Raw genomic sequence first — 576,716 nt, forward strand, 5'->3', positions numbered from 1 at the left:
CCTTTGTCCTCATCCTTCTCCCTCCCCCTGTAGGAGTCCCCAGTGCTTATTGTTCCATCTTTATGTCCATGTGTTCCCAATGTTTAACTCCCACTTATAAGTGAGCACATGTGGCATTTGGTTTTCTGTTCCTGTGTTAATTACCTTAGGATCATGGCCTCCAGCTGTATCCATGTTGCTGCAAAGGACATGATTTCGTTCTTTTTTTTTTTTTTTGAGAGATGGAGTCTCACTCGTCGCCCAGGCAGTGGCTCAATCTTGGCTCACTGCAGCCTCCACCTCCTGGATTCATGCGATTATCCTGCCTCAGCTTCCCAAGTGGCTAGGACTACAGGCGTGCGCCACTACACCCAGCTAATTTTTTGTATGTTTTTGGTAGAGACGGGGTTTCACTCTATGTTGGCCAGGCTGGTCTCGAACTCCTGACCTCAGGTGATCCGCCTGCCTCAGCCAAAGTAGCTGGGATTACAGGTGTGAGCCACCACACCCAACCAATTTCATTATTTTTTGTGGCTGTATAGTATTCCATGGTAAACACAGTAATTTTTAAAAGGCTCAGCTTGGATTAAAATTACACACATATACCAAAGTTCAGCTATATGCTGTTTATAAAAGGCACATGTAAAACAACATAGAAAACCTAAATATTAAGAAATGAAAAATAATAATATCAGACAAATAGTAACCAAAAGACATTGGGAGTAGCAACTGAATACCAGGCAAAATAGGATGTGAAAAAAAAAATTAAAGGAGCATTTTATTTTAGTAAAAGGAAGAATCTACCTAAAATAAATTAGCAATCATAGAAATAGTCTCACACTATTAGTATTAAGGAAACATAGCAAGATACTATTGCACTTTTTGTTTTTTTGGCTACTTTGTTAACTGAAACTATTGCATTTTAGATTGCCCAAAATGTCAAGTATGGGCAAAGATGTGGAGAAAATGATATGCTTTCACAACACTTGAGATAGGGATAGGGTATATTGATATAGAGTCATTTGGAAGAGCAATTTGGCAGTATCTAATAAAATGAAAACGAATGCCTGGGTGCAGTGGCTCACACTTGTAATCCTAGCACTTTGGGAGGCCAAGTCAGGCAGATCACTTGAGGTCAGGAGTTCGAAACCAGCATGGCCAACATGGTGAAATATCGTCTCTACTAAAAGCACAAAAATTAGCCGGTTGTGGTGGCATGTGCCTGAAATCCCAGCTGCTCAGGAGGCTGAGGCAGGAGAATCGCTTGAACCCGGCAGGCAGAGGTTGCAGTGAGCCGGGCACTCTGCCTGGGCACAGTGCCATTGCACTCCAGCCTGGGCGACAGAGCAAGACTCTGTCTCAAAAAAAAAAAAAAAAAGACATTTATAATTATTAATTCTGAAAGATGGGAATGTATTTTATATATATTTTATATATATAATATATATAATATATTGTATAGTATTCCATGGTAAACACAGTAATTTTTAAAAGGCTCAACTTGGATTAAAATTACACACGTATACCAAAGTTCAGCTATATGATGTTTATAAAAGACACATGTAAAACAACATAGAAAACCTAAATATTAAGAAATGAAAAATGATAATATCAGACAAATAGTAACAGATAATATCAGACAAATATATATATATATATATATATACTTATTTTATAATTCCTACTGCTTTTTTTTTTTTTTTGAGACAGAGTCTTGCTCTGTTGCCAAGGCTAGACTGCAGTGGCGCAATCATAATTCATTGCAGCCTTAAACTCCTGGGCTCAAGTGATCTTCCCACCTTGACCTCTCAAGTAGTTGGGACTACAGGCATAGTCACCATGCCTGGCTAATTTTTTTTTTAAATTTTCCTTTTTGTTTTTTTTTTTAATTATTTTTAAAATTATTTTTATTTTTTGTAGAAATGGAATCTTGCTATGTTGCTCCGGTTGGTCTTGAACTCTTGGCCTCCCAAAATGCTGGGATTACAGGTGAGAGCCACTTTGCCCCACCTAATTCCAACTACTTCTCTCCTCTTAATGTTTTTTCTTGGAAGTTGACAACTAAAAAAAAAAGAAAGAAATTAAAGTAAATGGAAGAAATGGTTAAACATTAGTAAATATTTTTTATCTAAGAGCTATTATTTCTCAGTCTGTGTCTTCAAAGTTAAGAAAAAGGATATGAAAAACACTAAGTGGTAGAATCATTATATGTTTTAGCTACATGTTTTATTATTGGACAGTTTTGCTTAACATCTTATTATGGAAAGATGAAGAAAATGAAGTTAACACTCAGCTTCCTATCTTCTCTCCTCATCCCATTGTTTTTGGTAGTTGTACTATCTGCTGAGGTTTACAGCATTTACATTAGGTCCTGTGTAGTCTTAGTTCTATATTCGGGTGAAATCACTGCTCACCACCAGAAGTACTTTCCCATTATTGATTATTTGTATTGATTAATTATTAAATTAGATTTTATTGGTTTTTTGTTTGTTTTTTTAGAAAAGCTCTTTGTCTTAAATTCCTTGGATTTTTTCATGTTGAGACTATCTCTTTTTCTTTTTCTTTTTTTTTTTTTTGAGACGGAGTCTCGCTCTGTGGCCCAGGCTGGAGTGCAGTGGCCGGATCTCAGCTCACTGCAAGCTCCGCCTCCCGGGTTTACGCCATTCTCCTGCCTCAGCCTCCGGAGTAGCTGGGACTACAGGCGCCCGCCACCTCGCCCGGCTAGTTTTTTGTATTTTTTAGTAGAGATGGGGTTTCACCGTGTTAGCCAGGATGGTCTCGATCTCCTGACCTCGTGATCTGCCCGTCTCGGCCTCCCAAAGTGCTAGGATTACAGGCTTGAGCCACCGCGCCCGGCCCTATCTCTTTTTCTTATATTTGAACATCTTGACTGGGTATCATTTTCTTGGGCCACATTTTCTTTGTCTCTGAAATTTGTGGCATGTTTCATGTTTTTCTGGCATTGAACTTTGCCTCTGAGAGGTCTGAGACAAGTCCAGTTCCCAACTCTGCTTCACCCCTTTTAGGCAACTTGCTTTATTGTCTGGTTGGTTGTGTTCAAGAAATTCTTTAACTTTAATGTTTAGTGACTTAACTGGGATAGAGACACCGTGTCCAGTCTATCACCTTTTTTACTTCTTTTTCTTTCTTTTTTTTCTTTTTTAGATGAGGATCTCACTGTGTTGCCCAGGCTAGTCTCAAACTCCTAGCATCAAGTGATTCTCCTGCCTCAACCTCCCAAAGTGCTGGATTACAGGCATGAGCCACTGCGTCCAGCTACTTTTCCCACTTCTTGACTAAATTTTGGTAATACACACCTTCCTAAAATATTTATTTCATTATGAGTTTCAGAATTATTAGCACAAGATTCTCTTGAGGCCAGGTATGGTGGCTTACACCTGTAATCCCAGCACTTTAGGAGGCCTAAGTGGGAGCATCTCATTGAGCCCAGGAGTTCAAGATCAGCCTGGGCAACATAGAAAAACCCATATCTTGTTTTATTTTATTATTTTTATTTTTTTTTGAGACAGTCTCACTCGTCACCCAGGCTGTAGTGCAGTGGTGTGATCTTGGCTCACTGCAACCCCCACCTCCCAAGCTCAAGTGATTCTCCTGCCTCATCCTCCTGAGTAGCTGGGACTACAGGCATGTGCCATCATACCCAGCTAATTTTGTATTTTTAGTAGAGACAAGGTTTTACCACGTTGGCCAGGCTGGTCTCAAACTCCCAACCTTGGGTGAGCCACTCGCCTCGGCCTCCCAAAGTTCTGGGATTGCAGGCGTGAGTATCTCTCTGTTGCCCAGGCTGGAGTGCAGTGGCGTGATCTCGACTCACTGCAACCTCTGCCTCCCGGGTTCAAGCGATTCTCCTGCCTCAGCCTCCCGAGTAGCTGGGATTACAGGTGCCTGAGTGGTGGCTGTTTTAAAGGAATTGGTTTCCCAAGTTTTTACAATTGTGAACTCCATCAATGAAAACGGGGGGGTATATATCTCCCATTATATGCATATCTGTTTATTCATAAATAACATTAATGTATCATATTTAATTCATATAAATTAAATTATAAGTAATATTCCATATGTTAAATTAATTATATATTATATCATAAAATATGGATAAAATAAAACATTTTAAAGTTCAAGTTGAAAAATAACATTTAAAAATCAAATTTTTTCTTTATTTTAGAGATGAGTTCTCACAATGTTGGCTAGATTTGTCTTGAACTGCTGGCCTCAAGCAATCCTCCTGCCTCGGCCTCCCAAAGTGCTAGGATTACAGGCACTAGCCACCATGCCCGACTAATTTTGGTATTTTTAGTAGAGACAAGGTTTTGTCCTGTTGGCCAGACAGGTCTTGAACTCCTGATCTCAGGTCTCTGCCCTCCCTCAGCCTCCCAAAGTACTGGGATTACAAGCGTGAGCCACCACACCTGGCCCATAATTGTCTTTCTAATTGAGTAGAATATAGGGGCCAAGGACTTCACATTGTTTCTGTATTCCCAGTACCTAGATTAGTACCTGGAAAATAGTAGGGGTTCAATAAATGTCTGATAAATGAATGAATATTAAGAATGATAGGCTGGGCATGGTGGCTCATGCCTGTAATTCCAGCACTTTGGGAGGATGAGGTGGGTGGATCACTCTCAGGAGTTCAAGACCAGCCTGGCCAACATGGTGAAACCCCATCTCTACTAAAAATACTAAAATTAGCCGGGTGTGGTGGCCTGTGTCTGTACTCTCAGATACTTGGGAGGCTGAGGCGGGAGAATCGCTTGAACTTGGGAGGTAGAGGTTGGAGTGAGCCGAGATCATGCGACTGTACTGCAGCCTAGGTGACAAAGTGAGACCTTGTCTCAAAAAAAAAAAAAGAACGAGAAGGAGAGAGAGAGAGAAAGAAAGAAAAGAAAGAGAGAAAGAAAATAAAGGGAAAGAAGAAAGAAGGAAGGAAGAAAGAAGAAAGAAAGAGGAAAGAAGGAAGAGAGGGAAGGAAAAGAAAAGAAAAAAGAAAAGAGAAGAGAAGAAAAGAAAAGAAAAAATAAAAGAGAAAGGAAAAGAAGGAAAGATTGGCTGATCCCAGGCAGGAGGATCTCTGAAGCCCAGGAGCTCAAGACCAGCCTGGGCAACATAGTGAGACTTTAAAAACAAAAGAATGATAGGTTGGACATGGTGGTTCACACCTGTAATCCCAGAGCTTTGAGAGGCTAAGCTGGAAGGATCAGTTGAGGCCAGGAGTAGTTCAAGACCAGCCTGGGCAACACATAGTGAGTCCCTGTCTTTAAAAAAAAAAAAAAAAAAAGCCTGGGCACGGTGGCTCATGCCTGTAATCCCAGCACTTTGGGAGGCCGAGGCAGGTGGATCATGGGGTCAAGAGTTTGAGATCAGCCTGGCCAACATGGTGAAACCCCGTCTCTACAAAGAATACAAAAATTAGCCGGGGGTAGTGGCATGTGCCTGTAATCCCAGCTACTCGGGAGGCTGAGGCAGGAGAGTCGCTTGAACCTGGGAGGCACAGGTTGCAGTGAGCCGAGATTGTGCCACTGCACTCCAGCCTGGGTGACAGAGCAAGACTCTGTCTCAAAAAAAAAAAAAAAAAAAAAAAAAGAAGAAGGAAAAAGGAGCATAGTTAAAAAACAAAGAAAAAATAGTGTAAGATCAGAGTAGTAAGCATGAGTGTATATTTCAGCAGCCCTGGTTGGAGGAGGGATGGTGATATGGTTTGCTTTGTGTCCCTGTCCAAATCTCAGGTCTAATTGTAATCCCCAGTGTTGGAGGAGGGGCTTGATGGGAGGTCATTGGATCAGAGGGCAGCTTCTAATGGTTTAGCACCATCCCTCTAGGGCTGCTTGTTTAAATGCGTGTAGCACCTCTCCCACTCACCTTTCTGCTGCTGGTCATGTGAAGATGTGCTTGCCTGCCCTTTGCTTTCTGCTATGATTGCAAGTTTCCTGAGGCCTCCCTAGAAGCAAAAGTTTGTACAGCCCACAGAACCAGGAACCGATTAAATCTCTTTTCTTTATGAATTACCCCATCTCAGGTAGTTCTTTATAGCAGTGTGAGAATGGACTAATACAGAAAATTGGTACCAGAGAAGTGGGACATTGCTATAAACATACCTGAAAATGTGGAAGTGACTTTGGGACTGGGTAATGGGCAGAGGTTGGAACAGTTTGTAGAGCTCAGAGGAAGACAGGAAGATGAGGGGAAGTTTGAAACTTCCTAGAGACTTATTGAATAGTTGTGACCAAAATGCTGATAGTGATATGGAAAATGAAGTCCAGCCAAGGTGATTTCAGATGGAGATGAGGAATTTACTGGGAACTGGAGTGAAGGTCACTCTTGCTATGCTTTAGCAAAGAGACTGGTGGCATTTTGTCCCTCCTCTAGGGATCTGTTGAACTTTGAACTTGAGAGAGATGATTTAGGGTATCTGGTGGAAGAAATTTCTAAGTAGTAAAGCGTTTAACAGTGGGCTGCTTCTAATAGTGTATGCTTATATGCATGTGCAAAGAGATTATCTGAAACTGGAACTTATATTTAAAAGAGAAGTAGAGAGGCCGGGCGCGGTGGCTCAAGCCTGTAATCTCAGCACTTTGAGAGGCCGAGACGGGCGGATCACGAGGTCAGGAGATCGAGACCATCCTGGCTAACACGGTGAAACCCCGTCTCTACTAAAAATACAAAAAACTAGCCGGGCGAGGTGGCGGGTGCCTGTAGTCCCAGCTACTCCGGAGGCTGAGGCAGGAGAATGGCGTAAACCCGGGAGGCGGAGCTTGCAGTGAACTGAGATCCGGCCACTGCACTCCAGCCCAGGCAACAGAGCGAGACTCCATATCAAAAAAAAAAAAAAAAGTAGAGAATAAAAGTTTGGAAAATTTGTAGCCCAGCTATGTGGTAGAAAAGAAAACCCCATTTTCTGGGGAAGAATTCAAGCAGGTTGCAGAAATTTGAACAAGGAAAGAGGAGCCAAATTTTTTTTTTTTTTTTTTAGGCAGAGTCTTGCTCTGCCGCCCAGGCTGGAGTGCAGTGGCCGGATCTCAGCTCATGGCAAGCTCCACCTCCCAGGTTTACGCCATTCTCCTGCCTCAGCCTCCCGAGTAGCTGGGACTACAGGCGCCCGCCACCTCGCCCGGCTAGTTTTTTGTATTTTTTTTAGTAGAGACGAGGTTTCACCGTGTTAGCCAGGATGGTCTCGATCTCCTGACCTCGTGATCCACCCGTCTCGGCCTCCCAAAGTGCTGGGATTACAGGCTTGAGCCACCGCGCCGGCCGGAGCCAAATGTTAATAGCCAAGACAATGGGGAAAATGCCTGCAAGGCACTTCAGAGACCTTCGTGGCAGCCCCTCCCATCACAGGCCTGGAGGCCTGGGGTGTAGGGGTGGTTCTGTGGGACAGGCCCAGGGCCCTGCTGCTGTGTGAAGCCTTGAAACATGGCACCCTGCATTGTGACCACTCAGCTCCAGCCATGGCTGAAAGGGGCCGAGGTACAGCTCAGGCCATTGTTTCAGAGGATGCAAGCTAAAAGCCTTAGCAGCTTCCATGTGATATTAAGCCTGCATGTGTGCAGAGGGCAAGAGTTGAGGCTTGGGCGCTTCCACCTAGATTTCAGATGATGTATGGAAACACCTGGATGTCCAGGCAGAAGTCTGCTGCAGGGGTGGAGCTCTCATGGAGAACCTCTACTAGGGCAATGCAGAGGGGAAATATGGGGTTGGAGTCCCCCTACAAGAGTCCCCACTGGGGCACTGCCTAGTGGAGCTGTGAGAAGAGGGCCACCATCCTCCAGACCCCAGAGTGGTAGATCCATGAATGGCTTGCACTGTGCACTTGGAAAAGCCACAGGCACTCAACAACAGCCCATGAAAGCAGCTGCAGGGGCTGTACCCTGCACAGTTATAGAGATACAACTGTCTAAGGCCTTGGGAGCCCATTCCTTGCATCAGTGTGGATTGGATGTGACACATGGAGTTAAAGGAGATTATTTTGGAGCTTTAAGGTTTAATGACTGCCCTGCTGGGTTTTGGACTTGCATGGGGCATGTAGCCCCTTTGTTTTGGCTGAATTATTTCTCTTAGAATGGGTATATTTACCCAAGGCCTATACCCCCATTGTATCTTGAAAGCAACTAACTTGATTACTTGTTTTTGATTTTACAGGCTCATAGGTGGAAGGAAAGTCTTGCCTTGTCTCAGATGAGACTTTGGACTTGGACTTTTGAGTTAATGCTAGAATGAGTTAAGACTTTGAGGGACTGTTAGGAAGGCATGATTGTGTTTTGAAATGTGAGAAGGACATGAGCTTTGTGAGGGGCCAGGGGCAGAATGATATGATGTGACTCTGTGTCCTTGCCCTAATCTCATGTCTAATTGTAATCCTCAGTGTTGGAGGAGGGGCCTGGTGGGAGGTGATTGGATCATGGGGGCAGTTTCTTATGGTTTAGCACCATCCCCCTAGTGCTGCTTGTTTAAAAGTGTGTAGCACTTCCCCTTCCCCATCTCTTCTGCCAGCCATGTGAAGATGTGCTTGCTTCCCCTTTGCCTTCCACCATGATTGTAAGTTTTCTGAGCCCTCTCCAGAAGCAGAAGCTTATACAGCCCACAGAACCATGAGCCAATTAAACCTCTTTTCTTTTCTTTCTTCCCCCTGCCGTCCCCCGCGAGAGGAGTCTCACTCTGTCACCCAGGCTGGAGTTCAGTGGTGCGATCTCGACTTACTGCAGCCTCTGCCTCCCAGGTTCAAGTCATTCTCATGCCTCAGCCTCCTGAGTAGCTGGGATTACAGGCACCCACTACCATGCCTGGCTAATTTTTGTATTTTTAGTAGAGATGGGGTTTTGCCATGTTGGCCAGGCTGGTCTCAAACACCTGACCTCAGGTGATCCACCCACCTTGGCCTCCCAAAGTGCTGGGATTACAGGCATGAGCTACTGCACCTGGCCTAAACCTCTTTTCCTTATAAATTACCCAGTCTTAGGTAGTTCTTTATAGCAGTGTGATAACAGACTAATATAGATGCAATTTATCTTCTGATAATCTTGGGGCTTGGATTTTAAACCACACACAGGGAAAGAGACAAGGGCTTTAGCTTGGTCAACATGGAAATTGAAACTAAGATATCTAAAGCCAGGATGCTCAAAGGGCTGTCCCTTCAATGAAAGAGGTAGCCAGGAAAAAAAAAAAAAAAGGCTATCCCCTGACACAGGCAGCCAACAAGGAAACACATTTGTTTCAGTCTGGGTAGAAAAATAAATAAAAATCTCCTCTGGTAAATTGTAACTTTATGAATTTCTCATTTGGGAATTGTATTAGGCTGTTTTTGTGTTGCTACAAGGAAATACCGGAGGCCAGGTGCAGTGGCTCACACCTATAATCCCAGTACTTTGGAAGACTGAGGTGGGTGAATCACTTGAGGTTGGGAGTTTGAGACCAGGCTGGCCAAAATGGCAAAACCCCAGCTCTACTAAAAATACAAAAAAATTAGCCGGGTATGGTGGCTTATGCCTGTAATCCCAGCTACTTGGGAGGCTGAGAGACAAGAATCGTTTGAGTCCAGGAGGCAGAGGTTGCAGTGAGCCGAGATTGCACTGCTGCACTCCAGCATGGGCAACAGAGTGAGACTCTGTCTCAAAAAAGTAAAAGAAAAAGAAATATCCGAGACTGAGTAATTTATCAGAAATGAGGTTTAATTGGCTCATGGTTCTGCAGCTGCACAGGAAGTCATGTGGCATCTGCTTTTGGGGAAGATTCAGGAAGCTTCTAATCATGGCAGAAGGCAAAGAGGGAGCAGGCACATCACATGGTGAAAGCAGAAGCAAGAGAGAGCAAGGTGCCACACTTTTATTTTTATTATAATTTTTTTTTTTTGAGACAGAGTCTTGCTCTGTCGCCATACTGGAGTGCAGTGGTGCAATCTCGGCTCACTGCAACGTCTGTCTCCTGGATTCAAGCGATTCTCCTGCCTCAGCCTCCTGTGGTGTGCCACCACACCCAGCTAATTTTTGTATTTTTAGTAGAGATGGGGTTTCACCATGTTGGCCAGGATGGTCTCAACCTCTTGACCTCGTGATCCGCCCACCCTGGCCTCCCAAAGTGCTGGGATTACAGGTGTAAGCCACTGCACCCAGCCTATTATTTTTATATATTTTTTATTTTATATTTTTTCAGACTGCTCAGCCTCTTGAGTAGCTGGGATTACAGGCGCCCACCACCATGCCTGGCCAATTTTTGTATTTTTACTAGAGATGGGGTTTCACCATGTTGGCCAGGCTGATCTCGAACTCTTGGCCTCAACTGATTCGCCCACCTTGGCCTCCCAAAGTGCTGTGATTACAGGTGTGAGCCACCATGCCCAGCCATGGTGCCACACTTTTAAACAGCCAGGTCTTGTGAGAAGTCACTTGCTATCATGAGGACAGCACCAAGGGATGGTACTAAACCATAAGAAATCAACCCCCATGATCCAATCACCCCCCTCCAGGTGCCACTTCCAATACTGGGAATTACAATTCAACATGAGATTTGGGCAGAGACACATATTCAAACTATTATCAGGAATTAAATCATATTATCTTTGTAGTGGAGAAATTCCCCAAAGTCTGTAAGCTAACATAAATGTAGTCATGAACACATAATATTGAGATGTGTTTGCAGAAGCAAACTGAACCCAGATCTCCTAGGAATGACAAAGATAAAACCCTGTTGAAGATAAGCTCGTAATCCATAATTACAAACACAGGAGAAAACAATCCTGCAGGAGGGAGAATCAGCAGACACAACAAACTGCAGGATCAGGTTTCCACAAACAGTGATAATGATCAGATACAGATTAGAGACTTTGTTTTTAAGAATAAAAAACACAAAAGAAGGAACCCAAAGCATAAGAAAATAATATGATACTTTGAAAAAAGTCAGCTTTAGAGAAGGACCAAACCAATCTTGTAGAAATAAAAAAACAGGTTTTATTTATTTTCTTCTTAAGATTTTCATTATTTTCGCCAGGCGCGGTGGCTCCCAGCACCATGGGAGGCCAAGGCGGGCAGATCACCTGAGGTTGGGAATTTGAGACCAGCCTACCAACATGGAGAAACCCCGTCTCTACTAAAAATACAAAAGTAGCCAGGCATGGTGGCTCATTCCTGTAATCCCAGCTACTCGGGAGGTTGAGGCAGGAGAATCGCTTGAACCTGGGAGGCAGAGGTTGCAGTGAGCGAAGATCGCGCCATTGCACTCCAGCCTGGGCAACGAGAGCAAAACTCTGTCTCAAAAAATATATATATATATAAATTATTTACGAGTAACAAAAGCCCAATATGTGTTAACATACATTTTTTTTGAAAAATAGCTATTTTTTTTCACAAATTAAGACTCAAAAAATAACTTTTTCTAAACAACAATAAAAATTCGTTAGTGAGAAGAGTCACACTGCTTTACATTTTTGCAGGTCTCTTTAATGTCTGATGGTAGATGAAAGCTAGATTCTCATGTCTGCTTCTTCATTCAGCCTGTTATAATATCACACCAGATAGCTTCTCAAAAATTCCTCTGGACACTCATGAAAAAATGAGAGTGGAAAAGATAAATTACGTCTTAGTATTATAAAAATAGCTTTGACCTAGAATACTCGTGAAAGGCTCTTGAGGACCCCCAGACCATACTTTGAGAACCACTGCTCTAGATGAATGTCCTCATTTTACAAAAAAGGACCTGGACCTCAGAGAGAGTAAGTGAGAAATCCAACGTCACACAGCCTGTTAATAGTGGGATACAGACATTAGATGGTTTGTCTCACTTCTCTGGGTTTAGGTTCTCAATTGGAAACCTGGGAAACACACCCTAATGACCTGTCCTATTCCCTGTAAGTTGCAAAGACTGTCACAATGTATTACCCCCAACCCACTTTTAAAAAATAAATTAATAATTTAAAAGATAATTTAAATCAATAAATCAACAAACTTGGTAAATTTTGCAATGGGCATACTGTTTTTGAATCTAAACTACAGTATTTGAATTCAGATTTCTATTTGAACAGAACACTTAGGCACATTCGACCGCATCCTATTCCATGCAAGCTAGTAATGACAAACTGCATAGTAAATATCATAGATAAATATGGAAAGTAGATTACCCATAATACCAGTATTTATCATACATCCTGTGTCTGAAATACAATTCAATTATACATATTTCAGAAAAATTTTATCAAGTACTAGCTGAAAGGGTGGTGGGTACATTAAGAGACTACAAATAAACTGGTGATCACAAGAACTTTTTTAGATAAAATGGAGTTGCACCGAAATGTAGATATTTTCATTCCCTAACCCGACCTTATTTTTGTCTTTTAAAGAAAATCAAGAAATCTTGGCCACCTAGAGATGATTTCCTTTGTATCCTACCAGATGGTTCAGATCTTTAAATGGAACATAGTCTTGTTCTTTTAAAGAACACAGGGCCCAGAAGGAGGAAATTGTTCCCAGGGAACCCACTCCCAACTTTCATTTTTTTCAGGCTCTACATTCTTTGGTTCTGAATCATGAGTCACGTCCACTTCTCCTTTCACTAATATAGTAACATAATGGTAATTCTCCTTCTCAATGAAAGAATTAACAACTGAGGCAAAGCGAACATTTTTCAGGTGAAGAGCTTCTTCCCAGGTTTCCCTTTGAGCACATTCTTCCCAGCTCTCACCGAACTCCTAGTGACCTCCAGAGAGCTGGAAACTGCTGGCTCCAAACGACCCTTTCCTCTTCCCCAGGAGGACGCAACGCAGATGCTTGCAGCTGGTCACCACGACTCAGACTCTGACTCTGGGCGGCCACTCCTGCGGCTCTGTGCTGGCTGTCATAGCGCAAGCGGGAGGACCAAAAAATGTGTTTTAAGTTGATGAACACTAAAGTCGAGTGAATGGGCTGGGCGCGATGGCTCACGCCTGTAATCCCAGTACTTTGGGAGGCCAAGGCGGGCGGATCACTTGAGGTTAGGAGTTTGAGACCAGCCTGGCCAACATGGTGAAAACCCGTTTCTACTAAAAATAAAATAAAATAAAAACCTCAACAACAGCAATAACAAGAACAACAACAACAACAAAATAGGCATGGTGGCGTGCGCCTGTAGTACCAGCTGCTCAGGAGACTGAGGCCAGAGAATTGCTTGAAGCCGGGAGGCAGAGGTTACAGTGAGCCAAGATTGCGCCACTGCACTCCAGCCTGGGCAACAGAGCGAGACTCTGTCTGGAAAACAAAACAAGTTTAGCGGATGGATTAAGTAGCAGATTAGAACGAGTTGATGATATAATCTAGTAAACTATCAAATGAAATTAAGAAAATTCCTTGTAGTATGGAGAGACAAGGAGAGAGAAAACATAAAACATATGGAAAAGAGATGCAGATAGTCTTACACAGTCCAATAGAAATATAATATGCGATACATACATACATAATTTAAAATTTTCTAGTACCAACCTAACAAAGTAAAAAAGAAACATATTAATCCAAAATATTTTTTCATCATGTAATATAAAATCATGAAGAAATATTTTATATTCTTTTTTCCTACTGTCTTTGAAACCCAGTGTGTATTTTGCACTTACACCACACGCAGCTCAGTTTGAACTAACTAGTGCTCAACAGTCATATGCGGCTAGTGACTATTGTACTGGACAATGCAGATCTAACTTACATGTAATAAGATTTCCAAGAGAAAAGGGAGACAGAGAAGGCAATATTTGAAGAGATAATGACTTATAATTTTCCGGATTACTGGCAGGCAGGAATCCTGAGATTCAGGAAAGCTGGTGCGTCCTGATCAGGATGTAAATATTTTGTAGTGAAGCTGATAAAAGCTGAAAACAAAAAATTTGTTAAAATTAACTAAGGGGAAAAGATAGATTACCTACAAAGGAACTTCAATTAGACTGAAGACAGTTTCCTTTAAAATGTTGACTGAAAAGTGACAACGTAGGAATTTTATACCCACTTGAACTATCAATAAAGGGTGAGAGTAAAATAAAGTCAAAGACGAGGTCATCACTAACAGACTTTCACTAAGAGAGAACTGTAATACAACTCAAATACAATAAGGTGTCTGGAGGTCTAGTGAGATGTGGCAGTGTGTGAGAGAAGGGTTCCCCAAAAGAGATCAAAATATAATGTATATTTTCCTTGTTTTTTACTATTTTTCCCGCTCTCCAGAGCTCGAATAGCAATGAATGTGTAGTTATCGAGTCAGCACTAGTGTAGAACTGCAAGCCTTAACTCCTTGTCACAGTGTTAGGGAAGCAGAAGCCTAGGAGAGCCAGAATAAGGCCATTTTAAAATCAACTCCATCTTTTTTTTTTTTTTGAGATGGAATTTCCCTCTTGTTACCCAGGCTGTAGTGCAGTGGCACAATCTCAGCTCACTGCAACCTCCACCTCCCGGGTTCAAGCGATTCTTCTGCCTCAGCCTCCTGGGTAGCTGGGATTACAGGCCCCTGCCACCACACCCACACTACTTTTAGTAGAGATGGGGTTTCGCCATGTTGGCTAGGTTGGTCTCGAACTGCTGACCTCAGGTGATCCGCCTGCCTCGGCCTCCCAAAGTGCTGGGATTACAGGTGTGAGCCACCTTGCCTGGCCAATCAATTCCATCTTAAAACTAGCAAGATACACCAGGCGTGGTGGCTCACGCCTGTAATCCCAGCATGTTGGGAGGCTGAGCTGGGCAGATCACCCGAGGTCAGGACTTCGAGACCAGCCTAGTCAACATGGCAAAACCCTGTCTTTACTAAAAATACAAAAATTAGGCTGGGTGTAGTGGCACGCACCTTTAATCCCAGCTATTTGGGAGGCTGAGGCAGGAGAATCACTTGAACCTTGGAGGCGGAGGTTGCAGTGAGCCAAGATTGCACCACTGCACTCCAGCCTGGGTGACAGGAGTGAAACTCCATTTCAAAAAAAAAAATAAATAAATTAGGTGTGGTGGCACATGCCTGTAATCCCAGCTACTTGGGAGACTGAGGCAGGAGAATTGCTTGAATCCAGAAGGCGGAGGTTGCAGTGAGCCGAGATCACGCCATTGCACTCCAGCCTGGGCAACAAGAGTGAGACTCTGGAAAAAAAAACAAAAAACAAAAAAAACAACTAGCAAGACACAGTCCTTGCTGGTCACAACCCACGGTCATAAGATGTTTATAGTTAAGGAAACAACCTAAAGATTACCTGCAAGGACAGGCTTCTACAAAAACAGAAAAGCCCAGATGTCCCAATACCCATCACAAGATTTGCTTTCAAGAGGTGGCGGGCGCCTGTAGTCCCAGCTACTCCGGAGGCTGAGGCAGGAGAATGGCGTAAACCCGGGAGGCGGAGCTTGCAGTGAGCTGAGATCCGGCCACTGCACTCCAGCCTGGGCGACAGAGCCAGACTCCGTCTCAAAAAAAAAAAAAAAAAAAAAAAAAAAAAAAAAAAAAAAAAGAAAATTGTGCTTTTTTTCAAGATAGTTATGCTTTGATGTACTCACACCGTAGAATGTCAAGGATAGGTTTCTTTAAATCAATACCATAATAAATTTGGTCATCTGTCTGCCCATCCGCATATAGCACAGCTTAGTTTAGTCTTTGTATACACAAGATCCCTATAGAAGAAAAACTTAAAGACTGTGCGTTCCTCCACTTGCCTTCTGAGGACACTCTATTCTATAATGAAGTAGCTTTCAATAAACTATCTCTTCTCACTGCACTCTGATTCTCCTTGAATTCTTCCCGGTGGGAGAGCCAAGAACCTTCTCTTGGGTCTGGACCAAGACTCCTTTTTCCAGTAACAATAGGGTAGGAGAGAGAGGAGAAGGAGGAGCATACATGCTTGTATTGGCAGGATAGTACATCATAGTATTCCTGTATTTGCTCAACTTTGGGATACAAAATGTTTAGAAAGACCAGTGAACAATTAGGAGCTACATAGAAAAAGCAAATTGTTGTGGAATATACAGTAGCATAGGGAAGATTAGGGCTGTGTAGTGTGTTTGGGGGTGGCATGAGGACAGAAAGAAGCATGACAGGGAGGGGAGGGAGACAAGACTGAGGGTGAGGAAGCTTAAGATGGGAACTAGAACTGACAATTGATCACCACTCTATTACTATGAAAATTACCTATTAAAGATTCATTTAGCCCTCCAACTGGGCTCCCTGAGGAAGGGGAGCAGTAGGTGCTAATCCCAGCTAATTTAATCAGCAACTTAATTGCAATTTTAATGACTGCCACTGATTGAATACTTATATATGTGTCAGTCATAGCATTGAAGTGTTCTAGTATCTTTAAAAATGTAAACTTCAAAGCTGGGCTGGGCACAGTGGTGTGTACCTGTAGTTCCAGCTAGTTGGGAGACTAAGGCAGGAGGATGGCTTGAATCCAGGAGTTTGAATCTTGCCTTGGCAACATAGCAAGACCCTGTCTCTTAAAAAAAATAAATTTCAACAAATCTGTGAAGTAAAATTTTAAAATTGTGGTGGAATATGAATAACATCAAATTTATCATTTTAACCATTTAAAATTATACAGTTCTGGTCTGGTGCAGTGGCTCACTCATATAATCCCAGCACTTTGGGAGGCCAAGGCAGGCAGATCACTTGAGGTCAGAAGTTCATGACCAGCCTGGCCAACTTGGTGAAACCCTCTCTCTACTAAAAATACAAAAATTAGCAGATTGTGGTGGCGGGCGCCTGTAGTCCCAGCTGCTCAGGAGGCTGAGGCACGAGAATTGCTCGAACCCAGGAGGCAGAGGTTACATTGAGCCGAGATCACACCACTGCACTCCAGCCCAGGTGACAATGTCAGACTTCATCTCAAAAAAAAAAAAAAAAAAAAAAAAAAAAAAAAAGTTCTGTGGCATTAAATACAGTCAAATTATTGTACAACTATTAAGTGAAATTGATTTTAAAAATAGTTTTACTGATGATCAAACTTTGTATCAGATAGTTTAAGTAATTTGACTGTTAGTTGGTAGCAGAGTGAAGATTGAGCTCCATGTTTGTCTGACTTCAAATTCTGTGCTCATTTTCTATAGCATGTAGTCCTGCAATCTTTTGAAGGGAGATGAGATTCAAACAAGTGAAACAGGCTGGGCGTAGTGGCTCATGTCTGTTATCCCAGCAGTTTGGGAGGTCAAGGTGGGGGGAATCCCTTGAGGCCGGGAGTTTGAGACCAGCCTGGGCAACATAGCAAGACCTTGTCTCTTAAAAAAAAAAATCAGCTGGGCCAGGCGCAGTGGCTCAAGCCTGTAATCCCAGCACTTTGGGAGGCCGAGACGGGCGGATCACGAGGTCAGGAGATCGAGACCATCCTGGCAAACAAGGTGAAACCTCATCTCTACTAAAAATACAAAAAATGAGCTGGGCGTGGTGGCGGGCGCCTGTAGTCCCAGCTACTCAGGAGGCTGAGGCAGGAGAATGGCATGAAGCCGGGAGGCAGAGCTTGCAGTGAGCCAAGATCACGCCACTGCACTCTGAATAGGTTCCTTTAAGAAGGTCCTGGATGGTCTACCTTTTCAGCATCCTCTTGGCTCATAAGAACCTTACCATGTCAAACACAGGAGTGGAAGCTACCCTATTGTTGTCTTTTCTCCTGGTCCTATTGTAGAGTGTGCCAGCCAGCTTCCCTAATTCATAATTCTGCAGGCTAGAAGTGGGTGACCATCTTCATGAATGTGCACACATGCCAAATTCCTCAAGAGACATGTCTAGTTCATCTCAAAACTTTCACCATGATGATCATACAGGGATGGGCTCATAATTTTCCACTGTCAGCAAGACTCACTAGCTTGGGAGAAAGATCTGGCAGACACTCCTAGTCTTTTACAGTGGGGGTTCCCAACCCTGGGCCAAGGACCACTACTGGTCAGTGGCATGTTAGGAACAGGCTGCCCAGCAAGAGGTGAGTGGCTGGGGAGCCAGCATTACACCTGAGCTTCGCCCCCTGTCAGATCAGCTGCAACATTAGATTCTCATAGGAGGCAAACCCTATTGTGAACTGAGCATACCAGGGATTTAGGTTGCCTGCTTCTTATGAGAATCTAATGCCTGATGATCTGAGGTGGACCAGTTTCATCCCGAAACCATCCCCCCTCCTCACATCTGTGGAAAAACTGTCTTCCACCAAACTGGTCCCTGGTGCCAGAAATGTTGGGGTTTGCTGTTTTATGGTTCCCCCTCTTTGTAGTGAGGCCAGCAATCTATCCTCTCCTACGATTTCTTCTAAAGCCTCCCACCTCAGCCTCCCAAGTAGCTGAGACTACAGGCGTGCACCACCATGCCTGGCTAATTTTTGTATTTTTAGTAGAGGTGGGGGATTTCTCTATGTTGCCCAGGCTGGTCTTGAACTCCTGGGCTCAAGCGATCTGCCCACCTTGCCCTCCCAAAGTGCTGGGATTACAGGCGTGAGCCACCGCATCCTGCTAGAAGCCACTTAATCCAACTCTCCATCACAGTCATGAATACTGTTTACAACAACCTGATGAGATGTCATCTACTTTTCACGTGAACACACCCAGGAATTAGGAAGGCATTCCTTAACCGGCAGCTCTCAGCTCTCCCAATCAGGATTTGAGCTTCACCAAATAACTCAAACCCCCTGTTTCCTCACATACTAAAGGGGAGTAAATATCTTCTTTACAGAACATCGTTGGGAGACTAAAAGGAGATAGAGGAATATAAATGGCCTAATCCACTTACAGAAAAGCGTGTGCAATGTTAGTCCCCTTTATGCGTTCTTTTATGGGACAGCACATTCCATTTTTGGGTCGTCATCACCTAGAGAAAGGTCTTCCTTATACCGAATTGTCTTTGTACCCTTTTAGCACCTTTCTTAAGTTTAACCCTAAGTGGTCTCATAGAATGTCATTTTTCCGTCCACACGACGTCTTCACTGATATCTGTGACTTTAGTTGAAGGGACTGAAGATATTGGGAAGAATAATTCAATTTCTCTTTTTCTTTCTTCCTTTTTTTTTTTTTTTTTTTTTTTTTTTTTTTTTTTTTGAGCTGGGGAGCTGGGTGAGGCTTCTGTGGATTCCCAAGAGGTGTTTGTGGCGTGAATGGAGCAAAGGTGATGTTTCATTTCATCACGTCCAGCACTGTCCCAAGGTTAAGTGGGCGCGTGAGAAGGACAGTTTTCTCCGGTTCTGGCGGGTTTGCCCTCCTGCCGGCTAGCGTTCTGCGGGAGTCAAGCCTGGAAAGCGTGTGTGCGGCGTACAGGCGTCAGACACTGGAACGCATTCGAATGGTGCTATTCTTTGTCTGCCACATAGCGAGCACTTTATAAGGTCACTTATAGTCCTGAATGAATGGTTAAATCGTGGAAGCCGCAAAGAAAGCCACACAGCTTTGACTGAAGACCTAACCCGGTACTCAAGAATCCCTCTCAGGGGTGCGCGAGCGGGGCCGGAATCAAGAAGCCTCTTTTGGGGTGGGCGGGGACCGATCTTGAGCTCCCGCTGCGAGGCACCGCCTCTTTTCCTCGCCGGCCGCCCGCTAGGCGGCGCTGGAGAGCTTGCAGCCCACGGGCGAGGCGCTCCGAGAGACTACAACTCCCGGAGTGCTCTGGGAACGGAGCCGCGGGAGCTACAGGCGGAGGGACGCGAGGGCGGGCTTTCCGGGTGTGTGTTTCCGGCGTCGGCGGCCGTGGCCGGGGACGGTGTGAGAGCGGTAAGATGGCGGCGGCGGCAGTGGTGGAGTTCCAGAGAGCCCAGTCTCTGCTCAGCACCGACCGGGAGGCCTCCATCGACATCCTCCACTCCATCGGTAAAGGTCGCCGCGCCGTCTCCCCGGCCCCGCCGGCCCAGCTCGGCTTATGTCGGTCGGCGGCAGCGGAGAGGGGCCGGGCTAGCCGGCTCTGGTGCTGCTGACTCACTGTGTGTGTGAGGGGGGCCGGGCCGGGGGCGCAGGCCGCTCGGAGCTCCCCAGAGCCCCCCGGGTCTCACTCTTGTGGGAGGGCTTGAGGCAATCCCCAGGTTCCCTCGCCGGCTGCTGACTCACGGGGGGCTCAGCGTAGGGTGGGAGAGTGGGCCGAGCCGGGCCCCCACCCCTCCCTAGCTGTGTCCCCGGCTCTGGCCCGCACGAGCTGGTCTGGGACCCGGAGTAGTGCCGGCCGGCGTGCTTGTCACGGACTGGTCCTAGAGTCTCTAGTTGAAAGGCCTTGGCGAAACCAGCTCAGGACAGGCATTTCCCGCCGTTGTAATCAGCACAGTCTGCTCCGGGTGGGAGCGCGAGCGCTTGCTTTTCTCTGGGAGTTTCCTTCCACGGGACGCTGGGAGCTGCTACTCCCCAGCCCCACGGCGGAAAGCTCCACTAAGAGGAGGGTCTCTTTCAGAATGTGGGAAATTCAGGGGTGACACACACCTCAGGTTGGCATTTGGTTTGTGGAGGTGGCCGAGACGCTCATCTGCCCTGTGTAGGGTGTAAGAGTGAGGTGTTGGAGCGGGACCGCCGGGCTAGAGGAGGTGACTAATCTTTCCAGACTCCCTGTAGGGATTGGAAGTGAGTTAAGGGAGTTAGTTGTCAGCCGCAGAGTTCAGGGAATTCTTTGGAACGGGTCGGCTCTATGTTGCCGGAAAAATTAAAATTTTCTTAGCATTGTAATATGATGGTCTTACACCTGCACACAACAGGAAAACTGAAATGACGACCCCAGCCAGTCGCTTCCTGCAGCTTTCTGTTGGGATTCAAGTGTGAACAGAAATTTATGACAGGAAGACTTAAATGTTCACTCATAAAGGATTCAATTAGGGCTTGGACCAGCTCTTCACTGTACATGTAATGGGATCTTTTTAGTATAGCTTGGGAAGATTTGAATTAGCGCAACAAGTAGTATGAGAATGCACCTGTATGTGGGACTTGCAAGATGTTGGCATTTGACATAGTGTGTTGAATTTTGGTATTCCAGACCTGCACGGAGAAAGGACAATGACAAGATCTTGATACTTTATCATTGGGGATACTAGAGAAGGAGAGGAGGTGGGCGTCAAGATGTATCTTTGAACGGTATTGGTAAAAGGTGTTTCATTTGAAAAGTTCTGATCTTGACTTAGGTCAGTTGCTTCTACGGCACCAGAGTCATCTCATTCACCGTTACATGGGTATTTTATTCTGAGTACACATTATTATTTAGAACTAATGTGAGGAGCATGAATTTTAATTGTGTGTGCCTAGTGCCTAATATTTTGTCTTTCATAAAGTAGAAATTATGTTAAACATTACAATTAGAGTATTTCCTGTTGGCCCACTATTCTAGGGGAGAGTTCCCTGAAAGCTTCACTGTTAGAGCAAGCTTGAGTCATCATGGTTGACGGCCTTACTTTTTCTGGACTCCATCATGGAGTATCAAAATCTTGGTTTTTGTCAAGTCATGATGCTTTCTTTGTAAGAGTAGTGGTAACCAGTGATGATCACTACAAACTTGGAGAGGCTATTCCATGCTTGCATGTTAAAATAGTTATTAGCTGTTGAAAATAGGACAGATAGCACAAAGTTATTTTAACAGACCTCAATGCATTAAAAAGCAGCAGTCTCTCCTAAGTGTAGCTGTGCAGGATCACACTGGGGCTTTGATAGGGTTGTTTTTCTTGAATGGCTTTATAGACCTGCTTATCCCTAACACACCCATTAGCTGAGGCTTTGCACAGACATAAAGTTTATTGAAAGGCTTTTGACTTACAGGCATCAATAACTTGGTCAATTGATTTTGGTTTGTGGCATAAATGCACAGGCATGTTTAATATCTTCACATAACATAGTGACTGGCATAGATCTTGGCACCATAAGTATGAATGATTTGTTTTGTTTTAATTTTGCTTTAACCAAGTGACCACAACGGAAACTTAGTGTATGTAGGTAAGCAAAAATCTGGTGGGTAAAATGAAAAGGCACATTTAAAATCAAAGAGAAGAATCCTGTTTTTTATGATTTACATGGAGCATATTCTATGTATATATTATCTTTTTTTTTTTTCCTGACTTAGAGTTTTTTAACTCTAGAATTTGTCTTTTGGTAAATATGTTTGAGTTTGTAATGGATCTTTTGAGGGTGAAATTTCCCTCAGTCTTCATTTTTTGGTAAGAATTTTAAGAGGGTTTGCATTTTCCTCTCCTAGTGAAGCGTGACATTCAGGAAAACGATGAGGAGGCAGTGCAAGTCAAGGAGCAGAGCATCCTGGAACTGGGATCTCTCCTGGCAAAGACTGGACAAGCTGCAGGTAAGTGCTACACATGGATTGTACCTGAAATGCTGAGTGAAATTCCCATCTTTTGTTGGAGTGAAGAATCATGGGACTGATCCACAAACTGAATTCAACTTTATTTTCTTGGCAACTTGTTGAGTTTCAGTTTTTTACCAGGCAATTAAGTGGCCTTTAAACTCAGTTCTTTCATGGTAGTTTAGTTTTGCAAATGAGAGACAATCTTATTTTTGTTGGGATATAGTGATTTCTGATTTGTTTCTGGTTTTTGAATTCTCACTGTATTCCCTCACATAGAGGCAGCAACAGTCTTCAATAATTTCACTGAGCAACTCTGATGTATTTAAGATAGCTAACAACTTTAAGCGCCAGATTCAAAAATGACAAAGGATTTTGTTTTTTTTTTTTTGTTTTTTTTTGTTTTTTTGTTTTTTTTTGAGACGGAGTCTCGCTGTGTCGCCCAGGCTGGAGTGCAATGGTGCGATCTCGGCTCACTGCAAGCTCCGCCTCCCGGGTTCACGCCATTCTCCTGCCTCAGCCTCCCTAGAAGCTGGGACCACAGGCGCCGCCACCTCGCCCGGCTAGTTTTTTGTATTTTTCAGTAGAGACGGGGTTTCACCGTGTTAGCCAGGATGGTCTCGATCTCCTGACCTCATGATCCGCCCGTCTCGGCCTCCCAAAGTGCTGGGATTACAGGCGTGAGCCACCGCGCCCGGCAACAAAGGATTTTGTATCCAAGTGACTCACTGTCGTTTTTTTCTGATTGATTAAGAATGAGAATAAGACATTAAATGGAGTCTTCCCAAGACTTCTCCATTTGTACCTAGGACTTTGTGCATATCATTGCTCAGACATTCTAGTTGTAATTAAACCATTGACTGATTAGATTTGACATAATATTCTGATGATGGGTGTGTCCTTGGAATGAGAAGGGAGTCCTTTTGATCAGGAAGGACCTTTTACCAGTAAAGTAGTAATAGTATTTAAAGAGAAGTCTGTTTAACTTCAAATGGGTGGTTTTTGTTAAGTTTAAAGTGAATTTAGAGCTCATTTGATTAAATTGGATTAAGATCTGTTAAGTGACCTCATGAGTTATTTCCCCTAAAATTATGTTGTTCAAGAGAATAATGGGGGTTAGTTGGCACAACTTTTTGAACTTGAGAGCTAAAGATGTTTTTCTTTTTTCGAAACGGGGTCTCGCTGTGTCACCCAGGCTGGAGTGCAGTGGCGCGATCTGGGCTCACTGCAACCTCTGCCCCTTGGGTTCAAGCGATTCTCCTGCCTCAGCCTCTGGAATAGCTGGAATTACAGGCGCGCGCTACCACGCCTGGCTAATTTTTGTATTTTTAATAGAGATGGGGTTTCACCGTGTTCATCAGGCTGGTCTCGAACTCCTGACCTCATGATCCACCCACCTTGGCCTCCCAAAGTGCTGGGATTCCAGGCATGAGCCATTGTGCCCAGCCAGTGATTTTTTTCAATTAAAGATCACTAACTTATTAATTATTAGGCGCAGTCTATAGAGCTGAATAAAGATGTATGAAATTGTGAGGATGTGTTTACATGGGCCTTATATCTTACTTAAAACATCGTTAAGTAGCTATAAGAAGAACCATACGTAATGGTTTTTGATTGCTATGAACTCTTTTTTTTTTAATTATTATTTTTTTTGAGACGGAGTTTTGCTCTTGTTGCCCAGGCTGGAGTGCAAATGGTGCGATCTCGGCTCACTGCAACCTCCGCCTCCCAGGCTCAAGTGATTCTCCTACCTCAGCCTCCCGAGTAGCTGGGATTGCCAGCATGCGCCACTATGCCTGGCTAATTTTGTATTTTTTTTTAGTAGAGGTGAGGTTTCACCATGTTGGTCATGCTGGTCTCGAACTCCTAACCTCAGGTGATCTCCCTGCCTCAGCCTCCCAAAATGATGGGATTACAGGTGTAAGCCACGGTGCCTGGCCAACTGGTTACTCTTTTAAACACATACATGGTTTAAGTTAATTGAATCCTTGAAACAACTTGAAGTAGATACTGTTACCCATTTTACACATGGAGGATACTGAGCACAGAAAAGTTAAATAACTTACCAAAGCTCATTCAACTAATAACTGGTAGACCTAGGATTTGAACTCATGTAGTCTTACTTCAGAGCCCATATAGCCACATGACATCATGGTTATTATTGCTTTCCTGTAACTGTCTACTTCCTAATTATCATTGGTGGGTAGTGTCTTTTCATCTTAGACTGACTTCCCTCCTATTTAACATACATATGGATTCCAGTTTTCTGTCAGTTAATTTGAGCTTGATAATCAAATTATCAAGAACAGTTCTGATAATCACTCCATGCAAAATATAATAAGGTAATTTTTCTGAATTATAAAGCCAACAGAAGTGATGTGAAAATTTTTTTTGTTGTTAGCCAGGCGTGGTGGCTCATATCTGTAATCCCAGCACTTTGGCAGGCTGAGGCAGGAGGATCCCTTGAGTCCAGGAATTTGAGACCAGCTCTGGCAACATAGTGAGACCCCGTCTGTACAAAAAATAGAAAAATTACTGGGTGTGGTATTATGTGGCTGTAGTACCAGCTACTCTGGAGGCTGAGGTGGGAGGATTGCTTGAGCCGAGGAGGTTGAGGCTGTAGTGAGCTGTCGTCACACTGCTATGCTTCAGCCTGGGTGACAGAGCAAGACCTTGCCTCAAAAAAAGATTTTGTTGTTGTTGAGATATCCAAATTTCTACTTTCCTCCAGTGGCATGAATTAAGAACAGTGTGTGATATATAGTCAACACTTCAGTAATTTTCGTCCAAAAATATTACTGTTTTGCTTGAAATTCCTATTTTATATGTATTCTCCCCTTGTTTCTTGCCGTGCCTTGTGACTTGAGAAGTTTAGAAGTGTACTGCTAAACCTGTTGGAATTTAATAGATGAATTATAAGAACTTTCGAAAACATTTCCATGTTACTTACTGTTTTCTAAGAAAGTTTGATGAGTATAGGTATACACAATGGGAACTCTAAGGAAGTGTTAAGGCCTACATATATTTAGCTGTCTTTGCTATTATTGATGGATAGGTTTGTGTTGTTTGCTCCCTGAGAATAGAAAGTATGTCTGTTCCATTAATGTGCAGTTTTGTTTTTTATGCATTTAATAAATGCATAGCATTGTGCTAAGTATTCTACTCAAAAATTTAAGATAGGATCCCTGGCCAACAACAATCACTTGGGGATTACCGAAAAAAACAATGTCTGATGTGTAATTGTGATTGTAAGTAGTGTTAATAGTGTTGAGCATCATCAGACATGATGCCTAGGCTCAGGATTTCATAGCCTAAAACTTTTCAAAGGAATCTGTTGAGTTCTGTGAGGGTTTTTTTTTTGAGACAGAGTCTTGCTTTGTTGCCCAGGCTGGTGTGGAGTGCAGTGGCGCGATCTCGGCTCAACCTCCTGGGTTCAAGTGATTCTCCTGCCTCAGCCTCCCAAGTAGCTGGAACTACAGGCGCCCACCACCACACCCAGTTAATTTTTGTATTTTTAGTAGAGGTGGGGTTTTATCATGTTGGCCAGGCTGGTCTCGGGCTCCTGACCTCAAGTGATCCACCCACCTTGGTCTTCCAAAGTGTTGTGATTATAGGCATGAGCCACCATGCCCGGCCTTTTTTTTTTTTTTTTTTTTTTTTTGAGACCGAGTCTCACTCTGTTGTCCAGACTGGAGTGCAGTGATGTGATCTCAGCTCACTGCAACTTCTGCCTCCTGGGTTCAAGCGATTCTTATGCCTCAGCTTCCCCAAGTAGCTGGGACTAGAGGCGTGAGCCACCACGCTTGGCTAATTTTTTTCTTTTTCCTTTTAGTAGAGAAGAAGTTTCACCATGTTGGCCAGGTTGGTCTTGAACTGCTGACCTCAATTGATCCACCCACCTCGGCCTCCCAAAGTGCTGGGATTCCAGGTGTGAGCCACTGACAAGGAAATTCTGGTCACATAATTACAAATAATCCCAGTAAGAATAGGAGGAAGTCAGTATGATTTTATGGGACTTAAAAAAAAATTATCTCAGTATGTATGAAAATGGAAAGAAACAGGAAATACAAACAAGAATGAATATAAAACAGTAGTAGACTAAAACAGATGATGAACTAAGTCTGAAAAATGGCAGCTGGGCATAGTAGCTCACACCTGTAATCCCAGGACTTTGGGAAGCTGAGGTGGGAGGATTGCTTGAGGCCAGGAGTTAGAGGCCAGTTTGAACCGCATAGTGAAGATGCTATCTCTGTTAATTTTTTTTTTTTTTTAAAAAGCAGCATGGATAACATAAGGAGACCCCATATCTACAAAAAAATTAAAAAGTTGACTGGGTGTGGTAGTGCATTCCTGTGTCCCAGGTACTTGGGAAACAGAGGCAGGAGGATCACTAGAGCCTGGGAAGTCAAGGCTGCAGTGAGCCACAATTGTGCCATTGTACTACAGCCTGGATGACTGAGTGAGACTCTTTCTCAAAAAGAAAAAAAAAAAAAAAGAAAAATGCAAGAGGACAACTAAGAGATCATTCGCTTCTCTCTTGGGGTAAGAAGAATAACACTCAGTGCTTAGAGAAAATATTGTAATGCTAGCAGGTGTTAGAAAGGCAGACTGCTTAGCTCATGTTTCGCTTCTGCCTTTTCTAGGAAGGAAAATGATTTTCAAACTGAAAGATAGAAATAGGTGAGAGAAGACAGAGCAGATAGTCTCTGTAAATAAGTTCAGGTCTCTAGGCTCTAACAGTTTCTTTTATTATCAAAAAAATAGTTCTAGCAGATGTAACTATAGAGCCATTTATTATTCTGAGAAAAATCATGGAGAGTTATAAGGAAACTGAGGCAAATATTATCCTGCCTTTCAAGAGGGTAATGCAAAGAATAGATGTATTCACTGTGTGCTGCACATTGAAATAAATTAAAAATAAAGAATAGACACTATACATGGTCATTAGTGGTAGAGTTCTGGGACAGATTATTTGATAAGGAGATAGTAATCTCTTAAAAACAGTGGATTTGTTGTGAACAGATTATTCCAAATTCACCTTAGTTCTATTTGTTTTGTTTTTTTTTTTTTTTTTGAGACAGAGTCTCACTTTGTCACCCAAGCTGGAGTGCAGTGGCACAATCTTGGCTCACTGCAGCCTCGACCTGGGCTCAAGCAATGCTCTTGCCTCAGTCCCCCAAGTAACTGGGACTATAGACCCACACCACCATGCCTGGCTAATTTTTTGTAGAGTGGGGGTTTCGCGATGTTGCCCAGGCTGGTCTTGAACTCCTGAGCTCAAGCAGTCTGCCCGCCTTGGCCTTCTAAAGTGCTAGGATTATAGGTGTGAGCCACCGCACCCAGCCTAGTTCTCTTTTTGGTTAGCTTTATCAGACCCATAGATTTTCAGGGGTCTGTGTGCCACCTGTTTTTGTAAATAAAGTTTTATTGGAACAAAGTCGTGCGCATTTGTTTCCCCATTGTGTGTGACTGAGTGAGTTCAGGACCTGCTACTAAGACCATATAACCTGAAAAGCCAAAAAAATTTACTGTCTGGTCCTTCACAGAAAAAGTTTGCCAGCCTCTGGATTAGAGGAATGATATAGACTACATATCTGATGTAAGCAGGATAGTTGAACATTTGCCATAATATTAATATCAAAGGTACAGGTTATGAATTTACAATGGACTGAGTAACTGTATCCAAAACATGTTAATAAATGGATCATTTGTCAACCTGAAGGGAAGTCTTCAGGCATTGTGTCATGAAGATCTGTCCTTGTTTTTCTGGTCAGCATCTGGAATCATGGTCAAAGCCATTTCAGAAGGCATGCTTATTTTTGTAGATGACTCAGTACAGTTAGAAGACAGAATTAAAATTCACAGTTATTGCCAAAGCCGGGAAGATTAAATTCAGTTGTGATAAGGATTAAGTTATATACTTAAAGTATTTTTCAAAACATAGGAAGTTGGGGGAATTACCTGTTTTGACAATAGTCTATTAAAAAGGACTTTAATGGACTCAGTCTGAACAAAGAGAGGTGTTAGAAAAAGCAAAACATGCTCTCTTATGTTACATATCATGGCCTCCTGGTCTACTGTCAGACCCTACCTGGAGCAATTGTTTTCATTTCTGGGTACCACAAAATACCACAGGTAGTACCTTTAGAAAGTAGAGTTTGTTCAGAGGAGAGCAACTAAGTTATCTAGAAACAAGGACTTTGGAGGAACAGTTGAAATAGCCAAAGATGTTAAACTTGGATAAAGGGAAAATTAGGGAAATGTAAATGATAATTACCTTTAAGTATTTAAAGCCATGTGAAAGAAGGTATAGATTTCTGTTTTGTGTTTCAAAAAGGAATAATTTGTTTTGTTCAACATTAGAATAGGCTGCTTTGTGAACATTTCTGTGACTAGAAATCATTCAGAATTGTTCAGGCACAGGAGGAAATTCTGTGGGAGAAGGGACATTGCTCCGGACTACTTTAAAAAAGCTATCATTACATAATATAATTGAAATAAATGCAAAAGGAATTTGAGGGGGAGAATCACTGTAGACTGGAGTTACATGGAAAACTCAATAGGACTTCAGATGGACCTAAAAGGATATATAAGATTTATATAGGCTGAGAAGATGGCAAGACATTTCAGATGGGATTATGGCATTAGTGCCTCTTGAAAGCAGGAGTATATGCTGTAGTCTTGTGCAGAGGCGAATGAGGTGGCAGAATGACAAAAAGTTTTAAACATTGGGAATCAAAGGTCATTACTGGGGAGTGAAGGGAAAAGATGAACTTTTCTACTCTATATCAAGTTCTTAAGTGCCTGACACAGTCCCATGCATTCTCTGACTATTCAGGCAGATGAGGATTTCAGGGCCTTGAATTAGCATTCTCTGGAGGGTGAGGTTTGCTTGCCCTGAATTAGAGTTCTCAGGAGGGTGAGTCTGCAATTGGAGAATATTAAAGAGGCAGTGGCACTAAAATAATTTTAACCTACATTCCAAAAATACCTCATTAGCTGTTTAGTTGAAACATTCTCTAATTTTTACTATTTAACAAGCATATCTCTAGTTTATTGTTTCGAAAGATGTTTCTTTAGAGTTTGTATACTGCCCTCTTCTATAAAGTGGGGGAAAAGCTCTATGATGGATCCCTTTTTTGGTCATAGTTTAAGACTTAGGTTATGAAGATTAATGAGGAATTTAAAAGAGATATAGTAGCACTTTAAGGGCAAAACACTCTTCTATGTGAAAAGTTTATTCAGAAGAGTGCCAGGGAAGTGATATTGCAGAAAGGCTAAACTGGGGAGCACTGCAGAAAGACATGAAAAAGGAATCTGGAGTGGAAAATCTCTTGTCTGTTTAAGGGGAACAGCTGAAGCAGACTTGGAAATTAGAAAAAAATTACTTGTATAACCTGATTATATTTGTTGGTTGTGAGGAAGTAATTTTGTGAAGGTGGCAGGGACACAGCATATTTCATGTTCTAGAAAACTGCTTTTTGAGATTATGAATACTTGGCTGTTTATCTTTCATTAAGATGGATAAATGAAGCAGAGACATGAGCTTTTCTTGGAACTTCATAGTAATCCAGTGGCTAAGTAGGTAACAGAATGCAAATTTGGTATATGATGTTAATGTATTTTTGCTACTCTGCTATTTACTAGGAATGCTTTAAACTCCTAGTAAGTTTCATTTAGACTGATTCCAGTGATGTAAGTACCGATTTTTATGACATTTGGTCAATTTCTTAAGTGGGTATTTTGTCTCAAATGTTGATGTTTACTTCTCTTTTTGAATTGCCTTTCATACAGAGCTTGGGGGACTCCTGAAGTATGTACGACCCTTCTTGAATTCCATCAGCAAGGCTAAAGCAGCTCGCCTGGTCCGATCTCTTCTTGATCTGTTTCTTGATATGGAAGCAGCTACAGGGCAGGAGGTAAGTGATGTTAATGACAGAAAGTAGACAATATGGAGAAAAGTTTGTTTCCATGAAAGAAATGCCTGCCTGCACTTTAGTACTAATGTGGAAGGGAAAGCTGGGAGGACAGCGCAGGACTTATCATGTCAGTTTCTCTTTGTTACAGGGCATTTGATACTTTGGGTCTGTTCCATGCTTTGCTTTGTAAGTGGAGATTGTCAGTGGTCCCTGGAATCCTCATTACATCAGGGTCACAAACTGATTCTTGTCTTTGAGGTATTGTATTGCCACACCTTTGTAATGTTTTCTGTGTCTGTGGTACCTTTCATCTCGTGTCACAAAGCTCCTTCTGAGCACTAATTAAGTCTTGTGGTATTCCTTCTTAGCATGTTTTGTACTGCGTATATACCTTTATTGAGGGGTGAGCATCCATCCGTTTGTGTCTCATTGTGCAGAAGTGACTCTGGTGTTCCTGTGCGTGTCCCACAAGTTCAGACTAGACCCTGAGCTGTATTAAAGAGTGCCTCTCTGTAATCACTGAATCTTTTCCAACCTTCTCAAAGATAACTGTATTTTCTGCAATTCAGGAAGAGACACATACCAAAATTAAACATCATTCTGTAAAAAGTGGCAGATTCAAGCAGGGTATATTGTCATTGCTTGAATCTGTTTGTAGGAAGAATATAGTTGTTGTTTTTCTTATGGATATATTGATCAGTACTCACTGAGTGCCTGCTACGTGTTAGGCAGTGTTTTAGGTATTGGGGATACAGTTGTAAAAACACAGTCACTGTTGTCATGAGGATTATTTTTTAATGGGGAAGGCAGGCAATGAACAAATATAAAATGTCAGATAATGTAAGGGCAGAATTGCTAGTTGGTTATATGTCTGATTGTTTGCTATGGCCTCTGTGGGCATGAAAGGTATGAAAGGCCATAGTAGCGTGTTGAATAAATGAGAATTTCAGAAACCTGGGACACATGGATCCCACTTTGGAATCATACCTTTTGTAAAATATGGCTTTAATGATTCTTTGAATGCTGATTTAAACACTATATACTAACTTTATTTGTAGAAAATTCGTTTGTAGAGCAGTCTTCAAATTTATGTCTCTGACAAAACTGTTTAATGATAGTATATACAAAATAGATGGCTATTTTGAATTAAAGTGTCAGTTATTTTAAGGAATATATTAAAAGTTATTTGGGGTATTAGTCTTAACTAACTTTTAAAAAAAATTATACCTTAAAAACTCATGAAAGTGGTACCATCCTTTGTTTGAAATAGAGTACCTTAAAATAGATTGATCAGTAAATGTTAATTTGAAACTGACTGATAAATGTTGCTTGGAAGGTTTTGGGCAGAAAAGTTAATTATGGAAGCTGCTCCTTTTTGCACACTGAAGTTTCTGAAATTATCCCTCCCCATAACCACCTAGAGCTCAGTGGGTAGAACAGCATTTTTTTTTTTTTTTTTTTTTTTGGGCGATGGAGTTTCACTCTTATTACCCAGGCTGGAGTGCAGTGGCACGATCTTGGCTCACCACGACCTCCGCCTCCCGGGTTCAAGGGATTCTTCTGCCTCAGCCTCCTGAGTAGCCGGGACTACAAGCATGCATCACCGTGCCTGGCTAATTTTGTATATTTAGTAGAGACGGGGTTTCACCATGTTGGTCAGGCTGGTCTTGAACTCCTGACCTCAGGTGATCTACCCGCCTTGGCCTCCCAAATTGCTGGGATTACAGGCGTGAGCCACCGCACCTGACCTGCATTTGTTTAATGATCATTTCTCCTATTCCTTTGTGGAAATCCATTCAAGTCATATTTTAGTGCTCTGCTATAGTTCACTAGTAGGATTTCCTGGACTTTGTCATGTGGCTCCCTGACTGGTTAGGCTGTCTCTTAACTGTGGTTGTATGTTGTCATTGTTCATTGCACATTACATTTATATACATTAAAGACCTTTCTTCCTTTCCTTAGGGTGAAAGGAAACACTTTTAGGCATTGTATCATTTTATTATCAGTGTCATTTTAGTTTTTAGTAAAGGCTGTTTTTGTTTTCATTTTTTGAGACAGCCTTGCTCTGTTGCCCAGGCTGAAGTGCAGTGGCACAGTCTTGGCTCACTGCAGCCTCAACCTTCTGGAGTCAAGTGATCCTCTTGCCTCTGTCTCCTGAGTAGCTGGAACTACAGGCATGCACCACCATGCTCGACTAATTTTTGTATTTTTATGGGATGGTGGGGTTTGCCATGTTGCCCAGGCTGGTCTTGAACTCCTAGGCTCAAATGATCTGCCTGCCTTGCCCTCCCAAGTCCTGGGATTACAGGCGTGCAGCACTATGCCCGGCTAAAGCTGATATTTTTGATGGTTAGCAGCTTTGCTTTTATCAAGAACCAGAGTCTTATTCCACCAAGCAGGACTTCTTTTGGTAATTTTTGTGGATTATGGGTTATTTGCTTGTTTTGGAGCAAATTGTGGATCATCCAGATTGTCTCACCTGCACCTCAGACTCAATTTGGGCAACCTCAACATCCAGCCATTTGTTTAATTTTGTCAATTCAGCTTTCTTCAGTTTCTCCACCTCTTTCGTATGTATTTGTTCTCTTTTTTTTTTTTTCAAGATAGAGTCTTGCTCTGTCACCCAGGCTGGAGTGCAGTGTTGCGATCTCGGCTCACTGCAGCCTCTGCTTCCTGGGTTTAAGCAATTCTCCTGCCTCAGCCTCCCAAATAGCTGGGATTACAGGCGCCCACCACCACACCCGCCTAATTTTTGTATTTTTAGTAGAGATGGAGTTTCACCATGTTGGCCAGGCTGGTCTCGAACTCCTGACCTTGTGATCTGCTGGCCTTGGCCTCCCAAAGTACTGGGATTATAGGTGTGAGCCACTGTGCCCAGCCGTGTTCTCTCTTTACAACTACCATCTAGTTTGGTTCTTAATTATTTTTTATTTGGACTACTGCAAAAACCTCATTCAGTCATTGTCAGAGATACCTTACCAAATAGCCCTCTGATAATTTTATTCCTCTCCCTCTTCTCCCACAACTCAAACCTTCAGTGGCTTTCCATTGCCTGCAGTATTAGATAATTAATGGTTTTCTATAATACAACCTACTGCAGTAGTCTAATCTCCCAGGACTCTACTAAGCATATCAAACATGTCAGCCATGTTGGATGCCTGGTTGTTTGCTGAACAAGCCTGTATGACCCTCATGCTGTACTTTTCTCTTCCATAGCCTTATCTCAAGTTCCACCTCCTCTCAACTCTTTCCTTCCTGAGTTTGATGTGGTTTTAACTCTTTCAGTGACTCACATTATATTTTGTACATGCTCTATTTCTGATTATTCTGCCTTGTATGACAATTGCTTTACACTTGCCTTATCTCCTTTACTGTAATATAATCTCACTCAGGTGAAGCACTATATGCCTTGCTGTAGCACAGAGCCTTCCTCATTCCCAGTACAGTTCAAATTCCTTAACCATGGCTACCTCTGACCACATCCACTATACTAGTCTCCTTTTACTTTCTTTACAGCTGTAATTACTGGCCTTATTGCCTTATGCTTCAAACTGTCTGGGGTTGGGACATTTATATACATATGGATTGCTGTCAGCTTGATCTTAACAGGGTTTTTTTCTTTACATTGTTTCAAGTCTTTGCTTACATCTTACATCTTACTTCCTCAGAGACTTTCCTTGATCAGCCTATCTTTTTTTCCTTTTAAAAAATATTTATTTTTTACAAAAATTAGCCAGGTGTGGTGGTGCATGCCTGTAATCCCTGCTACTCAGGTGGGTGAGGCACAAGAGTCGCTTGAACCCGGGAGGTAGAGGTTCCAGTGAGCCGAGATGGTGCCACTGCACTCCAGCCTGGGCAAGAGTGAGAAGAGTGAGACTCTGTGTTAGAGTATACTTATATACTCTAAGTGTTGTATTCCTGGCATTTAGAGTACTTTGGCTTGAAGAAGCTGCATAGCTTTTTGTTGAAGGAATGTATGGACTGTGCCTGTGCCTTCCCTATGGTAGATGTGCAGTGGTGTGCTCACAGCTCACTGCAGTTTCAACTTCCTGGGCTCAGGTGATTCTGCCACCTTAGCCTCCCAAATAGCTGGGACTACAGGTACACACCACGACGTCTGGCTAATTTTTTTTTTTTGTATTTTTAGCAGAGATGGGATTTTGCTATGATGCTTAGGCTGGTCTCAAACTCCTGGGCTCAAGTGATCCTCTGGACTCGGCTTCCCAAAGTGCTGGGATTACAGATGTGAGACACCATGCCCAGCCAGGAAATACTTTGTTGAGTTAAGGTCTGAGTTTATTGAATTGAGATGTAAGCATTGGGTGTTGTTATTACATTCGTTTAGGTAACTCAAGGTCTCTGACTTGGGGAAATAGGATATAATTTTTATTCTTAGTTCTTTTTTCTTTTTGAGATAAAGTCTCTCTCTGTGTCCCAGGCTGGAGTGCAGTGGTGTGATCTTGGCTCACTACAACTTCTGCCTCCCTGGTTCAAGTGATTCTCCTGCCTTAGCCTCCTGAGTAGCTGGGATTACAGGTGCACGTCACCATACCCAGCTAATTTTTATATTTTTAGTAGAGATGGGCTTTTGCCATGTTGGCCAGAGTGATCTTGAACTCCTGACCTCAGATGATTTGCCTGTCTTGGCCTCCCAAAGTGCTGGGATTACAGGTGTGAGCCACCACACCTGGCTTTATTCTTAGTTCTTTTTTAAAATTTTTTGATTGGGTGTTGGGAAAGAATAGACAAGCAAGTCATAGGCGGATGGCTATCATGGTAGTATTGAGGCCTGAGGCAAAATGGGAAGTTTTATTTATTTTATTTATTTGAAATGGGGGTCTTGGTCTGTGGCCCATGTTGGGGTGCAGGGGTGCGACCGTAGTTCACTGTAACCTTGAACACCTGGGCTCAAAGAATCCTCCTGCCTCAGCCTCCCAAGTTGCTGAGACTACAGATGTGCACCACTACACCTGGCTAATTAAAACAATTTTTTGTAGAGATAGGGTCTTGCTGTGTTGCCTAGGCTGGTTTCAAACTTCTGGTCTTAAGCGATCTGCTTGCCTCAGCCTCCCAAAGTGCCTGGATTATAGATGTTCCCAAAGTGCCTGGATTATAGATGTGAGTCACCGTGCCTGGTAAAAGAAGACATTTTAGAAAACTGTTAAGACAGCTAGAGTTTTGTGTTAAGGAGTTTGGTACTGAGAGTATGAGGGAGGGGATTTCCCTTGCTTTTTTCTATTTGAGGACTAACAGTAAGACAGATGTATCTGGCCGGGCGCGGTGGCTCACGCCTGTGGTCCCAGCACTTTGGGAGGCTGAGGTGGGCCGATTGCGAGGTCAGGAGATCGAGACCATCCTGGCTAACCCGGTGAAACCTCGTCTGTACTAAAAATACAAAAAATTAGCTGGGCATGGTGTTGGGTGCCTATAGTCCCAGCTACTCAGGAGGCCAAGGTGGGAGAATGGCGTGAACCTGGGAGGTGGAGCTTGCAGTGAGCTGAGATTGTGCCACTGCGCTCCAGCTTGGGCGACATAGCGAGACACTGTCTCAAACAAAAAAAAAAAAAAAAAAAGACAGATATGACAGGGCATGGTGGCTCACGCCTGTAATCCCAGCACTTTGGGAGGCCGAGGCGGGCTGATTGCGAGGTCAGGAGATCGAGACCATCCTGGCTAACACGGTGAAACGTCATCTCTACTAAAAATACAAAAAATTAGCTGGGCATGGTGGCAGCGCCTGTAGTCCCAGCTACTGGGGAGGCTGAGGCAGAAGAATGGTGTGAACCCGGGAGGCAGAACTTACAGTGAGCCGAGATTGTGCCACTGCACTCCAGCCTGGGCAGCAAAGCAAGACTGTCTCAAAACAAAACAAAAGACAGATACATCTATAGAACCATCTTCAGCTTGCTATTCCCAAAGTTGTTATGATTCAGGTTATGATCTGTTCATTTAAATGCAAGGTTTGGAGCCTAGAAAGTGAGGGCATGTGAGTCAGGGAGTGAGTGAGGATGGGTTGGTGGGCAAGGGCTGGGGAGTGGAAAAGGAAGGTGAAGAGGAGGGAAGGAAGACCGAACCATACTCTTGCCAAATAGTGAACTCAACTTGCAGAATTAACCTTACCTTCCAGGGATCTATAGGGAGTAGCCTATGGGCAACTTTTCTGGTGTAGTCTACCCAACTGAAACACAATAGTACTTTTTTTTTTTTTTTTTTTTTTTTGAGACTGAGTCTCACACTGTCGCCCGGGCTGGAGTGCAATGGCATGATCTCGGCTCACTACAACTTCTGCCTCTCAGGTTCATGTGATTCTCCTGCCTCAGCCTCCCAAGTAGCTGGGAGGTGCACACCACCACACCCAGCTAATTTTTTGTATTGGGGGTTTCACTATGTTGGCCAGACTGGTCACGAACTCCTGACCTCATGATCTGCCCGCCTCGGCCTCCCAAAGTGCTGGGATTACAGGCATGAGCCACCGCACTCGGCCCACAATAGCACGTTTTAAGAAACCTCTCTACTAAAAATACAAAAGTTAGCTGAGCATGGTGGCAGGCACCTGCAGCCCCAGCTACTCAGGAGTCTGAGGCAGCAGAAGTGCCTGAACCCGGGAGGCGGAGGTTGCAGTGACCCGAGATCACACCGTTGCAGTCCAACCTGGGCATCAAGAGCGAGACTCCATCTCAAAAAAAAAAAAAAAAAAAAAGATATCCAGTTCGTGTAAAAAAAAAAAAATCTTTGCTGTAGGAGAAACACCTGTGATGATCTCAACTTAAGGCTAGGTTAAGATAGAGTGCTGCAGTTAGGCACAAGTTCTGGTGCCAGCAGCAGATATATGTGATAGTCCAGATATTAACTGATTAGTAGTCCTTAGGTAAATTCATCTTATACAATTGTGATACAGCTTGCTTTTATTTTAGTTTTTGGTTCTGTCTTATTTTTAGAGAATTTTTATGAGCTCAGTTGAGTTTAGAGTTGGAGATTAGGTAGCCACCAGGGGGCTCCAGTGAGGAGTTACAAAGATTTTGTTGGTTCTCTTACTGGCAAATCTTATGTTGTTACCCGTCAGTTCACCTTAGGTGAATCACTTAATATCTGGACTATCAGGGAAATGGAGGCAGGTTAATTGCAGGAGTATAATTCATTGTTTCTTAATTAGCGATATACTTTAAGTGACCAAGCTCTCTTCTAGACTAATGAATCAGTAGCCCAGGCATTCTTTTTTTTGGTAGGTGGGTGTGGTAAATGATTTATTGAAATGTAACTTAGAGAGGAATATTTCTAAGTCCCAGGTATTCATTTTTGTGTCCTTTGAAAAATCTCGCTGGGTAAAACTTGCGGCGGGTGGGGGGAGCATTTCTTACCCTTCCAAGTCATGTAGAACTAAACACTTAATATTTCGTTTTGCTAAGACTATTCAGAGAAATATTTTCAGTTCCATTTATATTAAAAATCTTACTTGGAATTTAGCTTTTCAGAATATAACTCAAAACTCTGCAATTGTGATATAGCTTGCTTTTATTTTAGTTTTTGGTTTTGTCTTAGTTTTAGAGAATTTTTGTGAGTTCAGTTGAGTTTAGAGTTGGAGATTAGGTAGCCACCAGGGGGCTCCAGTGAGGAGTTGTAAAGGTTTTGTTGGTTCTCTTCCTAGTGCATCCTCTGAGTACCGTGTAATGTTACCTGTTAATTTATTTACAGAGCTAGAATTTAGGATGTAAAAGTAGAAGATCCTGTCAATTTGGATTATGTCCCTGTAGTTTTTCCTTCTTACAGCATCTCTTTTCTTTTCTTTTTTTTTTTTTTTTTGAGACGGAGTTTCACTTTTGTTGCCCAGGCTGGAGTGCAGTGGTGCGATTTTGGCTCACCGCACCTTCCACCTCCCAGGTTCAATGGATTCTCCTACCTTAGCCTCCCAAGTAGCTGGGATTACAAGCATGCACCACCATGCCTGGCTAATTTTTTCTATTTTTGGTAGAGACAGGGTTTCTTCATTTTGGTCAGACTGGTCTCGAACTCCCGACCTCAGGTGATCCACCTGCCTTGGCCTCCCAAATTGCTGGGATTACAGGCATGAGCCACCGCGCCTGGCCAGCATTTCTTAAGAGAACTTTGGATTTATATAAAAACCTGTTGTATCAGCAGTTCTCTGGAGAGCTCAGTTTCTCATTTCATTTCTTTTGGTTTTATGCTCTAATTAGCAACCTTAATATAAAACTTGCAGTAACCAAAGTGATAGAAGATCTGCAGTACTTAATATTTACTCTGTCAAAGCTAGCATGTCAGGGATACATGATGGCGTGCTAGACTGTCTAGCATTGAGTGCTGCTTTAAGTCAGTTACTTTGCACCTTACCTCACTACTTAGGTGGCAGATAGGAGTCGGGGTTCAGAGTGCCTTTAAAGCTTAAAAGCGCTTTTACGTGTTAGGCTAATTCTAATTTATTTTATTTTTTTTTATTAAAATATTTTTTTTAAGACTAGTCAAAGTGCAGTAGTGAGAAGCAGGGAAAGAGTAGATCAGGAGCTCAATCTGTAACTGACTGTGAACAATCAAGAACTAACTGCTAATACAACAGGTTTTTATATAAATCCAAAGTTCTCTTAAGAAATGCTGGCCAGGTGCAGTGGCTCATGCCTATAATCCCAGCAATTTGGGAGGCCAAGACAGGTGAATCACCTGAGGTCGGGAGTTCGAGACCAACCTGACTAAAATGAAGAAACCCCAACTCTACTAAAAATAGAAAAAATTAGCCAGGCATGGTGGTGCATGCCTGTAATCGTCACTATCTTTGGACCAGCTTTTATTCCCTTTAATACAAGCTAAGTTACTGTACCTGTTTGCTTTAAGAGTGATGATGAATTGATTAGTTGCATTGCTTAGAATCTGAAAGGGAAAAAGCCAGCTGGACCTTTCGAGTCTTAAAAGCAACTGCTAGGAATGAGGCATTAGTGCTTAGGATGAGAATTTCTCCCCTTTATTACCTGTGTATTATACATTACCATTACTATTTCTAGCCAGTGAGAAATCTGTGCTTTAAAAATTCCTAATCTGTCATAGAAATCTACATTCCAGAGCTATACATGTTGTTTGGAAGTTCTTGGTCTCTCCTGGGTAGGTAGAAGAGGAGTCTTGAAGATAGAGCTCTTTTCCTAAAAAACATAATCTAAACACAAAGATATTTTATGTGTAAAAAGCCAAGTTGATGCTCCATTATGATATAACTATTATACATTGAGATACTGTGGGTCAGACACTAAATAGAGCAATATGGATAATATGTAAGGAGGGAATTTAAGCTGTTCTCCAAAGCATGGTTTGTGGGAAGAATTTGAGGACATAATGTTGCATGTACTGTCTCTTCTTATTGCAGGTTGAGCTGTGTTTAGAGTGCATTGAATGGGCCAAATCAGAGAAAAGAACTTTCTTACGCCAAGCTTTGGAGGTAGGTTTTACATTGGTACTGATTTCAGGTCTCTAAGCATGAGACAGATGGTGAATGTAAGCAATACCATCCTTATCAAAAGTATCTTCAGCAACTTCGTAATTACCTAAATACCGAAAGATTATTGATGGTAGCCCCATTCATGAGAATTGCCCTAATTGAAGTTTTGAGACAGATTTGCTACTTGGCTCGGAGTAATAAGCAACAACATGGTAAAGTTAACAGTCATTTGCTGGCTATAATAGGGACAATACGTTGGCTAGATCATCTCTTATGCTGAATTTGATGCTATTATCAGAAATTGCGTATTTAACAGTAACAGTTCTGTGATGTCAATCTTTGATTTCTTTCTGTGGCTTTTTTTTCCCCCCTTCAATCAATGCCTTTTCTCTTTCCTAGGCAAGACTGGTGTCTTTGTACTTTGATACCAAGAGGTACCAGGAAGCATTGCATTTGGGTAAGTAAGCTGGTAATAAGTCATCTCAGCTAGCTAAATGAGTGTATTCTAAACCACCTGGCTACTCTTATTAATTACCTGTTAATAATTTATATTCTACCCACTTGTAAGAAGGATTTAAGGTAGCTTACAATGCTGCATTTGTCATGGGAAAATGTCATTTGAAAGTTTAAAAAACTGGCTAGAGTTAATCTGTCAGATTTAGAGGACAAATGGGTAGTTTTAAGTTTACTTGAATTTAGAGCAGTAAAATCAATTCCATTTTAATAACTAAAATTTAAAAAAAGTATGTCTATATTTTGCATATAGTACTTGTTAAATTTCAGATTTAGGTTTTTAAATTGGAAATGTTTGGCTTGCTGTCCTGTTTACTGTATCTGCTTATATTCTTAAAATCTGTTTTAAAAATCAAGAAGTTAATTGGGTATAAATATATTTGGAAGCTGGAGTGGCCAACTGAAGCCTTTCTCCTGTGTGGCCTTTAAGCACCTTGAAATCTTCCCTGCTTTTTTTAAATTTTGTTTTTATTTATCTATCTATTTATCTATTTATTTATTTATTTATTCTTTTTTGAGACAGAGTCTCACTCTGTTGCCTAGGCTGGAGTGTAGCAGCGCGATCTCAGCTCGCTGCAACTCCTACCTCTCAGGTTCAAGCGATTCTCCTGCCTTAACCTCCTGAGTAGCTGGGACTACAGGCATGTGCCACCGTGTCTGGCTAGTTTTTGTATTTTTAGTAGAGATGGGGTTTTGCTATGTTGGCCATGCTGGTCTCAAACTCCTGATCTCAAGTGATCTGCCCACCTTGGCCTCCCAAAGTGCTAGGATTACAGGCATGAGCCCCCGTGTCTGGCCACTGCTTGCTTTTTATGAGTGGGTAGATCTGGACTATTTTTTCCGAACAAAAGAACATGGCTCTTATGATCTATTAGGTTGAAGAGTTTCCAACATTCAATTTTTGGACTGCAAAAGTGGCAATTTCATATGGTTCAAATAGTAGCATTTAAAAAATAACTTTAATAAGATATGGTTCACTTACTATAAAATTCACTTTTAAAGTGTGTAATTCAGTGGTTTTTAGTATATTCACTAAGTTGTACAACCATCACCACTACTGAATTTCAGAATGTTTTCCACTGGGCATGGTGACTCATGCCTGTAATCCCAGCACTTTGGGAGGTCAAGACAGGCAGATTGCCTGAGCTCAGGAGTTTGAGACCGGCCTGGGCAACAGGGTGAAACCCCATCTCTACTAAAAATACAAAAAATTAGCAGGACGTGGTGGTACACACCTGTAATCCCAGCTACTTGTGAGCTGAGGCAGAAGAATCGTTTCAACCTGGGAGGCGGAGGTTGCAGTGAGCCAAGATTATGCCACTGCACTCCAGCCTGGGCAACAGAGCGAGACTCTGTCTCCAAAGAAAGAAAAAAATTTCAGAACTTTTTTTTTTTCTTTGAGAGGGAGTCTCGCTCTGTCGTCCAGGCTGGAGTGCAGTGGTGCGATGTTGGCTCACTGCAACCTCTGCCTCCTGTGTTCAAGCGATTCTTCTGCCTCAGCCTCCCAAGTAGCTGAGATTACAGGCACCTGCCACCATGCCTGGCTAATTTTTGTATTTTTTAGTAGAGATGGGGTTTCACCATGTTGGTCAGGCTGATCTCGAACTCCTGACTTCAAATGATCTGCCTGCCTTGGCCTCCCAAAGTGCTGAGATTACAGGTGTGAGCCACTGTGCATGGCCTCAGAACATTTTTATCACCCTAGAAAGAAACTTACTATCCATTAGCAGCCCTGGGCAATGACTAAGCTATTGGTATATTTGTAGATTTGTGTGTTCTGGGTATTTCTTATAAATGAAATGATACAATATTTGTTTCTCTGTGATTGGCTTCTTTCACACAGCATTATGTTTTCAGGGTTTATGTTGTAGCATGTGTCAGTACTTCATTCCTTTTTTTTTTTTCTTTTTTTTTTTTTTTTTGAGACGGAGTCTCGCTCTGTCGCCCAGGCTGGAGTGCAGTGGCCGGATCTCAGCTCACTGCAAGCTCCGCCTCCCAGGTTCACGCCGTTCTCCTGCCTCAGCCTCCCAAGTAGCTGGGACTACAGGCGCCCGCCACCTTGCCCGGCTAGTTTTTTGTATTTTTTAGTAGAGACGGGGTTTCACCGTGTTAGCCAGGATGGTCTCGATCTCCTGACCTCGTGATCCACCCGTCTCGGCCTCCCAAAGTGCTGGGATTACAGGCTTGAGCCACCGCACCCGGCTCATTCCTTTTTATTGCTGAATAATAGTCCATTGTAAGGATATATCACATGTGTTTATCCATTCATCAGTTGATGGACATTTGTGTTGTTTCCACATTTTAGCTCTTAAGAATACTGCTATGAACAGGTTTTATGTGGACATGTTCTTCTTCTGGGTATATACCTAGAAGTGGAATTACTGTGTCATATGGTAACTGATGAGCTGTTTAAGGAGCTGCTAAGCTGTTTTCCAAAGTGGCTGCACCATTTTATATTCTCTTTAACATTGTATAAGGGTTCCAGTTTTCCATATCCTCCCCAACACTTTTTTTTTTTGATACAGAGTCTCACTCTGTCGCCCAGGCTGGAGTGCAGTGGCCAGATCTCAGCTCACTGCAAGCTCCGCCTCCCGGGTTTATGCCATTCTCCTGCCTCAGCCTCCCAAGTAGCCGGGACTACAGGTGCCTGCCACCTCGCTTGGCTAGGTTTTTTTTGGTAAATTTTTAGTAGAGACGGGGTTTCACCGTGTTAGCCAGGATGGTCTCGATCTCCTGACCTCATGATCTGGCCGTCTCGGCCTCCCAAAGTGCTGGGATTACAGGCTTGAGCCACCGCGCCTGGCCCTAACACTTGTTATTTTTTAATTTTAGCCATCCTAAATAGTATTTCATTATGTTTTTGTTGTGCATTTCCCTAATGACTGATGATACTGAGCATATTTTCATGTGCTTATTGCTCCTTTATATGTCTTGTTTTTGTTTTTGTTTTTGTTTTTGTTTTTTTTTTGAGACGGAGTCTTGCTCTGTCGCCCGGGCTGGAGTGCAGTGGCCGGATCTCAGCTCACTGCAAGCTCCGCCTCCCGGGTTTACGCCATTCTCCTGCCTCAGCCTCCCGAGTAGCCGGGACTACAGGCGCCCGCCACCTCGCCCGGCTAGTTTTTTGTGTTTTTAGTAGAGACGGGGTTTCACCGTGTTAGCCAGGATGGTCTCGATCTCCTGACCTCGTGATCCGCCCGTCTCGGCCTCCCAAAGTGCTAGGATTACAGGCTTGAGCCACCGCGCCCGGCCTGTTTTTTTTTTTCTTTTTCAAGACAGTCTTTATCTGTCACCCAGGCTGGAGTGCAGTGGCGTGATCTTGGCTCACTGCAACCTCCACCTCCCGGGTACAAGCGATTCTCCTGCCTCAGCCTCCCAAGTAGCTGGGATTATGGGCACATACCACCATGCCCAGCTAATTTTTGTATTCTTAGTAGAAATGGGTTTTCACCATGTTTGCCAGCCTGGTCTTGAACTCTTGACCTTGTGATCTGCCCGCCTTGGCCTTCCAAAGTGCTAGGATTACAGGCGTGAGCCACCATGCCCGGCCTTTTTTTCTTCTTTTCTTGAGACAATCTTGCTCTGTCTCCCAGGCTGGAGTACGGTGTCATGATCTTGCCTCACTGCATCCTCCACTTCCTGGGTTCAAGCGATTCTCCTGCCTCAGTCTCCCAAGTAGCTGAGATTATAGGCGTGCAACACCATGTCCAGCTAATTTTTGTATTTTTAGTAGAGATGGGGGTTTCATCATGTTAGCCAGGCTGGTGTCGAACTCCCAACCTCAGGTGATGCGCCCGCCTTGGCCTCACAAAGTGCTGGGATTACAGGCTTGAGCCACTGCGCCTGGCCTCCTGTATATGTATGTCTTTGGATAAATATTCAGATCCTTTGCTTATTTTTTAATTGGGTTATTTGTGTTTTTATTTTTTAGAAACAGGGTCTCACTCTGTTACCCAGCCTGGATGGAGTACAGTGGTGCAGTCATAGCTCACTGCAGCCTGGAAATCCTGGGCTCCAACAATCCTCCTGCCTCAGTCTCCTGAGTAGCTAGGACTATAGGCGTGTGCCACCACACCCAGCTCCTGTTTTTATTTTTTATTCTGAAGTTTTTTTTTTTTTAAGTTTATTTTAATGTCGGGGGTACATGCGCAAGTTTGTTACATAGGTAAACTCATGTCATGCAATTTGTTGTTCAGATTATTTTGTCACCCAGGTGTTAAGCCTAGTACCCATTCGTTATTTTTCTTGATCCTCTCCCTCCTCCCACCCTATGATAGGCCATAGTGTGTGGTGTTCCCCTCTGTGTGTTCATGTATTCTCATCATTTAGCTCCCACTTATGAGAACATGTAGTATTTGGTTTTCTCTTCCTGCTTTAGTTTGCTAAGGATAATAGCCTCCAGCTCCATTCATGTTCCTGCAGAGGACATGATCTCGTTCTTTTTTATGACTGCATAGTATTCTGTGGTATATATGTACTGCATTTTCTTTATTCAGTCTGCCGTTGATGGGCATTTAGGTTTATTTTTTATTCTGTATACAAGTCCCTTACTAGATACATGATTTGCAATTTTTTTTTCCTTTGTTCTGTGGGTTGTTTTTTTCCTTTGATGGTGTCCCTTTAAGTACATTTTAATTTTGATGAAGTTATGTTACCTGTTTTTTGTTTTTGTTGCTTATGCTTTGGTGTTATATCTAAGAAACCATTGCCAAATCCAAAGCCACAGGAATTTATTTCTGTTTTCTTCTAGAAGTTTTATAGGTTTCACTCTTAAATTTAGGTCTTTGATCCATTTTGAGTCAATTTATGTATATGGTGTAAGTCTGTTTGAATTTGATATTCTAGTTTGAGATGGGGGAGTCAGGGAAGAAGGTGTATTTGGAGAACATTGGTATATCCAGAACTCTTTACTTCCTTCATCAACCCTGGTGCTCAGTGTTTCTTTTCTTTTCTTTTTTTTTTTGAGACGGAGTCTCGCTCTGTCGCCCAGGCTGGAGTGCAGTGGCCGGATCTCAGCTCACTGCAAGCTCCGCCTCCCGGGCTTACGCCATTCTCCTGCCTCAGCCTCCCGAGTAGCTGGGACTGCAGGTGCCCGCCACCTTGCCTGGCTAGTTTTTTTTGTAATTTTTAGTAGAGACGGGGTTTCACCGTGCTAGCCAGGATGGTCTTGATCTCCTGACCTCGTGATCTGGCCGTCTCAGCCTCCCAAAGTGCTGGGATTACAGGCTTGAGCCACCGCGCCCGGCCTCAGTGTTTCTTATAGCCTTGTGATTGCTGGACAAGAAGTGAGCAAGATTGTGTCTTTCTGAACTGGATAACTAGATTTAGGATTTTATAGGTAGAGATTCCCACTGTATTTAAATCTTAGGAGTAAGCTCATAGGACTCTTGGCTCTAATATTGTCCTCAGGAAGCAGAAAACTTCAAAGAGTTGTGTTTTTCTCTTGGAAGATAGCACATTAGTGGAAAATTTAATTATTGCATGGGGTCTAGAGGTAACCTTTTTTGAGTTTAGGCATTTTTTTTTTTTTTTTAAATCCTGAGTGTTATGAGGGTGGGAGAGTGGGCTGTTACAGTATTTAGCTATTAAGCTGATGGCTAATAGAGGAGAATGTATCTTTTCTTTTTTCAGGTTCTCAGCTGCTGCGGGAGTTGAAAAAGATGGACGACAAAGCTCTTTTGGTGGAAGTACAACTTTTAGAAAGCAAAACATACCATGCCCTGAGCAACCTGCCGAAAGCCCGAGCTGCCTTAACCTCTGCTCGAACCACAGCAAATGCCATCTACTGCCCACCTAAATTGCAGGCCACCTTGGACATGCAGTCGGGTAACAGACGTAGCTATTCCTGGGATGTGTTTTCTTAAAGCTCATCTTATTTTGGCCGGGTGTGGTGGCTCACGCCTGTAATCCTAGCGCTTTGGGAGGCTGAGGTGGGTGGATCACGAGGTCAGGAGATCGAGACCATCCTGGCTGACACGGTGAAACCCTGTCTCTACTAAAAATACAAAAAATTAGCAGGGCGTGGTGGCAGGTGTCTGTAGTCCCAGCTACTTGGGAGGCTGAGGCAGGAGAATGGTGTGAACCCGGGAGGCGCAGCTTGCAGTGAGCCGAGATCATGCCACTGCACTCCAGCCTGGGCGACAGAGCGAGACTCCGTCTCAAAAAAAAAAAAAGCTCATCTTATTTATAGGTGGAAGGAATCGGGGGTTGGGGCTGGAGAATAAAATTGGCTGATTTGGCTCTAGCTTCTTCAAAGCACCAATTTGAAAGCTACCTTTCTAACTGGCAGCTCCCCTCCTGTTAACTGCCTAAAATGTATTAAGAACATACCTATCTGTACTAGACCAGGCAATCTGACTATTAGAACCAAACTTAGAGAGGTCGCACTTAGAAGACTCCCTTAACTTTCCTCTTAGCCACTTACTCAGAATAGTAGCATTTTCCTTTGGGATTGGCCTACCCCAAGTCTGTTGACTCTTGGAGATCTTTGTAAAGTTGGTTGACTTTTCTAAAGGGCTTCAAATCAGGGCTGAAGAATGATAACCCGATTTCAGCTGAGTGTGGTATGTGGTTTTCCGATAGAGTGTGTGAATGTGGGGCTAGGAAGCCATGGATTGGCAGGTGGAATACTTTCTTTTGTATTCAGCAGTTTTGTTTTTTTTTTTTTTTTTTACTGGAGGCATCATTATTGAAGGAATGTTGAAATTGGAGGCAGAAGACTAGTTTAATTAAGTGCTTGTGTTACCTCTCATCTGTAAAAGATAATGCCTACTTGCCTCATCTGTCAGGGATGTAGTGATCCAGGATCAGGCTTTCTTAGGTTAACATTTTGTTCTGCTGCTTTCTTTTTTTTTTTTTTTTTTTTTTTTTTGAGACGGAGTCTCGCTCTGTCGCCCAGGCTGGAGTACAGTGGCGCGATCTCAGCTCACTGCAAGCTCTGCCTCCTGGGTTCGTGCCATTCTCCTGCCTCAGCCTCCCAAGTAGCTGGGACTATAGGCGCCCGCCACCTCGCCTGGCTAGTTTTTTGTATTTTTTAGTAGAGACGGGGTTTCACCATGTTAGCCAGGATGGTCTCGATCTCCTGACCTCGTGATCCGCCCGTCTCGGCCTCCCAAAGTGCTGGGATTACAGGATTGAGCCACCGCGCCCGGCCTGCTGCTTTCTAGTATGTGACTTTGGGCAAGTTACTTAATTTATGTTTAGCTCATCTGTAAAATGGTAATAATTGGCTCATGATAGACCCTCATTAATGTTTGTGTTGAATGAGTGACAGTCTAGTTTTTTATTTTGTTTTTACCTTTTTTTTTTTTTTGGAGACAGGGTCTCACTCTGTTGCCCAGGTTGGAGCACAGTGGTGCAATCACAGCTCACCACAGCCTCAACTTCCCAGGCTCAAGTGATCCTCCCACCTCAGTCTCCTGAGTAGCTGGGACTACAGGAGCGTGACACCATGCCAAGATAACTTTTTGTAGAGATGGGGTTTTGCCATGTTGCCCAAACTGATCTTGAACTCCTGGGCTCAAGCAATTTTTCCACCTTGGCCTCTCAAAGTGCTGGGATTATAGGCATGAGCCACCATGCCTGGCCTTTGTTTCTGTTTTTTTTTTGTTGTTGTTTTTTTGAGATGGGGTCTTGTTTTGTTCAGCTGCCCAGGCTGGAGTGCAGTGGCGCAGTCTCGGCTCACTGCAACCACTGTCTCCTGGGTTCAAGCAATTCTCCTGTCTCAGCCTCCCGAGTAGCTGGGATTACAGGCACCTGCCATCATGCCCAGCTAATTTTTGTATTTTAGTAGAGATGGGGTTTCACCACGTTGGCCAGGCCACCCACCCGCCTCTGCCTCCCAAATTGCTAGGATTATAGGCGTGAGCCACTGTGCCTGGCCTGTTTCTGTTTTTAACAATAAACTTCATGTGCCATTCATGGCACTCAGAGTGCTGATACGGCCCCTATTAACTAATGTGTTTAGCAAAGCAGTATACTGGTTCTTGGGGCTTATTTTATTTATTTGTTTTTTAATCATACATATTTTTGTGTCTGGCCTGTTCTCCCTCTATACTGGGAGATGTGGAGAAATGGAGATGTGTCTCATTTAATTTAGCAGTATTAATAGTTTGTTGGGTTGTTGAAGGGACTTCCCTTGGCTACAGAGAAGAACAGATATTCCTTGAGGCCTCTATACTTAACAGTAGTAGAAAAAGGATCTGATTCCCAGAAACCCAAAGTGGGAGGTTTTTTGGATAGGCCGAAAGGACGCATCACTCAATAAATGGTGAAGTCAGAAGGCTCCTGCTGGTATTGAGTTCTTGGGATCATGTGTCAGCAGCGTCGTCCTTTGACTCTAGTGTGCCAAATACTTTTTACATGTATCTTGATGTGAAAGATGTTGGGAAGCAGTTGTGGTAAACAAATGGATGGGGCTCAGTTCTGTAACTTCTTAAAGGGCTAGGGCAGAGTTAGAGCTAATATACACAAATAGAGAATTTTAGGGTTTAGATGCCACCCAAGCTTGGAAAGAACTAATTTTTATGTTATCCCAAGTGATAGCATAGGTTGGCAGTAGTAGCAGGTTCAATCAAAGTTAAGCTCATTGGGAGCAACTCAACTTCTTCAGCAGTGGAGGATTGGTTAGGTCAGCTATGGTATATCAGTCATATATATGGTATATGGTATATCAGTCTGAAATACTGCTTAGCCATGTATAATTGAGTTCATGGATTTGGCATTAATGTGAGAGCTGTACAGAGTGCATTTAGGCAAAAGCACATCCATAAATGATAAATATTTGAAATGAAAATATAAGACGTTGGATTCCGTCTTCCCCGCCCCATGACAGTTGCATAAATATAAAACTATCAGGCTTAGAAAAGCTATCTTAAAGTAGTTAATATTATTAAAACAGGTCATTCAGGCAGTCTAGAGATGTTTAGGTCAACTCCCTGACATGTGCATGTGATGTCATGGAGGGTAAACATGGCCTTTTCCTGTAGCTCCAAAAGATAGCAGGACTGGAATGGTGGTGGTGGTGAGAAGCATGGAAGAAAGATGTGTTTTTCAGGTCCCTTTTAAGTTGGGTCTCTAACTCCTTTGGGAACTTATATTGGCAATATGACATTGAGCTGGGAGGTCAGAGACCTGGATTCTCATCTAATCTCAGCTCTCACATTGCTAACTATGGGGACTTTGGGCAGGTTTTTTTTGAGATGGTCTCACTTTCTCACGCATGCTGCAGTGCATTTTCGCTGTCACAGCTCACTGTAGCCTCGGCCTCCCAGGCTCAGGTGATCCTCCTACCTCGGCCTCTCGAGTAAGCAGCTGGGGCTACAGGCATGTGCCACCAGGCCTGGCTAATTTTTTGTAGAGATGGGGTTTCACCATGTTGTCCCGGCTGGTCTTGAGCTCCTCGGTTCAGGTGATCTACCCGCCTTGGCCTCCCAAAGTGTTGAGATTACAGACGTGAGCCACTGTGCCTGGCAGAGCAGGTTCTTTATCCTTTCCTGACCTCATCAGTAAGTTGATGGAATTGATGTAGGGTTTTTTTTCTTTTTTCTTTGAGACGGTGTCTTGCTTTGTTGCCTAGGCTAGAGTGCAGTGACGTGATCTCGGCTCACTGCAACTTCTACCTCCCGAATTCAAGTGATTCTCCTGCCTCAGCCACCTGAGTAGCTGGGATTACAGGTGTGCACCACGAAGCCTGGCTAATTTTTGTATTTTTAGTAGAGATGGGGTTTTGCCTTGTTGACTAAGCTGATCTTGAACTCCTGACCCTCAAGTGATCTGGCTGCCTTGGCCTCCCAAAGTGCTGGGATTAATAGACGTGAGGGATTACAGATGTGAGCCACTGTGCCTGGCCGGTTTTTTTTTTTTTTTAAAGACAGAGTCTTACTCTGTCGCCCAGGTTGGAGTGCTATGGCATGATCTCGGCTCACTGCAACCTCTGCTTCCTGGGTTCAAGAGATCTTCCTGCCTCAGCCTCCCGAGTAGATGGGATTATAGGCACCCACCACCATGCCTGGCTGGTGGTGTATTTTTAGTAGAGACAGGTTTTTACCATGTTGGCCAGGCTGGTCTCGAAATCCTGACCTCAGATGATCCTCCTGCTTCTGCCTCCCAAAGTGCTGGGATTACAGGCATGAGCCACCACGCCCGGCCTTTTTTTTTTTTTTTCTTTCTTAAAGAGACAAGGTTTGCTGAGTGTGGTGGCTTACACCTGTAATCCCAGCACTTTGGGAGGCCAAGGCAGGTAGATCACTTGAGGTCAGGAGCTCAAGACTAGCTTGGCAAACATATGGTGAAACCTGTCTGTACTAAAAATACAAAAAATTAGCTGGGTGTGGTGGCAGGTGCCTGTAATCCCAGCTACTTGGAAGACTGAGGCAGGAGAATTGCTTGAACCCAGGAGGCGGAGGTTACAGTGAGCCAAGATTGCGTGACTGCACTCCAGCCTCAGTGACAGAGCGAGACTCTGTGCAAAAAAAAAAAAAAAAAAAAAAAAAGACAAGGTCTAACTCTGTTACTTAGGCTCAAACTCCTGGGCTCAAGCTATCCTCCTGCCTTAGCCCCTCAAAAGTGCTGAGATTACAGGAGTGAACTCCCGCACCTGGCTTTTTTTTTTTTTTTTTTTTTTTTTTGAGACGGAATTTCACTCTTGCTGCCCAGGCTGGAGTGCAGTGGCGCAATCTTGGCTCACCACAGCCTCTGCCTCCTGGGTTCAAGTGATTCTCCTTCCTCAGCCTCCCGAGTAGCTGGGATTACAGGCACGCGCTACCACACCCGGCTAATTTGTTTTGTATTTTTTTTTTTCATTACAAGAATCATCTGCTTATTTATTTTACAGAGTAATGATTTGAATTGAGTACATTTGGGCACAGTAGATATTTGACACGAAAAGTAGTTGTATCAGAATGAGCATCAGAAGAATAGCAACTCATCTTACACATAACTAGAAAATATTATTCTGTCTGATCATTTAAGTGTTACAAATCCTGAGAATGTTATACATTGAACAAATTAGGTACTACCTTATAATTAAATCTTGCTTGGAAAGAATCTTTTAAAAAAATGCTCTGAGGTACAAATCACCTATGTATTAAACATGAGTCTTTGACATTATACAAAGAGTTTAAACAAATATATCAAACAATTATAGGCCATTGGCTCTTAAAACAGCTATCAGTCAGGTTCAAGGACACACTGTTCCACAATTTCCTGTAAGTTGGGGTTTTCCATTGCAGCTGCCACTCGCTGTTTGTCATTTATCTGCTTATTGATGTCTTCTGTTGAGTGGGTTCCTTCAGAAATGTAGATTGCCAACTTATGTTTAAATGGTAAACATCGCTGAAGTTTTACTCTTAAGCACAGCCCAATAAGAGTCGCCAAAGAGCAATGAGGTACTGTTGGCGTGAACCTGATAATAACCAGATATTCTTCATTTATCTCCTGAACTTCCACACAACTTTCTGAGACCACTTCCAGTTCTTCTAAAGTACTGGGCTTTTCTGGGTCCCGGATAGTTCTAATCAAATCATAAACCTCTAGCGCTTTCTCTTCCATGATCCGTGGCTGCCGGGCAGCTCCTGGCTCAGAGAGGCCCGAGAGCCACAGGACTCTGCTCAGCGTCCAGGAGAGCAGCCTGGACGCTGGCTGCATCCTCACGCTCAGCCATCCCTGGCGACTGTCCCACTTGCGCCACTGTCTCTCAGCAGCCTCGGGATTGATCAACTTCCTGGTCTTCTGTTTTGTATTTTTAGTAGAGATGGGATTTCTCCACGTTGGTCAGTCTGGTCTTGAACTCCTGACCTCAGGTGATCTGCCCATCTCAGCCTCCCAAAGTGCTGGGATTATAGGCGTGAGCTGAAACTACACCCGGCCCTTTTTTTTTTTTTTAAGAGATGGGGTCTTACTGTGTTACTCAGGCTCGTCTCGAACTCCTGGGCTCACGTGATCCTCCTGTCTCAGCCTCCCAGAGTGTGGGATTTCAGGTGTGAGCCACCGTGCCCGGTTAGGTAGATTTCTAAGTGCCTCCCAGCTCTGATCTTTTATGGCTCTGTTATTTTATATGTTCTTATTCCTTTCTTTTCAATGCCCAGGTATTATCCATGCAGCAGAAGAGAAGGACTGGAAAACTGCGTACTCATACTTCTATGAGGCATTTGAGGGTTATGACTCCATCGACAGCCCCAAGGCCATCACATCTCTGAAGTACATGTTGCTGTGCAAAATCATGCTCAACACGTAGGTGCACCTTAACTCGGGACTACAAGAACTCAGATCCTTCAGCAAGTCTGTTTGCCATGGCAGAGATGGCCTGAGCAGGGAGTTTGGCCAGTTACAGAAACAGCAGTAGCTGCAGCCTCTAGGACTGGCTGAGGTAGAGCAGGAGGATCAAAGGTGGTCCAGAAAACTTTGGCTTGCTAGTCTTTCAGAATCAGGGAGACATTTTAGAAATCCCCTTCCCAGCTCCTCTTGGAGAATTCTCCTCATCCTTTAAATACTCTGTCCTCATAGGTGCAGAGCACAGGACAGAGGGTCAGGAAATAGCTTACAGATCAGCCAGTACCAGCCAGCTGAGCCACCCAGAATGAGGAAGGAAGGGTTAAGGAGAGGTTTGGAAAAGTGAACAACAAAAATATGACAGACCTACTTACAAAGAAGTCTGCAGAATTATTCAATTCTTTTGGGAATAAATGAAGTATTGACTAAGAACTCTCTTTGGATCTTTGGATTACATAAGGGCTATGTTTTAATAAAACCTGTTACACTGGGATTTGACTTAAACTTACAGTTCTGCTTGTTGGGTCTATTGCTTTTGGTAGGTTCAGTTCAGCTTTCTAATATTGGAGTTTTTCTACTCTTCAGGCTGAACTGTGGCCCAGAGTGGAGAAAACCTAGCTTTTGCAATGTGATGGGCATATGGGTTTAGGGGTTGGGCTGATTATCTGTGCGGGCAGAGTCTTCAGTGGAATTCGGTTAAAAAGAAATTTGCCCAAACCTACCTTTAGAAGCATAACATCTGTAGCAATTGACCAAGTATGTCTTTTTTTCTAGCCCAGAAGATGTCCAGGCTTTGGTGAGCGGGAAGCTTGCACTTCGGTATGCAGGGAGGCAGGTAGGGACTCCCTTGACTGCAGTTCTGCTCACTCTGAGGCCAGCATGTTTTCAGAGTCACGATGTTTGATGAGACCAGCACTCTTCAGGTCTTCATACTACTCTCTTCCTTCTCCCCCACTCACTTCTTTCCCTTAAGCCCATTCAATGTGTTTCCTAGACTGTTAAATTCTTGGCCTGGAAAGTCTGCGTTTGGAGCTCTTATGGACATCAGGTGGTTTGAGGGACTTAGGGAACTGAACTGTAGCATTTGCATTGACTTAGTTTGCATTTGGCTTTGACCAGATTTATCTACCATGAGTCTGACTTGTAATTTAACATACGCAGAGTATGAAATCTTTGATTCTCCATGTCAGGAGCCTGCTAACATCTGGTGCATATGTGCTTTAGAGAGGTCTGATTGCTTGGTGCAGAAACTACGTTTTGAGATTTACTTTTGTGCTTCTCAGATCAGTACCTTTCTACTCATGCTTTGAATTTTGGGTGTGGTGTAAAAAGAGGCCCCTTTTTTGTGTTACGTTAATGCCCAAGTAGGTATGAGTGTGACTTCTGAGAGCAGACAGTTAGGACCTATGCAAAGATGATGTTTAGACTGTCTCCTCTTTGTATTTTGCTTGATTATCACTAGTAAAGTAAAAGTAATCTTTCTGGATTTCAACTGCAGTTGTCTCTAAACACAGACTGATTGGCTGTCTGTATAATCTCACTATGTCACTGGAGGAGTGGCCACATAGATGGTTTCTTCCCTCTCTACAAGTGGCCCTAATTGGCTTTTTTTTTTTTTTGAGTTGGAGTCTCATTCTTTCATCCAGGCTGGAGTGCAGTGGCATATCTCAGCTCACTGCAACCTCCTCCTCCCAGTTTGAAGTGATTCTCCTGCCTCAGCCTCCCGAGTAGCTGGGATTACAGGCATCTGCCACTATGCCCAGCTAACTTTTTGTAGTAGAGATGGAGTTTTGCCATCTTGGTCAGGCTGTCCCAAACTCTTGACCTCAAGTGATCCGCCCACCTCAACCTCCAAAAGTGCTGGGATTGTAGGCGTGAGCCACTGCATCCAGCCATGCATCTTACAATATAGTAATAACCAGTACTCTTGAGGTCAAAACCAGGAGCTGACCTGAAACTTTTGCTGATAAAAAGCCAATTAGGGGCTGGATGTGGTGGCTCATGCCTGTAATCCCAGCCCTTTGGGAGGCAGAAGCAGGAGGATCATCTGAGGTCAGAATTTCAAGACCAGCCTGGCCAACATGGTAAAAACCTGTCTCTACTAAAAATAAAAAATTAGCCGGGCGTGGTAGTGGGCGACTGTAATCACAGCTACTCGGGAGGCTGAGGCAGGAGAATCACTTCAAACTGGGAGGTGGAGGTTGCAGTGAGCCAAAATAGCACCACTGTACTCTAACCTGGGCGACTCTGTCTTAAAATAATAATAAGAAGAAAGATGCATGACTCTCACTATAACTAGAGTTGAGGAGACAGGCTCAGGGACATCAGGTGTTCAGGACATGGTCAGATAGCTAATCAGTGGTGGAGCTAGACTTTGAACTAGGGTCATTGGCTCTAAGTTCCAGGCTTTTCTCATTTTGACACTTTTTTCTGTCTGTAGGACAAATGCTGGAGACAAACACACTAATGATTAGCCTTGTACCATTTAGTCTACTGTATAAGACACACTGTTCTTATTTAAGTATGTAGGCTGATAAAAGAGCAACTTCTCTTAGTCTTTTGTACCTTGATGTTAGCTTTTAAGCAGAAGATAGGCTGATCTCCCAGAAAGATGAGTGTTGTAGATTTTTTGCTGAGGGGAGACTTGATAGCTTGGTCAAGTGCCTTTTTTAACGAGGTTAGAAGTTGTTCTCAACTATTGATTATACCTTCATCACTCTGTGGGGTCTTCACATTTGGTGTAATATGTTAATACCTCAACTTTGATGCCGCAACCTTTTTTTTTTTTAGACGGATTCTTGTTCTATCACCCAGCTGCAGTGCAGTGGCGTGATCTTGGCTTACTGCAACCTCTGCCTCCTGGGTTCTAGCAATTCTCCTGCCTCAGCCTCCCAAGTAGCTGGGATTACAGGCGCCCACCACTACGCCCGGCTAAGTAGAGAGGGGGGTTTCACCACGTTGGCCAGGCTGGTCTCGAACTTCTGACCTCAAGTGATCCACCCACCTCGGCCTCCCAAACTGGTGGGATTATAGGCGTGAGCCACCATGCCCAGCCTTGATGCCTCAGCCTTAATGAGGTAGACCTTGTTCAGTGCCTTGTTTCAAATGTAGCAGAATGAATCTTGATAAAACACAGATATAATAGGGTTTAAGGGCAGGAAGGAGTTTTGGTGGGTGTGGCAATAACAAGCCTTGGAGGAAGGGGGAGGAAATCACAGTTCTCTTGTCATTTTTCCTTTTAGCTTGTCATCTCTAGAGAATGCTGTATTAGGGTCGGTCTGTTTGGAAAATTTCTGTTTCCTAGTATTCTTAAGTCATTTCCGGTTTCAAAGGGAAACAGGTTGGCATATAGTGGTATTTAGTACTTGGAGCTCTTCTTTCCAGGCATCTGAAGAAGAATGATGGTGGGGCGGGTTCTTCCTTAGAGCAGAAGTTGTGTGGACACAGCATACTGCTTATGAGACTTGGGTAAATGTTAGTGTGCAGAATAGATCACTTTCATGATTTGTCTCTTTATTCTCAGACAGAAGCATTAAAATGCGTGGCTCAGGCTAGCAAGAACAGATCACTGGCAGATTTTGAAAAGGTGAGCATGACATTGGGTTGGTATGGAATGTGGGTGGAAGAGAGGGACGTTTAAGTACTTCAAAACACACTTTTAAAAATAATTATAGTTTCACAAGAAGTTGCAGATGATTCCATGTATCCTTCACCTAGGACAGTGTTAAAACCAGGAAATAGTTAAGCACTTTCGTACAGTGAAACTTACTGAGTTGATATAAAATATATATTATTTATACATAATAACTTTCTATTTCAAAAGTTCTATCCTTTCTTCACTTTGATTTTTCACAACACACCTATCTATTATCTGTGTTTTATGGTTAAGGGAACTGGGATTCAGGAGGACACTCAAAGTCACACAGCATAGTGTCAGAGTTTGACTCTAGGCCTGGTGCTTGTTCCACATGACACAGTTGTAGGCATTCCTTCAGCTCCGGAAATGCCAGGTCTGCTTCTCCTCTGTGGACAGAAGGGAAGTCTTGATGTGCGTACTTGGACCCAAAGAAACATTCTCAGGATGATGTTCCAGGCTTTCTTTAACTCCGGTGCCTTTTGCTTATTGTTTGCGAGTTTTGAAAAGGGAAAAAAGCCTGTCTGGGCATTAGGGTGAGAATTGTATATTCTTTTCTGAACTTTTCTCCTCTTAGTCTGAGTATAATGACTAGCTTAATAAAAACAAAACCTAGATCCAGAAAGAAAAACAGTGTGCATGGAGACTAGACCATGTGGCTTTGACTGTCCCTAAGATTCACCATCTTCCTGGAGGGCTCTTGCCAATTCCTGTTGCCTCTTACTTGGCATGATTTGCCTGCTTCCCTTAACACCTTGTAGCACAGCTGACATGAGGCTGGGATGTTGAGACCATTATTGATGGTCAGTAAATCACACAAATACACGGTCCAGATCATTTTATTCCAATGTCTGGGATATTTGATGGGACATTTTTATTCCAAATAGTTCCTTGGAAGAAGGATTCTGTGATTAGATATTTGGGAAATACTAGGGCTAAACAAAATACTAGGGCCAATAATAATTAAAACACCTGATTTTGCTTAATAATTGCAGAGCCATATTATGCTGATGGCCCTCATAAAAATCCCAAGAGCTAGTTGTGGAATTCAGCATTTCTTATTCTTTAACCTCAATATTCTTTTTTTCCCCCCATGGAGACCCTATTTATTCTTTTTTTTTTTTTTGGAGACGGAGTCTCGCTCTGTCGCCCAGGCTGGAGTGCAGTGGCCAGATCTCAGCTCACTGCAAGCTCCGCCTCCCAAGTTCACACCATTCTCCTGCCTCAGCCTCCCAAGTAGCTGGGACTACAGACGCCCACCACCTCGCCCGGCTAGTTTTTTGTATTTTTAGTAGAGACGGGGTTTCACCGTGTTAGCCAGGATGGTCTCGATCTCCTGACCTCGTGATCTGCCCATCTCGGCCTCCCAAAGTGCTGGGATTACAGGCTTGAGCCACCGTGCCCGGCCCTATTTATTCTTTAGAATACATGCTGAGAAATGCTGGTGTAGCTAATTTGGTTCACGAGCCAAGTTGCTCTTGGGGCTTCCATGGATTGAGCTGTTGACCTGAAGCCTGCAGACAGAAAGATGGTCCCTAGGGTGATTCCATCTTTTTGTTCTATTTTATAATTTTTTTTCTCTTAAAGACTATCATAAAATAGCATTCTTTTTGTCTTTTTTTTGAGACGGAGTCTTGCTGTGTCGCCCAGGCTGGAGTGCAGTGGCACCATCTTGGCTCACTGCAAGCTCCGCCTCCCGGGTTCACGCCATTCTCCTGCCTCAGCCTCCTGAGTAGCTGGGAATACAGGTGCCCACCACCACGCCCGGCTAATTTTTTGTATATTTAGTAGAGATAGGGTTTCACTGTGTTAGCCAGGATGGTCTCGATCTCCTGACCTTGTGATCCACCCGCCTTGGCCTCCCAAAGTGCTGGGATTGCAGGCGTGAGCCACCGCGCCTGGCCAGAATAGCAGTTTTAAAAATTTATTTTTAAGAGATGAAGGCTCTTTGTGTTGCCCAGGCTGGACTTGAACTCTTGGGCTCCAGCAGTCCTCCCACATCAGTCTCCTGAGTAACTGTGACTTCAGGCGCATATGCCACCAAGCCAAACTTCCCTTTTAGTTCTTGACATTCCTTTTCTGCTTTGTATCATGCATCTGCCCAAATCTCCCCTAACTTCATTCAACCATGTAGTTTTATAAGGGCCAGCAAACTACCTAGGAAGCAGGAGTAGCATGACTTTCAAGTGATTCTCTGTGCCAATCTCTGCGACTGGTTCTTTTGGCAGGCTCTGACAGATTACCGGGCAGAGCTCCGGGATGACCCAATCATCAGCACACACTTGGCCAAGTTGTATGATAACTTACTGGAGCAGAATCTGATCCGAGTCATTGAGCCTTTTTCCAGAGTACAGGTGAGAACCCTCTGGGGACTCCATTTCTGACCGGGCATTCTCACCGTAGCCACCTCCCTTCCACACCTGTCCAGAATGGGAACTCACTTGTAGGGGTGTGCCTGGTGGGCAAGAGGCCACCAAGAGCTTGGGCCTCTGTTGATAAAATGAACAAAAATCGAGGAGGAGATGCTGTGGGTAGAGGCATGTGGGTTGCCCCTGCATGTGTTCCGAGCACATTCCTCCTCGCTTTGAGTCACTGCATGTGTTGTACCTGTTTTCTGTATTGGGTGTGTGGGACAAGAGTCTGTTTATTGTGTGTAGCAATGAAGGGTGGGCAGATGGGAAGAACACAAGAGATTTAAGCCCGGCCAAGGAGGGTCTTGTCTTGTATAGAGACATACATTAGAATTTTGAGAAATACAGCAGTTCCCCCTGTTCCCTCCCTTCTCTTATTGGAGGCAAAAGTAAAACTTTCAGTGTTGGTGTCTCTCTGCCTTTCCTTTTAGATTGAACACATATCTAGTCTCATCAAACTCTCCAAGGTAAGGAGTCTTAAGGCCATCTGCAGGGAGGAATGGGAACGGGTGGTGAGGAGGGATGGCACATGCACCTGATTGGCCTCATTGGAAAGCTCCTCAGCTTCTCAGTGGGGAATGGGCAGTGTGGGCTAGAGTAGGAGTTGCATTGTTGCTATTTTGTTTTCAGTCCATTTGGTGTAAGACCCCTCCAACAAAGCTTTTGTGTCAGGGTGATCTCTGACTAGTGGATACGGGTCCCTTTAATCATGTGCTTTGATTTTAGGCCGACGTGGAAAGGAAATTATCACAGATGATTCTTGACAAGAAATTTCATGGTGAGTAGCAGTCACACAGGCAAGGGGGCTGGTGGTGGTGATGAGATGGTTGAAGAAGTTTATTTTCAAAGAAGATGTTCTATTTGTTTTCCCCTGATGGTTTACCCTGGGGTCCTGGCCCCTCTTCCCCTGTGGTGAGAATGTGTAATAAGCATGTGTACGTGGAATAGGGAGATGAATTCTATTTCCCTTCTTTTCTGGAGACAGTGAGTCAACTAGGGAGTGGGCTGCTTCACAAACGCTTTGTGTCTAATGTCACTTTTTACCTGGGTTGCCCTTGTGTTTCTTGCAGGGATTTTGGACCAGGGGGAGGGTGTCCTGATTATTTTTGATGAACCCCCAGTAGATAAAACTTATGAAGCTGCTCTGGAAACAATTCAGAACATGAGTAAAGTAGTGGATTCCCTCTACAACAAAGCCAAGAAACTGACATAGGTGAGTGCTGGCTTCAGGACCCCAGGGCTGGGCAGCTCTGTCTTCTGCGTATCGAGACTGAAAACCTCCTCCTGGTGTCCTCATGGCTTCCTGATTGACACTGCTCTGTCTTCTCTTGCAGAGTTGGATCTGTAGCGGTCCTTTGGAGAGTGTGTGTGGCGGGAGAGTGAAACCTTGGGGGAAAATGCTAGGAGATTCTTTTTTCTTTTTGTTCTACTTTTCGCTCGGAAAGTTTTTAAATCTTCATTTGGTGCATCTGTATTCCAGCCAATAGGTGTGCCAGTTTTCATGTAATCTTTACTGGCCCAACTTGGGAGTGGGGAAATTGCTTAAAAAAAAAAGAAAAAGAAAAAAAAAAAAGATTATTCCAAATAAAAGGAAAAAGGCTTACACTACCTAAAGCTGTCCTCTCTGCCTCCTGGGAGAGGGCCGCAAAGCCAGGCACCCCGCCAACCACGGGGGGTCCTAATCCACCTGCTGGGCATCACCTCTCCTCCTCCTCAGAATTGGGTGTTTGCTGACCATCAAAAGCAACGACTTTTTATTCTGTTTGTACTGAACCAAAACAAACAACTGTGTATAGACTGCTGTTTTCTTTTTTATTTGAAATGAGGCATTTTGGTGTTCTTTCCCCTGCCATACGGCCTGTCCGCCCTTCTCTCCCCACATTGGCTCCAGCAGAGTAGCCGAAGGTCCTGCCGCCGCCGCCACCACCACCACCACCACTGCAGCAACAACAGCAGCAGCGCCTGCACAGCTCCGCTCTGACCTGTGAAGGAATGGGGATGAGGCCAGGAGCTAGTGTCTACCATGGCCACACGGGGAGTAGTGTGGGCCCTTAGCCCCCAAGGGGCCTGCTGTGCATGTGGCTTTTTTTTTTTTTTTTAACACAGTAAACTAGATTAGTTGTCAGTGTTTTAATTGCCCCTCTTCTCCTCTCCTCTGCGTTCCTCTCCTCTCTTCTTTCCTCTCTCTCCCTTCTCTTTCCCCTCTCAACCAGAAGACCGTCATGTCTCTCTGCCTTCCTCCTCTTCCCTCCAGGGGAGTCAGGCTGTCTTTGAAATCCATGAGCTTCTCTCCCTCTCCCACTCCTCCTCTCCTGCTTTCAGATGGATTTATTCCTTTTTTTAAACAATGAACATCGGAATGACACTATGGGGTGTGTTTTTCTCTCTCTCTCTCTTTTTTTTTTTAATTTTCTTTGTTGGATTTTTGAGCAACCTCATGTCCCCTTCCCAGGGAGCTTCTTAATTTACCTCTTAGAACTTGAGTGGATGGGAAGTAGAGCACTGTGTGTCAGCATGCTTTGTTTTCTGACACGATTACACAGCGAGGCTTTAATGCCATTTGGGTAGGTGAGCTTCTGCACCTTTGTTGTGCTGAACTGTATTTTCTTCTCTCATCTCTTCTTTGTCTTTTTCTTTTCCTCTCCTCCCTGCCTTCTTCCTGCTGGCCTCCTTTTCTCCTCTTTACCTTCCTTGGATTAATCCTTCCAGGTTTTCATAATACATTTATATTTTGTAAAAGGATTTTGTTGTACCAGGTTTTGCATCCTCACTGAATCTGACTGGCTTTTATTTTCCTCTCCAAAATCAGGTTTTTGTTCTCAACATTTCTCCCCATCATGTCCAGTCATTGTTTTGGTTTTGGCACCATCAGTATCAAATGTACAAACGGTTCTTGCTAACCAACACCAGGTATATCTGATGTTCAGATGAGTTCCAATAAAAATAATTTTTTTTTTCAAAAGGTGTCTTTTCTTGAGTGCTGGAGGGCTTCCAAGCAAGCCCAGACAGCTCTGTGTAGCCCCACACTAGTCTAGCTCTCATCTGGCCAAAGCTGTTATCTCATTTGTGTAATGGGAGTCCTTAAGCTAAATTTGGGGTCCAAATTTGAAGGGCTTTGGGGGCAAGAAAGTTGGTGTGTGAGTTCTGAAGTTGGAAATGAATTCAGGTGTCTTTTTCCAGGGCAGCATGGTCCAGTGAGCACGTGTAGGTTTGGGCGGTAGATCCTCTGAGCCTACTTCCTCTTCTACTCAGTGAGGATGCTGCTTCCTTGGCAGGTGATTGTGATGTGAAGCTTAGTCATAGACGTGCAGGTGTCTGGAGAGTCCTGACCTTCAGTTGTGGTTTCGTTTCCTTTTGGAATCTTCAAAGGCAGCGATTTTCATATTGCCTCACACCCTGGGGGGGCTCTGGGACCACCGGGGGACCTGCTAAATCCTCTTCAGTCTGAGCAGTTCAGCCATTGTCAGTTTTAGTATCGTCTCTGTATTTCACTTGCAGAAAGAGTTTTGCTTCTATAAAGGACTTTAAAAAGTACTCCAAAGAGATCTAGTTTTGCAGCAGAGGGGAGACGGTTTCTCAAACTTAGGGCAGTCCTGAGGAGCTCAGGCAGCGGCCCTTTTCTCGGTTCCCTTTGCGGGTCTTGGTCAGATGATGCCCTCTAGACCCGTGCTGTCCAATATATAGCCGCTAGCCACGTGCAGCTGTGAGGCCCTTGCAATGTGGCTGGTTCGAGCTGTGATACACTGCAAGTGTAAACACCAACCAGACTTCGAAGGCTTAGTATGATAAGAAAAGGAGTGTAAAATATGTCAATAACTTTTTTATATATGTGTTGAAATATTTTGGGTATTGGGTTAAATAAAATATATTATTAAAATTCACCTGTTTCCCTTTTACTTGTGTAATCTGGCTGCTAAAAAATATAAAGTTACCTATGTGGCTTCTTCTATCTGTGGCTCACATTATTCTTTTCTTGGACAGCGCAGCTCTAGACCTCCAGGACCAGCAGTTGTGCCACTGCCTCCTCTCCCAGGCCTCTCATGACCTGAGTCCAGGCACAGCTGGGAAGGTCAGCTGGCTAGTGGGTTGGCCTGGGCCCGGTTCCCTCACCTCCCTTCTAGGCTCCAGCCTTCATGGTGCCAGGACTTTGTGTGTTAATAAGGCTCTACTGGAGTTGGGAGCAGAGGCTCTGGTCCCCTGCTGTGTGCTAGTTATGTAATCTGTGCTGCCCAGAAGGGCCACTAGATGCTGCTCTGTGATCCCTGAAAGAACAAAGCTGACTTCCTCAGGAGTAAGGGCTCAGGCCTGCTCTATTTGGAACCCTTCCTGCAAGCTGTAGCTGGCCCCCGCCTTGGCCTCCCTTCCTCAGGATGCTATGGGAAGTGGGGCATGCAGGAAAAGTGGACTCTCCAGCAGTGCATGGGCAGCCCAGCCCAGCAGGGAAGCTAACAAGCAGGCTGGCCCTTCAGGCAGCTAGAGATAGGCTATAGGCTAAGTAGGCTGATTGATGGGGGTGGGATTTGGAAATCTTCCCTGCAGTTCTATGATGAAGGCAGCTAGGAAGAAAACAGCCCTGCCTCATTCAACTGGGTTTGCCTTCTGGGTCCTTGATTCTGCCGTTTCTGGCAGCTGACTGCCCTTTCTTCCTTGCTTCCAGTTGGAGCAGTGATAGGAATTGGGGGTGGGGAGGTGGTGGTGGGTTGAGTGAAAAGAGGAGCTGTGTGGTGTCTGAAAACGAGCATAACAGGCATGGCCTAGGTAGGTAGGAGCTCCTGGAGACCCCTTCCCTCAGTCGCAGCAGTAAGTGGGCTGTCAGTGCCATTCCATTCCTGCTGTGCTGCAACTGTGACTTTGCTTGGACAAGTGTGAGGAGGCTGGTGTTCTGCCGAGAGCTCTCTTTGAAGGTGCTAGGGAAAGGCTGGCTGGACAAGGGTGAGAGGACACAGGGTGTGGCCTGGCTTGAAAAGGGCCATGCAGAGGCATGCCGCTCTGGTGTGGGAAGCAGGGTAGTGGGGTGAGCTTGGTCTGCTTCCCTGTGAATTAATTGGAATAGCTAGCATTGAGAGTTAAAGGTAACAGCAGAGTGGGCCCAGGTTTTTCTAGGGGGTGGATTTTTCTTTTTTTTTAGGTGAAGCCTCACTCTGTCACCCAGGCTGGAAGGTAGTGGCGTGATACCGGCTCACTGCAACCACAGCCTCCCAGGTTCAAGCGATTCTCCTGCCTCAGCCTCCTGAGTAGCTGGGACCACAGGTGCCTGCCACCACGGCCAGCTAATTTTTTTTTTTAGTAGAGACGGGTTGTTCACCATGTTGGCCAGGCTGGTCTCAAACTCCTGACCTCAGGTGATCCGCCTGCCTTGGCCTCCGAAACTGCTGGACACGGTGTGGCACCACGCCCCGCCAGGGTGGATTATAGGCTTCAAAATTTGGACATGTTTTGGGAAGTGGAAAACATTTAACCTTGGCTCAACACTAGAATCTGAAGGGGGGCACAGAGCCAACTCAGAAGCTAGAGGCTCCAAGTAGGGGCTGAGGAAAAGAGGCTGAGTTTCGGCTTTCCTTTGAGAAGGAAGAGGGACACTTGGTCAGGGTCTCGAGGGAGATTGTTTCTTCTGGCTCCTTTTTTTTTTTTTTTTTGAGATTTGCTCTTGTTGCCCAGGCTGGAGTGCAATGGTGCGATCTCGGCTCACTGCAACCTCTGTCTCCCAGGTTCAAGCGATTCTCCTGCCTCAGCCTCCTGAGTAGCTGGGATTACCAGCATGTGTCACCACGCCCGGCTAATTTTTTTTTGTATTTTTAGTACAGATAGGGTTTCACCATGTTGGCCAGGCTGGTCTTGAACTCTTGACCTCAGGTGATCCGCCCACCTCGGCCTCCCAAAGTGCTGGGAATGACAGGCATGAGCCACCATGTCCGGCCTCTTCTGGCTTCTTACTGTTAGATGCAGGAGGGTTGAGGACAGCTCCATTTGAAGAGCAGGTAGGCAGGGAGGGGCACACTGAGCTGGGAGCCTGCCTTCCTCTTCTGAGTTCCCATAACAGCTGCTGTGGATGTTCTGAAGGGCTGTGGACAAAGTTGTCCTCTGGGTACAGAGCAATGGACTTTCCACTGTATGCCTGCCCCCTAAGGTTCCTAAAGCCTGGAATTCCCATTGACAGAAATTTCTGAGTGGCACATAAACAAAATCCAGCACTTTCTGCCGTGATTGCAGCATTTTGAATGATGTCAGATTCCCATTCTGTTCCCCCTAGGGCAGTTGACAGGGCTGGCGCAGGGTGAAAGCCTAGTGGGCCAGAGTGGTCAGGTAATTGGGTGTCATCCTCTCCTCTGGAGTGCCACTACGTCATCTCTAGGTCCAGAGATGATCTGGATTAAGACAGGGCTTAAGTCTCCTGTTTTCCAGGTTTGTGGTCAGTTTTGACTCAATCTCCAGAAACAAGGTAAAATAGTAAATGAACAACGGCCTTTGTGAAGGATCTGGATTCACATCTGACAGGAACAGCTCTTTGAGAACCAGAATTTTACTCAATTTCGTTAGCATCAAGTTCTTAAATTATACATACTTAGAACTGAAAACGTTTAAGAGGGTCAGAAAGCTGGCCAAAGGGGCAGTTGCTTCAGCTTTAATACAACAAAGAGGGCGAGTGGGAACTTCGAGGTCATATTTGTGACGGGCTCAGGCTTGGCTCTTGGTGGCCCGGAACTGCTACGGGCCACGCTTCTCTGGCTTGGATTTCTGAGGCCCACTCGGGCCACGGGCATCTACCCGGGATGACGGAACGGAGGCCCCAAAAGGGTGGCCAGAAACGATGGGACTGTCCACTCGAGGTGCGCCTGGCACTTGGGAGGTCTCAGTAAAGGCGTCGCCTCTCCCCGCCCAGGGCCTTCTTTCCCGCGCTCCCTGGCTGCTTTCCACAGGGACAGGGATGTCAGGTGAAAGTAGGGAGCTCCCGGCCCTGGCCTCGGCGGAGGGCTCCTCACCAGGGCCCGGGCGGCAGCCTCCGAGAGGGCGGGCCGTGCGCTGCCAGGGCAGGACTCGGCCGAGAGCGCCCCCGCGGCCGGCAGCTGCGGGCGCCGCGGCGGGAACAAAGACAGCACGTGTCTGGGCGGGGCGCGGGCGGGGTCGGCCCTCAGCCCCGCCCTGCTCCGCGCCCGCCCAGCGTCAGCAGAGTTGGGCTGCGCGGGCTCCCGGGACTCAGGCGGCCGGGCTGCTGTTGGGCGGCGGCGCGGAGCCGGCGGCGAGCTGTGCGGGAGGGGCGGTCCCGAGGGGCGGGGCGGGCCGGCGCCGCGTGTCCCGCCGCCGCCGCCGCCGAGTCCGGCTCCTAGATGGGGCCCGGTGCGTAGAGGTGCCTCCCGCTCGTCGCCGCGTCCTACCTGCACCGTGCGCGGCTCGAGCTGAGGACATCAACGGCCGCAACTCCCGGGCGAGACCAGGCCGGCGCGTGGACGGCGCGCGCGCCCCGCGAGGGAGGGCGCTGAGGCGCGCGCCGGGAGCGGGAGCGGGAGCGCGGCGGCGGCCGCGGCGGCGAAGGTGCGGGCGGCCGAGCCGGGGGGCGGGGCCGCGGCGCCTGCAGAACCTTGGACAGAAGCTGCCGAGCCGCAGCCGCCGCCGCCGCCGCCGCCGTCGCCGCCGCCGAGCGCGGGCACAGCCGATCCCCGCCGAGCGCTCCCGAGCGCCGGGACCGCGGCGGCAGAGCCGCGGCGCGCATTGCGGAGGGCGCGGAGCGCAGGAGCTGTCGCCTGCCGGGTAAGCTTGCGCTGGGCGGCCGTCCTTGGCCCAGAGGAGCCGGGCCCGGGTCGCGCCCGTGCGGGGTGTCCAGGCGGGGGTCCTCGTCCGCCTCCGTCGACGCCCGGGCCCCTCCCAGCTGCGCTTGGGGACCGCAGCGGTGGCGGCGGGCGGGGGTGCTGCAGTGGAGGCGGCGAGGCTGCGGCGCGGGGGCGCGGGGCCGCGGGTAGGGCCCGGGACTGGGGCCGCGGGGTCAGCCGAGGCGCGGGGCGGAGGGGCGCGGCGCGGAGCCCAGCTTGGCGCTAAGAACCATCTTGTTTTCCAGGCAGATCCAAGGGGGCAGCACGCTTCCCGGGAGCGCCCCCGCCTCCTCCCCGGGGCCGCCGCAGGCTCCGTGAGTGGTTTTATCCCTCCGGCCGGCAGGCTGGGCGCGCAGGGGCGCGAGCCCCCGCCCGGCGCGCAGCGGCACCATGGGCACGGTGCTGTCCCTGTCCCCCAGCTACCGGAAGGCCACGCTGTTTGAGGATGGCGCGGCCACCGTGGGCCACTATACGGCCGTACAGAACAGCAAGAACGCCAAGGACAAGAACCTGAAGCGCCACTCCATCATCTCCGTGCTGCCTTGGAAGAGAATCGTGGCCGTGTCGGCCAAGAAGAAGAACTCCAAGAAGGTGCAGCCCAACAGCAGCTACCAGAACAACATCACGCACCTCAACAATGAGAACCTGAAGAAGTCGCTGTCGTGCGCCAACCTGTCCACATTCGCCCAGCCCCCACCGGCCCAGCCGCCCGCACCCCCGGCCAGCCAGCTCTCGGGCTCCCAGACCGGGGGCTCCTCCTCGGTCAAGAAAGCCCCTCACCCTGCCGTCACCTCCGCAGGGACGCCCAAACGGGTCATCGTCCAGGCGTCCACCAGCGAGCTGCTGCGCTGCCTGGGTGAGTTTCTCTGCCGCCGGTGCTACCGCCTGAAGCACCTGTCCCCCACGGACCCCGTGCTCTGGCTACGCAGCGTGGACCGCTCGCTGCTTCTGCAGGGCTGGCAGGACCAGGGCTTCATCACGCCGGCCAACGTGGTCTTCCTCTACATGCTCTGCAGGGATGTTATCTCCTCCGAGGTGGGCTCGGATCACGAGCTCCAGGCCGTCCTGCTGACGTGCCTGTACCTCTCCTACTCCTACATGGGCAACGAGATCTCCTACCCGCTCAAGCCCTTCCTGGTGGAGAGCTGCAAGGAGGCCTTTTGGGACCGTTGCCTCTCTGTCATCAACCTCATGAGCTCAAAGATGCTGCAGATAAATGCCGACCCACACTACTTCACACAGGTCTTCTCCGACCTGAAGAACGAGAGCGGCCAGGAGGACAAGAAGCGGCTCCTCCTAGGCCTGGATCGGTGAGCACGGTGGCCTGCGTCATGGCTCAAGGATTCAATGCATTTTTAAAAATTTATTATTAAATCAGTTTTGTGTACAGTATGTGTCTAGCAAAGCCACCAAGGGCCTCACCTTTCCCACAGTGTCTCCCTGGGGTTTTTTCAGCCCTGCCAAGAACTCTGGGCACTTTTGAACTCACGAGCCTTGCGCAAAACCCAGAAGATGTATTCAGAGTCACCCAGGCCACTGACCTCCCACTTTGGGGAACTCAAAAAACTGACCTGCCCCTGCCGCCTGTGCCCTTGCTGGGTCCAGGGTAGGCGAGGCTGCCGGCTGCACCCTGTATGGCGCTAGAGAGGGGACTCTGGCTGCCTGGCCCAGGGAGGAATTGGGGTGTCTGGTTGGAGGCCCTTTTCTGGCTCCTGTGTGGAGTTATTCACTCTCCCAGAGGCTCCTGGAGCCATCCACCCTAACTGAGCTGCCAGTGGGGTCATGAGGCAAGATCCCCGCTGCCCTGGGACATCTTCAATCTAGGCAAGGCGAAGCTGAGCAGGTCTAGTGGAAAGACTGTGTCTGGTCGTTTGACCACACACCGCCCTGATTGGCTGTTTTCTTTTTTAGGGAGAAGGGCTTTCCTTTAGTGGAGAAATGGAACTCGCCCCTTGCCCCCTTGTCTGCTGCTCCCAGCCGCGTTGCTGGTATTGGCCGATGAGCTGCTTTGACTCATTACTTTTTCTCATTTTGGGTCCCAGCTAAAGAGGTGGGGTGAAGCTGGAGATGACTTTCCTGGGTGAATTTTTCTTTTGAATAATGCAGTGCAGTTGCCCTGTGGCAAATGCCAGGACAGCTGCAGGTGCCCATTAGCAACGCCTGCCTTCTGGGCAAGGTGAGGGATGCCATACCTTGAGACCAAGCTGGTGCCCACCTAAGGGCTAAGGCCTCTTGCTGGTGCACATGACATTTGTCCTGCAGAGCTGGGGGGAAGGCGATGTGGTGGCCCCACCCCACCCCTGTTAATTTAAAGCTGTTTCCAAACAGTTGAGTTTCTTCTAAAGAGGAAGACTTGCCCGACAGGGACCAGTGAGACAGCCGGATCTTGGAGACAATTACAAGACGGGAGTGAGACAAGACTCCTGATTGCTCTGGAAGCCTGCTGATTTCTACAACTGATCATTTGCCGCTGCTGGTTTTGGTTTCCACCTTACCCTACTGGCTGTAAAAACACAAATGTGTACTTTATTGATTTTCTTTCTCATTCTCCCGTATTGGTGGCTTGGGACTTGGGAGAGGGAGCAAGCCTTCCTCCATGGCCCGTCACTCTGCTGTGGAGAACAAAGACCAATGTGAAGACGCTACAGAGGATTCTGTCTTCCAGGCCCAGTCCCCCCAGGAGTGCTGGAATGGGGACCTGGGGTGGGGAGGCAGAGGGTCACTTTACATAGGATTAGGTTCAAGGTGGTTACCAATTTCAGCACAAGCACTACTGAAATTTACACAAAAAGAAAGCTGTGAAATTGAAGTCCCAGTGTTAAGAGTCCTGAAGCAGAACCTGGTGGCCGGAGGCATTCCCAGAGGTGGGGAAGAGAGCCTGCCCTGCCGGAGAGCATCTGCCTGGCTGCACCTGAGGCCCAGCGAAGCTGTTCCTAGGACTGTCGGATAATCGGTGCAGCATTGGAAGGAGCCTGCAGCTGCTGGCACAGACTTCACACAGCACCTCCTCTCTGCTGGGTTTCCACACAGCCTGTCTTCAGATCCTGCTGCCGCGTGCGACCAGAGGTGGGATGCCCCTGGTGGCATGGAAGAGGGAGGGTCAGTGCCAAGTCTCAGGAGGAGGGCGCATGTGTGTATCACCTTCAGCTGGTGGAGCCTGGCCTGGAATTGTGCGGTTACATTGCATCCACAGGATTCCAGTTGCGTGTCTGTTTCCTTCTCTTTCTCCGTATTTATTTTTTTATTCTTTGGAAGAGGTGGACATTTTGGAAGTGGTGGGGACTAAGGGAAGAACTCTGTAGTTCCCTCAGTGTGAAGCCTGTCGTGTTCTCTCTCTCCCCTTGCACTGGTCATCAGTATTGTGTAAAGGAACAACTGATATACTTGAGTGTGCAAGCAAAGAACCCATTTGCCATGCTGCTATGAAGACTACTTTTAGAACAACAATAAAAAAAAACCTACAAAAAAACCTTTATTCTTTAATTGTTGCTTTTACAGTGATATTGTGCATGCAAACCAGGAGCATTTTGTGTCTTAAGAAAAATAATCTTAGAACAGATGGCTGTGAAAATTACACCCATGCACAGAACAAGCCACAGGAATAATAGTTCAGGATTTGGTTTTTCTCTTTTTCTTGTAAACCTGGAGGGTTGATATATTCTTTCCATGCAGTTATTAGAACTTAGTTTTGTTCCAACAGTTAAACTTGCAATGAAAAGAAAATGTGCCATTTTTTTTTCACTTGGAATTATTCATAGCTGTATATTTGAAACTGCTAATTACACACGTGTGATGTATGTTGGTTTTTTAGTGCAATTTCTTCTGTAGCTATTCTTTGACCAAACTGTGGGTATTGTTAATATTAATTTATATTTGTCTCATTTTGTATGTATGTGTAGTGTGTTTGTGAGTATGTGTGGTTTATAATCTGACAAAGTCATGAAGCTCAGTTTGGCTGTAATTTAATTCCCCTTCCCTTATTTTTATTTATTTTTGTACTGTGCTGATTCAATAAAATGCACTGACCATCCATTACAGAGACCTCTTTTTGTGGGCAGGCTGGGGCCCCCTTTAATAAATGATTCATGCACTCAGAACGTAATTGGATTTGTGTTATGGGGGAGGGGAGGACAGAGTTGGGGGCGAGGGCTTAACACACTAAGGTGATTAAGAAGGAAGCACAGGTTAAGTCAGCTTTGGTTTAGCGTCGGCCGAGGCGGGGGCAGCTGTTTCCCAAAGGCTCCCGTGGCAGAGCTGGGTGACTGGAACCTCCAGCCAAGGAGGGTCAGGCCCAAGCATGGCCTGGTGAGGTCTGGCCAGGTGGGTTCTGCAGAGGCTCTGGGTCCTAGATTCCGTGTGTCGAGGTGTGGCTCTGAAGCTGCTGTTCCCACTTATCCTTGGGCTTGGCTCTGCTCTGAGCTCCCTTCCCCCGGGGTCTCCCAGGCTAGCAGGGGTGGGCTGGCGTCCACGTGGGCCAACCCTGCGGGTTTAGCTCCATGCGGGTTTCCAGTAGGGAGAAATCCAGTCCTGTGGCTCCCAGGGAAGCAGCCACTCCAGCCCATAATTGCGGCATGGGTGGGGTTCCCACCAGCTCTATCTGTGCCTGCCCTGACTGCCAGCCTGAGGCCTGCACGTGCCACTGGTGTCAGCCTCAGGAAGAGGGTAATGGGGACGCTGGACGTGGCTCTCCCCAGGCCCTGCACCCTGTGGTCTGAAGCTGCCCCTGAGTACTAGGAAAGTCTTTCTTGTCCTCAAGTTGTAGCCTGGGAGCTGTCAGCCTTGTGATCAAGGCCACTTGCTTTCCGCAAAGCAACTCCCTTCGTCTGAGTTACAGAAGCCACCGCTGCGTGTTCTTTTCTGCCAATGACCAGTGACCGGTAGCACCCTGGCTGCAGGACCCTCGGGTGCTGGTCATGCCCTGTTGCTCCTTCAGGGCCTTGCCCCCTTCCCCAGGAGGAGGTGCTGCTTCCTCTCACTCTCCCAGCCGCCCCCGCACTTCCTCCCAGCCCTTTCACTGGGCTAGCCTGGCCTGTCCCCAGTCTGCTACTGTAAGTCTCTGAGCCTTTCCTTTCTACATACGTGCTTCTGTTGCAGTAAACATGTTCCCTGGCACCAAGCAGTGTGCTTCCAGCTGCCAGCGCACAGGCCTCAAGATGGCAGGAGAAAGTGCTGGGACTCAACCCCATGGCCTCCTTCCCTCCTCTCACCTCCTGTCCACAGCTTACTTCTTGCTCCCTTTTTGTTCCAAAGCTTCAGGCAAATCATTCTCCATTTTACATTATTTGTGCTTAACTCTCCCTTCTATCCTCTCAGATGATGGTTGACTTTATATAAGCAAAAATTTCACAAAGTTTTCAGTGACAGATAAGCAAAACACCTTTAAAAATAAGATTTAATGCTTTATTGCTCTTGATGGTAAATCAAAATATGCTTTAGAAATAAAGTTAATTTACTGGAAAATAGGAGTTTTTGCACCAAACCATAAAATTGCATTTCATTACATCAAGAGAAACCCCCTCATTGTCTACAATCACTGTGCCCGCTTCCTTTCCCCTCAGCACCCAGGACACGTGTCTGAGATCACACCCTAAATTCCTGATCCTTTTGCAGTTGCCACATACTGTGGCTTCTTTTAGTACATCATAAAAAAGTGCTTGTCCTGTGGCCTCAGCTGCGAGGCCCTGGCGCTGGGGCTCAGGGGCCCAAGGCACCGTACAAAGGCCTGGAGGAAGGAACCCAAACCCAGGCCCTCCTCCTGCCCTCCAGCCTTTGACAGGCAACTCATTTGGCATAGTCTGTTTTGGTGTGTTTAAAACATACATTTGCATGTGTCTAGTGTAAAGCAACAAGTTTGGGGAAATAAGTGGAAGGAGAGAGGAAGTTCCAGTTAGATGGTTCCACTAGTGTCTACTGGTAATTGGCAGAACGATGAGCGTTGCTAACCTGGGCTGGGGGCGCCTCTGCCTCTGCAGGCAGCGGACCAGGCTTGGGGAATGAGAAAGGGTTCCCAAGGACAGGATGCCAGCAGGATTCTTTGTTGCCAACTGCACACAGTGCAATGTTTGGGAAGCAGGGATGGGGAGCGGGCATGAGACCAGGTGGTGGGACCACTCGGGCCAGGTCCTGGGTGAGGCACAGGAGGCTGCCCACAGGCACTTGGTGGGCTCTGCTGGGTGAGGGTGGGAGGACGGGAGCATGGTGGGGCAGCATCTGTGGCATGATGGGAAGAAGCTTCAGTACCTCCCTCTCTTGCACCCCTGTCCACTCCACCTGAGGCACGGGCTCCCCCTCATCCTCTCACCACCTGCCTGAGGCGCGGGCTCCCCTCATCCTCTCACCACCTGCCTGAGGCGCAGGCTCCCCTCACTTTCTCACCACATGAGGCATTTGCTCTGAGCCTCTACTTCCCTCAAGGCCTCCTCAGCAGCTGGGGCTCAGCGGGGAGGGTTGTCTTAGAAGGCCCCTGAGGCATACATGCTTTTGCTGGGCAGAAACCGGCTAGCTGGCAGTTCTCCCTGGCACCAGGTTCACGGGCACAGGTCCCAAGGGGCCGTGCAGGGTGTGGGGTGGGTGTCCTGGCCTGGCCTGCAGTGCCAGGACCCCACGCTGTGCTGCTGCCCTGCTTCCCGTCATCCTGTGCCTTGACCCCGCCCTTGCTGTTTCACTGAGTAGGAAACGTAGTGGGAGGTGGTCCAGAGGGGAAGCGGCCAACCCTGAGGGCTGCCCTCATCCCGGCAGCTCCCGTTCTCATTAGGATTCCTGACCCAAGTGTGGCGACAGCAGGTATCTGATTAGCAACCCCGCACACGGTGAAAGTATCTATAAGAGGGCCACGGTCACAGGCTGCGAGTGAAGTAAGATGATCCTTGTTCGGAGCGTGCCACGCTGTCCTCTCCAGAGTGGTGGTCAGAGGCCCTGACAGGGACCTTGGTGGCAAAGGGAGTCTCCCGGGGGAGAACCTGGGAAGGATGGAGTCACTCTGCTGGACGGGCTGTTCTGCTTCTGCCACTGGCTCCTGGCTGAGGGGCTGGCTGAGGTGTCTCTGCTCACCCAGTGGCTTTGGCTGGTGGCTGGGAGTTGGGTGGGGGAGGTGGTCCGCTGAACTCTGAGCAGAGCCTCCCTGAGCTGGGTCCCCAGGGCTGGCTCACCTTGGGCAAGAGAGGTGGCTGTGGGGCTCCCAGAGAGCGGGGTACCTGCATCCCAACCCCTTCCCTTTACCAGGTCAGCAGCAGGGCACCCGCCTAGGTGCTCCGACTTGACCTGGCCAAGGGGCACCCGCACCAACTAAAGGCACCATCCAGTTGCCTCTGGGTGAGACTGGTCTGGACGTCAGCCCAGGGGTCTGGGCGGGGCACCAGGGTCTTTGGTTTATGGAGCAGGGACCGTGGACAGTCAGAACAGAGGAAGATGATACCAAAGGCAGAAAGCCAGGAAGGAAACCTCACAGGGACGGGGCTCCTCCGGGAGGGGCCCTCACAGCAGGTTTCTAGCGGGCATGGGCTGGGAGGCAGCAGCTGGACTGGGACCCAGAACTCGGAGCGTGGCCAGGCTCCGGGCCAGGCCTCTGCGGGGTGTCAGTTCCCGGGCACGCTGAGGATGAAGCCCGAGCGGTTCTTGGTGAAGTCGGGCTGGGGCTGGTTGAGCCGCGTCTCCACGGAGACGGTGCACTTCTTCCCGTGCAGGCTACACTGTACTGGGTTGGTGACGTTCACTTGAAGGTGGCGCTTCTCACTGCAAGAACCAAAAACACCAGACGGGCAGTGAGCAGGCGGCATGAGAACAGGGCACCTCCCCGGCAGCTCCCAGCCACCACTGGCTCCGGCTCGGCCTGCTTCCTCCACAAGCGTTCAGAGGATGCCTGAAGGGCCCCAGAGAGGCCGAGGAATGCGAGCGTGGCACTGGCTGGGCCTCCAACCACAGCCTGGGCACCGTGGCAGGGCCCTTGGCTCCCACGCCAGCGCATGGGACTGGACAGTGGAGGGCCATGTGGTTGAACAGATGCCACCAGGCCTCTGGCTGGGGCTGAGGACCAAGCCCTCGGGGCCTTCAGTGTACGAGGGCTGGGGTTCTGGCTCTGACACTAATCCATCCTGCGGGAGACCCGTGCCACACACCCCGGTGAGAGAGAGATTTCTCCCGCTCCTGGCTGGTCCCTTCCTGTCACAGCCCGGCTGTGGAAGTGGGCCTGAGCCGGCTGCTCTCATCTGGAGCTGGGCCGCTTGGCTTGGTGGCCGCAGAACAGTGCAGCCGGCACCCCACCATGGGCTGCAGGGAGCCCTGTGCGGCAGGAGCCCCGCTGGCCTGGGAGCACATGAAGGTGGCCTCAGCCGGGTGTCTGGGCTCCAGGTCGGGTGCAGAGGCGGAAGCTGTGCTCTTCCTGCTGGGCAGAGCCAGAGCCCTTCCTCTAGCTCCTCACACGGCGCTGAACATGCTAAGAAACTGCTGCTGGTTTTAAAAGCAGAGGCACTTGTCGCAATAGGCTGGCCCCCTAAGATTTGCTCACACGGGCAGCACAATCCCATGCTGTACCTCAGCTTGTGCCGTGTCAGCGCTGAGCTGGGAGGGAGAGGAGGAAGGAGGAAGGCCTCCTGGCCTCCGAGCCTCCAGTCAGGACTGGCTGGCTCTGTTCCCTATGCCAAAAGCCCTGGGAATTTCACTGCTCTCGGGATGGTGTCTGGGGCGTGGGTAGGTTCGTCCCGCTTTGAACGCCCTGCTGGACTTAGGGAGCTGCTCTTAGTGCTGGGCAGTGAATGCCGAGCTGTCGTGTCCACACGGCCAGGGGAAGGCCAGGGCCAAGGCCAGCACGCGCTGAACTTCTGCCAAGCCTGGAGGCGCCTTCACCAGGCCGTGAGCACGTGAGGCACTTTCTAAGCACTGGCTGCCCGGGAGGCGCAACTGCTCAGAGGCCGAGGCAGCTCAAAGGGCCCCGATGTGCAGTGGCTCCACGGGGTCAGCGTGGCCCCGTGGAGTAATGGGTGTCACTAGAGCACCTGGCCCAGCACACGCTTTCTGAGGACACCTTGTGGGCACACTCCACAGCAGGCCCCACAAGTTTCAGAGGTACGTGTGGGATGCTCAGGGGCTGTCCTCATGGCTGTCTCCTCCTTGCTTTCTCACGGACATAGGAAGAGACCCCGGTTGTCACTTGTGGGCATTAGGTATCTAATACTTAATGTCTTGTCAGCTGCCGCTAAAACCTTGGCTTAGACAGCTATTTTTAAGCAGAGTTGGACATAAAAATAGCAGAGCCCAGCAGAGGCAGTGACTCAGGCCCTCTTCCACTCTTGTGGGCACCAGGGCTGCTCTGCAGGGCTCACGTGTGGCCCTTGGCAGTGGGCTCCAGGTGGGGTCCCTGCGGCCCTCGTGCTGGACCAGATGCCTTCAGGACCAGGCTGGTCCCTGAGCTGGGGTGGCCTCCCTACCTCCCCTCTGTCAACCTGGTGTGGTGTTGGGTTCCTCTCACTGGACTCTTGTCCTCTGGGAGCCTCCCTCCTGACCCTGGCAGCGGCCTCCCCGCTGCCCGCCCTCCTGGAGGGCCTGTGCCCTTCCCTGTGCTGGGAGTCCAGGCTCTGCCCTCGCCCTTCCCTGAGGAACTGCATGTACACAGTGGGTTCCAGAATCACCTGGTGACTCAGTCTGAGGGAACGGGCTCTAAACAGGCCACACTCCATGTCAGCTCAAAAACACTAAGACAGAAAACGGGAACCATTAGTTCGCCCTCACCCTCTCGCGTTCAGACAATCGGGACGTGCTCCTCTGTGCAGGGCTCTCCTGACTCCCGCCCAGCAGGGGGGCCCCTGCCTCCACCCTCCCTGCTTCCTCTGGGCTTCGTGTATCTCCAGGATGCAGGGTTCGGGCTGGTGGGCAAATGGGGAGAAGCAAATAACTGCCATAAAATGGCACAGGTGTGGTGGCTCACACTTGTAATCCCAACACTCTGGGAGGCAGAGGAGGGAGGATCGATTGAGGCCAGGAGTTCAAGACCAGCCTAGGCAACATAGCCTATAGCCCGGGAGCCCATAGCTCCTCTCTACAAAAAATAAAAAACAAACTAATCAGCCAGGTATGGTGGCCTGTGCTTGTAATCCTAGTTCCCTGGGAGGCTGAGGCAGGAGGATCGCCCAAGCCCGGAATTCAAGGCTGGGGTGAGCTATGATGGTGCCACTGCACACCAGCCTGGGCAACAGAGTGAGATCTTGTCTCTAAATAAATAAATAAATTGGCACCCAGGATATTGTCCTCAGGGAGTTGTAGGATAAAAAATGCAGCAGAGAGGCCGGGCGCGGTGGCTCAAACCTGTAATCCCTGCATTTTGGGAGGCCGAGGTGGGCGGATCACGAGGTCAGGAGATCGAGACCATCCTGGCTAACACGGTGAAACCCCGTCTCTACTAAAAAATACAAAAACTAGCTGGACGAGGTGGCGGGCGCCTGTAGTCCCAGCTACTCGGGAGGCTGAGGCAGGAGAATGGCGTAAACCCGGGAGGCGGAGCTTGCAGTGAGCTGAGATCCGGCCACTGCACTCCAGCCTGGGTGACAGAGTGAGACTCTGTCTCAAAAAAAAAAAAAAAGAGAAAAATGCAGCAGAGAACCCCTGCTCCAGATTGCTGCTTCTCACACGGGTTGGGCTGAAACCTTTTCCTCCTGCCCTCTGGTGTCCCTGTCGGTGGGTCCTGTGGAGTACTTGCTGCCTGGGGGAGGCCCTTCCTCAGGGAGTGTCCAGCAGAGGGAAAAGCAGACCACGCTCTGGAAAGTCCAAGCCAATCACACACAAGTCAACAGCGCTCCCACTGTCGGGCCAGCTCCTCTCCCCTACCCAAGGCCACCACTCCGCTGAAATGAAGGTTCTCGAATAGCAAGAAGGAAGGCAGAAGTTGGACACTGGATCCTTCTGGGCTGTGGATGTGGATGAGCTGTGGGCCCCTTTCCCTCTCCCTGTCCTACTTCTGCTGTGCCAGCCCCACAGCTGCTCAGTCTCCTCCCTGGTGGTGGGTACTGCCCCAGGACAGCCAGTTGGTCCTCTCCTTCCCATTGGCAATTCTGGCTCTCCGGCATTCCACACCACGGGCCCAGCCCATGGGGCTTGGTGGAGGAAGTGTTCCTGCCAGCTCTTCTCTTTGGGTGGAGAAGCCCCAGCGCTGCAGGAGACAGGGAGGCAGTGCAGAGACTCGCCCGAGTGCTGAGGCTGGCGGGACCTGTCCCTCTCCTGGACCACGGATAATGATCTGAGGCGAACATCCAATTCCCACTTCCCCAGAACATCCCCCAACTGAACAAAAATCAGTAACACTTTAGGAAAGAAAAGGTGGTATTTAGTGGCGGTCCCCACACTGCCCCTCCCAGGACTTTGTTTTCTAAGCCCCCCTGAGCTCCCTCCTGATCCCTCTGAGCAGGGCCTAAGGGTGGGAGAGTCTGGATTCTGTCCTGGTCTTGCCAAGCTTCCTGGCTTCACGACCTTGTTCAAGTCACTTAAACCTCTGTCTGGTTTTTACAACCACCAAACCATCTACCCTCCAGGCGCTCCACAAGGACTGACTCCACGGCAGGCACCGGTCGGCACTGGAAACATGGAACCCAAGCTGGGAGCCAGACAGGGGTCTTCCTGAGAGCCTGGGAAGCTGCCTGCCCTCGTGGAATTTACAGTCTGAGGAGGGCTGCACATGAGACGCTCTGGAAGATGTGAAGCAGTGTGTGTGAAACGCGCGCCAATTCCTTGCTTCACAGAAGGAATTTTCACTGCTTTCTCAGTTAAGTGTCAAGAACCTCCAAAAGAGATGGTTCAAGAGAGCTATTATTATTGAATCAGATTATGTTCTTCACATTTTAGCATAGCTCACAAAACCATATGAATGTTTCTGTTCTGAATATTCTCTTCCTAAATATTTTACATCTTGTGGGGAGGGGTTTGGATTCTGATTCTGTGTTTAAATCCTACAAGTAGGCCGGGCACGGTGGCTCACGCCTATAATCCCAGCACTTTGGGAGGCTGAGGCGGGGAGATCACGAGGTCAGGAGTTTGAGACCAGTCTGACCAATATAGTGAAACTCCTATATTGAACCAATATAGTGAAACCCCTATAGTGAAACCCCTATATTTTAATTTTTAAATATAAAAATTAGCCGGGTGAGGTGGCGTGTGCCTGTAGTTCCAGCTACTCGGGAGGCTGAGGCAGGAGAATCGCTTGAACCTGGGAGGCAGAGGTTGCAGTGAGCCGAGATCATACCACTACACTCCAGCCTGGGCAACAGAGCAAGACTCCCTCTCAAACAAAACAAAACAAAACAAACAACAACAACAAAAAACATCCTACAAGTGTCAAGCATGGTGGTGCACACCTGTAGTCCCAGCTACTCTGGAGGCTGAGGTAGGAGGATCACTTGAGCCCATTTCAAGACCAGCCTGGGCAACATATTGAGACCCTGTCTCTAACAATAAAATTAAAAAGGCGGCCGGGCGCAGTGGCTCACGCCTGTAATCCCAGCACTTTGGGAGGCAGAGGCAGGTGGATCATGAGGTCAGTAGATCCAGACCATCCTGGCCAACATGGTGAAACCCCGTCTCTACTAAAAATACAAAAATTAGCCGGGTGTGGTGGTATGCGCCTGTAATCTCAGCTACTCCGGAGGCTGAGGCAGAAGAATCGCTTGAAACTGAGAGGCTGAGGTTGCAGTGAGCCAAGATCACGCCACTTTACTCCAGCCTGGGTGACAGAGCAAGACTCCATCTCGAAAAATAAAAAAAATAAAAATAAAAAGCCAAGTATGGTGGCTCACACCTGTAATCCCAGCACTTCGGGAGGCAGAAGCTGGCAGATTGCTTGAGCTTAGAGGTTCGAGACCAGCCTGGGCAACGTGGCGAAATACTGTCTCTACAAAAAAAAATTTAAAAATTAGCTGGGTGTGGTGGCGTGGGCCTGTAGTCTCAGCTACTTGGGAGACTGAGGTGGGAGAATCGCTTGACCCTGGGAGGCGGAGGTTGTGGTGAGCCGAGACTGTGCCACCGCACTCCAGCCTGAGTGACAGAGCAAGACCCCATCTTTGAAAAATAAAAAATAAAATAATAAAAAAAATAACCCTACAAGTTTAATGGAGCATTCACATCATATGTACTGGTCTCCACGTTCAGAACGCAAGGTCCTGGCGGGGAGGGGAGGGTCTTACAGAGCTGCATACGTGGTGCTGCCCTGCACACAGGGGATGCTCCCAGGTGCTGATGGGCAACACTGGTCAGGCCGCAGGTTCTGGGCGTGCTGGGGCTGCGTGAGGCTGCTGGCCTCAGTCCATCTGCTGTGTAAATGGCTCTCTCCCAGTAACACAACTTCATCTGCTCACTCCGTCAGCTTCGCACACTCACTGCAGCCTCATGAATGAGGAAGACAATGGCACAACTGGTCAAGATCCTCCTGGGATGGAGACTCACCCAGTCCATGAAGTTAGTTCCTTCTAAAGGGAAAGTGGCCAGATACCTGTGAACCAGGAGGGTCCTGGGAAGGAGGTCTGCTCCTTAGCAGAGAGATACTCTGTTTTGCCACTGTAAGTGACAGAATATGCCTGGGTTACTACTTTTTTCCTTGGCACAGCCCTGGGCAGCCCTGGCCTGCCTGACTCCCAGCCTGTTTGCGTGGTGCTGCTGTGAGGTTTGGGCAGAAGAGGGGGTTGAGTGACTACGTGTGTTGAGTTCACCACCGAACGAGGGCAAGAAGAACCAGCCTCCTGCTCTGGAGTTTGGCTGAGCACTGCCCAGCTGACGCCATCTACATGATGCCATCAGCAGATAACAGTCAGAAAATGTGGATTGAGGGGCCGGGCACGGTGGCTCATGCCTGTAATCCCAGCACTTTGGGAGGCCAAGGAGGGCGGATCATGAGGTCAGGAGATCGAGACCATCCCGGCTAACATGGTGAAACCCCATCTCTACTAAAAATACAAAAAAAAAATTAGCCGGGCGTGGTGGTGGGCGCCTGTAGTCCCAGCTACTCAGGAGGCTGAGGCAGGAGAATGGCGTGAACCAGGGAGGCGGAGCTTGCAGGGAGCCGAGATTGCACCACTGCACTCCAGCCTGGGTGACAGAGCTAGACTCCATTTCAAAAAAAAAAAGAAGAAAGAAAATGTAGATTGAGGTTGGCAGCTTCTCAGAAAGTTAAACATAGAACTGCCATATCACCCAGTGATTCCACTCCTGGGTATATACCCAAAAGAACTGAGAACAGACAAAAGCTTATACATGAATGTTCACAGCAGCACTGTTTACAAAAGGTAGCAACAGCCCTGTGATGCGATGATGATGATGATGAGGTGTCATCCACAGTTCCTAGCTTGTAACTCCCATAACCACTGTTAGTCTTTTGTTATAACGTTGAGGTGCTTTAGGCCTCAGAACCAGGTCTCAGGAAACAAAATCTCTCTCGCTGACCTTCTCCTGCCCAAGTCAGTTCTCTAATCTGATTGTGAGTCCTAACACCCTCATTCCCGAGGGGGTCCTGCCCCACACCTTGGAGGAAGGAATGCTGCACAGAGAGGCCAGGAAGGATCTGAATGGACAGGCCTTGGTGGGTTTAGATCAGTCCCCTTTTGGCCAATCTCATTTCGGCACAGTTGTCTAGGCTTCAATCATGCACAGCCAATGAAATCTCCATAAAAAACTCAAGAAGGATGGGTTTGGAGCTTCTGGAGAGCTGGACACATGGAGGCTGATGGGAAGGGGAAGAAGAACCCATCCATGTACTGGGAGGCATCCCAGTCCGTGGGGACAGATGAGCCTCTGCTTCTTAGGACCCTTCCACATCTTGCCCTGTCTATCTCTTTATCTGCTGTTTATCTGTATCCTTTAGAATACCCTTCTTAATAAATTGGTAAATGTAAGGAAGTGTTTCCCTGAGTTCTGTGAGCAAATTAATTGAACCCAAAGAGGGGGTCCTAGGAACTCCAACTGGAAGCTGGTTGGTCAGAAGTTCCAGAGACCCTGACTTGCAACTGGTGTCTGGGGGTGGTGTGGGGGCCGTGAGCCCTCCACCTGTGGGATCTGACACCGTCTCCAGGTAGATGGCATCATAATGGAATTGGAGGACACTCAGCTGGTGATCACTGGTTGGTGTGTGGTGAAAACCTCCACACCTTTGGTCACAGAAGTCGTCTTCTGTGTTGATGACTGTGGTGGTGGTGGTGTGAGAGCAGAGGAAACACAGTTGGAGAGAGATTTTCCCTACATAAACCCAAACGTGCACCAGTGGATGAACAAATAAACAAAATGTGGTACATCCATTCAATGAAATATTACTCAGCAATGAAAAGGAATAGAGTATTAGCACATGTTACAACAAGATGAACTTTGAACCTTGAAACATGATGCTAAGTGAAAGGTGGCAGACAATAGGCATCATATTATATAACTACATTTATATGAAACAGCCAGAAGAGGCAAAGCTAAGGAGACAGAAACCAGTTAGTGGTTGCCAAGGGCTATAGGGAGTGGGGGCGTGGAGGGACTGCTTAGAGGGCACGGGGCCTCCTTTTGGGGTGATAAAAATATTCTGGAACTAGGTAGAGGTGATGGTTGTACAACATTGTGAATGTACTAAATGTGACTAATGATACATTTTATGTTATGTGTATTTTACCACAATAATTTTTTTTTTTTTAAATGTGGATTGACCTAAATGAAAAATTAGAAGTTGCCTTCAAACATGTTTTCTCTCCTCATCTCAAGTTTAGCCAAAGTAATTTTAAGACCAATAAGAAATTTCTTGTGCTGATCCTGGAGACAGAGCGGAGCAGGTCCTGGGCAGGAGACGGAGTAGACGCTTGGGGTCAGTGACTTCTTTCTTGTTTGAACTTCGCCACACTCTGGAAATCCATCGAGAGCCAGAATTCTTTCCTTATTTTTTAAAGAAAAGGAAACATCATACAGATGGAGGCAGGGTGTCTCCCTCCGAGGGTGCACCAAGTCAAAGGACAGCTGCCGAGGGAGGCTGGCTGCATCGGGGAGGGATATTTTTTTCCCTCCCCATCTTCTGTTACAGGATTTAATGGCTCAGCAAACTGTGGAATTCGGGGACTTTCATCTCGTTTCATCTGTTCCAAGCCATCATTGCAGGCAAATGGCCTTTATCAAATTACTTTCCTTCATTTTTCATTTAGACTCCTGTCTTCTGCTCGTAGAGAAACCCGTGAGTAAATGCAAGACTTGATCAATGTAATGAACAAACATGTTCCCTGGGCTACCTGTGCCTTCACAGGCCCTGCTCAACGTGGGACAGGCCACTCCTGTCCAGAAGGTGAATCAGCCCAGAAAACATCCCCTCCCATCCAGGCCCCTGGTCAGCTGGGCAGTGCAGGGTTTTAGGTCAAAGCCAACCAGGAAGGCAGGTCCTGGGAGGTTGCAGGCAGCCCTGGCTCAGCTGGGATTAGGAGACTCTCATCCGCTGGCCTGCCCTGCCCCTACAGAAGCCCGGCAGGACTTGAGGAAATCAGTGAGTCACTTTTCTTCTTGATGGCATTCTCTATGAGAGTGGGGGTGATCCAAGTTCTAACAAATGCACTTCAAGGGAAAATGCAGTGGAAGTGGGGTGCAGTGCAGTAACTTGGTGAGAACATTTTTCTGGGTGCAGTAAGGAGTGCCTGAGAAGATTGTGAGGCTAATGCAATGTTCTCTCGTGTTTGGTAACAGGATGTGGTAGGAGGAACACTGCCTTGCACCAAGCACAGACAGGTGCTTTTCAAAGTGATAGTAAATGCATTAAGTGCTTCAGGAGAAACTCTAGAGTCACAGAGATAGGCCATCCTCCATCTGGATGTCACTAGGACATAAATGCATGCTCTCTGGCTCCCACTGAGGACAACAGCTACTGACTGGGGCATTAGCAGCTCATGTCTGCAGCTGTTCACTCTACGTTTCAGTTCCTTCAAGAAGTAAATCCCCTGCTGATGTCAAACCACACAGGCAGCTCTTTCAAAACCTTGCTTTAGGAAACGCTACTTCTGTTTTTGTCAGGGTCGAACGGACACTTTTACCACAGTCACCTAGAAGGTGAGGCTATGATTTCAGTAATCAGGCAAGTCCAGGAGTGGTGGCGTTGTGCTTCCTGGCATACTGAGTCCTCTCTGGGTCTGCAGCTGGTGAGGAATGGGGCAACACCATTTGTATTTGGAAAATAAAACCTTTCTCTTGTCATGAACCAACTGGGTCACATCTGGGTGTTGTCGGCAGCCAGCATGCCCTGAGACCTCACCCAAGCCTGCTGTCTGCCTCTCCACAGCACTGAACTGACCTGGCTCCCAGGCCCGGGGGCACAATCCATACTCACCCTGCTTGTGTCCCCAACAGGACTGCCACCACCCTCCCAGCCTGGGCTGCCCCTCCCCCATGGTACTCTCCTCATGCTGCCAACACCCATTCCTCCCTTCCCTGCCCATGTTCTGTTTGCAGTGACTCACGGACTGCCCAGGGTGGAAGGGGCATTGTCGAGAAGAAATGCGGCGAGCACGACCCGGGCCCAAGCTCGTGGATGCTGGTGCTCTGTAGGAAGCACCTGCTGCATGAAGGAGGGTCATTGACCCTGGGTGGCTGGGGTGGGCTTCCCAGAGGAGGTGACACACAGACTGATACCGCAAGAATAAGTGGGACTCCTGCAGGAGCTGTTTTGGCTTTGCTTTCTCACTGCTTCTTAAATACTGCTTTATCTTCAGCCCCTTTCGTTTTACACATTATTTCACAGTGGCATCACTCACGTCTGTGGTTTCAATGACAACGACCCAGTCAGTGTCCCCTCTCTTAGCGTGAGGTCCATGCATGTCTTTTCAGCCACTTCCTAGACAAATCCCTGGAATGCTCTGCAGACAGTTGAGTCTTCACACGGCCAACGCTGAACTCATCCTCTTGGCCCCCTCCCTCAAAGTGCTTCCCTCCTCCCATCAAGCCTGTGCGGCGAGGTGCCGTCTTCTCAGTCGTTGAGGCCAGAGAGCTGGCAGGCAGCTGCACTCCCGCCCCTTCCCCACGGCCGACAGTCTCTGAGTTCTACCGATTGCACTTTTTGTGTGTCCTCTGCCGAGGCCTCAGCCCAGACCCTTTTCCTTTCTTCCTGGTTACTGCCATAGCCCTGACTGGCTTCTCTGCCTTTGGTCTGCCCCAGCCCTGTGTGGAAACACGTCCTCCACAGTCATCAAAGAGATCTTTTACGGGCTCAAAAAGACCCTGCGGTTCCCCTGCCAATATTTCTGCCATCGTCCCCAGCGCTTTCGAGGACCCTCCACCACCGGGGCCAACCCCAGCTGAGCTGGGTGCTCGCCTGCAGGCCTCTGCTCCATCTCAGCCCGAGCATGAGGCTCTGCTGTGCTGCTTCCAGCAGCAGGGACGGGGCTGATGAACCTGGCCCTTGCAAGCATCTTCCTGTGCTGAATACAATTCAGCAGACAGAAGATTTAAAATCCAAGTGGAGGCGACAGGAAAGAAAGGAAAACCTCTAGGTATCAGAAGAAAGGAGGGGGTGTGAAGCCAGTACGGGAGGAAGGTCAGGCTGGGGCTCAGCTCTGGGAAGTGCCAGCCTGAACAGGAGTCAAGCCCGGGACCACATGCAAGGGAACGAGGACCCAGGCCCTGCATGTGGCGGGGCCTTCTGCAGGCTGCCCTGTCTGTGAACAGGACACCAGAAGTCTGCCTTCCAGCCTGGCAAAGTGGCAAGGAACCCCTGGGTAGGAAAACAAATCAGCAAACAAATTTTCAGTAAAAAACAGAAACCTCACACTTTCCTCTCTCTTGACCTCTTGAAAAGCAAATCCACTGCAGCTCACCAAAGGCAAAGAGAAAACCTTAAGAATACCCAGAGAAAAAAGGCACGTTACTTGCAAAAGAACATCTAATGCAGGGACATAAGGAAAATACAGACTCTTCAAAGGGCTGAAGGAAAAAAACCGTACACCTAGAATTCTATCCCCAAACCATCATCTGAGAAAGGGGCAAACAAAGGCTTTCTCAGGCAGGCTAGCTGAGGTGGCTCATGCCTGTAATCCTAGCACTTTGGGAGGCCAAGGTGGGAGGACCGCTTTAAGCCAGAAGTTTGAGACCAGTCTGGGTAACATAGTGAGACCCCACCTCTAAGGAAAAAACAATTAAATAAAAAAAGACTTTTTCAGACAAGTGCTCTGAGAGTTGGCCTATCTTGGCTGTCTTGTAAAGAATTGCTGCGGGACACCTCATTAGGAAAGAGACTGAGTCCAGAAGGAAAGAGCAGAGCATGAGGCACAATGAGGAGCAAATAAACAGGTCACCATATAAGCAAACCCAAATACACATTCACTATAAGAAACATTAAAAATGACTCGTGGGGGGATTAAAACACTGTTGAACTAAAATCATGGAGAACAGCAACATGAAAGGTGGGGTGGTGGTCCCAGGAAAGCATTCAAAGGCCCATGTCTCATTTTGGAGGAGGGTAGGGAGACTGATGAACTTGAGGCTCCCTTCAGGCACGCACAGATGCAAAAAGTAATAATAATGGGAAACAGTTACAGTAGACTGTGATGTACAACTCTCAGAGCAGTAGAAGGGAGGGCGTAAAACAAATCTGATCTATCACACAGAAGGCAGGAAAGGGGAACAAAAGTAGCAAAGAAGAAACATGGGAACAAGAAGGCACAAACTAATAATGGAATAAATACATTTAAATATGTAAATGAGCACAATAAACCTAGATGTGCAAACCTCTGGTTAAAAGGGATTTCTCAGATTTAATTTAAAAATGCAGTTATATGCTACTTGTAACAGACACCATTTAAATCATGATGACAGTTTTAAAAAGGTAGGGAATATGATATAGAAATCAAATACTAATCAAAAGAAAGCTGGCAAAAAGCATTGCTGGAGAAAAAGCTCATTAGAGACCAGGTTCAGTGACTCATGTCTGTAATCCCTGCACTTTGGGAGGCTGAGGTGGGAGGATCACTTGAGCCCAAGGGTTTGAGGCTGTAGTGAGCTATGACTGTGCCACTGCACTCCAGGCCAAGCAACAGAGTGAGACCCTGTCTCAGGAAAATTTTAAAAAAGCTCATTAGATAATTGTTTTGTTTATTTATTAAGGAACAGTTTACCAAGAAGATGCTCTCATATATATGATTTACAAAGATAAAATAACAAGTCCAGAATCATAGTAAAAGTAAAAATAGGCTGGGTGTGGTAGCTCATTCCTATAATCCCAGCAATTTGGGAGGCTGAGATAGATATAGATTGCTTGAGCCCACAAGTTCAAGACCCACTTGGGTAACAGAGTGAGACCCTGCCTCTACAAAAAATAAAAAAGAAACTACCCAGGCGTGGTGGCAGAAGCCTATAGTCCCAGCTAGTTGGGAGGCTGAGGTGGGAGGGCTGCTTGAGCCTGGGAGGTTGAGGCTGCAGTGAGCTGTGATTGTGCTACTGCACTCCAATCTGGGTGACAGAGCGAGACCCTATCTCAAAAAACTCCCCCCAAAACAAAAAACTTGGGTGTATGTGTGTGTATTCACTACATTCAACAATTAGAGAACACACATTCTTCTAAAGTACACACAGAACACATACTAGACCATAGAAGAAAGTTCAATAACAGCCTATGAATTAGCATCATATAGAAACCATCTTGTGTGTCTACAGTGAAATAAAATTAGAAATCAAATAAAAGGAGAATAAAATAATAATATAACAATAGTACTATGGACTGAATTGTGTCCCCTCCAATTCCTTATATGGAAGCCCTAGCCTCCGACACGACAGTATTGTGAGATCTGGGCTTTACAGAGGTCATTAAGGTTAAATGAGGTCATAGGAGCAGGGCCTTGATCTGACAGAAAGTAGAGAAACCAGGGTGCTTGCTTTCTCTCTTCCCACCATGTGAGAACTCAGAAAGAAGGTAGCAGTCTGCAACCCTTGAAGGGAGCCCTCACCAGAACCCAACTATGCTGGCCTTTTCTTTTCTTTTTTTTTTTTTTTTTTTTTTGAGATGGAGTCTCACTCTGTCGCCCAGGCTGGAGTGCAATGGTGCGAACTCGGCTCACTGCATCCTCCGCCTCCCAGGTTCAAGCAATTCTCCTGCCTCAGCCTCCTGAGTAGCTGGGATTACAGGTATGTGCCACCACACCCAGGCAATTTTTGTATTTTTAGTAGAGACGGGGTGTCACCATGTTGGCCAGGCTGGTCTCGAACTCCTGACCTCATAATCTGCCCATCTTGGCCTCCCAAAGTGCTGGGATTCCAGGCGTGAGCCACTGCACCCAGCTCCATGCTGTACTTTTATTTGGGACTTCTAGTCTCCAGAACTGTGAGAAAATACATTTCTGTTGTTCAAGCCACCCAGTCTATGGTATCTTTTTTTTTTTTTTGAGACAGAGTTTCTCTCTTCTTGCTCAGGCTGGAGTACAGTGGCATGATCTTGGCTCACTACAAGTGCCGTCTCCCCGGTTCAAGCAATTCTCCTGCCTCAGCCTCCCGAGTAGCTGGAATTAACAGGCGCCCACCACCCCACCCGGCTAATTTTTGCATTTTTAGTAGAGACGGGATTTTGGTATGTTGGCTAGGCTGTTCTTGAACCCCTGACTTCCAGTGGTCCACCTGCCTTGGCCTCCAAAGTGCCAGGATTACAGGCATGAGCCACCTCCCCCGGCCAGTCTATGGTATCTTGTTATGGCAGCCTGAGCAGACTAAGACAAATAGTCAAACAGTATACAGTGCTTAAGTGCCTTACAGATATCAATTCATGGACTTACTACAGCACAAGGTGAATTTCCCTTTCAGAAGAGGAAATGAGAAGGCCCAAATTGCCTAAGGACCTGTCTGCCCAAAGTGCTAGAGGCAGGATTTGAACCCAGACAGTCCAGGCCACAGCTGGAGTCTTAACCTACATGCAACCTGCCCCTAAAACAGCACATCACTAGTTGTGGTCCCCGTTTGCTGTGTGCTTCTGAGCACAGCGACGAGCTGAGCACTTTCATGTCCCTATCAACAGCTCCTCGTGCAGTGTCTGATACAAAATAGACATGTATGTCTATTTTATAGTCCATTATATATATATAGTCCACAAATGTCTATGGAAAGAATGAATTTTTACAAAATGACATGGTTAAAAAAGCAGCTGGGGCTAATGTCAACACAAGACATGTCTTCAACTGGGAGACAAGAGGCTGGCCTCACGCATCTTCACAGCAGGGCTGCTGAGAAGTGAGGCGAGTGAGGCGGAGCCATCGGTGGGGTGGGGTTGAACACAAAGGGTCAGGTGGGGTACATGTCCCGGCCAGGTATTCTGCTCTGTGTAAGGGGCTGTTTATGTGTCAAGTGTGGTGAAAACATATGAAGAGGCACTAGGGACACTCGTTGTTCAAGGGGTGCCTTTTGGGAACTGAAGAATCCTCTTGCAAAGTGAGTGGTTACCTTGCTTTGTAAACCCAAACATGCTGTATTAGGTGCCGCCTCCCCACTGCTAATGAAGTTCTCAGTGAAATAAAAACATTTGGTAGGATGGAAAACATTTGGACTGATGGGCTTTGGAAGCACATATGCAAGGTTAGAGAAGCTCCGGGAATTGTATCAATGAACATGTTGTCATTTTTATGTCCTGAGGTTTAACGGAGATGAGCAGACACAGACACTGGCTCCATGCAGATTTCTCAGCAACAGCTTCAGAAATATGGGCAGATATTTCTTTTTTTTCTTTTTCTTTTTTTTTTTTTGAGACAGAGTCTTGCTCTCGTTGCCCAGGCTGGAGTGCAGTGGCACGGTCTCGGCTCACTGCAACCTCTGCCTCCCGGGTTCAAGCAATTCTCCTGCCTCAGCCTCCTGAGTAGCTGGGACTACAGGTGTGCACCACCACACCCAGCTAATTTTTGTATTTTTGGTAGAGATGGGGTTTCACCATGTTGGCCAGGATGGTCTCGATCTCCTGACTTCGTGATCTGCCCGCCTTGGCCTCCCAAAGTATGTGGGCAGATATTTCTAGTGAAATATTTGGGCCCGGAGCTCCTCAGCATCATGCCTGCGGAGTTGTAAAGGGGTCCTGGATTTGGGGGAGAAGGTTGAAAATCACTGTCATCCGTTTATTTATTAGGAATGTACTAGGCACTGTATTAAACATTTTACATACGTAATTTCATTTAAAGCTTACTGAAGCTGTCATTATGGGGCACTGTCATTCTGCTCACTTTATAGATGAGGGAGCAGAACCATAGAAAGGTCAAGTAACTTCTTGCAGCTGGAAAGTGGTGAGGCTAGGACCCGGCCCAGGGCAGCTGGCTCCTGAACAGCATTTGCACCTCCATTCCATTTAGTTTCCACACTAAAATGCTGTTCTGGCTCTCGTGTGGAGCACAGCCCCTGCAGCATGGAATTCTTTAATACCAGGTGCTTCTGAGTCAGAGGACAAGGCACTTGAACCTGCTGTAACGATGCTGAGGTTTGGACCTTCTGACCCACACCCTGACCCCCTGCACAGGCACTTTCACCACTTGTATGTTTTTCTTGCTGGGCACAGCGCCTTTCACTGCTCGGCCTTCGTCTGGCCAGAAGACACTGATGTTTCCAGACATAGATGATTCCAGGCTGCTAAAGAAAGAGGCATTCTCCTGGTGCTTGGAGAATTTGTATGCTTTTTTTTACTATTCTCCAGCGCACATCTTTGTCTTGACGTTCCAGCTGTAGTCCCTGGGGAGTACCCCATGGAGACTCCTGGTTTCTGTTTTGTTAACCAAAAGGTTCCTATGCTTTGTGCCTCGGCAGGCTTCCCCTGGCAAGGTGGGCCAGGCAGGGCCTCCGTGCACTGGAGGTGGCCTGGTGGAGCTCCCGGGAGAGGCCTGGCAACCCCTGCATCAGTTCTGTTTTGCTTCGCCTCCACCAACGTCACACTCGGAGTTGTTGAGGAAGCTCCATTTTGCTTTGTCTATTTGGAATCTGTACTTTTTAAAGGCTGCATTCCTCTGACCCTGCCAAAATGCCCAAATTAATACTTTATGCCAGGCATAATGAAACCTTTCAAAACCAGAGCTAAAGAACAAAACTATACCCACAGCTCCCTCAAATATGAGGAAGAATAAAAAAAAAAAAGATACAGAACACCACCAAACCAAACCAAAGCCCCATCACAAAACAAATGAGACCGCAGTTGTGAGCAGAGGGCTGGGGCCACCTCGGTGGGACGCCTGCGCCAGCATCTGACCCTCAAGAGGGCAGTGGGCTCTGGAGCCTCGAGACCCTGGAGACCCTCGCACATCAATCAGAGGACATCTGTCCTTTCCTCCCCTGCCTCTTCACATCTCTTCCTTCTTCTACCTCCCCTGCTCTCCTCAAACTTCTCTCGTTCACTCTTTTTTTTGGAAATACGGTCTTGCTGCTCTGTTGCTCAGGCTGGAGTGCAGTGGTGTGATCATAGTTCACTGCAGCCTCAAATGCCTGAGCTCAAGCAATCCTTCCACTTCAGCCACCTGAGATGCCGGGACTACAGGTGTGTGCTACCAGGCCTGGCTAATTTTTAAAATTTCCTGTAGAGATGGGGTCTCGCTAGGTTGCCCAGGTGGTCTTGCCCAGGCTGGTTTGGCCTCCCAAAGTGCTGAGATTATAGGCCAGCGCAACCACGTCCAGGTACCCCGCTAACGTCTCATCTCTTGATGCTCTTGCTCTAATGTCTGTAGGGCTTTATTTTACATGTTTGAAAGAGGTTTTCGCCTTTGCTGTATTGAGTTTTTTTTTTTTTTTTGACATCTTTGCTATTTCCTGCTTATATTTCTATTCTCCTCTCTTGACACTTCTGTTAACAGCATTTCCAAAGTTAGCACCATCTGTGAACACCAATGTTTATTTTCTATTCACATCATTAATGAAGGCGCTAAGTAAGACTGGACGGAACATGCACCAGCACCCACACCTTCCTCTGAACAGACGAGTTTTAGTGGTTTGTCAGGAATGCCATCATATATTTGCTTATTCAGCTCACCATTATCAAGAAGCATTTAAATTTATATTTGTGTGTAGCTGTGGGTCACTGGATAGAGGAGTTAACAGGATCCCAGTCCCTGCCACCTGAGAATTGAACATTGAAAGCAGTTAGCACCTGCACACAAACACATTGGGGACATATGTATTAAAAAGAGAGCTGGCCAGGTGCGGCGGCTCATGCCTGTAATCCCAGCAATTTGGGAGGCCAAGGCGGGCAGATCACCTGAGGTCAGGTGTTCAAGACCAGCCTGATCAACATGGTGAAACCCCATCTTTACTAAAAATACAAAATTAGCCAGGGGTGGTAGTGCACGCCTGTAATCCTAGCTACTTGGGAGGCTGAGGCAGGAGAATCGCTTGAACCCAGGAGGTGGAGGTTGCAGTGAGCCGAGATTGCACCACTGCACTCTAGCCTGGGTGACAAGAGTGAAACTCTACCTCAAAAAAAAAAAATAAATAAAAAAAAATAAAAATAAAAAATAAGCCGGGCGCCGTGGCTCAAGCCTGTAATCCCAGCACTTTGGGAGGCCGAGACGGGTGGATCACGAGGTCAGGAGATCGAGACCATCCTGGCTAACACAGTGAAACCCCGTCTCTACTAAAAAATACGAAAAGCTAGCCAGGCAAGGTGGCGGGCGCCTGTAGTCCCAGCTACTCCGGAGGCTGAGGCAGGAGAATGGCGTAAACCCGGGAGGCGGAGCTTGCAGTGAGCCTAGATCGCGCCACTGCACTCCAGCCTGGGCGACAGAGCAAGACTCCGTCTCAAAAAATAAAAATAAATAAATAAATAAATAAATAAATAAATAAAAAATAAAAAGAGCCATCATGAAACATCTGCATCTTCTGGGATGCAAGATAAATAATAAAAAGGCCTCAGTTCTCAGAAAGCTCAGAGCCTGGGGAGGGAGGCTTCCTGAGCTACTGTGTCAGGTGCAATAGAGTCAGCATCACAGAAGGTCTAGAGTACGCTAAGCAGGCCCAGGGTGGAGGGAGGTGTCCAGGACTTCCACCTGCTCCCTGCAAGGGTGTGGCCTCTTAGGCTGTGTCCTGGCTTTGCATGGCTTTGCTATGCAGATGCATCATTGGAATAAACTAGGCTCTCAGCACTGGGTCCAGAGGTCCATGTCAGGATTTCTCATTCTCGTGCTACTCCCCACAGATAGGGATGAAGACAGAGCCACTAAACAGAGTGCTGAGGGAGAGATCCTGGTGTACCAGGGTTGAAGGTGACTCACCTGCTCAGCCAGTGTCTCGCCTTCCTTTAATAGTGTCCCTCAAGCTCTACCCATCCTTTCTCCCTGAAGCCTAACTGGGTTTCTCCAGCCACAGTGGTCTCCAAGACCCCACAGACAAGAAGGCGATGAGCTGCCCTTTGGAGGATGAGGAGGACTTGATAGGGAGTTCAAGATGAGTGGGGGCTACGTTTCAGGCACCTTGAAGCCTGACCACACCCAGCCAAGGATTCTTGAGGAGAGAAAATAGATAATACTTTGTTTTCTTCAGTGTGCTTACCACTAACTGAAATGGACTTGTTTGATACTTAGCTGGTTAATTGTCTGTCTCCTATGGTTTCCATCCCCTGCCCAAAGGTAAGCTCCATGGGAGGGGGGACCTTGTCTATATCCCCTGTACCTAAAAGAGGGCGTGGCATACAGTAGGTGCTTAATAAAGAGCCAATACATGAAACTGATAAACTAGGAAGTATGGTAGATGGACTGTTGACTGATGGGGGCATTTTGAGGCAGGAAGACCAATTGGGAAACCGTAAGTCAAGACAGAAAGAGCTGTGATCATGAGAGGGCAAGATTGGGGTCCCGCTGGAGAGATGCTTAGGAGTGAGAACGTGGTGACTGGCTGAATGTGGGTGATAAGAGGGAGACTCTACCATGTCTCCAGGTTTTGAGCTCATGTGATGGAGAAGGAGGTGGAAAGAGAGAATGAATTTGGTTTTGGACAGTGTTGAGTTTGACTTCCTCTGGAAAAGGATGCACTTCCTCTGGAAAAGGATGCAAAGGGTTTCACTACACACCACGTAGACCCAGAAGTAAACAGGGCTCAGTGCTCTCTCTCCCTTAAAGGAATAGATGTGATCCAGCAAGGTAGATCATGTGTCAAAACAGTTTATCATATATCAAAATTGTTTCACAAAACCTATTTTTGTAAGAAAATTCTATTATAAAATCAGCACTTACAATATTACAGTAATGCTGTGCTATATTAAGTGACAGCAAATAAAGTCTGGAATTTGAAAATTTAGCATTAAAATGGTAAGCCTGCCTGCACAGCTGTGCCTCAGCAACCTGGCTATCATTCTCACCCAACCCAAACTCCGTAAGATTTCTTTCTTTTTTTTTTTTTAATAGACAGGGTCTTGCTCTGTTGCCCAGACTGGAGTATAGGGTGTGATCATGGCTCACTGCAGCCTTCTGGGACTACAGGCATATGACACCATGCAAATTTAAAAAGATTTTTTGGCCGGGTGTGGTGGTTCAGGTCTGTAATCCCAGCACTTTGGGAGGTTGAGGCGGGTAGATCACGAGGTCAGGAGTTCAAGACCAGCCTGGCCAAGATGGTGAAACCCCGTTTCTACTAAAAATACAAAAATTAGCCGGTCGTAGTGGCACATACCTGTAATACTAGCTACTCGGGAGGCTGAGGCAGAGAATGCTTAAACCCGGGAGGTGGAGGTTGCAGTGAGCTGAGATTGCGCCACTGCACTCCAGCCTGGGCAACAGAGCGAGACTCTGTCTCAAAAAAAAAATTTTTTTTCTTTGTAGAGACAGGGTTTTCCTATGTTTCCCTAACTGGTCTTGAACTCCTGGGCTCAAGCCATCCTTCCACACTGGCTTTCCAAAGCGCTGGGATTACAGGTGTGAGCCACCGCAGATGCCCAAGATTTCTTTTTATTCGATGTTATTCTTTTATTTAAAAAAATACTTTTAACACTATTATTTCCAGCAATCTTTATCTGAAAATGTCCAAACTTTAAAAAACAGTATTCTTAGAAGCAATAGTGCAAATTATAAAGGGGAAAAGAGGGAAGGTCTAATCCTTGCTTTGTAAATAGCAAGTCACACTCTCCAAAATCGTGGTGACCTATAAAAATTTGGAAACTAGTCAATGTCCAACAACAATCGGTAAATTATAGTTAGTGTGAGTCACGACGTAGGGGCTGTTAGCACATCACATTGCTTGCTGGGCTTGAATAAAGGGATTTTTCTCAGATACTAACCGGTCTTTAAGAAGTTTAGTTATAACACATCCGGGAGTCAGACATTCCAGCTGGCAGCAGCAGCAGGAGAGAGATGGGGACAGGGGCCTTCTAGGTTCCCTGTATTTCTAGGAATGTTGCTTAATCAAAAGAGGAGACAATGGAGGCAGAGTGGGAAGAATACAAGGTTTGGAATCAATAGTTTAGGGTTCAAATCCAGCTGTATGGCCTGGCTCTGGGCAATTACTTAATCCTTTTAAACTCAGTTTCCTTAACCGGGATAATGAACAGTGATAATGTTCTTTTTTCTAAAGGGTTTTGGAGAGAGTTAAAGGAGAAAATATATGCACAGTGGCTAGTGCAGTGCCTGGCATTGAATAAGTGCCCCATTAACGTTTGTTAATGGAGTAAGCGCTTGAATGGGGGAGGCTGTTGGTGCGGAATGCTGGTTAGACGAATGATACCAGGACTGAAAGGACCTTTGCCCACCCTCTCAAGGCCTCTGCCCCTGACCATGGATATTCCCTTAAGAAGCAACTATGCCATCTTCTAGGGCAAAAAGACTTGTCAATTCCAGAAGGACTCTTTATCACGTTATTCGGTATTTTTAAATCCCCTCCTCCTGCCTTTTGTTTTTGAGATAAAAAGAGTCTCGCCCAGTCTCCCAGCCATGGCTTACTGCAGTCTTCACCTCCTGGTGAAGTCATCTTCCTGCCTTAGCCTCCTATATAACTGGGACCACAAGTATACGCGCCCATGCCCAGCTAATTTTTTGATTTTTTGTAGCGACAGGGTCTCGCTTTGTCACCCAGGCTTGTCTTAGATGTGAAACTCCTTAGAGCCTTAGAAACTCTTAGGCTCAAGTAATCCTCTCGCCTCAGCCTACCAAAGTGTTGGTATTACAGGTGTGAGCCACTGTGCCCGGCCTTAAATCCCTTTTTTTTTTTTTTTTTTTTGAGACAGAGTCTCACTGTATCGCCCAGGCTGGAGTGCAGTGGCCGGATCTCAGCTCACTGCAAGCTCCGCCTCCCGGGTTTTTACGCCATTCTCCTGCCTCAGCCTCCCGAGTAGCTGGGACTACAGGCGCCCGCCACCTCGCCCGGCTAGTTTTTTGTATTTTTTAGTAGAGACGGGGTTTCACCGTGTTAGCCAGGATGGTCTCGAACTCCTGACCTCGTGATCCGCCCGTCTCGGCCTCCCAAAGTGCTGGGATTACAGGCTTGAGCCACCGCGCCTGGCTAAATCCCATTTTTAAGGACAAAGGATAATGCTTCCTTCTTGGGGATGACGACATAGTTCTTTTTGTATATTTTCCGTCACATTGTCACTGAACCTTGCTCCCATCCAGGCAACTATAATCCACAGTGAAGAATATTTGATTAAGTAGCAGGTGGTGGGGGATTTTTGTTCTGAGGGGAATTCAAAAAACTTAAAACAGAGGCAGCTATCTCATAAACCAAGCCCAGAACACCGAGATGAAAAGAAACAAATTGCCCACTTTCTACCACCTGTTTGAGAACAGAAAGATTTACACTCACTTATGTCAGCTAAAAAAATGTACCCTTGCCTCCTTGCGGTAAAAGAGCCTCCACTGCTCAATTGCTTCTGATGGAAAGTCTACCCCCTGCTCTGATACACACTTTCATGCTGGTAATAACAGAGGCAAAGCAGGTCTTTCTATCAATATGTTCCGCACACTTCCTAGCAGCTCTGCTTTTTCTATTCTGCATTTGCTATTTTAAGCAAGTACATAATGCATCAATTTTCAGACTCTTACTCAATGCCATTGCTACAGAACTGAGAACTCAGTAATCTTGTCAGGCAGAGCAGAACAATATTCCAACAGATGAAACATTCCATGCAGCCTTATTTCCCTTTTCCTGGGATGGGGCATCTATTTCTGGCCCTATAATGAGAGATGAACCAGTGGCCATGGTCCAGTGCCTCTTGCTCTGGAATCCCACATCACAGAAACCACTCACCATGCTGCTGCTGGTAGACACATCAAAGGCCCTGTGGGGGTCTCAAGTCCATTTGACTGCTCTCTTATTTTTTATTTTAAGTTCCAGAAATGCGTTGTTTAGATCCAGGCTGGAGCTTGCTGGCTGGGAACCAGAGTGTGGGTTCTCTCAGGCCACATCTGCCCTTTTCCTGCCTGCCATGAACAGTCCCCATTTTCTCTGGAATCACCAACTGGATTTGAGAGCCCCAGAGCAAACTTGGTTTCCCTGCCCCCAGTCTCCTAGGAGATTTAAATGTGAAGTGTCTCCATATGGCTTCTTGCCAAATTTGGCTTGACCTTGAGTGCAGACACACTTCTAGTAGAAGGCCAATTGCATCTGATACCACAGCAGGCAGTTTAGGCAGATTTCCCTGCTGTGTGTGTTTACAGCTTTAGTGGCTTCTAATACAGGCCTTATTTACTGCCTGCAGGCTTACCTGGGAGAGAGAGAGAGCAGAACGATCTGCTGCTACTTGCTACACCCTTTGGCTTGTAAGTGGATGAAATGGACACATTTTCCCAAGATTTACTCCATATACCTGGCTGGTGTAAATGGGCTGCGCCACTTCCACCATCCTCTCCAGTTCCTGCTCTTTATCTTATATCCATTAACAATGGCACAACAAATTAGCATGGGTGCATAGTGATTCCAGTGGAAGGCGAATAATTCAATAAAAACTCTACACCACTGCTTTCTGTCTAAAGAACTAATGCATAGCATCGAAGGGTCCAGCTATCCCAATGGGGACCTTGAACTACTGGCCCAACTTTATTAGCAAGAAAACAATCAAACCAAATACATTCTTCCTCTGGAGCTGGAAGTCAGACTCCCTGAGTAATATTTAGGTCACTGCTGCCCAGGCAAGTCTGAAAAAATGGTTTGTGCCCTGATTAGGCAGTTACACATTTGTTTTAAATGACTGTCATAGGAGGGGATCCAGAGGCATTTTAAGGCAAAGAGAAGTTCTATGAGCAGTACTGAAACAATCTGAAGTGGGCTGAAGCAAACAGCCTCTTTGTCTAGCCTCAAGTCTATCAGCTCAGCTTTACAGCTGAAATGGAATCTTTGGGTTTGGTGAGTGCCTGTCGCCACTTCCTCTTGTCTGTCTCTGGGTGCCCCTAGAGCAAAGATTCTCAACCTTCATTGCACGTTAAGCCTATGAAAAATACTGGCCCTAGTAGTGGTCAGGCTCCAACCCCAGAGATTCTGCTTCAATTGGTCTGCCTGTGGGCCCCTGAATGTCGCATTGCTAAAGCTCCCTGGGTGATTTTCCTGTGCACCACTGCTATAAACCGTCCAAGCATCACCCTCCCTGGGAATGACCGGAAGAAGAGCTGGCCCCGCTTTGCTTCACATAAATGCTCCAATTAGCTGCCTGGGAACTGGCCTAGCACATGGTAGGATTCCCCTTATATACAATTTAATTGATTAATTGCGCTTTTTATTATGACAGTTCTTAAACAGATACTAGAAAGAAGAGTTACAAGAATGATTTGGAACATTCTAGAAGTGCCTGTGAAGGAGGGGCTGAGCCCCCGAGGGTCACAGAGCTCAGAGGAGGATGTGGAGATGGGCACCCGTCCTGTCACCCCAGCTCACCCTCTGGACAGCACCTGGCCTGCCACTCTGCGATCACTCTCTGGACAATACCTGGCCCACCACTGCACCATCACCCTCTTTCTTGTCCCCTTCTCATTTCTCTCTTCAACATTGACTAAAGCCTGTGTGTCAGCCCTTGTGGAACGGTGGTGCATAAGACAGGTCTTGCTCCTGCCCTCATGGAGCTCAGAGCCTGGTGTGGAAGACTCTTGTAAACATGAATTACACACTCATTACTGTTTATTCATAATTCTGCGAAGAGCTCTCACGGTGAAAGTACAGACTGCAATGGAATCGTGACGAGAAACCTAATCTATCTTATTTACTCTCGGGGGAGTCAGGGAACACTTTCTTGAAGAAGTGATATTAAAACATCTCATTTTAAAGAGTGAATTAGAAATGCACATGGTATGACATTCACAGGTCCCAAAGCATTTAGAGGGAAAGCCTGTTTCCTTCCACCCCTGTCGCCTGGCCTCCGTTTCCCTCCTCATGAGCAACCACAGTCCCACTTAGGGTGTATCAGTCAACACTAAGACTGGCACACACGAAGAGGTATCGGCTAGAATATGAGCCAATCTGATGTCTGACGCCAGTGCCACTAGAGCTGCTATGCTGCTCCAGGACCAAGAGGGTTCTGGGTTAGGGCCATTACTGTGGCCAAATCCCCAGCACTCTTCATCACTAGGTGACCATGAACGCTAACAGCAGCACATTCTGCTCACAGAACCCCCTCCCCCCAGATCACGACTTCAACTCTCAAAGGCCCTGGAAATTCTGCTTTGGGCCTCGCAATGCCATCGAGCCGCAGAACTCGGCAGCTGACAGGTTCTGAGGCCCGGGTAGGGGATGTGCGCCCCACCTCGCTGCAGGGAAGGCCAAGCAAGCCAACCCAAGAGGGCACTGGACGCCGTCTCACCTTCTTTTCCTCCCTCTCACCAAGTGACACCGCTCCCTCTCAAACAGAAGGAAGGGGAATAGATCCGTGGGGAATCTCTTGGGTCCTTAAAAGGGGCTGTCACGTCTCCTAGCTCTGCTTTGCGCGGTACACGCCGGCTGAAGGCCAGCGAGGCCGCCAAGGTGAGGAAAGCAAGTTCCTGTGCGGCGCTTCAGCCCGGCACCGCTTTTTGAAACACTGGTTTCATGCCAGGCACTGGGCGGGCCGGGTGGGGGTGGCGGCGAGGCCGTGTCCTCACGGGCCCGGGCACCTGCAGCGGGAGCCGAGCACAGGAAGGGCGGCTGCCGGGGAATCCGGGGCGACAAAGGAAAGGCGGGAGGGGGAGGACGCAGGGAAGCAAGGAGGAGGGGAGGCGGAGGAGACAAAGGGAATCTGCACCAGCCGGGTGGGCTGCGGCAGCGGGGGCGGAGGCTGCGGCTCGGAGCGCGACGCGGTCGCCAAGGCAACGCTGGCCCCAGCGCCCGCGGCTGAAGCGAAGCCGCCGCCCGAGCCCTAGCGCCAGCGCGCACGCCCCCCTTGCAGCCCCCCGCAGCCCCAGCAGGCCGTGCTTCTCCGCCTAGCCGACAGCCCCTCCCAGCCCGCCCACCCTCCTTCCGGCTGTTTTTGTTTGTCTGTCTTTCCCGAGAAGGTGATGATTTGGGGCTTAGATCATCTGCTGGCATATTGATGAGCTCACTGGGTTGCTGAAAGGGAACTGAAAGGGAAGGGGATAGGGACTTGGGTCGGCTAAGAGTACAAGATCAATATAAGATAAAATATTAAGAAATGGAGATGTGGGTAAACAGCAAGCTTTTTCTTTTTTCTTTTTTTCTAAACCAGGGCGATGTCTTAGCCAGAAATAGTTAAAAAGGGAGGAGAAAGGGCTACCCCCGCAGCCATGTGAAATAGGATTAGTGGAAACCCTGAAGACTCAGGCCCACAGGAGCCATACTGCAGCAGTTTGTTTCACGTGACACTTTTCCTGCTCAGATTCCTGCTCCAGAAAAAGAAAATCAATCTGTGCACCTTTTTTTTTCTTTTTTGTATTCAAAGCCCAAACTCATGGTATCATCTCTCAAACTGTATTTCAGCGCGAATAGGAAAAGGCTCATGAGACTGTACTCTGTGAGGGTGGAAACCGGTCTGAACCATCCCTGTAATTGCTGAGCCCAGTATGGGACCTGCCGCACACTAGCTGAGGGTGATGGACCCTACCGCTGTGCACAAAGTTCACAGAGAGGACTTCCCGAGGTCAGTCTCCGGAATGCAATAGCGACGGGGCCCAGAAACATCCTGTTAGCACGAATGCCTTGCTATGAAGTCACACAAAGAGCCAAGGGGTGTGGTTGGGGAGGTTTTGAAAACTCAGCGAATAGCAGAACGGGGGCAGGAACATATGTCTTTTTATCCATCAGGCAAAAGTCTCCCTTTTATGACACATCTCTCCGGGGTCTGGAGCACCATGCTTTGTGAAATAATAGAGAGGCATGTCGATGAATAATAGGCGTGTGACAGGTTGGTGTGGGCTGGCAGGGAGCTGCCTTCCGACTGCTCTGCTCGCGCTGCTGTGGGGCTCCCAGGATACAGGGCATGGGTCTGACTGGAGTGCCATTTCCTAACCACTCTTCTGTTTATCTAGACAGATGCTACGTCCATCCTAAGAGTCATATGTGTTCTTTGGTTATCCTAGAAGCCACTGTGGTATCTTAAGACTTTGCCACAGCCACTGACAGAAAAATGAAGAATAAAAATAATACGTGTGAACTGCTGTTATTCCTGCATTCCAGAATTCAAACTGCACCATATTCAAAGGTGACTGACAAAGTTCATCTTCCTTGCAGGTGGTATTTGTAATGGCAGGGGGTGGAAATCAGGGAATGATAGGACTGAGCTGCTGAGAACATGGGGCGGGGAATCGGGCCACTTTGTTCAGCAAAACCTGGAGACAACACACAATCTTTCCATGGGCTTACCCAAAAGATCAGACCTCAGTTTGGAAGGTTAGAAGTCTAGAACTGGGCCTTGAGAAAAGATCTGACCTTGAGTTCAGCTTTAAGCAAGAACACATCTAAAACCTTCTGGCCAGCAGGCTGTCTACTGATTTCCTGAAGACCCCTCCCTCAGGGCCAGATGGCCTGCCTCCCTCCGCTGCCTACTCCAGTATTCTTCCATCCTGAACCATGACAACCAACCTACTCCTTAGAAACACACTGAAAATAGGGAAAAGAAGGCTCAAGAAATGCATATTGTCTCTGTCATCCAAAATGAGTGCTATGATAGTGAAGAGTAAAGCAGTGTTCCTGTAGAGGTCGACTTCATGTGATGAAGGCCTGTAAATTCCCACATAATCAGGAACAAACTGAAAAGAACTGTGAGGAGGTTAAGGAGGAATTTTCATTTCCTCATATAAGTTGCTCCTATGTTTAGTAGCCATAGCGTCAAGGAATATTTAAATATAGATACCAGTGAAATTTATGATCAATAATTTAAAATGTTTTGGGAAAACATTCATTTGCTGAGATACGGGTAGTGAGTACTTCTTGGTCCATAGAACCCTAGCCAGCCAACCTAGATTAAATAAATAAATCTTAGGGCCGGGTGCGGTGGCTCATGCCCATAATCTCAACACTTTAGAGGCCGGGTGGGCAGATCACGAAGTCAGGAGTTCAAGACCAGCCTGACTAACATGGTGAAACCCTGTCTCTACTAAAAATAAAAAAAATTAAGCCAGGTGCAGTGGCTCATGCCTGTGATCCCTGCACTTTGGGAGGCCGAGGTGGGGGATCACGAAGTCAGGAGTTCAAGACCAGCCTGGCCAAGATGGTGAAACACTGCCTCTACTAAAAATACAAAAATTAGCCAAGTGTGGTGACGGGCGTCTGTAATACCAGCCACTCAGGAGGCTGAGGCAGGAGAATTGCTTGAACCCGGCGGGCAGAAGTTGCAGTAGGTTGAGATCATGCCACTGCACTCCAGCCTAGGCGACAGAGTGAAACTCTGTCTAAAAAAAACAAAAACGAACTCAGTTTCTCTGAAATATTCCAAATATTCAGGTCAATAAAATTTACATATCCTCTAGGAGCAAATAATTAAAATTAATTAAGCAAAACATTAACTAAAAATGACAGAGGTATGAAATAAATTCTCTTCATGGATTATGACATCATTTGCTATCCCTGCTTCCATCTCACCACTAAAGGCCTGACACTGTGGCCTAATGTGGAGTTGAAACCACAGAGTTCAGGGTTATAATGAAAGCCTTTTCACCAAAAATGGGTCCCCCATAGGTGGTTAGAATGAAAAAATCTTGTCCCAAACTACTCTAGTTTCTTGAAGGCCTTAAGTTTTAGCTGTTGACTTACAATGAGTTAAAGCATTATACTGGCTGGAAGGGATGCGTGGTGAACATATTAGGAAGACATGATGCACTGCTTCCTGAATAGACAGCAGAGTTCCCAGGGGATGGGGCGCAGAGCACTGAGAGGTGATGCTAAGGTGGGGAGGGACTGGTGGAGGCTGGGATGGCCTGGCACAAAGCAGGAGGGTGAGCTAAGGGGCAGTATGAGGATCCTAATGATGGGGAGAACACAGAAAAATGAGTGGGGTAGAGGAGCCGCACAGCCAGCTTTTGCTCATTACCCACTGAGGAGGGCCAGTGCTGCCTGTGGGCTCCACCAGGAGCATCATGTGGCTGTCAGGCTCCTCAGTCTGAGTGTCCCCCATGCCTCTTTTTTGTGAAATGGAGTCTCACTCTGTCACCCAGGCTAGAGTGCAGTGGCGCCATCTCGGGTCACTGCAAGCTCCGCTTCCCGAGTTCACGCCATTCTCCTGCCTCAGCCTCCCGAGTAGCTGGGACTACAGGTGCCTGCCACCACACCCAGCTAATTTTTTGTATTTTTAGTAGAGATGGGGTTTCACCATGTTAGCCAGGATGGTCTTGATCTCCTGACCTTGTGATCCACCTGCCTCGGCCTTCCAAAGTGCTGGGATTACAGGCGTGAGCCACTGAGCCTGGCCCCCCCATGCCTCTTAGACAGCAGTGCTTATGCCACTGCCTTCGCCTGCCTACCACATGGGAGGAAAGAGGATCAGGTGGGACCCAGGCCTTGCCAGTGGACCGGAAGAGAAAGAAGGGAAAAGAGATGGAAAGGCAGGTTGGGGAGGGGAAAGAGAAGAAAGGTATTTAGCACAGGGGTGGGCTTTGGCTCTCACCCAACAACTTCCTTTTACAGACAAGAGACCAGGCCCAAAGAGGTTATGAATTGTCAAGATCACTTAGGGGTGGAAGTGAAACTCTCACCTTGGGCTTCACATTTCCGATTCAGTGTTCATTCATCGAGTCCATGAGAGAAAAGGAAAGGGCAGAAGTGCGAAATGTCACCAATAGTGAAAGAGCATGATGCAAATGAGAAACAGAAAAGCTCTCCACAGGAGACTTAGAAGACTACAAAAATCATTCCATTCAGTCTCATGACAAAACAGTGCCCGAGGAGCTTTACAATGGAGTGCCAGTCCTAGCCTGGGCAACATGGAGAAACCCTATCTCTACAAAAAATTACCCAGGCATGGTGGTGTGCACCTATAGTCCCAGCTACTTAGGAGGCTGAGTCCCTGAGCCTGGGAAGTCGAGGCTGCAGTGAATGGCGATTGTACCACTGCACTCCGGCCTGGGCAGCAGAACAAGACCTTGTCTCAAAAAAAAAAAGAGGGCCAGCCCTGGAGTGAGAGTGGTCGGGGCAAATCCCATCTTCTCCCAACAGCCAGTAAGCCTCGGGGCAAACTTCTTAACCTCTCCAGGCCTCAGTTTCCTCAACCATGAAATGGGGATGACAGTAATATTATTTTCATACAGACTTTGTGAAGATCAAAAGATAATGATCCATGGCAAAGAGTTCTCTCAGCACAGTGCCTGGAGCACAGTGCAGTGCGTAATCAGCATGTGCTGCTGCTCTTATTATGATTGCCACAGAGCTACTACAACCAGGGGAAACTAGTTTTTCTTACAAGAAAAATGGAATAAAAAAGTTGTTGGTCCTTTTCTATGTTTGGGAAAGTGCATCTGTTTTCTCTGGGGCTGAATGAGTATATGCATCGTTTTGAATTTCCCACAATAAAAAAAGCATCATTTTGCTTTTGTCTTTGGTGGAGCATGCTTCCTGCTGATGTCAACTCACTCTTCCCTCTATTGGTGAGAAAGTCCCAGTCTTAGTTTCACAACCAAAAAACTCTCTGTGCTAACAGGCTTGGGCGTAGGATGGAAAAAATGAAGAAGTTATTTACTTCTACATTTCATTACTTTTTTTTTTTTCCTTTGGACAGGGTCACGCTCTGTCGCCCAGGCTGGAGTACAGTGGCACCATCATAGCTCACTGCAGCCTCGAACTTCTGGGCTCAAGCAATCCTCCTGTGTCGGCCTCCAGAGTAATTGGGACCACACAGGTGGGTGCCATCATGCCTGTTTTTTTGTTTGTTTTTTTTTTTTTTTTTGAGACAGAGTCTCGCTCTGTCGCTCAGGCTGGAGTGCAGTGGCACGATCTCAGCTCACTGCAACCTCTGCTTCCCGGGTTCAAGCTATTCTCCTGCCTAAGCCTCCTGAGTAGCTGGGATTACACGTGTGTGCCACCACACCTGGCTGATTTTTGTATTTTTAGAAGAGATGGGGTTTCACCACGTTGGTCAGGCTGGTCTCAAACTCTTGACCTCGTGATCTGCCCACCTCGGCCTCCCAAAGTGCTGGGATTACAGGCATGAGCCACCGTGCCCGGCCTTGACTAATTATTTTAATTTTTAGTAGAGATAAGGTCTTGCTATGTTGCCCAGGCTAGTCTCAAACTCTTGGGCTCAAGCAGTACTCCTTCACTGGCCTCTCAAAGTGCTAGGATTACAGGCATGAGCCATCACACTTGGCCTACATCTCGTTACTTTTGTTTTCTTTAGAAAGTTAACTGTATTTGGATTATAGCTGATTAGGAATTCTCAATCTGCAAGCATTCAGGGGCCAACATGCTTTTTTCACCATCTGTCAAATGGGCACCATTAGCTTCAATCATTCATAGGAGTGGGGAACTGCAGGCTTCTGGTATGATTTATTTAGCTGTCAGTTGATAGTCCTCTGACCACTGGTCCAACGGTTTCAAGACAAACCTCCCCTCTCTCCTTCCCCACGTGGATTTCTGTGGCTATCTCACTGAGAGACCTGATCATGAAGAGTTTTACATTCCTGGCTATTTTAAGCCTCACTAACCGTTCAAACGAGGTCGCCAAATGGCATGCAGCTGTGGGAAGCAGCTGCTGTGGTTTGATTTCTAGTCAGTATGTCTTGACATTTCTTGTCAAGTGATTTCTAAAATTCCTTGGCTTTTTTTTCTTTCTTTTTTTTTTTCAGGTAACCAAGAACATTTTTTTTCTTGAGGAATAAGGTATGACATCAGAGCTGTGCATCTGATAACCTGCTCCACACTGGAAACAGTTCCAGAACGCTGCTATACTTGATCTTAGCCAAATGGCCGAGAAGCGATCAGAACCTGCTAGAAAGGAACATTTATTTCACCTTTCAGGACCCAACTCTCTCTGCCCCAGAAATATCAGTTCTGGGGCCGAGAGACACTGCAGCAGCCCTCCCTGCAGTTTCTAATTGGAGCCCATCCTGGAGTCTCAGATGCCACAGAAGAAAGTAGAGAGAACTGGGCAGCATGCTGGGCTCCCTGGAGCTACCTTCAGTGACAGTGACAACAGCTAACACGAGGACAGGCAGGGTCATTCAGCCCGAGGAGAAACCGGACCAGAGAGCATGCTTGCTCCTGCTCTCTTGCCTACCTCCTCCCAAAACTCCCCACCTACTTGTCCTTCTCTCTAGGTCATTCAGCTATTTGTCTCCTAGTTCACCCTCATACACCTGTTTGCCACGATGGTTTTGCCTTTAGGCTTTTGCACATGCTATTCCCTGCCTGGAAGACCCTTGGTCTCTTTTCCAGATCAACTTCTATTTATTATTTTTTCCTCAGTATTGGCATCACTTTTAGGAGCCTTTCCTGATCTTCCAAGAAAGGGTTAACTGCCCCTTTGACGTATATCCCCTATTAATGTACTTAACACATTGCATTGTAATCTCCTGTCTACTCATCTGATTTCCCCCCCCAGATTGTAAACCTGGGCAGGGTCTGGGTTTTGTTCACTGTTTTCTGGCTCAGCACATAATAGCTCCTCTGTAAATATCAGCTCTATGTTGTTCCGAACTCAACAAGAACTCCCTCTCTTCTTTTCCCTCCAATATATTTCTTAGATTACATCAAATTATTTGCCCTTCAAATAGCCTCTAAGTCTTCTATTTTAAGGTAGCACATATCTATTCAAATAAAGTCCTTTGTCAGTTATGAGTTTGAAAACATCTTCAAGTGTGCATTTATGTATGAAAATGTGGCACTACAGACTCCTAGATGGTGTCTGTGCCTAAGATTAATACCTAAATACAAAGTGAGCATCTTAGCTGGATAACTGAAAGGAGCTAGAGACTCTTTGTCTAGATCTTGGTACTTCCTCTTCATAAAGCCTTCTGTTTTTTGTGGGCTGGTAAGTATGGACCCCTATTTTCAAGGTATAGTTATTATTTTTTGAGACAGAATCTTGCTGTGTTGCACAGGCTGGGGTGCAGGTGCACAATCGTGGCTCACTGCAGCCTCGACCTCCTGAGCTCCAGCAATTCTCCCACTTCAGCTTCCCAAAATGCTGGGACTACAGGCGTGAGCTACCGTGTCCAGCCAAGGCATAGCTACTCTTGACAAGGAGGTAGAATAGGTTTCCAACCATGAAACATCTTCCATGGACCATCTGGAACTTTTTCATTTTCTTTCAAGAGAATCCTTCTTACAGTAGAGAGGAAGTTTATAGTTACATAGAATCTCCACTAACATTCCTCCTCCCCAGCCCCAACCCTCTGCCTAAGCAGATAGGAACTAACACCAACAGCAGCAATTACCAGCCATTCCATACAGTGCTGCTTGGTTTCTCTACAACCACTTTTCATAAGACCACAGTGGGGTCTTCCTCCAGCCCACCATCACCAGCACACACCAAGTGTGAAGGGGGACAGCACATGCCTCTTGGAACTGCAAGGCAGGATTTGACCTGGGATTCAACTTTCTGCTTTAAAAATGGCCACATGAACAAGGTCACCATCCAGAGAGGGGACTTCAGAAGAACACTGACAACATGTGAATCTGTGCCTGGTGCTGCCAAACCCACCCTGTATGCTGGCGAGAGGACTGGTTGACAGCAACTAACCACAGTAAGGAGGAGTCCACGTGGCAGTCCAAGGAGTGTCCAGCCTGTTGAGGCACTGCCAGGCCCTGTGGACTGTAAGCCAAGGATGTGCTTTCTGTCCTCACTAACTTTAAATTCTAGAGATATTCTGACAGAGGGGCAGAGGCAAGACATTTCCTGCACTTGTCAAAGCTACATAAAAGTAGCCAGGTTGGCCGGGCGCGGTGGCTCAAGCCTGTAATCCCAGCACTTTGGGAGGCCGAGACGGGCGGATCACGAGGTCAGGAGATCGAGACCATCCTGGCTAACACAGTGAAACCCCGTCTCTACTAAAAATACAAGAAAATTAGCCGGGCGTGGTGGCAGGCGCCTGTGGTCCCAGCTACTCGGGAGGCTGAGGCAGGAGAATGGCGTGAACCCGGGAGGCGGAGCTTGCAGTGAGCCGAGATCGCGCCACTGCACTCCAGCCTGGGGCACAGAGCAAGACTCCGTCTCAAAAAAAAAAAAAAAAAAAAAAAAAAAGTAGCCAGGTTTGGTGACTCACACCTATAATCCTAGCACTTTGGAAGGCTGAGATGGGAGGATCGCTTGAGCCCAGCAGTTTGAGACCAGCCTGGGCAACACAGTGAGACTCCATCTATACTTTAAAAAAAAAAAAAAAAAAAAAAGCTGGGCATGGTGGTATGTGCCTGTAGTCCCAGCTACTCAGGAGGCTGAGGTGGGAGGATTGCTTAAGCCCAGGAGATCAAGTCTGTAGTGAGCTGTTACTGTGCTACTGCATTCTGGCCAGGGCAAAAGAGAGAGATTCTATCAAAACAAAACAAAACAACAAAAGCTACACAAAAGCAAAACAACTTTTTTTTTTTTTTTTTTTTTTTTGAGACAGAGTCTTGCTCTGTCTCCCACCTAGAGTGCAGTGGCGCGACCTTGGCTCACTGCATTCTCTGCCTATTGGGTTCAAGCAATTCTCCTGCCTCAGCCTCCTGAGTAGCTGGGATTATAGGCGCCTGCCACCAGGCCTGGCTAATTTTTGTATTTTTCTTAGAGACAGGGTTTCATCATGTTGGCCAGGCTGGTCTCGAACTCCCGACCTTGTGATCCACTCACCTCAGCCTCCCAAAGTGCTGGGATTACAGGCATGAGCCACGGCGCCTGGCTGACTTGATTCTTATGGTAGTAAAATTGGCCCATTTGGGTTCTACCCCACTTAAGGCTTGCCCTCTCCTGCCCTACTGGGCCAGTGGTTTTGGGGAAGAAGGTATCCAGTATCCTGATCAGAGGTGATGTCTAACCTCCTCTGCCCTTTGGAGAGCTGGTAGCAAGGCACTGAGGAATTACTGCATTCGTGTGGGAGAGGGTGAGATGGGTAGGAAGTGCATGGCAGAACTGGGAAGCTGGTTCCTCAGAACTGGGAAGTTGAGAGAAGCAGAGCCAGCCCTTGAGTAGAACTTAGGGGTGTGTATGTGTCTGTGTGTGTGTGTGTGTGTGTGTGTGTGTCGGGGGAATTACTGGGAAGGGTAGTATGTGATGCTGAATATGCCCTCCCACCCCCAAATATCCACATCCTAATCCCTGGAACCTGTGAATGTTACCTTACATGGCAAAAAGGTCTGCAGATGGGATTATGTAAGGCTGCTGAGATGGGGAGAGTATCCTGGATTATCCAGGTGGACCCTAGACGCAATCACAAGAGAGGCAGAGGGAGATTTGACACAGGCAGGAGGAGGAGGAGGCAGTGTGACCCCGGAGGCACAGATCAGGGTGAAGCAGTCACAAACCAAGAGTGCCGGCAGCTCCCAGAGGCTGGAGGGGCCGAGGAGTGGATTCTCCCTGAGAACCTCCAGAGGGAACAGGCCCCGCCCGACACCCTTGTTCTGGCCCAGTGAAATGAATGTGGACTGCTGGCCTTAATAACTGTGAGAAAAAAAACATGTCTGTGGTTTAAAGCCACCAAATCTGTGGTAATTTGCTGCAGCAGCAATAGGAAACTGACATAGATCGGTAGATGGTGTCCTCGGATGAGACTTCTGATTTACTTCCCGTAGTCATTAGATAGTGGGACTCCTTAAGTGAGAAGAACAAGTGTTGCACGTCATTACGTGCAATGTGCAGGAGCAGCATCAAAATTCTGCACGTACACACACACACACACACCCCAACCCACCCCTCACTTGGATCTGAATCTGTGTCTGTTTTTAACTAGCTTGTACTGGAATAGGGAGCTGTGAATTGAGCAGGAGAATCATGAGACAAGCTGCCCCAGGTAGTCTGGCAGGGTCTCAGAAGGCATCACAGAACATAGCAGAGGCTATAGCAGGAAGCAGGTGAGGTGTCCCTCCAGAGACGTGAGCTGCCTGGACACAGAGGAGGTAAGAAACCCACCAGAAAAGGGGCGGGTGGGGAGGGCAGGACCTGTTTTGCAGTTGTAAGTTGCTCTCTTAAGAAGAATACAGAGTAAGGGATGCTAGACCCTTTTCTGTTCCATCTGAAAACACTTTCCACGGGGGTAAACTCTATAATTGTGTGTGTGTGTGTGTGTGTGTGTTGTGTGTGTGTGTATGTAATGTAGGGGCAATGAACTGCTGGGTGTGCTTTGTGGATGTGGCCAGGACGGGCTCCGGGGGTGCTGCTTTCAGGTGGGTGAGACTCACATGGACATATGCAGGTGGGCAGGTCCCTTTTGCTTAAGGAATGGCATCAGACCCAGGATGCTAATGTGTTTCTATGGGCTGTCTGAGAGAAGACAGGGAAGGGGCACAGGTGGTGAGAGATTTCCCGGATGAGACATGGACACTCCTCTCCACAATCATGGCTGCTTTCCAACAGGCTCTCCAGGGACAGCGCTCCTCACTGTGGGGGAGGCCCCGTGCTGACTCCCAAAGCGTAAGCAAACACGGGGAGCCAGGCAGTCTTCCCACTGTGCATGGGCTCCACAACCTCAAAGGCTCCCAGCTGTATCTCCACTTCAACAATAGTGTTTTAAACTCCTTGGTTCATTACCAGTCTGCATCACTTATTCAGCATTCACAAGGTATACAGCACTAGAGGAGGTTTCGTGGAGCTCTGTGGTAAAAGTAGACGGCAGAGTCTTAGTTCTCCAGGGACAATGAGACAAATATAAATTTAAAAACATAGGTGACAGTTATCTAAGGCATGTGACACCAAGAACAGGCAAGGGAGCCAGATCTGTGTTCATCACGCCGCTCCATTACACTCTATCAGTGGTCTTGGGAAAATCACAGAACCTCTCTAAGCCTTTTTGTCCATCTATAAAATAGGATTAATACATTTAAAAATGGCTTAGAAGATTGTGAGAATTAAATGAGATAATGTATGTGAAAGCCCCTTTAAAACTATAATAATTGCATCTCAACAAATGCTGTAATGTACAACATAAGGAAATTTTAAAAAATTACATGATGAGAAAAAAATACAGACTAAGTGCTAGTCTAATTCCAAGAATGTAATAATTTCATTGTGATGCATCAGGACACTCTGGGACAAGAATGAAAGAGATCACTCAAGACAAAAGAAAGGCTGAGCACAGTAGCTCACGCCTGTAATCCCTGCACTTTGGGAGGCCGAGGTGGGAGGATCACTTGAGTCCAGGAGTTTGAGATTAGCCTGGGCTACATGGTGAAATCCCATCACTATATGAAATGCGAAAATCAGCCAGAGGTGGTGGTGCATGCCTGCAGTCCCAGCTACTCAGGAGGCTGAGGTGGGAGGATCTTTTGAGTCTAGGAGTTTGAGGTTGCAGTGAGCTATGATCATGCGACTGCACCCCAGCCCAGGCAACAGAGTGAGACCCTGTTGCTAAAAATAATTTTTTTTTTTTTTTTTTTAAATAAAAGAGCATCTCACCATTGAGTATAATTAACATTGGTTTTTGTCTGCTCCCTTCTTTTAGTTCTCTGTCCTCGCTCCCTTTGTAGAACTGGTCCTCCCTCACTGCAACCCTGAGTGGTGCTGCCCATCATAGGCCGACACTCCCCAGCCGTGAGGACGGGCGTGTGATCTACCAATCCCAGGACCCTGCTCCCTCGCCTCCATGCCTTGGCCTGGGTACAGGGCATGAGAACCAAATTGGGCCAATCAGAGACTTTTGTTGGGATTCATATATTTTGAAGTCAGAAAGGCTTTCTCTTTCAGGATGCTAAGCTGATAAAATGGAAGTCTGGAGCTGCCTGTGGCCAAGATTTCCCCTGTGTAGAAGTCTACAGTCGGACTAAATGAGGCCAGCACACAGAGACTGAGGAGAGTGGAGAAAGAGAGCTGGGTTGGGAGAAGAAAAGGGGATCTTGATGGTGATCACGTCCTTGGTTCTAGTGCTTAAAGTCCCTAGGGTCCTGCAACTCTCTGAGTTCCTTCTAGGACATTCAATTTTGGGTTTAAATTGGTCACTTCATCAGAAAGAGTTCTGATTTATATAGTAAGCTTACTCTGCAATACCAAATAAAACTTGATGGAAGGCAAATAAGAATGTTGTTGGAAAAAGATTCTATAAAGGTCATTGCTTTTCCTGAAAAAATGGCATCAGCTCTGCATTTAGAGACATGAATCCCCAATTTTCTAAACCTGGCTCAAGGCATTAACCTTCTGTGTGCATCAAACAAAAATGGCCATGTGCATGCATAACGATGGATAGTGGAGAAGCATTCAGTGAAGGTTTGGCTAGATTATTCTAACACCTGAAAGCATGATGAGCATTCAAAATATATATAGGCAATCATGCTGAAATGTAGAGAAAAGCGATTGGGACAACATTTAAGCTTCTAGAGTATTATGAGTTACTTTTTATGTTCAATATTGTTTGCTTACAGAGCTGGAAAATTTCATGTCTCAACACTAATATCAGGAATCATACAATGGCACTCACTCTTAATGGCTACGTCATCATCTGGCTGCAAACCACCATGACCAAGTAGCCAGTCTGTTGGGAAGTGGCAGCTAATCCATTGTGCTACAGGATGAGGACATTCTCAAGGTCCTGCACTGTGCCATCCCTGCCTCCAATGTGGCTGCTGAGAATTCAACTGACAATTTCCAATTTAAGTGGTGAGAAGGCAGCTCTTTAAAACAAGTATCAGACCAAGGAAGGATAAAAACAGTCCCCTCTGTGATTGTTTTCTGATTTGCACCTTTCTTTTACCTTTCAACAAGAAATGATCTGCTTTCTTTTGAACTTCTACACAAGTTTATATCTGCCGCCTCAAGTAGGCTTACTCAATGACACCAATTCAGAAATTAAAATATTCCTTGTAGCAGAATAAACAGTGTAGTGCCAATGTCTCATGGTGATCCATGGCATTAAAACAGGTGCCCTTAGTGGGGTATCTGTATTAATCTAAGAAGCAAAAATGAGAGAATATTAAAAGTAGAAGAAGGGGCTGGGCACGGTGGCTCACGCCTGTAATCCCAGCACTTTGGGGGTCTGAGGTGGGTGGATCACGAGGTCAGGAGATTGAGACCATCCTGGCTAACACAGTGAAACCCTGTCTCTCTTAAAAATACAAAAAAAACGGCCGGGTGCGGTGGCGGGCGCCTGTAGTCCCAGCTACACGGGAGGCTGAGGCAGGAGAATGGCGTGAACCCGGGAGGTGGAGCTTGCAGTGAGTGGAGATCGCGCCACTGCACTCCAGCCTGGGCGACAGAGCGAGACACCGTCTCAAAACAAAAACAAAAACAAAACAAAAAAATTAGCCGGGCGTGGTGGCTGGCGCCTGTAATCCCAGCTACTCGGGAGGCTGAGGCAGGAGAATGGCGTGAACCCGGGAGGCGGAGCTTGCAGTGAGCAGAGATTGCGCCACTGCACTCCAGCCTGGGCGAGAGAGTGAAACTTCTTCTCAAAAAAAAAAAAAAAAAAAAAAAAAAAAAAAGAAGGCGGCGGCCAGTATTGGGCAGATAGTCTCACTAAAAATTCTATGTAGGTCTTAAGAGTGCACGAGGCTGATATGCCCATTTTACCACAGCAGGGCTGAGTCCCTCCACTCCCATTGTTTGGTGCAAAAACAACTCTATTTGGCTTTATCTACACTAAGGTTATTTTGTTTGGTGGTTACAAAATGAATAACAGCAGGTCCTCTTCAAGAAGCCAGACTTGATCATCCCATCGTGCTTCCCTGGGTTTTCCAAATCACTGAATTGTGTCAATAGTTGGTTTTCTGCCAACTATTGAATAAGATCATGATGGCTTTCAAGGCACAGCGTGTTCTGATCTTCCTACTCTTTTACCATTCCTTTTGTCTCCTCTACCCTCTTCTTCCATTCGCAGGACTTCAGGTAATTCTCTATATATTTTTTAGATCTATGGCAAAATGAAACTTTATTTTGTAAATTGATAGGTAATGCCATATGCTGATAACTCCCAAATCTATACCTCTAGCCCATTTTAACTCCAAACCTTATATTCAGCTGCCTCTTAGATATTTGCACTTTGATAAGAGACAGCTGGGTTCACTGGCCACCCATCACCCAAGCCAGAAGTCTGAGGACCCTCCATGATGTCACCTCCCTCCCACTCCACAGCGATCCATCACCACATCCTAAAGATTTTACCTCCTAAACCTGTTCCAAACCCACTTCTCTTCTTTCCTCCCTTACTACCACTTCACTACTCAGACTCATCAGATCTCACCTGAAGCATTTTAACAGCTGCTGCCTGCCATCCACTCTTCAAGCTGCAACTAGAATGATCTTACTAAAGCACATGTCTCTAAGCCACAAGTCTGATTTCGTGCTCGAAACTCTCTATTAGCTCCTCAATTCTCTCAGGAAAAAGACCAAGCTCCTCTGGGTGTCTTTGTGATCCACTGACCTCTCGAGCTCCCAGGCCTCCTGCTCCTTCCCAGCTCTCTAGGCTCCAGCCCTACTCAACCGTTTTCAGTTCCACCATGTGCTGGGCTCTCTGCTCCCTCCTGGCTTTCATACTTGCTCTTCCATTGGATAACACACACTTTCTTCTTTGCCCATACCCTATTTGAAGTTATCCTAAAAAAATCTGAAGTGTTACAAATATTTATTATAAGGATACTCATCATAGCATAAATTACAGTTAAAAATGGGAAATTATCAAAATGCCCAATAAACAAAAATGTTTACATGACTGCATAAAGTTTTCTGTTAACAGGAAATTACTTGTAGTATATTAAATGAGAAAATCAACCTGCTTTCTATCATAACTTCATAGCTACTTAAATAGGATAGTAATAGTAATTTCTGCATGGCAAAATTATAGGTGACTTAAATTTTTTCTTTATAATTTTGTTTAAGTTTTCCAATATTTCCCCATCCATATGCAATAATTACTTTTATTACTTTTTAAAAAATTAATTAATCAATTTAGAGATGGGGTCTCTCCCTGTTACCTAGGCTGGAGTGCAGCGGTGTGATCATAGCTCACTGCAGCATTGAATTCCTGGGCTCAAGCGATTCTCCTGCCTGCCTCATTCTCCTGAGTATCTGCAACTACAGGCATGTGCCACCATGCCCACCTAATTTTTTAATTTCTTATTTTCACAGAGATAAGGTCTTGCTATGTTGCCCAGGCTGGTCTTGAAGTCCTGGCCTCAGCGATTCTCCCATCTGAGCTTCATAAAGTGTTGGGTTTACAGGTATAAGCGCTGCACCCAGCTGGAAAAATATATTTTAAAAGAAGAACATCCCTAAGCAAGGTAATGAAGGCATATATAGACACACAGCAAAGATTCTGTTTCTCAAGGAGGAATGTTTTATTTGGAAAGTTTAAATCCTTAATGGGGATGAGATCTAGAGGCTTATCAGTGAGTCCTATAATAGTCTGTTGCAAAGGGTGAAGTACAAAAAACAGCTGAAGAGGGTGGTGGAAGCTTCTGCTGATGCTTCTCTGACAAATGCTGGGGCTAATATTAATTCCTTGCTTTTGGGACGTGTGCTTCCATTACTGAAGAAATTCCCCCCCTTTTTTTCTTTACACCCTGTAGATACGAGACCAGCTGGAGGGCCACAAGAAGGAATGGAATTGAGTGAGCAAAGTACGGTTAAATAAATCTTAAAAACCCCCAGCTGCTGTGCTTCAGTCAACAGGGAACAAGAGGTGCCATTTTAGTTAATCTGTGTGCCCAACTACGTATAGAGAACGGAAAGTTAACACACAAATGTTTTGTTATTTAGAAAAATGAAAATCATTCAGCTAAGTCCATACAGATGTATCTAGTGGCCAGTTGTGAGAAGTCAGTCTTTGCAAAGTAACACAAGACATTTGGTGTGGGCCTGAGAATATTAAATTTAAGGACAGTTTCCCACCAAATCAAGCATGTATGCTATTTCCATTAGAGGTTCTTTTTCAGTCTTAATTAAATTAGAGTTTAATCTGTAAACTGTTAGAAGTGAATGGCATACTTTGGGAAAATGAGGCCATACTTTTAGCTTATGCAAAAATATTTTAAAGCATAAAACTGAAAATGCAGCATCTTTTGCTCACTTAAGTATAATTACAGATTAAATTTTCACTTTATGACCTAGTACGTAGCACTTGCAAAGTAAACCATGTAATAATATTTAAAAACACTCTTTGAAACGTAGGTTTCAATCTCTTTGAAGAGAGATTCAATACATTTGAAGAGAGAAACAATATATTGTACTTATATAATACTTATACAAAACTCAATAGCATTTAGATAATATCTTTGAGGATCTCAGGGTGTTTTCCCTGCAGAAATAAGACTGTAGTAACTTGAGGGAGAAGGGCAAATTTCTTTCTTAAGCTTAACTCTATTCCTGCAGAGAGTGTTTGTACTCAAAGCCATGAGAGGCAGAGCATAGTTGCAGACTGGGAGAGTGCAGACAGAGAAGAGTTATGGGTCTCCCAGGATACAGATTCTTTTTTTGTTTTTGTTTTTTTTTTTTGAGATGAAGTCTCGCTCTGTTGCCCAGGCTGGAGTGCAGTAGTATGATCTTGGCTCACTGCAGCCTCTGCCTCCTGGGTTCAAGCAATTCTCTTGTCTCAGCCTCCCAGAGTAGCTGGGATTACAGGTGCACGCCACCATATCTGGCTAATCTTTGTATTTTTAGTAGAGACAGGGTTTCACCATGTTGGCCAGGCTGGTCTCGAACTCCTGACCTCAAGTGATCCACCTGCCTCGGCCTCCCAAAGTGCTGGGATTGCAGGCATGAGCCACTGTGCCTGGCCCCAGGATACAGACTCTAACTTCTGTTATTTTCCAGGTCTAAAAAAGGAAACCTATATTAAATCACAAGTCATACCTTGAAGAGGGAAAACAAAAAGAAGATTCTATTATATCAGGTCATTTTAAACTCAAAACACAACTTTTATTATCATGGCCGAATGAGTGGGTTCTTACTGGTTTAGATATTAAAATGAATCATAAATATGGCTGTTTGGCTTATATGAGTGATAGATCTTATGTGCTGGCTTAAATTCCTAAATTTTCAAGAGGATAAATCTAAAGACAACGCCAACTGATTAATTTCCCAGAATTAGATTTGAGCTGGGAAATTAGTGATGGTATGAATAAAGAAATATTATTATGCATTATATTTTTCATTTTAAAGTTTGAAATTATTTCTTAGAATCTGATCTGGGTCACATGTGTAGAATTTTCCATCTGATACCCTTAAACCCTGGCAACATTCCAACAATTGTTACTGATTCCTTGTAAGCTTTATCACCCAGGATTTCATTTTGGTGGTTAGGAAAAAAAGTTCCATGAATCGCATCCTTTCACAGTTAGAAATCCAAGGGTTCACACTTCTTGTCAGCAGGAAGTGGAGGTTGCGAAGAGTTCTATTTTTGGAGTTGAAAGGCCACCTTTGACCCAGAAATTGTGTGGTTGGATGAAAGACATTTCTCTGTTCTGTCTTACTTGATTTGCCCAAGGAATGGAGAAACGTACGAGTGCAACTTCAGCAGACTTGCTTCCTCCTAGGGCCAGAAGATGACCCATATTCATGACATCTAAAGAATTTTATATTTTCAAGTGTGTTTTTCAGTCCTGTGTGGCCCATGTTACAGTCATTTCAATTTAGAGTATTTCAAACCTTCCAAATTGAAATATTCATAGTGTCCCAAGATATGAGGGCCAGGATTTATTCTTCTAGATCAGGGGTTGGCGAACTAAGACCCAGGGCCGAATCTGGTTGTCTGTTTTTGTAAATAAAATTTTACTGGAACACAGTCATGTCCATTCATTTCCATATTGTCCATGGCTGCTTTTGTGACACAATGGAAGAGCTGAATACTTGTAACAGGGACCATACGGTCTGCAAAGCCTAAGATATTTATTATCTGGCTCTTTACAGAAAAAAGTTTGCTGACTCCGGGTTTAGATGATAAGGAATTAAAGAGAAGGTCTACAGATAGAGTGATGTCAAAGAGCAGGGGCTACACATGCCAGTATCACAAATGTTTAGTTTTTAGGGTCTAATTGCTTTTTATAATTAGCCTGAGACTTGACAAACAACATTTAAAGACTCCAATTATGAAATGACCAGTTTGAACTGAAGGTTGGCCATTAGCATAGCGGTCCATAGAGAGAGAAATGAATCCATAAGAAGGAAATGTAAACCTAGTATACTACCTGGCTCTGAAGGAAACAATGCTTGTAAAATCATAGTAATATAAATGTCAGCTATTGGGGTTTTGGCTTTAGAATCAATCACCAAAGTGGAAAACAATATAAATATTAATATTAACAATGTAAAAGTAAAGCTATAGTTGTCAAAAGTTCAGAGAGAGACAGAGAACAGTAAGGAGAAAATCTGGGCCACTTATATGGTGAGTCAAGGGGGTCTGAAGTTGATGGAGCATGAAAAAAAATTCTTGTATATTTTTGTATTTCACTGTTTCCAAGGCCCCATTTTTTTCAACCCGTAATGTCTTTGAACTGGGAAGCTCCTTACTCTTCATGATACCGTGGAAGTATAATTGGCAGTCCTGTTTTTCCTTAGTGGAATAGAAAATAATGGTGCATCTTATAGTAGATGGTTTCTTAGATTTGATGATTACAGTATTTTGAGTTGCAATAGTAACTGACAGTAACCTAAAGACAATGGAAAAACTAGTAAAAATTGGGAGGGAGTAGCCAAAGGCATCTAAGTAAAATAAATCTTTTTTTTTTTTTTTTTTTTTAGAGAGCATCTAGCTCTGTTGCTCAGGCTGGAGTACAGTGGCATGATCATAGCTCACTGTAACCTTGAGCTCCTGGGCTCAAGTGATCCTCCTGCCTTAGATTCCTGAGTAGCTGGGACTACAGGTATGCAACACTGCACCTGGATAATTATTATTATTATTTTTCATAGAGATGGGGTCTTGCTGTGTTGTCCAGGCTGGTCTTGAACTCCTGGACTCAAGAGATCCTTGAGGCTTGGTCTCCAAAAGCATTGGGATTATAGGCATGAGCCACCATGCCTGCCCTAAACTACCATCTTTTATAGTCAAAGGTCAATAGATGATGTCCACATGTATGTTCATTGCAGCACTATTCACAATAGCAAAGACATGGAATCAACCCAAATGATCATCAATGATAGGCCGGATAAAGAAAATGTGATACATATACACCATGGAATACTATGCAGCCATAAAAACAAATGAGATCATGTCCTTTGCAGGAACAAGGATGGAACTGGAACCCATAATCCTCAGCAAACTAACACAGGAACAGAAAACCAAGCACCACACGTTCTCACTCATAAATGAGAGCTGAACAATGAGAACACATGGACACGGGGGGGGGGGGGAACATCACACACAAGAGGCCAGTTGTGGGTGGGGGTTGGGGGAGAGAGAGAGAGTCAGGATAAATAGCTAATGCATCCTGGGCTTAATACTTAGGTGATAGGTTGATAGGTGCAGCAAACTACCATGGCACATGTTTACCTATGTAACAAACCTGCACATCCTGCACATGTATCCCAGAACGTAAAATAAATAAATAAATAAAATAGATGATGTTCAAATATGATTTTTTTTAAAGGCCTGGCCCTGTGGCTCATGCCTGTAATCCCAGCACTTTGGGAGGCCAAGGCAGGAGGATCGTTTGAGCCCAGGTGTTCAAGACCAGACTAGGTGACGTAGGAAGACCCTGTCTCTACACACACACACACACACACACACACACACACACACAGCAGCAGCAGCATGTTGTTTATCTTTTCATTTAAAACCCTTTCACTTTGATTTTTTAAAAGACCATATTGTATTAGTTTCTTATGGCTGCTGTAAAAAATTACCATAAACTTAGTGGCTTAAAACAACATGAAATTACTTTTTCACAGTTCTGGAGGCCAGAAGTCTGAAATCGAAGTGCGAGCAGGGCCATGTTTTCTCCAGAGCCTCTAGGGTTCTGTCTTTTCCAGCTTCGGGTGGCTGCCAGCACTCCTTGACTTGTGGCTTCATCATTGTAGTCTCTGCCTCTGTCTTCCCACTGCCTTCTCTGTGAGTATCAAATGTCCCTCTACCTTTCTTTTATAAGGATTTATTAGTGCCACGTAGGGCCCACCTGAATAATCCAGGATAATCTAATTTCGAGATTCTTATTAAATCTGCAAAGAGCCTTTTTCCAAATAAGATGATAATATTCACAGGTTCTAGGGATTAGAACACGAACATCTCTTTGGGAATCATCATTAGCCTGCCACACATGTGTAAGCATTAGTTTGATTTTTAAAAATTAAAAGTTTTAGGTCATTCTACAACTTTAAGTCCTTCAGTCGCTTTCCATAACTCACAGAATCAAGTTCAAATAATGTTATTGGTTAAAAATATGGTCTCTAAACCAAAAGCACAAGCAACAAAAGAAAAAATAGATGAACTGAATTTTGTCAAAATAAAAAACATTTGTGCTTCAAAGGATACCATCAAGAAAAAGAAAAGAGGCTGGGCGCAGTGGCTCATGCCTGTAATCCCAGCACTTTGGGAGGCTGAGGCAGGCAGATCATCTGAGGTCAGTAGTTCAAAACCAATCTGCCAACATGATGAAACCCTGTCTCTACTAAAAGTACAAAAATTAACCAGGTGTAGTAATCCCAACTGCTCGGGAGGAGACTGAGGCAGGAGAATTGCTTGAACCCGGGGGGCAGAGGTTGCGGTGAGTCGAGATCATGGCACTGTACTCCAGCCTAGGTGACAGAGAGAGACTCTGTCTCAAAAAAAAAAAAAAAAAAAAAAAAAAGGAAAGTGAAAAAACCCACAGAATAGAAAAAAACTTTGCAAATCATGTATCTGATAAATAACTTGTATCTAGACTACATAACAAACTCTTAGAACTCAATAATAAAAAGACAGCCCAACTGAAAAGCAGACAAAGGATCTAAACAGATATTTTTAAAAGAAGATATACAAATAGCCAATAAGAACATGAAAATGTGCTCTACACCATTAGTCATCAGGGAAATGTAAATAAAAACTACACTGAGATACCTTTTCCTATCAATTAGGATGACTATAATCAAAAAGACAGATAATGGCCATGCATGGTGGCTCACGCCTATAATCCCAGCACTTTGGGAGGCTGAGGTGGGTGGATCACTTGCGGTCAGGAGTTCGAGACCAGCCTGGCCAACATGGTGAAACCCCGTCTCTACTAAAAACACAAAAATTAACTGGGCGTGGTGGTATGGGCCTGTAATCCCAGCTACTCGGGAGGCTGAGGCAGGAGAATTGCTTGAACCTGTAAGGCAGAGGTTGCAGTGAGCCAAGATTGTGCCACTACATTCCAGCCTAGGTGACAGAGTGACTCTATCTCAAAAAAAAAAAAAAAAAAGACAGTAAGTACTGGCAAGGAATGGAGAAAGGAGAAGCTTCATACGCTGCTGGTAGAAATATAAAGTGGTCACCTGCTTTGGAAAATGGTTTGGGAGTCTCTCAAAAAGTTAAAGATGCAGTTTACTATATGATTCAAAAATTTAACTCAAGAAAAATGAAATCATGTCCATACAAAAACTTATATCCACAAGTTCAAAGCAGCATTATTCATAATAGCCAAAAAGTGGAGACAACTGAAATGTTTACCCACTGACAGGTGAATATAATGTGCTCTATCGATATGGTGGAATATTATTTGGCAATAAAAGAGAATGGAAGTCCTGATTCATGCTACAACATAGCTGAACCTTGCAAATGTTATGCCAAGTGGAAGAAGCTGGTCACAAAGGACCACGTATTATATAATCCTGTTGACATGAAATGTCCAGTGTAGGCAAAGCTACAGGGGCAAAAAGTAGATTAGCGATTGCCTAGAGTTGGGTGGGAACTTTCAGAGAATGGGGGTGACTGCCAAATGGTTTCCATTTATGATAATTATTTCTAAATTGATTATGGTGATAGTTGCACAACTCTGAATATACTAGAAACCTTTGAATTGCATACTTTAAGTGAGTGAATTGTATGGTATGTGAATTTATATCATAATAAAGCTCTTTAGATAGTTAGCTAGAAAGTATCTAGAATCGGAGAGTGGTCCAGTCCCAGCTCCAAGAGAATGTGCAGGTGGATGAAAGCAAAAATCCATGTAAAACTTTTGCACAGGACCTGGCACGCAGTAGGTACTCGATGTGTGCACTCTTATTATTCACCTGGCATTTGAAGCTTCCTAGGACTAGGCCCCTGCCTCTCTCTGCCCCCTTTCCATCACTGTAACTCTCCTCCAGGGTGCTTCCCCGCCTCACCCGCTTAGGCAGGTAGACTTAACTCTTCACCTTCTCTGAAACAGCTTCAGCACATCCAGATTTTACTGTAATACTCTCTCTTTTCCTCCCCTAACTTCACCCGGCTAATTCCTCTCTTCCTCCTCCTCTGCGTTTCCTCAGCTGTAGCCCTTTCCACGAAGCTCCCCCGAGGGCTCTGAGACTGTCCTTCCCTCTTCACCAGGTTTGCAGCTCCTTCTAGGAACCCCCGGTTCCCAGAACACACATCTATGACAGCACTTACCCTTCTCAGCGGCATTTGTCTGTGTGCCTCAAGTCTTATCCACCTTTTACATTCAGTGACTTGCACAGTGAAAAAGAGAAAGAAATGGAAGTGCCAAATAACCACCAGGCCGAAAGAGGATGATCATGGCACCAGCAGTTATAACAAAGAAAGAAAAGAAAGCATTTTCCACTTCACTATCCAGACTGAAGAACCTCTCTGTTCTCTGGAGCTGAGGAGCCTGGCACATTGCTATTGTGCCGTATCTTAAATGCATATGTGTGCAGGCCTGCCCCGCTTTTGCCTCCACAGTGTGACAGGAAGGGGAGGCCCACTGGCTGTCTCGTGACACTGGTGAAGTCCTATTTCAGCTGTGGCTTGGCCAGTTTATTAACACTTCATTGATCCTCACGTCCAAACATGTGTATTAATGAGAAGGATGTCCAAAGAGCAAAAGCAGTGTGCTGTTCACACCTAGTAGCATGTAAAAACTACATTTGCAAACCCTGTAGGAGGTAACGCTAAAAAAAAAAAAAAAAAAGCCAACAGTTAGGGGACAAGAAGGAATGACTAGTTTCTAAATATTTCCTGTATCAATGATATTTCAGGAATATCTAAATATTTCCTGATCAATGTATGAATGACTAGTTTCTAAATATTTCCTGTATAAGTGCAGTCCAGTGAGAAGTCCAGTGAGGCCTGTGGGAATCTGCCCTCCAACCCTTAGAAGTAGTGAGTTTCCTAACCCCAGAGGTATCCAAGCAAGGGCGGCACACTTTGGGGAGCACTGCCTACAGAGGAAGCTGGATTTCATGATCATTAGCTCCACTCTGACCCTGGGATTCGATGATTATATATTACGTATCTGATTATCTGGTGAGTCATTTAAAATGTGGGGGTCAGTTGGGTGCAGTGGCTCACGCTTGTAATCCCAGCACTTTGGGAGGCCTAGGCAGGCGGACCACGAGGTCAGGAGATTGAGACAATCCTGGCTAACATGGTGAAATCCCATCTCTACTAAAAATACAAAAAATTAGCCGGGTGTGGTGGCGGGTGTCTGTAGTCCCAGCTACTTGGGAGGCTGAGGCAGGAGAATGGTGTGAACCTGGGAGGCGGAGCTTGCAGTGAGCGGAGCTTGCACCACTCCACTCCAGCCTGGGCGACAGCGAGACTCTGTATCAAAAATAAATAAATAAATAAATAAATAAATAAATAAATAAATAAATAAAATGTGAGGGCTGCCATGCTGTACTACTCCAGGATGCCCTTCGTGTCACAGTCTAGGTGAGTGGCACCTGTGGAGTGTGCACAGTACAGATCTCACAGCCCTAAGAGGTGGCATGCTAAATCTTGACTAGATAATCCCATGCATATTAAAGCAATAATTAAATCTTGCTTTTTTTGAGATAGAGTCTCACTCTGTCGCCCAGGCTGGAGTGCAATGGTGTGGTCTCTGCTCACTGCAACCTCTGCCTCCCAGGCTCAAACAATTCTCCTGCCTCAGCCAACCTAGTAGCTGGGACTACAGGCGTGTCCCACCACACCTGGCTAATTTTTGTATTTTTAGTAGAGACAGGGTTTCACTGTGTTGGCCAGGCTGGTCTTGACCTCCTGACATCAAGTGATCCACCTGCCTTGGCCTCTCAAAGTGCTGGGACTACAGGTGTAAGCCACCGCGCCTGGCCAAATCTTGCTCTTTTCTTTTTGAGACAGGGTCTCACTCTGTTGCCCATGCTGGAGTGCAGTGGCATGACCACTGCTCACTGCAGCCTTGACCTCCCTCTGGTGCTCAGGTGATCCTCCTGCCTCAGCCTCCCAAGTACCTGGAACCACAGGTGTGCACTACCATATCCAGCTAATTAAAAAGAAAAAAAAAATTTGTAGAGACACTGTCTCACTATGTTGCCCAGGCTGGTCTTGAACTCCTAGGTTCAAGTGATCTTCCTGCCTTGGCCTTCCAAAGTGCTGGTATTACAAGCATGAGCCACTGTACCCAGCTTAAAGCTTGCAAGTATCCAGGTGATTTTTTTTTTTTTTTTTTTGAGATGGAGTCTCGCTGTGTCGCCCAAGCTAGAGTGCAGTGGCGCAATCTCGGCTCATTGCAAGCTCCACCTCCCAGGTTCATGCCATTCTCTCGCCTCAGCCTCCTGAGCAGCTGGGACTACAAGCGCCCGCCACCACACCTGGCTAATTTTTTTTTTTTTTTTTTGTATTTTTGATAAGAGACGGGGTTTCACTGCGCTAGCCAGGACTGTCTCGATCTCCTGACCTCATGATCCGCCCACCTCAGCCTCCCAAAGTGCTGGGATTACAGGCGTGAGTCACCATGCCTGGCCTCGATGTTTTTTTTTTTTTTTTTTTTGGTTCCACATAAGTGTCAATCTCTAAAATACTGAAGAATAGAAAGTAGGATGAAATGCTTTCTCCCTTTCCCTTTCCTCTATACACAATAAGAATTTAAGGTCTTTTTTTTTCTCGGTGTCTTTTCTAAAGGACTGGGGTACGCATTTGAAGCCCTTAGCTAAATTCCTGTGATATGGATTTCACTGGGTTTGAACCAGGGAAAGCTTCTAGTGGAGACTCACACAATTCTTTCACACTCCTGGAATAACAGCCACCGAGGCCTTCCCAGACCACGTGGCTGCAGATTCACAGTCTGGGTCGCTTTCCCTTCACACACCTGCCCTGGAGCACCCAGGCGCCTTTGTAATAGCCCTGAGCTGTTAATGATTCTGATGCTGCGCCTGGTAGAAATGGCTCCCTCACTATGGATTCAGTCACTTTGAGGGCTGAACAGTAGCTCATCCACTCTCTGGTTTTCCTTTGGAATTCAGTAATGAACTCATTAAATCACCAACTTGTTGTGACAGGAAGTCATTCAGATGCTGATGCTATTGCCATGGAAACCATCCCTTCTGCGAGGAGCTCTGTCTGTCTTTGCCGAGGAGCACTCCAGCTCCATAATTACTGTCACCCCCAAATAACACAGAGCCATCACGACTGTGCGCAAGTCCAGAAGCAGGGGCACACAGAAAACCAATTTTGCTTTCAGATGATGAATCCTTGTTGGTTTTAGTATTTTTAGCACCCATTTCTCTTCTATGCTGGTTGTCTTTTTAATTCCTATGTGCTGGCTCCTTTCCAGCACCTTCCTAGAGAAGCAGACAAAGGATTTTTGGGGGGACGGCTGCCAGGAATATTCATTTAAAAAGAACCTACTGTTTCCCCAAATCCCGGTGCTCCCAAATATGAAAACATGAGTTCTCCTGCCTTTTAGTTGATACCCCAAGAAAGGAATTCCAAATTCAATGAGTTTACAGCCTATAAAATGCAAAGGTAGTATTGTAAATCAGTAATGCCCAAATGCAAGTTCAGAGGTGCAACTCAAAGTGATGTTTGCTTTATTTTGTTTGGGTTATCTAGGCTATCACTGAGCTCTATTATTGAAGGCTGGCCAAGTCACAAAAATAAGGATTTTTTTTTTTTTTTAGAGACAGGGTCTTGCTTTGTCACCAGGCTGGAGTGTACAGTGGCACAATCACAGCTCACTACAGCCTCAAACTCCTGAGCTCAACTGATCCTCCTGCATCAGCCTCCTGAGTGGCTGGAACTACATCACTGTGCCCAGCTAATTAAAAAAAAAAAATTTTTTTTTTTTGTAAAGACAGCGTCTTACTATGTTTCCCAGGCTAGTCTCAAATTCCTGGCTTCAAGCAATCCTCCTGCCTCTACCTCCCAAAGTGTTGGGATTACAGGTGTGAGCATTGTGCCGGCCCAAGAACTCATCTAACTCAAAGCAGCATTCAAGTCTTTTTCATATATGTTATAGCACATGGTATATTGTGAATATTCAAAGATAACCAGCACTTAATGAGCACCCGACAGATACGGTGGCAGGCAATTTACATTATGTTTCATGACTTAAATTAATCTGCATAAAAACCCCATGGGACAGGTATTTTTATCCCAATTTTACAGCTAAGGAATGTGAGGCTCTAAGTTAGGTAAATTAAATAAATGCCATGCTTTTCCATATTCATAGTTATTAACATGTCACACTTCATGTGTCCATAGGCATAAAGGTGACTTCTGCTGTCGCAGAATCACAGAAGCTCAGATTAGGAAAGGTCGTTCATAATTATTTTGTCCAATCAACCAACCGCTTCTGCAGCATCCCAAGTGATTGTCTGATCTCAGCCTGAGTATTTCCAGTGATAGAGAATTCACTACAGTGGCTGGGTGCAGTGGGTCACTCCTATAATCCTAGCACTTTGGGAGGCCAAGGCAGGTGGCACTTGAGGCCAGGAGTTCGAGACCAGCCTGGCCAACATGGCGAAACCCTGAATCTACTTAAAAAAAAAAAAAAACTACAAAAATTAGCCAGACATGGTGGTGCACGCCTGTAGTCTCAGCTACTTGGGAGGCTGAGGTGGGAGAATCGCTTGAACCTGGGAGGCAGAGGGTGCAGTGAGCTGAGATCATGGCACTGCACTCCAGCCTGGGTGACAGAGCAAGACCCTGTCTTTAAAAAAAAAAAAAATTAACTACAGAGAGTGGTCCATTTTGGACAGCCCAGTTCTTAATTTCCTTAGTTTGTTCTTAACACGAAGAGAGGGCACTCATCATTGCAGCCACTATAGAACCCGAAGCCTCTTCTTTCTGGTCTGTCACCTGCTGAAGAATGGCTCTGGCCAAAAGTTCGTTCTCTAGGCAGGGCACGGTGGCTCATGCCTGCAATTCCAGCATTTTGGGTGGCTGAGGTGGGCAGATTGCTTGAGCCCAGGAGTTCGAGACCAGACTGGGCAACATGGCTGGTCTTTTATATTTTTTGTCTCTACTAAAAATACAAAAAATTAGCTGGGCATGGTGGTGCATGTATATAGTCCCAGCTACTTGGGAGGCTAAGGTGGGAGAATGGCTTGATCCTAGGAGAAGGAGGTTGCAATGAGCCAAGATGGCGCCACTGCACTCCAGTCTGGGTGACAGAGTGAGACCTGTCTCAAAAAAAAAAAAAAAAAATTTGTCCTCTAGAATTATCTAGGTATGGAAGGCAGAGGAGGGAAAATGAGAAGGGGCCTAATAAGAACGAGTTAGAGCTAGGTTAAGATCTGTCTGAGCTCCTCAAAAAGACCTCAGCAGGTCACTGGCTCTATGAGCATTTGGCAAGGTGGGGAAAAATCCTGTTTCCCAGTGCCAGTGGGAAGCCATTGTGTTGCATGGGACATCAATGAGGCAATTTCTGACTTCTTATTCAGTACCACTTTTAATTCTTTTTTAGGTTTTTTTTTTTTTTTTTTTTTTTTTGAGACAAAGTCTCACTGTGTTGCCCAGACTGGAGTGCAGTGGCATGATCTTGGCTCACTGCAACCTCTACCTCCCAGGTTCAAGCAATTCTCCTGCCTCAGCCTCCCAAGTAGCTGGGATTACAGGTGCGCCCCACCACACCCAGCTCATTTTTGTATTTTTAGTAGACATGGGGTCTCACCATGTTAGCCAAGCTGGTCTTGAATTCCCGACCTCGAATGATCTACCCGCCTCAGCCTCCCAAAGTGTTGGGATTACAGGCGTGAGCTACTGCACCTGGCCAACTTTTAATTATTTATATATATCTATATACACAAACATTTACACTGAGAAAATATATATTACACAAAATGCATAATCTTTTTTTTTTTTTTTGAGACAGGGTCTTGTTCTATTGTCCAGGCTGGAGTGCAGTGGCGCCATCTCAGCCCACTGCAATCTCTGTCTCTTGGGCTCAAGCAAGCCTCCCACCTCAGTCTCCAGAGCAGCTAGACTACTGGCACACACCACCACACCCAGCTACTTTTGTTCATTATTTTTGTAGAGACAAGGTCTCACTATGTTGCCCAGACTGGTCTTAAACTCCTGGGCTCAAGTGATCCACCCAGCTCCACCTCCCAAAGTGCTAGAGATTATAGGCGTGAGCCACTGCACCCCACCTCATAATCTTTTGTTAACAAATATAAACATTAAAGATAAGCAGTGAGCAGGAATCCCTGGGCTACCTTCTGAAAATGTCAGCGAGGTCATAGGAGGGGCATAGCACTGACTTTCTAATTTATGAAACTGTTTTCCATAGTGTTAATGTCACTTCTGTTTGTGGGAATTATAATTTAAATGCACATAGCTAATGTTTGGAGAGGGTCTGCCATGAGTTGGATGCTGTGCTAGGAGGGTTACACTCACAAATGGCCATTTTCCTCTGCTTTGGTGTAGGAACTCCTTGGTGGCAAGGTGTGTGTTCTATGCAGATACCAATGACTTGAATGACTTTTGTCAAGTCTCTTCAATCCCAGAGCCTCATTTTCCTCATCTGTCACATAAAGGACAAGTTAATTGCATTAACTGTCTTACAGAAGTATTGTGAAATAGGAGTAAAATGCAGTGTGGAAGCCTTTTGTATCCTCACAGACACACCCAGGATCAATACTTTGCATCTTTCAATCCAATCAAGTTGACAGTATTAACAATCACAAAAAGTATGAAACGATAAAGTTCTATGGAATGTGCTTAATTTAGTGTTCTATGATAGTGAATACTTAATGTAATGAAAAGATCAATATTAGTAATAGGTTAGGTCAAATCTCCTTTACAATGAATCCCATGAAAACAAAATGATTTTCAAACTTTGAGCTATAATTTTTTTTTTTTGAGATGGAGTCTCACTTTGTTACCCAGGTTGGAGTGCAGTGGTATAATCTCGGCTCACTGCAACCTCTGCTTCGCTGGTTCAAGTGATTCTCGTGCCTCAGCCTTCCAAGTAGCTGGGATTACAGGCGTGCACCACCATGCCTGGCTAATTTTTGTGTTTTTAGTAGAGATGGGGTTTCACTGTGTTGGCCAAGCTGGTCTCGAACTCCTGATCTTAGGTGATCTGCCTGCCTTGGCCTCCCAAAGTGCTGGGATTACTGCTCCCAGCCTAAGCTATGATTTGTTACAAGAAATATGCCATGTAAATTTTTTTCAAAACTATAGAGCTGCAATTTTTTTTTTTTTTTTTTTTTTTTGTGTTCACTGTCTCATGATCTAACCTGTTGCAAAGATTAAAGCAAAATTTTCCACAGTTAATCACAGAGCATTAGTAAGGCCACTATAATAACACACATTAAAAATCAGGAAATCACAAACTGAGTCCAATGTCTTCATTCTTTGTAGATTTGTTTTCTAGGTAATTAAAAAGGTACTTGTGAATATACTCTGCCTACTTCTAAAAAGTATTTGGGGCTAGCCTATAATAATAGAAACAGGAGTAATAAAAGTGGGCCAGGCACTGTGGTTCACGCCTGAAATTCCAGCACTTTGGGAGGCTGAGAGAGAGGACTGCTTGAGCCCAGGAGTTGGAGACCAGCTTGGGCAATGTAGTGAGACCCTGGTCTTCACAAATATTTAAAAATTAGCTAGGTTCCAGCTACTCGGGTGGCTGAGGTGGGAAGATCACTTAAGCCTGGAAGGTCGAGGTCACAGGGAGCTATGACTGCACCACTGCCTTCCAGCCCTAGGCAACAGAGTGTCAAAAAAAAAAAAAAAAAAAAAAAGAAAGAAAAATGATAAAAGTGAGATAATTTAAGAATATTTTCATCTAATTTATAGCCATTTCTTAATATTATCAGTGAAACAGAATTAATCTCGAGTTAGAAATGAGATCTATAGTTTCTGACACTGAAAGTATTTTATTCACTATAACTAAACATTGAGTGGCTGGTAGCTGATAATAAATGACTTCTAGGGGTGGGGAGCCTATAGCATTGTCCCAAACTATAGGACTCAAAGAGAATGAACATAAATGTAATTAAGAAGTGGATTAGATCAAGAGGCAGTTCATGCTCAGATCACATATTTTGTTTGTTTGGATGTAACAGCCAGCCTTATGCAGAATATATTAAGAAAACCACACAAAAGGGAAATGAGTCACTTACAAAAGACCAGAAAAGCTTAGGCTAACTGGCTAGACAAGACTTGGCCATGTCTTTTTCTGCCTTGGTTTCACTTGTATATCCTGAAAGCACCACCTTGTCTGAATCACAGGAGAGAAAAATGTTTTTGCCAAATATACATTGGACATGTCCAGCTTTACTTTTGCTCTTTCTCTATGCCCCCCACCGTGCCCCACCTCCGCCCCCACCCCACGCATCCAGGTGGCTTTGGAATGTATGTGGCTTTTCCCTTTGGCAGTCTCACCTTCATAATTATGTTTGACCTGGACTAACATTAAAACATTTTGCTCTTCCCGAGAACACACCAATCAGCACGAGGTTCCATCTTCTCGTGGATGATGACCCATTATCCTTTTTATTTTCTGCTGGAATGAAAGCGCCATGGCACAGGAACGCTGTCTATATCTTGCTCACTCCCTGTACAAAGCCTGGCCCATTGTTGGTACTCAGTAAATATTTCTTGATTGAATAAATATTTTCAGTCTCTCCTCCAGTGGCTATCTGCTTTGTCCTTAGCCTAGAAGTATGTTCAAATCTCCTACATTAAACAAAAGACCAAAAAGTCCACCTGTCCTTCCCTATCCCTCCACTGCTACCAAATGCCTTGAAATTAAAATAAACTATCCATAGCTAATGTCTTCTCTCATCATACTTTGCAGTCAAGCTTTACTTATGCACTGTTTTTTGTTTTGCTTTGTTTTGTTTTGTTTTGTTTGGACAGGGTCTTGCTTTGTTGCCTAGGCTGAGGTGCAGTAGCATAATCACAGCTCACTGCAGCCTCAGCCTCCTGGGCTCCAGCAATCCTCCCACCTCAGTCCCCTGAGTAGCTGGGACTAGAGGCATGCACCACCACATCTGGCTAATTTCTGTATTTTTGGTAGAGATTGGCGTGTTACTATATTGCCCAGACTGGTCTTGAACTCCTGGGCTCAAATGATTGGCCCACCTGGGCCTCCCACAGTGCTGGTATTACAGGCATGAGCCAAAGCCTGGCTTGCACTGCTCACTCTTTAACCTCTGTCATCCATCCATCCATCCATCCATCCATCCATCCATCCATCCATCCATCCCTTCCTCCCTCCCCTCCTTGTCTCCCTCTCATCCATCTGTTCATCTATTCACCTTCCCTTTTTTGCCCTCCTTTCCTTTTATCCATCCATCCACTCTTTCAACTCCTACCTTCCTCCTTCTGTCCTTTGCTTCTGTAAATGTATATATCAATGTTTACTATGTCCTAGGTACTGTGCTGGGTACTAGACATAGGATGTTTAAGAATAGTCACTGCAGTGAAAATGCTCTTGATCCAGTGAAAGATACAGATGTGGAAACTGAAGCTTCTTAAACCAGGACACGATTTCCCTTGGATGTGCATTACAGTGCTATAGTAAGCGAAACCACGGAACAAAGATGGAGAAACATGCTGGAGAATAAGTTTTACTCCATGTAACTGGAAACACCTGACGCCCAAGTAAATTAAAACCAACATTTAGAATGACAGCATGAAAAACAGCATCGACCATTACAAAAACACAGGCCTTTAAAGAAGCATGCCAGGCTGGGCGCAGTGACTCACGCCTGTAATCCCAGCACTCTGGGAGGCTGAGTGGGAGGACTGCTTGAGTCCAGGAGTTCGGGGCCAGTATGGGCAATACAGTGAGACCCCATTCTCTAAGGAAAAAAAAAAAAAAAAAAAAAGAAAAGCAGCAGCATATCATAGGCTGTGTTGTGATATGTCCCTAGTGAATGTTGAGTTAACTCTTCTCTGTTGCTGGGGGAACTCCTTAGAGGAGCCTGAAAAGCACTGAGTAGATAACTACCACACAAGGTGGCATGCTAGCTAGAGAGATGAACTATAGTGCCAAGGGAGATCTGAGAAATTCACAACAGTGCTGAGTGAATTTTGGAGAAGGCTGAATAGGACTGCCTTTACAGAGGAGGTGATATTTGAGGTGGTTCCTGAAAGAGGAGTGGCTCACCAGGAGGAGCAGGGGAGAGTGCTGTGGGTGGAGGAAGCAGTGTGTGCAATTACCAGGGCTGCGAATGGACCTGACATAGAATAGGAAAGAGTCTAGCAGAAGGAGTCAGCTCCTTTTCTAGCAGCTGAAAAAGGACGTGGGTTTTGATGGCACAATGAAGGGCCTAGATGTCTTGCTAGAAAGTTCCAAAGCTGAAGATCATTCCCTCTCCTTCAAACTCTTTTTCTCTCGGCATTGCTGTCATTCTGGTTCTCCTACTTCTTCGACATGTTCTTCTTAGTCCTTTTTGCTTATTTATCCTCCTCAATGCCCCTTTCCCACCTTTGGAATTTTATGTTCCTGAGAGTTCCTTCTCGGCCATGTTTTTCTTCTTCTTCTCCACACATGGCTTGTTTCATTCACTTCCACCACTTCAACTTCCTTTAAGCTGGCTTCCCAATCCACACTCCCCAGTACAGACTCCTGGGCTCCAGGCTCCCAGTTCTCACTGCTTAGCTATTTCCACCTGAACTGAACTATATCCTTTAAAAATGAGTAAGTCCTAACATGTCTATGTCATCTTCCATGCTGTTCCCCTCTTTTCTAGGGCTCTGCCTCCCATAGTTGTTATGGTCTAGGCTAATGGAACCACGATCTACTCACTCACCTAAATAAAATACCTGAGTCACCAGTTACTCTGCTCATCACCTACAGCCATTCAGTTGTCTGCCCTCCTGAGCTTCTGTTCAATATGTTCTTTCCCTTAAAACTCCACTGGGATTCTCAGCTGAGCTGAGTCCCTGCCCCTACCCCTACCCCTGCTCCTGCCCCTGCCCCTACCTGAGGTTGAGAATCACCGCACATAGTGAGAGCTACTGCTGTGGGTGTACTCTGTACAATTAGACTGTGTGGGGACAGGAAAGGGTTGGAATCACTGCCATGGCCAGATCCCTCTTGGGCAACTGCAACATCTAGCTAATTGGTCTCCCTGATACCAGTTCCTTCCCCTCTAGAACCTTCTCCACATTTCTTCAGGTATCTTTTAAATACAGAAATCTGATTAAAGATGACAAATTATCGAAATTTATAACATAAAAATTATAAAATTTGCAAAAGTACTGAAGAATGGGAAGGATATGTAAGTGAATATTTACCTGATCTTTCAGTGGGGAAAAGCATTCATGTAAAGGCTAAAGGAAAAGACAGAATTGACCACATAAAAATGCAAAACTTTTGTTGAAAAAAAAGACAGACTGAGAAAGTATCTGCAAGTAGGGTTAATGGTCTTAATAAATAAAAAGCTCTTAAAAATTAGTAACCAAATAATGAACACACCAAAAGAAAAAAATCAACAAAGGATGTGAATAATCCATGAAACACGTACAAATCACAGGTAGACCCATGGCAGAAAATGTTCAATTTCATTTAAGAAATGCAGACTGAAACAATGGATATACAAAGTTTTCTTCTTTTTCGAACAGGCATATTAAATCTAGTGCAAAGTGAGTAGCTTGGTAAGTGAAGTATGCTCATACTTGGCTGGTAGGAGCATAATAACATGGTATAAAAAACTTTAGCTAATCTAGAAAAATGTATGAAAAGCCTTAAAAAATATACACTTTTTGATCCCGCAACTCTCTCTAGGAATTCCTAAGGAAACAATTACGGATATGAATACATACACCCTTTTAAGGATAATTATCACAGCACTGTTTATAAGGCTGAAAATCAGAAACGTTCTAGGTGCTCAATCGCAGGGCTTGGTTAAATAAATGTAGGAATTTAGCACAAATTCCTGTGTCGCTGTTCTTTTCCAGCACAGTTTTAATACCTGTGTGGTTAGCATGAAATACCACACAGGTATTAAAAGCTGCGCTGGAAAAGAACAGCGACACAGGAAAACATTTTCAGAATGTTTGCTGTGCACTGTTAAGTGAAACAGCAATTATAAAATAGAACGTAAGAAAAATCTCGTACTTGGAAAACTATACACAGATCTATAGGCAAAGAAGATATAAAAATGTGAACAATGGTTTGAATGTGTGCTTCCAGTTTTCTTTTTTTTTTTTTTTTTTTTTTTTTGAGACGGAGTCTTGCTCTGTAGCCTGGGCTGGACTGCAGTGGCCGGATCTCAGCTCACTGCAAGCTCCGCCTCCCGGGTTTATGCCATTCTCCTGCCTCAGCCTCCGGAGTAGCTGGGACTACAGGCGCCCGCCACCTCGCCCGGCTAGTTTTTTGTATTTTTAGTAGAGACGGGGTTTCACCGTGTTAGCCAGGATGGTCTCGATCTCCTGACCTCGTGATCCGCCCGTCTCGGCCTCCCAAAGTGCTGGGATTACAGGCTTGAGCCACTGCGCCCGGCCGCTTCCAGTTTTCTTTAATGTACTTGTGTACATTTTCCAAAATTTCTACAAATAGAGTTACTTTTGTTGTCAGAAAAAATATTTTTAAGTGGAAACACAAGATCCTCCTCTGTTTTGGCTGCCTGTTGCTTGTTGCATAAAACCAAAATCTTTTGGCCTAGTATCCTAGGCCTATCACAATCTGCCTCCTCCTTGGCTTTCCAGCCTGCTTTTCCTGCTCATCCCAGCTGGAATCCTGTATCCGTGGCACATCCACCAACACCCATGCCCTTCCAGACCCTTGCCCACAATGGCCACACTCCTCCTCACACCACACGCAAAGCTGTGGCTAATGGTCTGTTCCTCCAACTCCTATCCAGCTTTCAATTCCTCAAGCACACGAAGTTATTTTCTGCCTCAGGGCCTTTGCACCAAACATTCTTCCTTACTGGGTTGGTCTTCACAGTTCCTGTTCATCTTCCCAGCCTGAGCTGAAGTGTCACCTCTTCATTTGGTCTTCTCTCACCACTCTATCAAAAGAGAGCACCTCATTTTCTGCCTCAGAACCCTGCTTATTCCTCCTTAGCACTTATTACCATATCAAATTATTTTTACTCATTTGTTTACTTGGGTTTTGTGTGTTTGCCCCACTGGAATGTAAGGTTGAGAACGGGGGCTGTGATGTGTTGAACCCAGGGCCTTGCACATGGTAGGTGCACGTATTTATGGAATGGATGAACAACGGGAAGACCAACTGCTCTGTAAAGCCTTTCTATGTGCTCCCATGGGACTCCCAGCACTCATCTCTACCAAGCTTCTCTACCTGTATTTTTTTAACTGAATGCAGTTGTTTCTTTACAGCTGTTACGTGCCATGGGCTGTGGGTGCTCTGACACAGACTGGGTAGAGCAGCCAAGGCCTGGCCCATTGCAGGTGCTCAACAAGTGGGTGCTCTGAGCAAATGGGTGAGTGGGGCTCCTGAGGGCTCGAAGTGGGTGGAGGAAGCCATTCTAGAATTGAGCAGTTGCTACAGGTCACACAGATGATGAAACACTGCCTATAGGCCAGCTTCAGCTCACACAGGCCCACTATAAACTGTGCAGACACAGGGTTTGTGGCCACGAAAAGTTTTTTTTTTTTTTTAGATGGGATCTTGTTATTTGGCTCAGGCTGGTCTTGAACTCCTGGGCTCAAGAGATCCTTCCACCTCTACCTCCCAAAATGCTGGGATTACAGGCATGAGCCACTGCACTTGACCAAAATGTTTTAACTACATTTAAAACTAGATTTCAGCAAAGAGTTAGTTAGCAACTTATTCTTGAGCTTCACATTAAAAAAATGAACATCACATTTAACATTAAGATCATGGGAATTAAATGTAGGGAAAATAGGAATACTATAGTGTTTTGGGAATTAAATGAAGGGAAAATAGGAATACTATAGTGTTTTTGGGAATTAAATGAAGGGAAAACGGGAATACTATAGTGTTTTGGGAATTAAATGAAGGGAAAATGGGAATACTATAGTGTTTTGGGAATTAAATGAAGGGAAAATGGGAATACTGTAGTGTTTTGGGAATTAAATGAAGGGAAAATGGGAATACTGTAGTGTTTTGGGAATAAATGAAGGGAAAACAGGAATACCATAGTGTTTCGGGAATTAAATGAAGGGAAAATAGGAATACCATAGTGTTTTGGGAATAAATGAAGGGAAAATAGGAATACCATAGTGTTTTGGGAATAAATGAAGGGAAAATAGGAATACCATAGTGTTTCGGGAATTAAATGAAGGGAAAATAGGAATACTACAGTGTTTCGGGAATTAAATGAAGGGAAAATAGGAATACTGTAGTGTTTCGGGTCTGTCAGAAAATGATCTATGCTAAATTCCCTAACCTAAGGAATTTACAGGCTCTTTGTGGAACTTGTAACTTGATGATGTTTGTCTCCTTTACAATATGGCTTGGTGAGACCTCAGGAAGAGATCTCACATATTTCACAGACAAATAATGCAGGGAAATCACCCCAATTAAGGCAGTTTGAACCATGATGAATGTAGAGAATGGCGAGCAGCTTGTGGGACACCCTGCAGTTATCATTCGGTGAAATGATGTGCACCTTTCACTTGGCAGGCTTAGTTTATCTTTTTTTTTTTTTTTTGAGATAGAGCTTCACTCTTGTTGCCCAGGCTAAAGTGCAGTGGCGTGATCTCAGCTCACTGCAACCTCCGCCTTTCCGTTTCAAGCTGCTTTCCTGTCTAAGCCTCTCCAGTAGCTGGGATTACAGGTGCCTGCTACCATGCCCGGCTGATTTTTTTATTTTTAGTAGAGATGGGGTTTCACCATGTTGGTCTCAAACTCCTGACCTTGTGATCTGCCCACCTTGGCCTCCCAAAGTGCTGGGATTACAGGTGTGAGCCACCGCGCCTGGCCTAGTTCATCTTTAGTAAAGCCAGCCAAACTGGGTGGGGCTTGAGATGCTCTGGTGCTCAGTTGAGGAGTCAGCAAACTTTGTTTTTTCCCATTTTCTTCTTTTTTTGAGACAAGATCTTGGTCTGTCACTCAGGCCAGAGTGCAGTGGCAGGATCTTGGGTCACTTCAGTCTCGACCTCCCGGGTTCAAGCGATCCTCCCGTTACCCACCCTCACCCCCATCCAGTAGCTGGGACTACAGGTGCATACCACCATGACTGATTTTTGTATTTTTTGCAGAGATGGGGTTTTGCTCAGCAAAGTCTTTCTATAAGAGCACAGATGGTAAATATTTCAGCTTTGCAGGTCATACAGTCTGTGCTGTAACTATGTAATTTGGACATAATTACAAAATGTTTTGTGATACCTGAAAATTATATAAAATTCAAATTGTGTCTATAAATAACATTTTATGGGAACACAGCCATGCTCATTCGTTTATGTCCACACTTCACAGCCATGTCCACATTCATTGAAACTGTGGACGTAAATGAATGGGCATGGCTGTGTTCCCATAAAATGTTATTTATAGACACAATATGAATTTTGCATAATTTTGAGGTGTTGCAAAATATTAAACCTCTCTTGAGTTTTTTGCCCCTTAAACATGTAAAAATGCAAAGTCATCTTGGTGGTGGGCCAGATTCTATTGTGGATCAAAGTTTGTCAACCTCAGGTCTAGTTTAAAACAGTTTGTCTGTGTGGGAAGCCATGGGATGATAAAAAGAAACACTCTGACAGGCAGGGCCCTCCTTGATCTCAAGAGTAAGTTCCAACCCTTCAGTGCCTAGGCCCAATGGAAACAATTTATTTCTGAGCACTGCCAGGCTGGAGATGGGCAGCAGACAGTTAATGCTGAACAGAAGACGGAGCAGCAAGGAAACAAGGCTTTGCTCTCGGAAGTGAAGAGTGTTCTTTGAAGTTTGATTAAAAGTGTTTTACTTCACACCTTATGGAAGCACATTAGATCATGCTTTTCCACTGCAGGATAAACAGAAAATCAGTAACACATGGCTATCATCACATGCTCACACCTGTGGTTTGAAAACAGCCAACAAACCGCTCTCCATGCAAGGGCGCATTGTCAGATAACACAACTGCTGACAATAAGAGCCCAGAAACGTTCTTTCTTTTGAAGAGAACCAGGCTTCCTCCACAGTTGTCCCTGGTTTTGCTACAGAATGAATTCCCAGGGAGATGAGAGGAAATAGAGGTCATTAACAAGGCCTGTCTCTTCTGCCCCTCTCATTTTCTATTTTAAAATGTGCTTCCGTTCTAAATATTTTACTCCTTCTGCTTTGAATAATACCAGTACCTTACATCTGACAGGCAGTATAGTCTTAGGACAAGACACTGAGCAGGGGCGGGTACAGATGTTGGAGCCAGACTGCCTGAGCTCTGGTCCATTACTATAATAATTAGCTGTGGTCCTCGGCAAGCTACTGAACCCTTCCATGCCTCGGTTTCTCTAGCTATAAATGGCGGTAATAATAGGTCCCACCTTCTAGAGTTATTGTGAGGCTTATATGAGCTAAGATATGCATGGTGCTTTCAATATAGCCTAGCTCAGACTAAGGACTAGACAAATGTTAACTATTTTTATTATTATCTGCATGTGTTTACCAAGTACCTCGGAATGTGTGCTTGTGTGTGTGCAATATGAACCAAATTGTCTTTCAAGGGCTTCTAAATTACTGAATGAGATCTTGAATTTCTGAACTTCGCTTGTTGCGGCATGTTCTTTAAAGAAAAACTTCTATAAAAAAGTGTTTATAATCCATATACAATAGGGATCTTAATTGTTTTCTGAAATGCAATTTATTTTTCTCTCATACTTTTCTTAAATTAAGTTCAGCATTATGTTGCCTCCTTACATATTTTAAGTTTGTACTAAAGGTTTCTCCACACATAATGACCTTAACCTAACTGGATGTGTCAGCAGACTATAATCTACTCTTGAAACTCGGAGCTGAGTCTCACTCAATTGCTTGAGTTTCAGCCAATCACAGGTGTTCAGCTGTTCAAGCCAAGTTCCAACAAGGCACATGCTCAGCTGTAACCAATCCAGCTGCTTCTGTAGGTTACTTCTGTTTTCTATACACACTTTCTTTTTCTGTTCATAAACGTTATCTGACCATGTGGCAGCCCCAGAGTTGTTCTCAATCTATTCTAGTTCCGGAGGCTGCCTGATCTGTGAATCATTCTTTGCTCAGTTAAACTCTGTTAAATTTAATTTGCCTAAATTGAACACTTTTAGCACTTTGTTACCATTATCGTTTTATCACATTTCATAATTTCTTTTTTTAATTTTTTTATTTTTTTTTATTTTATTTTTTTTGAGACGGAGTCTTGCTCTGTCGCCCAGGCTGGAGTGCAGTGGCCGGATCTCAGCTCACTGCAAGCTCCGCCTCCCGGGTTCACGCCATTCTCCTGCCTCAGCCTCCGGAGTAGCTGGGACTACAGGCGCCCACCACGGCACCCGGCTAATTTTTTTTTTTGTATTTTTTAGTAGAGACGGGGTTTCACCGTGTTAGCCAGGATGGTCTCGATCTCCTGACCTCATAATCCGCCCGTCTCGGCCTCCCAAAGTGCTGGGATTACAGGCTTGAGCCACCGCGCCCGGCCTTCATAATTTCCATCCTAATATGTTTTACTATCTTTAACTTCTCTTTTTATTGATATCTATCATTAATTTTTTGTAATTTAAATCAATTATATCCATTCCCAGCCACAGACCTTAAAATGAAGTATTTTTTGACTCTTCAGTGTCACTGTCTATATTTGTCAATGCTATGGTATTGTAATGCAGTGACAGAGTAGTTATCCTATAGAAACTCTCATCCAACTACATACAAAGTGTGCCAGGCGCGGTGGCTCACGCCTGTAATCCCAGCACTTTGGGAGGCCGAGGCAGGTGGATCATGAGGTCAGGAGTTGGAGACCATCCTGGCTAACCCGGTGAAACCCCGTCTCTACTAAAAAAATACAAAAGCTAGCCGGGCGAGGTGGCGGGCGCCTGTAGTCCCAGCTACTCGGGAGGCTGAGGCAGGAGAATGGCCTAAACCCGGGAGGCGGAGCTTGCAGTGAGCAGAGATCTGGCCACTGCACTCCAGCCTGGGCGACAGAGCGAGACTCCGTCTCAAAAAAAAAAAAAAAAAAAAAAAAACAAAAAAATTAGCTGGGCGTGGTGGTGCACTCCCGTAGTCCTAGCTACTTGGGAGGCTGAGGCAGGAGAATCGCTTGAACCCAGGAGGAGGAGGTTGCAGTAAGCCGAGATCGTGTCACTGCACTCCAGCCTGGAGACAGAGTGAGACTCTGCCTCAAAAAAAAAAAAAGAAAATTTGGAAAGTGACAAAAAGCTATAAAGAAATCAAGTTTTATCCATAATACCATCTCATCATCTAAAGAGAGAACCACTATTAGTATTTTGACATATTAACATAGAAACATTATATTTTACATATCCTTTTAGTAATTAACTTTTTGCTATAAAGAGTTAAAAATTTTCCGTGATTATCAAGCAATATGTCCTCATTGAAGTAAAGCTGGAAAACACAGAAAAGTTCAAAGCAGTAAAAACAAAAGCACTCAGCATAAACCATTTTGGCATATTTTCTTCTTCTTCTTTTTTTTTTTTTTTTTGAGACAGGGGTCTTGCTGTGTTGCCCAAGCTGGAGTACAGTGGCACAATCACAGCTCACTGCAGCCTTGCCCTCCTGGGTTTAAGCCATCCTCCCACCTCAGCCTCCCGAGAAGCTGGAACTACAGGTGCATGCCACCACGCTGGGCTAAGTAAGTTTTTGTATTTTTTGTAGAAACGGGTATTGCCATGTTGCCCAGGCTGGTACACTCTTTCTTTCAATGAACATTTTTTTTGAAATTGCAACCACAATTGGAATATAATATTACACACATAAAAAAACTTATTTTATCATAAGCACTTTCCTTTGATATCAAAAAGTTTGTAAAGGTAAGCTGCAAAAAATTTCATCATTTCATAATTTCATATCATTATTTAGATATTCTTTAATCATTTAGATCATTTCCAGTTTTTCACTACTTATAAATAACTTCTCTATGGATCTTTACATATAAAATTACACCCATATTTCTGATTATTTTCTTAAGATATTTCTTTCCTTTTAAATTTTTAAAATTTTTAATTTTTTTAGAGATAGGGTCTCGCTCTGTTGCCCAGGCTGGAATGCAATGGTGTGATCATGGCTCACTGAACTGGGCTTAAGTGATTCTTCCACATCAGCCTCATCAGTAGCTAGGACTACAGGTGCATGACACCAGGCCCAGCTAATTTTGAAATTTTTTGTAGAGATGACATTCTGCTACGTTGCTTAGGCTGGCCTCAAGTGATCCTCCTGCCTCGCCTCCCAAAGTGCTGAGATTACAGGTGTGAGCCACCACACCTGGACAGGATATTTCTTAAAAGGAGATTGTTAGGGCAGACGATTTGAGCATTAAAATATTAGTAATGTTATTTTTTCCCTTTAACTCTAAATGTACAACATAATCCTAGATATAGTTATGATTAACATTTTATGGTATTTCCTTTGTCTTTTTAAAGGGAGGGGCATTTGAAAGACTCTAGTTTATACTTTCAAATGGTTTTCTAGATTTATATCAATTACCTCTCAGCAGCAATATATCAATGCAGAATCTTACTGCATTCTCATGAATGTAGACTATTATCAAAATAAACTATACTGACTTGAGGGAAAAATAGTATCTCATTGTTTTGTTAAGATACCTTTGATTATTAATGAAGTTGAGCTTCTGTTTTTCCAAATGTTTGTTAACTATTTGTATATGTTGTTATTGTCCGTTTTCTTTGCAATTACAGCTCTTTTTTTCTTTTCTTTTTTTTTGAGACAGAGTCTTGCTCTGTTGCCCAGGCTGGAGTGCAGTGGTACAATCTTGGCTCACGGCAACCTTTGCCTCCTGGGTTCCAGCTATTCTCTTGCCTCAGCCTCCTGAGTAGCTGGGATTACAGACACACACCACTGTGCCCAGCTAACGCTTTTTAGTATTTTTAGTAGAGATGGGGTTTCACCATGTTGGCCAGGCTGGTCTCGAACTCCTGACCTCAAGTGATTCACCTGCCTCAGCCTCCCAAAGTGCTGGGATTACAGACGTGAGCCACCGCACCCAGCCTGCAATTACGGTGATTTCTAAATATATAAATGCATTGGTGGAGGATGAGATTGATCTGTGTGTGCCTCAGCACGTCAGTGGGAGAACTGTAATTGCAATGAAAATGGCCAATAAAAAGACATAAAAATAGTTAACAAATATTTGGAAAAATAGAAGGTCAACTTCATTTCAAATGGAGCCATCAACAAACAGTACACTGAGTTCCACTTCATGAGAAGGAGCTGGACAGTCACATGGCTACCTCATTCCTCACCCTGTCCCTTCACTGCACATGTGGCATTCAATCACACCTCAAACTGCCACATACTGGGTTAAGATAAGCTACTAAACATTTCACTTAGTGTATTTAGTTTCTTAAACCCTCTTTTGATTCAGTATGATGCCGATCTTGGTTTACTACAATTCTTGCTGGGCTAAAGGCTGCATGGGAATACGCAAGCAGCAGGAGACAGTGAGATCCATCAACAATTGATGAAAATCTCTTTGCTGAAATTTATCTGCAGGGGTCCAGAAGCCAGTTTGCTGCCTCCAACCTGCCCATTGACAATTGGCAGATAATGTACAGAAGTATTTCTGCTTTGCAATAGTGGCTTCCAAAGACCCCGTGGAGTCCCTGGCCTGCAGGTGCTGAAGCCCTGCCTGGGGGCAGTAAGCAGAACCCAGGCTAACCTAGGAATGGATCCTCATGCCCTCTGCTTCCTCCCCTTCAGGAGTTGGTTCATAGGGGCTGAGAAGGGGACTGTCAACTAGCAGGCAGATTTTCTTTATCCTCCCTCTGAAATTTCTAATGACACAAGTCTGGATGTGAAGCTGACATCAGCTTCCTTCACAGCGTCACCTGGGAAAATCTTGGTCAACATGTGGCCCCTTTCCTTTCTAAGCCGACACCCTCTACTTAGCAATTATGAAGTGGCTTTACAGTCAGTGCTGGAGCATAGTGTACAGCCCAAGGTGAATCCCACACCCTCCCTTCCCTCAACCAGAGCCTACTGACCTACCTGCTTTCCTTCCTTCCCTCTTTCGGTATTTATTTAGTGTTTCCTGTGCTAGGTGCCAGGGATGAGTCAAGTATATTTATGACATGGTCCCTGTTCTCAGTGAACTTGTAGTTTAATGGGGGAGATGGACTAAGGATACAGACAACTACGAAGGAAGTGGGAAAGCAGCAGCGAGCACAAGACATAACAAAGAGCCAGAAGCCCTTCCACACAGCTGCACCTTTAACCCTGACTCGAAGGCGCCAACTGAGGCTCCAAGCCATGTGGTGTTTACAGGGGAGAGTATAGGAACAAATCCCCATCAGGCCTGTCTGCATTTTGAGGTCACTGTTACAAAGGTCAATCTATGTTTATTCTAGAAACAGCATACCCCCCATCTCACAATTATGTAAAACAGTCAATCACCCTTGATAACTCTTCCTGCTTCATAATGCATACAACTAGACATAATGTCATTATAAAAAACTATTTTTTTTTTTTTTTTTTTGGAGATGGAGTCTTGCTCTGTCACCCAGGCTGGAGTGTAGTGGCACAATCTCAGCTTACTGCAACCTCCGCCTCCTAGATTCAAGCAATTCTCTTGCCTCAGCGTCTGGAGTGGCTGAGACTACAGGTGTTCACTACACCTGGCTAATTTTTGTAGTTTTAGTACAGATGGGGTTTCATCATGTTGGCCAGACTGGTCTCAAACTTCCGACCTCAGGTGATCTGCCCGCCTCGGCCTCCCAAAGTGCTGGGATTATAGGCCCGAGCCACCACACCAAGCCTGAAGAAAATACTTTCATGTGTGAAACCTGCTCCTTAAAGACAGGGTTCTTCCTTGTAGCAACGAAAGGCACCCTGGCACCACTCACTTATATGATGCAGCTCCCACCACCATCCCGCTAAAACCTCACCTCTGGACCCTGGAGATATGACCTGGTGAGAGCGGCTGCTCAGATTCTGGAATCTATTCGGCCCTTAGCCCCTGATCATCTGCTTTGTCACCTCTGCTCTCAAGAATGGCCAGTCTTCATATGGCCGGTGACAGTGTGGCTGCTGTGAATGCCCATCTACTCAGGACTGAACTGAGCTAGGTCGTGGCCATCAGTAAACATTATCAAGTAATGACTTTGTTACCACTGGCATCTGAACAGGAAGTCCAGATCTAAAGGTCAGTTTCACGCACCTGTTTCAGAGTGTGTTTTGTTTTTTTTTGAGACAGAGTCTCCCTCTGTGGCTCAGGCTGGAGTGCAGCGGCGAGATCTCGCCTCACTGCACCCCCTCCCAGGTTCAAGCGATTCTTCTGCCTCAGCCTCTCAAGTAGGTGGGATTACAGGTGCCTGCCACCAGGCGTGACTAATTTTTTTTTTTTTTTTTTGTATTTTTCGTAGAAACAGGGTTTCGCCATGTTGGCCAGGCTGGTCTTGAACTCCTGACCTCAGGTGATCCACCCTCCTCGACCTCCCAAAGTGCTGGGATTACAGATGTGAGCCACTGTGCCCGCCTTCAGAGTGTGTTTCTATCTAAGACTGAATACATGCAGTGATAAGAAATCCATCTACAGCTTCCTATATATTAATTCAACACACAGTTCCTGAGCTTCTACACTGGTAGACATATATAAGGGGTACTCCTTATAACCCCCTGAAAGTGACAGATGTTAAACCAAAAAAATTATACAAAAGCTAATTACAACTGTGGTGTTATGAAGGAGAAAACCAGTGTGCTATTAGATGACACTAACATGAGGACTTAGACGTGTTTGAGGAGAGGGTCAGGAAAAGGCTGCTTTGGGGAAGAGGCTAGGAACAGCATTCCTGGCAGAGGGCATGCACCGGAGCCGGAGCCGTCTCTGAGGTAGGCAGTGAGGGGCTAGCTGGTGTGGCCTGCAGGGAGCCTGCAGTAAGTGCAGGAAAATGCAGAGTGAGGAGGTGGGGCCACACCGTGTAGGCGGTGGGAATGACCTCAGACCTGATCTTGAGAAGCCACTGAAGGAGGGGAGTGATATGATTTGAAAGTCAACTGAGTCCAACCACAGTTGGGAAAATATTTTTTTGACCCATGTAATTGGAACCAAATAGAATCAATTAATAGTAGCAACAAGACAGTAGTTACGGTTGTTGTCCTAATCACAGGGAGTACTTCTAATAACTTAATTAGTTATCTGTTTGAAACCTCAAACACAAACTTCCAAAGCTTTAAAAAGCAACTTGTAAAAGCTTCCCTCTTTGGTCTTTCTCTTTTTAAGCTTCTTTTTAACCAAATCAGGCAGGCAGTGTACCAAGCCTCTGAGACACATCTGTGTGATCTTCCCAACAGTTCAGAAGAGGAATGGGAGCCTCTGCATCCGAGGTGGGGAGAGGCAGAGCTGGGACTCAGGGCAGGGCGGGTCATTCCAAAGCCCATGCTCCATCCATGTTCACAGAATGGAGGAAATCAAAAAGGAGCAGATGATGCAGCTGCCGGCCTCTGGGATATTAACAGGACAAAGCTACTGAGAAAACAGGGTTTCTGGCTGAGGGTAGAGGATGCTAGGAAGGGGCAACAAACGAGCGGGTGGCAGAAGTCAATAAATTGAGCAGAAAATGAAAAAATAAGAGCTGAATTAGAGCTTTTGTCTAAGCATCCTGAGGACAGGAACCTTGTGTATCCTGTTCATGGCTATATCCCTAGGGCAGAGAACACTGCTCAGCAAGTGACACAAGCTCAAAAAACAGATGTTGACTCAGCGAATGAATGTATTTAAACAGAACCTATTCTGTAATAATCACAATGACAATAGTAATAAAATTAGCCACCGTCAACTAAGCACCTACGTGTGCCACACCTGTGCGGGGGGTGTGGCTAGGTTAACCCAAACCCCACCACCAGGTACAGCAGGCGCTGTCGCCACATTCCTGGGAAGGAAACAAGGTACACAAAGGTTAAGTAACATCTGACGTCTCTTGTCTAGTAAGTAGCAGGGATGGACTTAAACACAGACCAATCTCACTCCAAACCTTGTACTCTCTCTGCCCTGTGCTGTGTTGCTTCTCAAGCATGAACATGCTGAGAACTTGGGCTCCAGCCACGGCCAGCCCCTTCAGATGACTTGACCACTCTGGGGTCTCATTCATTCTTTCGTCATTCTTAGTCATCAAGTCCAAGTAGCCCTGGAAGAAGGGAGCATATGTGCACAAGACACCTGCAGGAAGCATCTTACCAAAAGTGCCTTGCGTCATTGAGGCTGTGTCTGGGTAGTTCAGTGGTGCTAATGAGGCCACTGTTACAGGTTCAGTCTCCACGTCCAATTAATTCAGCTTTGTGCCTTGGAGACTACACCCCAATCCATCTCAGAGGTGCATTCAGTAGTTTCAGAAAAGATGGCTGGGAAGTGTGGGTGGCTTGGTGAAACCTGTTTGCAACACTAGCAAAACAATGCAAAAGGTATGCTGCAATAATGGCGAGCAGCAGCTTCCTAGAAAAAGGTCACGGAAACTTCTGCACCAAACCTGGGTGATCAGAGCCCCTCTGCAATATTAAGTCCCTTTTCCCAAAAGAGTCTTGAGATTTTTTTCCCCCAAGTATTTATCAGAATCCTCTTTACATTTCTGTGATATTGCAAAAACAAAAAAAAAACCAAAAAAAAAAGGCTGGTGTCAGGCAACTAGCATTATTTCTGAAAATTACTGAGAACTTAAAAGACATTCAGAACATCTATGCAACTTGTCTGACACAGTTCAAAAAATTGTCATTGGAAACAGAGACAATCTTATAACCAACATTTAGGCAAGTGTGTGTTTAGAATATGGTTAGTTTTCAAGGCAAGTATGTCTCATTCTACTTCTCTCTGTATGGAGAGATTCCGTCTCCAGTCTCATCCCTTTGCAAACTATTTTTCTTATGGCTGCTGGAGTTATCTTTCCAGGACACATATCTGATTCATTCATTTGATTTCTATAGCCTATCAACCCCCTTTGCAGAGCTGTATTAGTCCGGTGTTAATGGGACTTATCATCTACCTGGGACACTCTTGAGAGTTAAAGGATGTAGCTCTATTGATGATTATGTTGGAGCAATAGGCATAAACCTAGGCAAACTGGGATCTGTGGGGATCTGTGGTCACCTCACATGGAATAGAAGGTCCTTGGTAATCTGAACTGAACCCACATTTTCTGACTCTTCCTCACCCAGATCAGTCTCTGAGAGGGACCTGCCCTTCCCGTGCTTTCTCTCCCAGACCTCAGCCCTTCCGGCTTCTCTTCTGGAAGAGTGAGTACACATACCTCCAGAGCAGTTGTACCTACTCTCTGGAATTACAGGTCCAGGCTCTATGCTCCTACACACCTTGACTGGACACAGTCATTATTTGTTTTTATGTATATTGCCCTCTCTAGACTGGGAAATCCTTGAGGCTGGGGGGTTTAAGTCATCCTTGTGGCTACCCCCAATGTGTAGAGGAGTGTTTTGTACATCCTCAGTGTTCAGAAACTGTCAGTTGATAATAAATAAATTCCACAACTAGATAATCTGGTGCCTTTTAAATAAATACATTGAGGTCTGTGTTATAAATAAATGTTTATGACTAAAATGTTTTATGGCAGAGCTGCTGACTGTCCTGGTATCATAGAAACTTCAGCTGATTTCCATGTGAGCGAGTGTATGGAAGAAGTAATATTATATGAGCAATCTGTTTTCTCTGGGTGAAGACCGAAACGGGCATATTTCCCTTCCATTGTTCATTGGGGATAGTATTGCTCTAGGCCAAGACGCTGAGACTGCTAAGCGCTGACTAATCGAGGAAGTGTTTGCAGGTACACTAGGCCCAAGGGTGCACAGACTTCTTGCACTTTAACTTGCATGTGGTGCTCTCAGACCTGCATGGCCAACTCTGTAATAGTATCCGCCACAGAAAAGACACTGTGTGAAATTCTTGTGCAGCTCTTCCCCATCTAACCTGTTCCTCAATGGTGAACACCCAGGGGAAGTGAAAGGAAGCACCCCAGACTGAGAACTGGGAACCGTCACCTCCCACTGGATGAGCAATGAGGCACGCCCAGGAGTGTGGATTCCCTGCCTCTGTAATGCCTTTTCTCTCCCAAAGCATTAGTCTTGGAGAGATGAGCAATGATTGGTAACTCTCCTCTCTAGTTAAATCTGAATTTCCAGTTGCTTTACAGAGTGAGAAAGTAAACACAGCACAGTAGTCATCCTACTCTGAGAGCTTTTGAACTGTTGCTGATCTTTAGCACGTATAACTTGAATATATTAAGGAGCCAGAAAACAAGATCCGGGAATAAAGGGGAGATAAAAAGTCAGAGGATGAGTGTGTGAAGGTATCACAGGGCGGGTCACTAGTTGGGGACAGCTGCTTCCCACAGTCTCTGAGAACTAGAAGAAATCACAGCAGACGCAGTTTTGGTTAGAAATAGGACCAAGTTTCTGAGCAGGATGTTTAAGATCATTAAATAAATCACCAAGGGAACTGTGGAATATATTCCTCTGCTGGTCTTTAAAAACAGAGCAGTAACTGAGCAATTAGGGATGAGTTCTGTTTAAGTCTGACCACTGTGCTGAATTGGCTAGAATCTCTCAAGTTCCTCCCAGCCCCAGAGTCTCACGATGCCTCATCCTCACCAACTGCCCGTGAGAGACGGTGGAACCCAGAACCAGAGGGCCCTCAAGGAGTTATCATGTAATCAGTCTCTGACAGTCAAAAATTTGTCCTTACATTTAATCAAACTTCCTTGGTGTAGAATGGGTACAGGATAGTTTCCTCTTATCAACCCTCATGTATGGTAAGCCAAGGTTATCACATTTCAAAAAAAATTTATTTTTATTTTTATTTTTTTGAGACAGTCTTGCTCTGTTGCCCAGGCTGGAGTGCAGTGGCCCGATCTCGGCTCAATGCAGGCTCCGCCTCCCGGGTTCACACCATTCTCCTACCTCAGCCTCCCAAGTAGTTGGGACTACAGGTGCCCGCCACCACACCCGGCTAATTTTTTTGTATTTTTAGTAGAGACGGGGTTTCACTGTGTTAGTCAGGATGATCTCGATCTCCTGACCTCGTGATCCGCCTGCCTGGGCCTCCCAAAGTGCTGGGATTACAGGTGTGAGCCACTGCACCCAGTCAGTTATCACACTTTTTAAGGCTCTTCTAACAAACACTTTTCATGCTTTCAAAGCTCCTTTCAAAGCGACTCTTGTAAAGTTCACGAACCTCTAAAAACTCAGTGACATCCCAGTTTGATACGATTAATCTGCACAGATGGATTCTACAATGCCAAGTTCTGGGTTCTGAGACAGGAAACTTGGATGGATTTTTAACACAACATTCCTGTTTCTAACACGCATATCCTAAAGGTGTCTATTAATGCTGTAGATATGAATCTAAGTCACCAAGCACACATGTCTGTTGTTGGGAATAGAAGGTAAGAGAAAGAAGTGACAGATTAGTTCCACCTGAGGCTATGGAAAGGGCTGGCTCCAGTGAGGAAAGGGTGCTGGAGGGAGTGTGCTGGGCAAAAGGGGACTCAGAAGTCACAGGATGGGCGGGTGGAGGGAAAAGTAAATACAAATGCACAGAAGGGCCCTTGGAAGAGAGACCTTAAAGGGTGTTTCTATCACAGGTGCTAGAGTAGGTGAATCAGTGGGAAGTATGTGTAGGGCTTGCTGGGCTGAGAGGATGCAGGGTAGCCAGGAGGGAAGAGGTGTGGGGGAGTGGGGCGTGGAAGCAGGCGAACGAACGGGTAAAGAAAACCTCATTGGTTGGTAAACCACACTCTTCTGATTTTTAACCCTGGCAACCCCGGCTCTGGCCCTCCCTCCACTGGAAGTTTCCAAGCATCTGTTTCTGCTGCTGACTTTGCTCTGCTCCCCTGGGCTGTTCCCTGTATCAAGCCTTTCCTCCTTTCCTGGAACTTGCAAGTCCACTAAATTTGTCTTATGGCCTAGAAAAACTGTAAATTCTGGTGGGGTCGGGTTGATAATTCCTTGTTCTCCAGAACGTACCCTTTTGAATTAAAAGGGTAGAAACTTCTGTAAGTCAAGAAAGGAAGTAGCCATTTCTTTTGACACTTGGTAGCATACCCACTGCCACTTTCTAGCATATTTTAAAATGAAAACTTCTTGGTGGTATATTGAAGAAATAAGACTTTGAAACGCTCTCTCCCCTGTTCAATTAATTTTGGGAAATCAAAAAGCACTTCCATTCCACATCCAGAAAATCTGATTTTGTCGAGGCAATTAAGAATATTACCCTTTTACTCTAGCAAAGTAACCCACGCAGAGGACTGAAAAAAATGAAAAGCAACAGTCCCTTAACCCACTGCTGGTTCTTTCATGCTTGCTTTAAATTGCTTCTACTTTTAGCTCTTTTTATGGTGAACTCCAAACACTAAATAACAGGCTTATATTGCCTTTCTGAATTTATCAACTTCAATTTATCTGAAATTATCAACTTGATACATATCCACTGGCTTCCCTTTACAACAGATCTAGGTTCATATCACAAATAACCCCTGCTCTCCTCCTCACCTGTAATTTCATCAATAGTTGTATTACTTCTTGACCACATTAAATAATATATGTATCCTTTATTTTTGTTCCATCAACAAGAAACTCTCTCTGTATTCCCCATTTTCTAAGGTGTGGATGCCAGTATCTCCACCTTCCTTCCAGCACTTCTACTCCCCCTCGCCCACCTCCCGCCAGCTATACTTCTACACCAGAGGCTGAGGCAGCTTCCTTTGTGACATCTCCAACACTGATCTCTGGATTTTACCTCCCAAAGATGCTCCTTTCCCAGGTACCCCACTCTCAGCCACTGCTACTCCATCTACCCAGATGCTTCAGCCACAAACAAATCCTCTCTTTCCCTTTCGCCCACAAAGTCCTGTCATTTCTACCTCCACATGTATTTCACCATCTCCATGCCTAAAATGTTAGTACAAGCCACTGTCTTCTAATTTTAGGAACAGCCACCCTCGTCTTGCTATAATCCACCCTCCACAAAATGGCCAGAGTGATTTTTCAGAAATATAAGTCAGATCATGTCACTCCCTTTGCTAAAAAATCTCTTACTCAAATCCCCTTATCATTATCCACGAGGTCTTCAATGATCTGGCCTGGGCGAGATCTCTCACTTCCATCTCCTATACTCTTCCCCTCATTCACTCTGCTAGAGCAACACAGGCCCTTATCGTTCTACTGTCACAAACTCATTTCCACTTTAGGGCCTTTACTTTTCTGCTTGGCAACATCTCAGATCTCCTTCTTCTCGTCATTCAAATCCTAACTGAAGGGTCACTCTCTGACAGGCTTTCCATGTTAGCAAAAGCAACCTTTTCTCCCTAGCTATGCTCTTTCGTGTTATCCAATTTCAGTGTCTTCACAGCACTCCAGACATTACCTTATTTGCACTTGCTTGGCGTTCATACCCCTTTCTAGAATATAAGCCCTTTAAGAAATGTTTCGTTCACTGCCTGTAGATTCCCAACCACCTTCTATGTGTGGCACATACAAGGCACTGAAAAAATATTGAAAATTATCAACTCGGTGTTCTGTAGCCTTAATTAAGGCTTCTATACTTTGGTTAAGATTAATTCTAAAAGTTGGAAATCAAAGAATGTTTTATTCCTGCAAACATATAATTATTATTCACTATTTAAGTAATGTCCCCAAGTATGTTCTATTTTCTTTCTTGGAACTTACAATTGCTTTTTCTCTTCCATGGTGTAGAATTGAATAAAATCCCTTGAATCCCTGCATTTCATAGGTACCAATCATCAGAGCCCTGGGTCTTCTTGCTCTGTCAGTCGGTACCACAGCTGCCACTCAGGGACTTTATTTCTCTCTTGATTTGGATCTGCTACCTTTGGCTTTCATGTCTTCTTTCCTATTTTATTACTTTACTTTGCTGGCATATATCCTCAGGAAACTTCATAGGAAAGGGTGTGTGTGAAAGGCTCTGACTGTGTTGTTGGTTTTTTTTTTTTTTTGAGGGAAGGTTTTGATCTGTTACCCAGGCTGGAGTGCAGTGGTGTGATCACTGCACACTGCAGCCTTGAACTCCTGGGTTCAAGCAATCCTTCCACCTCAGCCTCCTGAGTAGATGGAATGACAGGCATGTGCCATCACTTTTGGCTAATTTATTTTTTATTTTGTAGAGATAGGGCCTCCTTATATTCCCCAGGCTGGTCTTGAACTCCTGGCCTCAAACGATCCTTCCACCTCAGTCTCCTAAAGTGCTGGGATCACAAGTGTGAGCCACTGCGCCCAGTCTCTGACCAAATTTTATCCCTTGTTTTTTTTTTTTTGTTTTTTTTTTTAACTTTGTATCTGACTGATACTTTGGCTGGGAATAGAATTATAGGTGGACAATACTTATCTTTCCGTACTTTACAAAAGCTTCTCTTTTAGCATCTAGTATAAGTGAAGAAAGTTCACATACATGCACACAGTTGTATCATTACTGGCAAAGACTATCCAGATTGACGCACCCAAGATGAAATTTTGTAAAGCTAGCTAATTTAAATTAAGTGAGTTAGTTTGAATTATAGTATGTTGAGTAAAGAAATTCAGGTTTCTTTCTTTCAAATATAAATAGCGTCTCCACAAATTCTTCTCCAAATCAGGCTAATTGTCTTTCTGCAAGTCTTCTTTTCTTAATCATTTTCTTAGTAAACTTCTTATTCACAGCAGAGTTCTCCTTCATGCTGCCCATCACCATTGTACTTGCTTTTCATTATTCTTTGAAAATTCAGTGTGGTAAGAAAAAGTATCTTGCTTATTGCTCTATCTCTGGTACCTAACTTATCTTGAAAGAGAGCCTGGCACTTCTGAGTGTGGGCTCACTATACAGATTGAGAAAATAAAAGTAAAGGCCCACAGAGGTGAGGTGTAGCTGAAGCCCTCTCAAAGTCAAGAAGCACATCCCTGGCGAGCTGTTTAGGCTCCCTAGTCCTAACATCAAAACAGTGGTTTGCAGGGATCATGAGCTTTGAAGTCAGAAAAACTGGGTTTGAATCTGTCTGTGCTCGCCACTTGCTAGCTGTATGACCCTGGACAAATCATTTATAGGCTCTGAACTCCAGGTTCTTCATTTGTAAAATGAGGATAAATATGTCTATCTTGTAAGACAGTGACTTTGAAGGTTAAATAAGATAGTTTAGGTAAAGTTATTGACATAATTGTGGGAGCCGGCAGAAAGTATCGGAAGTATTATTGTTATTAATAAAAGGAATGACATGTTGATATACAGAAATCAAACCTAAAGCACTAATTTTGATGAAAGAATCCCAAATTTATGTACTATTTCACATAATACTAAGTATGATAAAAACATTCTACAGTAAAACTCAAATAATTAGCAGGTATTTAAATAAGGGTCCTTTTGGCCCAGCCAAACGTTCTTCGTACTTTCCATAGTTCCAATCTGAGGACCTTTGATTTACCTTGTCTGTATATAGCTCAATCCATTAAAAAATCATTAGGCAGCAGCCTCAGGCTACAAAGTCTTACATTTGATTTCTTTTGTATCCTTTAATTTACTGATGAAAATTTTGAAAGCGTAAAACTGAAATTAGTGAGGCTTTATTGAAAGTTCATTACATCCACAATAAATTTTGCTTGGTTAAATAAAATTTTCCGTGTGGTGTGATTACATAGTACAAGGAAAGAGATTTTCTGGGGTGACTTATGGATACCCATCTTATTATCTCAGTCCTATCAGATGCATAGTGAGTTCTCTATCTGCTCCGGTTTCCATCTTATGCAGGGAATCCCATGGACTTCACCCCCCATTCCCTCTGGGGTGTGTTGCTCCTAACTTTGTTTTCACTTCATTATCTTTTAATGGCTCCTGTTTCTTCTCTTTGGAGTTTGCCTGGATCCTGCCCGTCAGAGAGATGACTGCTAGATTGATGGGTCAGAAATACATTCACCATACGGACTCCAGAATCACCAAGATTTTTCTGTGCTCAACTACTTGTAGTGGCAATCAACCTGCAGAGGCTAGCATTCCATGGCCACAGAAAAGGAAACACTGGCTTTTAAAAGGTAGCTTCCTAGTATGCCTTGTTGTCGAGGGAGCATCTTTTTGTTTTGGTGTGTTTCAATCAATGCCCTCATCTAAGAGATGTGACAACAGTCAAGGTGCAAAACCACAGGAACCTCAAAACCACTAAAAACTGTATATTTGACTCCTTTTACCTATAAAAGGGAATCCATTAGTAGACTTCAAGAACAAAATCAGAGTAAAATTAGTTCACTCTTAGGTAGATCAGGGGTGAGTCAGGAGAATAAAGAGGAAGCATGTCAAAATATCTATTATCCCAAAGAACTTTGGAGAACTTGCAAGCTTGCTACTCTGCCCCACTTGCTATTTAGGTTCCAAGCACTATGACTGATGGCAAGTTTGTAAACTACAAGGTTTTATATTCAAAGGAACCTGGGTCTCCTGACCTTATTTCTCTATCTAAGATAGAAGCAACAAAAGACAGCATATTTAGGAATCTGCATTAGAGTCAACTACCAAGGCTTTCTGAGGACAATTGTGACTATCTAACTGTAATCTGTTATAAAAGGACGGTGAAAAGGTTTTTAAAGCAGTACAAAACTCTAAAGAGAATTCTGTAATACATATCCATAATGTATCACACACTATTCAGGATATCAAAATAACCTTAATTTTACTAAATGATATGATGGTAGTCCATGTGCCTAAGAAATGTATTTCTGTGGTAACATTCATATTTTGTTAATCTAATATCAGCTTTGATTTACTATTGCCTCTTTTTAAAAAGGGTCATTTATGAATGAATGAATGAATGAGACAAGGTCTCGCTCTGTCACCCAGGCTGAAGTGCAGTGGCATGATCATGGCTCATGGCAGCCTTGACCTTCCCAGGTTTAAGCGATCCTCTCACATCAGGCTGTCAAGTAGATAGGACTACAGGCACATACCACCATGCCCAGCTAATTTTTTACTTTTAAATTTTTATTTATCTTTTTTTTCAAACAGAGATGGGATCTTGCTTTGTTGCCCAGGCTGCTCTTGAACTCCTGGGCTCAAACGATCTTCCTGCTTTGGCCTCCCAAAGTGCTAGGATTAAAAGAGTGAGGTAGGCCGGGGACGGTGGCTCACGCCTGTAATCCTAGCACTTTGGGAGGCTGAGGCGGGTACATTGCCTGAGATCAGGAGTTTGAGACCAGACTGGGCAACAGGATGAAACCCCGTCTTTACTACAATACAAAAAAATTAGCTGGGCGTGGCGGTGGGCGCCTGTAATGCCAGCTACTCAGGAGGGTGAGATAGGAGAATCACTTGAACCCAGGAGGCAGAGGTTGTAGTGAGCTGAGATCGCGCCATTGCACTCTAGCCTGGGCGACGGAGACTCAGTCTCAGAAAAAAAAAAAAAAAAAAAAAAAAAAAAAAGCGTGAGGTACCATGCCTGGCCTAATTTTTTATTTTGTATTTTTTGTAGAGACTGGGTCTTGCCAGGGCTGGGCATGAACTCCTGGGCTCAAGTGATCCTCCTACCTCAGCCTCCCAAAGTGCTGGAACTATAGGTGTGAGCCACTACACCCTGCCAGGATAAGTGATTTAGAACAGAGATAATATATAGTGTCTAATGATTAATCAACATTTGTCAGGTGCTGAGATTTTATTTTTATACCTTTCCTTTTGCTGAAAGGTTTGAGTTATGCTCTTCTGAACAGATGGCTATCATTTAACTAACAGCAATGCTGAGTTTATTTACTAAAGACTCATAGTCTAGTCACAAAAAAATGAATGCGATTTAGCTTTCACTAGTAAGAGCTGAAAATAGAGCCTAAGTAAGAATCCAAAAGACAGAACTTTCAAGATTCAGAAACATATATATATATATTTTTTCTCTTGAGACAGAGTCTCGCTCTGTCACCCAGGCTGGAGTGCAGTGGCACAATCTTGGCTCACTGCAAGCTCTGCCTCCCGGGTTCATGCCATTCTCCTGCCTCAGTCTCTCAAGTAGCTGGGACTACAGGTGCCTGCCACCATGCCTGGCTAATTTTTTCTATTTTTAGTAGAGACAGGGTTTCACCGTGTTAGCCAGGATAGTCTTGATCTCCTGACATCATGATCCGCCCATCTCGGCCTCCCAAAGGGCTGGGATTACAGGCGTGAGCCACCGCGCCCGGGCCTCAGAAACATTTCAAAGAGACCTTAGCGGTAGCTATTAGAATGCCCAGGTTTATAAAACATAAGAGATGGCTGGCACAAACTGTATATAAGAGGGTAGCAGAATACAGCTTTGAAACCTCATATACATAAATTATGTGGTAAAAATATTTCCCTTTGTTAATGGTCCTAAGTGCTTTTATTCAACCCATATGAGAGGTCCAATAACTTGCCATCAAATCATAGAGGGTCACGTAGGCAGTGGCCCCGAGGGGCATGGCATATCAGATTTCCTATGTGTATAAGGTTAGGAAACTATACCCTGTCTTCTCAGGATCATACACCCACATTTATAAGGTTACTACTTTCACCTGATAGCAGAATAATAACTTCAGAACCCTGCTCATCTGGGAATCAGCATTAGCTGGCCGAGTTTAGGACATACCTACAATTAGATTTTCAGGTTCTCACCTACAGAACAGATCCTCGGAACTGGGTTTCTTGAACTTGTACAGTATGAAAAATTAAGCTTTTGAGTTTGAAATGACAGAATTTGTAATAGAAAGAGATAATATTCTAAAGATCAGATAATACTTCCATTTAATCTTTTTATTAATTTTAGCATGCAATTTGGCTTTTACCCTCAATGCTTTTACCAAAGGTGCTTTCAAAGGTCACCAAATTAAATGGACTGCTCTAGGGGTAGGCCTCCTTTAATGCGGAGGCATCTGACCTTGCTGTCTTCTTTCTGGGAGAGCACTTCCCCTAAGTCTCCTCCTACCATTTGGCCTCCCATTTATTACATGTAGGAGTTGCCTAGGGGTCCATCCTGGCCCCTCTTTTCACTCTACATGTTTCCTTGGTGACTTCCTCCTGCTTTGGCATAACTTCAGACTCATTTACATTCCCTTCAAGTTCCTTGACAATCTGGTCACATCTACATACCTTCCTGGTAGTTCCTGCCACTCCCCTCAACACAATCTCTGATCTTGCCACATGGGACTACTCACTGTTTTCACAACAGTGGCAATGTTTTTTATTTTTCCTTTTCTTTTCCCTTTTTCTTTCTTTGAGTTAGGGTCTTGCTCTGTCACCCAGGCTAGAGTGCAGTGGCATGATCACATCTCACTACAGCCTCAGCCTCCTGGGCAATCCTTCCCTGCCTCAGCCTCCCGAGTAGCTGGGACTACAGGTATGTGTCACTATATCCAGGTAATTTTTAAATTTTTTTTTGCAGAGACAGGGTCTCACCATGTTGCTCAGGCTGATCTCAAACTGCTAGGCTCAAGTGATCCTCCTGCCTTGGTCTCCCAAAGTGCTGGGACTACAGGCATGAGCAACCATGTCCAGCCCAATGTATTTTCAAATAGTTCCTTTATGTATTTGTTTGTGCTGTTTTCCTCTACACAAAATTCATGGCCAAGTCTCACCTGAACATCCATCCCTATACTCCAGATTCTAGTCACTTTTATTAAGGCACACTTTATTAAGGCATCACTGACATGCAATAAAGTCCACATAATTAAGGTATAAAATTGGACATGTTTTGAGATATATATTATACCTGTGAAACCATCATTGCACTCATACTGTCCATTACTCCCCAAAGGTTTCTTGTGCTGCTTTGTAATTCCTACTTCCTGCCCTTCCCTATCCACTCTCCAACCCCTGACAAGGACTGAACTGCTTCCTGCTCCTATAGTTTGTATTTTCCAGAGTTGTATATAAATGGATACACTTTTCAGGTTGGCTTCTTTCACCAAGCAAAATTATTTTGAAATTCATCCATGTTGTAGTGTGTATCAATAGCTCATTGTTTTTAATACCGAGTAGTAGTTCACAGTATGGATATAATACAGTTTGTTTATCCATCTTCCAATGCTAATGGACATTTGGGTTATTCCCAGTTTTTGGCTATAACAAATAATTTGATATTAACATTTGTGTATGTCTTTATATGGATAAATATGTTCATTTCTCCTAGATAAATAGGATTGGAGTGGCTGGAATATGTGGTAGGGATATGGTTAGCTTAAAACACTGTCAAACTGTTCCCACCATGATAATATAAAATGGCAATACAAATTATTCAATTAATACAATTATCCAAAATGGACAAACCAGTTATCCTATGCAATAGAGTTAAATCCTATCCTAAGGGGAAAGCATTCAGTCTTCCACCATTAAATATGATATTTGCTTTAGATTTCTTCATAGATGTCCTTTTTTTTTTTTTTTTTTTTTTAACCAGAAATGGGTGTTGGATTTTAAATGCTTTTTCTACAACCACTGAGATGATTTTTTTTTTCAGTTTGTTTATTTGGTGAATTTCATATATTGATTATTGGATGTGAAACCAACCTTGCATGCCTGGGATAAATTCCACTTGGTCACAATGTATTATCCTTTTTATATACCGTTGGATTAGTTATTTTATAAAATGCTGAATTGGATGCACTAAATTTTGCTTATAATTCTTACATCTATGCTCCTAATGGACATTGGTCTGTAGTTTTCTTTTCTTGTATTATCTTCGTTTGGTTTGGTATCAGGGGAAGACTGGCCTCAGAATGAGCTGGAAAGCATTATCTCCTTTTCAATTTTCTGGAAGAGTTTGTGTAGAACTGGTGTTATTTCTTAAATCTACAGTAGAACTCCCCAGTAAAGGCATCTGGATCTGGAGTTTCCCTTGTGGAAAGGTTTTAACTATGAATTAAATTTATTTACTATACATAGAGCTATTCAGATTATCTATTTTTTCTTGTGTGAGTTTTGGTAGTTTGTGTCTTTGAAGGAGTCTATTTAATCTAAGCTGTCAAATTTACTGGCATAAAGTTGTATAACATTCTTTTGTTTCTCAGTTAATATCAATAGAATTTGTATTGATGTCACATTTTTCACGTTGATATTGGGAATTTGTGTCTTCTGCTTTTCCTCATCAGTCCTACTAGATGTGTATCAATTTTATTTTGGTACTATTGATGTTTGCTATTGTTCTTCTGATTTTCATTTCATTGGTTTCTGTTCTGACCTTTATTCTGCATTCTTTGGTTTAATTTGCTTTTATTTTCCTAGTCCCTCCCTCCCTCCCTCCCTTTTCCTTTTCTCTCTCTCTTCCTTCCTTCCTCTCTCTCTCTCCCCCCCCTCCCCCTCATTCCCCTCTTTTTTTTTTTTTCCTGACAGGGCCTCACTCTGGCTGCCCTGGCTAGAGTGCAGTGGCTCGATCCTGGCTCACTGTAGCCTCAACCTCCTGGGCTCAGGTGTTTTTCCCACCTCAGACTCCCAACTAGCTGGGAATACAGGTGCATGCCACCATACCTGGCTAACGTGTGTGTGTGTGTGTGTGTGTGTGTGTATGTTTTGAGATGGAATCTTGCTCTGTCACCCAAGCTGGAGTGTAGTGGAGCGATCTCGGCTCACTGCAACCTCTGCTCCCAGTTTCAAGTGATTCTCCTGCCTCAGCCTCTGAGTAGTTGGGACTATAGGTATGCACCACCACACCTGGCTAATTTTTGTATTTTTAGTAGAGATGGGGTTTCACCATGTTGGCCAGGCTGGTCTTGAACTCCTGACCTGTCTTGGACAGGTGATCCGCCTGCCTCAGCCTCCTCCCAAAGTGCTGAGATACAGACATGAGGCACCATGGCTGACAGATTTTTTTGTAATTTTTTACTAGAGATGGGGTTTCACCATGTTGGCCAGGCTGGTCTTGAACTCCTGACCTGTCTTGGACAGTTGATCTGCTGCCTCAGCCTCCTCCCAAAGTGCCAAGATTATAGGCGTGAGGCACCACGGCTGGCTGATTTTTTTGTAATTTTTTAGTAGAGATGGGGTTTCACCACGTTGCCCAGGCTGGTCTCGAACTCCTGGACTCAAGCAATCCACCTGCCTTGGCCTCCCAAAGTGCTGGGATACAGGCATGAGCCACCATGCCTGGCTTTTTCTAGTTTCTTGATATAAAAGCTGAGGGCACTGATATGAGACTTTTCTTTCAAAATCTATGCATTTTAGAAGAAAAGCATTTTATTGTCCTATATCTTTCTATAAAAAGTATTGCTTCAGCAGCATTACATTAATTTTGAAATGTTTTTCAAATTCATGAAGTTGCTTTCATATTCATGAAGTTCAAAATACTAATGTCTCTTAATTTCCCCTTTGACCTATAAGTTACTTTAGAGCGTGTTATTTGGCTCCCAATTATTTAGAAATTTTTCCAGGGATCTTTTCGCTATTGATTTCTAATTTTGTTTCATTATGACAGAGATTTTGAATGCTTTTATATAATATTTACTGTAACTGTGACATGACCCAGAATATGGTCTATTCTGGCAAATATGCACTTGAAAAGAATGTGTGTTCTGATGCTGTTAGGCAGAATGTTTTATAAATGGTAACTAGTTCAACTCAGTTCAACTCAGTTGATAGGGTTCACATTTTCTATATGCTTACTGATTTTCTATTGACTTGTTCTATCAATTATGGAGACATTTGTCCATTTTTCCTTGTTGTTTGTTTTTGCTTTATATATTTTCAAATTTGTTTAGGGCCATATATATTTAGGTTTGCTATGTTCTCTTCATGAATTGATCCACGTTACTTTTACTATTATTTTTAAAACAGATAATTGTTTTTTAAAAAGATTTAAACAACAAGGAAAAAATCTTACAAATTTGCTTGTGTAGCTATTATTTCTAGTGCTCTTCTGTCACTTTTGGAGATCTATATTTCCATGTGGTATATTTTTATTTCCATGTGGTATATTTTTATTCTTTCTGAAGGACTTTAACATCTCTTCTACTGTGAGTCTTCTGGGAATAAATTGTTTTATCTTTCTTGTGTCTGAAAAGTCTTTTAATTCACCTTTGTTTTGGAAAGCTATTTTTGCTTGGTATGAAATTGTAGGTAGAGGGGGTTTTCCTTCAGTACTTTAAAGATGTTTCTCTACTGCTCTCTTGCTTGCATTGTTTCCAACGAGAAATCTGCTGTCATCTTACCTTTATTCCTCCGCATATAATGTGTCTTTTTCCTCTGGCAATGTTTATCACCGACTTGGAGCAATTTGATTGCGATATGCCTTAGTATAGTTTTCGTCATGATTTTTTTTTTTCTTTTTTTTGTGCCTAGGGTTCATTGACTGTTTTTTTTTTTCAGACAAAGTCTTGCTCTGTTACCCAGGCTGGAGTGCAGTGGTGTGATCTCGGCTCACTGAAAGCTCTGCCTCCTGGGTTCATGCCGTTCTCCTGCCTCAGCCTCCCGAGTAGCTGGGACTACAGGCGCCCACCACCATGCCCAGCTAATTTTTTTTTTGATTTTTAGTAGAGACGGGGTTTCACGATGTTAGCCAGGATGGTCTCGATCTCTTGACCTTGTGATCCACTTGCCTCAGCCTCCCAAAGTGCTGGGATTACAGGCATGAGCCACCATGCCCGGCCTCATTGACTTCTTGGATCTGAGGATTTATACAGTTTTCATCAAATTTGGAAAAATTTCAGCCATTATTTCTTCAAGTATTTTTTCTGTCCTCCTCCTTCCTTCGGGTACTTCGCTTACTACTCCTTTATATATTAGGTCACTTGAAGTTATCCCACAGTTCCCTGATGATTTATTCATTTTTTGAAATTTTACCTTTTTTGTGTGCTTCATTTTGGATAGTTTCTATTGCTATGTTTTTAAATTCACCAATTTTTACTTCTGTAATATCTAATGTGCTGTTACTCCCAGCCACTGTAGTTTAATATCAGACATCATAGTTTTCATTTCTAGAAGTTTGATTTGAGTCTTTTTCATCGTTTGTTCTTTCTTTTTTTTGAGGCAAGGTCTTGATCTGTCACCCAGGCTGGAGTACAGTGGCACAATCATGGCTCACTGCATCCTCAGCCTCCTGGGCTCAAGTGATCTGCCCGCCCCACCCTCCCAAAGTGTTTGGATTACAGGCATGTGCCACGTGCCCTGCTGATTTGGGCATTTTTTGATATCTTGCACACCTTTAATTTTTGTTAAAACACAGTTATAATAATTATTTTAATGTCGTTATTGGTGATTTCTAACATCTGCGGCAGTTCTGGGCTGGCCTTGAACTCCTGGGCTCAAGTGATCCTCCAGCCTTAGCCTCCCAAAGTGCTGGGATTACAGGCGTGAGCCACCATGTCCAGCTGTGTCCTACTTTTTAGGGACTGTCTTTGTTCTAGTATCCAGAACAAATACTATCTATTTTTTTTATGACATTTTCCCCAAATCTCACTTCTGTCTAAAGATGTACTTTTTCCTCTGTGCTTTAAACCACTTTCTCTATACTTCTACAAACTTATTATACATTATACATTTGTTTCCCTTGATAAGACAATAACCTATGGCAGGAGGTTGGTCTTTGCATCCTTGTGCCTAAAATGTCTGATATGTGACTGAGCCTCAAGAAATAGATTTTCCTGGTTTTTATGATGCTGGCCAACCAACACTGACTTTTATGTTATTCTTTTACCATCTTAACTATTTTCAAGTATACAGTTCAGTAGTAATAAGCATATTTCCACTGCCACTGTTGTCAAATAGATCTTCAGAACTTTTTTTTTTTTTTTTTTTTTGAGCCAGGGTCTCACACTGTCATCCAGGCTGGAATAGCTCACTGCAGCCTTGACCTCCTGGCCTCAAGTGATCCTCCTGCCTGCCTCAGCCTTTGCAGTTGGAGTAGTGGTACTACAGGTGCATGCCCCCACGACCTGCTAATTTTTAAATTTTTTTGAAGAGACAGAGTCTTGCCATGTTGCTCAACCCGGTCTCAAACTCCTGATCCTCCTGCCTCAGCCTACCAAAGTGCTGGAATTACAGGTATGAGCCACAGTAGCACCTGGCCCAGAACTTCTTCATCTGGTAAAAAGACATATATATTTTAAAGGAATGAACAAATTTGGAGCTGCCTTTTGATAAACTATGGGACAAAAAAATGTTGATCTGCTCAAAGGCCTATAGCTAGCTGGAGGCAGAGTTAAGACTAGAAGCCACATTGTCTGTTTCCTGTCAAATACTCATTCCTAATAGGTCTGTTAATTCAAAGCATATGCCAAGCAGAGAAGGCCAAGAACTTTCATGCATCAAAGCCTCAGATGTGGAAAGTTACTAATTCTGATGGCATAATTTAGCTACGCTGGGCTTGGGTTGTTTTCATTTGTCTTGGTTAGTAAGAAATAGAATATTCTTTAACAAATTGTTCTCTCATTTTTTTTCCTTTTTTCTGACAAGTTCTCTCAATCATTCTGTAAGGCTGCTTTCCTTTCCATTTTATATCTAAATTTCGTTTCTTCTTATACCCTCAGATTCTTTTCATTTTGTAAACGATATTCTAGGCCTGGTATCTTTCTTCCTAAGACCAGATATAACTCTTTGCTTCATTTAGTAAGGATTCTGTCTTGCCAGCGATGGTTGCATGGATTGAGCTGATTTTATCCATTATGAAAATGTTATGTGAATTTACTGGCTACTAGTTGCTTTGTTTCTGTAAGAAAGGGCAGTCTGGCCAGGCGCGGTAGCTCACGCCTGTAATCCCAGCACTTTGAGAGGCTGAGGTGGGAGGATCACCTGAGGTCAGGAGTTCGAGACCAGTCTGGCCTACATGGTGAAACCTTTTAAATACTAAAAATACAAAAATTAGCCAGGTGTGGTAGCAGGCGCCTGTAATCCCAGCTACTCAGGAGGCTGAGGCAAGGGAATCTTTTGAATGTGGGAGGCGGAGGTTGCAGTGGGTGAGATCACGCCATTGCACTCCAGTCTGGGCAACAGAGCAAGAATCTGTCTCAAAAAAAAAGGAAGGGTAGTCTAAAATAGTCTCATATTAATGTTTAAATAATTTTTTCTAGTTATATAATTAATACATAACAATTATAGGAAATTCAATATTCCATATTTTTTTTTTGACACAGCTAAAGACCAAAAATAAAAAACATTAAGTGCAAAAAACACTTTTTTTTTTTTTTTTTTTTTACCTTAAATATCATTTCGGCTACTTCTTTCAATTTCAAATATTGAAGAAAAGGAGGCTTGGAATAATTTCTCTACGTGTGAAAGAGAAGTTAAAGGAAGCAATTGCTCTTACCTTTTTAAGAAAGGTTAGAGGATGGTCTTTGAATTCAATCGAACAAACCTTTCCTCATTAAATACAGAAGTCTGGGATTTGCAGAGGATCTGGTAAGGAATGCATGCCATGGGGAAACACCTGAGCAAACCATAGGAATTCGTTTGCTGGCCTTTGTCCGTGTTCTAAGCTCCAGAAAATACTATGTTCCTTACCCTCTGAAAATACAGGGGGGCTGGGCGCGGTGGTGCACGCCTGTAATCCCAGCACTTTGGGAGGCCGAGACGGGCGGATCACGAGGTCAGGAGATTGAGACCATCCTGGCTAACACCGTGAAACCGCGTCTCCACTAAAAATACAAAAATTATCCGGGCGCGGTGGCAGGCGCCTGTAGTCCCAGCTACATGGGAGGCTGAGGCAGGAGAATGGCGTGAACCCGGGAGGCGGAGCTTGCAGTGAGCCGAAATCGCACCACTGCATTCCAGCCTGGAGGACAGAGCGAGACTTCGTCTCAATTAAAAAAAAAAAAAAAAAAAGAAAAAAAAAAAAAAGAAAATTCAGGGGGAAAAATTAATCTGAAAGAATGATCTCTTCCTCTCTTCTCTGGTGGTTTCTTATCTCCACTCTAGTGTCGCCTATGACTGAAAGAATCACAAATTTTAGCATCTTGGGGACCGAATGGGCCCAGAGGCTTTCCTACTCCCTATGTGTGCTAATGACATTCTGAACCCAAAGGCAGAATTTTACATTTATATAGTTGTGTGGTTTCTTCTCATTATTCTAGTCTGTCAACAGACTTCGAATCCTAACCTGTCATCAAAATACAAGTTAACCTTCCTGGGTTTTTCTGTTTTTTTGAGACGAGTCTCGCTCTGTCACCCAGGCTGGAGTGCAGTGGCGCAATCTCTGTTCACTGCAAGCTCTACCCCCAGGTTTCAGGCCATTCTCCTGCCTCAGCCTCTTGAGTAGCTGGGACTATAGGCGTCCGCCACCACGCCTGGCTAATTTTTTTGTATTTTCAGTAGAGATGGGGTTTCAGTGTTCGCCAGGATGGTCTCCATCTCCTGATCTCGTGATCTGCCTGCCTTGGGCTCCCAAAGTGCTGGGATTACAGGCATGAGCCACCACGCCTGGCCCCTTCCTGGGTTTTTCTTATTTGCAAATTTGTAAGTATGTCTTCATTCAAGTCATTGTTTAAGAAAAATTGTTAGTTTTACCCAATTTCTTCTCACTGAACTTATGCTTTCTTTTGTTGCTTTTTTTCTTTAAGTATGTATAAACTATGATAATTTTAGAATTTTGCTGAAAATTTGTGTCAGGTTCAACAATAATTATAATTTTTGCATCTGTGTTCACGTTTGCACAACAAGGAAAACCTTTGCCTGCCTTCAGTCTCTTGGCCTTTTTCCACTCTCCATGACTGCTCAAAGATTTCTGAGAGTGAATGGGGGTTCATATCAAAATGCTTTCCAGTGTCTCAGGATGTGAGTCATCTGGCCTGGAGGTGTGAATTAATAAAGCATCCAGCAGTCCTCTTTTCCTAGTTGGGCTTTAAATTCCCTCTTGATGCTTGTTCTTAGTTTCAAAAACTTATTTCTTGATGGGTATGATGAAAACAAGTTTCTCTAACATGATACCATTTTCTCTAAACAGTGATGTTTGTCGTGCCCTTGTAACAACAAGCAGTGCTCCTCTCTCATTTTTGTTACTAGTTTTTCCAAGACTCATTAGGTTAGGACTCTGTTGGATGCAAGTGATAGAAACTCAATTCATAATGACTTAAGCAAAAAGGAGAAGTTGTTATGAACTAGGGCAATTCATTGATTAAAAAGTAACTTGCCAGGCCAGGGGTGGCAGCTTGCACCTGTAATCCCAGCACTTTGGGAACCTGAGGTGAGCAGAACACTTGAGGTCAGGGGTTTGAGACCAGGCTGGCCAACATGGTGAAATCCCGTCTCTACTAAAAATACAAAAATTAGCCAGGTGTGGTGGTGGGCACCTGTAATTCCAGCTACTTGGGAGGTAGAGGCAGAAGAATTGCTTGAACCCGGGAGGTGGAGGTTGCAGTGAGCCAAGATCGCACCACTGCACTCCAGCCTGGGTGACAAGAGTGAAACTCCGTTTCCAAAAAAAAAGTCACTTGCCAAATGGTGAATTCACTAAAGGTCATCTGCTGAATGACTAGTTTGCCAAACTTACCACATTTGCATATTTAACAAGGCTGACTTTTGTTTACCCAATTTTTGTTGGACGAATTAGCAGGGTCAATGGGGGCTGTGAATACCTGGGGTTCTTGGGTCTTCAGCCTCTCTCTCACCCTTCAGCCTACCCCTTCTTGGCCCCCTAGTCTTCCCCTCCCTCTGCTCTTCAGCCTCCCTTCCCTGTGGGATTGGCGGCCCAGATGCACTGGGCACAGACTCTCCTTTCTTCCCTTCTCTCCTGTTCCAGCTACTTCCAGCTGCAGCAGCAGGGCCAGAAACAAATGGACCATTCCTTAAACTGTTGTTATGAAAACAAAATGAAAAGCAATCAATTAGAACTTTGTAGAAATCCTCAAAAACTATTAATTGCCAACTCACCTAGCTGAATTGTATACTTTATAAAAAGTCAAAAGAAACACATTTTTGGTAAATCTATAAATTTGGTAAATTAGATGAATTAGTCATCTGGCAAATTTGATAGAAGAAAGCTAAATATCAAATGGAAAATAACAAAGAGGATTTCAAAATTTAGGATAAGCTAAAGTCCCCATAGGAAATGCTAAAATCTGTGGATTTTGATAGCTGCTGGTTGGAAAGTGTGTAGAGCTACCTTTCAGGAAAAATGTGGATCTGCATGACCTGAAATGTAGGTTGCTTGTTTCTGATAGTCAAACCCTAGTATCTGGCACTGCTATCTGGGAGGAGTCCCTTTAAGAGCACGACACCTGATAAAAGACACAGGTGCTTGCTAGTTGTTTGGAAGCATCTGACAGAGGGATGTCCTTCCCTGATCGTTCAAAATAAACTCCAAACAGCATACCTGTACATTTGAGTGAAGTCCATTTTTTTCTGCTCCACTTAAAAAGACTAAACCAACCCAAGAGCCTTAGTATTATTTTCACCCTGAACATGTATTAAAAAGCTGTTAGAAGGGACATATTCAAGGATTTTTTTCAAGACTAGTTTTTGGTAACTTCACAAATTTTTAAAAGTTCCATGAATTGGTATTGGGCAAACCGACTTCTGGTGAACTAATTTTTAAAATCCATTTAAAAAACTGTGGCAAAGGCTGGGCATGGTGGCTCAGCCTGTAATCCCAGCACTTTGGGAAGCTGAGGCAGGTGGATCTCTTGAGGCCAGGAGTTTAAGACCAGCCTGGCCAATGTGGTGAAACCCCATCTCTACTAAAAAATTAGCTGGGCATGGTGGCACACGCCTGTAGTCCCAGCTACTTCGGAGGCTGAGGCAGAAGAATCGCTTGAACTCAGGAGGTGGAGGTTGCAGTGAGCCGAGATTGCACCACTGCACTCCAGTCTGGGTGACAGAGCAAAACTTTGTCTCAAAAAAACAAAAACAGAAAACAAACAAAAAAACCCAAAACCTGTGGCACCCCACTTCCTCACCAAGAGAATAAAATTCATCCTCCCAACAATTTCCAAGTGTATAGTAAAACAGTGTCAACCATGTGCACATTTGTGAACTGGATTTTGACAAATTGGCCTGCTTCAGGTCACACAAAATCAACAAAGGGCATATAGTCTGATGGCTACAAGGTGGCTGGCCTCCTGCGGAGGCAGACCTGGGGCTTGGATGTTTCAGGTCCTGCTTCACTTCCAGTCCTGCTGCTCCCCGTGGGTTCGCTATGCTCTATGCTGTTCTCTCTTACTGAACCCAACTTCTCACCTTTGGAAACATGGTGAGCCACAGCTCCCAAGCGTTTTGCCTCCATGCATAGGAGAGTCAATGAGTTATAAGTCTTCTCTGATCCAAAGCCCAAAAATCTTGAGGGAAAGGGAAAGCGGTCCAGGTTGGGTCAGATACTACCTGTGCCCTATAGTCAGCTCTTGCCAGGGAGTAGGGTGATGTAAGGATGTGGTGCTTCTCGTTGGACCATACAGAAGTGTGACAGGGGAGAGGAAGGTCCCAGAAGAAGGGGTTACTGGACAGACCAAACAATAAATGCCCCCACACCCAAGCTCCGCCTCCTCCCCAATTTAACATTTCCATCATTCATACTGTCCCTTGAGAATCTTCTCCCCCTATGAATGGCTGTAGAACAGGAGGAAGCTTCTTTAACTTCTTGCTTCCTTGCTGTCCCTGAAGGCAAAAATCTAGGTCCTTCTCATTCTAGGGATTTTTATTGCTAATTACTATAGGGGTGGCAAAATAACAAATTTCAGGGGAGCTACAAAAGCTAAAGAATTTTGTTATAGTTTTTACTCCATGACGATTTTTGATTCCTGGTTTTATTACTGAGGTTTCTCACATCTGCCTTTGTAACGTCTCTCTTGCTAGCTCTTTCTCTGTTCAATTAACTTTTTTGGCATGTGGGGCCCACAGATGTATTACATATCAACTAGTGTTCCTCAAGTTCCCACTTCCCTTAAGTGAACAATTATTTTGCATTCTTGAGCATGTCCGGGCTAGGTGATAGCTGTGTCATCAGGCTTTGTCTTGTTGGGCAGTTTTATATTTTTATATTTATTTCTCCCCATTACTTATATGTTAAAGTTCAAATAAGGGAGGAGACCACCCCTCATATTGTCTTATGCCTAATTTCTGCCTCCAAAGAAAGAAGTAAAAACTAAAAGGCAGAAATGTAATCCACAGGCAGATGGCCCAGCACTGTACCCTGGGCCTGGTAGTTAAAGATCAGCCCCTGACCTGACTGCTTGTGTTATCTATGGATTCCAGACATTGCATGGAAAAGCATCGTGAACATCCCTGTCCTGTTCCATTCTAATTACCGGTGCATGCAGCCCCCAGTCACGTACCCCATGCTTGCTCAATCGATCATGACCCTCTCACGTGGACCCCCTTAGAGTTGTGAGCCCTTAAAAGGGACAGGAATTGCTCACTCGGGAAGCTTGGTTTTTGGAGACGTGAGTCTGCCGATGCTGTCAGCTGAATAAAGCCCTTTCCTTCTACAACGCGGTGTCTGAGGGGTTCTTGTCTGTGGCTCATCCTGCTACACAAATTCATTGGAATGGGCTTTTATAAGTTTCTACTTATTTTTCCAGTCTCATTTCTTGCTACAGCCCCTTTGGTCCCCTGCAATCATCCAATTCTCCCAATGTACCAGCTCCACCAAGTTTCTGCATATTCTGCTCCCTTCTCTGGGGAAAATCTCACCTCATCCCCAAGCTGATAACCTCCAACTAGACTTGAAGACCCAACTGGGTGATCATTTGCTCTGCCAGGGGTCTCCTGACTCTGGCAGGCAAAGGGGGCTGGTTTATCCCCTGTGTTTCCATGGCCTTTGTCCATGGTTTTATTACAGTACATACTGGGCAGTATAATGTACATGCTGTCTTTTCATGGGATTAAGAGTTGTTTGAACGGAAAGGACTGCAGGGTTCTTCTTAGTATCCCTCCTACCACCCGCAGCCTGACCTGTGATGGGTGCTTAGTGAATGCATGCTGAATGATGGTATAAAAACAGAACAGTGTTTGTCGCAGATAAAACACTTCACTGACTATATTATGCTTATATAAACTCCTGATTCCAGTATAGCTGCTAAGACCTGAAATAAACACATTAAGAGAGCTTTTTAAAAATCGCATTAAGTTGAAGAGTTATATCTGACATTCAATTTAGAAAAAAATTCCAACAGACAGCACGAACCAGGGTATTTTTCACTAATCATTTGGTGAATTCATGAATACCTCACAGGAAGATCTCTGTTTTAACATATATTGTGAAGTTTAGAGCTATGGCCTTTAAAAAGTAATATGATTACTCTACAGGTACAATAGCTAGCCGTGGAAATGCTGAAAAGATCAGTTTTCCAGTATTTTTGGATTCAATCTTTCAGCATAAAAGGCAATGATGAACACGTCACAAAGCAAATAAGAATCTTTGATCTGCACAAAAATCCCCAGAAAATCTCCTGTCATCAAAGCAGGTAAAGCTGAGGATGACTGTGCCCCTGCACATCCTCTTGGTGAGCTTTGCCCAAGGGCAGCTGCTTCTCAGTGCAGATGGGCACAGTGCACAGGGAGAGATGGAAAGTCAGTAGACTGCTCACAGTACACAACAGCTGTTACATTTTAACACTGTTTGATTTTTGTCCCAGCTTAGTCACACTGAAAACCTTTTAAGATTTCTCTCTGCACTCTTTTGTGTATAGCAGGTGGGCTGAGTGTATATAAATAGGTTAAGTTCATTATGTGGAAGCCTGCTCTTCGCAGGTGGGGTTTCCTAGCTGGAAGTGGGCAGGTGGGCCCTCACTGTGAACTTCTTAGGGTAATTAAAAACCATTGCTTGGAATGACAGGCGGCTCTGCCTAGGACAACTGGATGTGGTAAACAGGATCCTGGTTCTGTGTGATTTCTCTGTAATCCTCCACTCATTTCTACTCTCCATTCCTTCTTTACCCCTTTTCTCTGAGCCTCAGCCCTCTTTCCACCCCACCTCTATTCACTGGGGCAGTAGGGAATGTTTCTTTTGCACTTGTCAGCAATTTCAAAAACATGAATCTTTGGTGATTTCATTTAAAAAAAAAAACCCACTTTCATCACAATGGCATCAGCAAATTGGCCATGCCAAAACATGATGTGCTCCTTCTGGTCATTTTCTATGTCAGTTCATGAAACCAGTGGCTGTCAAGCTTCAGCATAGAGATCACCTGGGTAGCTTACGAGGAATGTAGGTTCCTGGAGAGTCTGATTTAGAGGGCCTGGGATGGGCCCGGGGAGCTGCCGTTTGAAAAAAACAACTTCAGGTGATTCTAATGCAGATGGAGCCCACACTTTAAGGAGCCCTGATAAAGAAAGACTGTCATTGTCTTTTTCATGGCTGCATGCTTCTTAATTTATGGAAATACCATGACGTATTTAACCATGTTTGTTTTGATGAACTTTTATATGGTTTGTTATGTTTTTGCAAGGATTAAGAAAATGTGGCACATATACACCATGGAATACTATGCAGCCATAAAAAAGGATGAGTTTGTGTCCTTTGTAGGGACATGGATGCAGCTGGAAACCATCATTCTTAGCAAACTATCACAAGAACAGAAAACCAAACACCGCATGTTCTCACTCATAGGTGGGAAATGAACAATGAGATCACTTGGACTCGGGAAGGGGAACATCACACACTGGGGTCTATCATGGGGAGGGGGGAGGGGGAGGGATTGCACTGGGAGTTATACCTGATGTAAATGACGAGTTGAAGGGTGCTGACGAGTTGATGGGTGCAGCACACCAACATGGCACAAGTATACATATGTAACAAATCTGCACGTTATGCACATGTACCCTAGAACTTAAAGTATAATAATAATAATAAATAAATAAATAAATAAACAAACAAAAAAAACCAATGTGATACCATTTGTTTTTCTTGCCCAAGACCGTGTATCACTTCCGCTCCTTTCGGGAAATGCTGGCCCCGTACACTTTGTCCCCAGTCACTACCACCCCACTCTGCCTCGCTCTCTTCCAAAACACGCTCTTCCTCAGGTTTTACTGGAGACTTCCATGTTCTTGGAAGACACCACTTCTTTGGCCAAAGTGACTGTCACTGGGGTAGGCGTCTTACCTATGCCATGACAATCATTATTCTGGCCACAGTTATTGAGTCAGTGGGAACAGTGGGTTTTAGGACAATAGCCCAGGGAACTTTCTTTTAATTTCCCACTGGTGGCAAAGCTGGAAAAGGAGATACAGAGTTTCCAGCCATGCGGAAGCCACCATTACAGGAGAGTGAAGCTGGTAAGACAAGAGATGTGAAGATGAGAGATGGAGACTGTGACAGCATTTGACTCCTGGATCATAGCTGTTTCTCTTCCAAAGAGCCCCAGTAGCAGGCTTTCTGAGGCTCGTTTGCCTGATAAACACAAATGACAACTTGGTTGGGCATATAATTTTTGCTCTCTAACCTTTTTTCCTTAGAAGACTAAAGATGTTGCTCCACAGGATTCTAGCATTTACTGCTGCAGTACAGAAGATGGAGGGAATCCTAATTTTTGTTCCTTTGTAAGAGAATCTCATTCTACTCCCAGGTCTGTGTCTTTAATACATACTTCGTGATTTCAAGGATTAACTATATACATAATTATATATAAAAGGAGAGTTATATATATTAAGAGTTATATATATTGGCTGGGCACGGCGGCTCATGCCTGTAATCTCAGCACTTTGGGAGGTTGAGGTGGGCGGATCATGAGGTCAGGAGTTCGAGACCAGTCTGGCCAACATAGTGAAACCCCGTCTGTACTAAAAATACAAAAAACTAGCCGGGCGCGGTGGCGCATGCCTGTAATCCCAGCTACCTGGGAGGCGGAGGCAGGAGAATTGCGTGAACTTGGCAGGCACAGGTTGCAGTGAGCCGAGATCGTGCCACTGCACTCCAGCCCGGGCAACAGTGTGAGACTCCGTCTCAAAAAAAAAAAAACAAAAAAAAACGTTATATATATTAAAAGGACACCAGTCTTGGTGTTCTTATGTAAAGGGGCATATGGACTCTTCGGGGCTCCTTCTTGTAGCCCACTTGTTTGTAGCCAAAATCATTTCTCAGCTTTTAAGCTGGAAAATTACACACATATATATATAGTTAACCCTTGAAATTAAAAAAGGTCATCATGATAACAAAGTAGGTTCTCTGGAGCTTCAGAAAAGGTGCATTCAGTGCAGACATATTTTCTTTTTGTATGTTTTAAATTACCATACTTTATTGAATATAAGATGCTGTCTCTGTAAGATGTACCCTTATTTTGTGTATTGCTAAGAAAGATAACATGCTGCCCATTATAACAGTAAATTCTGCACACTGAGAGACTTCAAACTTTCCTTTCACATCAATTCTATTTTCTTCAATATCAACTGTGCCACTTTCAGATTGTAATGTTGATTTACATTTTAAAATATCTTTCCTTACTTCATTCAAATAATTGAATACTTTTGTTTGTTTCTCAGCCAGCACACTCTTCATCTCAGTCTGCCATGTAATCTTGGGCCTGTTTATGTAGAATCTATGCTTTCTTGAATTTTAAGCAGAGTATAAGCAGATGGTTTCTGTAATATAAATTTTATGTTATTGGCCTTTTCAGAAATAGGCTTTTCAAGTCTTATAATATATATATCTCTCTTACTGTTAATATCTTCCTTTATAGGCCTCCCAACTAAGGAGACATCTATGTAGTTTTGGTGTTCTTACATAAAGGGGCATATGGGTTTTTCAGGGCTCCTTCTTACAGCCCACCTGTTTGTAGCCAAAATCATTTATCAGTTTTTAAGCTGGAGAGCTGGCTGGTGTGCAGACTCTAGTTGTGGTTTCAAAGCCTTCTACTTATTATGAAACTGCTGATCTGAGCAGGAATTCCTACATCCTGCTTCCTTGTCAGCTCACTGACAAGGAGAGTCTGAAATTATTTCTAATTCTGTAGTTGTTAAAGAAAAGTGAATGGAAAGCTGCAGCCCGCAGCATTCAGCATACTCATGGCTCTTCCAGCCCACAGCCCTTTTAGTTGCTGATTTAATATCTTGAAATACCTCCTCCCTTCTGTCCCACATGTATTACATTGCTTAGAGCTGTAATCCTGGAATCAGTCAAGAAAAGAGATATTCATATGGTGGTATGAGGGCTGGCAAGTGGCAGGGATAGCCAGAGGTTGGTTAACAGATATAAAATTACAGCCAGATAGAAGGAATGAGTTCTAGTGTTCTCTAACACTGCAGGCTGAATATAGAACCCTGTATCTGTAATCCTATCTATAATCGGTCACAATTAACAATTTATTGTATATTTTCAAATAGCTAGAAGAGAGGATTTTCAATGTTCCTAATGAAATGATAAATGTCTGAGGTGACAGATATGCTAATTACTTTGATTTGATCATCACACCTTGTATACAGGTATCAAAATATCACTGTATCCCATAAATATGTATAATCATTGTATCAGTTAGAAAAATAAAAAAAGGAAAAGAGGTATTCATAAAGGGAAGGAAACTATTAGAAGAATTTTTCCTTTCTTTCACACAGGAGAAGGATTGAGTTACCATCTTCTGGTGGGCAAGGTGCATCTATCAGTAGGAAGGGCTAGAAGCATCCCACCATGAGTGGGGCCTATCAGTAAGCAATTCTGTTTAACAATGCATATTCAACAGTTATTTACAGGGAACCTTCTGTGTGCCAGGCACTGTTTTGGGCACTAGGGAAACTGCAGGGAACAATATAAATAAAGTCTCTGCTTACATAAAGCTTGTATTCCAGTTGGAATATATACAACACACAAGTAAAGATACAGCATGTCAGGTGGAGATGACACCCATGGGGAAAGATTAGGGGGATTTGGGGACAGGGAGTGGTGGGACAGGGCGAATTGCTATCCTCCATAGGACAGTCAGGGAAGACCTGGTGAGGCGATACATGAGCAGGGGTGAAGGACACACCTCTCGGTAGGTCCAGGATTGAGTCATATTTTCTAGTTTCCAGCACTATAGAAAGCTGGCTTTGCTTCCTGTGTTTTCACGTGTATCTCTACTGGAAGGCAGAAGAGAGTGAACTGTGGCCACTCACTTTTCTGTCTCCCATAAATCAGGTGCCTTCAATAATTATTTTAAATAGCTCGAATACCCTAAATTTGATGGACCAAACTTTAATCAACCATAGCTGGCAATTGACATGGCATACCTTTATTTTGCTTATGGAATATAAACTATATTTATAGTGGCCAGACATTCAAAGAGAGCAGTCTGGGAACACAGATCAAGGGCCATGGAAATGGGTATTCGGGGTCGGGGCAGAGAAGCCTCACTGCAGGAGCAGCAGAAGGCGTGAGCGGCAGCCGTGCTGGACGGGGAGTGCCAGGTGCTGAGACCTTTGGGAGGTGGCCCCATCCTCTGCTTCCTTCACCTCTTGTCCTGAGGCCTCACCTCCCCGGCTCCTCACCTGTACTGCGTCGGCAGTGACAGCAATGTGCAGCCACCAACTGCTGGCCTGCTTATCAGTGTGGGTCTCCCCACGGCTCTAAGTGTGAGTTAAAAAGAACATACACAAACTACAACTGAGTAGCCGGTTGAATGTTCAGTTAAATCCAGTAACAGTGCTCCTTTAATTAAGCAGATATTAAAGAAAAACAAGAAGCAGATGGCATTGATTTCTGGCTTTCATCCACAGAAAGAGAACAGGAAAAATAAGAAATTTTAATGCCTGCAATTGGAGTTATACTGAGGTTTCCAGCATCCAGACAGGCAAATGCCTGGACAGCTGCTTAGGGCAGATGGGTCCTTTGACAGCTTAATACTGCAGAGTTTCTGGTGATTTCATAGTTAGGGCAGCCAACATGAGACCATCTGTTTAGTAGTGGGCAGAAAAGCTCAGTACCAGCAGGTAGCTGCTGCTGAGAATGAAACGCAAACCAAAAGTCAGTCACACTCAAAACCTCTGTAAACCCCTGGCACTACAACCACAGAAAAAGAAACCTCACCTTAGGCTCATGTGATATATACAACAAGACCATACAGAAAGATAATATTCCAAGAGGATATATTTGGGACTGTTTCAAGATATTGAAATGCTATGAGAGATTGTTCACTTGGACAGTTCTTCTGTTCTTTTCTACTTTTCTAAGCAGGAAAGGCAAATAAAAATGAATTCAGAGCCACCTATGATATGCTTAAAAACTAGCTGCCACTAATTATTAAAATGAAAAAAGTTTAGATCAGTAACACATATATTGGTCGCAGAAGGTTTACCATGAACAACAAATAAATCTCCCTCCTACCTCTTTCTCCCTGTACTGAGGTATCTCAGTTCCCTCTCTAGAGACAAGCACTGTTATCCATTTCCTGAATATCTTCCCAGATATAGTCTGTATTATACATAATCACGTGTGTATACATATCTATCTGTACCTATATCTATACATTGTTTAGTAGGAGAAAAAGGCAAGGTACAGATGGTATGTGTAGCATATCACCATTTTTGTAAGAAAAACTCGGAGATAACTATATGTCTATCTATCTATATAAATATATATCTACCTATAATATAGTTATCCAGTGACGGATATGGATATTTTTTGGTTCAACTTCTTGCCGGGCGCCTGTAATCCCAGTACTTTGGGAGGCCGAGGTGGGTGGATCACCTGAGGTCAGGAGTTCAAGACCAGCTTAGCCAAAATGGTGAAACCCCATCTCTAATAAAACTACAAAAATTAGCCAGGCGTGGTGGCGGGTGCCTGTAATCCCAGCTACTCAGGAGGCTGAGGCAGGAGAACTGCTTGAACCTGGGAAGGCGGAGGTTGCAGTGAGCCGAGATCGTGCCACTATCTAGTCTCGCTTTGTTGCCCGTGCCACTACAGCCTGGGCAACAGAGCGAGACTCTGTCTCAAAAAAAAAAAAAAAGGAGGCAGTTCCAAGATGGCTGAATAGGAACAGCTCCAGTCTACAGCTCCCAGCATGAGTGACACAGAAGACGGGTGATTTCTGCATTTCCAACTGTGGTACCAGGTTCATCTCACTGGGGCTTGTTGGACAGTGGGTACAGGACAGTGGGTGCAGCCCACCGAGTGTGAGCTGAAGCAGGGCGAGGCATCGCCTCACCCGGGAAGCACAAGGGGTCAGGGAATTCCCTTTCCTAGCCAAGGGAAGCTGTGACAGACAGCACCTGGAAAATCGGGTCACTCCCAGCCTAATACTGCGCTTTTCCAACGGCCTTAGCAAATGGCACACCAGGAGATTATATCCCATGCCTGGCTGGGAGGGTCTAACGCCCGCCCACAGAGCCTCACTCATTGCTAGCACAGCAGTCTGAGATCCAACTGCAAGGCGGCAGTGAGGCTGGGGGAGGGGTGCCCGCCATTGCTGAGGCCTGAGTAGGTAAACAAAGCAGCCGGGAAACTCGAACTGGAAGGAGCCCACCACAGCTCAAGGAGGCCTGCCTGCCTCTGTAGACTCCACCTCTGGGAGCAGGGCGTAGTTGAACAAAAGGCAGCAGAAACCTCTGCAGACTTAAATGTCCCTGTCTGACAGCTTTGAAGAGAGTAGTGGTTCTCCCAGCATGGAGTTTGAGATCTGAGAACGGACAGACTGCCTCCTCAAGTGGGTCCCTGACCCCCAAGTAGCCTAACTGGGAGGCACCCCCCAGTAGGGGCAGACTGACACCCCACACGGTAGGGCACCCCGCTGAGACGAAGCTTCCAGAGGAACGATCAGGCAGCAACATTTGTTGTTCAGCAATATTCGTTGTTCTGCAGCCTCCGCTGCTGATACTCAGGCAAACAGGGTCTGGAGTGGACCTCCAGCAAACTCCAACAGACCTGCAGCTGAGGGTCCTGACTGTTCAAAGGAAAACTAACAAACAGAAAGGACATCCACACTAAAACCCCATCTGCACATCACCATCATCAAAGACCAAAGGTAGATAAAACCACAAAGATGGGGAAAAAACAGAGCAGAAAACCTGAAAATTCTAAAAATCAGAGCGCCTCTCCCCCTCCAAAGGAACACAGCTCCTTGCCAGCAACAGAACAAAGCTGGATGGAGAATGACTTTGACGAGTTGAGAGAAGAAGGCTTCAGACGATCAAACTTCTCCGAGCTAGAGGAGGAAGGATGAACCCATCGCAAAGAAGCTAAAAACCTTGAAAAAAGATTAGACGAATGGCTAACTAGAACAACCAATATAGAGAAGTCCTTAAATGACCTGATGGAGCTGAAAACCATGGCACAAGAACTACATGACAAATGCACAAACTTCAGTAGCTGATTCGATCAACTGGAAGAAAGGGTGTCAGTGATTGAAGATCAAATGAATGAAATGAAGTGAGAAGAGAAGTTTAGAGAAAAAAGACTAAAAATAAATGAACAAAGCCTCCAAGAAATATGGGACTATGTGAAAAGACCAAATCTATGTCTGATTGGTGTATTTGAAAGTGACAGGGGGAATGGAACCAAGTTGGAAAACACTCTGCAGGATATTATCCAGGAGAACTTCCCTAGCCTAGCCAGGCAGGCCAACACTCAGATTCAGGAAATACAGAGAATGCCACAAAGACACTCCCCAAGAAGAGTAACTCCAAGACACATAATTGTCAGATTCACCAAAGTTGAAATGAAGGAAAAAATGTTAAGGGCAGCCAGACAGAAAGGTCGGGTTACCCACAAAGGGAAGCCCATCAGACTAACAGAGGATCTCTTGGCAGAAACTCTACAAGCCAGAAGAGAGTACGGGCCAATATTCAACATTCTTAAATAAAAGAATTTTCAACCCAGAATTTCATATCCAACCAAACTAAGCTTCATAAGTGAAAGAGAAATAAAATCCTTTATAGACAAGCAAATGCTGAGAGATTTTGTCACCACCAGGCCTGCCCTATAAGAGCTCCTGATGGAAACACTAAACATGGAAAGGAACAACTGGTACCAGCCACTGCAAAAACATGCCAAATTGTAAAGACCATTGATGCTAGGAAGAAACTGCATCACCCAACGAGCAAAATAACCAGCTAACATCATAATGACAGGATCAAATTCATACATAACAATATTAACCTTAAATGTAAATGGGCTAAATGCTCCAATTAAAAGACACAGACTGGGAAATTGGATAAAAAGTCAAGACCTGGCCGGGCGTGGTGGCTCACGCATGTAATCCCAGCACTTTGGGAGGCTGAGGTGGGTGGATCACGAGGTCAAGAGATCAAGACCATCCTGGCTAACACAGTGAAACCCTGTCTCTACTAAAAATACAAAAAATTAGCCAGGCATGGTGGTGGGCACCTGTAGTCCCAGCTACTCAGGTGGCTGAGGTAGGAGAATGGCGTGAACTCAGGAGGCGGAGCTTGCAGTGAGCCGAGATCGCACCACTGCACTCCAGCCTGGGCGACAGAGCGAGACTCTGTCTCAAAAAAAAAAAAAAAAAGAAGGAGTCAAGGCTCATCAGTGTGCTGTATTCAGGAGACCCGTCTCATGTGCAGAGACACACATAGGCTCAAAATAAAGGGATGGAGGAAGATCTACCAAGCAAATGGAAAACAAAAAAAGGCAGGGGTTGCAATCCTAGTCTCTGATAAAACAGACTTTAAACCAACAAAGATCAAAAGAGACAAAGAAGGCCATTACATAATGGTAAAGGGATCAATTCAACAAGAAGAGCTAACTATCCTAAATATATATGCACCCAATACAGGACACCCAGATTCATAAAGCAAGTCCTTAGAGACCTACAAAGAAACTTAGACTCCCACACAATAATAATGGGAGACTTTAACACCCCACTGTCAACATTAGACAGATCAATGAGACAGAAAGTTAAAAAGGATATCCAGGAATTGAACTCAGCTCTGCACCAAGTAGACCTAATAGAGATCGACAGAACTCTGCACCCCAAATCAACAGAATATACATTCTTCTCAGCACCACATTGCACTTATTCCAAAACTGACCACATAGTTGGAAGTAAAGCACTTCTCAGCAGACATAAAAGAACAGAAATTATAACAAACTGTTTCTCAGACCACAGTGCAATCAAACTAGAACTCAGGATTAAGAAACTCAATCAAGGCCAGGCGCGGTGGCTCAAGCCTGCAATCCCAGCACTTTGGGAGGCCGAGACGGGCGGATCACGAAGTCAGGAGATCGAGACCAACCTGGCTAACCCGGTGAAACCCCGTCTCTACTAAAAAAATACAAAAAACTAGCCGGGCGAGGTGGCAGGCGCCTGTAGTCCCAGCTACTCGGGAGGCTGAGGCAGGAGAATGGCGTGAACCCGGGAGGCGGAGCTTGCAGTGAGCCGAGATCCGGCCACTGCTCTCCAGCCTGGGCGACAGAGCGAGACTCCGTCTCAAAAAAAAAAAAAAAAAAAAAAAAAGAAACTCAATCAAAACCGCTCAACTACATGGAAACTGAATAACCTGCTCCTGAATGACTACTGGGTACATAACAAAATGAAGGCAGAAATAAAGATGTTCTTTGAAATCAATGAGAACAAAGATACAACATACCAGAATCTCTGGGACACATTTAAAGCAGTGTGTAGAGGGAAATTTATAGCACTAAATGCCCACAAGAGAAAGCAGGAAAGATCTAAAATTGACACCCTAACATTACAATGAATAGAACTAAAGAAGCAAGAACAAACACATTCAAAAACTAGCAGAAGGCAAGAAATAACTAAGAACAGAGCAGAAATGAAGGAGATAGAGACACAAAAAACCCTTCAAAAACATCAATGAATCCAGGAGCTGGTTTTTTGAAAAGATCAACAAAATTTAGATAGACTGCTAGCAAGACTAATAAAGAAAAGAAAGAAGAATCAAATAGACACAATAAAAAATGATAAAGGGGACATCACCACCGAACCCACAGAAATACAAACTACCATCAGAGAATACTATAAACACCTCTACGCAAATAAACCAGAAAATCTAGAAGAAATGGATAAATTCCTGGACAGGAAGAAGTTGAATCCCTGAATAGACCAATAACAGGCTCTGAAATTGAGGCAATAATTAACAGTCTACCAACCGAAATTGAGGCAATAATTAACAGTCTACCATCCGAAATTGAGGCAATAATTAACAGTCTACCAACCAAAAAAGTCCAGGACCAGACAGATTCACAGCTGAATTCCACCAGAGGTACAAGGAGGAGCTGGTACCATTGCTTCTGAAACTATTCCAATTAACAGAAAAAGAGGGAATCCTCCCTAACTCATTTTATGAGGCCAGCATCATCCTGACACGAAAGCCTGGCAGAGATACAACAAAAAAAGAGAATTTTAGACCAATATCCCTGATGAACATTGATGTAAAAATCCTCAATAAAACACTGGCAAATCAAATCCGGCAGCTCATCAAAAAGCTTATCCACCATGATCAAGTGGGCTTCATCCCTGGGATGCAAGGCTAGTTCAACATACACAAATCAATAAACGTAATCCAGCATATAAACAGAACCAAAGACAAAAACCACATGGTTATCTCAATAGATGCAGAAAAGGCCTTTGACAAAATTCAACAGACCTTCATGCTAAAAACTCTCAATAAATTCGGTATTGATGGGATGTATCTCAAAATAATAAGAGCTATTTATGACAAACCCCAGGCCAATATCATACTGAATGGGCAAACACTGGAAGCATTCCCTTTGAAAACTGGCACAAGACAGGGATGCCCTCTCTCACCATTCCTATTCAACACAGTGTTGGAAATTCTGGCCAGGGCAATCAGGCAGAAAGAAATAAAGGGTATGCAATTAGGAAAAGAGGAAGTCAAATTGTCTCTGTTTGCAGATGACATGATTATATATTTAGAAAACCCCATCGTCTCAGCCCCAAATCTCCTTAAGCTGATAAGCAACTTCAGCAAAGTCTCAGGATACAAAATCAATGTGCAAAAATCACAAGCATTCTTATACACCAATAACAGACAAACAGAGAGCCAAATCATGAGTGAACTCTCATTCACAATTGCTTCAAAGAGAATAAAATACCTAGGAATCCAACTTACAAGGGATGTGAAGAACCTCTTCAAGGAGAACTACAAACCACAGCTCAACAGAATAAAAGAGGACACAAACAAATGGAAGAACATTCCATGCTTATGGATAGGAAGAATCAATTATCATGAAAATGGCCATACTGCCCAAGGTAATTTATAGATTCAATGTCATCCCCATCAAGCTACCAAGGACTTTCTTCACAGAATTGGAAAAAACTACTTTAAAGTTCATGTGGAACCAAAAAAGAGCCTGCATTGCCAAGACAATCCTAAGCCAAAAGAACAAAGCTGGAAGCATCACGCTACCTGACTTCAAACTATACTACAAGGCTACAGTAACCAAAACAGCATGGTACTGGTACCAAAACAGAGATATAGACCAATGGAACAGAACAGAGCCCTCAGAAATAATAACACACATCTATAACCATCTGATCTTTGACAAACCTGACAAAAACAAGAAATGGGGAAAGGATTCCCTATTTAATAAATGGTGCTGGGAAAACTGGCTAACCATATGTAGAAAGCTGAAACTGGATCCCTTCCTTACACCTTACACAAAAATTAATTCAAGATGGATTACAGACTTAAATGCTAGACCTAAAATCATAAAAACCCTAGAAGAAAACCTAGGCAATACCATTCAGGACATAGGCATGGGCAAGGACTTCGCGTCTAAAACACCAAAAGCCATTGAAACAAAAGCCAAAACTGACAAATGGAATCTAATTAAACTAAAGAGTTTCTGCACAGCAAAAGAAACTACCATCAGAGTGAAAAGGCAACCTATAGAATGGGAGAAAATTTTTGCAATCTGCTCATCTGACAAAGGGCTAATATCCAGAACCTATAAAGAACTCAAACAAACTTACAAGAAAAACACAAACAACTCCATCAAAAAGTGGGCGAAGGATATGAACAGACACTTCTCAAAAGACGACATTTATGCAGCCAACAGACACATGAAAAAATGCTCATGACCACTGGCCATCAGAGAAATGCAAATCAAAACCACAATGATATACCATCTCACACCAGTTAGAATGGCAATCATTAAAAAGTCAGGAAACAACAGCTGCTGGAGAGGGTGTGAAGAAATAGGAACATTTTTACACTGTTGGTGGGACTGTAAACTAATTCTACCATTGTGGAAGACAGTGTGGTGATTCCTCAAGGATCTAGAACTAGAAATACCATTTGACCCAGCCATCCCATTACTGGGTATATACACAAAGGATTATATATCATGCTGCTATAAAGACACATGCACACATATGTTTACTGCGGCACTATTCACAATAGCAAAGACTTGGAACCAACCCAAATGTCCATCAATGATGGACTAGATTAAGAAAATGTGGCACATATACACCCATGGAATACTATGCAGCCATAAAAAGGATGAGTTCATGTCCTTTGTAGGGACATGGATGAAGCTGGAAACCATCATTCTCAGCAAAGTATTGTAAGGACGAAAAACCAAACACTGCATGTTCTCACTCATAGGTGGGAATTGAACAATGAGATCACTTGGACACAGGAAGGGGAACAACACACACCGGGGCCTGTCGTGGGGTATAGGGAGGGGGGAGGGATAGCATTAGGAGATATACCTAATGTAAATGATGAGTTAATGGGTGCAGCACACCAACATGGCACATGTCTACATATGTAACAAACCTGCACGTTGTGCACATGTTCCCTAGAACTTAAAGTAGAATAAAAAAAAAAAAGAAATCTCGTTTCAACTTCTTTACACAAATGGTGGTATGGTACACACACCATTCTGTACCTTGTCCTTTTTTCCTATTTATTTGGAAAAGGTTTTATATCAATATAGATAGAATTCTCTTGTTCTGGTATTGGTAGCATTTACAATGAACAAAAGCATGTTAATGACTCTGAGAGGTACTGCAGTAAAGAAACCTGTTAGGGCCAGGTACAGTGGCTCATGCTTGTAATCCCAGCAGTTTGGGGGGTCAGGGCGGGTGGACTGCTTGAGGCCAGGAGTTCGAGACCAGCCTGACCAACATGGCCACATCCCATCTCTACTAAAAACACAAATATTAGCTGGGCATGGTGGCACATGCCTGCATTTCCAGCTACTCGGGAGACTGAAGTATGAGAATTGCTTGAATACATGAAGCGGAGGTTGCAGTGAGCCGAGATTGCACCACTGCGCTCCAGCCTGGGCAACACAGTAAGACTCTGTTTCAAAAAGGAAAAAAAAAGAAACCCATTTGACTTCATTAGCATATCCCAAATGTATTTGACTTTGGGTCTTCCTACCCCATGGTGGAATTTTTGATTTGTGGAATACAGCCTGAACTTGCTGGTATCAGGTGTTTCTGGATGGTGTCTCTTCTGACTGGTCTGTGCTTGAGCCATACTGGTTGTTACATACTCTTAATGTCACCTTTTGGAAGGTAGAGGCATAACCTGGACATATTTTGGGTTCAGTTGCAGACCACCACAATAAAGTAAATATCACAATAAAGCAAGTCACACAAGTTTTGTTTTTTTTGGTTTTCCAGTGCATATGAAAGTTGTTTACATTATACTGTAGTCTATTAAGTGTGCAATAGCATCATGTCTAAATACTGCACGTACTTTAATGAAAAACAATAAAGTAAGTGTGATTTTAAAAGAATATAAGCAAACTATAAGAGAGAAGATGGTTAATGTTCAGTTAAATCCAATGAGAGTGCTCCTTTAATTACGTGGATATTAAAGAAGAACAAAAAATGCTAAAAAGATTCATGATCATGTGAGTCTCCAGTGAGCTGCAATCTTTTTGCTGTTGGAGGGTCTTGTCTTGATGTTGAGGGCTGCTTACTGATCAGCGTGGTGGTTGCTGATGGTCGGGGTGGCTGTGGCAATTTCTTTAAATAAGATAACCATGAAGTTTGCCACATTGATTGACTCTTGCTTTCATGAAAGGTTTCTCTATAGCATGCAATGCTACTTGAGGGCATTTTACCCATAATAGGATGTCTTTCAAAACTGGAGTCAATCCTCTTAAACCCTGTCACTGCTTTATCAATTAAGTTTATCTAATATTTTAGATGCTTTGTCATCATTTCAACAATGTCAACAGCATCTTCATCAGGTGTACATTCTATCTTAAGAAACCACTTTCTCTGCTCTTCCATAAGAAGCTACTCCTCATCTATTCAAGTTTTATTGTGAGATTGCAGCAATTCAGTGACATCTTCAGGCTCCACTTCCAATTCAAGTTATCTTGCTATTTCTACCACATCTGCAATAACTTCCTCCAATGAAGTCCTGAACCACTCAAAGTCATCCACGAGAGTTGGAATCAATGTTTTCCAAACTTCTGTTAGTGTTGATATTCTGACCTCCTCCCATGAGTCACGAATGTTTTTAGTGGCATCTAGAATGATGAATCTTTTCCAGAAGGTTTTCAGTTTACTTTGCCCAGATCCATCAGAGGAATCACTATTTATGGCAGCTGTGGCCTTATGAAATGTTTTCTTTCTTTCTTTTTTTTTTTTTGAGAAAGAGTCTAGAGTGCAGTGGTGTGACCTTGGCTCACTGCAACCTCCGCCTCCTAGATTCAAGCAATTCTCCTATCTCAGCATCCCGAGTAGCTGGGATTACAGGTGCGTGACACCATGCCCAGCTAATTTTTGTATTTTTAGTAGAGCTTGGGTTTCGCCAAGTTGGCCAGGCTGGTCTCAAACTCCTGACCTCAGGTGATCAGCCCACCTTGGCCTCCAAAAGTGTTGGGAGTATAGGCATGAGCCACTGTGCCCGGCCATGAAATGTGTTTCTTAAATAATTAGGCTTGAAAGTTGAAATTACTTCTTTATCCATGGGCTGCACAATAGATGCTGTGTTTGAAGGCAAGGGAACAACATTAATCACCTTGTACATTTCCGTCAGTGCTCTTGGATAACTAGATGTATTGTCAATGAGTAGCAAGGGAATCTTTTTTTTCTGAGCAGCAGGTCTCAACAGTGGGCTTAAAATATTCAGCAAACTATGCTATAAACAGATGGACTGTCATCCAGGCCTTGTGTTTCATTTATAGAGCACAGGCAGAGTAGATTTTGTGTAATTTTAAGGGCCCTGGGATTTTTGGAACAGTCCGTGAGCGCTGGCTTCAACTTAAAGACACTAGCTGCATTAGCTCCTAACAAAAGAGTCAGCCTGTCCTTTGAAGCTAGGCATTGACCTTTTCCTCTCTAGCTATGAATGTCCTAGATGGCATCTTCTTCCAGCGTAAGGCCACTTTGTCTGCACTGAAAATCTGTTGTTTCGTGTAGCCACCTTAATCACTTATCTTAGCTAGATCTTCTGAGTAACTTGCCACAGCTTCTCCATCATCACTTGCTGCTTCACCTTGCATTTTTATGTTATGGAGATGTCTTCTTTTCTTAATCCTCATGAACCAACCTCTGTTAGCTTCCACTTTTCTTCTGCAGCTTCCTCACCTCTCTCAGCCTTCAAAGAATTTAAGAAGAGTTTAGGGCCTTGCTCTGCATTAGGTTTTGGCTTAAGGGAATGTTGTGGCTGGTTTGATCTTTTATCCAGACCACTCAAACTTTCTCCATATCAGCAATAAGACTGTTTCACTTTTTTATTATTCATTTATTCACTGCAGTAGCACTTTTAATTTCCTTCAACAACTTTTCCTTTGCATTCACAACTGGGCTTTTGTGAATGCAAAGGAAAAGTTCTTGAAGGAAATTAAAGAGGCCCAGCTTTTGGCCTATCTCAGCTTTCAACCTGCCCTTCCCTCACTAAGCTTAATCACTTCTAGCTTTTTATTTTCCCTTTTTTTTTTTTTTTTTTTTTTGAGACAGGGTCGTGTTCTGTCACCCAGGTTGGAGTGCAGTGGCACCATCATGGCTCACTGCAACCTTGAATTCAGCCTCCTAAGTAGCTGGGACTACAGGTGTGTGCCACCACACTTGATTTTTAAATTTTTTTGTAGAGATAGAGTCTCACTATGTTGCACAGACCTTGGTCTGGAACTCCTGGCCTCAAGCAATCCTCCCATTTTAACCTCCCAAAGTCCTGGGATTACAGGAATGAGCCATAATACCTGGCTCATTCTAGTTTCTAAATTAAACTGAGAGATGTGCAACTCTCCCATTCACTTAAACATTTAAAAGCCATTGTAGGGTTATTAACTGACCTAATTTCAATCTTGTTGTATCTCAGGGAATAGGGGAGTCTGAGAAGAGGAAGAGGGACGAGGTCAGTGGAGCACTCAGAACACACACAACATTGATCAATTAAGTTTGTTGTCTTACATGGGTACAGTCTGTGATGCCCTGAAACGATTACAGTAATAACAAAGAACACTGATCAAAGACCATCATAGCACATAATAACAATATAAAGTTTTGAAATATTATGAGAATTATCAAAATTGCTGTGGCAATTTGTTAGCTCCTAACAAAAGAGTCAGCCTGTCCTTTGAAGCCACCTTCTCCTCTCTAGCTATGAAAGTCCGAGATGGCATCTTCTTCCAGTGTCCAGAGATACAAAGTGAGCATATGCTGTTAGAAAAATGGTGCTAATAGACTTGTTCAATGTAGGGTTGCCACAAACCTTCAATTTATAAAAACCTCAATATCTGTGAAGTGTAATAAGGCAAAGAACAGTAAGACAAGGTATGCCTGTACTTTATTAAAGATTGTCTTCAAATGTTTAGCAAACATAAAATATGTGGGTGTGTACTTGGAGAGGCAGAAATAATGGGTCCAGACTGAATCAAGACTGCGGGAGGTGAAAGAGAGACTAATTTATACTTAGTTGGTTTTCGTTTCAAGATTCATGTGAAACGAAATGCCAGGAAAGGTCTGGCTTCAGCTCATGGTGATGAGGAAAAATTTATTCCAGGAGAGGCTTTGTCTTTTTTTGTTTCCTTTTTAAACCATGGAATATTTCAAACATCAGTGTATTTTTCATCTAGAAGTTTGATTTGGGTCTTTTTCTTACATCTTCCATATCTCTAGTTAACTTATAAACATCTGAAATCTAGTTATAATGACTTACAATGTCTGTATCTGCTAATTCTAGTATCTTTGTCTGTTCTCGGTTGGTTTCAAAGGGACGATTCTCCCCCTTATAATGGACTGTATTTTCCTATTTGCATGCCTGTAATCTTTGACTGGATGTCAGACATTGTAAATTTTCCCTGTTGCGGACGGATATTTTTGTATTTTTATAAATATACGTGAGCTTTGTTTCAGGACGTAACTAAGTTACTTGGAAGCAGTTTGATCCTTTTGGGTCTTGCTTTTAAGACTTATTAGGCAGTACCAGAGCAGCATTTATTCTAGGGCCAATTATTCCCCCCTACTGAGGCAAAACCCTTCTGAGTACTCTACCCAATTACCCTGTGAATGACGAAGTTCTTTAGTCTGCCTTGTCAGATCAGAAACTACCCCTGGCTCTTTGTGAGGCTGGGCACTGTTCCCTCTGGTCCTCTTAGCTGGTTCTTTCCTCAGCCTTGGGAAGTTTTGAGCCCTTTCCTCCCAACTGCTGACAAGAAAACATCTCAGAATGTACTTTAGGGAAATTATCTAGAAGATAAAGAATTGGTCTGAAGTTAATTCCCTCTCACCTTTGAATTTCCATAATTAACTCAGGGACAAATAAGATTATGTGCCACAACATTATGCTTATAAAATACAATGTGAATTTCAATGTCATGGCAATGATATGATACTTGACAATGAAAGAAAATAGCTAGAAAAAATCAATTCTTCAAAAAGTCAATAGTAAGTTGATGACTATAACTCTAACTCAAAATTTCAAGCCTGATTTTCTGGGGGCTGAAAGGCAAGATTTTATCTCTCATTTCCACTTCACTCTTAATTCATAAGATAGAAACACCAAGAAATAAAAAACAAACAAACAAACAAAAAACCCAAAAAAATCCTAGCACCTTGAGCCTTCTCTTTACATTTATAAATTTTAAAGAAATTAAAAATCCTTACATAAATTAAAGATAGAGGGCATATGCCTAGAAATGTACCTCAGCATGCATTTGCTAGCTAGGAAAAGAAAGCAACTGATGAAATCTACCTCCAGATTCACATATTTCTATCACCTGTAGAAGGCACTTAATAGATCAGAATTTGCTAAATAAGCACCCAGACAGAGATAAAATACTTCAATTTCCAAGGCAAAAACTCTTGCATCCATTAGTACTGGTATCCAAAGTAAGAGTAACAAATTAAAATTCCTTTAATTTTCCATACTTTGCTATAAATATTAGCAGGAAAATAAGCTTGCTTATTTGAGTTATAGACATTTATCGCAGAGATGCCTTCTTTATGTCTTTTCCTTACATTCTAAACTTATTTATTTATTTTTTGAGACAGAGTCTCCTTCTGTTGCCCAGGCTGGAGTGCACTGGCGCGATCTCGGCTCACTGCAAGCTCCGCCTTCCGGGTTCACGCCATTCTCCTGCCTTAGCCTCCCGAGTAGCTGGGACTACAGGCACCTGCCACCACGTCCGGCTAATTTTTTGTATTTCTAGTAGAGGCAGGGTTTCACCATGTTAGCCAGGATGGTCTCGATCTCCTGACCTCGTGATTCGCCCGCCACGGCCTCCCAAAGTGCTGGGATTACAGAGGTGAGCCGCTGTGCCCAGTCACATTCTAAACTTTTAAAAAATTTTCTTAGCTTTATATTTATTTGGCAGATGGAAAGGAATTTGCAAAAGCCTATGTGTTTATTATTATTTTTGGTAATTACTTTCTTATTTTTTCCCCCACAAATGACCATTAAGTATTATTTTACTTACAGCATCTAAAAGCATTTAATGATAGAAAATATTTAAAGATCCACTTTGATCTAGAATGCAAGGTATAATAACATAAAATAAATGGTCTGTGCAGCCCACCTCTAAAATGATGCTCTATACATTTATCAGCCAAAATGAACACAATAGAATTAGATACGTGGACATCTGATTCCAAATATGTGTTTGTTGAGAGAAAGAGAAGTCACATCTAAACTGAAAAAAAAAGAAAAACATACTAATAAGAATGCTTGATTAATTTTAGGAACTCGGGAAATGTCTTTTAGGAAGAAAAAGGAACTACACTTATATCATTTCTCAGTCACTGATTTTGATGAGTGGTCTTCTCCCAGCAGCAGGTGGGGTTGGGGAGGTGACGGCAGCATGCCACAAAGAGAGCACTTGACTTTGGATAGACATACCCACCCAAACAATCCATGACCCCTTATGGGAAGAGAAATCCAACCTCTGAAACAACTCCAATAAATAACCAGACAAAATCACTCCTCTGCTTAAAATTATCCATTCACTGGTCCCCGTCACCCTCAAGACCTGCTCTCTGTTTATATTTATTATATCATTGTTCACCCCCCTGCCCCAGGTGTCATCAGGGCTTACTATGAACTTCTCAGGTTATGCCGTGTTCCATCATGACTCCACGTTTTTGCAGTGGTTACTGCCTCTCTCAGGAATTCTTATAGTCTTCATGGACTTGCATGCCATCCCAAATCTGCCTTCTAATTTGCTTATGGTCACAGCGGACACACAAACTGATTATACTTGGGGTAAATGAGAAGCTATCATGAGAAGAATATAAAGTAATTTGTCTGTCTTTTGAATTTAATTACATTTGGATCGGCAGTGGAAAAAAAAAAATCACCGTTAGGGAAATCGCTCATTGATGGTTCAGCTGGAGGCTGGAAAAGTAGAGGACCATCCCTAATCTTGAAAGTAAGCCGGGATGCTAATTTTACCTTCTGTGAAACAGATGATTGAAGTTGTCCTTATGGAGAAAAATAGCTCAATACATTAAAATTGGCACAAAACAAGCTCAGTGATAATTATGATTAAAGATTTCATAGATTTAAAATGTGTCTTAGTTACAAAAATCAAACTTTACCTCTTGAAATGATTCACCAGCACTCCAACAAGTTCTCCAATTCGACTCTCATGGGTTGGCTGTTTGCTGAAGAGGCAGACAATGAGGTCTTTGTTGTCTTTTGTATGGAACACTACAAGTTGGTCTTTTCCATTGGAGACACTCAGACCAGTCAACTGCAAAGAGAAAATGCATGGAAAACTATTAGGATCATTCTTAAAAGAATGAATTAAAAAATACATTTTGGAGCTGGGCACAGTGGCATGTGCTTGTAGTCCCAGCTACTTGGGAGGCTGAAACAGAAGGATCATTTGAGCCCTGGAGTTTGAATCCACCCTGGGCAACATAACAAGACACCATGCCTAAAAACAACAAAAAACACCATATATTTTCTAAGGGTTTTGCTCAGTGACCCTCCTGACTTTAATCTTTATCAGTTTCATGGAACACGCAGATGGAAGGAAATAATAAAGATAAGAGCAGAAATGAATAAAATTTGAAATAGAAAAACAATAAAGAAAAATTAATGAAACAGAGATGGTTCTTTCAGAAGATCAATAAAATTGGTAAACCTCTAGCCCAAAACAAAAAAAGAAGGAAGACTTTATTATCAATATCAGGAATGGAAGATGGGCCATCTCTACAGACCACACAGACATTAAAAGGATAATATTAAAATATTTGGACCAACTCTGTACAAAAACTTATTCAACAATTTAGTTAAAACCAAATAATTCCGACAGGGTGCAGTGGCTCACAGTATTCCTAACACTTTGGGAGGCCAAGGCAGGCGGACTGCCTGAGCTCAGGAGTTTGAGACCAGCTTGGGCAACATGGTGAAACCCCATCTCTACTAAAACACACACACACACACAAATTAGCCGGGCGTGGCGGCATGTGCCTGTAGTCCCAGCTACTCGAGAGGCTGAGGCAGGAGAATTGCTTGAACCCAGGAGGCAGAGGTTGCCGTGAGCTGCGACCATGTCACTGCACTCCAGCCTAACGACAGAGTGAGACTCTGTCTCAGAAACAACAACAAATAATTATTCTAGAGCCACAAAATAGTAAAACTCTCCAAGAAGAAATAACTTGAATAATTCTGTATCTGTTGAAGAAATTAGATTTATATTTAAAAACATTTTGAAAAAGAAAATTCTAGTCCCAGATGATTTCACTAGTGAATTCCACCAAACATTTAAAGAAGAAATAATACCAATTCACCATATTTCTTCTAGAAAATAGAAGAGAAGGGAATACTTCCTAACTCATTTTGAAGGTGGCATTATTCTGATATCAAAAATAAACACAACAGTACAAGAAAACTACAAACTGATATCCTTTATCAACATGGATGTAAAAATGGATGTCAACAAAATATTAGCAAGTTAAATACAACATATATAAAAACGATAATACAATATGACCAAGTGGAGTTTAAGAAATGCAAGGTTAGTTCAGTATTCAAAAATTAATCAAGGTAATGACAGAATAAAATGACAGGATAAAAAAGAAAATCCACATGATTGTATCAAGTGACACAGAAAAAGTACTTGACAAAATTCAACACCCATCCATGATAAAAATTTCTCAGCAAACCAGGATTATAAGGGAACTTAACCTGATAAAATGATATATACAACATGCCACAGCTAACATCATACTTGGTGGAGAAGCACTGAATGTTTTCCCTTAAGATTGGGAGCAATGAAAGGATTTCCACTGTCACTGCTGCTATGCAACATTATACTGGAAGCCCTAGCCAGTGCAGCAAGGCAGGTTAAAGAAATTAAAAAGCGGCTGGGCGCGGTGGCTCACGCCTGTAATCCCAGCACTTTGGGAGGCTGAGGTGGGTGGATCACTTGAGGTCAGGAGTTTGAGACCAGCCTGACCAATATGGTGAAACCCTGTCTCTACTAAAAATACAAAAATTAGCCAGGCGTTGTGGCCGGGTGCCTGTAATCCCAGCTACTCAGGAGGCTGAGGCAGGAGAATCGCTTGAATCTGGGAGGCGGAGGTTGCAGTGAGTTGACATCATGTCACTGCACGTCAGCCTGGGCGACAGAGCGAGACTCTGTCTCAAAGAAAAAAAAAAAATTAAAAAGCATACAGATTGAAAAGGAAGAAACATATGTCTCTAATTTCAGATTACATGATCGCCTACTTAGAAAATGCCAAGGATCCACAAAATAGCTCCCAGAACTAATAAGTGCATTTAGTAAGGTCAAAGGATACAAGGCTGACATACAAAAATATTTCTGTATTAGCAATGAAAAATTTGCAACAAAAATTTAAAAACAAAACCACCTATAACGACTGCAAAAACAAAAATACTTAGATATAAATCTAACAAAACATCTATCTGTAGGACCTACATGTTGAAAACTACAAAATGTTGAACAAGTTAAATTAAAATGCTGATGAAAGGAATAAAAGAAAACCTAAATAAATGAAGGGAAATAATATCCTCAGGGACTAGAAAACACAAATTCTTAAGATACCAATTTTTCCCATATTGATCTATAGATTTAATGAAATCCCAACCAAAATCCCAGCAAGATTTTTTGTAGATATCAACAAGCAGATTCTAAAATGTGTTTGGAAAAGCAAAAGAACTAGAATAGCCATAACAGTCTTGCAAATGAAGAATAAAGTTGGAGGGCTCACAGACGCTGATTTTAATACTTAGTATAAAGCTATGTTAATCAAGACAATAATTTAGAAAGGAAAAAAAAAAAAAAACAGATCAGAAACAGACTCACATGAATATGGCCAATAATTTTTTCACAAGGGTGCAAAGACAATTCAATGAAGAAAGGATAATGTTGGCATCTGGATAACTTGGAACATTTGGACATTCCCATACAAACAGAAATAAAAGTCTACCTAAATCTCACATCTCGTAAACAATTCAGAGTGGACTATAGATCTAAATGCAAAATGTAACACTAGAAAACTTTTAGGAGAAAACATAGAAGAAAATCTTTGTGACCTTGCGTTGGCAAAGATTTCTTAGAAATGATACCAAAACAATCCCATAAAGCAAAAAAATTGATAAATTGAACTTCATCAAATTTAACACTTTTATTCTAAGGAAGACACTGGTGGGAGAGTGAAAAGACTAGCCACAGACTGGTAGAAAATATCTGCAAAGATATATCTGATAAAAGATTTGTATTTAGAATCTATAAAGAGCTCTTAAAACTTAAGACAGTAAACAACTCAATAAAAAATGATGGATAAAAGATTTGAAATCATTTCACCAAAGTAGGCATAGGACTGAATAAGTACATGAAAGGGTGCTCAACATCAGTAGCCATTAGGGAAATGCAAACTAAAACTGCAATGGGAACCATTGCAAACCCATCAGGATGGTTAAAATAACAAAACAGACTACAACAACAAAAAGGTGATAATACTAAATGCTGGTGAGGACACAGAACAAGTGGGACTCACATGCATTATTAGTGAAAATGTAAAATGGTACAGCCACTGTGGAAACAGTGGTTGTTAACTCAAAAAAAATTAAATGGAAAATTACCATATGAGCCAGCAATCTTACTCCTAGGCACGTATCCAAGAGAAATAAAAACTTAGCTTCACATGAAAATTTATACATGAATGTTTATAGCAGCTCTATTAATAATCGATAGAAGCTGGAAACGACCCAAATATCCAGCAGTGTGTGCACGGATAAACAAACTGTGGCACATCTAAATAATGGAATGCTACTCAGCAATGAACAAACTAATGATACAAAGTACTGACAGGTGACAACGCAGATAAATCTCACAGGCATTATGGTTGAATGAAAGCAGCCAGTCTCGAAAGGTTACAGCCTGCGTGACTCCATTTATATGATATTCTCTAGAAGATAAAAGGATAAGGATGGACAACAGATCAGTAGTCGCCAGGGTTTGGGGTTAAGAGGAGTCCAATACAAGGGAGTTTTTTGGGGTATGGAACTACTCTGTATCCTGACTGTGGCAGTGGTTACACAAATTTATGCTCATACTAAGACTCAAGAGACCTGTACACCACCATCCATGCAAGTAAATTATATTTATTGCCTATACATTTAAAAAATTCCACACCCTGGCTGATTTGATCTCTAGATATTCTTCTTTGGTCAATAAAGCAGAAGCCAGAGTGATTTCCTCATTCTGTGGTCTGTTCTTTTATTGCATAAAATACCGAAGTGCCATCACCTGGCTACCACAGGTGCTATCAGCCAGGCAGCCTGGGGTAGGGACAGACGTGGGGAAGATGCTGAGAATGGGATCCCTGTTCTTGGGGGATTCGCAATCCAGTTGGATCAGAGGAAGGGATAAGTAACAAATAACTGAAGAAAAACACCTTAACAGTTTACAGATTTGGAACGCCACTTAGTTCCATGCCTATATGTTTTACAGACAGAAATTGAGACTGAAGGAGTTCAGCCTGTCTGTAGGCCCGGGAACTAGAACTCAGACCTGCAGACTGACGGGGACTCATGTTCTTTCCATCACACCAGGTTTTTCAAGTATCATGTATAAATGAACACAGGTTCTATAAATAAGTATTCCCATGAATACATTTTCACAGGAGGTGAGTTCTTGGGTTGATTTTAAAGAATGCCAGGGTCAGTGCTTAAAGGAGAGAAGGGAAAATATTAAAGAAATTGGAAATCATTCACCAACCAATGCGGATCATGGGCTTTTCTGAGGCCATTGGTAAGAGAATATAGCAATCTCTCTGCCACTTAGATGTACTGGATCCAGATGATTTTTATATGATTAAATTAAAAATATCATTTTCATTTAAAAAAATCTTATGTCTATCATGCTTCACTCTCATTTGATTATTTTATATGTGAAATTCAAAATTGAATTGATGTAGCACTTCACAGGAGAGCTTGATTAAAGCCAAATGAAATGAGAATGGTAACAGCAGTAACTCTGCCAGTATATCCCAGGAGCATTAGCTGCAGGGGTTCAGGGAAAAGAGACAGATTCGGCAAAGAATGCTGAAACCACAGGGATAGAGGATCCCTTCCTAGGTGCTGCCTGGACCAGAGAACAGGAGCCAATGACTCTGCTCTCGGCCACCGCCCCTTCTCAGCGGGTGGGCTTCTCTCCCTCCCCTTCCCTCTCCCTCACTGTCTGGGTGGCTTTATCTGCTGTGGGTGGGAATTCTTCATGTGTATGCCCAGGCCTAGTGGTGTGTCACAATCTCAGAAGAAATGAGGGAAAACAGCACTTAACTTGCTCTGCTACACAAATAATGAAAGATTAAGTCCCTATTGTCGCCAAGGCAGGATAAACAGCACCCAGAATGTCCCCTTTAGATCTGGGAGAAAGGATGGTAAGTGGGGATTAGTGTACTAAGGATGACCTGGGTGTTAATCCCAATTCAGCCATGTGATCTTGAGTGACTCATTTAATTTACTGGGGCATCTGTCCCCTTTTCTGCAAAATAAGGATAACATCAGGTGCCCTGTCTACCTTGCAGGGTTGTGGTAAGGATCAAATAGTAGCAACTCTGGAGTACAAAAGGTAAATAAGCAAAAAAACCCTCCGTCTTCAAGTGTCTTACACTCTAAGTGAAAATATGTCAGCAAAACTTTACACTGAAAATATAATTTTAAAATCTTACAACACCACGGAAATGGAAGGTATTGTGTGAAACACCTCAACTGGGGAAGGGGTCACTACCTCATTGCCTTTGGGCAGCCATAACACATAGATGCGTTTCTCTGAACAAAAGGGAAACTCCTTATCAAGGCTCCCCCTGCTCCCGTTGCTTCCTTATTTCTCCTAATCTATGAGATTTCTATGCTGTGATAATTCTAAGCCTTCCCCTTCTTTGGACTTGAAGATTTGAACAGGGCAAACGGAGCCTCTGATTGCAACCCATTTCAATTCTTCCAGCCTCTCCTTACTAAGAAGGACCAAACAGTGAATACAACTAGATAGGTAAAGAGCTGAGCAGTTCTGGAAGAGGAGGCCGGCCTGAGAAGTCAGAGCAGATGGTCCTCTCCTCCTCTGCAATGGAATGAACACAGGAGAGCAGAGCTCACCATACAAGAAAATCTCTAATCCATATTCTCATTTACAAACTAAGCGCAAACAGACCGATATTAGAAAGAGAAATAATTCCAAAAGACAAATATGATAAATTACAGTAACTGAATAGATACTGCAGAAAATTAAAGAATAATAGAAGAAAACGTCCCAGTCTTTAGATAGAAAGGAACCACAGGTACCAGCCAAACTTAGAGGATCTTCTGGCTGTGTAGCCCAGAGAAGTTTTAGACCTGTAGAATAAAGGAAAAAATCTTCAAGTATCTAAGCATACAAAAATAAGTTATCTATATAGGAAAATAAAATTCAGGTTTATATCCTTTTTTAAAAAAGAAAACTTGGCTGGGTGTGGTGGCTCACGCCTGTAATTCCAACACTTTGGGAGGCCAAGATGGGAGGATCACTTGAGGTCAGGAGTTTGAGACTGGCCTGGCCAACATGGTGAAATGCCGCCTCTACTAAAAATATAAAATTTAGCTGGTCATGGTGGAGGACACCTATAGTCCCAGCTAATCAGGAGGCTGGGGCAGGCAAATCGCTTGAATCTAGGAGGCAGAGGTTGCAGTGGGCTGAGATTGTGTCATTGCACTCCAGCCTGGACACTGAAGTGAGACTCCGTCTCAAAAACAAAAAGAAAACTCATATTACTTTTGCCACAATTCACAGGAGGAGATAAGTAAATCCATTTTATTCTTGATATCAATTAGGAAAGATAAGTTCAAATATTTAACAGTAATCATTAAGATGAAAAAGGATGTGTAAGGTTCTAACCATTAGTAAAAAGAGAATAAATAAAACTTGACCAATGCAGCAACAGAAAAAAGAATGAAATAGCGTGGGAGCATAAAAAATAGAAAGCATTTAAATAATGATTGAATTTAAGAAAAGTTTTTTCGCCAGTTGCTGTAAGAAATGTGAACAGGATACAACTCCTTTATTGGAGGACGAGGGGTTATATAGATTTAAGTAAAAAACAAAATTTAACTATACCCTGTTTATAAAATTAATTAAGATAAAAGCAGAAGTTTATGAATAAGAACAACATACATAATAAATTAAAGAGCTGGTCCTTTGAATAGACCAAACCCTTGGCAGAGTCTCACTAAGGAAAAAACAGGCAAAACCACAAATATTTAACATTAGGAATGAGAAAGGGATTTAAGAAAGGGTATGTTGACTTTTGAAATTATAAGAGGCCGGGAGCAGTTGCTCAAGCCTCTAATCCCAGCACTTTGGGAGGCTGAGACAGGAGGATCACTTGAGGCTGGGAGTTCATGGCCAGCCTGGGCAACATAGCAAAATCCTGGCTAAAAAAAAATTAGCTGGATGTGGTGGTGTGTGCCTGTAGCCCCAGCTACTCAGGAGGCTGAGGCAGGAGGATTGCTTGAGCCCAGGAGTTTGAGGTTACAGTGAGCTAATCACATCACTACATTCCAGGCTGGGTGACAGAGTGAGACCTGTCAAAAAAAAAAAAAAAAAAAAAAAAGAAGGAAGAAGAAGAAATTACAAGAGAAAAAACATTTGTAATTGTAATTTCATATTAATGAAATGCATAATTATTATTATCATCATTATTTTTTGAGACGGAGTCTCGCTCTGTCACCCAAACTGGAGTGCAGTGGCCGGATCTCAGCTCACTGCAAGCTCCGCCTCCCGGGTTCACGCCATTCTTCTGCCTCAGCCTCCTGAGTAGCTGGGACTACAGGCGCCCGCCACCTCGCCCGGCTTGTTTTTTGTATTTTTTAGTAGAGACGGGGTTTCACCAGGTTAGCCAGGATGGTCTCGATCTCCTGACCTCGTGATCTGCCCGTCTCAGCCTCCCAACGTGCTGGGATTACAGGCTTGAGCCACCGCGCCCGGCCCATAATTTTTTTTAAGATGGGGTCTAGCTGTATTGCCCAGGCTGGAGTGCAGTGGCACGATCTCGGCTCACTGCAGCCTCTACCTCCCAGGCTCAAGCAATCTTCCCACCCAGCCTCCCATGTAGCTGGGACCACAGGTGCATGTCACCACGCCCGGCTAGTTTTTGTATTTTTAGTAGAGATAGGGTTTTGTTGTGTTGCCCAGGCTGTCATGAATTCCTGAGCTCAAGCAATCCTCCTGCCTCAGCCTCCTGTAATACCACCAGTTTATTACAGGTGTAATAAACCTGTTTTTAATTTTATTTTAAATTTTAATTTAATTAAAATTTAATTTTAATTTTAAATTTTATTACTGGTGTAACAAACACCAGTTTATTACAGGTGTAAGCCACTGCACCAGACCTGAAATGCATGATTTTATAGGAAAATATAAATTAGTAAAATTGACTTAAAGAAAGATAAAACAATTAATTTCTATTTATAACTAGCAAAAAGTTTTTTTTATATTATCAGAAAAACACTCTCCTACTTCTTACTACGCACAGGTTATGTTATAGGCCCAGGTAATTTCTATCATACTTAAACGCTCTACAATATGGAAAAAGATAGAAACCATACTGACTCATTTTATTTATCCTGCTAACATAACCTGCTGAATCAATCTCTCTCACACACAAAAACATACCCAGAAATCAATGTAACTTACAAATAGATGCAAAATCCAAAATAATTAACAAACTGGATACAACAAGATAAACACCATGACCATGAGAGAGAGTATATTCACAAGTGTAAGGGTGGTTCACTGTAAGAAATATCTCAACATAGGCCGGGCGCAGTGGCTCACGCCTGCAATCCCAGCACTTTTGGAGGCCAAGGCGGGCAGATCATGAGGTCAGGAGATCGAGATCATCCTGGCCAACATGGTGAAACTCCGTCTCTACTAAAAATACAAAAATTAGCTGGGCGTGGTGGTGTGTGCCTGTAATCCCAGCTACTCGGGAGGCTGGGGCAGGAGAATCGCATGAACCAGGAAGGTGGAGTTTGCAGTGAGCAGAGATAGCGCCACTGCACTCCAGCCTGGGCGACAGAGCAAGACTCCATCTCAAAAAAAAAAAAAAAAAAAAAAAAAAAGCAATACCTCAGTTTATTAATAGGTCACATTTATGTGTTATCTGTGTGCTTGTCCAACTGGAATGATCTCCTTGGGGTCAGGCTCGGTGGCTTTCACTTTTTTGAGCCAAGTATGAAGTTTTGTATTTGTATTGTTTTTATTTTACAGTATACCATGGTATATAAAACAATACTTCATTTTATAGTAAGACGGGTAAACACTCAAATGTATTTACTGCTATTTCGTCACTATAATAATCAGTTTTATTTATTTATTTATTTATTTTTTACTCTGGAGCATCTTTGTTCCAAACTTCCTCCCAGTAGCAGCTGCTCCACAGTCTTCTCTCCTTGAGAATCTCTCCTCTTCTTTGGTTACTGCTCTCTACATACACCTCTAAAAGACTTCATTCTTGGTATTCCCCCCACCTCCCTGCCCTTCCACACCCCTGCCCCTGACACCCCATCCAAAGCTATGCCTGACACACAAAGAACTCTCATGAAATTGTAGCGGTCACTTCATTTCTTTAGGTGTTTGCTTGTATTTTGACATAGACACTTGGCTTTTCGGATGTCCTATTCAACTTCTGTTCTCTGATTAGACTGCAGAGATAATGTTTATGCTCTTTTGATCTCAATTAACAAATTGATTTGGCTGCTCTTTGATGGAGAACATTCTGTTCATTCTGTTTTCCATTCAGAAACTTGGAAGACAGTTTGCTCTGGCTTTTTGCAGGACACCTGATGACTTTCTTTTCACCTTTCTCTGTTCTGTTCATCTGTCTCTCCTAATCTCCCTCCTTCTCCCTTCCCAGTCCCCCACCTCTTGTTCCCTCCTTACTCCTCAACTAGCTATAACTTAGGAAGCTCAGCTGTGTGGGCTCATGATGGAAATAATGGAAGTTGTGGCATAACTGAGAGTTTATCCCTTTATAAGCAAGTATCTCTTGAAAGCAACAAATTGCTTGAGCCAAGAGCCCTCCTGGAAGCAGGCTGATGGTCTTAAGATGCCACGCCGTGAGGCAGCGAAACCTCTCAGAGGGGTTGTGTGCAGGTGCTCTGGTCAGCAGTCCTGGGGCCAGACAAGTGAGTGTATGAGGGCTCCAGTGATTCCGACTCTCACTTATCAAGTAACCCCCACCTTTGAATCTTCCTAACGGAGGCCCTAGACATTGTGGAGCAGAGGCATGCTGGCCTCACAGCGCTTCTTTCAAACTCTTTACCAACAGAATCCAAGAACATAATAAAGTAGCGGTCATTTCATTCCCCTAAGTCTGGGATGGATTGTTATACAGCAATAGTAATTGGAATAAAAATTTGTAACAGGAGTGGGGTGCTCCTGTAACATAATCCCAAATAGTTGGCACTGGCTTTGGGAAGTGGGTGGAAGCTGGAAAGGTCCTCAGAGACTGCTGGGGGAATCATGGCAGGCCTTTAAGAGGGGTCAGTGAGGGCCTGAGGAAAACAGGGAAAAGATTACTCCCAGCCAGAGGAAAGGGGAGAAAGGGGACCTTGGTCGTTAAACAGGAGAAAATTTGACAACCCTGTTGCCTATGGGAAGGCAGAAAACAGAAAAAGTACCCAACAAATGTGATGATCTAGATAAGGAGATTTCTAGACAGAATACTGAAAGTGCCATCTGGCTTCTTCTTGCTGTCTATGAAAAAAACGTGAGAGGAGAGAGAGGACCTTAATAAAGAACTGTTCTGCTCTCATGTAAAAATTAGAGGAAATATAAAGAAGCCTGCAATTGCTGGGCTTGAAAATAAAACTGTTTCTTATTCCCAGTTTCTCCAGATGGCAAATGATTCTCAAATTAAGAAATGGTTTCAGGGCAATGGATCAAATCCAGAGTGGGATTGTAAAATCCTTTGTTAAAACCTTAGAAAGATCTAAGGCATTCATAGTATCTTCCAGACAGCTAAATGAGGCTCTAAGGATCTTTAGGGCATGCCTTACAAATTCTATCCCTTAGACAACAGGGCTCCTGAATCTTAAGGGTGTTGTCCCACAATAGCTCACGAGGAGCCCAAGGTATGGGAGAGTTTATTTTGCAGAGATTTGTGGATGTGATTTTGTCTAATGGAGTGGTTATAAATCGATACACAGTGAATCCACCAAAATTTCAAAGGACTGGACTGAAAGCAACATAGGCATGGCAAAATGCAAAGAGGCTCTGCACCCTGCCCCCAACCTTTTGTGGACAGGAAGCAGCTAAGAAAGCTACTTAGTTGCAAACACAGAAGGTCAGTGAGTGTTTTGTGACCCCCATTCCCCTCCTCTTTGAATAGAAGTGTCTGTGGTAGGTATCCCATCCTTAGATCACCATTGCTGATGGGTGCGGGACAGATTACTTTTCCTTTTACTTGGTCTTCAGATTGCAGGAACTCTACTTAAGGAACTGCGCCTGGATTGAATTAGATGAAATCCTGGCCCTTGACCTTAAACCTGGTATTACAAGGAGATGAGACTTCTGGGACATCTTGGGAGTGGGTAAACACATTCTATTTTATTTTACTTCATTTTTTTGAGTCGGGGTCTTACTCTGTTGCCCAGGCTGGAGTGTGGTGGTGCAATGATGGCTCAAACCTTGGGCTCCTGGGCTCAAGCAATCCTCCGCCTCAGCCTCCCAAGCAGCTGGGACTACAGGCATGTACCACCACATCCAACTAAGTAAAAACATTTGTTTTTTTGTTTTTTGGTAGAAATGAGGTCTTCCTGTGTTGCCCAGACTGGTCTTGAACTCCAGGCCTCAAGTGGTCCTCCCACCTTGACTGGTAAGTGCATTTTAAGTCAGAGTAACGAAAATAATTTTTAGCCAGCAGGTAGAAAGTGGAGGACTTAAAACAAGTTTGCAAAACTTTTGACCCTCCTCCCATAGAAAGATAGGGGTCTATGTCCCCATCCCTTGAATCTAGGCTTACCGTATGACTGGCTTTTGACCAATAAAATGCAACAGAATTGGAGCTGTGTGACTTCTGAGGCCTGCTCATAAAAGGCAATGCAGCTTCTGCGTTGTTCAATGGGACATTCATGTTTTGAGCGCTAAGTCAGCTCATAAGAAGTCCAACTACCAGCCAGTGGTGGTGGCTCATGCCTGTAATCCCAGCACGTTGGGTGAATCACCTGAGGCCGGGTGTTCAAGACCAAGCTGGCCAACGTGGCTGTTTCTATTAAAAATACAAAAATTAGCTGGGCATAGTAGCGCATGCCTATAGTCCCAGCCATTCTGGAGGCTGAGGCACGAGAATTGCTTGAACCCGGGAGGCAGAGGTTGCACTGAGCTGAGATCACGCCACTGTACTCTAGCCTGGGTGACAGAGCAGACTGTCTCAAAAAAAGTTAATAAAAACAATAAAGAAGTCTGACTACCTTGAGGCCACCATGTTGTGAGGAAGCCAAGCATCTCCAAAAGGCCTCATAAGGCTCTCCAGTCAGCAGTCTCAGTCTCCGAGTCCTCCCCACTGAGGTGTCCGTCACCTCGGTGGACATGCCTTCAAATGATTCCAGCCCCAGCCCTTAAGTCACCCCTAGCCTTTAAGTCTTCCCAGCTGAGGCCTCAGATACTGCAGAGCAGAGAGAAGCCACCTGCTTTGCCCCCCCCTTTTTTTTTTTTGAGACGGAGTTTCGCTGTTGTCTGTTGTTGGCCTGGGCTGGAGTGTAGTGGCATGATCTTGGCTCACTGCAACCTCTGCCTCCCGGGTTCCAGCAATCCTTCTGCCTCAGCCTCCTGAGCAGCTGAGATTACAGGCCCCTGCCACTACGCCCGGCTAATTTTTATATTTCTAGTAGAGATGGGGTTTCACCATGTTGTCCAGGCTGGTCTCGAACTCTTGGCCTTAGGTGATCCACCCGCTTCAGCCTCCCAAAGTGCTGGGATTAAAGGCGTGAGCCACTGCTCCCAGCCCGCCTATTCTGAATCACTGACCTAAGAACATATGACCATAACAGAGAGAAACCTTAATTTTGTAAATGCATCAGAGAAAGAATGCATAGGTTGGGATAACTAAGAATTAATTCCTTCACAAACAGTCACTTTCAAAATTTTTTTGTTATTATTTTAACACATCAAATAAACAGTAAAAATACCACATTCATAAATATTTTCCCACTTCATGAAACAGAATAAAATTCTCTTCCTTTCTCAGGGATTCCGAGTTGTTATGGTGAATGTTAATTAGTAAGTATGCTTTAAAACAGATGCATCTTCAGGGCTACCAGGCTCTCTGTGACTGTACGCCTGGATCACATGATCCAAACATCATACCAGTATGTGTGAGCCACATGCTGTTTTAAAAGTAAAACAAAACCTATTTCTACAAAACATGAGCCCTGAGCAGTAATGAAAAACTGTCTTGAAACCAGTGTAATCGACTTTATTCCCAAGTGCCTGTTGTGAGCCTAGTACTATTGATCAACATTATTCAGGTCAAGGAAAATAATTGTAATCAGCTGATTAAAAGGGCTAAGTTTATATCATTGATTGACAAGGGCTTTCAACCCTTGATTTTAACAGCTTGATGAAAGCCACTCAGCAAAACTCTTCAATAAGTTTCCAACACCAATTCACCTTACTGCACTGAATAAATAAAACATCTCTACATTCAGCTTCAACTTCTTCCCAATATTCCACATCCTGACAGGGATCAAGGGCACCATCAAGAAGAACATTTATAACCCACATAATGTTCTCATCACAATGGATTTTGTACTTCACAAAATTAAATACAAATTCCTCTAGAGAGTGACACACAGGAAGTTGGGCCTCCCAAAGCCTCCTCCATTAATTAATTAATTAATTATTATTATTATTATTATTTGAGATGGAGTCTTGCTCTGTCACCCAGGCTGGAGTGCAATGGCATGATCTCGGCTCACCGCAACCTCCACCTCCCGGGTTTAAGTGATTCTCCTGCCTCAGCCTCCCGAGTAGCTGGGATTACAGGCGACTGCCATCACACCTGCCTAATTTTTGTGTTTTTAGTAGAGACAAGGTTTCACCATGTTGGCCAGGCTGGTCTTGAACTCCTGACTTCAAGTGGTTCACCTGCCTCAGCCTCCCAAAGTGCTGGGATTACAGGCGTGAGTCACGGTGCCTCGCAACTCCATTAATTTAAATGCTTGGTTAATTTTCCCTTTTGTTACAAGAACCTTGTTTGTAGCAAGCAAATTTGGCTTTTTCACATTTACATTAAACATCAAATTCCTTACTGGAAAGGTGTTTAGAACCTACTAGGTTCATGGGTATCAGCCAAATGGGCAACTGTCTTCTTTTTGTTAAAATCTAAGACAGGCCAGGTATTGCCTGAATATCTGGCAGTTTGAGTTCCTGGGCTCATCTTGTAACCTGGAGTTCAGTAATTTCACGAAAAATTCAATTTTAATTCCAAACAGACTGCTCTCAGGACATAGCTCAAGAAATCACTTCAACCAGTTTTTAATACCAAGCCATCTAGTGGAACTGAACTAAATCTCTGAGTCTTCCTATTCTTTCAGTTTTCATATATTGCAACCATCAGTATGCCTGCCTGTAAGAGACTGACTTCCTTTTAATTACTGCTTCTGATTTATTGTTTCGGGTTGGGGAAGGAGATAATCAGATTCATCACAAGGGTACATAAAGCAAGACAAATGGCCCAAGAAGGTGCCCCTTTGGAAAGAACATACAAAGTTTAGCACACAAACTCTGTCCCATCTATTTTGACTCTGTCTCATCTATTTGGGAGGTATAAACATCCTCCCATTTGCCTTCTGATTATGGTTCATTTGGGCCAATGGCTCTCAACCATGGCTGTGTGTGAGAATCACAGGGAAGACTGTGAATTTGGTCTGGTTTGTGCTGGGCATCTGCAGTTTGTAAAAGCTCCCCAAGTGATTCAAATCACACGCAACCACTGATTTAGGTAAAACTACTAAATAATTGGGTCCTAGATAGTCAAATTATTATTTTACAAAGCTAATTGTTTTACTAATTGAATCAAGCTCTATATTATCTATTTTAAATTTATTTTTTTCTCCCTCTTAAAATACCAACTTAATTAAGTTGCTTTCCTTATTAGTCTTTAATTGAATTTTTTTTGCCTTACAAATTAATAACCCTCTTGATGCAAAATAAAAAAAGATTATTCACTCATCATTTTAGGCTTATTTTCCTTATCCCATTCTGAGTCAGTGTACACTAACAACTATTTTAGATATGATGACTGATTTCTTATTGTATCCTGGTCATTTTGGATATTGTGTTATGAGACTCTGGATCTTACTTAAATCTTCTCTTTTAGCAGGCTTCCACTAAAAGTGGGCCAGGAGCAGAAGGGGAGGACAAATGTTTTACTGCTGGATGGGAGTGGAAATGCAGGCCCCTCAACATGGCTTCCATTGACACAGCTCTTGTGGGGAGTAGGACAAGTGCCTCATAGCCTCCAGGAGGGGGTAGAAACCTAGGCATGTCCCTCTGCTTCCACTGACATACTGAGAGGGGTTGGGTACCTCATTACCCCTAGGCTGGTTCCCCACTGAGCCTCCTCGACACCACCCCAACAGGGAAGGGTCAGGAGAGGGGTACCTCTTTACTGCCAGGTGAGGGTGGAGGGCTAGGCTTCTCACTAGGCCTTTGCTGATGAGAGCTGGAGGTACCCATATTTCCCCCCTGGTGCTTTTCTGGAGAAGGGTGCTTATTGTCAAAAATGATTCTGTTTTGCTAGGCTACCCCTTTCCTGTACTTTTGGCAAGAGAGAGCAAGCTCTTCTCTGTGCCTGCTGGTGTTTCTGGATGGCGGGCTTCTCCAGCAGCCAGTCTGGGATAGAAAGGAGGCAAAAAGAAAAGCCAGGGAATCCCTCCCTGCCAAGTTCCTCCGGAGTCCTGAGGTCCCTAGCTGGTCCACTTTCCTCTCTCCAGCATTCAGAATCTCCTTACATTTGTTTTATGATATAATGTCTAGGGTTTTTAGCTGTATTTAGTGAGACAGGTAGGGAGAAATGCATCTCTTCCATTTTGTTCAGAACCGGAAGGCCCAACTTCTCATTGTAGACAACGCCCCAAACAAATCAGAAATGTAGTTTCACCTTAGAGGGTTTCTGACGTAGGGGAGGAGCCAGGAAGCAAACAACACAGGCTGGACAATGGGAACCACAGTTGGAGAGAAGAGACTACAAGTTTCCCTCTTTAAAATGCTGATAATTCTCAAACGTGCATGTCATGCTTAGACCTTTCTCTGGAGCTTCAGATGGGCATTTCTGCCTGTCTAGGGAAAGTACAAACAGGAGTCTCCTGGAGAGCCCAGGGGGACCACATATTTGACCTGGACAAAATGACACTCATCACCTTACCCTTACTACTCTTTTTTCTCAGGGCTGTATCTCAATAAAGTGCCACCAGCCATACCACCTCCCAAGCCCAAAAGAGAATGCTTCAATTTCCCCAACTCATCCATTCTCACCCGGGAAGCAGCACAGGCTCTGGAGCCACACTGCTTGGGCTCCAATTTTGGCACTACCTTCTACTGACTTTATGTCTTCAGATAAGCCCTATCAATGCTCTGTGCCTCAGTTTCTTCACCTTCAAGTGGGGTTTCATCCTCACAGGGAAGATGAAAAAATTATCTAAAGTAATACAGGTAGAAAATTAAACTAGTGCCTGGTTCATAGAAAATATTCCAAAAAATGTTAACCTTAATTAAGAATAACTCAGAAACCGCTTACATCTTGTCTCTTCTCTCCATTTCTGGTGTCACTTTATCTGTTGAGATTATTCCAAGAACCACTGAAATGGTATTTATTTCACCAGCCTCTTGTCACTTCGGTATATATTTGTAATGCTGTCAGAATTAGCTTCCCAAGAACACAAACCTCATCAGGCCACTTAAAAGTGGTTGCTCTGCATTGTTAATAGCAGTGGAGCACACACTCCTTTTAAGAATCTGAAAAAAGCTACGAGAGCCCAGTGCAAACATGCACAAGTATTTGCATATACACGTTGTCCAAAGTGCTTAGAACCAGAAATGTTTTAGAGTTTGCATTTTATCCAGATTTTGGAATAGGTGCATATATATAACGAGATATCTTGGGGATGGAACCCAAGTCTAAACATGACATTCATTTATGTTTCCTATAAATCTTACATACATAACCTGAAGGTAATTTTATTTTTCCCTTGAGGACATCGAATAAGCTGTGCTATGTGCCTGCGTTTTCACTGCAACCTGTCACATGCGGTCAGATGTGGAGTTTTCCGCTTGTGGTGTCATACGGGTGCTCCAAAAGTTCTGGAATTTGGAGCGTTTTGGATTTTGGATTAGGGATACTCAGCCTGTTCGTATGAGCCTCCTCAAACGTTTCCTTGTCCTGAAAAGCCATTTCTGCCATCATCTGCACCCTCATAGAACTTCATGCTCACCTCTGCTTTTGCATTTAACAAGCTGCACTGTGATTATCCACTAAACGACAAGCAGAAGCTGCATCTTCTTATCTTTATTTCCCTACTACCTACCAGGCAGGTGGTAGATGATAGAATTTATTGAATGTGTGAAAGCCAGAGTAAAAGCTATGGATGGATTCAAAAGGTTCTCCTTGCTTAGGAGACTGATGGTTCCCGTGTGTTCCTTATCAAAGCCAACCCTTAATCACAGCCTTAAAAGCTTTATTCTTACTGGTTACCTTGCAGGTACTTTCCCCTTTCTCTCCTCATACCCCTCCCCACGCTCTTGTCTATGGCTTCCAAATCCATGTCTCTGCTCAAGAACTGAATGTCTGTGATCTCGCATATGTTTAAACCCTAATCCCCAGTGTGATGGTATTTGGAGGTGGGGCCTATGGGAGGTAATTAGGTTATGAGGGTGGAGCCCTCATGCTGGGATCAGTGTCTCTATAAGAAAAGACAGGCCAGAACCTGCTTCCTCCTTTCTTCCCCATGTGAGGATACAATGAGAAGGCAGTCAGTCCTCTGTGAACTGAAAGGAAAGCCCTCACCAGAGCTCAAACATGCTGGCACCCTGATCTTGGACTTCCAGCCAGACTGGCAAAATAAATTCCTGTTGTTCGGTCTGTGGTTTCTTGTTACAGCACCCCATGCTAAGACAGTCTCCATCCTAGGTTGCTCTTTGACTGTGTGTTGGGCCTTGCCTCAAATGAAGCCCATTTGAGACTGAACTTTCTCACACTCTGCTACCACATCCCTGCTTCTTTTCCTGTATTTCCTATCTCGGTGAGTCACCAGCACCAAGGCCTGTTGTTCTAGCACATAAACAGGTCTTGAAACCATCTCTCCCTCTTTATGGTCCTTGCTTGAGTTCAGGTCCTTGTAATTTCTGAAGCAGCATCTTAACGGCTTTTCCTGTCACCAGTCTTGACCTCTCCAGCTCAACCATCAACACTCATTTATTGAACACCTACTATATGGCAGGCAGTGTTCTGGGAACAAGAGAGCCCCCGACCATTCTCCCATGGAGTCTATGTTCTAATGGGGGTGTGGCGGAGCCAGACTGTAAAGAACTCTAATAATGTGACAGGTGGTGATGTGGCCTATGAAGAAGAATAAAGTATGTAAAGGCATACAGAGGGATAAGATGGAGTTGAGGGTATCATTCTGAACAAGTCTTTTAAAGTTATATTTGGGCAGAGGCCTGAATGAAGTGAGGAAGCCATTCAGTTATCTGGAAGAACACTCCAGGGGAATGAAAACTGAGAGCAAAGATTAGACAGTGAGGGCACTGAAAGCTGACTTCATCCGACTCTGATTTCTACAGGCACGGGATTGTCAGTTTGCAAGGGGGCAAAGAGCAGTTTCTAATTATGGAGCATTTGACTATGTGATAAGATCGATGCTGAGACTTTCCTCGCATTATTTCATACACTTCATTTTGGGCCTCAACATTCAACTGAGATGGGTGCTACTGTTAAAATGGGGCATGAATTCAACAACCACCCAACTGCTTCCAAATATCCTAACACCTGTGTTGCCAGACCCCACTGGAGTGCGATTTTTCTTTTGTCCTTTACTATTTATAGTGTAATGATCTTTAAATGCAATATAAGATATTTTTACAACTCAACAAGCTTTGTGAAAGGCTATTAGAGGGGATGGTAAGGGTGGATATCAGAGGTGGCTCCCAAGAAGCAGAATGGCTGCTCCCTCAATAGGAGCCAAAGTAGTAGTTCAGCTAACTCAGGAGAGAGGACCCTGAGCCTGTCAGCTTTACTTGCTCCCAGTAGATTACCTCTAACCATGGCACACTGTAAAGAGGTCTATGCTTAGATATGATTACAATAAAATGAAACCCTTGTAATGTTTATTATATTAAAAAATTCAGATTCCCCCTGTAGTGCAAAACTTCATCATAACAATTCTGTGTAAAGAAAGTTTGTTCTGGACCTTAGCCAATAACAAAGAAACAAACTCATTTATTTAATGGCTACAGTCCAGGACCAGTACAGGTCGCCTCCCAGTGGTGTGTGTGGTGGTGGCGGGGGTCGGGGGTTGTTGCCAAGTAAGACAATATATGCAGATGTCCACTATGAGGAATGAAAATCATCAAATGTAAGGTGATTTCTTTATCTTATACTCCTCTTGTTTAAGGAAAATCTTTTGATGAGACTGTCCTCAAACATTAAACCATGGTCAGTGACTTAAAGACAATTTAATTTTTGATACAGATACGGGATCATGAGGCTTTCTAGAAAACACACACTCTCTCCAACTCTGTCTTAGTCCATTTAGGTGGCTATGACGAAATACCATAAACTGGTGGCTTATAAACCACAGAGATTGACTCCTCACAGTTCTGGAAGCTAGAAGTCCGAGATGAGGGTGCTGGTGGCCCTCGTCTAGGTTGCAGACTGCCAACTTCTCGCAGTCTCCTCACATGGCAAGAGGGTGAGGGTCTCTCTGGGGCCTCTTGTATAAGGTCGATAATCCCGTGATGAGGGTAGAAACCTCCCAAAGGTCTCATCGCCGAATTCCATCACCTTGGGGGTTAGGATTTTGACATAGGAATTTTTGGGGAACACATTCAGACCTTAGCACTCTGTGTCTCTCTCTCACACACATATACATAAGTGATAAAAAAAAAAAAAACTCTAATGGCAGAACTGAATTTGGGGGCAAGTCCAACTTTTAACAGATGTTTCCAAGAAGTAGCCAAAACAACAAAAGTGAAAAAATTTGGGGAACAGAATAGTTAGATAAGTGGTTTTCATCTCTGGCTGCATAGTGCAGTCACCTAGGGAGCTTTATTTTATTTTTTCTTTAATTTTTTTTTTTGTAGAGACAAGGTCTTGCTATGTTGTCCAGGCTGGTATTGAACTCCTGGGCTCAAGTGGTCCTCCCACTTTGGCTTCCCACAGTGCTGGGATTATAGGTGTTAACCATTGCGCCTGGCTGGCCTGGAGAGCTTTAACACATGCTGATGCCTAGGTCTACCAGCAGAGATTTGATTTCATTGATCTGGAGTATGACCTGGGTATCAGAAATTTTAAGAACTCTCCAGGTCATTCTAATGTGCAGCTAAAGTTGAGAACCCCTGAGTTAGACTATCAACATACTAACACTTTTTATTTGGCTTTAAAAGTGAAAACTGAATAAAATAAAAATCATATCTTCTAAATAGCAGGTTAACCGTAAAACCACTATATCTTTTCTGGCCTTCTTGAGACTGTAGTACCTTTTCTTCTTTGAGAAGGCAGGATTGCAATTGAGAGAAACACACAGTACAAATAAAAGTATAACGTGACAGCTCTCTTCAAAGGTGCTATTTTTTTCCCCCTTAAAAGAAATGAAGACATTTTCTTTTTCTTGTTTTGCTTTTATATATACACATAATGTGTGTATATACATATATATATATTTTTTTTTTCTTTTTTCTTTTTCTTTGAGACAGAGTCTTGCTCTTGTTGCCCCGGCTGGAGTGCAATGTTGTGATCTCGGCTCACTGCAACCCCCACCTCCCGGGTTCAAGTGATTCTCTTGCCTCAGCCTCCTGAGTAGCTGGGATTACAGGCACGTGCCACTACAGCTAATTTTTGTATTTTTAGTAGAGATGGGGTTTCACCATGTTGGCCAGGCTGGTCTTGAACTCCTGGACTCAAGTGATCTGCCTGTCTTGGCCTCCCAAAATGTTGGGATTACAGGCGTGAGCCACCATGCCCAGCCTTTTTTTGTATCCTAATGACATACCTTTGGAGCTCTTGATACGCAGACCAGGGCCAATACACACATTCTCATCTTGATTATTCAGTTTCCTGCGGGCCTACAAGTCACTAATCCTCAAAAGGTTAAGGCGAACTATTTTAGAAAACTATTATTAATGTAAGAAAGACTTACATAGATAAATAAAGAAAATGAGAGACAGAAAGAGAGCAACTTTGGCGATTAAGTTAGGTAGAAAGATACCTAATTTTGTGGCTACCTCTGGCTTTGAGATTAGAAGAACCTGCACTGAAACATTGCACTAGTGGTCAACTTCTCTGAGGATTTATTTCTTCATCTATAAAATGAGACTTCCTGCCCAAGATTCTTACAATCATCGAGATACAGTCTGGGTAAATCATTTAAGAAACACCTGGCATGACACATGCGATGAATGTTAGTTCTGTTATTTCTTTCCTCTTAAAACAGGATTTTTTTTTTTTTTTTTTTTAAATAGGGTCTTGCTCTATCACCCAGGCTGGAGTGCAATGGTGTGATATTGGCTCCCTGCAACCTCTGCCTCCTGGGCTCAAGCAATTGTCCTTCCTCAGCCTCCTGAGTAGCTGGGACTACTGGCTAATTTTTGTATTTTTTGTAGAGATGGGGTTTCACTATGTTGCCAAGGCTGGTCTTGAACTCCTGAGTTCAGGTGATCTGCCTGCCTCAGCTTCCCAAAGTGCTGGGGTTACAGGTGTGAGCCACTGCTCTGGGCCCCAAATAGGATTTTAGTTTCATGTGTCATCTGTCAAAGGGAGGGGCAGGTAGCAGATGGCTGCTGGAACTGGCCTAGGTCAAACACACTTGGGATTAAGGGCTAGGTCACAAACACAAAGGGTGAAGCCCAGCTCCATTCCTGGTGAGCTCTGTGACCTGGGCAGATTGCTTCACCTTTCTGAGCACCAGTTTTCTCTTGACAGCAAGGTATTACTGTGCTGTGCATCTACGGGGCTGCCACAGTGAGCAACCTAGGCACTGTGCCGACGGGCTGGTGGCTTCCCTGCCTCTCCCACGGGTCCACAAGGCTTGTAGGCAGAGGCTATGTGATGTATGCTTGCACTGCCAGTGCCTGCCAAATGCACAGCACATGGGAGGTGCTCCAAAATGTTTACTGAATAAAAGAGAGCTCTGATAAAGACAGCTGTCTAAAGAAAGCCTATTATTGCCTCAGCTTAGCGACATCTATTTCTGCAAATGTAGAGATTTTAAAAATATATACATCTCCGTGTATGGCTTTGTTTTAAAGCCATCTTGCTTCTAGCAATCTGACCTCTGGATAAATTAAGGTGGTACCGTACTAATTTGCTTACATTTTAGTTCTTAAAAGGCATTGTGTTTCTTTAACAAGATAGCTTTTTAAAGGAGTCATAAATTGGTCCTGGTGGTTGGTGCTTTCAGACATTGCTTTGAGACATCTTTTACATATGAAATTGAATTTCAAAGTACAGTACTGACAAAAATGGACTCTACTTTGTGCCCAAAAGCAGTGACTTTTGGTATTATAAATTGGTTTGCTTATTAGTCAGATTTTTGCACCTGTAAGGAAAAACACATTTAAAAAAAACAGTTTGCTTAGTAGTGTTTGGCATAAGCAGCTGTCTCTAACCAGCGTAACAAAAGGCGTTTGCTTCTGAACACAGGTCAGGAAAACCATCAATAGGGGAGCTCTGAAATTCTGACTTCTTTCTCTCTCATTAACAAAAAAAAGAGAGAGGATGTGGCTTAGTCGTCACATTTCTTAGAAGTATTTTAAAACCACGTGGCTCACTCAGATCCAATAATAAAGTCATTGAGCGCTAAAAAGAAATGATAAGAGGCAGGGGAAAGATTGTTTCATTGCCAAAGCCATCGGAATAAGAAAAAAATTTCTTGAAAAATTAAACTGAAACTTTGACATCTGTATTTTTCTAAATTTCTCTATAATATAGACATTACTTTCTTTCTAAGAAGAGAGGTTTCCAAATATCTAATTTTGCTAAGTGACTCTCTTTGTTATAACACGCGGAACTATAAACATTGCGCAAGATGTTCAAAATAATACAGCTCCCAGGACTGCTGAGAATTAATTAGGAAGGTAAATTTATTACCTAAATAAATTAATAAAGCTGAGAGCCACTCAGGGTCTGACATTAAGGGATTATATACTTTCCATTAAAGAGAACTAATAAATATAGTTTAAAGGATTGAGGGAGGGCCGAGGGAGTGAGCAGGCTAGCGCACACCAGCACAGGCGGTGCCAGACGTCAGCTGACTGCCTCCATTGAGGTTACCATGGAAACCCCTTCCTTTGGGACACTGCCATGAGGGTAGGGTGCTTTAGAAATGGTGATGGGGCGCAGACCGGCGGGCGGATGGATTTCAGCAGGGTTCACCCTGTACACATTACAAGGACAATCCATCTTCCAAACGAAATGATATCTTTCCAGCAAGTCACGTCAAATAGAGCAATAAAGCATGAAGTCTGGCATAATTACAGTCCATTTACCTTTACAAAACAGTCACATCAGTTCAGATAATTGTCTCTTTTCTCTCCCCTGCTTGCTTCATATTCTCCACAGAACTAAAGGAGGTATTTGTGTAATTAATTGGCTGCTTCCTTAGCCATCAAGCCCATACTGATAAAAAGGGACTATATCAAAACAACATTAATGGACAGATTCAAACATTCTTCAGACCAAACACTCAGGCAAAACTAACACGACTCAACAACAAAAGAAGGGTAAGAAGAATTCTAGCTGAGGCAAGGCTATATGTTTTGGTTTATGTGATCTCACTGAAAACTGGCGAACAGATTTTTTGTTTACGCAAATTAAACTCAATCTTGGCAACCTGCTCCATGGATGCTGGTTTGGGAGGACTAATGTCCACATGAACTCTAGTGGCCGAAGTGCATTTTTTCAAGCAACATGCTTCAGCCACGGGGAGCAATCTTTCCCACCAATTTATACTGATCTCTAGCATGATTTTCAAAGAGATTGTGATCAAAGCTTTGGACACAACATTGCTAATTATATAGGCTATTTCTTGCTTCTGTTTTCCATATCAAGCCTCAGCAACCACAAGTTCCCCAGCTTCAAAAAACATTCAAATTCTAACGCTACTGTCCCTGTAAAAATTTTAACCTTTCTTAACCATTTTAGAACTAATACTTTAATTCAATATTACATACAAATATAGCATAGTGACTCAAAGGGGATGACGCTAATTTGACAATAATGCAGATTCCAGTTGGCTGAAACCTTAACCTTAGTGTGCAATATTTATACATAGAAAGGGGTCACCTGCAACTTAATGTTTCATGTTGTTTACAATTATATGACCATGCCATTTGTGAGAACAGTGTTTGCTGAAAAGAGACTCAAAAACCTATCACGATTTCCTGTTTTGATCTTTCCTGTGTGAGTGACTAGAACCATCATTAAATGGTAAATTGACTGAATAATTCTTGCTAATGGAAGAGGGGAAAAAAGTGCCAAATTCATCTTTTAATTATGTTTGCTTAGGCTTACATAAAGATCAAGCTTTGTTTCCTGAAAACAAACCAACTAATGACAAAGAGTGGAGAGATGGTTCTCATAAAGATTCACTGATAATCCAGTGTGTACTGAGTTATATATTTTAGGATAAGAGAAAAATACATGATATAACTACATACCTATTAGAATGGCTAAAATAAAAAAAAAGACACTATCAAATACTGGTGAGGATGGGAAGTGACAGAAACTCTCATTCATTCCTGGTGGAAATGGAAAATGATACAGCAACTTTGGAAAATATTGGCAGTTTTTATAAAGCTAAATTTAGTCTTATTACAGGATTGAGCAATAGCACTCCTATTTACTCAATAGATTTAAAAACTTGTGTCCATACAAAAAACCTGCTTGCAAATGTTTATAGTAGCTTTGTTCATAGTTGCCAAAAAGTGGAAGCAATCAAGATGTTCTTCAATAGGTGAATGGAGAAACAAATTATGGCACCTCCATATAATGAACTATTTCTTGACTAAAAAAAAAATGTGCCAACAAGCCATGGAAAGACATGGTGGAACCTTAAAGGCCTACTGCTAAGTGAAAGAAGCCAATCTGAAAAGGCTACAATCTGTATGATTCTAATTATATGACATTCTAGAAAAGGCACAACTGTAGAACAGTAAAATGATTAGTGGTTCCCGTGGGTTCAGGGGAAAGAGGGAAAGGAATGAACAGGTTACGCACACAGGATCCTTAGAGCAGTGAAACTGTTCTGTGTGATACTGTAATGGTGGATACATGACACTATACATTTGCCAAAACCTACAGAACTCAAGAGCATCAAGAGTGAACCTTAATGTGGGCTACTTAAAAAAAATTAGGAGGTTGGGGGATTTCAGGTAGGAATGCAAAATGTGACAAGACAATCTACCTATATTAAAAGGTATGGGCCAGGCACAGTGACTCATGCCTGTAATTCCAGCACTTTGGGAAGCCAAGGCAGGTGGATCATGAGGTCCAGAGTTTAAGACCAGCCTGTCCAAGATGGTGAAACCCACCTCTACTGAAAATACACAAAAATTAGCCGGGCATGGTGGCGGGCGCCTGTAATCCCAGCTACTTGGGAGACTGAGGCAGAGAATTGCTTGAACCCGGGAGGTGGAGGTTGCAGTGAGCCAAAATTGCGCCACTACACTCCAGCCTGGGCGACAGAGTGAGATTTCATCTCAAGAAAAAAAAAAGGTATGAAACAATCTCACTGAAGAGGGTGGGAGGAAAAGGTGCTGACCTAGGTAACTTTGGAAATGAGTGGAGTGTGTAAGACTAAAGAGAAAAGGAAGTACACGTAGCACTGTATTCTATTTGATAAAGTTGTGCCTCACAGGGTACAGGTTAACAATTCTGATACTGCCATGCATGGATACTGGAAATGAACAATTAGGTAAATGGACAGTAGATGGTGCAAGCCAGGTTTCTCACTTTTGGACAGGGAATTTAAAGATAAGCAATGGGGGAAGGCTAGGATGATTAATGTGGTCATGGACTAGAGTGAGAGACATTAATATAAACTCATGTTTAACTTCACATAAAGGTGGTCACATATAAAAATATTTATAAAGATGTGTATATACACAGATTATACACATATATTTCTGTGCTATGCCAGCTGAGAGGACCTGCAAGAAATGAATCCCCAGTAGCAACAAGCACATCTAGTACTCAGATCTGTTTCTTTCTTTCTTTTTCTTTTTTCTTTTGTAGAGACAGTGTCTCACTATTTTGCCAAGGCTGGTCTCAAACTCCTGGGCTCAAGCAATCTTCCCATCTTGGCCTCCCAAAGTGCTGGGATTACAGACGTCCAGCCTAGTAATGTTCTAACACTGGATTAGGTGATCATTGCACAACTGCATAAATTACTAAAAATAACTATACCTTACAATGGGAAAATTTTATGGTATGTAAACACATTAGTTTGCTAGGGATGATATGACAAAGTATCACAGACTAGGTGGCTAAAACAACAGAAATTTATTTCCTTGGAGTTCTGGAGGCTGGAAGTCTAAAATTAAGATTAAGATGTTGGTAGAGTTGTTGTTCTTTTTTTTGTTTGTTTGTTTTCTTGAAATGGAGTCTTGCTCTGTTGCCCAGGCTGGAGTGCAGTGGTGCGATCTCGGCTCACTGCAAGCTCCGCCTCCCGGGTTCACGCCATTCTCCTCCCTCAGCCTCCCAAGTAGCTGGGGCTACAGGTGCCTGCCACCATGTCCGGCTAATTTTTTTGTATTTTTAGTAGAGACGGGGTTTCACCATGTTAGCCAGGATGGTCTTGATCTCCTGACCTCATGATTCGCCTGCCTGGGCCTCCCAAAGTGCTGGGATTACAGGCGTGAGCCACCGCGCTCAGCCGGTAGAGTTGTTCTTCTGACGGCTTCTCTCCTAGCCTTGTAGATGGCTGTCTTCTCTCTGTCTTTACATGGCCTTCCCTCTGTACCTATGTTCTAATCTCCTTTGAGGCAGACACCAGTCATACTGGATTAGGGCCCACTCTTATGATCCCACTTTAACTTAATTACCACTTTAAAGACTCTATCTCCAAATACAGTCACATTCTGAGGTACTGGGGGTTTGGACTCTGATATATAAATTTTTGGGGAACACAATTCAGTCTGTAACAGTTAATTATACCTCAAGAAAGCGGTTTTAAAAAGTCAATATGATGGGAAAAAAAAGGGTAGGGGTATGTGTGAATGGAGGTGCAGTGTGGACTAAAACAGACCAGAGATGTAACTACCAAGTGCCATATGATGGAATAATTTTACTTCTAGATATGTAAATGTGAACCTACATAGAATTCTGTTATTAAAAAAACAGGTTTAAAAGGCAGTCTTTGGCCAGGTGTGGTGTGGCTCATGCCTGTAATTCCAGCACTTGGGGATTTGAGGCTGAGGCAGGAGGATTGGCTGAGACCAGGAATTCCAGACCAGCTTGGGCAATGTAAGACCCCGTCTCTACAAAAAAATTTTCCAAGTTTAGCCAAGAGTAGTGGTGTGCATCTGCAGTTCTAGCCACTTGGAAGGCTGAGGAGACAGGATTGCTTGATCCCAGGTGTTTAAGGCTGCAGTGAGTTATGATCGCACAACTGCACTCCAGCCTGTGCAATAGAGCGAGAACCTGTCTCTCAAAAAAAAAAAAAAAAAAAAAAAAAAAAAGGCAGTCTGAACAACTGGGGAAATTTAAATATGTACTGAATATTAGATGATATTATGGAAATATTAATTTTTTTAGATAAGAAAATGGTATTGTGGTTATGAAGGAGAATGTCCTTATTCTTAGGAGATGCACACGTGTATTTCAAGGGTGAAGTGTCACAAGAGAGAAAGAGAAATAAAACACATATGGCAAAAAGTAAGCCCTTAGTGAATATAGGTGTGGGGCACAAGGGTGTTCCCTGTACTATTCTCTCAAATTCTCTGTAAGTTTGAAATTTTCATAATAAAAAGTCAGAGGGATAGAATTAGTAGTGAACTCTGAGGGAACAGAATGCTCTCAAGTTAGGAAAGATCTACTTATCAGAGATTTCCTTTATTCCCTTCCTTACTTGCTAACTGAAGTAGAAAATATATTCTCCTAAAGCTTGCACCCAATTATAGCTCCTTATAAGTGAGTGAGAAATGGTTAGTGTCTATCTCTGCTCCATAAAGTCTAGAATAACACATAACATAGATTTTAAGAGTTTTTAAAGTTTGGCATGGAGGAGGCCAAGGAGTCTGGTTATAGCTCATTTCAAATAACAAACGACAAGCCCTCTTTTAATAAGAGTAGCAGACTGGAAACCTGGGGCTGAATATGGCTTATAGACATGTTTATTTGGCTTGCAAGGCGTTTTAAAGTTAGTTTATAATACTTAACAATTAGGAGATTTTACATAAAATGCAGACTTCTGATTTTTCTAGGCAAATCCAAAGCTTTGGCCCACTGGATTCAGACATGGCCCAAACCTTCTGGAGCAGAGTGGCGGCTGCATATTTTTATATATATATATAAATAGGCAAATAGGAAGCTGTCCTTTCTGGCAGAATTCCTTTTACCACCATCCCCGGCTCTTTTTCCCTTCGTATGGTTGTGGCAAATGAGAGTGCTATGTTGGGAACAGGTAAGAGTGAAAGGAGGGTATCTGGGAATTTATTGTAATTTTTGAGTTCACAATACCTTTGTCCAACAGTAATGAAAACAGTAATTGGCACGAGGATATCTAACAGACCAATAGAACAGAGAATCCAGAAGTGGCTATGGACACTTGGTTTATGACCAATATGGCACTGAAGAGCAACGGGGAAACATGATCTCCCCGCGTAGCACACAAAAGCACATGTACCACAAATTACTATTTATGTAGTAATTTAAAAACATACTACCAAACTACTCATGGCTTACAGAGGAACCCACAATGGAAATCACAAAATAATTAAAACTGAACAACAAAGGTAGTATCACACATGTGAAGTTCGACTCAAGCCATTCTTAAATACAAATTTACAAATTCAATGAATTTTTAAGACTAAATTTAAAAACAAAACAGTTAAGCTCCCAACTAAAAAGCCTAGAAAAAGAACAACCTAAAGAATGAAGAAGGAAAAATAAGAGCACAGGTAAATGATAAGATCACAAAATCAGTAAGAGAGACAGACCTACAGCAAAACTGATCTTGGAATAAATAAGAAAAAGTACATACAATCAATATTAGGAACACAAAGGGGTATATACCTATAGGTACAATGAAGAGCTCTTCACTCTAGTGTTTCACACACCCCTCTCTTTAAGTATGCTGAAATCTCCCCAGGCTTGGGTGATCATTTACCTAATTTGCTTCACTTTCCTCTTTACTTACATCCTCCTCTTATCCCCCTTCATAGATAGCTTGCTTTCTTCTTCTTCTTCTTTTTCTTCTCTTTCTCCTCCCATTTTTATTAGGGTATAACATGCATGCCCTAGAGTGCACAAATCTCAAGTAAACAGCTTGATGAGTTCTTACAAAGGTATACATCTGTGAAACCCCCACCAGATCAAGCTATTACACATTTCCAGCCCCCACAGAAGGCTCCTTCCTCCCTGCTTATGTCTCTGTGTCTTTGCTGTTCCTTCTGTCTAAAATACTTTCCACCAAGTACACATATGGTTCATTCCTTAATTCCTTCAAGTCTTTGCTTAAATGTCAACTTCTCAGTGAGGCTTGGTCACCCTATTTAAAATTACAACACCCCTCACACGTTCTATCTTCTTTCCTGATTTTATTTTTTTCCCTTATCACCTTCTATGGACTACATCATGCATGTATGTATATACATATACACACATATACTTTTCCCCATTGGAAAGTAAATTCCAAGACTGCAGAGATTTTGCCTGTTTTGATACCTCTGTGTTCCTAATATGTATGTGGCTGGCACATAATGAACACTTAGTAATTATCTGAATTGAATGATTTAGTTATTGAGGGTGTGATCAGATGATCTGATGTATAACTGCCTAAAATCCCAAAGAAGGTAATTTCTAGACTGTCACTCTCTCTGACCCAGATGCAATTTAAAATCTCCCACCTCCTATCTACTTGAGGTCCCTTAAGTCTCTGTTCATTACAACTCAAAACGTAGCAGGAAGAAATGAGCACCAAGATGCTGCAAAAAGCAACTCTCAAGAGGGGGTGTGCAATTGGCTGCAGCACCTTAACAAGGAGGGGCAAAGGAGGATCACTCCACCCAGTGTGGAAAGCCAGCAGTTCATGGTCTGTAGGGAGGAAGATGTTACTTAACCTATCACTGGTGACCCATGGGAGATGGCTGGTGTGCCGGTTAAAGTTAGTTGCTGATTTATAGAAGTTCAATGCATTAGGAGATGTAAGGATAGTGGAATTGGGTGGGTATTTTTTATAGTGCATTAGGAAAACAACAAATACTGGTTCCATAGTGCGTGGCTGGAGGGAGTTAAGGAAACAGAGGAACCACTTTCTGCTGAAAGCATTCATGAAGACTACGTTCAGGAATGATTAGACATACTGCCAACTGCAACATCAGCTGACATTTCACCCATCCTGGAGATTCACGAGCACAATTTTAGGTCCTGTTTGACAAAGACTGGGATGCTGGCAATTGCAGGGGGAGTAGCTGGGAAGAATCAAGGACCTAGGATGCCTGGCCAGCCTGGCCTATTTGAAGCACTTCTCTTCTGCTGCTCCTTTCTGCTGGGAAAACCCAATGACCCACCCCAATATTCAGTGTGATCTGTGACCAAGGTCCAAATGTGGCTTGGGCCTAAGGATGACAGTCATAAATAGTGGAAGGAGGAGGGATCAGTTATACCCCAAAATGAATAGTAGGAATTATCCATGCCATACCAGAAAAAGTAAGGAAAGACTATGCATAGATTTGCAAGCATTTGGCATGAACAAAAGTACCGATCTGGATCACCCAGCATTGGTTGCTATGGTGAGGCCCTATCTGAGACACTGTGTTCAATATGTTACTGCAAGATGAAACTCTAATGGTTTGCTGAGTTGGCTGACTCAGACCTTAGCCTAAAGCTGACCCATGCTGTCTGGCAAGAAAGAAGTAACTGTGAGTAAGAAGACAGACAAAGAGAAAAAGAGAAAGAATGGTAGAAATGCAAAACTCAGGTTGTGGAGGAGGCTAAACGATAGCATGGTCCCTTAAAGCTGCCTTAAAACCTGATGGTAGCATTTCCTGGCTTTCCATGGGATTCGATTCCCTTACTACTCTGTGTACCTTCACTAAAATAAAAAATGGGGCCGGGTGTGGTGGCTCATGCCTGTAATCCCAGCACTTTGAGAGGTCGAGGCGGGCAGATTACGGGGTGAGGAGTTCAAGATCAGCCTGGTGAAACCCCATCTCTACTAAAAATACAAAAAAAAAAAAAAAAAAATTAGCTGGGCACGGTGACAGGCGCCTATCTATAATCTCAGTTCCTTGGGAAGCTAAGGCAGGAGAACTGCTTGAACCCGGGAGGTAGAGGTTGCAGTGAGCCAAGATGGCACCATTGCACTCCAGTCTGGGTGACAGAGCAAGACTCCGTCTCGAGCGGGGGGTGGGTGGCAAAGAAACATTACTTAAGAGAATGAGCTCACAGTCTGTCCTTGGAGCAAGAAAGAAATAACTAAAACAGGAAAGGAGCCTCTATAGAAGGAGAAATGAAAGGTGGAGAATGAGAGAAGTATGGATGCCCTTAGCTATGCCCTGTATGTTTTTATTGACTACTCTTATTTCTGAAAACTTTCCAATTTGATTTTGAACCATGATGTTCTCATAGTTTTTTTCTTTCCTAGAATTTAAAAAGTATAGAACTGAAGGGAAATTAGAGCTCATTTAGTCCATTAAAAGAGAGATGAGAAAATGGAGAACCATAAAGAAATTTCCTTTTTATTCCATTTCCTTCAGTGATTCTCTTTTTCCCACCATTTAACTGTGGATGTTTTTCAATAATCCACCCCCTTTCTCTCTCTTGACTCATAATTTCAGCCTCCAACTATACATGGGTCCACTCTTAAATTTTAAGTGACGAATTATTTCCCCCTCTCTACGATTAGGCTTCCAACTATCTACGGAGAGTATACTTGTAAGTTTCACCAAAACCTCAAACTCAATATGGTTAAAATTGAAATCACTTTCCTTCACCCCCTCCCAGCTTCTCCAACACTATTATTAGCATCATCATATCTTAAACTTTGTTTTTAATTTCAAAATATTTCAATCATACAGAAAAGTATAAATAATAACAAATACTCATGCCCCTATCATCCATACTTAATATTTCGACATACTTGCTTCAGACTTAAAAAACAATGATAGGTCTAGTTAGAAGTTCCCCATCACATCGAACTTGCTCCCTCTGAAAAGATGGCTGCCCTTCTGAAGTTAGTTCCACCCAGAAGCAGACCCTGAGACAAAGGCTGATGAGTATACAGAGTTGATTTGGGAGGTTCAGGGACACTGGCAAGGGAGTGGGGAGAGAAGGCAGCCACCACTGTCGGCAAGTTTACTCCTGCAGGGAAGCTCTAGGAAATGGTGTGAAACAGCCTGGAATTGTCTTTGCCAATGAGTGATGGAGATGGAGTATTTATACCCCACACCCATCACACAACGAGTGCGTAGGCACTTCCAGCCCTCTGTGAGTGAGGGCAAAGTGGGTCTGGCAGCCTGAGGGCAGCTTTTTGACAAAGACACTGGCTGCTGGAAATTAGGCTGGTATGCACAAATATGGTATGGGAATACAAGATGGTACGGGCAGGGTGCTGACAGCATCTGCAACAGGGTGTATCCATCCCATTGACGTTTTACCTTTACTACAGTAGTTAAACATTGTTAGTTTTTATGATGTCATGATATTATTAAGAACAATTAACAATGATAATGATGAAGATAAAGGGAAACAGTGACTATAAGTACAAACCAGTCAACGTGAACAAGGGAAAACAACTTCGGTTCCAAGAGCTGTCTAACTATTTATTGAATTTATATCATGTGCCTGATGAATCTCCCCTTAATAGAAAGCAAGGAAAAGGAACAAAACACATACCACAATTAATATTTTTGGTTTCATACTTCTTTAGACTTTGACAAAATTTGATTTCCTGCCTATCTACCTTCATCTCCTACTTCAAGACTGGAGGGTTATTAGGCTTAAACTGTGGCTGCAATAGAAGATTGTAAGTCTATATATAAGAAGACTATATATAATCAAGAGTTTTAGGGCTGGGTGTGGTGGCTCACGCCTGCAATCCCAGCACTTTGGGAGACCACAGTGGGTGGATCACTTGAGGCCAGGAGTTTAAGACCAGCCTGGTCAACTTGGTGAAACCCCATCTCTAATAAAAATACAAAATACCTGGGCATGGTGGCGTGCGCCTATAATCCCAGCTACTCGGGAGGCAGAGGCACAAGAATCACTTGAACCTGGGAGGTGGAGGTTGCAGTGAGCTGAGATGGTGCCACTGTACTCCAGCCTGGGGGACAGAGTAAGACTGTCTAAAAAATAAATAAAACAAAATAAAATAAAAAAGAATGTCTTATGATATCATTTTAGCCTTAGTTGCAATCTATTGGCCTTTCTATTGAAAGGAAAAAAGTATGTGTATGAGGGGGTTGGGTGAAGGGTGCATAGTGAAGACAGATCTCCACCCCATAGTCTAAATCATTCTAAAGCATTCAGCAAAGCCAGGAATAGTTTGTCTTCCTTGTACCTTATACCTAAAAGGACCCCTGACTTAGCAAAATAAAACTGTAAAACAATATGTTTCCTATTGCCTCTTGCAGCAACCAAAAGGATTTAAAATAATCTCTAAGTAATACTCCTCATAGTTCCTAGTATTAGACAAACACAGTCTTCCTTCTTCAAGAACTAACAGAGGAAAATCACCTGACACATGAAAAGATCCCATATTCCGGTAGGATCTTTCCGAAGAATCAGAATAAACAGTCACTTGTAAAGTAGACTCTGTTAAGACGGACAAATTACAAACAAACAAACAAACAAATAAATAAACTCGTATTGAGATTCAAGGAGATACCCCATGAAATTTCATATTTCAAATAAAAATGATGATGAAATTAGAAAACCATATGGTTATAGTAAACAATAAAGTGGACTTACACCAGAGATCACACAATCAACAACTAAATATGCGTCAAATATATGGTGAAGAGAATTCTGGAAGCAGCATACATTTTACATTTAAAAGAGAAAAAGTAATATTTCAAGTAATCCCCTACCGATTTTCTACCTAATTCCATTTCCATATAAAAACAAACCTTATGAAAACAAATAAGAAAATGCATTAAACGCCAGTGCATTTAAGCAGTGGATCAGGAATAGAGAAAGATCACAAAGAATCCGTAGTCCTTACACTTTAAAAAATGTCTGCATTTATCTCTTGGAAACTTTGGATCCTCCTTTTAGAAAACTGTACATTTCTACAAAACATATGACACATAAAATTTCAGGAATTCATGGGCATCCTAAAGCTCCAAAGAGCTTCAGTCTATTGACCTATTAGTGGTCCATGAGCACCAGGTTAAGAATCTTTATCCAGAGAGAAGCACAGAGGACTTACATTGTATAGAGGGATAGTCTTCATCACCTTGTACTGTTTAGTGGGATCCATTTTATATAGGTGACGGTCAGTGACAAAAATTGCTCTGTCTTCCACCTTACTAAATCGATTTACCTGTAAGAGAACAAACCAGTAAACCATAGTATCTCATCAATAATGAAATCAAGTTGGCTGATTGTGAAGACAAATTCTTTAATAGATATGAACCATGTATGGCCACTCTACTGGATGCAATAAAGATTTAAAAGGAGTAGTTGTGTCCAGATTTGTGGAATTTGGCAACTGAAATTTTACAATTGAATATGGAAAATAAGAAAACCACAGAATTAAAGGACTGAACATATGTAACTCAGACACCATCAAGTAAGTAAAAAGGTAAATCCAGAGAATGGGAGAAAAACTTTGAAAATCATACATCTGAAAAGGGACTTGTATCTGGACTATGTAAAGAACTAATAGAAATCAATTACTAAAAGGCAAATAACCCAATTATACAAAGAAATAATATGAAGCCCTTGGTTATAATAAGAATCTCAGACTAGTATATAGGGATGAGACAGATAGGAAACTAATAAGTAAAAATAATTTCATATAATGATATAAAGAAAATAAACTAGATAATGAGATTGGGAGAAATTGTGTGTGTGTGTGTGTGTGTGTGTGTGTGTGTCTGTGTAGAATGCTACTTTATTAGACAGAGGCTCATGTTCAGGTAAATTCAGAGAAGATTCACATGTTCAGGTAAATCTTTTCCTAAGAGCAGAATTAACCACAGGACATTTTATAAGTAAGTACTTAGCTACTTAGACTTGGGTAATAAACACATATGTATTTTAAAAAGATGAGGGTCTCACTCTGTCACCCAAGATAGAGTGTAGTGGCTCACGCAGTGAGTTGTTGGGACTACCAGCACGTGCCACCACATCCAGTTAGAGTTGGATACTATTTTAATCAATGTACCTAGCACTAAAAATTTTTGAACCACTACGATGTCATGTTTTTCAGTAACTAGAAGGAAAAAGAATGCAAACCAACCAAACAAACAAAAACTTAAAACGCCCTCCTCAACTAGAAGAGAAGGCATAGTTGTGATCCATATGCCCCATTCCCTCTTTCAAATTCTTATTTCCGAGATGCAAACAAAGAAGTTAGAGATCAATTTGAAAACTTGGTTAGCTTTGGTAGGCTATTTAGCTAACTAAATTAAGATTGGCAGGATGGAACATAGCAGGATATATTGCTATAGGGAGGATACAGCAAACTAAAATTTAAATTTTAGTTTGAATTTTATTCAATCTTCTCCCCTTTGCCCCATAGTTTTAGAAATCAGTCAATTCTCTAAGCATTTCCTTTATAACCAAAGCACATTTTTTCAATCTTCAACTTGACAAAAATGGTGTCTGTAATTAAGAGTAAGATAGAATCCATATGGTGGAATAATTATTACCCTTAGTCAAATAACTTTACGTAGCAACAGTTTTTGCTACAACAGAGGATTGTCACTTGTCAGAAAACTTGAAAAAGAGTGAGTGAAGAGCTTCTATAGCAGCATTTTTCTAAGCTGTTCTGTTCCAGCCTTATGTGAGGTTTTGTGAAAGTAAGGGTTCCATGGATAAGTTGGTTTGAGAAATACTGCAAACCACAACCTCCACTAGGGATATTCACATCCCACGAATATATTAAAGGCTCCGAGAATTCTGCACTTAAACAGCATGTTTAACCCAGTATTTCGAAAATACGTTTAACTATGAAACCCTTTTTCAGCACCTACTAATATTCAATAGAACACTGGTTCTGTAAAACCCGTGTTGAAGAACACTTACTATCACTTGTATCAATCTTAGAGTTCATAGAGAATATCTAAAATAGGCACTGAATAATAGCTAATCCCAGCTACTTGGGAGGCTGAGGCAAGAGCATTGCTTGAGCCCAGGAGTTTGAGGCTGCAGTGACAGCCTAGGCAACAGAAGAAGACCCTCTCTGTAAAAAAAAAAAAAAAAAAAAAAAAAAAATATATATATATATATATATATATATATATATATATATATATATATGAAAGAAAGGAAACAATCATAAGTAAAAGTCATGCACGTCATCTTTTGTGGAATCATGTTGAAAAACATATGAGTGTAGGGCAAAAGAACATGATTTTTAAAAACTCGTTACATAATTTCATAAGGTCATTCCAGAGTCGAAACAAGTAGGTCCCATGTGCTTTTTATATGTTCCCAAGTTAATCTAAAAACAACAAACAAAAACCTCAAAGCAGCAATTGTATGAAAACACTGTTTGGAACTATTACATTTTTATATGCAAAAAATGTAATTTCTAAAGAGAACACATCGCAAATCTTTACCTTCTGTTTCAGCAGCTTAAATTATCCTCAAAATATGAATTGAGTGGGAAGGACATCAGGTTACAAAGTAAAAGCCTTAGATTGCATTAATTTAGCTGTATCAAAATGGCAAAGGAAAAAAATTCTACATATAGATGGAAATTCCAGACTTATAATTATGGCATAAAAGCACTCTTTTCTTCCACTTAAATTCATATAGTAATAGAAAAACTAGATTATAGACTCAGCATTAGATAAACCCTCATCTTGTTTCTTCTATTATCCAAAACTAAAATCTTCAACCAAAGAAAAAAATGCCTAGCATTTGTTTTTCCCTAAACACTACAAGTGATCTCTGTCTTTAGGTTTAGTCAGTACCACGGGGGCCACAGATAAAAGATCATCTGGAGAGGCAGACAAGGAGAAAACACATTATGGGTGAAAGTAGCTATTTACAGAAGTCTTTCACCTCAAAGGACATTTTATAACGTGGTTAATGGAAAGTGGCTGTTTCAGAGAAAATCTAAGCATAAAGAAGAGGGCTTTACTGAAATCCTATCAAGTTTACCTTGGCATAGCCTTGGGATTGAACAGTTTCTAAAGTCGTATTTAAGCTACAGGGTGAACAAAGAGTATTTTGCTTTGAACTTGGAAATACAGGGACATGAATAAGAATGCTTCAGTTTTTAATCCAGCAGGACCCAGGTAAAGACATGTTCTCTGTCAGACATAAAATTGTCATTGCTGGAAAGATAGAGACATCAAGGGTTTCTTTAGTAAATGACCTAATTCTTAAAACCATCCTACTGTCTTTGATCAACTGCTCTGATTACTAATTTGATTTCCCAGCCGCTTGGTACTAAAGTATACTAGAGAGTGAATATGAGGACTCACTGACATGGTACATTCCTTTGTTATATTTACAAACTGACATTATAGCTTATACATTTCTTGCATGGGTGTGTGAATCTGGTTAGCAAAAGTCTTTTCTTGATAGTCTGATCAACTCTAGGTATACTTATAAAATAGAGTTTCTAAATCTCAGAGTTCAGAACTAAACTCTGGAGTGTGGTAGCCCACCCCAAGATACTGCCAGCAGTCTTTCCTTGATGACATTTATTTCATTCTAACTGTAACCAGCTGCTCTCTATTTTGTTAAAAAGCCTCTATCACACTGATGACTGGGCAGGTGGCTCATGCCTGTAATCCCAGCACTTTGGGAGGCCTAGACGGGCAGATCACTTGAGGTCAGGAGTTTGAGACCAGCCTGGCCAACATGGCGAAACTCTGTCTGTACTAAAAATACAAAAATTAGCCAGGCATGGTGGTGTGCACCTGTAATTCCAGCTACTGGGGAGGCTGAGGCAAGAGAATCGCTTGACCCAGGAGGCAGAGTTGCAGTGAGCCGAAATTGTGCCACGGCACCCCAGTCTGGGTGACAGAGTAAGACTGTCTCAAAAAAACAAAACAAAAAAACAAGCCTCTATCACGTTGAGTTGACCTCTTTCTTCTTCCTTATACTGTTCAAACACTGATTGTGATATAAGAAATATATATATATTTGCTCATCATCCCAGTTCCTGACACAAATCTCTCAAAACTCCTGTGATTTTATGAGTGATAGAGGTTATAGAATCACCTTTTGTTATGATATTTATTTAGTCTTAGTCCCAGATTCCCAACATAAGAGTTTCTATCTGCTAATCAGATAACTGGTGATTAGGAGCTCCTAGATAGTTTCAGGATTGGGGCTGGTTGCTAGAAAGACCAAGGCATGATTAGAGGGTTGGAATTTTCAGCCCCACCCCTTAAGCTTCATGGAAGGGAGAGGGACTGGAGATTAAGTTAATTACACATAGCCAATGATTTCATCAACCATGCCTGTGTAATAAAACCGCCATAAACTCAAAATTATGGGGTTTGGAGAGCTTTGGGGTTGGTGCACACATCCACATGCTAAGAAGCCATAATCTTTGCCTTTTAATTGCGGTGTGTTTAGACCATTGACATTTAATGTGATTATCAGTACCGTTAGGTTTAAATTTATCATTTTCAATTTGTTTTCTATTTGTCCCATTTGCTCTTTGTTCCCTTTTCCACATTTCTCTGCTTTCTTTTGCATTGAGATTTTTAAAAAATAATTTCATTTCTCTCCTTTGTTGGTTTATTAGTTATAACTTTTTGTATTGCCATTTTAGTGGTTCTTCTAGGATTTGCAGAATACATTTATAACATACCACAGTCACTCACTGACATTATATCACTTTATGGTATAAAAACCATACAATAGTATATTTCCATTTCCCCCATCTTTGTGCTATTGTTATCATAAATTTTACTTCTACATATATTATAAACTCTACGCTACTTTATCATTGTTTCCGTTTAAGTAGCCAATTTTGATTTTTCATTTAAAAAATTCTGGCAAAATACACATAACAAAATTCTCAATTTGGATCATTTTTAAGTGTATAGGTCAATGCTTCATTGGCATTAAGCACATTCACATTGTTGTGCAGCCATCACCACTATTTATCTCAAGAACTTTTAACATTCCAAACTGAAGCTCTATACCCATTAAACAATAACTCCCCAGTCCTCTCTTTCCCCAACCCCTAGAACTACCATTCTATTTTCTGTCTCTGAGAATCAGATCATTCTAGGTACCTTATAGAAGTGGGATCATACAATATTTATCCATTTGTATCTGGTTATTTCTCTTAGTATAATATCAAGGTTCACCTTGGTTGTGGCATGTATTTATGGCTTTTTATCCATTGTATGGCTATACCACATTTTCTTTTTCTTTTTCTTTTTTTTTTTTTGAGACAGAGTCTTACTCTGTTGCTCAGGCTAGAGTGCAGTGGTGTGATCTCAGTTCACTGCAACCTCCACCCGCTGGGTTCAAGTGATTCTCATGCCACAGCTTCCCGAGCAGCTGAGACTGCAGGCCCGTACCACCACGTCTGGCTAATTTTTGTATTTTTGGTACAGATGGGGTTTCACCATGTTGGCCAGGCTGGTCTCGAACTCCTGGCCTCAAGTGATCCACCCGCCTCGGCCTCCCAAAGTGTTGGGATTACAGGCGTGAGCCACCATGCCTGGTCTATACCACATTTTCTTTATTCATTCATCCATCGATGGATACTTCAATTGCTTTCACCTGTTGGTTATTATGAATAATGCTGCCATAAATATTGGTATACAGTCAATTATCTTTTAAAGACATTTAAGTAAGAAAAGACATGTATTTGTCTATGTAGCTACCACTTCCCTTGCTCTTCATTCTTTGGTGCATGTCCACATTTTCATGTGGTATAATTTTCCTTCTGTCTAGATGACTTCCTTTAATATTTCCTATAGTGTTTATCTTCAGATATGTCTGAAAAAGTCTTTATTTCACTTTGGTTTCTGAAAGATATATTTGCTGGGTATAGAATTCTAAGTTGTTGTTGTTTTTTCACCAGTACTTTAAAGTACTCCAGTGTTTCCTTACTTGCATTGCTTCTGACAAGAAATTGGATGCATCCTTTCCTTGTTGCTCCGTGTCTTTTTTCTCTTTATTACTGGTATTGAGCAATTTAATCACAATTTACCTCAGTATAGTTTACTTCATGTTTCTTGTGTTTAGTGTTTGTTGAGCTTCTTGGATCTATGCGTTTAACATTTCATCACATTTTGGGGAAATATCAGCCATTATTTTAGAAAATATTGTTTATTTCTCTCTTCTCCTCTCCCTCAGAGACTTCAACTGCTCCTCTATTAGGCCACAGGAAGTTATCTAACAACTTCCTGATGCTTTGTTTTAGCCTTTTATTTTTCTCTCTGTGTTTAATTTTGGGTAGTTTTTATTGCTATATCTTCAAATTCACTAGTTTTTCTTCTGCAAAGACTAATCTGCTGTTAATCCCATTGAGTATGTTTTTTCCTCCCAGAAATTGTATTTTTCATCTCTACAACTTCATGCAGGTCATTAAAAAAATCTTCCATATGTTTATTTAACATGTTCAATCTTTCCTCTAGCTTTTTGAAGATATGGAATACAATCATAATAATTATTTTAATGACCTTGTCTGTTAATTCTATAATCTATATCAGTTCTGGGTCAGTTTGAATGATTAATTTTTTTCTCTCCTTATGAGCTGTAGTCTCTTGTATGCTTAGAAACTTGAGTGGATGTCATATGTTGTGAATTTTACCTTCTGTGAGCGGGATATTTTTGTATTCCTATAAACATTTTTGAGCTTTGTTCTGGTTAGGTTACTTGGGAACAGTTTGATCATCTCTGGTTGTGCTTTCAAGATTTATTAGGTAGGATCAGAACAGTGTTTTGTCAAGGGCTAGTTATAACCCCCTACTGAGGCAGTCTCTTGTCAGTACTCTATTCAGTGCCTCATAAATCACAAGGTTTCCCAATCTGGCTGGTGTGAACAGGCACTACTTGCAACCCTGTGTGAGTACTGGGTATTGTTGCCTATAATCCTTTTGGGGTGCTGTTTCCCAGCCTTATTTCCTCATACACACATATGTATGTGCTGATCAGTACTCAGATGAACAAAGTGAACCTTCTACAGATCTTCAGAGTTTTCTCTCTGTGCAACTCTCTCCTCTCTGATACTCTGCTCTGCAAATTCTAGCTGCCTTAGTCGCTCTCTCACTATTGAAAAGCTTTGTCTTTGTCTACTGGGCTCTGCCTGGGCTTCCCTGCCTGCTCATCCTGGGACTGGAAAGTCTCTCAAGACAGAAAACTGGTAAATTGCAGGGCTCATCACCTCATTTTTTTCTTCATATTTCAGGGAACACTATCTTTCCTTGCTTGATGTCCACTGTCTTGAAAACCACTGTTTCACATATTTTGTCCTTTTCTCCCCACATATATCTTTTTCCCACTTTTTTCTTTTTTTGAGATGGAGTCTTGTTCTGTTGCCCAGCTGGAGTGCAGTGGCACGATCTCGGCTCACTGCAACTTCCGCCTCCTGCGTTCAAGCAATTCTCCTGCCTCGGGCTCCTGAGTAGCTGGGACTACAGGTGCATGCCACCACACCCAACTAATTTTTTTTGTATTTTTAGTGGAGACGGGGTTTCACCATGTTGGCTAGGATGGTCTTGATCTCTTGGCCTCGTGATCCACCTGCCTCAGCCTCCCAAAGTGCTGGGATTATAGGCGTGAGCCACCACGCCTGGCCTCTCGCTCATTTAAATAATATCACTGTATATTACTGTATACATATACAATTGATTAATCTAATTACCTATTGATAAATATTCACATTTTTTCCAGTTTTTCTGGCTGTTACAATGTACAAACCTGTAGATCTTTCTCTCTGGGTATCTGTGCAGATATATTTGTAGGGTAAATATGAGTTGTGGAATTCTTAGATTAAGTGGTATGAGAATTTTAAATTTTGATAGATATTGCCAAATTGTCCACTCTAAATTTTTAGACTATATCTTATACTCCTACCAAAAACGTCTCCTTATATCCTTACAAACATTGGTTATTATCAATACTTTAAAGACTGCCAAATTTTTATAGCTGAAAAATCATACTTCATTATTTTGATCTGAATAATACTGTAATTACTATTTTTTAAAAGATCTGAAATGAAGCACGTGTAAAATCACCTAAACTTGGGCCTTTGTAATGAGGTAATTCTTTGATAATTTTCTTAATTCCTCCTTTGTCTATTGCCATATTTATGTTACTGTCTCTTCTTGGATCAACCAAGTCAATATTTTTAAAAAATTACAATTTCTTTAATATTTTAAAACGTATTTGGATAATTCTACAAAATACTCTTTTAATGATAATTTCAATTCTTCTGTGTTCTTCTAAACAAGTATTTTAAGGTTTTCTTTTTTAAGACTATCTATGTCCTTTGCCTTCCATTTCCCAACTTCCATTTGCCCAACTGCTATCATCTTCAGGTAAATAGCAGCCCAAGTATCCTGCATGAGACAAGTAAATACATTCACAGCATGTAACTTTTCCCTCACCTTCCAAATCCCAATATGCCCTATTCCTTTTTTTTAAAATTCAGTTCTTCCTCTCCTAAACCCTGTTTTATGGAAATAATGTAGGTATAGGCCGGGCGCAGTGGCTCACGCCAGTAATCCCAGCACTCTGGGAGGCTGAGGAAGGCAGATCACGAGGTCAGGAGAGCGAGACCATCCTGGCTAACACGGTGAAAACCTATTTCTACTAAAAAATACAAAAAATTAGCCAGATATGGTGGCGGGCGCCTGTAGTCCCAGCTACTCAGGAGGCTGAGGCAGGAGAATGGCGTGAACCTGGGAGGCGGAGCTTGCAGTGAGCCAAGATTGCACTGCGGCAGTCCGGCCTGGGCGAAAAACAAGACTCCATCTCAAAAAAAAAAAAAAGAAATAATGTAGGTATAAAAAGTACTAAATGACCATTAAATATAAAGCAGATATACAGCTGCTGTGAAAGATACACATGCAGTGATATACATACAGCTGCTATGAAAGATACACATGCAGTGAAATACAAATCCCTGACTTCAAAGAGGTCCCTGCTATCTAGTGTTTTTTTAGTTCTGGTTTTAAAAAGAAATTGGCTGGGCATGGTGACTCAGTCCTGGAATCCCAGCCCTTTTGGAGGCTGAGGTAGGTGAATCACCTGAGATCAGGAGTTTGAGATGAGCCTGACCAACATGGTGAAACTGTGTCTCTACTAAAAATACAAAATTAGCCAGACGTGGTGGTGCATGCCTGTAATCCCAGTTACTTGGAAGGCTGAGACAGGAGAATCACTTGAACCTGGGAAGTGGAGGTTGCGGTGAGCCGAGACTGCGCCATTGCTCTCCAGCCTGGACAACATGAGTAAAACTCCATCTCAAAAAAAAAAAAAAAAAAGAAATGGTTATCACTTCCCTAAAGAAGGCTTTATAGCCTAACTGTAAAGTTGTAGTCACCTCAGCCATTCCTACAATGCCTCAGCACAGACAGGTCTGGTGCACCGATGATAAAGCTAGTTATGTACCTACTGTTATGTTTTATTATAGGCTTACTTAAGTGAGTTTCATCTGAATCAGTCTTTCCTGTCCAAGATCATCTGGTTCAAGCTTGCCTTACCTTACGGACATGACAGGAAAAGAGGACATTCATGTATTTGTCCTTCCGTTTCAATTCATTAGCAACAGGGACAAAAGTGCCTGAGGTCTGAGGTGTATCTGGCTTCTGAAAGAAAAAGGAAACAAGACAAAATGACTATGCTTAGCATTGTAGAAGGAAAGGCAGTCTTTCAGTGTACTGCTTTATAACTATCCTTATATAGTTTCACACATGCGCTCTTTATCTCCTCACCCCAGATGGTAAGCTACTAACGGCTGTTGTAACATCAAAGATCCTATAAAAATTGTAAAATAAGGAATGGGAAAGAGGATAAAGTGTAGGTCTGGGAATAATTAATATAAAGATAGTAATTAAAAAATCGTCACTGAATGATATAAGCAAAGGTTTAAGTGGTCAAAGGCCAGGTTATAGAGTGTATTTAATATATATGGATACAACACAGAGAACCCTTTTTAAAATGGGACAAACATCAAATACTGTACATTTAGAAGCAATAAAACGTTTTAGTATCTCATAGAAATTATTTAGTTTCTAAAGGTGTTTTATCCTTTCTGCAAATTCTCTGGAGAAATGTTCTTTTCTTTTTTCTGTAGAGGAAGTAGGAGTAGATTTCACTTTGTTCCTTTGGACTTACTGAAGCAAGATAGTTGCCCTCCCAGGCCCTCTGGAGCCCGAGGTCAGCCCTTTGACCCTTCAGCATTTCCATGGCTGCAACCTTTGCCCTGACCTGGGGCAGGTCTGAGGCAGGAATGCTCTTGATGAGCTGGGATGCTCTCCATCTACAAGTAAATAGACAACATGTTTAGACTTTAGAAATGCAATCACATGGATTCTCTCTCTCTTTTTTTTTTGAGTCTCCCTCTGTCTCCCAGGCTGGAGTGCATGGCATGATCTCAGCTCACTGCAACCTCTGCCTCCCGGGTTCAAGTGATTCTCCTGCCTCAGCCTCCTGAGTAGCTGGGATTACAGGTATGCACCACCATGCCTGGTTAATTTTTGTATTTTTACAAGAGACGGGGTTTTGCCATGTTGGCCAGGCTGGTCCTGAACTCCTGACCTCAAGTGATCTGCCTGCCTTGGCCTCCCAAAGTGCTGGGATTACAGGCATGAGCCACCATGCCTGGGCTCCATGCATTCTCAAAAATAACTGAAGCTGTCATTAAGTAGAATGAAATCAAAGTACTGGCATGCTAAAAAAAGTAAAATGCCTCCAAAATACACACAGAAGTTGCTAAAATACATATCATTTTATGTAGACAGATCTTTTCTAAAACTTGCTTTGGTGTTTGTGTGTTTTGAAAGCAACTAGAACTTAGTGATACATGGGCTCTCATAATATTTATATTTAGGGCATAGAAAATTGGATTCATCATTCATTCATTCGACGAAGGTTTTCTAGGTGCCTGCTAAACTCCCGGTGCTGTTCTAGGCAGTGGGGTCACAGTAATAAGTTAAACAAAGGTCCTTTCTGCTAGGCACTTGCGTTCTGGAGAGGAGTGACAGACAGCAAATATATGAGTAGACATATAGTATGTAGGATGGTGAAGGTAAAGCAAGGAGGACAGGGAGTGTGCAAGAGGGAAGGAGGAGTAGGTGTGGTTTATATAGGGTGGTTTATATGGGGTGGTCTGGGCAGGCACCACTGATAAGGATAGATGAGCAGAGACCTACAGGACGTGAGGGAGCTGGTCATATGGAGACCTGAGCCAGAGTGTTCCAGGAAGAGAAGAGAACACAGCAAGTGCAAAGGCTCTGGGATGTGAGCTTGCTTGGTGCATTAGAGGAGCAGTGTAAGGAGCTGGGAGAGTCAGGGTCAGAATCCACAGAGCCAAGAGACCATGATCAGGACTTTGGTCTTTCCTCTGAATGAGATGAGAAACCATTGGAAGATTTGGAATAAAGACAGGACATGACCCGACTCATGCTTTAAAAGGATCATTGCGGTTGCTGTAGGCTGGGAACAGGAAGACCTGTTAGATGGCTATTTCCGTAACACACGTGCTACAGCAAGGTGGCTTGGATCAGGGAGGTGGAGGTGGAGGTGGAGATAAGTGTTGGTTCTGGATATTTCTGAAGAAAGAACAAATAGAATTTGACAATGGATTAGATCTGGGGGCCAGAGAGGATTTAAGGACAACTCCAAGATTTTTTGGCTAAGCAACTGAAAGCTTAAACCAAAAATAACCTGTTCCTGATTGGGAAGAAACAGGTACAAGTTCTCTTATGCTCTTGGCAGCATCCTAGCTCTCTACACGATGCTTATATCCTCTTTTCTGACACAGGAGCTTGAAGCAGGGAGGCTGGAAGCAAACCGAGAACTTCCTTTTAATCAGATGAATAATCAAGGCCAGTTGTTCTCAAACTTGTTTCCATAGAATGAGATTTAACTAAAATGGAAAATTCCCAGTGAAATAACCAAATAAATATAAAAATAAGGAAAAATTTATAACAACACCAGAAAATGGGAATGATGTCAATGACGTAGAAAGTGTAATGACTTTCTGAAGATACGAAGCAGATGGGATCCAGCTGATGGGGAAGTGGCTAACTCAGGGCAGAGCACTCAGTGGAAGGAGAGAATCCCTCAGGCATAGATGAGAATCCTGAAGCCTGAAGTGGCAGGGACTGGTAGCAAGGGCAGGAGGTGAAGGATTTTAAGATGAGAGCTGTGCCTGTTCCCTGCACATGGAATGACTGGCTGCAGTGAGGCAGGTCACATGTAGGAGATAGTAGGCTGCCAAAGCAACAACCGTGAAGAAGTAACGGCTCAATAGAACAGTGGAATCCTCTTTTTTACTTCCTATGGACAACCAACACTCCAACAAGACAGACTGTCCTAAGATCATTCCAGAAGAGACTAGAAGAGTGACAGGCTTAGAGCAGTTGGTGGTCAAAGTCAAGGACCCTGTGCCAGGTGGGTCTTACAATACTCAGTGGCTTCCTAAGCAACTTCTCGAATCAGCCCTTGGTCTCCAAATTTCATGACTAGTGGAGAGACATCTTTGCTCTGTCTACTGGTCTGTTTCCAGTCTACAAACCTGGTCAGCCTGTCCTGTCTTCACTGCCCACAGTGGCTCAGGACAAGGTCTGTCCCTGACTGACTCCAAAGGCCACAGAAGCACACTGGGGGAGTCAGGACCTGACCTACACAACCATGGAGAAAGTCACCCATGCTTCTCATCCTAATCAAGCAAACTGCTGTCTATAAATACGTGTAGCCAACAACAGCTGCAGCCATAAAAATCACCAGCCTCAATGACATGAAAAGGGGACAAAGCTGGACATGGAGAAGGCTCAGTTAAAAAGAATTACTGTGAAGAACAGGAGTGAACTTAAACATGATTAGATGCACACTGAGATGTTAGAAAAACAAACATAAGAATGCTACGATCACAATAGAATTCTTTAATATCTCTCTCTCTGTATTCCACAGATCAAAAAATTCCTGATGGTGACTAGATCAGGGGTTGGCAAACTACAGCCTATGCCAAATCTGGCCAATGGTCTGTTTTGGTACTGCCCACAAGCTAAGAATAGTTTTTATATTTTTACATATTTAACAAAACCAAAACAAAACAATGAAGAATATGTGACAGAGACCATCTGTAGCCTACAAAGCCTAAAATACTTAATATCTGGCCCTTTCAGAAGAAGTTCGCAGACCCCTGGACTAGATGGACACAACTGGTAAGATTCAGTGTGTGTGTGCCTGAGAGTGTGCATGTGTGCACGCATGTGTGCATATACAGAACAAATGTAGCAGACCTGTTATTGTCAAATGCCATTGACTACAAGACCTGGGAAGACTGGGACTGTCTTTCACATCTTTCTTGTTTGTCACCATATCCCCGAAACTTAGGTCAGTGCCTGTAACACAACAGGCATTCAATAAGTATTTGCTGAATAAGTACATTGAATTTTGTACAAATCAATAAATTCTAGGCCACAAGTAAAACCTCAAAATCTAAAAAGAAGACTGTATAGGCTGTAGTGCAATCTAATCAAAATCAATAACAATCTCCTGCAGCTCTTAAAAATCTTACACAGATCTTTATTGCCATGGACAGATCTTCAAGACTTATTTTTAAGTAAAGTCATATAGCCTACATATAATCTTGCTTGTATAAAAAAGAGGAAAAAAATGCCCATATCATATGTGCCTATGTAAAAAGCCTGCCAAGATTAAAAACTAATTATTTATAGTACTATATCTGAGAACTGAAGGTTGAGGTACTTTTGTTTTCAATAATTCTGTACTTTTTTCTTCTTATGAGCAATTATTTCTTTTTTTAAAAAAAGCATATGAGATATATATTAAAGAGTTTTCTTCCATGAATTTTTCTTTATCTTTTGATACCTTCCATCAATTATATTTAGAGCAAAATCTAAAGAAGGTAAAATCTGATTTAGCACAAAATTATACATTAGTTCTTGTACATTCAGCATATCAATTAGTTGAAAGTGTTCTTTACGGAGTATCATGATAAAATGACTATTTGAGAAGTAGCAGCTTAGTTTATGGGACTAGATGGCTGTATCTAAGACAGAACTAAATATATCTGGTGTATACTGGCAATAAATAAGCTCAAAAAGCGAGGAGAAAATAACTACACACTCAGATCCAGGGCAGGTTATAAAAAAATAAAGACCAGTTGGAAAGGTACCAAATTTTACATGGGTTTTTATTTATTTAAAAGACAGCTCGCTCTAAAAACAGTTATTTTCCCCTTTGGCTGCACTTTAAAATCACGTGGGAAACTTTAAAAAAGGACCTCTGCCTGGGCCCCACCCCCCCAGCACCATTAAACAGGACTCTCTGGCGGTAGAACCTGGGTGCTGGCATATTTCCTAAACTCCTCGTTATTCTAAGGTGCAGCAGAATTGAGAAGCACTGCTTTGAAAGGATTAATGGATTTTCTAGTTTGAGTTATGTGTGGTGGTTTTATTTTTAGCTAATAAAAGAAAGTAGAAACAGCATGCTAGTAGCTTATCTTAACTATAGCTTGTGTCCAGGGGTTGTGGCACATTGCTGTCAGCTGCTACCGGAAAAACAAATTGACAGTTCCTTTATTTTGAGGGGTAAGCAGATATTCTTTGAAAGCCAAATCTACAAAACTGAAAACATAAGGTAAAGGTAAATGTCATAACAGCAAATAGCTGAGCCAATATCACGGTCTCAGACTTGTGACTTTGCATAGTATTAACTGCCACCATAAATGGATGCAGCACACAGCAACACGTCCTTACCTATTGAAAATCGTCTGCAGGGCCTCTTCGAAACGGCGAAGAACTTTAGGAGGGCTTGGCCACTTCACGTGCTTCCCGTAGTCTCGCATGGTCTTGACGCCATGGAAGCGTCTGGCCACCTCGTGGATGTATGACTTCACTTTGTAGCGCCGGTAGTACCTGATTATAGTCAGAGCTGCCTTGGTTCTTTTGTACCGCATGCGGGCCAGGGTGCCCCGCCACACCTTCACAATAGAGAAAGAAAAAGGAAAATACTGTTGGCTGGCTGAGTTGTGGATGGCTTTGACATTATAGCAGCTCCTCTACTTACAAACTCAACCAGGCAACTTGCAAGTGTGCACAAAATCGGCCAGAGCCAAAGCATGTCAGTTCCACCTGCCACCAACAGATGGCGTGGGGAGTCACGTCAGTCATTTTGTTTCAGCTGTCTAGCTGCTCATTATTCTACACTGAAGTGTGTGCTGAGCCTGAAGCTGAGTCCTGTTTTAACTTTACTGTTATGAAAAGAAGAAAGCCAAAATGCAAATATCTTTGGATAAATATTTTAGGAATGCTGAAGGGAAGTGAGATGAGTCAGAACATCATGCCATAAGCATCTATAGTTTTCTTGTGAAACCTAACTTTACATAGATTATACATGCTGGCCACTGGTGTAACGCCACTTTGGATTTACAAACTGATTTACACACAGCCTGTGCACCTACTCTCGCGTGGCACTACATAAACTCTCAAGGATTCATGGAGAAAGGGTAAATCAGATTACGTACTAATATCATGTGAAACTTTGTTAAAAGTTTTTCAGTGCTCAGAAATCAATGACACTATAAACGTCTCAATGCCAACTTCATCCAAGCATGGCAAAGTCAGAGATACTTACTTTTTTCAGGACCTTTGTCAGGTGCCCATATTTCTCAGCTTCTCAAGCAAAAACAAATTTGGTGTGATCTTCACTTAATCACTGGCTCTTCCCCTATATATCCTCTCCACCACCACTTTACTCCTTCTTCCACAATATGGAAGTGTAAAACCCCTTTCTGCTACCAGTCTCCAAGATGCTAAACAACCCTAGTTGCTTTCTTCGATGAACTCCTTGTACACATAGCCATCATGCCCCAGTATATTGTTTGCTGCTACTTAAATAACTGTTCCAACTCTTAGGTTGATTGTATTATTTCCCTCCCTAGTCCCCGGCCTTTCAGAGCCAAGATTTTCAACCTGTAGTTCAAAGCCCATAGTATGGGTTCTGCAGACTCCCTCAGGTTTCTTTCATTTCTTCTTAAAAATCCCCATCTGTGCCCACCAATTCCTCTCAGCAAAACTTGCGCAGTGCCTCATTTGACTCAGTTGTTTTAGGTTTGTCCTCATGCGGACTCCTAAAGTACACCATGTGCTTGCAGTGTTCTCCCTTTTCAGCCTGCTGCACAATATAGATTTGTTTGCACACTACGTGCAAGAAGATCATCAAGGGACCCCAGTGGGTCAAGAAAAACCATAATATTTAAGGGAAACATGACACATGGGCAATTTGTGGTGGTAATCTAGAGTCCACATATAAATAGAATGTTTAAAGACAATGAAGCAATAAAAACTAACTCGTCATCTCATGTGGCGTCAGTACAGCAGCCCTTTTTAGTCAAAATGGCTCCCTTCCTTGTAGCCAAATCCACTGTACAGATGGCTTTGTTACGCCTCCACCCAAGTGCAAAAATAAAGCTCCCTTCTTTAGTATCTTGAAAAACCAAAAAAATACAATTACAGGGTGAAAGTATGTGATTTAGTTTCTTAGACAAAACACATTTTTAAGTTTCCTACTGTTTGTTGCTTTTTTTTTTTTTTTTTAATTGGGAGGAATTTAAGACTCCTTGGAGCCACATCTATATAGGATATCAATCTTTAATTTTCAAGAAGTGTTTTATAGAGCTTCCTATTAGAATTTTTTTGGTTAGATTCTTTAGCAAATTGAAAAAAACATTTTATAAGTACTTTTTAAGCGGTAGTTTATTTCTTTTACAAGAAACCTACTTTATCAAGGGGGTCTTTTTTTGACAACCTTTATAATTTCATCTGTGTTGGCTTATTTAGGTTTTTAATAGTTGAAAAAACCAAACAGCACAAAAATGCATATAAACAACACAGTAGCCCTTCTCTTCACCCTTCTAAACCCACCTCCTTACCTCCAGTAGAACTATTACCTCCATACAAACTATTTTAGATGCTTCTTCCATATTTACTGTCATATTTATAAATATTATGGCTAGGTGCGGTGGCTCATGCCTGTAATCCTAGCATTTTGGGAGGTTGAGGTGGGAGGATCACTTGAGCCGAGGAGTTCGAAACCAGCCTGGGCAACATGGCGAAACCCTGTCTCCACTAAAAATACAGAAAAATTAGCTGGGTGTGGTGGTGTGCACCTGTAGTCCCAGCTACTCAGCAGACTTAGGTGGGAGGATTGCCTGAGTTCAGGAAGTTGAGGCTATAGTGAGCCAAGACTGCACCACTGTACTCCAGCCTGGGTGATGGAAGTGAGACCCTGACTGCCCCCCGCAAAAGATACCCCCCCAAAAAAACTACATATACTATGATTTCTTGGTTGATCCTTTTAGATACTATCCAAATCACACAAGATGGAGACTTAGCTCTCCCACCATCATTCTTTCTTCTTGTCTATCTTCCCAATGATAAAGTATGTTCACATTACATATATTAACTCTATTATACATTGAATAATTTACATATGATATGTATATGTTATATTGCATTGTGTTATATATTACGCATATATTTGGTTCATTGCTGTGCTAAGAAGTATGAATGTTCTTTCTTTATTGTATTTGTTTTTACCTATCATTTGTAACTGCCTTGTTTTAAAAATTTGCTTTATTTACTATAAACCTACTGCTAATTTTTGCCAAATGCTCTTACAGACCCATCAAATGATTAGCAGTAATTTTTTTACTCGTTGAGCACATTAACTGAATCTTTTTCTTTGATATTCCCTGTATCCACTGAACAGTTCTCTATCCTGGGACTTTTTAAATTACTCTTCCATGTTGGATCTGAGTTCTCCCCCACCACCCCGCACCCAGTAGCTTTCAAGAAAAGGTGTATGGCCAATACATTTCTATTCTCTTACATTTCCTTGAAAGTAAAAAGCAGTTGCCTAAAATGTTGTCTGTTTCTTGAGTTATAAAAGCAGAGTAGTTGAGAACAAGCTCTGGACTCAGACTGCCTGTTTTCAAGTCCTGGTCCCACTCTTAGGAGCTGCGCAGGTGGGGCGCTGCGGCTCATGCCTGTAATTCCAGCACTTTGGAAGGCCGAGGTGGGCGGATCACGAGGTCAGGAGTTCCAGACCAGCCTGGCCAACATGATGAAACCCCATCTCTACTAAAAATACAAAAAATTAGCCAGGTGTGGTGGCGCACGTCTGTAATCCCAGCTACTTAGGAGGCTGAGGCAGGAGAATCGCCTGAACCTGGGAGGCAGATGTTGCAGTGAGCTGAGATCGCACCATTGCACTGCAGCCTGGGTGACAGAGCGAGAGACTGTCTCAAAAGAAAAAGAAAAAAAGAACTGTGTAAACTTGGGCAAGCTTCCTAACTCCTCTGTGCCTTAGTTTTCTTAGCTGTAAAATGGGGATAATAATGGTGCTTACCTTGTGGTGTTATGAGGATTAATGGAGTTTATAATACATAAACAACACTTAAAATAGTGCCTGGTGAGTAGTCAGTGCTCAATAAGCATAGGCTGTTATGACTATTTGAAAGTCTATTCTTTATTGGGTTGTGGGTTGTGCTACTTTCTTTTTTTTTGAGATGGAGTCTCGCTCTGTCGCCCAGGCTGGAGTGCAGTGGCGCGATCTTGGCTCACTGCAAGTTCCGCCTCCCGGGTTCACGCCATTCTCCTGCCTCAGCCTCCCCAGTAGCTGGGACTACAGGCGCCCACCACCACGCCCAGCTAATTTTTTGTATTTTTAGTACAGATGGGGTTTCACTGTGTTAGCCAGGGCGGTCTCAAGCTCCTGACCTCGAGATCTGCCCGCCTCGACCTCCCAATGTGCTGGGATTATAGGCGTGAGCCACCGCTTCCGGCGATTGTGCTACTTTCTTTTTTTGTATGTGCAGATTTTTTGCCTCTGTCACTTGTCAGTGTGACCTGAAAACTGTTTAGTAAATGTAAGCCATTCTTTCTCAGTCTGCCATTTGCCCCTAGACAGTGCCTGAGCTGATACTGTTTTATTCTTCCACCTATAATATGGACTGGTGTCCGTGGTTTATATACCTTATCCAGTCATTTAGTTGCCTAAGAGGAGAGGACAGCGTGCAGGGGCTTTAAGTAACTACCATTGGGGTCTTTACTTCATCCTATGAAATAAGTGCATCAGAGGTCTGCTTCACCAAATCTGGGTTGTATTGGAGGCTTTTGGCTTGTTATGGGGCTAAGTGTTCCTTTTTCATGTCTAGTGGAGCTTTTCCTTGGTTTGGCTGTAATAATCATTGCTTGCAGATGCTTTCCTCATTTAACACCCACTTATTGATATATCAGAGGCAAGAAAAATGGCAAACTTTGCCTACTCTTCTTGCTTGTGAAGGAAGTCTTCTTGATGAAAGAAAGAGTCCCTGATGAAGGTGTGGTGTATTCTAAGCCCTCCCCCGGTACACCTTTATACTGAATGTAGCACCTTCAAAAGCGAAGCGACTTTTCAGAATTTCCTCCTTGTACTTCTCCATGCTCCATTCTTCTCTTTGAAGAATATATCGATTTTTTAAAAGCATCTTCTTTCAATTTGGCCCAAGTTTTCTTTTTTTGGATGACACTTCTCAAAGTTGATGGTATGAAGTTGGAATCTTTTCTTGGTTTCAGGGTTGATGGCATGTTCTTTGTTATTTTTACATTTGATATTTGTTAATCTTACACAATTCTGTGGGAAGGAAGTTTTGTGAACCTGCAGTTATATCACCAACTCTATCAGAAGTCCCTTAGGCTCCATTTTTTAACATCAAAGGACAAGCACTGAAAACTACAGAGGAAAATGATTTACAGGAAAAATGATTTATGCATTTTTCCTTATAATCTAAGCATATTTGGTTTAAATAGATATGCTTCCATAAAAGTTTGTGTGTATGTGTGACAGGAGGTTGTTGGTTGGTTTTCCCACCAAGGGTCTGCAGATTTGGAATTTAAGGTATAAGACAGATTTTCCTGTTTTCTCTTTGTTTAAAGCAGCTTAAACTGTTGAGTTTGTCGAGAGTCATACAAAGCTTTCGTTTGTAAAGGACTATGCCTGATGACAAAGCTTCAGAAAGCAGAAAATTAAATGTTATATTTAAAAACAAGTGCTTAGTACTTATTTGCATATGCCTGAGAGGTTCAACAAACAAGGGAGCCAAAAGGGGCCCTGCTTCAGACAATATTAACACAAAAGTAGAACCAGCCAGACGTTATGTGCTTTAGGATATGAGGCCAGAGGAGCGGGAGCCGAAGGACACACGCTGGGACCTGCGAGGTGAAGTCAGTAGAGGATATCGGGTAGACAGCATACTGACAGAGGAGCAAGCAAGGGACCATTTCTCAGAAAAGAGGACAGCGGCAAACAGGCCTGCTCAGAGGGAACAACTCAGGTATAAACAGAGAATGCTGGCATGGCGTTGCACACATCCTTGCAACCAAGGTGCCAATTCTCAACACAGCAGCCAGAGTGATCCTTTTAAGACCAAAGTCAGATCATGTCACTTCTCTGCTCAAACTCTGCAGTGGCTATTTCCCTGAGCAGAAAAGCCAAAGTCCTTCCAACAGCGTTCATGGCCCTATGTGGTCTGATACTGTCTCCTCCCCGCCTCATCTCCTGCTGTCCTCTCCCCTGCTCGCTCCCGCCACACTGGCCTCCCTGCTGGACCCTACACAGGCCAGGCACCCTCTTGTCTCAGGGCCTTTGTGCTAGTTGCTCCGTCTGCCTGGAATAATCTGCTCCCAGCCATCAGATGGCTGACTTCCTCACTCTCTGCATCTTTGCTCAGTTGTCACCTTCTCAAGGGAGGCCAGCCCTGGCCTTATTTAAAAGTTCAACTTGTCTTCACCTCCCCACCACTGCCCCCAAGCACTCTTGATTCTCCTTACTATGCTCTGCTTTTTCTTTTTCCCCCAGCACTCAATCCCTTCCAACATATCATGTAACTTCCATATTATGGTGGTGTTTATGCTCTCGCCCACTAGAATTTAAGGGCTACTAGGCTGGGGGTCTTTATCTGTTTTGCTCACCGATGTATTTCCACTGTTTGGAACAATGCCAAGGACCTAGTTAATACTATTTGCTGAATGAATGAATGTATTCTACTTCATCTTCCAAGCCTGATATTGAATCTTTCACTTCAGCTGTCATGTTTTCCATCTTCAAGAGCTTATCCTTGCTCTTGTAACATTTCTTTTAAAAGCATGTTGCTCTTACTTCATGAATGCAACATCTCATCCCGCCTCTGAGTATATAACTTATGGTTTTATTTTTTGCACTGTTTTTCTTTTGTTGCACCTGTTACCTCTAAATCCCCAATTTTCCTATTTGTCTTAGTCTTGGCCTTGCCCAAGGCTTCCTCAAATGTATAGGGATCGTTGGCCCTCCACTCACACTGAAGGGTGAACAGCCCTTGGAAGCTCTGTATAAGTGCTTCATGGATGGGGAACTTCAGTACAGGGTGATTAGGTTGGGAGTAGCCATCTGTGGGGAACCCCAGAATGTCAGGATCATGAAGTGTTTTCTCTTTCTTGCCAGAATCCTCAGAGTGAAGGGGTCTGGGGTGGGTGGTGGGGGGAATCTTACTCCTCAGTATCTATACTTTCACTTAATATCCTTGGCCTCAATATGGTACCAGACCTCTCTCCTCCACTGAGCCTGGCGTCCCTAAGTTCAGAACTTCTCTAAATCCTGTTCAATTTATTCAGACAGGAAACTTCTTGCCATCTATCAGAATGAGGCTGAGGTAGTCCCTTAGCTTTGTGAGGTCTGGGGAGAGACCTAGTATCTAATTCCTCCTTACACAGATTTTAACCAACCTCCTCTGTCAGGGCCACCCCTCATCCCTACCTACCAGTCCTTTCCAGTCTAGAATCTTTCTATAGCCCTACAGTCAGATGAACTGGCTTGTCTGTTTGCCTTGTTCTCTGCAGGCACTTGCCTGGGAGTAACCATTCATTTACTTACTTCTAAACTGATGCTGACACCTCTTGTCTGCTGTTGTTTCTACTATGGTACTATTTGTCCTCGTAGGTTTATCCACTTTTTATTCCTTTTCTGCTCTTTTCGAGATGTTAAGAGAGTGGATATAAACACAAGTGTCATGTTTAACCAGATGTTTCATAATGCCATCTTAATTCTACCATTTTTTCTTCTGGTCCATACTTCTTTAGTGGTCAGATGTTTCAAAGCAACATCTAACAGTCATTAAACTTTGCAAAAAAAGTAGGATTCTAGGTTACACTCTATCAAGAAGTAGGGCAATTATGTATCTTCCGTTTAGTCTCAGAATCAAACAGGTCAGCTTTCCTTTTTTCTCCTAGTTCCCCATGTTTTGTTTTTCAAAATTCTAGTCATTATGGGTGTTGGGGCTCTTTCTGTCTTGTTGTCAATACAAATCCCTACTTCATAGCTCCCTGGTGCTCTGAATTAGACATTCTCTTGGTTTCAACAAACAGAATCATTCAACGTTTCAGTTCCCAGCTTCTCAGGTCCTCCCTGCCTAAGGACGATTTTTAGAAGCATCTTTCTTCCATTTCTACCTTTAAGTTCCCTATATGGTTATTTGGGCAGAGAGTTCTGACACTTTATGGTTGTTAAGAAGTTGTGGTAGAGGAGGGTTTATTTATGTAAATAATGAACTCTGGTTGAATGAACTCTGAGCAAATTATAAATATACAAAATTTGGTATGCACACATTCCATCAAATTTAGAATATGACAGTCACATTCAATTTGGGATATTCCATGATTGATTGATGAAGGGCGTGGCCCCTTCTAAGAGCTATTTTAAAGGAAGACTCAGAAAGAAAAATCTTTCTCTTCCATCTCTATAAGGGACAAAATGAATAAAGACTTGATGTGCTATTTTAAAAATGCTGGTGCTCATGTTTTTACCAGAATAGCAGGTTAATATGTACCAAGAAGAAAATACAATCCACTGAATATAATTTATAGGCTATTAGCATAATTCCTGATGCAAAATTCCTTCGTTTTACAGATAAATTAATAATATTTTGGAAGATACATGAGAAATCTAAGACACAAAAGAACCAAATCTTTAGTCAATAAAGAAATGTAAAAATCAACAAAATGAAGAGCCACACACACAAAAAGTACATGTGAGTCTGATCATTACAAGCTGTCCTGATGAACTTAACTATTGCAGGTGGTGGTACTGGTATGTGCTTGGTGGAACATAATTTAGAAGTGACTACCCCTGAGCTGTCTTACCTTGGTCTGGGAGACTAACTTGCCGAGTTAATTGACCCATGAACCTTCCTTTAGGATATGCCCATTTTATATATATGGCCTTGTCCAGATTCATTAACCTTGCAATTCTTTAGTGCACACAATTGCTGCCAATAAATGATTTCTTCACTATGATGATGACATGATCTGGCAGCCTCCTTAAAACTGTTACTTCAAGAAGTAATTGAACCTTTTGGTCAATTACTATCAGAAGAACAGTCCAACATCAACACTATTGAAACCCAAATTGCAATTATTTTGCAGACAAATGAAAATAAAATTACTCCAGATAATAGGTTAAGTAATTCTGACAGATCTTCCAGGATTCAATCTTGTAAATACTCTGTGGAGCTGTAGGAAAGTGACTGCTCTCTTTGGTTTGGTTTGGTTTTCTTAAAACAGGAGGTAAAAACTTGGTAATTCATCTTCAAAATCTCTGAAGACTATCTTTAAACTGCATTTTGATGTAGAACTACAAAGTTTTGGTCAAGTGTTTGAGCATCTGAGCAGATCCAAGTGGTTGTCTGGCAATATTTCAGCTTTTTGAGGAGACTCCTACAGCCTCTACCATCCCCAGGTGTACCTCTGTCTGATACCGAGATGGTTTACCACCTGGTAAAGACTACAGGTCAGGCTTCGACCTTGTGTGACAAATGTCTAGCATTCAAAACACACAGTACTCCATAAAAATAATAACACAGTATACATTTGCTTTAGTTGTTTGCAAATAATCTCAATTTTGACTAGTTCTCTAGATTGCCAAAATAACTGATATTTGAAAGGTCCAGCCAAAGGTATACCCTAACAGTGATTCCACAGAGTTCTAAAAGTACATTCCAGAACACAGGGCTTTTGGAATGCTCCCTGAAAAAAGGGTTCCAATTTCAATAAGTTTGGGAAAGCTGTATACTGCAATTCCTTTATGGAGATTCATGGTGAACATTAGCATATTAGAAGCTCTGAGAATTTTTTTTTTTTTTTTGAGATGGAGTCTCACTCTGTCACCCAGGCTGGAGTGCAGTGGCGCGATCTCAGTTCGCCGCAAGCTCCGCCTCCCAGGTTCATGCCATTCTCCTGCCTCAGCCTCCTGAGTAGCTGGGACAGGTGCCCACCACCACGCCTGGCTAATTTTTTGTATTTTTTAGTAGAGGCGGGGTTTCACCGTGTTAGCCAGGATGGTCTTGATCTCCTGACCTCGTGATCCGCCCGCCTCAGCCTCCCAAAGTGCTGGGATTACAGGTGTGAGCCACTGTGCCCAGCCGAAGCTCTGAGAATTTCTATATAAATCTACTTTAACAGAATTGAAAAAAACCATAATTGACTGTAGATTTCTTTGTATACAGAGTACTAATTTTGAAGGGCATCAGGATATGCCACCCCAGATTATGCCACTTTGGCACAAGGATTATTTTGAGCTAAAGACAACTAAGAAATAGTAGATGCAGGAAAAGCTCTCTGCCCTTCCCCTATCTGCCTAAAAAGCATATATTTCCCATGAGAAAAGTGCCCCCTCCTTGTACTAGGAAGACAAGAACACTCTTATCGCCAGAGAGGAAAAGTCCACATGGAGATGAGTCTACATAAACAGGTCTTACTAAAATAGCCTTTATCTTCCATTACTTCCTTTCATGCAGTTCCTTGTCACTTTCTCACAATTTATTGCTCCTAGAATCCCAGATCCCCTATCTCATGTCTGGTCACATTTTATTGCCTTTCTTTAAAATGGTATATAAGACCCTGAGTCTACCACTTCTTTAGGTTTTTCACTTCTTTTCTGTGAAGTTCCTGTACATATACAATACTTACATCAGTAAAAATTGTATGCCTTTTCTCCAGTTAATCTGTCTTTTGTGAGTTAAATTTGCAGGCCCCAGGCACTGAATCTAGGCAGGTAGAGGAAGTTTTTTCCTTCTCTACAATTTCCAAAGAACCAGGTTCTATCCTTTTGGGAAGCAATGAAATCAAACAAAATAAAAGAATTATTCAAATAAGATAAAGAGTAATTATACCAGAAAACCTAGACTATGAAAAGCTATTGTGTATAAAGCTTACTTTAATTAAAAGTCAAAGCAGAAAGGGAAATGGGGTATTCAATACATATTTTATTTAGCTAATAAGAGGCGTACACATTTGTCAGGAAAGACATTTTCTTTTTCTTTCTTTTTTTTTTTTTTAAGATGGAGTCTCACTCTATCACCCAGGCTGGAGTTGCAGTGGTGTGATCTTGGCTCACTGCAATCTCCATCTCCTGGTTTTAGCGATTCTCCTGTCTCAGCCTCCTGAGTAGCCTGGGATTACAGGTGTGCCTGGCTAATTTTTGTATTTTTTTAGTAGAGACAGGGTTTTTGCCATGTAAGCCAGGCTGGTTTCAAATTCCTGACCTCAAGCAATCTGCACTCCTCAGCCTCCCAAAGTGCTGTGATTACAAGTGTGAGCCACTGGGCCTGGCTGAAAGACATTTTCCTAAACCAAGTAAACTCACAGAAAATAGCACTGTATCAATGTTAATTTTCTGATTTTGGTAGTTATACTATAGTTACAGAAGAGAATGCCCTTGTTTTTAGAAAATATACATGAAATATTTAGGGGTAAAGGGGTATTACATCTGCAAATTACTCTCAAATAGTTCCAAAACCAATTGTATATATACACACAAATAGATCTATATACACAGATATACACATATACAGATCGAGAGAGAGGGAGAATGAAAGAACAAGCATTGATAGAGACAAGAGACAGAGAAATCCTAGAGAGACATAGGTGGGTCCCTGGTGCAACCCCACCTTCAAGCCAAAGACAGTTTAAAGCCTGAAGGCCAAGCTACAAGTCAAATCCATGGACGAGATTGAGAACCTGTCTTCCCATTTGGTGTGCTTTCCTTTGATTGATCCCCACTTTTCACCTATTTTACATATACCCTTCCCTGTTTTTACACCATGTCCACTTTTGACTGGTGCCTTTGTTGTAACCATTTTTGCATACTCACATACCAATTAACATGCACTCCCTTACCCCGTGCCTATAAAAGCCCCAGACTCAGCCACACTGGAGAGATGATCTGACCTTCCTGTCCCCTCTCTGCTGAGAGCTGTTTTGTTGCTCAATACAATTCTCTGCCTTTACCACCCTTCAATTGTCAGCATGACCTCATTCTTGGATGCAGGACAAGAGCTCAGGACCCACTGAACGCAGATATTCAGAAATGCTGTAACACTGACCCTCTGCCTGTGTCAATGGAGAGCAGCCACCTCACACAAGAGAAGCAACGGTGGTCCTGAGCTGGCCCAGAGCCATGCCTGTCCCGGAGCTGCAGGCCAGAGTGGGGCAAAAGGCTACAGAGCTGCTAACACATCACTGTTTGTTGGGCTGCAGATGGCAGAACTAAAAGAGCTAATTAGCATACTGTAACACCCCCTCTGGGGCTTTGGGGTCATGGGCACCCCTGCCTGGGCATCACTGCATTCCCCTGGGGGTAATACACCTGGTCTGGTCATGGGCCCTGCATGGAGCTTGCTCCTATGCTGGTGCTTGGAGTGGCCAGCCAGATCCCATACTCCCTCGCTCACGTGCTCCCTCCTGCCAGGGGCTGAGTGCAGTGGGCCGAGTAGACAGGGTGCCCCTGCTGTGAGTCCAGCAAAGGGGCCAAGAAAAATCCTGCATCAATATGATAAAACAAATATAGTTAAAATTTTAACATTGGGCACTGGGGTGAAAGGCATATGTATAAGAATTCTTTATATTATTCTTGCAACTTTTCTGCAAATCTAAAATTATTTCAAAATAAAACAACAGGTATCTTTAAGGGGTGGTGAAGAAAAACTGCACAATGTATTTTTAACAATTTTACATAAGCAAGAGTGATCATTATACCTTTTTTTAAAAATTTAACTTTTCTAAGAAGTTTGTTGTACTTGTGTTTTCTGAATATTGGTGAGTATATATAAAAATTGAAAATGACGGCAATTTTATGAGTTTGTAAATTAGTCTATGCTAATTTAAAAAACTGGAAACATGTTTAAAGGATGCCAAGTTAATTCATATGGTAACCTACACTGAGTTATATATAAAGGCAGTGTCATGTCGGGCCATATTGGAGCCTGAGGCAAAAGGAAAAAACTCAATAATACGGATCCCATCTTTATTTAAAATTTTGATCTTTTGTTCACCATGGATTTCCTGCATTAATTTCGGATTTTTAAAAATATTGCATGAACATATTATCTATCTGACCACATTTTTGGTACCTCCTTAAATTTTACATTTGAGTCCTGGCCCTGCATACGGAAACAAAAATTACAGAACAAACCTAGCCTGGTATTTGGCAGATTGGAGGAAGGGAAGGGAGTGAATGTCAGTCATGTGGTGGGCTCTGTCTTAGGGGACACATGCTATCTCATTTTAAGTCTTCCAATAGTCCCAATAGGCAGATGTTTTTAGCATTTACAAAGGAGAAAGTTAAGGTTCAAAGAGAGTGATATACTTTGGATAACACAGTAAATGATACAACTGTATCTCAGTTCTCTCTGGCTCCAAGAATTGATCATGCCATCTCCTAAATGTATCACACTTAAAGCAGTCTAATGGTATATAAAGCAATAATGCCTATTATTTAATTTTCCCTCTGAGAGACTTGGACTTGCTATAATAATTAACAGGAAGATTGGTTTCAAACATAATCCAAGCTACTACACTACTACATTCTTTATATATACATAGATAATTCCCAATAATAAAGCTTTTTTTTTTTTGAGATGGAGTCTTGCTCTGTCACCCAGGCTGGAGTGCAGTGGTGTGATCTCAGCTCACTGCCACCTCCACCTCCTGGGTTCAAGCGATTCTCCTGCCTCAGCCTCTTGAGTAGCTGGGATTATAGGCATGCACCACCACACCTGGCTAATTTTAATATTTTTAGTAGAAATGGGGTGTTGCCATGTTGGCCAGGCAGGTCTCCAACTCCTGACCTCAGGTGATCCACCTGCCTCCGCCTCCCAAAGTGCTTGGATTATAGCCAATCATAAAGTTTTGAATTGAGTGTGATCTCTAATGGCATCAGCACAGTTTTCCTTGTGCTGACAGTTAATAGGAGTAGGTTTACAGTATTCCAATAATAATAAGGGGCAGAGATGTGGCCACTGAGAGGAAGTGGGTTTTGTACACTGTAGCTGTTGCATTTAATAAAAGGCAGAGAGCATGGTTTGTTGCCAAACTATATACATACTGCAAAACTTTTGACTTCAACCATACTTTAAAGAAAAAAAAAATCTCTTTATTGGTTAGTTAAGGCTTTCTTCATTAACTTCTGGTTGACCATTGTAAAGAATTACATAAACATGCTACTTTTTTTTTTTTTTTTTTTTTTGACAGACTTGCTCTGTCACCCAGGCTGGAGTGCAGTGTCTCAGCTCACTGCAACCTCCACCTCCCAGGTTCAAGAGATTCTTGTGCCTCAGCCTCCTGAGTAACTGGGATTACAAGCACGTGCTACCACACCTGGCTGATTTTTTATATTTAGTAGAGACGGGGTTTCACCATGTTGCCCAGGCTGGTCCTGAACTCTTGAGCTCAGGCAATCCACCCGCCTCGGCCTCCCAAAGTGCTAGGATTACAGGCATGAGCCATTGTGCCCTGCTAACATGCTATATTTTTAAATAAGAGAATGAAATCACAGTTTGGGGAAACAGTTTTGAAGGAAAAAAACATACGATTTAAAATTTTGGCAATAAAATAAAATTGGAATTGATAGCTGAGCTAAGTCAACTTTGTGCTCATAAACATAGGATAACTAAAAAGTATTAACGATGAACAAGGCTTCGGAAAAATATAATACTTAAAATTTGAAGAGTTGGGCATGGGGGCTTATCCCTGTAGTCCCAGCTACTTGAGAGGCGGAGGTGGGAAGATTGCTTGAGGCCAAGAGTTACTAACCTGGGTGATATAGTGAGACCCTATCTCTTAGCAAAACTAGATAACTGCTTCCAGTTTCTAGATAATCTTTTGCATACAGGCCCAATGACACATTAAATGCTCATCAATAGTTCTTAATTGCTTTGGGGTAACTGGATTTCCATCCAAGTATCAGTTTTGTGTCAGTGTATTAAATTGAAAATATTTTTGTATCTTTACAAAATACTGGTGTTTGGATTATTTTCCCTTTCAGTTTTTCTTGATGTATAATATATTACTGCAATGATTAGAACGGGAAACATCTATGGTATTCTAGGAAGAACCAAATATATCTATGAGATAACTGGGAAACAACTATGACTAATCCCTTAAAAGTGAGATCTGATCAAACGCCACAACAATGCCAACCTCCATGTATGCAGCTTGAATTCCTCAGCTCGAGTGAGGCTGTTTCAAGGAAGTGCAGCACTGTTCTGATGGACAGCTCCTTGACTGGCACCGTGTGGGGGTGGAGTGGAAACAGCCCTAGTTTGGAAGGAGAGGCAAGCAATTCCCACCAACTACCAGGGAATCAGGCAGTTCAAACTCTATAGGCTTTGGGTTCTTCACCTGTACACTGAGGATTCAACATTAGATGATTTATAAGAGCATATACCGGCATTCTATCATAACAGCTACTGATAATGAGTAAACATTTCAAAATGTTATTTCAAAGGTTTTTTTTTTTTTTTTTTTTTTTTGTGATCCAAAGTGCACATGGAACTGATAAACACTCTATTTGATTTTCATCTGATGACTGGTATTACCCCAAGAGAAGGGAGAGAACACATCATTTCACTGGTATGTGCCATGCCTTGTCCTAGACACTTGACATACATTAAGAATAGTTTTATTTTTTTTAAGTACTTTTTCTTGACATTTATTTGTACTGTGCTGCTCTGTTTCTCTTACTAATAATTCACCATAAAAAGCAGAAAATATATTTGACATACGCTTCCTTAAGTCATATATAATATTTTCTTGCTGGCAAATGCTTGCTTTTGGGAAATAGTCATTCTTCAGCCCTATGAATTCTGCTTCTACAGAGAAACATAATCCATGTTTCCAGTTTTTGCGAGTAGCCTGGCTCTTGTAGGCATTGACCAGTGCTCCTCAATGCAGCCCTGCATCCCAAAATACATCAGTTTCCAGTGCTCACTAAAACAGAGACACCGGGCAAAGATGCTTCCTAGAAGGGGATTTTAGAATGTTGCAGGGAAGGGAATAATCTGGAAAAGGCTCCCATTTACTTAGGGTAAACATCAAACACATTTCTTCTTTTTCATTTTCTTTTCTTAGATTATAATTGATATAAGGGGGAATGGCAGGATATGACAATGTACATTTATTAAGGACATACTTTTTCAACAGTACAAGTTTACATAATGCAAGTTGAACATAATACAATTAACTATGAAGAATGTTACTGGTCATAACTCAATTACAAAAAGAAAAAATATATTGCTAAGGGAATACAACTGTATTATTTGGGTGCATGGTTTATCATAATAGTGGGTAACAGAAATGATCACAGTAATGAGTTGCTCATGTTGGAATAATGTGATATAGAAAGAAACATCGCTATTATAGAGAAAAACCTAGACAAAGTAGAATGCTGGACATACTCCTGTGATGTTGAAGTTTTATATGGTCTTCATAATTAATTAATCATGTTATGTTCAACTTGTAAATATAACTGTAACTATCTATCACTGATAAAATGTCATACCTACCAGAAACAAAATCTTGTGCTTGTAAATGTGAAAAATCCTATTACCTCATCTATTTCTTCCTAAATAAATGTTTTATAACACAGTATTTGAAAATTGAGGTTTCTTAGCTATATAATAACAATCAAGTCAGAACACATTTTAAATAAATGTCAACAGGAATATGATTAATTTTTCAATCAACATCTATTACTGTTGAATCTATTGTTTTAAAAATAAATTTATATCTTCTTAGTAATTTGTAATTCTTTTGGTGAACTGTGTATTTCTATCCTTTATCCATTTTCTTTGGGTTTCTATTTTATTCACTTGTATGAGGTCTTCATAAATTAAGTGAACCGTCCTTTTGTCATTGGTGTTTTTATTGTTTTCCGTATGTTGATGATCTCTTGATACTGTTTATGGTATACTGCCATACAGAAGCTGTTTTTAAAAAAGTTTATGCAGTCAAATGTACTCATTTTTCTTTTCTGCCTATATACATTTTTATACAAAACCGTACAGAATCATAGAATGCCTTGCAATGCGTTTTACTTCATATATCAGAAATATTTTCCCATGTGATCAAATATCCTCCTATGATGTGATTCTAAGCATCCTTGCAGTACTCAGACAAATATGCAATTCAGTTAACCAATCTCCTATTGTGAGAGATTTCTGATGTTTTCTTTTCTTGTAGTTATAAATACAGTAACATTTTAGTAGTATCTTTGTACATAAATTCAAGCACATGAATGATTCATGCAAAGTTCTCGAAACAGAATTGTTGTTGTGATCCCTTTGTATTTTCAGCTGCCACACATTAAAGCCCTCATTTCCAAAATCTACCATATAAATAGTTTAAAAGAATTAAATAAATTGATGGGATAATGTAGCTCTGATTAAACTGCTTTAATTAGGGTTATTCAACTTTTAAAAATTCATTAGCTATTTAAATTTTTTCTTTTGTGAATTGTTTCTCTATTTTTTTTTTGTCCATAACATATTCATTACTTTACATAATGATCTGTAAGGGGTTTTTGTAAATGAAAATAAACTAACTTTTTATTACATTTATAAAGATTTCTTAGCGTTTTGCCTTTTATCATTTCCTGGCCATGGTTGTTGGTTCAGGTCAATGAAACAGGAGGAGTTTTGATAGGTGTTTCAGAGAAAAACGTTCTCTCCTGTCTGAGACAATGTCGAAGGACTTCTAGAGGCGACTCTCCTTGAACCTAGAACCTGTGGCGGCTGAAATTGTTAGCCGCCACCTCACAACCACAAGGGGGAGCCAGACTTAGAAGACGACCCAAGAGAAGGCTGATGGAGGGCTTCATGTTCTATGAAATAAATCTGTTACTCTCTATGCCAGTTTGAATCGCGTTTTCTGTTTTTGCAGCTAAACATATTGTGATACAATGATGTTTTTTGAAAAACAGAAGTTTAAATTTTTTTTTTTTTTTTTTTTTTTTGAGACGGAGTCTCGTTCTGTCGCCCAGGCTGGCGTGCAGTGGAGCCATCTAGGCTCACTGTAAGCTCTGCCTCCTGAGTCCACGCCTCAGCCTCCCAAGTAGCACTACAGGCACCCGCCACCATGCCCGGCTAATTTTTTGTATATTTAGTAGAGACGGGGTGTTAGCCAGGATGGTCTCGATCTCCTGACCTCGTGATCTGCCCACCTCGGCCTCCCAAAGTGCCAGGATTACAGGCGTGAGCCACTGCGTCCGGCCAGAAGTTTTAAATTTTTATGCAGGAATATCTATCAAACTTTGCCTTTGTGAATTCTTTTACTGCTGCTATAGTTGGAAAGGTCTTCCCTACTTTACAATCAATTACATGCCCATAGAATTAATTTATGTTTTTGTTAAAACATTAGGGGAATTCAACCATGATGAGCAGAAAGCCTTTATTTTATAATCACTCCATGAATGGCAGCAGATTCTGCCTATTCCAGTAGATTATCCATAATTAAAAATGTGTGAAATGCCCACTAAAGCTCTGGATTCTTTGAAATACAAACGAGTTTTCGGCTACAGATGATGAAGATGGCAGGAGAAATGTTCTATGTGAGTGGTGTGAATGTAGGTCAGCACCTGGTCAGGCATTAAGAAGGGTTAATATTTGAACTCTTTATATATCTCCTCTGAAATAGAGGTGTAAGAAGTCACTGGGAAGTCATCAGGGGATATATATATATATATGCACACAGACACATATAAATAAATTACTTGATTACAAAAGGCATTAAGTATGATGAAAAGGGTATATAGTATAGTTCTTAATATATGTCATAATAAATGAGTGGTTTCATACAAAGTCAGAAATGCACGTCTTGATTTCAGAAAACAGATCAGACTGCTTTTCAAATGAACACAAGCATTAGGCTGCCTAAACAGTTATTTCTGTATGTGAACCATGGAAATATTTTAGGATCATCAAAAGCTGCCCTTCTTTTTGGTCTTTTTTCATTCATCTCAACTGGCTTATGATCAATATTTCATGGAACTTCTCTATAGCTGCCCTCCAGGTGTCCTTCCAGAAAACCAAAACCTAAACTCCAGCATAGACATAAACCCTGCTGCACTGAACCTTGAAGAAATGGATGTGCAATAGTGTCAAAAAGTGACAGAAGACAGACACTATGGTGAAACTGCTTAAAAGGTCTTTCAAACATTCAAGCTCTTTCCCACAGCCTTCTTATTTATGTATTTCCTGGCTTGAATTCTTCCTCTTTGAACTTTTCCTAGGGTCAAGTCCTTCATATTCTATAGGTCCCAGCTTAATAGCACCTCCTCAGAGAGGTCTTCCCTGATCATCCTCTCAAAAATACATTGTCCTCTGAATGCTTGCCCCACTCAGCATTTTCTTTCCTTCATGACTGTTACACAACTTGTAATTATGTGTTCACTCATGTTTTGTCTGACTAGAATGTGTAATCCATGAGGACAAGGACTATTTTCATTTTATTTATTCCTGTATTTCCCAAGAGTACCTAGCAATAAACACATTTGCTGAAGGAATGATTACTGGCTTGAATAGACTAAATATCTTTATTTGAAGTTTAAAGACTCACTGATCTGTAACAAGGCCCCGTGGAAGTGTTACATCCAAGGGCTCAGTAACCTTATGGTATAAGAGCACTAAAAAGAAACAGCCCATCCTATCACACAACTGTGAGGATGAGCCAAGCAAACTATGAAACATTCAAGGAAGAAAATACATGGCAGATGTCATGTAGTTCTCAAGTCTGAAGAGAATTTCAAATTCACTGTTGACGGTGGATGGTTCTAGAGCAGACTAGCATGAATAAGCATCAACTTGAAAAACTGCTGCCAATTTGCCAATGAACAACTTGATGCATGAAAATGTCTGATTTTCAGTGAATTTTCCTTTTACATAAAAATTTCACTGAAAATATAAACTCTTCATCTTAAATAAGCTGGTTCTGTTATAGCATGAAAATGTGGATATTCTAAATTAAGTTCCTGCTTCCCTATTCATTCTAGTTACAGGATTTTTTTCATGGAAAATTTCTCTTTATCTTTTTTTTTTTTTTTTTTTTTTTTGGAAAAAAAGTCAATACCTCAATGTCACTGCGTTTTATCAAGTGACCAGGGAAAATGTGCACATCCTTATTCTCTCTCTTAAAGTCAACAAGACCCAGAAAGCAATAAACACTGTGTGTTGTTCATTTTCTCACTGGGCCTGTGAGAATGATATAATTCCTCTATTATTGGAATGAGAGGGAAGAAAAAAAATTAGGAAATTCTATCAAACTCAAGTATTATATACGGGTTCTCAAATTAACTCCAAGTAATAGGTAAGGAACCAAATCTCGGTTGGATTATTTAGATGAACTAGATACCCAACCTCATAGGCCAAAGATGACATGAGAAAATACTGTAATTAATATAGCTTTGGCTTCAGGAAAGCAGCTGGTGAGCAATCTCCAGGTTCACTTCTCATTTTGAGAGGCTATCCAGCAGATATTCTGTTCTTCCAAAAGGGCAGAAAACCCTTGCTTCTTATTCATAACTTCATGGAATCCAGTGATTAACTATATAATGGCAGGTAGCCTAAAGGAGTGCTGGAGTTTCCATGTCTGTAGAGGTTTATCTCATAAATAAAAAATCCTAGAACAGGTTTTCTATGATTATTAGATTCAGGAAAATATTTGTATTTAGCCAGACTAGGCCCACAATAGAAAGAGCTCCTTGATTTAACCATCAAATAAGAACTATAGAAAACTGTTCTATTACTAAATAACTTTGCTTTTAATTCTGGATTTTCTTCTTCACCCAAATATATTGCTAACTCAGCTTTAAGTTATTATCATCTACAGAGAACCCCATGCTAGGCTACATTATAGTTTAGCAAATATTCACTTCTTCCTTCTTGATCTCCATAGGTTATCCCATTGATGTGACCTGCTTTGGACAAGCAGATATAAATTGGATAAACTGAGCCAGAATTGGCCAAACCCTAGACGCATGAGAGAAAAATAAATTCTGACTGTTATATCCACTAAGTTTTAGAGTGATGTGGTAGGCTGAACAATGGTCCTTAAAAATAACCAAAATAGCCAACTTCGAATCTCTGTGAATGTTACCAGCTTTAAGTTATCATTGTATACAGATCTGTGGTAGGAGGAAAAAAAAAACACACAAAAAACAAAAACTTTGCATATGTGATTAAGTTAAGGATTTTGAGATAGGCAGATTATTCTGGATTATCTGCTTGGACCTTAAATGCAATCATATATATCCTTGTAAAACAGAGGCAGTGGAAAATATGACAACAGAAGAGAAGGCACTGTGACCATGGAGGTGGCCACAAGCCATGGGATGCTGGCAGCTACCAGAAGCTGGGAGAAGCAAGGAATAGATTTTCCCCTGTAACCTTTGGAAGAAATGTGGCCCTGCTGACATTCTGAGTTGGCCCAGTGAAACTGATTTCAAACCTTCCTCCAGAACTGTGAAAGAATAAATTTCTGTGTTTTAAGCTGCCAAGTTGGTGATAATTTTTTTGCAGCAGCCCTAGGACACTAACGCAGGTGGTCTGTGATGTACACTGTGACAATAGTTACCTGATGAAAACCCCAACCATTAGTATTAATATGGTCAGGTGCAGTGGCTCATGCCTGTAATCCCAGTACTTTGGGAGGCTGAGACAGAAGGATCATTTGAGTCTAGGAGTTCGAGATTAGCCTGGGCAACAAAGTGAGACCCTGTCTGTACAAAAAATAAAAACATTAGCTGAGGTGGTGGTACACACCTATAGTCCCAGCTACTCGGGAGGCTGAGGCAGGTGGGATCACTTGAGCCCCAGAGGCTGAGGCTGCAGTGAGCCATAATTATACCACTCCATTCCAGCCTGGGTGATAAAAGTGAGACCCTGTTTCAAAGCAGGAAGGATTGCTTGAGCCCTGGAAGTTGAGGCCGCAGTGAGTCAAAATTGTGCCACTGCACTCCAGCCTGGGTGATAAGAACGAGATCCTGTCTCAAAACACACACACACGTGCACACGCACACACATACACACACACACACAAAACCCAGTAAATACAGAGGTACTTACAAAGTGTTCGAATTCTGTCAAATATATTAACTTACTTAATACAACTATACTATAAGGTGGATACTATTTCATTTCCCCCTTACCCCCCGCACCGCCCCCAAGCCTCCTGAGTAGCTAGTACCACAGGCAAGGGCCAACATGCCTGGCTAATTTTAAAAAAATTTCGTAGAGACAGGATCTCACCATGTTGCCCAGGCTGGTCTTGAATTCCTGGGCTCAAGCAATCCTCCCGCTTCAGTCTCCCAAAGTGCTGGGATTACAGGTGTGAGCCACCGTGCCCGGCCCAGTTGGGAATAACTCTTGGGCCTACTGATTACTCCATTTGCTTGGTATTACTAAAGCATTTCATTTAAATACACACAAATAGCTCTTATATATTCAAAAATATCTTTGCTTTTATACACAACATAGCTAATAAGAAATCTTGTAAATCCAGAAGCAAATTACTACCTAGTATTGAATCATGGTAAGTATATTATTGACAAAATGTTACCTAAGGCTACTGGGTACAGGGCATGATGCTGGGAGTCCTCTGTGGAACATAATAAAGTACAAGGATTCTGCTGCCCTCAGTAATTTATAATGTAGCTGAAGAGATCAGACACATCTGCAAAATTAATAAATGATCTAAGATTTAAACACTGGTTAAAGACTACAAAAAACAAAGAATCCACTGGGAATTTCTGAGCTAAAGACTCCTTATAAGTCATCTATTTGAGAGGTTCTCTGCCCCGCCTCTTCCATAGCACAGCTTGGGAAGAACGTTCACATGCGTAACAACTTTCCGGGAGCTGTGCAGTCTCTGAGATGTGCCTTCCTTGCCCACTCAAGAAAGCACGTATAAACCCCATAGGAATAACCTTGAATCAACTCCTACTTATAAAATAATTCACAATCTTCAAAACCTTAGTAAAAAATTACCTGTAACACACTTCACACCTGATCATAATAGATATGCCCATATCCATCCCCATCGTTTTACAGACATATGAAGTAAGAATGACCTAAAACCTCACACAAACCTAAATTCTATAATAAAACTAACAGCAGCCACATTGTTCCAGCAAGGCAAACAGTATGTGTAAAAGTACACATACAGGTGAAAAAGCAGAGATGTTTGAGGGTTCAGTAAAAACAAACAAACGATGTCATGCTACGGTATCACAGATGTGGCTGGTTGGAGCCAGACTCTGGGAAAGTCTAGTCTTAATTCTGTGGGTGATTGAAGGGTTTTTGAACGGAGACACAACACCATAAAACCTAACATTGTGATGCTGTACAGATCAGAGTTAAGGGAGGAAGCCTGGAAGATCACACAGAAGTGGTTTAGGAGCAGAGTACCACAACTATCACCACGGTTCTGCTGATTTTCAAATGGTAATACCCATTTACAGTGCATATAGTCTCCTTGATTTTTGAAGTGTGTATGTATGTGTGTGTGTGTGTGTATGTGTGTATGTGTCTCTGTGCACGTGCATGGAAGACAGTAGAACAAAGACTGGAATGATATATTCCGAAATGTTAACAGTGATTTTCTTTTGGTGGTGAGATGATGGGTAATATTATTCTCTTCTTTAAATTAAAAAATCTTTCACAATGAACATGTATTACCTTAAAATAAAAACTGTTACTTAAAACTTTAGGCTGAAATAATGTGATCATAGTTACATGTTGTTTCTATATATAATCCATTTAAAGTACAATAAACTCATGAATACAGCACTTTGTTTGTAAACCTGCATTAAAATTATAAATGCTTGATTATATTTTGAGTTCCCCAAGGATACTTGTCACCAACATATTTTCTGAGTGTTTGGTTTCTTATCCACACAAATACAATACAACTAACTTAGGACACCTGAGCAGTGAACACCTTATTTTGAAATTGAATATCTTAAAAATACTGACTCTCATTATAGTACTAAGTTTGAAGAGACAGCGATGTTAAGACTTAACAAAAACTACTGCATAAAAATATTCCTAATTTTCCTTAGTTATGAATAATGTCCCCCCAGCCACCAAAAGTATGACTCATCAGGTCCTCTTCAGTAAATATAATGGGTGTGTGCATAGATATTTCCAGAATTAACAATGTGGTTAAAGAGGAATCACATTGAATATCCTGTTTTGTAACATATATTTTCACTTAGCATTTATGAAGAACACTCTTCATTTTGTTAAAATATTTCACATTGTCATTATTAATGGCTGCATAGTTTTCCTGTCTTTTTTTTTTTTTTTTTGAGATGGAGTCTTGCTCTGTCACCCAGGCTGGAGTGCAGTGGCACAATCTTAGCTCACTGCAACCTCCACCTCCCAGCTAGAAGCAATTCTCCTGCCTCTGCCTCCCAAGTAGCTGGGAATACAGGCACACACCACCACACTGGCTAATTTTTTGCATTTCAGTAGAGACAGGGTTTCACTGTGTTGCCCAGGCTGGTTGTGAACTACTGAGCTTAGGCAATCCGCCCGACTCGGCCTCTCAAAGTACTGGGATTATAGGCATGAGCCACGGTGCCTGACTGGGTGTTTATCATTTTTAGGTGTTGGCATCTGGCATGGTTTGAATGTCTGTCCCCTTCAAATCTCAGGTTGAAACTGAATCCCCAATGTTGGAGGTGGGGCCTGGTGGGAGAGACTGGATCACGGGGCATATCCGTCATGAATATCTTAGTGCCATCTCCTTGGTGATGAGTGAACTCTTGCTCTGCTAGTTCATGAGATGTCTCCCTCTCTTGCTCCTGCTCTTGCCATGTGATGCCTGCTCCCCCTCCGCCTTCTGCAATGAATGGAAGCTCTTTGAGGCCCTCACCAGGAGCAGATGCCCACACCATGCTTCCTATACAGCCTGCAGAACCATCAGTCAATTAAACCTCTTCTTTATAAATTACCCAGCCTCAGGTATTTTCTTATAGTGACTCAAGAACAGACTAACACAATATCCTTTAAAGTCCTCTTTTCTAGTGACTTTGACATATACATTATATTGTTGCTAAGTATAGTCGCTCTAGTGGGCTCTCAAACTTTAGTACTTACTTCTCCTCATGCTTGTAATCTCAGCACTTTGGGAGGCTGAGGTGGGAGCATCACTAGAGCCCAGGAGTTCAACACTAGCCTGGGCAAGAGAGTCAGAACTCATCTCTTAAAAAAATTTAGCCAGATGTTGTGGCACATGGCTGTAGACCCAGCTACTGGGGAGGCCAACACAGGAGGATTGCTTGAGCCCAGGAATTCAAGGCTGCAACAAATTAGGATCATATCACTGTACTCCAGCCTGGGTGACAGAGCAAGACACTGCATCCAAAAAAAAAAACCCCAAAAAACCTTATTTCTTCTATCTTACTGTATGTTTGTACCCATAGCCAATCACTCTTCATCTCCACTAACTTCTTAACACTTAAGATTCTTCATTATTTTCCACTGTCATGAGAAATGTTGCAAAGAAATTTTTTTTTTTTTTTTTTTTTTTTTTTTTTTTTTTTTTTAAAGACAGAGTCTCACTCTGTCGCACAGGCTGGAGTGCAGTGGTGTGATTTCGGCTTATTGCATCCTCTGCCTCCTGGGTTCAAGCGATTCTCCTGCCTCAGCCTCCCAAGTTGCTGGGATTACAGGAGCCTGCCACTATGCCCGGCTAATTTTTGTATTTTTAGTTGAGACGGGGTTTCACTATGTTGACCTGGCTGGTCTTGAACTCCTGACCTCAGGTGATCCGCCCAACTTGGTCTCCCAAAGTGCTGGGATTACAGGTGTGAGCCACCGTGCCTGGCCACCAAAAAATTTCTTACAACTACATGTTTACATATATTCTTAAGATTTTCCTTAGTATTAATTTCTAGAAGTATAACTGCTGGATTAGAGGCAAATATAATTTTTAGATTTTTTGGAAACACATTGCCAAACTGCCCTTCCAGAAAGTTCTCACCAATTTACTCTTATGCCAGTAGTGTACATCCTCAGCAACACTGTGTGTGATTTTTTGAAAAATCCCGAGTATTTGACAGGTGAAATACGGTTGCTGGCCATTTTTCTTCTTCTGTGGACAGAGTGTCCGTATTTTTATTCAGTTTTCTAGTGAGGAATTTATCTCATTTCTTAGGAGGGACCTTTTTGTACATTAAAGGTATGTTAAATGTACTTCATAATCTGAAGTTGCTGAAATGTTAAAAAATATAGCTTAAGACTGCTATATAGCCCCTCATTAATAGAAATCGAACGCTCTAAATATACACGTTTCCCAGAACATGTTGAATATTTCATAAACTTTCTGTTTTAGTTTAGCAAAACTTGATAGTCCAAGCAGAATGTGTTTAAATGTGCCATGACAAAGAATATGAGCAATTTTTGATACACTTAGATCTCCTGGTAGTAGTTATATATATTTGCTATAGCAAGAAGATAATAAAATAAACCTCAATACTGTAGGCTTCACATGTAAACCACATATATGCCATTATGTACTTAACTTGGTAAACAGGATATATTTTGACACCTATAAAGTTTCTTACCTCAGTGAAACATGGGCAAAATTACGTGCTTTAGAAAAGCTGTTTCTTTTCAGAAAAGTCTGTTTTAAAAATCTTTTTTAGGGTGATATTTTACATTAAATGTCAGCATGGTGACTAAGCAGTGAATGGCTATTACAATAAAGGATTTTCATCATTGTCTTTAATATTTGTTACCTAATTATTATTTATTTATTTATTTTCTTGAGATGGAATCTCCTCTGTCGCCCAGGCTGGAGTGCTGTGGCTAGATCTCGGCTCACTGCAAACTCCGCCTCCCGGGTTCACACCATTCTCCTGTCTCAGCCTCCCAAGCAGCTGGGATTACAGGCGCACGCCACCACGCTCGGCTAATTTTTGTATTTTTAGTAGAGACGGGGTTTCACTGTGTTAGCCAGGATGGTCTCGATCACCTGACCTCGTGATCCGCCTGCCTCAGCCTCCCAAAGTGCTGGGATTACAGGCGTGAGCCACTGCGCCCGGCCCCTAATTATTTTTTCAAAGGATTAGAGGGAACTTACACAAAAAGGTATACAGACGACTGAATTACCAAAGTAAGAATAAAAGGACAGCTGGGCAATAGGGGCAGGGCTGTAGGAAGGAAAGGGAGTCAGTTCCACTGAAACTCACAAACTGAGGATGGTTCCTGGATTTACATATAAATCTGAGCCCTGAGCTTCCTGGCATCTGTAGCAAACGGGAAACTTAATGAGCTGCAAGGATTTCATGATTTAATAGGCATTCTTTAATAAGGTTGATAATTAAATACTCCCTCCACCAAAATATGCCCTTTTTATTTTTAAACAAATGTTTTATTGTTGGCAAGGAAGAGAAAAATAATTGCTCAGCAGTAATTCAGTGGGATTTTACTTGGCTCGGCTGTGCGCATCTTCAGCTACCTCTGTAATACAGTCTTCCTCCAGACAAGCTTTTGATTGTATACACCTTATCTATAAGACCTTTCATTTGAGGTTGGGATAGCAATTCTCATTCAATTGTTCAGAAGTTTTGTAATTTAATGTAAGCATCTATTCACAAATTGACTTCCCCTTCATTAATTAATTCCTTACAAAGAGTCAAATCTCTTGAGCTTGTAGCAATTAAAAAAGAAAAGTAGAATGAAAATGTAGCCATTTTTTTTTCCTTCCTTTTTTTCCTACCACCACCTATAGGGGCCAGAAAGTGTTGTCATGGAGACAACATCTGTTGGGTTATGAGTGACAAGTCTCAAGAGAGAAGTGTCTTGGAAAGGGAACACCTCAAGTTAAAAAAAAAAAAAAGTGGTGAGGGAGAAATCAATGCAAGCTGTTTTACTAAACATAGTGGGGGCTCAACTGAAAGGTGTATTTTAGCTAGCAAAGAATAAAAGCGGTATTTCCCCTTTTTTCACCTAACATAGGAAATGTTTTCTTTGCAAAGGCGAACAGATTTCTTTTAAGTAAACCTCAAGCACATGTACATCTCTTGGCATAATTACATTTTAAAATTGAGATTCACACTGATGCGCCAAAGTGGTTGCCTTAGTAATGAGATATCACCCAGGCAACGGATTTGCTGCTCTTTCAGGAGAGCAAATCATCTGCTTCCAACTTACAGCAGAGTAGGCTGGGGATGGGGTGGCAATGGTTTCTTATTGGCAGTGTCTGAGAGGAGATAAATAAGAAACAAATTATTTTTGACATGTCACCATTATTTTCCAAATATGCTTTTATCATTTTATTCACCAAGTAAGTGGGAAGAGAAAAAAGGAGAGTGGGGCCAGGTGGAGGGGAATGTACTGTTGCTTCAGTGTTAAATTTGTGCTGAAGCATTTTTGTTGTTCTAAAAGGGCTTTACATTTGCCAATATGTTAAATGCTAAATGGACCAGTTATAGGCTTATAAATCAACTGAGATTTTTTTTCACCATAGTAAGTTCAATGACTTGTACATAGTAATGCTATGCTAATAGTGCTGCTTAGTAATATATGTAGGGGTAAGTCTTCAATGTTTCAACATTTACTAAATGTCTTATGGAAAATTAATGCTTCTTGGTTTCTTCATTAGGAACACCTTTTTCCTATACCTATTTTCATTTCCATGATTCACCAATACATGTTCAAAACAGTTTTGTTTCCTCACTGGAGGAATTTGGTACCTGGTTTTTCTTCTACACTCTGAGCTCATCCTGACCAACTTTAACATGTTGGTTATTAATAAATCAATGACCTACTAATTGCCAGACTAGGTGAGCACTTTTCAGCTGCTATGGTGTTGGACATATCTACGATGTCTGATGCTGTTGACTGTTTCTTCTTATTTAAAATTTGCTACTTCCTTTGTTTCTCTGACTCATACATCCAACTGCTTGCTGGTCACCTCTACTTGAACGTCTCATAGGCACCTCGACTACATCATGCCCCACACTATTACCATCTTCCAGATATGCCCCTGCTTCTGTACCTTCTACCTCTATCTCAGTTGTCAGTGATACCAGCTATCCAGGACTCTAAGGTGGAAACCTGGGAATCATTGGTTCCTGCCTTTCATCAATCTCCTGTCCAACAACTATCATGGTCTGCTAATTATTTCATGGTCTCCTAAATATTTCTCACATTTTTCTGCATTTTAACTACCACTGCTGCAATTTAGGTTCTCATCAGCTTTCCCCTAGATCAGTGGTTCCGAACCTTTTTGGCATCAGGGACCAGTTTCGTGGAAGACAATTTTTCCATGGACCAGGGTGGCAGGGGTGGGGTGGTTTCAGGATGAAACTGTTCTACCTCAGATCATCAGGCATTAGTTAGATTCTCAAAAAGAGTGTACAGCCTAGATCCCTTGCATGCACAGTTCACAATAGGGTTCATGCTCCTATGAGAATCCAGTGAGCCACTGATCTGACAGGAGGCGGAGCTCAGGTGGTAAGGTTCGCTCACTTGCCGCCCACCTCCCGCTGTGAGGCCCGGTTCCTAACAGGCCGCAGTCCAGTACCAGTCTGCCACCCGGGGACTGGGGACCCCTGCCTTAGATTATAGCAACAGGCTCTTAATTGGCCATCCTTCCTTGTCTTATTGACTTCTAATGTTTCCTTGACACAGATCTATTTAATACTCACAAACTGACCACACCACTTCTCTCTAAAACTTCCAGTAGGATTTCCACTGAGTATGGCAAGAAGGTAGAAGAACAGGTTACTTGATATCCCTATTACTACAACAATGTAACAAACACCCCTACGCACAGCTGAGCTTGTAAGAAAGTAAAGGTCATATTCAGGGATCAAAATTTGATTGGCCAAAATTTAAAAATCTGCCAATGTGAATTGTTGATAAGGATGTAGAAGAATAAAAGCTTTCATACATTTCTTGGTGAGCATAAACTGGTGCAATTATTTTGGAAAGCAACCGTGCAAACTTTAGTGAATGTAAAAATGTGCAGACTCTACAACCTAGCATTTGCAATCTGGGGTATATACCCAAGAGTAGTAGTTCTCAAAGTGTGGTTGGGGAACCCTGAGCACTGCGAGACCCTTTCCTTTTAGGGGATTTTCAAGATAAAAACTAATTTTGTAAGAATACCAGCAGGTTATTTGCCTTTTAAATTCTCACCCTCTCAGCCTATGATAGAATTTTCCAGAGACTATATCACATGTGATGACATCATCACTCTGATAGCTAATGGAATGTGTGCTTGCATATCGTTGCATTTTGTAGAATTTTCTAAGGTAAGCTCTTTGGAGACCTATTCACTTGCAGACAAGAGGACATGTACAAAAATGTTCACTGTGGCATTTCATAGAATGACAAAAAATGGAAAAACTGACTATTATTAGGAAATTAAACTGTGACTATTTAATAGTAAAATAACATAAGCAAAAGTAAATAAGCTATTAGTACACTTATGGACCTATAAAAAATTTAAAAACATTATTCTCAGTGGAAAAAAAAACAAGGTCCAGAAGACTATGCACAGTATAATGTGGAAACAGAACGTTATACACCATGGCAAAAAAAGTATAACTGAATGAGAGGCTGCCAAGCTCAACTAGTAGTTAGTAACGAAGAACCTTGACAGAATGGGAGCTAGTTGATCCAGGTGCTTTGAGAAGACAAGTCCTGAGCTAGCTCTTTACATCTTGGTAGATAAATAAGGAAACGGTTAGTAAATATTTATATACCTGTTATAAAATTCAAGTTATTCTAAGTTTAATTCTGTCCTTCTCCGTGGCACTGCTGCCACGTGTGTGTGCTTGCTAGTTACCCATGTGGCTGTGTGCTATGCAGGGCAAGCACTTTCCTGTAATATGGAAAGGCTGTTTTAGTAATTCCAAAGACCAAGACTAGTCTATGTTTGTTACAGAAAACAATATTTGTTTGAATATTTTTGTAGAAAACTTTGCTCTCTGTATTTGTCAAAGGAAGTCCATTTTACCCACTAACTTTAGTGACAGTTAACCCACTATAATGTCAAGTTCCAGCTCTAATGAACTCAATCTGTATAAATGGTTTATGAAATACAGATTAAGATCTGTCCTCCCTGTCAATGTGTTTTCAAGTAAGATGTGAATCTAACAGAGTTAATTAAGATTTTGGCAAACTTCTTCCAGGAAGTGTCCTCTCCCCAGCTCAGGTAGGTGCCTGTTCTCTGAGCCCATCTGGCAGTCACCGTCTACCCCAGGGCCTCATAATTACTCCATTTCACTGGTTTGGGTGCTAACACATCTCCCCCCGGCTGGGTTGTCAGCTTCTGGATGGAGCTTTGTCTTGCTCATTTTCTTGTTTCCATTCAGCAATGAATGAACAAATCCACATTTATTACTCATTTTAAAATGCATGTGAACACATTTTCCTGCATAGCCACATGTCACAGTGTTGTAAATGCTACCAATTTCTTCTCACAGCATACTGGAAAAATATGGAGTCAATGGCCACCATTCAAAGGTATGCTTTTGTTTCTTTCAACAGTCAGTCAAGATCAAGCAGCATATTTTTGACCATAAATATTCCCCATCAATAAAGCAACGAAGGGACTAGCACTGGGGGCAGGCAACCTCTTTCATTGAACAACAGCATACCCCAGCTTCCTGTTTCAGCTTATGCTTTGTTGGTCGCTTTGTAAATGCACCTTTCCCAACCTACCCATAGCTCAAAAGTCACTTTTTCCAAAACAAACAAAAATCTCTTCTCCTGGAGCATGTATTTTCAGTTAAAAAAAAAAAAAAAAGTCATCAATCACTTTTTGTTACTATACATATGTCAAGAGCTGATTCATACTTCAACATCAGGGTTTTTTTCCAATTGTGTTACTGTATCTTAGTCCACACACTTGACAGTGAAGAACTCAGAAGACATTATCAGTTTACCAAGGCTATTTAATAAAGCAATTTTGCAAATTGCATTCTGCTTTCTTTGTGAGCATGATGCACATCACCTTTGAGGACATCCTCTGAACGCATCACCTTTGTGACTAGTTTTTCAAACTTTTCAATAGTGTGAGTCATAGCTGTTTCTCAAATGATGCCATTATGGTACAAAAGTGTACAGCAGTCAAAAGAGTGTGTGTGGGAAGCAGGCCTCTTAGGTTCAAATCCCAGCTCTGGTGTTTACCGTGTGTGACCTCTGTCAAGGTCCTTAACCACTCAGTGGCTTTAGCTCCCTCATCTATTAAATGGAAATAACAATTGACACTCATTCACAAGGTTCTTGGTAATGACTTAGTTAAATAACGAGAATAGTAAAGTAACCAGAAGAGTGCCCATCACTCAGGAAATACTAGCTACCATATTAGTAGGTTTTGTGTTTTCTTTCTTTTCTTTTTTCCCTTCCCTCCCCTCCCCTCCTCTCCCCTCCCTTCCCTTCCCTTCCTTTCCTCCTTTCTTTTTTTTTTTTAAGGACAAAAATAATCAATTTTATATGAGAAATAATTATTTTGCTTTTAGTCTTAGAAATAAAACACTTGATTGGTTTTATAAAGAAGTCAGAGTGCTTTGTTTAGAAATCACATGAAAGTCCCCATGGCTTAATGTCTCTACCTGACAGTTTCCTAACAAATAAAACATTAGGCAAATGAATGATAAAACCAAAATCCAATTTTCAGATAATGACTCTATTCACACTGTTTCTTTTGGCTGGTTTACAAAATTATTATACTCAGTGAAAACGATTACACTGTATTAACCTTTGATTCCACTTGTAATTAACAGTTATTATATTATTCTCAGTTTCAGAATTTACTATTTTCATTACATGTTTATGCTTTAATGAGCCACTTTTAGTCCTTCACAAGATCTTTCTTGTGATAAGGGAGCTAAAGCCATAATATAATCCAATAATAAAAAATGCAAAATGCAAATTTAACAAATAAATATAAGAACATATAAATAATATAAAATTGTTAATTAAGACAAACCAACCAGGCCAGTCCTCGCCATACATAAGCCACATTTATTTTATTTTTATTTTTATTCTTTTTCCAAGATGAGTCTTGCTCTGTTGCCCAGGTTGGAGTGCAGTGGTACCATCTTGGCTCATTGCAACCTCCGTCTCCTGGGTTCAAGCAATTCTCCTGCCTCAGCCTTCCGAATAGCTGGGATTACAGGCGTACATCACCATGCCTGGCTAATTTTTGTATTTTTAGTAGAGACGGGGTTTCACCATGTTGGCCAGGCTGGTATTGAACTCCTGACCTCGTCATCCGCCTGCCTTGTCCTCCAAATAAGTGCTGGGATTACAGGCATGAGCCACCGTGCCCGGCCCATAAGCCGCCTTTAAAACATGCAATTTTTAAAGATGAAATGATACGTCACTGAAAATCATAATTAATATTACATATCAAGTTTCTGAAATACATGGGAACAAAACCCCCAAATGACAGAGATAACTGTCAGACTGCCAGGAACCACTCACTGCCTTAGGTGTTGACGCTGCCCTTTGATAAAGATGAGTGTGCTCCTTTCTCAATGCTGCCTCAGCTCTGGGGGTGGCCACGCCTATCCCTAACCATCTGTGAAAAGACAGTTTCCAGTCAACTGGGAACGATGAACAGAAACTAGGGATTATTAATTTTATATGGTATGATAACAGTATGAAGTCCTTATCTATAAAGTCCTTATCTGTAGATTGGTATTTAAGGGTGACAAAAGATATCTGGGATGTTCTTTAAAAACTTCAACCAAACCAAAACAAACACACATAAAAGCATGAGGTGGGTATTAGATAAAGTAAGAATGACAAAATATTGTTAATTGTTGAAACTAGGTGATGGAAACATGGAGCTTCATTAAACTGTTCTTCCTATTTTTGTGAATATTTGCAATTTTCCATAATAAAAATATTAAAAAAGAACATACACCTTATTTCACATTATACTCCCAAAAAGTCACTGTATGCCAGGCCCTAAAGTAAACCTCAATAAATTCCAGAAAGTAGAAACGGAACATTTAACATCCTGTGATCACAAAGCAGTAAAACTAAAAATTAAGAACAAAATTAGAAAATGAAAGAAAATACATACACGAAACATTTATCACCTGGAAATGATTTAAAAAATTTTTTTAAAACAACTTTTAGGGAAAAAGAAAATCTAAACATAAGAAATAATTAAATAATAATATATCAGGTCCTACAGATCAGCAGTCTCCAACTTTTTGGCACCAAGGACCAGTTTCATGGAAGACAATTTTTCCATGGACTGGGAGGTGGTAGGGGATGGTTTCAGGATGAAACTGTTCCACCAGATCATCAGGCATCATATTCTCAAAAGGAGTGTACAACCTAGATCCCTTGCATGGGCATTTCACACACAACAGGGTTCCTGCTCCATGAGAATCTAATGCCGCTGCTCATCTGACAGGACGCGGAGCTTGCTTGCCCTCTGCTCATCTCCTGCTGTGGGGCCCAGTTCCTAACAGGCCACAAGGCAGTACCAGTCTGTGGCACAAGGGTTGGGAACCCCTGATACAGATACAGCAGAAGCAGATCCACAATAAATTTCATAGTTCATTACTAATAAATGTGAAAGAAAAAACTGAACGAAGTATTCAATTCCAGAAGTTGGAGAAAGATAAATTGATTGCCTCTGCTCTTTATATTGCAAAAAGGGGAGGAATTGATAAAAGAAAAAAATTAATAAATTAGAAATAAGAAAATGGGCTGGACACGGTGGCTCATGCCTATAATCCCAGCACTTTGGGAGGCCAAAGCGGGTGGATCACTTGAGGTCAGGAGTTCGAGACCAGCCAGGCCAACATGGTAAAACCCTGTCTCTACTAAAAATACAAAAATTAGCTAGGTATGGTGGTGTGCGCCTATAATCCCAGCTACTTGGGAGGCTGAGGCAGGAGAATCGCTTGAACTTGGGAGATGGAGGTTGCAGTGAGCTGTGATCACGCCACTGCACTCCAGCCTGGATGACAGAGTGAGACTCCATCTCAAAAAAAAAAAAAAAAAAAAAAAAAAAAAAGAAAAGAAAAAGAAAATGGTAGAATAAACAAATCAGAGCTGATTTTCTGAGGAAAAAATAATACAATACATCACTAACTAAAGTTGATGAAGAAAAAAGATAATAAGCATAAATTAAATTCACAAAACAAGAAATGGTAAGAGGGAATGACTACAGATTCAAGGGAAATGAGAAGAAATGTAAGAGACTACTTTGTTTAATTCTGTTCAACTAAATTAGAGAATCTGAATGATTTTCTAGGAAAATATAAATTACCAAAACTAATTCCACAAAATAAAAACAGATCAATTATCACAAAGAACTAGAGTAAGCTGCTGAAGAGTTACGCTCCAACAAACACCCCCTTCCAGATGGCTTCACAAGGGAGTTTAACCTCAACAGATTAACTCCAAGGCTAGACTGTTCCAAAATACAGACAAAAAAGGAGAAGTGTCCATTTTATCTTGTTAGGCAAACATCATACTGCTATCAAATTGGTTAGAATTCTCTGTACTGATAATTCAAGAGAAAAAAATGACATGAGCATCCTGATATCTGTTGAAAAGTAATTTGATATAATTCATCTATTCTTGAATTTTAAGGTACATTACTCTTTTTAAAACTTATTTCATTTTTTTTTAGAGACAGGCTCACACTCTGTCACCTAGGCTGAAATTCAGTGGTACAATCATGTCTTACCATAGCCTAGAACTCCTGGGCTCAAGTGATCTTCCTGCCTCAGTCTTCTGAGTCACTGGGACTACAGGTGTGCTCCACTACACTCAGTTAATATTTTATTTTTATTTAAGTAGAGATGGGGTTTCGCTATGTTGCCCAGGCTGGTCTAGAACTCCTGGCCTCAGGTAATACTCCAGCTTCGATTTCCCAAAGTGCTAGGATTACAGGCGTGAGCCCCCATGCCCTGCCAAAGTACAGTACTCTTAACACAACTCGAATAGATGACTACCTTAGCATGTCTGCATGTTCAAATATATCTGTGTCAACCAGTATCAATCAAAAGTAGAAACCACTAGAAACATTTCCATTAAGTGCAGGAATACTTCAAGGCTGTCTAACATCACTGCTTAGGGAAAGCTCACAAGGAGGCTACGCAGCAGCCTGGCTCCTCCCCATAATACGACTGCCAGTTTGAGGACAGTGGCCCGGGAGAAGTACAGCTAATCCTGATATAAGAACAGAAAAAAATTTTACCATGAACCAGCACGAAAACGATGCTGAGTTTTACATGCTTCTGTTTTTCCTTTCCCACTATTATACTTGTGTGCATATATGTACATGGTGTGCCTGCTATTTGTATACACATTATGCATGCACTGATTTATTGATAAAATCACATAGCCCTATTTTTGAACAATATTTTCACAATATTAGTTTCCTAGGGGAAGGCCAAATGTTTATTATTTTGAATTAAGAAAAGATCCCTAACTACCCTATAATTCCACCTTGAATTCCACATAAAATTAGAAACAATCACATAATTTTAGCCTGTACCTTGAATATTTTATTTCACTAGCTTGAGGTTTTTTTTCCCCTGTTCTTGGCTTTATCTTTTTCATATCTTTTTGTCTTTCATGTCTTTCCATAGACTTTCTTCTCCACTCATTCCTTTGTCCCTCCTCGCCCCCCACTGCTATTCTGCTTTTGGAATTGCATCAATTTTGCAATGATTTAATAATCAAATTACTATCATCCTCTAATTAGGAGTCTACCAGATAAGCAACAATAAATTCTTGGGACTGAATGCATCTGAATATTTACAGCAAGGATTTCTATTATTTCCTGTAAAGACATGTCTGTAGTTTCACACAACTACAATGGAAGACTGCCAACTGACTTCAAAATTCAAGCTTGACTGTGGACCCCACAGTTCACTGTATCATGGATGCTACAAGCTGCGAGTCACGTTTAGGCCTGAAAAAAAACTGGAAAACTCATAGCATGGAACGTGGAGCAGGTAAGGGGCAGTATAATTTAAATTTCCAAAGAGTTGACAGTTCTTGCTGCTGTAGAATTCATAAGCTGTAACTGTGATGCTAAGTTACCTACAAATTGCTCAGAGGAAAATGATTAGAGTCTTAAGACATTACCATTTTGAGAAATAATTTATATGTTTAGTAGCTTTCAGTGAGTGACAGAGGAAGGGCCTTGCCCTCTTAACTACACCGGAAGAGCTGATTCTATTTCTAGAGCTACAATCAAAGCTATGCCATCTGAAATGGTCCGACTATGTGACACAGTGAGCAATTAAGATCCCTGTCTATAATTAATTATAGATACCCTTTAAAAAAGGGCCAATTTCCCCAAATAAACACAATTCACAAAGGCACCTATCTGTGTTATAGTTGGGTCAAGAAATCTATTCTTCCAATTTATCTACCTGTCCAAATTTGTTGTTAATGGACAAAAAACAAACTTTCTCAATTCTTTTCTATCTCCCTTTGAGAATCCATTCTTAACACAACCTTATATATCAATTTTGATCCCTTTTGCTTGTTTTTTTTTTTTTGAGATAGGGGTCTTGCTGTGTTGCCAAGGGTGGTATTGAACTCCTGGGCTCAAGTGATCCTCCTGCCTTAGCCTCCTGGGTAGGTGAGATTACAGATGCCTGCTACAGTGCCTGGCTATTGACAATTTTGATCTTGCCCTATGATTCCCTAGAATGAGAACACAAATATAAACTATGTATCTACCAAAAAAGAAAGGAAGTTTTCTGAAGGCTTTCATATCCCATCCCTCTTCCAAGACAACAAAACATTTTAGTCTGAATGGTTACAGAATACTAGAGGATTATAAATCTCAGTTATGCATTTGGTACACTGTTTTCATTAAAAATCAGTTAATTGTTAATTATTAGTTAAAAGTTAAAACTACAGTCTTCTTTCAGGATTTCCCCAACCATGCAACAAATAAGTGTCCTATTTTCTGGGAATTAATGAATATGACACATAGAAGATGAATGATAAATCCCAAACCAGAAAGGGCCAGGCTGAAGAAGAAAAAAAGCTAAAATAACAAAATCAATGTGAACAGATTTATCTCATAATACGCTAAATCACTGTATACTTCAACTCAGCTCCATCCGCGTGTTTGCTGCTGAAACGACAACATACTTTACTGATTTCTTAGCAACTCCTTTCTTAAAGCTGTAATTTTGAAAACTTATATAGTTTCTTCAGTGCCTTCTAGAAATACCATCTTAGTGATTTCTCATTCAAATGTGAAATAAGGAACACACACACAAACTCAAATGTAGAGGGTATGTGGGTAAATGAACCAAATGTGCATTATGAAAGATAGAGAAGAATGACCCTTATAAAAATCTCACTGGCTACATTGATTTATTTCTTTTAATGGGTATAGTATAACTGGGGCTTTTTATAAAATACATTTTTCAATATTCAGACAAAATATTCCGGTTTTGAGTCATTCACAAAGAGTGTTTTAAAAAATGAAAATAGTGCATCAGTGAGACAAACTCCTTCACACATTAGTTGGTGGGAGCATAAATTGGTACAATCTTTCTAGGGGCCATTCGAAAATGGGTATAGAAAATCTTAAAAGTATACATCTTTTAAATCAACAATTTTGTGTCTGAGAATTTATTCCAACAAAATAATCAAGGATATTTAGAAATAGTCAATGGTAGTAGTAGCAGCACTAGTAGTAATAACAGTAGCTAACATTCACTGAATTGTTAGTATTTGTCAAGCACTGCTCTAGGTAAACAGGGATGTGCAATGCAATGAGACCTGTGAGAGTGAAGAATTGGAAACGCCTAAATACCCAGTAATAGTAGACTGATTGAGGAAATGTAGATTGAGGAATCCTATGAAGGCCTAAGTCAGCTATTACAAATATGCAATAAATGTGTAGAGAGGTAAAGATATAACAAAAAAGTATTGCACAACAGTGATATAACAATTTAAATTTGCATTTAATATAAAATAACATTTTAAATAATATAAAATTATATTTTTTCATTTTTCGACATGAACTTGTATTGCTACAACTTATCCACTATAAAATCACTAAGTCTTTGCAATCTAGATGGTTATTTCTTTAAAAAAAAGATCTTTCTACTCATTTCACAAATTCCTTACAATATCAAGCCCACGACTGAGTACAGCTGACCCTTAAATATCTCAGGTTTGAACTGTGTGGGTCCACTTACACAGAGGTGTTTTTCACCCCAATGCAGATAGAAAATACAATACTCACAGGATGCAAAATCTGCATATACAGAGGGTTGACTGTATACTAAGAGAAACAATATGCACTAAACAGATTATTGGTAATTCTTTTTTTTTTTTTTTTTAGGCAGACTCTCGCTCTGTCACCCAGGTTGGAGTGCAGTGGCGCCATCTTGGCTCACTGCAAGCTCCGCCTCCCGGGTTTACGCCATTCTCATATCTCAGCCTACCCAGTAGCTGGGACTACAGGCGCCCGCCACTACGCTCAGCTAATTTTTTGTATTTTTTTAGTAGAGACGGGGTTTCACCATGTCAGCCAGGATGGTCTCCATCTCCTGACCTTGTGATCCGCTCACCTCGGCCTCCCAAAGTGCTGGGATTACAGGCGTGAGCCACTGCACCCGGCCAATTATCTGTAATTCTTGATACTGAGTAGTTAACGGTTTAGATTATGATAGAAGACTATACATATTTTTATGCATCGGAAAGTAACACAGTTTGTATCTCTCTAAGAACGACAAATTTTGGAGGTTCTGGTTTTAGTTAATGATATGATTTGGCTGTGTCCCCACCCAAATCTCATCTTGAATTGTAGCTCCCATAATTCCCACGTTCTGGGAGGGACCTGGTGGGAGGTAATTGAATCATGGGTGCAGTTTCCCCCACACTGTTCTCATGGTAGTGAATAAGTCTCACGAGATCTGATGGTTTTATAAGAGAAAATCTGTTTCACTTGCCTCTCATCTCTCTCTTTGCCGGCCACCATGTTAAGACATGCCTTTCACCTTCTGCCATGATTGTGAGGCCTCCCCAGTCACGTGGAACTGTGAGTCAAATTAAACCTCTTTCCTTTATAAATTACCCAGTCTTGGGTATGTCTTTATTAGCAGCATAAGACCAGACTAATACAATCAACATTTTTGACTGTCCCTTCTACAACTTTACCAATACATTTCTAATTTTTTTTTTTTTTTTTGAGATGGAGTTTCACTCTGTCATCCAGGCTGGAGTGCAGTGGCACAATCTTGGGTCACTGCAACTTCTCCCTCTGATTCAAGCAATTCTCCTTCTTCAGCCTCCTGAGTAGCTGGGATTATAGGTGCACGCTACCACATCCGGTTAATCTTTGTATTTTTAGTAGAGATGGGGTTTTGCCATAGTTGGCCAGGCTGGTTTTGAACTCCTGGCCTCAAGTGATCTGCCCGCCTCAGCCTCCCAAAGTGCTGGGATTACAGGCATGAGCCACTGCACCTAGCCTAAATCTCTATTAAGACACAGAAAAGGTATGAAAATACACCTAAAGCCAGGTTCTCAGATATTATCTATTATGCTGTACTATAACAAAAACAGCATGGTATTACCATAGGAATTGATTGTAGAATAAAATGGTGAGTCCTGAAATACATTCATGAATGTATGGAAGAGTAACACTGAACAAAGGTGAAATTTCAATTTAGTGGAAAAAAGAGAAATGTTTAAATAAACAAAATTAAAACATCTAGTTATTCACCTGGAACAAAATCATGTACAAAAATAAATTCCAGATCTATAATCTTTTTTTTTTTTTTTTTTAAGATGGAGTCTCACTCTGTCGCCCAGGCTGGAGTGCAGTGGCCCGATCTCAGTTTACTGCAAGCGCCGCCTCCCGAGTTCACGCCATTCTCCTGCCTCAGCCTCCCGAATAGCTGGGACGACAGGCGCCCACCACCACACCTGGCTAATTTTTTGTATTTTTAGTAGAGACGGGGTTTCACCATGTTAGCTAGGATGGTCTCGATCTCCTGACCTCATGATCCACCCACCTCGGCCTCCCAAAGTGCTGGGATTACAGGTGTGAGCCACTGCGCCCAGCCCCCCAGATCTATTAATTTTTTTTAGAAGAAACCCAGATGCTATAAAGAAAAAGAAGACAAATTTCATTATATTGAGAGTGAAAATTTTCACATGGAAGAGTTTATGATGAACAGAGTCAAATGACAACTCTAAAAAAAAACTGTGATATATAATATTAATGCATTTTATATACAGATAGCTCCCACAAATTCATAGGAAAAATATGAACCATCCAATATAAACATGGGCCGAGAATATAAGTAACAAGAGAGGCAATCCAAAAAGTCAATAAGCACACACTCAAGGGTAGTCATGGAAATTAAAAAATGTAGAAATAAGGTATCATTTCTTACTGATCACAATGGAAAAAATTAAATAGCCTGGTAAAAGCCACTGTGGTAAAAAATTTAGAGAAAAGAGTTCACTTGCATTGTGGGTTGAAATATGATTTCTTAAGATTAAAACCATATACACTCTTCACTTAACAATCTCACTCCTGGGAATCCAGTGCATAGAAATGAACGCACAAGTATGGAAGGCTACATGTATAAATATATCTATTAAAGTTTAGGGAAAACTATGGGGGTTCCCAGAAAAGAGTTTACATAGCAGGCCTGAGACTACTATGCTTACAGTGGTCTGCTTGCAAGGTTGGTCCTTGTGAGTGGCAAGCCACCCAGGTGCCAAGGCAAGAGACCGAGGGCACGAGCTGTTCCAGTATAATAAAATATATAAAACAAGAGTTATACTAGATCTAGATCATAGACATGATTATATATGAATATCATTAATCACTAGTTTGTAGCAATTACTCTTTATTCCAATATTATAATAGTCCTTACTCTACAATTATAAACTAGGAAAAACCAGGCCATACAGAGATAGGAGCTGAAGGGACATAGAGAGAAGGGACTAGAAGACAAGAGTGTGAGTCCTCTGTCACGCCCAGACAGGGCCACTAGAGGGCTCCTCGGTCTAGCGGTAACACCAGCGTCTGGGAAGACGCCCATTGCCAAGCGGACCATGGTCTAGCGGTAGCGTCAGTGCCAAGGAAAAACACCCGCTACTTAGCAGACCAGGAAAGGGAATCTCCCTTTCCCCGGCGGAGTTTGGAGAAGACTCTACTCCTCCACCTCTTGTGGAGGGCTTGATATTAGTCAGGCCCACCCGCAGTTATCTGGAGGCCTAACCATCTGCCTGTGATGTTGTGCTTCAGTGGTCACACTACTAGTCTGTTTTCATGTTCCATCCTGTACACCTGGCTCTGCCTTTTAGATAGCAGTAGCAAAATTAGGGCAAGTACTAAAAGTCTGTGATATGCAGAAATAATGGCGTAAGCTGTCTCTCTCTCTCTGCCTCGGCTGCCAGGCAGGGAAGGGCCCCCCTGCCCAGTGGACACATGACCCATATGACATTACCTATCACTGGAGATGGCTCACACTCCTTACCCTGCCCCTTTGTTTTGTATCCAATAAATATCAGTGTAGCCTGGCATTCGGGGTCACTATCGGTCTCTGTGTCTTGGTGGTAGTGGTCCCCCAGGCCCAGCTGTCTTTTATTTGTCTTGTGTCTTCATTTCTACAATCTCTCATCTCCACACACAATGAGAAAAATCCACCGACCCTGTGGGGCTGGTCCCTACAGGTCCTTGGCTGGTGTCTGGGAACTTGCTGGTCAACAGTTCCCTACGTTGATACAAAACTTTCCCTAAGTGATAAGATTGGTTTATTGTGTTTAAACTGTGTTTATACAAAAAATGCAAATTTTGCTGAATACCTGATTTCTCTTCTGAGAATCTGGAATTTTGGTAAATGATAGGTAGAAGGTGCCTAAATGACCAGTTCCCAGTAAAAATTTTGAGTACTGAGTCTCTAAGGAGCTCCCCTGGTAGGCAACACTTGGCATGTGTTGACACAGCTCACTGCTGGAGGAATTGAGTGCATCTGGTACCACTCTACTGGGAGAAGACTCTTGGAAGCCTGCTCCTGGTTTCCTCTGGATCTCACTCCTTATGCCTTTTCCCTTTGCTGATTTTACTTTGATCCTCTTGCTGTAATAAATTCTATTCATCAGTACAACACTATGCTGAGTCCTGTGAATCCTTCTAGTGAATCATCAAAATGGGTTAGTCTTGAGGACTCTCAACATAAGGGGTGGTGGTAAGAAATGTGGGCAGAGAGGGTAAATGTGGGGAAAAAAAAGAGTACAAATTATTGCAGAAAAAAGAGAGAGTTGATCATAAAAATACACTCATATCAACTATGATCTCGTTTATATTATATTAGATATGTTTGACTATATGCACAGAAAGATATCAAAAAGGATGACCACCACAATGTTAATGATGTTACCTCTGGATGGCGGGGTTTTAGGTGACTTTTTCACATTTTCCCTTACATTTTTTGTATGTTTTAAATTTGTTCTTACAATGAGCACAATTTATTTATATAATCAGTACAGCTATTTTTATTTTAAAAGGAAATAAAAATCAATTGTTAGAGATTTTTGTTTATAATAACAGTTCCTGATACTGTCTCTCCTAACTTCCCATTAAATTTCTATAAGGATACAGAAAAAGTAAAAACACACATCACATGGTTAGGTGACTGATGATCCATTCCCAAAAGCCCAGAGAAATTTCCTCTAATTTTATGGCCTGTGGAGTTGATCTAAAAAACATAATCAGTAGGTCACACATAAGATACCCTGCAACGGTCTCCTTAAGCTTAGGGAAGGAGACCGTTATATTCCCTACTTCACTGCCTTATCGTGAAGAAATGTGAGATCTGTCTCACAGAGAAGACTGGACAGTTTTCCCTTCACTGCACATGTGATAATTTTTGAAGCCATTGTCCCTTCTCTTTTAGAATCTCTTTCCTAGAGAGAGACTAATTTTTCACCAGAAAAAAAAAGCAGAGATAGGGACTGGTAATGGCACTCAGCATTTCTAGAAGCAGAGAGCTGTCAGAGAGAACCAGGAAAGGAAGAAGCCTAGTGGCTGCAGCCCTAGTAGCACACCTGCAATTGTATCTTTTTATGTATGAGCCGGGCCCATCTTTGGCTAGCAGAGCTGCCACAGACTTAAGTCTGTGGGACACTGACAATTGTGAAGGAAGTAAACAAACTATTGCTGTAGATTTAAAAAGAGGAATCTACCAGGCGCCATGTAGACCGAAAGTGAGTTCCAGGGTAGAGTGATTATGTAGTTTCTCCATACTGGAACACTTTGAGAGTAAAAGGGGTACTACTAATAGTCACAACAGGCAATTGCCATAAACCAGGACTGTCCTAAGCAAACTGAGAGGTATGGCCACCCTGGTTCAGAGCCTAACTCTGAGCTCGAATCAATCTCTTGAACAGGTAGAAAGAAAAAAGACATAGTAACAGATCTGGGGGTGGGGGCAAAAACCCCTAAAAACAAGCCTACAGGTAAGTACTTAATATCCAAGGGAAAGGATTCCAGGACTTGAAGACAGAGAAGAACAGATACTTGAAAATAATTTACTATGGCAGAAAACAGAGATCCAACACGAAAATTTACAAGCATTCTTGAGAAATAAAACAGAACTCAATGAAAGCAACATTAAAAAAAATTAATAGAAGGAAAATGTTTTGGGATGAAACAGAATTTAGTATTCCAGTCCAAATGTTTTCCTGAGTTCTAGGCAAAATAAATAAAAAGAAACCAACACTTAGAAACATCTTGGCAACTGGAAGAAAAAACTCATTATTTATACATGATATAATTATTTACCTAGGAAAGCCAACAGAATCAACAAATATAAATCAAGAAAGGTTTAATTCTAGATTTAGATAAAGCAACATACGTCAATATTATTTCTCTGTACTAACATTGCCACGTAGAAAATATAATTTAAAAATTCACATCAGCAACAAAAATAATAAAGTATCTAGGAATTAACCACGAATTCATAGGGCCTAAGTCTAAAGTTTAACAAAGATGATTTAAGTAAATCTATATTACACTCTTAATAGATGATTTAATATTGTAGAAATGTTAATCATTTCAAATTAATCTATATTCATTTCAATCCTAATAAAAATTATTGAATTTAATAAACTTATGCACATTAAAATGTATACTGCAGAATAAAGATCTATGTATCGGTTAATCAACCTTAATAAAGAAGTAGAAAAGATAAACTCTCTAATACACTAATATATATTATAATAAAAGCTGTGTTGCATTAGTGCAAAAACAGGCAAATAGAAAAATGGAACAGAATAGAGTACACAGAGATAGGGTGTGTGTGTGTGTGTACGTGTGTGTGTAATAGTGTGAATAAAACTATTTCCTATCTACATACAGGAACTTAATATATAATAAAAGTGGCACTGCAAATCAATGGGAAAAGGACAGATTGCTTAGTAGACGATATTGAGAAAACTTTCTCACCATATGGAGAAAAATAAAATTAGTTTCCTGTATAAAACCACATATGTAGGTGGATTCTAAATGAATTAAAGACCTAAATGTGAAAGGTAAAACTGTACAGTTCATAGAAGAAAATACAGAATATCTTTGTGACTGAGAGTCATGAAAAGCCTTCTTAAAGAAAATTCCAAATCACAAACTATAAGGCAAAATATTGAAGAATTTGATTATGTCAAAATTAAGAATTTGGTCCAACAAAGCATCTTATGGATAAAGTTCATCAGAATGCTTACAGAATAGGAGAATATATAACGTCTAAAGTCAATAAGAGGTTAATTTTGGAATATTGAAGGCATTTCTGCTAACCAACAAGAAAGTACCAGCTCGAGTAGAAAAACAGACAAAGAATATGAACACACAGTTTACAGGAAAATGCAGCAAGCAAAGAAGCCTTTAATGAGATAATCAAACTCAAAGGTAATCAGAGAAATACAAGGTAAAACAACAATGAGATACCATTCTATCTATTAATCTGACAAAATGTAGGTAGCTGGAAGATAGTGGTAGGGATATGGCACGCAGTAACCCTCATATACAGCTGTTGGTGGTGCAAACTGGCTCATGCGTGACAATTTGGCACTATTTATATCAATTAGGTATACACATGCCCTATGGCCCAGCAACTTTTCTCCTAGGTATATATCCCAAGGACATCCTCACAGAGGTACATGATTTTTCATATAGCTCTACAATTTTTTGCATTAAAATAGTTCATATGGAAGATATGGGAAAGGCTATGGGGGATAAAAAGACATACATGAATGAGTGAATGAAATGAGAAGGGGCCTTGCACAGATCAATGATGACAGGTACAGTACCATCAACTAATGAGCATTGAGTCAACACTGCGGACAAGTGGTGGTGAGTGGGTAATGATAGGTGAAGGAGGCAATTTCAAACATGTTGGCAACATTTTTTAATTACAAGGTTTAGAAGTCCTTTACGCGACTAGGCTTGGTGGCTCATTCCTGTAATCCCAGCACTTTGGGAGGCTGAGGAGCACAGATCACGAGGTCACGAGTTTGAGACCAGCCTGACTAACATGGTGAAACCCCATCTCTACTAAAAATATGAAAATTAGCTGGGTGTGGGGGTGTGCGTCTGTAATCCCAGCTACTTGGGAGGCTGAGGCAGGAGAATCGCTTGAACCCTGGAGTGGAGGTTGTAGTAAGCCAAGAATGTGCCACAGCACTCCAGCCTAGGCGAGACGGAGTGAGACTCCGTCTCGAGAGAGAAAAAAAAAAAAGTCCTTTACACATTTAAGCTGAAGGAAAAAACATAGTTAAGGGTAAAAGACAGAAAAACTGGTTCAGACATCTCTCCAAGTTTAAAGACAAAATGTCTTCAGAGTTTTGAAGATAAAATAATTTTGAACTTGGGCAACCAAGTAAGTTTTCCATGTGTGAAGGTAACAGAAAACATTTCAAGATATGCATAGACACAAAACAACATACCATCCAGGAATATTTCTTGAATTAAATATGCAACAAATTTTTAAGAACATAAAAGCAAAATCTTATCCTTATATAGAAAATATAAAATTACCTTTTGTAGAAAGAGAACAATCCTTATGAGCATCTGGGCACGGAGTTCTTCCAAGGTAAACAACGTTCGGGGTGTTCGAATGAAAATTTTGGTCTTTCCATAAGCTACATCATCCTGAAAACCACACCGTTCAATCAGTTTCTTGACAGCCTCTTTATCTGAAGGAAGGTCATGGTTGGGCCAGGTGAATTCAGAGATCATCTTATACCTGGATGAAAAAAAGAAATAGGGTTAAGGGAGAAAACCATATGATCATCTCAATAGAAAACTATTCAATAAAAATTCAAGACACCTCATAAAAAACCAAACCAAATCTTAGCAAACTATCAATAGAATTTCATTAGCCTCATAAGGGATGCAAAAAAAAGGCTTCAGTAAAATAAAACACTTTAAGATAACTTTTACTAAACTAGGTATAGAAGGGACTTCCTCAAACTCATAAAGTCTATTTGCCAAAATCCTACAGCAAATATTGTTCATAAAGGGGTAACCTTAGAAGCATTCTTTTTACAAACAGCTACAAGAGAAGGGTGGCTCTGCCATGGGTCCTGCTCGGCATTGCTCTGGAGGTCTAGTCAACATAGTGAGACCAAGAGATAATGGTAAATGACTGAGGGAAAAACAAAATGGATGCTACTTATGTATAATGTAACTTTCCTCAAAGGAAATCAAACAGATCTCTAGATAAAAAAAAAATTAAAAAAAAAACTATTATAACTAAAAGAAAATTAAGCGGTGTTGCTGCACATAAGAGCAACACACAAAAATTAATTGCATTTCTACATACAAGCAGTCAATAGCTCCTTGCCATGTGGGCCTCTCATAAGGCAGCTCACCACACGGCGGCTTGCTTGAGTGTGAGTGTGAACAAGACAGAAGTCACAGAGTCACAGTATTTTGTGGCCTAATCTCAAAAGTGACATCCTATCACTTTTGCCATATTCTACTTTGTCAGAAGCAAATCACTAGGTCTAGCCTACACTCACGGGAAGGGGATTACACAAGGCATGGATACCAGGAGGTAGAGGGCATCTTAGAAGGCTGCCTATCACAGTTTTTTCCACCATGCAAAGCTGTTTAATACATGTAGTCAAATTTAGCTTTTTTCTTATAGTACATCTAAATTTTAAGTCATTGTATGAAAGGCTTTCTTCACTTGGGTTACAGAGTATTGCATTTATGTTTTCTTCTAGTACTTGTATGTTTTCCTTTTTCACATTTAGATTTCTGATCATTTAGATGGTTTTTTGGTATATGGTGTGAGGTATGGATCTAATTTTATCTTTTAACAAATGGCTGTCTAGCCGTTCCAACACTATTAAAAAGTTCATCTTTCCCCCTCTGTGATTAACATGCTGCCTTTATCATATGTTCTTCAGTTTATTTCTGGACTTTCTGGTCTGTTTCATTGCCGTGTCTGTCCATCTGTGCATCACTACCACATGGTTTTAATTATAGAGGATACAAGTACATTTTAATGTTTTTCCCTAATTCTTTTCTTTTTTAAAGGTCTTTCTAGTTATTCTGGCACACATATTTTTCCATATGAACTTCAGAATCAAGTTTTATAGTTCCAGGCAAAAAAACCAGAATCCAGTGAACAAACGATTTTTAAAGACCCAAACCACCCTTGATAGTTTTATTGAGTTGAAACATTAAATACATTATTATTATTATTATTACTATTATTATTATTTTGACACAGAGTCTCACTCTATTGCCCAGGCTGGAGTGCAGTGGTGCGATCTCAGCTCACTGCAACCTCCGCCTCCCAGTCCAAGTGATTCTCCTGCCTCAGCCTCCTGAGTAGCTGGGATTACAGGCACCTACCATGCCCAGCTAATTTTTGTGTTAACGGTAGAGATGGGGTTTTACCATGTTGGCCAGGCTGGTCTTGAACTCCTGACCTCAAGTGATCTGCCCGCCTTGGCCTCTCAAAATGCTGGGATTATAGGCAAGAGCCACTGCACTCAGAGAATCTATTAATTTTATATGGTGTTCAGTTGTCCTATCCAAGAACAAGACATGTCTTCCCACTTGATCTACTCTGCTTTGTGCCTTACATGAATCTTTAGAGTTTTCTCATAGGCCTTTTCTTTCTTTCTTTCTTTCTTTCTTTTTTTTAATAATTATTTTATTTTTTAAGTTCTGAGGTACATGTGCAGAATGTGCAGGTTTGTTACACAGGCAAATGTGTGCCATGGTGGTTTGCTGTACAAATCAGCCCATTACCTAGGTATTAAGTCCAGCATCCATTAGCTATTCTTCCTGATGATCTCTATTCTCCCACCCCAACCCCAACAGGCCCCAGTGTGTGTTATTCACCCCCATATGTCCATGTGTTCTCATTGTTCAGTTCCCACTTATAAGTGAGAACATGTGGGGTCTGGTTTTCTGTTCCTGTGTTAGTTTGCTGAGGATAGTGGCTTCCAGCTCCATCCATGTCCCTGAAAAGGGTTTTAACCTCTTTCCTTTTTACGGCTGCATAGTATTCCATGGTGTGTGTGTACTACATTTTCTTTATCTAGTCTATCATTGATGGGCATTTGGGTTGACTCCATGTTTTTGCTATTTTGAATAGTGCTGCAATGAACATACCTGTGCACATATCCACAAAAACAAGCAATGGGGAAAGGAGTCTCTATTTAATAAATGATGCTGGGAGAACTGGCTAGCCATATGCAGAAAACTGAAATTGGATCCCTTCCTTACACCTTATATAAAAACTAACTCAAGATGGATTAAAGACTTAAATGTAAAACCCGAAACTATAAAAACCCTAGAAGAAAATCTAGGCAATACCATCGAGGATATAGGCATGGGCAAAGACTTTATGATGAAATCACCAAAAGCAATTGCAAAAAAAACAAAAATGACAAATTAAAGAGCTTCTCCACAGCAAATGAAATTATCATCAGAATGAACAGACAACTTACAGAATGGGAGACAATTTTTGCAATCTATCCATCTGACAGAGGACTAATATCCAGAATCTAAAAGGAAATTAAGCAAATGTATGTACAAGAAAAAAATCAATCCCATTAAACAGCAGGCAAAGGATATAAACAGACACTTCTCGAAAAAAGACATACATGCGGCCAACATATAAAAAACATCTCAACATCACTGATCATTAGAGAAATGCAAATCAAAACCACAATGAGATACCATCTCACACCAGTCAGAATAGTGATTAGTAAAAAGTCAAGAAACAACAAATGCTGGCAAGGTTGCAGAGAAATAGGAACGCTTTTATACTATTGGTGGGAATGTAAATTAGTTCAACTACTGTGGAAGACAGTCAATTCCTCAAAGATTTAGAACCGGAAATACCATTTGACCCAGCAATCCCATTACTGGGTATATACCTAAAGGAATATAAATCATTCATAGGGCTTTTCATATTTCTTGTTAAAATAGTAGATATGTAGGCAGCATCTGTTAATTACTCCCTAATTACAGTTAATTACTTCCTTCTTCTTGACATATCTCTTTTCTTAGATTCCATGACAGCATGCTCTCCTTCTGCCTCTCTGGATATTTCTTGTCAATCTGATTTTCTGTCTACTTTGGCTACTATTATATCCCCAAATGCAGGCGTGTCCTAAGGCTAAGATCAGGACTTCTTTCTATGTATCCTCTCCCCACATTACCTCATCTAGTCCACTTACTTTTAATAAAACATTCCAAATATAAAAACAAAAATATATATTTTATAGGTATATAAAATATAAAAATGTACTTTCAATTTGTGTATCATCCCTAGTCTAGCGCTCAGTTATGAGCTTCAGATTTATATATCCAAAGTCTACACAGGTCTTGAAGGCATCTTAATTACTCTTTCAGTCTTTTCCTACCTCAATCTACCCAGTTACTAAAGCCAGGATCCTGAGAATACTTTTATTCTTTCCCTCTCTATCATGATTTCTAATCCATCATTAAGTTCTATTGACTCTACCCCCAAAATATATTTAAAATTTTACAGTTCTCCTCATCCTTACTGCTTCAATTCAAAGGCAAGCCACCTTCTAGTTTACAACAGACTCCTAAATTGTTTTCCATTTCCATTCCAATCCATTCTGCATACATCGGTCAGAGTAGTTTTCTAAAAAGCTTGAAATCATTTTTGTCTTTGGCTGCTTTCCTTCCTCACTATCCTTCAATCATGTTGACTTCTTTGGGGTTCTGTAATACGGTTGCCTCCTTCCTGCTTCAGAGTCTTTGCACATGCTGTTCCCACTGCCTGGAATACATTTTACCTAGTCCTTGAAAGTCTGGCTCCTTCTCATCCTTTAGTCTTTTCTTGATCTTTGTATATCAACAAACCCCCTACCCCCAATATTCTCTCTAAGGCTACTAGTTTTATTTATTCTTTTCTCACATCATTTATCACAGCTTGTAATCATACTGATTTGTGGGTTTATCTGCTTAATGTCAGTCTCCCTCCTTAGTCTGTGGCTACTATGAAGGCAGGGACTTTGTTTTGTTCCCTACTATATACCATATGCCTATCATGTTGCCTGCTATACTATGAGGCAATAGATATTTGCAGAATGAATGAAAGGAAATCATTTAAAGCTTACTCACTTGCTAGATGGGGGCAGAGATCAAAGCCCAGTGAAAAAGTTCTAATATAAAGACAGAGGTAATACCAAACAATGTCACATGAAAAAACGCGAAATCAGAAATCTCTCAAATTCGTTACCAAACTATAGTAGGGGTCTACATCTGGGTCATCATATGGGTAGTGCTGGTGTGTGTTTGTTTCAGGCACGCTGCAGAAACTGGATTGCTATCCTACAGCCCCACTGCTCAGCTCCCATGGCAGGGGAGAGGCACTCTGCCTTCCTTCATGCCGGCAAAGTGCATGACCCTGGTTCTCTGGCAAACTAGCAATCTGAACTTGCTAATTAAAAAGTTGAACTCATCTGCTTTCTGACAGTGAGTTTTACCTCCCTAAAGGACTAACTTTTAAGGTTATCAGCATGTTTTAAATCCTTCTCTCTTTTCTCAGTAAAATAAAAGAAAATGACTAAAAGTCACAAGCAAAAATTTAGGTTCAAACCTAAACTACTTGCAAAAATCTGCAAAATTTAAAAGGAAAAATTCACTGTAGAAAATATTACCTTTTCTCTCATCGTCACTGGATGAGCCACATAAAATGGGGATAATGTATATTCCTCACGTGGTTGTCAGTTTCAGTGACTTACTACATGTGAAACGTTTAAAACAGTATCTAGTACATCCAGTAAACATTTCAAAATATTCACAACTATTATTATAACTCACTTGGAAATTTCAACACATAATTTTTTTTCCTGTCTAGTTAATCACAGTCTATATCCTTTCCATAAACAGGACAAAATCTTTAATGGTCTCTACTTCTCACTCCCATTTTATTTTAGTTCCAGATTATTACTAAAGACTACTTTCCCACCTTTACAATCACTACTTGTTTAGATTTAACAAAAAGTTTTACAGATTTCTTTGCTCAATGTTGCTTTTTTGCATATATCCTGCCACATGTTTCCTTTCTGCATTCATCTTTCTTTTTGCTGAAGTACATCCTCTAGGACATTTTTCAGAGGGTCTATGAATAATAAACTTTCTCAAACTAGGTATGCCAGAAAATGCTATTTATTTTAATCATACTCTTGAATGGTATTTTGACACAGAATACAATTCTAGACATGAAGGCCCTTTCCCTGCACTGTGAAAGCATTTTGCTCCTTCGTCTATTTGATCAAATGTTCATGAGGAGCCAGATGTCAGCGTGATTCTCTCTCCCCATAGGCAGTTTGTCTTTTTCTCTTGGGAGCTATAAATATTTTTCTTTAACATTCTAAAAGTGAACAAATGTATTTTTAAGTTTTAAAAAAATTCTTACGCTTGACAATCAGTGTATCCTTTTAATCTGAAGATTCGTCTTTTTTCAGTTCAGGCAAATCCCTGGCCACTGTTTGAATAGTGCCTCTCCCCTATTCTTGGTGTTCTTTCCTCTAGTCCTTCTGTTACATGGGTTTTGCTGCTCCTGGATCAACCTTACATGTGGCTGGACCTTTCTTGAATACTTCCCATCTTTTTTTTCTTTGTGATGAGATCTGGAACAAGACTTCAGCTTGATCCTCTGGCCCACTAATTCACTTTTCTAAAAAGTTTAGTTTTTAAAAAAATTTTAAAAATTGTGATCAACTTTACATGTACCAAAATACACACACTGAAGTATATAATTCAATAAGTTTTGACGAATGTGTATACTCATGAAACTGACACCCCAGTCAAGATATATCATGTCAGAGAGTTCCCCCATTCTGCTTTCCAGTCTGCAGACAGAGGTCATACCAATACATAGCTAACCACTAAATTAGTTTTGCCTGCTCTTGAACTTCACGTAAAGGGCAGCATAAAGTTGCTACACTTTTCTTCTTAAAATGTCATCATCTGGCTGGGCATGGTGGCCCATGTCCATAATCCCAGCACTTTGGGAGTTGAGGCGGTTGGATCATCTGAGGTCAGGAGGTTGAGATCAGCCTTGCCAACATGGTGAAACTCTGTCTCTATTAAAAATGAAAAAAAATTAGCTGGGCTTGGTGACGTGCCCCTGTAATCCCAGCTACTTGGGAGGCTGGGGTGGGAGAACTGCTTGAACCTGGGAGGTGGAGCTGCAGTGAGGTAAGATGGTGCCACTACACTCCAGCCTAGGTGACACAGCAAGACCCTATCCAAAAAAAAAAAAAAAAAAAGCTTCTGTGACATAATCCTCTTCTGGTTTTTCTTGTACCTCATTGGTTGCTGCTTCTCTTATCTTTGCTGGTTCTTTCACGCCAGACCACAAATATAAACATTGTCATGGACCTCCTCCTCTTCACTATACAGTCCCAAGACTTTCTATGTAATCTATGTTACCAGCGACTCCAAACTCTCGTATCTGCAGCCTAAACTTCTTTCTAGAACTCCAGGTATGAAAGTTTAATGGCTTAATATTTCTGCCTAGATATTTAGTAGGATTTCAAAGTGAACATAGGCTGGGTGTGGTGGCTCACACCTGTAATCCCAGCACTTTGGGAGGCCGAGGCGGGCGGATCACGAGGTTGGGAGATTGAGACCATCCTGGCTAACACAGTGAAACTCCGTCTCTACTAAAAATACAAAAAAATTAGCCGGGCATGGTGGCGGGCGCCTGTAGTCCCAGCTACTTGGGAGGCTGAGGCAGGAGAATGGTGTGAACCCGGGAGGCAGAGCTTGCAGTGAGCCGAGATCGCACCACTGCACTCCAGCCTGGGTGGCAGGGCGAGACTTCGTCTCAAAAAAAAAAAAAAAAAAGTGAACATAGAGATGTTTCAAAGTTAACACAGTCAAGAGAATAATCTTGATTCCATCGTTACTCCTGTTCCATATCCTCTTCCTCAAAATTATTTTACCCAATTTTATCTCAGCAAATGGTACTGTGCTTACCTAGATGCTCAAGCCAAAATCTAATTTTCATCCTTCATTCCTCTTTATTCCTGTTTCATCATATCCAATCCATGAGCGAGTCTTGTCAACTTATCCCTCAAACATATCCCAAATCTGTCCAATGCTCTTGTATCTACAATAGTCCCTTACTGAAGGCACTATCATCAAGTCCTGTCTCCTGGACTCCTGCAGTAGCATCCCTAAACGTCTCCTTGCCTTCCCTTTTTTTTTTTTTTTTTTTGAGATGGAGTCTCGCTCTGTCTCCCAGGCTGGCATGCAGTGGCATCTCGGCTCACTGCAAGCTCCGCCTCCCAGGTTCACGCCATTCTCCTGCCTCAGCCTCCTGAGTAGGTGGGACTACAGGCGCCCACAACCACGCCCGGCTAATTCTTTGTATTTTTAGTAGAGACGGGGTTTCACTGTGTTAGCCTGGATGGTCTCGATCTCCTGAACTCGCGATCTGCCCGCCTCGGCCTCCCAAAGTGTTGGGCTCACAGACGTGAGCCACCGCGCCCGGCCAACATCTCCTTGCCTTCTATTCACACAGCAGCCACAGTGATTCCTTTAAGACATTCATAAGGTTGTGTAACTCCACGCTTAAAATCCACCAATGGCTTTCTTTCTTTTTTAAATCACACCTAACCAAAACCTAAATAGTTCAGTCTGATTACAAAGTTCGACATGATTTGGCTCTTGTCCATCTCTCTGATCTCATCTCACACAACTGTCCTGTCAGTGTCCTCCAACCACAGTGGACTACGTTTGGCATCTAAAATGCCTCACTTACTACTGCAATAGAGCCTTTTCCCTGGCTACTCCCTCTGTCCCACCTTCTCTTTGCTCTGATCTTTGCATAGCTGGCTGCTTCCTGTCACTGTCAGCTCCTTAGAGACTCTTTTGACCCACTAATCTAAAGTACTTGAATTTTCCGCATTTTTCTGGTTTATATTTTGTGTATATATTTATTTGTTTTTTGGGGGAAATCTACAGTCGAGATTATAGAAAATGTTCAATAAATGTTTTAAAACAAATAGATAGAATTTAAAGCATTCTTGTGATTCCAAGTTATCAATTATCATTATCATTATTTTTTTATATGACATGGTATCATTAAGCAACATTATCAACAATAAATTAACAATAGCAACAATATATTATACTTATTGAGTGATTACTATATGGAGGTACTACTACTCCAAGTGCTTTGTATATATTTTCTTATTTCACCCTCTAGCTTCAAGGTAGTTGTTATTATTATCCCCATTTTACACATGAAGAAACAGGCATGAAAAGGGTATGTAATTTGTCCAAGGTCACACAACTGAAAAATGACAGAGCCAGGACTCAAACCAAGCAGCATGATTTCAGGCCCTCCATGCTTAACTCCTTAATATTTTATTATTATGAAAATTACCAACACCAGTAATGACAGGCAGCGTTGATTAAATAGCTATGATGCACTAGGAATCTAGGCTTTTTACTTAGGTTAATTTCTCATAACACTCCATGAAATGTTATTTTACTTATTTTACAGATGCAAAAACAGGGTCAAAGTAGTTAAATTTCTGGCCCATGCTCAAGCAGCAAGTAAGGGGCACAATAAGAACTCCACCCACAATGTGACTTCAGATCAGTGTTCTTTCTGCTATGCTATGACACCCGCAGTTCTTCCCCAAAGGCTGAAACTTTTTCAGGGTCCATAAACCATGAACTCAGGGACTCATATTGAAACTGGGAAAGTCTTTCATATTTGTAATTCCCTCAGCTCTTTTGTTCACCGAACAAATATTTATAGATTGCCTAATATGTGCTGACTGATGCACGGTTGTATGGGGAGGACTCCGTTATTCTCAGTGAACTAGGCCTCTCTGATGAGTCTATTCTCACCTGTGAAGAAACTTCTCATATGTCTGGCGGAAGGCAAATCCTGCCCGACGCACTCTCACATTTTCCAGTAGTCCAAGATATTCTACTTGGTGCCGGCAGCGTTCATCATCAAATATCTGTGGAGATTTCTTGTCATTGGGTTTGATGCAACGAACGTAATATGGTTCCTAAAGAAACAAATCAGCAAATGGTAAATTTCACTGGAGAAAATTCTCCAACTAGGGACACTAACATGTAATTAGTGTTAATTGTGTCAAGTTAAGCTCAGTGCCTCTAATTTCTCAGGCATACACTTATGAATAAAGTAGTTATTCTTCCTTTCTCCTTCAATTCAAGGTTAGAAGTTCTTGTGCATTCAGGTAAATGTTTGTTTAATTTTGTTTTAGGCTTTATTAGGAATAGTAGAAAAGGGATAAAACTAGGAAGTAAATAACAGAGATGTAAAGATCGAGTTTCTGTGTGTTTATGAAAACAAGGTTAAAGCAGCTGAAGGAGTAATTCAATAGAAAAAGGCAGCAGCTAACGATGAAAATGGATGGATAATGTAAAAAGACATTCTTTGTTAATGTTAATATTATGTTAAGGAATGACAGGCACAGCTCTGGTATATAGTAAGTGCTCCTTAAGTGTCAGCCATCAGTATTAATATTATTGCATTAGTTTGTACTTTTGGAAAAGAGATTAAACTTCATGGGTAAGTAGAGAAGTTCCAAAACCACCTATAGGCACCAGTGATTCTATGAAGGAGCTCAGCTAGCAATCCTTCCCTCTGTGCCAATGAAGCTTTATACCACATATTAGATCATAACCCCTTTTAAATATAAAACCATGCTTGGCATACATCCTGGTACACTGAAGATAATGAATAAATTATCACTGGATGAATCAATTAGGTCAAATGTGTCCTGTAAGTGTAAAGAATTTCTTTTTCTTCTCTGAATCTGTTATCTATCAGACACACAGATGCACTTTAAAATACAGAATTCCTCTGTAGTTAAATTAGGCAGTTTTGAGCTCTGCTGAGGGCTAGAAGTAGAAAGGGGTAGTAAATAATTTAAGCAGGAGAGATTTGAAGGATGTAAATTTACTTGCATTTTGAACAGAATAACAGTTTCCAATACCTAAAAAAAGAAACTCCGATAGTACATTTATCATGCTGTCCCACATGGTACAAGGTAATGCCATTTTTTGCCTTTTTCTAGGCCCTGCTGCTTTAGTTTCCTATTGCTGCTGTAGCAGATTATCATAAATATAGTGGATTAAAACAACACAGTTTTATTATCTCACATTTCTGGAAGTCAGAAGTCTGAAATAGGTTTAACTGAGCCAAAAGTCAATGTGTCAGCAGGGTTGGTGTTTTTGGGAGATCCAGAAGAAAATCCATTTTCTTCTATTTTCCAGCTTCTGGAGGCTGCCCACATTCCTTGGCTGGTAGCCCCCTTCAATCTTCAAAGTCAGCAATGGCCAGTTGAGTCTTTTATAGATGTCACCTCCTTGTTCTGACTTTTCTGCTTCCCTCCTTCTCACTGAAGGACTCATAATAGCACTGGGGCCACTTGGGTAATGGAGGATAAGCTGTTATCTTCAGGCCCATTTATTAGCAGCCTTATCTCCATCTGCAACCTTAATTCCACCTTGCTACAGCATGTATCATGTTCGTAGGTTCTGGGGATTAGGATGTGGACATCTGGGATGACTATGGTATAGTAATAATAACAATAAAAAATATCTATCTAGCCTTTGTTCCTGGTTTCTGGCATACAGCTTCAAAAACTTGTGAAATTTATTCAGTGAGAGGAGTGTCGTAGTTATGCTAATGAGGTGACTCATAGCTGGGCCTCTAGATAGCTTCAGGATGGGAGCTGGTCACCAGAAAACTCCTTCATGTGCTGGAACTTACAGTTGCCTGACTTCTGGGCAGGTTAGGGGGACTAAAGATTAAGCTTAATCACGTGATCAAAGATGTAGTCAATCATGCCTTTGTGATGAAACACTGATAAAAAATAACAAAACCTCAGGACGCTGAGTCTCAGAAGAGCTTCTTGGTTGGTGAACACATGGATGTACTCAGAGAGGGGAGCATCCTGATTCCAGAGGGACAGAGCTCCTGTGCTTGGACCCAAGTTCTGTGAATCATTCTAGTGAATTATCAAACCTGAAGAGGGGGGTCAAGGGAATCCTCAAATTTGTACCCAAGTCATATATAAGGGCAGGTGTTCTGTGGACCTCACTTGCAGCTGGTGTCTGAAGTAAAGGAGATTCTTGTTGGGGACCCTGTCCTTTAATTTTTCAGATTAATGCTAACTCTGGGTAGTTAGTGTCAGAATTGAATTCAATTGTAGCACACTTAGCTGATGTCAGAGTTGCTGTTGCAATGCAGAGGCCATTATTCTGTCTAGTACACCTGCCCTTTTTCATCTTGTCATCTGTAGCAGAACAAAAAACATGACCTCAATATCTTGCACCACCTCCCAGTAAGAGGTGGAGTCTCTACACCACTTCTCGAATCTGGCTTGGCCTGTGACATGCTTTAACCAGTAGAATGCAGCAGAAGCAACACTGGGTTACTTCTAGAAACCCATCCTTGAGAGGTTCTGCCCTCTTGGACCACTTCTACCACATGAAGAAACCCAGGAATAAAGACTACATGACATAAGATGCCCAGGCATCCAGGCACATGATTTGAGTGAGCTCATCTTAGCCTATCTAGCCCCAGCTGACTGCAACTGCTTGGTGAGCCCAGCAGAACTGCCCAGTCAACCCCTGAATCATGACGAAGAACCATTATTTTAAGCACTATATTTTAGAGTGATTTGTTATGGATTAATAGATAACTTACACTTCTTCCCTATTTTGGAATACCAACCCATTCATAGATATTAAATTTTGGTATATTTAAGCTGAGGATCAATATTTTATTATAAAGCACAAGCAGAATCCTACTTTAAAAAATAATGATGGGTGATCAAACGTTCATTAAATCTGTACTGATTTTCAAGTGGAACATCTATATTGGGGGAACAACTGTAGCTCACTTTAAAAAATGGCTCATAGTTAAGTGTTTTAAAAAACTTAATAGGATGGGGAAGTCGGGAGGAGGCACTGTTTACTTAAGGATTTTCTATTAGTTTGCTGGAGTAGAGTGTCTTTACTTCTTGGTGAATTAACAAAGAAAAGTGGCACTGAGCACAGTAAATGCCAAAATACTTCCAGATTTATCTGTATGTTTGGTACTAGTGTAACAGAATAAGCATTGTACAAAATCAGAACACTTGAGTCTTGGCTGTAAATTCTCTCTGGAACTAATTAGCTAATTTATGAAATGAAGATACTAGGGCTTTCTTTGAGTAATGACAGACTAGGTAATTTAAACTGACACCCATGCTGAGGGTTAACTAGAATAGCTAAACAAAATAAACAGAACGTTTGCTTGACGACATGGGAGATCTAACAAGACAGCGGAGAATTTACTGGGTCAGAATCCAGGAGAGGAAGAAAACCGTGGAGGAGAACCCAGATTTTGAGGCTGCCTTTTTTTCCTGGGGAAATTTGCCACTTCAAGAGAAGGTAGATGGGATCTGAGTAGTGACGGGATCATCAGCAACTTCATGGGCCTAGTGGGACAAAGATTAGCGAATAAGGCCTGAAAAGGAGGGGACATAGGTAAACCCCTCTTACTTTGGGTTAGGATCCCACCAACAGGAATAAGGATGAATTAGAAGGAGGCAGTCCTTTACAGGGACCATAATTCAGCTTTGAATCACCTGAGTCCTTGAAATTGGAATAGCTGATTTGGAATAGTATTGTTCTTAGGTAACTAAAAGAAGCAAAATTAACTCTTCCCTGAAGAAAAAAATCACATAAACTTGGGCCTCCAATTATTTCTACAGATTATTTTGCAAATATAATATTTGGAACAAAATAAAAAGTAAACAGACATATAAGTAGCCAAGTAAATTGGAATTAGAAACAGCAAAACAAAATAAAAAATAAACAGACCTGCAGGTATCCAGACACTGAAGTTATCAAACAGAGATATTAAAATAACTATGCTTACCATGTTCAAGGTGACAAAAGACAATAATGAGAATTTTGTATAGAACCAGAAACTATGAAAAAGAACCAAGCCAAATGGAAACCTAGAACTGAAAAATATAATAAAGGAAATTAAGAACTCAGTGGATCAGTAGAAGGGTAGATTAGAAGTAGGTGAAGAAGGCCAGGCGTGGTGGCTCATGCCTGTAATCCCAGTCTTTTAGGAGGCCAAGGCAGGTGGATTACTTGAGGTTAGGAGTTTGAGACCAGCCTGGTCAACATGGTGAAACCCTATCTCTACTAAAAATACAAAACATTAGCTGGGCATGGTGGCGTGCTCCTGTAATTCCAGTTTACTCAGGATGTTGAGGTAGGAGAATGTCTTGAACCTGGGAGTCAGAGGTTGCAGTGAGCTGAGATCATGCCACTGCACTCCAGCCGGGGCAACAGAGTGAGACTCCATCTTGAAGGAAAAAAAAAAAAGAAATAGGTAAAGGGAAAAAAAAGGAATGTATCAGAAGTTAAGTGAGAAGAAATTTTCTGGAATGAAGCATGGATAGACAAAAAGATGGAAAACAAAGATGGGAGGCTAAGAGGTATAGAAGATACAGTGAAATGGAGTTCTAAAGGAGAAGAGACAGAAGGGACAGAAGAAATATTTGAAAAGAACTTGCTAAAACTGATTTAAAAAGTTGAGCTACAAATTGAAGAGATTCTACAAACTACAGCATATTTTAAAAAAAATCTACACCTAAGCACATCATAGTGAAACTTCTGAAAATCAAAGCAGCCAGAGGAAAAAAAAAGATTACCTTAAGGAGCAACAAAAAGACTGAGAGCTAACTTCTCATAAGAAACTATGAAATCCAGAAGACAAAGGAACATTATCTTTGAAGTGCCAAAAGACACTGTTAATGGAGAATTTTACACTGAGGAAAAATATTCTTCAAGAATGAAAACCATACAGAAATATTTTTTGGTAAACAAAAACTACATTTGTCACCCTCAGATTTCAAACATAATAGAGTGAAGTTAAGGCAGAAGAAAATGATCCCAGATGGAAGGTCAACAATATAGGGGCTGGGTGCAGTGGCTCACGCCTATAATCCCAGCACTCTGGGAGGCCAAGGTGGGTAGATAAGTTGAGGTCAGGGGTTTGAGACCAGCCTGGCCAACATGGTAAAACCCCATTTCTACCAAAAAATACAAAAATTAACCAGGTGTGGTGGTGTGCATCTGTAATCCCGCTACTTGGAAGGCTGAGGCACGAGAATTGCTTGAACCCTGGAGGTGGAGGTTGCAGTGAGCTGAGATCATGCCAATGCACTCAAGTCTGGGTGACAGAGTGAGACCCCATCTCAAAAAAAAAAAAAGAAAGAAAGAAAGAAAAAGAAAAAGAAAGAGAGTCATGCTTTTCATGAGTAACTTGGCAAAATAAAACCAAAAGATATTTAAAAAAATACGAAGAGAAAAATAGATAAACGACTGAATAAACAGATACAAAGATGTAAATTATAATCTAAATGGATATATCTATTTATATCTAAATATAAATCTATTTAGATAGATCTATATCATCTAATATCTATAATAGATATAGATATTAAACATAGATATAGATAATAAAATTAGATATAGATAATATATAGATAATACAGATATACTATCTATATCTAATATAAATATATTTATTATATCTAAATAGATATAATAATGTCTTACTGGCTTTAAAAATGTATATGCATGTTATTTTGGTATATAATTAAAATACATGATCGAAATAGCATACAAGTTAGGAGGAAGGTAAATGGAATTAAATTGGCCTTGCATTTTCTAGGAAGGAGGTAAAAGTACCAAATAATACTAGATTTTTAAATTCAAGAATGATATTGCAATAAGCCAAGTAACCACTGTAACAGCATTTAAGACATAAATCCTCCAAAATAATACAGAGAATAAATGAAATGATAAAAAATAATTGTAACACCAGGGGAGGGGAAAGAGTACGTTCTTAGGTCTAACTAAACATTTTAACTCAAAACACTCATAGGGCTCATTTGGCACCAATCTCTTCAAAAGGCCAAGAACATGGTTTGCTAGCAGGTAGCGTCAGTGTCCTTGGGGCAGTCCACACAGCAATCAAGTGACATGTCGCTTAGGTGTAAGGAGATGAAATTCACACTGGGCAAGTGTGGGAGGTGACCTTGGCTTAAAAGCCTCATGCCCTACAGGACCAAATATCTCTTAGAACAGCTCAGAAGACATAGCTTCCAGGGTCCAGCGAAGGACAGGCCTAATACAAGAGTCACTGAGCTCAGGCAAACCCAAACTATATCATCCCCACCAGACATCATTCTCCCAAGACAGATGCAATTTACTGATAGGGATAATTTTCACCATAAGTGATGTTGTTAAGTGATACATGTCTTACTAGGTTGCCAGAGGAACAGAGCTAGAAATTTAACTGAGGTTAAGCTGTCAAGGAGAAGGAATAAAGTTTTGTTTACCTTTTTCCCACAAGAACCAATGTAAAAGAAATAAAAAAAAAGAAAAGAAATACAGAAGAGTCAAATAGAAGCATTAACAAGATGGCTGATTTAAATGCAACACACACTATATTAAAAGTAAATGAACTAAATGATTTATTCAAAAGATAAAAATTGTCAGACTGGATTAAAAAAATCAAAGTTAAGTATATGCTACTTATGAGAGACATACTTGAAACATAAGGATATAGAAAGATTGAAAGTAAAAGGATGAAAAAGATATACCATGCAAACTCTAGCCAAAAGAAAAGCTGGCATAGCTATATTATTCATGCAAAGCAGATTTCAAGGCAAAAAGCAATATGGAAATAGAGATGTTTCATAATGATAAATGACTCAAACACCAGGAAGATATAACAGTTCTAACTTGAATGAGCCTAACAAATTCTCTAAATATTTACACAAAAAATCAAAGGTACAATGAGGACAAGTAGATAAATTCAGAATCAAGGTAGAGTTTAAAACATCCTCCAATGTTGACAAAACAAAGAAGTCAGGAAGAAAATAGAAAAGTTGAACAATATTATTAGCAAACTTGACCTAATGGACTTGTGTAGAATATTGAATGCAACTTTTTTTTTTTTGAGACAGAGTCTTGCACTGTTACCCAGGCTGGAGTGCAATGGCATGATTTTGGCTCACTGCAACCTCCGCCTCCCAGGTTCACATGATTTTCCTGCCTCAGCCTCCTGAATAGCTGGGATTACAGGTGCACACCACCATGCCCAGCTAATTTTTTGTATATTTAGTACAGACAGGGTTTCACTATGTTGGCCAGGCTGGTCTTGAACTCCTGACCTCATGATCCACCTGCCTCGGCCTCCCAAAATATTGGGATTACAGGCGTGAGCCACTGCGCCCGGCCGCAAATTTTTTAAAGACAAACAAAACATATACATAAAGCAAATTTAGCAAATTTCTAAAAATTGAAATCACACAATACATATACATAAAGCAAATTTAGCAAATTTCTAAACATTGAAATCACACAGAGTATGTCTTCTGATGAAATAAGACTAAGCTAGAAATCAAGAGCAAAAAGATAATGAGAAAATCCTGTGTGTTTGAAAATTAAGAAAAATACTTCTAAACAACTAACCCTTAGGTCAAAAAGGAAATTACAATGTGATTTGGAAAATATTTTGGACTGAATAATGTATAAAATCATGCGGGCAAGGCAATCTTAACATAAGGCATCATATGAGAAGTATTAATATAACTAACTTTACTAATCAGAAAACAGTTGAATGGAATATTACCAGTACTGAGTGACTATGCATAGGAAGTGGCAACATTGGATGAGACACTAACAACCAACTAAGAAATGGGGGGAAGCCCTTTCATCCTGTTTAGTAATATGAAAGTCTTTGGATAAGGAATCTAGTGGGAATACTTTCTCTATATTTAATCAGCATTCTGTCTCAATTTATAAATGCTGCCTCCTCTCTCATTTATAAATATCCAGACTGACTCAGCCTAAGAAATCCTAAATTTGGCAAATTCAGAGTGTCTTATAAAGGTTAAATTGCAAAAGTTAATAGTGATCTTATTCACTTGAACTTTTTCACCTGTCTCTCCCTATATACTTTATGGGAAAAAAATACCATTTGTGAAAGTACACCAATCAGTATATAGATTAGCTGGAATATACTATCTAAATATACATCTATTTAACCTGCTTTGAACACTGCCAATAGTCATAGCAAATTTAATAATTTACTGACAATCTGTTTATAGTACCTTATTAGGTATTAACACATAAAATTAACAGAACCCATTCTCTAGATTCAAAAGATTTATAATCTGGGTGGGGACACAAGTCGTGAACTGAAGACACTATGGATTCTGTAAAAGTGAGGAGCCAGGGACTTCTACTCCTGGTAATGGAGGATTAGATAATACTTATCAATCTTCCTGATGAAGTTACTTAAAAAAGGTGCTAGACAAAATATGGGGAAAAGGTTTTGGTAAGTGTATCACAGAGCTAATAAGATAGGGAGGAAAGACCTGGCCAAAATTAGAAAACTAAAATCAAGATGAGTGAGCCTACATCTCACGGTTGTGTTTTGTTTTAGTAGCTACTGTTGACATGGAAAAGGCAGTCATAAGGCTGAGCATAGCTTCTGGCTCTCATGGGACTTCAGTACCAAAGTTAGAACCTGGAGTCTTGGATGAGGGAATGTAGTTTGGTCTGCAATCTTGAATAGCTAAACCTGGGAGATAAAGGTAAATGGACAACAGCCCAACACTGAGCTACTACAGGTCCTAAACTGGGATAAAGGTGATCCCAGACTGTGGAACTGATATAAACTTTCAGTTGTTCTATTTCCTTATGGGTGTCACTAATAAATAGCATATATCTGAATTCTTTTTCTTTAATCTGAATAGGCTTTTATCCATTTACATTCAATGTAATTATGAATATATTTAATTTGTTTCTACCAAATAAATATCCAGCTTTCCTATGTTCTTTTGTTTCTTCTTTTTTATGTTTTTTTTTTAGGGGGTGGCGGGGGGGGGATTCTTTGTTTTTATTCTGTGGTTTTTTTTTTTCCTTCTCTACTAGTTTGGAATTTATAACCTCTATTTTCTACTATTTTCAATGATTATGCTAGAAAATTTTCACATGTATTTTTAACTCATCAGAGTTGAACGTTCAACAATATTTTTATTCCTTTTTTCTGAACTAAGGACCTTAAACACTTGAATTACAATTAGCTACTCTTCTAATTGATATGCAACTGTTATTGTGTTAATTCTAATCTGTATTTTCCATTCCACGAAATATTATTTTACAGAGTTTATTTAAATGCATCTATGTATTTACCAATCCTTTGCTCTTTTCTTTTTGCATTTCAGAGTTTCATTTAGTATACTCTTCCTATTGTCTGATGAATATCTTTTAGAATCTCCTTAAGTGAGGCTGATAAACTCTGTTTTTGGTTTTTGTTTTTCAGAAAGATTCTTTATTGTGCCTTTGTTCTGGAAAAACATACTCCCTGGGTATAGAATTTTGGTTTACAGTTATTTTCTCTCAGACTAATTGTCATACTTTTGAATCTAATCTGTCTTTTCTTTGGCTGCTTTTAAGATATTTTCTTTGTCTTTAATCTTCTAGGATTTTACTAGGTGTCTACATGCAGATTTCTTTTAATTTTTTCAACTTCAGATTCACTGGGCTTCCTGATTCTGTTAAGTGACGTCCTTCAATATTCTTAAAATTCTCAGGAATATTTCTTCAAATATTGTTCTATCCATTTTCTCTTCTATAACTCTGATAAGATACATGTTTGACCACTTTATTTTCTCTCCCATGTGTCTTTTTTTTTATTCTTTTTTTTTTTTTTTTTAAAGAGATGAAGTCTCACTCTGTCACCCAGGCTGGAGTGCAGTGGCACAATTTTGGCTCACTGCAACCTCTGCCTCCCGGATTCAAGTGATTCTCCTGCCTCAGCCTCCTGAGTAGCTGGGATTACATGCACATGCCACCATGCCCGGCTAATTTTTTTGTATTCTTAGTAGAGACAGGGTTTCACCATTTTAGCCAGGATGGTCTTGATCTTCTTACCTTGTGATCTGCCCGCCTCAGCTTCCCAAAGTGCTGGGATTACAGGCGTGAGCCACTGTGCCCTGCCCCCGTGACTCTTAATGTTTCTTTTATACGTTTCATTTCTTGGTCTAAGTGGAATTCTGGATAACTCCTTCAGTTCTTATTTTCATTTCACTACTTTCTCTTCAGCTTTATGTAAACATGTTAAACCTATCCATTGATTTTTAAATTTTAATTACTTAGTTTTTATTTCTATCAATTGTCTAGTTGCTTGCTCTCTCTCATTTTCAGGTCTTTCATTTCTTGATATATATTAAACATTCTTACATTCTCTTTCGGATCATTTCTGTATCAGAAGTTTTCATGAGTCTGAACCCGCTGTTTGTTGTTTAGTTTGCCTTTTACCTATAGTATCTTGTAGTGATTTTTTACTGTGAGCTAATTTTCCTTAGAACTTTGTGGAAATTCTTTAAGGTCTGGTATTGGTGGCCCATCTGGAGCCGCTGCTGCCATGATGCTGGCTGCAGCTGGGGAGGCGCGGCTGGGGTTGCGTGCTGAGAGATGAGTAGACGATGGGAGGACCTGACTGCAGAGAGGAGCTACCCACTGAAAGTCTCCTCTGAGCTGTTCTGTCACCCAATAAAGCACCTCTTTGCCTTGCTCACCCTCTATTTGTATGCATACCTCATTCTTCCTGGACACAGGACAAGAACTTGGAATCCACTGAATGGCAGGGCTAAAAGAGCTGTAATACAAACAGGGCTAAAACACGCTCCTTGCTTGCCACGTTGTGGGCGACGAGGAGTGAAGAGAGAAGAGCTGTGGCCCTTCCTATGCCTGGTCCAGTCGCAGTGCCTGGAGCTGCCTGCCCTGCTGGAGCCGGTGTGCTTGGCTGTGTGCAGTAGCTGGACCTTATGCTCACTCACTCACACACACACCCCTTGCCATTCTGTGCCTGGTTCATCTTTGGCAGGTGTGGAATCCAGTTTGGTAGGGCAAGCTGAGTGCAGCCTGCCAGGCTGAGCAGGTGGAACAAGCCCGGCAGGCTTGAGCAAAACTCAGGCAAAGGCACCACCAGCCACAAAGGTTTCTGGCCAGAAAAGCGACACCCCAAGGATCCTGTGACAGTATGAAGATAGTTTCCTTAAGGAAAACAGTTTTGCTTGCTTTTTTCAGATGCCTGGGGCAATTATAAGACCTGGACTACCTTTAATCAAATAGTGTGAGGCTTTTTCAAGCTACCCAGGTAGTATGAGTTTGGGTTGCAAACCTCCTAAAAGCTCACTTATGATTATAAATTCCCAAGAGAGATTCACACCCCCTCCACCCGTGGCTCAATGCCAAGGACCAAGACACGCAGTTTTCCTTACTGATAACGGGGAATTACTTGTAGTACACTCTACATGTAGCCCTTTAAAGACTCACCATTGTGTGTGTGTGTGCACAGAATTCCTTATTAGACACCCTACTTTGGGGAGGCCCTGGGCTTCACTTCAAGGACCCAGCCTTGAATAACTATATTCAAAGTTACCCACTTCAACAAATCCCCACAGGGTGAGGGGCAGCTTTAGGGGTTTTTCCCTTCACTCAGTTAACTTCTACATTCACTCAGCTCCTGGCTTGCATATGCCTTACTTTTTGTTAGTTCATGGCTGCATTCAAGATGTTGATTTTTATATTTTATCTAATATTTCAGTCGTTTTCAGTTGGCTTTAGTGGGCACCTCATTCACCATGTTGCCAGAAAATGCATTATTCATATATTTTTGAGGTCTTTACATCTATATTTCTAAGTTGAATTGATCTCTAATTTTATTTTCTCATATTAAGCTTATATTAAGGTAACATTAATCTCATTAAATGAGTTGAGTAGTTGCCTCTCTTCTTCCCATCCTCCAAAACAGTTTCCAACCATTCATGCCTGAATGGTTCCTCAAAGGTTTTATAAAACTGATTTCTAAACCATCTAGATCTGATGTCCTTGGCAAAGTTGGGAAAAGGTGGATTTATCATCAGTTATTCGGATTCTTTAAGGTTACTGATATATTCAGGTTGTCCCTTTCTTCTTGAATTAATTTTGATAACTTTTTTTCTAGAAAACCATCTACATTTCCAAATCAATGGCATATAGTTATCTATAATATTCTTATGTCTTAAAAAATCTCTATAATGTCTGCATAGTAATAGCCCTTTTTTGTTCATAATTTTTTAATTTATCAGCTTTATTAGAGGTCTTATTAATTACTTTTTTTCCCATTATTTTAAAGTTTTACTATTTAAAAAAATATTTTCTTATTTCTTTAGGTTTTCTTTGGAGTTCCTTTTCTGGCTTCTTGAGTTGCACTTAGCCATTAACTTTTCAGTCTTTCTTGTTATTTTACAAAGGCATAACAAATGGATCACTTTAGCAGTATTCTACAAATTTTGACAAATTTTTTGTCATGTACTTCCTAACATTTTGTAATTTCCATTGTGATTTCCTCTTCAACCTATGACCTGTTTAGGAGAGTACTTTTCAAAGTTCCCAAACATTAAATTTTTTTTTAATGCTGGTTTTTATTTTACATGTTTTTAAGATGAAAAATATATCCGTATATGCGCTTCTTCAAAGTGGTTGAGATGGCTGAGTGTGGTGGCTCACACCTGAAATCCCAGCACTTTGGGAGGCTGAGGTGGGTGGATGACCTGAGATCAGGAGTTCAAGACCAACCTGGCCAACACGGTGAAACCCCATCTCTACTAAAAATACAAAAAAAAAATTAGCCAGGTGTGGTGGCACACACCTGTAATCCCAGCTACTCGGGAGGCTGAGGTGTGAGAACTGCTTGAACCCAGGAGGCAGAGAGGTTGCAGTGAGCTGAGATAGCACCATGGCACTCCAGCCTGGGCAACAAAGCAAGACTCCATCTGAAAACACACATACACACATACACATACACACACACACACACACACACACACACACACACACATACCCCCAAAATGGTTTCCTTTGTCATCTATTATGTAATTCTTGTAAATGTTCCATGTATACTTTATTATTTTTTTGAGATGGAGTCTTGCTCTGTTGCCCAGGCTAGAGTGTAGTGGCACCATCTCACTTACTGCAATCTCCACCTCCCAGGTTCAAGTGATTCTCCTATCTCAGCCTCCTGAGTAGCTGGGACAACAGGCCACCATGCCCAGCTAATTTTTGTATTTTTAGTAGAGACAGGGTTTCACTATGTTGGACAGGCTGGTCTTGAACTACTGACCTCAAGTGATCCTCCCACCTTGGCCTCCCAAAGCGCTGGGATTACAGGTGTAAGCCGCCATGTCTGGCCTCGATGTATACTTTAAAGGAATATATATTTCCTATTCCCTGGGTACGGGGTTCCTTTGATCTATTTGATAAAGTTTAAATTTGGTTTTCAAAGCTTCTGCATTCTTACTAACATTTTTGTCTGCTTCATCTATCATTTATCTTTCTGATAGCACTGGTTTAAAATCTCCCGTTATGACGGTGGACTTGTCAATTTGTCAATTTTTCCTTTAAGATTTTTCAGGTTTTTTTTTTTTTTCTTTATAGAATTTATAAGAAGCATGGGTACGTTGTTAGGTACCTAGTTCAACATGGCTTGTCTTGGACAGTTTTATTTTGTTATCACTGGTTTACCTGTATTAATACTTGCTTTCTTAAATTCTGTGTTCTTTCACATGAATGTTGCTTTTAAGCATTTTTGGTGACAGGTGGCTTGATATCTTTATCTACGCCTTTGTTTTTGAGCTTTCTGCATGGTGTTATTTATGTGTGTCTCCCTTAAGCAGCATACAGCTGGATTTTCCACCTATCTAGTCTGCTTAGTCTATTTACATTATGATGAATACCAATTATTTAGATTTATTTCTATCATATTATTTTGTTCTAAATGCAACTCTTTTTTTTTTTCTCCTGTCCTCTAGAACCCCTCACTTTGGCTTCACCTTCTTGCCTTCTATTGTACTGATAAGTTGTCTATATTCTTCTGCTTATCTCTGCTGCCTGCCTTCTCCCCTGACCTCCACACACACATGGATTGGGAAGCTGTAGCAGAGATTGCTAGGCTAGTTCCCCACCTTATGTCTAGTATCTTTTTCTTACTTTAAAACAGAATTCTTATTTCTAGCTGAGTGCACTGCTGACCAGAATGTAAATGTCCTTCCCAGCTTCCCTTACAACTCTATGTAGCAAATAGGATGTAGCTAAAGTGTTGTGTCAAACTTCCAGGAAGTCTCTTTAAAAAGGAGGAAGTTCCAGCTGCCATCATGGACCAGGAGGATGGATGGCAAGCACTAGGATGGTAGAGCAGAAGGACAGAAAGAACTTGGGTCTCTAATAACTTTGGATCTGCCATACCAGTCCTGGGATGCCTTCTTCTATACTTCATGTATAGGAGAGAGTAATAAATGTCTCTCTTATTTAAGCTACTAATTCAGGGACCTGTTTTATTAGAAGTTGAATGCAATTCCTGATAAAGAAATTATAGAAGGTTCTAGAATTTTATTTCTTTACAAGGCACATTAACTACCAAGTTTAGAAAACAAAACAATTCTTTTTCTAGTTAATTGACTAACTGTAGTAAACCGAATATTTAAAAATATTTCATGAAATTCAGTGTTCAACTGTTTCTTGTGTCCTTTGCCTTCGTTCCAGGTTCACTTTTCTTCTTGCTGGATGAAGCAGGCTGCAGCTGACGTGCAAAGAAAAGCTGAGATACAAGAGTGAAGAGTCCTAATGGCATTCTAGCCTTCAGTGCCAGTGTCCTTACCCCTGCCCTTCTGGAGGTTTGATTATATAAGCCAACAAATTGTGCTTATATGCGGTCACTTCAGGCCAAAGAATCCTGACAAAAGGAAATAGAAAGTTACTGAACAGATGTGTTCCTGTGGCATTTGCCTAATTTATCCATAGTGAAGTAACCAGAAACAGTATAGATTTAAATTCTTAGAGAGGAAGTTGATTTAAAAAAAAAAAAAAAAGATAAAGAAGAAGAAACTACACAGGAGAAGCACCAGAAGAGAAAGATAAAAATGAAGAAACTAAAAATAACGTGGCTCAGAATGCTGCCTAATTTATCAAACTTGTCAACAGCAGCAGTTAAGGGTAGAAATATGTTCTTTAAGGAAAAAAAACAGACAAAAGTTATCAAATAGTATTAGTCCTCAAAGGAACAATAAAAACCACAAATAACTGTCAATAAGACATCTTTTTTTTTTTTTTTTTTTTTTTTTTTTTTTGAGACAAGGTCCTGCTCTGTCACCCAGACTGGAGTGTAGTGGTGCGATCTTGGCTCACTGCAACCTCTGCCTCCCAGGCTCAAGCAATCCTCCCACCTTAGCCTCCAGCATAGCTGGGAACACAGGCATGCGCCACCATGCCTGGCTAATTTTGTAACTTTTTGTAGAGGAGGTCTCATTATATTGCCCAGGCTGGTCTCAAGTGATCCTCCTGCCTCGGCCTGAGTAGCTGGGACTGCAGGTGCATGCCACCATGCCTGGCTAATTTTTTAACTTTTGTAGAAAGGAGGTCTCACTATATTGCACAGGCTGGTCTCAAGTGATCCTCCCGCCTTAGCCTCCCAAAGTGCTGGGATTACAGGCGTAAGCCACAACACCCAGGCCAATACATCTTTATATTTCAATTATTTAAAATAGCCTAAGGACAATACTTGCATACTAAATTTCCTCTTAAAACTCTCTAGCCACTTTGTACTCAAACACAATATATAAATGGTGCATTTTACAACTTAATTCAAGATTTTACTTATTTATTTTGGCCAGGTCCTGTTTTCAGCACAGGAAAAAAGTTCCTTTTGCTGGGCATGCTATGCCTTATATATTTTTTAAATTCAAGATTTTTCCCTTGACCATGACAGTTATTTAAAAAGCTCAAATTTAAGATACATACTAATCTAGGACACAAACAATTGTTCCACTGAGGTGAGATTTTTTAAAATACAAGAATAAAAATTCTATTATAACATTCACTTTATACATATTCTTCAATCTACATGTGATTACCTAAAAAGCAAATCATATATACATTCTTTATAATGCATCAAGAGGAAATCTATGAGTTAAAATGGATATTTAGAAAAGAAAATAATTACCTTTGATGCAAGGTTGTCTACTAAAGCAATCATAGAATTCTTAAACAAGGTAGCAGCAGTCAGAGGTCGCTTGGTCACCTCTGTAATGCTCAGTTTGCCTTCAGGCCACATATTCTTGAGCACAGGATTTGAACTGAGAAGCACAGAAAAAACAATTCAAATGTCACATTCAAATAAGCTGGATAAAAACTGATAAGCAATTCTGCTGAAATGTATCCTGAGAATCATAATTGGACTACAGACTGAACTCACAAGGCCTAATTGGAAAGATGATTCCATCCAGAAAATTATGCTGCAAGTATAATGACTGATACTGCAATGCAAATTGAGATTTTTTCCAAACTACAGCATATTTAAAAAATTATTTAAACTTCTTTAAAGTGACATCTTTATTCTACCTACCTAGGACCCTCAAATGGTCAATATGGCCCTTACAATACATATAGAAAACAAATTCATTTTTGTGATGGTTAGAAAATGAGGACAAACCACTAGTAGAAAAATGATCCTCAATGTCACAGCAGAAAACATAAAAGTGGCAACATCTTTGAATTAAAGCAAATATTTATATATTAATAGAACAGTTAACACTACAGAAAACCCGCTTTTTTAAAAAAACACAGGTAGGACTATAAAATAACCATTTTTATATTGTCCCTAGTAAATTCGTTTACTGCAGTTCAAATTGTGAACAAATTTGTAGGTAGCATTGGCAGTTACAATATTTTATTGATGTGACATTAGGACTGTTGCAGTCCAATTCTAAAAATGCATTTCAGGCCAATTTTCAGGTTAAAATTATATATTCATCATTCTGCTCTGTGGAGGTATTTTTAAAAACGTGTAGTGATCTCAACTGTCATTTTTTTCTGGTTTCATTTTGGGTGCTTTTGATGTCAAACTAATTGGAACTGAAAATGTTGCTTGCTTCCTAGAAACTTTTATCAGAAAAAAACTTTCCTTAGAAAATTGGGGGTTGAGAAGAGAAAATAATAACAGTAGCATTCACTGCTAATTGTTCTTACTACTGCTAACATTTTACCCACTTTCTTTCCCTCATATAAAATTTTAAAAATTGAATTGGATCTCCATAGCACCCAGAATGTTTCTGTATGTAGGTGCTCAAAATAATAGCTGCAATATGAAAGAGCAAATGAGCGCAAAGCGAAGAAGATAAATGGTGATATGTGGATTGACTGGGTCTGTGAACACAGACAGAGCAACACTCCCAGCCCTTACCATCATCAGCAACCAGTGCCAACTACTGTCAAAGTGGCTACAAAATGCTGCAATAACCTGTGGTTTATGAACCCAGTTTCATTACTTTCTAGTCCTATTCCATAATTTTCCATTTGTACACTTATATCAAAATGACTACATAGATGTATATTGTTTTTCCTTAACCTTTTCATTCTTATCTTTAGCACAGAAATAATTTAAGGCAACATTCTTAACTTACAGTGCACATGGTTCCTGAATGCCATTCTAACACTTACTGAATAGAATTTTCAGAAAGTAGAAAACTGTACTTTGTGTACTTTGAAAAGTCTGACACATGTCAAAAGACTGTGTCTTTTAGTCACTGGCATTTGGTCTATGCAGTTTCTACTCCAAATTCTTTGTCTACCTTACTCACTGTTGGCCATATTTGGAGACTATTCCTGCACTACACTGTAAAGGTTGGAAATGAAGGAAATAAGATAACATGTTAAATAGCAGAACTGATACAAAATGAATCCAAACAGTTATAAGGAGTCATTTTAAAGAGAAAGAACTTTCAGGCCAAGTCATGACTGTAATATTTTTGTTCTTCTGAGACAGCATCTCACTCTGTCACCCAGACTGGAGAGCAGTGGCGAGATGACAGCTCACTGCAGCCTTGACCTTTCCGGCTCAAGTGATCCTCCCACTTCAGCCTCCCGAGTGGCTGGGACTACAGGTACGTGCCACCATGCCGGGCTAACTTTTTAATTTTTTGTAGAAATGGGGTCTCCCTATGTTGTTCAGGCTAGTCTCAAACGATTCTCCCACCTCAGCCTCCCAAAGTGCTGGGATTATAGGTGTCAGCCACCGTGCCCAGTCTGAATGTAATATTAACAAAACAGTTTTCAAAATATTTTAAATACCAGAACCCTCATCTCAAAAGGGAAGCTCCTCCAGAGACCTAGTATGTATAAAAGGTAAGGCAGATCTCATCTGGCTAACAAGACAGCAGTAAAGAGTAAAAGTTTGTGCACCTGGAATGCAAAATGCTTGCTCCCTTCCTCCCTCCATTTACACAGACACACACACACATACATGCATGCATACATGTGTGTATACTATCAAGGTCTACAGAACTAGAATTCAAGGAACACTGCTTAAAAATTATTATATTGCTGGATGTAGTGGTGCATGTCTGGTGGGTACCCCCAGAGGCAGAGTTGGGAGAATCACTTGAGCCCAGGAGTTCAGGGTTACAGTGAGCTATGATCACACCACTGTGCTCCAGGCTGGGCGACTGTGATAACACCTCTAAGAAAGAAAAAAGAAAAAGAAAAATCATTATATTAACATATACAAAGAAAAAATGGATTCAAATTTTGGAAGGCTGTTAGCCATGGAAGCATCAAATAGTGTCCAGAGGTGAAGGTGGCTCATTCTAATACCATCTAGGAGGATAGTTTTATCCAATAAATAAATAAATAAAGTCAAGACTTCCCATCTCACGGGCAAGGCCTTTCCTATTATGGAATATATGCAATATGCTGCATTTAACAGACTTTCAATCTTTCACCCCTTTGGCAAAACTATTCCTATTGTGAAATGGATTCATCTTAGCCTGATGCCTTTACTTGTTGGGTTTATCTAAGTTCCTTTGTTCTGATTCTGTGCTTACCAGGCAACTAAGCATTCTGGATTCCATGGGTAATAATGAATCAGAGTTCTCACTGCTATTTGACTTCCCAAGCAGGTTTTCCAATAGGGAAAACCAGCCTGTTATATGAACACAATTACAGTTGGCCCTCCATATCCACGGCTTCCACATTCAACATACCATGGATAGAAAATATATATATATTTTTAATTTATTTATTATTATTATACTTTAAGTTGTAGGGTACATGTGCATAACGTGCAGGATTGTTACATATGTATACTTGTGCCATGTTGGTGTGCTGCACCCATCAACTCGTCATTTACATCAGGTATAACTCCCAATGCAATCCCTCCCCCCTCCCCGCTCCCCATGATAGGCCCCGGTGTGTGATGTTCCCCTTCCCGAGTCCAAGTGATCTCATTGTTCAGTTCCCACCTATGAGTGAGAACATGCGGTGTTTGGTTTTCTGTTCTTGTGATAGTTTGCTAAGAATGATGGTTTCCAGCTGCATCCATGTCCCTACAAAGGACACAAACTCATCCTTTTTTATGGCTGCATAGTATTCCATGGTGTATATGTGCCACATAGAAAATATTTTTTTAAAAGATGGTTGTGCCTGTACTAAACATGTACAGACTTTTTTGGGGGTCATTATTCTCTAAGCAATACAATATAACAACTATTTACACAGCACTTACATTTTATTAGGTTTTATAAGTAATTTGGACATGACTTAAAGTATCTGGGAGGATGTGGGTAGGTTATATGTAAATACTACACCATTTTATATAAGGGACTCGAACATGTATAGATTTTGGTATCTTCAGTGGAGGAGGGTACGGGATGGAATTAATTCCCCATGGATACTTCAGGACAACTGGATTCCATTCCATGTTACTGTTAGATTTTCCACTAGAAATAAATCCACATGCTGTTTTGTTTCTACCTGGCCCAGAGAGCCTGGGCTATATTAGTTCACCACCGAAAGGTGAAGCTGTTCTCAGTAGCTGAACTTCCGGGCCATGGTACATTCCAAAGTTAACAAACACCACCTCGTGCAGCCTCTTGGTACACAGACTGGCAACACACCCTCATGGTACCACTGGCCAAATAAGGCTGTTTTTTCCAAGTTGAGCTTTTAGCATTTTCTGCACAGAGAAATGCTAGACTCCGTCATTTGTCCCTCAAAATGAATGTGCCTTACCTGATAAATTAAGCATTGAAATTCCCTTCTGAAAGTCCTTTTTCTCCATGCCCAGTTCTTCCAAGGATCCTCTCTCACATTCCTATGTCTCTGTAACTTTCATACTAATGGATAGTGCTATCATTAATCTTGGTGGCTTCAACATCCACACAGATGAACCATTTGATAACAATTCTTGAAAGAACTGTTTAAACACAATGTCTCTATATCCTCATTTCCTGTATTCCCTTGAGCTGACATCAATGAGATATTTGTCTTCAACGCTACATGGAAACCAGTGTTGTCAAGAGTCCCACTGACCTTGGCATTAGCAATCCAATGGTAAGTCTTGGTCCTCTCATCACTCCTGCTTTGGACAAGATTTGATGTAGTGTATCAATTTTTTTCTTCCTTAAACATTTTTTCTTGGCTTGGCCTCTGTGACACCAGATTCCCAGTTTACTTCCTTCCTCACTGGCATGCTCTATTTCCTTTGCTAGTTCCTCTTTCCTTGTTTGACTCTACATGTTACAGTGTCTCAGGAATTAGTTTTTTTAACCTCTTCTCTTTTTGAAATCCATGCTCACTCCCTAGATACTCTCATCTAGTCTACAGCTTTAAATACAATCAATACACTGACCACTGTGAATTTATATCTCTAGCCCCACCTTTCCCCTGAGAGTCACATGCATATTTGCAATTGCTGATTTGGCACTTTTAATTCAGTATCTAAAATGCACTTCAGACATAACACATCCAAAACAAAACTCTTAATTTCCCTGAACCAATTAGCGTTTCCTCTTGTCTTCTCCTATCAGGCTCAGGTATCACCTCTGATTTCTGTCTTCCTCTCACACTACACATGGTCTCTACCAGCAAATCGTGTCGACTCTACTTTCAAAACATCATCCAATCTGACCCCTTTTCATTAGCTCTGTCACCACTACCCAGGCCTCAGCCTGCATTATTATTATTATTATTATTATTATCATCATTATTTTATTTTATTTTTGAGACAGAGTCTTGCTCTGTCGCCCAGGCCGAGTGCAGTGGCGCAATCTTGGCTCACTGCAAGCTCTGCCTCCCGGGTTCACGCCATTCTCCTGCCTCAGCCTCCCGAGTAGCTGGGACTACAGGCACCCACTGCCACACCCAGCTAATTTTTTTTGTATTTTTAGCAGAGACGGGGTTTCACCGTGTTAGCCAGGATGGTTTCAATCTCCTGATCTCGTGATCTGCCTGCCTCGGCCTCCCAAAGTGCTGGGATTACAGGCGTGAGCCACTGCACACGGCCGCAGCCTGCATTATTAAACTCGCCTGCTTTACTGTCTATTTCCACGCTTGTCCCTTACTATGTGCATTTTACATAGTAGTAGCAGCATTGATATCTTTAAAACATAAATCACATCACATCACATCACATCATAAATTCCAACGCTTCCCTTAATACTTTCTTCTTACCCAGACTCAGGCTCTGTGATCCAGGCTCTACCTACCTTTCTAAAGTCACTCTCCCCATCCCTCACTTTGTTTTCCCCATAATGGCCTTGCTGTTAATACACTCAAGCTCATTCCCACCTTGGGGCCTTGGTACTAGCTATTCTCTCTGTCTGGAATGCTCTTCCTCCAGATATCTGCATAGCTCCCTCCACTTAATTCAGGTCTCTGCTGAAATGTCACCTCTATAAGAGGCCTTTTCTGACTACCCTATCTATAATTCCTTCCCAGCCCCTCCTCGTCTGTACCCTTCAATCTCTTACCTACTTTATTTTTCTGCATAGCACTTGGCACAAACTGAAAATTGTTTCCTTGTTTATTAACTGTCACCTTCACTAGACTATAATCTCCATGAGGCCAGGGACTTTGCCTACAGTTTTTCACAGCTGTATCCAGAATATAGAAGAATGTGTGCCTCAAAGGTACTCAATGTATTTTTGATAATCTACTGAGCAACTGACTAAGTAGACTTAATAAATGAATGAATATAGTTCTTTAACCTGTAAGAAGATGGCCAGGAATCCTCTTTCTTCTTCATGAACCTTCTGTTTAAAGTATCCATACTAGATTTAAACTCGTTATCATTTGCCTAGTTTTATTTTGCCATAACTTTTCCACATTTTGTTGGTTTGTGAGAAGATTCTGTCGGCTCAGTCACCATCAGTGCTCACTGACACGAGATGCCACTCTGACATCAGAGCGGTCTCTTATGTGGGGGTGAAGACACTACAATGGGAATCTGAGTATGCAAAACTTCTAGCTGGGCCAGATGTCACCTGACACTTCATCACACTGGCCTGGCCTGAGGACTGCTGAGTATACTGGTAGGGGATGCTGGAAGGCTGGCAGCAGTGAGCACAGAAACTGAGGCAACCCAAGGGAAATCAAAGCAAATCATATTATTAGCAGGGCCCTGCCCCAAATTTATAGATTTTATCATAAAGTTAGTTATATGCTATTTATTAAGTCTGATAAAGCAGAACAAGAAAATGTGCCAGAAACTCTTAAAATTGCATATAAATATAACCATGTGCATATATTACATATGTCAATGAGCTTAATCTAGAGTTAATAAAATTTAAATCTTACCTGTTATACATAAGGCGCTTGAAATCTTGAAATAAAGTATCTTTATTTTTGTCAATAAAACCAATGACAGAATAGCTAACAGGAGAGAAATCACAGAAAACATGTATTATTTACCAAGCAAGAGCCACATTTAAGCTTTTCTAGGAGGCGACAAGCCTTTCCACCGTTAATTATGCAATCAATCATCTAAAAGCTGATGTTGTTCACCTTGTCTGTATTAAAGGATACTGAATTTACCTACTAAATAGAAGGGACTTTGTTTCTATTCTTCAAAAGGAGAGCAAGCATCAGTACTATTACTATGATTAAGATGATAATTTCCTACTGGTTTATTGCTTACCTCAAGAAGATGACTTTTTAAAAGATAGCTGTATTTATCATCCAGCATTCCTAAGATAAAAGCAAAACAGCAACATACAGGAACTAACAGTCTCATCCGTAGGGAGATCAAGTGACTTGCCTAAGGTTCACTCAATGTTCAGGGTAGGATAAAAGAATCCAAGAAGAACTGCAAAGGATGGTAAGAATTGGATAAGCAGAGGAGAAAAAGGCAGGCAGATCACACAGGGAAACAGATCAAATAGAGTGATGAAGGCAGGCACATGCATGGCATTCTGGAGAGAGAATGAGGAGGCCAGTATAGATGATTTGGAGGAAGGGAGATGAGTAAGGTCTTGAAAGTCCAGCTAAGATTGCAGTTGGTGAGAAGAGTGGGAATAGAACTATACTACTCCAGTGACTGGCATGAACTCTAGGAGGAGTGAATTCAGTTTTGGGGTTCTAAAAGTAATTGAGGACTCTGGGTGATTAAGACAGAGGCTAAGAGATTAAGCAAATAGGAACTTTAGATACAGCTATACCTTACAGTTCTGCTCTCGTGCCTGTTTTCTCCCTTGGCAATCAGATCAGTATAGGCAATTCCCAGATCTCTAACCTGGATTCCTTGCCTTACATATTTAATCCTGCAAGAAAGTTCCTTCAGGCTGTGCTGTCCATGGGTACTTTAAGGTTACCGTATCCAAAATTATTTCCTTGCCTGCCCCGACCTAGGTCTTCTTAATATTTTCAAGTCACTTTTGACTGAACCTTTGTGATTTGATCTCAAGCTACTCTTCCAGATAGTTCTACTTCTCTGTGCTACAAAAAAGGATACACTTCAATCAGATGGACCTAGTTGCTATTTCCTGAATATTCTGTAGCACCCTTCCCACTTCTTCTTATAAAAATAATTCCTAGCATTCGAAGACCAGCATCAGCCCTCCTGGGTTTATTACACAAACCTGGAAGTATTTCCTTACTCTAAATTCCAACTGAGTAATGCTATTACTCATATGGCAATTATTTTAGACCACTGTTATTGTATACATGTATTTAAATGTGTCTATGTGTATATATGTGTGTTTACATGTGTATAAATAAGAACACATACAAACGTACATATGTGTATGTATGTATCTTACATGGCAAGCTCTTTGTGGGCAGGGACCATACCTTATGAAGTTTTGAGCACATAGAAGATACTCAGTAAAAATTTAGAAAAGGATTGAAGAGTTTAAGAAGTGAAGAGGAAGTCTGAGGCATTGAATATCCCTCGAAAGGGTTAGTTGAAGTTCTAGACTAGGAGTCTAGAAAGCTAGTTATTATCTCAGTTCTTCTGTAAATTTGCTAAGTGACATTGAGTAAGAACTGTACTCATTCTGCATAAGTTTCTTCATCTGTAAAACGAAGTGGCTGGTCTAGGTCATCTCTAAGGCCTCTATCCAGCTCTGCATTTGTGCCATTCTGTGTTGTATGAAAGTACCCTGTAAGTGAGGCTTGGATTTTTAGTGGAGATATTTGTACGGTACTGGATCTTCCCTCTTCAGTATTACAGAACCTGGGAACATGACCAGAAAAAGTGGAAAATGGTGCCATTCCATCACTAATGGTTAGCTTGACAGATGGCGTGATAATTTTGAGCCATATCACTTTATGGTCCTAGAATTTTAATTTAAATCAGGAACAGCTATTAAAATTTCTTAATTTTTTAAAAAATTAAACATCTTTTCTGCATTTATACAGAAGATGATTTACCTTTTTTTGTTTAATCTCTTCCTGCAATGGATTACATGTAAAGAATTCCTAATGCAAAAACTAAGAAAAAGAGTTCTTTAAACAGTAAGATGAGGAGCAGTGTTCAGTGGACAGCAAAGGCATAACAAATATAGTAGGCTAAGAAATGCAGCCCCAACAAAAGTTTCACATCAAATTCTCTGGAACCTGGGAATGTTACCTTATATCATAAAATATGTGATGAATGATCTTGAGGAGAAGCTCATCCTATATTATTCAGATGGGCCCTACATGCCATATCAAATGTCACTTTAAGATAGAGGCAGAGTGGCTAGGCTCAGTGGCTCATGCCTATAATCCTAGCACTTTCGGAGGCCGAGGCGGGCAGATCAATTGAGATCGGGAGTTCGAAACCAGCCTGACCAACATGGTGAAACCCCATCTCTACTAAACATACAAAAATTAGCCACGCATGGTGGTATGTGCCTGTAATCCCAGCTACTCAGGAGGCTGAGATAGGAGAATTGCTTGGGCCTGGGAGGTGGAGGTTGCAGTGAGTTGAGATCGTGCCACTGCATTCCAGCCTGGGTGACAGAGTGAGACTCCATCTCAAAGAAAAAAAAAAGAGATAGAGACAGAGGGACAGTTAACAGACACACAAAGAGGAGGGCAATGTGACTGCAGTGATGCAGCCACAAGCCAAGGAATGTCCAGTGCTACTAGAAGCTGGAAAAAAAGGAACAGATTCCTCTCTACAGGAACCCCCAGAGGGAGTGTGGCCCTGCTGACATCTTGATTTTGAACTTTTAAACTTCAGAACTGTGAAAGAACAAGTTTCTGTTGATTTAAGCCACCGACTGTGGTGAATTTGTTACAGCAGGCCTTGGAACCTAATGTGCTAAGGTAGTTTTAATTTTTAGTTATACTTTCTGATCAATTTCTACTTTATTATATTGTTAATAAAAATATGACTAGTAAACATTTTACTTTTTCAAATAATATTTGGAAAATAATGTAGCAAAAATGGTTTTTGCTTATGCAGTTACCCAACTATTTGTAGAACTTCATATAGAGGAGTAATTCTCACCCAGGGGCCTTTTTATGCCTACTGTTTCTTCTACTTAGAAAGCTTTCTCTTTTCTCTCCCCTCTTCCTAATTCATTTCCCTGACTAACGCTCTTTTACTTTTAGGACTCAATTTGGATGCCACTTCCTCCAGCAAGACCTCTCTGCCCCTCTCAGTGGGTTAATTATTCCTCCTCACTGCTCCTATAATGCCTTGTGCTTCTCTAGTTTAACTGTTTCCATTCTTCATTATAGTGACCTTTGATGGATGTACATGCCTATATTCTTCACTAAACTGTTGGTTTCTTTAGGGCTAGGACCATCTTATCCATCTTTCTATCTCAGTTCTTAAAATACTTCCATGATTTACTGACCCACCAGCTGATTTTTACTGAATCCTAACTATGCTAGGAACTGCACATGGGCACATAGTGGGTGTTCAATAAACGATTGAAAAGCAAGGAATGAATGAAGCTATGCCATTTTTTCAGTTGAACAAATTAAAATACGTTGACATATCAAATGACCAAAACATGCAAATGAATATAAAACCAATATACATTTTTCCTGGTTATATTTTCTAAAGTGAGGCAGCATGCAAATCATGGTAGGTACCAATGTAAGATACTCACACCACATCTCCTGCATAATGTCGAATTCGAAAATCTCGATCAAACTCCAGAATTTTGTCTGAGGCACAGAGCTAAGAAATCAAGAAGGATATTATTTTGAAAACGGACATTTTTGCTTTCCTAAAAATATACTCCAATTTAATATGAAATGATGATATTATCACAAATTATGATATCACATTGTGTGGGGCTTCATTTAAAAATATGGCTTATATATTATAAAGACTAAACTTTCACTAGAAATCCACACAGCTAGACTACATTTCCTGTCCACTCTTACAGATGGATATGGCCAAGTAACCAAGTTCTGGACAATGGAAGTAAAGTGTGGCTGTTCTAGGCCTAAACTGGTGAAAAGTGAATGACCCCCCGCTTCTGTGCTTTCTTCTCTCCTCCCACTAGTTGGATGCAGAGGGGAGTCTCTAGGGCATGGAATAGTCAGAAGACAGAGGAAGTCTGGGTCCCTGAGAGAGACACAGACTTCTACTATGTTATGAACTTTAATCTTGGCTATAGCGCAGGCATGGTGGCTCAGGCCTATAATCCCAGCACTCTGGGAGGCTGAGGCAGGCGGATCGCTTGAGCCCAGTAGTTCAAGACCAGCCTGGGCAACATGGTAAAACCCCATCTCTACTAAAAATTACAAAAGTTAGTCAAGTGTGGTGGCATGCATCTGTAGTCCCAGCTACTCGGGAGACGGAGATGGGAGAATCCCCTGAGAGTGGAAGGCAGAGACTGCAGTGAGCCAAGATTGGGCCACTGCACTCCAGCCTGGGCAATACAGCGAGATCCTGTCTCAAAAACGAAACCAAACCAAACAAAATTTAGCTACTCTCTTCATGCAGTCCAGCCTACCCTGACTGACAGAGTTTCTTTCTCCTCTAAGGTCCACTTAAGGAGGACCATACCGAAGGCTTACTAGTTGTTAGGCACATACATCTTATTCGGTCCTCACTGTTGACATCTAAGGTATAATGATCTCTCTATAACATACATGGAAACTGAGGCTCAAAGAGGTTAAATAATTGGCACAAGATCACATAGCTAGTAAGCGGTACCCCTGGGAAGGACTCCTGGAATCGAATGTAACATCTGTGCTCTCTTATGTACACGGAGGCCTGGCTTATCTGTCTGCTAAGCTGAGACTCCAGTTCAGGACTATTGCTTCACAGAAGATAAAGCTTCTGCAGCTCTTTCCCACAGAAGAGGAATAGTTTATGGGAAGGCAGTTTTTACATGGCTGTGGAGGTCTCTATGACTTTCTACAATGTTCCTTGTTATAGTAGGACCTAGATTTCTTTGTCTGCCCTGTGAAGAATCACTTGGAATCTTATAGTTTTTTAAACAGACATCTAAGAGAGTTCATAAAAGTTTTCCTGGGAAGGCCGGGTGCGGTGGCTCATGCCTTTAATCCCAGCAGTTTGGGAGGCCGAGGCAGGCGGATCACGAGGTCAGGAATCCAAGACCATCCTGGCTAACACGGTGAAATGCCATCTCTATTTAAAAAACACAAAAAATTAGCTGGGCGTGGTGGCAGGTGCCTGTAGTCCCAGCTACTCAGGAGGCTGAGGCGGGAGAATAGCGTGAACCTGGGAGGTGGAGCTTGCAGTGAGCCGAGATTGTGCCACTGCGCTCCAGCCTGGGCAACAGAGCAAGACTTCATCTAAAAAAAAAAGTTTTCCTGGGGAAATACACAAAATTCACTTAGGTTCTAATGTTAGGTAACAAATAATCTCAACCTGAAAGGTGTTTTCTATTAATTTGACAAGTGAATAATTATAGGAAATTAGAGTCAGACCTCCAAGGTTCAAATCTTGGCTCTATCATCTACTCACTCTGACTTCTTTAATAATTACTTATCTCGGAGAGTTGTCCTGAGGATTAAATGAATATGGAGAACAAAGCATCTACCACACAGAGAGGTTTCCAAAATACTTAATTCCCCTTTCCTGCTTTCTCTCTTATTAACCCCTTTTACAAACCATTTTATTTACAAACCCCTTAAGGAAAAGGACCCAAGAGATGTCTACACTAATGGAACATTCTTACATTTGGATACTGCAAAGTCCCAACCGATCTGAACACAGGAGGTTTTAGATTTTTCTTTCCTTTTTGGGTAACAGCAAAGTTACGTATCTATCATTTAACTTTTTATATTAATAATTTAATAATTTTATGCTTTATTGGATCATTTGCCTGTCTCTCCATGGCAACTTTAATGCGGAGGAAACAATGTAGCCCCTAAATAAAATAACTGTTCCAAGACAGAAACCTCTAATTTAACATGCCAATAAGTCTAGCTAATCAGTAACCAGTAGCAAATGATGATATCCAGCTCAACACACAGAATAGCATATGTAATAAACGGTTCACAGTGATTAAAATATTTTGATAGTTTGATCATTTCTTTTCTTCATTAGGTAAAAATCCCAAGGAAGAACACATTTTAAAAATCTCTATCTCAAAGAAATAAAAGGTATTCAAACTGGAAAACAGAAGTCAAATAATTCTCGTTCACTGATAACATGATCTAATACCTAGAAAACCCTAAAGACTCTTCCAAAAGACTCCTAGACTTGATAATCAACTTTAGTAAAGTTTCAGGATATAAAATCAATGTACAAAAATAAATAAGTATTTCTATACACGACCAATAACATTGAAGCTGAGAACCAAATCAAGAATTCAATCCCATTTACAATATCCACAAACACTCACACAAAAGAAAACCCTAGGAATATATTTAAACAGGGAAGTGAAAGATCTCTACAAGGAGAACTACAAAACACTGATGAAAGAAGTCATAGATGGCACAAAAAAATGGAAAAACATACAATGCTCAAGGATTGGGAGAATCAATGTCATTAAAATGCTCATACTGACCAAAGCAATCTACAAATTCAATGCCGTTTTTATCAAATTACCAATGTCATTTTTCACAGAATTAGAAAAACAATCCTAAAGTTCATATAGAACCAAAAAACAGCCCAAATAGCCAAAGCAATTCTAAGCAAAACAAACAAAACCAGAGGCATCATATTACCCTGACTTCAAAATTATACTACAAGGCTATTGTAACCAAGACAGCATGGTACTGGTACAAAAATAGACATACAGATCAATAGGACACAACAGAGAGCCCAGAAATAAAGCTGTATACCTACAATCAACTGATCTTTGACAAAGTTGACAAAAATAAACAATGGAGAAAGGATATGCTATTCACTAAGTGGTACTGGGAAAAATAGCTAGCCATATACAGAAGAATGAAATTGGACCCCTGTCTCTCACCATACACAAAAACCAGCTTAAGATGAATTAAAGACTTAAATGTAAAACCTGAAGCTATAAAAATCCTAGAAGAAAACCTAGGAAAGACTCTTCTGGACATTGGCCTAGGCAAAGAATTTATGACCAAGACCTCAAAAACAAATGTGACAAAAACAAATGAGACTTAATTAAACTAAAAAGGTTCTGTATAGCAAAAGAAATAATCAACAGAGTAAACAAACAACCTACATAATCAGAGAAAATATTTGTAAATTATGCCTCCAACAAAGGACTAATATTCAGAATCTACAAGGAACTCAAATAACTAAATAACAAAAAAAATTACATAACCCCATTAAAAAGTGGGCAAAGATCATGAACAGGTATTTTTCAAAAGAAGAAATACAAACAGCCAACAAACATTTAAAAAAATGTTCAACATCACTAATCATCAGAGAAAGGAGGATACAAATTAAAACCACAATGAGATACCGTCTTATACCAGTCAGAATGGCTATTACCAAAAAATGTCAAAAACAGATGGCATGGATGTGGAGAAAAGGAAATGCTTATACACTGTTGGTGGGAATGTAAATTAATACAACTTCTATGGGAAACAGTATGGAGATTTCTCAAAGAAATGTAAACATTTCTTTTAAACGGTAGTTCTAAAAATAGAACTATCATTTGACCTAGCAATTCCACTACTAGGCATAACAAAAAGACATTAGTGCTCATATGTTTACCATAACATTATTCACAATAGCAAAGTAATGGAATCAGTCTAAGTGTCTATCAACAAATGATTGGATAGAAAGAAAATGTCATATACATATATATAATAGAATACTATGCAGCCATAAAAAAGAATGAAATCATGTCCTCTGCAGCAACAGGGGTGGAGCTGGAGGACATTATACTAGGTGAAATAATGTACGTTTTCACTTATAAGTGATAGCTAAACAATGCATATGCATGAACACAAAGATGGAAATAAGACACTGGGGACTCCAAAAGTAGGGGGGTGAGGGTTGAAAAATTACATATTGGGTACAATGTTCACTATTTGGGTGATAAGTATGCTAGAGGCCCAAAGCTTACCATTATGCAATATATCCATGTAACAAACCTGAACATGTACCCCCCAGATCTAAAATAATATAAATAAATAAACAAATAAATAATCACTATCTCAGCACTTGTCTTAGGGATACCAAAAGAAAGAGCTACTTGGTCTAAAAGTTGGGAAACCTGGGCTCCCACTAATTTGAAAAAGAAAAAGAAAACCCTCTCCACAGATAAATTACTATTTAGCATTTCATGTCAAATCAGTAGCAAATACTGATGTAGTATGTATAGGTACTCTTACGAATGACATGGCTGGGCGTGGTGGCTCATGCCTGTAATCCCAGCACTTGGGAAGACCCGGAGGGACAAATGACCTGAGGTCAGGAGTTCAAGACAAGCCTGGCTAACATGGTGAAATCCCATCTCTACAAAAACACAAAAATTAGCTGGGCATGATGGTGGGTGTCTGTAATCCCAGCTACTTGGCAGGCTGAGGCAGAAGAATCGCTTGAACTCGGGAGGCGGAGGTTGCAATGAGCCAAGATGGCGCCATGCACTCCAGCCTGGGCGACAGAGTGAGACTCCATCTCAAAAGAAAAAAAAAAAAAAAGGAATGGCATTATATTTCAAAATATTTGGTTGACACATTTAATTCAGGTATATAAATGGCCAAGGTAGAAGGTATCAAAATGAGGTAGATTTGAATTCTCATGTGAGACTCACAGCTAATTTAAATGAAAATTTAAATAAGATTTATTTGATATGATTGGGAAAAATTCAATTCAACTATACAAACACTGATTGAATGTCTACCATCTGGTAGGCACAGTGCTAAGTGAGTCTCCAAAACCTGAACTGTGATTATAAAGGTCATTTATAAACTTTCCCTCAAAGATAGGACATTTGCCCATGTAATCATGCCATCTTTAAAAACATCACTCTAAATTATTTAGGTGACTTCTAACTTGGCTCAGTGCTGTCCCTAGCACCTAGGATTGCACCTGGAAGATGAGAAACACTTATTAGGTATTTGTGGTGTAAATGGGGAATGACTGAAGCAGTCCTAACCCAAAATCCTAATATGAAAGAGTAGACTGTAGTATCTGAAAGCCAACTTGTAGTAGGGTTACAATCAATCCTCAGTAACAGACCAAGGAGAATATTTTAGAAAAAACTGGCCAAAAATCAATATCAGCTAGTAATCTATTTCTTGACGATTTGGGCTTTCGCTAGTTAACTGTAGAATTTCCCTGTTCTGATTACATAATTTCAAAGGAGACGAAGTTAGAAAATAGACTTCATTCACACTAAAAAATGGCAGTGTCATAGATTTATATGGAACTGTGGAGAGGCAGAAATGTTTGCCCCCTTCTTCTATGGATGTGAAGGAGCAGGGGCCTGTTTTCCCTTTAGCATATGGTTACTAGACAAGACTATGTGCAGGGAAGTCTCAGGGGTGATGATGATGTCTTCCTCTTCTAACACGAATTTCTTGAACAAATACTATGCAAATGGAATATTCCATGCAAATGATATGTCCATATCAGCACAAAGGTCTGATAATCACAATTGCCACCAATTACTACAGATATGTGATCTGTTTATGACATTTTTAGATCGTGAAAAATGGAGAGTTAAAAGGATACCCATTTATTTAATGAATAAGTTTCTTTGTAATAACTAGAATTACAACTAGAATCTCTCTGTTTTCAAGAAAGTCATATGGTCTGAAGAAGTACGGCAGAGTACACAACACATTTTGTTACTGAGGATTACAGTATAAAGTCAAGGACAAAAGCTATTTTCCATGCCAGAATTATCAGATGCAGGAGTAAAACTCTAGCACATGAGCAAGGCCTCTACATCGATTGGTTATAAATGACATCATGCTTTCTAAAGAATCATGCTCATTTTTCCTATTTCTACGAAATTGTATAGTCTGGAGCTCCCTCTCCTGGATTAACATGATTTTATCAATTTCTTCATACTATAAACCAGAGAGGCAGAATTTATCCACAGCAATAGATCATTTAATGGATGTTTGTGACTTTTCTTTCTTATAAAAGGGGACATTCTTTTAACCCAACAAATAAAGTCATTTAACTCCATCAAACAATAAGGAGAATCTCACAGATAAAAGGGAGAAGAAGGTATCATTAAACACATTACCTTTCGGCTAGAAAAATGGACATGTTTGCCTAATTTACTGTTAAGTGCTTCAAGAAACATTTCATCAGTGACTTTGCCGACATTCATGCAAGCGTCATCGAGGATTGCAATGATCCCTTTGTGCTGCTGCTCCACGAGGTCAACAATGATCTGATTGTTGAAGTAGTCAATCTGTAGGACACAGCAAGGAGGCAATTCTGAAGAGAACAGTGACCAGGCCAGGTTAAACCCCAGTACCCCCATTTGTATCAGGAGTTTAGATAAAACTACTTTGGTGTCAATGTGTGGGTGACATTAAAGAAGTCTTACACTAAAACGAGTACACATTCTAACAGAGATTTATTTTTAAATTTCTTTGTTAACTTTCTATCATGAAATACATTGTCTGAGATTAGTATAGCCCAAGGCAAATATAATAAGGTAGACACTATTTCTCCCATTACAAACTCATTTTAATCCTGCCTCCAGATCCCACACCCAACCCTACTCCTTCATACAAATCTGCCTGCCATTAATCATAAGGTCCACCTTCCACAAAGGGCCAACTAATAACCTTAAAGTATTATCTGATATACTACTTGATAATAAAGTTAAGGTACTACACAAAACTTGCATTTTTATAAAAGCAGGGTACAAGTTAAATGTTTAGTTTTAGAAATTTTGTGCAATATGTTCATAATGATGGCTGTGGTTGCCACAAACTGCCTCGTTTACCTTTAAATACTCTTAATGTGTCATGCATGCAGATGGAAGGGGTGGAACTGTGCACTAAAGTGGGGGCTTTAACTGAAGTGTTTGGCAGAGTTGCCTTCTACTTGCCAGTTCAAAAGTTCTGTTTTCATATAGAATATATATACTAAAAAATTTCAGTATGTTAAACAGCCTTAGTCTGATTCAGCCTCTTCAGATACTCTTGTGCTGTGCAGCAGTGGCTCTGTGTGTAAATGCTATGCACTGAGGGTACACAAAAATATCAATATTATGTGTACAGAGTAATGCCTCATACCAATCAGACGTCCATTTGTTATTGTGTTTGTTAACAACCCTTTATCTCTTAGTGTTAAATAAACTCCACTTAAAACGGAAAAAAAAGAACTTGCATTTTTAGTTACATGACCTTGAATGACTAAACTCCAAAAGAGCATTTCTTTCAGTTTTCCCAAAGTTAAAAAGCTTATTCAAAATTCTATTGAATTTTGACATTTTTCTAGGCATAATATAAAGAATTTAATTCTGAATAAATAAGTATCTATAAAAGATAAGAAAAAGCTTTTCCTTTACTTCCACAAGCTGAATGAAGTTATACTTAACTTCTGGCTTTTCAGCAACTCTATATATACAAGGTTTGTCCAACAATCCTCTGCCACACCTGTTTATTCTGATAGCCTGCAATGCACCTATCACCACACACAGAGGGCACACAAAGGTCCAACTCAGGCAAGCTGCACGTCGCAACGAGGGGCAGCTTATGATCACATAGTTTAATCTTGTGTGTTGCTATGTCCCATCTTATGCAGGAGTTACCTAAACTGATCGTTGTCTCCGTTACCTTCTGTAAGGTCTACATACTCATAATAGACCACTCAAGTAACTCATGTATTCCCATTTCATGCTTTAAAATCCAAGGATTTATGCCAGCTATTTGTACGTGGCTTTTAGCTCCATTTCTAGTCTTGCATATTCTCTTCTGTATCTTATGGACTGAAACCTGTAAACTGGGTAGTTTTTACTTTGTTTTCTATACTTTTCTGATTTGTCTAAATTAAAGTTTCTCAATTAGGAGGAATTTTGCCCACCAGGGGACATTTGGCAATGTCAGGAGACATTTCTAGTCAAAATGGGGTAGGGGTGCTGCTGGCATTTGGTGGGTAGAGGCCAGGGATGCTGCTAAACATCCTACAATGCATAGAACAGCCTCTACAACAAAGAATTATCTGGCATAAAATTTCAGTGGTACTGAGGTGAAGCAATGTAAGTCTAAATATTTACTTTCATTATGGGCATTTATTACATTTCTAATTAGGGAGAAAAGTTATTTCTATCTTTGCAAAAAAATCCTAATACTACTCAAAAAGCAGGAGCTCTATATTAATAGTTGACATCTTAGACTTTGGGACTATGAAATTAAAGACCAAGTCTTTTGTTCCAGGGACTAAAGAATTACCTTCTCTAAAATTCCAATTACATTACTAAAAGCTATTGGTCTCCGCTAGTAACTTTCAGTTTGTAAGTTTAATACTGCTTCAAACATTGCTTAAACCAGTAGTTTTCAAACTAAGGTCTTCCAGCAACTTGGCATTCCCATGAGGTTTGCTAAGCGATACCAGGAGCCAGAAGAGTTGTGATGGGGTAGTTTAGGGACACAGGGCTCTGGCCTCTCATCCATACTCCAGATAAAACAGCTTTGTGCTTGAGTGTCAAGTTCTCAATAGTTAAAATGATTTGCAAACTACAGCATCAAAAACTTCTAAAAGTGAATGTTATCAGAGAGATAACCAGACATTATGAACCTCCTGGTGGAAGTTCACACACAATCTACGAAATGGGCTGTGGAAAAAAACTGACCCTGAATCCAGTCAAGACTCTAGATCTAACAACCAATATACAGGACATGCAAGAAACAGAAAAACATATTAAATGGCACCTGAGGGATGCAATTAGCAAAATCCAGACTGTGGGAAACTCTACAACAAATGACTCATTCTCTTCAACACAAGATTGCAAAGAGAGATCATTCAAAGAAAAAAAGAAAGATTAAGGAGAAAATCTATAGATATGCAAGAGACCTATCAATCATAATGTAAGAAACTTATTTGGATCAAAATTTAAACTGCAAAACAACAATCAGAAGATAACTGAGGAAATATGAAACATGTATACTGACTGGACATTTTATGATATCAAGGAATTTTTGTTAATGTTTTAGGTATGATAATGGTATCGTGATTACGGTTTTTGTAAAACTCTTTTAGAGAAATACATGGAAATATTTACTGAACAGATACCCAATTGAATAGATGAAATAATGTGATATCTGAAATTTGTTTCAAAATAATCTGGGAGTAGGTGGGTATAATACAGATGGCATAAGACTGGCAATCTACTGGTAAATGTTAAAGCTAGGTGATGGGTATATAGGATTTACTGTACTGTAGTCTCTCTTCTTAATGTGTGTTTAAAATTTTCCGTAATAAAAAATCTTTTAAAAAGAATCACTACGTTTAGAAGTTTGGGGTTTTACCCAGAACAGAGATTCTAATTGTGGGGGGATTTGGCATGTAGTGAGTAGCTGTTACTTTGGGGTTAGCCTTCTGCTCCCTCTAGGACAAATATTTCTTGGTTTATTTAGCTAAAATTTTTTGCATTTTGGGATTCTTGATTCTTTTTGATATGTTTGGAATTACTCTGTTGTCAATTATGCCTATGAAATTTGATATTCTGATTGTTAAAGGATATTTTTGACTAGTACCTTGGAATCACATCCCAATAACAAGTTTTATGATTACATTTGGTATTAAAAATCCAAGCTTCAGTTATATTGTGTATTATACAACAGTTTCATTCTTAGAAAGTTTCATATACACTTAATTGAACTGAATTAAATTTTAATTGTATTAAGAAAGTTCACTATTTAAATCAAACTATAGATAATTGTTATATAAAGTAACTCTTTGGTTTATTTGCAAATAGGTAAAATTTATGCCAATATACTTGAGCAACTTTTTTATAGTATTCTAACGTTTAACACATGATGGAAGGCAAAGATACAATTTTGAGGCAGGCAAGCTATTTGTTATATCATTGTCTCTTTATTTCAGAATGAGAGGAAATAGAAAATAGAAAGGTAGGAAGGAAGATAAAAGTCATTTAAATATAGTATTTCAAATAATTTTTTGCTGCCATTATATTGGATAACAAAAAACAAATATTGGCTTTATTTTTATTCTCTGGCAAGAGGATGAACAATCTTATAAACTCAAACTATGGAAACTTAAAAGTTTTTGTATCTTTCAAGTTCATTTTCAAAATTGCTTAAAAATACAAGTTTACAAGAAAAATTACTATGTCTCATTTCTATCATAAGCAGAAGGTCTTATCATAGGAAATTTAAAAACCGAACAAGTCATGCCTTTTAGCTATGATCTCTGTGGTTTGCACCACGGACCCATTGTACTTTCCAGCTATATCTTACTAGATTAGTTTGCCTCTGACAAATACAAAAGTCCCCAAAGATTGATGAGAGTAGAGGTGATGACTGAAGTGTAATACACAAAAAAATGGAGATGAAAGTAACACAAGTGTTTTAATGCCCAGGTTTCAGAGAATATAAACAACATTAACTGAAGATAATAAAATACCATATAGTCTACAAAGTAGAAGAGGAGAAAAAGGAGGAAAAAGGGAAGAAGAAACTAGATTCTGAAGCAAAGTTCAGCCAATTTAAGGTAAAACTTAATAAAGTATGCTAAACTCTAACAGACAGCTACGAACCAGAAAGCCCGCGTGGCATCAGTCATAAAGTGAAAACAGGTTTACTGGTTCTAACTCAGGATGTTCTGGGCACCAACAAGGGAGTCTATCAAATTATAGCAATCCCACCTAAAAATGATGAAATTAATTGTATTTACATATCCCAAAAAGGAAAGCTAAGGTTCAGATGTTTCAAGTACCCCTAAAAGATCAAGAAATACCTAAAATAAAATTTGACGTTATCAATAATATGAGAAGCACATGAAGGCATTTTCCATTAAGAGTCCACTCACGTGTTTCCAGGGGATCCCTTCCCGCTGGTATTCCTCTTGTTCTTGCTTCAGAACCAGCTGAATAAATAGCTGCTGCAGTTTCTCATTGCAATAATTGATGCAGAATTGTTCAAAACTACAAGAAAAGGAATAAATTAGGTTTCAACAAATAGAAAATAGGCAACAAGGTTTTAAGTATCTTTTCCAGTTTACCTGTTGTTGTCAAAGATTTCAAAGCCATAGATATCCAAGACACCAATAACAGTGTTTTTCCCATGGACTGTGGTGTCATAGTTCTTGACCTCAATAATATCATTGATGCAAGTAACGATCCAACAAAAAAGGCGCTCATATATTGCCTGCAAGGAAAATAGCATCATAAATGCTTGCCCATTTGGGAATGAGTCCTCTGTTTGGATTTGTGATCAGTTTTAAATTCCTGTTCCCCTTCTCACTGTTTAGCATAGCCATTACTAGCCTCAGCAGAACAATTGAAAATGTAGACTGTCCATTTAAAAAAAACCCAAACTACATGATGTATGCAAAACTAAAGTAAATAGCTTGTATTTTTAAAAGATTATTACTGGTCATTACACCAATTCCAACGACACCCTCCAAGCATGTTTCCCTGCCCAGCTATATCAATAGTTTGCCTGATCCCTTGAATAAGCCAGTTCATTGCTTTATTATTAATTTCATCAATTATAAAGAGTTGAGAGCTAGTGAGTTAATATCTATGATCTACTAAGCTATATGAATTCTAAAAATATAAATATTGATTTCTAATGCTAAATGAAGATCTGAGCCAAAGATCAAGGGTTGAAATTCCTTGAGAATCAAACACACATCCAATGCACAAGCACACACACACTAAGCCACACACGGACAAAGGCACCACATGCTAACACACACATCCCGATACACGTGTACTCTGCAATGTCACATCATTAGAAAACTTTCTTTAACGTATCCTGCCTGCTACCCACTCTCTTCACCCATATCCATTACCTCCCCTTTACTCTTCAATCCACTCCAGTCTCCACTTACATCCTATTACTCCATTGAAATGGCTCATCAAAGACTCCCAGCACCTTTACATAGATACTTTCTTGTACCTCATACGGACATTTTGCTCTGTCACTCAGCATCACTCAACCTAGGTTTTCACTGCCTTCTTGGAATACTCTTCTCTTTTTGGATAACAGTCTTTCTGACTTTTACTACTTGTTCACTAGATGTTCCTTTTTGGTGACCTTTGGTAGTCTCCTCCTCTATCTGACTTCTAAAAGTTGGAGTTCTTCCTGGTCCTCTTCTCTTCACTTTCTAGCACCTTCTAAATCATCTCACCCAGGATTAAATAATACGAATATGACTCCTAAAGGTATTATCCAAATCCAGACCCAGAGAACAGTCTCTGAGCTCCTGACTCACAAGTTTGACCGTCTACCTGACACTGACTCTTCGATATCTCACAGCCATCTCAAACTCAAAGAACTCTTGATCTTTCCTCCTCCAACAACTGTTCCTATCCTACTTTTAGCCACAAATAAATAGCACCACTTAGAAATTCACTCATTTATTCAACAAATATTTGCTGAATACTTATTACAAATAGTTTGTTAGAGATACAGGTCTAGGCAAACACAAATATGGTCTCAATCTCCAAGAAACTTAGGGAACAGAGTGAAGGAAAAAATTATTCTCTCTGTCTCTCTCACTTGCCCCCCACCTCGCAGATACACATCCACACTAAAGGAGAGGTACATGGGGTCTTAGGGGAATTTAATCTATGCAGTGCTCAGGGAGGTTAGGGAAGGCCTCTCTGGGAAAGTGATACTTGACCTGAGACCAGAAGGATGAGTAAGAGGCAGCCAGGCAAGAGAGTAGAGAAGAGCAGTCCAAGCAGAGGGAACAGATGTGCACAGGCCCTGTGACTGGAAGGAGAAAGGGATCAGGATAATCTGTGAGGACTGAGAGAAGACTAATATGCTAGGCTGAAGAAAGCGGGGCTGGGTATGGTAAGAAATGAGGCGGGAGAGGTGGGCTGGAGCCAGACCATGTTAAAGTATTATCCTTGCTTCTCTCATTCTCCACATAATAGGTCCTATGGATTTTATTTTCTCAACACAGTCCATTTCAAATCCTCCTCCTCTCCCCATTTGTACTTCCACCTTTCTAGTCCAAGCTGCCCTCATCTCTTTCCTGGATTAACATAATATCCCCTTAATTGGCCTCTTTGCTTCCATTCTTACTCTAGCCCTCATAACATTCTCCATACTAAAGCCAGAATGATCATTTTAAAAATGCAAACTTGCCAGGTGCAGTGGCTCATGCCTGTAATCCCAGCACTCTGGGAGGCCAAGGTGGGCAGATCACCTGAGGTCAGGAGTTTGAGACCAGCCTGGCCAACATGATGAGACCCCATCTCTACTAAAAATACAAAAATTAGCCAGGCATGGTGGTGGGTGCCTGTAATCCCAGCTACTCGGTAGGCTGAGGCAGGAGAACTGCTTGAACCCAGGAGGTGGAGGTTGCAGTGAGCTAAGATTGTACCACTGCATTTCAGCCTGGGTGACAGAGCAAGACAACATCTCAAAAAAAAAAAAGGTTGGGCGCGGTGGCTCACGCCTGCAATCCCAGCACTTTGGGAGGCCGAGGTGGGCAGATCACAAGGTCAGGAGATTGAGACCATCCTGGCCAACGCAGTGAAACCCCGTCTCTACTAAAAATACAAAAAATTAGCTGGGCGTGGCGGCGGGCACCTATAGTTCCAGCTACTTGGGAGGCTGAGGCAGGAGAATGGCATGAACCCGGCAGGCAGAGCTTGCAGTGAGCTGAGATCGTGCCACTGCACTCCAGCAAAAAAAAAAAAAAAAAAAAGCAAACTTGAGTCATTGCCCCTCCTTAAAGTCCTCCCTATTGCTCTCCATTGCACTTAGGAAAAATTCAAATTCCCCCAAGACTAACTTACAAGAGTAAAAAATGAAATAGACAGTAAACTAATCAACTAGTAAAACAACAACAAAAGTTAGACATGAGAAAATACAATGCTTGCCACACAGATAAATAGACAAAGCGTTAAAGTTTATGATATGCTAAGATAGAAATTGACAATAAAAAGATAACAGCTCCAAAGAAAAATGTACAAAAGATATACCCAGGCATTTCTTAGAATATGTTTGAATACTCTACAAAAATATAAGATGCTCAAATACACTAGTAATGAAATAAAAGTAACAATAAAATATTACCATACAATCATAAAATCAGTAAAAATGAAGTTTAAAATAAGTATATGGCAGGTGTGGTGGCTCACGCCTGTAATCCCAGCACTTTGAGAGGTCGAGGCAGGTAGATCGCTTGAGGTCAGGAGTCTGAGACCAGCCTGGTCAACATGGTGAAACCCTGTCTCTACTAAAAATACAAAAATTAGCTAGGTGTGGTGGCACACTCCTGTAATCCCAGCTACTTGGGAGGCTGAGACAGGAGAATCACTTGAACCTGGGAGGTGGAGGTTGCAGTAAGCCAAGATTGTGCCACTGCACTCCAGCCTAGATGACAGAGCAAGACTCCATCTCAAAAAATAAAAATAAAATAAGTATACCCTTTGACCTGGCAAGACTACTCCTGGGAATCCATTCAACTGAAACAAAAGCACTAGTGTGTAAGCATAGATGTATAAAGACGTGCAGCATTGTTTGCAGTTGCAAAAAAGGGAAGCAAAGTGGATGACTTAAAAGGAAGATGGATGGTTAAATAAATTGTGGTACTATCACTGCAGGCGTGGTACACAGACCTGGAGGACATTATGCTAAGTGAAATAAGTCAGGCACAAAAAGACAAATATTGTGTGATCTCACCTCTATGCAATCTGAAAAAGTCAAACTCATAGAAGCAGAGAATAGAATGGTGATTACCAGAGGATAGAGGACGGGGGTGGATGCAGAAAGTGTGAGACGTTCGTCAAACGGTAAAGTTTGAGTTAGACAGGAAGAATAACTTCTGGTGATCCACCGCAAAGCAGGGTGACTGTTGTTAACAATATTAATAATGTTTCAAATTGCTAAGAGTGGATTTTAAATGTTCTCATCACAAATAAATGATAAGTAAGTGAGGTAAGAGGCATGCTAATTAGCCTGATCTGATCATTCCATAATATGTACATGTCCTGAAATATCCCATTGTACCCATAAACATATACAATTATTATCAATTAAAAATAAATAAAGCTTAAAAAAAAAATGGATCAGAGCTCAGTCAGGTGACTCTGGCGAAGCATTATTGAGTGAGAGAAGCAGCACAGGAGGCCATGAAAGGAGCTGTGCACATGAAGCCCTCATGAGCACCGCCCCCAGTCAGCTTCCACTCTTCTCAGAACCTTTTCTGGCAGTGACGCTTACATCTGGGAGTTTTACTGAGGCTTCAATGGCCAAAAAGTATCATTATGGTTTCCAAAAGCCTTAACCCTCTTTCAAGAATGTCTGAATACACGCTCATAGGATTTCACTCGAATTCCAACTGTGATCAACACCAGGTGACAGAGGATCAGTTACACTCTCACCTTGGCAAAGGCGTCTCTGCCGTAGCTGGCCTCTTGTTCTGTGTGCTGCTTATCGATGATGTCACGGCCTGTAGCCACGGTCCGGTAAAGAAGGGCTTTCTCAACCATGTCTGTCTTAGTAGACAGCAATTCTGCTATGATAGACACTACTTTGCCATTCTCAATAAGAGGCGTGTCACCATCTACTACAAATTTTAAATTTCCCTGTATTAAAAGTGAAAAAAATAACACATTATGAAACATTATGTCAAGGATATATTTGCCAATACAAAATATAATTCAGGTGATCTTGTTTGTACCTATTTTCTTAAATACATTATACATCTCAACATATAAAAACAGAGTTTCATCTACTTTTTCCCTTTCTGTACTCATTTATCTTTTTGTTTTCAGTGATGTTTTTGATAGAGGGAAGTTTTACATTTTTATGTAATCAAAGCTATGAATCTTTTGCCTTAAGATCTCTCTTTCTTTGGTGTCATACTTAGACCATTCCTACTCCAAAGGGTTTATGAGCATTTGATGTTTTCTTCTAATGCTTTTATAGTTTTTTTTTCCTTAAATTTTTTATTTTATTTTATTAATTTTTTTTTTTGAGACAGAGTCTTGCTCTCTTGCCCAGGCTGGAGTGCAAGCGGTGTGATCTTGGCTCAATGCAAGCTCTGCCTCCCGGGTTCACACCATTCTCCTGCCTCAGCCTCCCAAATAGCTGGGACTACAGGCGCCCACTACCACGCCCGGCTAATTTTTTGTATTTTTAGTAGAGACGGGGTTTCACCCTGTTAGCTAGGATGGTCTCGACCTCCTGACTTTGTGATCTGCCCACCTCGGCCTCCCAAAGTGCTGGGATTACAGGCGTGAGCCACCGTGCCCGGCCTTTTTCCTTAAACTTTTTAATCCATCCACAATTTATTTTGGTATACGGTGTCAAGTAAGAATCTAACTCTATTTTTCACATGGTTATTAGTTGCTCTAACGGGATTTATTGAACAGTCTAGCTTTTTCTGATTTAAAATGTCCCTTTTTTTTGAGACAGGGTCTGTGACCCAGGCTGGGATGCAGTGGTGCATTACGGCTCACTGCAGCCTCAATGTCCCAGGCTTAAGCAATCCTTCCACTCCCAGCCCCTCCCAATAGCTGGGACTACAGATGCGTGCCTCCATGCCTGGCTAATTTTCGTATTTTTTGTATAGATGGGGTTTTGCCATGTTGCCCAGGCTGGTCTTGGAACTCCTGGGCTCAAGCAATCTATCGACTTCAAACTTTCCAAAGTGCTGGGATTATAGGTGTGAGCAACCCTGCCCAGCTGAAATGTCACCTTTTTAATATGTTAAATTTCCTCAAGTGTTTGAGTCTACTTATATTCCACTCATTCAATAAGCAATACATACTTACTAACCATCTACCAAATGTCCAGCACATTAATCAATCAGTTGATTAATCTGTTCATCTGGTGCTGAATTTGTGCAAAGAATTTGTGTAAAGTACTACAGCTGTCACTATCATTTTAAGTTTGGTAGAACTAGTCATGTTCTCTCTCTTCCCTCACCCTACCCTATATGACGCTTCTTTAATATACTTTACTTGATCTTTTTCCAGAAAATTCTAGAATCAATAGGTCAAGTTAAAAACACAATAAAATTTCTGTTTGGATTCTGAAAGGGATTGCTGCACTGTATTTAAAAACTAATTCAAACAGATGAGACAATTTATAATAGTAAAGTCTTCCTAGTCAGGAATATTTATTGTTTATATTGCTATATAGTATTTTTCATAAAGATCCTGTACATTTCTGATTCATTTAGAGTTAAATCTTGCTATATTAAAAGTAATTTTTATTCTGGATTTGAATCCATGTTGTCATTCATATTGTAAGATTATATGTTCTGTGTATTTTAAATATCTCTAATTATATAAATGTTAATGAAAGAAATCTGACACATAGTTCTTTGCTTCTAAGTTTGGTGTGGTATAGTGGGATACAAGTGGCCTATGAATCTGCCAAAGTGGTCTATGGTGTTGGCTCTGGGATGAGCTGGCTGTGCCTTTGAGGCAGTCATGACCCATCAGGGCCATTTCCCAACCTGTAAAATGAGACGATCAAAAATCCAATTCTGATAACCTACGATTCTATGTTTCAAACGTCACTAGAAATGTATACCACTAGTAGTCACATCACTGCTGAATTATTTTATCTTTAAAATTAACCAATTCAAAGTTTGACAATACCAGTAAAGACAATTAACTGAAGTCGTTGTCTCCAACCCTATAGTGGCTTGGAAAATGCCTCATAATATTATAAAATGATGGCAAGAATCACAGACACAGTAATTTCTTAAAACATGTACAAAATTTTCTCTGAATACGTTTTAAATCTACAGGGAAAAAACAAAGTTTTCTGAGAAAGCATCCTGTTCTCAGCAGAAGACAATACATTCTGAGAGGTGTCCCTACTCACCAAGTGCAGAATAGTAGCCAAAATCTTATACACTGTTTGGATCTCCTCAGGTTTGAAGCCAATGACTTTCATGGCATCAGCAACAACTTTGAATTCGGCAGCATCATTGATAGAACACTGGGGATGAAAATGAAAACCTTAGGTTACAGACATTTCATATGAGCGTTAAAATTCAACAATTAAAAAGCTAACTTTAAGTTATACCAAGGTTTGCCTTCGTAGTAAATCACTTGAGGGGATGTTGAGTCTCCAGAGAAAATAAAAATGATTTCAGGAGTTGCAACATTATTTAGCACATACAAAGCCCACTTGTGTGTGAAAGTCATCACCTAAAATAAGCACTGTGCCCTTTTCTGGAACCTTCAGTGAGGGAGCAAGTCCTGAGCTGGCTCAGACAAGCTGATCCCCACTCCGTGATCCGTGAAGGCAACAGTATGGAATGTGAGATCACAAATGGAAGTGCTGAATGTGGGAGCCTCCAAGATACATGCTTGGCTACTGTTTGTGGCTCTTTGTTCCACAATCGTCTTGTTTAGGCTGGCAATGACACTTCGCTCTCATATAATCTGGCGGTTTATTTTCCAGATGAGGCAAGGTGGGCCCTCAAAAGCAAAACAGCCAGCCTCAGTCATTCAGTAAGCTATTAAATAGTCTGGAACTAGAACTTCATTCTTTCACTCACTTGATACGCATTTCGCAAGTCAGCTCTACTAACTGGTACAGGCAGCTCAGAGATGAATCACCTACCCTTTTAGAGCCGTGGCCATCACACTGGAAATACAAGTGCGTAAACAGAAATTCACAATAAAGCAATAGTAACTGCTTATATTAGTTTTACCACAGCAGCAGCCACAGAGGCTTGACCAATCCTTTCCTCAGTAAGTTTCTCCTCTTGTTTGGATACAGAGACCTGGCCTGATGCTCACTTGTTGAGGAAGGGCCCTGGAAGGGGACCTCTCTGCCTGGTGAGTACAAGTTCCTCTCGTGTCCAGGAGACAACCAGACCAGCCCCTCCTCCTCCTAGGTTTTTGCTTTTTCCTTGGGCAAGATACTCAACCTCAGTGAACCTCAATTTCCTCAGAAATAAAATAGGCATAACATATATCTTACAGGGTGGTTGTCGGAATTGAATGAAGATTTATGCAAAGCACCTCCCTAGTACTAGCACATAAAAAAAAAAAAAAAAAAAACTCAGCAGTATCAGATATTACTATTATTATAAACTGCAACCATGTTGAAATCAGAAAGTAACTGGATAAAATCTAAATGTCCTACTGTGGGGAACTGTTGGCTGCTTACCTAACAGTCATCCTCTACCCTCATTTATTTCTTGCTGATCGAACCCTGATTTGTTTACTCCTAAGTGTGCATGCCCTTTGTGACTGGCATCCACCTAGCCTCAAGAGGTAAATCTTCACTGGTCTAAACTCATCAGAGTGATCTTATTTCCCTTACCAAAATGGCTGGTTAGCCACAGGCATGGGATGCCATTCTCATCAATACAACATGAGGGAAAGTGTTTACAGAGGACGAGTGGAGGAGGGTTCTGGGGAGGTTTCCCTAGCTTATAAAAGGACATGAGCCATGAACATCTCCTTTGCATGGGACGCCTGGAACTTCTGATGACATTTTGGGACTACAAGGAAAGCCAGCCTAAGAGGACAAAGCTGTCCACTGAGTGTGGCAGAGCTGTAAGTTGGGGAAACAACCAAAAAAATACCCGGGTCCCTAACAACATCATTAAAGCAATGGATTAACTAATTCTGGAACTGTCCCATCTCAGGGTTTCCTGTTATGCTAGATAATTTTCTTATTGTTTTTGGAGATTTTAATTGGGTCTTCTCTTACCTGCAACCCCAAATATCTTAATTGTATATGATTCCTGCATTTTAGGACTGGTTAAGACTATTATTATATTAATTTATATTTGTTTGCATGGAAAGATTATAATAAAAACAGGTTTATTTAATCAGGATTTATTGTATGATTCCATTTATAAATATAGACGCAAACCATTATCAATAATCATCTCTGTATGGTAAGATTTAGTGTATTTTTGTTTCCTTTTGGTTCATATTTTAGGTTTTGACTATGATCATTTATTACTTCTTTGTTTTTCTTAGGAAGCAAAAAAAAAAAAAAGGTGGGGAAAGCAGACATGGAAATTTTTGATAAAAAGGGAATCTAAGCTAAATTTAATCTAGAAAAAAGGCTATTAATTTAATATATGCTTTCTGTGGGGACTCTACATGACTTGGTCAAAAGTAACTTAGTCAATAAGACAATTTGACTGAAAACAAACATTCCCAGTCACTGGCTTTCCAGGAGTTGACTTTACAATTCTTTACATATCTTTAAGTGCCTCTGGCTAGTTCTCAGAGAGCTGGAGTGTTGCCCTCTATTGTTTTTTGTTTTTAATTCATTTTCAGCCAAACATGCCTGCTCTCAGATGACTGTAAAAGTAAAGTTGTTGTAACCTAAATGTCAAATAATGGAAAATTAATTGCAGAAACCAAAATATCATTAATTTCTATGCACAGCAATAAAAATAGAACTAAACCAATAATGCAGGTATAATTAGTTTATTTTAATAAAAATTTTAAAGAAATGCCTCCATGTCTTAGATCTTTTTCCTTTATAGTTGCTTTTATTTCTCCCCCAACTATGAAAGCAATAAATTTTTTAATATAGAATTTTTTAAATAAGGAAAAACAGAGCACAAACATCCATAATCTCACCCATCCAGAATAATTAATACTGTGATCTATATCCTGCCATATCTTATTATACGCATTTATATACCTTCCCTCCTACGAAACAGGATAATAGTGTAACTATTATCAACAAACTATTATTAGAATTAGTTGTAAAATTACTAGCAGAAAATGAACTAGAAATAAAAGAGCAAAAATATGCCTGCATATAAGTGTATGCAAGTGCTTGTATGCAAAAAAAGAGAAAAAATGGAAAAACTTGAAAGTTGAATAGAAATGCCTCAAAGGCCACAAAACTATTTCTAGGGTGCATCAAAATCAATATTCGAACAAACAGTGAATGGAGAATCAAAGTGCATTTTAATTTTGTCTTACTAACTTGCCTTTGGTCAAATCATACGGAATCTTCTTAGGAGGTAGGCTTCCTAGTCCTATCAATATTTTTACAGTGTCAAAATAAAAGGAATAGGGATAGGATTAGAAATTAAAAGACAACATTGAACATAGGAAAAAACTTCTTTCCTGTCAGATGGTGATAAAATATCGTAACTGATTTTAAGCAAAGTTGTTGATTCAAAAATGTGCTGAATCTCTGTCCTTGAGAATTTAAAAAATAGAAGAGAATAAAAGAGATGCTTATTGGCCTAAAGGCAGCAGGCTTGACCAGATGATTATTGAATGTCTCTTCCAATTCTTTGATTGATTTATATCTGAGCAATCTCAAAGAGGAAATTCTCACCTTTAATTGAGCTCCCACATGAATATAGTTGTAGGATGAAAGGGATTTCTGGAGATGTAGAGAGCGCAGTATCTGCTCTGAACCTCCTTGGAGTAGCTGAAAAATATTTAGTTAGAAACAAATTGGCCAGACGTACATTGAACCAAACGTGAACTTAGTGGTAATCCAGCTTTTATTCATTTTCTGGGCTTAATTCACTTACGTCTTCCTTTGTCTAGCTTTGAAGAAGTTTTGTTTGTTGGTTTGTTTATTTTTTTAAACCTTCAAGGTAAATGGGCTTCAATGTCATCGGTTACAGAGAATGTTATGCAGTCATAAAGAAAATTAATCTGAAAATGTCTCATCTCATTTACAATATAACTGGCATCAAAGGTTCTTGCTTTGAATGCTGACATTTGTAAAACAGGATCCTATGCTCTGTGGTGGTTGCTTGCTTAGCAGCCTCGTTACAGACAGGATATAGTTCTGTCTCAGAATTTAGAGAAAGTCAATATTGCTACGGAAGTAAGAAGCATCAGCAGACAGTCATATGCTGAATCACACTGGAAACAAACAGCTTTTCCTCATCAATCAGTACCTCTCAGGAAAGGAGGACAGCTGGGGAACCATGATTGTAGTGTTGGATAAAGATAAATTTTAATACTTTCACCCAAGTGGGGAGAACACTGGGAAAAAGTTACAGGTTATTGAAATAAACAGAACTCTTTTAAATTTGGTAGAAAAATAGCTTATTTAAAACATGGCAAATTGCCAACAGAACCATAAACACAATATTGATAGTGCTTTTATACAGAGCATGTTTTTGGAAGGTATTATGTTTATATTCTCTAAATTAAACTGTATGCTTTCATTTACTTAAAAAGTCTAATTATCAGATTTAAAAAATTGATTTTTAAAATGAATATACCAGAACTTATATATACAAATGAGTAGCGTCCATCAAAGCAGTTACCTAGAAGAAACTGAACTCGACTGAATCGCATTCAATTGTATTGTCACCATTCAGTTACTTTGTTAGCCTTGATTTATATTACTTTGGGCTTTAAACATTACAATAATATATCATACTTGTTCTCTAAGTGTAAAGACTTGCCAACAGGAGGGCCATTTAAAAAACTTTTGCTTTAGAATCTGAAGGCACTTTTGAAATACTCAAATTTTTTTCTAAACTTGATGGATTAAAAAGGCATTTCTCCCTAAAAGTTATAAATCTGGATTGTTTTTTAAAAGTAATCATATTGCTTTTAGTCTGTATGAGTGAAACAAACTGCATTTGTATTCTGATCTCTGGAACTCCCAAATATGGAAACAACAGCTTCAATTCAAACTAAAACAAAAATTAATTTAACATTTAGAATGTACCATTTCAAAAGCTTCCACAGTCATTAAAGTGTTATCTACACTGCAAGAAAATATGGGGGATGCTCACCCAAGGCAGTCATCTGGTTGGCTAAGCTCCTGCCAGCTGGGTGGAACAGTCATGCTCATCCAAGCTCTTAAGCACGTAGGGCAGGGGGTGTGGTGCATGCGTACGTGCATGCATGCATGCATGACATGTTGTGGGGCCAATGGAGATGAGGGATGCATAGGACAGGGGAAAGCCCAAGACACAAATACTCATTTCCTGCACAACTGGGCAAATGATCAATTATCTGTATAATGGATTACTAACCTGATAGAAAGAATGAAAGCTTCTTTCTCCTGGCTGTTGCACAATCACTCGAGACTAAGACAAAACAAATAAAAATGGTTAACCTGAAAATGTGCCCCTAAAATAAAACAGTAGCCACTTTCTTAGGGAACTGTCAGGCCTCTGTGCTCAAGCCTACACATGTATACATTCAGATGGCCTGAAGCAACTGAAGAATCACAAAAGAAGTAAAAATGGCCGTTTCCTGCCTTAACTGATGACATTTGGTGCCGTGACTCGGATCGGGGACCTCCCTTGGGAGATCAATCCCCTGTCCTCCTGCTCTTTGCTCTTCAGGTCCTCTTTGCTCTTTGTACCTCAGGTCCTCAGACCAACCAGCCCAAGGAACGTCTCACCAATTTTAAATCAGGTAAGCGGCCTCTTTTTACTCTCTTCTCCAACCTCTCTCACTATCCCTCAACCTCTTTCTCCTTTCAGTCTTGGCGCTATCCTTCAATCTCTCCCTTCCCTTAATTTCAGTTCCTTTCCTTTTCTGGTAGAGACAGAGGAGACACGTTTTATCCGTGAACCCAAAACTCCAGCGCCGGTCACGGACTCGGGAAGAGTCTTCCCTTGGTGTTTAATCACCGTGGGGATGCCTGCCTGATTATTCACCCACACTCCACTGGTGTCTGATCACTGTGGGGATGCCTGCCTTGATCCTTCACCTTGGTGGCAAGCACCACCTCCCCTGGGTGTCAAGTGCCACCCCCGTCCCCGCCACTGCCCGTGTCTCTACCCTCTCTTTGCTCTGGGCTTGCCTCCTTCACTATGAACAACCTTCCACCCTCCATTCCTCCTTCTTCTCCCTTAGCCTGTGTTCTCAAGAACTTAAAACCTCTTCAACTCACACCTGACCTAAATCTAAACGCCTTATTTTCTTCTGCAATACCGCTTGACCCCAATACAAACTCTACAGTGGTTCCAAATAGCCAGAAAATGGCACTTTTAATTTTTCCATCCTACAAGATCTAGTAATTCTTGTCATAAAATGGGCAAATGGTCTAAGATGCCTGACATCCAGGCATTCTTTTACACATCAGTCCCTCCCTAGCCTCTGCTCCCAATGCAACTCGTCCCAAATCTTTCTTCTTTCTCTCCTGTCTGTTCCTTCAATCTCCACCCCAAGCTCAGAGTCCTTTGAATCCTTTTCTATGGACCCATCTGACCTCTCCCCTCCTCCCCAGGCTGCTCCTCACCAGGCCGAGCCAGGTCCCAATTCTTCCTCAGCCTCTGTTCCACTATCGTATAATCCTTTTATCACCTCTCCCCTCCTCACACCCGGTCCAGCTTACAGTTTCATTCCATGACTAGCCTTCCCACCTGCCCAACAATTTCCTCTTAAAGAGGTGGCTGGAGCTGAAGGCATAGTCAAGGTTAATGCTCCTTTTTCTTTATCCGTCCTCTCCCAAATCAGTTAAATATCCTCAAGACCCCATGGATTATATACTTATCTAAGCATGAGTCTTCTGTATGGGGTTTCCCCTGCAATTCTTTGATAATTCTTTTTATTGCTTAAAACAGAAGTCCCTAAAACTTTCTGAAGAATGAAAGTATTTTTATTTTTTTAACCTGGAGCCTAAAGATGGAATTTGGTGGTTGGGGGTGGGATAAGGATTAGAAGTGGGGAGAATAGGAAGGAATGCTTAGGGAGGAATATTCTCAACATTCCTTTCCCCAGGGTCTGCTGGCATTTCAAAAAGCAATGCCTTATATCCTGTAATAAAAGTCAGTTGAGCAAGATCAATCCATAGGGACCTCTGCCTTAGATGGTTCCAAAAACACCGCTGTTAGGAGAGGGTTCAAAATATGAGTTCATTCAAAAGGACCCTTTTGATTGAATATGTATTATACATAAAGTGAATTCATGAAACATTTTGGAAAAAAGACTGATAATAATACCTGGCATTTCCTGTCCTTTTTCAACTGACTCTGATAATACATTTATTTCCTTAACAGTCCAACTTCTCTATAACAAACAAAAATAAAGATTATACTGCATTATATGGTCATAAAGGATGCTATGGCCTAATTGGGATAGGAAACCCTTAACTGAGAAAATCTGTCAGCTTAGATCTGTGTAAATTCAAGGTGGAGACTTAATTTTATAAAGCACAAGCTTAACTGTAAAAATGAACTCTATGTATTCTCTTGCAGTCATGTCCACTGATAATCAAGATTAGTTAAGACACAATCAGCTGGGTGCAGCAGCTCATGCCTGTAATCCCAGCACTTTGGGGGACTGAGGCAGGAGAGGTGCTTGAGCCTAAGAGTTTGAGACCAGCCTGGGCAACACAGGGAGACCCCATCTCTACAAAATAAAAAAAAAAATTAGCTGGGTATGGTGGCCCTTGCCTGTGGTCCCAGCTACTCAGGAGGCTGAGGTAGGAGGAACGCTTAAGCCCGGGAGGTTGAGGCTGCAGTGAGCCATGTTCACGCTACTGCACTCCAGCCTGGATGACAGAGTGAGACCCTGTCTCAAAAAACACAAAACAAAACCAGACATAACCTCTCTGGTGGTCCCAAGAAGAGAATTCTAATTGGAATCCTCTAGAAATTGGGCCTATTTTAAGTTTTTACTGACCAAATACAGTTTGCTTCATAATTAGGATGTAAGACCACAAATTACATATATGTTACTATAAAGCAATGAAGAAATAGAAACTAGAAGAAAATGAAATATCAAATTAATTAAAATTAAAATGTATAGAAGATGGTGATGTACAAAAAGACTAGAACTGATTAGTCTTAAGATTGATTTTTGGCTAAACCTTACCCAGAAGCTGGCACACACTCATACCTGTGCCCCCACCCATTCACACGCATAGCTAAATCTATCTACAAAGTCCACAGCTTTTTCCAACTTGACATTGTAAATGCTAAGAAGAGAAGACAAAAGAAGAATATCTTATCATAAAAAGCTAATCCAGAAGGGAGAATAGGATTTAAAGCTATTTTGAGTCAATAGAAGAAATTTTATAATTTGTTTAAACATTCAGCACTTAAAACATCACCCTCAGAAATTAAGCACATTTTACCTTTTCCAGTAAGTAGTTATTGATATGCCCACCAATAGGGTCACCCTTGAAGTCAAAGTTGATATCCATGTATTTTCCAAACCTGCTGGAGTTGTCATTACGGTTGGTTTTGGCATTTCCAAAAGCTTCCAAAACACAGTTGGACTTAAGCAACATATTCTTCACTCTTTAACACAGATACATGAAAGTCATTATAAAAACTTATAGAGACCAGAATTTTTTAAAAACTGGATTTTGCTGAAACACATACAAATATTTATACAAAGATGCTGACTCCAGCATTGTTTGCAATATCAAAAAAACCCAAACAACTTAAATGTCCACCAACAGGGATAAAAATAAATTTTTGTTTCCCAATATATGAAATACTATACAGGTGCTAAAAAGAATGAGGTACATCAATAGGTACTCACATGGAAATGTCCAGCATATATTAATGAATATAAAATCAAGTTGTCAAACAACATGCATTGCAGGATCCTTGTGTGTCTATGTGTGTGTACATGTATGTGTGTGTGTGTGTGTGTGCGCATGTACATGTGCCAGCAAATGCTTAAATATTGGAGGGATTGGCACACCTTACTATGGTTATCTAGACAGGAGACTGATGGAGTAGGCAAAGTAGGATTTCAGGGAACTTTTACACCTTCAACTTAATTCTGTAATTTTTGTTTTTCCTTTTATAAATGTACATATTTTATCTACACAAAGAAAAATTTTTAAAAGATGTGTTCTGAAGAGGGAAAGAATAGGTGATACAGAAAATGATACAATTTTTAAGGCACTTGCTTATAAAACCTGGAATTGTGATATTTTATTGTACTTAGTTATACATCACAAATTTAATCTTCACTAGTTCAGAAATTGCTCATTATTTTGTTTGAAGCTGTATGGTACTTCTCCTTTGTACCAGTCATTTAATGCATTCTTTATTCGACGAATGCTAACTTTCTATACAGCAGTCCCTCCCAATGGATACATTTTAAACTTCATGCTATATCCTTGTTTTCATTCCACTGATAAAATTCCTCTTATACAGGCATACCTGCAGAAATAACTTTGGCCTCTGAAATGACTTGATGTGGCAGATCTACTGTTACTCCCACTAATACTGGAGAGTTCAACCTTATCGCCTCATAAACGAAAGCATATTTTAAAAACCTGTGTGCATAGGGAAACTGCTTGTGATAAGATATGTTTGTGAAAGACTAGTAAATTTATATATGCCTTACTCTACTATAGTAGGTGTAAAATTAATTTATTTCTCATCTAGTTGCTCTCCTGAGCTCCTAAGGAAATTAAGAAAACTTACACACATCCCTGTCCTCGTCAAACTAGATTGCAAAGTCAGAGTAACAAGCAGGAATGTGTTACAATTAAGAAAAATGCCTCTCCTCACCCAGCAATGCAGCCCAACATGATGAAAAGAAGAAAGGGCACGCGGGGTAGTGAAGTGTAAGCGCTCTTCTTTTACACCAACCCAGTATCCTTTCTTCCTATTCATAAAACTGAAGATCGTGATGTGTAGATGAGGTGGGACTCTTTACTAAATTAGTACTGAGCTTTGAAGTGACCAATTAGGAAAACAGTTTCTCTCCTCACAAAGGCTGTGCCACATAATTTGAATCTTGTTGCTTGATAGCTATCATCCATTCATCCCTTACATATTTGTTAAGCAAATACTATGTGCCAGCTGCTCCCCTAAATGCTGGGCCCCAGACAGTAGAGACCAGCATTACTCAGCTTTCCGTGAACAACAGCACAGTATGGCATGAAATCCTTTTAGAAAATGAATCTTGTTCAGAAATTCCACTGTCGGTGGGTTCTGAATGTTGTAACGATGATGATGGAAAGGCATGGGTCTGCCTTCCAGAGTCCCACTTCTCTCAGAACACAGTTTTTTAAAAACCCTGGTATGGTGAAAAGAGCAAGGAACCTGTGAGAGCTTGAACAATAGAACCTACCAGTGTAAATTATAACAGCTCTGCTGACCACATTTAAGTCAACAGTAACAAACCAGGATGGGAACACTTTCAACTGCTTCAGAGTAATGATTCTTTTGGTCTCATAATTAGGTAAAGCTTACCACAGTAGTATTTTTCTACTAAAAACAAATCTAGAAATAGATACAGTGAAATAAATAAAAGTACAGAGACAATATGCACTTAAGAGAATCAAAGTAGCTTAATCATCAAAAAATGCTCAACCCATAGGTTTAGACCCCAAAAATGCTCAACCTGTAGAGTTCAGGCCTAGCCAAGTCTATAGAGAAAACGGAGTGCTAAGAAGAATCCTCCCCATTATTAGAGTGCCCTTACCTTTCAACCTCTGCTCTCTGACTGGGGTTGGTGATGGCCGCAATATACTGCATGATGTACTTACTGGCTTCCGTTTTACCAGCTCCACTTTCCCCTGGGGGGAAAAATTGTTCAGGGCTTAACATAATAATTTAAACCAAGAGTAAGCTAATTTTTAATAGAATAATTTAAAAATCTGATACTGGTGATGCATTTAAAATCCCTCATGTTGCACTGTTTCATTTTTTTTGCTTTTTTGAGTTATTTCATCCTGCCTTGACATGGTTAGTGGTTCTAACAGACGTGAATATGAGGAAGAAAATAAAACTATTATAAAACTAAAATAATGAGTAGACTACAAACAAAAATTTACTTAGGAAAACAGTACCAATGTGGTAAACTAAGACTAAAGTTTTAGTACTTGGCAGGGACTCATAGTCTAGCAGAAAAGAAATAAGGTAGTGAGTCAAACAGTGGTTACAACTAAATTCATATAACCTTATTTTCTGCAAGAGAATTTCTTTTAATCTTAAAGGGGACAAAATAATTCATTTAAAAAATTAGAGCAATTTTAGTGAAAAAACAAAACAGCAAGCTCCAGACATAAGGTATCATAGAAAAAGCATGACAATTGGGATAATGGCTGGGGGATAGGGAAAAAGGAACCAATTTCAAAGTATCTATCAAAAATGTTAAATGCTTACGCCTTCTGACTCAAAAATTCCACTGGTAGAAATTTCTCCTAAGGAAATACTAAAAAATACTAACATAACCAAATAATAATAATGTTCAAAGGTTTTAAAATATTTCTATAGACTGTACTGTAAGTCATGGTTAAAATTTGGAAATTATATATCCATCAGTAGATAACTGGATAAATTGTCATTCAATTATTTAATGGGAACACTACACAATTATTAAAAAGAACGCACTAGCTCTATAGAAAACACTAATGAAAAGATATTTACTATATATTATTAAATGGAAAAATGAGTTATATAACAGATATAATACAATTCTCTCTATATAATTATACATTTATAATATAATAACATGCAATTATGACTATACGTGTTTGCACATACAGAGAAAATGTATAAAAGGATAAACACTAAACTGTTAACAGCTGTTACTGCTGGAATTTTGGGAAGAATAAGGCACTCAAGGTGAAGAAATGTTTTGCTTTTACACCACACACTCATATAACTGCTTTTATTCTCCCCTTTAAAACCCAGCAATATTGTTTTCGTGATGTGTTTTAAACAAAATATAGTCCTAGGATATAATTTTCTAACTCCAACACCAAGTTACTTAACTCCTCTGACCTTTAATATTCTTGCCTATCAAGTAGAAGAGTAAGTGTTCTACATACCAGAGAGTTGGAATAATGATTATAAAAGTGTTTCTAAAAGCATAAAACCACCAGTGCAAATGTGAGGTATTATTAGCACCTGAAGAAATTTCCACAATTTGGGAGAGGCCATCCTGGGTCAGTGGACAGATATTTTTCTTGTCCCCATTTCACTACACAAGGGTCCTTGAAGGGCTCTCCTTAGCGTAGGTAGTTTGGCTCCAGTTCTCGAACATGTGAGGTCTGCAGCCTATCTCGTGCCTATCTCCCTCCTCGCTGGGCTTCAACGCTCAGCCCCTTAGCTCTGAAAGCTTATTTCTGGCCCGTATGCCTCTGTAGGTCCCTCAACACTAGCTCCAAAGCACCAGTCTGATTTTGAGTTCATTCTTCCTTTTCGTATCTCAATATTTCATTTTCTTGGTTTCATTTTGTTATTTAAAATAATTTTGTTACATTTTATCCAGTACTTTTATGTGTGTGAGATGGAAACATTTTCCATGTCAGCTCAATCTAACAAATTGGCCAGAAGCCATCCAAGTGTAATATGTATTCGTAAATGAACCAAGATTAGAGGATTATCAGAAATGATATAAATAATTCGGTATTTAATGTCCATCACTTTTCTCTCTCCTATAGAATTTCTTAGGCTTCTACCTTTAAAAAAAGATTTAATCAATTGTTTGGATTCTTGAGTATCATATAAATGAAACACATTTTGACTTTGGAAATATAGGGGACCCCCTCCAATTACCTGATATCACAATACAAGTATCTTTTGATCGCCTCTTCATAGCCTTGTAAGCAGCATCTGCAATAGCAAAAAGGTGAGGCGGTCTCTCATACAGCTCACGGCCTTTATACTGCTCAATTGTGTCTCTTCCATAGATGTTCAACAACTTGTAAGGGTTCACAGAAACGACGACTTCTCCAATGAACGTATAGATGCGCCCTTTTTCAAATCTGTACAGAAGCAAAAGAAAAGGAAGACGTAGCTGTGGTTACAGAGAAATGCTGTATCTGTCCTATGAGTCTCTTATTTCCAAGCAAGTTCAAATAACCTAGGAATAATTTCTGAACCGACATTTCACTGGCTCTGAGTTAACTTGTAGAGAGAACGTTTGAGGCTGTGCCCCTTCAGATGCCATTGGTAGAAAAGATCAGTAGGGGTTAAAAGCCAGGCAAGAAGGAAGAATTTAACTTGTTGGAGGCTGGGGATTTCCTGTTTCCAAAATACAAAAGGGTAAGAAGATGAAAGAGCTAAAAAGAGTTGGAGACAATCTCAGAGCTCTAGGAGGAAAAGAAATAGAAGTTAAAGCAGATCCTGAAATCCACTCAGTCAGATTTTCAATTATAAAGAGGACTGTCATATACATTTATTTTTTTTCTCCCTCTTGAACCTCACTAAAATGTTGGTAAATGAATATAAACAGTAAAATCCATAACAGAGAGAATGGCGGAGATACCTCTGCTATAAATCAAATTTGTTTTTTTATGACTGCCTAAAGTTCCATGGTGTAGATATATCATTATATATTCAACAATTCCTGTTCCTTCCTACTTCTATGAACAATACTGCAGAAAACACTCTTGATACATAATCTTACAGATTGGAGCTTTTACTTCTGTGGTATAGATTCTCAGGAATGGAACAGCTGGTTGAAAGGCACATGTATTTTTAAAGTATACATAATAAGATTCTACCTTTTCCTCATAAAATAGGGTTAAAAATCTAATCACATATATTTGTATCTGTACATAGATATATTTTATAAATGAGTACATAAGCATGAAAAAATATGGAAGAATACATGTTATATTTTATGCATCATTTTATACACACAGTTAGGTGATGTGGAAGGAAAGAAATAAAGAGGAAGGCCACATGGGCAGGTGAGAAGAGGCCACAGGACAAAAAAAAAGGAATACAAAGCTTGAGTAGGTATGATATGACTGCAATTGTGCAACTTTATATGTCTATTTAACAAAATTTTAAAATATAAAATTTAGAAAACCCATATATATCCACTGTTTTTACACAGTAATCCACACATAGAAACAAATGTGACCCAGAGCTTCAATGTTTCCACATAACAAGCGGTTGCCACCAACACGCTCTACCAGCTGAGAGATACTGGTAGACATCTCTCTCACATCCAAGAACCGAGCGAAGGGCATGCCCTGGCAAGCAAAACGCTGGTTCACAGACAGCATGTCTCTAAGCACGCTTGCTTCATGGCCGGTGGAGCAGAAGAAATAACTAAGCGCTTGGGACCAAAGAGCAAGAACCTTTAATTTCCTTTAAGCTGGAATGAAGGCTGTTGGCTATAATTAGTAATGGAAACAAACAGATGTTGATAATTTCAACAATAAATTGAAGCCAAGATTTTTATCAAGTATTTAGAGTATTTTAAGAGTTATTAACTACTTCAAGGTTTTTGGTGCATTTTTCTACTATGGGTTTTCTATGTATCCTCTCAATTGTTAGGAAGTTTACATGGTAGCTAAAAGCATTGATTTTGAGTCCTTTACATCTGGATTTGAATGCTCACATTGCAAACTCAATAGCAGTGATACCTTGTGAAAGCTACTTAACCTCCATGTGTTTCAGCTTCTTCATCTGTAAAATGGTCACAATTATACCCCTCTATCTACTGGCATTGAATAAGTACTTTTTAAAAAAGATCACTAATTGTATGCTTCTGATTATGTTATGCATAAGGGAGATTTTTAATAATGTTTTTGTTTTATAAACATTGCTACTGAAATCACAACAATCCTTACACATGAGGAATGAGTGAATTCAATTATCATAATCCAATTCCCTGGCCAGATGCAGTGGCTCTTGCCTGTAATCCCAGCACTCTGGGAGGCCAAGGCAGGTGGATTACTTGAGGCCAGGAGTTTGAGATCAGCCTGGGCAACATGGTGAAACTCCATCTCTACCAAAAATACAAAATTAGCTGGGCATGGTGGTGCATGTTTATAATCCCAGCTACTTGGGAGGCTGAGGCAGGAGGATTGGTTGAACCTGGGAGGTGGAGGTTGCAGTGAGGCAAGATCGCACCACTGCACTGTAGCCGGGGCAGCAGAGTAAGACTCTGTCTTAAAAAAAAATAAATCCAATTCCCTGACTCAGCTGTCAGTCAACTACTCGTCACAAGCAAAATGTCTATATAACAACTGTTCAAAGACTCGCAAAAATAATAAGAAGCTAAGATTCACTATGCAAGTTTTTCTGGCTCAACCTGCAAAATTTGCAGTACATGCTCAAGTATCTCCAATGAAAAGAATCAAAAGGGGATGATTCTTTAGTTTTGAAGAAGCACTGTCCAAATAGAAAAAAGAAATGAAGAAAAGCAGAAGGATGTCTCATGAGCCTGGAACTGTGCAACTAAGAGACACAGCAAATAATGTATGAGATTAGAATATTGTAAGATTCCACATTTGTCCAATGATGTACCTTCTTTCTCACTAGATACTTTTTAAAGCCACTAATAGACCATTATGCTCTAAAATAATATTTTATTACAAATAAAATATATTCTATTAACCTACAGGCACCATGTATGAAATAATTAAAGGGCTGGGCATAGTGGCACATGCCTGCAGACCCAGCTATTTGGGATGCTGAGGCAAAAGGATCACTTGAGCCCAGGAGTTTGGGTCCGTCCTGGACAACACAGCAAGATCTAATGTCTTAAGAAAATAATTGAATGCATAACTGTTAATTCAAAGATAGTGGCAAATATTAACAGAATATGACATTAAATACAACGCTTCAGCAATTCACAAAACGTTAGAAGCTCATTTTACTTGAAATTCTAAGTTTGGTTATCAAATACAAAACTTTCAATTTGGTTGGGTCTTAAAATCACCACTAGATGGTGCCAGTACACACCTTAACAGCAACTCAAATTTCAGTTTGCATTGGAAAGCCGTAGGGTATGAAGTAAGCACTAAGGTAACATAGTCGCCTACTTTGTTTGCCTCCAGAAAGAACTACAGTAATTATCCTAGATGACAAATAGGATGTTATCATCTTTTACAAGATACCAAGGAAGGTGTTCCTATGACCTCTGTGTGCAAACCTTTTATGACAAACTTTTATAATTATTCTTCAAATGTATTCAGTATCTATTTTGTGCTGGGTCAAACCCTGGGAATTAAAAAAGGAGAACAGGAAAGCAGTGTACATAAATAACAACAATATAATATGATAGGTAGGGTAATAAAAGCATGTACTGTAGTGACAAAGATTATCCCAAAAAACCACTTTTAATGAGGAACACTAAGAATAACACCCAAACTCCATAGCAGAGCATACAGGGTCTAGCCGCCAGGTTTCTCTTGACTTGCGTCTACCAACAACACTTTCATCCACCAAAACCTCCCCTACCACTTCTCTCTGTCTCTGTTACTCTCGTTCTCATTAACGAGCATTTATAGTTCCCAAGAGCACCATGCCTTCATGGTTTTGCCCATGGAGTTCATTCTGCCTCACATATCTTTTCCTGGTTCCTTCTTCCCCATGTGCTTGCCAGATTCCCTCTCCTTTAAAAGCCTAAGCACCAGTTCCTCTATGAAGTCACTCTTAATACTCCACCTCCAACATCAGTTTTATGGTCTTTGCTCTGTTAACTTTTTTTTTTTTTCCTTTTTAGAACTTCCTAAATAGTTAACATAGCTTAATAGCAATTGATTTTTTAAACCAATAAGTTTAAAAATATTTATTAAAAGGGACATATATTTTCACTGGCTTCTAAGTGAAACAAAGAGGTTCTAAAACGTTTTGAATTAGTGAGTAGTAATGAAGAAAATATAAAGGTATAATAATGCCTTTGGCAAACAATAGTTCACTGTACAAGAATTCTGAAACTTTTTTTTAAAGTAGCCTTGTAAATTTGCACATGTTACTTATATACAGGACCATCTATAGTAGGAAATCAAGATGCGATCAGCTCCTTCAGATCAGTCACCGGCAGACTACATGCACAACCCCACAGAAAAATAAGACACTGCGGGGAGGAGTGGGGTATGGAGAACAGCAATGTGGCTGGCCCAGTCAGAGTAGAAGACTGTGATAAGGAATGCTGGGGAACAGTTGGAAAGGTACATGGGGGTCAGATTTGATATGATATGGAAGCCAGGCTTAGGGAGTTTACATTTGAGGGAGTTTACATTTGATGTGACTGGAAACAAGGAATCAGTGAAGACTTTTCTAGTTCAAGACATCAATAAGGTGCTCAGCGAGGGGAATGGTAGAAGAAACGAGGAAAGAGAAATCGGAGTTGTTTCATGGGGAAACTGGACAGAATCTTAAAACTTACTGAACAAAAGGGACAAAAATATATTTGAGTTAGGCAGAAGAGAAAAAGGAATGTATTTCAGATAACTATATCTCAAATGTACTCCTGAAGCTTCTAAGTTAGATTCACCCACTAACAGAATTCAGTGTTATCCTTGGTTGACTCCTTGAAATATATGGAACCAATTATAATCAGGAAGAAAATTCTCTGTGAATGGTCTACTAGGTATGGTATTAATAAAATCTTATTCATAAGTATTATTCATTTACTTCAGGAGGAACATACATACACTTTCTGAACAGGTGTTGCTTAATCACACTGATTTGGCCTGTCTTCCTTCCTTTTTTGAATTTAAATGGAATCTTAAGTTACCATGAACATTCCCATTTCTCAGGAGAGGTGTCCATCTACCCATGCCATTTTTTTTTTTTTTTTTTTTTTTTTTTTTTTTTTTTTTTTTTTCCTTTCATTATCTCCTCAGACAACTGCAATTTTGGTTCCACTCCAGCACTTCAATAAATCTTGACTAAACTGCCCAAATTGCTAAACTCACTCATTGGTTTTCTGTGCTCATCTTACTTAATTTCTCACTATTCGACACTGACTCCCATTTCCTCAATGCACTCTTCTATTGGCTTCTTTGAGCCACGTTCTCTTCATTTTCCTTCTACTTCTCTGGTTTTCCTTCTCAGTCTCCCTTCCTGGCTCCTCTTTTTCCGTGATCTCTAAATATTCCAGTTCTCTAGGGTTGAGTCTAGTATCACTTCAAATACCATTCAAGGGTCTTTCATTTAAGGAGGATAAAGTAATGACATCTTGGCCCCCTTTCTACCCTCTGAAAATCAACAAGAATAACAAAAACAGAAAAGACATCACCTACAATGAAACAAAAAACTAGCTACAACTCTGAACCACAATCTATGAAGAAAGATTGTGAAAAGCTATGAAAACTAGACCTAGTTGAGGCAGGTTGCTAAGAGTGAATGTATGCCTCTCCAAATCTCCGGCATTGGAGTAGAGTTCTCCAGAAGTAGGCTGCAGTTCCTGAGTAGCCAAACTGAAAGTCTTTTGCTAAGAATGTCAGGGTCTCAGCATGCAGGTGGCTTTGGAACAAAATAAGTCCCATTTGACACTTCTAAGTATATGTAAGGTAAGGTTAAAGAAATAACTAGAAATTCCTTTTTTTAAAAAAACAGGCTGTCAGAGTGGTGAGGCAAAAGAGAAAAAGCGCTGTGGCTCTGCAGCAGATGATCTTGATAAATGAAAAGAGGTAATGCTAAATCACCTCCCAGAAGTCTCAGGCATACAGAGAGAACTTACTTTCCAGTCAGGCAAGCTTCTTGCCATTTCAGGGCAGAGAGTTGATGAGACAGGGAAGGAACAGCAGACCACCAAACTCAGTGCGTTTTGTTTCTCAACCCAGAATGAACCATACCCACTCAAAGATGACAATCATTAGGCTGGGCGCGGTGGCTAACACCTGTAATCCTAGCATTTTCGGAGGCTGAGGTGAGTGGATCACCTGAGGTCAGGAGTTTGAGACCAGCCTGGCCAACATGGCAAAACGCCATCTCTACTAAAAATACAAAAATTAGCCGGGCGTGGTGGCACAGGCCTGTAGTCCCAACTACTTGGGAGGCTGAGGGAGGAGAATCTCTTGAACCCAGGGGGCGGAGGTTGCAGTGAACTGAGATCACGCCACTTCACTTCAGCCTAGGCGAAAGAGCAAAGCTCCGTCAAAAAAAAAAAAAATTGACAGTCATTAGAAGTGAACCAGAATGGGGCACATGATAAGATGTTAGAAGAAAAGAAAAAAAAAGGTAGGTAATGAGTAAAACATCTGACAGGCAAAAGGCAGACCAAGCATACCCTCCTCCCAAAAAAGACGTCACAAAGTAGAAAAATTATGAAAGAATATTCTGTATGAAAGCAAAGAATACAAAGAAAATGTAGTGCTCTAAAATAAGATATCAAAGAAGGCATCATTTAAAAGGAGAAATTGTGTTTAAAATCATGTTTTCAAGAGATAAAAAGCTAGAAGAGCTCAAGAAAAAACCAGAAGAGAGAAAAAAAAAAATCCACAGCAATAAAAGTCATATTAAAAGACATAAAGAGAATGGACACCACTGAAAATAGAAGGGGACAGGAAGAAAAGGTGGCGAAAAGTAAGCAAAATAATTTTTTTGTATTATCTCATATGTAAAATCTTAAATTTTTTTTATCTCAATGGTTTTTGTGGAACAGGTGGGTTTTCGTTACACGGGTAAGTTCTTTAGGGGTGATTTCTGAGATTCTGGTACACTTGTCACCCAAGCAGCAGTGTACACTGTACCAGGTATGTAGTCTTTTTTTTTTGGTGGGGGGGGGACTGAGTCTTACTTTGTGGCCCAGGCTGGAGTGCAGTGGCATGATCTCGGCTCACTGCAACCTCCACCTCCCGGGTTCAAGCGATTCTCCTGCCTCAACCTCCCACGTAGCTGGGACTACAGGCATGCGCCACCAGGCCCGGTTAATTTTTGTATTTTCAGTAGAGACGGGGTTTTACTATGTTGGCCAGGATGGTCTCCATACTTGACCTCGTGATCTATCCACCTCAGCCTCCCAAAGTGCTGGGATTACAGGCGTGAGCCATGGCGCCTGGCCTGGTATGTAGTCTTTTATTCCTCGCCCACCTCACTCCCTTTCCCCCCCAAGTTCCCAAAGTCCATTATATCATTCTTGTGCCTTTGCATCCTCATAGCTTAGCTCCCACTTACAAATGAGAACATATGATATCTGGCTTTCCATTCCTGAGTTACTTCACTTAGAATAATGGCCTCTAGCTCCATTCAAGTTGTTACAAAAGACATTATTTTGTTCCTTTGTATGGCTGAGTAGTATTCCATGGTGCATATGTACCACATTTTCTTCATCCACTCATTGGTTCATGGGTATTTAGGTTGGTTTCATATTTTTGCAATTGCAAATGGTACTGCTATAAACATGTGTGTGCATGTGTCTGTTTCACTTAATGACCTCTTTTCCTTTGGGTAAATACCCGGTAGTGGGATTACTGAATCAAATGGTAGTTCTCCATCCTGTTTTCCACAGTGGTTGTACTGGTGAGTTTACATTCTCACTAGCAGTGTAAAGTGTTCCCTTTTTCACTGCATCCATGCCAGTATCTACTATTTTTTGATTTTTCACTCTGCTGATTATTTCTTTTGCGGTGCAGAAGCTTTTTAGTTTAAGTAGGTGCCATCTATTTGTTTTTGTTGTATTTGCTTGTGGAGTCTTAGTCATGAATTCTTTCCCAAGCCAATGTCTAGAAGAGTTTTTCTATGTTATCTTCTACAATTTTTAGGCTTTCAGGTCTTAGATTTAAGCATTTGACCCATCCTGAGTTGATTTTTGTATAAGGACCCAGTTTCATTCTTCCACATGTGACTTTCCAGTTTTCTCAGCACCGTCTACTGAATAAGGTGTCCTTTCCCCAGTTGCTGAAGATCAGTTGGCTGTATTTGGCTTTATTTCTGGGTTCTCTGTTCTGTTACACCGGTCTACATGCCTATTTTTATACCAGTACCATGCTGTTTTGGTAACTATAGCCTTGTAGTATAACTTGAAGTCAGGTAATGTGATGCTTTCAGATTTGTTCTTTTTGCTTAGTCTTGCTTTCGTGATGCAGGCTCTTTTTCGGTTTCATATGAATTTTAGGATTGTTTTTCCCAGTTCTGTGAAGAATGATAATGGTATTTTGATAGGAATTGCATTAAATCTATAGATTGCTTTGGGTAGTATGGTCATTTTCACAATACTGATTCTATCCATTCATGAGCATGGGATATGTTTCCGTTTGTGCCATCTAATATTTCTTTCCATAGTGCTTTGTAGTTCTCCTTGTAATCTTTCACCTCCTTGGTTAAGTATATTCCTAAGTTTTTTTTTTTTTTTCTTCAGTTGTTGTGAAAGGGACTTTATTTGATTCTCAACTTGGCCATTTTCAGCATATAGCAGTGCTACTGATTTGTGTACACTGATTTTGTATCCTGAGACTTTACTGAATTCGTTTATCAGATCTAGGAGCTTTTTTGATGAGTCTTAGGGGTTTTCTAGGTATATGATCAGATCACTGGTGAACAGCGACAGTTCAACTTCCTCTTTTCCAATTTGGATGCTCTTTCTTTCTTTCTTTCTCTTATCTGATTGCTCTGGCCAGGACTTCTAGTACTATACTGAATAGAAGCGGTGAACATGGGCATCCTTGTTTTGTTCTAGTTCTCACAGGCAATGCTTTCAACTTTTCCCCATTCAGTATGGTGTTGACTGTGAGTTTGTCATAGACGTGAGGTATCTGATAATGGTAACATTTCAAAACAGTAAATAAATATACCAATAATAAACAGCAATAAACAGTGTTAGAAAATGGGCTAGTCACTTGGAAAAATAAAAAACACAGGTCATTCGTGTCATAAGTAGAACTGTATTCTCCCAAAAGATATGTTGAAATCCTAACCCCCAGTATCTGTGGATGTAACCTTATCTGGAAATAGGGTTTTTGCAGGTGAAATCAAGTTAGGAGGAGGTCATTAGGGTGGACCTTAAACCAATAAAGAGAAAAATGTCTCGGGAAGGGAGAGACAGGGAGAACACTGTGCAATGACAGAGGCAGAGACTAGAAGAATGCAGCCACAAGTCAAGCCAAGCCAAGGACTGACGACCACTGCCAGAAGCTAGGAAGAGGCCAGGAAGGGTATCTCCCTTGAAGGTTTTGGGGGGTATGGCTCTGCTGACACGTTGAATTTGGACTTCTAGTTTTCTGAACTGTGAGACAATACACTTCTTTATTTTAAGCCCCCCTGGTTTGTGGTAATTCGTTACAATAACCGTAGGAATAAAACTAGTTATACTAAAATAAATTCAATAAAAAGTCTCATTCTTCCTTACAAATAAAGAAATGCAAATCATATCAATAAGATATGCTTCTTCACCTATATAGAGCAAGAGTTTTGATAGTGAACAGTGTTAGCAAAAATATGCAGCCTCAGGTATCTTCATTGCCATAGGTATCATCTTAATCGATCTGCTCAAACCACTCTCCATCCGTTCTCCATACAGTAGCAAGGATGGTCTTAAAATATAAATCTTATCTAACTCTGCATTCCGAGCCTTAAATCTTTTCAATGGGAAACTTTAATCTCAAGCCAATCTGACACACAGATATTGGTTCATCTCATGCCATTTATCTCTGATTACTGTGTGCACTGGTCTTTATTCATCTAAATTCTCCTAACCCCATCATTCCACACCTGTTTGTTTCCTAAATTTCACACAAGTTCCTTATCCATCAAAATTCCTCTATCCCTCATCATTCCACACCTGTATGTTTCCTTTGTAATACCAGTCACAAGTTGTTTTTTGTTTACTTGTTTCTTGTCTGTCTGCAAAGGAATAGAGGACATTATCTATCTTGTTCATGTTTTATCTTCCAAGCGATCTTCTCTATGTGGACAACTTCACATAATCTAGATACAAATAGCAACTTTTATTCTAGAAAAATAAAATTAAATGGTATCTACTCCAACTCAGCTTCTGAGACAGATTTTTCATTATTGGAGAAGGCTACAAAATATACTGGGGCTCAATTGGAATTGGAAGAATCAGTACTAACTCATAGCATACGGGGGGCAAAGAGAGAGAAGAGGTAGAGAGGAAGAGATCGGTATGCACACACACGCGTTTCCTAACTCTGTCCACTTAGAGAAACACTTAACACCAAATACAGCTTGGAAATACCATTTTTCTTAACTAAAAGGACTCAGGGCTCCTTGAAGAAAAGCGGATTCTATCACTGGAACAGGGAAAGTACAAAACGATCCTGGACTATCTTGTTGAGCCAGACAGTAGGAAAGGCACATGTCAAAAGGACACAGGAGCTAGCTTGAATGGACTTTCACTGCACCCATCTGGGACCACATGAGCACTAAAATCATGTCAGCAATGAGCGGGGCATGGTGGCTCACACCAGTAATCCCAGCACTTTGGGAGGCTGAGGCGGATCACCTGAGGTCAGGAGTTTGAGACCAGCCTGGCCAACATGGTGAAACCCCATCTCTACCCAAAATACAAAAATTAGCTGGGCATGGTGGCATGTGCCTGTAATCTCAACTACTCAGGAGGCTGAGGAAGGAGAATTGCTTGAACCGAGGAGGCAGAGGTTGCAGTGAGCCAATATCACACCATTGCATTCTAGCCTGGGCAAAAAAAAAAAAAAAAAAGGATATTATTGGAACAACTGATAAAATCTGAACATCAGCTATGAATTAGAAACCAGAATTGTGTAAAAATTACACTTTCTGATTTTGATCATTGTATTGTGGTTTTGTAAGACAAGGTCCTTGTTCTTAAGAAACACACTCTGAATTATTATTATTATTATTTTTTTACTGTCAGATGAAAGAAAGCACATTTATTCAGAAGAAATAACTGTTTCCTGGCATTGAGTTCTAAACAAAAGTTATCAGTGGAGTTACAGGGACATGGAATGGAGTAAGATATTAAATCATCTCTTCAGCAGTGACCAACAATGGATGTGGGAATGTCCTTCATACCAAGACTTTTCAGTTGAATATTAAGCAAGATGCAGTGCCTGCCCCAGAACAAACATCTCATAGAGAACTCCTAGATTCTTTGATCCTCTGTAGTTATTGGATAAACTCTTTCCCTCTCTTTCTCAGCCAAAGGTGTTTTTGTTGTTGTTGTTGTTGTTTTTATTATACTTTTTAAGTTCTAGGGTACACGTGCACAACGTGCAGATTTGTTACATATGTATACATGTGCCATGTTGGTGTGCTGCACCCATTAACTTGTCATTTACATTAGGTATATCTCCTAATGCTGTCCTCCCCATCCCCCCACCCCATGACAGGCCCCGGAAACACACCCTGAATTATTTAATGATAGGGGCCTGATGTCTCCAATTTATTCTCCAATGGTTACAAAAAAGAACTACATACATATATAAAAATATACAAAGAGAAATTAAGCAAATAGAGCAAAAATGTAAACAACTGGTAAAGAACAAAAGGGGGTTTCTTGTAGTATCATCTACCTTTTCTGTAAATTCGAAATTATATAAAAATTAGAAGTTGATAATAAAAATCCAATTTCTAATCCTCTTTATATAGTAAATTAATTAATTTAGAATAGGCAAGATAAGACTCAGTAAAAGACTCAAAGGATGTAAATGAATATACAGTAAAAAGTGTTTCTCTCTCATCTTTCTCATAGCTTCCCTCCTCAGAGGCAACCACTGCTGCTGTTTTCCTGTAAATTTGTTTAGAAACAGTTTAGTAGTTGTTGTTTTTGCATGAATGGCATTTTTTTTTCTCTAATTAAAATGTTTATCTTGGCAAAAGTCTCATGCAAGTAGACAGAGAAAAGCTGAGTTTTTTAAGGCTGCATAGTATTCCATTTCATGGGTGATTATACAATAATATATTTAATCAGTCCCTATTGAACATTTAGTTTTGTTACTATGAACAATGCAAGCATAAATGTAATGGTAGCTATTTCTTTGTGCATATGTGTATGTACATCTGTAGAACGCACATCTAGAATTCAAATTACTAGTTCAAAGGCTATAAGCAATTAAAATTTATGAATTATATTGCCAAATTAGTCTCCAAAGAGACTGTACGAATTTAAACTTCTGCTTATAATGTATGAGAGTTTCTGTTTCGTGGGTGTGGGTTTTTTAACCAACGATACTGGCCTATTTAGAAAGGACAGAGTTTTATTTTGAAAATACACAAAACTTTGACCCCTTTCTTCACAGATGCACCTAGCTTATGCAATGTTCATTAGGTTACTTTCAATAAGGTTCAGCCCACCTTGCCAGTTCTTAGATGAGAATCTCTCCCAAGGGTGAAAGCATCTTGTTTCTGCTTCTCTTGGCAAAACTCATGGTTTCCACGTGATGGAGTGGATGAGTTTTATCCCCTTGTTAGACTGTGTGTTCCTGAGATGGACAGGGACCATATGTTGGAAAGAGGAGGAGATTTATTTTATTTTTGTTTTTATTTTTCTAGAGACAGGGTCTCCTTCTGTCACTTAGGCTGGGTATGACCATACCTCCCTGTAACTTCAAACTCCTGGGCTCAAGTGGTTCTCCTGCCTCAGCCTCCCCAATAGCTGGGACTACAGGTGTATACCACCATGCCTGGCTAATTTTTTGATTTTTCTGTAGACAGAGGTTCTCTCTATGCTGTCCAGGCTGGTCTGGAGCTCCTGGCCACAAATGATCCTCCTACCTTGGCCTCCAATTATGAGCTTTAGAGTCATACAGCACTGGAGCCCTGGGTTTGAACCCTGGCTCTGCTAGTTACTGATTGTGTGCATTTATAAACATCTGAGTAACTAGTAAGTGTCCATGTGCCAGGTACTATGTCAAGAGCACTCAAGCTGTCTTAAAATGATTTGGAAAAGGATGCTTTGTTTTGACCTTTTGTTAACACACTGAAGCCTAGAATTGACAGCTTGGAAGAGGGCACTTAAGAAGCACCACCACAGCCCACCAGTGCAGCACTCAAGCTCTTGACATAGTACCTGGCACATGGACACTTACTAGTTACCAGAAGAATAAGACATAGTATTATTGTACTCAAAGGCTTATATAAACAGACAATGCCATGCAGTAAGCACAGTGATAGAGGGTTTAAAAACTAGGATTTTTTTTTTTTTTTAACTTATTCCCTTCTTGTTCTCATTTCCCTCTCTCTCACTCTCTCTCTCTGTTCCAGAAAAGGTTTAAGGCAATAACAAAGATAGAAAGAATGTCATGGAAGCTTACAGAAGGATACCTAACCCAGTTTTAGGAGTGGGAGGCTTCAAAGAAGACTTCCTAAAAATTGTATTGCTTGACATTTGAATTATTTATATGATTATATAATCTCCAAATAGGCAGTTCTAACCACTTCTTGGTTTACACTGTCTTAAAATGATTTGGAAAAGGATGCTTTGTTTTGACCTTTTCTTAACACACTGAAGCCTAGAATTGCCAGCTTGGAAGAGGGCAGCCCACCAGTGCAGCATATGGGCATTCCCAGGCCCACTGATAGCAGAGGAAGGGGTGTACTGATGAAGAAAGTGGGCTCTGGGATCTGGCTGCAGTTTAGCACTGACTAGCTCTATGATCATGTGGAAGCTGTTCAACCTCCCTGTGCCTCACTTTCTTCAACTGATATAGTACCTGTCCCTCAGAGGATTGTTACAAGAAGTGAGATACTCTGCATAAAGTGCTCAGCACACTAATTAGTACATGGTAACAGCACAGTAATACCAAGTCCTATTTTTATTATGAGCAATAGCAGAAGTCATAAGAATGGCACGAAATATCTTTCCTCCACTTGAGTCCCATTGTCCAGCATGCGGCATCTGTGCTATGTTTCTGTTTAACATCACAGTGAGGGTTACTTCTAGGACAGCGAATGGTGATCCAGCTTGGCATCATGTTTAGAAAGCATTCTTCTAGCAGTTCGTGGGGACCCCTAAGGCCAAACCCCTTCAGTAAAAATGCTTAGGCTTACCACAGGACATAAGAACTAGTTAGGGCCACTGGTGGTGGATTAAATGACTGACTTTGTGACTTCATCTTTTGGTTTTCTTCTTCTGGTGCAATATTTCATCATTTGGGCTGCACAAATGATAGTTAACCAGAAGATGTAGTCAGGAGATGCCTAGTTGAATTATTTAACCCTTTCTCTGCAATGGAAAAAAACTGTTTTTGATATATACATTTTTAGGTAATACTTGCTTTTTCAAAACACTATTCCTTTATTTATTAAGGCATGCCTAATTTTAAATGTTACTGACGTATTTAATTGGATTTGTATCCATTTGTTTATTCAATCAATCATTAGTTATTAGCACTCATATTTCCAAGCATTGTGCTGGGAGCCACAGGCAGAAGAATAAACAGCAGACTCATCTCTACCCTAAGGCAGGCAATGATAAGGACAGACACTAAATGGAGGTCCAGGGAGAGCCAACAGAATGTGCACTGTACTGGTGGAGGGAAGCAACAAGTGTTTGAGGAATCCAGAGCAGGGCATGTGACTACACCACAGCAGAGAGAGCATAGGGAGGGAGGTGTGAAAGGAGGGCCAGAGTGCGCAAGGCCTTAGGGCTTGTGGACTTTATCCAAGGGTGGAGCTTTAAGTATTGATCACATTTGCTTTTTTGAAAGCTTCCCTTTGGCTGCAGGGTGTAAGGAATTGAGTGCCTGCTAATGGACCAGTTAGGAGGCTACTACACTGGCCCCAGAAAGGAATGACCGGGTGTCTGGTTGGGATGGAGCCGGGGAGAGACAGAGAAGTAGACATGCTTTGAGAGTAGATATAGAATCCATTGGAGAAGATAACTTACTGGGTATGAGAGACAAGAAAGAAGGAAGTGTCAGGGTAAGTATCTCACATGAGCTACTGAGCTGACCATGATGCTCCATTAATGAGGATAGGGACAGGAGGCAACTGTGATTCAGACAGGCTATGCAATCTGTTTGAGACACCTGAGAGAGATCCAAGTGAAGATGTTTCTCATGCTTCTTTCTCTCATAGTCGAATTAAACCTGATCCCCTGAACACAAAGTGAACAACACCGAGGATGGCAAACACAGAGTATCAGCAACGGAAAGGGCAAGCAGATATCCCCACCATCATGGCCGGCAAACACAGCAAGGAGAACGCATACTTCACTGCCCCATTTAAAAGTGGAAAAAGATTTTAAAGAGATAGGAGATATCTGGGTTCTATTGAATTTTTTTTTTTTTTTTTTTTTTACTAACTGAATTCATCATATCAAGTTCCTCAGTGATTCAACCTTCCCGGTATAAGAAAATAGAAACAAACACAATACCTTCCTCCCATAAAAGGTTAACTACTAAGGTCCCATGCAATTCAGTTTTTTAAAAAAATACGATAAAGAAGCTATACAACATCAGCACATGAATAAATCACAATAGCCTTATTTAACTATGAAGTGCTTGTACGATTCTCCCCAGGGCCTGAAAGCTTAAGGAGATGAATAACTCCTCCCTTCTCAGGCCCAGTCCCAAGGTGCAACTTGGGCCAGCAGCTTGGGCCAGCAGCTTGTGCCAGCAAGACAGCAAAAGCAGGAAGAGAGCCTGCGGAAGACATCTACTCCTGAAGATTTAGAAAGAGGCCACCTGAGTACAACGTAGCAGTTACGTCAGACTACAACACTTCCTGTTTACAGGAGACTATAAAACCTTTGCCCCGTCCTCACTTGGTGCTGATGCCATTTTAGGCCTCAGCCCGCCTGCACCCAGGCACTCATTAAAACAGCATGTTGCTTCATACCATCTCATGTTGTCTGTTAGCGTGCTCTCGGGGTTCAAACTGATACAAGAACCTTAACAGTGCTGAGGATCCAATAATGACAGAATGGCACAAAGATGTAAACCAAAACATAAGAATGAAAATAACCTATGAATAATGACACTGATTTTCTCTTTCGACCAACAATAAACATAATTTTTCCAACATGGGGCTCAATATTTATATATTTATTCCTTTTCATCCATTCCATTTAGAAATGCTTTCCCATTATGGTAACATTTGGCTACTTGGCATGCCTAGGGAAGTAGTTAGCTGCATTTTACCTTAACTGGGGAGTTAGCTTGTTTATAAATCAACACTGCTCAGGAAAATGAAGGATACCTGGACCTGATGCAGAAAACTCTTTAGTAGGAATTCACAATTATATGAATTGATAACAATTATGCATTTTAAATAATACTAAAAACCATCTGAATTACAGTATTAAACACACTTTTTTTTTTTTTTTTGAGACAGGGTCTCACGGTGTTGTCTGGGCTTCAGAGCAGTGGCATGATTGCGGCTCACTACCTCTGCCTCATGAGCTCAAGTGATCCTCCCACCTCAGTTTCCTGAGTAGCTGGGACTACAGGCGTGGGCTACTACATCCAGCTAATTTTTGTATTTCTTGTAGAGACGGGGTTTTTGCCATGTTGCCCAAGCTGTTCTCGAACTCCTAAGCTCAAGCAATCCGCTGGCCTCAGCCTTCCAAAGTGTTGGGATTACAGGTGTGAGCCACCATGCCCAGCCAAATATACTTTTAAAAAACAAATCCCACAGATGGCTGAGGACTTTAACTAAATAGAATAAACTTAAGATTTTCATCCTTTCCCACCGTCAAATTTATACTGGTAGGAAGCCTCTCTACCTTACACGGTACTGAGGTGTAAAGGGGTCTCTGGATGACAGAAACCTAAACAGTTATCCTGTCACTTTTAAATAACTATGCCTAATTCAGAAAATGACGGAAAACCTAGTCAGTACACTGCATCTTTTTTTTTTTTTTTTTTTTGAGACGGAGTCTCACTCTGTCACCACGCTGGAGTGCAATGGCACGATCTCAGCTCACTGCAACCTCTGCCTCCTGGGTTCAAGCGATTCCCCTGCCTCAGCCTCCCAAGTAGCTGGGATTACAGGTGCCTGCCACCACGCCCGGCTAATTTTTTGTATTTTAGTAGAGACGGGGTTTCACCATGTTGGCCAAGATGGTCTTGATCTCCTGACCTCGTGATCTGCCCACCTCGGCTTCCCAAAGTGCTCAGATTACAGGCATGAGCCATCGCACCTGGCCCACTGCATCACTTTTTTAAAAATGTAGTTCCTTATCCCACTTTTCATAACATGTGAAGACTCTGATGTATTTAAGGAAAGGTTTTCCCAGGTGTTAGTAAAAATCCTCAGGTACCTAGACAGGCAGCTTTTGGGCACAGGCTGGATGGTACAGTAGTCCCCCTTATCCAAAGTTTCGCTTTTCGTGGTTTCAGTTATCTTTGGTCAACCATGGTCCAAAAACATAAAGATATTTCGAGAGAAAGATCACATTCATATAACTTTTGCTACAGTTTATTAATTGTTCTATTATTATTGCTGTTAATCTCTTACTGTGCCAAAATTATACATTAAATGTCATCACATCTATGTACATATAGGAAAAAAAGTATATATAGTGTTCAGTATAGGTGGACTCAGGCATCCACTAGACATCTTGGAGCGGATCCCTCAAAGATGAGGAGCTACTGTAGTCGTGACAAGAGACACTGAAGACTCACAGGTGGTTAAAGTCAAGTCCATGGATTTCTTTCATTTCAGTTTGCTGTCACAAAACTTTTTTAAGTTCAATAAACAGATTCACTCTAACCTAATATTTATTATGCATCAACTCTGTGCCTAGAATTATTTTAGATCTTTTCCATGTATGTTGCTAACTATACGTTTACTAAATATTAATAGAAAATCTTCTAAACAGATAAGAAAGAAATACATTTATGCCAATAATTTAACCATCATCTTGACTTGGAGAAATACGAATTACAATGCAAAGCTTTCACTGACCTGGGAAGGAGATCGACTTCTACAGAATGGATTGCATGAGTAAAAAACTGGAAAGCTTCCCAGACGCTCCTAAAGTTATTGTTTGGCTACTGTTTCTGTTGGAGTGAATTAATAGCCAACACGGAACTGAGCAAAGTATTTTAAAATCAGCCAAAATATTTATTGAATGAATGAAGGGCCAGACACCTTGTCTGCCGGCTCTCCTTGGCTTTCCTTGTCAGAAGTCTGTAACATCCGTAAGGCTGCATTTCCTCGTGGAAAGCTTTTAATACTTCCTATATTCTGCACTATCCTTATACTTCCTATATCTGGCAATTTCTTTTAGCTTAAGTTTATTTTTTTTTTAAAGAATAATCTTCCTTGTGTCTAAGGTAGAGTAAGTGGTTACTTCCCTTCCCCTGTCCACAGTTAAGGAGGCTTAATCACTGCTTCAACATTGGGAGTGTCTGGAGGCACATGGAACTTCTACAGAGCTAATCTGGTAATACTGTAACTCTTTTGATGCCAACAGCCCCTAAATGGAAGCTAAGAATGTGAGATGGCATCCAAAAGTGAAATATCAAAAGCTGCTCACTGGGGCCGTCAATTATATCTGTTCATTTTGGGACAGAGTGATTATGGTAAGGGAAAGGGAGCTGAATTTGGAAGGGTATAAAGAAGACCTAAAGTAGGTGAAAGACATCAGCTATTGACACTCAGCAAAGAGTTTTCATCTTTAAATGATGGTTGAGATATGGCATTTTACAGCTTTCTTCCTAGATTGTAATCAAGTTTCCTAAGACACTGTGAGCCAGGTTTCTTTTTATTTATACTTATTTCCAGTACACTGCTGTGGGACTCAACAAGGTTTTTAGTAAGGTAAGAGGGAACTGGAACCACTAAGAGATTTATTATTAAAATTTATAAGTATTAAATGGGTCCATATTCAGATATACTAATCAACACACGCTAAAGACAAACATGATTTGAATAATCTACTACTTTGCTTTATCCAGTCAATCCTTTTCCACTTGTGAAAATAACCAAGTATTTTCTATACTCAGGAATACCAGACATCAGGAAGTGAACTAAGAGAATAAGAATGCAGTGGCAAAGAAAAGAGTCAAAAACTAAAAACAGATCAAATATACCAGGAAATGGAAAAAACAAATAATTTTCCCTATTTTTTTAGTTCCTCTAGCAGAAATTAAATCTCTTTTATTGCTAGATCTAACTGAGAAAGAAATTTGTGTAGGTAGATTGGTTGCAATTTAAGACAAATACTATAATATTTTTTAAGTATCATCCCAACCATGACTGCATTCTGAGCTTCATAAGCCATTAAGAAAATCTTTAGTTGTTCAAAAAAATAGCTGACCTCAATCTCTTCAATAAATGGTGTTAGGAAAACTGGATATCCACATACAGAAGAATGAAAATATAACTTTATCTCCCCTCTTAAAGAAGAATCAATTAAAAATGGATTAAAGGCGTAAGCATAAGACCTGAACCTATAAAGCTACTAGAAGAAAACACAGGGGAAAAGCTCAATGACATTGGTCTGGGCAGTGATTTCTTGGATATAACCTTAAAAGCAAAGGCGAAAAAGAGCAAAACCAGACCAATGGGATTGCATCAAACTAAAAAGCTTCTACACCGCAAAGGAAACAATTATTAAAGAGACAGTCTACAGACTGGGAGAACATACCTGCGAATTGTACTTTGGAAAGGGGCTAATATCCATAATATACAAGAAACTCGAACTACTCAATAATAAGAAAACAAATAAACTATTTATTTAAAAATGGGCAAAGGACTTGAATAGATATTTCTCAAAAGAAGACATACAAGTGACCAACACACATGAAAAGCTACTCATCTCTAATAATAAGACAAATGCAAATTAAAACCATAATGAGATATCACCTCATACCTGTTAGACTGGTTATTATCAAAAAAAAAGAGATAAGAAGTGTTAGAGATGATGTGGAGAAAAGGGAACCCTTGTACAGTGTAGGTGGTATTATAAATTATACAGCCATTTTGGAAGACAGTAGAGAGTTCTTCAAAAAACTGAAAACAGAATTACCTTACGATCCAGCAGTCCCACTACTGGATATATATATACCCAAAGGAATTAAAATCACTATGTCAAAGATAAGTCTGCACTCTTAATCACTGCACCATTATTTACAATAGCCAAGACATAGAAACAATCTAAGTTTCCATCAACAGAGGAATAGATTTTTAAAATGCGATATATATATAAAACAGAAAACTATTTAACTTTTATTTTAAAAAAAAAAAGGAAATTCTGTCATTTTTGACAACATGGATGAACCCAGAGGACATTATGCTAAGTAGAATAAGCCAGGCACAGAGAGACAAATACCACATGACCACACTTACACGTGGAATCTAAAAAAGTCAGACTTAGTAGAAGTAACGAGTAGATGGTGGCTACCAGAGGCTGGAGACTAGGGGAGGATTGGATGGGGAACTGGGAGATGCTGGTCAACATGTACGAAGTTTCAGTTAGAGAGGAGGAAAAAGTCACAGCAGGGTGACTATAGTTAATAATAATGTATTGTATATTTCAAAATAGCTAAAGGAGAGGTTTTTGTTTTTGTTTTTCCAGAGACAGGGTCCCACTCTGTTGCCCAGGCTGGAGTGCAGTGGTGTAATCATAGCTCACTATAGCTTCAAACTTCTGGGCTTGAGCAATCCTCCCACCTCAGCCTCCTGAGTAGCTAGGACTACAGGTGCATGCCACAACATCAGCTAATCTAAAATAGATGTTTTTAACTGTCCTTATCACAAATAAATGATAAATATTTGAGGTGACAGATATGTTAATTACCCTGATTTGACCAGTCAACAATGTATACATGTATCAAACATCACACTGTACCCCATAAATATAATTATTTGTAAATTAAATTAATAAAACTTAAGAAAAAAAGGAAAGTGGCTGTCCTCTAGTTCAATCTTGCGCATTTAAGCAGTAAACAGTCTAAGTGTCTATGAACATGACATTTCAAAAAAGTGAAAGAAAAACTAAGCCTATTTAAAAATAATAATATTTGCAAATCTTTACTTAAACAAGTCTCACATCTTCTGTGAATAAGATTTGAAACTAAACAATGTGATTGAATAACTAAAACTACTAATATTCTTATTTTAAAATTTCAGGAAATACTTTGTCTCAAGATTTTGCTTATAATTCGTCTAAGTTTAAAAAGTCATGGGTTTGGCCAGCGTGGCCAGTACATTTGGCAGAGACAGGGCTGAGGATTCGGCTAGATCACTGGGCTGGTGGTGGGGCCAGGGTAAGGATTCCACCGGTGCAGCTGGGTTGTCCAGCAGGGGAGGGGTCTAGGAAGTGGCCTGCAAGGCAGGGAGAGTAGAAATTAGTGACATACAGGAAGACTGAGAAAATAAGTATGTATGTTGAGGATAATGGGAGCCCAGGTTTCTCCCTATCACAGAAAGAAACTACAAATATGAAAGAGGGAAGGTTAAAATAAACCCCATGGTGTTAGATTGAAATGATAAATATCAATATACCTATCAATAAATAGACAAAGAAACAGACGTAGACATATGTGTGTGTGTGTGCATTCTCCAGCCCCCTTACTAGCTCTGTTTGCTTAGAAAGTGTAAGAGCAATGACACACCAATGGCAACAACTGTATCTACCACCCAGTTCTTGATTTCTAAATGTTATACTAAAGAAAACGGCTGATTCCATTATGGGGATACAGAAAATACAAGATGAACCTGGACCATCCTTATGAGCCAGAAAATAAGGAAGTTCTCATGGAATGACAGACATGTCCAAACAATACTGCAGCCAGCTGAAAGGGACCTCCACTATCCAAATCTGGGATAGCTTATTGTGGAAAATAAGGAGAATCAATTCAGTTGTTGACTACCTGTTCTCAGTCTTGGCTGTGTGGACTACAGCTTCTACCCTGACCAGCCTTCTAGGAGACACATACCACTGATTACAAGAGAGATCAGACCAATGGGAATGAACTGGCACAAATTCATCACCACAAATGAACAAAGAGCTCACATCTGTGCTCTTCTGACAGTATGATCACTTGTTTAAAGTACCTAATATGTAGATGGCTACACATCACCACATATGTATATATTTTGCTAATAAGCTTCCTCTTTGGACACAGAGAAGCAACACATTTATTTATGCTTTGAGTACTTTATTTTGTCAAGGTACTAACAGTTTGGATGCAGAGACAAATTGCTTCCATTGTTATGCATTAAAAATATTTTTTCTAAGTTTTATTTTTAATATCAGCTAAAGAAAAAAATGTTTTTTCTGGGAAATAACTTGTAAAACATGGTATCAATTAAGTTGGTCTTAAATTTTCCCTTTCTCAAATCCTGACTAATCTGACAAGGATTAATCACTTAGGAAAGAAAAATATTTTTCACTGTTAAAAATCTGTGGTTAAGAGTTAGTTTGACTTTTAAAATAATTTTCATATTGAAACAATTTCAAACTTAAAAGTTCTAAGAAAACCATTAAAAACTCCTAAATTTCATTCAGATGATTGCCCAATTGTTAATGTTTTCAAATCTGTCTTATTCTTACATATACATATATGTGTGTATGTATATCTATAACACATAGATACATACATACCTATTTCACTTGTTTATACAGATTATAATAATCTATTTCTGTGATCAACCAACTAAATAAACACAGAATGATATATGATTTTGTTCTTCAAATGATGCGTAATCAAGTTAGGAAAGGTATCTGCTGGTCTGAAAAAGCTGGAGGTTTTGTTTTGTTGTGGTTTTAGATTTGGCGGCCAAATCACACTATTACACACCAGTCCGGTAGCCAAACTGTTCATGGAAGTTAGACAGGCAAAGATAAGTGGAACAGAAAGGAAGTAAGTCAAATAGGGCATGGTGGGGGCTGTGAGAAGCATGAGCCCTGTATAAAGTGAGCAGCTGTTAACTCTAGCAGATGGTTCCCATTCTGAAATGTGAACCAAGTTGTGCCAGAACTTCCAATTTTTCAAGAGAAGCTGGAAATACATATTTTAAAAGGATGTTATCCTATTTTAAAATGAAACTAACGTTTACAAATTATGAAACTGGTTTGGGGAAAAAATCATCTATAGCTTATATACATTGCACTACCAGCTGACAGGTGTAATAATCGTTCCAGTTAATATCTGGTCATGACTAATCTAAAAGTTCTAACACCATAAATAGGCAATACACACTTTGCAAAACAATGAAAAAAAAAATGACCCTAACCCCAAGGATCCTGCAGTCAATTCTCTTGCAAAGGAAGTGATGCAATATAAACTTCACTCTTGCTGGCAAGGATTGATTCCATATTACAAAACAACATCTGCAAAGCAGAGCTTTTAAAGGAATCTTACAGAGTAGTGCCACTTATAAAGAATCTACTCCAAACACAGTAATTACCAGGAAATTTGTAATGATTCAAGAGAACAAAGACTTTTGTTTTTCAATTTTTAAAATTGTTTTAAAAAAGAACACAAGCAGGGAAGTTCCCTTTGCATTCAAAGGCTGAATGGAAGATTTATCTAGGAATATTAGTATTTATATGCAGTCATCCCTTGAAACCAGTGGAGGATTGGTTCCAGGACCTCCTGTGGATAGCAGAATTCTTGTATGCTCAAGTTCCTGACATAAAATGGCATAGTATTTGCATATAACCTACGCACATCCTCCTGTATACTTTAAATCATCTCCAGATACTTATAACGCCCAATACAATGCAAACACGACGTAAACAGTTGCTATACTATATTTTGGGGGAATGATGACCCAAAAAAGTCTGCACATGTTCAGTACAGATGCAGATTTCCAACTATTTTCTATTAGCAGTTGGTCAAATCCACAGATGCAGAACACATAGATACAGAGGGCTCTAATAGTATGACTCACACTAACTAGTATGACTAGGGTTTACTTTGGAGTTTATAGGAATGTACTAAAATTATTAATAAAACTGATACAATTTCTATTTTTAAACATTGTCCTTTAAGAACTATTTGAAGACCCACCATCTCCATAACGCTTTTCTTGACACCTCTAGCCTGGAGTGATCTTTCTCTCTGCACTGGACTTTCAGGACGATTACTGTCTCTACAATTTATTTGCCAATTAATTGGATGTTGCACTGGGGCATCTTGTCTATTGCCCTTTTAAGCAATTACATGTTTCACTGCTATCTAGTATTTTAAATGTTTCTACATTTGTTTATATTCTCCAATAGTTCCTAGAACAGTGTTATTTCAAGGGTTCCAGTCTCCAAACTGTCTGTTGCTTGGTCTGTGATAAGTAAGGAAATTAAGAGTTTAGTAACTTTAAGGACAATTTGACATTACAGTGGCAGCCAAGAGCAAGATCAGTGGACTCATTTTATTCAACAAAGTATAGAGCGTCTGCATGCTATCAAACTCACGTGGTGAGGTTGCATGATAAGGTCCTGTGTGACACAAGCTGGATTAGTCACACACAGTCTGATCATGTTACAAACTGTCTTATTTAAGGGTATTATATAAATTCTAACTCAAAATATTATTTGCATTGTATTAAGAGGTAGAGCCTTTCGGAGGTGATTAGATTATGAGGGTTCCACCCCCATGAATAGAATTAGTGCTCTTATAAAAATGGGTTGAGGGAGCTTGCTTGCCCCTTCTGTCATGTAAGGACAGCAAAAAGGCACCAGTTATGATGAATGGATCCCAACAGACACCAAATCTGTTATCAATACTTTGATCTTGAACTTTCCAAATTTCAGAACTGTGAGCAATACATTTCTGTTGCTTATAAGTTCCTGAGTTTAAGGTATTTCATCATAGCAGCCCAAATACACTAAGACATTAGGGAAATAAAAAGTACATCATTTATTTTTAATCCTACTTTGGTTTCATGCCTAATCCTTTGCAAAATAAGCTTTATGGACTCATTGTCCCCAAAATACATGTATTTTCTGTGTGTACAGTCATAGCAAACCAAATTATGGTGAAGGAAGCAGGTTCAGAGAAATGAAGACCAGAAGAGATTGTACTAGCTGTTACTTGGAGGTGTGATTTCCTCACATATTGAGTCTGGTTTTGAAGCCAAAACCGATGGAGAAGTGTGTTATTTGCAGAGATGACTAATGAAGCAATGAAACCATCAAAATTAGACAGCATTTATATATAAAACAAAAATAACTTCAAGGCCAAATAATTCTTTGAAAAAAAAATGCCAGCTTTAAAAGCTGATGTTTACAGGATAGTCTAACCCTGGTTAAGGCAGCTCATTCAGGTTGGGCTGGTTCAAAGAAGCATCGCTCTTGGATCTCATTTCTGGAAGAGCTTTTTCAAAGATTATGTGTTCCTTCCCAGAGTTATTCCCTGATAGACATAGGACCTCAAGCCACGTCTTTAGGGCTTTTCACCATCTTTATTTTCAGGTTACCTGCAACTTCAAGGAATAAACGGCCTTCTGGATTCTGATGAGAGGTAGAAGTTCATGATTATAAAAGTAACCTTATGGCTGGGTGTGGTGACTCATGCCTGTAATCCCAGCACTGTGGGAGGCGGAGGTGGGCGGACCACGAGGTCAGGAGATCGAGACCATCCTAGCTAACATGGTGAAACCCTGTCTCTACTAAAAATACAAAACAATTAGCTAGATGTGGTGGCACATGCCTGTGGTTCCAGCTACTCGGGAGGCTGAGGCAGGAGAATCACTTGAACCTGGGAGGCGGAGGTTGCAGTGAGCCAAGATCGCGCCACTGCACTCCAGCCTGGGCAACAGAGCGAGACTCTGTCTCAAAAACAAACAAACAAAAACAACAAAAAAAGTAACCTTTTCGCACCATACCTAAGGTGTTAATGTTGTTGGTTTTTCAATTAGAGTTTAAATGTATTTTTTAAATGTATATTTAATATATATCCCATTTGTAAATTAGAATGTTTGGCTTTGCAGAAATAGTCATTAATCTGTGAAAAGTGAATCTTCAGCCTCAACCTCCTAGGCTCAAGTGACTCTCTCACCTCAGCCTCCTAAGCAGCTGGGGACTACAGGTGCATGCCACCACGCCCAGCTAATCTTTCAAATTTTTAAAAAATTTTCACTAGAGACAAGGTGTCGCTATGTTACCCAGACTGGTCTTGAACTCCTGAGCTGAAACAATCCTCCTGCCTCAGCCTCCCAAAGTACAGGTATTACAGGTGTAAGCCAGCATGCTTGGCCAAACTTCCACATTTTGAATGCCTAAAGAGATTAATAATAAATCTTCCAAGTAAGGATTATGTCATCTGTTACTATGTTTTTATAGCTCCAAGGGTGTTTGGCTTTCCAAGGCGTTGCTAGTCTGTTCCTTGCTTGTTCACCATGAATGAATTACTTATTTCTTTGCCTGCCCTTTAGTTCCAGCATATTCAGGAAAGGAGTGGTGCAGAGTAAATAGTGAATGGCATTTCCTATTTTATAAAATTGGCAACATGTAAGGCTTAAGTAAATAACATAGGATATATTAATAAAAATGTAGGTTAATTTGGCAATTCTCTTTAGTCTATACATATGATATACACACATAAATAGGCTATAAGTTAATTTCATTTAGGGTGAAACAACAGTTGCACAACTCAGATTTCTCAAACTTGAATTTATTTTCAAGGAGGATTTCACAAAGTCAATTTAAACCAGACTGGAAAAAACCCACAAAAATTAATATACAATAATCCTACTATTTTAATATGTATGAATAAAAGGTAAAGACTACACTATAGTGTTTAAACCAGTTTAAACTTTATTATTGGGTTGAAAATATAAAAAATCACAGTAAAAATATTTAAACAGGGTAACCTTAGTTCCACTCTCTAAAGGTTCCTATTGTTAACTTATATATTCTTCCATAAAACTTTATGTTCCTATACCCTGTGTATGTATATACATATTTAAAATAAAATTATACATAATATATAAAATATACACTGTACCCCATGTGTCATATTAATATATCTTGTCTATGTGATATATATCATATAATCTGATCTACATGTTTTTCTCAATTAGGATGTCTTAAATACTAAAGGTAACATTAGCAGTAAATAGTAAAGCAGGCTTATATCCCAAACATTTCATCTGTTCTCCCACACTTCTGTGGGAGTTAGGCAATAGAATACTATTAGCTCTGCCACACAGGCTGTGGGATACACACACACTTCTGGGCCAAAGCACAGAAAAGCTGGTGTGCACATGCTTTGGTGACTGAGGAACCTCTGTGTTTGAGATGGCAGAGCCACAAGATCAAAGCAGCTTGTGTGCTCAGTGATTGCCTAGAGAGTCCCCTGGATTCACAGAAAAGTTTATGTGAGTGAGAAATAAGTCTTTCTTACATTAAGTCACTGAGACTTGGGGGTTGTTTGTAACTGCAGTATAACCTACCCTATCTTAAATCAGCAACCCTTTCACATTACCATATTTGCATACCTCATTTTCCTAAATAACAGCATAGATATGTTATAATTAAGACATCAGCCCCTACTGAGGTAGTTTTAGGTTTCTCCTGCTTTTGTGGTTGCTATTGTTACTATAAACAATGTTATCATTAACATCACCTTACCCACAATTTTCCTAACCCAAACAAGTATTTCTGTGGGGGAAATTTCTTGAAGTGAGAACTGATGGGTCATAGAATACTAAATTTGATGCTTTGGAAGGCCGAGGTGGGAGGATTGCGTGAGGTCAGGAGTTCAAGATCAGCCTGGGCAACATAATAAAACCTTGTCTCCACAAAAAAATTTAAAAATTACCCAGGCATGGTGGTGCATGCCTGTGGTCCTAGTTACTCAGGGGGCTGAGGCAGGAGGATTGCTTGAGCCCAGGAGTTCGAGGCTGCAGTAAGGTATGATCATGCCACTGCACTCCAGCCTGGATGAGAGCCTGTCTCTAAAAAAAAGGTAAACTTGAAAGAAATATTTAAGTAATACACCAATAATCAGAATTCAAAAGATACAAATGGAATGCAGTGAAAAGGTTCCCTTCACACTTTATTCCAGAACTTCCGGTGCTTTTATCTGACTATAACCAATGCTATCAATTTCTAATGTATTCTGAGCACTATGAATGGAATATTTGCATCCCACCCCCTGCCATGCCAAAATTCATACATTGAAATCTAACTCCTAATGTGATGGTATTTAGAGAGGGGGCCTTTGGGGGTGACCAGGTCATCAGGGTAGAGCCCTCACGAATGAAATTACTGCCCTAAAAGGAAGAGGATACACAGCTAACATACTCTTTTTCCACCATGTAATAATACAATGAGAGGGTGGCAGTCTGCAACCCAGCAGAGGTCACTCACAAGAACCCAACTATGTCAGCACCCTAATATTGGACTTCCTGGCCTCCAGAACTGTGAGAATAAATTTCTGCCATTTATAAGCTACCTACTTTATGACATTTCGTTAGAGCAGCCTGAAAGACTAAGACACTGAGAAATTTTGCATGCAAAATTTTATGCCTTTATGTATATCCATATGTATATGTATATATGTAAATACGTGTATGTATATGTACATATAAATACACACATGCACATGCATATGTATATTTAGGGTAGATATGAGAGAGATTTCTAAATTGTATCTCAAAGAAAATGCCTGCTCTCCCACACCCTCCTTGGACTGGTTTTTATTCATTTTTATTTTTGATTTTAAGGCAGGGTCTCGCTCTGTTGCCTAACCTGGAGTGCAGTTGTGCAATCATGGCTCACTGCAGCCTCAAACTCCTGAGCTCAACAATCATCCCACCTTAGCCTCCTGAGTCGCTAAGACTACAGGCATGTCCCACAACCCCCAACTAAATTTCTTTGTTTTTTATTTTGTAGACATGGGGGTCTCGTTATGTTGCCCAGGCTGGTCTTGCACTGCACTCCTGGCCTCAAGCAATCTTTCCCACTTGGCCTTCCAAAGTGTTGGAATTACAGGCATGAGTCACTGTACCTGGCCTAGGCTGTTTTTTTTTCTTTTTCTTTTTCTGAGACAGAGTCTTGCTCTGTTGTCCAGGCTGGAGGGCAGTGGCATGTTCTTGGCTCACTGCAACCTCCACTTGCTGGGTTTACGTGATTCTCACGCCTCAGCTTCCCGAGTAGCTGGGATTACAGGCATGTGCCACTATGCCTGGCTGATTTTTGTATTTTTGGTAGAGACAGGGTTTTGCCATGTTGGCCAAGCTGGTCTCAAACTCCTGGCCTCAAGTAATCTGCCTGCCTTGGCCTCTCAAAGTGCAGGGATTACAGGTGTAAGCCACTGTGTCTAGCCATTGGGCTGTTTTTAAAACAAGAGGCACTCATGCAGTGTTTCTGTGCTCAGCAATAACAGCAACTGCTAATACTTGGACATCCCTTTTGCATCATCTTATTAGAAGGGGTCCAACTATAATTGTCAGGTGAGCTGATAATCTTTATAGCATTTGCAGTACAAATTCACAATGATCAATGATCTGCTTCTCTAAAGACAGGCAAAAACTAATTAACGCTTCTTCTATACCTAAAGGCGGTGGGAAAGGGCTAAGTAAAGCGTGAAGGGAAAAGGCCAGGACAAAGCAAAAGCAGTGGCATGCAGGTGACCTTGAGAGGCATGAGCAGGAAGCAGCCAGGAGAATGATGTGGCTGAAAGGTGTACGTGAACACTGGGGAGCAGTGGTGAAGGGGAGGAAGTAGTGGGTAGCCAGAGTCAGGAACCAATGTGACAAGGGACTATATTTGAAGGGTAAGGAAGCTGCAGAGAAGAGCACCCAGACAGCAGATGGAGGCTGAGAAAGGGAGGGGAGAGTAGGTGGCAAGAGAAACAGAAGGGCAGATACAAAGAGTTCTAAGGGTGACTCTGAAGTTTAGAGTTCACTGACTCAGAAAAGGTAAAGATGGTTGGGTGTCCTGTGTCAGAATGTACTGGGGGATTTTCCCTAGTAATTTAGGTCTAAATCGCAAATGATTGAACATTCCTGATCTCTGTTTCACATGTTTATACTTTTGGGGAACCATAAGGTTAAGTCTGTAACTTTTTTTTTTTTGAGACAGAGTCCCGCTCTGTTGCCCAGGCTGGAGTGCAATGGCGTGATCCTGGCTCACCTCAACCTTTGCCTCCTGGGTTCAAGCGATTCTCTAGCCTCAGCCTCCTGAGTAGCTGGGATTACAGGCACCCACCACCATGCCCGGCTAATTTTTGTATTTTTAGTAGAGACGGGGTTTCACCATGTTGGCCAGGCTGGTTTCAAACTACTGACCTCAAGTGATCTGCCCGCCTCGGCCTCCCACAGTGCTGGGATTAGAGGCATGAGAAGTCTAACTTTTAATATGCCTTTAAATAACTGTCCACTTATCACAATTTCCTGGGCTTAGGATAAAAGTATTCTGTTTGAGGAGGAGTCATCTTTTTTTTTGGTAATTTAATATTCATGAATCTTTTAAAAAGTAGATTAAATTATTTGACCTTTTAAATTCTGAATTAATTTTAATGGGTTTAGGTTATTTGCCTTATGGCATTACACTGAAACCTTGGCAGACAGACAGCAATTGTAGCAACAGCTTCACCAAAAGTGAGTGTATTCCTTAAGGACAGAGGGAGAAGGCGATCAGCCTGAGAGGCACCAAAGAATGAGGAAGACTTGAAGGAGACCGGGAGATACCAACAATAACGAAGAAAAGGGGAAGAAGCAGTTCCTGCTCTCAAAAGGGCATCTACATTTCCAGTTCAGACATTTCTTCCAACTGCCTATACGATATTTCAACTAGGATGTCTCACTAGGCATCCCAGACTCAATGCGTTTAAAACATAGCTCAAGTAAACCTCTACCAGTTAAACCTACTCATCCTGTTGTCTTCCTCATCTCCATGAATGGCTATCCACTTAGCCAAAAAGAAAATGGAAATCAATTGAGACCTTTCTTCCCCTCCCTATGTCCAGTCAATGAGGATGCATGCTGCATCTCCCAAATCCATCCCCGCTACTCCAGTCCCAATCCTTGGTCTGACTTGATTTTCTACAGTACTTACTACCCAGTTTCCCTAACTTCAATGTCACTACTAATTCTTCATTTTTAGATCTTTTACTTCTAATCATGAAATATTTAACCTTGCAGTAGACACAGTATGCCCTCTACCCACATTTATCCCCCAACCCTCTTTTTTTTTTTTTTTTTTTTTGCCAGTAGGGCCCTGATGCTGTTCAGGTGTTCGCCCCTACCCAGCCATGTGCTCCAGAAATGGAATGCTATCCCCAGATCCAAGAGAATGGATCTTGGTTAGTCTAAGGTAAAGCTGGGAATTCCAGTCCTCTTGTCATTGATGAGATTAGGAAGTTTTTCTCGGATGTGAGTAAAGATGTGGGGTAATCCTTTCTGAAACCTGTCATATGCACATGTTGCCTGAGTTGTCATCTTGAGATGAGGAGAGCCAGTCTAAAAGGACAAGTCAAAATGCTGAGGAGATGGAAGGCACCTGGGTCCTTGAAAACATGACTAAGCAACTGAATTGTCCAACCCAGGACCCGTTCTACTGCTACACTTCTTGTTATGGGAGATAAATAACTTTCCTTGTAGTTTAAGTCACTTTTATTTGGGTTTTTCTATTACTACTTGTAGCCAACACATTCTGCTACAAAAAGAGATAAGCTTGCCTTAATAGGGAAGTTGATAAGTTTAGTTTTGAATTCTGAGTTTGGGTTTACTTTTCCGAATGGAAACAAGATCAAAGGATGGATGAGAGGACAGGAGTGCAGAGATTCAAGAACTGGTACAGAAGGGATATTGAGGGCTACACAAAAGTAGCTGAAGTCATCAGGTATGATTATGACTCAAAATGGCAAACAATTATTCAGTGCTTTTTATGTGCTAGGCACAATTTCAAATGTACTAAAAGAACTATCTCTTTTATTCTCACAGTTCTAAGAATTTCCCGTCCTATGCTACATATGGTAAAAAAAAAAAAAAAAAAAAAATTAGGGTAAGAGAGGTCTAGTAATTTGTGAAAGGTTACAAAGGGTCAGGGGTGATAGAGCCACAGTTCAAACCCAGCAGTCTGACAGCAGAGTAAATGCTCTTAACTCTTTATGTTGCGTTACCTGCACTTAAGTTAGAGGAAGTCAGAATGAAACACGATAGTAATAAGCCTTCCAAGTGCGGGAACTGGAGAGACAACTAGAGTACCAGGTCAAGGGGAGGAGTACTGACCTTGAGATATAGCCTGTGGGGTTCTGGGTAGGACAACGGAGAGGACTGCAGAAGTTCCAGCAGACACTGGACACCAACTTCACCTGCTGCACAGTTTTGCTTAGAAACAGCAGCATGTTATAACACATTCAGCTTCCTTGCCTTAACAAAGTACTAAGTCACTTACAAACAGGAAAATAATATTTATTGAGTACCTACAAAATGCTAAGCACTAGGCTAGGTAGAGGCTTTATATATAACACGCCATTTAATTCTCACAATCACCTTAACCATAATGGCGACATTAACTTTTCATGAACAATTTTCCAAGCAAATACAACTTGTACATGTGGAGTCATCTACACCCATCATCCAATCCACTGGCAAATCTTGTTAGTTCAATCTTCAACAACTATTCAGCATTCAATCATTTCTCCTGTAAATGGTCTTCTTACTTTTCCGAATGGAAACATTGATGATTTCCCAATATGCGAAAAGATATTCTGGCACTGACTTCAGTCCTATATCCTCAAATATCACCTACAGACAAGTCTGAAAAAAGACTAGGTTCTTACACAACCTATTACTCATTTATCTAACAAATATTTTTTGTGCTAAGCAATATGCCAAGGGCTTAGATACAATGGTGATCAACATAACTATGGTCTGTGTTCCTCCAGACAGCCCAGTAGGGGATGCAGACAAGTAAAAGGAAAATATAGCAAAGGAGCTATTAGAGGAAATGCAGGGAGATATATCACAGTACAAATGAAACGCAGTTAATGCAGACCTCAAGGACTGAGAAGGTGATCCCAGAAGTAACATCTTTAGTTGAAAACTAAAGAACCGGTAGGAATTATTGAGGCAATGGGGTGGAGGAGGAGGAGTGGGTAAGAGTAGTGTCCCACATGAAGATCTCAGCAGGAACAGAGGCTGAGAGGCTTCAGAAAGAAAAAAGCATGTTTAAAGGATGAAAAGAAGTTCAGTAAGCCTGGAGCACAAGGCACAGAGAAGACAGCAACAGTAAACGAAAGGAAAGATAGAGAAAAGAGAGGAGAATTAATTGTTGATGATGCAAGGGCCTTCCAAGTCATGTTAAGAAGTTTTGGCTACAGCATGGAAGTCTTAAGACTGGAGTTATGGAGACCAGTTAAGAGACGGCTGCGTCCATGGTACGCTTAATAGAAACCTATGCTGGAGCATGGTGGTAGTCACATTCAAAAGATATTTAGGAGACTCAATTGACCTCATCTGGTGACTGACCAGATGGGAGTGGAGATGGTGAGGAGATACATGAATCAAGAATAACTAGATTGCTGCCTTGGGCATTAGGTGGAAGGTTGAATACAAACTAGCTTTCACATGTGGTAACTTTCTCCAGGTAGCAACACTTTTTAGAAAAGTGACCTGCCAGAGTTCAGGTCAGTCACATAAAAAACACTTCTGGCCGGGCGCCGTGGCTCACGCCTGTAATCCCAGCACTCTGGCAGGATAAGGCGGGCAGATCATGAGGTCAAGAGATTGAGACCATCCTGGCCAACATGGTAAAATTCTATCTCCACTAAAATTACAAAAAATAGCTGGGTGTGGTGGTGCACATCTGTAGTCCCAGCTACTTGGAAGGCTGAGGCAGGAGAATCACTTGAACTGGGGAGGCGGAGGTTGCAGTGAGCTGAGATCACACCACTGTACTTCAGCCTGGCAACAGAACGAGACTCCATCTCAAGAAACAAAACAAAACAAAACAAAACAAAAAAACAGTTCTGTGTTGACATTCTAAATTTATTCCTTCTTTTTTCCTACTGCACTTATAATAGTAAATGCTCAATGAATTTGTAAGCACAGAAACCATATAAATGACCTTATAAAATGGTGTGAAAGGAAGGAAGATAATGAAGGACCTCCTCAATCAGAGTAGCCATTTGTTCGCTGTTAAAAGAAGAGACATGTAATATTGAGTAATGAAAGCAAGACAAAGAATTAGCAGACTATTTTAAATGAAAACGTGTCTCTTCCAAGCAGGATGCATTACAAATAAGACATAAATTAATCATTGTTGAAAATTTAAATATTCACACTGGAATTGCTGTATTATCTATTGAAAGTTGCCTAGAGTAATGCTAATAGCAATTACAGATAAATTCCAAACTTTCAGTGGCTTTACACGACGAGTTGATTTATTACCCATACAATACAAATGCTTCTGTGGGGAGGGAGTGGGCCTTTGCTCCGTGCAATTGTTCAGTAGCATGTCTGACAAAAATGCTTCCATCTTCAACACATGACTTCAAGTTACCTCGCGCATCAGCAGCCAGCCAGCAAAAGGGGCAGAGAATGGAGAATCACTTGTGGGAGGCTTTTATGAGTTAGACCTAGAAGTGTCTAGACCTCAAAAATTCCACTAGTGAGTACTCTGTCACATGACACATAATTGCAAGGGAGGATGTGCCACCAAAGAACATGAAACACATTTTGGTGAATAATTAGCAGTCTATTACGGACGGTAAAATCCTGAAGACAAGATATATGACTTACTCACCTTTGCAGAGCTTAACAGTATCTTGAAGAAAATAGACCCTCAAGGCTCAAATATAATTCTGTTGAAAAAATACTTAATGAAAAAATTATCTCATAAGAGATCCATTTTGCTACATAAACTACTGCTAAAATACATAAACTGTAGGAAAAAAGATTTTCTGGCTCTTGACTTATAGAAGTTGCCCATTTCAACCTGGATTTTCCTTATTTATCAGGAAGACACCAAAAATATTGTGGTAGAAGAAATAGAAGAAACCATTCCAAACTCGTGGCTCAAGAATTGCGAGTACTATTTCTAAAGTATGGAAAAATATCAATGATAATGACTTAAATACTTTAAATTTTCATGTTGGCTCTTATTCTCATAATTTTTTTAAAAGCACAGTTATTATGCTTAAGTCCAATCCTGGTCAGGCAGCCCTCTTCCCTCTCATAGATTTGCCATTGAGAACAGGAGGTCTAAAAAACATACACTTTGGCAAACAAAAAACAAACAAGAAAGCATGCTGGCTCTGAATTCTCTGGGCCTCAAAGTGATACATCACTCTATGCAGAGTTCATTGGCCAATACCACAGGTTAGTCCTGTGGTCCTGATCTAACTGCAAGCTAGGTAGGAAATGTTGAGAAGAACAAGGTAAGTGACTACTGTCTCTGCCACACCTGTATAGACCACAAGCCCCAGTTTCTAGGTACATTTCCTATGTAAATTTCGAGGTTGTATTCTCTCATACAAGTTGGTTTCTTGTAAGTTTGTTTACTAGTAACAATAACTGATAATCAAGATGATAAAATTAAATTTCTGGGCTTATAAATATAACAAATCATTTATCCATGGTGACCTGATCTGAAAACCTGTGGGAAGTAGCCAGTTGCTTCTTCTCAATATCTCTCAGTTACAACATCCTAAACAAGGAATCCATTCATCTATCAGTCAATAAATACTTATTGAGAAGGTCTGTGGGTCTAGTGTGATGTTTAACACTATGTTAAGCATCTGATGGTGAAAAGGGCACATTTGGTTCCTGTCCTGATCCAACTTAGAGTCAAGTGAGGAACAGTTTTAAAAAATTATCAACAACTATGTTATTACAATACAGACAAACTAGAGATACAGGAAGAGGGCACAGTGCTCACATGGTATTAAACATGAGACCTCACCAGGTTAGGAAAGGCTTCACTGAGACAAACGCAGGGCGCAGAAGGATACATAAGGGTTAGACAGCTAAAGAGAGAAGGTTAATGTCCTAGACCAAGGGAAAGGTTGGAAACTTAGTCCAATGTTACTTTTCGTCTTGAACTTTGAAATTATTTTAATAATTATTTTGGTTTCTCTCCACCTGATTGCTGTAGTACTATTAAAACTAAATTTTAAATAATTCTGTTTGATTCTAACCAATCAAGTTTGCAATGGATTGCAATTTTTTAACAATATCTTCAAATTCTAGGCAAGGAAAAAAACATTTGCATATAATTTTTCTCTAAAAATACTTATACTGTGTATTTACAATTAGTAAATCCTGAGTTACTTCATTGTTTTTATATTAAGTGGTCTAAATATAATAAAGGGATGCATTCACCTCAACTGTAGATATTATGCAAAATTCCTGGATGTATCGTAAGTATGAGTTTAAAATTCAATATCAAAACCTTAACCCATTTTTGTCACAAACACAGGATTTAGTCTTTCTTCTAATATAATACAGTCCCTTTTTGAATTTTTTTAATAATAAAAATTAGTATTTTTAACTAAAGAAAAGGATGACAAATGGCAAGAGATTCCACAGAATAAAAACTTTTTTGATGAGGAAAAATTGTGTAACTTAGGTAAGTAACTACTTGTACCTCAAATTCTATTTAATGAGGTACTAGATGTATTGCTATAAATAAAATAAAAATAGTAATTATCTGCTAGCTACTTCACAGTGATTACTTAATTTTTTTGTAGATATAGGGTCTTGATATGTTGCCCAAGTTGGTTTTGAACTCGTGGCCTCAAGTGATTCTCCCACCTCAGCCTCTCAAAGTGTTAGGATTACAGGCATGAGCCACCATGCCTGGCTAACAGTAATGTTACAAGAATACATTAGAAATCTACAAATTTTATGCATTTCTAAAAAGATATGAAGACTGAAGACTGAAGCTTCTTTATGCTGCTGAGAAACAGGAAAACAACAGCCAGATCATTTAATGGTTTAGCAACAAAAGAACTTGGAACAAGAACATATTTCTACCTCTCTTCATTACAGTAATAAAATGCATTTACATTCTGTGCCTTTTGAAGTTAATATTTTACACTCATAAAATGACTGCAGTTTAAAAACTGGTTTTGACAGCTAAACACAGGAGTTCCCATTTTCAAGGAAAGTAATCCTTCCCAGCTATAAAAGCCTATATGTTTATCAGTTGTTTTCAGTTCAAAAACTCAAAATTAACCAAAATAAAAGGATCCAGTAGAGAGGTTGATGTTCCTCCTTCTTTGCTTTTTCTCTAAACTGTTTTCAAGTAGTATAGTAATAGCCAACACTTACTGAGCGTTACCATGCCAGGCACTGAGCTAAGTAGTTTACATGCATTATCACATTTAATCTTCACAACAACCCTATATGTTACGCTCTTTTAAAGAAATACCTTACATTACAGATAAAGAAATGGAGACTTTAAGAGGTAGTAGGTTCTCTTCCTACAAGTATTGAATGGAAGAGTTGGGATTCACCTAAGTAGTCTACTTCTAGAGCCAGTGCTCTTAACCATGCCCCTATCCTGCAAATAGTCTGTAAACAAGTCTTAGTGATGCTTCTGTTCAAACTGTGGGTCGCCCCTGCCCCTGCAGTCTCTGACCATCCTCCCCAGCACTGCTGAGCTATGGTCCCATGTGAAGGCCTCAGTATGGAAGGAGGGTTGGCTAAGTATCCAATAATAGCTCCAGCCCAGGGGGAAGGTACCACACCACTTGAGATGACACTGTAAAGGAGGCAGATGCTCGATGGACACGTTCAAGACCCACCCAGCTCAAGGATAAAAAAATGGGGCTTGCAAGTTTCCAGCCTTCTTTTCTAGAACAGCTGCTGGGAGAGAGACCAATGGGGAAAATAAAGTGAAAGTCTCATTCTTCTCTAGCCTAAGTTTTAGAGTCCAATGAAGCATTGCAGCATACGCTTTGTAGTCAGAAAACCCTGAGTTCAAATCCTGGTTCTACCACTTGCTATAGTGATCTTGGGCAGATCTGATCCCTTGGTCAGATCTCTCTAAGCCTGCTTCCTCATCTGTAAGGAAGGGTATTATACCACATAAGGTTATTGTGAGGACTAAATGAGACTAAGCATGCAATAGAATACCGGGGTCCAGTTTTCTTTGGATGTAATGGGCCTGGAAAAATCCTTAAAATACTTTTTACCTACAAAATCTTATGAAGTTCTGCCTCATTTTCAGCTTAAAAACTTTAAAAAATTCATCGAAATAAAAGAGAATTCTACTAGAGAGGTAGGTTGATGTTACCTCTCCCTTGCTTTTTCCTTAAAGTGGAATGTTGAACACTAGGATATGCCTGGAAAGTGTTCAACCTACAAAAAAGGAAGTTAGCAGCTGCTGAAAAGTAACTACAGCTGGTTATTCACTTTACTCTGAAAGCATTTGCTGTTGATATAATCACACCACAGGAAAACTTCATAATGTTGGCTGAAAGAAATCTGAAATGACACAGCAATAATGCTTCATCATGCAAAAGTTGGTTTCATCATTTTGTTTTTGGTTCGGCTAGTGTGATTGCAAGACAGGAGGCTATGTTAACTTGGTTATAAGCAGGGAAGTTGGCTGTGAGGAGATAAACAGAGATCTCACAGGAATTCTGGGGTAGAAATCACTGGACCGGAACTGAAGGGCTATCTCCCAGCTTCTGTTTCTGCCTTTTGATTCAGTCCATTCCCCTCCGTTTACTCAACAGTTCCTTCTGCTTTGGTGGCAGTTTCTGCTCCTTCTCACAGCTGACATGGCTTTGACTTGCTGTGGTCTCCCCCCATCATTCTCTGCATCAGGTGCTTTCAACCTTGATTTGATTGTCTATGTATACTTATGAACTTTTCTGAAGGGAATGTCCATACTTTCATCAGATGCTTCAGGAAGGCAATGACCCCAAAAAGGAATAAAAACCACTGTTTTATCTCATGACGCTCTACCTTTAGTTTCTCCTCGTAACTCTTTTACTTATTCAGTTTCTTAATTCTAAATTTAGCAGAATAATAATAATGGCTACCATTTATGAAGCTTTGAGTATGAGCCAGATACTGTTCTAAAGACTTAACTATTTTTAATTCTCAAAACTACATCATAAGGATCTAATATTTTATAGAGAAGGAAACGGAGGCATAGCGAAATTTGGGTAATTTGCTTAAGGTTACACAACTAGCAAGTGGCTAGGTCTGAATTTCAATCTAGACAAATGCTTAGTGCTTAAAACTGACTGAGTAAAACTTTGCAAATCAAGCCACAGGTTGCTGGTAAGCCCAAAGGGTGGTCATCCTTGGATGACGTCCTATTCCAGATGTGGCAGGGGGAGAAAAGGGAGACAGGAATCAAGTGGTTCAAAACATGATCACTGTTCAGTAAGGCCATAGAAGGGTAGTTTCTCTTTAAAAAAGTGAGAACAAGGATGCACAGAAATGGGAACTTGTACACACTGTTGGTGGGAATACAAACTAGTACAGCCATTACGGAAAACAGTATGTAGCTTCCTCAAAAAATTAAAAATAGAGCTACCATATGACCCAGCAATCCCACTTCTGGGTATATGTCCAAAGGAAAGAAAATCACTACCTTGAAGAGAGATCTTCACTCCCACGTTCACTGCAGCATATTCACATTAGTCTCAAGATACAGAAAGAATCAAAGTGTCTGTTGATAAATGGATGGATAAAGAAAATGTGATATAAACACATACACATAAAATAGAATACTATTCAGTTTTAAAAAGCAAATCCTACCATTTGTGACACAAATGATGAATCAACCTGGAGGATATTATGCTAAGCGAAATAAGCGAGACACAGAAAGACAAATACTACATGATTTCACTTACAATATGGAATCTAAAAAGTTGAACTCATGGAAAAAGAAAGAATGGTTGTTATGAGGTCATAACCTCATACGATTATGACTGTATGAGGTCATATATGGTCAAGGGATGGGGGACATGGAGAGATACTGGTCAAAGGGTAGAAATTTTCAGTTATAGAAGAATATTCTCACCATTTACACACAAAAGAGTAACTATATAAGGTGATGACTACGTTAATTAGCTTGATTGTGGTAATAATTTCACAATGTATACATATATCAAAACATCATATTGTATACTTTAAGTATATGTATATTCTTTCTGTTCATTCTTCCTACTTTTTTTTTTTTACTTTTATTTTAAGTTGAGCGGTACATGTGCAGGTTTGTTATACAGGTAAACTTGTGTGTTGGAGGTATGTTGTACAGATTACTTCATCACCCAGGTATTAAGCCTTGTACCCGTTAGTTCTTTTTCCTGATCCTCTCCCTCCTCTCATCTTCCACCCTCTGATAGGCCCCAGTGTCTAGCATTTCCCTCTATGTGTCCATGTGTTCTCATCATTTAGCTCCCACTTGTAAGTAAGAACATGTAATATTTGGTTTTCTGTTCTTGTGTTAGTCTGCTATGGATAATGGCCTCCAGCTCCATCCATGTCCCTGCAAGGGACATGATCTCATTCTTTTTTATGACTGGCTGCAAGCATACATAATTTTTGTTTGTCAATAAAACCTCCATTAAGCTGGGGGGAAAATGATGTAGGTGGTGGGTAGGCATAATTAGTCATTAATATGTCTAGTATAATCATCGCTTTCATTGTTTAACTTGTGGGAATATTCTTATACCAACAAACTAAAATAAAAAAAATGAATGAATACATATGTACATAAAATATAACTTATTTTTAGGAATTACAAATAAGGATGAAGTAATCCTTGTGGTAAAGAAATAAGAGATGGCCAAGTGGCCTACAACTGCCAACCTTTGTCAGCTGAAGATAAGTAAAACACACACACACACACACACACACACATCTTTGACTGGAGCTTCTCTATGGATCCAGGGAGATCTAGTCCTGTATTTGAACTGAATTTCCAAGGACAGATCCAAATTCAAACTACCAAATTCAAACTCGTCCATACTAGGGATTGGGGGGAAAAGTTTTCTCAGGGAAAAACTCCCTTTACTTATAAGTATAGGATTTTTGTTCAAAAAGTGAAAGAAAGAGACAAAATATGAATGCAGGGATTAGGCTATGGACATCCTTTGAAAGCAGTGATGGTGAGGCATAATTCTGCCAACCACAGGCAGCATTTTAAAATTAGTGGTTTTAACCATGACTTTTACTTGGTCTGGTAAAATTATCATGGTAAATATTCTTGTTTTATTTCCCACATTCAGGAAGGGGTGATCATGTGACTTAGTTCTGGTCAATGAGATGTAAGTTGAAGGTTTCTAGTAAAGTTTTGCTTCCTCAGTATAGGCACCCCTTTTCCTCCTGTTCTTTCTTCCTGTCTAGAATGCTGATGAGAGGTTGGAGGTGGAGTAACTATCATATGACCACAAGACAAGCATGAGCACAAAAGTCATAAGCCAAGGATAGCTAAGTGAGTGGTCACCCAGGGTCAGGGCACCGATGACACTATGCAGCTAGAAGATCAGCCCAACTACTAACCTCTGCAGCATTCATTACATATACATAATATTTTACAGAGAAGGAAACTGAGGCATAGTGAACTTTGGGTAACTTGCTTAAGGTTACACAACTAGCAAGTGGCTAAGTCTGAATTTCAATCTAGACAACATGCATAGCGCTTAAAACTGAGTTAAACTTTGCAAATCAAGCCACAGGTTGTTGGAAAGCCCATAGGTTGGTCATATATATCCCCAATTTGGCGAAATATACCTAGGAAAACCAATAATAGTAATATAAGTAATTAAAAATTGAGTGATCAAACGGAGAGAGGGAATGTAAAGTTATAGTTGTAAAAGTAACTACTAGGAAAAAAACCTAATGTTAGGTGTTCACATTATCAAAAGGAAAACATAAAGCAAGGCAACACAAACAGTGAACATCATGCAAAAACTATTTAAGAAGTACTAGGCCGGGCGCGGTGGCTCACGCCTGTAATCCCAGCACTTTGGGAGGCCGAGGAGGGCGGATCACGAGGTCAGGGGATCGAGACCATCCTGGCCAACACAGTGTATTTTAGTCACTATTAAAAATACAAAAAATTAGCCGGGCATGGTGGCAGGTGCCTGTAGTCCCAGCTGCTTGGGAGGTGAGGCAGAAGAATGGCGTGAACCCGGGAGGCGGAGCTTGCAGTGAGCCAAGATCCGGCCACTGCATTCCAGCCTGGGCGACAGAGCAAGACTCTGTCTCAAAAAAAAAAAAAAAAAAAAAAGTACTAAAGGCAGAAAAATTACATAAAGACAGAACTGAGACCAAACATGTCTGTCATGTCAATAAATTGTCATATAAAACCATTAAAAACAAGACTCTCAGAATGATCACAAAGTAGAATCAAATTATATGCTGAACGCAAGAGATTCATTTGGAACAAAACAACCCTGAAAGTTGGTACTAATTCTCCCAAAATTGAACTTATAAATTCAAAGCAACTGCACTCAATAGACTAATAAACTTTCATTTTGGAATTTGAAAAGTTGGCTTTAAAGTTCAATTTTTGCAAAGTAAAGAACAATAAAGAGATATTTGTCCTTTCACACAGCAAAGCATAGCATAATGGGTCAGGTATCCTAGTTACAGTACCCATAAAACTAACAGCTTACTGTTTGTCCAGAGCTTGGGGTTCTGTGCCAGCCACTTCCCCCAAGTACTTTACACATAGTATCTCATTTAATCCTCACAACCTTGTTAAGGAGCAAATAATTACCCCTATTTGACAGATGACAAAATTAGGATTGAAGAAGACTGCATTACTGTCTGAGGTCCCCTGGCTGCTAAGTGATGGCTCAGAATTGACCCAGGACCTCTTTCTTTGGAGCTGGTACTCTGATCTAACTTTCCATTTCTAGTAAATGGAAAACAAACCATATACAGAACATTATTATGGCATACTTTCTTTATTTTTTAATTTGAATGTACATATGTGTATGCACAATTTCTCTCCCTTGCCTTCTCCTGCTCTTCCTTCCTCTCTCCTCTTATAGTAGTTGGTTGTCCAAATGCTTGCATGTTCTGGAAGGAGACACACTAAACTGCAGTGTTTACTTTTGTGGAGTAGAATTGGTGGAGGAGAGGAAAGGGAGGAAATTTCATGTTTTACTTCATTTACTTCTGATTGTTTGACTGTTACTTGCATGTTTTTCTTTAGTAATTAAAAAATAAGGATAAAAAAGTAAGCCAAATTAAAAGTAAAGAAAATATTAAAGAATAGCAGCATATTTTTGTTATCTCAGCTGTGGCCTTTTGAAAATGTGATATTAGAAATAGTCGTTGAGCTTGTTTGGGTGTAGAACATTTTCAAACTGAAATCATGTACTATCGCAACAAAAATTTCCATAATACATTACTTTATAAACACAGGGTATTTCTTATTTCAGGAAGATTTCTCTTTTCTTTTCCTTTTATTTATTTATTTATTTATTTATTTATTTATTTGACACAGTGTTTTGCTCCATTGTCTAGGCTGGAGTACAGGGGGCATGATCATAGCTCACTGCAGCCTTAACCTCTCAGGCTCAAGTGATTCTCCCACCTCAGCCTCCTGAATAGCTGGGACTACAGGCGTGTGCCACCGCGCCTGGTTAATCTTCGTATTTTTTGTAAAGGCAGGGTTTCACCATGTTGCCCAGGCTGATCTCAAATTCTTGGGCTCAGGTGATCCATCCGCCTTGGCCTCCCAAACTGCTGGGATTACAGGTGTGTACCACTGCAACCGGCCCAATTTTTCTTTAAGCAAGGTCACATATTCATATGCATAAGGTTTTAAAACTACTGATAGTCTTAATTGCTGGGCATGACAGAAGTCGAATGCTGTTTCCTTAACAGTATACTCATTTCACAAGTGATATATGATATTAAAATGCTATAAAAATGTTTACCATAGCCAGGTGTGGTAGCTCATGCCTCTAATCCCAGCACTTTGGAAGACCCAGGCACGAAGACTGCTTGAGCCCAGGAGTTCAAGACCAGCCCAGGCAATATAGCAAGATCTCATCTCTACCAAAAATTAAAAAAATAAGATAAAAATTAGCCAGGTGCTGTGGCACACACTTATAGTCCCAGTTACTGGGAGGCTGAGGCAGGAGAATTTCCTCAGCCCAGGAGTTTGAGCTTGCAGTGAGCTATGATGTTGCCACTGCATTCCAGCCTGGGTGATAGAGTGAAACTACGTCTTTAAAAAAAAAAAAAAAAAAAAGTATTACTACTTTATTCTGGGGGTTAACTATTCTAGGGAGAATACATTTCCTGAATAATTTTGAGGTATTTTAGAGATCTTGATGATACATTCTCCCTTCCTCTCCAACTATTGGTTAGCTTGCCCCATCCCATTTACTCTCAAAGCATTCTGTACTTCCACCTTCACATAACTTAACCATACAAGTCTAATAAAGACTTGCCTGTTCACCTATCTGCAATCAACATCTCCATCCCCACCCATTTGGCAGAGCCTGGCATACAGGACGTCAACAAAAGTTTGTTGATATGAATGAACGAATGCTTTTAAAGAGATGCTTTTCTTACAGTAGCCAGCTTACTACCTTAAAAAGAATAGGAGTTTAAATATTTAGTTGCAAATGAGTAAATCATGGCCTGAAAATTTATCTGTAGAAAACTGTGCATCCCTTCAGTAATTTCTATGTTACTAGAATCTGAAATCTAACAAAACTTGACATTTAATAAAACTGAACACAATGTAATTTATATAGGTGACACCACACACCAAAAATCCTGCTCTGATATAGAAGACCGTGGACACTGGATCTTCCACACTCTTGTGATAGGAGAAAATTTCTATTTGAATAGAAGACAAACTAGTACTAATAGTAAACTAATTTAATGGACATAAAAATATCTTGAGAAAATATTTAAGAAGTGCAACATTTGGTAATGCATTTATCATGCTGTTTCATAATTTCCAGCTAAATTCTGATACAATCATAGTTGAAAACATATACTTTTTTTTTTAACTTCTTAAAAATGCTATATGAGCATATTAGGAAACATGGGAATGTAAAACGTAAAACATGGGAATGTATATTAGGAAAAATGCTGCCACCAAATGTGAAAGACAGTATGGTAGTTCCTCAAAATATTAAAAATAGATTTACCATATGATCTAGCATTCCATTCCTGGGTATGCACCCAAAAGAATTGAAAGCAGAGGCCTGAAATTTATTGGCACGCTAAAGTTCATGGCAGCATTATTCATAATAGCCAAAAAGTGGAAACACCCCAGATGCCCATCGATGGATGAACAGAGAAACAAAATGAGGTATGAACACACAATGGAATATTATTCAGGATTAACAAGGAAAGACATTCTGACACATGCTATAACATGGATAAACCTTGAGAACAGTATAATAAGTGAAATAAGTCAGTCACAAAAGGACAAATATTGTATGATTCCATTTATATGAAGTACCTGGAATGAAAAAATTCATAGAGGCAGAAAGTATAATGGTGGTTACCAGTGTTGTGAAGAGGGAGGAATGGGGGTTATTGACCAATAGGTACAGAGTTGAAGTTTGAGATGATGACAAAGTTCTGGAAATGGGTAGGGGTGACAGCTGAACAACAATGTGAAAGTACTTAATGCTACAGAAATACTGAACTGTACACTTAAAAATGGCTAAAATGGTAAATTTTATATTAAATATATTTTACTACAATAAAAAATTAATAAACATTTTGTAAAAAACAAGTATTTATTTCTATATTTTTAAAACCTCCAATCTATTCAACTGACAAGAACACCCCCCAAAAAGGAAAGAGTAGAAAAAAAGACATCATTAAGTTTAAAGGCAAACTCTAGAATCTACAGCCCGCAAAACAGATGGTCAGTGACTATGTACACAAGGAATCGTCTTCTATGCCAAAGCAATGAGGAAAAAGCAACCTTGAAAAAAAAATCCAGCTCTCACTAAAGCAGAAAAATATTTTCAGAAATCTGATTTATAAGTAAAATATGATGCTTATCATTACTTATAAACTAAGGTTTTCACTAAAGAAATAGGGATAACATTACAAAGCATTAAGAAATAACTCTTACCAAGTCAAAACCACACCAATGGCAAAAGCACATGATCACAAACCGCTGAATACTGGGCAAAGACCAAAACCCTGAGCATGGGAGAGGCTGAAAGCACACTGAAAAACACTTCAAGTTAAGGATGAGTGAAAGAAACTGACGTGGAAGCCAGGGATACTAAAGGCGGGCATTATTTTCCAGAAAGGTGTTGGGTAAGAGGTCACTGTTCTGTGTAAGTAAATTGGATTCTGTTTGTTTTCTCCCATGCTATCAGAAAGAAGACAGGAAACAGGTGTGTAAGTGAATGAGTCAAGCAGAGAATGAGCAGGCTCTGGGCAGGTATGCCAGGTTCTAAATGTTCTCTCTAAGCTACTACATGCAGAGGGAGGGAGGGAAAATGCTATGTAAGCCAGAGGGCAAAATCAATTATTTCATATTATTTAAAGAGGTAAAAGGGGTAGAAAAGCTAACCTATTTTGAATGCCTGCTTCATGCTAAGAGGCAAGGTGGTACTAGATGTGCATTTTTCTCATTTAAACTTCAGAGCCACTCTATGGTGTTGTATTCTGTTATATCAGTTCTGTTGGTGCCGGACTACTATATTCCTGCTATGGAAACTGAGGCACACACATACAAGTCGGGTAAACCTGCTTAAAGCCACACTATTAGTAAGCGACAGTCAGAAGGCAGACCTCGGGTCTGACTCCAATGCTCAGGACTTCATCACTGAGCTACACCGCCTCAATTCCACACAGACAGGAGAAAATAAGTTAGGAACAAAAATGGAAATGCTAGAAAGAAAATATGCTATGGTGTGTGCCAAAATAAACAACAAAACATTTGCTTTAAAGATGAAATCTTGAAATAGTAGCAAAAAAAGAGTCATCTAACAGGGAGGAGCTGAGAAATAAGGGAACTAGATACTTAGATTAAGGGCATTTTTTAGTAAGGTCTTCTCAGGGCGCTTTCCTTAACATCCCCACCTTTTGGGACAGATGTTTATCAGAACATCAGACACAGTCATTTTCAAGTGGATGGATAAAATCATGTGGCTAAAAGTTATTTTATGCACTTTGAATTTATACACATACCTCTGGCTTTGCAGCCAGACCTGAGGTTGTACCCCAGCTCAATTACTTTCTAGGGGTGGGAACTTGAGTCTCATGCTGTTCTCTTCTTTTCTGTTTTTGTTTTTGAAGACAGAGTCTTGCTCTGTCACCCAGGCTGGAGCGCAGTGGCGCAATCTCGGCTCACCGCAACCTCCACCTCCTGGGTTCAAGCAATTCTCATGCCTCAGCCTCCCAAGTAGCTGGGACTACAGAACTGTGACATCAAGTGCAGCTATTTTTTTTGTATTTTACTAGAGACGGGGTTTTGCCATGTTGGCCAGGCTCGAACTCCTGGCCTCAAGTATCTGCCCACCTCGGCCTCCCACAGTGCTGGGATTACAGGTGTGAGCCACCAAGCCCGGCTTCATGTTGTTTTTTAAACTAATAAGGAAATGAGAGACATACTACAGAGACTAGACTACAGGCCTTTTGGGATTTTTGTGAAGCAGCAATGAGAAGTGCCTAGCATGAGACCTATCATAAAACGGTCTCTCCAACCCACTCACCGCTAATCAAATAAACAGACATCTCTTCTAAGAATAATTTATTTTAATTCACATCAAATTTTCCAGGTAACTGAAGCTTAGCCCTAGAGTCCTGTCTAAAGCTAGGGGTAGAAGAGCTCCCAGAAAAGGTATGAGACAGTCTTCCTTTTTTTTTTTTTTTTTTTTTTTTTTTTTTTTTTTTTTTTGAGGCAGAGTCTCGCTCTGTCGCCCGGGCTGTGCAGTGGCCGGATCTCAGCTCACTACAAGCTCCGCCTCCTGGGTTTACGCCATTCTCCTGCCTCAGCCTCCGGAGTAGCTGGGACTACAGGTGCCCGCCACCTCGCCCGGCTAGTTTTTTGTATTTTTTTAGTAGAGACGGGGTTTCACCGTGTTAGCCAGGATGGTCTCGATCTCCTGACCTCGAGAACCGCCCGTCTCAGCCTCCCAAAGTGCTGGAATTACAGGCTTGAGCCACCATTCCCAGCCTAGTACGGCCAACAGTCTTCTTATGAATAAAGTCAATTGATTAGAATATATATTTTAATTTTAGTTCCATTAAATAAATTTTACTTTATTCTCTTTGTGCTCTGGATAACTGAGGTAAACAGAGAAAGTGGTAACATTTAAATCAAGATATTCAGCATTAGAGCAAAATTCTCCATCTGATGAAAATATGTGGGATGCTCCTTTTCGAATAGTCAAGTGCAGCAGTGAGAAGGGGGTAAAGAGTAGAACAAGGAATTTGATCTGCAAGTGACTGAACGATCAACTCAGATAACTCACTACCTTCAGAGCAGCCAGGATGCTTTAAATAGCATTTATCACACAATTATCATTGGATATAAGAAAATACTAAAAATGTGTAACAGCATAGTACCCCCAGGAGCTACTGTCCCTAGATTAAAGTGGGATGACTGCAAGCAGGGTAGACAGGAGGCTCTGAAATACAGCAGAACATGAAGCTGACAAAAATTAATGCAGCAGAGACATTATCTATTGACATAAGATGTTAAAAACGCAGTAGTAAATGAAGGATACAGTGTTTTACTGCTTTGTGGTATGAACGCATTTTTATTTTTTAAAATCATACAGGCATTTATCTAACCTATGTAAGTAGAAAAATATCTGGGCAGATAAACACACAATATTAAGAATGGTTATCACTAATTGGAAAAATTGGGTTTTTAAATTTTTCCTAATACTCATTTTCTGATTTTTCTATACGAAAAGGGTTTTTAAAAAATACTGACATGCGCAGTGGCTCATGCCTGTAATCCTAGCACTTTGGGAGATCGAGGCGGGCAGACCACGAGGTCAGGAGATGGAGACCATCCTGTGTAACAGTGAAACCCCATCTCTACTTAAAATAGCCGAGTGTGGTGGCATGCACCTGTAGTCCCAGCTACTTGGGAGGCTGAGGCAGGAGAATCGCTTGAACCCGGGAGGCAGAGGTTGCAGTGAGCTGAGACTGCGCCACTGCACTCCAGCCTGGGTGACAGTGCAAGACTGTATCTCAAAAAAAAAAAAAAAAAATACTGACATGAGTGCAAAAAGCAGGGATATATTAAGTTTTCATAAACATATTACTGACTTGTGATCAATAGAATATTGTCAAGCTTAAGAAAGTAGAAGCCAACACAATACTAAGCAGCAATTTAATAGAGTGCTAATCTAATCAGAAAAGGCTTTCAAAATTCTGCTGAGAAAGAGAATAACATTTTTTGAAGCACATGATATTCACTTGGAGAAGAAAGAAATAGCTTTTTGTTATTTTTTGCAGTGTTAGATCACGCTGAGTTTTTACTGCAAGAAACCTATGAAAAGCACCCATTACTAATAGCACACAGGTAAGTCCTCACAGATGGAATTTATTTCACTTTTGTTCTCACTAATTTGTGAACATTGCTTAGGAAACCCCAAGCTGATGGAGCATTAAGTGCTTTCAGATAATGAGATACTTAGTAATCCAATTCAAATATCTGTTTAAAGAGGAATGTGAACATAGGGCTTCTACTAATTTGTTTTTAGAATGATGGCTTAGGATCACTTACAAAGTAACATATACTCAAATCTAAATAAATAAGGTAAACAACAATGTAATTAGTCATTGATGCAATACAAATAACTAGAATTGTGTGCTGTAAAAACACTGTACTGCATTTAATAACTCAATTTGTGCCCCAGAGAATTAGATTACTTTTCTACATACTTAAAATACTGGGGTATTTGTACTTAGGTTTACATATCATTCTTAAATATTTAGGTAAGTTCTCAGTGATCTGCTGCTTTCAGTTCCTGGAATTTGAATGGCCTGATCAGGTAACCAGGGATGCTGTTGTCATTACACATAAGAGCAAGGCATCTTTTACCATCTCCTAACTTTTCTAGGTGAGGCAATGCAGGGGAAACCAACCTTGGAGTCCAACACACCTGGGTCCTCAGCTCAGCTCAGCTCTGTAATTCTCGGTAATCATCTCACTGGGATTCTGCATTGTCATGTATACACTAGGTATTTGCCAAAAGGCCAAGAAGTGATACATTTTCTTTTTTCCTCTTCTTTTTCTTTTCTTTCTTTGAGACAGGGTCTTGCTCTGCTGCCCAGATTGGAGTGCAGTGGCACAATCATGGCTCACTGCAGCCTCAACCTCCCTGGGCTCAGGTAACTCTCCCACCTCAGCTCCCTTGACTCCACTGTTGGAACTACAGGCATGCACCACCACACCCGGCTAAGTTTTTTCTTTTTTCTTTTGTATTTTTTGTAGAGACAGGGTTTCACCACGTTGCCCAGGCTAAAATGGGGGATTTCGTGTGGAGTTACAAGGATTCATTAAATGAATGTACATACGCCATTCAGCACACTGCCTGAGGGCAATGCTTGAAAAATGTAAAACCTACTTGGGTTCAAATTTTGGCCCTACTTACCACTTAATAGCTATGTGAACTTGAATAAGTTAAACTTCTCTCTCAATTTCCCCAAGAGAAAAATAGAGAAAATTAGGGTACCCACCTCAGTAGGACTGTTGCTCAGTGTCTAAACTGTGCTTGACACAGTGTCACATGAGTATTAGCTTCAATCACCCAGTCAGTGACATGGAGCTGAGCAGGATCTACTGAGGCTGCCTGCTAATAGGTCTTGATCCTATTTTCCTCCATCATAGCACTGTCTTCTGGACTATCTTCTGTTTCTCTACACATAACTCTGCATCTAACATCTATAAGATCAAATGAAATGCCTGAAACACAGTAGCCTTTCCATAAACGTTTCTTAGAAGAAATAATGAACAAAGTACTACTCTTCCATCAACTCAATCTCTACATTTATCTCTTTCAGATGGTGTCTGGGGCAACTGCTCCAACCTGCTAGCCGTGGTCAAATGCTCTCCACAATATACACTTAATAGATGGTAATCAATCATGTATGTAAGACTAAATATTAAAAGAAGAATAATAAATTTCAGTAACTAAAAACTAAAAACAAATCCTCATTTCAAACCCTGCATCAAGATGGCTATTTTCCACCAGGCATGGAGGCTCATGCCTATGATTTCAGCACTTTGGGAGGCCAATGCAGGCAGATCACTTGAGGTCAGGAGTTTGAGACCAGCCTGGCCAACATGGTAAAACCCTGTCTATACCAAAAATACAAAAATTAGCCAGGCATGGTGGCAGGCACCTGTAGTCCCCAGCTGCTCGGAAGGCTAAGGCAAGAGAATCACTCGAACCTGGGAGGTGGAGCTTTGCAGTGACCTGAGATTGTACCACTGCATTCGAGCCTGGGTGACAGAGCAAGACTCTATCTCAAAAAAAAGAACGGCAGGGGGGTGGGGAGGGTGGCGTTTTCCATAATTTCTTACCAAAGTAAGTAGTATTCAGGGTTTTCAAAGTAATGGTATATAATAGAATATCATTAGTTATATATTACTAAGTATTTATTTAAAAAGCTTTAATATGATTATAGCTCCCAATCTTCTTATAGTTATTATTCCACAAGTCAGAGATTAAGTCTGGTGTAGTCCGTATTATTTCCTAATTATATATTTGCTTTTGTTAAAATTAACTTGCCATCTGTGAACACACATAAACGAGAAGACAAAGCTAAGAAAAAATTAGGTGTTATGAGTAAAAGCAGCTGCATTAAAACGGTGAATTTCACCAATTTTATTGACGTGAGAAAAAGGCATGCTTTATTTTTAAAGGAAAAGTAAATGTAAAGAATAGAAGTTATATATGATTTAAGAATCTACTGTTCTTTAACATACAAAGAACTAAGAACTTTTAACTTTGATACAAGTTGACAGCTTAATTTATCTGATCTATAAAATGTTTTTATGCCTACAAAACAATCGGAAATTTCTCCCAAGGGACTTTTAGATTATTTTAAAGTGGTGTTGTATATGTATTCCCCCAAGTCTCGGGTGCTTAAATCATAAACTATGCTCACAGTAACAAGCTCCCTAAGAATTAATTTATATTTCCAGCTTGGACTTCTATCCCAAATCTCAGAATTGTACATCCACTTGCCTGCTTAGTATTTCTACTTGGATGTCTAGTGGCCACTTCCAACGTAGCATGTTAACACTGAGCCCCTGATAGTGTCCTACACCTGCTCCTCCTGCTCGCTATACCCATGTCTCATCTGTCAGTAAAGTATGTCCAGAATCCATCTATCTTCAAAGCATATCTAGAATCTGTTTATCTTCAAAGTACATACAGAAGCCACCCATCTTCAAAGTACATCGAGAATCCATCTATCTTCAAAGTATAACTAGAATCCATCTATCTTCAAAGCATATCTTTTTGAGTCTGACTACTTCTCACCACCTCTACTGCGATCATCCAGGTCCAAGTCGCCATCACCTCTCCCACTTGGATTACTGTACAGCTTCTTAGCCAAATGGTTTCCCTTCCTCTGCCCCTACGTTTCCCTTCAATTTATTCTTAAAACAGCAGCCAGAGTAATTCTGTTAACATGTAAGTCACATCATGCCATTCCTCTGCTCAAACTCTCCAATGGCACCCAGCTTGGAAAAATGTCAAGTCTTTCTATCAGCCTTCCTGGCCTTACTGGCCTTCCTAACCCTGATCCGCCCACAGCTCTGACAGGAGGTCCTTCTGCTCTCCTCTTCACACACACTTCACTCCAGCCTTACTGGCCACCTCCTTGCTCCTCTGAACACACCACGCAAGTTCCCATCAACAGGTGTCTGCATCTGCTGTCCCCTCTTCCTGGAAGTCTCTCCTCTCAGCTGTCTGCATGGCTCACTTCCTTCAAGTCTTTCTTCAAATGCCACCTTCTCAGTGAGGCCTTCCCTGGCCGTTCTATGTAAGACCCCCAACTATACCTCCCAACGCTCCCTCTCTCCACATTGTGCTTTTTCTCCACAGCATTTATCACCATCTAATGCACTATATACTTTGCTTCTTTATTATTATTTTTAGTCTGTCTCCCCCCACTAGAATTAAAACTCCATGAAGGCATGCATTTTTGTCTGTTTTGCTTACTATTTTACCTGTCAAGACAAGGATGGTGCTCAGCATACTGTAGGTGCCCAACAGATGTTTGCTGAATAAATGAATTTCTCCAAAGTTTAATAACACCTGATATTATGTTTAGCCTGATCAATATTAATTAAGTACAACAGACAGAATCCCAGAATTGTCATCAAATTAGTAGAATACTTTGGGAGGGATAACAAATTGCTCATTCATTCATTATTCCAGTCACTGGAAAAACAGAAATGAACAAGTAGATATGATACCTGTCCTTGTGGAGCTTGCAATCAAAGTGAAGGTGTCTACTCCCCTGCTCCATAACCATAACCAAAAGGTGCCTGTGGGTAAGGCCAAGTCACCTGGCCCCCAGTTCTCCGAGCTAACAACATGTGAATTATCCTCCATTCTTTCTTCTCCCTCACCTTCCAAAACAATTACCCAATTTGTCATCAAGACCTCTTAAGTCTACCTGAGGAATGTTCCAAATGCAGTCCAACTCTCCAACTCCACTATCATCCAATTCCTCATCCCACATCATCTGCCACCTGAGAACTGCAGCATTCTCCAAACTAGGATCTCACCACAGGCTCTCCTGCTCCAATCTATCTTACACACCTTAGCTGGAGTTACCTGCCCCAAAACAAACAGTATTCCCTTTCTTAAACATTTTTTGGCTGGTCACGGTGGCTTACACCTTTAATCCCAGCACTTTGGAAAGCCAAGCCGGGCAGATCACAAGGTCAAGAGATCAAGACCATCCTGGCCAACATGGTGAAACTCTGTCTTTACTAAAAACACAAAAATTAGCCAGGCATGGTGGCATACCCCTGTAGTCCCAGCTACTCGGGAGACTGGGGCAGGAGAATCACTTGAACCTGGGAGGCAGAGGTTGCAGTGAGCTGAGATTGCACCACTGCATTCCAGCCTGGCGACAGAGCAAGAAAACAAAAACAAACAAGCAAAAAAACCACTTTTCTTCAACAGTTTCCCATTGCCTACAAAAGGATATTCAAGGTCCTGTACAGTCTGGTCCCCAACATGCCTTGACAGGTAGAAACACAGCTCTGGTTTTTGGTTTTGCTTTCTTTTGGGGTTTTTCTTTTTGGTTTTGTGTTTATTTGTTTGTTTTGCCAGATACCATACCCTGCCTGGCTGCTTGGCAAATAACCATTAATCCATTACTCAATACTCAACTAAAATGTTACCTCTTTTGTGAAGTTCTCTCCTATTCCCTACACAAGAGCACATTTCCCTCCTCTAAGCTCCCATAACATTTGTTATACTTCTGTCACAGCACTGAAAAACATGATCTGTTATCATTTGCTTAGCTTCCTTGGTCACTACTGAAAGGATCATGACTTAGTTATTTTTGGATACTCTACGGTTAGTAGAGGGCCTGCAACAGAAAAGCATTCAATAAATAACTTGAATAAATGAATGAATAGCATTGTCACAAAGAGCTTTCTTAAACGGCCCTGAAATGGGTTCCCTGGCATAACCTCTACCTACTGTTACTGGTTCTGCTTGAGATCACAGAGAACATAACCTACTCTTGTTCACATGGATGCCTTCTAATTTGAAAGCAGACATCAAGTCCTTCGGGGTCTTTCTTCTCCCAGACAAGCATGAGTAGGTCTTTCAGCTTTTTTCACATATCACAACCTCACATCTCTTTACCACCTGGTCATGCTTCTTCTGAACTCATCCTAGATTATTTATATCCCTTTAGAACAGTGGCATCTAAAACCAAGTGAATATTATTTCCTTTGTTGTAGTCACAACTCTTCAATTAATCTAACCTAAAAGAGAATTAAGATTTGGGGGTTTACACTAACTGTTGGTTCACATTGCGCTCACTATGGACTGAAAATTACTTTTAAATGTTTAAAATAAGATTTATTTGCTTTCATTATGAGTATAATGCTCATTCATATTTTTGTAAGCTAAAAATAGGAAGAAAAATCTCATTAACCAAAGACATCTAAACCACTGCATATAGTTTGGTAAATTAATATTTTAATGCAAAGGGGGTTTGGTTTTACATTCCTCCAACCATATGATATATTCACAATTTATACATATTGCACATATAATATTTTTAAGTATTTCTAGTTGACAGTAACTGCCATTTTTATCCATTAACCATATGCTATTCTAACAATCCTGCAAGTGTATTTGTGATTTAGAGAAGAGCATACGGGAGCTTAGGAAAATTAAGTGACTTGCTCAAGGCCATGTGTTATTTTTCCCTCAGTTTATCAGTAAGGAATGTAAAAGAGCACATAAAGGGCACAGTTTGCTCAATTTGGACACATGGATAGAACTATGTAACCCCCTTAGAGATCAATATATAGAATATTTCCATCACACCAGAGGGTTCTCTTCTGCTCCATTCCCAGTTAATTCTCCCACCCAGGGGTAACCACTATTCTGCCTTCTATGATGATCAATCACCAGTCAATTTGCCTGCTCTTCCATCAAATCAGTGGAATCATTTAGTATGTACTCTTTTGGTCTATCTTCCTTTGTTCAACATAGTGTTAGTGAGAATCATTCATGTTTTCATGTGTGTCACTAATTTGTTATTTCATTATTACTATACAGTATTCCATAGAGGAATATACCACAATTTAATTACATTAACTATTATAGTTACATAATGACATCATACAATTACACTAATTATTACATTAGATTATACCACAGTTAAGCCATTCTCCTGTTTACGAACATTTGGATTATTTTCAGTTTTGGTTTAGTTTGACTGAAGCTACTCTTTTTACACTTTTTAAAGTCTCTTGGTAGACAAGAACTCTTCTCCTGAGTATATACCTAGGAGTTAAATCGCTAGGTCATAGGATAGGTACAGAGTTAGCCTGAGGAGATACTGCCAGTTTTCCAAATTGGCTGAAGTAATTTACATGTTTCCCAGCAATGTATACGAGTTCCAGTTGCTTCATATCCTCATCAGTATTTTTTCCATTTTTTTAAATGGTTCATTCTGAATCCTCACCAATATTTGATTTTTGTCGGTTTTTAAAATTTTAGCCATTCTGATAAGTGTGTGGTATTCTCTCATTGTAGTTTTAGCTCCCATTTTCTTGATGTGCAATAATGTTGTGGACTTTTTAAAATGTTTATTGGTCATTTGGTTATCTTCTTTTCAAAGTGCCTGCCTTTTTTTTCCTTTCTTTTGGTAGTTCTTTAAATGTTTCAGCCATGAGTCCTTTGTCAAACCTTATATTACATAGGACTCATGATAATATACAACAAAAATCTTTTCCCAGACTGTGGCTCATGTTCATTGTTAGTGGTGATGTATTATTCAATTAGATCTAACCGCCGTTTAATAATTCTCCTACTGCTGGACATTTAGAGTATCTTTTTTCTTTCTTTTTGCATCCATAGGTGGGCACAAATAGACTATTTCTAATTTTTGCTTTAATTAAACACTGATAACCAAATGTTAAAGCTTTATTTGTATCTAAAATGTTTCCTTCATCTATACTCACAGAAGTCGAATTACTCAATTAATGTATATGACCATTTGGTATTGATGCAGACAGAGCCAAACTGGTTCAGAAAAATTCTATCAGTTGATACTGGTGCCCAATAATGCATCATAATACCAGTTCACCATGTACTCACCAACTCTGGCTTTTCCCCCTCTTCTTTATCATTCTGATAGGACAAAACATTTGTATTTCATTGTTTTAATGTTTAGCTCAGTGATTACTAGTAATATTGAAATTATTTTTGTTTAGTCATTTATATTCTCATTTTCATAAATGGTCTTCATTTTGTGTATGCATTTATCAGGGGCTTTTTGGAGTTTTTCTCATTCACTAAGGTATTGTGCTTTTCTTTTCATATAATACTTTATTACATTTTTATTTTTATATTTACTGCAATCATTTCCCAAGACGTAATGTTCTTTGTACTTTTCAAATTTTTATGTAGTTGAATCTGTGATCACACCCAAGCTTAGAAATATCTTTTCCCTATAATATTACCTATAAATATAAGTATTTCCCTATAAATATTCACATCAAACTATATTCTTAAAATTAAAAAAAATCAACTCTTTAATGCCTTAGCAACCCTTTGGGGGGTACTATTAATATACTGGTCTCATCTCCAACTCTTATATTTTTCCAAATTAATAACCAGCTCTGGCAATACCATTTATCAAATAAATATTCTTTTCCTCTTTGGATTTATGATGTATACCTTATCATTTATTAAATTTTTAGACACGAGATAGTCTGCTTCTGGACTGTCTTTTCAGTTCCATCGATTTGGATTGTCTATTCCTACAACATTATCATATTGTTCCATTCTTATAGCCTTATAATTATTTCGTTTGACCAATATTTACGAAGCACCTGCATCACGTTAGATTGCAGGGATAAAATAGGGAACAAGACATATCTAGTCACTATTTTTATGGTGCTTGCAGGCTAGTGAGAAGATGGAGACAAGTAAACAGACAGATGGGAAAAGTATGGGCAAGAGTTCAGGCTGGAGAAGTATTGAGGGCGAGATCACACAAGATATTAAAGACCTTAAAAATGAGTTTGTGCTTTATCTTGACAGCAAGGTAAGCCACTGAAAGGCTTCATCAGGGGGCAAAGTGTTCAGACAGGCATTTTAGAAAGATCACTTTATCTATAAGAAAATAAAAATAATTTACAAGAGGAAGTCAGGAGTTCAGTCAAGGAGCCCACTTAGGGGACTATGAGGAATATTAAGAACTGACTCAATACTCTTCTTCTTCTTCTTCCAACTTTTCTACGCTACTTTCACATATTTAGTTTCCACATAAACTTTGAAATTGTTTAGTCAACTTCCCTCCTATACACCAAACTCTAATCCAATTGTGATTTTATTTGGAAGTACACTAAATGCTTAATATGTGAAGAATTACAACTTGATTACATATAATTTTCCCTAAGGCTTTTAAACAATTGCTGTTCAGCCATGTCTCCTACCATCACATATTTTTGCAAGAATAACATAAGTTGTTAGCAAAACAAAAACCAAGAAAAACAGGCAGATTAGGAACACCTTAATAGTTTGTCTCAAAGTATAGGAAATGTCAAAAACTAAAGGAAAGTGAAAGCAAAAAGGACTAAGTCTGAGCCAAGAAGGTAGGCTAAGCTGTTGGAGAGAACGATATGGACAATTTGTTAATTCAGTGTTAAACAGAGGTATACCTTGGTCCCAAGGAAGAAAGAACCTTATTTTTCCAAGAGCCAAGACGTGAATAAAGAAAAAACTTCAACCTGAATTCAAAACGAGCTGGAGGCTTATCAAAATAATTATAAACTATAGCAGCAGGGCCTAAGAACCAAAGGAGTGGAAAAGACCCTGGCAGAGAATTTAAGTGCTTTTAAATTGGGCCAGACTAAGTGAGGAATACTTGTGTGTGGCTTTACTGAATCAGTTTGAGTTTGGATTCTCTCACACCATAGTGAAGTGAGGCTGTGTACCTGGAAACACTGTGAGCTGGAATATGGACAGCAAGTTGAAGGTAAGGGGCAATTCCACAGAAAGGCAGAGGATGAAGGAAAGTATGGGGAAGGAAGCTCACCCTATAGGAAGAGATTAATCCTCCTCAACCCCTTCAGTACAAACAAGACAGGACACATAATTCTGTGAGTCGACAAAACAGAGATACTGCTCATATTTTTAGGCCTGTATTTACTCTCAGGATTTTTAATGCATTTTTTCCACAGGGGATTTGTTATTCTGAAAATGGATTGAGTCTTACTTTATAACATGAATAGTGAGATATTTAATCCAAGGCAAAATTTGAGAAACTGAAGATTTGATGGTCTGACAAAACTACTAGATAGATAATGCCAAAAAGACATAGTTCTCACGCACTTTCCTTTCCAGGGCTGCCATTCAAAGCTGTCTCCTTTTAGAAAGAAAGAATATTTACACAAAAGATCTTGTTTCAATTACAATTTTCTTGTTCATCTTTTTATGTGGGCAGAGCATAATTCCTTCATTCAGGAGATGTTTACCCTACTGGAGGCACTAGGGCTATAAAGATGAAAAGACGAAAAAAACTACTTCTTATCTTCCTGGGGTTCATGTACAACAGATTATACAGATAAATAATTAGATAATTACAGCAAAAGGCCCAGGGTGTTACTGGAGCACACAGGAGAGGCATCTGGGGAGTTCAGGAAGCAGCCTGGAGGAAGTGGCATCTAAAGGAAGGTTGCATGGGTATCTCATAGGACCCGGTGGTTAGGACCAAGATAACTAGAATCAGATTCTGGAAGAGAGCTTTTCCCAACATGGGAATGATTTACAAGTATGACCTCTCAGAACACTGCAGAGTACAGCTTTTTAACCTGTGTTCAGATTACAGGTGTGTCCACCAGCCATAAGCACAGCCTTGTCCATCTCCTTCAATGGGCAGTATCGATATTACCATTTGCTATGTGTGTCATGACATAAAAAAGGTTAGGAATCACTGCTTGTAAAGAACTAAGGAAATGTTTTTCCCTCTTGGCTATAATTCACTCTTATTCTCTCCCTATCTTACTCTCTCATCTTTCTTTCCCCTCATTCTTCTCTACTCTTTTCTACTCTTCAGTCCTCAGAACTTGACTCCCAACAATTCCAAAACATACACATTCTGAATTTCAGCCACCAAAAGAGAAAGATGACTTCATTTCAAATATAAAGTCCTGGGGAAGAACTGTGATTGGTTCAGCTTGAGTCAGGTGCCCATCCTTGGACAAATCAACAGTGACCAAAAGGTAGGAATATCTTGTGCAGGTGGTCCCCAACTTATGATGGTTTGATTTTTTTAACTTCACAATGGTGCAAATGTGATACACATTCAGTAACGACCATACTTCAAGTACCCATAAAACCATTCTGTTTTTCATTTTCAGTACGGTATTTGATAAATTACAGGAGATATTTAACACTTTAGTATAAAATAGGCTTTGTGTAAGATGATTCTGACCAACTGTAGGCTAATGCAAATGTTCTAAACATGTTCAAGGTAGGCTAGGCTGAGCTATGATGTTTGGTACGTTAGGTGTATTAAATGCATTTTTAACTTACAATAGTTTCAACTTACGATGGGTTTATCAGGCTGTAACCCCATTGTAGGCTAGGCGCAGTGGTTCACGCCTATAATCCCAGAGCTTTGGGAGACCTAGGCAGACAGATGGCTTGAGCCCAGGAGTTCAAGACCAGCCTGGGCAACATGGCAAAAATCCCACCTCTACAAAAAATAGAAAAAATAAGCCAGGCATGGATGCATGCTGTAGTTTCAGCTACTCAGGAAGCTGAGATAAGAGAATCACCTGAGCCTGGGGAGGTCAAGACTACAGTGAGCTATGGTTGTGCCACGGCACTCCAGTTTGAGTGACAGAGTGAGACCCTGTCTCAAAAAAAAAAAAAAAAGACACAACTCCTTTGTAAGTCAAGAAGCATCTGCATTTAAATTGTAGCTCCCAGAGTTACCATTTGGCTGGATTGGAGAAAGGGGCACTAGTCAGACAAAGTAACAGGTGTCTACTACAAAGTTTGGATGCTGAAGGGAAGCATCTGGGAGACAGGACAAGGATGAAGATTCAAAAGAGTAAAAAGATAATTTGAGAGATCAATGTCCCTGTGAGGGTGAAAAAAGATAGGACCCATGACACGGTAGGCAGGATTAGCCTAATAGAGGATAAGCCCCCATCTCCTATTGCAACAGGAAGGAAGGAAGAAAGAATGGATAAAGATGCAGCCTTCACGTGTGCCAGAGGAAGTGGGAGTTCAGGTCTGCAGGGTATTTCTCTGGGAGGCAGGAAGGCGATGCAGGAGACAGGGAGTAGGCTAGTAACAGAAGATTAGTGAAAAGGATAAGAAAGAGACATTACACAAAATAAAAGAGAGAGAGAGAGAGAGAGAAAGAGAGAGAGAGAGTGAGTCTAGGGAAGCATAGAACGAATGTCCATAAATTTGAAGATCTGAGTTAGGTCAGCAACTATACATTTATTTATACCCATCTGTGCAGTAGTATCATTTTTTTCCAGCAAGTCTCGGCAGCCCCAATATTGGATCTGTAGGGACAAATTAAGATGAGCCATTTGATAGTTCCAGGACTGGGGTTTTGCCAGGTGAGGGTCCTTGAAGGAAAAGCGGAACAAGGCAGTTTAAGGCTGGGAAGACAGGGATACAATGGAACTTGGACTGAGAGTTGTGGGTCTGAAGGAAGAAGCAGCACTACGAGAACAATAAAATAGAATGACATTCTGGAAGATAACCGAGAACACAGGGGATGCAAAGCGTAAGTTACTGCAAGGTTTCCGAGACAGTTAATCCCAGCAGTGCCCCAGTGGAGAGGGGTCACTTAGGACTCTTAGGAGTTGGCTGCACACTGGATTAATGGGGTTTCTGATATTTTTCTTGATTAGAAATATGCAGTTTTTTCCTCCAAGTCTTTATATTTAGGTACTTCATACACTTTAAGGGGCACCTTTTCTCTCCCCCACTTCCCATCGGTTCCTATAAAATGCCTGCATTCTTTCTTAGCAAAGGTGATCTACCCCAACCAGACAAAGCTGTGTGCCATTTCCAAGATGTTGCTGGCACCCGAACTTTCATTCAAGGTGTCTTACATACCTTCTCCCCACTCTCATTCAGAATGTGCTTCCACATTCTATGTGTTCAGACTTCAAAATCTCACCAACCTCAACATCTGCGTAAGTATCCAATTTCTTCTAGGAAAGTCTCTAAGATTCTACCTAACCCAAATCACTATTTCTTTCAATACACAAGTTTTTCATATTCAACATAGTTACACTGTCATTTGTTTTATTTCTATTTCTTTTTTTTTTTTTTTTGAGATGGAGTCTCACTCTGTCGCCCAGGCTGGAGTGCAGTGGCGCGATCTTGGCTCACTGCAAGCTCCGCCTCCCAAGTTCAAGCAATTCTCCTGTCTCAGCCTACTGAGTAGCTGGGACTACAGGCGCCTGTCACCATGACCAGCTAATTCTTGTATTTTTAGTAGAGACGGGGTTTCATCATATTGGTCAGGCTGGTCTCAAACTCCTGACCTCAAGTGATCTGCCCGCCTCGTCCTCCCAAAGTGCTAGGATTACAGGCGTGCGCCACTACGCCCAGTCTATTTCTATTTCTCTTTAAGGACAAGAATTCCTCTTAAATTCAAAATTTAAGCCAAAATATGTGTGTGTGTAGTTGGAGCCTAAGAAAGACTCTTGACTTAAAGTACACAGCCAGTCAAACATGTAGACAACTATCTTTTTATTCTAAAGCTTACATATCACACTGAGTATCCATAAAGAACAAACTCCAATGACTAAGAAGAAAATAGAGAAGTGTGCTTATATAAAATGTATTCAAAGCTGCACAATAACCTGCCAAATTAGTAATGGAATGTTGAATGAATCAAATGGAATTCATAATACTGACTACTAGCCTTATGTTTATTAGTCACTAAATCATCATGTTTTCTATCTGGTATGCTAAGAAAATCCAAAGTCATCAAGCTTTATTTTCCCCTATCTTAAGGAGAATAAAAGAGATGGAAATAAAGGAGGCAAGAATGGCTTACAGATCCAGTTGAAACAGAATGGAAGCAAAGGCAGTGGGTTTCATCAAGATCCTATAGGCAAGGTGTAGGATCTGTAATTTCGTAAGGACATATACACAAACTCATTCAGCCACATTCTAGTCTAGGATTAACATGAAGAAAATCTATTAACAATGGTAAAGCTTTTTTCCCCTCCAAATGAATATGGCAATATCCATTCTGGAGAACTCTCATTCTGTGTTGAAATAACACCACTTTTCTATATGTCGATCCAGCAATAAACATAAAAATGGTTAATTTGCATACATTTTGACTTCTTGACTTCTTATTTTACTTCTAGGAATCTATATTAAGAAAGAAAGATAAATATATTTTACATATACACATATATACACACACATACATATATACACACACACCCATATATATACACATATATACACACACAACGATATTTATCAGCACAATGATAACCTTATTAACAAAAAACTAGTATCAGCTCACCAGTAAATTGATGAAATATTCTATTATATGTAACACAACAAGTAACATATAAAATAAATAACTGTATAAAACATATGCTGATAAGTGACAAAATCAAGTTTAAGAACAGTATGAGGCTGAGAGCAGTGGCTCATAACTGTAATCCCAGTCCTTTGGGTGGCTGAGACAGGAGGATCACTTGAGGCCAGGAGTTCAGACCAGCCTGGGGAACATAGCAAGACTATGTCTCTGTAAAACATTTTTTAAAAATTAGCTGGGCATGGTGGCACATGCCTGTAGTCCCAGTTACTACAGAGTTACTAAGGCAGGAGGATTGGTTGAGCCCAGGAACTTGAGGCTGCAGTGAGCTATGATCATGCCACTGCACTCCAGCCTGGATGACAGGGCAAGACCCTATCTCTAAAAAAACAATGTATAATGTAATAAAGTTTTATAAAAATAAATTTTAAAGTAATATTGATGTGCATGTACCAAATAATAATGTCAAATGGGGTATGACTTCTGGGAGACTTTCTCTTTCTAAATTTTGTGTTTATGAAACACTTGAGTTAGGAATTTTGTATAACTTTGTATTATATTCATAATTAGAAATGTATAGATATTTTAAAGTAGATGTATATCTACTGACATGTAAAAATGTCAACAATACAGCTTTAAAATGAAAAATGCAGGTTAAGGCAACATATTCATGTTTCTAAAAAGTGACACACACACCCAAAAAAAAAAAAAAAAAATCTGGAAGGCTACACCAAAACATTGTCAATGGCTATTCTGGGTGGTGAGATTTTTGTGTGATTTTTACTTTCCTCTTTGTAACTTTCTATTTTGACTCCCCTTTTAAAAAAATTAAGGCCACATACTATTTTTATAAATGAAGTTTTCACTTAAAAACTTCGTCTTCAATTTTCACTAGTAAACCTTTTTAAGAACTAAAACGGTTCAACAATACTGACTCTAATTATGCTTCCACTCCCTATTCACTCAATAGCCTCTAGGTTTACCCCTGCCTAAAGAATCAGCAGTAGAACAGGAGAAGTAATAGGACTGAGATCATCAACAAAAAGTGGTTGCTTTCAGCTTTGCTACGAAAAAAAGATAGACTGCCATAATATTGATAATGTCATTTCACATTTTCAATTGATGATTTCCAAAGAGGTTTTACAACTACAATCATATTTGGTTCTCAAGTCTATGAAGAAGGCAGGGAGGTATAATTCTCCCTTATAAGATAAGTAGTCTCAGTTAGAAGAGGTAGAGGGATGTATCCAGGTTCTTGAACTGGGGAGTGACAGTGTTGTCCTGCATAGTCCAATACAGTAGCCATGAGCCACATGTGGCTATTAAACTTAAATTAAAGGGAAATAAAATTAAAAATTCAGTTTCTCAGTTGCAGTGGCCACACTTTAAGGGCTCAATTGTCACAGGTGGCTCGTGGCTACTGCTTTGGATAGTACAGAGCAGAATATTTCCATCATCACAGAAGTGATGTGATTCCCACTCCAAGAACATTTCCCACTCACGTGGTGGCTTTCTACACCCTTGCTTTGCCCTCTCAAAGGAAAGGAAAATATTATTTGAGCATCTTACTCTACATGGTATGAGCTTCTGAAATATTGTAAAGGGAAAAAAAAATGCTGGACTCATAATACAAAGATGGCTAGGGTAGCCAGAGAGTGGTGAGTAGTGGGAGAAGGCACAAGGAAAGCCTGAAGGGTGATAGAGTGAACTCTGAGGGTCGCCCACCTAGCACCTATTCACTCTTTTCTTCCTTTTAATAGGACTAAGATTTTATTTTGGCATCTATCCCTACCCAATATGGGCTTTGTACCCCACAGTTCAGGAACAGGCCTGCAATGCAATTTGGGCTTCATCACATAAGACAAAAAGTTAGCTGACAGAGTAACACCTTTTGAGGCTTTGGTCTTAGCCTCTGAAGGGTCAAATAGCAGAATACCTACTTCAACATTATCTCAGGCATTAACCAAAAAGTGCATGTGTATCATGTGATCACATACATGACTATTAATAGTTCTATCTCATCAGTATAACAGAGTCCACAATATGGGCCAAGCACATCACTCTGTTTTACTAGTATGTGTAGTATTTCTATTAGCTTTACTAATATGTGTACAGGTGAGTATCTAGGTACATTCTGAGGTTAAAAAAAAATCTAATTTTGTGCTTTGTGTTTTGAAATCTACCATCTGAAATAGAAATACATTCTTGCAAAAGTAAATTATACTAATAATTAAATAAAAAGGGAAGCAGACTGATAATACAAATATTAACAAAGCACATTACCTAGGTAGACTTTGCGGAGAACACTAATCCTTTTGTAGCCAAACATTTATAAAAATTTAAACAATCAAGACAGGTCAGGCACAGGAGTCATAGCTGATGCCTGTAATCCCAGCACTTTGGGAGGCCGAGGCAGGAAGACTGCTTGAGACCAGGACTTTGAGAACGGCCTGGGCAACATAGTGAGACCATGTCTTTACAAAAAATTTAAAAATTAGCCAAGTGTAGTGGTCCGTGCCTAAAGTTCAAGCTACTCAGGAGGCTGAGGTAAAAGGATTGCTTGAGCCCAGGAGATTGAGGCTGCAGTAAGCTATGATCACACCACTCAACACCAGCCTAGGGGACAGAATGAGAGCCTGTTTCAAACAAACAAACAAATAAGTAAATAAGACAGAACAGGGAGATTAGATGATAGCACAACTCTCCTTTATAGAATTTATAGAATCATAGCATTAAACAAAACAACCATTTAAAAACTACACCTGAATTTAGTAATTTAATTCCATGTAGCCCATGAGTCTTTTAAGAAAAATCCTAATTTGGGAATTCTTCATATGTGGCATGAATGAGTTAGATGCAGAATGTCAACTGTGCCAAACTTCTACAGAATGGAACATCAGTACCAAAAACTATCATGCAATTTTCAATGGAACAAACATGGTGAAGGTTACAAGTGATTTTGGAATCACAAGCATATATATGCTGCTTTGTTCACATACTTCAGAGAGTAACTATAGCCCAGAGAAAAGAAACTAAATCACTGGCCCTAAGCAGAAAGATGGTGGTCACTTGCCATTTTTTCTCAGCTAAAGACAAACTGCAGGACATATTTTGGAACTTTGGAACCGTCTCATCAGGGACTCACAAAAATGTCCCAATGGGATAGAACAGTTATTACTATTATTTTGAGACTGAGTCTCACTCTGTCACCAGGCTGGAGTGCAGTGGCGCGATCTCAGCTCGCTGCAACCTCCTCCGCGATTCTTGTGCCTCAGCCTCCCAAGTAGCTGGGATTACTGGCATGTACCACCATGCCTAGCTAATTTTTGTGTTTTTAGTAGAGACGGGGTTTTGCCATGTTGCCCAGGCTGATCTCCAACTCCTGGGCTCAAGCAATCAACCTGCCTCAGCCTCCCAAAGTGCTGGGATTACAGGCATGAGCCACCACGCCTAGCCAGAATAGTTATTAATACATGTTAAAAACATGGCTCAAAACAAAGAAAGCTTAATATTGTCCTCAGCATACAACAGTACCTATACAGTAGAATAAGAACCAATGATTGTTTATACAAAAATTAATTCACTGCTGAAAAAGGCACTAACTGAGACGCTATAAAGTACAAGTATTTCCGGCCGGGCGCAGTGGCTCAAGCCCGTAATCCCACCCAGCACTTCGGGAGGCCGAGACGGGCGATCACGAGATCAGGAGATCGAGGCCATCCTGGCTAACACGGTGAAACCCCGTCTCTACTAAAAAAATACAAAAAAACTAGCCGGGCGAGATGGCGGGCGCCTGTAGTCCCAGCTACTCGGGAGGCTGAGGCAGGAGAATGGCATAAACCCGGGAGGCGGAGCTTGCAGTGAGCTGAGATTTGGCCACTGCACTCCAGCCTGGGCGACAGAGCGAGACTCTGCCTCAAAAAAAGAAAAAAGAAAAAAGAAAAAAACGTACAAGTATTTCCTACAGGGTACCTGCTATATACAAGCTTCTGTCACTCTGTTTCAGAGAAGATGCTGAAATTCAGAGAAGACGCTGAAATGAATACACACGAATGAAAGCGTGCAGAGTGTACTGTGAAAAATGGGCCTTTCTCCATTCTAGTTAGTTAATTTATTTCAGATTAAATGAGATTAAAGATAAGATATGACTCCTGGACCAGGAAAAATGCTATAAAACATATGATTATGGCAATTGTAAAATCTAAATATGGACTTTGGTACAAGATTATTATCTACCCCATGTAAAATTTCCTGCTTTTCATAACTATGCTGTGGTTATGTAGGAGACCCTCCTTGTTCTTAGGAAATTCACGTCAAAGAATTAGGGGAAAGGGGCAGGATGTCTGCAACTTACTCTCAAATATTGGTAAGTGAGTGATAAAGCAAATGTCAAACAGTTGATGAACCTGGGTGAAAAGTACATGGGAATTCCTGCAACTTTTCTGAAATTTTAAATCATGCACAAGTAAAACATTACCAAAACATTAATTCTTTACGTTTCCTTATGAAAACAAGTAGTTCTGTGGTAGTCAAGTCTCAGAATGGATGTTACAGAGGCCATTAGTGGGCTTGAGGAGTTGCCATACTTTGTCCTTAGCTGGATTTAAAACGGATTCACTCCTTAAAGTGGAAACACTCTTGTTTCTGTGGGGTATCAGTCCCTGATGACTTCCAGCTTGAATTACTGGTGCCGTTGCTACCTAACCACAGTACCCTGTCCCACGCCCTTCTTGCCATAGTAGGTAGCTGGGCTCATTCAATGCAGTAGTCCCATGTCTCATATTTGTTCCTTAAAGTATATGCTTTAAGAGAATAAACCACATTGTAATAAAGAGGCTCCTAGATGACTATTTCATAGACAATGCCAAGCTCCCTAACATTCTTACGTACCCATGCAAAGTTACATAAACATATATTATGAAGTATAAGAAGAAATAAATTGTTAGAAATAAACATGTAGTAAGACATGTAAAACTGGAACACAAAATCCCTTAAAAATGAAGTGTTTTCATCTCACAGCTGTAAAAATATGTTTGAAGCCCAAATTGTGGACTTTTGTGTCCCTTCTACAGTTTAAAACAAAACACAGAAGGAAATACACTTCACTACCATGACATGTCATCCACAAATTATATGTCTAACCCTTGAGCTTCTTTTAGAAACTCTCCTCACTAATTTGCCTGTGTTTTTGAATAGCAAGTAATATGTTTTCAATCATGAAAGGTTACAGGGAAATTTTTGTGGTAAAAACTGGCCTTCCACTGGCATAAAAATCATCAGTCTTACTGCAATCCTTTGGGAAATAACTTTTTTTTTCCATTATTGTCAAGCAACTTTCAAACCAGTTTAATAGCTACTGTTCTTGAGATGGCTCTTTACATCCTTTAAAACTGATGGCACTCAAGACCATGTAAGAGAAAACAATGATGGTAAGTTTCATAAAGGAGTTATTTCTTTACAATATTTTGAGAGAGAATCAAACTATGTGAAGTTTTTAAAATAATAGTTATCCACTGATATTTAAATGGACAACTGCCCATCCTCCAATACATCACACACTCAGACCTCAACTATTGCATTACTCTTTCACCATGGGTACAACAATCCTATCAAAGAATGCAGCCATTTTATTCTGAAATAAAATTGTATTTGATATTAATTTTTGTAAGTTTTCTTCAGGAAAAAATGTCTGAGCAGTACAAAAACTAAGTGACTTTTGTAAGTGCTCTATTTGCCTCTCTTTCATTGTTTCTCTGCATTTCCTCTGATTAAACACTACTCCACTTCTGTAATATGAAGTAATTTTGCACAGGAATAACACAGTAGAGTAATGCTGCCTGATTTTTTTTCTTCTCCCTAACTCACTCTTATGTACCCTGTTTCTTGTTTGTTTGAGATACACCATATAAGGATATACCAAGTTTTCTAAAACTTAACTACAAGCATTAGTGAATTTGAGGGGAATGGAGTCTTATCAAGGCTTGGATCGGGCTTGATCACCTACTTATCATGGGAGTCAATCTCCGTCTCTTTTTTCTCATTTATTGGAGAATAAACCTCCCTGTACCTACTTTAAATTTAAGTTAGTTAAGAGCACTTAAGAAAATATTTTGTTTTCACATGACCAACTGTTTACTTCATTTCTCCCCTGCACCTAGGCTGCCAAGTACTATTAAAAAAAAAAAAAAAAAAAACTCAGGTTGACCAACTGGAAACTCTATAAATCCATGGAGTTCAACATCAGGAGGACCTCTGGCACTGTCTGGTGATCCTTGTACTTGTCCTTCAACAGCTCCCAAATCAGAAGGTAAACCTATTCCTTCTTACCTCAAGCTGATGTTTCTACCATTCCCCTCACTCTCGGCAACATCTTGCCTTCTATTTCACAAAGCAAAATAAAATCCAATAGACAGAAACAACTCTGACTTCCTGCCACTTTACCTACATCCACCCTAATCCTAACCACCTTTTTTCCTGAGCCTGCAAAAGAGGCAGCCCCAGAGCTCTGGAACCCATCCTCTCTCACTTCCTCAAGCATCTTATTCCATCAATGATCAACTCCAATTCCCAAAAACATGCCTAAGACTCTTCACCTTTAAAAACAACACAATATTTTTCACCAGTTCTGCAGCCCTTCTACCGAACTGTCCATATCCACCTCATCTACTCCTCAGCTCACTGTAACCTGGCTAACTCCCCACCATTCTACCAAGGCCTCCCATCATCAAACTCAATGGGCTCCTCCATTGTTTGCTTAGGTGATCTCCCTACAGCAGCGGCCCCCAAACTTTTAGGCACCAGGGTTAGGTTCTGTGGAAGACAATTTCTCCATGGACCCAAAATGGTGGTTTCAGGGTGAAACTGTTCCACCTCGGATCATCAGGCATTAGAGCCTCATAAGAGTGCACACCCTAGATCTCTCACACGCGCAGTTCGCAATAGGGTTTGCACTCCTCTGAAAATCTAATGCTGCTGATCTGACAGGAGGCGGAGCTCAGGCTGTATTGCTTGCTGGCTCACTGCTCACCTCCTGATGTGCGGCCCAGCCTGGTTCCTAACAGGCCACCGTACTGGTCAGGGCCTGGGGTTTGGGACCCCTGATCTACAGCATTTACTACTGCTGTTGTTTTCTTCTAGTAATTCTCTCCTCCGTTAGTTTCTCTCATACCATTACTTTCTAGCTTATTTCTTTTATTGACTCTTCTTCCCCTAAAATCTTCCAATGTTAGAACTGTCCGCCAGCGGAAGTAGAAATTGATATGACCATTTTGAAAAACACTTGATGAAATGTAAAGCTTTTTTGTTTGTTTGTTTTTTGAGACAGGGTTTCACTCTGTTACCCAGGCTGGTGTGATCTCAGCTCACTGCAACCTCTGCCTCCCAGGTTCCAGCGATTCTCTCAACTCAGTCTCCCCAGTAGCTGGGACTATGGGCACACACTACCACACCCGGCTAGTTTTTGTATATTTTGGTAGAGATGGGGTTTCATCATGTTGCCCAGGCTGGTCTCAAACTCCTAACCTCAGGTGATCCACCCACCTCGGTCTCCCAAATTCCTGGCATTACAGGCGTGAGCCACTGCGCCCAAACAAAATGTAAAGTTTTACATTTGTTTATGTCTTGTAGCCAAGTTATTCTACTTCTAGGAATCCATACCAAGAAGAATTGTGATCCTAGAGAAACAATTCTTGTACAGATGTATTATTTATAATACTAATATGATATTATGCTTGAATTAATGGTAAATAGGGTGCAAAATTGTCTGTAGAGTGTCATCTCAACTATGTGGCAAATACAGGCATAGTTTTTTCCTAACAGTGATTTTCTTGGGGAATGAGAACTGAATTATGGGTGAATATTATTATCTTATTGTCTTTATATATTTCTATATTTTTCAATTTTTCTACAAGAATCATGTATTTATAGATTTAGATTAAAAAAAGAAACAATTTTAAGAAACAAATCAGAGGTCCAAAAGATCTTTTTTTGAAAGATAGTATTTACCTTCACTTCTCACTGTATACATTCTCTATCTAATAAGGTAATCTCGTATATTTGAAAAGCGTCAAATGTCATCATATACAGATGACTCTAACACCTATGTCCCGACTACACACCACTCTACTATGCTTCAAAACTATACAGTACAGTACTTCCATCTGGCTACTAGACAATTCCGTGTGATGGCTCACAAGAACAATAGCCTCAGCCTGTTACCTTACCTTCTAATCCACACTCCAAGTTTTCTTTCCTCTTGCTTCTCTACTCTTTGTAAACAGCACCATCAACCCCAAACTCCTACTTTAGGTAAGTAGGTGAACCAGACTAGAAATCAAATACGAAAGCTGATCAATTCTACCTTCTCAATAGATATGAAAACCATGCTTCTGTGTCTCTCTTCCCACTTTCTCACTAGTCTCACTTGGACTCTTTCAACAATTTCCTAAATGTTCTCTCTACTTCCAGCTTCAGTCATGTGATTATATATCTCCTTCATTAACACCACAGTCTTCTAAAATGTAAATCTGATCAAGTCATTTCCCTAATTAAAATCCTTCAATGGCTCCCCATCACCACATAATTAAATAAAAACTCTTTAGCATGGGATTTGATGAATTCTTATTCTATGGCCAACTTGTCAACTTCTTGCTCACCCTTTAGTTCAAACATCTCCTTTGAAGCTTCCCTTTACCTCCCAGAAATAGTTGGATGCATCCTCCTCTGAGTTCCTGGGGCACGTCATCCACATCTCCATCACAGCATGGATTACACTGCTGTAATTATTTCTATGTCTGTCTTTCCCTATAGACCTGGATTACACAGGGACAAGGAAAGGATTCTATTCATTTTTGTGTCTCTAAAAACCTAGCATACAGTTGATGGATAATTAACTGCTAATTGCTTAAATGAATGATTTGGCTCACAAACAAACAAAAAGTACATGATGGATTAACAAATTATGGATCTTTTTTTCCACACATCTGAACCAATGCTCTAGAATCAATATATGCAAGATGGCAAATTTACCCAATAAATTTGTCAATAAATTATTGAAACAAACAGTAAATTCAACATTATGAAGCATGGTACCTGCTTCAGGTTCAAATAACTGTCTTGCAGTGATATTTAAAGTATGCACATTTTAAACTTAATTATTGGAACATTCCCCCAACCTCTTAGTTCCTCTTAGGTATACACTTGAAAGTTACCTTTCATAGCTACTGATTTCAAATATAGGCAAAAATTATCTTAGTTTCCTAAAAATAGAACGAAAATTCAAATACTCTTTTTACTAGCAATATCAACAACTTCAGCATACTGGAATCAGTCCAAACTAAAGAAAAATAAAATAACCTTTTTACTCCATGGAAAATTTCTTTTACATTAATTGTAAGCATACGCAATAGGTAATCCTGGGGAATTTTAGCTTATTAATCAGAATCATCATTAAGATCTAACTCATAAGAGCTTATATGAAGGAATAAAAATGGATCCTGGCAGAGTAGACTAGTAAAAATTTATGAAACTCTGAAAAACAGATCTCTTCCTTACTTAGCCATTCAAAATTCCTCACAAGTGAGTCACCGTCCTCCAAGAAAGGCAAAGTTCCACCTGAAATAAACCTGAATGTGAAAAGCTTGCACATCTAAAGGAATCAACTTCAGTTTTTTTCTGGGCTAAAGGGAGAAATCATTGGTGAAGCCAATGGCAAACAACAAATAATCAAGAAATAATTCTTGCTTCACTTTGGGATACATTATACACTTTATGCAGTGGTAACAGATTTAATTTTATTTGACAAACTAACATCAGAATTAGTTTGTACTCCCTGTACATAGACCAACTAGGCCAGGTTAACACAGTAAAAACATTTATGGGAGTAAAAACATCCCATAAATGTGCAATTCTTGAAAGGCATCTGAAACTCAAAATAAAATTAGAAAGTGATTTGACATGTAATAAACACAGGGTAAAGGTTGAATAGGCACAATAAAGTCCGTAACTATAGCTACAGAATACATGAATTGAAAGTAGAGAGCTGGAAGTAGAGTTTCCTGGAATGAGGGCACTGGCTGAATCTGCACGCTTTATTGAGTTGCTGTACTGTGGTCCCTATGAAGATGCCAACATATGATATACAAATGTATATGTGTACATGTGCAAGTGTAGCTTCACTCACACACTCATGCACACATCCCATATTTGGCGGTTACTCTTGCAGTCTCTGCAAATCCAAGGAAGTCATGACATACACCTTCAACTAACAATAAAATTGTTTGTTCTTCCCCATTGGCTGCAATGAGGTTTATTATGCCATGTATAAGGTCAAAGGATTGCTACAAACCCTTAATTGCTTGCTGATTTTTATACTGTTTCCTCAATGATTTCCTTGAGGGCTCCTTGTGGCCTTTTTTAAAAACACATTTTTACTGAAGTACAACCATCATACATAAGAATGTACACATCTTTAGTATATATAACCACTGCCTGTGCCAAGAAGATTTGTTCCCTGCACCCCCAGATACCCTCCTTTAGTCTCCTCCTAATTACTGTCCCCTCTCTCTTCTCCAAAAATAACCATGATCCTGACTTCTTACAGCATAGATTAGTGTTGCTTGTTTTTGAATTCTATATAAATGGAAGCATAGAGTCGGTATTGTTTTGTGTCTGGCTTCTTTTGCTCAATGTTATGATTGTGAGATTAATTCATGCTGATGTATGTAGCTGTAATTCATTCAATTTTGTTGTCATCTAGCATTCTATTGTATGAATACAATTTATTTTTCCATCCCACTGTTGACGGACACCTTTGTTTTTTCCCAGGTTTCGACTCCTACTCCTATTGCATTTTAACATCTAACATAATAATTTCCTCCTTTATTTCTACACTGCAGTAGCTGCAGGTCTAGTATTACTTCTTGCATGCCTAATATCATTCATTCACTTAAAATCTTTGGCAACTATTACAGATCAAAATAGGTCTGCAGAACCCAAAATAAATTGAGAGAAAGAGGTCACAACAGAGTAAACAATACATGTCGTAAAACATACTCATCTCTGGAACGCACAGCGCAGAGCTCTTTGGATGAGGCTGTCTGAGGTGCTAACTCATGGATCCATGCTATGATAGTCTGTAGGGCTAGCTTTCATTGGCTGAGAGTATATTCATTCTTATTCCCTTGTTCTCCTTTTACTCTCATTTTTAAGGAAGGTATTTCAGAACGACAGCATTATAATGACAGTACCGAATTTTACAGCTTTAAACAAAATGTATCTTAGTTGCCATCAATCAGAATATGCATGCAGATGCTATTCTTGGATGATTTTTTTTTTCTTTTTGAAATGATGTAGACCACACAGCCGCTACACTATGGTCAGTGAGACCACCCTGCCTGGGAACACAAAGACTTCTATTGTATGAGGGAGAGACATGGACAATTTCAGCAAAAAGCATAGGAGCCTTCATCCTCTTCATGTCTGCTGCTCCAGATTCCAGCACTTCACATCTCCTCAGACATCTCATCCTTTGCAGAAGACTCTCTGTCCTCTCAAATGTCTTTCTCTGTCGACTGCCTCCTTCCCATCATTACTTATTCACACTCAACTCTCTCGACTTAAAAAGTAGCAGAAAAACAAAAACCTGTAGCTATGGTCTTCTCTTCTTTCCTTTAAAACACACTTCTTGAAAGCAGTATCACCACTCAGTCTCTAGTTCTTCACCCCTACTGACTGTTTAACCCACTACAAACTATTTTCCACCTCTACCCCGCCACTGAGACCACCTTAATGAAAGTCATCAATGCCCTCTTGGATGCTGTACTTAATGGACACCTCTTCATCTTTCTCTTCCTTGGCCTTTCTCAAGTGTGCAACTTTGCTGACCCCTCTCTTCTCAACTTCTGTGATATCATCCTTTCCTGTTTTCTTCCAACCTCCATGGACACTCCTCTTCAGACTCCTCTTAGGATCCTTATTATTCTGACTGTCCCTTAAATATAGATCTCTTTGAAGGTTCAATCCTTGGCCCTTTTCTTACATTTTATGTCATTTTTGATCATCTAAATCTCAGAGTCATGTTCTATGAGCACTTCAATCTCAACATGAGAACAAGTACTGGGAAACATCCTCCTTTTTCCAATATTCTTCTCAATATTCTACACATATAGTCATCCCCTCCCCCCAAGTCTGTATCACTGCTCTCTATTCCTTTCCATATGTATCAAGCAGGGGTAGCAGAAAGGTCAAGCACTTTGAAGTCCTGTCAGTCTGGCTTCAAATTCAAACTGCTTCTTAATTAGTTATGTGACTTTGACAAAGCCATCTTCTTTCTCTGTAAACACGTTTCACACCTGTATAACACCTATCTTGTGGGGTTGAATAGATAATAAGAGGTTAATGAGTGAAAACCACCTAACGCTGCACCTGATGATGCCTTGTAGCTGTCCCAATAATTAGTTTCCTTCCCATTTTCCATTTTATGGAATCTAATCCTGTCTTCCCAGCTGTAATGAATTTAAGGCAGAGCTAATCCTTTAAGAATCCTTTGGTTGGGCACGGTGGCTCACGCCTGTAATCCCAGCACTTTGGCAGGATGAGGTGGGCAGATCAGGAGGTCAGGAGATCGAGACCATCCTAGCTAACATGGTGAAACCCCCGTCTCTACTAAAAATATAACAAATTAGCCAGGTGAGGTGGCAGGAGCCTGTAGTCCCAGCTACTCGGGAGGCTGAGGCAGGGGAATGGCATGAACCCGGGAGGCGGAGCTTGTAGTGAGCCAAGATTGCACCACTGCACTCCAGCCTGGGTGACAGAGTGAGCCTCCATCTCAAAAAAAAAAAAAAAAAAAAAAGAAGAATCCTTTAACCCTGTCAGACTGGTCTTCTCACTGTCCCTGAACATGTCACACCATTCACAGAGGCACCCCTGCATGGAATGCTCTCCCTTGCCATTCTTACTTCATGCATAGCTAGGTCTTATTCACATTCCAGCATTTAGCCCAATCCCTTAATCGATAAAGGCCTTCCTTAGCCACCAAGGCTCAGACTCCTCAGAAATTTCCTCCACATGTGAACTGTAGAATATTGGTAATAATCATCAGGCATTTATTATATGCTACTTTTGGGGGTTACGTATCTTTTCATTCTATTTATCTCCAATTACATCATTATTCTTGGAATGAATTATATGTAGTCCTCAATATACACAGTTTCTAGCAAAAAGCTTTAAGTAATACCTGTTGATTGGTAATTTGTTAATTGTTAATTTGTAATAACTGAAGGCATAACATCATTTAATATTTTCAACTATTACTTTAAAATATCCATTTAGACAACTGGAATCTTAGAATATATGACTTTAGAAGCCATGTAGAACAATATTCCAGATGCACAACATCTCTTTACAAGAACCTAATGAGTGAATTTTTAACTCCAGTTTCAGTAAGTTCACATGACAAGAAACTCATTACCTTCTTTGGGAACCATTTGATGTCTAAGTAGCAGTTCCATAATACAACTATCAATACCAGGAGATTAACACATGATATACTGCTAAGATTTAATTCTTGAACCCCATTCAAACTCTACCAAATGCCCCAATAAATGTCCCTTATAGCAAAAGGATACAGTTCAACATCATGCTTCACCTTTAGTTGTTATGTCTTGTTATTCTTATTGCTTCTAGAATACTTCCTCAGTCTTTCTTGGAATTTAACATTTTTGAAGGTTACAGGCTACCTAAAGACTGGCCTTCAATTTGAGCTTGCTAGGTGTTTCCTCTGATTAGATTCAGGTTATGCATCTTTAGCAGGAATGTCACAGAGGAAGTAATGCTGTGTTTTTCTCATTGCACCTGATCACATGGTACATGATTCTGATCTGTCCCGTTTCTGATATTGTTCATTTTGATCACTTCATTAAGGTAGCATCTGTCAGGCTTCTCCATTGTAACAATAATCTTTTTTTCTTTGATATTAATTAATTGAACATTTTGTAGGGAGATACTAAGTAAATATCCCATTCCTCATCAAACTTCAAAAGTTATTTATTACTTCATGTTAAGTATGGACTCACGGTTTCCAATTTCACTTTGATGATTAAACTGACCCAGATTTAGCTAGTGGGTACTCACTTAAGCTACTTTCTGAATCTGTTTTACATTTTTCATCATTCTTTGAGAATTTCCTAGATTTCTGATACAAGATCCTCCCGGCTCACCTTGTATTAATATTTACTCTGCCACAACCCTGGAATTATCCATTTCTCCACAGAGCCCTGATTTCTTTAAGTGGAGGATGGTACTAGGTGTGACCATTGCTATTATATTAAGGTATCACTGCTCCCAGGTCCTCACAATGGACAGAGATTGGGAATATATAATGTACGGATATACGTGCGTACACATTCACATTTACATTTACTCCTCTGTCTAGCTGTATATTGAAAACTTCTGATTCCAATCTAGCTACAAAAGGTTGATTGTACTTATCCCCTTTCCATATTTGGAGCTCTCTTTTAAGACCATGAGAAACCTGACTCCATTATCCTTAACATATTTACTTATTTGTCAATCTCCCTGTTTATCACTTATCTCCCACTGCTGTCACCAAGACCATGCCAGCACGGATGCTCTTTCTCCATACTCAGGTCCTCATGCATTGGCCCCCTCTTTACTCAACTTGGCTCCAAATTCTAATCTGGGCCCCTGTGGCTCCCCTTCCCCTGGGATGGATGCCTACCATGCTGTGCCCCAACCCAATGGCTTTAGGACCAAATTCTTCAGGAGGAAGAGAAGAGGAGGAAGAAAAGGAGCAGAAAGATAAATCTACATCTCTTCACTTTTACCCACTGGCATGAATTCTGTCTTTTGGGGTCTCCCATAATAAACATAATCAATTCATATGCAAGTATTTGAGGTTGGTGTTCACATCTTGTCTTGTTCCTTCAGTCATTCCTTAAACGACGTGGTTTCAAGTACCCTCATCATATTGACCATTCTTTTCTGAATAAATCCTATTCTGTCTACATAGCTTGTAAAACTGTAGAGGAGGCACTTTTGGTTGCCTATCTACTATCCTATTCTGCCCCTAAAATTCCTTCTTTCCCAAAGAAGCCTGATTTTGTTCAGGTATCCACTCCCTTCCATAGAGCTATATGCTGCAGGAAATGTGAAATCTATCATCAGCGCCTGACTATTCAATCATGATAACCACATTCCTCTTACCAGTGACAGGTTTAATAATGGGCATGTGACCAAATGCTAACTAATGAGACATGTAAGGAAGTCTTCTGGGGGGCTTCCTAAGCATGGAGCACAACACAAGCACACAGCTCACTCTCCTTCCTCAGGGCATTACCGTGCCTGGGTGAGATGCACAGAACTATTGCAACGACCTTCCACCAGCTGAGGATGAAACCAGCACAACAAGAAGGGCAGGACCAAAGGAATCACAGACAAGTGGAGGCAGAGTTCTTAGGGACTGGCCAGAGTCTCTCTTATCATTAGCCTTCTTGTTGTGTGAGATAACATGTTTCTTTTCTGTTTAAGCCAGTTTGGTCCGGTTTTCTTTTTAGCTGCCCCCAACAGCATTCTGACTGATACAGAGTGAAGCCAGCAACCACACAACCCTCCAGGAGAGGTGTGATAAGCTAGAGAACTTCCAAGTCCCTGTATTTCCTCTGACATAGCCCAGGTCAATGGTGACACATAACATAGACTACTAAGACCTCCACCTTTCTCACACCTACAACAATGTTATTTTGTATTTGTATTGTTAAAGTGTTGCCCTTCAATAGAGAACTAGAGGTTTACTTATTATTTACATTGTTAGCTTTTCCATTGTTTCAACTTGTTCAGGTCTTTTAAGTGAGAATAATAAAGGAAACTGAAGAGTTGCTACCTGACTGCAAAGCAACAGAGCTAGCAATAGGGCAAAACAGAATAATAAACACAAAGTTAGGAGACAGGAGACTTTTGCCCCCATAGTAAATGTGCCACTAGACTCGTAAAAAGTCCCGACTTTCTATGTTTCTAACTTCATGCATCTATACAGCAGTGAGGAACCTCAAGATTCCCTTCTGGCATTAAAATTCTATGACTCAAGAGACTTCATCAGTGAATTCATGGCTCAGAATTTCTCTCTGGCTTGAAGCAAAAAATCAAGAAAAGTAAATCCCCCCAAATCAGTGGTAGCCCATTAGTCATTATCAAGATTTACTTATTTCAAATCAACAAAACACTGCCCTTGGGCTACTGACTCCAAGAAACAACTCTATTATACTATAGAGATCAAGTCTGGGCTGTATTTGTGTTTACTCTTAGTAGAGGAAATGTGTAGAAAGCAATTGCCAAATCTGCACCCAATTCACGAATGTGACAAAAAATAAACATTCAGCCATCTCCCAGACCACAGAGATTATAGGAGCTAAATGAAAGAAAGCCCAGATAGTTACAAATGTGCTGTCACCATGATGTAAAGCCCTTCAATTGCTCCCCAACATACTTAAGTTTTGAATCTTGGGATTTTATGTCCCAAGCCCCTTCGGCAAAGTGTGGTCCCTGATGAGTGCTCCATCTTCACCTGCCCCTACTTTGCCTGCCTTACTCGGCCCAAAGACTCCAGCCTCACTGGATGCCTTTCAGTTTCAGAAACTGATTGAGCCTATCTAAAAATATGTCTCGGCCAGATGCCATGGCTCACACCTGTAATTCCAACACTGGGAGGCCAAGGCAGGTGTGGATCACTTGAGCTCATAAGTTTGAGACCAGCCTGGGCACCATCGTGAAACCCCGTCTCTATAAAAAATACAAAAATTAGCTGGGCATGGTGGTACATGCCTGTAGTCCCAGCTACTTGGGAGGCTGAGGTAGGAGACTAGCTTGAGCCCAGGAGGTGGAGGTTGCAGTGAGCTGAGATTGTGCCACTGCACTCCAGCCTGGGCAACAGAGTCAGACCTTGTCTCAATAAATAAATAATCAATAAAAGTGTGTCTCTGTCTTCTCTCTCTTCCCTATCTGAGTGTTCCCCTGCCCCCAACCTCTCCCCCAACACTCACACATTCTGCAGCCTTCTGATCTTGCTTAAAGCTATCTTCCCCATAAAGTGCCCTCCCTGTGACACACCCACGAACTTGGACACGTCACTTCCATTTCCCCTATGGGAACTCTGCTCTTTCTCTTCATAGCACTTATTACTACTTGTAGTTATCCTTTTGTTTGTTTACTGGTTTAGTATGTTCCCCTTGCTGGTTTATCAGCTCCATGAGAACAAGAACCATGTCTGTCTGGGTTGCTCCTGCATATCCAGAAAAGAATAAAGACAATGTGGTTGCCATCATACTTTCAAAGGCATCTTAACGGCATGGAAAAACATTGAAGATACTATGCTGTGTGAAAAAACAGTTTACAAAGCTATATGTTGTATAAGCAGGAAGATTCCAAATTTTTGAATATGTACATTTTTATATGTCTAGAAAAGATTGTACAGGAAATAAATCAAGGTATTAACAAGGAGGGTGGGATTATATATTTTTGTATGGAGAATCTGAGGACAGAAAATACATACATAGTATGCTAAAAGTGGACAACCATAACCATCAGGTGAAAAAATGGAAAACTCGTTGTAAGGATAAAGAATAAAGTGTGACTATCAAATGATTAAATTGATTTAATAATCAAAACAGAACTGAGAACACTGATTATCTGGATAAGTTGTAACACATTTGTTAATACGTCAGTCAGCTCACATTACAGTCATAGCAGTTTTAACAGAACACAACTGCGGAGCAAAAAACGTTAGCCGAGGACGGGGCTCTGAGCCTGGCTGCATATGAGACTCACCTGGGCACTACGGAGGCTTAATAAATCACCATCTCCAGGAGATGGAGTCCAGGGAATCTGCGTGTTTTAAAAGCTGGGTGATCGTGACACAAAGCTGGATTTGGGAACCCCAGTCTAGGATAAATCAAGAAGTTGGAGAAGAGGTTTCTTTTCAGTAAGAGTTTCAGATAAAATAGGAACCTGAGAGGTAGAGATGCAAACAGTAACAGATTCTGCCAATAGCAGCTGCCTACCACAAGTCAACAAGCAGTCATAAATTGCACACAGTGTGGAAAAATCCACTCATCAGGTTTGGTTTGTTCAACCACACAAATAATTCAAATACCAAGGGCAGTAATATGTTTTAGAGTAGCACCTTACCTACTTAGGACTCAGCTTGGCCTACTTGCCTTTCCAGCCAAACACAGCAAAGCAATAAAAAATACCTCTCAGCAGAGAAGATAAAAAACAGACGTCTTAAAACTCTTGCCCTACGACTGATACACCCAAGATAACCCCTCAGTCTTCATTAGAACATATTAACTCCTTTTTTATACACCCTTCTAATGAGCTCCGCTGACAGCCAAAACTCAGAGCAGATTACCTTTGTAAATTAAGAGGGGGAAGGGAATTCACGGAGAGGCACACAGAAAGCAACGACAGAAACTGAACCATGTATTTTTAAAAGTTAATTTAGATCAACTTAGTGTGGAACAAAACATTACAAATATGACAATAAATACCAAGGACATGAAAACAACTTTTTATAACTACAGTCATGATGATCTAAGTCATTAAGAAAAAGAATTAAATCACATTCTTTATATTCTGCTTAAGGAAGCAAAAATGAGAAGGCACGAACATCTGAGTGCCCTCTATGTGTAAAGAACAATAAACAACCCAGCTATTATCTCATTTGATGTAATAACTTTGTAGTGTAGGAATCAGTCTCATTTGAAGACCACTGGGCCATTAAAGGCTCAGAGAACTGAGGTAGATTTTTAAAGTTGTACCGCAGAAAGTAGCCATAGCGATGTCTAACTTTGGATAACTGAAATATTTCCTTTGCTCATTATTTTATACCACACTGCCACTTTTAAAGTAATTTTGGTTACAAGCATTTCTTTCTTTCTTCCTTTTTTTTCTTTTCTTTTTTTTTTTTTTTTTTTTTTTTTTTGGTGTTTGCAAGGATAAAAGCCTTCTGGAAAAAAAATCATCTAAAACAGTTGTTTGCAAGCTGTTTTTCCAATGTGATAGCATTTTTTCCCAAATGACATATTCCTTGGAACCCCACTATGCAGGAGCAGAGCTGCTCTGTTAAAAGCACCAGAGTGCCAGGGCCTGAAGCCCTACTCCACCTCTACCTGTAATCCAAGACTGCTCCTCAGGCACCTCCATGACCCAGGACACCACAGAATACAGATTTTTTTTTTTTTAAAGCACCAATCTAAACAAGCTTAGTCCCTGGATTTGCTGTGTAAAAGCATGTCCCTTGGAAATGCTCAACTAATAACACAAAGCTATATAAAGGCATCACAATGTTGTGAAAAGTTTGGTAGTACGGTAAAATGTAGTTAACTGACTAAGGCAAGCAACAACACGAGACTGCTCAAGATTACAGTGCCACTAATGTTTCCTGCTTTGTTGTATCATGTCAAGCTTCACATGTCTGAGTTCTACAAATGAGGAAGAAAAAAAAAAAAAAAAAAAAGGAGAGAAACGTCTACCATTTCACAAAGGCCCAAAATCTATTTTAGTGGTTTTTTCCAAGAGTAACTGTAATTTCATTTTTCCTGTATTACCAAAAACTGAAGTTACTACAGAAAAATCAGATTACATAAACACATAAAATAGAATACATTAAAAAGCATACATAAAATATAGTAAATGCATAGTTCAGCCAAGAATCAAAGATGCAGAAGTACTATGCATTTATTTGTTTATTCCGTGATAGAGGTGAAAATATTTTGTCCTTAAGGCCTCAGAATAAGCCTTGGGAGATAAGACTTTGTCTTGCCCTTAGAACTTTGAGTGTAGAGGTAGGACATAAATATAAACTGATAGGAAAGGTTGAATGTAATAAAAAAAAAATAGTTGTACTCACTGACATTTAAACTATTCTAGAGATTTTTTGAGTCATTTATAGGTTTTTGTCTTAATCAGAAGGAACATGAGATAAGATGGTAGAATCAGGTTAACTCAACCTCAATATCAAGGACTATTCTTATAATAAACTTAAAATGACCTAAATATCTGTAAAACCCAAAGCTGAAATATGACTAATGATGGGGTTTATCCAAAACAAATACGTTGTTGGGTTTTTTCCCATGGGGTTTGACTTTTTTTTAATTGACTATAAAATTTATCTTGACTTTATGTTGGACTCCAAGCAACAGTCTGAGCTAGAACCATTTGGGATCACCCGACGTCGCTACAGATGGTCCTCTATTGTACAAGTTACTCAAAGACGACTTTGTGGTCAGAGGCGAAATTTGTTTGCTTCATTGTTTTAGATGAAGCCAATTTTTTTTTTTTTTTGATAAATTCATTTGCTTCTACTGCATATGTGAACCTTGTGAATATACAGTAAGTGGTAATGGGTTTTTTCCCAAGACTTAACAAAATAACTGAGAGAGACATGAGGAGAGGAGGAATAAAAGGAAAGCTGTGTTTGTTCCCCAGTGTGTTTATCCATCTATTCCTGGAGGTTCTTTTAGAACCCTGAACTGGCCTGTGGCTCTTTCTGAAAAATCTATGTTCAGCAATAAACAATCTTTTTATTAAAGCAAAATGGCTTTACTAGAGTTAATGCTTTAAACTCATTAAAGTGAAATCCATTTCTATATTGTGTATCAAGGAGCAGAAATGTAGGGAAAAAAAGGCAATCCCATTCTGGGATAACTGTAACTAGTCCCATGTGAGCAGCTGTGCCTGGAATACAAACTGGGATATCTTCAGGAACGAGGCTAGGACAATGAGGAGCCTGGAAGGTGGACAAAATACCAAGAGGAACTAGCAGATGTTCTTGATTCCCTTCTCCATCAACTGAAGTCACTTACTGGAACCCTTCTCTTAAAAAATGATCTGCTTTCCAAAAGCAGACCATTCTATTTCAATAAGAAATGCTGAAAACCATGATTAGAGTCATAGTCTGGCTCGCTAGTGTCTCTTTTTATTTTTATGTTTTTACAGACAAGGTATCACTATATTGCCCAGGTTGGAGTGCAGTGGCTACTCACAGGTGTGATCATAGTGTCAAATCCATGGGCTTGAGCAATCCTCCTGCCTCAGCCTCCCCAGTAGCTGGGACCACAGGTGTGGGTCATTGCACGTGGCTCCTCACTAATGTCCCCTTAACCCAAATGTTAAGGCCACAGTATTCACCACACACACTGAGTGCTGAGTCTTGCAAGTTCTGTAATTGAGCATAAAATAAAAGAAAAAATAATTCTTCTTCCTCTTCTAGACCCAAAGATAAACCACAGACACAATTTTTAATTGAGGGAAGTTTTCATCAGGTACTCTCCCCTCTCTGTCATTAGGACCTGCCTCCCCAAGAATGAACTAACCTTATACTATATGCTGCCCATCCCTTTCCACAAGGGTTCAGTTCTCTATCCCAGGTCTGCCGTATCCCTGAACAATAACATACTGTAAAATTATTTCTCAAAAATGAAATTCTCTATTCCTCATTCTAACTGATGCCACTGAGGCATGAGAAAGAAATTAACCAGACTGAGCAGATTTACACTAATGTGTTTGTGCTGCATTAGAAGTATTTGACTTTCTAAGAGGATTCTTATCAACCTAACTCAATCTCTAGTTGGGGGCAGCATAAGACAAGAATGAAAGAAGTGCAGACAATGTGGGGGAAAATATTTTTGAGCAATGGAGGCTGGCTAGCAGCACAGCCAGCCCACGCATGCTTAAAGTGAGTGGAGAGAGAAGAAAAGAAGGCCAGGATGGCTCAGGCCATAGGGCAGGGGGAGGAAGGGCTGTTTCCAAATACTTCAACAAGGGTCTGCTGACATTCTACCTCTTCCATAGGGCATTTTTTACCTACTCCCAATGCCATTTTTTCTTTTTCCGAATTCCCTCCTAATATAGTACATACATACAGCTCTTAATTATATTGTCATCAGTTCTCTTTTCTAAAAATGTGATATGATTCCTTCTCTGTAGGAAGCCCTTAAAAGAATGGATTGTCTTGGGAGGCTGACGGGTGAATCATGAGGTCAGGTGTTTGAGACCAGCCTGGCCAACATGGTGAAACCCCATCTCTATTAAAAATACAAAAATTAGCTGAGTGTGGTGGTAGGTGCCTGTAATCCCAGCTACTCGGGAGGCTGAGGCAGGAGAATTGCTTGAACGCAGGTTGCAGTGAGCTGAGATTGCGCCACTGCACTCCAGCCCAGGTGACAGTGTGAGACTGTCTCAAAAAAAAAAAAAAAAAAAAAAAAAAAGAATTGTCTGCGCTATTCATTTGAGCTCAATCATATTTCACTTTATATTGATCCATTTATTAATGTATCTCTTACTCCCAATTAAGTTATCTCTCAAAGAGTAACTTTATTAAAAGTAACCCCCACCAAAGTACCCAACCCAGCACTAAGCACACTTTAAGAATTCAAGTAGTTGGCCAGGCACAGTGACTCATGCCTGTAACCCCAACACTTTGGGAGGATAAGGCAGGCGGATCACCTGAGGTCAGAAGTTGGAGACCAGCCTGGCCAATGTGGTGAAATCCTGTCTGTACTAAAAATGCAAAAATCAGCTGGGCATAGGTGGCAGGTGCCTGTAATCCCAGCTACTTGGGAGGCTGAGGTAGGAGAATTGCTTGAACCCAGGAGATGGAGGTTGCAGTGAGCCAAGATCGCACCACTGAACTCCAGTCTGGGCGACAGAGCAAGACTCCATCTCAAAAAAAAAAAAAAAAAAGAATTCAAGTAGTTGCTAGCTTTAATACCAGAAGATTATATGAAACACACATAATAACACAAATAATAACACAAAAATGACATATATAGGGTCTAGAGATGAATGAAGAAATTAGTTATAGATTTAAAAAAAAAAAACAACCCTAGAGTTAGTCTGTTACCTGGCAATAGTGCCTAAATGTTACAAACCTTCGTGAAGGCTGAGAACAGTGACATGCAGAATAAAATAGTTTAGAAATCTCTTAAATATGACTAGATTTCATTTTCCAAAGAGTTTAAAACAATTTCCAGAAATTAAATAGTGATACCTGGAGGGAACGTGATTATGAGAATGCATAGGGTGGTAGTTACAGAGCAAATTGGGAATAGCAAGGGCATTTTTGGTGCACAGGGCTGGACCAGGGAATGGAGCAGAGACAGGGGGCACCTACTGAGTATCTACTATGCTTCAGCCACCACCATAGGTATTTGACACATGTTTTAAATGTGCTATAATTTCACAAGAACACATCATCTTTATAGATGAAAAAACTGAGGCTCAAAAAAGCTAAGTCACTTGTCCAAGGTCACACAGGTGGTAGCAGATGAACAAAGACAAGATTAAGGTCCAGATTTGTCTCTTTCCAGTGTTCTTGCACTCTCTGCTAGGTAATGTGATTTCCCTAGTTTGTGCTATTGCAAAGTTTCATCCTTGCTCCCCGCAAACAAAATCAAAACAAACAAATTTATCTTAATGAAGGAGGAAGAAATGACAAGGAAAACATGAAAATATCTAGTTCTCTAGCAGTTATCGGGTCAGGGTAGGGAGGTGAGGCCATTTGGGAAGGATTCAGGGAGAGTTAGCATTAGCTGAGTGAGAATTCTATACAAGGCACTTGCTGCACATGTGATTTCATCTCAATAACCCTGAAAGGTGATCATTTTACACATAAGAAAATGAGGTTTAGGGAAGCCCATGCTAACAGGAATAAAAGTGAAGCTGAGATTTGAACTTGGTCACTTAGTCTCAGAGCCTGTGCTCTTTCTGTGATTCCCTATTGGAAGCACACTTTTGCTTCTCTTTTTCCCGTAAATGCTCAAAACTAAAGTTTGGAAAATATTGTTCTATTCAAGAGATCTTGGCCGGGTGCGGGGGCTCACGCCTCTAATCTCAGAACTTTGGAAGGCCGAGGCGAGTGGATCACTTGAGCTCAGGAGTTTGAGACCAGCCTGACCAACAGAGCGAAACCCCATTTCTACTAAAAACACACAAAAAAATTAGCTGGGAGTGGTTCTACGTGCCTGTAATCCCAGTCATTAGGGAGGCTGAGGCATGAGAATCGCTTGAACCCGGGAGGCAGAGGTTGCAGTGAGCCAAGATCGCACCACAGCACCCTAGCCTGGGCAACATAGGGAGGCCCTGTCTCAGAAGAGAGATCTAGCCAGTAATTACATTGTAGTTGAACTGAAAGAAACCTGCTTCTTACAGGAAATAAAACTGTCATCTAAATCAAGGCATCTAATAAATGATAAAGGAGAGACATACAATGCATATTTTAAAATGCTGTTTCCCTCTGACCCCATTGATGAATATAGTTGGCGTTTTTATAGGCCATGTCGGTGAGGCTCATGAACAGGTAATCAACCCAGTGGAGCTGGAGCCACTGCTGACGGTAAAGTTCCCCGACTTGGCAGTGGCTGGGCAATAATACAATGACCCAAACCAGTTCCAGTGGCAGCACCACACAAATGGGTATTAAAGAATTCTCTTTAAATGGGACCACTCCTAGAGATAGTGTCCATTTTGCTTAGCTGACTCAGACTTAGGTGAGAATGTCAACGAACAGCTCTCCACATAGAGCTAACACGGAGATCACTAAGTAAACACATTTCTACCTATATCAGATTCAACATTTTTGTCTCAAAGTTAAGCAAAAAGCCAAAGTGTATCTATTTAATGTAAAAGTAGTTCTCAAATACAAAAAAAAAAAAAAAGATGAGCTGGGCTTGGTGGTGTGTGTCCCAGCTACTCAGAAGGCTGAAGCAGGAGGGTTGCTTGAGCTGGGGAAGTCAAGGCTGCAGTGAACCATAATTGTGCCATTGCACTCCAGCCTGGGTGACAGAGTGAGACCTTGTCTAAAAAAAAAGAAAAACAAAAGTAGATCCCATCAGAACCTGCAAGGAAATGAACCAGTAGCAACTTCTAAGTGCTTGATTCCACCCACATCTGGCTCTATTTGGGAACTATATTCAGCAGAAGTCTCCAGGGTCAAGAAATGACCCTGAATAAAAATAGTCTCGGAACTCTGTCACAAAGTAGGAAAGGAAACCAGGCGGCAGGGTGATTCACTCCAAATGGCAGCTCCAAAACCCAAATTCCCATTTTTGTCCCAATATGAAGCCAATGTACAAAACAGGCAGAGAGCAAACTGTCCTTTTCCAAAGGCCTTCAAAAGAGGTTGCCAAAGAATTTCACAAGGAAGCCAAAAAGATTTAGTGTGCCATTCACCTCTCCTATAAATCTAACTAGAGCTATTTCTAACTAGAGCCCTGAACCAATGGCAGGTTTACATTTACTTGAAGACCACCCAGGGTATCTATGGTTTTTTTTTCCCCTGGCAAGCAAGAGAAACCCTTTGTCCCACCAAATTTTCCAAACGACCAAACAGCCACAGAGAAAGAATACAGGGGTGGTGTGGTGAGTGTGTGTGTGTCTGTTTCCTGTCTTTCTTCTAATCTATAACTCACTGCCCCAAAACACAGTTAAGTTCTATTAAAGTACAATATTTTGAGAAGATTGTATGCGAAAGAAAAAAAAAAAAAGAAAGAATTCCACTGGTTGAAGAACAATGAGCCAACATTTGAGTACTCAGTTAATTCATTTTAAGATGTATTAAACATGCGGGAGGGCAAATTCTGTAGCATCACAGAAAACACAAAAGCATTAAAGGTAGGTTTGCTTCACAGCCACTCACTTGCACCTTCCCCTTCCAAAGCCTTGCATCTAATTCTGCATTCATGATTTCCATTGTTTTTCTTAAAGGTGGTTGCCCCCAAGCATTATGAGTTTCAAAGCACCAGAAAACCTGGATCTACCTCTGAACAGGCTATCTGCCTTTGATGATTCCATAGGTTGATGAAGAAGCAACCTATGAATATGATAAATTCTCCATTATGAATAAATGTCCACATATCCTGAGAGCACATGAGAATGTGACACTGACCTGTTTTGGGGGATTGGGAAAGATTTCTCATATCCGGTCTTGAAGGATGAGTAAGAGTATGGCAGGCAGAGAATGAGGGCAGAGATGATGAAAGGAGGACATTCCAGGGGGTGAAAACAGCAAGGGTCAGTGGCTCGCAGCTAGGGACAATATTGCATGTGTGTGAGCACAAACACACCCACCCACACACAACCCCTCCTCCAAGGACTTGTGGCAATGTCTAGAGACATTTTTGGTTGTCATAAACGAAAGAGGAGTGGAGTTGTTGACATCTGGTGAATAGAGGCCAGAGATGCTGCTAAACATCCTACAACACACAGGACAGCCCCTACAAAAGTCTAAAATGTCAATAGTGACAAGGCTGAAAATCACAGGCCTAAGCAAAGGTACAAAATACATGCTGTGTTAGGTTAAAAATGAGGAGTTGCATGGAGCTTTGGCACGCACAGTGCTTCAGATGATTCCTTTTATGGAAGACAAAACCTATTAAGAAAAGAGAGGGGGAAAAATTAACTTTCTGAGAAGCCAAGATATAATAGATGCTTTATTCTCAAAACAGGAACCAATAACAAAGCAAGTTAAGAAACTAGACCTCTGGAAGCCTAACGTATATTTCATTGTCCTATAAAATGGAAAGCATTTCTGTCAAGGACACCGTCCACGGCTCAAGGCCACTCCTGAGCCTGTATTCTTCCTTTCACGCACACGGCTGTATTCCTGAGCCTGTATTCTTCCTTTCACGCACACGGCTAACTGAGAGTGAGGAGTGTGCAGAGTAAGGAGCACACCGAGAAGATGCAAGCAGCTTGCCCTGGCAGGACTTTCAGAGGGAGGGTGCAAAGCTGATGTTAATGCTGGAAGAACTCATGTATAGGAATGGTCCAAGCAAGGAGAAAAGGAACCAATGAGCTCCACATCTAAAAAGGAAGTGGCTACAGAGAAAGCAGAACATGGTAGGACAGGGATGCTGTGGTTTGGGCTTCAACTGGTCATCAGGGTTGCTGGCAGGAACTGCTCCTGACCATGGAAGCAGGCAGGACTCATACAGGAGTCTTACTCCTGGGCAGAGATCTTTGGAAACTGGAATGAGGAACTTACCACCACCACCTCCACCTCCACCAAAAAGGCAAAAGAAATATCCCCCAACAAGAGACTTCTGGGAGGGAAAGAAGGAGCCCTCACAATACAAGCAGGTTTTGTTACAAAGCAAGAAATATAAGTTGAAGCTCCTTCTCAGATATCCTAACTCGCACTAATCCACATCACTCTTTTACTCTTGCCCCATCCAGACACATATCTAGGTCAATTTTTTAAAGTAAAAATGGTAGGAGAAAATTCCGTCAATTGTGGCAGTTGTCTAAAAATCAAGCTTTAGCTCCAAGAGGGAAAAAGGAGGCCAGATTAATAGCAGAAGAAGAAGATAATTCTAAAAGGACAATGCCACATAAGCTTTAAAAAAAAAAAAAAGTAACTGAAACTTTTTTTCCCTCTTCAAAAAAATGTTGCCACAAAGGAAGGTACTCTGTACCCAGCATTGCGCTAGGTGCTGCTATTGAGAAAACACAGACCCATGAAGCACCTGCAGCCCTGAGTGCTTGACTATTACACGCCTCAAAGGAAGGAAGCAGGCCTTGCAGAAGAGCCAGGTGGGAAGGGAGGACAGGACATTCCAGACTGGGGAGTAAGAGCAGGAACTGCAGCTTGGGAGGGCAGGAGTCATGAGGTATAAGCACACATAGGAATTTCACTCACATACCCATATCCACCAATGGACTAAACACGTTCAATTTCAGCTATGTACAACCAGACATGTGCCCAACCACCAATATTCCAGGAGACAAAAACACTTCAGCATCACAGAATAGCATCTGGATTATGCAGTGGTGGGTTTCTGGTCACCTTCTGCAAAGTGAAAGGAAAGAGAGGACTGCTTTCTGTCTGGGCCAGAATTTATAGTTTGAGAAGAGGGTAAGGGTGCTACCCTTTGCTGGCACTGTGTTTATGACTACAGTGAACCAACTACTTTAATTTATAAGTAAGTCACGAATAATCACTGATCTGTATGATGAGAACCACAGCCAATTCTCAGAGTCATCAAGGACACACAGATGAGATATGTACAAATACATATACATCTGTACACCCAGGATCTTGAATGATGTGGAGATTGGGTATAAAGGTAGACCTAAAAACCTGGGCCTTAGCCACTGGCCATGTGGAGAGCTGGTGATTCCTCCCACATCTCCACAACACCAACCCCTTCCCTTCCAAACAACTTAGCTTATTCACTGTCACCCAGAGTCAGCTTTCATGCCGCCAACCCCTGCTCATGCTGCTTAAACCACCTGGAATGCTCTCCAACCACGTGTCCACCTTTACAAATCTTACCCACCCTTTGGAACTCAGCTCAACTCCTCTCTTCCTCTATAAGATGTTCTGGAGTCAATCTAAGGCATCTCTCTCTCTTCTGAACTTACAGAACAATTTATATAATCACTTGACAAATAATCACCTAAGCTTTATATGGCTTTTATCTTCTCTTTCTTTTCCTTTCTTTCTCTTTTCTTTTCTTTCCTTCCTTCCTTCCTTCCCCCCCCCCCCCCCCCCCCTCTCTCTCTCTCTTCTATCTTCTTTTTCTTCTAAGAGACAGGGTCATCCTCTATTATACAGGCTGGAGTACAGCGGTGTGATCGAAGCTGCTTATGGCAGCTTTGAACTCCTGGACTGACGCAATCCTCCTGTCTCAGCCTCCTGATGTTGTCTTCTTGAACTATTCTTTAAATCAATAGAAAATTCCACCTTTCTCCACATCTTCATTGAGATTCGCCCCTCTGAGAGGTAAGGAGCACAACTTGTAGTTCTTTGGATCCTCCTAGCTTATCTCCTAGAGTACCTTGCACACAGTAGAATTAAATTGCAGTATTCAGCTGGGCGTTGTGCCTCACGCCTATAATCCTAGTGCTTTGGGAGGCCAAGATGGGAGGATTGCTTAAGGCCAGGAGTTCAAGAACAGTCTGGTTAACATAGCAAGACCCCATCTCTAAAAAATATAAATATTAAAAAATTGCAGCATTCTCTTCTCTACACATAGGAGTTGTTAGCCTCACCTTAGTAATCTATCTTGAGATTCAAACCTCACACTTGAGACTTAATGCTTTAGGAAAAAAAAAAAGCAGAAATTCTAAGTGCCTTCCCTCAATTTACTTATAAAAAAACCACATGAGTTTCAATTCTATTGCAGAGGAGTAGTCCTACAAACTAACGTAGCCCTGTTAGACTCTATGCCTTCAATTTCAAATTCTGAAAATTCTGCAAAAGCTCTGGCTGAAGTCATGTATTTGCTGGAGGTGACAGATGGAGGTTAAAATGAATGGCTCCATATTCAACTATTACTACAGTGTCTTGTATACAGTATGTACATAATAAATGTACCAATGTCTGAAAATCTGAAATGATTATAAGCCGAGAGTGACAAAATTATAAAGGCATTTCTCAAAGCACAACTTATTTCCTGGGGGCAGGGGAGTAGAATCTCTTAAATAATTTAAAACAACCTTAATCTATGAAATTGCTATGTAACTTACCCCTTTATCTATTTTACGTGCACTTGGGAAAACTTAAAACAGTTTTGCTAATATGGATTTGCCAGGCACTAATCTTTGAAGTTACAAACACATATTAATAATAATTCATTTAACCCTCAGGACAAACCCAATCCTACAGACAAGAAGACTGAGGCACAGAGAGGTTAAGTAACTTGCTCAAAAATCACAGCCAGAATGTAGTAGAACTAGAATTTTAATCTCAACAATCAGACTCTTTTTTTTTTTTTTTTTTTTGAGACAGAGTCTGGCTCTGTCACCCAGGCTGGAGTGCAGTGGATCTCAGCTCAGGTTTACGCCATTCTCCTGCCTCAGCCTCCCGAGTAGCTGGGACTACAGGCGCCCGCCACCTCACCCGGCTAGTTCTTCGTATTTTTTAGTAGAGACGGGGTTTCACCGTGTTAGCCAGGATGGTCTCCATCTCCTGACCTCGTGATCCGCCCATCTCGGCCTCCCAAAGTGTCAGACTCTTAATCACTATGATAATGGGTATTGGTTATAGCTGATGTAGAAGTATGTCATTTTGATTAATATTTGAGGTGATTTCTATAAAAGTTGTGCATCCAAAACTTGATCAGAAATGTAACATCCTATCATTATGCTGGTATGTAATAAATCTGATTGACCCCTGTCAACTGGATTGACAGAGGTAGTTAAAACTGCAAGTAGGGTTAAGCACCCAAGCCTAGATTATGATTTTTCATTTTATAAGTTTAAGGAACGATGTTTAGCTATAAACCTCAGAAGAAATGGAGCCAAAGCTTGCAGGGAAACATACACACGCACACCAAAACTCAGCTATTTTGAAATTCCACTTACTTTAACGTTTAAGTCAAACTAAAACTGTTTACACATTACTCTATCAAGGGTGAAATAATCCCATGTAAAGGGCTTTCTAAAACAAATTCACATCTTGGAAGCCCATTTTAGGGCGATGAGTTGTGACTACGTTCTCAAGGATGTCAGTAACACAAGGGCTCCATCCACTAACTCCTTGAAAAAAACCAAAGACATGAACGTCTTGTCAAATTCAGACAGTTTATCTTGGCACTGGCAAGTACACCAGTCTCTTCGATGTCTGGAAACGTGTCTAATTACGTTTAGAGAGTAACTAAAAAAATAGCCAGTGTCCCGGAACAGACAGCTCAGGGATCACTCCATAGCATCCTGAATGACAGGATGGAACTACGCCAGGAGAAAAAAAAAAAAGGCGGGGCGGAGGGGTGGCGAAGAAAGAAAGAAAAGAAGCAAGTGTAAAGCCGGGACGAGACGCCAGCCTCTCTCTAAAATAACCCTCCAGTCCTCCTAGGGCCTTCGGGGCCACCGCAACTCTCGCTCAAGTTATTTCCCTTCAGTTTCCATGAGGTCACCGGCCCGCCCACATCCCTCACCTGGCGCGGGGAAGCGCGCCCTCCGCGCGGCACACTCCCTGCACCCAAACCCAGGACAGCGCCCAGGGCTCCCCTCTCAGGGAAGCCCGGCCCTTGAGCTCGACACGCCCCCCGCACCCCAAAGCAGCCGCACCCCAGGGGCGTCCGCTCTCGGGAAAGCGCAGCTGCGGAGCTCGGCAGACCCCCGGACACTGCAGCCCGGCCGCCCCTCCATGTCCTCCCTGGAGCTTGGGCGCCCCCCGACACCCCGGATCCGGCCGCGCCCGGAGGCGCCCCCTCTCGGGAAAGCGCAGCCTCGCGCCCCTGCGCGCGGCCGCTCCGCCCTCACCTGAGCCTGAGGTTGGCCATGAACTCGGGCATGGAGACGGTGTCCATCAGCACGAAGTCCGCCTTGCCGAACTCCAGGCTCTCCTGCTCCGCCATGGCGCCGGCGCTGGGACTCAGGTGGGCGCGCTCGGGCCGCCGGGGCCGCTCCAGGGGCCCGCGATGAGCTCGGGAGGGGCCGGGGCGAGGCCTCGCCGCGAGGCTACGGGGAGGGGGCGCGCGCGCCGCTCGGCGGGTCCGGGGCGGACGGAGGCCGCCCCGCTGCTCCTCGGCGCCTTCTTGGCCGGCGCGGCTCCGAACGGGACGCACCCGGCAGTTTCCGCTCCTCCCGCCGCGGCTGCCGGGCGCTGTAGGGGCCGGGACACCGAGACAGAGACGGCGGCGGCTGGTCCCGCCTCCGGACTGGGGCTCGCCCCAGCTCCGCCCCGCCCAGGCCTCCCGACTCCGCCCCGCCCGGCCCACTGAGGAGCCCGCCCCAGCCGCGGCCCTGGCCACCGCCTCTTCACCTGGGCGGCGCGCACGCGCGGGTGGGCGGCGGGGACGCGCGCTGGGCCGGGCGGCGGTAGCTGGGCGGCAGCGCCCCCTGGGGACAGGCGCTGGGATCTCAGGCGGCCAAGAGGATGGCCGCCTGCCGCGCACACTTGGTAGCTGCTAACAAAGTTAGAAAAGTAGTTCGTGGAGCTTTTCGCGAGGACAATTCATTATGATTCTGTCACCCTGCTCCAAAACCCACTCCCGCCTCTCTACTCACACCCTGCCCATTTTTGAAGTGGTGGTTCAAGCACAGACTGAAAAATAATAATAATGGCTAACATTTTGGAGGCACCAAAAATGCCCAGAGCTGTTCTCAGCGCCTTAGAGAACTTTTAACAAACTTGCCACACGACTAGGAAGTGGAGCAGCTGCGGTTTCACGCAGGTCATTTGACTTAGGAGCCGCAGCGTTCAACCACGTCTGACTACCTCCAATCTCCAGTGGCCCATTTTCTCTTCCACTCATCCAAGCATGTCATCAGACATGACCTTATATGATTATTAAGTTTTTAATATATCTATGTATCATCTCTCCAGGATTATTGCAGATGACTTGAGCATGGGACTATCCTTTGGGCATCCACCAAATAGCTATTGTACTACTTTGCATATATAAATATGAAATCCATATTGGTTCAATGGAATGAAGTGAGTTGTAAGTAGTCTCCAATTTATTGACACATTGGTTGAGCTTGGAAAATTGTTTTTGAACTTAGAATGAGTTTTCCCAAAGAAAATATACTACAAATGACTTTCTTTTCTTTCTTTTTTTTTTTTTTTTTCTTTTTCTAGAGACAAATTATCCCTCTGTCACCCAGGCTGGAGTGCAATGGTGAAATCACAGCTCACTGCAACCTCAAACTCCTGGGCTCAAGCAATCCTCCAGCCTCAACCTCCCGAGCAGCTAGGACTACAGGTGTATGATACCATGCCCAGCTATTTTTATAAATAAATGACTTTCTAAGGTATCTACATTTATTCAGTCCTGTGTTTCTGTTAGGACATCTTCTATTACAAAATCTACTAGGAAATCTAGAGGCCTCCAAGGACCTGGCTGGGCTTCAACTCTGCATGAGTTTGAGATGAGTAAACCAGACTGAAGGACCTTGCCCAAGGCCTGCTTCAGCTGCCAGCCACCCACGCTTGCCAAGAGAAAGGAAAGTGGCTTTGTCACCTCCTGAGGGACTGCCTTTGACATCAGAAAACCACCGCAACCCCTGGCACCAGCAGAGCTGGGCTGCATCTGACTACCGTTAGCAGCTGTCCTTCAGAAGGAGGAGATCCACCTGTCTGGATCTCAGTGTCCTCATTCGTGGAATAAAAGCTCTGGAATAAGGTAGGACTGACCTATGGTTGGGTCATTTGTGGAGATGTTGGTCAGTGGCTAAGTAGGTTATTGCATAGGGTATGGCTGTATTCCTAATGTTTGTATTGGCATGTTTAAACATAAGCAGAACTGAACTTCAAAACGGAAAGAAAGAAATCTCGAACTGTGTGACTTTAGAGTATCCAGGGACCACACCCCAAAACCTATTGGTAAATTACATGTGTGTGTTCCCTGAGCCCTTGTGGGTGTTAAAAATTAGGGCAAAATCCCAGGTTCCAGGAAAAGAAACATTAAGGCTTGCAGACTGAGAGGGTTGCAGAAATTGTACAGTGGGTAGGAGCTATGGTGGGATACAATGTGGTTTCCAAATGGCCAAAGTAAGAGATCCTGATTTTAATCAACATCTTATATAGGAACCCAACATATAAAACACATATACAACATATGCAAAGGGTATTTTATTAATTTCTTAAGTCCAAATTAATGTAAAATTAGGCATTGATGCTCTCTTGATGAACCCACATCTTTCAATGGGGCTCACTATTAGCCTCAGGATTCCAGTTTACTTTTGTATGTTGTTTTTATTGTACAGTGTCAAGGAAATTCTGGTTTGTATAACTACGCAGTAATTTGTTACCTGTACAACTTTACATTCAGCATTTCTAGGCCAATGTGCAGTTACAACCTTATTAATCAATGACACACTTGAGCAAAATTCAGGTATGTGCAAAGCTGGCAGGAGAGACAGAATGCTGAGGTCTGTATTCAATCGAGGTAACCTAGAGCAGATTAGCTCATTATGCACGTTCTCTGTGACAAAATTTGAGTAGAAACACATTTGGAGATGCATGTTTTTGTTACAGTTTAAAATATACTAAAAATAAAACAAGTAAGTTTATATCCCCAATCATGAGACGCACAGACACCATGAGCCTCCTGATGTGATCTCCTGAAAAAGACACGTATCATTGACCTGCTAAAAATACATAAATGGAATCTAATCATGAAGAAACATCAAACAAACTCACATTAAGGGACATCCTACAAAACAATTGACCTGTATTCTTCAAAAATATCAATGGTGTGAAAGACAAAGAGGCTGAGGCACATCACAGTTAAAGGCAATGTGTGATTCTGGACTGGATCTCCAACCAGAAAAGTGTAAAGGACATTATTAGGATAATTGGTGAAATTCAAATATGGACTCGATGTTAGATAGTAGAATAGTATCAATGTTAGTTTTTCTGAACTTGATCATTTTACTGGGATTCTGCAAGATAATGTCCTTGTTTCTAGCATATATCTGCTAAAGTATTTAGGAGTAAAATGATGTCTCAAACTGTTTGGCAAGAACAATAAAAATAATAATAAGGAGATGAGGAGGTGGAAGGAGGGTATGGATATATGTTGGTAGACATATAAATGATTAAAACAAATGATGCAAAATACTAACAACTGGTAAAGTCGCTAAAAATACATGGGACTTTTGAGGGGATTTTCTTTTGTACTATCCTCACAACTTTTCTGTAACTTTGAAATTAGTTTGAAATTTATTTTATTTATTTATTTATTTATTTTGAGACAGAGTCTCGCTGTGTCGCCCAGGCTGGAGTGCAGTGACACGATCTTGGCTCACTGCAACCTCCACCTCCAGGGTTCAAGCAAGTCTCCTGCCTCAGCCTCCTGAGTAGCTGGGACTACAGGCGTGTGCCACCATGCTCGGCTAATTTTTGTATTTTTAGTAGAAACGGGGCTTCGTCATGTTGGTCAGGCTGGTCTCAAGCTCCTGACCTCATGATCTGACCACGTCAGCCTCCCAAAGTGCTGGGATTACAGGTGTGAGCCACCATACTCGGCTTGAAATTTAAACTTAAAAATTAAATAGCAATCTAAAACTGTCCTAAAATAAATTTTTTTACTTTAAAAAATTAAATAGCACTTAGAAATAAAAGTCACATCAGAATTTTGCAAACCTTCCAGAACTGAAGAACCAGCAGATATTTTTGAAAACCCTGGTCCAGGGTACTTCTTAGCTCTGTTTGGCATAGATGTGCTAGGAGATTATAAACACTGAACAGGTAATTCTAAAAACAAAAATAATTAGATGTCAAATATATCCATATACCCTGGAGAAGGTACATCCTGTTTTCTGCCTGAAATTCTCCCTGCCACCCCACCCCTTACTCCTATGACCTAGCTAACTTCTGCTCATCCCTCCGTTCTCAGTCTCAACATCACTTCCTCCAAGAAATCTTCCATAATCTCCTAAATCAGAATTGGCTGTTCCTCCTCTCATACAGCATCCTGGAAGTGCTGCCCCCATTACAGCACTAAATGCCCTTGAGCCTATTGTCCATCTCTTTCACTTGTTTGTAAGGGCCATGAGGGCTGGAAGCTGTCTTTTCTGTTTTTTGATGTAAACGTAACTCTGGCACCTCCTAGCATAGTGCCTAAGAGATGAAGTGCTTAATAAACACTTGCTTGATAAATGAATATGAAATGGTCTATGAACCTATGGGTCATAAAATGTGAGACTGTAAATCCATCCCCGTTGGTAGATTTTCTGCATTGCAAATTAGTCATTGTACAACATTAACCTCAGTCTCATCTCCTGCCCCGGAAGCAGATCTCAGGGCTGTGTTTGTTTCTCCCCTGGGGCCAGGCCTGCACACTGTGTGTTCACACTGACCAAAAGCTGCTGTTCCAAAAACCCTTCAGTAGTTACCAGTGGCTGCAGAGGGTCTACTCTTGATGATCCACGAAAATCAACCCTGAATTTTCCACCGCAAATGTTTATTCCCTTTCAACTTTCCCAGAATGTTTCTGGGCTGCCCTGCCCTCCCTCCCTTTACCAGACGACTCTTTCAGCATGAGTCTGGCAAGATAGAAACAGGACGGCTAGGAAAACAACAACGACGACAACAATAGTCACACAGCATATTCTAAGGGCATTTTATAAATTTATTTTATAATCCCATATTATCACAGAGCAGAAGTAGAAAGGCAAATGTCTCTTGCAAAATAACCTCATTATGTACTTACAGCGATAGAGAAATGATTTGGAACTCTGCCTTAGAAAATATCCAAAACATACCTCCTTCTCTTTACTGCATGAGCCTGGATTTGAACTAAGAATGATACATCAGAAATAGCATATGTACTTTTCATGGTTTCTGAAGCCTAAAAATTATTTAAGTATAAAGAGACCTGACAGTTGGCTCTCTGATGTCATTGATGAATTTACCCACCTGTAGAGTCCCGTCTCTCCCCTAACCCTCCAACTGACAATATAGACATCTCACAGGACAAAGGAAAGGGAGTTTTCATGGCAGGGATCACTACCCTAAACCATCCTGAAAGCCCAAAAAGTGATTTTTAAAGTTCATCTTCTCACCTCTAACTCTTAAAGACAGAAGACTAGCCAGCCAATTGCTAATGACTTGGCTTGGAGTTCTAGAGACTTCTTTTTCCCCATCGTTCCTGTGATCCAGCTGTGCTTACCTGTGATGGTGTTGAGTTGGGGACAGGAGTGACTGTGATACCACAGACAGAGTTCCTTTTAACTAATCAAGCTAAGCACAGAGGGAGTTGGGAGATGTCAGCTGAAGAGGGGAGGAGATAGAGGAGGAAGAGAAGGAAGGAGCTACTACTACAAGGGTGTCCGTAGCAAGAGGAGAGTAGCAAGGTACTGCTTCTCAATTTTAGGTTTCATCATCCTTTAATAAAAACATGTGGACTTCCAGCTGGGCACAGTGGCTCACGCCTGTAATCCCAGCACTTTGGGAGGCCTAGGCGGGTGGATCATGATGAGGTCAAGAGTTCAAGAGCAGCCTGGCCAACATAGTGAAACCCCATTTCTACTAAAATTACAAAAATTAGTTGGGCATGGTGGTGCCCACTTGTAGTCCTAGTTACTTGGGAGGCTGAGGCAGGAGAATTGCTTGAACCCAGGAGGCAGAGGTTGCAGTGAGCTGAAATCGTGCCACAGCACTGCAGCCTGGGCAACAGAGCGAGACTCTGTCTCAAAACAAAACAAAACAAAAAACACCTGTGGACTTTTTCTCTTGAGACACATATATTAAGCACATACACAGAACAGTTTGCACGTGGGCCACCTCTTCACCTCCACCCCTGGAAGTAACCTCTCTTCTACGGGCCCCAAGTTAAGGACTCCTGAGCTAAGGGAAAGATCACACCACAATTCCTGATTGTTATGGAATGGAGAAGAATTGCAGCAAGCCATTACCGTCAGTATCCTGTGAGTCACCAGACAGGGACTGTCCCAATAACTCATCCCCCTGTGTGGGCAGACAAGCCACAGATGTAAGGCCACAGGAAAGATAGAATCAGAGGGTGGAGGCGGACAACCTGGAACTGCTTCCAGAATGATTCCTGCTAGCTATGACGTAGTTTCTGACTATAAACATTGAAAGGGAATGCATCTTTTTAGTAATTATGGAAGTGTTTATCACGCTTTGTTGGAGTTGGCTGTTCAGGCATATCCCTAAACTGTCTAGGACAGGTGCCGTGCCCAGCTCATCCTCATATCTACAACCCCTCAAGCTGTGCCTGGTACCCAACGGGTATTTCTGGAGTAGAGTAGGTGAATTAATTAGCAAGTTAATTAGTAAATGGATGTGTGTAGATGTATTGTTCCATTTCAAGGGCCATATGACCTTTCCTTAAGCCCCAAACCAGATAATCACTAAATCTCAAGTAATTCTGGCCATTGGAAGCAGTCCTAGAGCTAGAAAGTTTGAGAGTATGATAGGAACCCATGAGAGGGAAAACAAAAAGACATACCACAATCTATTCATGGATTGATGGTGTCTTAAGGCAGGATGTCTCAAGCTTTAAAGTGTAGAAGAATCACTTAGGGGGCCAGGCGCAGTGGCTTATGCCGTAATCCCAGCACTTTGGGAGGCTGAGGTAGGTGGATTATGAGGTCAAGAGATCGAGACCATCCTGGCCAACATGGTGAAACCCCATCTCTACTAAAAATACAAAAATTAGCTGGACATGATGGCAGGTGCCTGTAGTCCCAGCTACTCAGGAGGCTGAGGCAGGAGAATTGCTTGAACCCGGGAGGCGGAGGTTGCAGTGAGCCGAGATCGTGCCACTCCTTTCCAGCCTGGTGACAGAGCAAGACTGCGTCTCAAAAAAACCAAAAACAAACAAACAAAAAAATCACTTAGGGATCTTGTCAAAATGCAGAGTTTGATTTAGTAGGTCCCAGTCCTGAAATTCTGCTTTTCTAATAAGCTCCCAATTGATGCTGATGCTGCTGGTTCTGAGACCACACTTTAAGTAGCAAGATTCTAAGGACTAGAATGTTGTTACTTAAACATGTTTAAGTATGATGATATATATAAAGGAGGATGTTTGGTCATATCAAACATCCTTCTTTATAGATGGACAAACTGAGTCCCAGGAAGAGTGGCTGACTAACTAGATCGAAGTGAGGCAATGGTAGAGCTGAGACCAGAACTCAAAATATCTGGTTTGGGTCATGTAATGGGTAGTTCCCACTACCCAACATGGACATTCAATTAAGAGATAGAGCCGGGAGGCTGGGGCAGGAGAATTGCTTGAACTCAGGAGGCAGAGGTTCCCGGGTGAGCCAATATCGGACCACTGCACTCTACCCTGGGTGACAGAGTGAGACTCTGTCTCCAAAAAAAAAAAAAAAAAGACATTGTATTTCATGAGACGAAGTTCAGGAGGTAAGGTAAGGAGAAGTGAGGGAGAGCAACACCCTAGATCTTCTCTGGGTAACCCCAGAACTTCTGTTCCTTTCCCTTTTCTAAATATTGGGATGATGTCTTCCTTTTCTCTGTCCCCTTTTTCTCCTAAAAGCTTAGAGTAGAAGTTAAAGAGGAGATATTCTTGGGACTGGAAGAAAAAACCATTCCAATTCCAAGTACTTTGCTACTTTGTCAGCTGGAGGGAAGAAAGGTATTGGAATGGTTTTCTTCCAAACCCAACAATATCTAGTAACTAGTGCAAGATATGATAGTAATAAATAGTACTAGATACTACAACAACGACTACAATATCAAATACCTAGTACTAGTTAGTACTAGTTTCATCTAGCATTCACATTGGGTCAGTATCTGCAGAATTGACATTCCAGGAAGAGTGCAACATCATATTTAGGGTGATGGATAATCTGCTCCCCCAAACCGCTTTCCTCTAGAGTTTTTAGAGGAATTTATCTAGAGTTTCTAGAGTTTATTTATCTAGTTAATTTATCTAGAGTTTCTCAGTTTATCTAGAGTTTCTCAGTCTTTCAACTGGTAAGCTGCAGCAGTATCCATCTGCTAGGGTTAAGATCCTGAATTAAAATGCACGGCATGACCCTCTGACTTTTTCCAATCAACTGGATTAATTCTTCAGAATATCTAGAGGTATAAATAATATGAGCCAGGCTTATATCCAGATCTGACAACCTGAACCCCAAATAAATTATACAGGGGAAAATTTCAATCTAGGAGATCCCAGAGGTCATGTAACCCAATATCCCATCCAATGCCTGAATCCCCTCTGTAATATGCCACAATGTCTGCACCTACCTGGGACATTTGCCTCATTAGGCTTCCCTCATGCCCAGAAGATATATCTACATAAAAACAGCTCACTCATCTGTAATCCCAGCACTTTGGGAGGCCGAGCGGGTGAATCACGAGGTCAGGAGTTCGAGACCAGCCTGGCCAACATGGTGAAACCCCGTCTCTGCTAAAAATACAAAAATTAGCTGGGCATGGTGTTGCATGCCTGTAATCGCAGCTACTCAGGAGGCTGAGGCAGGAGAATCACTTGAACCCTGGAGGCGGAGGTTGCAGTGAGCCAAGATCGTGCCACTACACTCCAGCCTGGGCGACAGAGCAAGACTCCATCTCAAAACAAAATGAACAAACAAACAGCTCACTCACTCTTAGTGCTGAACCACTGCCCAGACTCGCTCCATGCCCTGTATGCCAACCATCTCCCAACTGTCCCATCTTCGTTTTCCTCATTATCCCTATTTATGAGCTTGACTTGTCCTTTGGAGTTGATATGCCACCAAGGTAGGACCAGCTTGAAGTGAATTGTAATCAAGTTGGGGGGCCAAGGTCAGGGCCAGGTAGAAAGGAGCCTCCTACTTTTCTCCAGTTGACATGTCTTTAGGGTTTCTGTCCATAAAATTCCAACTCTGATTTCACTGATCTTTTTGAGGTCCAGCGTCTCAATGTCTCAGTCTGACTTTGCTTGTCTCCTCACAATGTCACTTTCTCTTAGTGTTCTCATCCTTTCCAAGTCTCTACTTAGCTCTCCTGAACTGAATAGGATTCGGTTCAGAGTAGCATCCTCCCCGTACTCAGGAGGCAGTGGTGGCACAGTGGTACCCAAACTTTAGGTACCTGCACCAGAGGCTTAGAGATCTGAATTTTAATAAGCAACTGAGGAGATTCTGCTGCAGGTGGGCAGGGGGCCAACCAAACTTGGGGAAATATTGAGAGGAATTTTGGTGTCATACACTGGAGTTCAAGTGCTAGGTCTGTATGACCTTGAACAAATTAGCTCATTTGCATAAGCCTCAGTTTCCTCACCTTTAATAAAGATGAGAAAAACCCACCTCCAAGTGTGAAGTGAGGTGACATCTATAAAGTGCTTTGTGTAATTTAATGTGGGCAGTAAGCACTCAGTAAATACAAGCTAGCATTGCTATTAGTGCAATTGCTGCTTTTATCTTCAGAATAGGGAGTTATTAGAAGCAGATAATTTGTGGCATGCCCTTTTTAGCAGACTGAGATTTCTAATTGATGCCTGTGAGTCTCTGATCACCCTGTGATTTTACTCGATGTGAGTTTTATGATTCCTGTTGTTGATTTATTACCATTTACATGTATAGCCCTGGGCCTTGCACTTAGTAGGGGATCAAAATTTCCTCTGTGTGTGTGTGTGTGTGTGTGTGTGTGTGTGTGTGTGTTTAAAATAAGAGACAGAGTCTAGCTCTGTCAGACTGGAGTGCAGTGGTGCCATCACAGCTCACTGCAGCCTCAAACTCCTGGGCTCAAACAACTCTCCTACCTTACCCTCCTGAGTAGCTAGGACTATATGGGACTACAGGCACGTGCCACCATGCTTGGCTTATTTATTTATTTATTTATTTAAATTTTTCTGTAGAGACAGGGTTTCCTATGTTGCTCAGGCTGGTCTCAAACTCGGGCTTAACCAATCCTCCTGCCTTGGCCTCCCAAAATGCTGGGATTAGAAGCATAAGCCACTGCACCTGGCCTTCTTGAAAATATTTGAATGAGTGAAGGCCCTCTATGCTACACCCTCACTGCCACATCACATTTCTTCTTCCCATTCCCCGAGTGCTCTCCGGCATCTTCCTGACATACAGCCCTGGTTTACATCCCTCCTGGCACAACTCTTCCCATTTCCCTGTTCCACGTGAAGAGTGCCATCCCGTGGAGCCTTGATTGTTATCTGCCAATTTGTATTTACTTATTTGCATTAAAACTTCTGATTCACTCTGTTAAAGTGTGACTTGAATTTATTTAAAATAATGAGAAAAAAAACAACAAAAACAAAACAAAACGAAAAACCTTCTGATTTACTCTATCGTACATGCTCTGTGTATATATGGCATTTTATTTTATTTTATTTTATTTTGTTTTGTTTTGTTTTGTTTTGTGGCAGAATCTCACTCTGTTGCCCAGGCTGGAGTGCAGTGGTGTGATCCCGCTCACTGCAACCTCCACCTCCCAGGTTCAAGCAATTCTCCTGCCTTAGCTTCCCGAGTAGCTGGGATTACAGGCGCCTGCCACCACACCTGACTAATTTTTGTATTTTTAGTAGAGACGGGGTTTCACCATATTGGCCGGGCTGATATTGAACTCCTGACCTCAAGTGATCTGCCCACCTTGGCCTCCCAAAGTGTTGGGATTACAGGCGTGAGCCACCGCACCCGGCCATAAAACTCGCATTTTAAAATAGAGAGTTAAAAGGTGAGACTGGTGACTTGAGAGTAAGAGTTGGGGGTGGGGTGGGGGCATGGTTTTCACAACCAGGCAACAAGGAACTACTTTCTCCTTTCATACTTGTTCCTTTCCAGTACATAGAGGTATTCTGTTTAGTTTTTGTTGTCGTTGTTAACTCAGGCACTATTCAGATTTTTTTTTCAGGGTTTTAAATTCAGGACTTTGCAGAGTATCAAAGAAATAATTCAGAAGAATTCAACCTACACTATAAATAAGTTACATTTGAATACATGTAGCAATGAATTGATACATGTAGCAATTATGTAGAGCACATGTGTAACTACAAACATTGTGGGGCTCTGGTGTTCAGTTTTGGAAGGAGGTAGAATGTGAGTTAGAAAGCAAAGGCTCCAGGGCTGGCTCTGCCACTCAGACACTGTATATGACCCTGTACAAGTCACTTAAGCCCTCTGAACCTCAGTGTCCTTCTCTGTTAAGTGGAGTAATGCTAATATCTTACCTCATAGCATTGCTCTGGTAATTAAATGGGATAAAGAATGTTAGTGTGGCGTCTGGGACATAGTTAGGGCTCCTAAGTTGACAGCACTATTATTATCTGTCATTCCCTTTCACCGGGGCTTTGGTGCAACTTATAACCAGTGGTAGGGGAAAGAGTGTTCTGATCTGGTTTTTCTCTCTTTTGACACCCTGGTTCTCTGGTGTCCTCTTATCTGTTCGTTCGTGTCAGGCTGGTCACTTCCTTGTAGCTGAGCTTATATACTAATTGCAGGAAGTTCACGGCCTATCTACGATTTCTCAAAGTTCAGTCTTGTAGATACAGTGACTTCCTGGCATTCTTGTTCATGCTGTCACCCGAGTTCCTAATTGCTGTTGCATAACCAGGTACATGCTTGCCTTTCAGAGGATGCGTTTTTCTCCTGATGCAAATACAAATACAAGGCATAAGTGCAATGTCTGTGCATAGATGCCTCCTCCACTCCAACCCAAAGCTTGTGTAGTTGTTTCAGGAAGGTTTCATAGATAAATAAATTCCGTATCTGGTTGGTCATTAGATTCACCTGGCATGCTTTAGAAAAATCTGTCTTCCAGGTTTCACGCCAAGTCTTTTGAATATAAATCTTAGCGGCTAAGAATCATGTAATAAAAACACCTTGAGTTAGGTACAATAAAAGAATAACTTCTGAAATGACTGTTGCCTGGTAGATTAATGGCCATTGCATCAAAGTAGCCTCTCTTGTTTGGAGTCTACACCTAATCTCGCTCTCTTTTTTTTTTTTTTTTTTTGAAACAGGGTCTCACTCTGTCACCCAGAATGGAGTGCAGTGGCATGATCATGGCTCACTGCAGCCTCCAACTCCTGGGCTCAGGTGATCCCCCCACCTCAGCCTCCCAAGTAGCTGGGACCACAGGCATGTACCACCATGCCTGACAATTTTTTATTTTTATTTTTTGTAGAGACAGGGTTTCACCACATCGCCCAGGCTGGTCTCAAACTCCTGGAGTCAAGTGATCCTCCCACCTCGGCCTACCAAAATGCTGGGATTATAGGTGTGAGCCACTGTGCCGGCCTACACCTAATATCTATTATAGATTCTGAGAGCCTTCATCTTTGCAGGTGTGATCACTAATTTAATTAGGAAAGCATACCTTCAAGCCCTCCCTATAAAACCTTTTCGGAGCATACACTTGCATACAGCCAGTGCTCCGAGCTAGTGGCCTAAGGATTGAGCTTTCAGCATGTATTTCATTTGTTTAAATGACCTAAGATTCCCTAAGAACAAGACTGAGCTTTATTTCCCAGTCAAAAAGAAGTATGTGTGGGCCAACTCAGCCACTGGGAAGAAGAGGAGGTGGAGAAAGAAGAGGAGGAAGGAAGCCTATTTTAGTTACGTGGGGAAAATCCTAAAGCAAGTGAGTTGGTGCACTCTTAGAATGGCCAAGAGAGGTATCATGTTAGTGGCCCTGGGTATGATCTTGACTTCAACTTACTGTGATACAGGAGTCCTTCACACATTGTGTTCCTGAAACGTTATGTGCCAACAGCTTTTCTAAACTGGATCTGCTAATGGCTGCTGTCTTCTCTCGCTTCGTTTTCTTTCTTTTGGCAGCAACTCTGAACACCTGAGCTCTTAATGAATGTCTCTCTCGTATCTGTTGACAGGCAATCTGTAAATCTGTAAACTGATTCTTTTTTCTTTTTTTTGAGACGGGGTCTTGCTCTGTAACCCAGACTAAAGTGCACTATTGCAATCATAGCTCACTGCAGCCTCCAACTCCTGGGCTCAAATGATTCTCCCACCTCAACCTCCCAAGTAGGTGAGACTATAAGCCCACACCACCACCATGCCTAGCTAATTTGTTTGTTTGTTTTAGTGGGTTTTAATTTTTTTAGATAGGGTCTCACTACGTTACCCAGGCTGGTTTTGAACTACTGGACTCAAGCAATCCTCCTATGTTGACCTCCCAAAGTGTTGGAATTATAGACATGAGCCACTGCACCTGGCCTAAACTGATTCTTAAATGCCCTCTCCTTTTCTTGTAGAGCGGGTATTCGCCATCTAGTCTGTTCTGTAACTTTGAAGAGTGGCATAGATCGGTTTTCGTCAAATGATGCTCTGTATTTCTAATATTTCTTAGGAGGGGTAGGCACCCTTGTTCCTTCCTCTTGCCCACCCAACCTCACCCTGTGGCATACAAAATTGGTAGAAAACAATCAGGAAAGTCTTCCCCCTCAAAAGCTGGGGAGATTCAAAAGAGGTGAGGAGATTGTATGAAATCTTGACTGAATTTTATGCCTTCAGGACAAGGAAGTAAGTTTGAGTGTTCACGTGTGTCATACCACAGCTTCCATATTCCAGTAATATCATCTAGAATCTGTTGCTTATCCTGGGAAAAGAAGGGGAAAATGGGATTAAGGAAAGATGGGAGAGGAGAGAAGGTGCGTGATATGTAGTGAGGATATATAGAGCAGAGCTTCTCAACCGTAGCCCCGTTGACATTTTGGGGCTGGTTAACTCTTTGTTGTGGGGTTCTGTGCATTGTAGGAAGGTAAGCGGCCTCTATGGCCTCTATCTGCTAGCTGCCAGTTGCACCCTCCCTCGCAGTTGTGACAACCAAAAATGTTCAGGCATTGCTGAATGTCCTCTGGAGGGCAAGATTACGCCTAGTGGAGAACCGCTGCTCTAGACCCGTAGGGCTGATAGGGCCCTCTATAGGAGTACTTGCATTAAGTAGTCCTTTGGGCATTCCCTGGACATTGCCCTCTAATTAGCCTTTCTTTGGCTTGTTCTTAACTGTGTGGTCCTGGCGGGCCACCTTGTACCTCCCAAGGCTTGCATCTGTGGCTGGAGTCACTGTCTCAGGGCACCATAAGGATAAAGCAAGATATTGGTTGGATAAATGTATTGAGGGTCTAAGTGGTCTAAGTGCAAGCCTTGTTTGCTGTGGGAACTCAGATGAAAATGATGCAGCCTTTATTGTAAAGGGACTCACAATCCTGTGGTGGGAGAAAGTGTTGAGGAGAAAGTATTTCTCGATTATTAGAACCAGGAAAAACTTTTTTAATCTCACCTCAAGCCTCCCTCTCCCTCTCACCCCCCATCTTCCCCTTCTTCCCTCCCTCCCCTCTCTCTCTCTCTGTCTCACACACACACACACACACACAGCAAAAAGAAGCTGAGAGCAGTGTGAAAATATGACTTCCTCAATATGTCTCGTGTCCAAGCAGAGCTAGGATTAGAGCCTTGGGTAAATGATTCTCAGAACAGCTTCTTTTTACTACTCTGGCTGTCTCCCTAACAAACAAGGACACTAATGACATGTAGCAACGTCTGATACAGGGCCTGAGAGCAGAGAGTGCCAAAGTCCTCAGTGGGAGGAGGAACTTAGTAAGTGTGTGTGGAACACAGATAAGGGAGCTGGCACTTGGGGAGGAGCCTTACAGGATGGATAGGATCTGAAGAGTGCAGTTAGGTGTCAGCACAGTAGATAGAAGTGACAGATGAACAGTGGGGTGAAGGCTGGAAAACACAGGGACATATCCGAGGAAAACCAAGTTTTCCAGCCTGGCTGAAGACCACAAGGAAGTAATAGGAAGGAAGAGAGGCTGAAGATTGAGAAATGTTAAAGCAAAATGCTTAGTAAAGTGAAATATAACATGGGAAAGCGCATTCTAAACTAAGTGTTTTCTATCTTCAGAAGGTGTTGGACGTTAACTCCACTTCTATTAGGAAAAACCAAGCCACAAAAGTTGAAGTGACTGGAATTAGTCTGTGTTATCCAAACAAAGGTTATCTTTCTCACCAGCTCCAAATTCCCCTCCCTCTCTTCTTTCTCATCCCAAGAAACTGCTGATAGGTACGATGGACCCCCAAAATCTGAGATAGGTCTCAGTTAACTTAGAAAGTTTATTTTGTCAAGGTTGAGGATGTGTGTCCGTGACATAGTCTCAGGAGGTTCTGATGACATGTGTCCAAGGTGGTAGGGGCACAGTGTGGTTTTACATATTTTAGGGAGACATGAGACATCAATCAATATGTGTAAGATGTATACTGGTTCGGTCTGGAAAGGTGAGACAACTCGAGGCGAAGGTGGGACAACTCAAAGTGTGGAGGAGGCTTCCAGGTCATAGGTAGATAGGAGACAAATGATTGTATTCTATTGAGTTTCTGATTAGCCTCTCCAAATGAGGGAATCAGATATGTATTTATCTCAGTGAGTAGGGGGGTGACCTTGAATAGAATGGAAGGCAGGTTTGTCCTAAGCAGTTCCCAGTTTGGCTTTTCTCTTTAGTGATTTTGGGGGTCCCAAGATTTATTTTCATTTCACATTCCCCCTTTTAAAAAATCTTTTGGAGAAAACATTTTAGGAGATAATTAATCTGGTCTCAGGTTTCGTCTGATCCCTCATGGCTAGGATGGCTTATTTTTAGATAGGTAGGTTTTGAGTTATTAGGAAAGTTCATTTTTAGTAGGTTGTGAAGTCTCGTGTCCTATGAAGAGAAAGTAGGGGGAGGAAGGGAGAAAAACAAAAACAAAAGAGCAATTTTGGAAAACTGGTATAGGCTATATTACTCTGAAGTCCATACTTTAGTAGGCAGATATGAAAGTGGCTTATGTATGTAAATAGGTTGCTATTATTTTCTTCCGCAGTTTAAGTTGTCTAGTTTCAGTTCGTAGGGCTTTATGAAAGCACAGCTTAGTTTTCAGTGACTCTAAATTGGGAAGGGTGGAGGGGGAAAAGAAAAAAATGGAAAACATTATTTTGGAGACTTGTGGCCAAGAAAAATTAGAATTTGGTTTAAACTGTAGAAAACAGTAAAAATTAAACAACATTAAGCAAGACTAGAATCTAATAACAGGTGTCCTATAGTTTTTGAAATATAATTTTTCTCTCTATTTTCCCATTTTTATTAAAGACAAATCATGCTAGGACTGATTTCTTTTATTATACTTGGCCTGATTACTTGTATATAGTGTAGTAGGAAAAAATTTTTAACATAGGCTTTTAAATTGGCTTTGATGGAACTTTGTTCCATAGAAAGAATCTTAGATAAGAGTTTTTAAAAGCCAAGCCCAGTCATGTATTTGTACCATCAAATACCTATGAGTTGGATGAATTCGTCTCCTCTTGAGGTTCCGAGATAAACTTGGGGCTCCTGGGCCTGTCAGAAAGTAATATTCTTTACTCATCATAGGTCAGCCTGGCTGAAGACCTTTATAGGGACTGTGCCAACAAGGTATGAGAGGCCAGTTTTCCCAAGGGGCTTTTATTGGCTCCGTAAGTCAAGTGTGATTCTTTAAAGGAAAGCACACCATTCCCGTCAAAGTCTTGGTGAAATAACCAGTTTCTCTAATTATGTCCTGTTATAAATGAAAATAGATTATTACTGTACTTATGTAAATAATTGTATTTTCAAAAGTTAAGAATACTCATAAATAGTTTCCAAATTCTGGAGAAATCAAAGAAAAACAAGTATGTTTTAAAATTTGTTTCATAGGCATATACTAAATTGTTAAAAGTTGTCAATAGCTCAAAAGAAAAGTTTCCTTGACTATGAAAAAAACAAAGCAAAGGATCAGCAATAAAGTTTTAAGTAAAAAGTCAAAAAGATTATTTCAGTCTTCTATTAGGTCACTCCATATAATTAATTCTTGTTCTGTTTGATATTTATAAACATTTCTGTTTTCCGTGAGTCTTAAATGTTTTTCTTCTATTCTAATGTCACAGTCTCCAAAGTTATCAGAAATTTGTATTCGAGAGTATCTGTTAGAGCATTATAGTTGTTTATAAAGCCACCTTCTAAAGAGTACCAAAGCAAGACAACAATTGTCTGTGGATGACAGTTTTAGGTCAGTCATAGTTGACATACAAATGACAAGGAAATTTGTTACTTATGTGGCACACAATAATTTAACATAACAATTAAAATTATTGATAGTGTATACTAAGTCATATCAGAATTATAGGAATTTCCCATAATTTTGGAACATATACCAATAACATATTTATATAAATACAGCCCAAATAAAATATCATTTTATATTTGACTTGTTTCCTGTGTAATTTGTACATCAAATAAGTCAAACTAGGACTTTTGGGAAACCCAATATCTTAAAGGATTAATTTTTGGACTTTAGGGAACCTCATATCTTAAAGGATTAATTAGGTCAGAAAAAAGACATAATTTATAATTTGATTTTGGAAATTTTGTAAAATATCAAAAGTTAAAAACACCTGATATCACAGGTCATTATAAAACAAGTCATTCATCTGACCAAAGTGATAACTCAAGGATTTCAAGAAAAGGCAAAAACTTTCATTGTTTGAGAGAGGACACTTAATTTTCCAAACGATAAGTCCTAATAAACAGTATGAAGCCAATTAAAAAAAAAATTTTTTTTTTTTGAGATGGAGTCTTGCTCTGTCGCCCAGGATGGAGTGCAGTGGTGTGATCTTGGCTCACTGCAAGCTCCATCTCCGGGGTTCACGCTGTTCTCCTGCCTCAGCCTCCCTAGTAGCTGGGACTACAGGTGCCTGCCCCCATACCTGGCTAATTTTTTGTATTTTTAGTAAAGACGGGGTTTCACCATGTTAGCCAGGATGGTCTAGATCTCCTGACCTCATGATCTGCCCACTTTGGCCTCCCAAAGTGCTGGGATTATGGGTGTGAGCCACCACACCTGGCCCTTGTTTTTAAAAATTTTATAAGCAATCTATAAAATTTTAATCTTGGCCGGGTGTGGTGACTCAAGCCTGTAATCCCAACACTTTGGGAGACTGAGGCAGGTGTATCACCTGAGGTCAGGAGTTTGAGACCAGCCTGGCCAACATGGTGAAACCCTGTCTCTACTGAAAATACAAAAATTAGCTGGGCATGGTGGCATGTGCCTATAATCTCAGTTAATTGGAAGGCTGAAGCAGGAGAATCGCTTGAATCGGGAGGTGGAGGTTGTAGTGAGCCATTATCATGGTACTGCACTCCAGCCTGGGTGACAGAGCGAGACTGTCTCAAAAAAAAATTTTGTTTTTTAAATCTTGACCATAAGATATAATTTCCATATACCTTTTATAACTTTTATTAAGGAGTCCGTTAATGTTTCAAAAAAACCTTGTTAATCTGACATAGGGGCTTATGTGTTGGTCTTTAATCAGTGTGTCTTTGACATTAATTATTAATTTATAGGGAAACTGAACTTATTTTATCTCTCAAAATTGGCCCTTACAATCTCACATATTCACCTCTTCTGTGATAGTCCCTGGGCCTTGAGGAGTTGAATAATTTTATTTTGTGGCCCTATGACTCAGGAATGTAGTTTATTTTAATTGGCATCTTCTATTGGGCCTGAAGATGAGGCTTTAATTGTTCTCAGTGTTTAAGATTTAGCAGGACTTGGTGTCCTTTTTAGTCCCAGGAGTCGAAGTCCTGTAACTCAATGTCACAAGTACTTTGAAAGTACATACAGAAAAATACATGGATGTAATAACTTTAATTTAAAAAAAAAAATTTATCTCAGTTTTTTCCCTAAGCAAACCAAAACTTAATCATAGGAATTGTTTCAATAAAATGTAAGATCTGTTAGACCAGTTACCAAAAGGTAAAAGACCTTCTATACTGTACAGAATATTATGTTGGAAGAAGACATTCCTTTAGACCTTCAAGAAAACATTGTTAGTATTGATCCACAATAAACAGAACTCAAGGAAAAATGATTTATGAGCTGAAAATGAGTTGAAGAGGAGCATACTATTTTGTGTCCTTTAAAAGGAGAAAGAAAACTGAAAACGGTGAGATGCAATAAAAGTTGAACTTTGGGCTAAAAAAAGTTAAAATCTCTTATAATTTATTAAGAGAAAGTCAATCCCTTAAGAAAATGTCATTGTTCTAACCAATTATTTAGTTTTTAAATGTCAAGCCCAATTTCTAGAAAGATGATTATACTTTAATAGACAACTTGATCATATAAAACTTTTTTTAAACACTGAATTTTCTTATTGTGACTTACACAGACCGTTCATGACATGTTTGGACTTTCTGGCTTGTCCTGAACATCCCTCTTTCTTAAACAATCAGTCATTTCACTTTAGGACTAAATCTACCATACAAGACTCTTTCTCATATAAAATTATTTCTCTTTATGCTTTCTTACCAAAAAAACAACAACAACAACAAAAAAACACCTCTTTACTTTTATAGCTTTCCTCACATCTTTCTTATTTCTTGGTTTCTTTTATCTTGTTTTATACATAACCTTTAAATACATTTTAAATTAGACAGAAGTCATTTACCTAGATTATTTATAAAAACTGTGATAGTTGTCATTTAAAGTTATGGAACCATCATTGTAAAGTTATAACTGAGACAGTGAAAAAGATCTGACATAACTGACTCGATCTCGTTTTTAACTTCCAAATTGTCCTTGTTCATTTTGGGGTGTAGGCTGAAATAACTTTGGGAGGAATTTATAGTTTAGCTTTGAAACAAAGATGATAACAATCCCTTCCCCAAATAAACCTTACTGCCTGTAGACTAGACCATCGAAAGTCACAAGATTAGGAGTTATAATAATCTTACTAAATTTAAGATGTAGTTTTTATTAAATGAATATCAATATTTATTAAAGATTACACAAGTTGGCCAGGCGCGGTGGCTCACGTCTGTAATCCCAGCACTTTGGGAGGCCAAGGCAGGCAGATCACGAGGTCAGGAGATTGAGACCATCCTTGATAACATGGTAAAACCCCATCTTTACTAAAAATACAAAAAATTAGCCAGGCGTGGTGGTGGGTGCCTGTAGTCCCAGCTACTTGGGAGGCTGAGGCAGGAGAATGGTGTGAACCTGGGAGGTGGAGCTTGCAGTGAGCCGAGATTGCGCCACTGCACTCCATCCTGGGCGACAGAGCGAGACTCCATCTCAAAAAAAAAAAAAAAAAAAAAAAATTACACTACACAAGCAAAGATAATTCTGTTTTTGGGCTGTGTTTATAGTTTTGTAACCCCTATACCAAATTTTGACACCTTTATAGTATTTGGCAGGGATAACAATGAAATTGTTTAATAAATGCAAACAACAATGTATGTTGGCAGTTATTAAGATATTTCTAATATTACTTTACCAACAATGTTAAAGTTAGTTTATTAAAGATTTTACTTGTTATATAAACTTGAGAGAGCATTTGATTAGTCTTTTCTTTTTTCCTGATAAAGTATTTGATTCAAGTGTTTTGTATTCTTAAGCCAATTGGAGTTCTTTTATATATTTTCAGTAGTGAAATATTATATATACAACACATAAATACATAGATGTATTAGGCATGCCAATAGAAGTACTTCCTATCAATTCATAAAAAACTTTTTTTTCCTATCTTAGACTTTCAAATTCTTGACAACCTGTTTTATTATCTTAGGCACTTGTCAGTTAAATAGTCTTAAACTTGTATGTTAAAGGAAACAACTCAGGTAAAAATCTAATAGCAAAATTTACATCGTAAGTTACAGAGAGTAAAAGTCTGTGTCAGAGGGACATTAAAATGGATTTAATTGTCATTTGAACATAAAATTATAGAAATTATAAAGTCCTTTTAAATACACACACACGCACCCTATAGTTTTTACTTCAGAACTTTAGCCATGAGATAAATACAAATTCACCAGCTTGCAAAATGAACATGTTGGATCTGAACAGTAGTTTTTATCTGAAGAGAAAAATAATAGCAGATTTAAAGCAGACAGAAAAGAAAAATAGAGAAAAAGAATTTAGGAACTCTATAGTTTACAGGTCAACATTAGGGCTCTTTTTCTTTAATGTAAATGTGTACAAAGACCATATTCCATTTTACATAAACTCTGGCAAGTAGAGGTGTCATAAAACCTATGGAGTGTTCGAAAGGGGGTCATTCTTATTTTCTCCTCATTCTTAGATTATTTCTCACTTTTTTTTCTGAAGAGGGGGAACTGAGCTGTGGCCTCAGGTTTTTTGTGTGGTGGGTTGATGTGTGCTGCTTGTGGCCACACTCCACAATGTGTCACCACTAGGTTGTTGCACCCTCTTACACGTCTGTTTCTCTCTCCAGAGGTCTAAGACTTCTGAGAGGGTTCAAAATGCCGGGTGATCAGTCTTTATACATGTTTCCTGGATGAGTCCTTTTTAAAATTAACTTTTGTTGGAGATTTCCCTGTGGGGTTGTTGTATGTCATGGGGGTCAACCCCCAGACACTTCCACAAGGCCCCTGGTCACCCAGGGGCACCTTTCAGCCAGGAGGAGAAAATGCCCTTTCTCTTCAGAGCTGAGAAAACTCAGTTTTTCATTTATCTATGAAAACAACAGTTCAGTTCCTCATGTAAATGTACACAGACAAGCCGAATCGAGATAAATTTTGGGAGACAAAGTAATAGACAAGACCTCTTAGAATGCATCTCCGAACTAGAATTAGGATCCTTACACAACAGCTTCCTAGGAGAGAAAAAAATAAACAATAGCCAAGGGCATTTCCTGTAAACTGTGTTCAACTATCCCTACTTTGTAGTTCTCATCCGCCATTACACACATCAAGGTCAAATCCTCTAACAGTACAAGATAATGTCTGGTACCCCCAAAGCCAAAGAGGTCAGGTCATGTAATACAGAAAAACAGATACTCAGACCTAAGAAAAATCTGCCTATGACTCTTGAAACTCAACAAAGAAAACAGAACACCCCAAAAGGGGTGACTGGCACCTTTGTTCTGAATTCTTTTAAAGGGTTCAAGTCATTAGAAGCCTTCTCTAGATTTTTTTTGGTACTGTAGATGGCAAAGGGGAAAGGAAGTATAGGGTGGAAGAAAAGTTTCATTTACTTTTCTTTATTTTTTTTAAGACAGGAAGTAAACACTGAAACCAAACACATTTTTAAAACTCTTTTATAGTCGTGAGGAATTTTAGTCAAATGAGAGAGGTTTTGTTACCCATAATTTGGAATTTTCACTTGGATTTAATCAAGTCAGGTAAAGCTGGTCAAATCTGATGGGAGAAAGACTGAAACAACGAAAACCCAACAATATGATCATTCAGTGTTCTAATGGCAAGAAAAAATTCAGACCAGCTGGTGGTTAAACTTTAGCCAAGACAAAACTCCAGTTCAGTTATTTACCTCGGGATGGGTCTGAGGCTGAAGACTGCTTTCTACCATCCTAGAAGCAGGAACAAAAGCCTCCAACTCTTCTTCCCTGCTGAGAGTGAGCTCAAACTCCGTTAAAGGAGTTACCTGCCTTCCCTTGCCTTCCTTGTTGGAAGCAAGTAAAACTCCAAAAAAAAAAAAAAAAAAAAAAAATGGGAGGAGTTGTACAGCAAAATAAACTTTAGTTCTTGACTAAATCTGAGGAGATAAGGAATTCTCTGGAGGGGGTGCTCGCAGACTTCCGTAAATTGTCCTATTGGTTTGAGCCATAAAGTTAGCTCATACTGGTACCAAGCACCAACAGAAGATTTGTCAAAGGTCAGGGGCATCTCTACTGAGAATCCCTTTATGGTTACCAAAATGTGAACCCAGAAAATCTGAGACAGGTCTCAGTTAATTTTCGTGTGTGTGGTTGTGTGTGTGTGTGTGTGTATGTGTGTGTGTGTGTTTTGTCAGTTAATTTAGAAAGTTTATTTTGTTAAGGTTGAGGATGTATTCCATGACACAGTCTCAGGAGGCTCTGATGACATATGCCCAAGGTGGTAGGGGCACAATGTGTTTTGCATATTTTAGGGAGACACGAGACAGCAATCAATATGTGTAAGATGCACATTGGTTCCATCTGGAAAGGGGACAACTTGAGGTGAAGGCGGGACAACTCAAAGTGGGGAGGAGGCTTCCAGGTCATAGGTAGATAGGAGACGAATGGTTGTATTCTACTGAGTTTCTGATTAGCTTCTCCAAATGAGGCAATCAGATATGTATTTATCTCAGTAGACGGGTGACTTTGAATAGAATGGGAGGCAAGTTTGTCCTAAGCAGTTCCCAGTTTGACTTTTTCCTTTAGTTTAGTATTTTGGGGTCCTAAGATTTATTTTCCTTTCACAGTACAACAGCCTGTTTCATCAAATGCCTGTCATTGCCCCTTTAGGTGGTTTATCATTATTTTTTAATTCATCATTCAACTTGAAGGTCGCTTATGTTGTTCCACTTGTACATGAATTCATAGAAACCATGAGTACTGGGTGCTGGGTCAGACCACAACTGTTCACTGTGGGAAGCCTTTATTTCTGTCTCACCTTTGTGCTATTTCTCCCCTAGATCCACCCTGATTTCAGCGGGCGCTCCTGGGTCTTGTATGCACTAGGTGCTCTGAATGCTTGGCAACTGGAATCGGTTAGCCTGGAGGCATTTAGACTGTCCTTCTACAACCACAGAAGAGCCATCACTGGCAGAGAGATCCTTGGCGCAGTTAAGCAGAGATCTTCTCAGAAGAGCTTTTGAACAAATGAAGTTGTTCGGAATGGCCTTGTTAAAATGACTCACTTGTCAAAACAATTGGATGTGTTGGAAGGCTGGGTTGGAAGACAAGATGTCTGAGAAGCTGTCCTACTGCATGAGGAGTTTCACTGCTACACACCTAATCTCCGGGTCCTGTGTTTTTGGCCTCCAGCTTACTTCGTGAACATAATAAAGGAAAGGCATTTTCTCTTGTGCATGCTGTGTGTGCACGTGTGTATGTGCTTGTTGTCTATGGCTTTTAATTTCTTATGTATGCTAATCCCCTGTTTTGCGCTTACCCATTGTATTCTTTGAAGGACACAACTAGATCGATGAGACTGTATAGCCATCATCTCTCTCCACTCTGGACTGAGGGTGGAGATGGCTGCACTAGAATGAACTGAGATCACAAAGGACTGGGGGGCAAAGTGGAGGGCACAGATGTGGGGGTATTAACCCAGGGAGAGGGGAGCTTGAAAGTAGACAGTATTGTCCAAACTTGCAGTGTAATGAGGACTGCTACCAGCTTCTGGCTTTCTCCCTATCCACCTGTGCCTGCCTCTCCAACCCCTACCCACAACCTTTGCTTTGGCCATAATCTTCCCTTTTACCTGGCTTGTGTAGATAGCTATGGCTCTTGGCAGTGTTGAGACATTGTTTAGACTACATGAGGAAAGATGATTTTTAAAATTTAAGCACCTCTGCCATGATTTATGGGAACTAAAGCAAAAGGAATCTGCTTGCTCTTTGAGTATAAGAATTGTGGCATTGATTATCTATGTAGCACTTATGTATAATAACGTGTGTAATAAGTGTGCAAGTGTCAAATGTATAATCTGGTCCCAACTGTGGGAAAAAGACAATTATAATAGTATGATAAAATCAAGGGCAGGCATGGTGACTCAAGCCTGTAATCCCAATACTTTGGGAGGCAGAGGTGGGCAGATCGCTTGAGCCCAGGGGTTGGAGACCAGCCTGGGCAACATGGCAAAACTTTGTCTCTATTGAAAATATAACAATTTGCTGGGTGTGGTGGCATGTGCCTATAATCCCAGCTACTTGGGAGTCTGAGGCAGGAGAATCGCTTGAGCCCAGGAAGCACAGATGGCAGTGAGCCAAGATTGCACTATTGCACTCCAGCCTTGGCCATAGAAGTGAAACCCTGTCTCACAAAAAAAAAAAAAAAAAAAAATCACCGTAAGGTATAAATAGGATGACATGCTCTAGATGGCTGGGTGGGGGGCCTGGGAAAGCCTGGGTGGGTGACATGAAGGAGAAGGCCCTAAGAATGGAGAAGGGTTCTGGGCTAAGGAAAAAGCCTGAGCAAAGGCCCTGAGGCGGGCAGGACAGTTCTTGGATTAATTGGAGAAACTAAATGAAGCTGGGACAGCTGGGCTCTAGCAAACAAGGAAGAAATACAATAGGAGATGAAGTTGGAGGAAAAGGCTGGGGCCACGTGATGCAGGGCTTGGGTTTTCCCTGGGTACAGAGGGACACCACTGAAGAATTTTAGCTAGAGAATTGACATTTTACTTAGGTGTTTTGTTTTCAGACAGGGTCTTTCTATGTTGCCCAGGCTAGTCTTAAGCTCCTGGGCTCAAGCCAACCTCCTGCCTTGACCTTCCAAGTAGCCTGGATTACAGGCATGTACCAATGTACCCGGCTTTATTTTTTTGTGTTGTTGTTGTTTTTGAGATACACCCTACAGTAAAGTGTACAAATCTTAAGCACACCACAAAGTTCTACATATGTATACCAGATTAAGATACAGAATGGTCCCATCACTTAGTTTTTAGACCTCTGTTGCTGCTGTGTCAATAATGGATCACAAAGTGTGGAAATGAGAAGATTAGTTAGAAATGTTCTGTGTCAGTTTCGTAGAGAGGCGATGGTGATCCAGATGAGTGTGAAAATGGAGAGAAGTGAGAAATTTGAAATTTTGGAAAGAGAATAGAATGTGCTCATGGAATGAATATGAGTGTGAAGAAAAAAGTGCTGATTCCTAGGTTTGGAGCTTGGGCATCGGGGGAAACAGCAGTGCAATCTACAGAGATGGAGAAGACTAAACACAGGACAGGTGTTTTGGGAGAGGAAGAAATTGAGAATTCCATTCTGGACATGCTTATTGTGAAATACCTATGAAACTTGCAAGTGGAGATATGAAATAGATAGGACTGGGCCTAAAATACAAATTTGGGAGCCATCAGCATCAAAAGGCAATGTATAGATCAGCAGGAATGGATGAGATTACCCAGGAAGATGGGGTAAAAAGGAAAAGAGAAAACTATCCAGGAAAAAGACTGAAAAATTCTAATACTTAGAATCAGATAGTGGAGGAACCAATAAAGGAAACCAAGGATAAATCTAAGAAAATCAGGAGAGGGTAGAGTCATGGAAGCCAAGAGGGAGAACATGGTCAGACTGGTGTTCACAATCCTGGCGGGGAGGTGAGGATATTTATGTCCGTTTGGTGACATGGGGGTCATGGTGATCTTGAGAAGTCAACTCTGGAGCATGGTGGGTATCAGCCAGATTTTAGCAGGTTGAAGAGTGAATGGTAGGTAGTCAGAGACAGGCTTTTTTTTTTTTTTTTTTTTTTTTTTTTTTTTTTATGGTATTGAGATGAAAGGTGAAATCTAGTTTGAAAGAGAAGAGAGACACAGGCTGGTAACTGGACAGTCATTTGGTATACAGAGATTTTTAAGATGAGGGATAATAGAGCTTAATTGTTCACTGGTGGGAATTCTCTAGGATAGAGGGAGATATTAATCCAGAAGACAGTAGAGGAAACCAAAGGACCTTGAGAAAGTAAGGGGAGATGAGATACAGAGTAGAGGTAAAAGAGGAGAAGATATGTACAAATTTTGGTAGGTTTAGAGGTTTGGTGATGAAAAGATGGAGTTGGTACATATTTCTTTTTTCTTTTCTAAATGGCACAAGTAAAAGCAGAATAGGGGCATGGGAGGTTTAAAGATTAGATGCAAAGTTGTTTGAGGGAGTAAGTGAGAGTTGGACACTTATGGACAGATGGATTACTAGGAATAAGTGCCTGTTTGAGATTCGTGATCATGAATCAAAAGCAACGCCAGTCTTGGGTGACTTTCCCTAACTACGTGCTCCAGTGCCAGCATGGAGAACACAGAGTTTGGGTTCTGCCAAGCAAGCTGGGAAGGAGAGAAGAGCAAGAGAGCAACTCCGTGGTGGCCTATGTGATCCAGGCCAGATGATAGGACCAGGGGGTGAGAGAAGTGAGAATGTCATGGAGCTCAAGGGAAGCACAGAAGATGTCAGGCCTGTAAACAGAGTCTCCAAGAAGGAATTTTCTCTCCCCAGCAACCTTCAACGTTAGCTCACCGATGAGGGCACTTGCCTAAGAAGCAGTGGTGACACCCAGTGACCACTCTTTGAAGTGCACCTTCTTGGTTTTAGGTTGTCAGCAGATCCGGAAGTGTGTGTTATGTTCCACTTGGGGGGCACCAGAGCCCTCGGCATTCTCTCCGTGGTTCTGTCTCACAGGATTCCGTCCCATTGGTCCTGGGCATTTCAAGGGGATGGAGAGGCTGCTGCTTAGGGGGTAACTAGAAGTGGACTGAAGGCAATCTGGGGGCTGTTAGCTCCAGACCCCAAACCGGGGCTTCTCTGCTAGTCCTGAGACAGATCCTGAATCCTGGGATGACTTTGGGTATTCTAAAACCCTGCCTGGGTTTTAAAAAAAATGCCAGGTAGTGACATAATCCTTTTCCAGCCCGCAGTTATCCTGGGGAAATACCAGTCTGGCTGACCCAGAACTGTGTGAGGACTCTCTTCTCAGCACCACCACCTGAAAGTTGACTGTCCCTGGGGTTCTAAGAGGGTCCTGCTGTCTCTGGCTCCGCTTGACCCAAGGACTGGGATCCAGCTTAGTCTAGAGGGAAACACAGATTCCTCCCAAAGTCCTGTCAGTCATTAGAGGTACTGAGTGTGACCTCTGGGCCAAGCAGTTGGGTGTCCCTTAGTTAGAGGGTATAGGGAAATACAAAGAAGACCAAGACAGGACAGCCCCTTTGCAGCAACCTAAGGCACTTTTACTGTTCTGATCAATTACCCTGTACCAGGACATGCTGTTTTCCCTCCCACTTTAAGAGGTTAGTAAATCAGGTTTGAGTTCAAACACAAGAGGGTCACTGAGGCATGAACTATGGCATGGGGTAGGTGAGGGAGGTGGTTTCTAAGGTGGTCAAAAAATTGAGGAAAACTGATTCTGACTCACCTCTATCCTGCTTCCCCATCTCTTATCTCACACCCCCCCAGTTTGAACTTGACTTTGTACTTAGGGCAGCCTGGTGTCGTGGAAGGAGCCTGTGCTGAACTTGTAGTCAGGTCATCCCTTGGCCACATCTGCTTCCACATCTGTAAAATAGTGATGTGGTGATGGCACATGGTTGTAGCGAAAAATTAAACAATGTACATGAAAGTGTTTCTTACACCAACACAATGCTTTGGTTTAAGGCATTATTATTAGATATTTATACGAAGGCAGATTTCACAGACATTAAGGAAAAAGAAAAAAGCTTTATGGCGATGAAATTCCATTAGATGTGTACCAGGCCCTGGCAGAACCCGTCAGAGGAAAAGTGACCGTTGATGTCTTTTCCAAGACTGGGAGAACACAGAAGTGGGTAAAGGAGAAGATCCACCGCTTGGAGTCAGACAGACTTAGCTTCTTATCCTGTATTTGCCAGTTACTGGTTGTGGCATCTCAGACAAGTTCCTGAACTTCCCAGATGCTCAGTGTACCCCTGTATAAAGTGGAGATAATTCCTCCCTGCCGACCTGTTGAGAAAATTCAATGAAGTGTTGCCTGTAAAGCACCTTGAATAGAGTATGCACTCAGTGAATATGGTATCATGAAAATGCATTAATTCAGGCCATCCCAAACTAGATATTTTGGATGTATACTATGGGCCAGGCACCAGGCTGGGTGGTGGGTGACTTTGTCTCATAGCACAGCTTTTCAGATAGACAGTTCTAGTTCAAATCCTAGATTTACCACTTACCAGCTGTAGAAATGTATTTAACTTCTTTGAGCCCTAGTTTCTTCCTATGTAAAGTGAGGGAGAATAATATCTATTTTGAGAGATTATTGTAATAATTATATAATCTATGTAAAGTACCTAGCACAGTACCTGGCATGAACAAAGTCTCAAAAATGGCAGTGATTATAATTAATATGATCATGCTAAAAGATTTAAAGCCAGACACCCAAATGACTTTATTTATAGCATTAAATTCATCCTTGAAACGACCTTCTCTGCATTAACTAAAATATGAGATTTACTTCCCCTTATACACATCTACACATCATTCCCAAAATACTTAAAGCAAGAGAGTTGTATTGGCTGTAAAGAGGGACATGGTAAAATACGGAAATGGGCAAGAGAGGACAGCTGTGTTATCTGTCTTTAGAGCTTTTTCAGGGAAGTCCTTTGAAGATTTTAAGTGTTCTTGCCAAGAGTACATCCTCCCCACCCCAAGCCTCAATTGCTAGATGGACATGCCCTATGCACATGCCTTTTCCTCTAGGGAAACCCTGCTCAGGGTCTCAGTGTCCCCTGGCCCAGCTGCCTTAACTTAGAGCAAATGCAAACTTGCCCTGTATCCCCAGCGGCTCAGAACTGCCCTGCCAGCTCTCAACCCTCCTCCACCCTTTTTCTTTCTCCTTGCTTCCTGGTCTTGCCTCCTCGCTCCAGCCAGACCCACAGCAGTTCTGAGTGTTTGCTCACTTTTACTCCTCCAAGGAAGACAGGCTTTCGCTATGGTCTCTGTCCACACCCACAGCTCAGAGACAGCCTGATCAGTGTGTACACAAACCCCTTCCTGGCTGGTGGTGCTCTCCTTGGAAAGCCATTTACTAGTGCATAAAAGGGCCTGACCACTTAAAACAAACATGGACTCAGTCAAACCAGAAATTAAAAATTGCGGCACTTTAATTCGGGTCAACCTTCGTTCTCTTTCCAATGCTGGTGCCTTACCCTGCCTTACCCTGTCTGAGTGTTTCCCATGTGCTTAACCCTCTTGCCTCCCAGTGGCTGCCACACCCCAGCGGGCCTCTTGGTGCTAGGTGTGGGCTGAGAGTTCCCATCCCCACTGTGGAATGACAGCGATGACAGCTAAGCTTTATTTTCACTCCATGCACAAGTGCTTACTAAGCACTAAGCTCCAGGCACTGTTCTAGATATCAGGGGTCAGCAGAGAACAAGACAATAAAGTCCCTGCCCTTATGGAGCTTATATTCTGCAAGGGGAGAAGTAATAAATATACCGTGCAGTGTCAGGTAGTGATACATGCCATTCAGAAATCCAAATCAGGCAGGACATGGTGGCTCATGCCTATAATCCCAGCACTTTGGGAGGCCGAGGTGGGTGGATCACTTGAGCCCAGCAGTTCGAGACCAGCCTGGGCAACATAGAGAGGACCCTGTCTCTACATACACACACAAAAATTAGCTGAGTATGTGTTGGGGGAAAGGCTTATGGGGTGCCTGTATAAACTGGCTATAAAAATATGGGACAATAAGTTGTGAAAAGCCACAAGAGGCCTCTGAGAAGGAAAGTCTTCTTATCGCCATTATGTTCCCATGCTCTGAGCGAGACTTGCTCTCTCATCCATAAACACTGTGTTCAAGAAAAAAGACGCTCCTTTGAAACATTAGAATGTGGCCAGATGTACAGGCTGCTAGTTAAACCCACTCCCACTAACTACTCTCCAATAAGTTAAAGATATACTGTTTGAGCACAAGGGATATTCATTTAAATTGCCACTGCTATAGATTACACGTATGACACACTGCCTCCCTTTCACTGTTTCACCCTGAACATCTGCTGCTTCTTAGATCTAAGTGATTGTACTCAATAAATAGTGTGGAGACCAGAGCTCTGAGCCTTTTACAGCCTCCATTTTACAATTGGCCCCCTGGCCCCCACTCTTTATGCACTCTTAACCTGTATCTTCTCATTCCTTTGTCGCCACCAGACTTTGGGTACCCTATGGGTGGTGTCGAGACTGGTCCCCAACAAGTATGGTTGCATGCATCTGTGGTACTATTTACTTGAGAGGCTGAGGCAGGAGGATTGCCTGAGCCCGGGAGGTCAAGGCTGCAGTGAGCTGTGATTGCACCACTGCACTCCAGCCTGGGTGGCAGAGCAAGAAAAAAAAATTCTAAACAAAACAAAACAAAAAAACACCCCACATTTCACAACAGGGTCAGGGGCACATCAACGATGGGAGGTGATACTTTAGATAGGGTGATCAGGGAAGACTTCTCTGTGGAGGTGACTCTTGTGCAGGTCCCTGAGCAAAGGGAAGAAGGAGCCTTGGGAATAATGGGGGTAAGTTTTCCAGGCAGAAGGCACAGCAAATCACTGGGGTAGAATGAGCTTTACATGTTTGAGGAACATCTGGGAGGCCTCATTTTTTTTTAATATCATACAGTGATGAGCACTTAAAAAATTGTGATAAAATATATATAACATAAACTCCTCCATTTAAACCATTTTGATGTATACAGTTCACTGGAATTAAGTACATTTATGCTGTTACGCAGCTATCACCACAATCCATCTCTAGCACTTTTTATCATCTTCTCAAATTGAAACTCTGTGCCCATCAACAGTGACTCCCCCTCCCTCCCTCTTCCAACCTCTGGCAACCACCATTCTACTTTCTAGGTGTCAGCACTTTAAATGTGTCATCTCATTTCATCTTCAAAACAACTGTAGGCCGTGAGTTTTACTGTGATCCCTATTCTACAGATGAGGAAACTTAAATTGAGTGAACTGTCTCAGATCACACGGCCATTAAGTGAGGGAAGGAGGTCTCCATTCACAGTGCTTCTGGCTCAGGCTCCTGCTTGTAACTGCCTACCTGGTAGGGGTTTAGGATGTCCTTCTGCTGCCCCTCTGACAACACAGAGGTGAGTTGAGAGAGTTTCATGTGGATTACAGACAATGTGAGAAGCTTTTCTGGTTGGGACTGGAGAGGGTTTGTGGTACCTCACTGGTCCTGTCTGCCTGGAAGGAAGAGGCTGTTGCCCAGTGACAAGGATTGGGGAGGGAAGGGAGAGTAGGTAACCAACATCTGTCTGCTATTCTCCTTTTCCATCTTTGTCTTCTGAGCTGTCTTTCAAGGGGTATCAGCTGCTCTGAGTGGATAAGCATGGGCATCTTTATCGCTTGGTGTCCAGTCAGCCAGGTAGTACTACCACCACTTATTTATTACTTGGTTATAACACAGTGCTAGGTGCTGCAAAGAGATTCATCCAGGAGCTACATGTGACACAGATACAGCTATGCAGCAGATATCAGAAGGAAAAAGCAAAACCAAAGAAAATCAAGATGAGACTAGGCAAAAAAAGGACAGTACTTGAGTCACATCTGGACCAGAGTAAGTCTGTTCTTGATGATGGAGTGTGTGCAAAATTGGGATGGAGTGGCTCTATTTGTTGCAGCTGGAGCCATGACCACCTGTCCTGTTCCAATAACCAGGTTGTTGGAAGAGCTGTCAGTTTCCTAGTTTGAGTGGTCTTGGCTTTGGTGCCAGGAGGTGTTGAGTTTCACTTCCTGCCTTCCCATATATAAGCTGAAAGAGCTCAGGCAAGTTCCTTACCCCTCCAAGGCTATTTCGTCATTTGAAAACATAATCATACCTACTTTTTAGGGTTGGGGAGAAGATCAAAAGAGATAAGATGTGTCAGATGTCTAATTAGTGTTTGTTACATAGTAAGTGCTCAACAAATATTCATTCCTTGCTGGGTAGAGCATGAGTATGCACCCAGTGGCCAGGAGCCACGCCTTCTTCCTCCTTATCATGCTCAGCACCATTTCTGACCTGCTGGCTTGTCCTCTCTAATCACTGGGTTCAGCTTTCAATTTGGGGATCCTTGCTACACAGTTTGCTGTTCAGACTTAGTGAGGAGAGGCCTTAGCTAGGGGTATTTGAATTTTGGGGAACAATCCAGCAACCATACCTCTTACCTATTTGGGGATAACCTCCTCGCAAGCAGTATATTGGAAGGCAGGATACTGCCTGTGCCTCACCTCCCACCGTGGAAGCAGACAGGGTGAGGTCCTACCCAGGACTTGGGATCTGGAATGTAGGATAATGGAGAGGGGCACTTAGCCCCTGGAGCCTGCCCAGTTCTTAATCTCGGTCTTCAGTCTCCTGCTGATTCTGTGGGCACCCTCTTGTCCTTTCATCAAGTCCCCTTTCCTCATGGGATAATCGATTTCTGTTGCTTGCAATTCAGTCTTGTGCAACACTGAGGTCTTCTCAGATCAATCCTGAGAGAGATTTCAAGGGGCCTTGGGTTGTTAGAACAATGGGAGACAGCTGGCTAGAAAAGGTACTGGGCACAACCTTGGTACAACTCTTTCCTCCCAGCAGCAGGGTAGTGGGTGGTTAATTGGGGCATGCATACTGTTAGCTCCAGGCAGTCGTTGAGCTGTTTGTTCACTTGTTTATGTTTGCTTGTTTGTTTTTTGGTAAGTGTATGTGTTTTCTATGTGTGCTGTAACCTCCTCAAGATTAAAGCATTCTTTTACATCTCTTGTACAAAGTCACAGAACCCCAGACCTGGAAGAGTCCACAGGAGATCATGTGGTTTAGCTTCTTACCTCAAGGCCACCAAACGTTTAACCACCCAACACAAATAGAAATAGTTTGTCTCAGAGACGCTCCAAGAAACGGACACATTTAATGTCCCCAATCACCCATTCCAATGGTGGCTGCTTTGCTTTGAGCCTACTTTCCTTACACAGTTTGTAATGCTTGTAGCTTCTTCATGAAAGCACTTCAGAGGATGATAAAATCATCCCTCAGCCTTCTTTTCCCTGAAAGCCAGTGGTGGGAAAACCCAGCTGCCTACAGGTCCAGGCACTTACCAAAAGGGTGAGCTGTGAGTGTGTGCACGTATGTTGTAGGGGCAGTGGGGTAGTGCTGGGTCTGGAAAGAAGCCTTGGACAGCACCTGCCCTCTCCTGCTGACTGTTGATACTGGTAGAATGTAGGCTGTGTTTTTGAGAGATCTTATCAATTTTTCAGGGAAGGTGGAAATCTATAATTATAAGTGAGAGTCCTGATTTTTTAAAATGTTGGCAACTAATTTGATTTTTAAAAACCATGAACCAGGCCAGGCATGGTGGCTCACACCTGTAATCCCAGCACTTTGGGAGGCCAAGGCAGGAGGATCACTTGAGGCCAGGTGTTCGAGACTAGCCTGGCCAATATGGTGAAAGCCCATTTCTACTAAAAATACAAAAATTAGCCAGGGGTGGTGCTTATAATCCTAGCTACTCGAGTGGCCGAGGCATGCACTCAGGAGGCACTGGTTGCAGTGAGCCTGAGGCAGGAGAATGAGGTCTGGAGGCAGGGAACCTAAGGCTGATTCACCCTGACTTCCTAGAACTAAATCAAAAGGAAAACCCCAACTTCCCACACCTAAGTAACAAAAGGACCAGAGGCTACTCCCTTTGTGAACCACCCGCCTTTCTGCTTGGCAGATAGAAAATTGAAAGTACCTCTGATAGATTGCTTTCCAAAACCAACCAGACATTTGTATCGGAGGATAACTTTGTAACTTCACTTCAGCCTCTGATTGTTTGTGGAAAGCAACCAATTAGACTGATTGCAGGCCACCACTTCATTTGCATGGGGTGAACACCAAGTGCCCAATGGGAAACCTCTAGAGGGTATTTGGACCGCAGAAAATTCTGTAACAGGGGCTCTTGAGCCCCTATGCTTGGGCCTGCTCGAGCTTTCATTTTTAATAAATCTCTGCTTTTGTTGCTTCATTCTTTCCTTGCTTAGTGCATTTTGTCTCATTCTTTTTTCAAAATGCCAAGAACCTGGACATCTTCCACTGGTAACGTATTTTGGTGAGCCAGCCAAAAGGTAAGCCCAAAGTCTGGGGTTCATTTTTCTCCTTTCCCCTTTCTTTTCTGCTCCATACAGGGTAATCTCTCTCTCTCTCTCTCTCTCTCTCTCTCTCTCTCTCTCTTTCTCTCTCTCTCTCTCTTTCTCCCTCTCTCTCTCTTTTTCCTTTGCAACTAGGGACACTTGGTGAGCAGCGCCTAAGCATTGAGGCAACTGCAGATATCTGGCTATGGCAGGTGAACTGAAAGGGTTTCCATGTGGAGGCACCTAACTGCCACCGCCCAGTTCGCTTAAGGGACCTGGGTATTTTTCCTTGTTTTTTCCTTTCTTTCTTTTTCAGTCTTTCCGTGGCTGTTTCCTAGTAGCTCCTTGGTAATTGAGGGCAACTGGCTGGAACCACTCTCCACTGTTGCCTGAAGGCCGAGTGAATGGGGATAATTGCCCTGCCCAGAAGCAGGAAGGACTCTTTTATCTTTTCTGGTTGTGGTCCCTGATGGCTACAAGTAGCACCGCTTGGGGCGAACTCATAAGTGTTTCAGGTGACTTAAACCTTTTCTTATGCTAAATTCTTCCCTTCTTCTACTTGACTGGCTACGGATGAAAGAAACCCACTCAGCCTCCAGTTCCTGTCATTAAAGTTCAGGCTATCTCTAGTGGAATGAAGAGCATGGGAAAGTGTGGCCTTCCTTAACAAATTATAAGAGTGCCGGAAGTCCAGGCCTTCATCCAAGGATAAAAGGAAAGCTCATAGTAGGCCATGACCTCTGGAGGGAAAATATGCAAAGTGGCACTGATGCCCATCTAAGGTCAGAGACATCTGACACTCTAAGATTGGACACCCTGGGGGATCCTCTGGACTGCAACCTCTCCAAAGGGAACGCCCTAGGCACAGGTTCTGAGGCCTAGTACAAGCCATCCTTAGAATTTTCTCTTGCAGTTGCAATACTGTTTGGCCCCAATATTGTTTGGAATCTGGAGTTTGCTGTTGATTGGGAAAGTGGGATGGAGTTGCATGTATCCAGGCTTTAGTGCTGCTGTCCTAAGCAGGGTTGGGTCTGGTTAATATGTGACGTTCTTCTTTGGTGCTGTTTGGCCCCAGTGTTCTTTGGAATCTGGGGAGGTCTGGCCTTTAAAAATCAAACTGCTATGAAAACTGCTTTACCTGAAATTTTGGTTCATGGCCTTCATTGGATTACCTACTGGGGCAAACGAAGTAAAACTGGCGAGTTGTATTGCTATCTCATGGCTAGGGTTCCAACGTAAAAGCTATTGGAGCTTCGTTTATGTGTGTATACATGCCTAGATGGGTTTATTTGTATGTATGCTTATTGTTATATGTTGTGTCTACCAAACTGGCTTATAAGTAAAAGAGCCCTCATAAATTAAATAAATAAGTTTAAGCAATTTTCAAGTTCACGTGACTTAAGTATAACTTTACTAAACAAGCTGCTTTTAAAATTATTGGTAAAATAAAAATAGAAATGCCTTCAGAATTGTCAGCATACATTTTTGTCTGGATTTTATATTTGTCTCTGTTGGATATTTTGAGGTGTCCAGGTTTGGCATAGAAAGTTATAAAACTATAAACCCAGCCAAAACAAAGTGATCTTGGTTTGCGTGCCCCCTTTTTTTGACAAACATGAGTACTTTAATGTTGTCAGCTAAATCTTGTGAGTTATTAACAAAAATACATACGTATTTAACTCTGAGACTCTTTCTTACTTAGGTTTAGGTGAACACCTGATGTTCACTGGCTATTAAAAATGTAGTTAACAAGGAAATAACTAACTTTAAATAATAGTGTCTAATATCTCACTTTACAGGCGTTATCTAGATAAATGTAAGTGAAAAAATTGAGTACATGTAAATGGGATAAATGTTTTTTGTAAATGTTTTGTGTAAATTAAAATCTTAAAATTATTTTTGACGCTCATTGAATACGTGGGTCATTTCCAATGAAGAGAGGGTTGTGATATGGGAAAATATGTTTTTAAAAATTGTGGAATTGTTCTTATCTATAAATGCCCATGTCTGATAGTTCAAGATTTCTTGCTTTTTAGTGTTTTGCTAAAGTTTTAGGTTACTAAGGACAAAATGTGCCAAAAAGGTTTGTGATATTAGTGAGAAAAATAATAATTTTGTCTAATTCATAAGTTATCTAAAAGTTCAAATTACAGATTTGAAAAAGTTATTTATGAAACAAGGTAGAAGGGACCAGTAAGTAGGGAAGAAAGATGTGGAAAAGTTTAGATAATAAAATATTCTTTAAAACCTGGTAGAGAATTGGAGAAATTCGGCTAATTAACATTTTTGTAGTTAAAGTTCTTAGTCTTGATTAAAGTAAAATAAGAAATATTGTAAAAAAATGCGTTGGCAGTTTGGCAATTCCTTTTTAATATAGTTAAGCCGTGTGTGTATGTGTGGAGTCAAATTTCACATACATGCTTGCATTGCTTCACACTGTTTACTGTTTTGCATGGACAGTGCTGGCACTGGAGTACTTACTGATTATGTGCCTGGAGTGAATTTTTTTTTTTTTTTTTTTGAGATGGAGTCTGGCTCTGTCACCCAGACTGGAGGGCAGTGGCACGATCTTGGCTCACTGCAACCTCTGCCTCCTGGGTTCAAGTTATTCTTCTGCCACAGCCTCCTGAGTAGCTGGGATTATGGGTGCGTGCCACCGTGCCTGGTTAATTTTTATATTTTTTAGTAGATCTGGAGATTCACTATGTTGGCCAGGCTGGTCTTGAACTCCAGACCTCAAGTGATCCACCCTCCTTGGCCTCCCAAAGTGCTGGGATTACAGGTGTGAACCACCACGCCTGGTCGAGTGTATTTCTTGATTGCACAGGATATATGGTGATATTGGTGAACTTAAGGATACTGAATTGTGTATCAGGAATAAAATATTCACTATGTGGGTTTTCTGGGGGAGCTCTGGGTAACACTGCTGCCTCCCGGGTAGATTGAGCAGGAAAAATTTAGGGTTGGTTTCCTGCTTGTTTTTGCTTCTAATTTTCATTTGTTTGCTGTTTATGCTCCTCTGGGCTTTGCTTATGTATGCATATATATAAAACCATGATTTTTTTAGTTTCTAGTGGAAGGCTTTTATTTGGTTCTATGAACAGTTTGTTTGTTTCCTATGCATTTCTAGGAAGTAATTTGTTCCATTTGTCTGGAATTTCTAGGCTACCTTTGTTGGCTTCACAGGAATTGATGGAGCACACCAGCTTGTTAATTTTAAACTAACTTTTTGGATATTAGGCTTCCTGATACTTTAAGTGTATTGAGTATACTTTCAAGTCATATTTTTCTCTCTCTGCCTAATTTGTCCAGACTTTGTAAACTATTTGTGAATATTCTTTTTTTTTTTTTTTTTGAGATGGAGTCTTGCTCTGTTACCCCGACTAGAGTGCAGTGGCGCGATCTCGGCTCGCTGCAACCTCTGCCTCCTGGGTTCAAGTGATTCTCGTGCCTCAACCTCCCAAGTAGCTGGGATTACAGGTGCCTGCCACCATGTCCAGCTAATTTTTGTATTTTTAGTAGAGACAGGGTTTCACCATGATGTCTGGGGTGGTCTCGAACTCCTGACCTCAGGCGATCTACCCACCTTGGCCTCCCCAAGTGCTGGGATTACAGGCATGAACCACTGCGCCTGGCCTGTGAATATTCTTAATTCATGGCAATGTTTGTGTTTGCATATAATTGAGCCACAGACACTAGGGCTGCTCGGGGAGAGAGAACCCAGAAACCTGCCATGCCAGCAAAAGGGTAAGAATTTCTTACCAGTTGGGTCTCTGGCCTCTCTCTCTCTGTGCAAACGGTTGAATGAATGGTAAAAGATTATAAGAAGGCATGGCAATGTAAGTTTTTGTAAACCTTTAACATATTTAATAGGCTTTCAAAATCAAATTTCAGCTTACATGTTTAGTTACATGGGAAGCATTGTCAAAATAAAAAAAGGTTTAATTTTCTTCAGGTTATATTTCAGTGAATATTAACATATGTTACAAAATTATAGGGGATTTCTAAAATTCTAAATATGTCTGAGTTGGCCGGGCGCGGTGGCTCAAGCCTGTAATCCCAGCACTTTGGGAGGCCGAGGCGGGTGGATCACGAGGTCAGGAGATCGAGACCATCCTGGCTAACATGGTGAAACCCCGTCTCTACTAAAAATACAAAAAACTAGCCGGGCGTGGTGGCGGGCGCCTATAGTCCCAGCTACTCGGAGGCTGAGGCGGGAGAATGGCATGAACCCGGGAGGCGGAGCTTGCAGTGAGCCGAGATCGCGCCACTGCACTCCAGCCTGGGCGACACAGCGAGACTCCGTCTAAAAAAAAAAAAAAAAAAAAAATGTCTGAGTATATGCTATCAATCATAATTATGTTTATTATATTAACTAACCGTAGACCACCAAAATAGCCAAATTTCTTTGTATTAAAGTGTTAACTCAAGTAGAACAAAAATTGAGTACCAAGAAAATACTTTGCCAGATTTGCATGCTAAATCAGCGGACACCAAAATTGTTTAGATATACAGTTTGAATGAACTCCAAGGTCTAAGTCAAATTGACTATGATAACCCATCAGTTGTCAGTGCTATGCAGCTAAATTGGAGAAACAACTGGCATTCAAGAGGACATAAGTCCGATGTTAAGCATGGACTCATGAAGAACCAGGACAGCAGCCTTGCCCTTCCTGAGTCCTTAACGCTTTTGTTATTAAAGGTTATGCATTCCATGACTCTTCATGGAAAAGATAAAATAATACAAATTAAATATATATCGGTGTGCTGACTTATAAATTGCTAAAGTAGTTTATAATCACTGTTTGGTTTGTCAATCCATATTCCTGGGAAGACAATCAAAGCTTCAGGTACATTTGCTTACCTCATGGGCCATTGAAACATTTCAATTGTCATTTTCAATGTATGTTTCTAGTTGTAAAAAAGCTTTCCTATGCAAGAGGGCTGATGTTATAACAGTAGATTATTATGCTACAGTGTATTTTCACCAGGTAAAGAAAACTTTATGGTTCACTGAGGACAGTCAACCCCTTCACAATCTAGAACCCAAAGACTGGGTCTTCTGAGAACATCTACTGTAAAGGCTATAGCTGCACAACAGACTTGAAATTCTTTTGTGAAAGTTATGATAGAATCAGCTGAACAGAGAAGTATCTGTGCAGCTGCTGGCACTTGTGGCCTATGGAGACATATATCAAATGAAGACTACAGAGATTTAGTTGTAGGGGATGAGCGAAGAGATTTCTTAGTTAAGTGAGTAGATTCTTTAGCACATTCTCTGATCTATTTAATTTTAGGTGGTTTGGTTTATGGGGACCCTGGGTACGAAGTATGCTCCAAACTCTTGGTATTATCCTCCCAGTAGTCATAATAATAGTCTCCCTGGTGCACTGTATTCTCTCAAAGGTTTTAAATGCTTGCATTCAGCCATCTCTAGAATGTCAAATGATCTCTCTTCAACTGGAATGATGAGAGCTGAAAAAAAATGCCTGACCAGGAGGATACCATAACCTATGAATGATGTGGTGAGGTTGGAAACCCAAAATGATGGCAAGTGAGTGTGGTGCTAAGGCCCTACATTTTGGTCACAGTCTCACCCAAGTGAGAACCTGACCAAAAAGGGAGAATTTTTTAACAAAATTCTGGGAGGCCAGTGTTTTGGACTGAGCCCATGTGCTAGGCCCCAGCAAACCAAACAAACCAAAACACATAGATCCTAAAACAGACCAGGTTTTGTTTTTCTCCTGCAAACAGGATGTTCCACCATAAGGAGGTACCCTCTACTCAGTCCTTGTTCCCACCTTACAAAACCCACTCTTGTTTTATTGTTTCCCAGTGGGTTTCAAGACCAAATAAGTACATTTATGATGGTAATAGTGACATCAATGACTAAAGTTTCGGTCAATCTCTCAAAATTGAGAAAATGACCAAAAGGGGGAAATTGTTAAAGCAAATTAAATATAGCCTGGGAAGGGCTCTGTATTTCTACATTGGAGTCCTTGTGGACAAACGGTAACCTAACTTAGGAATATGTGCCTGTAAAAATAGCTGAGTCTTGGCCAATTCCAGCAACCCCAAATCAGGCCAAGAGATAAGGTACTTATTAAAACATGGAAGGAGAGATCACCTGCTCTGGATAATACTGGCCATTTTTATATTGCCTCCTTCCAAACTTATGGAATCACTTCCTTTGTAGTAATTAGCAGAATGTTTCAATTCATGTCTGTAATGAACATTCCTGAAAGCATAAGTATCCACCCCCTGAGGTTCCTGTTAAATCTTTTAACCATATTCATTTCCTCTCACATAGAGACCATCAAGCTTCAGATGATCATGTGACAAGGTTTCCAGTCAGTTCCAGGTGAAGACACCACCCCTGGCCATCAGGATGCCACCCTGTCTCCACTAGACAGGGTAGGGCGAGAGTTCCATGATCTCCAATAGGTAGGGACTACGTCCCAAGTTGGCATGAAGCAGTAACAGTCCCTCTGCCTCCCATAAAGATTGATGGGGGTCATGTCTCTCAGGAGGGAGATGAGGCAGGAGAATAGGGTCTGGAGTCAGGGAACCTAAGGGTTCACCTGACTTCCTGGAACTAAATCAAAAGGAAAACCCCAACTTTCCGCACCTAAGTAACAAAAGGACCAGAGACTACTCCCTTTGCAACTCCCACTCCTCACTTTCTTCTTGGAGATGGAAAATGTTTTGAAAGTACCTCTGATTGTCTTTCCATAACCAATCAGAGGCTGAAGTTACAAAGTTACACTCCTATGCAAACGTCGGATTGGTTATGGAAAGCAACCAGTCAGACTAATTGCGGTCCAAATCTTCTTTTGCATAGGAGTGTAAATTTGTAACTTCACTTTAGCCTTTGATTGGTTGTGGAAAGCAACCAATCAGACTGATTGCAGGCCAAATCTTTTGCATAGGAGTGTAACCTTTGTAACTTCATTTCAGCCTCTGAGTGGTTGCTTTCCACAACCAATCAGACTGATTGTGGCACCACTTCATTTACATGGGGTGAACAACAAGTGGCCAATGGACAACCTCTAGGAGGTATTTGGACCCCAGAAGATTCTACAGCAGGGGCTCTTGGGCCCCTATGCTGGGGTCTGCTCCCACCCTGTGAAATGCACTTTCATTTTCAATAAATCTCTGCTTTTGTTGCTTCATTCTTTCTTTCCTTGCTTTGTTTGTGCGTTTTGTATAATTCTTTGTTCAAAATGACAAGAACCGGCCGTGTGCAGTGGCTCACGCCTGTAATCCCAGCACTTTGGGAAGTTGAGGCAGGTGGATCACCTGAGGTCAGGAGTTAGAGACCAGCCCGGCCAACATGGCGAAACCCCCTCTCTACTAAAAATACAAAAAAATTAGCAGGACATGGTGGCGCACACCTATTTTCCCAGCTACTTGGGAGGCTGAGTCAGGAGAATCGCTTGAACCCGGGAGGTGGAGGTTGCAGTGAGCTGAGATTGTGCCATTGCACTCCAGCCTGGGCAGCAGAGCCAGACTCTGTCTGAAAAAAAAAAAAAAGACAAGAACCTGGACATCTTCCACCCGTAATAAGCCAAGACTGTGCCACAGCACTCCAGCCTGGGCGACAGAGTGAGACTCTGTCTCAAAAAAATTAAAATACAACAACAGCAGAAGTATGAACTAAAAAAACCACCTCTGTGGGGTGGATGTGGCCTTGGGGGTACACAAGTGGCCAGTTTCCAGACCTTGTGTTAAGCGGCCTAGGACCTTATCTGTATCCTTTGTTACCTGTCACGGATACTGACCTTAGGCTTGGACCACCAGGATCCTGCCCTGCACCCCACGCTTTAGTTGGCCCACTCCAGCTGGAGGGCATGTTTCCTTCTAGATCATGCTCCTGGTACCCTGGACTCTGGAAATCCCTGTGCAAACAGCCCTGAGCCTGCTTCCAAGGTCTGACTTTCCTCCACCCAGGGCAGCCTGCACTGTTAGAATGAAGGATGGCAGGGTAGGGGGTGTGTGTTTGCCTGAATGCACTGGGAGTCCCCCTTCGGTATGTATGGGATGGAGTCGTGTGGGAATAGAAGCAGCAAGACTACTAGCAAGGGCTCTGCATTTGTACTCTTGCCCCTGGCTAGGCAGTCGTCAGGGGTGGGCCTGCCTGTCACTGCCCCGTGGGTCAGGCTGTAAATAAGAGCGACTCTCGATTCACTCTTTACCCTGGGCCAGACAGTTCGATGCATCCTGCATCCCATCATTCCTAATACCAACTCTGAGGATGTTGACAAGCAGCAGTCCCGTTTTACAGACCGAGGCACAGAGGCTGAAATAAGTTGCCCATAGCTAGTGAGTGGCAGAGGCAGGGTTTCAATGGGACAGTCCGTGGCGGAGCCGACTGGCTCCCCCGCCAGCCCCCCTGCGGAACTCGTCGGCGCTCGCCGCCTGGGACCGCCAGCCCGGGGCGGGGCGCCGGCAGGGACCCTCCGCGCCCCTCTCTGTCTGCCGCCCGGGCGGGCCTCCGCGGGGGCGCGAGGAAGGGGTGTTGGGTCGCCAGGGCCCGCCTCCCAGCTGCCCCGGCCGCCGGGGGGCCTGGCGGTGACGGCGGCGCCTGGCGGCTGGGATTTGGCGCGGGCCGGGGGCCGGGGGCCGGGGCCGGGGCGCGGGGGCGCGGGGCTGGATTCCTAGGGCCGCGGCGCTTCCCGGCATGCTCCGCTGCAGGCCCGCGCCCGCGCCCGCGCCCGGACTTTGCCATCGGCGGGACTGTCGCGGGATGCGCCCCGGAGCCGCAGCCTGAGGTGGGTGAGCCCTGCCTGGCCGGGCGGGCCGCGGCGAGTCGGGGCGGGGGGCTCCGAGGGCTCGGGACCCGGCCCGGCTCTCGGGGAGAGGGGAGGCCGGCGCCGCAGCTTTGTTCTCGCCGCGGGGCCGCGCGCCCGAAGTTGGGCAAAGGAGTGGGAGCCGCGCCCCGTAGCGCTCCGGGGCCCGTGCAGCGCGTCCCGGGCGGGCTGGGGGTCCCTCCCTCCCAGGGACAGAGTGGGCGTCCTGGGTGGACGAGCACGGGGAAGCGGGTAGGGTCTTGGATCTGTTTTGTCCTTGTGGGTCCAGAACCGGAAGGGAAGGGGGAAAGTAAGGGAGAGAGAAAGAGACGGAGAGAAATAGGAAAACTTACTTTTCAAAAACACAAAGAAACGCCACGCAGACTGCAGGGAAGGACCGCGAACACACGCTCCGAGAAACACACTCAGCTCACACGCACTGAGAAGCACACTTAAGATAGACACTCAGGTCACACCTAGAAGCACACTCAAACAGTTCACACGCACTCAGAAACGCACTCCGAGAAACAGCTCACACTCAGAAGCACACTCAAGATAAACAGCTCACACACAGAAGCACACTCGGAGAAACATTCAGCGCACACACACTCAGAAACACCCTCTGAGAAACACACTCAGCTCACACCCACTCAGAAGCACACTCAAACAGCTCACACAAGCACATTCAGAAAACACTCAGAAACACACTCAGCTCACACTCAGAAATACACTCCAAGAAACACACTCAGCTCACACACTCAGAAGCACACTCTGAGAAACACGCAGCTCACACACACAAAGAAAAACAGCTCGAGCACACTCAAACACAAACACTCGGAGAAACACACTCAGAAGCACACTCAGCTCACACACACCCCGAGAAACACGCTCAGAGAAACACAAGGCACAGGAAGAGAGAGGAAACCAAGTGGGTGGTCTTGGAAGCCTGGGATGGGGGAGGGGAAGGGGAGACGAGAGCAGCAGAGGGAAAGATGCATGGAGAGAGAAACAGAGATAAAGGCAGACCTAAGAGGAGGCAGAAACCACAGGCCAAAAGGAGGTGGATGAAAGGACAGTACAGAGAAACACACATCGAGAGAAATAGAGGCGGACCCTGACAATTATCCCCTTCCCCCCACCCTACCTCTCACAAAATCAGAGATACACACAGATGAAAGAGGCAGATGCCAACCTTCTCATCTTTGTGGTCCAGTGAGCTCCAGGTGGGAGAGCAGCTCTGTGAGCCCTTTGAGAAAGGCCTCCTTGGCACTTTAAGCCAGGCACGTCCCAACCTTGTCTACCTAGCAAACTCCTGCGCATCCTTCAAAACCCAGCTCAAGCATCAGCACTCCTGTGGAAGTGTCAGTACCCAGAAAGTGTCATGCAAACATATTTACTCTCCTTTCTGTGTTCTTCTGCAGGAAGCACAGGCACATGGAGTTGAAGTGGTTTGTCACCTGTCTGCCTCTCCCACCAGCTTCTTAAGATCAGGGTCTCTGTCTTATCCATCTCCAATCTCCATTGCATGATGCACAGTAGATGGTCAATAAATACTCAGTGAATGGTGACTGAGAGCGTCTGAGCCCTCCAATACATGGAGGATAGAATTAAGTGCAAATAGAGGAAAAGCACCATCCTGGTATTGTACCAGGACTCCTAAGTCAGAGTGTCCTTTTTTCACGTGGAGAAATTAAAGCCCAGAGAGGGGAGAATGCTTGCACAGAGAGAGGCAAGCAGGAGGCCTCCAATGAAATAACAGTGAATATGTACTTCTGTGAGATGCCTTTGTTCTTCTGGCTTATGAGTTTAAAACAGGTGTGAAAGACCCCTGTTCTTCAGTTCCTTTCTCCAGAGGCAGCTACTGTTATCAAGTTACATTTTATGTGTGTTTGTGCGTATCTATGTGTTCATACCAAAAAAAAATTCTGTGCACACACTAGTGTATACAAATGCACAGACTTCTTTCATTCTTGTTTTGTATACAAATAAAAGAATTCTATGAGAAAAAGAAATAGATGTGAAAGAGTCTCCTGAGTGAAAACAGGCAAGAGGCAATGGACACTTTAATGCCAGTTCTAAGTTTCCAGCATTGAAACTGACAATTAGAACTCTTTTCAGAACCTTTACAGTCTTCTTTCTTCCTTGGTAAGGAAAAGTATAGTGAATGCCCATCTCAGTTTAAGTGGATGGCTTTCTGCCTCCTGACTGCATACTGGACAAATTCTGTAACCTCCCTGAACCTCAGTTTCCTCAACTGTAAAATGGGGTTACTAATGTTCACTTCATAAGATTGTTGTTGGAAAAGTTTGAACAAAGTACCTGTTGCAGAGTAGATCCTCAGTAAATACAATTTCATCTTTCCTCTTCTTTAATGGGTGTTCTTTTGTTCATGTGTTTATGGATGTGAAAACAACTGCTAGTTAAAATGTTTCCTTTTGTCTAGGGTTTAAAAAGCTATCTTAAGGCTGGGCGTGGTGTCTCATGCCTGTAATCCCAGCACTTTGGGAGGCCCGAGACGGGTGGATCACTTGAGGTCAGGAGTTCAAGACCAGCCCGGTCAACATAGTGAAAACCTGTCTCTACTAAAAATACAAAAAATTAGCTGGGTGTGGTGGCGGGCACCTGTAATCCCAGCTACCTAGGAGGCTGAGGCAGGAGAATCACTTGAACCCAGGAGGTGGAGGTTGCGGTGAGCCAAGATTGTGCTATTGTACTCCAGCCTGGGCGACAGAGCTAGACTCCATCTCAAAAAAAAAAAAGCTATCTTAGTCCAATTGGGAGAAATTCTTCTGATAAAGGAAAAGGCAAATTTGGGGCACGGCATAAAATGTACCTTGGTTCTCTTCAGGCCCTCAGATCTCTGCAGGTGTCGTGGAGGAACCTAGCACCTGCCATCCTCTCCCCCAGTTTGCCACTTCCAGCAGGTAAGACCCACCTGTCCCACTCTCTTTCATGGCTTATTGACCAGATCTGATCTGACTTCATGTTCTCTCAAGCTTTAGCCCATGAGGAGGATGTGAGCGGGACTGAGTCAGGAGCCCTCCGGAAGCATGGAGACCGTGGTGATTGTTGCCATAGGTGTGCTGGCCACCATCTTTCTGGCTTCGTTTGCAGCCTTGGTGCTGGTTTGCAGGCAGCGCTACTGCCGGCCGCGAGACCTGCTGCAGCGCTATGATTCTAAGTGAGTGAGCCCATGGAGGGCAAGGAGGAGGGGTGGGCTCTAACTAAAGAAAAAGAGAGGAACACGTAGTTCAGTGTTGGGCAACTCTAACTCAGCTTTTTGGTTCTAAAATGGTGCCTGCAGGTGTCCTTCCCTATAAAGGCCTCAGAGTTTAAGAATGTTCCTTAAGCCTCCCAACATCCTGAGTCACCTCCTTCTCTGCTTCCTGAGCCAAGAAGAAAGTCACTGAATATGAACATGTTCACCTAGCATAAAAGCTCAGCCATCTGTCTCAAACTGGCCACCTCACTTAGCAGTTGGACAAGCTAAATCACTTTCCAGCCAGACTCAGAGGAACAGAAATCAGATGCCCACACTCTGCCCATACATCTAAGCAACAAACATTTGGTTTTGTGAAATTCCAACTTAGGACTGTCTCTCTCTTTGCACAGCAGATTTTTTTTTTTTTTTTTTTTTTTGAGATGGAGTTTCGCTCTTGTTGCCCAGGCTGGAGTGTGATGGTGCAATCTTGGCTCACTGCAGCCTCCGCCTCCCGGGTTCAAGTGATTCTCCTGCTCCAGCCTCCCATGTAGCTGGGATTACAGGCATGCACCACCATGCTCAGCTAATTTTTGTATTTTTAGTAGAGGTGGGGTTTCACCATGTTGGCCAGGCTGGTCTTGAACTCCTGACCTCAGGTGATCTGCCCGCCTCAGCTTCCCAAAGTGCTGGGATTACAGGCATGAGCCACCATGCTCGGCCTGCCCAGCAGATTTATTTGTGATGCATTGTATGTGAAATATATTTTGTAAGCAGGATTTTATTTTCAATTTAGGGATGTTTTAATTGATAGACCCTTCAGGGATTAACCCTTAGTTTTTCTCATCCTTCTGTCTTAATCCTATCAGCATCTCTGTCAAGTGATTCATGATTTATAAATGCCCATTTATATGATCCAGGAAAGCTTTTCTATTGAACAGAATGCCATGGTATCTCATTTTCTAAAGTACCCTGTTGTAAAATTTAAGGTGTTTTTACTTCTTTCACTTTTCCAGTGTTACTAGGAAAAGGCAGGGATATAGGGATGGACCAAAGTGGTTCACAAGAGTTATTCTGCAGACCAGGTAGGGAGCCCATGTAGGTTTGAGTAATAGGAACCACCACTTCTCTATAAAATGTAGGATTAAAGGGAAAATATGTTATAGAAGGATATAATTTTGTCCTGAAGGGATATCCCTAACATCTTTGTAATCAGGTAGTTACACCCTACTCTTTCTGATTCCATTTGTGGCTTATCTGACTCCATTTCACTTTGCTTTTGTTTTAGTGCCCCCGGCCTGCCTCCCCAACTCACTGTCTAGCCATGTGCCCTGCCCTGTAACTGCAGCCCCACTGGGCTTAGGTTTGGATCCGAGACAAATGGTCCCTGCTCTACCTTATCGACTCCCTTCCTTCTTTTATGGTGTATGTGGGCCTCAGTGAGGAGAGGGTCAGCAGCAGTCACCCACCATGAAACCATTTGACAGGGGCCTTTTCTTCCAGGCCCATTGTGGACCTCATCGGTGCCATGGAGACCCAGTCTGAGCCCTCTGAGTTAGAACTGGATGATGTCGTTATCACCAACCCCCACATTGAGGCCATTCTGGAGAATGAAGACTGGATCGAAGATGCCTCGTAAGGCCATGGGAACTGTTTGCTTTTCCACGGCCCCCCGGGCTTCTGGAAAATGGTGCCCTTTGCTGGCATCCTTTGCCAGAGTACTTAGCTGGCATTCAAGAACAGTCACTCTGTTACTTGCTGCTCTTTCCTGTGCCTTTAGTGTGGGGGGAAATCAGAATATGACTTGAAAGTGTTTGTCCTTTCCTTCTGTGCCCACATTTTGTAGACCTGAACACTGCGGCCTATAGATGTGTGGCAGAGGTTGTTATAAAGTCACCCTGGTGTGCTTGGGTTATCCTTGAGGTGCCCATAAATTTGGCTCAGGCTCCAGAGATGCAGCTTTTTTCTTTAGGATCTCAGGGATCTCTCCATCCAACAGGACCCCCTACATTTTGAGAAGCGGCTGCTACTTCATTGCCTTATCCATTTAGCCATCCATTCCCTGGGCACATGTTTATGGGGCATTATGTGCAGGGTGTTGGGTCAGGTACTGCAGATACTGAAACAGTTGAGAAGACAGTTATAGTCAGTATCACAGAAACTGGAAGAGATCCCTGCGTACAGTGCAGTAGGCACATGGAGAAGGCAGTGTCTAGGTTTGCCTGGGTTGGGGAGGTTGAGCTGGATCTCACGGAATATTACCACAGAGGAGGTGCCTTTTGACTTGGGTCTTGAAAGATGAGGAGGAGTTCCCCAGGCTGAGCACAGGGGAAGGACACATTGGGCAGAGGGAACAGTCTACCAGAAGCTTGAGAGTTATAATAAAGCATGACTCACTAGGCACACAGTGGAGCTTGCTGGAAGAGTAGATTGGGTGCGGGGAGGAGAAGGGAGGGGAGGTGCTCTCTCGTTTAACTCATGGGCTGGTCCATTTTGACACTGAGGCATTCCCACTCTCAGTGGTTGGTATTTGACTGTGCCCACTGGTCAGGGTGAGTTGAGGAGCAAGGGTGGGAGCTGGAGGGTGGTGAGCCCCTCCAGATGAGCACTGATGACTTCTTCTTGTTTTCCCAGGGGTCTCATGTCCCACTGCATTGCCATCTTGAAGGTAAACCTCTCTCATTTCTCTGTGGGATAAAGTCGAAAAGCACCGCTGTGTATGGACGGAGTAGAACAGGACCTTAGAAAGGGCACTGACCCCTCGCAAGAGGCTTTTCCTTAACCTGACACTTGGAATTTTTGTGGTTTCCTTCCTCTCCTGCCTGGACTGGCTGTTTACAGAATCTCAAGGCTGTTTCAAAGGCTTTATTTCATCTGGTTCTCTTAATTCAATGACCTGTGGGAAAGACAGCCTAGGTACACAGCCACCATTTCACCCCTTATAGAGAAAGCTGTGTGTGCCTGAGACCATGTAGCTGCCAAGAGAAATGGGGTTTCCCTGCTTCCCCCTGCACACTTTTTTTTTCACTAACAGAGAGTTCAGGCCTGTACAGTGAGTTTCTTTCTGTATTTGGATTTCTACTGTGACTACAAAGTCATCACTAGCCCTCTTTGGCTGTGACCATAGTCAGCCAAATGGGACAATCATTGTTAAAAAACCAAAGCAGGCATACTTCAATCTGAAGGCAGAGGATTTTTTCTTTGAATGCCTGGAATCTTTGAAATACTGCATCCAATTTGCATTTTGGGTGATTTTATGGTTTTAGCATTTGTTTTCAATTCTTGTCTGTTAATATCTGTTAATATCCTACCTAATAGAATAATAGCTATACTGAAATATTCGGCCAGTTGCAAATATCAGGGTTTTTTTTTATATCAGTAACCTGGGTAATCACACATTTACCTCTTTGACTAGTAAATATTCAAGATTTCAAAAGAGACAACTTTGTCTTTTCTTTAGTGACATTCAGTAGAAGACACTATTTATAAAATGTTCTTTACCCCACCTCTTCTTTGGCTGTCTCTCTCAGGGGATGGATAAATGCCTACTAGGAAGTTATTATCTCAGAGTCCAGGTTTAGTTAATTCCGAGAGGCTCTTTGGATATACACATATGGCTATAGATATAAATATGGTTATTGATAGAGCTAGGTAGGCATAATGACTAGAGGATAATGCTATACTACATTTCCCTTCTCCCAGCCAAGATGTGTCCTGGGCCTGGGTTTTGTCTCCTGTTCTCATCTATTAGGAGGATAAATGGCATCTGTGGTATGAGACGAATCAGCTGGAGGGAGTTGTATTGAATTGGAATCAGTGTCTACCCGGGGAACCTCAGATCAAAGGAGAGGGCTTCTAAGTCACCTCTTGGGATCTTAAGACACTTTTGCTAGGTCACCCGCCCTTGAGTCTCTGTGGTGGGAGCTGGGAGAGGGGTCTGGGCTAACGCCCGGATGGACCTTTGGGCTTCTTTCTGCTCTCTACTGTCCAGTTCCAAGTATAGGTCAGGTAGAGGTGCTTCCTTGCCATGGATAGAGACGCACCCATGTTGGTTGGTTCTAGCATGGGGAGGCCTGGAAAGGGGAAGCAAGCTCTGGGGTGGCCAGCTCTGTGGGTGGACAATGAAGAAGGCTGTATGTCAGTCTTGCCTTTTCCCTGCTTTTCCTAAGGTCCTTTCATCATCAGCTTGACAAACACGCTAATATATTACCTGAGACCATTGTTGAAATAAGTGCTGTTCTTGGAGCATGTGCTCAAAGGGAACAATGGCCCTTTGTTCAGCCCCATTCCTGAGGGTGCCCTGCTGGAGATATTTATTCTTGTGGAAGTCTAAACCATGAGATGAAGGAATAGAAAAAGAAAGTAGGTTTTTCCGCTAAGCGAGAAGGTGAAATTGGAGCACATGATTTTTCTCAGACAGATTATTTCAGCTTAGGCTTCCCAGAGCCCACACCCTGCCCTTGATCTGTGGCTCCCACCCTAGTTCCTCTCCCAGCCATGCCCTTGGCTTTTGCCACTTCCCACCCGTTTCCTCTCATCTCTGTACTTTTCACATCTGGCCATTAGGTTAGGGGGCCAGCTGCAATGGGACTCATGGCAGGGCTGATTTGTCTTGGGGGGTGATGGTGAGGCCCTGAGTGGAGCCAGGTCAGCCCTCATCTCTCTTCTCCCTGCCGCATTAGATTTGTCACACTCTGACAGAGAAGCTTGTTGCCATGACGATGGGCTCTGGGGCCAAGATGAAGACTTCAGCCAGTGTCAGCGACATCATTGTGGTGGCCAAGCGGATCAGCCCTAGGTGAGCGATTGGCGGCCTCGAGGTCCCCACACTCCATGAGGAAAGAGAGGGGCTGGATGCTGGGGTAGCCGCAGAGCTGGGCTCCTCTTTAAAATGGTGCACAGACAACTTCAGCTATTTGTTTCCCACACATTTACAGAGTGACCAGGAGGGTTTAGATATCGAGACTTCCCAGCTAAGTTGTGCTCCCACCATCCCCACCTGCAGTATGACCTATCTGAGAAGGCTTTGAGGAAGCTCCAGCAGGTGCCTAGTCCTGACCCCGTCTTAGACTCTGCCTTGCAGAGCCTGTAGTGGCCCCTCTTTCCCAGCCACACACCAACTCCCCTTGCCACACCTTCCTCCCAGGCCAACATTTCACACAGACGCCCACACCCCTGTCTCTGCCTGAATCTGTATTGGAGACTAGCTTGGGAGACCCACTCCGGCTGTGCCCACTGCTCCATCCCTGGCCCAGGTCAGCAGCCTCCAGCACTGGGTGGGAGCTGAAGCCATATGGCATTCAACCTCCCAAATTCCAGGCTGACTGCGAAATCCCATGTGGGAGGCAACCAGCAGGATTGCAGTCAACAGCTACACCCCCTCATTTGGGCTTGATTTCCTGAAGAAAAATAAAGCCCTTTTCTTAGAGCCAAGGTCTGTACTAAGTTTGTGCTGCCACCTGGTGGCTGGTATGCTGACGTGCAAATCAGAGGGTTTTCCCCACCAGCCACCTGGCCCCTCTGCCCACCAGGAGGGCACCTCTGTATGCCTGGTGAAACAATGGCACTGCTGTAAGTTCCAGGGACCCACACGTTCCTTGTTGCCATGGCCCCGGGTAAATCACGAGGAACCAGCCCTTTCTCTGCCTCAAGATTAACCAAATAAAAACGACCAGTTTCCTGAGTCGCCACGTGAGTTCCTTTGAGGGAAGACACGACCTGGTCAGCTTGAACTCGGTTCAGGCAGTTCGTGAGTTGAGAGAGTGGGAGGGAGATAATCCAGGGAGGGACTCAGCCCAGAACAGTTCCCAGCTTTCTCTGGAGTTGCTCCAGTGGGGTGTAGCTACATGGTCAGCTCGTGGCTTTATAAGAACCCGCCTCCCAGGCTCACGGTGGGCACTGGGCATTCCTTCCCCATTATTTATTTTTATTTATTTATTTTTGAGATGAAATCTCGTTCTGTCACCCAGGCTGGAGTGCAGTGGTGTGATCTTGGCTCACTGCAACTCCAACCTCCTGGGTTTAAGAAATTCTCCTGCCTCAGGCCCCTGAGTAGCTGGGACTACAGGCACCTGCTGCCTTGCCCAGCTAGTTTTTGTATTTTTAGTAGAGAGGAGGTTTCACCATGTTGGCCAGGCTGGTCTTGAACTCCTGACCTCAGGTGATCCGTCCACCTCGGCCTCCCAGTGCTGGGATTATAGGTGTGAGCCACCACTCCTGGCCTCCTTCCCCATTAGTTTTAAATATTCTGCACTGTGGTATCCACTAGACCCTTCATCATGCTTTTTGTGCCTTCTAAGAGCCACTTGGGGGCCAGGCAGATTCCTGTGATATGGGTTACAAGGCAGCACTTTCAGGAGGTTGAGGTTTCTGTGTGAGCCTGGGTGAGTAGGATCAGTACTGGTCCTAAGGTGAGGGTGTGGCATTGTCTAAAGAGTGGACCAGCCCTGGTGCTCACAGGCCGGTCCTAAAGAGCACCTTGGACTACTTCTAGAATGCTCTGTGCCATAATTCAGCCAGGGTCTTCACTTTGTCCTTTTGCCCTCACTCTTCTTTCTCCTTCTGGCCATGTTTTGTCCCCATTGTTTTTCCTGCTCCATTTATCCCACACAGTGTGTTGATGGCCTATTAGTCTCGAGGTGGTGGCTTCAGTACTAGAGAAAGGGACTGGCTGAGACAGGCGCCGAGGGTGACTGTGTCTCTGCATGTCCTCACCAGCCCCACAGCCTTGAATAAGAGTGTTTGAGGCCATCTTTTTTCAAGTGCTTTTAGAAATCAAACAATACATCTTTATTTTTTCTTCCTGTCGAGTGTTTATGAGCAGATTTGGAGCAAAACCTCGTACCACGCAAATCAGAATGGAGTGTAGTTCTGAACTTGACTTAAAAAATTAACCACATGGTAGAAGAAATCCAGTAGAGCAGTGTGAAGCCAAATGAAACTCATGGCCTTCTTTTTCCATGTCTTACATACCTTTAGCTTTGTATTTTTTTTTTTCCTGAATACAAGAGTAATTCATGCTTCTAAAAATTTAAAATACTGCAGACATAGATGACCTGGAAAGTCTACTCCCTCCCAATTGTAGGAAGTAACCACTATTAAGTGGTGAGTGTTCTTCCAGATCCTTCCCAATCCCACATTTCAGAGCTTTTGTTTATCTATTTTTATGCAAATGACAGATCAAGCTTTACATATTATTTGGCAATTTGCCTTTTTAATATAGCAGTAATCTTGAACATCATTCCATATGTATGACTGTATTTTTAAAAACCACTGGAACTGAAACAAAACTGGAAAACAAAATAGTCTCTACAAAGACTGAACCTGAAGTCTTTGTGCCTCAGTGTCTGAGAATGCAGAAGCAATTGGAGAAAGAACCATTAAAGACCGGGTCTAGAATATCAAAAAAGAAGAATTGGAATAAAGATAGAAAGGAAGGAAGGGGCTGGGTGTGGTGGCTCACGCACCTGTAATCCCAGCACTATGGAAGGCTGAGGTGGGCGGATCACCTGAGGTCAGGAGTTCAAGGCCACCCTGGCCAACATAGTAAAACCCCGTCTCTACTAAAAATACAAAAATTAGCCAGGCACGGTGGTGTGCGCCTGTAATCCCAGCTACTTGGGAAGCTGAGGCAGGAGAATCACTTGAGTCTGGGAGGTGGAGGTTGCAGTGAGCTGAGATAGTACCCCTGCACTCCAGCCTGGGTGACAAAGCGAGACTCCGTCTCAGAAAAAAAAAAGAAGGAGAAAAGGAGATCAAGAAAGTGAAGTACTGAACACCTTTTGCCTCTGGTCAGGGTGGATGATGTTGTGAAGTCGATGTACCCTCCGTTGGACCCCAAGCTCCTGGACGCACGGTGAGAGCGGTGGTGGGTGCACGTTCGGTTTGTCATGCAGAGGTCCACAACCGTTTTGTCAGATCTGTGAGGCTGGCTGACTGGCTTGTGTAGGGAGGGTGGCTTTGCGGACTCCTTAGGCTGCCCGGGCCTCGGGTGCCATTTACTTCAGTGAGCGGCTCCTGACTGGGTGACAGAGGCCAGTCCTCTCCTGAAACCCAAGAGAAGAAAGAGCCAGTCTTAGATTTTAAATTGTTATGATTAGACATCTGGCCATGTTACATGCTAACTGTGCCTTCCCTTCCACCTTTCCTCTTGCTCCCTCTGATTTTTGGACCCCAGAAGCAGATATGCCTTAGCTGTGAGTGCTGCCCAGTGGGGCGGGGGGGCAGTGGTTCCCAGAGCAGTGAGAATGGAGGTGACAGATCAGCCACGGCTGTGCTCACCTGCCACCAGATGTGTACGTACACAGAGTGTACTTAGCCGTATGAAATTGTTATGTTCCTGTACCAGATGCATCCCATTTAAGAAAGATAGATTCTTTTCTGCCTTGGATTTATATGACTGTTTCATACACATGTAACAGTTGCCAGATTGGCAATGGGTCACAGTGCTTCAACTTTGGTTTCTCTGCCCCACTCCTACTGCTGCCCAGCTTTGTCCATGGGTTAATAACCTGTAACGTATTCTCAAATGCATCATGGTACTCACTATATAAAAGGTATTCTATAGTGAATTTTTCAGCACTGAAAAATCTACTCCTCACTTTGGTTTTCAATTACATTTTTTGTTTTTTTTTGAGTTGGGTAAACCAGCCCTGGGCCTTACTGATTTGTAATCAGTAAGGAATGTTTAAGTGAGGGTGTGTCTGTCCTCCGTTTAAGTGGGCAGCAGTTGGGGAATGTGCTCATCTGATTGACCATATCTGAACTGTTTCACAAAGCGCTCTTTGGGGAGATGTTAATAGGTGTGCTGCAGAAAATGGCTTCCACAGTCTTAAATAGGCTTGTGAGAGACAGCCTGTTATATTCTCCTCGGAGCTTTATCAGGTACATCTCAGAAGGCTCTGAGGCAGGCTTCAGTTAACCTTGTAACCTAGCCATCTCCAAATTTATTTGAGCATGGAACCAACTTTAAATTGCATACCTACCAACATCCTAGGGAAGGGTGTGCAGTTTGGGGAACAGTAGTAAAAAAATCTATCTATTTGAGCTTTTGTGCAAAGTCCCTTGTTTCCTAGGAAACCTGACCCTATTTTTTTTTTTTTCCCTAGGACAACTGCCCTGCTCCTGTCTGTCAGTCATCTGGTGCTGGTGACAAGGAATGCCTGCCATCTGACGGGAGGCTTGGACTGGATTGACCAGTCTCTGTCGGCTGCTGAGGAGCATTTGGAAGTCCTTCGGGAAGCAGCCCTAGCTTCTGAGCCAGATAAAGGCCTCCCAGGCCCTGAAGGCTTCCTGCAGGAGCAGTCTGCAATTTAGTGCCTACAGGCCAGCAGCTAGCCATGAAGGCCCCTGCTGCCATTCCTGGGTGGCTCAGCTTAGCCTTCCACTTTTTCCTGTAGAGTTAGTTGTTCTCCATGGCTCAAGGGTTCACCTGTGTGTGCATAGTAAAGCAGGAGATCTGCATCAGTTTATGCCTCTGTTGCAGTTGCAAACTGTGGCTGGTGAGTGGCAGTCTAATACTACAGTTAGGGGAGGTGCCATTCACTCTCTGCACAGAGGAGCACTGAAAACTGGTGGACTGTCAGCTTTATTTAGCTCAGCTAGCATTTTCAAGAAAATTGAGCCAGCGTCTAAGAAATCAAGAGGTTTCACGTTAAAATTAGAATTTCTGGCCTCTCTCGATCAGCCAGAATGTGTGGCAATTCTGATCTGCATTTTCAGAAGAAGACAATCAATTGAAACTAAGTAGGGGTTGCTTCTTTTGGCAAGACTTGTACTCTCATCTGGCCTGTTTCATTTATTTGTATTATCTGCCTGGTCCCTGAGGTGTCTGAGTCTCTCCTCCCCCTTACAGGTTTAGGTTTGAAACTGAGGAACTATAAAGTTGATGATTTCTTTTTTATCATTATGCCTGCAATTTTACCTAGCTACCACTAGGTGGATAGTAAATTTATACTTAATGTTTCCCTCAAGTGTGTAGTTATTGAGTCAAATTCATATGGATGGTGTATTGTGGGACATACTTGGATGGAAGGAGAGAGCCTAAGAATCCTGAAGATGATTTCTGTGTATGCCTCAAAATGAGATATTTAGGCTGGGTGCGGTGGCTCACACCTGTAATCCTCGCACTTTGGGAGGCTAAGTTGGGTGGATTGCTTGAGCCTAGGAATTTGAGACCAGCCTGGGCAACGTGGTGAAACCTCATCTCTACAGAAACTACAAAAATTAGCTGGACGTGGTGACACATACAGCTACTTGGTAGGCTGAGGTGGGAGGATTGCTTGAGCCCAGGAGGTGAAGGTTGCAGTGAGCCCTGATCGTGCCACTGCACTCCAGCCTGGGTGACAGAGTGAGACCCTGTCTCCAAAACATACATATATATAAAATATATTTAAAGACCTCTTGAAGTTCAGGCAGAAGTGAAGATACCACTGTGAAGTAGTTTCCACATTAACAATAGTGATGACATGAAGGATATGTTCCCCCTTTCTTCTGATATTAATATCTGTTCATTTTGAAACATTGAGGCAAGGGGCATTTTTATGACTTGAAACTTTACTGTGACCCAGAATCACAATTATATAATTTGGATACATACCCAGATGGCATAATTTCTATCATAAGCCTGTAGGAAAAGCCTGAAGTTCTTCTCAGGTTCTCAGAGCCAGCTTGCTCTTGGGAGAGGGGCCTGGTATAGGGGCTGCCCAGGTTCATAGCCTATGCTGTCAAGCATGTGTGGAGTTGCATACCTGTTCCCATGTCAGTTTGTCTAACTGAAGTCAGGAAATTCCTCAGCTGGATTCTAGGAAACCAGGAACCCATATTCCCAAATGCAAGATTGGGGCCTGGTTTGTCTTTCAATTTGGGCACATTTCATTCTCTCCAGGAAAATGGGCCATTTCCATCCTGCACAATGTACACCAAACCACAGCTGGGATATGGAGTCAGGAGAGGGAAGCTGGAGCTCAACTCTCATGGACTAAAGGATGGATTCTGGATGGGTTCCAGGGGACACCTTATTGGATTGGTGGCTTCCATCAACCCTAAAAACGTTAAGTGGTGAACTTTCCTGTCCTGTCAAGCTGTGAATGGGGAATGTATACAAAGTTACTTCGACTTTTCTATTTGAGGCCTCCACAGTAAACATCCAGAGTCCTCCTATTTTCTTTTTACCTCCCTTTCAGAGCCCGTTTTCGTAATTAGACTGGAAAGCAATTCATGCTAAGTGCAATGGCTGCCACAGTTGTAAGTGTCCCCTGCATTTTAGCCTGCACTAGAGCCCTAAGCCACAGAGAAGCAGTTCTGAATTAGGATCTCAAATACCATCCACCCGGTATGGGTCTGTGGGGTGGAGAGCTTTCCCAGCACCCCTAAAGCAATGCCCAATGTCAATTACCTTCTCTAAGTCCTGGCAAGTCCTGGCACACCGGCTTTCTGGATCCCGTAGATGCTGCCCTTTCTGTTGTGAGGTATTGGAGGTGTCTGCTGGACTGTAGGATTTCTGATTCCACTGCTGTGTAGTTTTTCTTTCTAGTGCTGTACAAGAAGCCTCTGGATAAATTTGGTGTTGGTGGCTGATGGTTGAGGTAGAAGCAGTCATGGGGTAGGAGGCAATGCCACTCCTCTAGGCCCTTTGGGAGTTGGCTGAAGTTACTTCCTCCCTTGGAAGGGGCTGGTTAGTGAGTGCCAGGGATCTCAGGAGTGTCTCTGTGCCAGATGTGGTTTCCCAGGCAACAGACATTCCTAAGTCCCTAGTTCACTAGTGTCTATATAGATGGTAGTAGAGCCTTCCTTCCATGTCTCCCTTCCCCTGGCCTGGAGTAGGAGCATTAGACTCAAGTTCTGATGAAAAAGAAATTACCTGGACATAGGAATTCAATGTGAAGAGAACAAGATATTTGAAGTCAGACAGAATTAGGTTTGAATTTGGGCTCAGTGACTTACAGTGTGAGCTTGGTCAGGTTCTTAACATTCTGGTCCTTAGCATTCCAATCTGTATGATCAAGGCTATTGTCATTGGGTTGGTATGCCAATCAAGCGAAGTGGTATATGTGAGCTGCCCAACTGTGGGCCTGGTTCTGATTAGTCACTGTTAACCCCTCTTTCTCCACAGCTTCCCGTTCTTTGATGCCACTGACCCAGATGGCGTCACCTCAGTTACCATGGCTTGGTCCAAGCAGCGACTTCTGTTCATGGGCTCTGGAATTGAGTGGCCAAAAATCTGGAATCCCTGCAGTAGGGAGAGTAGCCTTGTCCCTGCCCTGCTACAAGTCTGTTCATATGGAGACATACAAAGCCGTGGGCCTCTTATCAACATTCAAAGGGTTGATTGTGCAAGCTCACATTCCTCTAGAGCAACTCCTCCAGCTTGTGAGATCTCCGAGAGGGAACATGTGTTCCTGGCATCCAACTTCCCCTGGTGCTCCCCCTGACCTGCCTCATTCCAGGAGTTCCCTCTCTTCAGAGACCCTGTGTGCCCACACGAGTGGACTTTTAGAAAATGGCCTATAGTTCAAAGGCCCTGCATTGCTTTATGGCCTTGGAAATGTGGGGAAAGTGTCAGATGAAGAATTGCTATCCTCCTCACCTCCTCCCTGTCTCCCATAAATGCATACTGAGAGCTTACTGTGAAGGAGGGGTCGTGCTAGATGCTGGAGCTATGGAACAAAAGGCACAATCCCTGCCCTTAAGGAGCGATAGAGAAATGAGCAGCTGCTGGAGCCATGGCTGTAGCCAGTGCTGTGTTGGAGGGGACCGCAAGAGGGGCTGTGGGCACACAGAGCAGGGACAGGGCAGGGGGGTGGTTGAAATAGGAAAGAGCTGCTGCCTGAATGAAGACTTGATAAAGAAAGAGTCAAGCAACAGAACAGAAAATGGTCCTAGCTACTCAGGTGGCAGAGGCGGGAGGATCGCTTTAGCCCAGGTGGGGCGGAGGCTGCAGTGAATCTTGATAGAGCCACTGCACTCTAGCTTGGGCAACAGAGCAAGACCCTGTTTCAAAACACACACATGTACACACACATAGAAAGTGCCAGGGGAAGTAATATGGTTGTGTTGTGTTTGTTCTGGTGGGTCTTCCTGTGTTTCTATGAGAAAGGCTGATGAGCAGTTTTGAGAATTTGAGGCAAAACTGGTTCTTCCTATTTCATCCTATTTGTATTTTTATTATCCCAATGTTTTAGGTAAGGAGACCAAAGCAGAAAGATCAGTAACTCTCCTGGAGTCTCACAACTAATATGAATCAGAGCAGGATCTTCAGCTCCCCAGCTTGTGTTTTTCACTGGCACATCTTCCTGCCTGGGTGCAGCAGGTGGGAAATCCATCATGGAAAGGAAAGAAAGACATGAGAGTCATTCCATTCTCTTCTAGTTCAAATCTTTTTTGTGAAAACAAAAAAAATGGTAATTGTGACCCATGAACTAATTTCATGGCTTACAGTCCACAGGATGATAGAACATAGGTACTAAAATGAGGGCTGGGGCATGGCTGAGGTATTTCCTCTCCTTCCAAAATGACTTAATTTTATCTATTTAAAATAAAATTTGCATTTACCAGAATAGCGGCAAAAATTTATGGTGCAGAATAGAATAATTGATTTATTACATGATTGATGAGTTCAAGAGTCATCTGTTGAGCATCTGCACTGGATTAGGCCCAGAGATGCAGGAATGAATAAAAGGATAATGTCTCTCTTGAGGCACATATAATCTAAGGTGGAAAGAAAACCATAAAGAGTCATTTTCAATACAGTGTGGTAAGGGCTAAGGGAGGGAATGTGCGTGTGATGACAGCACAGATCAGGGCCACCAAACCCAGGTCATGAGAGTTTCCTAAAGGTGGTGACATCTTAGAATTGTCTGTCAAGGAGGAGTAGGTGTTAGGAGAAGACAGGGTGGGGTTGGGGAAGGCGGAAGTGGAAGACAGAGCATCCAGGCAGGGCCATCTGTGCAGACATGGCATTCCATGCCATGCTCAGGACATGTCAGCTGGTTCAGTAACTGCAAGTCTCAGGTGGGAGCTAGGGCACGGTGGGAGGTGAGCATGGAGAAGAAGGTGAGGATGAAACTCTGGAGAGTCTTATAGGCCTTGCTGAGGTCTTTGGACTTTTTCTCTAGGTCGTAGGGGGCAATTGAAAGTTGAAAATTGCTTTCTTGTATTTTTCCTGGGACACTAGCAATTGATCACTGCACCCTCACCAGCCTTTAATGTTTTCCTAATTTGATAGGTGAACAATGGCTTAGCATTGTGTTAATTTGCATTTCTGTGACTACTGGTGCAGTTAGACATTTTTTTCATGTGTTTATTAGCTATTTATACATATTCATGACCATTGCCCATTTTTCTACTGGGATTTTAGTATTATTCTTATTGACTTATATAAGCTCTTTATATATTAAACATAACAACCCTTTGTCATATTTATTGCATATATTTTTCCCCAGCCTTGTCATTTGCTTTTTAGTTTTGTTTACAATGGTTTCTGATGTCCAAAAAGTTTCAAATTTGGTGTAGTCAAATTTATTGATTTTCTTTTCATTAGTGATTTCTTCCATTGCTTTTATACTTTCTTACCCAGAGATAAAATAAATATCATAGAAATATTTGAAGCAGTGGAGTGTTCTGGGTGGATAATTAATAATAATATTCACGTGTTAGGTGTAGTGGCAGAAAAACCCAGCAGGGTATAAAAAAACCCAAACCTTCCTTTATCCACCCCAAACCCAGCTCAAGGGTCCCCTTCTTCTCCCACCCTTCTTCCTTCCTTCCTTCCTTCCTTCCTTCCTTCCTTCCTTCCTTCCTTCCTTCCTTCCTTCCTTCCTTCCTTCCTTCCTTCCTTCTTTCTTCCTTCCTTCCTTCCTTCCTTTCGTTCTTTCTTTCATTTGATTGTTCGTTTTTTTTAGATGGGGTCTCACTCTGTTACCCAAGCTAGAGTGCAGTGGCATGATCTCTCAGCTCACTGCAACCTCCACCTCCTGGGCTCAATCAATCCTCCCACCTCAGCCTCCTGTGTAACTGGGACTACAGGTGCATGCCACCACACCTGACTAATTGTTGTATATTTTTTTTGTAGAGATGGGGTTTTACCATGTTGCCCAGGCTGGTCTCAAACGCCTGAACTCAAGCAATCTGCTCACCTTGGCTTCCCAAAGTGCTGGGATTACAGACATGAGCCACTGCGCCCATCCAAGAGCTAAGTTTCTTAGGACACACAGCAACTTCTACTGGATGATGGCACCTTAGAATGATAATTATGTCATCTTACATTTCCAGAACATTTTGTATTTTTTCAGGGAGTTTTCACAATGATTATCTCAGTTGTTCATCACAGGATTTTTCATTATGAACTGCATTTGCGTATTTTATTTACCTATAATCCTTTCCCAACTGCTGAAACAATAGCATTCTGAGCAAACACGCATATGGCTAACAAATCCAGTCTTATTCATAAGATTTCTTTTTCTTGTTTTCCCATTTTATTTTTAAATCATGATTTTTATCTTCCAGGCCATATTCTTTCACACGTTTTTGTTATTCTCAAAATCATTATTCCATTCTTTCGCTTCTGATTTGGCACGTGCCCTCTTCATCTCCTTTCACCGATGAGGGTTCTGGCCCCTAACGCCCATTGTTCCAGCACATTCAGAGACTCACGTTTCTGACTCCTCTCCACCTCATTCCTCTCTGAGGCAAGTGCTGTTTATTTTGCATTGAAGTTTCATATTACCTTTAGCTAGAGATTTGTTATGCAAGACAACCTCATGATCGTGCAGCCTCATGCAGATTTTTCCTTTGTCCTGGCATCTCGAAGATTCTTTTCTGCTTCTCAAATCACTTCTTTTTTTCCCATTCTTCATGACACTTTCCTGATTTCCCTTTCTGTGTTCTTGATCTTTATCTTCTGCTATCTGAATTCATCATCTCAGCAAACATGTGTCAAGCATCTACTATGAACCAGACTCTGTGCTGGGCTCTGGGGATTCAAAAACCCATGACCTGATCTTGACCTTGAAGTATTCACAACCTGCAACAGTGGGTCTCAGACCTCGTGGCACATTTGAATCGTCATCTGAAGAACTTTAAAAAAATACTAATTCTAAAGTCCTAGCCCTAGAGATTCTAGTTTAATTGGTATTGAGTGAGACCCTGGCATTGTTATTTTTAAACAGAGATCCTAATGTGCACTCAGGGATAAGAACCATTCACTGGTCTAATGGATGAAACAGATGTGGAGACAAATGATTTTATTACAATGTGAAGGCAGAAGTAAGCACAGGGGGCAGGAGGAGAACAGAAGAAACGTCCGGGATCCAGCTTAGGAAGTGAGAATGCCGGGCAGGTTACCCAGAGTGTATGACTCAGTGCCCCGTCTCATCCCAGAATAACTTTTTGCAGAGCCCATCCTTCCTCCCATTTTCCAGTCAAATAGGAGAAATGAAAGTCTCTCCTAGAGTTACCTTTTATCTTAAGGAATAGAAGAGCAATTATGAGCATAGGCTTGGGATGCAAGAAACACATTCAAATCTCAGCTCTGCCACTTACTGTGTGGCCTTACACAAAATTGTGTATGTGTGTGTCTGTGTGTATGTGTGAACTGAGGGAGCTAATGTATGTAATGTGCCTCACCCCCTGCTTTACATTCAGTAGATGCTCAAAAAAATTGTAGCTATGGGCCGGGCGTGGTGGCTCACACCTGTAATCCCAGCACTTTGGGAGGTGAGGTGGTTGGATTGCTTGTGGCCAGGAGTTTGAGACCGGCCTGGCCAACATGATGACACCCCATCTCTACTAAAAATACAAAAATTAGCCAGGTGTGGTGACATGCGCCGGTAATCCCAGCTACTTGGGAGGCTGAGGCAGGAGAATTGCTTGAGCCTGGGAGGCGGAGGTTTCAGTAGCTGAGATTGCCCCACTGCACTCCAGACTGGGCCACAGAGCAAGATGCCATCTCAAAAAAAAAAAAAATGTTGCTACGTACACTTCGAAGTACACACACACACACACACACACACACAAACGCACATGCTGATGATGCTCAGCGTGTCTTCTTCCAGCAGCAAGTATTCAGATGACTTTCTGTATTTTCCCTGCTGGCCCATCCCTGCTTGGGGGAGATACTTCACTTGGTCTGTCTCCATGTGATCTTTGAAGGCAGGTGTCTGAACCTCAGTCCTCATGTGCCTGCTCCTCTCCAGGTCCCTTCCCTTGTCTTCCCCAGTTGTTTAGCATCTTCTTTACCTCCAGCGTTCCTGCCAACATTGGTCCTTGGCTCATTGTCTGGTCTGAAGTTTATCATGGATCTGAATGTGATGGTTCTCCCACGGCTCACTCTGTCATCCCTTCTGTGTTTTCCCTTATGGTGGCTGAATGGTCCACTGCCATCCTGCATGGCATCCCCAGCCTCACCCGTTGCTGGCAGTGCTTGTGGTGGGACTTAAGCTGGAACTGGAACTGGAGGGCTCCAGCTTGCCATAGCTGCCCACTGTCCTTTCTAAATGTATTATTGTTGCCTTGGCTAGGCCTCTCCTTTTCCTGGGACAGCAATCTGAGGTTTTCTCAGTCTTGAGGCCATATAGAGACCTTGATTGCCAGACTGTGATTCCCTGGGGAGTGCTTTCTTGGATTTATAGCTTGGTCCATTCTGGAATGATGAGGTAATCTTCCTCTAAAGCGTGTCTTCCACTTTCTCTGAGCCTTCCCTTGCTCCTGAAACAGAACGATTACACTGTTCTGATGTCCTTACTTTCTTATTTCTCACCTTTCCCTGTGCATTCTCTCTCAACCCTATGGCAGCCCTCTGACCTCCTTGCATTTCTGATGAAGGTCTGTGCATGACGTTGCCTTCCTGCCTGCTACTCCATCTGTGTCTCCTAATTCCTGGGATTCGGTTTATACAGGCTTCTCACTTTGGCTCTTTGGTTTTTTAAAAGTGATTTCTGCTTCAATCCAGCACTTTACCATTTCTCCTTCTCCTCTTCATTATTTACTTCTGCACATAGGATTATTAATTTTACTCTTTGAAACTTTTGGCTTTGTCCTCCCCTCATATGGTTTGACTGTGTCGCCACCCAAATGTCGTCTTGAACTGTAGCTCCTATAATTCCCATGCGTTGTGGGAGGGACCCAGTGAAAGATACTTGACTCATGGGGGCAGTTTCCCCATACTCTTCTCATAGTAGTGAATAAGTCTCATGAGATCTGATGATTTTATAAGGGGTTTCCCTTTTCACTTGGCTCTCTCATTCTCACTTGTCTGCTGCCATAAAAGATGTCCTTTGCTCTTCCGCCATGACTGTGAGGCCTCCCCAGTCATGTGGAGCTGTGAGTCCACTAAATCTCTTTTCTTTATAAATTACAATCTTGGGTATGTCTTTATTAGCAGCGTGAGAACAGACTAATACATCTCCTGTGAGAGGCTTTGCTCTTATTGTCTTTCCAGATGACCCAGCCCCATTTGTCTTATGAAGGGTAAGACTCCTTTTCTCTTCTTTTAAAAAAATTATTTTTATTGATATGTATATTAGATATACATACTTTTGGGGTACAGGTGATAATTTGGTACATTCATGTAGTCAAATCACAGTACTCGGGACATCTAACACCTTTGTTAAAATAAAAACTTCAGCTGAATTAAATTTAAAGGAGTTTAATCAAACAATGAACGATTCATGAATCAGGCAACCCCCAGAATCACAGCAGATTCAGAGACTCCAGGAGTGCCTCGTGGTCAGAACAAATTTATAAAAAGGGAAGTGAGGTACAGAAATCAGAAGTGAGGTATAGAAACAGCTGGATTGGTTACAGGTTGGTGTTTAACTTATTTGAACCCTTTGAATACTCAGTCCATGAGTAGTTGAAGTATGGCCACTGGGATTGGCCAAGAATCAGCTATTGTTACGGGTACACACTCCTAAGTTAAGTTTTCAATCTTGTCTGCCTATTAAGCTAGGTTACATTTTGTCCGCAATGACTCAAATATAGAAGTATGGAGTCCTTCTCAGGCCATATTTAACTTGCTTTAACACCTTAGATATTTATCTTCCTTTAAGCGAGGAACATTCGAATTAGTCTCTTCTAGCTATTTGGAAATATACAATTGATGAATGTTAACTATAGTCACCCTGCTGCTCTGTCGAATACTAGATCTTATTTTTTTCCATCTAAGTCTGTATTTGTACCCATTAATCATCTTCTCTCCCTGGTACCCTTCCTGGCCTCTGGGACACCCTTTCTCTTAGTTGGTGGTGGTGTTGGACTGAGCACTCCATCCTGACCTGGCAGGACTTTGCTGATTCCCCATCTCCTCTCCTCAGGAGCACACATCCCACACTCATCTTGCTGGAGTCCATGGATTCCTTAAAACCGTCTGGGAGATCTGGAGGGGTAGCCACTATTATTCCTGTTTTTTAGTTAGGAAGATGAGACTTAGCAAGGAGGAAACAGGCCTAGGAAGGGAAACTCATGCTCCAAGCTCATGCAGCCAGTAAGGGAAGAACTGGGAAAGAATGCATGCCAAGGACTTCCCAGTTCATTGCTTGGAGGAGAAGAGGGGAGTGTGCTACTCGGAGCCCCTAACATCTGTCATCCTGTAAAAGCTATAATAAAAAGTCATAAATGCATAAATAGTGTGAAAAAGTTCAAAGGTAAACTCATTAAGTTCAGAAATATAAGGTATGCCTAGGGCCAAAAAAAAAAAAAAAAAAAAACCAGTCATGTAATGACTTATGGGACGCACTAGCACAGTGTTGTAGAATGCTAAAATAGCTGAGAGGAGCCTGCAGAGACAGGGTCCTCGGGTGACTGGGTCCCTACTGCATGTTGGGAGCTGTTGGAAACACCTTACATGCGTTATTTTATTTAATCTTCACAAGAGATGAATGACCTTATGAGGTTGGTGTTATTACATCCACCAACTCAAGGCTCAGAGAGGTCAAGGCACTTGCTCACAGTCACAGAGTGGCTTAGGAACTGATTTGGGATGACAGACCAGGTCTCTCAAATTCCATTTTCATGTGCTTGCCTGCATGTCATGATTTGCCCAGTTTTCTGAAGGACAGACCTGCACGTGGCCCCTGCAGGAGAGAGACATCTCTGTTTGGGAGAGGTTGGCACTGGGGAGGAAAGCCCTGCCCGTCAGCCCTCCTCCTGGTTGCAGTGCCCTGGCTAACTGTACCTGTGGGTGTGACCCTGTGTAGCTGTCTTTTTCTTAAGTACACAGAGAAAAAAAATTTCCGTCTTGGGGATAAAGTTCGAAGAACAGCCTCACCCAGAAGGTGGGGCTGAGTGCTGCCCAGCTGGCTGGCTGCCTGCTGTGAATAACTAACCAGAACACCTGAAATATGGCATGATATGGGCCAAGACAGAGCAAGGACCCAAGTTCATGTATGACCCTCATCATCCTCCTTTTACATGCTCCCAGCGCCATGGAGAGCTTGCAGGTGGGAGTTAAGAGGGGCTCCTCTCCCTTCCCTTCCAGGTAGAGGTTGAGATTCATGTCTCATAGTCCTTTATTCTTCGGGGTTTTCTTGAGACTTATTTGAGTCAAATACGTGCCAAATGAGGACCTGCCCCATGTGGAGGCCCTGCTTAAGTACTGGAGTTAAGGAGACCGACTGCCTCCTGCTTATCCCTCCTTCTGCTTGCAACACCCTCCCTGTTCCTCGGTTCTTCCTCCAGGTACATCTCAAATGTTCCCTGTTGTAAGAATAGCTAATATGCTTATACACTAATACTTATGTGGCAGATATATTGATTCATTTATTTATTCCTTTCAATAGCCCTATAGCATAGGTACTATTGTTTCCATTTTGCAGATGAGAAAAATGAGGGACAAAAAGGTTAAGTAATTTATCCAAGGTGACACTGCTAGTAAATGGCAGAGCTGGGACTGTACCCCAGTCTATTTCCAGATAGTGAAGTTGGCAGCATGGTGTGGTGAAGGAGCCTGGATTGGGTTCAAATCTTGGTCCCACCACTTAAAGCTGCGTGAACTTGGGAGGTGGCTTCGCCATCTTGAACCTCAATTTTCTCATTTATGAAAGGGAATAATACAGTTGGGTGTGGTGGCTCATGCCTGTAATTCCAGCGCTTTGGGAGGCTGAAGCAGGAGGACTTGAGGCCAGGAGTTAGAGACCGGACTGGTCAACATAGCAATAACCCATTTCTAAAATAAATAAATCAGCTGGGCATGGTGGTGTGTGCCTGTAGTCCTAGATACTCAGGAGGCTGAGGCAGGGAGGATGGCTTCAGCCTAGAAGTTCTAGGCTTCACTGAGCTCTGATTGTGCCAATGCACTCCAACTTGGGTGACAGAGTGAGACCCTGTCTCTAAAAAAAAAAGGGGAGGCTGGGCGCGGTGGCTTACGCCTGTAATCCCAGCACTTTGGGAGGCCGAAGTGGGCAGATCACAAGGTCAGGAGATCAAGACCATCCTGACTAACACGGTGAAACCCCATCTCTACTAAAAATGTAAAAAATTAGCCGGGCGTGGTGGCGGGCGCCTGTAGTCCCAGCTACTTGGGAGGCTGAGGCAGGAGAATGGCGTGAACTCGGGAGGCAGAGCTTGTAGTGAGCCGAGATCGCGCCACTGCACTCCAGCCTGGGCGAGAGAGAGAGAGACTCTGTCTCAAAAAAAAAAAGGGGGAATAATACATCCAATATCATATAATTGTTTGTGAGGTTTAAAAAAGATAAATAATGACAGTATTGATCATTTGAAAATAAGTAATACATATTAGTTCTCTTCCAACTTTGAATCAATCAATTATATTAAGCATAAAACTTTAGCATAGAATAGTATAGGATAGAAAGAGATGTTAGATCCGGAAAGGATCTTAGCAATGCCCTATTCCAATGTATTGTCTGAAGCATGAGGAATTATTGACACTTGCTCAAGGCCAGTCACGTAGTGACTGTGACAAAGATTGCGAGTTGCCTTTTCTAATCTCTTATCTCCCTTGTTCCTTAGCAATAGCATCCCTGTTTTTTTTTGTTTTTTTTTGTTTTTTTTTTGAGACGGAGTCTCGCTCTGTTGCCCAGGCTGGAGTGAAGTGGCATGATCTCCGCTCACTGCACATCCCTGGTTTTTAGTTGAGTTCATGGTGTCTTGATAAAAGACTACATTTCCTAGCTTTCCTTGGAGCTAAGTGTGGCCATTTGACTATGTCTGGTCAATGAGATGTCAGTGAAAAAGTCACAGGCTACTTTCTGGAAGTCTCCTTCAAAAGGGAGAATGCTGGTTCTTCTCCCTTTCTTCCATCTTTTTGCTTGGAAGGCAGATCTGGTAACTGAAGCTCTAGTTGTCATCTTGAACAGGAGTATGTCACAGCCTAGGAATGACAGTGCCTTCACACTACCATGAGTTATATACCTCTAGATTTATTTCACATGAGACAGAAGTAAACTTCTGTCTTGTTTAAGCCACTGTTGCTTGGGTTTCCTGTTACTTGCAGTCTAACCTAATCCTAACAGACAGCATTAGATACCGACTAGAAACAGTCAATAAATGTTTGTTGAGTTGAGGGGGGTCCCCCAGAGAAGCCTGGCCTTTTTCCATCTCTGCAGGTATTTGTGAGAGAAGCTGGGATTTTCACAAGAAAACATCTTGAAGCCCTAAAACGACTTCTCATGCCTTGTGGGTGTGGGTGGGCTTATTTCTGGAAACCAGGGCTGTGGCTGGAGGAAGGTGCCCAGGTATGGGTGGTCTGGCTCTGTCGGTCTTCTCGGCCACAGAGGGACAAACCTGTGGACAGAGCTATCCTTTGGTTCCAAATGTGGGTCTCTGCACGTGGTCCGTCCCCTAAGCTCTCAGCTGGTGGGCTGAAGAAGCCCGAGGGAGCCAGGATCTATGAGATGGCCCGATTACCTTGCCTGTTACTCACGCTGTTGTTACTGGCATGGTTTGAAATTGATGGTTTCTTTTCTTTCCTCAAAAAACTTGTTCCTCACTTTGCTCTTTTTAAATTAATTTTTCTGTCATGAAATATTTCAAAGATAGACAAGAATAGAAAAGAGCATAATGAATACCTATTTACCCACCATTAGGCTTTATCAAATCTTAACATTATGTCATATTAGCATCAGATCTCATTTAAAGAAATAAAATATTACTGATATAATTGAAGCTCTCTGCATATTCCACTCCTACCTCTGTTCGTCTCCCTCCTCAGAGGTAACTATTACCATGAATCCAGTGTTTATCATTCCTATGTATGTTTTTACACTTTTACTACATATTTATGTATTCATTAATACAATATAGCATTACTCAGTAGGGTTTTAAATTTTGTATATAAATTATAGCAGATTCCACTTATCATTGAGCATTCCATTGTATAAATATACCACAATGCATTTCTCCATTTTCCTGTTGATGAATATTTATGCTGTTTCCCTTTTTTTTCCTTTTTTTTATAACTCAAACAATGCTGTGATGAATTCCTCTACTTACCTCCTCCTGGGGAACAGTGAGAGGGTTTGTTTAAGGCAAGTGTCAGCAAACTATAGCTTGTAGATCATACCTGGCTACCACTTGTTTTTTGTATGGAGCTATGAATTAAGAATGGTTTTTACATTTTTTCTTTTTTTGAATTTGAATTTTAACTTTAAAAATTGTGATAAAATGGGCCAGGCATGGTGGCTCATGCCTGCAATCCTAGCACTTTGGGAGACCAAGGTGGGCAGATCACCTGGGGTCAAGAGTTCGAGATCAGCTTGGTCAACATGGCGAAACCCCATCTCTACTAAAAATACAAAAATTAGCTGGGTGTGGTGGCGCATGGCTGTAATCCCAGCTACTCGGGAGGCTGAGGCAGGAAAATCACTTGAACCCAGGAGGCAGAGGTTGCAGTGAACCAAGATCGTGCCACTGCACTCCAGCCTGGGCGACAGAGGAAGACTTGCTGTCTCAAAATAAATAAATAAATAAATAAAATATATACAAATAAAAAATAAAATATTACGGTAAAATATGCATAACAGAAGATGTACAATTTTCACCATTTTTCAGTGTATAGTTCAGTGGCATTAAGTACATTCGCATCATTGTGTGGCCATCACCAGCATCCATCTCCAGAATGTTTTCATCATCCCAAACTGAAACTCCGTGGTCATTAATCACTTCCCTTTCCCGCTTCCCCCAGCCCTGACCAACACCATTCTACTTTCCGTCTCTACACTTGACTACTCTAGGTCCTTTGTGTCGGTAGAATCATGCCATATTCATCCTTTTGTGACTGGCTTATTTCACTTAGCTTCATGTCTCCAAGGTCCATGCATGCTGAGGCATGTGTCAGAACTTCCTGACTTTTTAAGGCTGAATAATCTCCCATTGCATGTGCATATACATTTTGTTCATCCACTACATTTTTAATGGTTAAAGATAATAAGACTATTTTGTGGCATGTGAAAAATAAATAAAGATTTCATTTCATTCAGTGTCCATTGAAAAGTTTGATTGGAACACAGCCACAGGCATTCATTTAAGTGTTGTCTGTGCCTGTTTTCACGCTAAAACAGCAGTTCATTAAGACCATATGGCTGGCAAAGCCTAAAATATTTACTATCTGGCCCTTCACAGAATAAGTTTGCCAACTCCTGTCCTCTGTTATGTAATTACCTAGAGGTGGAATAATGAATGGTAAGGTATGGGCATCTTCAGCTTTACTAGATGTTGTAAAATTGCTCTCCAAAGCAATAGAACTAAGTACTGTAGTGCTTGAGTATTTTGTAAACTTCTTTCTTTCCTTTTTGGACAGATTCTTTGTTTAAATAAAGGTGCTGGAAGGGCCCTTAAACGGCATTGTGTAGTCAGTTAATGTTGCTGCATACAGACAACTTTGAAATTTGAATAGTGGCAGAGCGTGGTGGCTCACACCTGGAATCCCAACACTTTGGGAGGCCAGGTGGACGGACTGCTTGAGCTGGGGAGTCGAGACCAGCCTGGGCAACACACGAAGATGTGATCTCTACAAAAAGATGCAAAAATTAGCTGGGTGTGGTGCCATGCACCTGGAATTCCAGCTACTTGGGAGGCTGAGGAGGGAGGATTACTTGAGCCAGGAGGTGGAGGTTGCAGTGAACTGTGACTGCACCACTGCACTGCACAGTCTGGGCAACAGGGCAAGATGGAACAAAAAAGAAGAAGAAAGAAAAAACATAAATTTGAATGTTTTACAACAAGCATTTATTTTGGGCTCATGGATCCGTACATTGGTAGGGTTTGGCTGATGCACAACGGGTTCAACTCAGCCTGACTCCAAGCAGTGGGTGGGGCTCAGGTTTGCTCCACATGCCTCTCATCCTCCTTGGACTTGTAGCTAATTGAGGCAAATTTTTCTCATGCAAAAAGACAAGAACTTGAGTGTAGGCCCACGCGAACACTTTTCAAATCTTTGCTAGTGTTGTGCAATCATTCCTGTTGGTCAAAGAATAGGTAGGCCCAAAGTCAAGAGCTCAGGAAATACACTCTGTCCATCAGGAAGCCATGGTGTGAGTGTGGATGTATAATTCCACTACAGGGGAAGGAAGATCTGGGGCCAATAACTGAATCTACCACAGACATCAAAGTTTTTGAGTTCAGAGCCCTTCCTTCCTTCCTTCTTTCCTTCCTTCCTTCCTTCCTTCCTTCCTTCCTTCCTTCCTTCCTTCCTTCCTTCCTTCCTTCCTTCCTTCCTTCCTTCCTTCCTTCTTTCCTTCCTTCCTTCTTTTCTTTCTTTCTTCTCCCTCTTTTTCTAATATCTTCTTCTTTTTTTTTTTTTTTTTTTTGAGATAGGGTCTTGCTCTGTCACCCAGGCTGGAGTGCAGTGGCTGATCATGGCTCCCTGCAGTCTTGGCCTTCCAAGTTCAATTGGTCCTCTTGCCTCAGCCTCTCAAGTAGCTGGGATCACAGGTACATGCCACCGTACCCAGCTATTTTTTTTTTAAGCAGAGACAGGGTCTCACTATATTGCCCAGGCTGGTCTCAAACTCCTGGGCTCAAGGGATCTGTTCACCTCGGCCTCCCAAAGAGCTGGGATTACAGGCATGAGCCACTGTGCCCAGCTCTCTCTCTCTCTTTCTCTTTCTTTCTTGGAGACAGGGTCTCTCTCTGCTGGCCAGGCTGAAGTGCAGTGGTGTGATCGTAGCTCACTGCACCCGTGAACTCCTGGGCTCAAGCGATCCTTCTGCCTCAGCGTCCTGGTAGCTGAGAGTATAGGTATGCACCACCATGCTTGGCTAATTAAAAAAAAAAAAATTATAGAGACAGGGGTTCTCACTATTTTGCCCAGGCTAGTTCGAAACATTTTCTTGAAACAAAATCTTATGTGGAATTGTAATGTATAATATGGAGAAAAGTGAAGCTGCTCTGATTGAAGTAGAGTGGAGGGTGTGCAGAACTCCTGCCTGCTCAACTCCCCTCTGTTCCTGGAACAACTCTGCAGAGTCCCCCAGCTTCACGGAATGTAGTTTGATAGCCAGTCTCCTACATTGTTTCCTCTTCCAGGAGATGTCAACACTTTCCCCCACTGCAAGATCCAGGGATCTGCAGCAACACAACCAGGAGCACATCCTCTCTGACAGTTGAGTCTCAACATGTGGCCCAAAGGGGCACCTCCTAGAAGTCAGGAGTAAGGAGGATGCCTGAGGCCACACCTGAACGTAGGCAAAGTAGATGACAAGATTACAAACAGACCTGGTTTGCTCCGTGGCTCAGCCCAAGCTGGCTGGATTGCCACAACTTCAGCTCCTTGCCTGCCTCTGACTCAGGGAGGGAGATCCTTGTCCTGTGGAACATCTGGCCCTCATGTCATGAGTCTTCTGTCAGAGGGATGCTGGCTTTTTATCGTTAGTGACTTTCACCAAGGTCTTAGCAGCACCTTTTGGGCAGGCAGTCTGGTTGCTGTTTCCAGAACGGAGCCACAGGCCAGCCCCATCCCATGTGGCTTCTGTAATGCTTTCCTCTTCCACAGGCAGTATGAGAAGCCCATCCGCTGGAGTTACAGTGTGGAGGTGATGGGACCACGTCCTATTGAGAGCTTGCAAGGCTGCTTTCACTAGGGGTTAGTTCCCTGTGTCTAGCTGGACCAGGAAGCAAGGTCCAGCCCCCTCTTCTCCTCTCCATGCCCCAGTAGGCTCCTCTGCCTGCTCCAACCCTCCGGCAATAGCCAGTCTTCCCCTCCCAGGTGCTGCTCCTGGAGCTCAATTAGCAACTCCATCTCCAAGCTTTATATTTCCCACTAGATTTCTCCTAATATTCTTGTCCTTTACAACCTGACAGTATCTGTACTTTTGTTCTTGTGATCTAATTAAAATTAGTGATTTAATGAGACTGCCCTGGGAAGCTGCAAGAAAGGCAGTGACGGGCAGGATGGTGGAGACGGGAAGGTAAGCAGACACTTGGCGTCTACAGGGGCTTTGTCTAGCATTTATTAATTCTACAAATGTTTATTAAGCACCGATTATATGCCAGCATCCAAGCTAGGCAATGAGAAGATAGTGACAAACAAGAAAATCGAGCCAGATATCTGTTTCTGCCCCTCCCAGCTTGCTGGTGAGGTCTTGCCCCATCTGGACATGTTTTCCGTAACTGACTTCCATTTGTTTGGCTGCTGAGCTCTGGCTGACTGCTTAGACATTCTGCTGCTGTGCACTCATCCCAGCCAGATCAGCTTTACAGACATTTACTCCTTTTACTCTTGAGTTTGCTTCACTTTTTGAACTAAACACCTTGAACCTTAAGGGCTACCTTCTCCAGGGGCCCAACCCTGGAACTGAAGTTTTTTTTTTTTTTTTTTTTGAGATGTTATCTTGCTCTGTCACCCAGGCTGTCTCAGCTCACTGCAACCTCCACCTTCCGGGTTCAAGTGATTCTCCTGCCTCAGCCTCCTGAGTAGCTGGGACTACAGGCGCCCGCCATCACGCCTGGCTAATTTTTGTACTTTTAGTAGAGACAGGGTTTCACCATGTTGGCCAGGCTGGTCTCAAACTTCTGACCTCAAGTGATCCACCCACCTCGGCCTCCCAAATTGCTGGGATTACAGGCGTGAGCCACCACGTCCAGACTGGAGCTGAAATTTTGCCCGCTACTCAACTCTATCCTGAGCTCTGGCCTGGCTTGTTCTCACCTCCCTGCCTTGGACTCTAGAGAAGTGGACACTGTTTAAGGCCAACTGTTGACTTCTGATAATATAATTAGATAAAGGCTTCCGGACTAACTCCATTGCCTTGGTACACACTGGCTTCCTCTGATAAGAAAACTGGGTAGTAACTAAAGCCACCTTCTCTGGAGAGATGAAGGATTAACCAAGAGAAGAGCAAGCTTCCACTGTTTATTTAGAATGTTTAAGGAACCAGAAGTGGGTAGCTGCTGCTTGACTCTCTTTATCATGTGGGTGCCTCTGTCTCCTTCTGTCTTCTTGTCTGCCTCTGTCTCTTGTCAAGCCTGATTGTCCCAATACTCCCAGCAACTGTGGAATTCAGGGGTCTGCCTTACAGCCCCATGAGCTCCGTGTATGTTTGCAGGACTCTATTTTAAGCACTATCAGAATTTGGAGCTCAGTTTCAGCCCTCTGTGTGGGAGTGCCTTAGCGAGATACTGGGAATCCGGATATCAGATTCCGTGAAGTAGCTTACTTCAGATCATTCCTCCAGGGTTGCATCTCCTTGGATTTTGAATGATTGGTTTTAGACTTTTAGCCTCAGGACTTGGCATTTCAGAATGTTAGGTCTCTGCATAGCTTAACTAATCTACATTCTTGTTGACCTTTAATCAATAAGAGATGGTCTTGGCTTAACCATGGGACAGATTCTGTTTTACAAGATTGCTTTCTTTATAGAGGCTCAGGGGGTAGGATGATGCCTTTCCCACTTTAAACAGTCAAAAGTGGGCATTTTAACCTCTTTTGATGGGTATGTTCTTGGGAGTGCAGTATGTTCTTGGGATGAAGGAAGGAGATGCTGGAAAAACACAACTTTATATCCCCATCCTTCAGAGTACAACAGATCTTTATCTTGATCAAACGTCCAATGTCAGCTTTTTTATATGTAAAATGGAATACGTGTGTGTGTGTGTGTGTGTGTGTGTGTGTGTGTGTGTATGAAGGGAGGGTAGCAGAGGCAACTAAATATCTTTCTCATGGAACCATAATGGGGTTTGACAATGTTGCGTGATTTTTCATGGAAATCTTAAACAAGAATACAGTTGTGCCTAGGCAGGCAATACACTAATACACTGACTGGGACCCATCTGTAGCTCTTAGAACACAACAATAGCTAACATTATTAAGCACTTACTAAATGCTTTATCTCACTTGAAATTCACAGCCTCCTAATAATAATTTGAATTATTATCATCCCTATTGACAATTAGGTCACTCAATAGAGAATGGCAAAGGAAGGGTTTGAGCTCAGCTCAGACTTGGCATCAAGGCTCTGTAACCTTCCACTTTGTAGTGACTGGAGCTGTTGAAATGATTATTCCAATGTAATCTTTTTTTTTTGTTTTGTTTTTGGACAGAAATATTTCTATTAAGGATGGGTCAGAGGCCTAAAAGCAGGTCTATGTATCTCCCTGCCCAAGTTCTTTCCACCTCTCTAGGCTGCCTGTGAAACCTGAGATCCATCACTGCCTCTTGGAAAATTATGACATCATGTCTTGAGGGGCTTGAAGGCCCCTCTGTCCCAGTGGCTGTTGAATGAAGATGCTTGTCAGAGAATTACAATTTTCTTAAACATTTTTTCCATGCTAACCCATTATGATGGTTTTTTAAGAAAGACAAATGTTGATTAAGCATGTACTATGTGTAAGGCAATTTCACACACATTATTCCCTTTTTCTCCTTATGCCAATATAGGAATGGTGAAGTAGGAATAATTATTCCCATTTTACAGTTGAAGAAATGGAGGTGACAATACACCCACTTTAGCTTTTGGAGACTCAAAATACCATATACAAAGTCAACAGGTGGGCGAGTAGGGGGCACAGCTAGAGGATGATGGCATTAGGAGGGGCCACATGGATCATCAATGTGAGAAAACATTTTAAATGGTCTATTTTCAAGGCATGATAAATCTAAGTACAGGCAGCCAGCCTGCAAATGTAACAAACCACATGTCTCATGCACCTAGAAGGTCACCATAAGTGAACAGAACGTAGAGGAGGGGTCAGCCCATAAAAGGGAAGGAAGTTTTGTTATTGAGAAATTGAAACTTTAGCAGGGGAGGGGACCAGGGTATAACCTTAGAAAGGAGATAATGAAACTTAGGCGACATCTAGGAAGTACTCAACCAATGAGGAACTGGGGAAAGGATTCGTGTGCTAGGAGATAAATTACCTGTTGTGACCGCCCTGAGCGTGCCTGCCTACCAGACACCTGATCTTGCAAGTCCACCATTAAAAGTCTCACTTCTTTCCTGATTTGGCTCTCTGTTTGTCTGTTACTGGTGTATAAGAATGCTTGTGATTTTTGCACATTAATTTTGTATCCTGAGACTTTGCTGAAGTTGCTTATCAGCTTAAGGAGATTTTGGACTGAGACAATGGGGTTTTCTAAATATACAATCATGTCATCTGCAAACAGGGACAATTTGACTTCTTCTTTTCCTAACTGAATCCCCTTGATTTCTTTCTCTTGCCTGATTGCCCTAGCCAGAACTTCCAACACTATGTTGAATAGGAGTGGTGAGAGAGGGCATCCCTGTCTTGTGCCAGTTTTCAAAGGGAATGTTTCCAGTTTTTGCCCATTCAGTATGATATTGGCTGTGGGTTTGTCATAAATAGCTCTTATTATTTTGAGGTACGTTCCATCAATACCGAATTTATTGATTCACAATTGCTTCAAATAGAATAAAATACCTAGGAATCCAACTTACAAGGGATGTAAAGGACCTCTTCAAGGAGAACTACAAACCACTGCTCAGTGAAATAAAAGAGGACACAAACAAATGGAAGAACATACCATGCTCATGGATAGGAAGAATCAATATCGTGAAAATGCCCATACTGCCCAAGGTAATTTATAGATTCAATGCCATCCCCATCAAGCTACCAATGAGCTTCTTCACAGAATTGGAAAAAACTGCTTTAAAGTTCATATGGAACCAAAAAAGAGCCCACATCGCCAAGACAATTGTAAGTCAAAAGAACAAAGCTGGAGGCATCACGCTACCTGACTTCAAACTATACTACAAGGCTACAGTAACCAAAACAGCATGGTACTGGTACCAAAACAGAGATATAGACCAATGGAACAGAACAGAGCCCTCAGAAATAATACCACACATCTACAGCCATCTGATCTTTGACAAACCTGAGAGAAACAAGAAAAGGGGAAAGGATTCCCTATTTAATAAATGGTGCTGGGAAAATTGGCTAGCCATAAGTAGAAAGCTGAAACTGGATCCTTTCCTTACTCCTTATACAAAAATTAATTCAAGATGGATTAGAGACTTAAATGTTAGACCTAATACCATAAAAATCCTAGAGGAAAACCTAGGTAGTACCATTCAGGACATAGGCATGGGCAAAGACTTCATGTCTAAAACACCAAAAGCAATGGCGGCAAAAGCCAAAATTGACAAATGGGATCTCATTAAACTAAAGAGCTTCTGCACAGCAAAAGAAACTACCATCAGAGTGAACAGGCAACCTACAGAATGGGAGAAAATTTTTGCAATCTACTCATCTGACAAAGGGCTAATATCCAGAACCTACAAAGAGCTCAAACAAATTTACAAGAAAAAAACAAACAACCCCATCAAAAAGTGGGCAAAGGATATGAACAGACATTTCTCAAAAGAAGACATTCATACAGCCAACAGACACATGAAAAAATGCTCATCATCACTGGCCATCAGAGAAATGCAAATCAAAACCACAATGAGATACCATCTCACACCAGTTAGAATGGCGATCATTAAAAAGTCAGGAAACAACAGGTGCTGGAGAGGATGTGGAGAAATAGGAACACTTTTACACTGTTGGTGGGATTGTAAACTAGTTCAACCATTATGGAAAACAGTATGGCGATTCCTCAAGGATATAGAACTAGATGTACCATATGACCCAGCCATCCCATTACTGGGTATATACCCAAAGGATTATAAATTATGCTGCTATAAAGACACATGCACACGTATGTTTATTGCAGCACTATTCACAATAGCAAAGACTTGGAATCAACCCAAATGTCCATCAGTGACAGATTGGATTAAGAAAATGTGGCACATATACACCATGGAATACTATGCAGCCATAAAAAAGGATGAGTTTGTGTCCTTTGTAGGGACATGGATGCAGCTGGAAACCATCATTCTTAGCAAACTATCACAAGAACAGAAAACCAAACACCGCATGTTCTCACTCATAGGTGGGAACTGAACAATGAGATCACTTGGACTCGGGAAGGGGAACATCACACACCGGGGCCTATCATGGGGAGGGGGGAGGGGGGAGGGATTGCATTGGGAGTTATACCTGATGTAAATGACGAGTTGATGGGTGCAGCACACCAACATGGCACAAGTATACATATGTAACAAACCTGCACGTTGTGCACATGTACCCTACAACTTAAAGTATAAAAAAAAAAAAAAAAAAAGTCTCACTTCTGCTGTTCTTCGTGTCTCTGAGTCCTTTCTCTGGGTTTGGATGGGTGACTGTGTGTTTCTGACAAACCTAGAGGCCCATCTGGGATCTCTGTGCCTGTGTGGAGTGAGACTCTGGTCGAGAGGGAAGATGTGTCCCACCCGACTTAGGTGGCCTGCTCTGTCTGAGCGTCCCGGCTTCCTGCAGAAGCCATAGACAAAATTGAGACTGTTATTCAGGAGGCAACGGAGGAGGCAGAGGGAGAAAAGCAGGCACCGTGGCAACCAGGCAACCTTGTGCATGAGGCAAGGTAGAAAATTGGACTATAAGTACTGCCTTGGTGGTTGGGCATTTTTGGAGGTCGAGTGTGTGTGACTGAGACATATCTTAGATATGAAGCGAATGCAGAGTCCCAATCCACAGTTCCATTCTCCTGCGAGGGAAATGGCTGGAAATGGATAAAGCGATTTTCAGGGTGTGTGAGAAGCCTCCAGTAGAGGGGGGTTGAGTACACACAGAAACTCAGACACAGAGACTGACCAAAAATGGGAAACAGAAATTCTAGGCCAAGGGGACAAAGGAAAGAGGGAATCAAAGAAACTCTCTCTGACATTCCTTGGATAGTCCTTTGGGGAGAGTGCTGCAGGTTTGGAGGGACAACTCTTGAACCAGGGACAAGGAAAAGCAAAAGATGATAAAGTATTGCTGTTTTATCTGACCCAAGGACCCCATTTGTAAGCCTTCGGTCTTTTGGCCTAACTTTGGGTCAGATGAGGACTGGATGTGGCAAGCTTTAACTCTCTATGTGAATTATAAAACCCCATCCTCACGAGAAGAGATAGGTTACGCTCTCTGCTGGATTATGGAATTAGCTCCCATGTCCCCCCTCAAAGAAGAAAAAGAGCCTAGTAAAAAGCCCTCACCTAAGGAAAAGCCCTGGGAACCCCTACCATACTTGCCCCCTCCATATGTCTCACAAAATCGGGGACAGGAAGATCAAGGGGCAGGAGGAAGGTCAGAGGAAGAAAGACCTGGAGATCATGGGGGAGCTGAACCAACCTCTCCTTTAAGTCTTTATCCAAATTTAAGAAAAGAATTTGAACAGTGTAAGAGGCTTTGTGTGTCTCTGCATGTGAGATGGGTCTCCTGAATACAGCACAATGATGGGTCTTGACTCCTTATCCAATTTGCCGGTATGTGTCTTTTAATTGGAGCATTTAGCCCATTTACATTTAGCGTTCATATTGTTATGTGTGAATTTGATCCTGTCATTATGATGTTAGCTGGTTATTTTGCTCATTAGTTGATGCAGTTTCTTCCTAGCATCAATGGTCTTTACAATTTGGCATGTTTTTGCAGTGACTGGTACTGGTTGTTCCTTTCCATGTTTAGTGCTTCCTTCAGGAGCTCTTGTAAGGCAGGCCTGGTGGTGACAAAATCTCTCATAGACTCAAAATCAAGGGATGGAGGAAGATCTACCAAGCAAATGGAAAACAAAAAAAGCAGAGGTAGCAATCCTATCTCTGATAAAATAGACTTTAAACCAACAAAGATCAAAAAAGACAAAGAAGGCCATCACATAATGATAAAGGGGTCAATTCAACAAGAAGGACTAACTATCCCAAATATATATGCGCCCAATACAGGACACCCAGATTCATAAAGCAAGTCCTTAGAGACCTACAAAGAGACTTAGACTTCCGCGCAATAATGATGGGAGACTTTAACACCACACTGTCAACGTTAGAAAGATCAACGAGACAGAAAGTTAAAAAGGATATCCAGGAATTGAACTCAGCTCTGCACCAAGCAGACCTAATAGACATCTACAGAACTCTCCACCCCAAATCAACAGAATATGCATTCTTCTCAGCACCACATCGCACTTATTCCAAAACTGACCACATAGTTGGAAGTAAAGCACTATTCAGCAAATGTAAAAGAACAGAAATTATAACAAACTGTCTCTTAGACCACAGTGCAATCAAACTAGAACTCAGGAGTAAGAAACTCACTCAAAACCACTCAACTACATGGAAACTAAACAACCTGCTCCTGAATGACTACTGGGTACATAATGAAATGAAGGCAGAAATAAAGATGTTCTTTGAAACCAATGATAATAAAGACACAACATACCAGAATCTCTAGGACAAATTTAAAGCAGTGTGTAGAGGGAAATTTATAGCACTAAATGCCCACAAGAGAAAGCAGGAAAGATCTAAAATTGACACCCTAACATCACAATGAAAAGAACTAGAGAAGCAAGAGCAAACACATTCAACAGCTAGCAGAAGGCAAGAAATAACTAAGATCAGAGCAGAACTGAAGGAGACAGAGACACGAAAAACCCTTCAAAAAATCAGTGAATCCAGGAGTTAGTTTTTTGAAAAGATCAACAAAATTGATAGACCACTAGCAAGACTAATAAAGAAGAAAAAGAGAGAAGAATCAAATAGAAGCAATAAAAAATGATAGAGGGAGTATCACCACCAATTCCACAGAAATACAAATTTCTATCAGAGAATATAATGAAAACCTCTAAACAAATAAACTAGAAAATCTAGAAGAAATGAATGAATTCCTGGACACATACACCATCCCAAGACTAAACCAGGAAGAAGTTGAATCCCTGAATAGACCAATAACAGGCTCTGAAATTGAGGCAATAATTAATAGCCTACCAACCAAAAAAAGTCCAGGACCAGATGGGTTCACAGCCAAATTCTACCAGAGGTACAAGGAGGAGCTGGTACCACTCCTTCTAAAACCATTCCAATCAATAGAAAAAGAGGGAATCCTCCCTAACTCATTTTATGAGGCCAGCATCATCCTGATACCAAAGCCTGGCAGAGGCACAACAAAAAAAGAGAATTTTAGACCAATATGCCTGATGAACATAAATGCAAAAATCCTCAATAAAATATGGGCAAACCGAATTCAGCAGCACATCAAAGAGCTTATCCATCACGACCAAGTGGGTTTCATCCCTGGAATGCAAGGCTGGTTCAACATACACAAATCAATAAACATAATCCATCATATAAACAGAACCACAGGAAAAAAACACATGATTGTCTCAATGGATGCAGAAAAGGCCTTTGACAACATTCAACAGTCCTTCATGCTAAAAACTCTCAATAAATTAGGTATTGATTGGATGTATCTCAAATAATAAGAGCTATTTATGACAAACCCACAGCCAATATCATACTGAATGGGCAAAAACTGGAAACATTCCCTTTGAAAACTGGCACAAGACAGGGATGCCCTCTCTCACCACTCCTATTCAACATAGTGTTGGAAGTTCTGGCCAGGACAATCAGGCAGGAGAAAGAAATAAAAGGTATTCAATTAGGAAAAGAGGAAGTCAAATTGTCCCTATTTGCAGATTACATGATTGTACATTTAGAAAACCCCATTGTCTCAGCCCCAAATCTCCTTAAGCCTATAAGCAACTTCAGCAAAGTCTCAGGATACAAAATCAATGTGCAAAAATCACAAGCATTCCTATACACCAATAACAGACAAACAGAGAGCCAAATCATGAGTGAACTCTCATTCACAATTGCTTCAAAGAGAATAGAATCCAACTTACAAGGGATGTGAAGGACCTCTTCAAGGAGAACTACAAACCACTGCTCAACGAAATAAAAGAGGACACAAACAATGGAAGAACATTCCATGTTCATGGATAGGAAGAATCAGTATCGTGAAAATGGCCATACTGCCCAAGGTAATTTATAGATTCAATGCCATCCCCAGCAAGCTACCAATGATTTTCATCAAACAATTGGAAAAAACTACTTTAAAATTCATATGGAACCAGAAAAGAGCCTGCATTCCCAAGACAATCCTAAGCCAAAAGAACAAAGCTGGAGGCATCATGCTGCCTGACTTCAAACTATACTACAAGGCTACAGTAACCAAAACAGCATGGCACTAGTACCAAATCTGAGATGTACACCAATGGAACAGAACAGAGCCCTCAGAAATAATACCACACATCTACAACCATCTGATCTTTGACAAACCTGATAAAAACAGGAAATGGGAAAAAGATTTCCTATTTAATAAATAGTGCTGGGAAAACTGGCTAGCCATATGTAGGAAGCTGAAACTGGATCCCTTCCTTACACCTTATACAAAAATTAATTCAAGATGGATTAGAGACTTAAATGTTAGACCTAAAACCATAAAAACCCTAGAAGAAAACCTAGGCAATACCATTCAGGACATAGGCATGGGCAGGGACTTCATGACTAAAACACCAAAGGCAATGGCAAGAAAAGCCAAAATCAACAAATTGGATCTAATTAAACTAAAGAGCTTCTGCACAGCAAAAGAAGCTACCATCAGAGTGAACAGGCAACCTACAGAATGGGAGAAAATTTTTACAATCTATCCATCTGTCAAAGGGCTAATATCCAGAATCTACAAAGAACTTGAACAAATTTACAAGAAAAAATCAACCCCATCAAAAAGTGGGCAAATGATATGAACAGACACTTCTCAAAAGAAGACATTTATGCAGTCAACAGACACATGAAAAAATGCTCATCATCACTGGCCATCAGGAAAATGCAAATCAAAACCACAATGAGATACCATCTCACAACAGTTAGAATGCTGATCATTAAAAAGTCAGGAAACAACAGCTGCTGGAGAGGATGTGGAGAAATAGGAACACTTTCACACCATTGGTGGGACTGTAGATTTGTTCAACCATTATGGAAGACAGTGTGGAGATTCCTCAAGGATCTAGGACTAGAAATACCATTTGACCCAGTCATCCCATAGTCATACCATTACTGGGTATATACCCAAAGGATTATAAATCATGCTGCTATAAAGACACATGCACACGTATGTTTATTGCAGCACTATTCACAATAGCAAAGACTTGGAACCAACCCAAATGTCCATCAATGATAGACTGGATTAAGAAAATGTGGCACATATACACCATGGAATACTATGCAGCCGTAAAAAAGGATGAGTTCATGTCCTTTGTAGGGACATGGATGAAGCTGGAAACCATAATTCTGGGCAAACTATTGCAAGGATAGAAAACCAAACACCACATGTTCTCACTCATAGGTGGGAATTGAACAATAAGAACACTTAGACACAGGGTGGGGAACATCACACACCAGGGCCTGTCGTGGGGTGGGGAGAAGGGGGAGGGATAGCATTAGGAGATATACCTAATGTAAATGACGAGTTAATGGGTGCAACACACCAACATGGCACATGTCTACATATGTAACAAACCTGCACGTTGTGCATGTGTACCCTAGAACTTAAAGTATAATACAAAAATAAATTAAAAACAAACAAACAAAAAAACAGTGTAAGAGGATATTGAAAACTCCCCTATCCCTTCCACACAGCAGGCATCTAGCATGTTCCCTCTTAGGGAAGTTCCCATGGGACACAGAGAGATTGGCTTTGTAAATACTCCTCTTACAGGTACTGAAGTTAGGAATTTCTAGAAGGAAATGAAACCACTCCTAGAAGATCCCCTCAGTTTAGCAGACCAGTTGGACCAAATCCTAGGACCCAGCTTTTACACCTGGGCTAAAATTATTCCATTATAAATACACTGTTCACAGCAGAAGAAAGGGGAATGATTAGGAGAGCAGTCATGACCATCTGGGAGAGGCAGCACCCTCCTGGGCAAGGGGTCTTGCCAGCCAAACAAAAATTTCCAAATGTCAATCCCGAATGGGATAATAATGATCCCAGGGACTGGGCCCAAATGGAGGAACAAATAATTATAAGAGATCAAAGAGTCCACTCCTAGGACATAAAATGTCTCAAAAGCATTTGAGATTCAACAAGAAAAAGAGGAAACTCCCTCTGCATTCCTGCAGACGCTCAGAGATCAGATGAGAAAATACTTCAGATTAAATCTGGAGGAACCAGCAGAGAAAGGCCTTTTAAAGGTTAACTTTGTAACTAAAAGCTGGCCTTGCAGGCCAGGGAGTGCAGCTGCAGATGTGGGGGTGGCAGGAGCCGCAGACCCGAAGCAGACAGCAGAGAAAAAGGTGGACAGTGTGAGGCAGCCAGTGTGACTAAACCCCTAATAAGATAAATAATGTCTGTATTATGCAAAAGGAGTCACTGGAGATCCCAGGCTCTGTGTAATGCAATACTTAGGAATTATGGGTGTATAGGGATTTATACCCTCACTAAACAAGTATGTGCAAGTTTTGTAACTTGTCAAAGGATAAACAAAAAGGTAATGAGAAAACAGGACGAAGGAGGAAGACCTCCCAGACTAAGACCATTTCAAAGCATCCAAGTAGATATCACAGAAATGCCCTAAGTAGGAAGACTAAAGTATTGACTGGTGGTTGTAGATCACCTTCCTGGCTGGGTGGAAGTCTTTCCCTTTCCAACAGCCACCACCAGAAATGTGGTCAAAATAATATTAGAACATTTGTACCTAGATTTGGCCTGGTGGAAAATACTGCTTCAGACAATGGGAGCCACTTTACCTCAAGGGTGTTAAGGGGGATTATGGAAGGTTTACAAATTCAATGGGATTATCACACCCTTTGGCATCCCCCTTCCTCTGGAAAGGTAGAAAGAATGAATTAAACACCCAAAAAGTGTATCACCAAACTAATCTTAGAAACTAAAATGCCTTGCACCAAATGTTTTCCAATAACACTCCTTAGGATTAGGACAGCTCCAAGAAAAGACTTGGGATTGTCTTCCTATTAGTTATTATATGGGCTTCCATATTTGGACAGAACTACATATCTCCCTACTATGGAAACTAAGGATCAATTCTTAAGATATTATATACTGGCCATATCCTCTACCCTGTCATCCCTTAGGTTAAAAGGACTTCTGACTCAAACTCCGCCTCTTCAGTTTGTGGTTTACCACTTCTAGCCTGGTGACTTGGTGCTGATTAAGACTTGGAAAGAAGACAAGCTGCACCCAAGCTGGGAAGGCCCCATCAAGTGCTCCTGAGCACTGAGACGGCTGTGCAAACAGCTAAAGGGGGGTGAACTCAGTATACTTGAGTCAAGGGACTGGTAAAAGAGACCCCAGAAGGGAGGGAAAAAAAAACCCAGTGAAAAGTGCATGGGTCACCTGAGGAACCCTTAAAGTCAACTCTGAGAAAAATCTTAAAAGAAAACATGGGCTGGCCCCATTTCTGGAAGTTAATATGGCTGGGATGGGCTACCACACAAGGAGCAGAAGGTCAAAATGGAAACTGGCAGGGGACTCCTCCCTACCCAATCAGGTTGGTAATTAATATAACCCAGATGGTAGCACCCCAAACTATAAGATTTAATGCCTGCCAGGTCTTACCTTGTGGGAATTTGGAAAATTAGAGACAGCTCTCACAGGTGAATAAATATCTTCACCCTGAACCGAATGCAGGTTACAGTAGGGCATCACCCTGCCCCAGCTGGGATGATGTATGGTGTACTACCCAATTTGAGTGTTGGACAGTAAACCTGGGGTGGGTAACTCTGAGCTGGAGACCCTTGAAGAATAAACTACCTCTGACCAAGGGCTCCCCATCAAATAACTGTCAGAATTTAAAATGCAATCCTATACGCATCACCATTGACAATCCAGCTGTTCTAGACCAAGAACCAAAAGTAGCATCTTATGTGTATAAGTTAGGAGCAGGCATCACAGAAAAAGACCCCCTAGGGTGCTTTGCTCTCAAACTAATCAAGAACTCAACCTCCCATTTGCCTGGGACTACTGCAACCCCAGACCCTAATAAACACTTTGGTCCACCAAATAATGACCCTAAAAGGGTAAAAATAATTGAGGTAAAGTATTTAAGGCAAATCATAGAAATTGAGACAGTTTACAGAGATGTGAATGCCTGGGTCGAATGGGTCATAATTTCAGTACAAACCCTCAGTAAGAGTAACTATTATGTGTATGCTGCAGGACGACCTCAGGCACAAGTGGTTCCGTTGCCTCTAGGGTGGGATACCAATCCTGAAGGAATGTGTTGTATGTTGGTTCTATACCAGGATAAGGATGCATGGGGAAATGAGACTTGTAGGAGTCTGTCATTACTCTTTCTTGCATTGCGGAGGTCAGATCCCAGAGCAATCCCCTCATTCTCCATAGGGAATATGAACCACTCCTCTTGCTTCTCTAGGCAGGGGGCAGAGTACAGTAAGCCCATGAAAACTCTTGACTTGTACCCAATTCCTAAACATCACTGGTGAGGCAAAGGCAAATACTCAGCTTTCCATATACCCCAGGCTGATGTCTGGTGGTATTGTGGGAAAGGAATCTCCATAACTTGTTACTGTCCGGTTGGACCAGGACTTTGCTTTAGTCCAATTGGCCATTCTCTTCACCCTGGCATTCCACAAGATACCTGAAAATACACATGGCCATCAAAACTGGAGAAATTTGACAAATTCTTTTGACTCCAATATATATGTTGAGTCAACAGGAGTCCCTAGGGAGGGGCCTAATGAATTTAAGGCCCAAAGTCAGCATTCTTCTGGTGGTCAACCATTTTTTTTTTGGGGATGGAGTCTCGCTTGTCACCCCGGCTGGAGTGCAGTGGCATGTTCTCGACTCACTGCAACCCCCCCTGCCTCCCAGGTTCAAGTCATTCTCCTGCCTCAGCCTCCCAAGTAGCTGGGATTACAGGTGCATGCCACCGCACCCAGCTAATTTTTGTATTTTTAGTAGAGATGGGGTTTCGCTGTGTTGGCCAGGCTGGTCTAAAGCTCCTGACCTCAAGTGACCTGTCTGCCTCAGCTTCCCAAAGTGTTGGGATTACAGGCGTGAGCCAACACACCTGGCCCAACTATTAATAAGAATGTGGATTGGATTAACTACATCTATTATAATCAACAGAGATTTATCAGTTATACTTGGGACACCTTCAAAATGGTGGCTAGCCAGTTAGATGCCACCAGCCAAATGGCCTGGGAAAACAGGCTTGAGTTAGACATGATACTAGCGGAAAAAGGGGGCATATATATTATGCTAGGTGGGAAATGTTGTACTTTCATTCCCAACAATACTGCCCCAGATGGGACCATTACAGAAGCTTTACAAGGACTGAAAACTCTAGCCAATGAACTGGCAGAAAATGCTGGAATTGATGATCCACTTGTGGGTTGGCTAGGAGTTGGTTTGGAAGGGCATGGTAGCTTCAATCCTTACATCTCTCACAATTGTGGCAGGAATCTTAACCGCAGTGAGATGTTGTATTATCCCTTGTATGAGGGGACTAGTACAGAGATTAATTGAAGCAGCTATTAATAAACAAATGCCCATGAATTACCAGGAAAATAACCTGCTACTATTAGAAACCAAATTAAACTCATTGTCCTACGAGGAAGAAAGTAAACAAGAAATTCGAGGACCGAAAGGCTTCATATGAAAATGAGACCAAAGGAAGTAAATAGAAAAGAGGAGGGAGTTTGTAAGAAAACATTTTAAATGGTCCATTTTCAAGGCATGATAAATCTAAGTACTGGCAGCCAGCCTACAAATGTAACAAACCTCATGGCTCATGCACCTAGAAGGTCACAATAAGTGAACAGAATGTAGAGGAGGGGTCACCCTATAAAAGGGAAGAAAGTTTCGTATTGGGAATTTGAAACTTAAGTGGGGAAGGGGACCCAGGGTATAACTTTATAAGAGGGATAATGAAACTTAGGCAATATCCAGGAGGATTGTAACACCATAGTACTCGACCGATGAGGAACTGGGGGAGGGACTTGATTGCTGGGAGATAAATTACCTATTGTAACTGCCCTGGGTGTGCCTGCCTACTAGACACCTGATCTTGCAAGACCGCCATTAAAAGTCTCGCTTCCGCTGTTCTTCGTGTCTCCAAGTCCATTCTTTGGGTTTAGACGGGTGAATGTGTGTTTCTCACAATCAAATCAAATTGTCTTATTTTACAGGTCAGGGAACTGACTATGGCCTAGAGGAATGAGACAGCCTGTCTAAGATCGCATGGAAGCCAGGAACAGAGAAGGATCCAGACCTAGACTGCTCTATGCTGTCTATCAGGATGTTTTGACCTTGCCACGACAGATATTTGGGCTGAATAATGATTTATTGTGGGCAGCAGTCCTGTGCTTTGTAGAATGCTGCATCCTTGACTTTTCCTCACCAAATGCCAGTAGCAATCCCCCTCCCTTAGTTGTGGTAACCAAAAATGTCTTCAGGCATTGCCACGCATCCTCTGGAGGGCAAAACCATCTCCAGTGGATAATCATTGCTATATAAGATCTTTCTTTAAGGCCAAGCGCAGTGGCTCACGCCTGTAATCCTAGCACTTTGGGAGGCCAAGGTGGGCAGATTGCTTGAGCTCAGGAGTTTGAGACCAACCTGGGCAACATGGTGAAACTCCACCTCTACTAAGACATCAAATAAAAAAAAAAAAAAAAAAAAAGGAAAAACAGAAAATTAGCCAGGCATGATCCCAGCTACTTGGGAGGTTAAGGTGGGAGGATCCCTAGAACACTGGAGGCAGAGGTTGCAGTGAGCTGAGATTGCTCCAGCCCAGACAATGGAGTGAGACTCTGCCTAAATATATATATATATATATATATAAAAGATATTCCTTTGGGCCCATTGAACAGCATGAAACTGGAGCTCAGCTCTTTCCTTGTAGTTTGGGAGAGAAATTGCTTTTGGGTGCGAAGTGGATAATGTCTTTCCTCCTCACTCAACCCTCCAGCACCGTGAGAGAGCTCTGCTGGGGCCCGGGATTTCAGCGAGGAGAGAGGAGCTCCCAGAGAGCAGTAGGGAATGTGTCAGAGGGAAGATAGCATGAACACTAGATCCTTTGAAAGATGCATTTCATTTTCCCCATTTTGCAGAGAAAGGCATAGAAGTTCAGAGGGTTGAACACACCCATAGAGCCGCATATGATTTCCCTTCCACACACCGTAAGAAGCCCCATAGAATACCCAGGCTTACTGTCTCTCAACTCCACGCCCATGAGCAATAATGTCAGAGGGCTTCTCTTATGCCCTCTCTGTCAATGGCAAGTGTAGTGTGAGTACACAGTTATGTTCTGGAAAGGTAGATCTGGTCCCTGCTCTGGCCCTTACTTCCTGTGAGCCCGGGAGGTCTTTGCTTTCCCCTTGGGGGTCTTCATCCTCACATTGGACTGCACCAGGGATGAGCATCTTCCTGGTGTTCACTCCGCCTTCCCACACCCGCAACCTTGAGAACCAAATGGGGCCAATAACGGTGTTTACAGGATGTATTTATTTTAATGCAAAATAACAATTTTATTGAGCCCAATGAAGGACAATGTATATTTTTAGAATCCAGATTAACTTGTTTTATTCACAGGAAGTATGCTAATGCAAATGACTTTTTAGCCACTAAAATGTTAATAACTGGATCGTTTGTTTTGTTTTTTGAGACAGGTCTCACTCTGTTGCCCAGGCTAGAGTGTACTGGTGTGATCATAGCCCACTGCAGCCTCAGACTCCTGGGCATGAGAAATCCTCCCGCCTTAGCCTCCTGCATATCTGGGACTCTAGGTATGTGCCATTACACCTGGTTAATTTTTTTTTTTGTAGAGACAGTGTCTCTCCATGTTGCCCGGGTTGGTGTTGAACTCCTGGCCTCAAGCAATCCTTCCACCTTGGCCTCTTAAAGTGCTAGGATTACAGGCATGAGCTACTGTGCCCAGCCTTTTCTCATATGTAAGGAAAGTGATGGTCAGGGAGCTTAGGCCACAGGATATATGATTAGTAAGTGGCAAAATCAGAATGCTAAGCATGTGTCTTTGGTTTCCAATTCCAGCTCTGTCTCTTAGATCACACTGCTTCTCAAGATCCAGCGGCAGCTACTGCAAGAGTGAGAGGCGGACTGGGTCCAGGGTTGGATGTGTACAGGGCCCTCAGGTTGTACAATCTCTCTGGTTGCTAGGAGTCTCTGATAATTAGAGCCCCCAGGTTGCTAGGCAACCCAAGTTGCTAAGAGTTCCAGTTTATTATAGGTCTTGGGTTGTTAAAAGCCCCAGGTTATTCAGATTTTCAATTTATTAAAAGCTTCATGTTTCTCAAAGGCCCCAAGTTATTAGAGACATCAGTTTCTAGGGGCCCTAGGCTCTTACGGATCTAGGCTCTTGAAGTTGTTAGGTTGCTAGCCCAACCTGGTTGCTAGGAATTTCAGGGTTTTAGAGGCCCTAGGTGTCTAGAGGCCTTTAGCTTTTGAAGGTGTCAATCTACTCAAAACCTCACTTTTTAGCACCTGTAGCTTTTCACGGGTTCCAAGTTGCTATGGACACAGACTCAGAGTTTTAGGTTTTCACAGAGTAGTGGGTCAGCCCAGCAGTTTTCTTCCACCCATTCAGCCTCTATGTGATCAGATCCCATAAGTGCAGCTGTATGTTTCTCTCAGGTGTTTCATCATTGCTGAGCTTGTTCAGCACCCACAGCAGCACTGTCCTAATTCACTCTGCTCATGGCCCTAAACGCTTAGGCACTGGTGGAAAGGTCTTTAGAGCAGAAACTTGTTATTATTCTAAAACAACCACTTTTTTTTTTCCTTTTCTTCTTTTTCTTTTTTCTTTTTAAACATCAACTCAAACCAGATTAAAACAGCCACATGTTGAAGCACACTTGGGTTATGTTTCTGTTGTAATCATTCACTTCTAACCAATTTTAAATAATATTAAATTAGACTTTGACAGCCCTTTACTTCCAATTATTTTATTAGATTAGTCAGAACAGTAAAACTAGCTTTTATGTGTGTTTTTCCTTTCTAAGAAACTTTTCCTTTTCCTTTTTTTTTTTTTTTTTTTTTGACAGAGTCTCGCTCCATTGCCCATGCTGGAGTGCAGTGGTGGGATCTCTGCTCACCGCAACCTCTGCCTCCCGGGTTCAAGTGATTACTCCCACCTCAGCCTCCCAAGTAGCTGGGACTACAGGTGTGCAGCACCACGCATGGCTAATTTTCATATTTTTAGTAGAGATGGGGTTTCACTATGTTAGCCAGGCTGATCTTGAACTCCTGACCTCAGGTGATCCGCCTGTCCCAGCCTCCCAAAGTGCTGGGATTAATAGGCATGAGCCACTCTGCCTGGCCTCATGTGTAGATTTGTATACCCACCACTCCAATCCAAATACAGAACTATGCCATTACCACGAAGCTCTCCCTTGTACTACCCCTTTACGGTTACATTCATCTTTTTCTGTCCCCAACCTGTGCATTTTAAAATGTATTTGCTTAACATCTCTTCAGTGCCTTCTGTGTGCCTCACCCATTAATAAGTCAAGGAAATACAGAGATAAATATAACGTACTGCTAGCTCTGGAAGAGCTCACAGACAGGGCCATAGTCACATACATTATAAATTATAGTATAATGTGGTAAGTCTATGATAGGAATAAGCTCAAGGTGTAGTGGCAAGAAAATAGGTGAGAGGGGAGGGTGTTCAAGAGGCAGAGAGCATTGAATTAGCTCCTTCTGCAAAAGTTGTGACACCGGGTTGATTTTGAAGGATGAGACAAAGTTATCTGTTGCCAAATGAGGAAGAACTTTTAGACAGATATGTCTTGGGAAGAGCTGGTTGTTTGGAACTGCCAGGGCCCAGGGGTTGGGAGGTGAGGCTGCCGGATGAAGAGGGCAGACCGTGGAGGTCCAACTGGGCTTCTGACCGAGTGGGCTGGCCCAGTTCTGTAAGTGACAGAGCCCCACTGAAAGGTATAGAAATGGGGAATGGTGCATTCATCCCTGTCATTTAGAAAGAGTCCTGTGATGTAGAGAGGCCGGTTAAGAAATGACTGCAGTCCCAGGTAAGATACGAAGAAGGCGTCAACCAGAGTGGCGGGAACAGGTATGGAAGAACCAGCTCTGAACTCAGAAGGAGATTGGGATGGGAATGAGGAGTATCAAAGGGATGAACAAGCACTTTTTCCAAGATTGATTTTTTTTTAAGGTGATATCAGTTTCCTTGAGAGAAAATTCCTAGGATATAAGTCCAAGAAGATGAATGCAAGAAGATTAATTCCCTGCTTATCCAGAGATCTTGCTACTACAGTGAAAGCCAAGATAGCACAAACTTGTATGAGGAAAAGGCCTCTGATCAGTTAAAACAAGCTCATGCTGTTTTAACTTCGCAATATCCTTTAGGTCCTCACTCAGAGGCTTTTTTGACAATTCAAGTATAGTTCTCAAAAGCATAGTTTCTTTGTTTCCTCACCCCTAAAATAATAATATAAGCAATCTTTTATTGAGTGTCTTCTTGGTATCAGGTACTGTGTGAAATGTTTTGCATGTTATCTCATGAATCCCCTCCACACCTTCCTGGGGTGGCAGTTCTCTTCATTTTACAGGGAGGATACTGAAGGTCAGCAAAGTTAATTAATGCACCAAGCTCACAGAACTGGTAGGTTCTGTAAAATTAGGCCTCCCCCTAGGTCTGCTGCTCTCACAGCTCACTGCCCCAGACTATAGAAGCCACAACTCACAAGAGGGAAAGGAAGAATGTCAGCCTATAGTGGCACCAGGTCCAGGAAGGAAATTCACATGAATTGAGGATCTTGGCAACTGTTAAGTAATTTCTATCAGCTTCACATGAGTGGTATATAAGTTGGGCTTCTCCAGAGAAACAGAATAGGATATCTGTCTGTCTATCTATTCATCTATCTATCTAACAAATGATTTTCTACCAACTTTACATGAGTGGTATATAAGTCAGAGTTCTCCAGAGAAGAAGAACCAATAGGATATCTATCTATTTATGTATCTATCTATGTATTCATTTTCATGCTACTATGAAGAAATACCTGAGACTGGGTAATTATAAAGAGAAAAAGGTTTAATGGACTCACAGTTCCAGATGGCTGGGGAAGCCTCACAATCATAGTGGAAGGCGAAGGAGGGGCAAAGTCTTGTCTTACATGACAGCAGGCAAGAGAGCGTGTGCAGCGGAACTGCCCTTTATAAAACCATCAAATTTCATGAGACTTACTCACCATCATGAGAATAGCACGGGAAAAACCTGCCCCCGTGATTCAATTACCTCCCACTTGGTCTTACCCATGACATGTGGGGATTTTGGGAGCTAGAATTCAAAATGAGATTTGGGTAGGGACATAGCCAAACCATATCATTCAGCCCCTGGCCCCACCCAAATCTCATGTCCTCACATTCAAAGCCAATCATGACTTCCCAACAGTCCCCCAAAGTCTTAACTCATTCAGCATTAACTCAAAAGTTCACAGTCCAAAGTCTAATCTGAGACAAGGCAAGTCCCTTTGGCCTATGAGCCTGTACAATCAAAAGCAAGTTAGTTACTTCCTACATACAATGGGGGTACAGACTGGGTAAAGACACCCATTCCAAATGGGATAAATTGGCCAAAATATAGGGGCTACAGGCCCCATGCAAGTCCAAAATCCAGTTGGGAAGTCAAACCTTAAAGCTCCAAAATGGTTTCCTTTGACTCCCTGTCTCATATCCAGGACAGGCTGATGCAAGAGGTGGATTCCCATGGTCTTGGGCAGCTCTGCCCCAGTGGCTTTGGAGGGCAGCCCCACAGTCCTGGCTGCTTTCACAGGCTAGTGTTGAGTGTCTGCAACTTTTCCAGGTGCATGTTGCAAGCTGTTGGTGGATTTACCATTCTGGGGTCTGGAGGACAGGAAGATGTGGGAAAGTTTGGAGCTTCCTAGAGACTTGTGAGTCTAGAGAAGAGTGACCCTCTTCTCATAGTTCCAACAGGCATAGTTCCAACAGTGGGGACTCTGTGTGGGGGCTCTAACCCCATATTTCCCTTCTGCAATGCCCTAGCAGAGGTTCTCCATGAGGACTCTGCTCCTGAAGCAAACCTCTGCCTGGACATCCAGGCATTTCCATACATCCTCTGAAATCTAGGTGGAGGTTCTCAAACCTTAATTCTTGCCTTCTGTGCAACTGCAGGACTGACACCATGTGGAAGCTGCCAAGGCTTGAGGCTTGTACCCACTGAAGCCATGGCCTGAGCTGTACTTTGGCCCCTTTTAACCACAGCAGGAGTTGTTGTGATGCAGGGTACCAGGTCCCGAGGCTGCACACAGCAGGAGGGCCCTGGCCCAGAAAACCATTTTTTCCTCCTAGGCGTTCTGGCCTGTGATGGAAGGGGCTGCTGTGTAGGTCTCTGATATGCCCTGGAGACATTTTCCCCATTGTCTTGGTGATTCACATTTGGCTCCTCATTACTTATGCAAATTTCTGTAGCTGGCTTGAATTTCTTCCCAGAAAATGAGGTTTTCTTTTCTATTGCATCGTAAGGCTGCAAATTTTCACAACTTTTATGCTCTGCTTCTTTTTGAATGCTTTGCTGCTTAGAATTTTTTTCTGCCAGATACCTTAAATCATCTCTCTCAAGTTCAAAGTTCCACAGATCTCTAGGGTGGGGGCAAAATGCTGCCAGCCTCTTTGCAAAAAACATAGCAAAAGTCACCTTTATTCCAGTTCCCAAGAAGTTCTTCATCTCCATCTGACACCACCTCAGCACAGACTTCATTTATTGTCCATATCACTATCTGCATTTTGATCAAAACCATTCAACAAGTCTCTAGGAAGCTCCAAACTTTCCCACATCTTCCTGTCTTCTGAGCCCTCAAAGTCTCTAGGAAGCTCCAAACTTTCCCACATCTTCCTGTCTTCTGAGCCCTCCAAGTCTCTAAGAAGCTCCAAACTTTCCCACATCTTCCTGTCTTCTTCTGAGCCCTCCAAACTGTTTCAACCTCTGCCTGTTAACCAGTTCCAAAGTTGCTTCTACATTTTTGAGTATCATTATAGTTGTACCCTACTCTAGCAGTAGCAATTTACTGTATTAGTCCCTTTTATTTTCTTTTCTCTTCTTTTCTCTCTCTCTCTCTTTCTTTCTTTCTCTTTCTTTCTTTCTTTCTTTCTTTCTTTCTTTCTTTCTTTCTTTCTTTCTTTCTTTCTTTCTTTCTTTCTCTCTTTCTCTCTTTCTCTCTTTCTCTCTTTCTCTCTTTCTCTCTTTCTTTCTTTCTTTTTTGAGACAGAGTTTCACTCTTGTTGCCCAGGCTGGAGTACAATGGTGCAATCTCGACGCACCACAACCTCCACTTCCCAGATTCAAGCGATTCTTCTGCCTCAGCCTCCAGAGTAGGTGGGATTACAGGCATGCACCACCACACCTGGCTAATTTTTGTATTTTTTAGTAGAGATGGGGTTTCTTCATGTTGATCAGGATGGTCTTGAACTCCTGACCTCAGGTGATTCACCCACCTCGACCTCCCAAAGTGCTGGGATTACAGGCTTGAGCCACCATGCCCAGCCACCTGAGACTGGGCAATTCATAAAGAAAAAGAGGTTTAATGGACTCACGGTTCCACATGGCTGGGGAGGCCTCACAATCATGGCAAAAGGTGAAGGAGGAGCAAAGTCACATCTTGCATGGCAGCAGTCAAGAGAGCAGAGAGCATGTGCAGGGGACCTGCCCTTTATAAAACCATCAGATCTTATGAGACTTATTCACTATCATGAAAACAGCATGGGAAAAGTCCACCCTCATGATTCAATTACCTCCCACTGGGTCCCTCCCACAACAAGTGGGGATTATGGGAACTACAGTTCAAGATGAGATTTGGGTGGGGACACAGCCAAACCATATCATTCTATGTATCTATGTCTCTCTCTTTCTCTCTCTCTCTCTCTGTCTGAAGGCTGGCAGACTCAAGACCCAGGAAGAGCCAAATGTTCCAGTTTGAGACTGGAGGCAGGAAAAAAAGGTGATGTCTTAGTTGTAAGGCAGGCAGGCAGGCAGGAGGAATTCTCTCTTAACTTGGGAAAGGTGAGCCTTTTCTTCTATTCAGGACTTCAACAGATTGGATGTGGCCCACCCACCTTAGGGAGGGCAATCCAGTCTACCAATTAAAATGTTCATCTCATCTAAAGCACCCAGAATAGAAACACCTAGTAAAATGTTTAACCAAATATCCTGTGACCCAGTCAAGTGGACACATAAAATTAACCATTACACAGGACAAGAGAGAATAATAAAGGAGACACAACACTAAAGGAATACAGTGGTGTGAGACTAGTGTAGGAGTAAGTGGCTTTACACACCGCAGTCCTCCTGCCAACAATGCCACGTGACTACCCCCATGTACTGTGCCCACCGATGAAAAGAGCAGGGTGAATCAGGTGAGAATCTTGATCTATGGACTTTAGGCTCTCTCTGCTTAGCCAGAGGAGGACCCATTCTCTCTTTGCCTACAATGACCCTGGCACATTCCTTGTGGCCAGCCTGAGGACTCTTCTGACCAAGTCTTCTGGGCTAAGTTTCTTCCAAATCAACTAACTAGGTGATTTTCATTCATTTCTTCATTTATTTACTCACCCAGCATCTAAAAATCTTTGTTCTTGATACTGGGAAACTAGACATGAGAGACACAAATCAGGCATCTGCTAGTCTGGTGGGAATGACAGAGAAAGAAGAACTGAGAGCATGTGGGACGTGCTGAGACTATAAGTTAGCACTGGACACTGTACAAGAATGTACCACTGGATACTGTCTAAGTCAGCCCAAGGAGTCCAGAGGAAGATGTCAAGCTTTGGCAGTGCTCTAAGAAGGACTAGATTCTAGCCAGGGAGTTGGGTCAGAAGGAGCAATTTTGACATTCATGAATATATGATCCCATACAAGACATGGATGCAAAATGTCATCACACATTTGGGGAACTATAAGAGTTTGGTTGGAAGTGGCTCTGAGCCCTGGCTGCACTTTGGAGTCACTTTGGAACATTACAAACATACAGATGCCTGGGTTCTACCCCCACAGATTTTGGTGTAAATGGCCTGGGATGGGACCCAGGAGTCAGTAGTTTTTCTAAAGTGTTGCCAGGCCTGAGGATAAGGCATGTAAGAGAGACTGATGGAGAACTTAAACTTGGAGAGAGCAGAGGAGTATCTCTTCTGGGATGTGGTCAAAAATCTGAGCTCACTTTGGGGGTAGGAAACACTTGTGCAGAGCTCAGCAGGGAAATAAAGACCTGCTGATCTCCAACTGGGGCCTCGTCTGCCCTCATAACTGTTGCTTTTGAGCTTCTGTTTCTTATTCCCCATTCAAAAGTGAATGTCGACTGGGAAATAACAAAACATACAATAAAATAAAATAAGCTAAAAGATTACTCAATAAAAAGAAGCAATAAAATAGTAAAAGCAGGCGGATGCAGTAAAACCCCCAAAACTTGACCAGACAGAATCACCACCAAGGGCCAGGCAATAAAAACAATAGCTAAAATGTACTGCTCCAAGTGGTAAGCATCTTCATGCATTGAGGCACTTGAGATTCACCACCAACCTAAGAGGGAGGGATGGTTATTGTTTCCATTTTACAGGGGAGGGAAACATGGTTTGGGGAGATGAAGTACAGCGCTCAAGGTTACAGTGGGCGGGGCAGAGTAATGACTCCATTTCAATGATGAGGAAGTGGAGGCTAACTTTCCAAGACTAGTTAGCCAGTTGGTGCAGAGCAAGAAATCGAACTGGGGTTTCTAACTCAAGTACAAAGCTCTCCCCTCTCCCACCTCCAATAAAACCTGAAGCCTGGCTGCATGTGAGAGTCATCTGGGAAGCTTTAAAGACATATTGATGCCAAATAGACATTTCTTGAAAGAAGACATACAAATGGCCAACCAGTGTTTGAAAAAATGCTCAGTATAGCTAATCACCAGGGAAATGCAAAACTAAACCACAATGAAGTATCACCTCATACCTGTCAGGATGGCTATTATTTAAAAAAAAACTAAGACAAGTGCTGGTGGTGAGGGCGTGAAAGAATTGGAACTCTTGTGCACTATGGGTGTGAATACAAAATGGTGCTGCTGTTACAAAAAACAGTATGGAGGCTGGGTGCGGTGGCTCACGCCTGTAATCCTAGCATTTTGGGAGTCTGAGGTGGATGGATCAAAAGGTCAGGAGTTGAAGACCAGCCTGACCAAGATAGTGAAACCCCGTCTCTACTAAAAATGCAAAAATGAGCCAGGCATGGTGGTGGGTGCCTGCAATCCCAGCTACTCGGGAGGCTAACGCAGAGAATTGCATGAATCCAGGAGGCGGAGGTTGCAGTGAGCCAAGATCACATCACTGCGCTCCAGCCTTGGCAACAGAATACGACTCCATCTCAAAAAAAAAAAAAGAAAGAAAGAAAAAAAAGAAAAACAGTATGGAGATTCCTCAAAAAATTAAAAATAGAATTACCATGTGACCCGGCAATCCTGTTTTTTGGTATTTATCCAAAATAATTGAAATCATGATCTCCAAGAGATATTGGCACTCCCATGTTGATATGGTTTGGCTCTGTGTCCCCACTCAAATCTCATCTAGAATTTTAATCCCCACATGTTGCGGGAGGGATTTATAATCCCCATGTGTTGAGGGAGGGAGGGAGGTGATTGGATCATGGTGGGGGAGCAGTTTCCCCCATGCTGTTCTTGTGATAGTGAGTTCTCATGAGATTTTGTTTTGTTTTGTTTTGTTTTTTTGAGACCAAGTCAGGCTGGAGTGCAGTGGTACGATCTTAGCTTTCTGCAACCTCTGCCTCCCCAGTTCAAGAGATTCTCCTGCCTCAGCCTACTGAGTAGCTGGGATTAGAGGTGCACGCCACCACACTTAATTTTTTTGTGTTTTTAGTAGAGATGGGGTTTTGCCATGTTGCCCAGGCTGGTCTCAAGCTCCTGGTCCCAAGTGATCCACCTGCCTTGGCCTCCCAAAGTGCTGGGATTACAAGCATGAGCCACCATGCCCAGCCAGAGTTCTGATGAGATCTAATGGTTTTCTAAGCATCTGGCATTTCCCCTGCTTGCACTTCTCTTGCCTGCTGCCATATAAGATTTGCCAACTTCCCAATTCACCATGATGGTAAGTTTCCTGAGGCCTACACAGCCACGCAGAGCTGTGAGTTAATTAAACCTTGTTCCTTTATAGATTATCCAGTCTCAGGTATTTCTTTATAGCAGTGTGAAAATGGGCTAAAACAGTAAACACAATGGGGGTACAGGCATTGGGTAAAAGTTTCCATTCCAAATGGGAGAAATTGGCCAAAACAAATGGGCTATATGCCCTATGCAAGTCCAAAACCCGGCTGGGCAGTCATTAAATCTCCAAGCTCCAAAATCTCCTTTGACTTTATGTGTTACATCAAGGTCATGCTGATGCAAGAGGTGGGTTCCCACGGTCTTGGGCAGCTCTGCCCCTGTGATTTTGCAGGGTACAGCCTCCCTCCCGGCTGCTTTCACTGGCTGGCATTGAGGGTCTGTGGCTTTTCTAGTTGCACAGTGCGAGCTGTCAGTGGATCTACCATTCTGGGGTCTGGAGAATGGTGACCCTCTTCTCACAGCTCCACTAGGCAGTGCCCCAGTGGGTACTCTGTGTGGGGGCTCTAACCCCACATTTCCCTTCTGCACTGCCCTAGTAGAGGTTCTCCATGAGGGCTCTGCCCCTGCAACAGGCTTCTGCTTGCACATCCAGGTGTTTTCATACATCCTCTGAAATGTAGTGGAGGTTCCCAAACCTCAATTCTTGACTTCTGTGCAACTGCAGGCCCAACACCATGTGGAAGCCACCAAGGCTTGGAGTTTGCACCCTCTGAATCCATGGCCCCTTTTAGCTCTGGATGGAGTTGGAGTGGCTGGGATGCAGGGCACCAAGTGCCAAGGCTGCACAAAGCAGCAGGGCCCTGGGCCTGGCCCATAAAATTATTTTTTCCTCCTAGGACTCCAGGCCTATGATGGGAGGAGCTGGCTTGAAGATCTCTAACATGCCTTGGAGAAAATTTTTCCCATTGTCTTGGCTACTAACATTTGGTTCCTGGTTACTTATGCAAATTTCTGTAGCCCATTTGAATTCTTCCCCAGAAAGTGGGCTTTTCTTTCCTACCCCATGGTCAGGCTGCAAATTTTCCAAACTTTATGCTCTGCTTCTCTTTTAAACGTAAGTTCCAATTCTAAACCATCTCTTTGTGAATGCGTATAACTGAATGCTTTTAAGAGCACCCAGGTCACATCTTGAATGCTTGGCTGCTTAAAATTTCTTCTGCCAGACACCCTAAGTCAACTCTCTCAAGTTCAAAGTTCCACAGGTCTCCAGGGTAGGTCAAAATGCCACCAGTCTCTTTGCTAAAGCATAGCAAGAGTGACCTTTGCTCCAGTTCCCAATAAGTTCCTCATCTCTATCTGTGACCACCTGAGCCTGGGCTTCATTGTCCTTATCACTATCAGCAATGTGGCCAAAACCATTCAACAAATCTTTAGGAAGTTCCAAACTTTCCCACATCTTCCTGTCTTCTTCTGAGCCCTTCAACCTGTTCCAACCTCTGCCTGTTACTCAGTTCCAAAATTGCTTCCACATTTTCAAGTTATCTTTATAGCAGTGCCCCACTACATTGGTACCAATTTACTGTATTAGTCCATTTTCACACTGCTATAAAGAAATACCTGATACTGGGTAATTTATAAAGGAAAGAGGTTTAATTAACTCACAGTTCCACATGGCTGGTGGGGGTGGCACAGGAAACTTACAATCATGGCAGAAGGGGAACCAGGCACATTTCACATGGTGGCAGGTGAGAGAAGTGCAAGCAGTGGAAATGTCAGATGCTTAGAAAATCATTAGATCTCATGAGAACTCATTCACTATCATGAGACCAGCATGGGGGAAAACCTTCCATGATCCAATCTTCCTCCCTCACTTGACATGTGGGAATTACAGCTTCCTCCCTTGACACGTGGGGATTGCAATTCAAGTTGAGATTTCGGTGGGGACACAGAGCCAAACAATATCACATGTTCACTGCAGCATTGTTCACAAAAGCCAAGAGGTGGAAACGTGTGTCCATCCACAGTGATACGGTTTGGATATGTGTCTCCTCCAAATCTCATGTTGAGATGTGATCTCCAGTGTTGGAGGTGGGTCCTGTTAGGAGGTGTTTGGGTCATGGTGGTGGATCCCTCATAAATGGCTTGGTGCAGGCCTCGTGGTAATGAGTGAGCTCTCATTCTATTAGTTCATGCAAGAGCTGGTTGTTTAAAATAACCTGGCATCTCCTCCCCTCTCTCTTGCTCCCTCTCCTGCCATGGGACATGCTTGCTTCCCCTTCACCTTCCATCATGAGGAAAACCTTCTTGAGGCCTCCCCAGAAGCCCAGCAGATGCTGGTACCATATTTCCTTTACAGCCTGCAGAACTGTGAGCCAAACAAACTTCTTTTCTTTATAAGTTCCCCAGCCTCAGATGTTCCTTTATAGCAATGCAAAATAAACTAACACACATAGATTAATGGATAAAGAAAATGTGATATACACACAAAGTGGAATAATAATCACGGGTAAAAAAGAAGAAAATTCTGACATATGCAACAATATGGATGGGCTTTGAGGACAATATGCAAAGTGAAATATGCCAGTTCCAGAAAAGGAAATAATTCTCCTTTTATCAGGTACCTAGAATAGTCAAACTCATAGAATCAAAGAGGAATGGTGGTCACCAGGGGCTGGCAGGAGGAGAAAACAGGGAGTTAGTAATCAATGAGCATAATGATCCAGTCAGGTGGCTGGGTGCAGTGGCTCACACCTGTAATCCCAGCACTTTAGGAGGCCGAGGAGGGTGGATCACCTGAGGTCAGGAGTTCGAGACTAGCCAACATGGTGAAACCCTGTCTCTACTAAAAATACAAAAATTAGCTGGTGTGGTGGCATGCATCTGTAATCCCAGCTATTCGAGAGGCTGAGGCAGGAGAATCGCTTGAACTCAGGGGGCAGAGGTTGCAGTGAGCCGAGATCATGCCACTTCACTCCAGCCTTGGCAAAAGAGTGGAACTCCATCTCAAAAAAAAGAAAAAAAAAAAAAAGAAAATCCGATCAGGCAAGACAAATGAGCTCAAGAGATCTGCTGTACAGCAGTGTCCTGTACAGTCAACAATAATGGATTGCACATTAAATATATGTTAAGAGGGCAGGTCTCCTGCTAAGTGTTCTTACCTCAGTAAAGAAAAAAAAAAAAAAGAGGAAAAAAAAAGAAAAACACTGGTGCTGATGCTGGGGCAACCCTCAATTTTAACTTGGTTGTCCTGGGGTGGGGCCCAGGCAGATAGGGTGGACATGGTGCAACTAGACACTTTCATGGCTGTGCTCTGCACTTAGCAGTAATTACTATTATTTATTGAGCACCTGGGGTACTAAGCATTTTGTTGCTGTTTCATTGAGCCTTCCTAGTACCCTGTGAAGTTGGTATTGTCATCCCCACTTGAGAATCAAGGAAACAGAGAGTGAGTCCACTTTCTTTAGGTCATCCAGCTGGAAGTCACTAGCGCCTGTGTTCAGCCCTGGTCAGCCTGACCCCAAAGCCGGTGCTCTAGCTCCTGTGCTGCACGGCCTCCAAGCCTGGGCCCCTGTGAGGCACAGACATAGGCACCTCATGCCCTTTCTTTCCACTTCTCTGCCCTTTAAGTTTTAGGGTCAGTAGTGTAACCTTTGCCCTGCACTTGTCCACACTGAATGGCCATTATCCAGGTGGAGAAGGGATTGGTTTGTAACTCAGCATTAAGGAAGAACTTTCTGGCACTCAAAGGAGCTCCATGGTGAGATGGGCAGCCTGGAAAAGCAGTGGGCAACCACCACCATCCCTAGGCACCCACCACCATCCCTGGACACGCACCACCATCCCTCCACATCCACCACGATCCTTGGGCACACACCACCATCTCTGGGAATCTACTACTATCCTTGGGCACTTAACACCGTTCCTGCACACTGGGACCACCATCTTTGCACACTCACCTCTGTCTCTGGGCACCCACTGCCATTCCTGAACATCTACCACCATCCCTGGGCACCGACCAACACCATCCCGGCACATCCATCACCATCCCTGCACATTCACCACCATCCCTACACATCCACCACTGTCCCTGAACAGCCACCATCCCTGCACATCCATCACCATCCCTGCACATTCACCACCATCCCTACACGTCCACCACTGTCCCTGAACACCCACCATCCCTGCACATCCATCACCATCCCTGCACATTCACCACCATCCCTACACGTCCACCACTGTCCCTGAACACCCACCATCCCTGCACATCCATCACCATCCCTGGGCACCCACCATTGCCCCTGTGCACCCACTACTATCCCTGCACACACCATGAACTCTTGGCACCTACTACTGTCCTTGCACACCCACCACTGTCCTTGCACACCTGCTACCATCCCTGGGCACCTACCACTGGGCACCCACCACCGTCCCTGCACATGCATCACCATCCCTGGTGTCCCCCACTGTCCCTGGGAAATCATCTGAAAGATCTGTTGGGAGAGGAAGTGTCATCCTTCAATGTAGTGTGTGTGTGTGTGTGTATGTGTGTGTGTTTGGGGGGGATGGGGTAGAGAGGTGCAAGGGGGCTGGGATTAGATACCCCTGCTCTGCCTCTGGGCCCTGAGTTGAAGGGCTCAGGTGGGCTAGTCAAAGCTCCAGGCGGAGTTGTTTGTGGAAGATGAGCTCACAGAGCTGGAGTTCTAGAAAGCCCTCGGTTGACCTGGAGCCTGCCTTCTGCATTGTTCTCTTAACACTGGGTGCCTGGGGCCCTGGCGAGGTTGTGGGGGGCATCCTGAGCTGCAGCAGGGTTTTGGGCCACTGCTGCTGCTGCCATTGTCACCATGATCTCAGCTCTGTGGGGAGCACTCAAGATCAGTGAGCCCCCTTTCCCTTCTTCCTGGGGCTGTTAACAGGGCCCTGGGTTGGTCTGGCCAGAGAGGGGTGGAGTAAAACAAGGTGGTGGACACCAAGGATGGGGGTGTCCTGGCCTGGAAGACTGATCAGCTGAGAGAGAGAGAGAGACAGAGAGAGAGAGAGAGAGAGAGAGAGAGAGAGAGAGAGAGAGAAACTCTGGAGCTGCTGTGAAATGGTCAGGATGGAATTGCTTTTAAGTCACTTTTCTACAAAAACAGTCCCTGTGTAACAGATAATTTGGTTTCCTCGTTTACAACTTAGGGATATTAATCCCACTCCTTTCAATTGTTGAGAGGATTGGATGAGATTAAATTAGAAAAGCTCTGGGAAAGGCCTGGCATGGTGCTCAAAGACTTGACAAACTCCACCAGGTTGGTCACTCCCCTCGCGGTGAGGAGAAGGACTTATGTCCCTGTGGCCATGCCTTTTGTGAACTTGAATTTCAGAAGCAGCCCCTGAGCGGCGACTCCATGCCAGCAACTCTGCAGATAAATAAAACCGGCTGCCGTTCTTCAGAAGTTAACTTTGTGGTGGGAAAGACTGACATCTATTCCAGCCTGGTGTGACAGAGGAGGTGGAAGATGTGGCGTGTGAGAGTGTGGGGGGCGGTGGCCTGCCAGGAGACTCTCACTGGGGAACCCCCCTCTGATGAGACCCTTCAAGTCAGAGTTAATCGTGTAGAGGAAAGGAGAGGGTGAATGTTCTAGACAGCAAGGTCATTGTGAGAGAACAATTGCTGGAACATAATGTATGAGTGAGGGAGTGGGCCGCAGGGCTGGGCCGTGAAGGGTCGTGAAGGGCCGCGTGGACCTCGAAGGGGCAGTAACAGTGGGAGTCATCCAAGGTGTCACAGGGCTGGGCTTTTCATGTAACCAATTTGTTCTAATGGACGTGTATAGAATAGCTTGGAAGAGTCGTCAAGACATGGTACAAGAAGACCATGAAGGAACCCAGTGTGACCCTAGGAAAGGACGGTGCTCTGACAGGGAAGGTGGAATCCACAGGACGTTGGGACTGGTTGGTTGGGACTGGGTGAAAGATGTCATGGGGAAGGAGTGAAGAATGGCATCCATATTTCTGGTTTGGGTAAGTGGGTGGCCCGTCATGTTTTAAAGCACATAAGGAAAGTTGTAAGGCAGAAGCAGGCAGTGATGGGAACGGTGGTTCTGTTCAGATGTGCTGAGTTTGAGGTGCCTGCAGGAATTCAAGTGGATGTGTCCAGCCAGTAGTTGCCTGTGAGGTCTTGGGGAAGATGCCACAGGGGTTGCCAGCCTACAGGCGGTGGCTGACAGCAGGGCTGCCCAGAGGGTTTCCTCAAAGTGGAAGAGAAGAGGGCTCAAGGCTGGAAGGCCTGGAACGCATATCAGCGGTTATGGCCTGGGCAGAAGTGGATTCCACAGAGGATAAGGAGGAGAGTCAGCCAGAGAGGGAGGAGAAAACCTGGGAGAGGGGAGCATCGTGGAAACCAGGAGAGGCAAGCCTTTCAACAGGGGGTGGTGGACAGCATGAGTGCGGCTGAGAGTTCCCATAAGACAGAGCCGACGGGGCCTCCTTGGACCTGCAGAGCAGTTTCAGCGTGCGGTGGTGGCGGGGAGGGCAATTCACCAGGTTGGAAAACAAATGCGAGGGGAGAAAGTGGTAATTTTCCCCAGGAGTTTGGGTGAGAGGAGGGGGAAAGACAGGGGAGTACCAGTCAGCATGAGACTTGAGGGAAGGCATTTAGAAGCTGGAGACTGAGCAAGTCTCTAGGAGCAGGGGAAGGAGGAGCAGGAGGGGAACGGTGCTGGCGCACTGGGAGAGGAGGGACAATGAATGGAGCAAGACTTGGAGACGGGAAGGACAAATCTAGAGCTTGGAGGGAAGGAAGGTGGGCTTGCATGGGGGTGGAGGCCCCGCACCCAAACAATGATGGGGCGCAGATGAGGGCGAGGAGGCTACTGATGAGTTTGCAAGTGAGTGAGGCTAAGGCAGAAAGAGAAAGAAATTCCACAAGTGAGCACCTTGCTTTTTCTTAGCGCATCGGGAGACAAGATCATGTTCTGGGAGCCAAGGACAGTATGGTGTGCTCAAGGACTACACCGAGGGTTTTCATTTCCTGTGAGGGAAACGGGAGAGAGAAATCTGAGCAGAGACAAGCGCGTGTACCAGTGCTAGTTGTAGTTCATAACAGAAACAACAATTCACTTATTTTTAGTGCCAAGAGCTAAGCTGTGCCCACGCCTTTTCTCATTTATTCTTCCAACAATCGTATGAGGCAGGTGTTACTCACGTCCTCATTTTATAGAGGAAGAAACAAGGCCCAGGGAGGGCCCAAAGTCAGAGATGGAGCAAGGAGCAGAGGGGGGCTTCCAACCCCAGCCTTGCTGCAAAGCCACGCCCTCAACCACTGTCATCCTCGGTGGCATTCAAGGTCCCGTGGAGGTTGGAGACCAGGGACACCCATTGGCACAAACAAGAGTTTGTACAACTCTTTCACTTTTTGACTCTGTGAAGGCGGAGAGCAGGTGTGGAGGCGCAGAGCTCAAGAGAGGCAATGGGAAGGCTTGTCAGAGGTGGTGGGCAGTGGGATAGGAGCTCACAGAGGTGGGAAATGTGGGTGAGGACGAGAAGCAGGGATGACAGGGCAGGGGAGGGACTGGTTGAGACACAGTGGAGCCAGAGGGGACTAGGTCTGGGGAGGTGAAGGAGCCTGAGGCTGTGACACCCAGATGCTAATGTCCTCCATGATTTGGGGGACTGGCCACACACAGCCAGCGATGAGAGGGCATGGAGGTCAAACCAGACAGGCAGGCTGGCCTTCCAGGGAGAAGGGCTTTTTGCAGGTTATGGTTCAGAAGGGGTGGTGGGGGTGGAGGAGACTCTTGGGACATCTTGGGGCCTTGTGTGTGGAGAAAGAACAGCTTCCCCTTGAGCGGGCTATAGGGGAGCAGTGTTCTGGGGGAGACCTTGTTTCAGTTAAGATCTGGAGATGGAGGGTCAGTGCCAGAAGGGCTGTCCCTTGACAACTGGGCTGAGGGGCCCGTGAACACGATATGACACCACCTGGCCATCCCCTCCGGGAGCATCTGCTCAGCGGGGCTTTGGATTTATAGAACTTTGTCTCCATCCAAACTTTTCCCCTTCCTAGTTGTAAACTCTTGCGCCTCAGGACTAAATAATGTGTATCGTGTAATATGGAGCTCACAATAGGTCAGTTTTCTTCCCGGTTCGGACTGGGGTGGTGTGAAGCAGGATGGGGAAGGAGAGGGGCTGGTCTCGGGGGCAGGGCTGATGCTGATCAGGGATGTAAGGGGGCTGATTCCTGCTGCTGGAGCCTGGCCTTCTGCCCACCCCTTCTCTCCTCTCCCTTTTCCCAGGGGTACACTCAAGCCCCGTTTCTTCTCCTTCTGTGAGTGGACCGCCAAGGCTGGTGAGCTGTGGGTCATCCCAAAGCTCAGCTCTGAGCCCGAGTGGTGGCTCCAGCTCTACCACCGGCACAGAAGCCAGGAGCAGGGCTCTCGGAAGGCGGTGGTGCCCAGCTACGATCATGTTGTTGGCCCTGGTCTCTCTGCTCAGCTGCCTGCTACCCTCCAGTGAGGCCAAGGTCTACAGTCGCTGTGAACTGGCCAGAGTGCTACAGGACTTCGGGCTGGACGGATACCGGGGATACAGCCTGGCTGACTGTGAGAACGCCTCTCCCTGGCTGGCCCCGGCTTCCCCACACCTCTCTCCCTCCTTCCCTCCCTCTTTCCTTCTCATTCAAGGGCTGTGGCTTCGGGAGCTTTTAGAGCCCTTCTGTAAACCGAAGAAGATTTGAGATGGCAGGTAGAGAACAGCCGGCACTGAGTTAAACATGCAGTAGGCAGGCAGCAGGCAACCAAATTGGACTCACTCCTTCATTTTCCCCTGCTGCTAAAGTCAGGGTCAAAGGAAACAAGCAGCTCAGTCCCCCTAAACTTAACCGTGGCCACTAGCATTAGACATTCCTTCTGAAATCAGAAAAGACAAACAACAGAGCAGTCATGCCAAACTTTTCCAGCTGGTGGCAGTTTTAGATGACCACGCGGGAAGGGAAGTCACACCGGGGCTCATCTTTCCAACAGGTCCAGCGCCCTCTATAGATTCCACCTGGGTCTTCCTAATCTTGTCACTAAAGATTTAGCACTTGTAGGCTGGGCGTGGTGGCTCAGGCCTGTAATCCCAGCACTTTGGGAAGCTGAGGCAGGTGGATCACCTGAGGTCAGGAGTTTGAGATCAACCAGGCCGACATGGCGAAACCCCGCCTCTACTAAAAATACAAAAATTAGCTGGGCATGGTGGCAGGTATCTGTAATCCCAGCTACTTGGGACACTGAGACAGGAGAATCGCTTGAACTCGGGAGGCAGAAGTTGCAGTGAGCTGAGATCATGCCACTACACTGCAGCCTGGGCAACAGAGTGAGACTCCGTCTCAAAAAAAAAAAAAAAAAAAAAGAGTTAGCACTTGTAGATTAATTCAACAAATTTACTGGGCCCTACTACATGCTGAACAATGAGAAAGTGGGAAGATTGCTGGGCTAAAAGTCAAGAGGCCTGAGGTCAGCCCCGACCGCTGCTATTTGGTAGCCGATGGGAGCCTGTGTGAGTCACTGTGCACCTCTAAGCCTCGATTGATTGACTCATTTGCAAAGCAGGTGGGAAGGCACCTTCCCCAATCACCTTGATCAGGCAGGCGAGGCTGGGTGGAACCAGTGGGACCTGTGCAGTGAGTACCCTGGCCTGGGGTGGCGGTAACTGTCTGACCTCCAGGCCTGTGCTCTGCCCTATGCAGGGGTCTGCCTTGCTTATTTCACAAGCGGTTTCAACACAGCTGCTGTGGACCACGAGGCCGATGGGAGCACCAACAACGGGATCTTCCAGATCAGCAGCCGGAGGTGGTGCAGAAACCTCACCCCGAATGCTCCCAACATGTGCCGGATGTACTGCTCAGGTAGCTAGCTGGGCCTGGGCCCAGGGCTGGCAGGAGTCAGGCCCTGCATTAGCTTTTGTTTCCTTCCTAGTTTAGTTTGCTACCCGCATCTCTGAGTGAGGGTTCCCCCACATCTGGCTGGGCCCACGGAGGAGAGGGAGATGGGACAAGGGATGAGGCTAGGTCTTCCATCAGTCTGAACTGGGGTCCCAGACAGGAGACTGCCTTAGAGCTATAGGAATGGAGGGAGGATTGTTTCTGATGGAGCAGGAGAAGGATAGGGTGGAACCTGTGCTTCCAGAGTGGTTGAGACAGGCCTGGATTTAAGGGAGTGGAGTGTGTGTGTGTGTATGTATATACATATAGAGAGAGACAGATACACACATACACACACACACACACACACACAAACTCTGGATGTCTCCTGCTCCCTCATTGTGTTTCTCTGCCTATCACCCAGATTTGTTGAATCCTAATCTCAAGGATACCGTTATCTGTGCCATGAAGATCACCCAAGAGCCTCAGGGTCTGGGTTACTGGTAAGTAACTTGGGCGGCAGCCCTGCCGCAGTGGTTTGGTTAGAACTGGTGGGCAGCAGCAGGGAACAAACCCCTTTCCTTCCTCACTTCTGGTTTAGAGCCCACACTCTCCTTCCTGTTCTTCTCTGGGCAGTGACTGGCAACTGCAGCTGATGTGATCTCTCCTCTTCCTTGTTCTCCATCCTCAGGGAGGCCTGGAGGCATCACTGCCAGGGCAAAGACCTCACTGACTGGGTGGATGGCTGTGACTTCTAGGACGGACGGAACCACACACAGCAGGTTGGGAATGTGGTTTGGTTCCTGACCCAGGCTTGGGAAGACAAGCCAAATAAAGGATGGTTGAACGTGAATGTGGCTCTCAGCTCTCAGTGTGTCTGCAGGTGTCGTGTCAGAGCCAGAGCACCTCTGTGTTCCCTCACCTCACCTGTCCGCCTGGGCTGTGCTTCAAGTGGACTCCAGAAAGTCCAGCACCAGAGGCTTACCTCCATTTCTGGTGGCCTGGGGGCAGGTATTTGCGGGGGGCACCAGTGCATTTTTTGTCCACCACACCTGGCAGAGTTTGGGTCTAGGGTGGCCAGATTTAACAAAACAAATACATAACAAACAACAAAAACAGGATGCCCCAGTTTAATTTGAACTTTGGTTATACAACAAATAATTTTAAGCATGTCCGAAATATTGCATGGGAACATATTTATATTAAAACTATTTGACGTTTATCCAGAATTTAAACTTAACTGGGTGTCCTGTGTTTTACGTGGCAACCCTAGCTGGATCTAGGGCTGTGCACCTCTGGCTTGACTGGGAAGGTCCTTGGGATACTTGTTTTCTGCAGCTTTGGTTGCAGATGGTGGTCACCGTGCTTTGGCCCTTCAGCTGTGACTACTAACACACACCCCTGTCGCCCCAGGGGTGCTGCTTCGTCGCGGGAGAAGAATGACCACCTGCAGCTTCAGCTCGCACCTTGCTCTCTAGTGCCCTCTCGTGGCGGAAGATTCAAGTGCCGCTGATAGAGACGGTGCACTCACTTTGCCCACCACTGCTAGGAGGTTGGAGGATGGGGTGGGAGTGATCGTGGCTTTCAATTCGCACAGCCAGTGCAGCCCTCTGCCTTAGTCAGCACACGGGAAGCCCAGAAAAAGACAGCGCGGTCCCCTGCTAATCTGGAACGACTGCCTCTAAAGGAGGAAGGTGGGTGGGGTCTCAGGATCACCGTGGATGTGGTGGCAAAAGCAGCAGTTGCGGGGACAGGGTGATGTGTGAGAAGCCTGAACCCTGAATTCAGATTGTAGATTCTCTGAAAAAGCTCCAAAGAAACCTGCAAGTACTGAACTGTTGGTTGAGGCATGGCTGGTGACTCTTAAGGAGAGGAGGGGAGGACAATGTCGCCCCCCACCATCCTCCTCCACCTAACTAATTCAGGCACCCTGAATGCCCCAGGGTCAGCAAACACCAGAGGGGTGTGGAATGTCCACAATGATCAAGGCAGGCCACTTTCCTTCCCCTGTTGGTCTGGTCAAGGTGATGATGAAACTTGAGAGCGACTCATGCAAGGGGACAGAGTGGTGAAGAACCCTGCTGGAAGTAGGGGCGTCAGTGACTAATGGAGCTATTAAATCATAAATAGGGAGAAGCTGCTGTCTTTTTAACATTAAGGCAAACACGATGTGCCTACCATGTGCCATGCATCATCTAATCTAGACCCTAGAACAATAGCTATGATGCAGGTACCATTATGACCACCATTCCATAGACAAGGGGAAACAGAGGCTCAGAGAAGATAAATTTGCACCCGGCTCAGTGTGACTACACATGTTATGCTCACTCACTGTGCTTTGCTGAGGGGTTGTTGTTATGGTCATCTGGCCAGGGACCCACGACCCATCCATTTTTCTTTTTTTAAAATTTATTTTTATTTTTTGCAAGACAAATTAAAAATTTTATTTATTTTTATTCGTACAACTTACAGGGTACCTATGCGATTCTGTTACACATATAGATTGCATAGTGGTCAAAACAGGGCTTTTAAAGTATCCCTCATCTGAGTAATGTATACTGTCCCCATTAAGTAATTTTTCATTGTCCACCCCCCTCATACGCTACATTGTTCTGAATCTCCATTGTCTATTATTCCAGTCCTTTTTTTTTGAGATGGAGTCTCACTCTGTCGCCCAAGCTGGAGTGCAGAGGTGTGATCTCAGCTCACTGCAACCTCTGCCTCCCGGGCTCAAGTGATTCTCGTGCCTCAGCCTCCTGAGTACAGGTGTCTGCCACCACACCTGGCTAATTTTTGTACTTTTAGTAGAGATGGGATTTCACCATGTTGACCAGGCTGGTCTCGAACTCCTGACCTCATGTAATCTGCCCACCTTGGCCTCCCAAAGTGTTGAGATTATAGGCATGAGCTACTGTGCCTAGCCCCTATTATTCCACTCTTTATGTCCATGTGTACACATTTTTTCACACCCACTTAGGAGTGAGAACATGTGACATTTGACTTTCTGTCCCTGGCATTTTTCACTTAAGATAATGACCTGCAATTCCAACCATGTTGCTGCAAAAGACCTGATTTCATTCTTTTTTTAGGACTGAATAGTATTCCATTGTGTATATGTAGCGAATTCTCTTTTTCCATTCATCCATTACCCTTAGGCTGGTTCCATATCTTTGCTGTTGTGAATAGTGCTTTGATAAACATATGAATGCAGGTGTCTTTTTGACGTAATGGCTTCTTTTTCTCTGGGTAGATAGATACCCATTAGAAGGATTGATAAACTGAATGGTAGTTCTACTTTTAGTTCTGTGAGAAATCGTCATACTATTTTACACAGATGTTGTGCTAATTTACACTCCCACTAACAGTATATAAGAGTTCCCTTTTTTCTGCATCATCACCAACATTTGTTGTTTATCACCTTTTTAATAAAAGACATTCTGATTGGGGTGAGATGATATTTCATTGTGGTTTTAATTTGCATTTCCCTATGATCAGTGATGTTGAACATTTTTTCGTGTAACTGTTGACTATTTATATGTCTTCTTTAAAAATGTCTGTTTATGTCCTTTCCCCTTTTTTTTGGGAAAGGGTCTTGCTCTGTTGTCCAGGCTGGAGTGCAGTGGTTTGATCATGGCTCATGGCAGCCTTGACCTCCTGGGCTTGAGCAGTCGTCCACCTCAGCCTCCTGAGTAGCTGAGACTACAGGCATGCACCACCACACCTAGCTAATTTTTGATTTTTTATAGAGACAAGGTCTCACTATTTTGCCAATGCTGGTCTCGAACTCTGGGACTCAAGCAATCCTCCCGCCTTGACCTCTCAAAGTGCTGGGATTTTAGGCATGAGCCACCATGCCTGGCTTGCCCACTTTTTAATAGGATTGTTTCTATTTTTGTTTTTCATTTTTGAGTTGTTTGAGTTCTTTGTATATGCTAGATATTAGTCCCCTGTTGAATGAATAGTTGGCAAATATTTTCTCCCATTCTACAAGTTGTTTATTCTGTTGATTATTTCTTTTCCCGTGCAGAAGCTTTTTAGTTTAAGTCCCATTTGTCTATTTTTCATTTTGTTGCCTGTGTTTTTGAGGTCTTAGTCATAAACTCTTTACCTAGACAAATGTTCAGAATGTTCAGGAGAGTTCTCTCTAGGTTTCCTTCTAGTGTTTTTATAGTTTTGGGTCTTACATTTAATTCTTTAATCCATCTTGAATCGATTTTTGTATATGATGAGGGACGGGGTCATTTCATTCTTCTGCATATGGCAACCCAGTTTTCCATTGAAAGAAGCATTCTTTCCCCAATGTATGTTCTTGTCAGCTTTGTCAAAAAATCATTGGCTGTAAATATGTGGCTTTATTTCTGAGTTCTCCACCCTGTTCCACTGATCTATGAGTCTGTTTTTATACCAGTACCATGCTGTTTCGGCTACTATAGCTTTGTAATATAATTTGAAATCAGATAATGTGATGCCTGCAGCTTTGTTCTTTTTGCTTAGGATTGCTTTGGCTATTTGGGCCTTTTTTGGTTTCATACAAATTTTAGGATTTTTTTTTCTAATTCTCTGGAAAATGATGTTGGTATTTTGATAGGGATTGCATTGAACTTGTAGATTGCTTTGGGAAGTATGGTCGTTTTCGTGGTATGAATTCTTCCAATCCGTGGTCTGACCCATCCATCTTTGAAGGATTCGTGCCTCTACTTCAACTTCAGACTTCTGTTGCCTGCCTGGCCTGGTTGCTTCACTGGGTCCCATTCAGCTTTTCTGGGAGAGGAGCCCAAGAGTAGGTATATTGAAGCTCTTGGAACCAAAGAAAACATTGTTAAAGGATCTGGGAGCTGTGAGCAGCAATGATGGCCACAGTCTCTTCAAGATGGGGCTGGACTGGGATCGGGCATGGACAAGGGACCCTAAGGGCCTGGGCTGGGTGGTTGACCAGGAGCAGGTAAAGGCGGAGATGGAGAAGGAGTATTTAGGGAAGAGGGCCCTGATCAAAGCCAGGGAGGCCTCCCCTGTGGTGAGGGCTACAGAGTGTGCAGGCCTATCTGAATATAGAGGCCAGGGAACCTCTACGTTCAGAGCTCAGCTCCTGAGGGACATGCTCAGGTTGGTGAGAGTAACCAGGCAGTGTCCTGGTGTCTCTCTCCTTCCACGTCACTCACCCCACTTACCATGGGCCATTAAGTCCTGCCTCTTTTACTTTCTTAATATCTCTAGAAACTCTCCCTCCTTTCTATCCACATGCAGCTGCTTTAAATCAAGTCTTCATCACCTCTTCCCAAGGACAATTGCAATGGCTTCCTAAGAGTGTTCGTGTCTCTAACCTTGGTCCTTGTAACTCTACCTCCTCCCTCAGAGTGAGCTTTCTATCTTGTTTCTGCCTTCTATCATAGGCCCAATAGCTTTTCTTATCTTTGGGTTAAAGTTCAAGTTCCTTGGCTTGGTATACAAGGTCTTTCATGGCCAAGACTCAGCTGATCGCTACAGATTCAACTCTCACCTGTTTGGAAACTTTTGCTGTAGCTGATTTGTGTCCTTGGCGGTTAGTTTCCTGAGAGTAGCATGCTGCTTCATGCCTTTCATCATCACCGACCACTCTTCTCCCATTCATTACACTCTGTCCCTTGAATGCAACAAGTTGTTTGCACCACAGGGTCTCTGTACCTGCTCTTTTGTCTTCCTGGAATTTTATTTCCTCATATCTTTGTTTTGATTTTTTGAGACAGGGTCTCGCTCTGTTGCCCAGGCTGGAGTACAGTGGTGTGATCATAGCTCACGGCAGCCTCCTGAGTAGCTGGGACTACAGGTGGACACCACCACGCTCAACTAATATTTTGAGATTTTTTGTGGAGATGCATTTCCTCTCCTTTGGGTGACACTCTCTTTTTCTTCCATCAGGTCTTGTATCAGTTTCACCTCCTCGGAGTGACTTCTCTGACTGCAGTAGCTGAAGGAGTGTTTTCTCTCTTTGTCACTGTCTTAGCACTATAGCATTCTCCACTATCTGAAATTATTCCATGTACCTCTGAATTTATGTATATCCCCTTTTCACTTGCCTATGCTAGACTGTAAGCACCATGGGGGCAGAAAATTTGTTTGTTCTTTATATGTCTAGCACCTAGAATAGTGCCTGGCACATTATACTCAATAAAACAAATGAACCTGTTGAATGCATGATTGATGCATGAATGAATGAATGGTAGGCACTCAGCTAATGTTTGCAGAATCAGTGAGGGAATGGGGCTTGATACCCTCTAATATGCAACAATTGATTCAATGATATTACTTAAGCACTACCTATGTGCCAGACCCTAGGCATCCCTCCAGACGGACCCACTGCCACCCCCTGCCCCGTGCCCCTGGGGATCCTTCTCTTGGGGAGACTCTCTATCCCTCAGCCAGGTAACTACCCTGGCTGCTTCTCCTTGTCCATATTTGATGTAGAGGGAGCTCAGCATGGTTTGGGCAGTTTGGGCAGAGGTGGAGCAATGGGGTTTTTTCCTTTTTCCTAGCCACCTGGCCTTGGAAAAAGTCACTCCACCTCTCAGAGCTCAGTGTTCCTCATGGGCAAGAAGAGCAAATGAAGGCCACCTTGGAATATTGTATCAGTTGCACCTACAATCTCTCATTGTAATCTATAATATAGAGCAGTGAAGTGCCCAGCATAGCGCCTGGCACAAAGTGGGGCTTCAGAAATGCTGGCTCTTCTGGTTTTCCTAAGCTCTGGTGGTAGCGAGTTTCCAACCTACCTGGGGAGGAATGGGTGGAAACAGGACATGCCTGCCCCAGTGACCAGGCTTCCTTAGGAGACCTGTACTGTGTCCTTCTCACTGTTTGCTAAGAAGAGAAAGAGAAAGGGGAAGGTGTGAGAAGGAGAAGGAGGAGAAGGGGAATGGTTTGGGAAAAGTAGTAGAGAGTCTTATGGAAAGTAGGGGAGAGTTCCATGAATTTTTGTTGCTTTTGGTAAGTCGCCCCGTTCTTGGATTAGTTTGGCTCCAGGAGACAGATTTAAAATGGGCTTTTCCATATCTTTCGTGCTAAGGGTGGACTGAATGTTCCTGGGAATGATTGGTTTGCCAAGGTGCTGTCCCTTCTCTACCTGTAGGTACAGGTGAGGGCGGCAGAGGCCCTGGCAGCTGAAGGAGGCTTTGCAGGGTACTCTTTATTGTGTGGTCCACGCCCTCACTGGGTATGACTGTTTTTCTGCATTCTGAGCACTGGCCTGAAGCTTCTAGGGTAGGGGGACTGTGGGAGGTGGGCCAGTCGGAGGGCACCCAGAATTTCCTGGACCCTACCACCTCTGTGCCTATGGCAGACATTGCAAACTGAGTACAAGCCTTTATCTTTACTGAGCTGGCATGTGTCCAGGAATCTTTCTTTTCTTTTCTTTTTTCCTTTTTTTTTTTTTTTTTTTTTGAGACGGAGTCTCACTCTGTCGACCAGGCTGGAGTGCAGTGGCACGATCCAGGCTCACTACAACCTCTGTCTCCCGGGTTCAAGTGATGCTCCCACATCAGCCTCCCAAGTAGCTGGGACTACAGGTGCATACCACCATGCCTGGCTAATTTTTGTATTTTTTAGTAGAGACAGGGTTTCATCATGTTGGCTGGTCTTGAACTCAAGTGATCTGCCTACCTTGGCCTCCCAAAGTGCTGGAATTACAGGCTTGAGCCACCACGCCCAGCCGAGGAATCTTTCTTGACAGTTCAATGGCAGTCACTCTCTAAGGAACTGGCATGTAGAATGGGACCTCTTTATCATCTCTGACCTACCCTATGTTGGCCATCACAGCAGCATGGCATCCAGAGGAGATTGAAGTGGTCATCCCCATTTTTAGGAGGAAACTGAGCCTCAGAGACGTTCTAGAGCTTGCCTAAGGTAGCACAGTTGGTGGAGCTGGGACGTGGATGGGTCTGCCAGATTGCCAAGGCCATGCTTCATCCTCAGCCGTTCCAGCTGCCATGGCTGGACTAGCACTTGGACTCTTGGCAGGCTGCCCCCTGGAGTGGGAAGGCACAGTTGAGGGGTGGGAGGCAGTGGAGAGATAGCCCACCTATCCACAGCAGATCCATCATTCTCCAAGCCCTCCAAGCTTCTCTTCTGCCTCCAAGCCTCTGCGCAGGTATCTACTCTGCAAACTAGCCTGCCTGGCAACTTCTACCCATCTCTCAAGGTTTCAGTCAAAACCTGCTCTGACTCAGCCAGCCAGACCCAGGTGCTTCTGCTGCAATGAGCACACTGTGCTCTGGGTACCTTTGTAGCTCTTGCTGCTCAAGACTTTCTTTCCCTCCCTCCCTCCCTCCCTCCCTCCCTCCCTCCCTCTCTCTCTCTCTCTCTCTCTCTCTTTCTTTCTTTCTTTCTTTCTTTCTTTCTTTCTTTCTTTCTTTCTTTCTTTCTTTCTTTCTTTCTCTCTCTCTCTTTCTTTCTTTCTTTTTCTTCTTTCTCATTCTTTCTTTTCTCTCTTTCTTTCTTCTTTTCTTTCTTTTTTCTTTCTCATTCTTTTCTCTCTTCCTTTCTTCTTTTCTTTCTTTTTTCTTTCTCATTCTTTCTTTTCTCTTTCTTTCTCTTTCTTTCTTCCTTTCTTCCTTTCTTCCTTTCCTTTCCTTTCCTTTCCTTTCCTTTCCTTTCCTTTCCTTTCCTTTCCTTTCCTTTCCTTTCCTTTCCTTTCCTTTCCTTTCCTTTCCTTTCCTTTCCTTTGCTTTCCTTTCCTTTCCTTTCCTTTCCTTTTCTTTCCTTCTTTTTGACAGAGTCTCTCTCTGTCACCAGGCTGGAGTGCAGTGATGTGATCTTGGCTCACTGCAAGCTTTTCCTCCTAGGTTCAAGCAATTCTCCTACCTCAGCCTTCCGAGTACCTGGGACTACAGGCGTGTGCCACCACGCCCAGCTAATTTTTGTATTTTTAATAGAGACGGGGTTCCACCATATTGGCCAGGATGGTCTTGATCTCTTGACCTTGTGATCTGCCCACCTTGGCCTCCCAAAGTGCTGGGATTACAGGCATGGGCCACTGTACTGCTCAGGTGTTACTGTACATGCCTGTTGCCCACCTCTGCCCACCTAGACTGTGTTTTCTTGATATATGAATTCCCAGTACTCCTAGCCCAGTGCCTGGCACATAGTGAGCACACAGAAAATGCTCGTGCAGTGATGGGGTCAGGACAGAGACTCCAGCGTGGTGCTGGGAAGTTTCCTTCCGGGAGGCTAGTTGAGCTGGGTGTGCTTTGGTGCCTACCAATCACTTTGTATTGGGCCTATTTTAACTCAGATAGAACTGCTTTTGTAAAGAAGTCACAAAAGGCAGAATTACCCTAAAGACAAATGGCCTATAATGGTGATAAGTTTGCCACTTCCTTTAGAGGCATGGGGGACAGAACAGCTTCCAGGAGGCAAAAAATCTGAATTCTCCATCCCAAAGCGTCACTCAGTCATTATCGGGGGCGGATTTTCTTTTGAACAGAAAGCAAAACACCGTCGCGGCCTTGCTCAGAAACAAACGAGATGTCAGCAGTGGGGCGTGTTTGGAGGCTCAGCGGCAGCCAGCGAACATTATGCCTGCGCTGCCAGGTACAGGGCATGCAGGGGGCATGTTCTTGAAGAACCAGGCCATGGGGGTGTCTGCAAAGTGGACACTATGGTTGCTTTTTATGTATACAGGTCTCTTCCTTCAGCCCTCAAAATCTCCACGTGCATAAAATAATTTTATGAAATCACGTTTCCAAGTTTTTCTGTTCATATTCATTTTCTGCTCGTTCATTCATTTTGCCATCTGTGGGAACGCACAAGCTGCAGCAGGTGCCAAAGGTTTAAAAAAATTATGGGAGAAAGCACTTAACACTGATCAAATGCTATCTATCCTTTTATTTTTTCTTCTTTCTGTAAATTGAAAAATGACAGTCATTATGTGATTTTAGGAGAAGAAATGTTGGTTGCATTTTGTGGTACTGTGGTGTTCTTTTGGAGGATTGTTTAGCACTTTCTTGATCAGGGTGACTTTGCCTAGCATCAGTGGATCCCTAGAGGCTCACAGATGGGCTCTGGGGGTCCATAACCTTCCTGAAATTGTACGGAAACATTTTGTTTTGTTTTGTCAAGCAGCTGGGACTACAGGCATGCACCGCCACGCCTGGCTAGTTTTTTGTTTTTTTTCATAGAGATGGGGTTTTGCCATGTTGCCCAGGCTGGTCTTGAACTCCTGAAGTCAAGTGATCCTCCCACCTTAGCCTCCCAAAGTGCGGGATTATAGGTGTGAGCCATTGCACCCAGCCCGTAGGCAAAATTTAACGTATATCTATGTGACTATGTGAATTTTTTTGGGGGAGAGAGTTTACAGCTTTCATCTTATTTTTACGAGAGTCAGTGATCCAAATAAGATTAAAAATCAATGTTCTTCAGGAAGAAAAGAGAAAAGAAGAAAAGATAGAAAGTGTTTTATACACTTACACTTATTTATTCCTCATAATAAACCTGAAAACTAAGCATCAGCATTTCTGTTTTATAGATAGAGAAATGGGGTCTCTAAGCAGTAAAGTAATATTTGCTTAGATGCCTGACATTCACTTACAACTTCAACTCACAGACTGTTAAGAGTCGGGAATCACCAAAGGGATTATCTGTCCATTTTCATCTCTTTCCCTGTTATAAAGGAGGAAACTGAGGCCCACAGAAGTGAAGTGAACTGGGCCCAAAGTCATGTGGTCAGTTTGCAGCAGAAACAGGTTAGAAACTCAGTCTTCTGACTGGGCGTGGTGGCTCACGCCTATAATCCCAGCACTTTGGGGGGCAAGGTGGGAGGATCACCTGAGGTCAGGAGTTTGAGACCAGCCTGACCAACATGGTGAAACCCCATCTCTACTAAAAACACAAAAAATTAGCCGGGTGTGGTGGCTGGCACCTGTAATCCCAGCTACTCGGGAGGCTGAGGCAGGAGAATCGCTTGAACCTAGGAGGCAGAGGTTGCAGTGAGCCGAGATCAGCCACTGCACACCAGCCTGGGTGCAACAGAGTGAGACTTCATCTCAAAAAACAAAACAAAACAAAACAAAAAAACAAAGCCTTTGTCAACCCACTGCTTTATTCTTGAAAAACAAGTGAGTACTGGTTTCATCAAATGTTAAACTGAATTAGTAACAGATTCTCCTCCTTCCACCTGTCCTCAAGCAGGGTTGGGTCCTACAGTCCTGTTTCATAGTCCCCATGGACCTCATGCCCCCTAGAATAACCTGTTAGCCTTAGGAATACATAAACGCCTGCACAAAAAGATCCCATGTGCTGAGAGGCTAAGAATCTCCAATGAGTGGGGAGAAAGGTATTAGTTCAAGAAATCAACCCTTGGCTTGGGAAATGTCTTCATTGCCTCTTGGGCAGCAAAGGAAAGAGCTTGAAGGACTTTAGCTGTGACATTCTTCTCAGCATAGTGGCCAGGTCCTTCATCCTTCAGCACCTGCCTACCTCTCAGTGGTCATTCAGAACATTTGTCCCTTCATGTCTTTGCTTGGGTTCTCCTGGACCTGTGTGCAATCCCCTGAGCTGTGCCTCCTGCAGCCTCCTGGGCTTCGCACATGCTGCTGTCTCACTTCCCTTCAACTGAGAAACCCAGATTCATCTTTTGCAGTCTTCTGTTTACTTGTCGGTGTTCCTTGCTCAGATTAGAAATTGCCTGCCTCACCGCAAGTGCCCGGCAAGGTAGCAGTCAATCCATAGAATGGCATGGCACGTGCACCTGTGCCCTTCCTGCATTTGCGCCTTCTTTCTTCCCCTGTCTCCTTCCCTGTTATGCCAGAGAGCTTGTTCTGTGCAGCGGAGGGTCTGCCCTGGCTGTGTGCCAGTCAGGGCTGGCTGCATTCTCTCCCCCTGCTTTAGCAATTCCTTGCCCTCTCTGAGCCCGTTTTTCTTTGTCACATGGGAGCTGATTTGTTGGGATCTCATGGAGGCCCTCAGCCCCGTGCAGTTTGGTTCCAAAATTGAATAAAAATCTCTGAGCTTGTGGAGGAAGAGGTTTCCTTTGGGCCTGTGGGCTCAGGTGGGCTGTGCTGAGCTTTACTCGAGGGAACACATTACCCACCAGGCTCACATCTGTAGGCAGGGCCTGCCTGCGACGCCCTCCTTCCCAGCTCAGCAAGAGCCGTTCTCCAGAGACCCTCTGTGGACTCTGGTCTCCCCCTCATCAGTGCTTGTGGCTCTGCAAGCTTCTCACTAGGAGCATTCGTGGTGAAAACGCTCACAAAAATAGCTTCAAGCTGGAACGAGGAAAATAAAATAACTCCAGCCTGTCCCTGCCAAAAACAACAAAGCAACAGTGTGCGAGCAACTAGCCCAGCCCTCTGGCAATGGATGCTCACAGCGAGGCTCAATTACTCTCTCTTCAGCTGCGGCACATCCCCCAGATCCTGTGTCTGGGGTCATGTGCCATTAATTAATTAATCAATTGATTAATTGATTGATCCAATCCTCTGAAGTCACTGAGAATTCAACCTTGTGGCTTGGACTTGTGATTGCTCCAAATTCCTACCCTTGGTGTCATCTTTTGGGTCACTCCTGAAAATGGGCCAACTCCCTGAGTCTCCCCTGTCCACTGGACTTCCCCAGGTCCACACTAAGGAAATGATTGCACAAACAGCTACTTGTTTGATGGGAGGATCATAAAAACACACCCCCGCACTCGAATTTAGACTGTGTCTTTTGTTAACAGCCGATTAATAATAATCAGTAGCTGGCTATTGATTTGCTCTCTTGAATTTCCTTTTTTTCTTCTTTAAACAGGTAAATAATATAGACCTGGTTTAAGATGAACAAAGCCAGAATCCTCAAATCCTACGAGCGCAGACATATGTAAGCCCTGAAGCAATCCAAATGCATCTAAATATTCTTTGCTGTATCACAAATGGATCTAATTTTTTTTTTTTTTCTGAAAAGGAAGCCAGAAATCCAATGAAGCAGTTCAAATTGTAATTTAAGCTATAGATTTTTAAAAAATTTATGAAGCTGCTAAACCGGAACGAGGCAGAAGCATCAGAGAGACTCCCGACTAATTGAACAGTCATTTCATTTGGTTCCTGTCCCTGGTAGGAGCGGTCCAAGGCCAGCCTCTGGATCCCTGTTCTTCTGCATCTGACAGTGTAGATACCAGCAGGGCATTTTCCAGCCTGATGTAGTCATGGGTGAGTTTGTCTCAGGAGAGGGACTTTGACACTCAGTATGGAAAACTGGTCACTGTCAGTCCTTCTTGTTTAACGTGAGTCACCTTGGTGGGTTTGCAAATGGAATTGTGAACCTCAGAGCTTAGCGGTATAGCTTTGGCACTGCCACTAACTCACTATGTGACCCTAGGCCAGGCCCTCCTCTCCCCATGAGAGTCTGCTCAATTGGAAAATGAGGACATTAAGCTACCCGATCCAGCAGGCCTGTGGGCCTGTGGTAGACAGAGTAATGTCCCCTAAAGATGTCCCTATTCTCATCCCTGGAACCTGTGAATATGTGACCTTACATTGTAAAAGAGGCCTTGAAGAGGTGGTTAATTTAATAATCCCCAAATGGGAAGGTTATCCTGGATTATGCAGTAGGCCCAGTGTCATCAAAAGGGTTCTTTAAAGCTGGGCATGGGGGCTCACACCTGTAATCCCAGCACTTTGGGAGGCTGAGGTGGGCAGATCACTTGAGGTCAGGAGTTTGAGACCAGCCTGGCCAACACGGAGAAATCCCATCTCTGCTAAAAATACGAAAGCTAGGTGGGCGTGGTGGTGGATGACTGTAATCTCAGCTACTCGGGAAGCTGAGGCAGGAGAATCGCTTGAATATGGGAGGTAGAGGTTGCAGTGAGCTGAGATCGTGCCACTGCACTCCAGCCTGGGTGACAGAGCGAGACTCTGTCTAAAAAAAGAAAAAGTGTTCTTTAAAAATGGAAGAGGGAAGCAGGAGAGAAGTCACGGTTAGAGGGAGATGTGCCTGTGTGGATTTGTGACAGGAGAAGGACTTAACCCGTCATGGCTGGCTTTGAAGATGGAGGAAGGGGTTGCAAGCCAAGGAATGTGGGCAGCCTCTAGAAGCTGGAAAAAGCAAGGAAACAGAGTCTCCTGTAGAACTTCCAGAAAGAAATACAGCCTTGCTGGCACTGGGTTTTAGCCCAGTGAGACCTGTGTCAGACTTTTGACCTATAGAACTGTAAGATAATACATTTGTGTTGTTTTAAGCCACGAAAGTAGTAGTTATTTGCAATGGCAGTGATAGAAAACCACACAAGACCCTTTCTGGCAACTTCACACTCCTTAAGAATAAAACCTAGCTTGGCTGACAGCTGGCAGCCCCATCTGGGAGAATGCTTGGGAGGAGCTATCACAGGGGTGCTCTGTCCCAGCTGCCTTCTGCAGTCCCCAGGACTGCCAGCTTCTGGCCCTGCTTGGGCGGGAGCATCCCACTGGGCAGGGAGGCAGGTGCTGTTATGGCACTTTGAGTCTTAGGAGATCATCTGGTCCTACATCTTCCCTTCACACAGGTAAGGTATTATCTTCATCCAAAAATGAATGAGCTGTGCCCGGAGAGGTGCATGGTCTCACCCACTGTCACACAGCTACCGAGAGAAGAAGGCCGTGGGGCCAGGGCTCGTAACTCCTGGTGGGAGACTCTTCCATTTGTCACATTGGGCAAGTAACTTTTGCTTGTGTTAGTGGGTCACGAAGGAGAGACAGACAGGGAGGTTGGATGGCAGAACGGGATCAGAACCCTGAACCTCTGGTCTAGCCAGTGCTTTCTGAGCACCTGTGCATGAGGGGAAAGGCACAGCCACATTAGACCTTTCTTCACTGCTTGAGGAGAGACTTTGAGTTGGGAGTGGTGGGGGCCGGGAGGGAAAGTAAAAGATTAGGTTAAAGGAACTGCCGCTATGGAACCAGCATGGTGCTAAGGGTGAGGAATCTGCCTGAACAGGAAGCTCTCTTTCACACCTGGAGGCTGGAAAGGGCAGGCCCTACACCCATAACACCAAAAGGCACCTCCCAACCTCTCATTTCACCTCTAAGAAGTCATGGGGAGCAAGGCAGAGTGCCAGCGTGACCTCTGGGGGGCAACGCAGGTGGGTTTGCTGGAAGGCCAGGAAGGCTTGTGTATGGGAGGGAGGCCATGCTGGGGCCTGAGTCCAGCCCAAATTCACCGACGGGGTCAGAAGGGGTCAGGGTAGCAGACAGATCACAGGGGGACACAAAGTCCTCCTTGATGGTTTCCATGTCTGGGCAGCGTTCTCCAGGTCACGTGATTATGGTCCAGGGCAGCCTCCTTCAGAAGGCGGGCTGTGGCCCATCAGCGGCACTCGAAGACATTTACAAGGTTGTGAGCAATCATTAAAAAAATTTAGAGTAAACATATAGAGTATGCACAGTTTGTAAAGGTAAGTGTTGTTGCACAAAACTTTCCAGATACACAGTCTGCAGTTTTGACCTGGCAGGCCTTTCCTAGGCCCTGGAGGGAGAGAGACTTGGATGTGGAGAAAAGGCAGAAATAACTCAGCCGTTTCCACAAGACCAGCTTTTAATATGACTGTGATTTGAAGCACGAATAAATAAACGCCAAAGAAAATGGAGAAACCAAACCAAGCCTCAGAACATCAAAACTAAAAAAAAAAAAAAGCATAAAACGAAGCAAAACAAAACAAATCTCCATCGGACAAACATAAAAGTCCCCCTATCCCAGATAAAAAGAATCAGACTGTACAAGCTGTGTCACAGGGAGAGAAGAACGACATGGCCACCATGGGTGAACACATGAGCCCCCCGCCTGCTGGCTGCTGTGCCGCCGTCACAGGCTCTGGGGCGGGAGGGAGGTTGGCACAGGTCACCTTAGGCGCCAAAGCCCCATGGGCCAGCTTGGGGAAAAGGGGGTTTGTGGGCAGGTTAAGAACCTTCACAAACGACACAAGAACTGAATGTAGCAGAGAGTCCCACGGGTTCCCTCTTGATTGTGCAGTTCTGATTCCAGGGTGGCCTCATGGTGACTTTGGACCTGGAATCTGGTCCCACTGCACGGGCAGCGGTGTGGACACTGGAAACCGCGTGGAGGAATGTCATGTACAAGACAGACGTGGAGGTGGCGCCATAAGAAGTCTGAGCATGCAGGTGCTTTATACATCTGGCAGTGAGATGTGATGGCAGGTTCGTTCTTGGACAGTTCCAGAGTGTGACTCATCTCTCCTAAGAGGGACGCACGGCGGGGCCCAAGGACGCGTTGTGTTGGACGTGGCCGGAGCGAGGTCTAGGCAGCTAGTCTGCAATGTGTGCATAGGGGGCTCTTGCTTCTTTCCAGCATCAGGGGCCATTCCACCTGAGCTTGCTCTTCCTTGTCCTGGTCTTGGGCCTCAAGGTCTGTTTGGAGGGGGTGCTGGGTGGCTCGAGGGGTGTCAGCAGGCAATCTCCTCCAAGGTCCCCAGGGCCGTCTGCAGGGGCACGTTCACAGTGTGGCTGATGGTTTCAGAGTGGTTTGGCATTGTGTCACAAGTACTCTGGAAGGGAAGGGTTGGTAGGAGTTTATTATTCACTCAGCAAAACTTCACTGTGTTGCCACCAGCTGCCCAGCCTAGGCCCTGGGGAAGGTGCTCCCCACTTCTGGGCTGCTCCTGCTCCAGACATCTGATAGGCTGGTTTACCATCTTGGGGGCATGAGGCTGAATGGAATCCTTACCATTGCACACTTGGGCGCCCGCTACGGCAGTGAGAAGGCTCCCTGGTTTGATTGGCAGTTGGTTTGATCCCTCCTAGAGGTGCCCCTCATGTAACTGGACCTATATCTGAGTGGTCTCTAGCTTTGAGGCTGGATGGTCCTGAGTCCTGACCTCTCCCCTGGGGGCCTCCCTTGGGGCTATGGTGCAGGAAGTACAGCCCGTGGCTAGGCCTGGGGCAGGAAGGACCCATGGCTGAGGCCAAGCAGGAAGGGTAGAAGGCCTTAGAGCTCAGAACCAGAGCTGGTCAGTCCTTGGGTCAGTCCCCAAGGACTTTTAGGGTTAGGCTGGACCCAGAGAAACATAGCCGTGGGTCCCTAAGCAGGGAGGGGCTAAGCTGGCCACACATGAATCTCCAGGGTGGTTCCCAGGCTGCGGTGGGTGGGAGGCCGAGAGGGATTGGAGCAGGGACAGCTAGCCAGGAGGCTGTGCCAGGAATTTGGGGAAGATTTGATGGGGCCACAACTAGGGGAGGAGGAACAGGATGGAGAAGAGGCTGCGACACTGAGACCTTCTGAAGCAAGGGGGGCTCTGGGAGTGCAAAGGGAACCACTGTCTAAGCACCTACTATAAACTAAGTGCTGTGCTGACTGCTTTGCCGGCAGGATCTCACTTAACGCAGGTGACAGCCCCCTGCGGTCTGATCTGATGCAGATGCTTACAGAGGTTAAATATGTAACTTGCCCCCAGGCACACAGCCAGGAAGCCGGAGCCTTGGGATCCAGCCAGGCCAGCTGAGGCCAGACCGGGACCCCTTCCACACTGCCCTTCCCCTCCCCACTTCTGTTCCACAGAGGTTGCGGGGGACCAGAGAATCAAAGCAAGATTTGTAGACAGTGTGTGAAACAGAAATGGAATCCATATAGGGGAAAGGGGCTGGGATCCATTTTGGATTTGTTGATATTAAGTGGGTGGTGGTCACTCAGTGGGCACCATTTTCCAGGGCTGGAGGTGCTGATTTGGGGCACAAGGCTGGATGGGGAAAGCCGGCAACATCTGCACCCATCAGTCAAGGCCTGAGCCCAGGAGTAGACTGAGTTTGGGAAGGAGAATGACAAACAGCCATAGAGGGGCTGCCCCTCGGGCTATAGGAAAGAGGCAGAGTAGGGCAGTGGTTAGAAGTGCTTGGAGGGCAGCTCTGACACTCAGCAGCTGTGGGACTTTGGTCTCTGGGCCTTGACTGCCTCAAATACAAAGTGCCTGACAGTGCCTGACACGTACCAGGCACACGATAGTCAGTAGCTATAATGGGCACTATTGCTACTTCCAACTTCATGGGGCTCCATACTCTATCCGTTTCGAATGGGATGGAGAGCCAGTGATGCTCTGCTTGTACTTTGCCACTACTGGGGAATAAAGGAATAGACATACAGAGCCTGTCCACTTCTCTCCCTGCTGTGAGATGAGGGGAGCAGCTGTCTGCCTGAGAGAAGCTGGATTGGGCCAGGCAGGTCCTACGCTTGGAAGCACCTCCTGGTGTCTGCTGCATCCATACTGGCTTCTGGGATGAGTCTCAGAGAGAGGCTCGAGGCTCAGCTGGAGTGTCCTTGGATTTGGGAAGTGACAGCATGTCCCAAGCCATGGAAAGGTGTGCAGTGAGTCACATCTTTCCTGCCCGGCCCCAGTATCTGGTTTCCTACTGCTGGTACAAGCCAGAGCAGCAGAGCAACTTCCAATCAGTGAGCTGCTCTTACCACATTCTCATCGTGGCTCCCTTCGTCCTCCTCTTTGCCAAGCAGGTCTAATAGCTTCTCTTTGATCAGCTGCAAGAAAAGCAGGAAGGGGTTGGTCAGGCCGGGAGGAGGGTGTGGAGATAGAAGGAACCTCCCTCCATTGGGCCCTGCTGGGGCTGGCAGCTGCCGGGGCTGTGGCTGGACATACTGTAGCACAAGCCCAGCCTGGCAGCCAGCTCCAGGTGCCTGTCTGTCTCAACCCAGCCTTTTGGCTGAAATGGGATTTTGTTGCAGGAGATGGAGCTTGGAAGA

At 42.3% G+C, this 576,716-nt stretch overlaps 8 protein-coding genes, 1 long non-coding RNA gene and 2 pseudogenes across 15 annotated transcripts in view; 6 read left to right on the forward strand and 5 right to left on the reverse strand.

Moving 5' to 3' along the window:
* Positions 1–7,034: 7,034 nt before the first annotated feature.
* LOC140708630 (nucleotide triphosphate diphosphatase NUDT15 pseudogene) lies at positions 7,035–16,756 on the reverse strand (annotated as a pseudogene).
* Positions 16,757–19,596: 2,840 nt separating this feature from the next.
* Positions 19,597–62,249, forward strand: PSMD11 (proteasome 26S subunit, non-ATPase 11). Its single transcript, XM_008010993.3, has 14 exons — positions 19,597–19,739; positions 22,087–22,188; positions 29,983–30,107; positions 39,472–39,543; positions 39,943–40,000; positions 45,685–45,879; positions 52,140–52,284; positions 53,098–53,158; positions 55,847–55,909; positions 58,186–58,311; positions 58,800–58,835; positions 59,095–59,146; positions 59,439–59,581; positions 59,703–62,249. Exons 1-13 carry the CDS (start codon positions 19,649–19,651, stop codon positions 59,579–59,581), a joined length of 1,269 nt encoding a protein of 422 aa, XP_008009184.1. The 5' UTR covers positions 19,597–19,648; the 3' UTR covers positions 59,703–62,249.
* LOC103242696 (cytosolic iron-sulfur assembly component 2A pseudogene) lies at positions 50,682–51,778 on the reverse strand (annotated as a pseudogene).
* A 92-nt stretch (positions 62,250–62,341) lies between the features above and the next one.
* On the forward strand, positions 62,342–66,528 carry LOC140708509 (uncharacterized). The gene is made up of 2 exons (XM_008010996.3): positions 62,342–66,114; positions 66,419–66,528. Exons 1-2 carry the CDS (start codon positions 65,177–65,179, stop codon positions 66,489–66,491), a joined length of 1,011 nt encoding a protein of 336 aa, XP_008009187.2. The 5' UTR covers positions 62,342–65,176; the 3' UTR covers positions 66,492–66,528.
* Positions 66,461–70,205, forward strand: CDK5R1 (cyclin dependent kinase 5 regulatory subunit 1). 2 transcript variants are annotated; one of them, XM_008010995.3, is made up of 2 exons: positions 66,461–67,483; positions 68,502–70,205. In XM_008010995.3, exons 1-2 carry the CDS (start codon positions 66,564–66,566, stop codon positions 68,503–68,505), a joined length of 924 nt encoding a protein of 307 aa, XP_008009186.1. In that variant the 5' UTR covers positions 66,461–66,563; the 3' UTR covers positions 68,506–70,205. The 2 variants fall into 2 exon arrangements, with proteins under 2 accessions (XP_008009186.1, XP_037848586.1); XM_037992658.2 differs by having other exon boundaries at positions 66,461–70,205.
* A 1,354-nt stretch (positions 70,206–71,559) lies between these two features.
* Positions 71,560–448,471, reverse strand: MYO1D (myosin ID). 2 transcript variants are annotated; one of them, XM_008010998.3, is made up of 22 exons: positions 448,075–448,471; positions 353,617–353,825; positions 351,536–351,629; positions 349,218–349,383; positions 346,162–346,215; positions 344,490–344,585; positions 341,037–341,153; positions 338,579–338,782; positions 334,231–334,376; positions 334,039–334,153; positions 329,276–329,446; positions 322,769–322,839; positions 319,020–319,094; positions 312,391–312,523; positions 296,133–296,299; positions 286,791–286,998; positions 240,120–240,343; positions 235,507–235,651; positions 234,873–234,977; positions 225,440–225,553; positions 190,663–190,817; positions 71,560–73,904 (listed from the first exon to the last, which is right to left on the reverse strand). In XM_008010998.3, the coding sequence occupies exons 1-22, from the start codon at positions 448,167–448,169 to the stop codon at positions 73,748–73,750; spliced, it is 3,021 nt and encodes a 1,006-aa protein (XP_008009189.1). In that variant the 5' UTR covers positions 448,170–448,471; the 3' UTR covers positions 71,560–73,747. The 2 variants fall into 2 exon arrangements, with proteins under 2 accessions (XP_008009189.1, XP_072860945.1); XM_073004844.1 differs by lacking the exon at positions 448,075–448,471 and adding an exon at positions 393,152–393,171.
* Positions 448,472–448,677: 206 nt separating this feature from the next.
* Positions 448,678–472,070, forward strand: H2BN1 (H2B.N variant histone 1). Of its 2 annotated transcripts, XR_500834.3 has the most exons (3): positions 448,678–449,258; positions 449,396–449,939; positions 471,676–472,070. XR_500834.3 is itself a non-coding variant. In XM_073004845.1 (2 exons), the coding sequence occupies exons 1-2, from the start codon at positions 460,658–460,660 to the stop codon at positions 471,856–471,858; spliced, it is 357 nt and encodes a 118-aa protein (XP_072860946.1). In that variant the 5' UTR covers positions 460,547–460,657; the 3' UTR covers positions 471,859–472,070. The 2 variants fall into 2 exon arrangements, 1 of the variants encoding a protein (XP_072860946.1); XM_073004845.1 differs by lacking the exons at positions 448,678–449,258; positions 449,396–449,939 and adding an exon at positions 460,547–460,831.
* A 19,286-nt stretch (positions 472,071–491,356) lies between these two features.
* Positions 491,357–504,745, forward strand: TMEM98 (transmembrane protein 98). Of its 2 annotated transcripts, XM_008010999.3 has the most exons (8): positions 491,357–491,557; positions 494,424–494,499; positions 494,572–494,756; positions 496,278–496,409; positions 497,409–497,442; positions 499,457–499,572; positions 502,570–502,629; positions 503,882–504,745. In XM_008010999.3, exons 3-8 carry the CDS (start codon positions 494,626–494,628, stop codon positions 504,087–504,089), a joined length of 681 nt encoding a protein of 226 aa, XP_008009190.1. In that variant the 5' UTR covers positions 491,357–491,557; positions 494,424–494,499; positions 494,572–494,625; the 3' UTR covers positions 504,090–504,745. The 2 variants fall into 2 exon arrangements, with proteins under 2 accessions (XP_008009190.1, XP_008009191.1); XM_008011000.3 differs by lacking the exon at positions 494,424–494,499 and having other exon boundaries at positions 491,412–491,557.
* Positions 501,721–506,440, reverse strand: LOC140708632 (uncharacterized). Its single transcript, XR_012088781.1, has 2 exons — positions 506,170–506,440; positions 501,721–502,819 (listed from the first exon to the last, which is right to left on the reverse strand). It is a non-coding gene; the product is annotated as an uncharacterized lncRNA (long non-coding RNA).
* A 46,467-nt stretch (positions 506,441–552,907) lies between these two features.
* On the forward strand, positions 552,908–558,888 carry SPACA3 (sperm acrosome associated 3). 2 transcript variants are annotated; one of them, XM_008011001.2, is made up of 5 exons: positions 552,908–553,033; positions 556,429–556,734; positions 557,862–558,020; positions 558,460–558,538; positions 558,727–558,888. In XM_008011001.2, exons 1-5 carry the CDS (start codon positions 553,000–553,002, stop codon positions 558,791–558,793), a joined length of 645 nt encoding a protein of 214 aa, XP_008009192.1. In that variant the 5' UTR covers positions 552,908–552,999; the 3' UTR covers positions 558,794–558,888. The 2 variants fall into 2 exon arrangements, with proteins under 2 accessions (XP_008009192.1, XP_037848547.1); XM_037992619.1 differs by lacking the exon at positions 556,429–556,734.
* A 14,624-nt stretch (positions 558,889–573,512) lies between these two features.
* Positions 573,513–576,716, reverse strand: part of ASIC2 (acid sensing ion channel subunit 2) — a 288,559-nt gene continuing 285,355 nt past the window's right edge. The window contains exons 9-10 of one of the 2 annotated variants that reach the window (XM_008011004.3): positions 576,426–576,494; positions 573,513–574,515 (exon numbers count right to left, since the gene is read on the reverse strand). In XM_008011004.3, coding sequence (XP_008009195.1) covers positions 574,414–574,515; positions 576,426–576,494 — 171 coding nt within the window. In that variant the 3' untranslated portion in view covers positions 573,513–574,413. The remainder of the gene's footprint in view (positions 574,516–576,425; positions 576,495–576,716) is intronic. The other variant, XM_073004848.1, reaches the window with a different exon arrangement.

This window comes from Chlorocebus sabaeus, chromosome 16, assembly GCF_047675955.1.
Source record: "Chlorocebus sabaeus isolate Y175 chromosome 16, mChlSab1.0.hap1, whole genome shotgun sequence".
Lineage (NCBI taxonomy): Eukaryota > Metazoa > Chordata > Mammalia > Primates > Cercopithecidae > Chlorocebus > Chlorocebus sabaeus.

What these genes read in the sequence shown, in the direction of transcription:
- PSMD11 (XM_008010993.3), top strand. Translation starts at nt 19,649, where the DNA reads ATGGCGGCGGCGGCAGTGGTGGAGTTCCAGAGAGCCCAGTCTCTGCTC. An exon ending in CGACATCCTCCACTCCATCG is followed by an intron (nt 19,740 to 22,086) that starts GTAAAGGTCGCC and finishes TTCCTCTCCTAG; the next exon opens with TGAAGCGTGACATTCAGGAA. An exon ending in TGCAAAATCATGCTCAACAC is followed by an intron (nt 52,285 to 53,097) that starts GTAGGTGCACCT and finishes CTTTTTTTCTAG; the next exon opens with CCCAGAAGATGTCCAGGCTT.
- LOC140708509 (XM_008010996.3), top strand. Translation starts at nt 65,177, where the DNA reads ATGGGACTGTCCACTCGAGGTGCGCCTGGCACTTGGGAGGTCTCAGTA. An exon ending in CAGGAGCTGTCGCCTGCCGG is followed by an intron (nt 66,115 to 66,418) that starts GTAAGCTTGCGC and finishes CTTGTTTTCCAG; the next exon opens with GCAGATCCAAGGGGGCAGCA.
- CDK5R1 (XM_037992658.2), top strand. Translation starts at nt 66,564, where the DNA reads ATGGGCACGGTGCTGTCCCTGTCCCCCAGCTACCGGAAGGCCACGCTG.
- MYO1D (XM_008010998.3), bottom strand. Translation starts at nt 448,169, where the DNA reads ATGGCGGAGCAGGAGAGCCTGGAGTTCGGCAAGGCGGACTTCGTGCTG. An exon ending in AAGCGCCTTATGTATAACAG is followed by an intron (nt 312,524 to 319,019) that starts GTAAGATTTAAA and finishes TGTGCTTCTCAG; the next exon opens with TTCAAATCCTGTGCTCAAGA. An exon ending in AGACTATCCCTCTATACAAT is followed by an intron (nt 190,818 to 225,439) that starts GTAAGTCCTCTG and finishes TTCTCTTTGCAG; the next exon opens with TTGACTGGTCTGAGTGTCTC.
- H2BN1 (XM_073004845.1), top strand. Translation starts at nt 460,658, where the DNA reads ATGTATTTCATTTGTTTAAATGACCTAAGATTCCCTAAGAACAAGACT. An exon ending in TGGGGAAAATCCTAAAGCAA is followed by an intron (nt 460,832 to 471,675) that starts GTGAGTTGGTGC and finishes TTTCTCCCCTAG; the next exon opens with ATCCACCCTGATTTCAGCGG.
- TMEM98 (XM_008010999.3), top strand. Translation starts at nt 494,626, where the DNA reads ATGGAGACCGTGGTGATTGTTGCCATAGGTGTGCTGGCCACCATCTTT. An exon ending in CTGCAGCGCTATGATTCTAA is followed by an intron (nt 494,757 to 496,277) that starts GTGAGTGAGCCC and finishes CTTTTCTTCCAG; the next exon opens with GCCCATTGTGGACCTCATCG. An exon ending in CCCAAGCTCCTGGACGCACG is followed by an intron (nt 502,630 to 503,881) that starts GTGAGAGCGGTG and finishes TTTTTTCCCTAG; the next exon opens with GACAACTGCCCTGCTCCTGT.
- SPACA3 (XM_008011001.2), top strand. Translation starts at nt 553,000, where the DNA reads ATGATCTCAGCTCTGTGGGGAGCACTCAAGATCA. An exon ending in GTGGGGAGCACTCAAGATCA is followed by an intron (nt 553,034 to 556,428) that starts GTGAGCCCCCTT and finishes CCCTTTTCCCAG; the next exon opens with GGGTACACTCAAGCCCCGTT. An exon ending in CCTCAGGGTCTGGGTTACTG is followed by an intron (nt 558,539 to 558,726) that starts GTAAGTAACTTG and finishes CTCCATCCTCAG; the next exon opens with GGAGGCCTGGAGGCATCACT.